We start from the raw sequence: 576,716 nt of genomic DNA, 5'->3' as shown, positions 1-576,716 counted from the left end.
TATAATTTTTTACTATTCAATAATATATAACCTATTGTAAATGTTCCTCATTTGGGAACTTTTAATTTAAATCTAATATGCTAAGAGAAAAGAATTTATCCTATGAATGAAAAAAAGAAAAGCCAGGGCACGGATTTATATTAGAACTGTTCTGTTCTAATTTAAGTAAGACCTATCTCTATAGAAAGGTTAAACTCTTCACAGTGTAACTGGAAGCTTTGAAAAAAAAAGGGGGGAAGGAAAAGGAGAAGGGTGAAAGGGAAGGAGTAAGGGGAGCTAAAAGTGCATTTTATTCCATTTTTATTTTTAGTGTGGCAAATGGATACAGCTTCAGTTGGCTGAATCACAGCCCAATCTTCTAGAAATTGGAAGCAATCAAGATGAAACCAAAAAACTTCTTCACGATCATGAACTTCTTTTGGCCAAACTCAAGGTAAGATATTAAGATATGAAGGAGATACAAAATTAAGAAGAAATTAAAAGCTATTTCTTACACTTCCCCTTGATTCTCCCTTATGTCACTGACCTATTGGCTATTTTAACTTCATGCCAGATAGATAATGGAAAAACACTACAGTTGAGCAAACACCAACATTGGAGAAAAGTAACAAGATTTTTTTTAAACTATCCCTAATGTGATAGAAAATATGTAGTGATAATATTTTCACTGTGGATAAATAAGTACTTTCTTTTTTCCTGGCTGCCTCCATGAAAAAAAAATTCCATCATTTCCATTTCATGCAATGTACTGTCAAGCTACAATAACAGACCCAAACTTCTATTGTTAATGATACCTGCTGGCAAAAATAATATAGAGGGTTTTTCCCTCTTGAACTATTGAAAAGATCTGATTTTACATTTATTATTAAGAGTTCTTGAAACCAAAGAATAGTTTTAGTGAAGAGTTATTATTGCATATATGTTGTGACTATTTAGTTAAGAATCTAAAAACAATATTGGTTTGAGATTGCCAGATAAGATATCTAATCAGAGACAAGAATATAGTTTGTGGGGTCCAGCACAAAGTGAAAAGCAGGAAGAAGCTTTTTCTTGGCCTGTCACAGTGTTTTTAAAATCTGTTATTTAATGTCTGGCTGCTTTGGGCAGGGGAATACGTTGGGGTCAGTGCTGCTGCTGCTAAGTCGCTTCAGTCGTGTCTGACTGTGACCCCAGAGACAGCAGCCCACCAGGCTCCACCGTCCCTGGGATTCTCCAGGCAAGAACACTGGAGTGGGTTGCCATTTCCTTCTCCAGCCCCTCACAGACACTGGGCCGCAGCCCCAGCTCAGTGTATAGGGGTGTGGACCTCCCCAACCTTTCTGAGCTGTGCCCTGACACCTGCCAGGGCAGAGGGCAGAGGTCATTGAGCAGGGGCAGGGGAGCAGACAGGATAACAAAGAGTTTCTCTCCCTGGAGGGATGGACCACATGGTGAGTGAGGCTCCCATCCCTCAGCACTTCCTCTGTTGCCATTGAACTTTACTTGCAGAACACACAGTCAAAGGTAAAATTGTTAAGAACTTCAAGACAGTAATAGGTAAAACATTAAACCCTAAGTAGTTTTTCCTTCTGAGAATGGAACCCAGTGCAGCCGTGAACCCTGTGAGTGATAACCCTCGTAGGCAAATGAGTGTCATTCCTAAAATCAAAGAGGCTGGATTCAGAAGTCTACAATGACTAGGTATTCTGTGTCATTAGCACTTTAATGTTACTTGCTTCTTTGAACATCTAGGCTGGAATTTACACTTGCTTTCTAGATTTAGAGGCAGAGCTGATAGGCATCTGACAAGTACCAGCAGCAGTAGTAAAAGTAAAGGATAAATCAGACTGAGAAGTTAAAGAATTAGTACTAGAGCAGGAGGATATTAGAGTCCAGAATTTATTCTCCTGTGTAGATAGCTCCTTGTCCTTCAAGGTAGAAATCCCTGGTGACCAGGAAGTCCTTCGTGTATCTTAAAAAACACATGCTGATGTAAGCAGTCATTGAACCAGGGATCAAGAGACTAATTTTGCTTCCCTTGTGGCTCAGATGGTAAAGAATCGGCCTGTAATGCAGGAAACTTTGGTTCAATCCCTGGGTTGGGAAGATCTCCTGGAGAAGGTAATGGCTACCCACTCCAGTATTCTTGCCTGGAGAACCCCATGGACAGTGGAGCCTGGTGGGCTACAGTCCCTGCGGTTGCAGAGTTGAACATGACTGAGCGACTAAGCACGCACACACATGCCAATAGCTAGTTTAGTTTGGCTAACAATTCAAGGTTTTGCTGCTACAGAAAAAGCTCAATTTTATGACTTGTGGAAATGCAACACTTCCCTACAATTCTTACTCATCCATAGAGGTTTACTTTCTCAAGGTCTCCTGTGTCCCCAGCCCCTTCATACTTACCTGCCAACTGTTTCTGAAGTTAACCCTGAAGCTGTATGTCTTCCCCAGGTCCTGCTAGCCGTCCATGCCCAGCCAGCCCTTTCAGGTCCACTGATGGGCTGTGCGTGGTGGGGAAGCTCACAGCAGCCTGGGTTTCTCAGGCTACCTCTTTTCCCCCAGCCCTATTCCTATCCAGACCTACAATTCCAGGGAGAATTCTCTCTTAAGCAGAGCAGTTCGTCTCTCCTTAACAACTGTGCTCAAATTTTCACACCTGAATCTACACAGGAGCACAGCTAGAAAAGTGTTTTCTATTAATGGGATTCATGCGCAGAAGGTGCTTGTGATTCTCAGTTGTAAAGTCTTGTCCTTTAATGCCAGTCTTCTGGACCTTAGGCTTTTATCTGTAAAGATGATTGGGAAAGGATGAATCAAAGGTTCGTATCTGTTGTGGATCTTGTCTTGATGTGCAGTGGAATAGTGGAACCATTCTTCCTCTCTGCCTGTGGGTCTAAGAACATGGGGTCTTAAGTAGAAAGACCTTTTGACTTCCTGCACATCTCTAGCCATGACCTCTTAGTGTCCATTTCCCGTAACCTCTCCTAACTCAACAAACCAGCCACTTACCCCCAAGAAATTTTTAGTAGTAGCATCATCTTGGTTAAAAAAAAATCAAGAAGTCTGAAGTCTGTTTCATATTTGCTGACAAAAGACTTTTTTAAATAAGAGGAATGTGAATTCCATATTGTAAATGGCTGGAGTAATTTAATTTACCAGTTATTATGTTGTTAGGGTAGGTACAGTCTTAACCTGTAGCAGGAAATTGTTGTACCGAGTTATTTTTAATGTGAGCTCTTTGAATGATAGGAACATTAGCAGTTCGATAAGCCAATAATATTTAATATTTAATATTCTCTCCAGTGTTTTCCATATGCACAGGGCCCTGAGATTTGTTCTAATTATAAAGAAGAATGTACTATCAGGAGTATCGGGACGGTGTAGGAGTTCTGTGCTGAGTCCACTCTGCTTTGGACAAAGTAGTTAGCCTTTCTGGTCTCGGGTTCTTTATTTGAAAAATTATGATAGTAATTAATACCTTCAAACATCTACAAAGGAAATCTGGGGGAGAAATGCAATGATTTACAGAAGTGCTTGTTGCCTTGAAAAGAAAAAGTACTTAATTATTCTGTTGATACTTAATATATCAGAGAAATTTGGGTATTTTATTTTATAAGGAAGGTATTTTCTGCCTTCCATTAAAATTATCTCAAATCCTAATAATTTAGACTAAAGGGAAAAATTCTGGTGACACAGAATTTGTTAGCGTGTTTCTAATGTTGGTAATGTCTATGCCCCAGAGACCTTATTTTCCTTTCAACAGAGTACTTAACCATTTCTACGGAGTGTCCAGAGAGAAATATTTCCCTATTTTCAGTGGGGGAAAATATAAACATGTGGAGAAAATATTCATTCCCTAAAGGTGTCTAGATTCTCAAACCACACTCAATTATTATTTTAATGAGAAAGAAGGAATTCAGGAAAGGGAAGAGCGAAGTGTAAGCAGGTAACAAAGATCTGTTTGTGGCCCCTGTCAGCACCACATCCTCAGGTGGCTCAAGGAGGAAAGAAGGGTCAGAAATGCCTGAGGAATGTTTCTGAAAACATTCTGCCCCTTATCATCCGTCTGACTACTAACTGCATTGCTATTGTGCAAAGGAATTACAACTGTGGTGGTGTTTAGTCACTAAGTCACGTCTAACTCTTTTGTGACCCCATGGACTGTAGCCCACTAGGCTCCTCTGTCTGTGGGATTTCCCAGGGAAGAATACTGGAGTGGGTTGCCATTTCTTTCTCCAGGGCATCTTCTGACCCAGGGATCGAACCCATGTCTCCTGCATTGGCAAGTGGATTCTTTACTATCTGAGCCACCAGGAAAGTCCAACTACAAGAGCCAAGAAAACCTCTGGACCCTGGCTCCTGTATTTGTTTTTAATATATAATACTAGCATTCAGTGAAGAATGACCCTTGAAAATATAAAACACGAAAAAGTTCACCTCTGACTTGACTCATAAATCTATTGACTTCCTGATTCCAATTTCATCTCTGACCCAGTGAATGTTTATTTTTGTCCTATTTTTCTTTACTTAGTTAAAAATGAATAGTCAAAATATATTAGTAGTGGTAGTCCTACTAAAACTTATTTCTTAAATAAGGAATAGTGTGATTTTTCTCCTATAAACTGCTATAAAATATGTAAATGCATATTTAGTATGAATGAATCATTTAAAAAAATTTTGTGGTAAATTTGCAATTTCAACCATTTTTTTCATTTCTGAAAATTTATCACTCATCAAGGACCTATGATGTATTTAGCATGGATGAAAAGAGAAAATGAAACATAAAGACATTAAAAAACTTATAGTTTAGTAAAAGAAATAAGATAAGAACACTATTATAATTAGAAGACAAAAGGTAATAAGTACTACATGCATTTATTTATTTATTATTTTTTGTTGGGGTATGGTTGCTTTACAATATTGTGGTGTTTTCTGCTGTACAACAGAGTGAATCGGCTATAAGTATACATATCTCCCTTTCCTCTGGACCCCCCTCCCACTGTCCCCACCCTCCATCCCACCAATCTAGGTCATCAGAAAATGCAGAGCTGAGATCCCTGTGCTATGCAACAGGTTCTCACTAGCTAGCTATTTTACTACATGGTACCGTATGTATGTCAGTCCCGGTCTCCCAATTCATCCCACCTCCCACTTCCTCCCCACCATGTCCACCCACTTGTTCCCTATGTCTGTATCTCTTTTCCTGCCCTGCAAATAGGTTCATCTGGACCCTTTTTCTAGATTCCACATATATGCGTTAACATACGCTCTTTGTTTTTCTCTTTCTGACTGACTTCACTGTGTAAGACATCCATGTCCATCCATGTCTCCACAGATGACCCAATTTTGTTCTTTTTAATGCCTAAGTAATATTCGTTGGGTATATATACCACATCTTTATCCATTCATCTGTCAACTATATTTAAATACAATTCAGTGGCATTAATTGTGTTCACAGTGTTGTGCATTACAGCTATCAACTTCCTACCCAAGTTTTCATCACCCCAAACAGAAACTCTGTACCTATTAAGCAAAGATTCCCACTCCCTTCCCTGGTTAATCTCTCTAATCTACTTTCTGCCCTTAAGAATTTGTCTATTTTAGGTATTTCATGTAAATAGAATCATATAATGTTTATCCCTTTGTGTCTGGCTTATTTCACTTACCATATGTTTTCAAGATTCATTCATGTAGCAGGTATCAGAATTTCATTCCTTTTTATGAATGAATAATATTTAAATATATGGATATGCCACATTTTATTTATTCATTCATCTGACCATGGACACTTGGGTTATTTACACTTTTCAGATATTGTAAATAATGCTACAGGAACAGTGGTATACAGGTATCTGTTTGAATACCTGCTTTCAATTCTTTTGAAGTGGAATTGCTTGGTTGTCGGGCTTTTCTATGCTAACTCTTTGAGAAAACACCAAAATGTTTTTCACAGTGGCTGGCCATATTACATTCCTACCAGCAATGTACTGTGTGTTCCAGTTTCTTCACATCATTGCTAAACTTGTTATTTTCTGTGTGTGTATTTGAGTGTATTTAATTATAACCATCCTATTTGATGAAGCAGTATCTCAGGGTTGATTTGTATTTCTCTAATGACTGATGATGTTAAACATCTTTTCATGTGCTTACTGGACAGTCGTATATCTTCTTTGGAGAAATGTCTTTGCCCACTTTTTAACTGGGGTGTTTGATTTTTGTTATTGAGTTATAAGAATTCTTCGCATATTCTGGATATAAATTCTTATAAAATCCTCATTATAGGATTTGCAGATATTTTCTCCCATTCTGTAGATTATCATTTAACTTTGTTCATAATAAAGTAAGACTGTGTGACTTGAATTATATATATTTACATGTTGAAAAAAAATTTATAGGATGTGTATTGTGAATGTGATAGAATGCTTTAGGACAGGGTTGGAAGAAGAATAACATATTTTACAAGATCTGTGTCATAGCAATGATTTATCCTAAATGTTTACTTCATATAGGAGACTTATTTTCTCTCCTTTCTGTTTTCCTGTAAGACCCACAAGTTAGGAAATTCTTCTCTCTCAGAAATGTTGGAAAAATGCTTTTGGCCACGTCTCCTCTTCCTATAGGAGTGAAGGGCACTGTGTTACCGATTGGTGAGACTAGGGGAGGTATCCAGCATGGGAAAGCCAGCCTCAAGGGCTTTCTCTGCAGACCATGACTGCCTGTGGCTGCAGGTTCTCTACTCTTTCTGCTTCTGCTGATTTGGCCAGATGTCCCTGCATGGCAGAACAGGCCACAGTCTGGCCTACACAGAGCAGCCAAATATATGTCTATACTTCAGACCCAGTTCTCTTCAGAGGCAGGTCCCAAGGACTAGGTTTTAAAGAAAATAGTAGAAAGTCAAATCAAACCTGTCCTCCAGCTTTGCCAGTAACAACAGCAGATATTTTGATCCATATGCTTGGATTCTGATGTCTGTTTCTCAATTGATTTGGAATCTTGAGGGGAGAGAGGTGAAATCAATTGTCACCTTCCAAATTCCGGCACTTAACTGATGTGTGGTTTAAAGGAATCTGTGTTGTAGTGCTCTCTACATGTAAGGTACCTGTCATAGTTTGCTGATCATTTTGACGAAGGTCGTGGAAACAATAAAGAACCCCTGCAGAGTTCTTGGGGGAGTGGGAACTAGTGGGCAGTGTGATTTCTCTTTTAGGCTTTTGAGAATAGAGGGCTTTTCCATTTAAAACAAAAATATTATTCTCACAACTAAGAAATAGCAAAACGTCCTAGTGATTCTCCCTGGCTGACATAGTACTTTCCTAGTAGGGTACAGGGTATTTCTTTTCCCAGACATTAAATTCCAGTGCATAGTATGGAGCTGTGGGGTTCTAAGAAAGTCTAAGAAATAGAATTTCTTTAGAATAGAGTAGAAATAGCATTCTTTAGATTTTGAGAGTGCCATAGGCAATCTTATAAAATATTGTTTTTATGAGATAAGTTGGCTTAAGAGGCTAAAGAGTCCATGCCAATAGGCTTCTCAGACATGAAGTAAAGGCACATTAAGATTTGGGCTAAGCAGCCCAAAGTGGTTTGTCTATAGAATATGTCCATACTTAATGAAGTGTTGATTCAAGTTGATTTATTAGAGGGGAAGGAGTTCTATAAGGAGACATTTTTGTCAGCACAGAGACTGAAGAGTAAAAAATTTGGCAAGGATACCCTCTATCTTACCCGTGTCTTGGTTTAGCAGTCAAGGTTGGGCTCCTTGGGAGAAGCTGAAGGGTCCATGGGAAATATGAAACACTCATCATGTTTCTCTGTGGCTGGGACACCAAGTGACACAGAGTCAGAAGGAACTGAAGCTTTTTCCACACTTCTTTTTTTTTTCTTTTTTCCACACTTCTGAAGGGAACAGAGAAGGGCTCGGTTATAGCAAATACTGATTTGACAACCCTGGAAGGACCCAATATTTGGCAAGATATGGTAGATTTAAGGTGACCATGATGTCTTTGGCACTCCTCCCATTGAGAAGTGGGGTCTAAGTTCATTCCCTTAAAACCGGGCAGACTCTGACTGCTTTGAGCAAATAAATATAGCATAGATGATGATGATGCGGTGCCAGTTTCCAGTCCAGTCTCAAGAGACTTTTACTTTTACTTCCTAAATAAATTCCAAATAGTAATCCCAAATAGTCACTCCTGGAACCTAACCTATTGAGTAAGTCAAGGAACATTACAGAGAGGCCCATGTGGAGATGAACTGAGTATCCCAGCAGCAGCTCTGGCTGGCCAGTCATGTGAGCGAGGCATCTGGAAATTGATTCTCCAGACCTGGCTGGACTTCCAACCTGACCTCTACAGAGTGGGCACAAGTATTACCCACTTAGCCCAGCCTGAGAATTAATTGTGAGCAAAATAAATAATTGTCATTTTAGGTCTTCAGAATGTGCAGTGGTTTGTCACACAGCAATAGACAACTGGAACAGAGGGAAACAGCAATGCTGGCATCCTCTCAGGATTTTGAAGGCAGCCCTCATGAATGAAAACAGACAGGCAGAAGAAAAGAAGAGTTTTCATGGGGAGACAGTTGAGAAGTAGAGCTAGGATTCTCTAAAATGAAAGATGGTATGATAATACTAATGATAGAGAAAAATAAAACTTTGAAGTTTGTGAATGATCTACTCTTAGAAAAATGAAAGCAGATTCAGAGATATCTGTTATAATGCTAGTCTCTTTGACTTGAATTTGATACTCTTTCTTGATCAGGAGGAAAAATCTTTAGTTATAACTCAGCACACAGGGATGTGCGCAAAATATTATGGATATATTGTAGAAGGAGTGACTAATTCTTCCAGGAAAACCAGGGGAAGCTTGACAGAGAAAGTGATATATGAGCTGTTTTACAGGTGAGTATGAGTTTTCCAGACATCATTGACCAATTTAAAGGACAAACAATGAACTAGAGGGAAAATACTTGTAATTTATATGACAACAAAAGGGTTATTATACTCCTTTATATTGATGAGAGACAAATAAATATAAATACTAGACTATTCACAGAAGAGAGACAAACTGCCAGTAAGCATGTAAAAAGATGATCAACATCAATAATGCTCTAAGAAATGAAACTAGATAATGATAAAAAGTAAATCATTCATTGTCTTACTTCCTGTTGTTCAGTTGCTAAGTCATGTCTGACTCTTTGTGACCCCATGGACTGTAACACGCCAGGCTCTTCTATCCTCTACTGTATCCCAGAGTTTGCGCAAATTCATGTCCATTGAGTTGGTGATGCTATCTAACCATCTCATCCTCTGCTGCCCCCTTCTCTGTCTATCCACCATGATAAGTTAAAATACTGGTAACATCTGGTAATGGTGAGAATGTGAGGAAAGCAGCATTCTATACTGTTGGTGAGAATCTGGATTATCAAAATTATTTTGGAAACTTGCAAGCATTAAAATGTAAAATGCTCACATCCTGAGACTCAGCAACCTCACCTCTGGGAATCTATCCTTGAAAATAAAAACACTAGTAAAGATACAGATATGAAGTTGCTTTGTTATGATATTAAGCATCTTTTCACATGTTTCTGATAGAATAACTTAACTGGAAACAAAAAAATGTCCAACAATGGGGGAATGAAGTATAAGAAGATTATTTGTGTTTCTTTTACACTGTAGGAGAGTATATTGAGCCCTAGGTATATTATTGCTGTGACATGGACAAACTCTTGAGTGTTTAAACCAGTGCTGGTTGGGCTTTACATTGTCGCCAACATATTCCTCTTTGAAAACTGGGTCAAAAGTCACGATCATAACTAGCATTTTTGAGGTCATACACCTGTAGCTTCCAAGCTGTTACTTAGAAAGTAGTCCTCCTTTAAAATACAAATCTACAAACAAAATGTTTTTCAGAAAGTAGAACACATAGTCCTTAGTTATGAAAAAAAGGGTTTTGGTCTAAGATTTGGACTGAAAAGGCAGAATTCTGATGTTCAAGATATACAAGTGAGGGGTGGCCAAGGTTAGATGATAGCACAGAATCTACTCACCCCACTCCCAATCTTCAATATACACCGAGTTAGATTAAATGTCAGGATAAAAATTTACCTTTTGCATTCTATTCAGATGATAACAGATACTTCTGCTCTGGAAAAAACATACTTAATCAAGAATGAGCGAATTTTGTTTTGTTTATTTAAGTCTACTATACTCCCACCTAATTAGCCTTAGCCATAATGCATCTTGTCTAAACAACAGACTTATTTTAGATTTACTTTAAGTATAAATGTGTAAAACTCAAGATGTTTTCAAATAACATGGCTCTGTCATTCTCATGAGAAGTCTAGCTATTACTCCTCAGGAGAATACGGCGAACTTCTGATTCTGTGGTTAGACCTATCCTTCAAATGATTAATACCTGAGTCCTCCATCTCCCGCCTAACATATATTTGAAGTTTGGGGACTTGACTAAGATTAGAATTTTTGTCTTTTAAAAAAAATGTCTTAAAATTGGATACTCATTCTATTTCCAGGAAAGACGGATTGAATACCCTCCACTCTGTCTCCATTAAATGTAGCTATAAACCTGGCAGAATGTATGTGTGCTGAGGATGCTGAAAATGAGAGACTACCACGTAGATTAGGGAAAGTGTCCAGAATTCCAAAGATCACCAAGCCAATATTGTTGTTGCTTTTCTTCCCTCTCTTCAGTATTACTCAGCTCAGATCAAAAGCAAATTTACACCCTGAAGAATGCATCAGATATGGGCAGAAAAATTTTCAGAAAAGTCTTCTCTTTCAGATCTGAGACCTAGAATGAGGACTTCTGTGAATTAGAAAGGGAGGAAATATCTTGATTTTTTTTTTTTTTGCCTCATGTTTTCCTATTCTCTGCTCCAACCCAGGCAATTCCCAAATGTTGGTAAAGACGGAGGCAGTAGGCAGGTGTCTAAATCTCTGAGAGAGGGGATCTTATCTCTGACCAAGGAACCGTGGTCCCCAGTTTAGTCACTCAGTTGTGTCCAACTCTTTGTGATCCCATGGACTGCACCACAACAGGCTTTCCAGTGCATCACCAACTCCCGGAGCTTGCTCAACTCATGTCCATCAAGTCGGTGATGCCATCCAACCATCTCATCCTCTGTCGTCCTCTTCTCCTCCTGCGTTCAGTCTTTTCCAGTAACACTGTCTTTTCCAGTAAATCAGTTCTTCACATCAGGTAGCCAAAGTATTGGAGCTTCAGCATCAGTCCTTCCAATGAATATTCAGGATTGATTTCTTTTAGGATTGAGTATTTTGATCTCCTTGAAGTCCAAGGGACCCTCAAGAGTCTTTTCCAACACCACAGTTCAAAAGCATCAATTCTTTGGTGCTCAGCTTTCTTCATAGTCCAACTCTCATATCCATACATGAGTACTGGACAGGCCATAGCTTTGACTAAATGGAGCTTTGTCAGCAAAGTAATGTCTCTGCTTTTTAATATGCTGTCTAGGTTGATCATAGCTTTTCTTCCAAGGAGCAGGCATCTTTTAATTTCATGGCTGCAGTCCCCATCCACAGTAATTTTGGAGCCCAAGAAAATAAAGTCTCTCACTGTTTCCATTGTTTCCCCATCTATTTGCCATGAAGTGATGGGCCGGGATGCCATGATCTTAGTTTTTTGAATATTGAGTTTTAAGCCAGCTTTTTCAATCTTCTCCTTCACTTTCATCAAGAGGCTCTTTAGTTCTTCTTCGCTTTCTGCCATTAGGGTGAATGTCATCTGCATATCTGAGGTTGTTGATATTTTTCCCAGCAATCTTGATTCCAGCTTGTGCTTCATCCAGCCTGGCATTTTGCATGATGTACTCTGGATGTAAGTTAAATAAAGCAAGGTGATAGTGTACACCCTTGACATACTCCCTTCCCAGTTTGGAACAAGTCCATTGTTCCATGTCTGGTTCTAACTGTTGCTTGTTGACCTGCATACAGGTTTCTCAGAAGGCAGGTGAGGTGATCTGGTATTCCCATCTCTTTAAGAATTTTCCAATTTTTTGTGATCCACACAGTCAAAGGCTTTGGCATAGTCAATAAGGCAGAAGTAGATGTTTTTCTGGAATTCTCTTGCTTTTTGTATGATCCAACAGATGTTGGCAAAATGACCTCTGGTTTCTCTGCCTTTTTTAAATCCAGCTGGAAAATCTGGTAGTTCTCAGTTCATGTAATGTTGGAGCCTAACTTGGAGAATTTTGAACATTGTTCTGCTAATGTGTGAGATGAGTGCAATTGTATGGTAGTTTGAACATTCTTTGGCGTTGTCTTTCTTTGGGATTGGAATGAAAACTGACCTTTTCTAGTCCTGTGGTCCCAAAACTTGTCATAAATTCACATTCCTTTTTTCTCCCCTGTGTTCTCCCCACTGCTTGGTACTGCAGATACAGTGGTGGGAAGGAAATCAAAGCCCCAGGTTTCAGGCTAGAGGACCAGTAAGAGGGTGTCTGTGGTACATATTGCAGGCATGTGTCAAGCCGGTGAAATGGGAAGACAAAGAAGGTGAGAGAGCAGTCTCATGTTTCAGCTTGATAGTTCATGTTAGATAGATGGCTGTCTGATTTTCTTAAAGAAATCCTAATTATTCTATGAGTAGAGAAGGCACTCTAAAGAACCATGAGCTGTCAGATTCAGTGTCATAGGACATGTTTTTTTACTTTAAGTTTCACCTCAAAATATATCCCAAGTATTTATGTAATTGGAACTAGAGGAACCCAGACCACTGAAGGCTGTTGCTGACTGCTTTCTGAAAGCCTGAGATTTTTGATTCAGTGTTCCCATAAGCTATTAAACTTTTACTAATGTGTTAGACAGAAAACACTTCTTAGAGTAGCAATAAATAGAAATATATAATATGAACCACAAATGTAATTAATTTACATTTATATTTACATGTAATTTATTTTTCCAGTTCTATTGAAAGTTAATTGATATACATCACTATATAAATTTAAACCTTATAGCATGATAGTTTGATTTACATATATTGTAAAATGATCACCACCATAGGTCAGCTAACATCTATCTTCTCATACAGGTACAATAAGAAAAAAAAGAAAGAGAAGGGAAGGGGAAAAAAAATTATTGTGATGAGAACTGACTCTTTTAACTTTCCCCTGTATTATGCAGCAGTGTTAGCTATAGACATTGGATTGTATATTACACCTTACAACTGTAAATTTGTACGTTTGAACCACCAGTTTCCCCTCTCCACACCTTCTGCCTCTGATAACCATTGATCTGTTCTCTGCATCCATGAACTCAGTTTTTGTTTGGTTTTTAGATTCCACATGTGAAGGAGATCATATAGTTTTGTCTTTCTCTGACTTATTTCACTTAGCATAATGCCTTCAAGGTTTGCTCATGTTGCAAATGATAGAATTTGTTTTTTTAATGACTGAATACTATTCCATTGTATGTATATACACAATTTCTTTATCCATTCATCCATTGATGGACACTTACGTTGCTTCTATGTCTTGGCTATTGCAAATAATGCTGTTATGAACATGGAGGGCTGCAGATATCTTTTGAGTTACTGTTTTCACTTCCTTTGGTTATAGTCCCAGAAATGTATTGTTCAGTAGTTTTATTTGCAACATTTTGAGGATCTTCCATTCTGTTTTCCATAGTGGCTGTACCAGTTTTCAATCCTACCAGCAATGCAGAAAGATTCCCTTATCTCCACATCCATGCCAGCATTATTATCTCCTGACTTTTTGATGAGGGTCATTCTATCAGGTGTGAAGAGATATCTCTATGTGGTTTTAATTTGTATTTCCCTAATGACTAGTGAGCATCTTTTCATATACCTGTTGACCTGTAATGATGTTGAGCATCTTTTCATATGCCTGTTGACCTTTCAATATATTTTCTTTGGAGAAATGTCAGTTCAGATCCTTTGCCATTTTTAATTTTTTTTTTTTTGCTATTGAATTGTAAGAATTTTTATTCATTTTGGCTAGTAACCCATTATCAGATATATGATTTGAAAATATTATTTTCTCATTCCATAGATTGTCTTTTCACTTTGTTGATGATCTCTTTGAAAAATTCAACACCCATTTATAATGAAACCTCTCCAGAAAGCAGGCATAGAAGGAACGTACCTCAACATAATAAAAGCATATATGATAAACCCACAGCAAACACTATCCTCAAGTGAAAAAGTTGAAAGCATTTCCCCTAAAGTCAGGAACAAGACAAGGGTGCCCACTCTCACCACTACTATTCAACATAGTTTTGGAAGTTTTAGCCATAGCAATCAGAGCAGAAAAAGAAATAAAAGGAATCCAAATTGGAAAAGAAGAAATAAAACTCTCACTGTTTGCAGATGACATGATCCTCTACATAGAAAACCCTAAAGACTCCACCAGAAAATTACTAGAGCTAATCAATGAATATAGTACAGTTGCAGGATATAAAATTCATACACAGAAATCCCTTGCATTTCTATACACTAACAATGAGAAAACAGAAAGAAAAATTAAGGAAACAATTCCATTCACCACTGCAATGAAAAGAATAAAATACTTAGGAATATATCTACCTAAAGAAACAAAAGACCTATATATAGAAAACAATAAAATACTGATGAAAGAAATCAAAGAGGACACAAATAGATGGAGAAATATACCATGTTCATGGATTGGAAGAATCAATATAGTGAAAATGAGTATACTACCCAAAACAATTTATAGATTCAATGCAATCCCTATCAAGCTACCAATGGTATTTTTCACAGAACTGGAACAAATAATTTCACAATTTGTATGGAAATACAAAAACCCTTGAATAGCCAAAGCAATCTTAAGAAAGAAGAATAGAACTGGAGGAATCAACCTGCCTGACTTCAGGCTATACTACAAAGCTACAGTCATCAAGACAGTATGGTACTGGCACAAAGACAGAACTATAGATCAGTGGAACAAAATAGAAAGTCCAGAGATAAATCCACGCACCTATGCACACCTTATCTTTGACAAAGGAGGCAAGAATATACAAAGGAGAAAAGACAATCTCTTTAACAAGTGGTGCTGGGAAAACCTGTCAACCACGTGTAAAAGAATGAAACTAGAACACTTTCTAACACCATACACAAGAATAAACTCAAAATGGATTAAAGATCTAACCATAAGACCAGAAACTATAAAACTCCTAGAGGAGAACATAGGCAAAACACTCTCCAACATATATCACAGCAGGATCCTCTATCACTCACCTCCCAGAGTAATGGAAATAAAAGCAAAAATAAATAAATGGGACCTAATTAAACTTAAGAGCTTTTGCACAATGAAGGAAACTATAAACAAGGTGAAAAGACAGCCTTCAGAATGGGAGAAAATAATAGCAAATGAAGCAACTGACAAAGAATTAATCTCGAAAATATACAAGCAACTTCTACAGTTCAATTTCAGAAAAATAAATGACCCAACCAAAAAATGGGCCAAAGAACTAAATAGACATTTCTCCAAAGATGATATACAGATGGCTAACAAACACATGAAAAGATGATCAGCATCACTCATTATCAGAGAAATGCAAATCAAAACCACAATGAGGTACCATCTCACGCCGTCAGAATGGCTGCTATCCAAAAATCTACAAACAATAAATGCTGGAGAGGGTGTGGAGAAAGGGAACCCTCTTACACTGTTGGTGGGAATGCAAACTAGTACAGCAACTGTGGAGAACAGTGTGGAGATTCCTTAAAAAACTGGAAATAGAGCTGCCTTATGACCCAGCAATCCCACTGCTGGGCATACACACCGAGGAAATCAGAATTGAAAGAGACACGTGTACCCCAATGTTCATCGCAGCACTGTTTATAATAGCCAGGACATGGAAGCAACCTAGATGTCCATCAGCAGACGAATGAATAAGAAAGCTGTGGTACATATACACAATGGAATATTACTTAGCCATAAGAATACATTTGAATCAGTTCTAATGAGGTGGATGAAACTGGAGCCTATTATACAGAGTGAAGTAAGGCAAAGAAAAACACCAGGACAGTATATTAACACATATATATGGAATTTAGAAAGATGCTAATGATAACCCTAAATGCGAGACAGCAAAAGAGACACAGATGTATAGTACAGTCTATTGGACTCTGTGGTAGAAGGCAAGGGTGGGATCATCTGAGAGAATAGCATTGAAACATGTATATTATCATATGTGAAACAGATCTCCAGTCCAGGTTCAATGCATAAGACAGGGTGCTCAGGGTTGGTGCACTGGGATGACCCAGAGGGATGGGATAGGGAGGGAGGTGGGAGGGGGTTTCAAGCTGGGGAATACATGTACACCCATGGTTGATTCATGTCAGTGTATGGCAAAAACCACTACAATATTGTAATTACCCTCCAATTAAAATAAATTTAAAAAAGAAGTGTCAATTCGGATCCTTTGCCCATTTTTAATTTCTTTCTTTTCTTTTCTTTTTTTTTTTTTTTTTTTTGCTATTGAAATGTAAGAGCTTTTATTCATTTTGGCTATTAACCCTTTATCTGATATATTATTTGAAAATATTATTTTCTCATTCCATAGATTATCTTTTCACGCTGTTGATGATCTCTTTTGTTGTGCAGCAGCTTTTTAGTTTGAGTTAGTCCCACTTGTTCATTTTTAATCTTGTTGCTTATGCTTTAGATGTTATACCCTCCAAAATTATTACCAAGACATATGTCAAGGAGCTTTGTTCCTATGTTTTCTAGGAATTTCATGGTTTCGAGTCTTTTTTTTTTTTTCCTTTTATTCTTTTTTTTTTTTTTAACTTTATTTTTAAACTTTACATAATTGTATTAGTTTTGCCAAATATTAAAATGAATCCACCACAGGTATACATGTTAAGTCTTTAATCCCTTTTCAGTTAACTTTTTTAAGTGGTGTAAGATACAGATTCAGTTTAATTCTTTTACATATGAATATCCAATTATTCAAGCACCATTTATCGGACTATGTAATTTTAAATTTCCTATTAGCCTCATGTAGATTTTAGAGCATTAAATACTTACTTTAGAAAATTATGTCTCAAACCAACAATCTAGGTTTTTACCTTAAACAGGAAAAATAAGAACAAATTAAAAACTGAGGCAAGCAGACTGAAGCAAAAAATAAAGAGCAGAAATTAATGAAATTGACAACAGAAAAATAACAGAGAAATGAATGGTTCTTTGAAAAAGTCAGTAAAATTGATAAACCTCTAGCCAGACTGAAAAAGGTTAAAAGAAAGAAGATAAAAATTACCAGTATTAGGCATGAAAGAGGGGACATCACTCTAAACCTCACAAATATTAAAAATATAATGTAGGAGTACTAGGAACAACTCTGTGCACATCAGTTCAACAATTCAGATGAAATGAACCAATTCTTTGAAAGCCATAAATTACCAAAACTCATCCAACAATATAAGTTTTTAAAAGTGAAGTTAATTTAGTAATATGTCTAATTTATTCTAATATGTCTAAATTATTCAACATATAATCATAAAAACTATTAATGAGATATTTAAAGTTTTTTCATTAAATCTTTAAAATCCATTATTTACATAATACTTATAGCACATCACAATTTGAACTAGCCACATTTCAAATGAGTAGTGGCTATCATATTAGACAGTGAAGATTTAGAGATTAAAGAAGATTAAATCTTCTGGGAATGAAAATACTTTATTTTTTAGCTCAGGAGAAGTCTGCTTATAACCAAACCAATGTATGCAAGAGTCTGGAAGAATGATTATGAGATGAGATTTCTTTCAGGTACAAAAATGAAAGAAAAGCATACCAAAATATTTCTCATAGCAAATTATTTTTGAGGGTGATTAATGAAGCAGTGTTATTAGATACTGTCACAGGAGTAGAAATATTTTTCCCAGTGTAATATTTTCAAAAATGTAGGTATGTAATTGTGTTTGCACTGTGCTTTTGTTTTCATTTTTTAAGAAGGCAAAAATGTTACTTTTATTAATGTAAAGACGAATTAGAGAATATTGATTAGTATGAATGCCAAAGTGGGTGATGGTGGTGATGCTCAGTTGTGTCCAACTCTTTGTGAACCCATGGACTGTAGGCTGCCAGGCGCCTCTATCCATGGAATTTTCCAGGCAAGACGACTGGAGTGGGTTGCCATTTCCTACTCCAGGGGATCTTACTGACCCAGGAATCAAACCCAGGTCTTCTGTGCCTCCTGCAGTGGCAGGCAGATTCTTCATCACTGCAGCAACTGGGAAGCCAACGAGCGCCAAAGTAGGGACTGTTACATGAACTTCGGAGTTACTCGAGATTCCCACCCAGTGTTGGGCAGGAAAGACAGCTTTGACGAGCAGGAAAGAGCTAGTATTCTCAGCAGGCAGTTCTATTCCAAAAAGAAAAGGACAGTCAAGTATTGTAACTGAGCAAGAGGCATTATGGGGCTTTCCCAGGACAGACTCTACAATGTCCTCCACCTGCCTCTTGTTTGTAGAAAAGCTTTAGTTTCCCAAGCCTCCCCAGAGTCACAAAAGGCTGGCTCAAGAGTTAAAGATTGAAAGAATGTCAATACATAGTAATGACAAAAAGTAGCATTGAGGTCAGGAGAACAGGAAAAGTTTAAACAGCAAATCATCCATATAGCAGTCACAGAATCTTTAGTTCCTCCATGAAGGACATAGATAACAATCTGATTCACGTTCCTGAGTAATTTTACAGCTACTAAAACCCTACCAGATGGAAGAAGTTAATTGCCTGATGAGTACATGGCCCTCACATTGGCTAGAACCAGAAGATTGAGAATGTTAAACACCTGTGACACCGCCTCTGTACCCTCACACAAACCAATCAGAGTATTGTCCACAAGCACCATGAGCTCCCCTCCCTCACTTTGCCTCTAAACACTCTTCCCAGAAACCCATCTAGGAGTTCTGTGTTTTGAGCATTAGCCGCTTGGTCTCTGCTGAGCCCTGCACTTTCCTTCACCACAACCAAGTGTCAGTAGAATGACTTTATTGCTCGCGGGACAGTGGACCAAAGTTTGATTCGGTAACATTGCGCATGTGTTTTAGCTATTAGAATTGATTTTACTTGAAGGAGTAATTTCTTTAAAACAAATTACATAAGCATTTTGAAAGAATGAAATGAAAACTTTATATTACTCTATTTTGAAAGATTGATGGTAGAAGGCAGTAATTAAATGGCGAATTGTCCAGTTGTGAGTTCTGGAAGTGTTATTGCATATTTCATTAATAATTTCATATGTATTTATAATTATGTTCATTGCTCAAATATTGCTCAGTGGACTTATATTTTGTTGCTTAGCAGTACTAATAACATAGCATACCAAATGCAATTCAGATTCTAAAGATAACTGAAAGACTTCTGTTAACATGCCTTGGTTAATTTTGCTTAATGTTGGTTAACAGATCATTAAAGACTGTATTGGAGAAGGCGATGGCACCCCACTCCAGTACTCTTGCCTGGAAAATCCCATGGATGGAGGAGGCTGGTGGGCTGCAGTCCATGGGGTCTTGAAGAGTAGGACACGACTGAGCGACTTCACTTTCACTTTTCACTTTCATGCATTGGAGAAGGAAATGGCAACCCACTCCAGTGTTCTTGCCTGGAGAATCCCGGGGACAGAGGAGCCTGGTGGGCTGCCATCTATGGGGTCACACAGAGTCAGACACGACTGAAGCAACTTAGCAGCAACAGCAGCAGCAGCAAAACTTGGAGCGACAAAGAATTTTTCTTTGTAATGCTTAATTCATTTATAAGTATGTTGTATATGAGTAGTTCACGCTCCAAGGTTCTCAGTCTGATGACTATTTCCAGGCCCCAAATTGAGGCAGTTCAGAAAGCCAAGAGAGGGAATGATACAGAAATGAACAGTCTCTACATGGGGCAGTTAGAGGTAGGCAGGCTTAAGTAGATGGTTCTCATCCTGACTGGCATAAGAATCTTAAAAAATAAAAGCACATGGATTATATATGCAGGCCCCAAAACCCAAGTCTAGGGTATGCTGGGACACCTATACATTTTTAAAAGATTTTGCAGTAATTCTGATACACAACAAGGAATAAGAAGCTCTGGCCCAAACTGGAAGAATAAAACAGCCACATTAAAAGGCTTGTGCCATCCAATGGAATAGGAAAAGGGCCAGCCAGGAAAGATTAGGGGCAGAATAATCAGGGTCTCATCACGAAAATTTGGGCAAATGGAAATTTCAAGACAGTATTGGATACTGTTGGAAGCAGCAGCGTGTCTGAGGAATGTGCCTTGAGATTTGACAATGAGGAAGTTAGTATTGCTCTCTGAAACCTGTCTGGAATGCTCCCCTTTTATGCTGTTGACCACATCCTCTTCTGAGGCCCTTCTGTAATAACTTGTCGCCTGCCTACTTCTACTATAGTATCCAATTCATGGAAAACCGGTCTGTTGCATTTTTGTCTTCATTAGACTGTGAACATGTTTCCACTTAGCCCTAGCACTGTGTGTAGATTATATATTCGATAAATGTTTGTAGAGTGAGTGAATAAATGAATGAGTGAATGAATGAATACATGTATCCATTACATAAGTTCAGGGACCATTCATCTCTATATAGGAAAAAAAAAATATGTAAGAAAGGACTATGGTAAAGAAAATAGTGATGGTTTATTATTTGTATACTGTACTCTTCTTACAACAGTTGGAGGTTTTTAAGACTTAGTTATTAATGTATAGAACATTTGGGCTTCTGAGAGAACATGCTGGAACTGATGAATTACTCATACTATTGGTTTTTCTGGTCTATGTCATTATTCCTCTTTTAACTGAGGAATGAGCTGGAGGATGAGTTCCCAAGTGAATTACTGGTATCTTTATTTTGGAATGCTAAGTCACCATCTTCTGAGAAGCACTCCCTGGGCTCCAACTCCACCTTGGGCCCATCTGTCTCCACTGGTTTCCTCTGAGCTTCTCAATCAGCACCTCTTTATGTAAGTATTGTCTCACACTCTACTATGGTACTCGTTCAAGTGTGGGCTGTATAGGTGTGTTAAAAGTGTTGTTTATGAGCATTTAAACCAGAATCATCTTGGGTGCCTGTTAGCTCTATGTGATAAGAGAGCTGGGTAGGGCAAGGGCAATCCACATTTCCCACCCAGTGGGCTTTTCTTCATCAGTTAGCCTCGCTTTTAAAATCGGTTTGCTTAGTTTTTTGTTTTTTTTTTTTTTAACATACATATATATTTCTCTTAAGAGTTTAAGCCTCCTCTGGACAGAGATTGTGTCAGCATATATTAAGTTATTATCTAGATCATTTCTGTCTAAATTAGTTGTAAGAGTTTGGAGCCAAATTATGATATAAGATAAACATAATACAGTGGGTTTTTATAGAGTACTTACTACATGTCAACCACTTTTAAAATTTTAATATTTCATATCAAGTATTACTAAATGTTTTTAAAGTATTAATTTGTTTAATCCTTAAAAATAATTCTGAGCAGTAAATTTTATGAGCGGTAATGTACCTTGCATGTGAGCATGAAGCTCTGCTTGCCTAGACATGAATCCCAGAGTTGCACCATAGGTGTGTAACTCTGGAAGAGTTCCTTGCCCTCTCTCTGTCTCAGTTTCTTTCCCTGTAAATAATAATACCTACTTAGTAAGGTGTGTGCAAGTGAGTGAGAGTGAGTGAGTGAATTAGTGAGAGTGAATGAGTAAGTGAGGTCACTTCAGTCATGTCTGACTCTTTGCAACCCCATGGACTGTAGTCCACCAGGTTCCTCTGTCCATGGAATTCTCCAGGCAAGAATACTGGAATGGGTTGCCATGCCCTCCTCCAGGGCATCTTCACCACCCAGAGATCAAACCCATGTCTCTTATGTGTCCTGCATTGGCAAGCAGGTTCTTTACCACTTGTGCCACCTCAGAAGCCCTCATCATTGGTATGCTGGAGTTATAAGGATATCATGCCTCCACTGACCTAAAAGGACCACCCTGTAATTTCTCATCAATGTTATAGCCATGGGTCTTATAGGGTTTTCAGGAGTCCAGTTGTGGTAGCATCAGGATGACTCGGCTCCGCTGGACTAGACTCCCTGTCTTCTACGTTCCTGGCTCTATGTTTGGCATTTCAGGGTGAGGAGACACAAAAGAAATGAAAGAGACATCCTTGGCCTCCAGAACCTTGTATAATAACACAGGGGGAAGTAACTGTAGGAGACCAATGAAGCCATGAAATAACAGTGATATAACATCATCAAGGCATGGGATGATTAGGTCCCCAGGTGAAAACTGATGATAGTGAAAGTAGTATAGGCAAGTTCAGATGACAAGAGAAAGTGACTTGGCTGGAGTAGTTCCATGGAGAAGGTAGAATTTAAGGTCAACCTTGAAATACAGGGCTGTGGGAGTGACAGGTGTAAGAAGTTTCATTTCTGGAGCAGGGAAGAGAGCAAACTCTTTAAGACAGAAGTAGCTCTCTTTTTCCTCTACTTTGGCTTCATCCTGTGAACAATTGTTAGTTTAGTACTTATATTTATTTATCCTTCTGTTTGGTACAAAAACTTCCCAATGTTTTAGCTTTCATCAAACCTTAGGGAATGTGTCATTCTCTTTGTTGTTATTCTGGTGTTTTATTCAAGCATGGTAGAATTCAAATTCTCCAGTAAAACACACAATGACATTCTTGATAAGCCTCCAGGACTCTTTTTCTCAGTCACATAAAAAGCTACAGATCTGAGAGGAAGGTAGTAAAATCTAAACAAATCCAAGGGTATCAACACATCCCTCAAACAACAGAAGCCCCCACTGGTAATCTAATCCGTGCACCTGTAGATTACTTCAAATTATATTATTTACTTCATTTCACAAAGCAGACATAGAAGTCATTTATATGCAAATACTCAAGAAGAAAAAATTTAAGAAAATGCACTTATGAAAAATTATGTTGTAGACTTCTTTGGGTGCATTTAAAATCTGTTTTAAAATATAATCTTTTATTGGGTCTCTACAAAAATCTTTTTTGTACAAAAATTGCTTTGCAGCAAATTGAAGAGAAGAAAATATCTGATTCTATTTACATTTAATTGTAAAGGAACTAAGTTGTAACTTTGAAAGGGAAAGGTTGCTCTGGCATTTCCTTTGTGAGCAGATTTTATACTAAAATGGACCTTTTATGGGCTTTTAGTAAATGACTCTGGTTTGACCAAAAAAAAAAAAAAAAAGCCTGCTTATTTTCTTGAATCTAAATTGACTGATTCAATGCAATGCCAGAGTTTTCCAAGTTACTTTTCTTAGTTTCATCTTTTTCTGTCATGGCTTATGTTGCTGGCATTTCCTAGCAACAACAGAACCATCTCATATTTTACTAATTTGGTTTTAGCACAGGAACCACTGAAAGTTAGAGTTGCCCTGAAGAATTCTTAACTGAATGAGGGCCATGGTCAGTTTTCAGTTCGAGGCTATTTCCACCCTGAACAGCTGTGGCCCTCACGCTTTTCAGCAGTCCATTAGCTGCAGCTCCTGTTTCAAACTGGAGGCCAACCAGACATTGAGTTCCGCTATGTGTGCCAGTTGGGATGAGGGGCGGCCCTTACAGACAGAGCAGGATGATAGCATCATCAGACAGACGTGTGCAGTCGGGTTTTCACCGCTGGAATGAGGTGTGGCATGTTGCTTTTTCCTTGCATCAGAAAATATTTTGAGCCAGAAAGCCATTTTGTTTCCATACTGTATGTGTAAACTAAAAATTAAATTTAAGAAGTATGGTTTACAAAGGAGGGTATAACCTATGTTGATAGTGAAGTAAAGGCATAAAGTACCCGTGAAAAAAAGTATGTGATTTCCAAATCATTTGTGATCTTACATTATCTTACATTTTGGCAGTCATTAGTAATGACTGATGACTAACAGTTACTAACCTTTATGGAAGAACAGTGGCCAAGCACTGCGCTAAACACTTTCCATGCATCATCTCATTTCATCCTTATGACAATATTATGAGAAAAGCACACTGCCCCTGGCAGCCACCAGTCTGTTTTCAGAGAGGTTTGATGACTTGCTCAGGGCGGATACTGGCTGAGCTGGGACTCCCACTCTGATTAAAATCCAGTTTGTAATGATCTTTCCACTGCACTGTATCCTGACATCTCCTGGCACAAGCTGAGCACTCAGGCCTTGTCCTGTCTGGAAGTGTACCCTTGATTTCACGAAAAGTGCTGTCACATCACAGCCAACAGTGAGGATGGCTTGGTCCCCGATGGGGAGGACAGACCTAAGTCTTGTCCAGTGCCAACAGGGAAGATTCTGGTGTGCACATCCTTAGGGCCCCTGGTGAAGGCAGTGTGCATTGGCCAGAGAACACCTGGTGGGGAACATCACATAACTCACATATACAGGGCTAAGGACAAAATTAAGTAAAATTATATTTTAGATTTTAGTTCTAAAGAACCTCATATGGTTAGAGTAGGAGAACAAAATACAGCTTGTATTGAGACGTGCAAATGCTTTCTATGGAGTTCTTTGGATTCCAAGTGATAATAACGTATTATTATAATGTGATTATATAATAATGAAGTTACTTATAATAAAATAACACCAAGTGATTTTTCATGTCTTATCTAACCTTCTGTGAGAGAGACTAAGAGCTGTACTGATGTATTTGAACTATGTTTTTTCAACGTTTTAAAGTCAATATTATTATTTAAAAAATAGAATTTTATGTTTTTAATATTGTTTTGTGCTTTAATGTTTCAAGTTATATAGTTAAAGGCTAACAAGACATTTTTTGTTTATTGAGAACTTACATAAGCAACAGTTAGAATAACTGTGTGCCTGTACTTACTTGAGTAAATGAAACACAAGAGTAAGTGGACAGTTAAGGAGATAAAAAGAATGTTTTTATGTGGGTTACTGCAATTCTCCGGAGAAGGCAATGGCATCCCACTCCAGTACTCTTGCCTGGAAAATCCCATGGATGGAGGAGCCTGGTAGGCTGGAGTCCATGGGGTCGCGAAGAGTCGGACATGACTGAGCAACTTCACTTTCATGCACTGGAGAAGGAAATGGCAACCCACTCCAGTGTTCTTGCCTGGAGAATCCCAGGGACAGCGGAGTCTGGTGGGCTGCTGTGTATGGAGTCCCACAGAGTCGGAAACAACTGAAGTGACTTAGGAGCAGCAGCACTGCAATTGCAATTCTCATGATCACGGTCTGAGACTGGGCATCTTTTCATCTGTTACCATAAGTTATGACCTATACATGCTAAAGCAATAGATCTACTGTTTTATTTGTCTCATTCAACAGATTTTGACTGAATACATCAAGTATGCAAGCATTGATCTTGGGATTAAGCAGTGGACAAAGCTGACAATAGTCATTGCCCTTCTGAAATTTATAATCTAGTAGAGGAAGACTGGTAACATACAAGTAACATTAAAAATCAAATATGGAGCAACAATATAGACCCAGATGCCTTGGAGAGTCTAGTATATGCTTGCTATCATTAAGTTCCATACAATTTTACATATTTATAAAATTTATTTTTATGTATTTTCAATTTTAACCAGTTTGAGAAATAATTTTAGATTCACAGGAGGTTGCAAGGTTAGTTCTGAAAGGACCTGGGTATCCTTCATCCAGTTTCCTCCAATGGTTAGAACATACTCAAGTATAATATAAAACCAGGAACTTGATATTGATACATTGTATTTGCAAAGTAGATACTATATCATTTTGTCACATGTGTAGATTTAGTATAACCACTTACGCAATCAAAGACTTCCTTTATCACAGAGATCTCCCTCTGCTGTATCTTCTTCCAGGCACAACCCCTAAACCCTGGTAACCACAGATCTGTCTTCCATCACTATAAATTTCATTATCCAAGAATTTTATTTGTGTAAATGGAAGCATACAGTTTTGACTTTTTGCAATTGGCCTTTTTCACTCATAAAACCCTCAAGATCCATCTAAGCTGCTGTATGTAACATAGCCTATCCTTTATTGCTAGGTAGCATTAGATGGTGTGAATGGACCCGTTTGTTTAATCATTCACCGACTCAGGCACATATTAGTTGTGTCGAGGTTTTGGATATTACAAATTTAAAGCTATTACAAATACTCATGTACAGTCTTTGTTATGGATATAAGTTTTCAATTCACTGGGATGAGTACTGAGTCTTATGGTAGTTCTACGTTTATTTTCATTTGAAAGTACCAGATTGTTTTCCAGAGTGGCTGTAACATTTTATGTTCTCACCAGCAATGCTGAGAGATTCAATTTCTCTGCATCCCCACCAGCATTTAGTGTTGCATTACCTTTTTATTTTAGGTCTTCTGATGAGTGTCTTGCAGGTATCAAATTGTAGTCTCCTACTGTACAATAGAACCGTTCATAGAACTGAAGTAGAATGGTTCTATGAAGACCTACAAGACCTTTTAGAACTAACACCCAAAAAAGATGTCCTTTTCATAATAGGGGACTGGAATGCAAAAGTATGAAGTCAAGAAACACCTGGAGTAACAGGCAGATTTGGCCTTGGAATACAGAATGAAGCAGGGCAAAGACTAAGAGAGTTCTGCCAAGGGAATGCACTGATCATAGCAAACACCCTTTTCCAACAACACAAGAGAAGACTCTACACGTGGACATCACCAGATGGTCAACACCAAAATCAGATTGATTATATTCTTTGCAACCAAAGATGGAGAAGCTGTATACAGTCAAAAAAAGCAAGACCAGGAGCTGACTATGGGTCAGATCATGAACTCCTTATTGCCAAATTCAGATATAATTGAAAAAAGTAGGGAAAACCACTAGACCATTCAAATATTACCTAAATCAAATCCCTTATGATTATACAGTGGAAGTGAGAAATAGATTTAAGGGACTAGATCTGACAGATAGAGTGCCAGATGAACTATGGACGGAGGTTTGTGACATTGTACAGGAGACAGGGATCAAGACCATCCCCATGGAAAAGAAATGCAAAATAGCAAAATGGCTGAATGGGGAGGCCTTACAAATAGCTGTGAAAAGAAGTGAAAAGCAAAGGAGAAAAGGAAAGATATACCCATTTGAATGCAGAGTTTCAAAGAATAGCAAGGAGAGATAAGAAAGCCTTCCTCAGTGATCAATGCAAAGAAATAGAGGAAAACAACAGAATGGGAAAGACTAGGGATCTCTTCAAGAAAATTACAGATACCAAGGGAACATTTCATGCAAAGATGGGCTCAATAAAGGACAGAAATGGTATGGACCTAACAGAAGCACAAGATATTAAGAAGAGGTGGCAAGAATACACAGAAGAACTCTACAAAAAAGATCTTCACGGCCCAGATAATCACGATGGTGTGATCACTCACCTAGAGCCAGACATCCTGGAATGTGAAGTCAAGTGGGCCTTAGGAAGCATCACTACGAACAAAGCTAGTGGAGGTGATGGAATTCCAGTTGAGGTATTTCAAATCCTGAAAGATGATGCTGTCAAAGTGCTACACTCAATATGCCAGCAAATTTGGAAAACTCAGCAGTGGCCACAGGACTGGAAAAGGTCAGTTTTCATTCCAGTCCCAAAGAAAGGCAATGCCAAAGAATGCTCAAAGTACCACACGATTGCACTCATCTCACACGCTAGTAAAGTAATGCTCAAAATTCTCCAAGCCAGGCTTCAGCAATATGTGAACCGTGAACTTCCAGATGTTCAAGCTGGTTTTAGAAAAGGCAGAGGAACCAGAGATCAAGTTGCCAACATCCTCTGGATCATGGAAAAAGCAAGACAGTTCCAGAAAAACATCTATTTCTGCTTTATTGACTATGTCAAAGCCTTTGACTGTGTGGATCACAAGAAACTGTGGAAAATTCTGAAAGAGATGGGAATACCAGACCACCTGACCTGCCTCTTGAGAAACCTATGTGTAGATCAGGAAGCAACAGTTAGAACTGGACATGGAACAGCAGACTGGTTCCAAATAGGAAAATGAGTACGTCAGGGCTGTATATTGTCACCCTGCTTATTTAACTTCTATGCAGAGTACATCATGAGAAACATTGGGCTGGAAGAAGCACAAGCTGGAATCAATATTGCTGGGAGAAATATCAGTAACCTCAGATATGCAGTTGACACCACCCTTATGGCAGAAAGTGAAGAGGAACGAAAAAGCCTCTTGATGAAAGTGAAAGTGGAGAGTGAAAAAGTTGGCTTAAAGCTTAACATTCAGAAAATGAAGATCCTGGCATCTGGTCCCATCACTTCATGGGAAATAGATGGGGAAACAGTGGAAACAGTGTCAGACTTTATTTTTTTGGCTCTAAAATCACTGCAGATGGTGAGTGCAGCCATGAAATTAAAAGACACTTACTCCTTGGAAGGGAAGTTATGACCAACCTAGGTAGCATATTCAAAAGCAGAGACATTACTTTGCCAACAAACGTCCATCTAGTCAAGGCTATGGTTTTTTCTGTGGTCATGTATGGATGTGAGAGTTGGACTGTGAAGAAAGCTGAGCGCCAAAGAATTGATGCTTTTGAGCTGTGTTGTTGGAGAAGACTCTTGAGAGTCCCTTGGACTGCAAGGAGATCCAACCAGTCCATTCTGAAGGAGATCAGCCCTGGGATTTCTTTGGAATGGATGATGCTAAAGCTGAAACTCCAGTACTTTGGCCACCTCATGCGAAGAGTTGACTCATTGGAAAAGACTCTAATGCTGGGAGGGATTGGGGGCAGGAGGAGGAGGGGCCAACAGAGGATGGGATGGCTGGATGGCATCAGCAACTTGATGGACGTGAGTCTGAGTGAACTCCAGGAGTTGATGATGGACAGGGAGGCCTGGCGTGCTGTGATTCATGGGGTCGCAAAGAGTCAGACACGACTGAGTGACTGAACTGAACTGAACTGTAGAATAATCACCTTATTTTTTATATAAAGCAATGTATGAAATAAAGAAAATAAAGAAAGAAAACATGTAATAGTTTTGAGTAGCTTTGTCTACCTGAACACTACTAGAAGTGTTATGTAGTTAAATTAGAATTTCTGACACAAGAAAAGTATGATATTGAGTAATCTAAGAATACACGAGTGAAGCCTCAGTGTTGATAGGTCTTTATAATGAATACCTCCCTCTTACCATTAATGCTGCACATATAAAATCAAGACTATGAGAGTCATTTATTTTTCTGAATATAAATATACCTCACTCATCAGTGGTATAGATCACAAATATGTTTTATCAATTCCTAAAATCTCTAGGGTGGAGAAGGCAATGGCACGCCACTCCAGTAATTTTGCCTAGAAAATCCCATGGACGGAGGAGCCTGGTAGGCTGCAGTCCATGGGGTCGCTAGAGTCGGACATGACTGAGCGACTTCACTTTCACTTTTCACTTTCATGCAATGGAGAAGGAAATGGAAACCCACTCTAGTGTTCTTGCCTGGAGAATCCCAGGGATGGGGAAGCCTGGTGGGCTGCCGTCTATGGGGTCGCACAGAGTCGGACACGACTGAAGTAATGCAGCAGCAGCAAAGTCTCTAGGGAGACTCACCCAGATGATAGAAATATTTGGGTTATGTATTAAGTATTTGGATGTGTATGAAGAAACGGGATCCAAGAAGACTTTAATCTTAAAATGGCAAGTAGATAGAGCCATGTAAGCTGTGTAACATTGGCTCTGTAGACACAGTTATATTTTTGAATGAACAAATAATTGTTAACACTGATGAAACACAAATTTTCTGACCTTGGAGCTGTGGGAGGCTAAAGGAAATAGGACATGGTCTGGCTTCTGGAAACTTATAATCTAATGGGACCTAGATTTTTTTTTAATTAAGTTTCATTTATTTATTTTGGCTGTGCTGGGTCTTTGTTACTATTTGGGTTTTTCTCCAGTTGAGGGAACAGGAGCTACACTCTAGTTACAGTACACGGGCTTCTCATTGCCATGGCTTTTCTTGTTGAAGAGCAGAGGTTCTAGCATGTGTGGGTTTCAGTAGTTTCAGCTCCTGGGCTGTGGAGCATGGGCTCAATAGTTGTGCTGCATGGGCTTAGTTGTTCCAAGACATATGGGATCTTCCCGGATCAAGTGTGGAACCCACGTCTCGTGCATTGGCAGGTGGATTCGTTACCACTGAGCCAGCAGGGAAGCCCTGGAAACTGGACCTTTTTTTTTGGAATGGCTTTTGAGGAATTATTATCTGAAAATAAATTTAATTCCCAGGACATGGATTTTATTTATTTTTGCTTTATAGAATCACTAGAAGTTTATTTGGTAGTTATATATTTTTGAAATAAACTTTTCTCTCTGTCGTACCTCCGTGTGCAGTTGTGGTCAGTCATCACCAGCTTTCGTCTGATCATGTAATAAAGAAAATAATACCAAATGTCATGCACTAGCTTTATAAATCTACGGTCTTCATTGTGTCAATAAGCACGCTGTTTAGTGCAGTTGTAGTTTCTTTTCCACGAGAGGATTTTCTTGATGAAGGAAGCATAATGTTGATTTCCATTCTAGCAAAACTCCTTAGTGTGAGTCCAGGATACTTTCTTATCATATCAATTGTGCCATCAGAACACGTTTCCCCAAAAAACTTGCATTTCAAAATACATTATTGACAATGCACTCCAATTTAATTTTCTACGTTTCAGAGCTAGTGTGTTTATCAACAATCTAGCAGAAAAAAAGGAGTTCTTCCTTCATATCACCTTAATATTTACCTTGCACATGTAGTAAAACATTTACCATGTTAGCAGTATCTGCACAATAATTACACTTTATTAAGCAGATTTTCTAGCTTGAATTTTTCTTTGAGTTGGCTTTCTGTATCATTAGCCAGTACCTGACTGTGTGGAGCTGAGGTGTCATTGGAAAGTACCTAACCTCCCTTCTTTAGTGCAAATTCATGAGCATTGGTAAGCAAACATCCTTTACTAATGTCTTAATGACTGTTTATAGAGTATCTTACTCTTCTAAACACACAAGGCTACTTTATGAGAAGCCCAGGAATCACTATAATGGCATATGAAACTTCTGATTGTGTTGGCTTTATAATTCAAAACTTTTTCAGAATCTGAATTTTGAGGCACTGATGTTACTTTTTTGGCTATTTGCCTTTTGTGGTAGCATCAACTTGAAGAAGTTGAAAAAAAAAATATTGTACTGTCCTATAGAACCCCCATGGCTGATTCATGTGAATGTATGGCAAAAACCACTACAATATTGTAAAGTAATTAGCCTCCAATTAAAATAAATAAATTTACCGAAAAGATCGATAAAAAGTTCTTGCTCTCATCTAGCTTATAATCTACAGAATTTAAGACTCGCTCTTTCACAGTTGTACTATAGAGTGAAACGCAATATCTAAATTAGAAAAGTGAAAATAAGGTGACGAAGGAGTCTGGGGACCGGGGCAGTTGCTCTTGGCTGGGGTCAATAAAAGGGTTTCAATGGAGGCGGCAATATTGGAACTGGGGCGTGAAGCCTAACAGGCTGTGGAAATGGAAGTGTTAAGTAGTCTAGTTAGAGCAGCAAAGGACAAAACGAATCCTTGATGTTACTAGCAAGAGACTGACAAAGGTAATAAACTTAACAATCTATTATTCTTGAAAGTTTGCAAAAAGTTCATTTTTAGCTTTCAAGTATCCTCAATTAACTGCCTTCATTTTCGTGGTAAAATTAAGATTTTTTTTCCCTATGAACTAGAAACTGTTACCTGTCTCCTACAGTCTGTATTATGGATAGACCCTGCAGTGTCAGGAAAACATATGCAGGATACGCCACATATATTTGCTCTTTTAGAAAATTGCTATTTAGGGGACCATTTAATGCTCCACTGAAGAGGAAATCCATAATCCTTTTTGTGTGTTTCATGGCACTTGAGGAGGTATAATGTCCATAAAATATGCTCTACTTCAAACCAGCGATTTCAGAGCTACGTTTAAAAAGATAGAGTGCATTTTTCAAGTATCACAGAATGGCCCTGGTTTCCTATTCCTTTGGAACCTTTTAGCATCACTTTAAATAACCAGCTTTATGATGTTGGCCAGAGTATCTTTTTCTCAGATCCAATTCCAAAATACTTTTCTGAGTTTAATGACGAATGAAGTGGGGGAGGAAAACTTAAATTCAGCTGACCTTGACCAAGTCCTCAGCAAACTATTTTTCATGGATTGCTCATCTTAGAAGCTCCATATCTCATTGTCAACACAAAGCCTGCTTACACTGTAAACTGGGCATTCCATTTTGTTCTGTTTAACAACTAGCTTAAAAAAAAAAAAAAGACTAAAGGAAACCAAAATATGTTATTACTGCTACTGTCAGCTAAGTGTTTTTATTTGGTGACTGCCCTGAGCCTTCTTTAACCTGAGAATGGACTTTTAATATCTGAGATGTTTTTGTTTTAAAGTAAGGACAAGAAATTGATCTTTTTCTTTAGACTTTGTAAAACAACTTTTTTCACCTCAGATGGTGTCTAATATTTCTTTATGATGCTTCGTGTAACCCACATGCCGTTTTCTTCTGATTTAAAGAAGACGTGGGGTGAAAGGAGGGCTTTGTTATGCCCTGAAGCAGGTGACAGGGAATGAGGATGTAAAGAAGTGTTCAAGAAGACTCATGAGGTGAAGGCCCATGTGTTTCTAACTCCCCAGAAACACCCTGATAAAACAATTTGCTTCCAAATTAAGACATGAGTAGAACTGCAAGCTCATTTGTAGAATGGGCCCTCCAGTTTACAGGGAATGATGTGTCTCCTTAGCACAGCTAACACCATCAAAAGATAGAACTAGAATCATTATTAATTTTTTTTTGCAAAGGTCAATTATTATTTCGATAGAAATAAAAAAGTAAGATGTGGGGAAAGTTGAACTTGTAGGTTGCTGGCAGGCACTTATTTTTGTTGTAAGTAATTATTAAATTCAGAGTGTTTGAATAAAATAAAATTTTGATCATTGTAACCTTCAAGTATTTCTGCTGTGTAAAAATTGAAATTCTAAATGAATAAACAGATGCAGTTTTATGGGTGTGCAACTATTTCTCAGCTCCTACTAGGGAAAAAAAAAAGAATTCTATCAGCGTGGGGCCTGACATAGGGAACGCATTTTGCACTGAGGTTTGCCTGGGGAACAGTTCACCCTAACTTTACTGTTGCTAGTAGCTTCTTCCCTTTAGAAACAGAGTCTCGACAGCTTAGAAAGTCCAACCTCCTCTGTTTCTGACCCTCCAACCTCAGCTGGAATTCAAACTATTTTCTATGAGGTAAAATTTAACTCATGCATCAGAAGAGATCAAAATATTAATGTGTCCTTCCCTCTCACTCACTGATTCATTCAGTAGTTAATGAAAACCAGATATGGGCAATAAAAGATGAGTGTGATGGTTCCTGTACTCCAAAACTTACACAGAGGCCACTTAACACATTTAACTTTTCCTTTTGAAAAACTTCAGTCCTACAGAAATCCTTCACCGAGATTTACTCATTGTTCACATTCTTCCATTAACGTTGCAGTCTCTCTCTCTCCCCCTCTGTCCTCCACTCTCTCACTCTTGCCTTCTCGCTCACTTTTTCTTTTTGAGGGAAGGAGGGAGCTACTTAAAGTTCAGTTTCAGACCTCAAAAGAGGAGCATTTTAACAAGTAAGTCCAGTAAGTTTAGAGAGGCTTCAGCAGAAATCTGTATAAAATATAAGGGAAAAGGAGAGTATAGGAAGGAATCAGGGCATCCTTTATAAGATTATTTTCCAGATGTAAGAGGTGTGGGTACCAGCTGAGCAGTACCAAAGGCTCAGAGCTGAGCCAAGGTGGAGCACTAGCAGAACAGTAAATAATTTTTCATCACTGGGCTTCAGGCAGGGGAGAAAGGAATTGAGAAATAGGTTCTGAGACAAATAGGAAGGGACAGGTAGGCAGTGGTCTGATCATGGTGAACCAGGTATGCCACAGAGAGGAGGTTTCTCTTTATCTTATGGTTGATGATTAATCATTGCTATGCTTTAGGTAGAGGGTAGCCTATGCCTTAAGTTAAAAGAACTATTAATACTATAAAAGAGAAATTATCAGGCTTCCTCATAAATCTAGTGACAGAGGTATTTTGTGAATTGATAAGCTTTGAATAGCTGTCCTATTTTTCCATCCCCAGAAGAATGGGTATGTAGAAAAGCGCTTCTAAAACGTGGTTGTGTATCATACTCAAGTGGAAAGTTTTTTTTTTTTTTTAAGAAACATAGATTCCCCAGTTTTTTCGCTCCAAATCTGTTGAGTCAGCAGTGGGGCCTGGGAACCTGCATTCTCCCAGATCTCCCCCAGGTGGCGCTGGTGCAGCCAGTTCGCTGCGGAGGTTTGGTGGCATCGCTCAGTAGCGGGAGGATAAGGGAGGATTCCGATGCGTAGGGCTTTGCAAAGGGATCAGAACTGGTCAGTCCCCAGGATAGCTCTACCAAATGCTATGAGAATACATCCACCACACCAGCCTGCATTGTTCAAGATGCCCTGTCCTATGTCTCTTTGTGACCTTGGAAAATATCTCAAAGTCAGCCTCGTAATAGGCACTCCACAGATGTCTGATGAATGAGAATTGCTGAACCCAAATGTTAGCAAAGGAGACGTCTAGCAGTATGTTATGTATCATTGACCAAAACACTAAAATTACTAACTTATTAAAATCAATAAAATAGATAACCTAAAGCCCAGATATTTACTCAGACTTTTCAGCAACTCTACTAAGTTTTTTTTTAATCAAGACTCAGCCATTTTGATAAAATATCTGCTCTAAAGTAGATAACAGAAATAGGAGGTGACATCACTATTGTGTTCACTTTGTGAACACTGCCACACTTGGACTTCATGGACTAAACTAAGAAAATGTATTCCCTGGGACTCCTTCTGAGTCACTTATCATTAGGGTGTGATTGTGACAGATAAGTTAAGTGATGACAGGTGGAGGTAATAATGATAGTTAATCCAGGCATATATTAAATAATGGAGATAGAAATCATTTAACGCTGGTCTTGACAGTTATCCTATGATGTTTATTTCAGAAGTGTTTTGAAATGTTGTGAAATATTTTGTCATCTTACTTAGCACATAGAGACAGTAGTACTGCACAATCGTTAGTTAACATTTCCATTATAGATGTCAAAACCAAGATTCTTGTCAGACTTTAAACATTTGTCTTATTTCTGACCTCCAATGATTTAAAGTAAAACCGTTTTATTTAGACATTGTGGGTGTGGGGAGGGACTTGAAGAAGCAGTCAGAAAGTGGGTGTTGGGGGAAAAGAACTGATCTTCAGTGACTGACACTTCACTCTGTTCAAAAACCAAATTCCAGAGTAATATGTTTTTTAACTGTTTTTTTATTCTTTAATATTATGGTTTATTACAGGATATTTGACATAGTTCCCTGTGCTATACAGTGGGACCTGGCTGTTTATCCATTCTGTATATATGGTTTGTGTCTGATAATCCCAAACTCCTAATTTATCCCTCCCCCACCCCTTTCCCTTTGGTAACCATAAAGTTGTTTTCTATGTCTGTGAGTCTGTTTCTGTTTTATAAATAAGTTCATTTGTATCATATTTTAGATCCCACCTATAAGTAATATCATGTAGTATTTGACTTATTTCACTTAGTATCATAATCACTGGGTTCTCCCATGTTAGTACACATGGCATTATTGCATTCTTTCTTATGGCTGAGTAGTATTCTATTGTGTATAAATACACCACAGTTCTTTATTAATTCATCTGTTGATGGCCATCTAGGTTGTTTCCATGTCTTGACTATTATTAATACAAATAGTATTGTAAGTGAGCATTAGACTACATGTATCTTTTCAAATTGTAGTTTTCTCCAGTTATATGCCCAGGAGTGGGATTGCTGGATCATATGATAACTCTGTTTTTGTTTTTTAAGGAACCTCCTTACTGCTCTCTTTAGTGCTCATACCATTTATATCCCTCCCACCACAGTGTAGGAGGATTCCTTTTTCTCCACTCTCTCTCCAGCATTTGTTATTTGTAGACTTTTCAATGACAGCCATTCTGACCCGTGTGAGGTGGTACCTCATTTTAGTGTTTTAAATTTTATTTTTAATTGGAGGATAATTGCCTTATAGTGTTGTGTTGGTTTCTGCCATACAGCAGCGTGAATCAGCCCCAAGTATGCATATGTCCCCTCCCTCTTGAATCTCCCCCTCCTCACTCCATCCCACCCTTATAGGTTGTCGCAGAGCCCCAAGTTTAACTCCCTGTGATACACAGAAACTTCCCCACTAGCTAGCTCTTTTACATACGGTCATGTATATGCTTTCCACGCTACTGTCTCAATTTGTCCCACCCTCTCCTTTTCCCACTGCGTCTACAAGTCCATTCTGTACGTCTGTGTCTCTATTCTTGCCCTGCAGATAGATTCATTGGTACAATTTTTCTAGATGCTTCTACATAGTAACAAGGTTTTGAAAGTGGCTAAATGATGCTGTTTATCATATACAGTTCTTTAGCTAACCCTCAGTTCAAAGATGGAGGTGATTTTAATGTGTTTCATGCATTCATTAAGTAAGTTCAGTTTGGCAAACCCATGAAAAATATGAACTAAATCTCTGAATGTGTTTACTTGTGTAAGTAGGAGGATAAGTCATGGCTGGATCAGGAATACAGTGATGTTGTCAAAGCTTTGTCTCTCCGTCTCTTGGGCAAATTCTCACACATTGCTGGTAGGATGGCCAATCAGCTACATTAGGCTCATATCCTAAGCTTAGTAATTATGGTGAAAGGTCTTTCCAGATAGCTCCCACAGGAAGCTTTTTCCCGGCTTGAATCATCTTTCATCCCTGAATCAATCACGTTTTCATCCTTGAGCCTATCAACCAATTCATAACTAGGATGGGTTAGTCCTCTGTCAGTGCCTTTGCTCATCAGTGGGTGAGGGGGCAGGGTTGGTCCTTCCTAAAATCACATATTGTGGGTTTCTCACATGAAATAAGGGTTCTGTTGATGAGAAGAAAAGGGATATTGTTTTGGCAAAAGGAAAAGAAAAGAAAAAATCAACATGCCTGCCATAGCAGCTTCATTTTCTCCTGAGTGTGTGTGTCTGAAAAGGAAGAAAAGGTGAAGTCTTCAATGGCAAAGCCAAATTATGTCCTATCACTGAAAAAAAAAATAGATTTCTTCAATAGTATAGACAGTGCTTTTATTTTTGTATTTCAATAAGGACTTGGCTATTATGAGCCTCTTAAAACACAAAGTTTAATATTGAAATGTGGTAGAAAACAAAGTTAAACATGTCACAATCAAAGTTTCTAGATTTCAGCTGCTTCTTTTACCTTGTAAGTTATAAGTACTCAATAAATGCTGAGTGAATTAATGAATTACTCTATTGCAAAACCATGGAATTTGATGGGGCCTTAGAAGTCATCTAGTTGATCCCTTAGATGGCCGTGGACATCTGCAGTATCCTACAGAGTGGTCATTGAATACTATTTGGACAGTTTCATATGAAAACCCCCACTGATTTCCTCTTGGGGACTTCTTTGCCATATACTGACATCTTATAAAAGATTTAGAAGCTGATAACTTGAACAAAGGTGCATTCACATTGTTTAATTTCTTTTTTCTCTCCTGCTTTACCCCATACCTGTAAATGCAAATAACAAATTACAATTAAGTGATATCTCAAGTAATATTCCTGCAAATGAAACTCAGATAAACAAGCTGGACTTTATTCAGGGAAATTGGGGCAGAATTCTTGCCAAGGAATTTATATAAGGGAGACAGAGCTTTATTTCAGGTATAGAGGAGGCCACAGAGGAGAAGGCCACAGAGCTTTATTTCACGTATAGATCCTTCAAGGGCAGCCTTGGAGCTGCCTAAGAGGGAGGCTCAATAATGGCGATACTGGGTAGTTGATAGCTTGTGGGTTTCCTTGTGGCTGGTGGAAGTGTATTTTCTCTGGGGTTACAGAGAGGAGGGAAATGAGGTGTTGCTTCATCTGGAAGATAGGAAAGTGCAGAGTATCCCACAGAAGTATCTTGTGTTAAGAAACACACACTGTATTGAATCAGGGTAAGGATGGGAAACAAACATCCCATTCCTCTGTATTATAATTTGTTATCTCTGGTAACAAAAGTTCTTTATAGAGTACAGTGTGCTGTGCTCGTTCATTGCAATATTACTTTTTTCTTACTGTCATATTTTTCCATAGATAAATCCTATATGTAAGCAATCTCTAAATACATCCCACTTTGGGGTTAACTTGTTTTGTTCTATTTTTGGATTAAATAGATTATCCTAAAATATTCTCCGAATTTTTGTATGTTTGGTAATTTCACACTCTGAAGAAGCCAAAAGAAATTTTTCAGCTTTTAAAACTAGATTTTATGCGCTTCTGTACTTAGGATGTAATTTAGATTACCTGATAGAGAGCATGTGGTGTGTTTTCAAGAAAACATTAGAAAATTGATATTCAGATCTCATTTGTAGGCAACGAATTTCAGGTGACATCTTAATCCTGACTCTGAAATGTGATCTAATAACAAAAATGCTTGGCAGTAGATTTAGAATCAGATTGACAGTAAAATATAATATATATTAATTCAAAGACTGTTATATATAAACATAATCCACCCATCAGCAAATGGCAGTTCTTAACAAATTAGTCATTAGTATGAATTGTATGATGCGTTTTGAAACAAATTGGTCAGGACAGTTCTTAGCATTAGAAGAAATAGCAGGAGACCATCATAAACTTTGATTTAGAATGCATTTTATATCAGCATTGGAAATGTGGTTGTGAAAACGACAGAACATGTTTACTGTCACATATGTTTACTTCATTTTAGTGAGGCATAAAAAAGAATATGTTGATGTCTTCCTAGTCATTCATATAGCTCTCAGCCAAGAGAAACTACAAATCCCAGAATGCAGCATTCCATTCTTAAACATAGATTTCCCACTCAGTTTGATGAGATAATAGGATTTACCATGAAGTTCAAAATGCCCACTTGACGACCCAGAGGGATGGTGTGGGGAGGGAGGAGGGAGGAGGGTTCAGGATGGGGAACACATGTATGCCTGTGGCGGATTCATTTTGATATTTGGCAAAACTAATACAATTATGTAAAGTTTAAAAATAAAATTAAAAAACAAAAAAAAACAATATGCCCACTTGAACTTTACTAAACATAGACCTTTGTCAGGTTTAGTACATTTCTATATTCAATTTTAAGAAGCAATATATTTGTACTGTCCGCCTCATCTGTATATGTGATAAAATTATTTTCATACATTAAAAAAAATAGCCATTTCACCGTAGTGAACTAGTGTAAAATTTAAGGACAAAATGATTAATTGAGAATTTTTCTGGAGGAGCAATTCTTTCTAAAATGTTCTAAAAACAATTCTTTCTAACATACTTGTTCTTTGGAAGTAGCTCCCTGTTATTTGGACTCAGACTTAAATATCTTATTCATATATTTTGGACTTTTAATAGTTCTGAAATTATTCCGTTCAGTTCAGTTCAGTCACTCAGTCGTGTCCGACTCTTTGCGACCCCATGAATCGCAGCACGCCAGGCCTCCCTGTCCATCACCAACTCCTGGAGTTCACCCAGACCCACGTCCATCGAGCCAGTGATGCCATCCAGCCATCTCATCCTCTGTCGTCCCCTTCTCCTCCTGCCCCCAATCCCTCCCAGCATCAGTCTTTTCCAATGAGTCAACTCTTCGCATGAGGTGGCCAAAGTACTGGAGTTTCAGCTTTAGCATCATTCCTTCCAAAGAAATCCCAGGGCTGATCTCCTTCAGAATGGACTGGTTGGATCTCCTTGCAGTCCAAAGGACTCTCAAGAGTCTTCTCCAACACCACAGTTCAAAAGCATCAATTCTTCGGCACTCAGCCTTCTTCACAGTCCAACTCTCACATCCATACATGACCACAGGAAAAACCATAGCCTTGACTAGATGGACGTTTGTTGGCAAAGTAATGTCTCTGCTTTTGAATATGCTATCTAGGTTGGTCATAACTTTCCTTCCAAGGAGTAAGCGTCTTGAAATTCTTAGTGAAGGCTATAATGATTGGCATTCATGTAGGCACTTCTAATTGGAAATCATTTTCTATTAAAAGTTTGAAGTCATTTTGTTTATTCCTGCAAGGACCTCAATATGTTCTCCATCCAATGTTTTTATAAGTATGCAAAAATTATACTAGTAATGTAACTAAAATAATAGCTCACATTTATTGAATGCTTGCTTTCTAGTCATTCATATAGCCTTCAGCCAACAGGAACTACAAATCCCAGAATGCAACATTCCCTTCTTAAACATGGATTTCAGACTCATTTCAGACATTTATTGAATGCTTACTATATACCAGGCACTGTACTAAGAGCTTTCATGGATTACTTTGTTCAATCTTCATAACACCTTATAAGGTAGGTGGTATTATTGTTCCCATTTTACAATAGGCCCAGACTTAATGAGAAAAATTAGCTTATAAAATGTTCAGAGCTGCTAAAGTGGATCTAAAATGTGGACTGCAGCTTCTGTGTCTTAATTCACTAGGTTATACTGCATACCTTGCATCACAAATGAAACATTATTATTGTGTACTGTGGCCAGTACATCACCACCAGTGTAATAACACTTCAATTTTATGAATTTTTGTTGATGAGAAAAGTATCATCTTTGAGCCTGAAAGGCAGGATAGTACCTCAAAATTTTCTTCATGAGCAAACCTTGTTTCCTCCTGTGAGAAGTAAATTTTTAAATTTCATCAAGAAATGTTAAAATAGACAGTTGAAATAATTATTCTAGAAGCAAGCACTGAGCAAAAAAATCTTCATGTCATTTTCCAGATTGACTAAATGCATCAATCAGATTATCGGAGTAATTGCTCAACTTTCACTTATGTTTACTGGCAGCATATACTTCATAGCTACTGTGAGTCCACAAGAATAATATCAAGTACTCTTTATGTTTGTGAAACATATCAGTTTGATGTGTTGTTGATGCTTCCTAGGAGCTTCACGCCATCCATTACCCTGTCCTTAACCTTCAGCCTTCCTGCATCAAGCTCTGGGATGACTTCATCTCTGGACTCTGTTAACCCTACCCCATCTGCCTCTATTCTTGAGGTTTCCTAATTTCCAGGTGTTTTGTTATCCAGCACATCTCTCCCCTTTTTAAACATACTACCCCAATCTTTTTGGTTCAATCCTACGGTTTTCTTCCCACCTGAAGCTTTCCCCACTTTTTACCTTCCCCAAGAGGTATCACCACAAGACTGAGTGGGCAGAAGTGGTCTCTTGCTGGTTGGAAGGTACGGATCACACAGCTTGTCAGCAGGGAGCATCTCTGGGGCAGTTTGCTGTCACTGCAGCTACGCCTTTGACAGCTAGGTGCCTCCCCCAAGGCCCCGCTCATCATCCTGTGTCCTCTGTCACATTGTTTCTCAAATCGTGCTTCTCAGATCCCTAGGACTTCAGAGGTACATTCTCAGAGATCCATGTGAACCTAAATTATTACAGGTTTTTAATGGGATGACTTAAGATATTTAAGTTGCTAAATTTCAGAGCTTACACTTGTATTTTTCATGTGGTGTCTCTGAAGGAGTAGTTTGACCTTTTTCTTTTTTTTAGTGGTTTTTCAAACTGGGAGTCCACAAACTTGTTGTTTTGAGTTCTGAGTTCTCAAATTGAGAAACACAGCTCTTCTATACTGGAAATGGGCCTGGCTACACATTCCTCATAATCCACTGTGTGCTTCCTATGAGTCTTGTACTCTGCTGTATACTGGGAGTTTAAAAAGTCCTGGTCCTCAGGGGTTAGTGGGAAGTCGGACATATAGAAAGAAGTCATTATATATTGTAATGGTGCTAGTCAGTTGGTACAAACTTTTTAGAGAACAACTTTAGCAGTTGAAAAGTGGGATAACCTTTAACCCAATTATTCCACTCTTAGGAATTTATTTTTTGGGAATAAGAAAGAGCCACAAGATTTATATGAAAGGATCAAGAAGTCAAATGAAATGAAGATTGTTGGAATTGACTCAGCCTGATATTTTTTACAATAATTAAAAATGGAGGCAAGGTTTAATACTTAACAATAGGAGGATACTTAAATTATGGCACCCCACTAATGGGTATTAGACAACCACTAAACACAATAATACTTTGCTGCAATACTTTGGCCATCTGACGGAAAGAGCCAACTCATTAGAAAAGACCCTGATGCTGGGTAAAATTGAAGGCAGGGGGAGAAGGGGAAGACAGAGGATGAGATGGTGGATGGCATCACCAACTCAATGGACATGAGTTTGAGCAAACTCGAGGAGATGGTGAAGGACAGGGAAGCCTGGCATGCTGCAGTCCATGGGGTCCAGTTGGACACAACTGAGCAACTGAACACAAAAACAACAAAACATAATAATTATAGAAAATATTGAAAGAACTCATAATGTTAAGCAGAAAAACAATACATAACTTTCTACATCAGAGGTGAGCAAACATTTTCTGGTAATAGGTCACATTGGTTAATATTTTAGACTTTGTGGGTCATATGAATTTGAGAGTTGAAACTATTAAAACTCTGCTATTTTAATGTGAAAATAACCACAGACAGTGCATAAAAATTGGGCATGGTTGTTTATCAATAAAAATTTATTTATGGACATTGAAATTTGAATTTTGTATAGTTTTCATGTGTCAGGAAATATCAATAGTAGTTTTAAATTTTTAATTTTTAATAGTAGCTTAAAATTTTTTTAAATAGTAGTTTTAAATAGTAGTATTTAAATTTTAAATATAATTTAAATATAAAGCCTCTTCTTAGCTTGCAGACCATGTGAAAACAGATGGCAGGCTTGATTTGGACTGTGGGCCATAGTTTTCTGATCTCTGATCTCTACTATATGATTTTAAGTGTGTGTGTATATGTGTGTGTGTGTGTATATGTGTGTGTGTGTGTAGGTAAAACCATAAGAATATTAATGGTGGTTACCTCTGGGTAGTAGGATTATAGGTTATTTTTTAAGTGATTTTAAAAATATTTTTACTCATTTTTAATATGAAATGACATTTTTGATAAGAAAAGTAAACAAAAAATTCACTATAATAATTGCTATAATAGTGGAAAGCACTTTAAAGGGGTAACTACCTCAGATTCATGGAGGCTGAGGATGAGGAAAGGGTTGCTTAAAGAGTCAAAACTGAACAGTGTGTTGAAGGATGATGAAGAATTTCTCAAGCATGGTGAGTCACAGGAGAGAGAGAGAAGAGGGGACGGCAACAAGGAAAAGTGTTCTGGGCTGAGACTGGGAGGTTAGGCTGAGACTGGGAGGTTAGGCTGTTGGAAAGTTAGGGAACCACAAGAATGTCAGAAGGCTGGAGAGCAGTGTGAGGGAGTGAGCAGAGAGAAGATCAGAAAGAGATCTGTGCTTACACTTTGCATTTTTATCTTAAAATCATTTGAAAGCCATTGAAAGATTGATAAGTTGCTAAAGGAAGTGGTCATATTTTCTGATTTAGAAAGACCTACATGGCATCAGGGCAGAGAATGGATTGGTTAAGGGTGAGCTGGGAGGCAGGAAGACAAGTTGAGAGGCTGTTGTAGGAATCCATGTGAGAAGTGAGAGACTAAACCAGGGTAAGGCAGTGGGTGGGGGAGTGGAAACAGAGGAAGGAGAAAGTTTGAATGAAATATAGGATGTTGACTAATTAGATCTTGGAATTGAAGGAGATATGGAGGAGAGAGGAGTAAAAGTTGTCATCCATGTTTCTGCCCCTGAAAGCCAGGTGAGTGGGAGATTTGGTGGAGAAGATGGCATGATCAGTTTTAGATGTCTTGAATATGAGAGAGTTTTGGGGTGTTTGGGTGCAATTTTTCAATACAGTTTAAAAATCAGGAGAAACAAATTACATAGACAGTGATTGTAGTAATAAGAACTTACGCACTCACTTGGAAAGAAGTGTTAAATAATAACTTTCTTTTTCTCTTCCCCTCCTTCCCTCGTGGCTTATGTAGAAACACAGTCTAATCAATACTAGTGGCTCACTGTGATAGTCCATTCAGACTTTGGGGTCACTTGCCCTTGAGACCACATTAAAATTTTGTGAAGAAGTTGAGTATAGTTTGAAAAAAGTCACGCAAATGACTTTATTATAAGCGCCCTTGTCCTACCCCTGACACCTACTTGTTGAGTGAGAAGAAATGAGCAAAGACTGTGGTTTTCTGGAGCATTGTGTCTCTACAACCTAGGAAGCTACCTGGATGTAATTGGAAGCTGATCCCCTGTGTGGAGGGCAGGGAGAAACAAAGAGATGGACCGCTCCAGATGGCAGGTGGTAGGTTTACCAACCAAGAGAACTTATTTAGGAGGCTTGTCCTGGGCAGCCACACCCCTGTCTGCCAAATCTTAAAAGTTCGTATAGATTCTTTCACTGCATTCAGTCATGTGTTCCATCCAGATAGTCTCAACACCACATCACTATCTCAAAGCTGTGTCTATGGGGGCAACTTCTGGAAGCCAGGAATGTAAACCTACTAAACATAGAGGAGGGAGCGAGGAGCCTCTAATTGCCTGGATCCAGCTTACAGGTCAACCACCAGGTCATGTCCTTTCAATGACCTCCCCTAACAGACACCCGAGAGTGAAAGTTAGAGTGTTAGTCACTCAGCCATGTCCAGCTCTTTGCAACCCCATGGACTGTAGCCGACCAGGCTCCTCTGTCTATGGAATTCTCCAGGCAAGAATACTGGAGTGGGTTGCCATTCCCTCCTCCAGGGGATCTTCCCAACCCAGGGATCGAACCTGGGTCTCCTGCATTGCAGGCAGATTCTTTACTGTCTAATCCAGCAGGGAAGCCCAACAGACACCTAGACATTTAAAAATTAGGCAGAGAAAGTGAGCCTGTAAAAGAATGCCAAAGCACAGAAGGAAAATCAAAGTATACTTGTAGTTGATGGAAGAAAAAAAAATTTAAGGAGCACATAGCAGTATTAATCACAAACAAGTGATTGAATGAGGATTATTTAGCATTGACAAATGTGAGGTCATCGTGGATCTATACAAGAATATTTCACTGGCATGGTGGGAATAGAAGCTATTCAGAAGTGAATTCAGAAGTAAATGAGGATTAAGAAAAAGCTCAAGCATCAAAGAAAGGAAAACAATACAATCCAAACTAGATGCTTCTCTCCTCAATTTTCAGATATATTACCACAGTTTGTATCATTTGATTAAGAGATGCTTGAAAAATTGGTGGAGAACGTGGATGAGTAAATATGCTCTTGAATAACATCAGGTTCCATTAGGTATTATCTGCTCTGAACCCTAGGAGTTGTTGAAAATATGATTGTATTGTGTTTGAACAAGTGACTGATTTTAGCTGTAATGGAGGATAAAGAGCCCCTTCCTATTTCAAGTTAAATAACTTGCTATAGATTCCTGTTGACTGAGGATGTTTTAAGTGCTGTGGGGATAATATATAAACATTTAAACTGTAAAACACTATACCAATTTTATTATTTGTACTGCAGTATTTTTACTGCACTAAAAAAATAAGACATGCAAAAATGAGATTTCTTCCCCTTTAAGTATGTTTTCCGATACTAATTTATCTTTTGACCTTACGGTTTTTGATAGTCTTCAACCTGGAAGAGCAGCTTCTCTTCAATTAGGTAAGAAGCCCATCTATAGCCAACAGCAACATTGTGCATAACCACCCAGTCGTGTCTGACCCTTTGCTATATGCAATTCGCTTTAGTCTGCCAGACTTCTCAATCCATGGGATTTCCCAGGCAAGAATACAGGAGTGGGCCGCCATTTCCTTCTCCAGGGGATCTTTCTGACCTAGGGATCGAACCTGTGTCTCCTATGTCTCCCACAGTTGAAAGAGGCCATTTGAAAAGATGGTGTTCACTTCAGGTGTTCAAAGTTATATCCTTCAAGGTTACCTGGGTTTAATTTCCATGATACATTAATCCTATGAACGTTTTAAAAGAACTCTGCAAGTGTATATAAGGAGAGAGAGATCTAGACGTGCAGGGTGTTGTCAAGGGTTTTCTTGACAACTATGGGAAATCTGGGATCTGTGGCACTCTAGGAAATGAGGAGGCAAAATTTGGGACCATCTAAGAAAAGTTTTTTTCCAAAAACTATGGGAGGTTTCGCTCCTAAACTAAAGGAGCCCTGTTGGTCTAGAATGGGTCTGTGTTGCAGTTTCGTTAGACACTTGCTAAGGCGGATGTCAAATTGGAATAAGTGGCCTCTAAACTCTCTAACAGCCTGTGAAATAAAGTGAAGTGATTTTCAAGAGAAAGTAATGGAACCTCTTAGACCTCTCACACATTCTATCACAAATATTTGTGTAAGGCATTTGGTGTTTCTCCATAAGATTATTATTTGGGAGGACAATTCTTCACTGAACTCCTTCCCCATAAATCACACAAACACATGATGACCATTAGAAATGCCTTAACATGACTGGTACTGGAGCTGTAAACATGAGTGAGATAGATCTCTTGTATCTGTTTCACAGATTTGAAATCATCATCATTAACATACATGGGTAGTATGACCTCTAGCCCTCTCCAGTAGAACTTTACTTGCCTTTGTGTTTCAGGCTACCAAACTGATAGATCCTATTCCTTGAGGGAAGAAAGAGGTAGTCTTCTTGAGGACTCAGCATTAAAATAGAACAGTAAGAACTGAGTGGATTTCCTAACACTTTTACCAACATTGGGGAAGAAGTATCACAGAGATCCAAGTACTATGCATCAAACACCTGTAGGGTGGAATTTTGCTTTGTGTACAGATCAGCCTCCATTCCAGGAATCTCCCAGAAATAAACCCCAACTGGTTATTATCTTAGATTTTAGATCGGTATAGAAATGTCTCTATTCTATGAATCCTGCCTAGTTCACTCTGTTGAAATCCCCGTCTCCTCCATTATTTCCGATGGTGTTTGATAGGGGAACATTAACTGTACCTGGCCTTGATCCCAGAACCCCGAGACTGATCTGAATTCCAAGAGAATTTGGAGCAGATAGTTTTCTGCCAATCTTCAAGACAGATGTCAACTGGCTTGCTTGGAAAAATCCCAAGTGTAATTTTTACCAAATTAAACCCAGAAAGTTCTGCAAGAATGTTCCAGCCTTGGGATTACAGTGAATCAAACATTTTGCAGTTCATACTGGAGGTCATGGGAAAATCCCAAGGAAATATAGAAAACCAGAACTGTAGTCCTTCAAGTTGCCTGTCCCCAAAACTCCTGTATTATTTGTTTAAAGTGTCACATCAGTGGGAAAAGAACAGTATTATGAGAAACCTATATGTATTTGATAAGGCTAAATATACTTCCAAAGGCAACCCCATTTGATACAGAAGTAGCCAACTTTCAGATTCATCTTACCACCTTCTTGTCAAATTTGAGAAATATCACTGAAAGTCTAAGTGTTCACTTGCTTTGCTCTGCTGCTAAGTCGCTTCAGTCGTATCCAACTCTGTGTGATCCCACAGACGGCAGTCCTCCAGGCCCCGCGGTCCCTGGGATTCTCCAGGCAAGAACACTGGAGTGGGTTGCCATTTCCTCCTCCAATGCAGGAAAGTGAAAAAGTGAAAGTGAAGTCACTCAGTCGTATCCGACTCTTAGTGACCCCATGGACTGCAGCCTACCAGGCTCCTCCATCCATAGGATTTTCCAGGCAAGAGTACTAGAGTGGGTTGCCATTGCCTTCTCCTAGAATGAGTTTATTGCTCATTATTTCTTATTCCCTTCTGCATCTCTGTCATGAGATTGTCGAGTTTTTCTGCTTTGAGTTCTTTGTCATTTGATTCAGTCCTTGTCATATGATTGCAGTATCTTAGAATTTAAAACTTCTAATTTAAGTCTTGAGCCATCATAAGTAGAAATTGAGGCCAAGTTATTCCATTTTAATGATAAAATATATAAAATGGAAAAACATGGACAATATAAAGTTAGCCAGCCCTTGTCACATAAAGTGGAAACTAAGAAAGTGCCTTGTCACCCTGCTTATTTAACTTATATGCAGAGCACATCATGAGAAATGCTGGGCTGGAAGAAGCGCAAGCTGGAATCAAGATTGCAGGAGAAATATCAATAACCTCAGATATGCAGATGATACTACCCTTATGGCAGAAAGTGAAGAGGAACTGAAAAGCCTCTTGATGAAGGTGAAAGAGGAGAGTGAAAAGTTGGCTTAAAACTCAACATTCAGAAAACGAAGATCATGGCATCCGGTCCCATCACTTCATGGGAAATAGATGGGGAAACAGTAGAAACAATGTCAGACTTTATTTTTAGGGGCTCCAAAATCACTGCAGATGGTGATTGCAGCCATGAAATTAAAAGACGCTTACTCCTTGGGAGAAAAGTTATGACCAACCTAGATAGCATATTCAAAAGCAGAGACATTACTTTGCCAACAAAGATCTGTCTAGTCAAGGCTATGGTTTTTCCAGTGGTCATGTATGGATGTGAGAGTTGGACTGTGAAGAAAGCTGAGCGCCGAAGAATTGATGCCTTTGAACTGTGGTGTTGGAGAAGACTCTTGAGAGTCCCTTGGACTGCAAGGAGATCCAACCAGTCCATTCTGAAGGAGATCAGCCCTGGGATTTCTTTGGAAGGAATGATGCTAAAGCTGAAACTCCAGTACTTTGGCCACCTCATGCGAAGAGTTGACTCATTGGAAAAGACTCTAATGCTGGGAGGGATTGGGGGCAGGAGGAGAAGGGGACGACAGAGGATGAGATGGCTGGATGGCATCACTGACTCGATGGACGTGAGTCTGAGTGAACTCCGGGAGTTGGTGATGGACAGGGAGGCCTGGCACGCTGCAATTCATGGGGTCGCGAAGAGTCTGACACAACTGAGCGACTGAACTGAAGAAAGTACACACATTTGATCTAACTGTCCTGGCAATTTAGACAATCATATGTGTGGTTAGCCTAAATACCAAAGAGAGTGGAGTGGGCAAGTGTTCAATGGATGTCTCTGAAGAGTTAGTTCATTGGCATGTTCAACCCACTCTACCTGAGGGAAGTTTTGAATTAAGTATGAAATTGTCTGGCTCTTTGTTTCATTATGAATTTTATTGTCTTTCTTTATTAAGTATGAGAGAACCTTGAATGTCTAATGCATAACAAATAATTTTACGTTTGTGAATCTACCTGGCTATGCTAGGGTAACAAGCAACCCCAATGTTTATTTGCAGCATTATTTACAATAGTCAAGAATTGAAATCAGCCTAAGTGTCCATCAACAGATGACTGGATAAAGAAGATGTGGTGTATATTTACAATGGAATATTACTCACCCATAAAAGAGAATGAAATGTAGCCATTTGCAACAACATGCCCCTTTCTCTCTTTGTCCTGGGACCCCTGTAATGCAAATGTTTATACTCTCAATTTGTCCCAGAGATTTCTTAAACTATCATTGTTATTCTGATTTCCACTATTTTGTCTTTCAGCTTGTGTATGTGTTCTTCTGCATCACCTAATCTGTAGTTTATTCCCTCCAGTATATTATTTCAGTTATTGTATTCTTTAGCTCTTTTTTATATCAGTTTTATATTGATAGGTTCTTTTTATATTTTTTTAACTTTGTTGAAATTCTTACTGTGTTCCTCCATTCCTTTTCTGAGTTTGGTGTGTGACTTTATGACTATTGCTTTGGACTATTTGGGCTTCTCTGGTGGCTCAGACATTAAAGGATCTGCCTGTCAATGCAGGAGACACAGGAGACATGGGTTCTATCCCTGAATTGGGAAGATCCCTTGGAAAATGAAACGGCAACCCCCTCCAGTATTCTTGCCTGGAGAATTCCATGGATTGAGGAGTCTGGCAGGTTATAATCCCTGGGCCCGCAAGGAGTCAGACATGACTGAGCAACTAACAGTTCCACTTTGTACTTTTTATCAGGCAATTATTAGGCTGGTGCAAAAGTAATTGCAGTTTTACATTGTTGAACTTTGCCCTTTGATACTGGAATACATTCTTAAATGTGGTTATGTTATACATCATTTTAAATGCTCATTTCTCACTTTTTTATTTGCTAGAGACTTTTTACTTGTTTATTTTAGACTATATAAATGATATTAGACAAAAGGCAAATTTGAGTGATTTTTTATTCAAGTTCAAAATGGGTTGTAAAGCAGCAGAAATAACTCGCAACATCAACAACGCATTTGATGCAGGAACTGCTAACGAACATACAGTGCAGTGGTGATTTAAGAAGTTTTGCAAAGAAGACAGTAGCCTTGAAGATAAGAAGTGCAGTGGGTGGCCATCAGAAAGTGACAGTGATGAATTAAGAGCAATCATTGAAGCTGATCCTCTTACAACTACACAAGAAGTTGCTGAAGAACTCAGCGTTGACCATTTTGTGCTAATTCATCATTTGAAGCAAATTGGAAAGTTGAAAAAGCTCAGTAAGTAATTGCCTCATGAGCTGATCGAAAATCAAAAAATTTGTTGTTTTGAAGTGTTGTCTTTTCTTATTCTACACAACAATGAACCATTTTTTGATCGGATTCTGATGTGCATTGAAAAGTGGATTTTATATAACAACTGCAATGTCCAGCTCTGCTTGGACTGAGAAGAAGCTCCAAAGCACTTCCTAAAACCAAGCTTACACCAAAAAAAGATCTGATGTTCAGTTTTGTTCAGTAAACAAAACCTGTTACATCTGAGAAATATGCCCAGCAAATCAATGAGATGCATTGAGAAATGCAATGCCTGCAGCTAGTGTTGGTCAACAGAATGGGCCCAATTCTTTTCCACAACAATGCCTAACTGCGCATCACACAACCAAAGCTTCAAAAGTTGAACGAATTGGGCTACAGAGTTGTGCCTCATCCGCCATATTCACCTGACCTCTCGTCAACCAACTACCACATCTTCAAGCATCTCAACAACTCTTTGCAGGGAAAGTGTTTCCACAACCAACAGGAGGCAGAAAATGCTTTCTAAGAGTTCATCAAATCCTGAAGCACGGATTTTTATGCTACAGGAGTAAACAAATTTATTTCTCATCAGCAACAATGTGTTGATTATAATGGTTCCTATTTTGATTAGTAAAGATGTGTTTGAGGCTAGTTAAAATGATTTAAAATTCATGGTCCGAAACCACAATTACTTGTGTATCAACCTAATACTTATCTCCATTTCATTAGGGTTTTTTCATTAGGATAAAACCCTGGGTTTTATCTTGTTCTTTCATTTGGAACAAATTCCTCATTTTAGTTTGGTTTTCTGTGTTTGTTTCTATGGGTTAGACAAAGCAGTTACTTCTCCCAATCTTGAAGATATGATCTTGAGTAGAAGCATCAGTTCAGTTCAGTCACTCAGTCATGTCCAACTCTTTGCGACCCCATGGACTGCAGAATGCCAGGCCTCCCTGTCCTTCACCAACTCCCGGAACTTGCTCAAACCCATGTCCATCAAGTCGGTGATGCCATCCAATCATCTCATCTTCTGTCGTCCCCTTCTCCTCCCACCTTCAATCTTTCCCAACATCAGGGTCTTTTCCAATGAGTTAGTTCTTCTCATCAGGTGGCCAAAGTACTAGAGTTTCAGCTTCAGCATCAGTCCTTCCAATGCATATTCAGGACTAATTTCCTTTAGGATTAACTTGTTTGATCTCCTTGCAGTCCAAGGAACTCTCAAGAAGTCTTATCCAACACCACAGTTTTCAAAAGCATCAGTTCTTTGGCACTCAGCTTTCTTTATGGTCCAACTCTCACATCCATACATAACTACTGGAAAAACCATAGCTTTGAATAGATGGACTTTTGTCGGCAAAGTAATGTCTCTGCTTTTTAATATGCTGTCTAGGTTGGGCATAACTTTACTTCATCTCCTATGTATTAATAGAATGTATGTACTGGACAACTTGGGCAGGCTGGCTAGAGCAACAGGCACTTTTCAAACTTTTGCCTCTGCACTGAGACTCCAGTGAGTAAGTTAGTGTACAAGCCTCTTAAGAGTCTCATCTCTACATAAGCCCTGCTGGTTTTCAAAGTCAGTTAAGGGAGCCTTATCTACAGTGCTGGTACCAAAGGCTGAGGTGCCCAACATGGGGCTCGAACCCCTTGCTCCTTAGGACCTTCGAATTTGTGATATCCCTTCCCACTTGTGGGTCCCTGCTCTGGTGGTATGTATACTGATACATTACATCCTTGCCACTTCTCTCCATCTTGATGTAGTTTTCAAAATTTTCCTTAATTTTGGAAGAGACGTTTATACTAGCCTTCAGATGTTTCTCAGAGTGAGTTGTTCTATATGTAGTTGTAGTGCTGGTTTGTCTGTGGGAGGACATGAGCTCAGGATCTTCCCACTCTGCCATCTTGTCCCACCTGTCAGATGTTTTTATATTTCATTTGGATTTTCAATGACTCAACCTTTAAAAAAATCGATTCTTATATTTATCTTTCATTTGTTAATTTTTTATTTTATATTTAATAAGTTAATCCCCTTTAATTTTGTCTCAATTTAGGAGTCTTTTTCTATAATTTAGACTTGAATGTTTAATGTATTTTTTCTTTCTTTCAAAAACAAAGTTGTCTAATGCTATGAATTTCATCTAAGCATTAAATATCTGTGTATCTTAAGTTTTAAACATAGTAGCCTCATTGTTATTTTTTTCTTCTAAATAGCCTGTATTTATAGCTTTTTCTTTATTTGATCTTGTATTGCATTTTGGTCTGACTGGGTATAGGTGGCACCAGTGGTAAAGAACCCACCTGCCAGTGCAGGAGAGTTAAAAAACGTGGATCCAATCCCTGGGTCAAGAATACCCCCTGGAGAAGGGCATGACCACCCACTCTGGTATTCTTGCCTGGAGAATCCCAGAGACAGAGGAGCCTGGCGGGCTACAGTTCATAGAGTGTCAAAGAGTTGGGCATGACTGAGGCGACTTAGCACACAGGCACATACCTACCTTAAATATTTTAATGTCATGAATATAAACATCATGAGTGCCTTATTTCCCCTGTGAATTGTGTAATTTATCAATGTAAAGTATTGTTTTTTAATCACAGTGATTTTTTGTTTTGATTTCTAATTTGTCTGAGATTAACATTGCTAATTCTCCTTTATTTTTGTCTCTGCTAATATATCTCATCTCTTTAAGATTTTATATCTTTTTAGTTGAGGGATGACTCCAGCAAATATAAATTAGTTGAATTGTTTCCCCTTAATCTGATACTGTTTGCCTTTTAATTGAAAAAATTAACTCATTCATGTTGTGAGTGTTAACTAATATTTAATTATTTTCCTATCATTTTGTTTTGTGTGTCCTAATAAATGTATTCTTATTTACTTCGTTTTCTTTGTTGTATTATGCATCATCACATGTTTAGTTTCCTTTTCTGTTGACATTTTAGGATTTATTCATGTTATTGTTAATGTATTATATTTTAAAATTGTGCCTTGATTTTGGTGCCAATATCAAGAATAGAGTAGGATCTGTGGGATCCTCCTCCTGTCCCCAAATGAGACAATTATGAAAGCACATGTTGCCCTTCATCTTCCACATTTTGTTCAAGCAATATGCAGTATTGGTTACAGATATTCTAATTTTTACATTATGACTATTCACTTTCAAGAACTTACTCTTAACATTTACATTAAGCTTCACAAGCTTGTTAGCAGTAACAACTATTTAGAATAAAAAGTTTTACTGGGTTCATTTCTCACAATTTCTTTTCATGATTACTCCTTTCTAGAAGTGTTTCAGTTGGTTCTCTTTTTGTGAAATGTGAAGTTGGCATAGTATTCTGTACCCCTGTGTATGTAATCATGCATTTTTTTTTATAAATCTCTATGGTGTTTCAACAACATACAAATGTGGATGCCTTTAGCCTGGCCATGCTCCCCATTTTACCACAGTCACAACTGCTCTCTCCTGTATGCTCTACTACCTGCCTGCACAACAATTTGTGTTTATAAATACTCTTCTGCTGCTGCTAAGTCACTTCAGTCGTGTCCGACTCTGTGCGACCCCATAGAGGGCAGCCAACCAGGCTCCCCCGTCCCTGGGATTCTCCAGGCAAGAACACTGGAGTGGGTTGCCATTTCCTTCTCCAATGCATGAAAGTGAAAAGTGAAAGTGAAGTCGCTCAGTCGTGTCCGGCTCAGTGACCCCATGGACTGCAGCCCACCAGGCTCCTCCATCCATGGGATTTTCCAGGCCTTCCTAAATTACATATAATTTTAAAAATCTATGTGTTTAAAATATGATCCCAAATTCTTACAGGGAGTGACACTCTGCCTTTTTTTTCCCTGGACTTAGGCTTTGGAAGATCGAGTATGGGAACTCCTGCAAGAAGCAGACAAGACTGCTGAAGAGAACAAGGATCAGAGTCAGGTCTATGATGCCATGGCCAAAACGCTGGGCGAAGCATGGGCATCCCTGGTCTCCATGCTTGAGAGAAGGAGGGAACTTCTCAGACTGACCTCTGAATTTTTTGAAAATGCCTTGGAGGTTTGTTAAAAAAAGTTTCCCTTCTCCACTTCAGAGTAATCCTTTCTTTCTGAATAGACATTGCGATCAGATTTTTTTTTTAAACAGCAGAATAACCAAGTTATATACATTTAAATTTTGATTGTCAAAATAAAATTTTTAATATTTTGAATGTATACCTTCAAACAAAAGAAAAGTGCAATTAATTAAATTGGGAAATGTTAAGTAAAAATGGGAATTTTTACCCATAAGCCATTTTGATATATTTCTCTCTTTAGATAATAATAATACAATTACTAAATCAAACAATTACCTCTGATTACAGGATTACTAGGAATGCTGGTCTAACATGTTCTTGTTAACTAACAGTTGGAGGACTCAGTTTCTTCTGCTTCTTATGATAAGGCAACTGCAGAATAGTCCATAGAATGTTTGACTTGTCAGCATAGCATATGATAGAGTACTTTCTAAGGCATGTAGTTGAATTTCCGTAGTTTGAGCTCATTAAAATATATGGAAGGAGAAAGTCCTGGACCTAAGAAGGTCATGATTTTTCTTGAATTCTGGAGTTTTTTTTGAAGAACCCAACTTCAAAATGTGAGACTCAAAGAACAGTTTCAAAGCAGGTGTAATATTTAGTGTAAGGTAGTTATTGGAAATGTCACTTTAACTTCTCTGTCAAGTGGCAGGACATTCATTTTGATGTGAGAGCACTGCTTCATTATGATAAAGCACTAGCTTTTAAAAATATGATATTTCCAAACTGAAAATTCAGGACTTAAATCCAAAATAATGAAAGAAAGAAGATTAGTATTAGAACATTAAAATTGAGGTAGACAGTCTCATGTATCATGAATTCGTTTAAAAGTTAAAAGGAGGAGCAGAAACCTCACTGTAACTTTCAAGGTTTGTTTTTCACAGTTTGAACAATGAAGTCCAACTCACAGATTATTTTGGGGAAAAGTCCCACAGATAATTTTCTTTCCTGAAAAGAAATAAACCAGGTGAAATACACCTACAAGGGTCAAATTATAGATACATCTGATTCATTTTGTCTTAGTAGGTGAGGTATAAGTTTTAAGTGCCCTTGAAATTCAGGTTGCCTGAGCACAGGAAGTTATCTTTTTTCAAACATGAAGTCCAATATTTGTTTCTCACTGTGTAGGCGCATTAATACTAGCTGATTTTCTATATGATGAGAAATGACTTCCAGATATTACATAAGATAAAAGGAATTATACTTCCTAAGTCAACCCATGATTCAGCCCAGTACTCTGATTCCTAGTGAAAAGATGAAGTTTCTTATATTACCCTCCTTCCAATTTTGTGAACCACTTCATACTTAGCTGATGGAAAACTCCTACATGATTTTCCCTGCCCCTTGTGTAAGCAAAACTAAGAATAGGGTCTTTGAAAAGTGTAAAAGTGTCCCCCTGTTGCCACTTCCATCCTATACTGACTGTAAAAAGAAGAAAAGTAGGGAAAAGAAAATATCCCTGAGACAAAGGTTAATATTAGAACTTTGGGGAAGCTTTTTCTGAGTAAGGCATTATTTGTTTATTGGGTTGTCTTTTTAAAAAAGATACCAAACAAAAAGTTGAAATATAGATATAAGTTACACAGTGACTCCAAAATTTCTTGTAATGATCTACAGGGAAAACCAAATCACCTCCCAGGATTTTGTTTTTCCTTTGAAATTTCTCTTCAAAGAATATCCTTATAGTCAACTGTTAGAATGATTTAGAGATGTAAATGATGTATAGATAGGATCCCCTTAGTGAACTATGTGCATGCAGAATTTCTTTAGAAATACAAAATGACCTGTTATTGCATGGCTGATGGTTAGTACAAGATGACTTCAGGCTCACAAGCTTAACCATCATATAGGTTATTCTCTCCTGAAACACTGTTCTTCAGTTTAGGAGCACTGTCCCCAGTTGACACTGGCTGGTGTCTATCTGCTGGTTCTAACAGGGTGGTGGAAGCCTTCTCTGTATTTCAGAAGGGGGTATGCTTAGCAATTGCTCTCTCATCTTTCCATGCCATTTATAACTGGATTTTATATTGCTGTAATAATCAAACACAGTAGATCCTTAAATTGTCACATAAAAATATTAGATATCACTAAATCCAAAGACGAGAGTTTGGATAAAACTTGAAAAAGATGACAGGCACTGTGACAGGCTTTTATGTCTTTCTCACTGATACTTCTCTTTTATGAGTTTATTCTATACATCATGCAAAGGCGAATGTGTTGATTTGAATGCTCTCCTAAATGGTAATAGTTTCCTTTGAACTTTCATGCTGAGATGAAAGAGTTATTTGTCTACTCTGTGGATATACTGTGGGCTTCCCAGGCGATGCAGTGGTACAAGAATCCACCTGCCAATGCAGGAGACATAAGAGACGTGGGTTCCATTCCTGGGTCAGGAAGATCCCCTGGAGGAGGAAATGACAATCCACTCCAGTATTCTTGCCTGGAAAATCCCATGGACAGAGGAGCCTCATGGGCTATAGTCCATGGGGTCCCAAAGAGTCAGACACAACAGAGCTACTGAGCGTGAACGCACACACAAATACACATACACACATACACTGTACTAGCATTACTGAGTATGTTTTGCTGTTTTCTAAAATTTGCTTCTAAGATTACTCCCCTGAGAATCTTGACATCACTTTGAGCATCTCCCTTTCATACTTCCTCTATGGAGAAATACAAAAAGAGGCTGGTCATGTTCCTTACCATTTAGGGTGTCAAATAGCCGTTTCCTTTTTTTTTTCTTGAAGTAGAGGAGACATTTTCCATTTTTCTTTTTCACTGCATCTAATTTCATTTTTATTTGTATAAAGGTACATAAAATTATTGATAAAAATGCAAACAAAATCACAAATTATAGATTTAAAAGCTAAAAGCTTACCATTCCTCATCTGTCTCTAATCCTATTCCTTCTCATAAATATAACCCTTTGGTATGTATTTACTTGGACCACATATATTTTAATACAAATATATGTATCTTTCTTTGTATAAGAAATGGGATTAGATGTTACTTCTCAGCCCTAAAATCAAGTGTAGAGATGGGATTAGACTATGTTCTGAGACTTACATTTTTTAATTCTACATCTAATTATCGAGGAAAAAATCAGCTATGTATTTCAACCTCTTTAAGTGGATTTTTAAGTTAAATTTACTAATAACTATGTAGGTTACTGGCTACACAAACTTTTGTAGGTTTCTGTTAACAAACATTCTAGTTGTTCTTTGAGAAACTGCTTTAGAATGTTGACAGCAGCTGTATTTGTTACATGGGACACAATAATTTTACTTGAAAATTTCAATAGACGTTAGAACAGTAACCAAATGGGTTTATTTTAGCATATATTAGTATTTCCAGGTATGAAAGAAATGCAATTCAGACAGAGGAAAGTTCTTATCTCGGCACTTTGCAAATTGACTACATGGGCACACAGACCTCATACAAACATGGGAGCCAGCATGCGCTCACACACACACACACACACATCATCCCAGCAACACATACACAATCGGCTAGGCCAATAATTCGTGGAAAACATTTGCACATAACTAAATGTGGCACTTCAGTTTTTATCTTTTCAAATGTGTTTCCCTTGTATTTCTGTTGTAGTTTGCCATTAAAATAGACCAAGCAGAAGATTTCCTCCAGAACACTCAGGAGTTTGAGAGTGCCGAGTCCTTGAAATCACTCCTTCAACTTCATGAACTTCATACCAAAGGCAAGAACTACCTGTCTTCTTCACATGTGCTTTTTTTCCCTTAATATTTACTTATTTATTTTGGGTGCGCCGAGTCTGAATTGCGGCCTGCGGGATCTTTGATCTTTGTTGCAGCATGCAGGATCTTTACTTGTGGCATGTGAACTCAGCTGTGACATGTGGGGTAGCGTTCCCTTGCCAGGAATGGAACCTGGGCCCCCGCGTTGGGAGCCCTGAGTCTTGGCCACTGGACCACCAGGGAGGTCCTCTCACATAAGCTTTTCAAAGTTCTCAAGATGTGAATATGAGAATGCTCATGCATGAGAGCATATTTTAAATTTGTCTGCTTATGAATACCTCAACTTGTTCCAAGCAAGGGTATAAAGCTTTATTTTTGGCCATCTTCTACAAGAAAGAACTGGTTGTAAATGATGCTAAGGGACGGTAGAAGATGAGCCTCTGGGAAGTTCAGTTATTCAGTCTGCTGGGTCTTAGTTCCCGAGGAGGAGCCAATGCCACCCTGCTCATCTTTGTATCCTCAGCATCTAGTGAGGTGCCGGCCCTGGTGGATCATCATGAAATATTTCCTGGTTAAATAAATGGTTGAATTCAGTGACTGTTCCTTCTAAGGGTCAGTAAATGAAGATCACCTTTTTAATAACAGCTCTTTATAAGGAAAATTTCTTTCACTATTGTGGTTAAAAGAAATAGTGAATTTTTTTTCAGATGAAAGTCTAATAAAACACTATATAAAATTATTTTCAACTCCCCCTGAAACAACTATAAAAACAGCCTAGTTGTTACCAACAGTTTATGTGTTAGACCTTTTCAACCAGAATTTGGGCTGGGCCAGTACTGAAGTAAGGAAGGAATTTGTGGAAGACTAGCTGTTTACAGTAATCTTTTTCTGTGAAAGCAGATTAGATAGCAGGTAGGAACAATCACTTTTCTTCCTAATGGATTCTTCTCATTATTACTGCCAAATAGATCTGAGTACAAGTAGATGGCTTCCTGAACTCATTTGTCTCATTCAAACCCCATGGAAGGCCTCCCCAGACAGCCATTTTGCTTTTTTGCATTTCTTTTCCATAGGGATGGTCTTGATCCCTGTCTCCTGTACAATGTCATGAATCTCTGTGCATAGTTCATCAGGCATTCTATCTATCAGATCTAGTCCCTTAAAACTATTTCTCACTTCTACTGTATAATCATAAGGGATTTTATTTAGGTCATACCTGAATGGTCTAGTGGTTTTCCCTACTTTCTTCAGTTTAAGTCTGCATTTGGCAATAAGGAGTTCATGATCTGAGCCACAGTCAGCTCCTGGTCTTGTTTTTGCGGGCTGTATAGAGCGTCTCCATCTTGGGTTGCAAATAATATAATCAATCTGATTTTGATGTTGACCATCTGGTGATGTCCATGTGTAGAGTCATCTCTTGTGTTGTTGGAAGAGGGTGTTTGCTATGACCAGTGTGTTCTCTTGGCAAAACTCTAGTAGCCTTTGCCCTGCTTCATTCCGTATTCCAAGGCCAAATTTGCCTGTTACCCCAGGTGTTTCTTGACTTCCTACTTTTGCATTCCAGTCCCCTATAATGAAAAGGACATCTTTTTTGGGTGTTAGTTCTAAAAGGTCTTGTAGGTCTTCATAGAACCATTCAACTTCAGCTTCTTCATCATTACTGGTCGGGGCATAGACTTGGATTACTGTGATATTGAATGGTTTGCCTTGGAAACGAACAGAGATCATTCTGTCATTTTTGAGATTGCATCCAAGTACTGCATTTCAGACTCTTTTGTTGACCATGATGGCTACTCCATTTCTTCTAAGGGATTCCTGCCCACAGTAGTAGATATAATGGTCATCTGAGTTAAATTCACCCATTCCAGTCCATTTGAGTTCGCTGATTCCTAGAATGTCGACGTTCACTCTTGTCATCTCCTGTTTGACCACTTCCAATTTGCCTTGATTCATGGACCTGACATTCCAGGTTCCTATGCAATATTGCTCTTTACAGCATCGGACCTTGCTTCTATCACCAGTCACATCCACAGCTGGATATTGTTTTTGCTTTGGCTCCATCCCTTCATTCTTTCTGGAGTTATTTCTCCACTGATCTCCAGTAGCATATTGGGCACCTACCGACCTGGAGTTCCTCTTTCAGTATCCTCTCATTTTGCCTTTTCATACTGTTCATGGGGTTCTCAAGGCAAGAATACTGAAGTGGTTTGCCATTCCCTTCTCCAGTGGACCACATTCTGTTAGACCTCCCCACCATGACCTGCCTGTCTTGGGTGGCCCCACACAGCATGGCTTAGTTTCACTGAGTTAGACAAGGCTGTGGTCCGTGTGATTAGTTGACTAGTTTTCTGTGATTATGGTTTCAGTGTGTCTGCCCTCTGATGCCCTCTCACAACACCTACCGTCTTACTTGGGTTTCTCTTACCTTGAACGTGGGGTATCTCTTCACAGCTGCTCCAGCAAAGCGCAGCTGCTACTCCTTACCTTGGACAAGGGGTATCTCCTCACCACTGCCCCTCCTGACCTTGAATGTGGACTAGCTTCTCTCGGTCCTCCTGCCCCCACACAGCCACCGCTCCTTGGACGTGGGGTTCCAAAGAATAGCAAGAAGAGATAAGAAAGCCTTCCTCAGCAATCAATGCAAAGAAATAGAGGAAAACAACAGAATATGAAAGACTAGAGATCTTTTCAAGAAAATTAGAGATACCAAGGGAACATTTCATGCAAAGATGGTCTCGATAAAGAACAGAAGTGGTATGGACCTAACAGAAGCAGAAGATATTAAGAAGAGGTGGCAAGAATACACAGAAGAACTGTACAAAAAAGATCTTCATGACCAAGATAATCACAATGGTGTGATCACTCACCTAGAGCCAGACGTCTTGGAATGTGAAGTCAAGTGAGCCTTAGAAAGCATCACTACGAACAAAGCTAGTGGAGGTGATGGAATTCCAGTTGAGGTATTTCAAATCCTGAAAGATGATGCTGTCAAAGTGCTGCACTCAATATGCCAGCACATTTGGAAAACTCAGCAGTGGCCACAGGACTGGAAAAGGTCAGTTTTCATTCCAATCCCAAAGAAAGGCAATTCCAAAGAATGCTCAGACTACTGCAGAATTGCACTCATCTCACAGGCTAGTAAAGTAATGCTCAAAATTCTCCAAGCCAGGCTTCAGCAATATGTGAACTGTGAACTTCCAGATGTTCAAGCTGGTTTTAGAAAAGGCAGAGGAACCAGGGATCAATTGCCAACATCTGCTGGATCATCGAAAAAGCAAGAGAGTTCCAGAAAAACATCTATTTCTGCTTTATTGACTATGTCAAAGCCTTTGACTGTGTGGATCACAAGAAACTGTGGAAAATTCTGAAAGAGATGGGAATACCAGACCACCTGACCTGCCTCTTGAGAAATCTGTATGCAGGTCAGGAAGCAACAGTTAGAACTGGACATGGAACAACAGACTGGTTCCAAATAGGAAAAGGAGTACGTCAAGGCTGTATATTGTCACCCTGCTTATTTAACTTATATGCAAAGTACATCATGAGAAATGCTGGACTGGAAGAAGCACAAGCTGGAATCAAGATTTCCAGGAGAATATGCAGATGATACTACCCTTATGGCAGAAAGTGAAGAGGAACGAAAAAGCCTCTTGTTGAAAGTGAAAGTGGAGAGTGAAAAAGTTGGCTTAAAGCTCAACAGTCAGAAAATGAAGATCATGGCATCCAGTCCCATCACTTCATGTGAAATAGATGAGGAAACAGTGGAAACAGTATCAGACTTTATTTTTGGGGGCTCCAAAATCACTGCAGATGGTGATTGGAGCCATGAAATTAAAAGACGCTTACTCCTTGGAAGGAAAGTTATGACCAACCTAGATAGCATATTCAAAAGCAGAGACATTACTTTGCCAACAAAGGTCCATCTAGTCAAGGCTATGGTTTTTCCAGTGGTCATGTATGGATGTGAGAGTTGGACTGTGAAGAAAGCTGAGCACTGAAGAATTGATGCTTTTGAGCTGTGTTGTTGGAGAAGACTCTTGAGAGTCCCTTGGACTGCAAGGAGATCCAACCAGTCCATTCTGAAGGAGATCAGTCCTGCGTGTTCTTTGGAAGGAATGATGCTAAAGCTGAAACTCCAGTACTTTAGACTCTGATGCTGGGAGGGATTGGGGGCAGGAGAAGGGGATGACACAGGATGAGATGGTTGGATGGCATTACCGACTCAATGGAGCTGAGTTTGAGTGAACTCTGGGTGTTGGTGATGGACAGGGAGGCCTGGCGTGCTACAATTCATGGGGTTGCAAAGAATCGGACACAACTGAGCAACTGAAGTGAACTGAACCCCATGGATAGAGGTGGCAGGCTGCAGTCCATGGGGCTGCAAAAGATTTGGACACAACTTAGCAACTAAACAGCAACAACAACTCCCCTTTTAGCTTCATAAACCTGATCATGCTGGATAGTGACAGAAGGTGTTTTTAAAACCACAAACAAATTTTGTATTTTTAACACCCTCCAAAGGAGCCTAGATGATGGATCATTATTTTTCTAAAACTCAAAGATTAAAAGACTCAGTCTTTCCTGTGTAAATGTTTTGAGATCCAACCACATATATGTATATACTTGTAACAGGTTATTGTTCTATAGGACCTGTCACTAACAGGGGTTATAAATAGCATCAAAAATATCAGTGTTAGACAGTGGCATGCCCATTTTTATACAGCAGCAGCAGTCTAGCTGAGCCTACATTGGGTGAACAGGGTCACCCAAAATTACTCTTAGGCTGGAAAGTGAATCGAATATTGGCCACTGAGATGGGTTCTGTGGCCTCAATTCAATCTTTATCCTACGAACATGATCATAATGCAGCAATTGTACCTCTGGAAACCTGACACTGACGGATGCTTTTGGTGAAGTGCTTTGGTACTAAGGCCATCATGTGACAGCATTTTCCAGAGGGACTGGAAGGGGAGGGGTTGTGATGGAAGTAAGGGACTTTTCCATAAACATGTGGGAAGAAACCAGAAGAGGGAGTGCCCTAATGCCATTGTTAGTGTTGGCTCCTTCAGTTACTAGGATCTGTGGCTCAGTGAGCCATTTGTCACGGGGCACAAGCTGCTGTGTTTGGGGGCTTAGGCTGCAAGGCCCTGGCATCCAGCTGATGGTGGGATGGATGCCCTGCTTTCCAAGGGAGTCCACCAGACATCTAGAAAAATGGGTAACAGTGCTAGGCAAAGATAAGAATCATAGTTTACTTTTGTGAGGACAAAATATTCTTCCATTCTGGGGGCAAGTTTATCATGACATTTTTGTGTTCCTCTGTGTAACACTTTAAGCACCAAAGTTGCAGGAGGCTCTTGTCAGGATATCTGGCTCCCACTTCATATCCCCAAGGTAGCTTCAAGGGCTTTGTTTTCATAAAATGGGAGTTGGTGAAGTTTATTAATCAACTAATTCAGCGGGATATAATTAAGATTAGTTGATTAGAAATGCATATTCAAGGGCAAAACTCTCATTTTCAGTTAAGGACGTTGTATCTTCTTAGATTATTTAGGATGCAGTAATAAAATACCATGGATTAGGCAGCTTATCAACAGCAGAATTTTATTCCTCACAGTTCTGGAGGCTGGATGTCTGAGGTCAGGGTGACGGTATGGTTGAGTAAGGGCCCTCTTCTGGGTTACAGACTCCTCATTGTGTCCTTATATGGTGGAAGGGGTTGGGGAGCTCCATGAGATCTCTTTTATAAGGACACTAATCCCATTCATGAGAACTTCATCCTCAGGACCTATTCACCTCCCAAAAGTCCCATTTCCTAATATCATCACACTGAGCATTAGGATTTCAATATATGAATTTTAGGAAGGACACACATTCAGATCACATCAATATCTATTATCTTTAAATTTAGGGAAATAAATTACAGCTAGACTGTAATTTATAATAAATTATAATATTATAATATAATAAATAAATAATAAATTATAACAGGATTTCCCTGGTAGCTCAGTGGTAAGGAATCCACTTGAAAATGCAGGAGGTGCAAGTCTATCCCTGGATTGGGAAGATCCCCTGGAGAAGGAAATGGCAACCCACTCTAGTATTCTTGCCTGGGTAGTCCCATGGGCAGAGGAGCCTGACGGGCTACAGTCCAAGGGGTGGCAAAAGAGTCAGACACGGGAGTAAATTCCACAAAACAACTTCTGAATGCCGGCAGAGGACATCAGGCACCCAGAAAAGCAACCCAACTCTTCGAAAGGAGAGAGAAGAAATACAGCTCCACCCACCAGAACACCGACACAAGCTTCCCTAACCAGGAAACCTTGACAAGCCACCTGTACAAACCCACACACAGCGAGGAAACACCACAATAAAGAGAACTCCACAAACTGCCAGAATACAGAAAGGACACCCCAAACTCAGCAATTTAAACAAGATGAAGAGACAGAGGAATACTCAGCAGATAAAGGAACAGGATAAATGCCCACCAAACCAAACAAAAGAGGAAGAGATAGGGAATCTACCTGATAAAGAATTCCGAATAATGATAGTGAAATTGATCCAAAATCTTGAAACTAAAATGGAATCACAGATAAATAGCCTGGAGACAAGGATTGAGAAGATGCAAGAAAGGTTTAACAAGGACCTAGAAGAAATAAAAAAGAGTCAATATATAATGAATAATGCAATAAGTGAAATTAAAAACACTCTGGAGGCAACAAATAGTAGAATAACAGAGGCAGAAGATAGGATTAGTGAATTAGAAGATAGAATGGTAGAAATAAATGAATCAGAGAGGATAAAAGAAAAACGAATTAAAAGAAATGAGGACAATCTCAGAGACCTCCAGGACAATATTAAACGCTACAACATTCGAATCATAGGGGTTCCAGAAGAAGAAGACAAAAAGAAAGACCATGAGAAAATACTTGAGGAGATAATAGTGGAAAACTTCCCTAAAATGGGGAAGGAAATAATCACCCAAGTCCAAGAAACCCAGAGAGTACCAAACAGGATAAACCCAAGGAGAAACACCCCAAGACACATATTAATCAAATTAACAAAGATCAAACACAAAGAACAAATATTAAAAGCAGCAAGGGAAAAACAACAAATAACACACAAGGGAATTCCCATAAGGATAACAGCTGATCTTTCAATAGAAACTCTTCAAGCCAGGAGGGAATGGCAAGACATACTTAAAATGATGAAAGAAAATAACCTACAGCCCAGATTATTATACCCAGCAAGGATCTCATTCAAGTATGAAGGAGAAATCAAAAGCTTTTCAGACAAGCAAAAGCTGAGAGAATTCTGCACCACCAAACCAGCTCTCCAACAAATACTAAAGGATATTCTCTAGACAGGAAACACAAAAACGGTGTATAAACTCGAACCCAAAACAATAAAGTAAATGGCAACGGGAACATACTTATCAGTAATTACCTTAAACGTAAATGGGTTGAATGCCCCAACCAAAAGACAAAGACTGGCTGAATGGATACAAAAACAAGACCCCTACATATGTTGTCTACAAGAGACCCACCTCAAAACAGGGGACACATACAGACTGAAAGTGAAGGGCTGGAAAAAGATTTTCCATGCAAATAGGGACCAAAAGAAAGCAGGAGTAGCAATACTCATATCAGATAAAATAGACTTTAAAACAAAGGCTGTGAAAAGAGACAAAGAAGGTCACTACATAATGATCAAAGGATCAATCCAAGAAGAAGATATAACAATTATAAATATATATGCACCCAACACGGGAGCACCACAGTACGTAAGACAAATGCTAACAAGTATGAAAGGAGAAATTAACAATAACACAATAATAGTGGGAGACTTTAATACCCCACTTACACCTATGGATAGATCAACTAAACAGAAAATTAACAAGGAAACACAAACTTTAAACGATACAATAGACCAGTTAGACCTAATTGATATCTATAGATCGTTTCATCCCAAAACAATGAATTTCACCTTTTTCTCAAGCGCACATGGAACCTTCTCCAGGATAGATCACATCCTGGGCCATAAAGCTAGCCTTGGTAAATTCAAAAAGATAGAAATCATTCCAAGCATTTTTTCTGACCACAATGCAGTAAGATTAGATCTCAATTACAGGAGAAAAACTATTAAAAATTCCAACATATGGAGGCTGAACAACACGCTGCTGAATAACCAACAAATCACAGAAGAAATCAAAAAAGAAATCAAAATTTGCATAGAAACGAATGAAAATGAAAACACAACAACCCAAAACCTGTGGGACACGGTAAAAGCAGTCCTAAGGGGAAAGTTCATAGCAATACAGGCACACCTCAAGAAACAAGAAAAAAGTCAAATAAATAACCTAACTCTACACCTAAAGCAACTAGAAAAGGAAGAAATGAAGAACCCCAGAGTTAGTAGAAGGAAAGAAATCTTAAAAATTAGAGCAGAAATAAATGCAAAAGAAACAAAAGAGACCATAGCAAAAATCAACAAAACCAAAAGCTGGTTCTTTGAAAGGATAAATAAAATTGACAAACCATTAGCCAGACTCATCAAGAAACAAAGGGAGAAAAATCAAATCAACAAAATTAGAAACGAAAATGGAGAGATCACAACAGACAACACAGAAATACAAAGGATCATAAGAGACTACTATCAACAATTATATGCCAATAAAATGGACAACGTGGAAGAAATGGACAAATTCTTAGAAAAGTACAACTTTCCAAAACTGGACCAGGAAGAAATAGAAAATCTTAACAGACCCATCACAAGCATGGAAATTGAAACTGTAATCAAAAATCTTCCAGCAAACAAAAGCCCCGGTCCAGACGGCTTCACAGCTGAATTCTACCAAAAATTTAGAGAAGAGCTAACACCTATCCTGCTCAAACTCTTCCAGAAAATTGCAGAGGAAGGTAAACTTCCAAACTCATTCTATGAGGCCACCATCACCCTAATACCAAAACCTGACAAAGATCCCACAAAAAAAGAAAACTACAGGCCAATATCACTGATGAATATAGATGCAAAAATCCTTAACAAAATTCTAGCAATCAGAATCCAACAACACATTAAAAAGATCATACACCATGACCAAGTGGGCTTTATCCCAGGGATGCAAGGATTCTTCAATATCCGCAAATCAATCAATGTAATACACCACATTACCAAATTGAAAAATAAAAACCATATGATTATCTCAATAGATGCAGAGAAAGCCTTTGACAAAATTCAACATCCATTTATGATAAAAACTCTCCAGAAAGCAGGAATAGAAGGAACATACCTCAACATAATAAAAGCTATATATGACAAACCCACTGCAAACATTATCCTCAATGGTGAAAAATTGAAAGCATTTCCTCTAAAGTCAGGAACAAGACAAGGGTGCCCACTTTCACCATTACTATTCAACATAGTTTTGGAAGTTTTGGCCACAGCAATCAGAGCAGAAAAAGAAATAAAAGGAATCCAAATTGGAAAAGAAGAAGTAAAACTCTCACTATTTGCAGATGACATGATCCTCTACATAGAAAACCCTAAAGAGTCCACCAGAAAATTACTAGAAATAATCAATGACTACAGTAAAGTTGCAGGATATAAAATCAACACACAGAAATCCCTTGCATTCCTATACACTAATAATGAGAAAACAGAAAGAGAAATTAAGGAAACAATTCCATTCACCATTGCAACAGAAAGAATAAAATACTTAGGAATATATCTACCTAAAGAAACTAAAGACCTATATATAGAAAACTATAAAACACTGGTGAAAGAAATCAAAGAGGACACTAATAGATGGAGAAATATACCATGTTCATGGATTGGAAGAATCAATATAGTGAAAATGAGTATACTACCCAAAGCAATTTATAGATTCAACGCAATCCCTATCAAGCTACCAACAGTATTCTTCACAGAGCTAGAACAAATAATTTCACAATTTGTATGGAAATACAAAAAACCTCGAATAGCCAAAGCGATCTTGAGAAAGAAGAATGGAACTGGAGGAATCAACCTACCTGACTTCAGGCTCTACTACAAAGCCACAGTTATCAAGACAGTATGGTACTGGCACAAAGACAGAAATATTGATCAATGGAATAAAATAGAAAGCCCAGAGATAAATCCACGCACATATGGACACCTTATCTTCGACAAAGGAGGCAAGAATATACAATGGATTAAAGACAATCTCTTTAACAAGTGGTGCTGGGAAATCTGGTCAACCACTTGTAAAAGAATGAAACTAGACCACTTTCTAACACCATACACAAAAATAAACTCAAAATGGATTAAAGATCTAAACGTAAGACCAGAAACTATAAAACTCCTAGAGGAGAACATAGGCAAAACACTCTCCGACATACATCACAGCAGGATCCTCTATGACCCACCTCCCAGAATATTGGAAATAAAAGCAAAAATAAACAAATGGGACCTAATTAACCTTAAAAGCTTCTGCACATCAAAGGAAACTATTAGCAAGGTGAAAAGACAGCCTTCAGAATGGGAGAAAATAATAGCAAATGAAGCAACCGACAAACAACTAATCTCAAAAATATACAAGCAACTCCTACAGCTCAACTCCAGAAAAATAAACGACCCAATCAAAAAATGGGCCAAAGAACTAAATAGACATTTCTCCAAAAAAGACATACAGATGGCTAACAAACACATGAAAAGATGCTCAACATCACTCATTATCAGAGAAATGCAAATCAAAACCACTATGAGGTACCATTTCACGCCAGTCAGAATGGCTGCGATCCAAAAGTCTACAAATAATAAATGCTGGAGAGGGTGTGGAGAAAAGGGAACCCTCTTACACTGTTGGTGGGAATGCAAACTAGTACAGCCACTATGGAGAACAGTGTGGAGATTCCTTAAAAAACTGGAAATAGAACTGCCTTATGATCCAGCAACCCCACTGCTGGGCATACACACTGAGGAAACCAGAAGGGAAAGAGACACGTGTACCCCAATGTTCATCGCAGCACTGTTTATAATAGCCAAGACATGGAAGCAACCTAGATGTCCATCAGCAGATGAATGGATAAGAAAGCTGTGGTACATATACACAATGGAGTATTACTCAGCCATTAAAAAGAATACATTTGAATCAGTTCTAATGAGGTGGATGAAACTGGAGCCTATTATACAGAGTGAAGTAAGCCAGAAGGAAAAACATAAATACAGTATTCTAACGCATATATATGGAATTTAGAAAGATGGTAACAATAACCCTGTGTATGAGACAGCAAAAGAGACACTGATGTATAGAACAGTCTTATGGACTCTGTGGGAGAGGGAGAGGGTGGGAAGATTTGGGAGAATGACATTGTAACATGTAAAATATCATGTAAGAAACGAGTTGCCAGTCCAGGTTCGATGCACGATACTGGATGCTTGGGGCTAGTGCACTGGGACGACCCAGAGGGATGGTATGGGGAGGGAGGAGGGAGGAGGGTTCAGGATGGGGAACACATGTATACCTGTGGTGGATTCATTTTGATGTTTGGCAAAACTAATACAATTATGTAAAGTTTAAAAATAAAATAAAATTAAAAAAAAAAAAAAAAAGAGTCAGACACGACTTGCAACCAAATAAGAACATAATTATAGTTAGGAATTATCATAAGGTTCTGAGATGTTGATTAATGAGTAGCACAAAATGTGAATGTTAGGATGACAGTAGTTAATAATATGACTGGAAAAACTACAATTAAACCTATCTCTAATATTCTCTAGTATTTAAATTTACTTCAAAACCTATACTTTTTTCTTCTTCAGCAATGCTAAGGTTGTGTTGCATGTTGGAGACTTATTTCGTAGCATTTCAGACATTAGAACCAGGATGAATGCATGGAAGACTTTATCCTCTGGCAAGTTACAGAATAAGTTCATTCCCTCCACTATGTGACAGTCTTGGAAATAGTTGAAGACTAAATGTCCTATATAATCTTCTTTCATTTGGGCAAAGCATGCCTAGTTAAAGTTAAAGTCTTTCAACAAATAATTTCCAGACTCTTTACCAGCCTGATTGCTCTCAATTCAACAACACATAATTAAGCCAATATTTTCTGAACCCATGCCAGGTGAGAAACCCAGAGGCATGTGAATTGAAGAGTACCTGGCCTTTGTCATCAGGGAGCCTACAGATTAGTGGGGGATGCATTCATTGGTGAATTTTGTTTTCTGTGAGTTCTTCTGATTTACCACCCAGCATATTGTGTATAATAATTTATTTCCCTATTTGTCTACGTTACCAGATTATATGATTCTGGAGGAGTGGAATTAGTACATCTCAGAATGTCCAGGGTTTAGAATAAGATCCAACTCAAATGTTTATTGAGTGTTATTTGTATATAATCCCAATTTAAGACTCAGCACCATGATGTAAAAGTGAGCAATAACTGTTGGTAAGAATGTAAATTGATACAGCCACTATGAAGAACAGTATGGAAATTCCTTAAAACACCAGGAATAGAACTACCATATGGCCCAACAATCCCACTATTGGGTGTATACCCTGAAAAAAACATAATTGAAAGAGATGCATGGACCCGTGTTCATGGCAGCACTTTTTACAATAGCTAGGACTGGCACCCCACTCCAGTACTCTTGCTTGGAAAATCCCATGGATGGAGGAGCCTGGTAGGCTGCAGTCCATGGGGTCGCTAAGAGTCGGACATGACTGAGCGACTTCACTTTCACTTTTCACTTTCATGCATTGGAGAAGGAAATGGCAACCCACTCCAGTGTTCCTGCCTGGAGAATCCCAGGATGGGGGAGCCTGGTGGCTGCCGTCTATGGGGTCACACAGAGTCGGACACGACTGAAGTGACTTAGTAGCAGCAGCAGCAGCAGGACATGGAAACAACCTAAATGTCCATTGACAGATGAATGGTAAAGAAATTATGGTACACATATACAATGAAATATTACCCAGCTATAAAAAAAAGAACACATTTGAGTCAGTCCTAATGAATTGGATGAAATGGCACCCCACTCCAGTACTCCTGCCTGGAAAATCACATGGACGGAGGAGCCTGGTAGGCTGCAGTCCATGGGGTCGCTAAGAGTCGGACACGACTGAGCGACTTCACTTTCACTTTTCACTTTCATGCATTGGAGAAGGAAATGGCAACCTGCTCCAGTGTTCTTGCTTTGAGAACCCCAGGGACGGGTGGGCTGCCGTCTCTGGGGTCGCACAGAATCGGACACGACTGAAGCGACTTAGCAGCAGCAGCAGCAGCAGCAGCAGCAGCAGCAGCAGCAGCAGCAGAGCCTATTATACAGAGTGAAATAAGTCAGGAAGAGAAAGACAAATATTGTCTTTACATTGAAGAGCTTACTATGATACTGTAAACAGTTACACACACACACACACGTATACACAGGAAGTATGGGCAGGTGGCAGGGTTTCCACATATTCCTTATGCTTTTCTTCCTTTCATTAACCAGCTCTTAGACACAAAATGTCAAAATGATGCTTTTTAAAAAGGAGAAAGACAAATATCAATGCATATGTATGGAGTCTAGAAAGATGGTACTTATGAACCCATTTTCAGGGCAGCAGTGGGGATACAGACACAGGTAACAGACTTGTGGACACAGTGGGGGAAGAAGGGGGGGGTGAAATGAGAGAGTAACATGGAAACATGCATTACCATAAAGTAATTACACATAGCAAGTGGGAGTTTGCTATGTGACACAGGAAACTTAGCCCATGTTCTGGAACAATCTAGACGGGTGGGTTGGGGTGGGAGTGAAAGAGGGGTTCAGGCGGGAGGGGACATATGTATACCTGTGGCTGATTCATGTTAGTGTACAACAGAAACCACAATATTGCAAAGCAATTATCCTCCAGTAAGAAAACAACTTTAAAAAAATGAGCAATAAAGTACTACAGGGACATTAAAGAGGAGAAAATTGTTTCTAAGCTCTGAAGAATCACAATTGCACCCTCCAATTTTCCAATGGCCTTTGTATAATGGGCATAATGCCTAAAAAGCCTCCTTACAGGAACAATCGTAGTATGACTTCCTTTATCTTAAATTTATACATATATTTTAAATGTAGCTGAGATATAGGTACATTGTGGTCTACTATACTATTCAGTATTTTCTCTACATTTGTATAATTTAAAAATACTCATTGAATAAGTTTAAGAAACACTATCTCACTGAGTAACACTGAATATTTAAAAATACATTTGAAGGAAATACCACCCATGTTCTCAATGTAAGTTTAAGAAACACTATCTCATTGAGTAACACTGAATATTTAAAAATACATTTGAAAGAAATATCACCCAAGTTCTCAATGTCAAAATGTCAAGGCATCCACCCTTGATGCTTGATAAAAAAAATGCTCGTTTGAATTTTAACAAGTTATAAATTCACTTTAACCGGTGTACACCCCTCACTGATCCATCTTGACTTTGTTATTTATACTTCATAATGACGTATTATTAGTATAATATATATTTCTTTAGAAGGAATGATGCTAAAGCTGAAACTCCAGCACTTTGGCCACCACATGCGAAGAGTTGACTCATTGGAAAAGACTCTGATGCTGGGAGGGATTGGGGGCAGGAGGAGAAGGGGACAACAGAGGATGAGATGGCTGGATGGCATCACTGACTTGATGGACATGAGTCTCAGTGAACTCCAGAAGTTGGTGAGGGACAGGGAGGCCTGGCATGCTGCGATTCATGGGGTTGCAAAGAGTCGGACACGACTGAGCGACTGATCTGATCTGATCTGATCTGATACTTTAATATTACTTTTTTAGATATAGTGACAATCAATACAAATAAAAATTTATTCAATATCTAGAAGGCTCATATCACAGGGTATTGTGTTGTAAGTAGGGTTTGTATATGCAGAAAAATACAATCTTTAAGTGCACTATAGAGATTTTATTTTTTGAAGGTCATGATATATCTAGACAGTTTACCCTTGAAAAATACTTCACTTTGTGTGATCAAATGTTAGAATAAACAGCTGGAAAACATAGTTCAGTTCAGTTTAGTCGCTCAGTCGTATCCGACTCTTTGCGACCCCATTGGCTGCAGCACACCAGGCCTCCTTGTCCATCACCAACTCCTGGAGTTCACTCAAACTCATGTCCATTGAGTGAGTGATGCCATCCACCATCTCATCCTCTGTCGTCCCCTTCTCCTCCTGCCCTCAATCTTTCCCAGCATCAGAGTCTTTTCAATAAGTCAGCACTTAGCATCAGATGGCCAAATATTGGAGTTTCAGCTTCAACATCAGTCCTTCCAATGAACACCAACGACTGATCTCCGTTAGGATGGACTGATTGGATCTCCTTGCAGTCCAAGGAACTCTCAAGTCTTCTCCAACAACACAGTTCAAAAGCATCAATTCTTTGACACTCAGCTTTCTTTATAGTCCAACACTCACATCCATATACAACTACTGGAAAAACCATAGCCTTGACTAGATGGACCTTTGTTGGCAAAGTAATGGCTGTTTTTTAATATGCTGTTTAGGTTGGTCATAACTTTCCTTCCAAGGAGCAAGTGTCTTTTAATTTCTTGGCTGCAGTCACCATCTGCAGTGATTTTGGAGCCCAGAAAAATAAAGTCAGCCAAGTTTCCACTGTTCCCCTATCTATTTGCCATGAAGTGATAGGACCAGATGTCATGATCTTCGTTTTCTGAATGTTGAGCTTTAAGCCAACTTTTTCACTCTCCTTTTTCACTTTCATCAAAAGCCTCTTTAGTTCTTCTTCACTTTCTGCCATAAGGGTAGTGTCATCTGCATATCTGAGGTTATTGATATTTCTCCCAGCAATCTTGATTCCAGCTTGTGCTTCATCCAGCCCAGCGTTTCTCATGATGTACTCTGCATATAAGTTATATAAGCAGGGTGACAATATATAGCCTTGACATACTCCTTTTCCTATTTGGAACCAGTCTGTTGTTCCATCTCCAGTTCTAACCGTTGCTTCCTGACCTGCATACAGATTTCTCAAGAGGCAGGTCAGGTGGTCTGGTATTCCCATCTCTTTCAGAATTATCCACAGTTTCTTGTGATCCACACAGTCAAAGGCTTTGACATAGTCAATAAAGGATAAATAGATGTTTTTCTGGAACTCTGTTGCTTTTTCGGTGATCCAGTGGATGTTGGCAATTTGATCTCTGGTTCCTCTGCCTTTTCTAAAACCAGCTTGAACATCTGGAATTTCACGGTTCTCATATTGTTGAAGCTTGACTTGGAGAATTGTGATCATTACTTTGCTAGCGTGTGAGATGAGTGCAGTTATGCGGTAGTTTGAGCATTCTTTGGCATTGCCTTTCTTAGTGATTGGAAAGAAAACTGACCTTTTCCAGTCCTGTGGCTACTGCTGAGTTTTCCAAATTTGCAGGCATATTGAGTGTGGCACTTTCACAGCATCATCTTTTAGGATTTGAAATAGCTCACCTGGAATTCCATCACCTCTGTTAGGTTTGTTTGTAGTGATGCTTCCTAAGGCCCACTTGACTTCAGATTCTAGGATGTCTGGCTTTAGGTGAGTGAACACACCATCATGATTACATGGGTCATGAAGATCTTTTTTTTGTACAGTTCTTCTGTGTATTCTTGCCACCTCTTCTTAATATCTTCTGCTTCTGTTGGGTCCGAACCATTTCTGTCCTTTATTGAGCCCATCATTGCATGAAATGTTCCCTTGGTATCTGTAATTTTCTTGACACGATCTCTAGTCTTTCCCATTCTATTGTTTTCCTCTATTTCTTTGCACTGATCACTGAGAAAGGCTTTCTTATCTCTCCTTGCTCTTCTTTGGAACTCTGCATTCAAATGGGTGTATCTTTCCTTTTCTCCTTTGCTTTTCCCTTCTCTTCTATTCACAGCTATTTGTAAGGCCTCCTCAGACAGCCATTTTGCTTTTTTGCATTTCTTTTTCTCGTGGATGGTCTTGTTCCCTGTCTCCTGTACAATGTCACGAACTTCCATCCATAGTTTTTAGGTACTCTGTCTATCAGATCTAGTCCCTTAAATCTATTTCTCACTTCCACTGTATAATCATAAGGGATTTGATTTAGGTCATACCTGAATGGTCTAGTGGTTTTCCCTACTTTCTTCAATTTAAGTCTGAATTTGCCAATAAGGAGTTCATGATCTGAGCCACAGTCAGATCCTGGTCTTATTTTGCTGACTGAATAGAGTGTCTCCATCTTTGGCTGCAAAGAAAATAATCAGTCTGATTTCATTGTTGGCCATCTGGTGATGTCCATGTGTAGAGTCTTCTCTTGTGTTGGTGGAAGAGGGTGTTTGCTATGACCAGTGCATTCTCTTGACAAAACTCTATTAGCCTTTGCCCTGCTTCATTCTGTACTCCAAGGCCAAATTTGCCTGTTACTCCAGGTGTTTCTTGACTTCCTACTTTTGCATTCCAGTCCCCTATAATGAAAAGGACATCTTTTTTGGGTGTTAGTTCTAGAAGGTCTTATAGGTCTTCATAGAACCATTCAACTTCAGCTTCTTCATCATTACTGGTCAGGGCACAGACTTGGATTACTGTGATATTGAATGGTTTGCCTTGGAAATGAACAGAGATCATTCTGTCATTTATGAGATTGCATCCAAGAACTGCATTTCAGGCTGTTTTGTTGACTATGATAGCTATTCCATTTCTTCTAAGGGATTCTTGCCCACAATAGTAGATTTAATGGTCATCTGAGTTAAATTTACCCATTCCAGTCCATTTGAGTTTGCTGATTCCTGAACGTCCAAGAGTGACGTTCACTCTTACCATCTCCTGTTTGACCACTTCCAATTTGCCTTGATTCATGTACTTAACATTCCAGGTTCCTATGCAATATTGCTCTTTACAGCATCGGACCTTGCTTCCATCATCAATCACATCCACAATTGTGTGTTGTTTTTTCTTTGGCTCCGTCTCTTCATTCTTTCTGGAGTTATTTCTCCACTGATCTCCAGTAGCATATTGGGCACCTACCAACCTGGGTAGTTCCTCTTTCAGTGTCCTACCTTTTTGCCTTTTCATACTGTTCATGGGGTTCTCAAGGCAAGAATACTGAAGTGGTTTTCCATTGCCTTCTCCAGTGGACCACATTTTGTCATAACTCTCCACATAAACTTTTAAAAAATGTAAGACGTAAGAATCTGACAGAGAAAGAACCAAAGGAACTGACAGAGAAAACTTAGAGAACCATTTATCCACTCCAGGGGCCACTGTAGTAGAAGGTAACAGACTGACTATGGTCTGGGTGCCTTTTCAAGTTAACCTGGCTCAGGAGCCTACATGCCTGCTGGGACCATGGTAGTGGTTATACTCTTTGGGCAGAAATTGAAACAGCAAACCAGAAAAAGATTGCAAATGAAAATTTTGGGTACTTTTATGTATTCTGTGGTGATTAGGACAGGTTGGCCTGACCTATTGTCAGTCTACAATACCCTGAGCCTGGAAAGCTCTGCTTCCTTCTCTTAACTGAAAAGTCTAATGTTTAAGAGCTGGCTAACAAAAGGAAGAAAAGCATATGGTATATGTGAAAACCCCACACCTGCCCATACTTTTTGTATATGTGTATGTATGTGTGTAACTGTTCAGTATCATAACAAGCTGTTCAATGTAAAGCAAATGTGTGTACCTATACATGGAGAATCAGATGTACTATTGATTACATTAAGACTCTACAAGTCAAAACTCCTTAGTTTGATAGGCAAGGACTTCTATAACCTGTTTTCACCTCGTTTTCGAGTTCTTCCTTTCCCTTCTGCATAACAGCTTTTTCTAGACAGATCTGTTTTTTTTCTGTCCCTGCTGCTCCCGTTTTTTCATGTTTGCTTCCCTTTCTCCATGTGAGGATTGACTTTAATTTTAATCCGCTCCCTGAGTTTTCTTCTTCTACATGATTCATCTTATTCCTGTCCTGCTTCAAGGATATGGTTGTTTTTGGTGTTTGTTACTTTGTATTATTAATTCTCAGTCAAATTGCCCAGTGTACCTAACCCCTCCTGTCTTGCTCTGAGCAGATAAGGTTATCTAATACTTTATTGGACAAATCTAGGTCATGTAGCATAAACTGTTTCAAATCCTTTCCTTTTTATCTCAGAGTATGTCAGTTTCTCTTTAGCTCTCAAAAAAAGGTGTCAGTGAAGAATCAGTTGGCCCAACTACCACAGTCATTGCTGCGTTGTTAACTGCCAGATGCTAGACTGCTAAAGTAGAGAGCCATAGTGCAGTGAGGAGAACACTGAGCTAGTGACGAGAATATGGCTTTTAGCACTGACTAGCCCATTTCGGGGTTTCCCAAATGACACTTGGGTAAACAATTTGCCTGCCAGTGCAGCAGACTAAGAGACTCAGGTTTGATCCCCAGGTCAGGAAGATTCCCTGGAGTAGGAAATGGCAGCCGACTCCAGTATTCTTGCCTGGAGAATCCCATGGACAGAGGAGCCTGGCGGCCTACAGTCCATAGGGTTGCACAGAGTCGACACGACTGAAATGACTTCGCATGCACAGTCCCTTTCTGATAGAGTTACATACTTACTCTCTGGGTACTCTTCACAGTTCTCCCATCTGAAAATAAAAGGCCACGTCTTCAACTCTGCTGATGGTTTATCCTTATTTTCCTTCTAGCCACAGATGTTTCACAGATTGTCCTTTCTTATTGACTTCATCATTGCTTTTCCACTTCTCAACCCGGTAACTTGGCTTTTGTTTCTATTACTTACCCATCTCAAAACCCCAAGTCTTCCAACATTTCTTTTTTATATCTCTGAAGGACTGCTGATCTCTAGCATCTTTAGTTCTCATAATTCTTCCCCCTTTTTAATACATTTGATTTCAGTGACTTCCCTGGTGGCTCAGATGGTAAAGTCGTCTGCCTACAATGTGGGAGACCTGGGTTCGATCCCTGGGTTAGGAAGATCCCCTGGAGAAGGAAATGGCAACCCACTCCAGCATTCTTGCCTGGAAAATCCCATGGACAGAGGAGCCTGGAGGGCTGAAGTCCATGGGGTTGCAAAGAGTCGGGCATGACTGAGTGACTAACCCTTACTGTATAATTGTAAGGGATTTGATTAGACCATTAGACCATTCAGGTAGACCATACCTGAATGGTCTAGTGGTTTTCCCTACTTTCTTCAATTTAAGTCTGAATTTGCCAATAAGGAGTTCATGATCTGAGCCACAGTCAGTTCCTGGTCTTATTTTCCTGACTGTATAGAGCATCTTCATCTTTGGCTGCAAAGAAAATAATCAATCTGATTTCAGTGTTGGCCATCTGGTGATGTCCATGTGTAGAGTCTGCTCTTGTGTGTTGGAAGAGGGTGTTTGCTATGACCAGTGTATTCTCTTGGCAAAACTCTATTAGCCTTTGCCCTGCTTCATTCTGTACTCCAAGGCCAAATTTGCCTATTACTCCAGGTGTTTCTTGACTTCCTACTTTTTCATTCCAGCCCCCTATAATGAAAAGGACATCTTTTTTTGGGTGTTAGTTCTAGAAGGTCTTATAGGTCTTCATAGAACCATTCAACTTCATCATTACCGGTCAGGGCACAGACTTGGATTACTGTGATATTGAATGGTTTGCCTTGGAAATGAACAGAGATCATTCTGTCATTTTTTAGATTGCATTCAAGTACTGCATTTTGGACTCTCTTGTTGACTATGACAGCTATTCCATTTCTTCTAAGGGATTTTTGTCCACAGTAGTAGATACAATGGTCATCTGAGTTAAATTCACCCATTCCAGTCCATTTTAGTTTGCTGTTTCCTAAAATGTTGGTGTTCACTCTTGCCATCTCCTGTTTGACCACTTCCAATTTGCCTTGATTCATGGACCTAACATTCCAAGTTCCTATGCAGTATTGCTCTTTATAGCATCCTTTTTACTTCCATCACCAGTCCTATCCACAACTGGGTTTTGTTTTTGCTTTGACTCTGTCTCTACCTTCTTTCTGGGGTTATTTCTCCTCTGATCTCCAGTGGCATATTGGGCACCTACCAACCTGGGGAGTTCATCTTTTAGTGTCCTATTTTTTGCCTCTTCATTACTGTTCACGGAATTCTCAAGGCAAGAACACTGAAGTGGTTTTCCATTCCCTTCTCCAGTGGACCAGGTTTTGTTAGAACATCCCCTGGAGAGGGAAATGGCAACCCACTCCAGTACTCTTGCCTGGAAAAATCCTATGGACAGAGGAGCCTGGTAGGCTATACTCCATGGGGTTGCAAAGAGTCAGACACAACTGAGCGACTTCACTTTCAGGCAAGCTTTCTACAAAAATTATTGAATATCTCCCTGTGCCAGTCACCACACTAGTGCTAAGGATACAGTCGTGATATTGTCCTATGTCCTCATGTTGCATTGGAGCCTCGTGACAAAAACAGACATTAGTCAACTAACCTGACATATAAATATAGAACTATAGCTGTGAAAAGAGCTGTGAATGAGAGGAACATTGTGTTTGGGAACACTGAATAGGAAGATTTGTTCCAGTCTGATTTCTCCTTTGAGAAATTGAGCATTGACTAAACTTGAAGTATGTGTAGAGTAAACGTAGAGAAGTAAGGGATGAGGAGAATGGTGTCCCTGGACAAGAATGTAGTGAAAACTTCTGGGGCAACAGGGAGTTAACTGTGTGTGGAGTAAAGAAGATATGGATGGAGGTAAAGAGATTGAGACCATCTGAAAGGAAGATAGGGACCAGACCGTGCCAGAACTGAAATATGTTAAGGAGTCTGTCCTTAATTCAAAGACAATGGGAAGCAATTGGGAGGGTGTGTGCGTGTGCACGTGTGCGCGAGAAAGAGAGAGAGAGAGACTGTGTTTGGAAGCAGTCTTTCTGGATAATATCTGGATTGGAGGGGAGATGCAATTAAGAGATGACTACACAAATTCAGGCAACAGATGATACTTTCTGTTGTGGACATGAGCTTCCCAGGTGGCACAGTGTTAAAGAATCTGCCTGCCAAGGCAGGAGACACAGGATCTTCCTCCCTGGGTCAGGAAGATCCCCTGGAGGAGGAAATGGCAACCCACTCCAGTATTCTTGCCTGGAGAATCCCATGGACAGAGGAGCCTGGCAGGCTACAGTAGATGGGGTCACAGAGAGTCGGACTCTACTGAGCACATGTACACACAAGTTCAGGGAACAGATGATGCTTTTTGTACTGGGGATAGAGAAAACCAGACAGATGCAGGAGATAGAAGGTGAAATCGACAGGTCTCAGTAGAGATGGAATTAGGGTGAGGGATATGTCGTGATTGTCTGCTGGGTTTCTGACTGTGGAAAGTGGATAGTTTCCCAGTTGCTCTTCCAGTTGATCCCCAAATGAGGCTGCTCTTGCAGTGCTACTCTCAGTTCTGTCTTCTACACTCTCTCCCTTGGTGGCCCTTTAATTTTCAGGCTTAAGCTCGCATTTCGACAAGATGTTGCCCAAACCTAAAATGCTATTTACTCCAGAGAGCACAAGTTGGTGGCCCAGTTGCCAGAGAGCCATGCTTTGTTTATTCCTCAATATTCTTTTTAGTTTTAAAATAGAAATTACAAAACATTTAAAAATCAGGAACTTTTACATAAAAATCCATGTTTATAACTCTATAAATTTGGAAACCCTATCAACACTGAACCCGTATTCTCTCACGTCCACAGTTGACTGGCACTAGTGGCAGTGATCCTGTGAGTCTAAGCATGTATTTTCCACTTTGCCATAGTCTCTGGCATCCAGGCACCTGGCCAGCACATCCACTGAGCCTTGAAACCTCAGACTTGGTCCAATCACCTCAGGATGTAGAGTGTGCCAAGGAGAGTAGGCACCTTCACCAGCATCGTACCACTAAAAACGAACTGAACCAGTGCTCAAATCTCAGAGTCTTTCCACTCCCTGTACCGATTTATACTAATGCTGAAAACTGCAGCCTCCTACCACTTGGCAGTTGGCATCATAGCAATTGTTAGGCTGAGATATCTGACCAGCTGAATCAGAGGCATTTTATGTTTACGTATTTGAATTCCTTATTTTTAATAGAGGTTTACATATATTTTAAATGATATGCAAAGTCCAACTATTACTATATAAATGCTTGCTCATATCACTGTTTTTTGTTGTTGTTTTTCTCTCTAGAACTCTTAGAACGATCTCTAGCCCTTTTAAACAAAAGTCAAGAACTCACTGACTTCATAGAAAAAATCAAGAGTGATGGACCTAATGTAAGTGCTGAGATGATTCAGGGAGCTCAAAACAGCTGCCTGAAGATCGACAGTCTTCTTGAACTTCTCCAAGACAGGAGGCGGCAACTAGACAAGTACCTGAAGCAACAGCAGCAGGAACTGAGTCAGGTTCTGCAGATGTGTCAGTGGGACCAGCAGGAAAGTCAGGTAACCCGAAGGGGCACTGATGTTATCCCGACCTTGGCTAACGAAATCGGCTTGTTATGTGGATGATCTGTTTCCTGGGACAGTTTTTCAGTTGTCATGGTCAAATCCTCTGGTCTTCGATCCAAAGTACCATGTTGTTTTCCCAAGCACATAATATAAAAACAAAGGTTATATTTCTTCTCATTATAATCCTCACTTTTTTAAATGGGAAGATATCCACTAGCAGTTTTGAAAGTGACTAGGTCCTATTGTTGGAGTCTCTTTCTTGCTTCCATCCAGGTCACTACTTTTAGATACATTTTTTTGAAATTAGGAAATGTTCGTTGTGGTTTTCTTGAATGTTGGAGATGTGTGATGGTGCTGAATTGTACTAGACTGTTGCTAATGCCAGTAAAAGTCTATCAGCCTGAAATAGAGATAATGTTCTTAGAGGAATATTCTGATACCAGTGAAGAAATATAACCTTGGCCTATGGTTGGATGCTCAGTGGTTAGAGGGATTCGGGGTGGGAGGTTGATGAGTTGCAGGCTTGTTAGAGCTCATTACCCAGACTATAGGCCCAGCGCTGGTCGTTCATCACTGTGCTTGCTGTATGTTCCTTGTGTCCCAATCACTTGAGAGTAAGAGTGGATAGAACTCTTTGCAAAACCCCAGCTCAAATAGGTAGGATATTTAATGCTATGTTTCGAACTGGCCCAGTCCCATGCTTTAACCCATACAGATTAAGTGGAAGGAATTTTTAGGGAGAAATGATGTGGAAGGAGGTATCCTGGTCTAGATGCATAAGAAAGGGGTCTCTTCATACACTTTATATTATTGCTCCGGTCTAAACTGGAGAGATTGACGTAGAGCTGGTAACAAATATGAGTCCAGGAGAACTGGTTCTTCTTTAAAGCTGGAAAAATGAGGATTTAAATGACAATTAACCTTTCAAGTAATACTTATTGAGTACCCACTGTTTGCTGTACTGCTGTGCTTAGTCACTCTGTCATGTCTGACTCTTTGAGACCCCATGGACTGTAGTCTGCCAGGCCTACCTACCGTATACCAGATCCTAATATAAGTACTGGGGATACACAACGTACAAGATAGTCTTTTTCCTCTAGGAATTTTCCTTCAATGCATTTCCTTAGGAATTTTCCTTCTAATCCATTTTCTAATGCTTAACTGTCAATAACCTCAGCCCTATTGACAGTTGCTGCTAGGTAATTCCTTTGGGAGGCTGTCCTGGGCACTGCAGTGTGTTGAGCAACATTCTACCTATCAGATGCCAGTAGAATATACTCTAATTGTAACAACCAAAAAGGTCTCCAGACATTGCTAAATGTCCCCTGGGGGGCAAAATTACCCCCAGATGAGAACCATGGTTCTCGTGCTTTTTGTTGCTATTGTTCAGTTGCAAAGTCACGTCTGACTGTTTGTGAGCCCATGGACTGTAGCCCTCCAGGCACCTCTGTCCATGAGATTTCCCCTTCCAGGGGTACAATAATAAACAAATGAACAATGACAAGTGCTATAAAGAAGATTAACTAGGGCAGTGAATTTTGCCTTTTGTTGATCTACTTTTAATCAGAGAAGGGATCATAGAAGGCCTCTCTGCGGAGGTATCATAGGACAGACACCCAAATGCAGGCATCTCCAGACACATAGTCATCTTGCATTTTGTTGCCTCTTCCTCTAAGTCACTATATATGTCTCAGCCCGTCTCCACCCTCAGCCCTTTTGCCTAGGCTACCATTTGCTGTCCTGCTTCTGCTATGCTTTGCCTGCTAAGCCACAGCCCTTCCCCAGTTTAGTTCTTCCCCCACCACACCTTTACATGCTCATTACTCAGAATTCTTTTATCTAATGCAGTAGTCTTTAACTGAGAATTCTGGCACAGCAAGGGATTTCCTGGTGGCTCAGACAGTAAAGGGTTTGTCCACAATGCAGGAGACCCTGGAACAATCCCTGGGTCAGGAAGATCCTCTGGAGAAGGAAATGTTAACCCACTCCAATATTCTTGCCTGGAAAATCCCAAGGGTGGAGAAGCCTGGTGGGCTACAGTCCATGGGGTCACACAGCGTTGAGCACAACTCAGCGACTAACACTTTCACTTTCACTTTCTGGCACAGCAAAGGAGAATTAATGCTCAGGACAAGAAAAAACATAAAGTTGTTTATCAGACAACCATTTCCAGAGTTCCTTGACCTCCCTATTCCATGACACTCTACCCCTCTCCTTCTCTTTGTCCTTCCCTTTCTCCCCTAATCCTGACCTTAAGCCATGTTCCCAGAGATGCTGTTCACTTAAAAAGAAACTTATTTTCTTTCTACTGAATTCATAATGCCTAACCCTTACCTCTAGTGCTTCCAAGAATACATTAAAAGCTCCTCTAACTTTATCATGTAGAGTAGTTTATCCCTTTTAAACTACAACCTCTCTTATCCAGAGACATTCTATCTGCAAAGAGGCTTTCAAAACACAGAACAGTTTCCCAAGAATGAAAAAGCAGCTACTGTAAGTTTTATTTATTTTTAAGGTAGTAATTTTGCCTTTCTGCTTTGAGATTATGACAATAATCATCCACTTATCCTCTGCAGTAAAAAATAAATAACCACATGAAAATTCAAAATGAACTATCTAATCTAGTCATGTGCTTAAGGGAAATCTAGATACCATGCCAACCCCAGAAAGCAGAAAGATGTCTTGATAATAACTAAAGTAAGAGATTACAGAAGGTTTTTGATTTGGTGAGTTGTTCTCTAACTTACATTGCTTTGTATTTTGGGGAAAGTGTGTGTTCTTTTTGAGGGAGTGCTTTTTTAAATAGAATTTATTTGTTAGAGAAGTTTTAGGTTCATAGCAAAATTGAACAGAAAGTACATGATATCCTGTGTTCCCACACACGCACAACCTCTCCCACTATCAACATCCCCCAACACAGTGGTATATTTGTTGTAATTGATGAACCTACACTGACACATTATTATCAGTCCAAGTCCATAGTTTTCACTAGGGTTGACTCTTGGTGCAGTACATTCTATAGGTTTGGAAAAATATGTAATGACATATATCAGCCATTTAGTACACAAAATATTCTGCTGCCCTAAGAATCATCTATGCTCCACCTATTCATTCCAGTCTGCCTAATCCTTGGCAAAAACTGATCTTTATACTGTCTCCATAGTTTTGCCTTTTCCAGAATGTCATATTACTGAAATTGTACAATATGTAACCATTTCAGATTGTCTTTTTTTGCTTATTAATATGCATTTAAGATTTATCCATTTTTTTCATGACTTGACAACTCATTTCTTTTTAGCGCTGAATAATATCCCATTGTCAGCCACCTACTGAAGGATAACTTGGTTGCTTCTAAGCTTTGACCGTTATGAATAAAGCTGTAATAAGTATTCCATGTGCAGGTTTTTGTATGGACATAAGTTTTTAATTCATTTGGGTAAATACCAAGGAACATGTGTAAAGCACGGAGCACAATGCCTACCATTTTAAAAGATGCTTAATAAATATTAGTTTTCTTGTCATCGCTGTTCTTGGATATACCTTACAACTTATGAATTTTTTCTCTTTTCATTTCTATTCATCCCCCTGAGTTTGGCATTACTGTTGTTACATGTGTCTAAGTCTCTTAAAACTATTTAGTTTTTAGAGGCCGCCATAGGTATAGTAAGGCTTTAAGAATTCACGCTTGTGGTTACAAGTACCAGGCTTTCATTTAGACTCTACTCTTAATAGTCTAGAACCAAAATCAATCTAGTAATTATCTTAAGGATAAATTTTAAGTAAAACTGGTCTATTTCCAAAATATACAAATAACTCATACAGCTCAGTATCAAACAAAACAAAACAAGAAAACAACCCAATCAGAAAATAGGCTGAAGATCTAAATAGATATTTCTCCACAGAAGGCATACATCTGGCCAACAGGTACATGAAAAGGTTCTTGCTCAGCATTGCTAATTATTAGAAAATGCAGATCAAAACAACAGAGAGGTATCACCTCAAACAAGTCACAGTGATTGTCACCAAAGAGTCTAAAAATAGTAAATACTGGAGAGGATATGGAGAAAAGGGAACCCTCCTACACTGTTGGTGGGAGTGTAAATTGGTTCAGCCACCGTGGGGAACAATATGGAGGGTCCTTAAAAAACTAAAAGCAGGGTTATCATGTGATCCAGCAACCCCACTCCTGGGCATGTATCTGGAACAAACTATGATTTGAAAAGATGCATGCACCCCAGTGTTCGTGTTGTTGTTGTTCTGCCAGTAAGTCTTTGTGACCCCATGGACTGCCGCATGCCAGGTTTCCCTGTCCTTCACTATCTCCTGGAGTTTGCTCAGATTCATGTCTATTGGGTCCTTGAAGCTATCCAACCATCTCATCCTCTGCTGCCCTCTTCTCCTTTTGCCTTCAGTCCTTCCCAGCATCAGTCTTTCCCGAAGAGTCAGTTATTTGCATCAGGTGACCTAAATATTGGAGCTTCAACTTCAGCATCAGTACTTCCAATGAATATTCGGGGTTGATTTTCCTTTCAAACTGACTGGTTTGATTTCCTTGATGTCCAAGGGACTCTTAAGAATCTTCTCTAGCACCACAATTTGAAGGCATCCGTTCTTCAGTGCTCATCCTTCTTTATGGTCCAACTCTCACATCCATACATGACTACTGGAAAAATCATAGCTTTGACTATATGGACCTTTGTGGGCAAAGTGATGTCTCTGCTTTTTAATACACTGTCTCTGTTTGTCATAGCTTTACTTCAAAGGAACAAGCATCTTTTAATTTTCTGGCTAAAGTCACCATTTGCCATGATTTTAGAATCTAAGAAAATAACATCTGTTATTGTTTCCACTATTTCCCCATCTATTTGCCATGAAGTAATAGGACTTGTTGCTATGATCTTAGTTTTTTTCATGCAGAATTTTAAGCCAGTTTTTTCACTCTCCTCTTTCACCTCATCAAGAGGCTCTTTAGGTCCTCTTCACTTTCTGCCATTAGAGTGTTATCATCTGCCTATTTGAGGTTGTTGATATTTCTCCTGGCAATCTTGATTCCAACTGGTGATGCATCCTGGCTGCATTTCACATGATGTATTCTGCATGTAAGTTAACTAAGCAGGATGACATTTTACAGACTTGTAGTCCTTTCCCAATTTTGAACCAGTCCGTTGTTCCATGTTCAGTTGTAACTGTTGCATCTTGACCTGCATACAGGTTTCTCGGGAGACAGGTAAGGTAGTCTGGTATTCCCGTGTCTTTAAGAATATTCCACAGTTTGTTGTGATCCACACAGTCAAAAGCTTTAGTGTAGCCAGTGAAACAGAAGTAGATGTTTTTCTGAAATCCCCTTGCTTTTCCTATGATCCAAAGAATGTTGGCAATTTGATCTCTGGTTCCTCTACTTTTTCTAAACCCCACTTGTACTTCTGGAAATTCTCAGTTCACATACTACTGAAGCCTGGCTTGAAGGATTTTGAGCATAACCTTACTAGCATGTGAGATGAGCACAGTTGTACGGTAGTCTGTACATTCTTTGGCACTTCCCTTCTTAGAAATGGATGAAAATTGACCTTTTCCAGTCCTGTGACCACTGCTGAATTTTCCAAATTCGCTGACATATTGAGTGCAGCACTTTAAATTCATGATCTTTTAGGACTTGAAATAGCTTAGCTGGAATTCCATTATCTCCACTAGCATTATTTGTAGTAATGCTTCCTAAGGCCCACTTGACTTCTGACTCCAGGATATGAGGCTCTAGGTGAATGACCACACCATCGTGGCTATCTGGGTCATTAAGACCTTGTTTTGTATAGTTCTTCTGTGTGTTCTTGCCACCTCTTTTTAATCTCTTCTGCTTCTGTTAGATCCTTACCGTTTCTGTCCTTTATCCTCCCCATCCTTCCATGAAGTGTTCCCTTGATTCTCCAATTTTCTTGAAGATTTCTAGTGTTTCCCTTTCTATTTTTTTCCTCTATTTCTTTGCATTCTTTATTTGAGAACACCTTTTTATCTCTCCTTGCTCTTCTCTGTTTGTATATCTTCCCTTTCTCCCTTGCTTTTTGCTTCTCTTCTTTCCTCAGCTGTGTGTAAAGCCTCCTCAGACAACCACTTTGCCTTCATGCAGTTCTTTTTCTGTGGGATGGTTTTGATCATAGTCTTCATAGCAGCACTGTTTACAATAGCCAAGACATGGAAGCAACCTAAATGTCCCTCAAAAGGTGATGGATAAAGATGTGGTATGTATAAACAATAGAATATTACTCAGCCATAGAAAGAAGGAAATAACGCCATCTGCAGCACCATGGATGGACCTAAAGATTATCATACATGTCTGAGGTAAGTCAGACAGAGAAGGATGAATATCATACGATATCACTATATTTATAATCTAAAAAAGTGATATTAATGAGCCTGTCTACAAAACACAAATAAACCTATAGACAGCAAACTTATGGTTACCAAAGGGAAATAGGGGGAGGGATAAATTAGGGGTTTGGGATTAAAATATACACACTGCTATATGTAAAAGAGATAACCAGTAAGGACCTACTATATAGCACAAGGAGTATATTCACTGTATTGTAACAACCTGTAAAGGAAAAAAATCTAATATATATGCATATATATATTTATAACTGATTATGTCTGTGTGTGTATATATAAATATATATATTGCTATATATCTGAAACTTACACAGCATTGTAAATCAACTATATTTCAATAAGAATTTTTATAAAAAGGTCATGAGGGACTTTCCTGGCAGTCCAGTGGTTAAAACTCTGTGCTTCTACTGCAAGGATTATGGGTTTGATCCATGGTCAGGGAGCTAAGATCCCATGTGCCGTGTGTGTCCAAAAGAAAAAAAAAAAAGATCATGAGACCAAAAAATAAATTTTTAAAGTGTATCAATAAATAAATTAATCCTTTCCTTACATATAAAATTTAAGACTCTCTGTCTTAAAACACCCCACGTTATGTTTTCTTTCACAAGTACCAGTAGCAGCAGCTCATGTGTTTAATAATGGTCACTGTTGTTTCATTGTGCTTTTATGATCACAGATCCTGGGACCAGCTTGTTCAGTTCAGTTCAGTCACTCAGTCGTGTCTGACTCTTTGTGACCCCATGGACTGCAGCCCCCCAGGCTTCCCTGCCCATCACCAACTCCTGGAGCTTACTCAAACCCATGTCCATAGAGTTGGTGATTCCAACCATCTATCTCATCCTCTGTCATCCCCTTCTCCTCTGGCCTTCAACCTTTCCCATCCTCAGGGTCTTTTCCAGTGAGTCAGTTCTTTGCATCAGGTGGCCAAAGTATTGGAGCTTGTTGACTGCATTCGAATCCTGACTCTGCCATTTACCAGTTGAGTACCTGTGCAATTATTTAACCTCCCTGAGTTTTCTCATCAGGGAAACCCATCAAATGTCTTTTCTCATCTCAACCCATCAAATGAACCTTCTGTAAAATATGAGGTAATAAAACGAGCTATTGTATGTCAAGTGCTAGAACAGTACCTGGTACATGGAAAATGCAATATTAGTATTAGCTTTTTTTTATCATCACGTCTGAAAAGAACAGTGAAGACTCAATGCATTACATGCTCCCCCAATCCTACTCATCTTTGCTCTCAGAAAGATTGGTCTTGCATTAAAGGCTAAATTCATTATTTATTTTGCTTTCACAGGGTATGATCAAATAAGTCACTTTTATGATCTTAGCCATACTTGTTTAATGGAAACTCAATTAGCAATTCAAAAAAAATAGAATTGTATTTTTCTGCTTTTGATTTAATGTTTATCTATTAATGAGTTAAAACTACAGATTAGATTACTATCCATACAAATAATTGCAAATTAACATTTGACTTCTGCTGTGTTTTAGACTTTTATCCAAGCATGAGTATATCACAGGCACACATACATTTATTAAAGAAATAGCAAAACAAGCAAACAAAAACTAATAACCTATGCATATTATCTGTTATCTTATTACCTAATACTCAAATTAAACATGTCCTAGACATAGTCTTGTGTCAAAAATACCATAGATAATTTTCATGTTGTATTTCACTCTCTGAATGTAGCACAATTTAATATCTTATTGATGTGGAAGTAGAGTCTCTTCAGTTTCTCACTATTATAAATAATAAGTGAGATTTACTATATTGATAATTATGTGAACAGGAAAGATTTTTAAATCCAGGTAGATAGAAGCATAATTATCTTACCTAAGTTTTCAAGTTTTTCCTGAATGGTCTATGTTAAAGTTTTGTTGAAGATACACTGAGGAAGATTAGCAGCAGGGACACCAAATTGAATGTGACTCTGTTAGTAGTTTGAGTTCTGTGATTGTCATGTTCCCGGATGAACTACCCCATAAAGCCTGGAACACTGGAACCACAGAGACACATGCTTCATTGGAGGGTAAAGATAATTTTGTCAGTTCTGTACTTCTTTTTAGGGAACACAGGAACTGTCAAACCTTCCATTAATAAAATATCAGCTTTGTCAATCATTTTAACCATGTAAGAAGAAGGAACATTAAATGGAGAATTAAGCAAAGATTACTGATGAATAACATGTGAGTGTGTGAATATCTAATACATCTTCTCTCATAAGAGCCATTTAAAAGATGCATTTAATACTCCTCTGTTTCTAAGTGCTTATAACCTAATGCTTTTGAACTGTAATAGTTCAGCTAATTTCCTTTGGAAAAGAAATTAGGTGACCACAATGATGGCAACTTAAAATTTACATCAATTTCAGAAAAAAAGCAGATGAAGACCACATACTTTTCTATCTTAATTGGGATGTGATAGCCTGAAAAGCATAATCATAGCATGTCCTCTCTTTGTTTTTCGGATGTAAGAATGTGCACTTGTTTTACATTTAAATATGAGTAGCTGACCTTTTTTCCCAACTCCAGCAGCATCTTATTTTGCAGATAATCTGCTTCATTAATGAGAATCAGAAGCAGCTTGGAGTATTTCGTGCATAATTAATTATCTTGGCAATAAGATTTATGAATGTAATTTTTCTCAATTGCTCCAATCAGGAATAAGTGAGACAAACAAATAAATTAAAACGAAGTTATTCATGGTCTTTTTGTGCAAGACACTATCAAGGACATCTAGGAGAATTAAATAAGACATAAAGACAGATAATCTTTTTACTACCCAGATCACATATGGCTTACAAGATACCCATCTTTGTGGGAAGAAAAGTGGGTAATAGAATTCATATTTGGAAGTTTTTTAAATTTGAGTACCACATATATCATAATCACATGTCAATAGGCAATTAAAATGACATCTGCAATGACAGTGTAAGCACAGCATCAGGGTACATGTCTTGTACCTGCTGGGCAACTGTAAAACCCTATGTGTGTGTCCACAGATGTATGCTGCTGCTGCTGCTAAGTCGCTTCAGTCATGTCCGACTCTGTATGACCCCATAGACGGCAGCCCACCAGGCTCCCCCGTCCCTGGGATTCTCCAGGCAAGATCACTGGAGTGGGTTGCTATTTCCTTCTCTAATGCATGCATGCATGCTAAGTCGCCTCAGTCGTGTCCGACTCTGTGTGACCCTGTGGACAGCAGCCCTCCAGCCTCCTCCATCCACAGGATTCTCCAGGCAAGAACACTAGAGTGGGCTGCCATTTCCTTCTCCAACAGATGTGTGCACATACATGCATATTCTCCTTTAAATGATACTACCTTCTAACCAGGATTTAGAGCTTGAATGGTTGACCAGCTTAAATTAATATGAACTAACAAAAAATTGCCTAGCTTAGTGGATACAACACAGTGAGGGTTTAAAAAAATCTTTGAATTTAGCTTAATTTTTAAAATTAAGTATAATTAATTTACAATGTTGTGTTAGTTTCAAGTGTACAGCAAGTGATTCAGTTTTATATATATGTGTATGTATGTGTGTGTATATCTATATACATTCTTTTTCATTCTTTTCCATCATGTGTGTATGCTCAGTCATTCAGTTGTGTCTGACTCTTTGTGACCCCCCATGGACTGTAGACCTCCAGGCTTCTCTGTCCATGGAATTTTCCAGGCAAGAATACTGGAATGGGTTGCCATTTCCAGTTAATGGGTTACTCCATGGGATCTTCCCAACCCAGGGATTAAATCTGCATCTCTTGTATCTCCTTCATTGGCAGTCAGATTCTTCACCACTGTGCCACCTGGGAAGCCCTTTCCATTATAGATTGTTAAAAGATATTAAATGTATTCCCCTGTGCTAAATAAGTTTTTAAAAATCTTTGAATTTAGCTTAATTTTTTAAATTGAAGTATAGTTAATTTACAATGTTGTGTTAGTTTCAAGTGTACAGCAAGTGATTCAGTTTTATATATATGTGTGTTTATGTATGTGTGTGTACATATAATGGAAAGGGAAGCCCTTTCCATTATAGATTGTTAAAAGATATTAAATGTATTCCCCTGTGCTAAACAGGTAGGTCCTTGTTTACCTATTTCATATACAGTAGTGTGTATACGTTAATCCTGAACTCCTAATTTATCCACTCCCCTACAGTGAAGATAGCGTTTTGTCATTGGGTGACATAAGACCAAAATAAGGGTTGAATTAACTTATTAATGGATTCTGGTATCTGATAGTTTGGTCCAGTGACAGATATCCGTGAGTTTCCAAATCCTCATAGATTAAAATTTATCACAGAATTTCCTTTTTAGCACATAAACTATTTCTAGAATTCACTCTAAGTTATGCAAAATATCTTAGTATTTGTAGGAAAAGCATGTGATTTTGAAAGCAATAGAACCCCCTCCTTATTAAAATGCATGTTCCCACCATTACTTTCAATGGCATTGCCTGTCAAATGTAGTAACAGAGGGGCTCTGGTACAGATGGTGTGGATAGCAATCCCAAATTTCACATTTACTTATGATATGACTTTGGGCAAGTTACTCAATCTCTGTGCCTCAGTTTCCTTTTCTATAAATTGGGAATAATAACAATATCTATTTATAAATTTGTTACAGAAATAAACAAGATTATATATGTAAAAATTCTTGGAGCACCACTTGATATATGTCAGTGCTCAATAAATGTCCACATGTTCAGCATATCACTACATCTTTTGATGATTACTTTCTGAGCTTTACTGGATAATCACCAAATTAGCTAGATCCCATACCAGTTTTCTAAATCATTCAATAATCTCAGCTTTCTAAAATTATGTGGAGGGGGAATAAATGCCATTTCATGGCTTAGTATCCAGACTATTTTATTCGAAAGCTCAACTTTGTTTGTAAAATTAGGTTAAAAATCAATTTTCCTCTCCCTTTCTCCACCCTTTCACAATTTCTTTAGCTCATTTATACCTGTTGTAATTGATTACATTTTCATTAAACTTAGTTTTTCTCCTCAATATTCCGTTCAGTTGGACTGATGGCTTCACAGCATTTTAATTAGACACCATTACTTAAGGTTGGTAAGAGGATTGGGTGACATGCACTGCAACTGAATTACCTTCTCACCCATGGTAAGACTGCCGACATAGCTGTTTCCTGTGTATGCTGCCTAGAAAAAGCTCCGCACGGCTCCCACTGCATGCCTCTTTCCATTGTATATCCAGGTTAGCGGCCGCTCCTTAAGCTGTGTGCCTGTATCTTTCCAGCACCCTGAGCCCTTTTTTCCCCTACCTCTGGCGCCGGAAACTGTTGGCTTTCCTTTTCTCAACACCACTGCCTCCCCATACCATACAGGGAGTAGAACTCAGTCTCCTCCATCCTCATGTACATGGTTCCCAGAGATGAACAAAGAAGCCCGGTTAATAGTAGTGCTTTTCATAGGGTGACTCATAAGCAAATAAACTAAACAGCACACATTAAAAGGATAAAACACACTTTAAAATGTAATAGTTGTTTATCTGTTTGTATGATAGTTTCTGATTCTCACTTTTTCCCGACAACCCAGTGTTTCGGCCAGAGCTTCAGTGTGAACTCCATCAGGCGCATGACCTAGGATCTGGGATGATAAAATGAAAATGTCAAACTTTGGTCTCACTCCCAAGTAGACCTGTATGTTTTTCTCCCTTCTCTCTCTTTCTCTCTCTCTCTCTTTCTCTTTCTCATATGCACATATACTGCAAATGCCTCCAGATCATTTAGGGTGGAAAGTAAATTGTACTGGGAAAATCACACCCTAGATATCTTAAGCAGAGATGCACATTACTCGGACACTGGGCTGGGTCTCTGTTTCCTTTCTTGAAAAAAAGACTTTCTTCTGCTGCTGGTAGGATTCTTCTTAATGGCTCAGAGTTAATGCTAGAAATAGAATTTAGGTCCAGAAACTACCACTGTATTGATTTTATTTGTTGGATTAAATAGTTTCCACTGTTTAAGTAGTTGGAAGTTAAGAAACTGCCTAAACACAAACAAGAGTTGAGGGCAATCTTGGGAAAAGAAGAAGTCCTTAATGTCATTTTTCTTGAAATATAGATGTGACAAGAGAAGTGATACATTAACATAAGTCAAAATAATCAGAAGACAGATATGTTAGCACAAGTCAGAATAATTAAATACATAAAATTATGATTCCAGACAGGGAGATAGATTATCTGCAAAGCTGTTGAAGTAACAGAAATTTTGCCTCAAGACAAGCAATGTATTTTAGCTTTCCTACTGCCCATCAATAGAGAATACTGGGATTTGATAATTTGTTGAGGAGATGCTAATGCCTTCCAGTTGACTTCAGTAATTCACGGAGGGCTTCCAAGTTCCACATAAGAAGATTGTGAGCTTTGTGCTCCTAGAATCTGAGATGAAGTCCAAATAATAACAAGCCAATAATTAGATCAGTCCGAGAATACATCTCAAGCCACATTTTGGGCAGGAAATTCTTTCTTTCCCTGCTTCTGAGCCCTCAAATGCAAACATCAAAGACAAAAATTTCATGCCATTTCCTTTTTCAGGGGGTCCTCCTGACCTAGAGATCGAATCCAGGTCTCTCGCATTGCAGCTGGATTCTTTACCATTTAAGCCACAAGGCAACCCCCCTCTAATATGTATTATCTCCTAATGGAGCTAATGGATATTTGAAGTCTGGTTATTGCCTAGCTATATACAGAGCACATTTGATGAGATTGCCTAATACAAAATAATAGCAACTGGTTTCCCTACTGTAAAAAAGGAAAAGCTTGTGGAAGCTAAAATGGTTGTTATAATACTAGCATGTCTTCAGGATCAAACCAGACATTAGAACTGTCACCTGTGGCCATCAACTATAATTGAAACCACCTTTTATTTTGATAATTGAAAGACTATCAGAACATCTTGAGTTGAAGAAGATACATAACTGATGCCTTTCCCCTCCTTTATCCGTTTTTTTGTTTCTATTAGCTTGTTGTTTGACAAAAACTGTTCTGCATGTGGAAAAGAGAATGAAAGGACTTTGTAGAGATTTTCATCTTCCCTTAAGCATTTCTGTTAAGATGTTTGAATTGCTTATTGCTAGCTTGGCTCCTCCAGCATAGTTTTAAACAGAGATCAAAAAAATAAGATCTGACTTCGGATTGTAGAACCAAGTGCAGAAAAAGAGACCAGGAAAGTTTATGGTCATGTGATGCCTAGCTTTGAGTGTAGCAAAAGTTCACCTTCTTGCCACCTGAGTCGTTTGTCCTTGACAGAGCATTTTTCTATTGCTTTTGTTCCCATTGTTTCAGTCCTGACTTTGGGGTGTGCTGTTGGGAATGGGGATTCTCAGTTTATCCTCATCGGGCTCTTCCTCTGAGGCAGTGCTTCTGGCAGGCCTGGCCCACATGTCCGTTCTCTCTAATGCGGCGTTTCCATTGAGGCCCCGTGATTATTCACAGGACTTACTTCCATATTAGAATTAAACTCTGTAACTATAGTGTTGCGTTTTGGTTTTCTCTTAAGAACATTCATAAACATAGCCTAATAAGAACCATTCCCTCTTCTCTGGACTTCTTCGGTTCTCCAGACAGATGTGGTGGAAGGGAGCTCTCTGACCACAGCCCTTCTGCCTCACGCTGTGGGACTCTCCTCTCGTTGCCTGCGTGACCTTGAATGACTTGCTTATCCTATTTATCTATTGAAAAAGCAACTGTCTCCTTTGTAGGAGGTGTAAAGATTGCTCGAGAAAATCTGAGACCTGCCTGGAGTAATACCTGACCCTGATCTAGGAAGGCCCTGTTCACTCTCTTTCCTCATTCTTATCTCCCAGCAGGGGTCAAGGTGAGACTGGGTTATTCAATATTGCAAAAACTAGCCTGTCCTTGCCCAAAGCTGATAAGTTCAGTAGTGTTCTCTTCTAAACTCCCCACTCATTCTGGTACATTCCTGCCTCAGTCCTGCTTAACGCATCTTCAGTTCCCCAGACTGAAATGCTTACATCTCATCTAATCAAATAAAAAAAGTTGGGAAGAACCCATCTGTTACGTTACCTCTGCTTTCCTCAAAGCTGTTGTCTGAGCCCCGCTTTCCTTAGCCAATAAACTTCTTCAAAAGAGACATTAGTTTTACTGCCTCACCCCTACTCAGTGACCCATTCATGTTTACCAACCAGTATCTCATCCCACTGTTCTCTTGATTCTGCTATTTTAAATTGTCTGTAATACTTAGTCCTTAGATCTACATTTAACAGATTAAGGATATTCTGAATATCCTTAAATTATAGAAGCATCCAATAAGAAATACAATATAAGCCATAAATGTGATTTTTTCATTCTCTTAGCTACATTGAAAAGTGAAAAAAGGTAAAAAGCCATGTAAAAATGGGCTTCTCAGGTGACACAATGATAAAGCATCCATCTGCGATGCAGGAGACACAGGAGACATAGATTCGATCCCTGGGTCAGGAAGATCCCCTGGAGGAGGGCGTGGCACCTCACACCAGTATTCTTGCCTGGAGAATCCCACGGACAGAGGAGCCTGGCAGGCTACAGTTGATAGGGTCACAAAGAGTTGGACACAACTGAAGTGACTGAGCATGCACACACACACACACATAAAAAAGTGAAAAGCAAGAACACATTTTGTTTAATCCAACATATCTAAAATAGTAGTTCAGCATTGAATCAATATTAACATTCTTAACAATATATTTTCATTATTTTTTATACTAACTATATGAAATCATTTGTGCATTTTATACTTAGAGCATATCCCAATTTGAGTTTGTCACATTCCAAGTACTCAATAGCCATGTGTGGTTAGTAGCTGCTTGTTTAGGACAATGCAGGTCTGTACCATTTGACTGAGTTTTCCTGGTATCTCTATTTAACTTCCAAGGCACCCCTTGGTTTTTACTGAACATCCCTGATTACTCTTGCTGTGCATCTTTGTTGATGTCCCTTCCTCTTCACTCTGTCTTCCTTCACCCTCTGGTAGGTGTTTCTTTCCAATCCCCACCTCCCCTCTGCAAAAAAATCTACCCCACTCCTTCTCCACCTTAGTTCTACATCCTCTGAGCACTGAGTACTTAGAATCTCATGTCAGACAGGTGAGATGACCACAAACACATCACTTAGATCAATCCAAAAGGTAAGAACCGGGAAGAGAAAGGAATGATATTCTCATTTTCCCCCTTAGTCCATCATCACCCAGAATCAATGCCCGGTACACACTCTGAATTTTTGTTCTTTCTTTCTTTCCACATGTTTCCAGCTCTCAACTCCTGTTTTTTATCCTTTTGCAGGGCCCATGTTCAAAGAATGTCCTGATGCATCATTTAGTGTCCTTATCACTCAGGCTTTGGGATAACTGCTGATATAATCTAATGCTTATAGAAAGTGTTCTTGGAGTATCTATGTAGCTGTCTGCAGTCGCTACGCACAGGATACAGTGACTGATTTACATTATGGTTGACATGCTGTTGGTTATTTGGGGTGTCTTGCTTTTACATCAGAAAGACTCAGTCTATTCTGTGTGTATCTCACAGCACATAAAGTAAATCTGGTCTAAGATGCTGCTCATGTGTTTGACTGCCTCATGATGAGATTTAACACCCCCATGATGAACCATTTTCTTCTGAGTGTTATGCCACTTCGTTTTCAAGTTTCTTCCCAGGGTGCATTTGGGTAGTAAAAATGTATAGCCCTAGAGACTTGGTATGCTTTGTTAGGCAGGTGTATGACCAGGATATATGGAATACCACTGTAGGTCTTGAACTACATTCTCTTATAGGAAATTTGTATGGGCATGCCCAAAGGAGTAGTATCCTTTGGACGTTAAAATAGTATTTGCCAAATCTAGGGGATGATGTCAGAAGATACCTTAAAAAATCAAAATAACTGACTCCTTCCTGGCATTCATCACTGTTGACATGTGTTAGATGACAAATCTTTGACTCACAAAATCGAACAGGATTATCTGAGGGATCAGACTTCTCACCTGTTTTTAGAGATTAGTGAGCACCTGTTTGTCCCCATGTTTTCTTCACTCAGATTCTGTATTAACTTTCCCTATTAAAGCATTCTTGAGATTTCTGAGTTCCTACTACTTTAGATAAAAATAGATGAAGCTCACTCCTGGCACTTAATAAAATAAAGGATTTCTGAAAGTTAGTTATATTCATGAGCCATTTTTCTTTGATAAAACCCTTAAATCATCCCTTTTTTTGTTTTTATGCAGGCCTATAGCATCTTTTGTGAGATTTTTAATGCAATTTAATAAATTAATGTACAAATTTGGTAGCTCTTGATAAAATACTCTCCAAGGGTTCTAATATGCATGCAATACATATCATTTAGGTCTAATTTCTGGGCTGCCAGAAAGACAAACCACCTTCAGAGAGTTATAAACACATAAACACAGTACTTTAGATGTGGGCACTGGCTAATGGCTGTATTATGCACAGAGTACCAAATATTCTGAAGAGAATGAGGCCGACTTCACATGGAAACTGCTTCAGGGTCACTATCAGTCTTTTCTTTGCACTGACACTAGCCTAAAATGCTGGTTAACAAAGGTTTCCAATTAGCAGAAAGCTGGAGAAACCTTCTTGCTGCCCACTTGACTGCTTATTCCATGCTGGAAAATGCTAAGTCTTGGTCTATATACTTGGTCTAGATCTATACCAAGTATAGATCTAGCTGTGTGATGTTATCAGCCCTGTAACAGTAATGGAGGGTATTATCCTAAGTAATCCCTAACTTGACTTCTCTGTAGTGTGTGTATGTGGGTGGGGGGGCGGATATATGTTTATTGTATGGACCTTCAGGACTTCAGGACTAACCTAGCTTTCTCCCTGGCCACATTCCTCCATGTTATAAAAATACAGAGAAATCCTGAGGCTGCTGCAGCCAAGATAAAGTAGGCTGGAGAAAGACACAGAGTATATTCTGGACAATGCCCACCACTTTGAGTGGGCTGCTGGGATTCATTTCGCAAATGTGAAGTAATTTCCCTTGATGACCAAAGACTTTCTGTTACCTGAAGATAACAACAGGGCACAGTGGAAAGAGCATGGACTTTGGAATAATAAAGGTTTGGGGACAAATCCTAGCTCTGCCATTTACTATTGGCCCTGGATAAGTTGCTTAACCTCTGTTTATGTCGGCAAGGTCAATATAGTATCATACTTGTTATAGAGCTGTTGAGAGAAAGAGATGATGCCCAGAAAACAACTAGCAAACTGTCTAGCACGTTGTGGGTTCTTAGGAGTAAGTAGCTATGATGGGATGATAAGAATAATGCTGTATAAGATTTGAGAGTAAAAATCCAACTCTCCTTTAATTGGGACAAGGAATCTGTATCCCGGGGCCACATGTTATTGATCTCAGTTCAGTTCAGTCACTCAGTCCTGTCCAACTCTTTGCGACTGAGCACACCAGGCTTCCCTGTACTTCACCAACTCCCAGAGCTTGCTCAAACTCATGTCTATAGAGTCAGTGATGCCATCCAACCATCTCATCCTGTGTCATCCCCTTCTCTTGCCTTCAGTCTTTCCCATCATCTTTTACATCTTTTACAGTGAATCAGTTCTTCACACCAGGTGGCCAAAGTATTGAAGCTTCCGCCTCAGCATCAGTCCTTCCAATGAATATTCAGGACTGATTTCCTTTAGGATTGACTGGTTTATATTGCCTATCCCTTGTCCAGCACATCTTCCCGACCCAGGAATCGAACTTGGGTTTCCTGCATTGCAGGTGGATTCTTTACCAACTGAGCTATCAGGGAATTTTTTTTAAATCAGTCTCATGTCAACTTATATGATCATTCTTAAAAAAATGCAGCTTGTTTTATGTCTTTTATTATTTGTTGTTTTAATGCTGTGTAAGGTGCGTATTGTAAATCAAGTCTAAATGATTATAAGTTATGTCTTTAGCTATTTATAAGGTCTGTGGAATTTTAGTAGCTTCTCCATTCATTTTTTTGGATATAGATATTCAGGAGTTGTAGCAAACTAAGTATTTGTACATTGTCTTCTAATAGTAGAAATATAATTCTACAAATGCTATTTCATATCTTCACTTAACAATGTAACTGTACTCAGATTGATCATCTTATACAGAAAAGATTTATATTCTAAAATAATGCGTGGTTTATAGACTGTGTGGGATCTCTTTTGGTTCTTGTTTGTTAGGAGATTTTGAATTTGAATTATTTTCTTCAAGCTATGTGATCCAGTGAAATATGTTGTTTTTATAATTTAGGGGTATTATTTTGTTTTTTCTCTTAAGCATGTAGAGACTGAAATGAAGAAAAATGAAATGAAAAGATTGAAATGAAGAAAAAACCTGATCATATTAATGAAACACATGAGTTTATATTTAAAAAGTTGAAGTAGTTTAAGTTTTAAAAACATGGAGAATTTTGATTCATTTATTCTAATATCTGAATTTGACCTCTCTTTGTTGCTTCTTACCCAGGTCACATGTTGGTTTCAGAAAACTATAAGAGATTTAGAGGAACAAGGTCTAGGTACATCTCTTTCAGACAATGAGGAGCTTATTCGTAAGCACGAGGAACTGATAATAAAAGCAAAGGTAAGAGACTCATTAAAAAAAATAACTGAAAACTCCATGGATTTCTCTTGAATACACTTCTATAAGTAATATAGTGGAGTAGTAAAAACTGGTTTTGTATAGTTTGCTTGCTGTTTGCTTTTGTTTTTTCCTTAACTTGTTTCATGTTCTTAGTTTTGCAAAAAGTAATTGCTAACAGTCAGGCAACCACTTGGAGGTGCTTAGATGTGTAAAATGGAACCATCAAGTGTTGAGAGCAGGAGGAGCAGAACAACCTCTATCAGTGTTCCTCTCGCCATTGAGTCTTGTTGTTTGGAAATTGACTTATTTGTACATGTGAGAGTCTGTAAAGATTTTCTAAGTTTTCTGGTGCTCCATTTTGATTTTTTAAAAAAACCTGTTCTAGGTAAGCACAATCTGCTGCTTCCTCTCCCACCACCCTTCCAAACCCATCCTCCCAAACATGTAAAAATGTATTGCTTTGACATTGTTATGTTCAACCATTGCCTAGTAGGGTTGGCCCATTGTATTCCAGAGCTTCATGACTTAGCTGTACCTACAACTATCAACTACCCAAGATATTAATAACAGAAAGTTCTCTAAATCTCGATTCTGATTAAAGTATTCATTGTTTTCACTCTACTACAAATGGACTTTCAGAATATAAGCTCCTTGTTTCAGACAAGTTGACTACTTCTTTTCAGGGTCCTGAGCCACTCAGGAGCCAGTTATAGATCTCATACAGAAGCTGAGTATTACTCCATATACTCAGTAAGTAGTTTTGGGGCCAAACTGGTTTTGAACTGAGACAGAGAAACCTCTTTTTCTAAAGCATCCTTGCAAATAAAGTTATTTTCTAAAAAAAAAAAAAATGTTTTCTGAGAATTGCTGTTTTATTACTTCCTACAGAGTATTCCATATGTTGTAAGATTTTCCTTCAACTATGGGCTGGCCTTTGGAACCCCTGATCTCAATGGCATCTTTAAAGACTTTTAAACATTGAATATCTATTTAGAGATGAAAGCTCACACATAACTTGTTGATAAAAATTGATGACAGTGGTCATCAATTTGTGACACTAGATAATCCAATGGCAAGATAACTGGTTATTCAAGACAGCAGAGGTCCCTGTGTCAAGTGGGTTGAAAAAGACCCCGTCAATGTAGATGCAGAGGAGGGAATGACACTGTCCCAGGGTGACCCAGGATGGCCTTTCAGAGGAAGGGATTTGAGCAGATGAATGGAGTAACGATGGTTGGTTAGGCGAGCGTGATCATTCCTCAATTAGGTAGAATAAGGGAAAACAATGATAGACCAATTTATCTGTGATGAGAGTTAAAGGTCTGGGCAATGTTCAGTCCAGAGACGGTAGACCCAGGGCAACTGTTTCAGAGGCCATCCTTACCCACGGCCATTCCCTAGAGAAGACATGCTAACAGGGCATGGTCTTTACAGAGAAGTAAACTTTGCTGGATGAAAAATAGAAGAGTATTCTGAGGCCACAGAAGGTGGTCCTAGATAACCTTAAAACCCCTTTTAAGTTTTAGTTTTATAAAAGAGACAGGATTTAAATTACAGTAACTATTATGCTTATTAAATTTAAAGTAACATGAAAAACACGTTTTCAGAGATGGTTGAAATGATGGACTAGACTGGAAAAACGGCCACATTTCTTAAACGTGGAGATAGCATCTTCGTCATCTTGGTATTCCCAGCACCTAGGATAGTGTCTGGCATTTAAAAAGGGTGTCTGATTCATGTCTGCTTTTTAAACCCTCTTTCCAGAAGAAAGAAACATCCTTTTAGTGCATTTCTGTGATTTGCTAGTGACTTTAAGTAGTGGCTTAGCCTCCTTTTACCTACCTAGCCATCCTTATCTTTATGTATTTATTTTTAAGTGTTTGGTCCTCAGCATAGAGTTACACAAACTCTGATTCATCCTAGATCTCAGGGTTGGCTTCTTGGTTTATTTTATTATTTTCCCTTAATCTTTATCTTCCTCACATCCCCATTCTCATAGGCATCTACTCTAACAGTCTATGTCTTTAGACATATTCCCATTCTTAAAATATATACAGAGTTACATGTTTTCAATCTCCATGAATTGTATTAAGGCATAGATTTCTTGTGTTTCTTTCCACAACACTGGTTGCGTCTCACTTACATAATTCTTTGTGATCTTCACTAGGGTGATTGCTAGATGCAGCGTAACTTTCGAAAGTCCTGGAACATAGATACTGGTGTCTTAATTCTACCCTTCATGATGTTGGTTGCCTTCCATTTCTTTATTCCTTACAATGCTTGACCTTCTAGTCCACTGACTCTTCTACTGAACTCCTCGCTGGTCAGCTCTTCTGCTGACTTCTTCACTTCAGCTGTTAGGTTTTTCATGACCAATCCCTCACACAGATTCTGTGTCATAATTTTTCTTTTTCCTGCTTCATCTATCTAATATCCTTCTTTATATCCTAACATGTGCTTTGTTCATATATTAAATTTTTGGTCTGTCTGGTGCATTACTTCTTGGTTCTCATACGTAGGTATTTCCGTGTGTAGTTTGTACATCAGGTGTTATTTTCTCCTGTGGGTTAATATTCCCTTGGGATATCAGCAGCTTCACCTGGTAAGGCGTGGGAGGTGTGAAGGCCAGTGCTCCAGCTTGTCCTTTTCTGGGTGAATTGGCTTCAGGGTACAAGGAGATGCCTCTGAGAGCTTGTTGTTAGTGTTAGGGCTCTACCGTTTCTGGTTTGCTCCTTTACCCCAGACACACACAAAGGAGGGGACGCCTAGGAGGACCTCCCACTGATTGGACGCTGAACCCTGCTTTGTTCCAAAGACCCATTTCCCATATTCTTCCCAGCTTACCTGATGGAGAGTTGAAGAGGGCACACCAAGAAAGAGTCAGGTTGCTTCTCTTTTATATATTAGCTGTCCACCTGTCAGAGTCCAGTCCTTTCCTGTTGATCTTCTCTGGTTGGTACTGGGTTGGGGCTCTGATTTTCTTTCCTGAAAAGGTACTTTGACAAACAATGACCAGGCAGGTGGGGAGAGAAAGCATCACACCGAGAAAGTTGTCCCCTAGCATATCTCCTGGCTAAGGCATCTGACCTTACTCTACTCCAGAAAGCCATGTGGCCCTGACACTGAGAACTAACCCCTCAAGGAAGGTTCTTCTCTATAAACTTTACCTCTGCTATGTCAGCCTTTGCAGGAAGGAAAAGCTACATAATTTGTAGGGTCCAGTTTAAAATGGAAATATGGAAGCTTTTCTCAAAAAGTTACTGAGATTTCAATACAGTAGCAGCAGAGTATTAAACCAAGCATGGGGCCTTATAAACAAATGTTGCTGTGTGGCACAGGACACTTACCCATGATGCTGGTCCTGTTTACAACGTTCAGATTTTTGAAAGGACCTAGAGACCTTTGCTTGGAGAAGGCAATGGCACCCCACTCCAGTACTCTTGCCTGGAGAATCCCAGGGATGGGGGAGCCTGGTGGGCTGCCGTCTCTGGGGTCGCACAGAGTCGGACACGACTGAAGCGACTTAGCAGCAGCAGCAGCAGAGACCTTTGCTGGTCAAACATTTTCCTTAGCCATCTTTACTAACTCTTCCTACCTGTGCTAGCGTGTTTTCTAAAAATAAAGATTAGTTTACTATATTGGGTTGCATTTACATAGGAAAAAACAAGTCTGAATTCCTGCTGTCACTCACTATGCTGTCTTGGGTATACTTGACCTCTCTCAGCCTCACCTTCCCCACCTGAAAGGAAGAGCCATGAATAATTCAATTAGAAGATATTTGTGAAGGTGCCCCCATTTTAGTTGTGCTTCCAGAAATGTTTCCTCTCCCATCCATGGTGTAAACATCCAAAAAATTTATATCTGTGGTTTTTAACAATGACATTCCTCATTGTTGGAGGAAGAATCCAATTTTTTATGTCCTTACACAGTTAAGTGGAATATTACACTTGGATTTTCTTTTTTTTGAGTGGGGGTATAAGGATAAGAAGGGGGAGTGTTTCTTTCAAAGGAGATTTAACATAGACATAAGGCCTCAAGCTGTGGATTCATTAATGAACCACATATAGATAATCTGGTAACACAGAGGAAGGTAGGTTTTTCTGTTCTGACAGCTAAGTCGGACAGCAGTGAGTTGTTCTGTATTGCTTGTTAGTCTACTCAGTATTTTCCTTTTAAATAAACATTCAAAATCCCTCTCTCATTGCTTACTGGAATGCATTCAAATACAAAATATAACAACTTCAAATCTTTTAATAAACTTTATTTATACTGTATGGAAAGAAATGAACTAAAAAAATTTTAATACAACTTTTAACTGTGAGTAATTTTAACTATGAGTATTAAATTATACTTTCTTTAAACATGAAAAATATTTTCCTTTTACGTATGGAACAGGTTAAGAAATAGCAGGTATGGATGATTATAAACCACCCTTTGGTTAAGCACCTTAAATACGCTTAGATTTTATCCTGTATCAGTTTGGTGCCTCAAGGCTTGAATTCAAAGTCTGGAGCTCAGAGTTGTTTTTAGGGGGTATTAAAATAATATATTAAGAAACACTTCGTTATTGTCTCCTTTGAGAAGACATAAACATTCCTTCTTCTGTACATCAGAAATAATGTTTATCCAAGAACTGCCTTCAGCAACCAACATTTGCTTCTGTTGGGAGGAAAGCTTTTCCAGTTTGGGTCCAGTGTTTAGGGCCCTGCAAATTAGCTGAAAATAGACAGATTAACAGGAGTAAAGACAAGATTTATTTTTACATAGTGTACATGGGAGGTTCCAGTAACGGAAAACTCATGAAATAGCCCAAAGTAAAGTTTTACAAAGATCAATTTTTCAAAAGAAAAGTTTTTAGGGCTTCAGTGGGAGAATATGGAAGATTTTATTTGGCTTCTTGATGGTAGATGAGCAGTCTGTCTTCTTCCTGGCTAGGGGTATCCCGAGGGAGGGTTTGTGGCAGCTGAACTCATACTTCCTGAGCACAGTGTCAGTCTTCTTTTAATCATAAAACTGCCTGGGAAGGGGTCGTTGGAAGCTGTATAGGAGGTTTCACTTAAGTTTAGGTGATACTTATTTCTGCGGCTGCTAAGTGTTTAGCTATCTTCAATTTAAAGTCATTTTCATACCACCATGGTGGACTATAAATCCCCAAATTTTATAGTGTCCACTCTTACTTCAGTTCAGGCCCTTTGCAGTTGGTACACATTAGAATTACTTTACACAAGGGCTTTGAAAAAATACTGGCATCTGGATCTCATGCCTGGAGATTTTATGTAGTTTGTTTGGGGGATCAGGATTTTTAAAAATTCACTACCAATCTTAAGATAATGATGTTTTTATCAAAAATGAAATCCAGATTTCCTGCTCCTTCTAAAAAAATGGAAAACCTGGTAATGCCAAGTTCATCTTTTCACATAGACATAGCAACTCTTGGCTGGAGCCCAGCAATAGCTATTTCCTTTAGAAAGGAATGTGTGCTTCAGTTTGCCTTAGTCCCCACCATTCCTCATTGCCCTCCTCTCCTGCATTTGCTTCAGTTGTTTACATCATATACCTTCCCTTGTAAGCATTTGTGTTCGAGACCAGATGAGCAATGAGATACAATGTAAGTGGAGTAGTAGCTTAAACCAATTTGCATTTTAGATTACCTTGGAAAAAATCTGAATGATAAGAATGGAAGGAAGTGATGCTGAAGGCAAAAAGGTCTCAGGAAACAACTGAAGTTTGAATGAGAGTAACTGTAGGTGGGATATAATATCTTTTGAGAGAGAAGTTATGAATGACAATTTTAAAGGCTTAAAGGAGACCACGTGAAGCCTTATTTAGGGTGTGGTTACTAGGCAGCAGCATCTGGAAATCATTAGATGTGCAAAGTCTCAAGTTTAAGACACTGACTTAGAGAATTTTTCCATATATTTCATGTATGTTCATATTCTCATTAATTTTCATGTATGCATACTCAGTTGCTAAGTCATGTCTGTCTGTGACCTCATGGATGGTAGCCCACCAGATTCCTCTGTACATGGGATTATCCTAGCAAGAATACTGGAGCAGGTTGATATTTCCTTCCCCAGAGAACCTTCCTGACCCAGGGACCAAACCTGAATCTCCTTCATTGGCAGTCAGTTTCTTTACCACTGAGCCACCAGGAAACCCTTAATTTTCATAGGTGAGTATATATTATTGATAAAGTCCTTGATTACCAAATAGTCTTTGAAGTTTATAAGGGAAACAAACTGAAAATGGTATAAAGAAACATCATCTTCAATGTTTTAATATAGTAGAATTCACATTTCTCAACTTTAAGATTAAAACTGTCTTCCAGGATTCATCATCTAATCCGATTTTCCAAGTCATTGAAAATATTTTCCAGCTGTTGCTGAGTGATTTCATAAATTGGATTTGTGATCTTGGCCTCAATCAAGTTCCTTCAAATAATATTATTTGGAGATTTAAAAAAATATCAGTGCTTAGGTTCCACAGAAAGTTTATTAAGAGGAAAAAGTCAAGCTTAAAGCTACAAAATACTTATAACTATGAGATAAGGAAATAAAGCAGAGTCTCTTGCAAACTTATTTGAATAATTTAAACACATAATTGTCATCAATAGAACCACCTCAAGAATGTGGCTCCTTAAAACTATGTTTACTGTTTTATTTTTCTGACTACATAATACACTCTTATTTTGGAAAAATTAGAAATACCTAAAACCAGTCCATCCTAAAGGAGATCAGTCCTGGGTGTTCATTGGAAGGACTGAGGTTGAAACTGAAATTCCAATACTTTGGCCACCTGATGCAAAGTGCTGACTCATTGGAATAGACCCTGATGCTGGGAAAGATTGAGGGCAGGAGGAGAAGGGGACGACAGAGGATGAGATGGTTGGATGGCATCACTGACTCAACGGACATGGGTTTGGGTGGACTCTGGGAGTTGGTGATGGACAGGGAGGCCTGGCATGCTGCAGTTCATGGGGTAGCAAAGAGTCGGACACGACTGAGCGACTGAACTGAACTGAAAACTAGAGAAAATTAAAATCACTCATAGTGTGTGTATGTAAATATAAATGAGAGGGTGATATAAAACATATTAAAAAACTGAGTATTCCAAACTTGTATATGATTCTGTGTGTGTATACACTGTATGTGTGTCTATATGCAAAATTGTGTATCTGTTGTTTTGCACTGTGGTTTTTTCAATTAACATCTCATAAGCATTTCTCTATTCAAATGCATATTTCAAGTATGCTTCTTAATGATTGCTTATTACTAAACTGTGTAGATACAGCATATATTATTGAGGCACCAATGCATAGTATCTCAAAATATGGCCCTGGAGTGAATGGTACACTCACAGGGCCTAGAGTTAAATCCTAGCATTTCTGCTTACTTCTGATATACTCTGGGGCAAATTTCTAGTATATGTGAACCTAAGTTCCCCTTTTTGTGAAAGAGGGTAATAACTGTACCTAATTCATGCAGGTGTTGTATATTGAGTATTAGTTGTATTCTCATACACTAGTACTTAGCATGATGCCTCACACAAGCACAACATAATAGAGGCTTAATAAAAAAAGATGATAAAATAAATATAACAAAATCTTACCTTTAGTGACATTTAGTAAATTCACAGTGTTGTGTAACTGTCCCATTATCTAGCTACAGAATATTTCTATGGCCCTAAAGAGGAACACCATACCCATTAAACAATTTATTCCTCTCTCTGCCTGCCCTTGATGATCATTAGTCAACTTTCCATGGACTTACTTATTCTGGATATGTCATAAATGGAATCATTCAAATGGCCTTTTGTGTCTGATTTCTTTGTTAGTATGTTTTCAAGGTCCATCGATATTGTAGCCTGTATTGATGCATTATTACTTTTTATGATGGAATAATCTACTGTATAAATATACTACATTTAATTTGTTGAGGAATCACTATACTATTTTGCATAGCAGCTGCACCATTTTGTGTTCCCACCATCATGGGAACACATGTATAGTCCCCACCATGTACAGTGCTTTAAACTTTGCATCCTTGCCAAAACTTACTTTATGATCTTGTTCTTATGTTAAAAATTTTTTTTGCCTAGACATCCTAGTGTGTATGTGAAGTACTATCCAATTGCGGTATTTTTATTTGTATTTCCCTAATAGCTAATACGTGGTTCAGCGGTAAAGAATTGCCTGATAATGCAGGAGACATGGGTTTGATCCCTGGGCTGGAAAGATCCCCTGGAGAAGGGACTAGCAACCCACTCCAGTATTCTTACCTGGGAAATCCCAGGGACAGAGGAGCTGGGCAGGCTACAGTCCATGGGGTCGCAAAAGAGTTGGATATGACTTAGTGACTAAACAACAAATAGCTAAAAACTCATGATGTTGAAGATCTTTTCATGACTATTTGAATATCTTCTTTGAAGAAATGTTTATTCATCCCCTTTGCCTGTAGCATGCTTTGATGAACAAAAGTTTTTAATTTTGAGAAAGTCCAGGTTATCTATTTTTAATTTTCTTGCTTTTGCTTTTGATGTCAAAGCTATGAAACTATTGACAGATCCAAGGTCATGAAGATTTATTCCTGTGTTTTTTTCTAATAATTTTGTGGCTTTAGCACTTACATTTAGGTTTTGCTCCATTTTGAGCTAATTTATATATATGATGTAAAGAAAGGGCCATTCTTTACACGCAGATATTGTTATTCCAGCACAATTTGTTGAAGGGACTGTTCTTTCTCCATTGAATAGTCTTGGCATCCTTATTGAGACTAACTGGCCACAAATGCATAGGTTTATTTCTGAACTCTCACTTCTATTTCATTGACCTATATGTCTGCCCTTATGCCAGTGCCACACTGTTTTATTACTGTAGTTTTTGTAGTAAGATTTGAAACTGAGTTCTCTAACTTTGTTCTTTTCAAAGATTGTTATGGTTATTCAGGGGTCTCTTGCTGTTCTACATGTTAGAATCTACTTTGCCATTCTTAAAAAAGAGGCCATTGCAATTCTAATAGGAATTTGTAGATAACTTTGAGAGTATTGTCTTTTTAACATTAGGTTTTCTAATCTATGACCACAGGATACCTTTCCACTTACTTAGGTCTGCTTAACTTTTCCAGTAGTTGTTTTTTTTGTTTGTTTGTTTTTTTCTAATCATTTTCAGCATATGGATCTTGCATCCCCTTAAATTTATTCTTAAGTGTTTTATTCTTTTTGATCCTATTGTAAATGAAGGTTTTTCTTCCTTTCCTTTTCAAATTATTCATTTATAGTCTATAGAGGGACAGTGATTTTTTTGTGTTAATATTGTACCCTGAAACTCTGCTGAATTAATTTAATAGCTCTAAAAGTTTTTCGTAGAACACCTTAAAATTTTCTATACATAAGGTCATATAATCTGTTAATTTCCCCTTCCATAATAATTTGTCTCTTGTCCATCTATCTAATGGTAAAAAGACTTTCTTTCACTGTATTTGAGACCACAGCTAAAACTAAAACTTAAGTATATTCATGAAATACCCAGGGATGTTAAAATGCATATTGTCATTCGTGAGATCTGGACTGAGACTTGAGTATCTGCATTTCTAACAAATTTCAATGTAATATTGATGCTATCAGTCTCTGGACTACCCTTTGGGTGACACACGTTATGAAGGAGAGAACTGCAGTAGAATGAAAGGGAGTTTAAGTGATGGAGTTGAAGTATTGGGACGTTGTAAGAACTTGAAAGATGTAAGTCTAAATAAACCTTTGTGTTTCTTTAGGTGTGGACATGATTTCTGAGCTTAAAAGTTGGTTTATTTTTGTTGCTTGCATTTATTACTCAGGTAATTGAAGATCAAAAGAGAAGCATTTAAAATTTGATTGTTCCTTTTTAAAAATAGAAATCTTTCCACAGAAATAGCACTTTCCTGAACTATTTTGTACAAAAGGAGCTGCTTGTAGGTCTCTTAGGTGGTTCAGGAAGTGTGTAGAAATATCTAGAGTTCATATATTTATAGTTCCCAGGTGGTCCAAATTGTTTCAAAGCATTTCACAATCATTGTTAGCTGTTTTCTTCTCACTGTGGTATTTATTAACCTCAATAAAGAAGCTGACTATTCTTCTATTTGAACTTCAATTACATCCCCAAATTCTTTTACTGAAGGCATGCAAAAGAAATGGTATAACCACCTAAAAATATATTGCTTCAGTTAATCAGCTGACATCATCTCTGATGATTATAAGGAAAGTCTACAAAATGAAGAAGTGTTTGTTACTTTTATAATGTTTCATCTAATTTAAAAAATAAAATGGAGTCTGAATCTGAAAGGTCTCAAGGCAGAAATTAACTGAATCTTCAAACAGTAGAGACACCTGCATTAGTGCATTTCAATTCCTCTGTCTTCATTTTAGTGAATAATTTGTTTTACTTGTCTGATTTTTTAATGAACTTCCCAATTAAAAGCAGATGTCATTTTTCACAGAACATAAATTAGAAACAATTTAATTACTAGCAGGCAAAATATGTATAAATAGTATTGAATTTGCCTGCAAGCATGGGGAAAATCTATAAAATGATGGGATTTTTCACTTTGTAACCATACGTGAGCCTTAACTTCTGGGTTAATTTAAAGCTCAGTGAACTGTGGACTTTCATTTCCAAGGGAAATTTAACTGAGAAACTTTCTCAGAAATGTTTATGGCCATCTAAGGGGATGAATTAAGAAAGCAAATAAAGAATATTGTACTCTATGATCACTAGGTTCAAACCTACCGGCTGTCACCTTCTTATGAAACCTTTATCAGCTCATTAAGTTCAAATGCTTAGAATTTTTTTCTGTTTTTTTTTGTTATGACTTTTATAAACATTCTTCCTATATTTTCTTTTTCTTCTCCTCTTTCTTGTCTTTTGTTAGCCGTTAAATAAAAATTTCCACAAAGCATGGCTTCGTAAAGTTACTATTCTAACTCAAGGTAATATTACTATCATGGTAATAATAGTGAAGTTGAATCTATTTGAGGTGGACACCTGAGGAGCCATGTTATTATGTCTTAATATGTTGTTTAGTCGCTCAGACGTGTCCGACTCTTTTGCAACCACATGGACTATAAGCCCACCGAGCTCCTCTGTCCATGGGATTTCCCAGCCAAGAATGCTGGATTGGGTTACCATTTCCTTCTCCAGGGGATCTTCTTACCCAGGGATTGAACCTGCACCTCCAGCATTGGCAGGCAGATTCTTTACTACTGGAGCTATCAGGGAAGCATGTCTTAATACAGTCATACCTTAAATCGTTATAATCTTTCTGTGCTAACTTAGCATCCATTTGGTGATATTCAGTTCAGTGACCTTAGATTTCTGTGACATTCTTTACTCCAAAGGCCTTCACTTCACCTTTCCACTCCTGTGGCCACACTTGTTTTTATGGCATTACCCAAAGTGCTCTCATCCTACTCTGCTTTCCTTTCACCAGTTTTTGGTCTTCCCTCTTTATACCATTCAGCATGAAAAAAGGCTATTTGTAAGTAAATTCAGTCACCCATTTTCTCTTCTTCTCAAAGAAGAATCACCCATCTTCCTGCTTCTCAAAGAAGATGAAACAGTTAGTACACTTTTTCTGGGTTAGATCTATTTAAAAAGTAAATAATCTATTATCATTCATCCTTATAAATTCTCTTCTTTGAAAGTGGGGAAGTGAAAGTTAGTCACTTAGTTGTGTTTGACTCTTTGATACCTGCTGGACTGTAATCTTCCAGGCTCCTCTGTCCATGGAATTTTTTGAGGCAAGAATACTAGAGTGGGTAGCCATTCCCTTCTCCAGGGGATCTTCCTGACCCAGGGATCAAACCCAGGTCTCCCGCATTACAGGCAGTTTCTTTACCATCTGAGCCACCAGGGAAGCACTTTATTAGCTGTTAATTCCCTGCTTTGTCCCCGTAACAACCAGTTTGAATCTTTCAGTCTCTTAAAATTCTCATCCAGCCTTTACCTAACTTCACAGTCACTGAGTCATACAAAGTGAAACCTCTTGATTCTTTTCTTCCCTGTTCTTTTTGTCTCTTATTCTATTTCTCTTCTCCAAATGTATTTCTCATTTCTCACTTTTCCAAATTTAAGCCTTTATCCATTCTTCTAAACCCCACCTTTCCAACCTCTTCATTTTGTATCTCTCTTCATTCTTAATACCTCATATTCAGTCACTCCTTCTCTTCTTTCTATTACATTTTAGTCTCTCACAAAATACAAAACAAGCATTGCTGCTCAACCTTTATGACATTATTCCACCTTTTTGTGACTATTCTGATAGGTTGCATCAGATCCACCAACATTTACACAGTGAAGTCCTAACCCCTGGTCTCTCAGAATGTGATTTTTTTTGGAAATAGAGTTATTGCCTATGTAATTGGTTAAGATGAGGTTATTAGAGTGGACCCTAATTCAATATGACTTATCAAAAGGGGCAATTTGAACACAGAGGCAGACATACATAGAGAGAAGATGATATGAAGGAACAAAAGGAGAAGATAGCCATCTACGTGGCCAAGAGAGCTGCCTGAAACAGATTATATCCTCACAGCCCTGAGAAGGAAACAATACTGTTGACACCTTGATTTCAGACTCCTAACAAAGGTCCATCTAGTCAAGGCTATGGTTTTTCCAGTGGTCGTGTATAGATGTGAGAGTTGCACTATAAAGAAAGCTGAGCGCCAAATATTTGATGGTTTTGAACTGTGGTATTGGGGAAGACTCTTGAGAGTCCTGGACTGCAAGGAGATCCAACCAGTCTATCCTAAAGGAGATCAGTCCTGGGTGTTCATTGGAAGGACTGAGGTTGAAGCTGAAACTCCAATACTTGGCCACCTGATGTGAAGAGCTGACTCATTTGAAAAGACCCTGATGCTGGGAAAGATTGAGGGCAGGAGGAGAAGGGAACGACAGAGGATGAGATGGCTGCATGGTATCACCAACTCAATGGACATGGGTTTGGGTAAACTCCAGGAGTTGGTGATAGAGAGGCCTGGCGTGCTGAGGTTCATGGGGTCACAAAGAGTTGGACACAACTGAGCAACTGAACTGAATTGAACTGAACCTCCAGGACTGTGACAGGATAAGTTTCTGTTGTTCAATTCACGGAGTTTTTTGTATACATGTCCTTCAGTATCCATGGAGGACTGGTTCTTCCAAGATACCCCTACAGATACCAAAATCTATGGATGCTCAAGTCTCTCAATCAGCCCTCCATATCCATGGATACCACATCCACAGAGTCAACCAACCACAGATCATAAAGATATTAGTATGTGTACTGAAAAAAAATCTGTATATAAGCAGATCCTTGTAGTTCAAACCCATCCTACTCAAAGGTCAACTGTACTGTTACATGAACCCTAGAAAATGAATACAACTGCTTCATCTGCTTCCCTTGACCTCCCCGCCCACTAATCCTTTACACGTATTGGGAAAAGCTGTTCTTTCTCAAGTAACAGATGGCTTGAAGCACTCTGTGCCCTTGGTGCCTGAGACACCACCTTCTCTGGTTCTCCCATCTGTCTGTTGGCTCCTTCTAAACCTTTTCCAATGCCATCTCTTCTTCCATTCTCCCTTTACATATAATGCTTAAAATTCGGCTCCTTTTATATTTCATATTTTGCTTGTATGAAGTTATCCAATCCCACAATGATAATATAGGGTTTATCTTAATGATTTCTGGACCTTTTAAAAGATCTCCAATTCTTATGTCTTTTCTCAACTCCAGTCTTCTTGTTAGAAGTTCCTGTGGAACTCAGTTTTATTGAGATATAACTGACACAAAATGGTAAGATACTTACAATGTTTGTCATACTGATTTCTTACACGTACGTAACATTGTGAAAGGATTCCCCCATCTAGTTAATTTACACATCCATCACCATATTTATCGTTGTTTTAATTATATAGTTTAATGTACTCTTAGCAAATTTCAGTTGTATAGTACAGTGTTAACTGTAGTCACCATGTTTTACATTAGATTCTCAGAACTTACTCATCTTATAGATGGAAGTTTGTTTTCTCTTACCATTGTCTCCTTATTTCCTCCTCCCCAGCCCCTGGCGATCACTTTTCTACTCTATTTCTATGAGTTTGATGTTTTTAGACTCTGTATCTAAGTGATAAAGAGACTTATTTTTATTCTTATATGAATAATATGAGAACATATGTCTAATAACTAAATAATCCTTTTAGATTTGAGTTTTTCTCAGAACCTGTTTGTAATTCCATAAAATATTCACAGTTTACATCTAATACCTCTGAGGGGTAAACAAAGTTCTGGGAAAAGAAAGTTATATTTGTTCCAAAACTACATTGCTTTCATTCATTAATTCATTCACTCATTCATCCATGTGTTCATTTATCCATTCGTTCAGAACCTACCATGACATTTGGGCTTCCCTCATAGCTCAGTTGGTGAAGAGTCTGCCTGTAATGCAGGAGACCAGGGTTCGATTCCTGGATCGGGAGGATTCCTCTGGAGAGGGAAATGGCAATGCACTCCAGTATTCTTGCTGGAGAATCCCACGCTCAGAGGAGCCTGGCGGGCCACAGTCCATGGGGTCGCAAGAGTTGGACACGACTTAGCGACTAAACCACCACGTTCAGTAAGTAACTGGGAACCCAGACTGAGAAAGACTTGGAGGAAAAACTCACAAGGGGACTTTTAGGGAATAATCAGAAAGGGTTAGGCACCTCTCACCCTGAATGAATTATCTGCAAAGTAAAGGGAAACAGTAAAGGGAAATTATACTGGTATGAACTTTGTTTGATCACAAAACGTCCTGTGGCTTGTTACCTGTCACTATGTAGTACTCTTGAAAACCAAATGGGTATATCCGTCAAGGGTTTTGCTCCTTCTTTGTGCCGTTCCTGCTGTCTGGGATTGAGGCGCGGCATCACTTAACCTTTATGGTAGCTGATGTTTGCACGCATTTTGCTTCTGCATTCCGAGAACAAGAAGAACCACTGGTTGTGTATGTTACCCACATATCTGCACATTTAAAAATGTATTTGAAGCTTCTGAGTATTTAGCTTCTTGTTGCTTTTTTAGGTTTGGGATCTTATTTTGCTTCTAGGCAACTTGATATCTCTGTTTTTTCACAGTCCTTTTGGATAGACTGTTCTGGTCTAAAAGGCTTAGGGTACATTCGGGAGAAATCTGTGAGAGTATTTGCTAATGGAATGTGAGTTTGTGTGAGTGTATATCCATGCACACGTGTGTACATGTGTGTCTAAAGGTCAGTGGTGAGTACTGACTGCAGGAGCTTAAGCACATTATTTCCAGAGAGGATCCAGAGGATGTCATAGACCGAATTTTTCTTCTTCACACTCAAAAATGTCTTCTGTGTAGCTTTGTACATTGCAGTCAAGGGCAATTCAGTCCTTTCAGTCACTCAGGTCAAAGAGTCTTGTTCTTCCTCTCACTCACAGGAAATCACCTGGGTCATGTCGTCCAAGCAGATCTAGAATAGCCTGTCATTTCTCATGACCTCCACTGTGGTCCTGGGGAATGACCCACCTCCATCTTTGCCTGGCTAATTGTAGTAGTTTCCTCAGGAATCACTGTGCATGCCTCCTTGCACCCCTCCACCCCCAAAGCATTCTCAAATGACAGCCCTGTGCTTATTTTATTTTTTAATTAAATCAGATCCTAAGCACCAAGGCTTCCAACAGCTTCAACTTTTCTCAGAATAAAAGATTTCAGTGTTTACAAGCCCCTGCCTCTGGATCCCCCCACTCAGCACCCACTGTGCTTCTCTTCCTGCTTCCTCCGTGGGGTGCTCAGCTCTATCACCCTGCCTTCTTGCTGTTTCTCCAGCCCAGCAGGAAGACTCACACCTGAAAGCCTCCAGCTGTGCCCTCCACCTGGAAAATTGTTTCTCCAGAGGCTCCCTTGGCTCGTCCCCTCACTTCCTGCCTGCCTTTGCTCAATCTCACTACTTGAAAAGGCCTGCCCTGACCACCGTACTTAACACTGCACACAGCTCCTGCTCTTCATAGCACCTGTCAGTGCCCTAACCTGCTCTGTGTGTCTTTATTCCACAGTGTGATCGTCTTCAGACTGACTAGACAAGGCACTGATTTATCAAGGTTTTGGGTCATAAACAAAATAAAACACGTTACACCGCCACCGTCACAAACATTGGCGCTCTCCTCTTACCCCACCACTTAATTCACTGGCCTGGATGGAGTATTTAGAAGAATTCTTGGCAGAGAATAGGCCTGCCAAATACATATCTGAACAAATGACTGCCTCGTAATTTTTATTGCTTTTATAAATGGGATCTCTATTAGAAAAGATAATTGTCTATTATTGCTATATAGGAATGTAATTGGTTTTCTTATATTGATCTTGCTCATAGCAACTAAGAGCCATTGTTCTTTCTAGTCTAAATGTGATGTTCCTTGTGGGTAAAATGTATGGATTCCCCCTTCCCAACGTAATCTATCCGATTTAGGAATATCTTCATAAGAAGCGAACGTCAAAATAATTTGATGTTCACCAATAATGCTCCCCGTAGTTGAATTGTGTGTTGAGATCCTGAAGATATCTCCAACAGATTCCCTAGAAAATTAAAAAGTAAGTCTTTTGAAGACATTAATATAAACTGAGATCACCTCGTCAACCAGTGGCACACTCTGATTGTAGGCAAATTGTGTTAGATGAAAACGATTTGGCCAGCTAGACTTTATTAATTTTGATTTTAAAAATGGAAATATCAATACCCCCCAATCTAGCTCTGCTCCTTACTTAATCAACTTGAAGAAAATGTGATTAAGAGGAACAAAAATCTAAGAAAAACAAGGACAAGACACTAAAGAAAAAATAATGATTCTCAGACAACACAAATCTTGGGACAATTTCTTCCTGACTTCCCGTGTAATTAAATTTTTATCTAAAAACTGTGTTGAACCAAGGAAGAAGAAATAAATGTCTTTCTGCTCCAAATGTTATTTTGAAGATTTTGCTTATGAGTGTAATTTGTTTTGATTTTATTTGATTTAGAAAATTTATTCTGCCACACATCCTTTTGCTTCAGTCTTAGCAACAAGCACCCTTATCTGTGTAGCTGAACCACAGGCTCCACTTGGTGGCCAAGCACTGAACAGAGTAAAGGCAACAAGAAACTTCCAAGCAATGTTTTTGGGTTTTTCTTCCTTGCATCTTTTGAAATATTTGAATGGACTGAGAAAAAAGAAAGCAGGAACTATTATTCAAAGATGACTTTGATGACATCTGTCATTTCTGCTGTAGACTGTCAGTCCTAATCCTGGTAAGGTAATTATGGAAAATATAGCTAAAAACTCAAAATTTAATGAGACCTGAAATCCAGGAATTTGAAGCACAGCCAATTCACCATTGAATTCATTGAATTTATAGATGATTCACTAGAGAAGCAGAAACATGTATGAAATGGTGGCGGCTGTTTTTGCACAGCAGGGAAGTAAGGCTCAGGAAAGCAAAATGCTCTGCTGGAGACCACTTACAAAGTTTGGAATAAAAAGTGTATTTTCATTTCTCCTCTCTTACCTGCAGTCTCTCCTTGAATCAATAGCTATGATTTCTGCCTTACAGCTAGGAGGTGAAACACCGTACTTCTTTTTATCTCTAGGTGATACACAAAAACGCAGCTTTCCCCTGTTTGCAGTCTGTCTGTGTCTTTGCTGAAATGTACCACAGTGAGGTCAGAGTTCAGATGGTCTGTGGACACTGAACTCGGTACTCATCCAAGAGCAAGATGACCCTTGCTTTTGTATAGGCCAGCTACAGATGCCCAGGAAGGGGGCATGAGAAGAAACTGTCACCCTGTTTGCAATCCAGCTCAGCACAATCAGAGACTTTCAGCTTTTCAAGGGCTCACTGCCGCTCTCCAAAAACATAAACATTTCTTCCGAAAAAATTTCCTGCTCAAAACAGACTTTCAAATATTCTCTGATTAAAATTGCCAGGTTTATTTTGTTTGTACCATCTGTTAATGCAATCATGTAAAATTCTGTGATTTGATGTCAGTCGATGCTGAACCAAATGGGACTGCAGACTTAGAGACTGAATGAGAAATGAGCTGTATCTAATGAGATGTCCTCCGAGGTGGCCCTGCTGCGGGAGCCACTCATGAGCTGGACACATGCTTCTGCCAGACGTGTGTGATGTGGGCCAGTCGTCTCCACACTGATAGTTTCTTAGTCGTTTACAGATATGCTCCCTGTTGTTTCTTGTTCCTCTTCTCCCACTTAAAAGTTACATTCTGAAGCCAAATTTATGAAAATATTTTACCACATGGTGTTGGGTCATTTACACTCACCCCATCCACTTCATCAGGAAAGCTTTCATGTGAATAATAGTTTACTAAACATATTGTGAGTATATTGTTTCTGTTCCATTGGAGTGGCTAATGTTTTACTTTTAAAATTGGCTGGATAGTTTTTATACAAATCCATAATTTTATTTGGAAAGCTAACCTGGGACTGTTAAAAGAGGGGGGGGAGAAGAAATCATTTTTCCTTTCTTATCTATCAGCACTAATCCTCTTAAAAGTACCCTTTCAATCAAGAGATCCAGGAGAAGCTCAATTTCCTCAGCAAATGGAATACTGAAAGGCACAGTTTAAAAGGGTTACTACTGTGAGTGAAAAAGGAAAATAATGGAATGACCTGTGGAGACACCCTGAACCCAGGAACTCAGAGTGCCACACAGATATGCACGTCCATCTGTCAAACTGAAAAGCCAAGGAAATGGCAGGCTTTGACTTTCTGCTGGTGGGGACAAGTACTGGAAATATTTTATTGCAAAGTGACTGAAACCCAGTCAGAAGTTTAACACTTATCAGGCAGGCGGCACTGGCTTAGAGAAAACGGACAACGGTATTCTCCCCTGGGCTCCTCCAGCCTAAACAAACAGGGATAACTAAGTTTTAAAATAGTGTGATGGATTTGGATGACTCAGGAAAGTTTTGTCTTAAAAAAAAAAAAATAAGAAGAAAAATGGCTGGGGAAATACATTATCAGAATGGTATGGAAGCACATAAGAAACTGCCTATAGATTGCCCAAAGAAAACAGAACCAATTTTCTGAGAAGATTGAATAGAAATATTGAGTGAACCTGGCTTCATTTACTGCTATAGAGTTCATGTGAAAATGTAATTAAGAAGACTGGGGATAGAGAATAAGAAAAGATAGAAGGCACAAAATGGTCCTTTACAGTTTCCTTGGAAGGTCAGAGCCGCACATTATGAAGCACAAAGTTAAAGTGGGTTTGCAAAGACTTGGCTCTGCTCCAGAAGTCTCTCTTTAATGTTGTTTGCAAAATTTATACTAAAGGCAGATTTATGAACTCTGTTAGAGAACAGGTATTTCTCTTCTTATTCATAGAGAAGAGCTTTATTATTTTGGTTCAGTTGCTAAGCAAAATATAGCTTGAGTTTGACTGTAAATTTTCAGTTATATATTTATTTATTTAGAAATAATAAGCCTTCTGATTGCAAATCAGAAGATCCCAGGGTCATATAAGGACTGTTATCAGTTTCAAGGCCCTATCCAGACCTTATGGTTTCACCTCTGAAATTCTACGTTAATGTATTTCATCTTTTTGTGGTGTCTAAAGAACTGTTTGTCACCTCTCTGCAGAGCTGAAGCCTGGATACTGGTTGAGAAAGCAGGTTCTAGAGTGAAGCTAGCTGAATTTAAGTCCTGGCTCTTTCACTTACTGGGCTTCCCTTGTGGCTCAGCTGGTAAACAATCTGCCTGCAATGCAGGAGACCTGGGTTCAATCCCTGGGTTGGGAAGATCCCCTGGAGAAGGGAAAGCCTACCCACTCCACTATTCTGGCCTGGAGAATTCCAAGCACTGTATAGTCCATGGGGTCACAAAAAGTCAGACATGACTGAGGCACTTTCTTTCTTTCTTTCACTTACTAGTGTTGACCTCGAGCAAGTTCTTAATCCTTCTGAGACTCAGTTACTCCATCTGTAAAATGGTGGTAATAATAGTTTCTACCTTGTTGGGGTATGGCAGAGATTACACAGATACAGAATGTAAAGCATTTAGCACAGTATTAGCATACAGCAAGAAGAATCAAGCCTACTCTCTTGTGGACAGTTAAGATACCAACACCAGGCTGAGCATGTAATGGATATAACCTACCTCTCCATATCCTAACCTCCTCTTCACTTTCCTTCCCTCTTGTTCTCTGGGCCTCCATCAGCTTCTCCATATTTGTTAAGTGGTCCTTCTCTAATGAGGACAGAAGATTTTGGTCAATGCCAATTTTTTGAAAGAATTATATCTTCATATATTAAGAATTTCTTACTTGAGTTCATTGAGGATGAATGTCCCATAGATCTTAAAACAAACAGAAAATGAAAGAATGGGTCCAAAGATAGGAAATGGGATTATTTAGTAGCAGGAGGAATTAGGACAAAACAAAAAAGGAAACAAAGATTTATGAAAGCAAGTGAACCCAAAGCTGGTTCAGCTGCTTTTAGCCACAACTACAGTGTTTCTCAATATTGTTCCAACTGGAGCATCGACCACTGAAAGTGTTTCACACCACATTTTACTCCAGGACCCTCAAGGCACGTTCAGTTCAGTTCAGTTGCTCAGTCGAGTCTGACTGTTTGCAACCCCATGAACTGCAGCATGCCAGGCTTCCCTGTCCATCACCAACTCCCAGAGCTTACTCAAACTCATGTCCATTGAGTCAATGATGCCATCCAACCATCTCATCCTCTGTCATCCCCTTCTCCTCCCGCCCTCAATCTTTCTCAGCAACAGGGTCTTTTCCAGTGAGTCAGTTCTTCGCATCAGATAGCCAAAGTATTGGAGCTTCAGCTTCATCATCAGTCCTTCCAATGAATATGGACTGATTTCCTCTAAGATGGACTGGTTGAATCCCCTTGCCATCCAAGGGACTCTCAAGAGTCTTCTCCAATACCACAGTTCAAAACCATCGATTCTTCAGTGCTCAGCTTTCTTTATGGTCCAACTCTCACATCCATACATGGCTACTGGAAAAACCATAGCTTTGACTAGATGGACCTTTGTTGGAAAAGTAATGTCTCTGTTTTTTAATATACTCTCTAGGTTGGTCATAACTTTTCTTCCAAGGAGCAAACATCTTTTAATTTCATGGCTGCAGTCAACATCTGCAGTGATTTTGGAGCCCAAAAAAATAAAATCTTTCACGGTTCCCATTGTTTCCCCATCTATTTCCCATCAAGTGATAGAACCAGATGCCATGATCTTAGTTTTCTGAATGTTGAGCTTTAAGCCAACTTTGCACTCTTCTCTTTCACTTTCATCTAGAGGCTCTTTAGTTCTTCTTCACTTTCTTCCATAAGGGTGGTATCATCTGCGTATCTGAGGTTATTGATATTTCTCCCAGCAATCTTGATTCCAGCTTGTTCTTCATCCAGTCCAGCATTTTTCATGATGTACTCTACATGTAATTTAAATAAGCAAGGTGACAATATACAGCCTTGATGTACTCCTTTTCCTATTTGGAATCAATCTGTTGTTCCGTGTCCAGTTCTAACTGTTGCTTCCTGACCTGCATACAGGTTTCTCAAGAGGCAGGTCAGGTGGTCTGATATTCCGATCTCTTTCAGAATTTTCCACAGTTTCTTGTGATCCACACAGTCAAAGGCTTTGGCATAGTCAATAAAGCAGAAGTAGATGTTTTTCTGGAACTCTCTTGCTTTTTCGATGATTCAACAGATGTTGGCAATTTGATCCCTGGTTCCTCTGCCTTTTCTAAATCCAGCTTAAACATCTGGAAGTTCACGGTTCACATGTTGAAGCCTGGCTTGGAGAATTTTGAGAATTACTTTGCTAGTGTGTGAAATGAGTACAATTGTGTGGTAGTTTGAACATTCTTTGGCACTGCATTTGTTAGGGATTGGAATGAAAGCTGACCTTTTCCAGTCTTGTGTCCATGGCTGAGTTTTCCAAATTTGCTGGCATACTGAGTGCAGCACTTTCACAGCATCATCTTTTAGGATTTGAAATAACTCAACTGGAATTTCATCACCTCCACTATCTTTGTTCATAGTGATGCTTCCTAAGGCCACTTGACTTCACATTCCAGAATGTTTGGCTCTAGGTGAGTGATCATACCATCGTGATTATCTGGGTCAGGAACATCTTTTTTGCATAGTTTTTCTTCTTGCCACTTCTTCTTAATATTCCGCTTCTGTTAAGTCCATACCATTTCTGTCCTTCATTGAGCCAGTCTTTGCATTAAGTGTTCCCTTGGTATCCCTAATTTTCTTGAAGAGATCTCTAGTATTTCCCATTCTATTGTTTTCCTCTATTTCTTTGCATTGATCACTGAGGAAGGCTTTCTTTTCTCTCCTTGCTATTCTTTGAAACTCTAAATTCAAATGGGTATATCTTTCCTTTCCTCCTTTGCTTTTCACTTCTCTTCTTTTCACAACTATTTATAAGGCCTCCTCAGACAGCCATTTTGATTTTTTGCATTTCTTTTTCTTGGGGATGGTCTTGATCCCTGCCTCCTGCACATTGTCACAAACCTCTGTCCATAATTCTCCAGACACTGCCTATCAAATCTAATTCCTTGAATCTATTTGTCACTACCACTGTATAATCGGCTTCCCTTGTAGCTCAGTCAGTAAAGAATCTGCCTGCAGTGCAGGAGACCTGTGTTCAATCCCTGGGTAAGGAGGATCCCCTGGAGAAGGAAATGGCAACCCACTCCAGCATTCTTGCCTGGAAAGTCCCAAGGACAGAGGAGCCTAGAGGGCTGAAGTCCATGGGGTCACAAAGAGTTGGGCACGACTGAGTGACTAACCTTTACTGTATAATTGTAAGGGATTTGATTTAGGTCATACCTGAGTGGTCTAGTGGTTTTCCCTACTTTCTTCAATTTAAGTCTGAATTTGCCAATAAGGAGTTCATGATCTGAGCCACAGTCAGCTCCCGGTCTTGTTTTTGCTGATTATATAGAGCTTCTCCTTCTTTGGCTGCAAAGAATATAATCAGTTTGATTTTGGTGTTGACCATCTGGTGATGTCCATGTGTAGAGTCTTCTCTTATGTTGGTGAAAGAGGGTCTTTGCTATGACCAGTGTGTTCTCTTGGCAAAACTCTATTAGCCTTTGCCCTGCTTCATTCTGTACTCCAAGGCCAAATTTGCCTGTTACTCCAGGTGTTTCTTGACTTCCTACTTTTGCATTCCAGTCCCCTATAATGAAAGGGACATCTTTTTTGGGTGTTAGTTCTAGAAGGTCTTGTAGGTCTTCATAGAACCGTTCAACTTCAGCTTCTTCATCATTACTGGTCAGGGCATAGACTTGAATTACTGTGATATTGAATGGTTTGCCTTGGAAATGAACAGAGATCATTCTGTCATTTTTGAGATTGCAACCAAGTAATGCATTTCAGACTCTTTTGTTGACTATGATGGCTACTCCATTTCTTGTAAGGGATTCTTGCCCGCAGTAGTAGATATAATGGTCATCTGAGTTAAATTCAACCATTCCAGTCCATTTTAGTTTGCTGATTCCTAAAATGTCGGTGTTCACTCTTGCCATCTCCTCTTTGACCACTTCCAATTTGCCTTAATTCAGGGACCTAACATTCTAAGTTCCTATGCAGTATTGCTCTTTACAGCATTGGATTTTACTTCCATCACCAGTTGCATCCACAACTGGTTTTTGTTTTTGCTTTGACTCTGTCTCTACCTTCTTTCTGAAGTTACTTCTCCACTGATCTCCAGTAGCATATTGGGCACCTACCGACCTGGGGAGTTCATCTTTCAGTGTCCTATCTTTTTGCCTCTTCATTGTTGTTCATGGGGTTCTCAAGGCAAGACTACTGAAGTGGTTAAGCCATTCCCTTCTCCAGTGGACCACATTTTGTTAGAACTCTCCACCGTGGCCCATCCATCTTGGGTGGCCCTACATGGCATGGCTCATAGTTTCATTGAGTTAGACAAGGCTGTTGTCCTTGTGATCAGATTGGTTAGTTTTCTGTGATTGTGGTTTTCATTCTGGCTGCCCTCGGATGGAGAAGGATAAGAGGCTTATGGAAGCTTCCTGATAGGAGAAACTGACTGAGGGGGAACCTGGGTCTTGTTCTGATGGTGGGGCCATGCTCAGTAAATCTTGAATCCAATTTTCTGTTGATGGGCAATGCAAGTTAACCTTGTAAAAGTACCGAGAAGTGTTACAGTAAAGAAACGTGCTTTATTTTGTTTACCTCATGTTATTGACCAATACACAACACTGACCAATAACATTTGGAGAAAGCCTCTACTATTGTTATATTGGAACTAGGAAACAGGAATTCCCATAAATAATGAAAAATTTTAGGGCATTAATGAACCATGGTAAAATTGATGGGCAAAAACGTGGGACCAATATTTAGTGAGTGCCTATTATGTGATCAAAATTATGCTAACTGCTTTAGAAATATTTGCTTTTCCCAGTAAGGTTAAGATCATTGTTTTTAAGTGGTAGGGATATTTACAGTGCTTTACAAAATAATGTCATGGCACATATTAGCAGTCCTTAAGTGGGGACAGATAGCTCTTAAAAGAAGGAGAGTTTTGAGAACTCATGTAGCCCATCTTCATGCCTAAGAGTGGTCCTTTTGTACTCACTGAGAAATTTGGAGATTCTGAAGTCTCCTTCCCCTCAATTCCCTGGAATGTAGCATCGTATGCAGACCTATGAATAGTCCTAGTTCTACCACTTATTGGATACATAACCTTGAATAACATACTCCTTTGAGCCTGTTTAAATACTAGGAAAATAATAGCGTGTAACCTAAGTTTGTGAAGGTTAATATTACAAACCATACCTTATAATTGGTAGTCAAAAAATTGCCATTCTGTTAATTTGCAGTACTTATTCTTGCATCCATTAATCAAAATATTTTTCTCTTGCACCGTTATTAGAAGAGGTTATATGGAGTCCATAAAATAATATGCACAATTTCTATTTCCAACTTCTACCAACTGTGATTTGAAATACTACAATTTTGTGTATGTATATTTGTGTGTTTGTAGAACCAGCATATATTTAATAATGTTAAGTATATGTAATATCACATAAAACAGCAGTTTATGTATTGTTAAAGGAAAGAACTACATTTTAATTTTTCTTTATATTCCTAGCATGGTCCCAGGTACACAGTATTTTGCTGTCATGTGAAATGAATGAAAATAATAGTGGTAAATTGCACTAAAATTATGTTTTATACAATATAATATAACAAGTGTAATTTATTAACAGGACATTTTGCACTGCGGAGCTAGCCAGGATAGAGTCAGACTGTGGTTTTTAAAATTCAGTGCTAATTTTGGATGCCTTAGCAAACAGCCTATGCTTACAGCTCAGTCTCAGCTGACATGGGTACCAGAAAATTCACTGACAAGACTCCTATGTTGGAGATAAGCATTATTCTATGAAACTAGATATGGCTTCAGTTCTTTTGCAAGAAATTTGAATTTCCCTTCTAATAGATTGAATGTTAATATTTTGGTGTACTTCAACTCTTTATTTTCTTTCTTCTCTGTATACTGTTTTACCTTTAGTGTTTTTCACCCTCATGCAGTAGAAAGTAGAAAACTGCCTCTTTTCGCTTTTTGAAATGTTTATAAATCATTGATCATGAAACATTGAGAGGTGAAGCCAGGGTCGGGAAGGAGAGAGTACTGCACAATAACAGCTATTAACTTTGTGGAAAAGAACAGATCTTGATTTCAGTTCTAAGTATAGGCAGATGCACAAACAATAGCCATAAATTATGAGCCTTCCCTTCCTTTCTTGTGCATATTCGCCTACATTGCCAAGGAGACTGAACTGTGGGAGAGAGAGGTCCTTATACTACTCAAGTGAATAAAAGGTAAAAATGAGTTAGAGATTTAAAAACGCTGGTATACCAAAAAATGACCATATTTGGGGTATATTTTCAGATAGTGTTAAGGGAAATGGCAGGTGACCTGAATTCAGGGCAACTAGACCCTCCATCACGTAGAAGACGATGGCACCCCACTCCAGTACTCTTGCCTGGAAAATCCCATGGGCGGAGGAGCCTGGTGGGCTGCAGTCCATGGGGTCATGGAGAGTCGGTCGCGACTGAGCGACTTCACTTTCACTTTCCACTTTAATGCATTGGAGAAGGAAATGGCAACCCACTCCAGTGTTCTTGCCTAGAGAATCCCAGGGACGGCGGAGCCTGGTGGGCTGCCATCTATGGGGTCACACAGAGTCGGACACGACTGAAGCGACTTAGTAGCAGCAGCAGCAGACCCTCCATCACTCACACATCTCAGTTGACCTGCCCCTTTCTACTATCAACCCTCTTTTTTTTTAAGCTTCTTTTCTGTGTCTCTTTTTAACCTACCATGTTGTGGTACTCAAACCTAGAATGCAGCATTTACTGCTTTATGATCTGAAAATAATGACAGGTTTCTTATACATTCAACACATCCCGCTGTCCTCTGGGCCTTACCCAAGATTGCCGTTTATTTTATGTGTGAAAGCAACTGAAGAGTGCTCTCTTAACAGGAATGGAATGCTGTGGTCGAGACGCTGAAGAATGAGGCGCTGGGGCTTCTCCTCTCCAAGGAGCATGTGCAGAGCGAACACTTACAGCTCTCTAACCAGAAACTGAATCAGCTTCAAGAGGAGTTTGGTCAGCTCATGGAGGAAAGGAAAAGCTGGTTAAAAAAGGCAAATGAGTTTTTTAACAGTGCAAACAAGGTGAGTGTGAGGTGAAGTTGGTCGTTTCAGGTCATCAGAGCAAACCAGTATGAGATCTATTACGTCAGCAGGCTGGCGCACATCACAGAAGTCTCGGGTCCACATAGAGTTTCAGAGGTGACAGCAGCAAAAAGGAGCTTTTATTCCCCTCCGTAACTAAAACTAAGAGACTCTGTGCTTTGACATGTAAAGCGTCACTTAAAAAGATCAGGGAGAATTTTATCTCCGTGCTCTCATTGGTCTGTTTGAAGTGGACACCTGTGTGCCAACACGTCAGTGTTTCTCCTGGAGGAAGGGAATTATAAAATATAGCAAGGTTAAAAAAAATAAAACCCTGAAACTGTTAACAAAAAAGTCTTCCCGTTTTTAAAATCCTCTTTCATTTATTACACAATGATACACAAATATTGCAGGCTTTTGGCATGCAAATCATAGAGTTCTGCTTGACTGCCCTGCCTTGGTTTGTCTTAGATTGGAGTATAGTTGATTTACACTGCTGTGTTACTTTCAGTTGTACAGCAAAGTGATTCAGTTATACATACATATATATCTTTTTTTTTAAGATTCTTTTCCCTTAGAGGTTATTAAAAAATACTGAGTATAATTACCTGTGTTATACAGTAGGTCCTTATTGGTTATCTGTTTTATATATAATAGTGTGTATGTGTTAATCCCAAAGTCCTAATTTATCCTCTATTCCTTTGCAAATCAGCCAAAGGAAAATATTGTCTTAGATTCTTTCCAGGCCTTTTTGAGTGGAAGAAATATTATTTCTCTTGTTTGAGTCTTTTAAAATTGATTGTAGCTGGTGGCTCTGAGTGGTAATGTTCATGTGCTCATGTCACTTAAGTATCTGAAGATGGCAATATTTTTTGAAAAATTCTCTGCCTTTCTCAATGAACATATACCTTCAAATTGCCTTATTAGAATTAAAGCTTAAATTTCACTGTTGTTTTTAAAACTGGTCAGTATGGCAGGAAATGAATGGGGAACCCCAAAAGCTAGATATATTGTGATTTAAGGGCCTGACATCAACAAACTGAATACAATGTCCTGGTAGATATGAAAATTGTTACTTAATTTTAAGTTTGTTTACTAGTAGGAAACATAGAAAGCATGCATAGTAAAGTTCCAAAATAGAGGTGCTAGGATTATGGTAGGGACAACATGTTAAAGAAATATTTGTCAAATTATTTGTTGCTTTGGATTTCTTTGTTTTAAGAGAAGAAACAGACATATTTTCTGGAGCTGTTGAGCTAAGTAAATGATAAGTGCTGGTTTAACTTCTTTTCAACAGTCCTATTTTTGAATAAGAGATTTTTAAATTTCTTATTCTACAAATTATACTCTTATTCTACGAAATGAGTTGGTCATCTGCCATTTAATTAATGCTGTTTCTAAGGAAAAGAATTATAGAACATTGGGTTACAGTGAGATGAAGTTTCAGCACAGGCCCTATACTTTATAGTCCTGCAAAAAGTAGAGTTTCTCTCTGTCTCATTCTCACTCTCTTACTCTTGCTTTCTCTGCTCTCATTATCTGGTAACTTGACAAGGAAATGTTTCATCTTACCTTATTCCTGGGTCTTGAATAAGAAGGAATGATATCTTTTGCAATAGTAATGTTTAAATAATTGAAGAATAGAGTGGTTACTTTCTCAAGCTTATACAGTAATTCAGGTCGAATCCTAACAAATCCTATTTCTTAACCCCAAAGACTTGACTTCTAGATCCCATTTCATCATTTGAATGCCACAGCATTCAAGTTATAATTAGTTCAATCGGGACTTATCCATACCAAGTTTATCCATACTATGGAATTCTCTACGGCCAAGTGGTGCTTAGGTGTAGAATTCCTTCTCCCTTCTCAAAACATCAGGAAAATAATTTTCAACTCCAAATCTAAGGATTCAGTTTGAAAGATGATGGAAATTTTTACCTTAGCAAAAATAGAAGCTGGAATTTAGAAAGTGGACGTTTAAATCATGATTCTTGAAATGAATTATTTACCATATTATTAATAAGCAATAAATGGTTAAATAATGCATGAGCTTCCCAGGTGGCACAGTGATAAATAATCCACCTGCCAATGTAGGAGGCAAAAGAGACGTGGGTTCGATCCCTGGGTTGGGAAGATACCCTGGAGTAGGAAACAGCAACCCACTACAGTATTCTTGCCTGGAAAATCCCTGGACAGAGGAGCCTGGCTGTAGGGTCACAAAGATTCAGACACCACTGAGCACAGGCATGTGGTAGGCCCCAGCTTCTAAGATGAAATAATATAGTGAGTAAATCCATTTAAATTAAAGAAAGAAACTCGAGACTCGTAAATGGTATTTTTCTTTCTGATTTATATTGTCGAGCCTCCAAATTCTATAAAACTCTTACTACTTTACCCTATTTTTGGGCATAGCACTCATAAATAATCCTAGTTACAATAAAGCACTGGATTTAAGACATTATTATAATTTTTAAATCCCTTAAAATATTTTTTTCTAGTCTGAAAGTTTTGTTTTCACTATTACAGTTATATTTTCATTTTACATCATCAATTTATCTCTGAAGCATTGAGCTTTCCTTCTGAAAATTCACTTCATTGTGCCTTGAGTGGGCCAGGGTTTTTTGATTGTGGTTGTCTACATCCTTAATGAAGCCATGCTGCCAACAGCCGGGAGGAGTCTGAGGCTTTTTACACAACTTTCTAACTAACATCTTTGCTTGCCACAGTTCATGGATGCTCACAGAAGACTCTGTGACTTCTGAATCAGTTTTGAAAGACTTCACTACTCAAAGCCAAAGCAGTAACCAGAGTGTCAGAGGTCACATCAGTTCCCCAAATCCCTGTTTCTCCTCCAGAGGCAATGCAGATGGGGCCCTCTGAATGAGGGCATCACTGCAGGGAAGAATCCTAAACTTGGGGAATTAGCTGTTTTGTAACAAACAGTAAGCAACCCTGCTCTTTGTCTCAGGGGAGGACATTTCCTCAACCCTGGAGGTTGCAAATCCAACACTGAGAATAGCCCAGGTAAAGAGGGGCCAGAGTCAGAGTAAGTATCCATCTTACTTACACACAGTAAGATGGATAGAAGCAGTGGGGATTTGCCCCTCATATGCAAATCTGGGTATTGGCACTGTGAAAAAAACAGGACATCAGGGCTTAAAAAAAAAAGAAGAAGAAGAAGAAGAAGAAGAAGAAACTTGGGTGGCTCAGCTGGTAAAGAATCCAGCTGCAATGCGGGAGACCTGGGTTCAATCCCTGGGTTGGGAAGATCCCCTGGAGAAGGGAACAGCTACCCACTCTAGTATTCTGGCCTGGAGAATTCCATGGACTGTTTAGTCCTTGGGGTTGCAAAGAGTCAGGACTGAGCAACTTTGACTTTCACTTTTCACTTTATCTCGAGAACCAGTTTCATGCTTGATAAGTGAAATCATCTTTTAGCAAGCAACCTCTTGTTCCAAGTTTGTTAAAGCTAAGCCAATATTCTTTAACTTCTGTGTCAACTACCAGTGTGAAAAAATGTTAGTGCCATAGGTAGTATATCAATTAGTGAATGTGACAGCTTGAGTATTTTGCTCAGTAAAAAGCAAAATATACGATTTTTAAAATAACCTTTAAGTTGTTTGAATTTTGTTAAAAAGGAATGAATGTCATAATCTCATCTGTAGAATGGACTATTCCTAGTAAGTTTTCCATGTCATATTTATTCTTTTTTCATCCAGGTTTTTATCATGTGTATCTGGTATATTATGTTGCAATCATCAGGAAACCCCCTCTTTTCCTCTTCTTTCCTCCTCTTGTCATCTGTCCCTCTCTCTACCAATTCTATCCATATCTAGGGATGTTCTTATTTACTAGAGAAAAGTCACAAAGTCTTTTCAAATTTAAGTTGCTAAATAGGTAGGGTGGCAAATTTATGAGAACAATTACCCTTTTTCTTTAGGGATTCATTTATTTAATAAATATTTATTGACCAGCTACTGTGTGTCATGCTCTGTTCTAAATGCCGGGACTATAGCAGAGAATAAAACATGCAAAAAGTCTGTAGCCAACGTAACCCCAACTTGTGAAATTCAGTTAAGTATAATCACCACCTAATCGTCCACATTAGTAAGAGTGCCCCATTACCTTTACTCTGCAGCTTCAGGAGTGACATTGATTTCCTGTTAATCCTGCAGGGGGTCAATGATTACCCAAGGCTCCAGAGTGTTTCTTACCTAGAGAATGTCTCTGGTCTTTGGTTTGAGGTGTGCTGGTTTGTGCCTGGAAAGAGCAATAGGTGGCAATGTTGGCACACAGGCCCATAGCAATAGTGTTGCTACTGGTGCTTTTCTTTTTCCTTTTTTAAAATTATGCTTGTTGTTTAGTTGCTAAGTCGTGCGCGACTCTTTTGCAACCCAGTCTATGGACTGTAGCTTACCAGGCTTCTCCCTCCATGGGATTTCCTAGGCAAGAATATGGGAGTAGGTTGCCATTCCCTTCTCCAGGGAATCTTCCCAACCCAGGGATCAAACTTGCATCTCCTGCATTGCAGGCAGATTCTACCACAGAGCCACTATTATAGTAATGTTATGTTATTTTCAAGTATACAACACAATGATTCAATCTTTTTGTAGATTCAGTTCAGTTCAGTTGCTCAGTTGTGTCCACCTCTTTGCAACCCCATGAATCGCAGCGCACCAGGCCTCCCTGTCCATCACCAACTCCCGGAGTTTACTAAAAGTCATGTCCATCGAGTCCATGATGCCATCCAACCTTCTCAACCTCTGTCGTCCCCTTCTCCTCCTGCCCCCAACCCCTCCCAGCATCAGAGTCTTTTCCAATGGGTCAACTCTTGGCATGAGGTGGCCAACGTACTGGAGTTTCAGCTTTAGCATCATTCCTTCCAATGAACACCCAGGACTGATCTCCTTTAGAATGGACTGGTTGGATCTCCTTGCAGTCCAAGGGACTCTCAAGAGTCTTCTCCAGCACCACAGTTGAAAAGCATCAATTCTTCGGTGCTCAGCATTCTTCACAGTCCAACTCTCACATCCATACATGACCACTGGAAAAACCATAGCCTTGACTAGATGGACCTTTGTTGGCAAAGTAATGTCTCTGCTTTTCAATATGCTGTCTAGGTTGGTCATAACTTTCCTTCCAAGGAGTAAGTGTCTTTTAATTTCATGGCTGCAATCACCATCTGTAGTGATTTTGGAGCCCCCCAAAATAAAGTCAGACACTGTTTCCACTATTTCCCCATCTATTTGCCATGAAGTGATGGGACCAGATGCCATGATCTTAGTTTTCTGAATGTTGAGCTTTAAGCCAACTTTTTCACTCTCCTCTTTCACTTTCATCAAAAGGCTTGTAGATTATACTACATTTAAACTTATTACAAAACATGACTTTATTTCCCTGTGCTATACAATATATCTTTGTTGCTTATCTGTTTTATACATGGTAGCTTGTATCTCTTAATCTCATATCCTGTCCTATGCTTCCCCCTCTGTCTCTCCACTGGTAACCACTGGTTTTTTTCTCTGTGTCTATGAGTGTGTTTCTGTTTTGTTGTATACATTCCTTTGCTTAATATTTTAGATTTCACATATAAGTGATAATACAGAGTATTTATCTTTCACTGACTTATTTTACTAAGGATAGTACTCTCTGGGGCTATCCACATTAATGTAAATGCAGAATTTCATTCTTTTTTTGACTGAGTATATAATATGTGTTTACACACCACGTCTTCTTGTTTCATTCAGCTGTTCATGGACATTTAGATTGCTTCTATATCTTGGCTATTGTAAATAATGCTGCTGTGAACTTAGGGTTTTCAAAATAATGTTTTCATTTTCTTTGACTATATACCCAGTGGATTGCTAGATCAGATGACAGTTCTGTTTTTAGTTTTTCTGAAGACTCTCCATATGGTTTTTCGTAGTGATTGCACTAGTTTGCTTTCCCACCGACAGTGCACAAGGGTTCCCTTTTCTCTACATCCTCACCAGTATTTGTTATTTGTGACCTTTTTGATTATGGCCATTCTAACAGGTGTGAGGTGATATCTCATTGTAGTTTTGATTTTCATCTCTCATGATTAGTGATGTTGAGCATCTTTCATGTGTCTGTTGGCCATCTGCATGCCTTCTTTGGAAAAAATGTAGATTCAGATCTTTTGCCCATTTATTGTCAGTTTTTTATATTGACATATCAGCTGATTACACGTTATATATTAACCTCTTATCAATCATATAATTCCTAAATATTTTCTCTCATTCAGTAAGTTTTCTTTTTATTTTGTCAATGGTCTCCTTTGCTGTGTTAAACTTTTTAAGCTTAATTAGGCCCCAATTTGTTTACTTTTGCTTTTGTTTCCTTTGTCTTAGGAGACCAATACAAATATATATAGATATGTTGCTATGATTTATGTCAAAGAGTGTTCTGCCTGTGTTCTCTTGCAGGAATTTTAAAGTCTCAGGTGATACCTTTAGGTCATCTTTAATCCATTTGGGATTTATTTTTGTATATGGTATGAGGAAATGTTCTAATCTCATTCCTTTACATGTAGCTGTTTAGTTTTCCCAGCACTACTTAATGAAGAGACTATCTTTTATCCACTGTATATTCTTATCTCCATTGGTGTAGATTAATTGACCTTGGTGTGTGGGTTTATTTCTGGGCTCCCTGTTCTGTTCCATTGTTCTATTTATCTGTTTTTATGCTAGTACCATGCTATTTTGATTATTGTAGCTTTGTAATATATAGTCTAAAGTCAGGGAGCATGATATTTCTAGCTTTATTCTTTTTTTTTTCCCTCAAGATTGCTTTGGCAATTCAGTGTCTTTGTGGTTTCATATAAATTTTAGGATTATTTGTTCTAGTTTTATGAAAAATTTAATGAGTACTTTGATTGCATTAAATCTGTAGATTACTTTGGGTAGTATGGATATTTTAATAATATTAATTCTTCCAACCTAAGGAGACATTATGTCTTTCCATTTCTTTGTAGCATCTTCAGTTTCCTTCATCAATTTTCATAGTTTTCAGTCTTCTGTATTATAGCCTTTCACCTCCTTGGTTAAGTTTATTCCTAAGTATTATATTTTATTCTTTTTGATACAGTTTTAAATGGGATTGTTTTCTTGCTTTCTCTTTCTGATAGTTCATCACTAATGTATAGAAAAGCAACAGATTTATGTGTATCAATTTTGTATTCTGAAATTTTACAAGTGCTAGTGATGTTTTTCATAACCAGATTCAAATGGAGACCGAGTCATGTAACTCAAGAATCAGAGATACTCCCTTATCATTTTAGAATTAGCTACTGCATTTGGTGAGGCTATTTGCTAAATTACTCAACAACAAATACAAGTATGGGTTGATTGTCAACATTGGATGATAGCTGTTGGACAAGAGTTTCTCTGGTTACCAGATGTTGCTAAGAGTTATGAGGACATGGCATGAAACATAAACAAAACACTTATTATTATAATTCATCTTGATCTCTTCAAATTTTCATCTTTAATGATTACCTATCATGAAATAACATGCCAGATTATATTTCTGGCATGTTCACAAAAGAAGCTGTGGTTAATGTGTATTGATCACTCAAAATCTGTTTATCATTGTTAGGGAATGTGGTTTGAACCAGAAAGAGATAAGTATGCATTTTCAAGAGTGGAATAGTATAAGCCTGTATTTATATGACAACGATGATTGACCCTAAAGCTGTAAAACATGACTGATGGGTCACAAAGTTTCATTCCTATGCTTTCCATTCCCAAGCATATGATTTCATTGGGAAAAGAAAGCAGGGGAGACTGAGGCCAAAGCCAAATGGTCTGGTTCTTGGGTCATCAGCCTAAAGGCACAGGTGAAGCAAAAGTTGGGGTGACTGGAGGAACACACGGGAAACACTTTGAAATGTAGTAATTTTCACAGCTTCTCCTGCTTCTGCCATCACTGCTGAAAAGTTGATATCTTTTTTTAAAGAATGATGTTGCTGTTTTAAGATATTTACAGCAATACAAAAAGTACTGCCTATAGCAGCATTATTGTTTCAGACAGAAGCCAAATAATTAAGCACTGAGTTTGGTTAATTTTTAAAAATTTATATACACACTGTTCTACCTTTTTCAAAATAGTTATGTTTTAGGCCAGATGTGAGAAACAATTAATTAAAATGGTCCAGTGTGGTACAGATTAAAAGAAGAAATGTATCCAAGTAGAAAATAAAAAAAAATATTATTCAGAAGAAATTTGCTGAAGTGATAGAAATGAATTCAAGAACTTAAGCTAATTGTCATTAGACATCAAGAATAGTGTAATTGCTTTCGGTTTCATAATTCTTAGCAACCTCTGATTTCTCACTTTCAGAACAACTTCCATTTCTCTTAGAAAAGCAACTTCCTTTTACTCCCTCCCTTCTTCCCCATTTGCATTCAGCTAGAAATGGCAACCCACTCCAGTATTCTTGCCTGGAAAATCCCATGGACGGAGGAACCTGGCAGGTTACAGTCCATGGGGTTGCAAAGAGTCGGACGCGACTGAGCGACTTCACTTCACTTTCACTTCAGTATGTTATGTACCCTGTATAACCCAGTGTTGTCATGCAGTATATGGATACTTGAGCTAAAGCAGTGAGAAATAAAATCCTTTTCTTCAAGACCCCGTCAGCCTCACTTGGAGGAGAGACAAGGAAGCAGAAGTGTTGTGTGCTGTGGGAGAAGCCATGATGGAGTAACCCTAGGGCAAGAGGGAACATAGACGAGATCCTTAACCTGACCCAGGGAAAGTGTCAAGCAAGGCTTCTCCAGAGGAGCTACCAGTGAGCTAAATTTGGAAGACTAGACGTGAAGGGATTTGGGGAAGGCTGCACAGTATAACACTGTGCCATGTTTGGGGAACCTAAGGTAATTTGTTTTGCCAAGAGTGTAGGGTATAAGCTGAGAGAAATGAGAGGCAAGGAGTAGAAGAGGCAAGGGTTAAGAGGTCTTGAATAGCAGGCTATGAAGTTTCTATCGTATGCGCCCTATGAGGGACAGGGAGGCCTGGCGTGCTGCAGTCCATGGGGTCACAAAGAGTTGCACACCCCTGGGTGACTGAAAAACAACAATTAGCATATGATTATTAAATATCTATCTAAAATAGAAAAGTTAATCAAAATCAAGGAACACCTTTAACATCTTAACATTTTTCATGAAAGCCCACAACTCAGTCTATATTTAATAGGCTTATAATTGAGACATTCAGTTTTGTTGCCATTCACCCATGAATATCTTTCACAGCACTGCTAACAACCGAGTTCTAAGGCATGGATGTATGCATAATTTTAGACTGTTGATCTCCTCCATTGGCAGTAAATACATTCTTCCTGGTATTACAGATATTTCTGGATAGATTTACTTCCCTTTGCTAAACTACACTTCCTTCAGGGTAGGAAACGTCAATTTTGTGTTCACCAGGACACCCTGCACAGTGTCTTCCAGGTAGTAAGTACATGCTAAACAATTATTTGAATGATTAAAAGCAGTAGAATCTTAGAAAATGTGGAGCTTCAAGGCGAACTAACTATATTACATTGTTCATAAGAGATTGTTTTGATCCAAGTTAGTTGAGATTAGATCATTCTGAAAGAGAAAAGCTTCATTACTTTAATACACAGGAGCACAAATGTCAAGTTCAGTCTGTGTCATATCTGAGAAGGAAGTAGTGAGGTAGTTCAACAATTATAAAAAAATAAATAAACTATCAAAAAAGAAGACTTGCCATCACCCATATCACCTCCTCTGAGAGGTCTTCAGGCAGCATTAATTGCTTATTTCTTATTATTCCCATAGTATTTCTCTGTGCTCCTTAGAGATAGATTGTCTTAATCACCTTCGTCTGCCACCTAGTGTACAAAACAGTTTATTGAATAAATGAATAAACGGTTGACTATGTGATGAATCAATTTACATTTTGAACTTGAGTTTACTCTTTTGTAAAATGGTCTAACAATTCTTATCTACTTCAGGGAATATTCAGTAATGAAAGTTTTTAATATCAGTGATAAATGTAGAGAATCTTTGCAGGGGAGAATTGGAGTGTAAATAAATAAATGAAATTGCTGGGTATTAAGAGAATACTTAGAAGCATTTGCTAGGATGACACTTTTGTAAAAGGATATAATGGATTTTGGAGCCAGGCTGCCTGGGCATGAGTCTAGTCTCAGACATTTGTCAGCTCTATGACCTAGGGCAGTTACTTAACTTCTCTGTGCATCTGGCTTTCTAACCTGTAAAACAGAAATAATAATTATACGTATCTCACAAGAGTCTTTGCTTTACCTAAATGAGTTAATACGTGACTAGTGCACAGAGCAGCCAGGCACTCACTATGTGCTAGTCATCATTTGTCCTTGTGTGTGCATTTAATACTGCACTTGCCATTCTAACACGGCCTCAAGTGCTTTTGCTCAGTTTCATACCTGCCGCTCATAGCAGAGTACATGCGCCATAGATTTCAATAAATATTTGTTGAATAAGTGAAAAAAATAAGTGCTTCGCACATTACAAATGGATGTATTCAATGTTAATATTCTCAAGATCATCCTAAAACCATCTAGGTCAATTTAGATAAAAAGAAAACCATAAATTATAAATCGACTAGCTTGCTAATGTTCTACTTTGGGGTCTAGTTTATACACCTCTAAGATGGACTCATCTCAGAAAAAGTAAGAAATGGTCAATATGTAAAGTTCCTCGCCCAGCAGCAACAAACTTGAAGAGCAAGGAATAAGCCAGAGCAACAGTAGGAGGCAGCAAATACGGGAAACTGACAATTACCTCACCTTGTTGCCCCTGGCCTCCATGGCATTTGAAAGCTTGCACAAGGCCTGAATGAGGAATTAGCTTGCCAAACTGGGACCCACCAGAAGTTATCTCGGGTGATGTTTAAGAAAAGATGCTGACGCTTTGGTTTTTTTTTTTTTTTTTTAACTAAATGCAGAGGAAAATTGAATCTCTACAGATCAAGTGGAATTCAGTGCTCTGATCAGAAGCTAAATTTTGTATATAGGTTCTAACCAAACTCATTCTCCAGCCTTTGGATTCATGAAAGGAAATGTTCAGGGTTCTGCAAGTGTTTCTTCATTTTGTTTTGTTTGTTTTCATGTTGATTTCTCTTCAGATTAGTCAAGAAGTAAACAGTATTAAACATCTTTGTGAAACAGCATGATATAAGAATTATGCTGATGATTCATGGTTCCTGCTCAACATAATTAATCTCATAGATATTTTTAAATGACTACAATGTGCCAAGTCTTGATATCATCTCTGTTTGATTTGGTGCAGCCTGCTTTGGATCCTGTGCTTAACAAGGGAAAAAGGAAAGATATTTATTAGCATCTTAGAGCACAGCCCAAGCAACTCCTTACTCTTTCCCAAGCCTGGGCCAAAAGAGATGATTCGTCTCCTCCTTGTCTTCTTAAGAACTGAGTGGTACCATATAAAATAGTCAAAAAGAGCTAGAACCCAGAGGGAGAAAATGTTATCTTTGTGCCTATATCCTTGTTTATTCTAACCTACTCATACACTTCTGTTTGACCGTCACACAAAAGGTTTGAAGAAAAAGGGAGATGTGAAGGAAAGAAAAACTAAATGTGAAATATTCATTCCAAAGGCATTTACGTGGAGGTCACACTGTTCTTGCCAGAAATAACCCATTCTGTACCATGTGTGCAACGGAGAGATTCTTTCCAGACTGGATCCAGTATATCAGGTTCCTTACAGATCTAGTAAATACACAAGCACTCGGTTCTATTCTGGGGGTAGTTTAAGTGAGAACAATGATACTCAGATCATTTTCTACATGGGAATAAGAGAAACGAGCTTTGCATATAATTCGGACAATTACAGACGTATTATCTTGAAATACTTCTCCTCTTAAAATTAAGAAATTTAACTGTATTTGTGTTTATAGATTATCCCTATTAGGGTTAATTTAGGATTAAGGATAAGGAATAAACTCTCTTACAGCATATAGGAGGTTTTTGTCAATATATTTGTTGGGCCATGAAGGAAAAACAACCACTCACCTCCTTTCTACTGCTATAGTTCTGTGAAGTGTGATACACAGAGCAATTCATACATACTTTCCTGGCACTTTGATCTTTCTGAGAAAATGCTTTGGGAGAAAACCTGGCTATTTTAATTCAAAGTTAAACAACAACAACAAATGGATTATCCTGGTCCTTGATCTACCACCTCCTCCTTCAAGTGAATGTTTAGCTCTTCAGTTTATTTCTGTGCCATTAGGAAATGATCCTTTTATGATAACCTTTAGGAATGGGGTGGAGTCATGTCACACATGCATTTAATGTACCAGTGGCTTTAGAGTCTAATTCCCATGAAGATGAGACCAGTGGCCAAGGATCTGAGAATAACAGCTGTTCAGTGGGGCCACGAGGAGAAAAAGTCACCCAGGGTGAGTAACAGGCAGCAGGTGGCTATGCTCTTCTTAGTGGTTTTTCAAAGATGTGTCTGATCAATCAAGATTTAAAGAACCAGCAAATATTTTTCAAGTACTTACTACACTTCCGCCATCAACCCCTTGTTAACTTTCATATTTTCCTTTAATCCTCAGCACAATGACAAACGTGGTATGTGTTAAGATTATAATGGCTTAATTTTAAGATAGAATGGAGTTCAACTTGTAGGCAAGAAAAGGCACTTTTGAAGTCTCTATCCTTTCCCCATTCTCAGTAAGAACTTGAGAATTACCTTAAAGAATGATGCGAATGTCCTGGTATCTAAGTATAGCTGTCTCATTCCTTCCTTTAGTTTGGCTCGTGCCTCTTAGTCCTCGGTGTAAGTATATATTATAGTGTGTGTGCGCTTAGAGTGCTTAGTCGCTCAGTCACATCCAACTCTTTGTGACCCCATGGACTGTATGCTGCCAGGCCCCTCAATCCATGGGGATTATCCAGGCAAGAATACTGGAGTGGGTTGCCATGCCATCCTCCAGGGGATCTTCCCAACCCAGGGGTTGAAAGATCTTCCCAACCCAGGTCTCCTGCATTGCAGGTGGGTGCTTTACCATCTGAGCCACCAGGGAAGCAAGCATACATTAAACTTTAAGCATGATTTAAGGGAGTTCATGATAATTTTGACTACACCAGATTTTTGCTTTAGGCACTGACTTTAAAACTAACCCTTGATTAACAAGAGAATCCACTTTATTCAAAATATGCAATAAAATTAAAAATACAAAACAAAATTCCAGAAACAGTGGTTATTACATTAGTGGTGTTTCAGTGTTATGGAAAGATTGAGAGAGCAATTCAAATCTAACATCAGGAACTCGAGACATTTGGCTCTGTTGCTGATTGCAGGGAAGAAAAAGGATCAGATAAGGGAGAGTTCTTCAGGTTCAGAGTTTCTTTACTAAAGCTATCTTTCTTTTACAGTCCTATAAATATAAGAGAAATTGCTCAGTCTTTCTCTGTATCTTTTCTCATCTGTAAGAAGGAACAGTAGACACTATTTGCAAAAAGTAAGTTTTTAAATTCTACTTTTCCACCCAAAATTAATGGTCTTCTTGGAAATGCCCCTCTCTCATATACCTACCATAGAAATCCTTTTCTGCATGGCACCATAGTCCAGGATTTAAGAGCAGAGGCCTCAGGTCCAGACAGATTGAGTACAAATACTGAGTTTGTCCCTGGTACAAGTATGACTTTGTGAAATTTATTTAACTTCTCTGAGACACATTTTCCTCTGTCACCTAAGAAGGAAAATCTCTTGTTCCCTCGCATGGCTGTTAAGAACAATATGCCTGGAACTCAGCAGACATTCAAAAATATTTGTTGACTGACTGAAAATAATTGTGAAACACAAAATAGAGAAGAAATACATAGTTCTCATTAAACTATAGTGATTTTTTGTATTACTCTCTATCATCTACTAAACAAACAGGAATGAATTTGCTTTATGCACTCTCAGTAAATGCAAAGAGCAAATTCAGAAGACATGAGGAAAGACATTGGTCAGAAAACAGAATGTGTATATGTGCACTCAGTCATGTCCGCCTCTTTGTGACCCCGTGGACGGTAGCCCACCAGGCTCCTCTATCCACTGAATTTTCCAGGCAAGAATACTGGAGTGGGTTACCATTTCCTACTCCAGAGGACCTTCCCAAACCAGGGATCAAACCTGTGTCTCTTGCGTCTCCTGCATTGGCAGGCAGATTCTTTACCACTAGTGCTGATATTCTATTCTGGAAAAACATGTAAGAATATCAACATGTAAGTCATATGAGAGTATTTGAGAGATTTCATTTGCTAATTCAAATTTTGTCCAGTTCCAGTTCTGCCATTAAAATTCAATCCCTTTGGTGTGGAGAAAAGGGAACCCTCCTACACTGTTGGTGGGAATGTAAGTAGGTGCAGTCACTATGCAAAACAGTATGGAGGTTCCTCAAAAAACACAAAAATAGAATTGCCATATGATCCAGTAATCTCATTCCTGGGCGTATACCCAGACAAAACTATTATTCAAAGAGATATGTGTACCCAAATGTTCATAGCAGCACTATTTTCAATAGCCAAGACATGAAAACAATCTAAATATCCATCAACAGAAGAATAGATAAAGAAGATGTGGGGTGTGTGTGTGTGTATGTGTATATATATGTATGTATGTGTATTTGTATTTGTATATGTACGTGTGCATGTATACTAAGCCACTTCAGTCTTATGTGATTCTTTGAGACCCCATGAACTGTAGCCCGCCAGGGTCCTCTGTCCATGGGGATTCTCCAGGCAAGAATACTGGAGTGGGTTGCCATGCCCTCCTCCAGGGGATCTTCCTGATGCAGGAATCAAATCTGCATTTCTTATGCCTCCTGCATTGGCAGGCGAGTTCTTTACCACTAGCGCCACCGGGGAAGCCCCATTTATATGTATATATATGTACGTGTGTATATATACACACACACACACACACACACACAATGAAATACTACTCGGTCATAAAAAGAATGAAATAATGCCATTTACAACAATGTGGATGAACCTAGAGATAACCATACTAAACTAAGTAAGTTAGAATGACAAATACCATCTGTTTTCACTTCTATGTGAAATCTAAACTATGACACAAATGAACATGTCTATAAAACAGAAACAGACTCACAGACATAGAAAACAGACTCACAGACATAGAAAACAGACTTGTGGTTGCCAGGGGGAAAGTGGTGGGGAAGGAGGGAAGGACTGGGGGTTTGGGATGCAAACCATTATGTAGAGAATGGTTAAACAAGGCCGTACTGTATATCACAGGAAACTATATTCAATATCCTGTGATAAACCCTGTGTTTATGTGTATCTGGATAATCTTGTTGTACATCAGAAATTAATATTGTAAATCAACTCTACTTCAATAAAGTTTTAAAAACTCTTTGATGGTGGCCAGACACAGAGGCCTAGGTGCCGTGACACAGCTCCATGGTTGTAATCTCTACATTTGGCTTCAACTGTGTTCCCTCAGCATTAACCCAGCCTTGCTCCCCTCTCTGATCTCTCTCAGGTCTCAGTGGTAGTTGACTCATGAGACCATTGCTCTCATTTCTCGTAAGTCTTCCATGGGATCTTCTTTGTTCACCTGGTTGCCGCCAGCCGAGCTTTCTGGCTTCCAGTGTAACAACCCAGGAAGGCTAGGCCCTTGCTGCCCGGGGCCCAGTCAAGCTTGCTGGGATAGGAGTCTTCTTCAAAGTGATGTGGAACACTGTAAAGTGACCTTTTTCAGCAGAATGAAAGGGCAATGTGCAAAAGCTCCCTTGCTCTTCACCAGCTCCTCAACTTACCTAACTCATCTCTTGCTCTCCAGGCCCGAGCTCACAGATGGATACTTGTCAAGACCACAGCACTCTGATCTCTTTTTTCCTCATGTTGCCCTAGTCCTCTTTCACTGTTCATACATCATATACTCCTCCTTCTCAGGGCCAACTAGGCCTTCATGGCCAAAAGCATAATTGCTCTCTGTGTTCACCCACTCTGTGTTAACTCTGTAAGCTTAATCTCCCATACTTGGTTGCTGATCTGCTATAATAACAAAGGAAAAAAATAAAGGAATTCAAAAATCCCCTCTGAAGACAGTATCTTGGTTTGCAAGGTGATGTTCTTCTTTTTTCCTGCATAAACCCACCAGGCTCCCCCGTCCCTGGGATTTTCCAGGCAAGAACACTGGAGTGGGTTGCCATTTCCTTCTCCAATGCATGAAAGTGAAAAGTCAAAGTGAAGTCACTCAGTCATGTCCGACTCTTAGCTACCTCATGGACTGCAGCCTACCAGGCTCCTCCATCCATGGGATTTTCCAGGCAAGAGTACTGGAGTGGGGTGCCATTGCCTTCTCCGTTATGCATGTCAGAAGCTAAATATTATCTTGTCTTAGTCTTTGTACTGCTTCAGAACCAAATCTCAATCTCTGTAGACAGATGCCTTGGGTAGCATAGGCAAAAGATCTTATACTTGGAAAGGCAAGAGTCAAAAGCCCCCAGATTTCTTGAATACTTCCCCCCGGTGTTTCAGGTCCAAAGTGCAATTTATTGGGAATTTCTAAAAAGAATATTACAGAGATATTCAAGTTATGAAGTCTGCATAATATTTTGAAAACACCTCATTTGTTCATTGTATTCAGTACAGAATGTGGGAAATTAAACCTGGTTCTCCAAATTTTATACAGTTGTAACTGTGTCATGTAGCTACATTTTCAATGTAAATCATTTTGGTAAATTTTACAGTGTTGACATTTATCTGTGCTGAACTAAACTATGACCAGTTTCCCTAAATGGAGCCTAAAAGCTATATGCTGTTTTCTAAGACTCGGGTTGTTGTTTTTGGTTATGATCAAACCAATAAATTGAGCGGGCTGGTTTAATCTCTAGTATTTTGTGTATACATTGATGTAGACTTTACACTAGACAGGCATAAAATGAAAGTATGTTTTCTTTGGCAGGCATTTGATGCACTTGGAAGAGTTGAAGCTTACCTTAAGCTCCTTAAATCAGAGGGTTTAAGTCTGCCTGTCTTGGCGGTGAGGCATGAGGAATTACACAGAGAAATTAAAGACTGCACAGCTGATGCTTTGCAGAAAGGACAAGCCTTGATCAGCCAACTAGCTTCCTGCAGGTAAGTGAAGTCTATTTCTTCCTCAGTGTAACAGGCTTTTTCACAGTTTGTACAGCCTATTTAAAAAAATAAGTTGTATGGTTATTTTTCTTCTGATGTTTTGCTGCATTGTGACACGGCGTAGAAGGATCTGTTGAATTTTGGTCAACTGTAATTCTGAACACAGCATTGCTTTTCTAGAAATGAGGCTGTATTCTAATCTGAGGACCTGAAGGTGCTAACTCTTCCTTTCTATGAGTTTCTGAGGAGGGAGGAAGGAAAGGAACTAAAGAAGAGACAGAGCTTTCTTTCTGTACACTTTTCACATCCTAGCATCTCTGGGATTTCTTCCTCACTTTTAATTCATAAGTCTTGAGTCTACCCTGTCCCTTTCTGGAAAAAGTAAAGTTCTAGAATTCCCTTTCATTTCTGACCTTGGTGGATCAACAAGAAAAACCCTAATTAAAAGATAACATTATTATTAACTAATAGTAATGACATTTTAAACAGTTGAGAGCCCACCACATGCCCAGCACTATCTCAACAGCTTTAGAAGCGGTATCTCATTAATCCTCACAGCAACTCTACAAGGTATACAATATACTATTACTGTTCTCCTTTACAAGCAACTGAGACACAGAAAGATTAAATAACTTGCAATCATGTAGCTGGTTAATTAGTGGCAGAGCCAGAATTTGAATCCAAATGCATGGATCCAAATTAATGGTCTAATGCGTCCTAGACCTCTTGCTCTTAACCAGTGAATTGGGGTGGGTTGTTTTTATGAGCACATTCAGTGAGTGTATCATTATGAGCTTAGAGTTGGGTGGGAATGAAGACAGAGAAGGACCCTAAGAACAGAAAGAGAATGCAGGAAGAATGTATGATCAAGAATAGAGCTTGGAAGACAAAAGGGAACTGACAGAAAGAGCAGATGATGGAATGGATACTGGCTAGGAAGAATGATGGCAGGGCTTACACTTTGACATAGAGAGACACAAAGATTTATGCACATAGGATAAGCATGGTTTTTACCTTCCATATCTACAATCCCCTTGAAACTCAAGGACATTCAGTTTGAGGAACAATGAAATAGGTCAAAGGTGGTAAAATTTTATTTTGTTTATGTTTTAAACCCTCGTTCTGCTCTATTTTAGATGCGTTTACACATGTTGATTTGGTAAGTTTGGGCTTAGGGTATTTTCTTTTCAAAAGATACTCTGAGGACTTCCCTGGTGGTCCAGTCATTAAGACCCTGTGCTGGAGGCATGGGTCTGACCCCTGGTCAGGGAAGTTCCACATGCCACATGGCCTAGCCAAAAACAGAGAAGATAGTCTGAGTTCAGACAGATATATTTAGCCAGGGCTTGTGATGGTTGTTATAGGACCATGCAAAGCCAAGATCAGAAATAATCCAAGATTTTCCAGCCAGAGCTAAAAAGCTTGAGGCTATGAGAAAGATAAATTCTTCTTACCTATAAAAAAACTAACAGTAGCTGTAGTTGCTAAGTTTCCTTATTTTGGCTCCAAACCATGTATCGTGGTGTGTCCAGTTGGCTCCAGGAGCACAAAGGTACTCAGGTCTGGCCCCTATGGGTATGAGAGCTCCTTTCTCCCATCTGCTGCTCAAGGCCTTCCAGAATGCATGTTTCTTAGACCTGACAGAAGGTATCCTATGGAATGCCTAGACTTGTGTCTGAACTCAAGGTAGCTGTTGGACATTGATCTGAGTCATGTGATGATGGAGCAAGTGGTGAGGTCTCCAGCTGTAATTGGGGCATGGTCCCATGTCAGTTTAGCAGGCAGTTCTCAGACTGCAAACAGATTATATTTCTCTGTTCAGACTGTTCTTTACTTGTGGTGCTTTCCCTGGCCTTGGGCAGTTTCCCTTCATGTAGGGGTGGCTCAAGAGGCAGCTAAAAACCCCTCCTTAGATCTGAAGACTGTCACTGGTATGCTGTCCCAGAGATTCTAGGTGCTTTGGCTTCCCTGAAGTCTGATCTCTGTCTCCTCAAATCAGTAAGTCCTTAGGACTCTGTTTGGTTCCATTTCCCTGAGGTTTGGTCTGGAAATTATCTCCCAGGCAGCAGGTGAGGCAGATGTAAGGCTCACCCGATTTATTTCCCTTCTCTCAAGGATCACTGCCCTGTGCTACTTGTCCTTCAGTGTCTGAGAACCATTGGTTTATACGCTTTGTCTATTTTTCTAGCTTAAGGCATGAGGGTAAATCCAGTCACTGCTCCTTGATCAAAAACTGAAGTTTGGTGTTCAGTTTTGATGCTTAAGTCCTGGCACAGGAAAACTGGTCACAATTTATTACTGCTAGAGAGAGGAACAGCTACTCACTCCTGTATTCTGGCCTGGGGAATTCCATGGACTGTATAGTCCATGGGGTCACAGAGTCAGACACAGCTGAGCGACCTCCACTTTTACTTTTTCAGACTTGATCCTGTTTGTTCTAATCAGTGATGCTTTATTTTCTATACTTAAATATAGAGAAGTGCTTCTGTTTTGCCTGCAGTGTTCTAGTGACTCTTTCTGGCTATCCATTTTGTAATGGTCAACATGTTTATTTTTATTTACTTAGCTAGTCTCAGTCTTTTTGCCTTCTTTGCTTTTTCTAGTCTCTCTCTCTCTCTCTCTCTTTCTCTCTCTCTCTCTCTCTCTCTCTCTCTCTCTCTATATATATATATATATATATATATATATATATATTTTCTCCCCCCTAAAGGGGCATCTATAGTTCTTTTCTTCAGACTGCAGACTGAATCTTAATAGAAGTAATAGTTAGCCACCATTTTAAGAAGCTTGAATTAATAGTTAAGTATCCGGATTAAAAAATAATAAGCAGTACAGTTTCTGTCAACATCCTAGATATATGAGCTTTCATACTAATTACAAGGTGTTGGTTGCCCTGAAATTTCACAATATTTTAAAATCAATACTATTTCCATTTTGCAGGAGGAACTGAAGGTAAAGAGCAATTAATATTTGGCAAAGGACATTCTGGAAATCCATTAGAAGCTGAATTGAAATGCATTAGAATCTCAGTTGCAAACCAGAGCCACACAGTTACTGAGCGGAGTCCCATGCATTTCACTTGGGACTTGCTTCCCTTCCTCATGTAATGGTTTATCTGTTCAATGACCTGGGTCACCACCATGGGAGAGAAGCAGAACCTAAGAAGGACATTTCCAGTTGCAGCCATGGCCGGCTTGAAACCGCAGCTTAGAATAATGGCAAGGGAAATAAACATGAATTCCCACCGAGAAAAGTATGTGTTGGCGAGCATCAGAGTGGCCTCCTAGACTTCTGAAGGCCCGCCACACTAGGACACAAAACACTAATGTTCCTGCTGTCAGGCACTTGGAAACTGGCGTGGATAAGACGCTTAGAACTTAGTATCAAAGGAGCTTTATTTCATGCATTCTGAGAGCCAAAACAATGCCTTGACTGTTAAACTTCTTAACTTCTCTGAATGACCCTCAGTTTCCTCATCAGTAAAAATGGAGACACCCATGTTATAGAGGCATTGTGGTTTTTAATCATAGGCAGCGGTACCACTGTTGGTCCACAGGGAGCACCCAATAAGTAATTGGTTCATTTATTTATTTACCTTCTATACAGAGAGTTTTAAAAGCAAAATACGAAGAGTTACGTGATTGTTTCAAATGACTACAATGGAGTCAACTGCATCAAATCATATTCATTTTCACTAACTGGGGAAGGTTATATTAGAAATAGGGCAGATAAACACTTCTCTTGAGGAAATAAAAGGCAAAACCTAGTACTGGGGCACTCAAGAATTTCAGAGACCCTTAGATCTTTTTTTTTTTTTTTCCCTGTTAGTTAATAAAACAGGACTTCAGAAGTTCACATTTATCTGTGATAAAGCTTCCAAGTAAACCTGAGAATTTTATCATTATTTTTTCTGTAATTGCTATCTTAGGAACAGATCCACACTGTTTTTCTATCCTGGAATCAAATACCTTTGAAGCTGGGGCAGCCTCACAGAATCAGTGGTGGTTATTACATGTTTCCTTGCATTTCTATTTCCTCCCTGCATTCAAGTGCTAATTCTGAGTCATTGTTAAATTGTTCATTATCTTTTCAGGGTGTGATATCTGTCACACAACCTAAATTCACTTCAATGTAACAGGCACATGAGCACATTCGTTTGCATGTATTAATAGCTATGATGCAAGTTACCTATGATGGGATCTGATAATGTTCACACCAGACTTACAGAGAGGTTGAAAGTTCTGGATTCTGGCCTCTTCACTACTCTTAGGTCTTACTTGGCATCATCTCGGAGCACTGAGTTTAATGATGGCCCAGAGGTGCCCTGCTCCCAAGCAGAATTCTGCATTTATTAAGCCACAGGAAGCTGTAGTGATTGGAAGTGCTGCAGGATATAAAATAAAATCAACACACAGAAATCCGTTGCATTCCTATACACTAATAATGAGAAAATAGAGAAATTAAGGAAACAATTCCATTCACCATTGTAACGAAAAGAATAAAATACTTAGGAATATATCTACCTAAAGAAACTAAAGACCTATATATAGAAAACTATAAAACACTGGTGAAAGAAATCAAAAAGGACACTAATAAATGGAGAAATATACCAGGTTCATGGATCGGAAGAATCAATATATTGAAAATGAGTATACTACCCAAAGCAATCTATAGATTCTTTGTGCAATCCCTATCAAGCTACCAACAGTATTTTTCACAGAGCTAGAACAAATAATTTCACAATTTGGGAATACAAAAAAACCTAAAACAATCTTGAGAAGAATGGAACTGGAGGAATCAACCTGCCTGACTTCAGGCTCTACTACAAAGCCACAGTCCTCAAGACAGTATGGTACTGGCACAAAGACAGAAATATAGATCAAAGAACAAAATAGAAAGCCCAGAGATAAATCCACGCACATATGGACACCTTATCTTTGACAAAGGAGGCAAGAATATACAATAGATTAAAGATAATCTCTTTAACAAGTGGTGCTGGGAAAACTGGTCAACCACTTGTAAGAGAATGAAACTAGAACACTTTCTAACACCATACACAAAAATAAACTCAAAATGGATTAGAGATTTAAATGTAAGACCAGAAACTATAAAACTCCTAGAGGAGAACATAGGCAAAACACTCTCCGACATAAGTCACAGCAGGACCCTCTATGACCCACCTCCCAGAATATTGGAAATAAAAGCAAAAATAAACAAATGGGACCTAATTAAACTTAAAAGCTTCTGCACAACAAAGGAAACTCTAAGCAAGGTGAAAAGACAGCCTTCAGAATGGCAGAAAATAATAGCACATGAAGCAACTGACAGACAACTAATCTCAAAAATATACAAGCAACTCCTACAGCTCAACTCCAGAAAAATAAATGACCCAATCAAAAAATGGGCCAAAGAACTAAATAGACATTTCTCCAAAGAAGACATACAGATGGCTAACAAACACATGAAAAGATGCTCAACATCACTCATTATCAGAGAAATGCAAATCAAAACCACAATGAGGTACCATTTCACGCCAGTCAGAATGGCTGCGATCCAAAAGTCTACAAGCAATAAATGCTGGAGAGGGTGTGGAGAAAAGGGAAAGCTTCTACAATGGTGGTGAGAAGGTAATGTCCCACCAACAGCCTCCACGGAAACAGTGTGGAGTTTTCTTAAGAAAACTAAAAATCAAGTTGCCATATGATCCAGAAATCCTATTTCTGGGCATATATCCAGATAAAACTATAATTCAGAAAGATACAGGACTCAAAAACATGGAAGCACCCAGTAAGACCAGGCTACCTTATCAAGTATTCATTTAGCTTTTCCTGTTTGCTAAAATTAACTTCAGATTTACAAGTAAACTTGCTTCTGAATTGACTCAGTTTCTATTTCTGCATAAAAGACTGTTTCAGTTTTCATTCTATTTTGTTGTGGTGAATTGAAACTTATAACCCTCATCCTGACTAAACACTTTGGCATAACCTTCAGTATTGCCCTCTTGCTCTAACATTTATTGCTATTTATTTAATGTTAATTCTTCATATGTTTATTTTTTACAGAGAAATAAAAACAGGAATAAGTTAGGATTTTCCTCTTTCCAAGATTTTCATTTGTGTTGACAGCCCCTACTTACCCTGATTGATACTGTGAATGATAATGAAGATTGGAGAGACCATGGTTCATTTAGTCACTCATTTTATCATTGCCCAAATATTATTGCCTTTTGTAAATCAGATGCTCCCAAGTACCCAGTGCAGTAGATGAAGTTCCTGCCTTCATGCTATTTATATTCTGGTGGGAAGAAATAGTCAACGGACCAATCAATAGATGAGATGCTCTTACACAGCAATGAGTACTATGAGAAAAATAAAAAGTGGAATGGGATAAAGAGTGACTGTGGGAGGGGACCATCTTAGACATTGTAGTCAGGGAAGGAGTCCCTAAAGAGAAAGAGCCATCATGCAAATAGCTGGGAGATGAAAAGCCCTGCAAAATAGCAGCAAGACTGTAGCAGAAATAAGTACAGTTTTGCTGGAGGAGAGGGTGACCAGGGAAAAAGGCCTAAGACAAGATCAAAGAGTTAAGTGGGAGTTAGACTATGCCCAAATGCTCACTGGCAATAAAGGCAATGTTTATGTGCTTTATCCACATTAACAGATTTCATCCTCAAACCACCCTATTATACAGGTACTTCTATTATCATTGTTCTGTTTTTTCAGGTTGGGAAGCTGCCTCAGAGAGGTTCATATAACTTGTCCTACCATCTGTCACAGTAGAAAGGGTAGAGAGAGTGCAGGTCTGAACCACTTTGGTTGTTAGGTTGTTAGCTGTCTCCTCGCTTTCAACTTCAGTCACTAGCAACAAGCCTGGCCACTTAGTGAAGGTGGGTTTTTTTGTTTGTTTGTGTAATTCTAGTGCATTTAAAATGTGCTCCATCTACCTTCTAGTTTCAACTCAAATCTCACCTTCCCTGTGAAGTTTTTCTTTCTTGCAGTTTATTTAAAACATTATTGAACATACATATATAAGCATCTCATATGACATACCAGCGCTGGGCTTCAAGGACAGTCAAAGATGCATAAATCTGTTCCCGAGTCTCCAGAACCTTATTAATGGCCAGTCAGGGAATAAGATGTGAAGGGAGTATTCTTAGGCTTGAGGAAGCCTTGGGGACCTCTTCACAGAAGAGAGACACTGTCCCAAGCTCCTGCGGTCAGGATGGGTCAAGTGAAGGAATGAGACTTGAAAGGGCCATTGTTGGATTTGATCATCTAAGATGAGTGAAGGGTCTACATCTTCCAACCAAGATGAACAGAATCAATACCCACCATACAATGCTTTTTAAATTCCTTTATATTTGTTGGCTTTATCCAATAGTTTCACTTTTCACTCTGTGGTCTTCTGACTCATTCCTTAATTTTGACTTGTGATAGCATCATCTCTTCATCCAGACCATGACATCAGCTTAAGCTCAGCCCTTAAGGTCAACCATAAAGAAACCTCTTTTATGTTCCTTATCTCAATATTTACCTATTAGGTGACTTGATTTGAAATGTTAAGGGGCTCATGTGGCATAAAGCAAAGCTTATGTCAGGGAAAAAATATCGTAAAAGGTCTTAAGTAAACACACACAAAAAAAATCCCTACCCACCATCAAACTAAAATCAACAACAACAACAGAGATATAGAACCAGACTCCCTTTGTATCACAGAGTCATCCAAGATCACACATCGTAGGAATTCTGCTAAGCATTTAAGAACTTGAAAGAACTTTTTTTTTTCAAGTCTGATGATATACTTAGATGGTAAATGTCAAATACTGAAAGGTGGGAAATTGCAAAGTTGAATTCTTATGACAGTGTTAACTCAGCCACTTTCCAAATATTTTCAAATCTATATTAAGTTGTTCTCTTTAGAGATTGAGTAAATGTCATAACTGCAACCTGGACCTGTTACCATTAAGACTTTGATAATTTTGAAACTCTTAGTACAGAAGGCACTAAAAGTTTACCCTTTCCATTAAATCTACGACTGATTAGATTAGGTTCTTAGAAAATATCTAGGAGTCACTAATTACAGCATGGATTTATTCATTGATAATGCTGTGATGTGACATAGTGATGGTCCCAGAGTAAAAAGATTTGGAGCTGCAGCATCTACCAAGGAAGGCTGACTAAAGGGGCAGAAATCTGTGCTTTGGACCACTGAAGGAGAGTTCTCTCCAACGAGAGGGCTTAGAGAGAAAAGAACATGGGAGAGATGTGTGTGGACATATTTAGGAATAAAATGCTTATCATGGTGCTGTTTATAATAGTGCAAACCTGAAAACCACCTACATATGTCCAGAAAATAGGGAAATGTTTGAATAGTTTAAGGGCAAGCCTAGTGTGGAATATTCTAATTCAATATCAAAAGAGTGTTTTTGATAAATATTTGAAGACAGAGCATCCTCACAATATAATGTTGAGAGGGTAAAGCGGGATCCAAACCACACTGTAGTAACTTTGGAGGGAGAAAGGAGTGGAAAGGACTGCAGAGGGAAAAGCTTTTAGAAGGAAATACATTAAAATGTATGTTGCTATCTTCTAAATTATCTCAAATGAGAGTATTTGTCTGTTTAGCTATTACTGTGCCCCTTTTACTTGAGGATATATGTCATCAATTATGGAAATGAAGTGAAGTCACTCAGTTGTGTCCAACTTTTTGCGACCCCATGGACTGCAGCCCACCAGGCTTCTCTGTCTATGGGATTTTCCAGGGAAGGGTACTAGAGTGGGTTGCCATTTCCTTCTCCAGGGGATCTTCCTGACCCAGGAATCGAACCCGGGTCTCCTGCATTGCAAGCAGATGCTTTACCCTCTGAGCCAACATGTTCTACAATTATCTCTTTAATTATAAATTTTCTGTTTTTCTCTCTTTTCCTTCTTCCAGTAACTCCCCGTAGGAGAATCTCGGAGCCTCTCAGTCTGTCTCTTAACTTTCAGATTTTTCATTCCTTGATCACTCTGTATTGCATTCCCTCAAAAATGAATCAGATTCACTTTTCTCTTGTTAATTTTCCCTTTGTTTTCAACAATGGATTCTTCTGATTGTTTTCACAACTGTATTATTTTTATTCTTAGGATTTCTAACTCCTTTTTCCTATCCAATCTTGTTTTATTTCTGACTGTTCTTGTTTCAGAGTTTTTGTTTCTTTATTATGGGTATTGGTTTTTCCTTTATCTCTCTGGTGGTGTGAAACATCTGATTGCTGTACTTATTTTCATTTCAGACGGAGTACATTTAGCTTTTGACTGTTGGGTGTTTCTCCTTGGGATTCATTTTCCTCATGTGTTTTGAAATTGTAGATTGTCCTCTAGATGGAAAGTGTTTGTTGTTCAGCTTTATTGTCCTTGCTTTGTTCTCTCCTCTTTTCTCTTTCCTCCTGAGCAGCTTTGCAGTGACTTCTACCTGGACCTACAGGATCTCCAGTCCAGCAACTATCTTCTGCTGTCTGATTAGGGTCACCCAAGCTCCCATGGAGATACTGTGGCTCTCAGAGGTGCAGCCAGAAAACCAGGTTGGGGAGGAGTGGCCAGCAGTGTCTGATTCCTACAGCAGCTAGCTGTAGTGTTTTCAATCTCCTTTTGTAAGGAGGGAAAACCCCATTGCTATTACTGATTTCTGCCCTTCACGGAGTGCATGCTTTGGTGTCTCTGTCCTCATAGAAATGAAACTTGTTAGCATCTCTGCGTGGATCTGAACCCAGGAACCCTGTAGCTTCAGCCCCACTTGCCACTTATGTTTCTTTATTGTCTTGTGTGTATGAGAGATGTGTGTGGGTGTGATATCCGTGTGGTGGGCAGTGATTCAAAACGTATACAACTTAAATCAGAAAAAAAAACCAATTATTGTGAAAACATGCATTTCACTTCCTCAGTTGGAATGGCACTTTTCCAAAGTAGGGATGAAAACTAGAGAGGTGGTTGTTTCCTGCAAAATAAAGATGTTAAACATGAGTTCCTGTCAAGAGAAGTAGCAAGCTAAAGATAAGGAAGATAATTTTTTTCCCATTTTCAAAGTATAATTTGTCCATAGACAATAAGAAAAATATGATCAGCTGATTCCTTCTGATGAGATAGAGTAAGCTGTCAAGTGCTTACCATCTGGTTCAGCTCCTAATCCAGATGGACTGCCAGAAGTAATTTATGAAAGGTCTGAAAGCAACTTGCTGCTCTTGGGAAAGAATCATTAAAACATATTAGCACTGGGATTTACTCCCATTCCTCAGCCTCAGTTTGTAACAAATGCAAAGGTGTAGGGAAACTGCTTCCATATAGGAAATATAACAGTCTATTTTTGAGCCAGAAGTCAATATGTCTGTGCTCTCTAGGGGGAAAAATAATTTTTCTTTCCCCTTCCCTCACCTCTCCTGGCTTAATGAATCGGGGAGAAAATACTTCCATGGTGAGGTTTCTAACAAATGTCTAAAGAAGCCTTCAGTCTGCCCTGGAGAAGGAAATGGCAACCCACTCCAGTATTCTTGCCTGGAGAATCCCATGCACAGAGGAGCCTGATAGGCTATAGTCTATAGGGTTGCAAGGAGTTGAACATGGCTGAAGTGATATAGCATGCACACACACAAACTATCATTCTCTACTGTTGCTCTAAAGTAGAACAGAGCTGTATGAAAATATAGAAATAAATTATTTTTGTGCAGAAAAAAAAAAGAAGCCTTCAGTCTGTCATTCCTGAGCCTCTGTGATACTTGAAGAAGTCAAAATCGATATCAAGAATAATCCAATATACCCCATGTTCATACTACAGGCAGGAACCATTTAATCCATTCATAGAGTGCCTGAAGATCAAGCAGTATTTCCAATGTAAATTACAGAGCCACAGATTGTTAGGTTTAGAAAGCAGGTCCACTGGTCGCTTCTCTCCCACCCCATCAGGCAGCACCTGAGCAGTGTGTCCAGAGTCAAAACAAAATGCCCGGGGAACTTGCTTCTACCAAATTTCTATTGTCCGCCCACAGTTCTTGCCCCATCGCTTATTAACACTACTGTGAAGTAATACTGGGTGGCTAATGGAATTCTATTAATTTACTTTCAGTTCATGTAAGAATCGCTGGCAGAGTTTGAGGTCATATTTTTCCTTTGATCAAACAATCTGCATTTCAGACTCTGAGGAAATTTGGCAATAGGAAGGCTATACGTGTTTTAAAATGTTTTGGAATGTTCAAAAGAAATGTCTGGAATCTTCACAAGAAAATATCTGGCATCAATTTTTCAAGTTTCCTGCTGAAAATGGTGGAATAGGGCAGTTATAATGTGCAGATTAGGTTTTCATCAAGGAGGAAAGGAGAGGAAACAGACCTGGGGTCAGGAGTGTGGCAGATAAAGGTTCCATTCAGAGGGAAGGGGTTAATGCCTCACGTGACAGAGATGATCTAGCTGAGGACACAGAGGAAAACAGGAGCTGGCTGTCGCGAGCAATATGATTGAGAACTTATACTAAAAAAGAGGTCTAAGCCACAAATAAGAGGGGTATGCACACGGGACAGGCAATTCAGTCTGACTCTATAAGACTTGAAACAGAGGAGAGAAGTACCCGTGAACCTAACTGTGAATCCTAAACCATCAAAGAAGAAATTGGGCAGTTTTCAGATAGCCTAAAACTTCTATAACTAGGCAAAGGGCAACGTCATCCTTGTTTAAAAACTGTTGGAAACTGTTACTAGTGACATTTTTAATACAATAACTATCTGTGCATATATTTTTGTTCCTTAAATTTGTGTCTTCTCTTCCCTTAAATATTGATCAAAGTATATTTTATTTAATTTGAAAATATGCTTTGATTTAGTTCTTAACAAGGCTTTGTATTCAAGGTTGCAGAGGATAAATGAATGAAAAGAATATTGCCTTTTCCCTTAATTTATAGTGCAGTAGATACACAAGATAACGTATAAATCACCACAAAATGAGACTGATTTCCTAGGTCATTGAAAAATAAAAATGAATGATCCATCCAAAGACAGAGAGAGAGACATTCTATTTGGCTCGTTATGATTCATCTAAATTAAAATTGTGAGTTGCTAAAAAGCAGTATTTTTACAGAAGAAATGCTTGATTTGCTTTTGTTTCCTGTTTCCATTCTCTGTGCCAGAGGGACCTTCAAGATGTGAATCTGAACAAGATATCAGGCCCCTCTAGTGGCCACTTTGCAAACTACCGACAGACATTGAACTATCTGGCGAAGACTGCCAATTTCAAAAGAGCATGCCTGCCAGGCTTATCCTGCTTCCATCAACAGTCAGTGCAAGGGAAAGTGAAATTTTAAAAGAATATACCGCCCCTTCCCGCCATTGTATGTCAGGGACCCAGAAAAATTATTACCATGAGGTGGTAATGAATGTGGATTCAGATTAGATGAATAGGTTCAAATCCCAGCCCTGCCATTTAATAAATGTGACCTGGGTAAATTGCTGGGCATTTCTGTACCTCACTTGGCTCATCTGCAAAACAGAGATAACAGTTATAGCCAGATTACAGGGTAGTTATGAGAATTAGAAGAGATTACTTAAAACATTAAAAATGGTGCCTTGTCGCCATAAATGGATTAATTTTAGAAAATGATTTCCCATTTACTTTGACAAGCCTTACCTTCTGTATTCTCTGTACTTTCTTTCCACAGTACTTCCTCACCTTTTCTATCTTTCTCATTCCAAATTTGCCTATTTTACACAAAACTATAACATATAGGACAACTGGGATTTTAAGGACCTGTTTAGCATACAAAGTCTAAAATGTAGTCAAAATGTGATTACTGTTACCGAAACACTACTTTTACAGAATTCGTGGATATGAAGAATTATTTCCTAAACTCTCCTGATTTCTTGATTATACTCTTTACTGTCTCTGAGTTATTAAAATGTGGAACAAGTTTTAATGTTGTGAAACACTATGTGTCAGGAATCAGAGTTCTCCAAAATCAAGCTTCTCTGGGCCTCTGGTGGGCCCACAGGACACACTTGAATCCCATGTACACTCGACGAGATTCTCAAGCTGCCTGATGAGCCCTCAACTCTTTGGCAGCCTCATTGTCATTCCTGTGAAGTCACTTTCCCTCTCAGGCATTTGGGAACCTGCCCTCATTTCATTACTAATTAAATTCATTTTTACAAAGTCATAAATTAATTATTTGAGGTAAAACTCCTGAATTCTGTATCTTGTTCCAAGATCTTTTTAAGCTCTGGGTAATTAAATGTAAGAGTTATCAGCTCATCTTCATGAGTATTGGAAGGAAATGACTGATGGGAAATTAAAGACTCCAGCTTCTTACATATTAGGAGAGGCTCTGTCTCAGCGATAGGTTGAACACTGTAAAAGTGCTCATTGCATCAGCTGTGTCCTTTCGTTGTCTTGCATTGCTGGTAAGCCTATGTTGGAAATGGTTTGGAAACTTGCTAGTGTGTCTTTAGACCATAGCAAAGGGGGTCCAACTCAAAGTTCATTTGTCGTTTTAAAGGCATTTTCATTTTGTGAACTGTCCTGTCACTTTTTCTCACAAGACCAGCCCTTTGGAGAAAATTATCAGTTCAGTTAAGTTCAGTCACTCAGTCGTGTCCGACTCTTTGCGACCCCATGAATCACAGCACGCCAGGCCTCCCTGTCCATCACCAACTCCTGGAGTTCATCCAGACTCACATCCACTGAGTCAGTGATGCCATCCAGCCATCTCATCCTCTGTTGTCCCCTTCTCCTCCTGCCCCCAATCCCTCCCAGCATCAGGGTCTTTTCCAATGAGTCAACTCTTCGCACGAGGTGGCCAAAGTACTGGAGTTTTAGCTTTAGCATCAGTCCTTCCAAAGAAATCCCAGGGCTGATCTCCTTCAGAATGGACTGGTTGGATCTCCTTGCAGTCCAAGGGACTCTCAAGAGTCTTCTCCAACACCACAGTTCAAAAGCATCAATTCTTTGGTGCTCAGCTTTCTTCACAGTCCAACTCTCACATCCATACATGACCACAGGAAAAACCATAGCCTTGACTAGATGGACCTTTGTTGGCAAAGTAATTATACCTGTGTATAATTAACAGGTACAAAATTATAATATGAGGCTTGGTTTCCTCTTATGAACATGTACATCATATTCCTCATTATTTGTGATAGTTTCGTTTTCACCTAATGATTGCAGCCTTGAGTCTTCATAATCATTCAGAACCAAGACCTAATGTCACATGAATATTTTACCCTATTGGATCAGTCAGTGTTTTGTTAATTGGCTGATATACATTTCTATTCAAAGATCATCTTTAGATAAATGAAGCTTTCAAATAAACCCCCAGGAAAACTCTTGGCAGACATCCTGTGCTTTTTGCCATAGGGCTCTCAAAACATCTTAGAGAAATATTAAAAAGTGAATATTTAGGAAAGAAGATTAGACCTGGTTGCAAAAATGCATAACTCATATTTTCCCTCAGGACTGAGTTAAACAAAAGAACATCATTTGGTTTTGCTCTGTGCTGTACCAGGACTACAGCTTCTTAACTTCTATTATCCTGAAGCTTAATAACTTTTATCAAGTCATACTTATGGAAGATTCATCTTCTAGTGTTTCCTGTTCCTGGGGCTTCTCTATAAGGGTGGAGTGAACTAACAGCTGGCTTGTTCCATTCAGCTCGCGGGTGACCGGTGTCTGTGAGATTATGGGCTGCCTCAGAAGACGGGTAGAACATCTGACTGAACAGTGTTCAGCGCACAAGGAATTTGCTCTTAAGAGACAGCAATTAACAGCCTCGGTAGAGGGCCACCTAAGAGAGGTAATTTCATAAAGTGTGTCCTCCTTCAGGTATAATGCTATTTAGATGTGGCCCCTTACCTGGTGGTGACAGATGATGGTATGGCAATGACAGCATGTGGGCCCGTATGGTGGGAGGACAGGGCGTGTCTCCTTAGGATTCCCTTCATCCCACATTAGGCTTTACATTCAAACAGAAGGAAGCTGTAATTCACTACTACTCACCAACCATCCCTGTCCCAGGCTGCCAAAACTAGAAGCATCATGCTTCCTGCCTCCCAGCCTTGAGCATGTTTACACAAAGGCAGCTCTCACTTTGCACAGAACTGTGTTAACTGTGTTCATTGAACCAGGTGCACAATTGGGATTGTGTTCTCCTTGATTCACACGGCTCTGTGCATGGCTCCCGTATGCATGCTTTGATTGTCATGGCACCATACGATAGAAGAACAGTGGATAATGCTTCCCTGCTGGCTCGGTGGTAAAGAATCCACCTGCCAGCAGAGGAGACACAGGTTCAATGCCTGGTCTGGGAAGATCCTTCCTTCCGCAGAGCAACTAAGCCCCATGCATCACAACTATCGAGCCTGTGCTCTGGAGCCCAGGAGCCACAACTACTGAGCCCACGTGCCCTAGAACCCCTCTCCACAGCAAGAGAAGCCACTGTAATGAGAAGCCCGCACACTGCAACCAGAGGGTAGCCCCCTCTCACAGCAACTAGAGAAAAGCCAGCATAGCGGTGAAGACCCAGTGCAGCCAAAAATAAATTAAAAAAATTTTTTAAAAGAACAGCAGGCTGATACCAAAAAAAAAAAGTGAGTTTTACAGTTTCCAGGAATAAATTGACATTATCATAAATTATTGAACTAAGACAGTGCAAAGTACCAAGACTACTCTGAATAAAACCAGACATGTAAAATCCTTTCTCCAAAGTGAATACAATGGTTTGAAGAATTTTATTTCCTATTTTCAAAAAAGAATGAAACCAGGCAGCTACTATTTGGCTAAACAAAAATTACTGGTCTATGGATGGAATTATAGCAAAACCTGGTATCTCAATGACATTAATGCTTATGAACCATGTTCAAAGGCTGGGTCTCCAATTTTCAATGATTTTTTTTTTTTTTTTTGCCTCAATGGACTTACACGTCTGACTTACACAAATGGCATTAATAGACTTCACAGGAGAGGTCATTAAATAATCAAGTCTCTATCTACATTGCCTCCTCGCCTGTTATTGATCCAGAGATGGGAGTGTGAGCCTTGTTCTGATGCTTGGGTCCAGGGAGATTGCAAATATGGCGGCAGCTGTAGTGTTGCATTCCCTGGAGCCTGAGATTCAAGCTAATGTGGTAGAGGTGGATAAAACAGTAGCAACTCAAACAGCTATTGCTAATTGTCTTGCTACTGTGAAGTCAGAGCCAATTTGACTCTGGGAAGTATGGACTCTAGTCCGAGCAAGGCAGTAACTTGAATTGAATAGAACCCTTTACAGGTCACTATATTCATTTATCCTTTGTATATCAAAGTCACCCACATTCATCAATTAAGTCTCCTGAGCATGCTCCTGTGTTTTGTTATCACATATATAGCAAGTGGTGCTGCCCTAGAGTCCCTCAGCCCTAAATAAAGTAATCCATAGAGTGATCTAATACTTGTGCTGAACTTCTGTTTCAAAATGTACCTGTAAATTGGGCTCCATTCAGCATATAGTGCATGATTGTGATTTAATGAACCAGAAAAGTTCATCTCTATTGATGTGTTGACAAGTGCATTATCCTTTTTAGGTAATATAGATAATAAATTTTTAGAGAATGTGTATTGTTTCTGTTATCTCATTGCTATTAATAAGAGAAATATCTGTAAACATGTATCCTTTCTTGGTGGGTCAGTAATACTACCACATATGAAGAGCAGCATTATTAAATATAAAATTCTGAAATATTTTAGACCATTTTTAGATTAAATTGATATATATTAAAGTGTAATGGGAAAGTAGAGAGCAATATCTGTCTTTCCTACACATATGCATGCATATATGCCAATATTTATTGCTAAGGCTGAAATATATTCTTTATTTCTGAAGGTTGAAATGTCCATTCAGAAAATCAGCACGATACTTTCCAATGCAATGGATGTCGGTTCCAGCCTTTCTGAATCAGAGAAGATTTTGAGTAAATATCTGGAACTAGATAAACAAGCTAAGGTAAATAAAATGAGAGTTATTATTATAGTTATGATTTTGTGAATATAATTTCTTTTCAGTAGCTATAAAACTTAATCCTAGCTCCCTTAAGGGCTGCAATTCTAAATTAGTATTATGGCAAATAATGAAACTCCTACTAGTAACTACAAATAAAAAAACTCCGACTAGTATGTGCATCTAGATTACTTATATGTGCATTTATTAGGGTGTTTGAGCTCACAGAAACTCAGCATTATAGCCTGGTATCAGACACTTACTTGGCCCTCTTTCCTTGCCTGGCAGATGTTAGCAGTTCCTTCTGGGGGTTCCAGAGAAGGCAGAGAGAGTGCTTCTCTAAGGCTATTTGTAATTTTCTGCTAGAGTAAGTTGCAAAAGAAAATTACCAAAAGCAACATGCATTGATGCAGATTCCAGGAGATTAAAAAAAAATCTTGTTTGCACACCCAGTGTTTAGAGACAGAAGATGCCCCCTCCTCTGTCTGAAATTTTCTCTAGAACCCTTTCACCCCTTTCGCATGGCACTTGGGTTCAAATATTCCTGCATAAAGTCCCTGCCTGCCCCAGCAGGTGGTTAGGAAGGTGGAGCGTACCCCTGTCTGCAGGAAAACGGCCTCGCTATTCCATCTTTCCTTTTTTTTAAATTTAATGTTTATTTTATGTTGGGGTATTATTGATTTACAATTTTGTGTTAGTTCTTGCTATACAGCGAAGTGCTATACGTGTGTGTGTATGTATACATACACACATTCTTTTTCAGATTCTTTTCTCATATAGGTTATTACAGAATATTAAGTAGCATTCCCTGTGTATACAGTAGGTCCTTGTTGATTATCTATTTTATATATGGTAGTGTATATAAAAGTGTATATGTCAATCCCAATCTCCTAATTTATCCGAGTCTCCTTCACAAATAGCATCCCCACCTGAAACTCACAGATGAACCAATATTTAAGGGGGTGTTTTAAATTCATTATTTTTTTTTAAAAACTTTTTTTTTTCAGAGTTCTAGGACTTTTAATCTGTCCCAAAATTGCTGAAGCAAAAATCATGATAAAACGTTCTGCTTTCCTTTACACCCCCCAACGCAAAAAAAAAAAAAAAACAAACTCCGTAGGAAAAAAATGGTTTTGTACATGGGAAGAAACAATATAAATTCAAAACTTACAGATAAGGGTTAGCTCTATCACTCTTTAAAAAGTTTATACGAATATCCAGTCAACACCAACAAGGTTACCTCCCTTGAAATGTTATCTATACGGATTTCCAAGTAGACCACAGAGCTGTATACTGTCTTGGAATGTCCTCAGAAGGCTCTGTCGTTGATCAGTTAACAGAGTAAAAACCCCAGAGTCCTTTCTTTCAAATGGAAGAGGGAGAGTTTTTTAAAATTCATTATTTAAAACGTCTAAAATGAAATACATGCCTGAAGTCAATTTCATTTTTTTTATTTTAAAAATATGAGAGAAAAGGAGGACATTTTATGGGGAGAAACTCCTCCGTTTCCTTTTTCCCAGAGTAGTCTGTGGGAGCAGCGCTTGTAAATGAAAGTTAGCTTTGGTTAGTGGAGCATTTGGGAAGTGTATTAAATACAAGTGCAAGGGCAGTCCCTCCTGGTTGTAAATGAGGGTGTAGCTTCTCTCTTTCATGTTTGCTTGGATCCTAGCCTGGTCTCACAGTCTATGGCAATCATGTATGTAGTGCTTACCTCCCCATCCATTGACTCAGTGGTTAAATTTCATGTGCCAGAAATTACACTCAAGAGAAATCATATGAGAGCCACCCTAGGCAAGTCAAATTCACTGACTCTTTAGATTATTCAGACCTCATCTGTACCGTATTCCCTACATGCATATATATGGAATTTAGAAACATGGTAACAATGACCCTATATGTGAGATAGCAAAAGAGACACAGATATAAAGAACAGACATTTGGACTGTGGGAGAAGGTGAGGGTGGGATGATGTGAGAGAATAACATTGTAATATGTATATTGCTGCTGCTGCTGCTGCTCAGTCAACTTCAATCCTGTCCGACTCTGTGCGACCCCATAGACGGCAGCCCACCAGGCTCCCCCGTCCCTGGGATTCTCCAGGCAAAAACACTGGAGTGGGTTGCCATTTCCTTCTCCAATGCATGAAAGTGAAAAAATAAAGTGAAGTCGCTCAGTTGTGTCTGACTCCTAGGGACCCCATGGACTGCAGCCCACCAGGCTCCTCTGTCCATGGGATTTTCCAGGCAAGAACACTGGAGTGGGTTGCCATTTCCCTCTCCAATGCATGAAAATGAAAAGTGAAAGTGAAGTCGCTCAGTCGTGTCCAGCTCTTCGCGACCCCATGGACTGCAGCCTACCAGGCTCCTCTGTCCATGGAATTTTCCAGGCAAGAGTACTGGAGTGGGGTGCTATCACCTTCTCCGAATATGTATATTACCAGATGTGAAATAGATCACTAGTCCAGGTTCGATGCATGAGACAGGGTGCTCAGGCCTGGTGCACTGGCAGGACCCTGAGGGATGGGATGCAGAAGGAGGTGGGAGGGGGGTTCAGGATGGGGAACACATATACACCCATGGCTGATTCATGTGAATGTATGGCAAAAACTACTACAATATTGTAAAGTAATTAGCCTCCAAATAAAATAAATTAATTAATTAAAAAATAAAAACTCATAAATGGAGATTTTTAAGGAGACTGAATAATTAACATGGAATTTTTTAAAATTAAAAAATGAGTAAACAATTTCTATAAATTATCATCTCTTATAAAATTAATTTACTTTCTAGAGCTACTGGTAAATTTCACAAAGCAATTATCATGTATAATTATTTTAATTATTTAAAAAATGTCTGTTTTATAACCTTTCATACTAAATAAACTTTCTCCTATCTCTACACACAAAAAAAGAATGTTCTAAATAAGAAGTATAGTAATAGACTGAAAGAGTAATCGAGATGGTTTTCATTTAGTGGTGCCTTTTCTTGAATTTTGAAATGTGTGCCTTTTTTATTGAGGAGAGTTTTGGTACAAGTTCAATTAATTAATCGTAATAGATGGCTGAACCGAAGGTAATGGAATGTGAGTGTTCACGATTCCCCTGTCAGCCGCTGACCCCCTGTGCTCGGCTTTTGTAGGAGACATCACATGAATTAGAAGCAGCTGCAAAACTCTTGACAGAGAAACATGATTTTGAACTTGATGAACTGGCATCGCTTTCTTCTAAAGCTAAACGGCTAGAGGAAGAATTAAACATATTTGGCCAAAGCATCAACTCCAGGTCACAAGTCCTACAAACTTACGTGGCATTTCTAAAGTCATCGGAGGAGGTACAGTACCTATGGGCTGTCCTCTTTGGCAACACGACAAAGAGGCTGTGTTGAAACACTTTTTACTATGGCCTGCCATTATTTACAATATTCTAAACATAAAACAAAATTATTTAAAAATCAGTCATTTTCTATTTTGAAGTAAGTCATCAATCTCTTCAAAATACCTAAGCAATGTGTGTGATTTATTTGAAGTACACAGAATTGGAAATTATGGTCTGTTGAGTCTGGTCTCAGATCTGTCTTGTTTAATGCTTCTTAATAAGTTTCCTCTGAGAGCTTCTTAGGAAGCATTATTTTGACTGGTTTGTATTAAATAATCTGTAAAATTTCCTCTGGTAGACTAGCATTCCGTCTCTCAAAGGTCCCAGCTTCTCGAAGGTGGCATCAGTAATAGAAAAGTAATTAGCCTCCAATTAAAATAAATACATTTATATTTTAAAAAAAACAAAAGACAAAAAAAAAGAGAAAAGTGCTGGAGTCCCACCTCTTAACTCTGGTCCCAGTGTACCCATGCTCCGTTGCTCAGTCGTGTCCAACTCTTTGTGGCCCCATGGACTGCAGTCTGCCAGGCTCCTCTGTCCATGGGATTTCCTGGTCAAGAATACTGGACCGGGTTTCCATTTGCTCCTCTGGGGGATCTTCCCAACCCAGGAGTCAAACCCATGTCTTTTGGTTGGCAAGCAGATTCTTTGCCACTGAGCCACCAGGGGAGCACCCATGTGTACTCTCCTTTCAGGGGGAAGGCTGCTGCTTCAGTGGCAGATAGAGCTCTGCAAAATCTGCTCAGGGGTGAAGTCACCAAAGGCAAGTAGCCTTCTCCTCCAGTCCCCTCACCACACTCACCCGTGATCCTGTCTGCCCTCTTTGCCTCTGCCTACTCTCTTTCTACAATAGTCTGAGTTCTCGCCATCTGAAGGAGGGACATGCCCAGGCCTTGGAAATCTCAGGGAACCACTGTCTCCTTTTCCACATCTTTCTTTATCCCGGATTTTTTTTTTTTCAATTTTTCTTAACCTTGAACTCTCAGGGTTTGGCAGACTACAACTGACAGGTTGTTCTGTTGATGAACATTTTCTCCAAACTTGAAATGGTGGAGAAGGTACAAAGAAGTACTTGCTCTGCATCTTCATTGCCAAAAATGTACCTTCTTAGTTTCTAGCTCAGCACTTGCTTCCACTGGCCACTCTGGCCTCTGGGGCCAGGGACTTGGTGATTAGGGCTGATTTCTCAGCTTTACAGGCAGCACTTTCACAGAAGGACTCCCTGTCCTTTCATCTGCCCGGCTTTCGCTCTATTTTCTCACCTGGCAGAGGCTCCTGTCCTCACCCTGGCAGGGCTTTCAGTCTGTCCAGCCTCCTCTCCCTTGGGCTTTCCTTCTTTCCTCGCCAGCTTATTCAATTGCATTATACTCCCCCTACCCTCACTTCCCTGGCTTCCACCGTAACTCTGCCAATTCCCAATTCTAGATCAATCCAACACTCTGTTTACTCTGCTTCTCTTTCCAAGCTTCCAGACGCTCCTGTGGAAAGTCAAACAATTGTGCTGGGTGGTGCTGTTACAAATTCAAGGGTCTTTTTCCTCAGCTGAGCACCCCTCCCCCGCTACCATATGCCCTCCAGTTGCTGCCCATTCAGTAGTGACGCTCAAGCTTCTTACCACAGTTTCCATTCCTAAATCTGCACTCTTACCTTGTATGTGACTGAAAAAATACATGAGTCCATTGAGCCAAATTGCCTCGTCTTCTATCAGCTTCCAAACCCACGGACATATTCTCCCTTCCTCCACTGTCACCAATAAAGTGGGGTTTCTGCATGTGTCCCCCTATAACCAGCCCTCGGTACCTCCCTGTCTGCTCCCGAATCCTTCAGAATGTAGCTTTAGCATCCATTCTTGAATTTTGAAAATCTGCTTCTTATGTTTCTTCCCTCTCTTTCGTCTACAGTTCTCCCCAAGCAGTCTTGCCTTCACTATGGCTGCCACTCTATAGTCTTCTTTCCTTTCACATCTGGACTCGTGGGATGGGAAGATGACGTTTCTTTCCTCCTCTTGTTGATCCTCTCCAATCCTCATCCCACTGCCACTTAGTTTATCCTTGGTTCAGCCTTGCCTTTTACCAACTCTTCACTCCATTGAAAACACTCTTATAAGCTTATTACTTGCTAGTTGACAGATGAAATGGTGTATTTTCAGTCTTTATTCCACTTGATCTCTCTGCCATATTTGTTTAACCCAGTTACTCATACTTACCTCCTTTGACTTTATAAAGAAAAACAGATTTAATGAGGTATAATTTACATACCCTAAAATTGCCTATTTTAGGATGTAGTGATTTTTAGTATTTATTTATAAAATTGTGCAAACATCAGTGCACTCCAGTTTTGGTATGTTTCCACCACCCCAAAAAGAGCCTATGAATACTTTTTGTCAGTCCTGGTTGCCAATCTCCCAGCCTCAGGCACGTACTAATCTGCTTTCTGTCCCTATCAGTTCACTTCAGTTCAGTCACTCAGTCGTGTCCGATAGATTTGCCTTATTTGGATATTTCACATAACTGGGATAATCATCCTGTTTGCTTCTTTATCTGTTACTTCCTTTTCTTGATTCAATTCTCTGTTCCTGAAGTGTGGTGGGTCACAGACTTCTTGCCTGTGCTCTCTCTTTTGTGCATTCTACACACTCTCCCTACAAAAATCACCCCCAACCAACACACCTTTGGTTTGCAATGCATCAGTAACCCCAAATTGGTTCTTCAGCCCCAAGTGTTACGAGCTCCAGGCCAGTACTTTCAACTTCCAATTATACTAACTACCGACTGGTATTCTGTAGCCTCCTTAAAACTCAACAGAATACAACTGGTTATCTTTTCTTCAAACGTGTTTCCTTCTGTATTTTGGCATTGGATTAATGAACCCACCATCTTTCAGAAGTCCTGTGTAGAAGTTCAAAGGCTGTTCTAATCCCTCTGTTAATGAGGACTTATTTTATATCAGTACCTGAACTTTTAATTCCCGATTTTGTTTCATCCTTATAATATCCCTATATGTATTCACTATTATCCTCACTTTACAAATGAGAGAAACTGAAGCTCTGGGAAGTTAGACAAAACAGGTAGAACATCAGAGCTGAGGTTTAATCCCCAGTCTCCTCCCTTTTGTTTTTCCATATTCTGAAGGCCATGCTATCCCATATCTGTCTTTAGAGACGACCTGTGAGATTTCTGAATTCGCCTTTGTACCATCACCTCCTCAGTGCAGGTCCTCATCATCCTTGCCCACGTTAAAGAAATTGTATCTGCCTGTTCTCTCTGCCTTCTGTGATTCTCCCCTTCATGCCTTTCAAAAAACGATCATTCTAAAGCACATCTGATCATGTTACCTCCTGAAATTCAGGCAATATGACAAATATAATTTGTGACGCAAATTATAACTTTTACTCTCAAATGGATAATGTATTAAAGTTGATTATTAATTCACTTTAAAAAAGAAAGTAGTCCATATTCAAGGGAAATTCCTGTAATGACATCATGCTTACTTACATTCAAGGAGGTTTATTTTTGAGCAGTTAGGAAAGGAGGATGACTTAAAGTTTAGGTTTTGAGAATTTCACATAACTGACAGCCCATCAGATTGGCACCCCAGCCTGTAGCGCGCAATGCCACTGAAGTACTGATGGTTGTCATGCCGATTTGGAGTCACTGTGAGAGCTGTCAGTTGTTTCAAGCTAACGAGAATGTGTCACATCATGTTGAGTAGAGTACCAAACATGTTGAAACCGGCTGGCTGGCTTTATCCCAACCCAATGATCATGCTTGCGTCTTAACACTCAGCGTGTGCTATCTGGACTTCACCCACACCGAGATCGTTTATCCTGCTCTTAACCAGCCCGTGTTTCACACTTGTACCTTTGCGCTCATTATTCCTTCCATCTGGAGCCCCCTTCTCCTGTTCCCTGTCACCCTGGACAATCTGAAAGACACAGATCAAGTGTTACTTTTGTTGTGCTTTCCGGTTTCTTTAGATAGAGCTGGTGGTCCCTCCTCAGTGTGCCCAGAACATGGTGTGCATACTTGTCTTCGTGGTATAATAATTTGCTTATGGTTCTCTTTCTCCCAGAATTATCTTTGGGAGCCCAGGGAGACAGATGCTTAGTTCTTACTATGAAATCGTAGGAGACCCCCTGGAGGAGGTAGCATTTTAACTATCTCATGAAGGATAAGTAGGAGTTGAAAACTAAGAAAAGATCATTCTGGGCTGAGGAAATAAGCATCAGCAAAACAGAGGCATGAATAAATGGAATATGGGGAAAGAAGAGAGAAGTTCTGTGAGTGCCCTTTGCAGCACTCATTAAATGAAGAATGATGTTAAAATCTTTAAAATATAGTGACTAACCACTGCTGAAATTTCATACCTTCTTTAGATGGCTTTCAGTAGATATGAACTCTTTGAGTCTTGTCCTGTTGGCTGTTAAACTGAAAGAAAGTGAAAGTTGCTCAGTCATGTCAGACTCTTTGCAATCCCACTGACTGTGGCCCACCAGGCTCCTCTGTCCATAGAATTCTCCAGGCCAGAATACTGGAATGGGTAGCTATTCCCTTATCCAGGAGATCTTCCCAACACAGGGATCAAACCCAGGTCTTCTGCACTGCAGGCAGATTCTTTACCATCTGAGCCACCAGGGAAGCCCATTGGCTATTAAGTATTATTCAAAATGCTTAAAAAATTGTGTCAAAATTTTTCTACTACTTCTATAATACCCAGTTTTGTGTTAATCTATAGTTCTACAGGCACATTTGATTTTATATAAACTCTGTCCAAAGACACTGATTTAAAATAATCTAGTACTGCTTATATTGGTTAGCCAATAAGAAAATATAATTCTAGGGAGGTAAAGTAACCTCAATAACATTTTCTCATGGAGGCAGTTTAATATTAATACACATACAGAAAATTCATAGTTATTAGTACTCTTTTGTTCTGGCTTATCACTGAGGAGAAGCAAGTCGTGATTTACTGATTATGAATAATTTTTTCACTGATTTACATTTCCTTTTGATTTGTAATCCTTGATTTTATATGTTTATCTTTCTTCTGAATTATAAAACTCAGCTCTAAAATGAAACCACACTGGTCTTTGACATAAATTGTCCCCAGTTGCAAAGCCTACACATGTACAGTACATAAATATGATTTTGGCTACAGTAACTAGGTCTTCTGGATAATAAACTTGTCAGCTCAATTTACTACCCAGGGGGTAGTCAGTCTGGTCTGTCAACAACCTAAATAGATTTGTGTCTTTTCAGTCAGTTGACAGTACTTAATAATTATTTAAAGAATTCTGAAATGTAGGTTCCAAGTAAATTCTTATATAGGCTTTCACTGGAATCTAGTATTTTTCCCTTTAAAAATGTTTTGAAGTGTTCTTAACTTTCATTTATATTCTCTCTCTTTTTTTCAGGTAGAGAAACAATGTCAGGGCCTAAAGGAGTTTTACCAAACTGATATCCTACGAAAGGAGGAGGGCGGTGCTGAAGCCAAGCATTGGTCTGACTCAGTGGAGAAGCAATGGCAGCTATTTTTAAAGAGGAGTTTTTTAACGCATGACCTTGGGCTCGAGTTCCTTAATTTAATAAATATGGTAAGAACGACAGTAAATGAGTCACACCTTCTTCAAGGATTACTTGTCAAAGTCAAGATCGTAAATTCAAAATTCCAACCGTCATTCAGCCACGCTGGTTTAGGAAGTTCTTTCTAGCTTCATTCACCGCGAATAGTCCTGAAGCCCAGCATTTTTGTGCTTCTTTGGTCCTAGACCCCTTGTGAGTTTATCATGTGAAGGCTATTATATCTGTTAAGAAGAAAGAAGGAAAATACTCTGAATGCAACATTGTTATTATTACACAGAGTCCTCAGAGGTTCACCCCAAAGTTCTGAGTTAGGTTGAGAGCATGCAACAAGATTCTTACAAGATTTCCAGAGGCTGAAGATAACATCTAGGATGAATCTTCATTTTGAAGACTATCTTATAACACCAGATTTTCATTGTGAAGCCCCATTGTACTTAGAAATGTACCCTAATTTTAGTTGTTAAGTTAGATTTGTAAAGTATACTAGAATACTTATATCAACTTCAGGCCCATTCACAACAGAACTCTTATTCTTAAAAGATGGTTAATCCACCTCTCCTTCAATACCTCAAGTATCTTCCTATTAAAACAGTTTGTTTTATGTTAGAAAATGCCAGCTTCTAGAAAGGTTTGTTTCTTTTTTTTTTTAATGTTAAGTTGAATCTCTCTTCATATCTGATTCTAACCCTCTACAGATCCACAGAGAAGAAAAATGTATTCATATTTCATCCCTCTTACACTCAAAAAATTTTCAAACCTGGAAGACAGTTGCAAAGTCCAGTTTGAGTCTTCTCCAGCTAACTAGATATAAATCCTTTCTATTATTTAAGAGGTAGCTTTATTTTTTTCTTCATCCTAATCCTCCCTCCCAAAATTGTCCATGACCTATCAAAACCATTCATAATATGTAAACAAAAAGTAAAGCACCACTTCAACACAAAGTGGACATCATTCTTTACCAATGAGAACTAAGATTAGACTAGTGCTTATAGCAATAATTTTACTTTATTGGTTCATATTAAGCTTGTGATGAAAGAAAACTGTAATCACATCACATTTTTTTACTGCAATTCCTGCCAAGATGGGTCTCTCCCATTTTATATCCTTGTCACCTATTTATCTGTTTCATACAAATGTGAGCTTTTATATTTATTCCTACTTTGTATCACTTTGTTAGTTTTAACTCATGATTGCATCTTGTTAAACTAATTTTGTGCCTGTTATCTACTACATTAGCCATCTCTCCTGGGTTTAATGTCATATATTAATAAGTAAGCCTCCCACGGCTGCAATTAGATCTTTAATAAAAGTGTCTGAGGGTCAGGTTGATACTCCAATCCATTAAGCAATCAGTTGATAAACCAGTCTTTGAAACAATCATTGACACTCCCAGTAGTACTTTATTTTAACCAGCATTTCACAGTCTTTTTCTCAAGTCTCTATTGAAAGATGCTGCTAAAAGGAAGGTCTGTCTACCTAGTATCCTATCAATTGTGTAATATAATTTGGCAAAAACTAGGTTGACTCCTGGTGATCTAAGGGTTCTTTCCGAAGTGCTTACAATCTGCTTGATCAGTGATGATTTTATTGCCCTGGTTTTCAGTATAAAGCCTATTGATCAGTAAATCACATAGTCCAGGCTTTCCCCTGTCTGATAATCAGGGCATTTTTCTTTCTCTAATTTTCTGGCCCTCCTCCCATTTTCTGTAGATTTGCAAAGATGGCTGACATCTGCAGTTTTCTCAGAACTCTGACATGTGATGAATCTCAATCTGGAGCCCAAATTCATTTGAAACAGTCTCTAACTATTCTCATCTACTTTGAGCTACAATTTCTTTTTTATCTTAGTTGTTTCAAACTTTGTTGTTTAAAGACCATTCTTCTTAAACCTATATGGAGACAAAATATGCAATAAATAATTCTAATTCATCTAACACTATCCTTAAGCATCAGTGAGGACCTGATGAGTATTTTACCTATGTTCTTATATTTGTGCTTTACTATAAAAAATGTTATTTTTTACTTAGAACATTTAGAACATATATTATCTGTCTATATCCATCTTTAAGATTTTTACTTTTTTCAGTATATTGTTATGTGTATTTCTTCACTGTGTACTTCTCTAATTTGCACTTAAAAAGGAATTTACATATTTGCAAACTGCACTTTTCTTAGTCTAGCCTTTTTCAAACTATCTTCCTTTTGAGAAATTATATTTTTCAGTTCTGAAATTTCTAGTTGGTTCTTTTTTTACTATGTTATATTGCCAGCAAAAATCTCTCTTGTATCCTGTCTTTCTCAATCTTTCCTGTGCTTTCATGACCATATTAATTATGGATATTTTAAAGTGTTTGTCAGCACAGTCTAACATCTGGATCTGGAATTGCTTCTATTATCTACCTTTTCTCTTGGTTTCTAGTTGTGTCATCCTGTCTTGGGATGATGAGTGAATATCTGTTGAATGCTGGGCATTATGTATAAAACATTGTGATTCCAGATGGTGTTATGTTTTTTCCCTAGGTAGGTATTGGTGGAAGATCACTTAAGCCAATCAGGAGCTGGTGAAGTTGAGTCTGGACTATAGTTCTGTCAAGGCTCCATCTATTCTGATGACCTTGGGCTCTCATTGTTTTCAAGCTGGAGCTTGGTACATTCTCTGAGTTCTGTCCGCCAGCAGGTCTCTAGCTTGAGAAGTCTTGCTGCTGCTGCTAAGTCACTTCAGTTGTGTCCGACTCTGTGTGACCCCATAGACGGCAGCCCACCAGGCTCCCCCGTCCTTGGGATTCTCCAGGCAAGAACACCTTGGGGGACTGCTAAAAACCTCCACTCTGCTTTTCAGAGGCATTTGCTTGAGTTTTCTAATCTACTGCCCTGCCCTGTTCAGCCCCAGTATTTTGTCAATGTTCTAAGATAAATATCAGCTGTGTGCTTGAACCCCCCACCTCCACCAGTGTCTGTCAAAAGCTCTATTGGTTTCTGTGTTCCCCAGTAAAGCTTCATGATCAGCTTTACTGTCAGTGCACAGAATTGGGAAAAGGCCCTGGCTGCAGTAAGAGAGCTCACCACTCTCAGATTCATCCTTCCCTGGAGTCTTGGCCTCTTTAGTTCTTTTGGACTTTAAATAGATGCCTTCTGCACTTATTCCAGCTTTTCTAGTCGCTCTAGGTAGAAGCACTGCTCTGCCCCTGGCTACTCCATCCTACTCAGGAACAGAAGTCCTTTATTCCTTATTTAGAATGTTTAAGATCATATGGCCAGATTTTCATTTAAGATCTGCAGCAGGAATCCATTCAAAAAAAATTTTTTTATCACATGCCAGTTTCTTTTTTTATTTTATTTTATTTTTAAACTTTACAATATTGTATTAGTTTTGCCAAATATCAAAATGAATCCACCACTTTATTTTATATCTGTGTCTAAACTCTGATATTCAAAGGTCCATTCAGAGTTTTCAGAAATAGTGTTCATTTTACTACATAACTTGGTGGCCTTTTATCTTGACATTATAAACATGATCACTTTAACTCAAGGTCCTTACCACTATCATATGATAAATTTTCCCTTACTGATAAGAATTAAGGTCTACATAATTCTTAATTTTATTAGTTCAGTGACATTCTGAGATAGAAAATTGTTGGTAAAGCAAGTCTAACACAATTTTTATTCTCTTCATATCTTTTGGACCATTAGGCTTTTAAACAAACATTATTGCTGAAATGTGGTAACCAGTTTGGTGGTTAGGAAGGAAGAAGGCCAGCTGGCATTTTCTGCTGAGTGCTCTACTCTTGATTGTTGCCAAGGCTCAGATTTCTCAAGCTTGAAATGAAAAAAATTTTCAAATTCATCTAAATAACATCACAATGAGAAAAACTAATTTAGGGTAGAAATCTGGTAGACATCTTGATGAAAGTGCCAATTTACTAATTTATAGTGGCAAATAAAGAATGCTACCTGGAGTGCTGCCTGCCAGTTATCAAGATATCTGAAAAGCAAGATGTCAGAAGACCACTCATTGTGTGTGAATCGACATGGAGAATGGAATATCTAGTGCCCTATTTAGACCACATGATGCCATATTTTTCAGTGACCTTATACAGAAGTATATGGATTGAGTAGTTAGTGTTTACTAACCAGACCTCAGGCAAAGTGTCTAATCTTTCTGAGTGGCCACAGTACTTACATTTGCCAAATGCATAAGCACTTTTCTTGAATCCTGGTAGCTAGGCATCAACAAATCCTACCATAGCACTCTCTTTTCTGGGCCTCATTCAGAGCGTACACTCTTCAGATTATAGTTGTCATTGACATGCTACACATTCCAGTTTTCCATTAGATCATGTATTATGTAACATTTTTATTAATAGTTTCTTAATAATATGTTATACCCTATCTTTATTTATAGCATAGATAAAAATATGATTTACTTTAGGTATTGCTGTGGCTAATATCTTTCATAATATATGGCTTGTTCATCACAGTTATAGAATACATCATTTTACTACTAGATTCCCAAATTCACTGGAGAAATCACATATAGCACCTGCAGGCTTTTTTGCAATTAAATGACACTTTATAATGTCTACATTAATATAATTATGCAATATCAATGTCATTTAAAATAATTTAAAAATAAGATGGCCTACCTATTATTTAAAATGTCCTGTTACATATTCATGACACTATCTTCTAACTATAATCTAAAAAGTCTTTTGACTTTTAGATACACAGCTGTCATTGCCATTATAGAAATTCATGTACAGTTGCTCCTTAGAAATTCAAGGATTTCCTGAGAAGAGTTGGCCATAAAGCAGATTTTTGTTTTGCTAAACAAATATTCTTCTGCCTTTTTCGATGTTTGGACACTAAAAAGGTACATGGTTTTACTCCTTGGCTCTCTTATACTTTTCCCTCTAATTGAATTTCCCATTATTTAAAACCATTGTTTAAAGGATTTCAAATCAGATAGCCAGAATATATGAAAGTTGGGAAGAGAAGTCTTGGAATTTAGATATTGTGCTTCTGGTATACAGTGTGTGTGTGTGTGTGCACGCGCTCAGTCGTGTCTGACTCCCTGTGACCCCATGGCCTGTAGCCCACAAGACTCCTCTGTCCATGAGATTTTCCCCACAAGAATACTGGGTGAGTTGCCATTTTCTCCTCCAGGGGAATCTTCCTGACCCAGGGATTGAACTGTGTCTCCTGCGTCGCCTGCATTGCAGGCAGATTCTTTACTGCTGAGCCACCAGGGTATAGAGATACAAATATAGAGATACAGTTGGCCTTCCATATCCAGGGCTTCCACATTCCTAGATTCAACCAACTTTGGATCAACACAGAACACTATCCAGAGGTGGTTGAAACCTGCAGGTATGGAAAGCCAACCATGGGACTTAAGCATCCACTGGTTTCAATGTCTAGGGCAAGTCCTGGAACCAGTACCCTCCTCCCGTCCTGCCCACATGAATACCAAGGAACAACTGTATATAGATGCACATTTCAGATCTCATAAAAGGGAGTAACTTGAGGAACTTCTCACAAGAAAAACTTAAAATAATTGTAGTGTATACAATGGGATAGTACAGAAAGAAAAACCCGGAACAATTTTCCCCCTCATGGCCCCTAATACTGAGATATTGACATATTCTAATGTGTGTTAAAAGGTGGAATCCACTTCAAAATGTATTCATTAAAATAATCTCAGCTTCAAAATTTCTGTATCCCTGTGCTCATTCAGTCATCCTTTAAACCCTAGGGAATAAACAAATCTTAGAGGAGGGGACTGAAATGCCAGTGGAGCTGTGAACAACTAGCAAGCTCATGTCCAAGCATGTATTATGGGAAAAGAATTTCCAGACATAAGGCAGAAGGAGAGGAAAATAAAGTTTATTAAAGTGGGAAATGCTGTTAGAACAGCAGGCCTGCTCAAGGGAGAACTGACATGAACATGGGTCCTTAGTCCGTTTTTATACTCAGGGTACAAGGAGCGCAATAGGGGTCTTGCAGGTCATTTGCTGATTGGATGAGGCACATATACTGGTCGGGGGAAGAGTAAGGCAAATACCTTCTTCCTGTGGGGTAGGAGGGGAGGCAGGTTATACTGCTCAGGAGGACCTGAAATCCTTTAATAGTTATAACGTGGGAGAGGGAAGGATGATAAGGGTCTGTTTTTTTTTCTGTTCCTGCATTCTAAGACCATCCTTGTTTTCTTCTGTTCTTTTGTCCTTGGGACACCACATTTCAGGCTTTTCTTGATGTCAGGATTGTGTTCTGCTTTGGCTATGATAAAGCGTTTGCCTCTTAAAATAGTTGTATGCAAAACCATGTTGTATTTCTTGGAAAAGAAAAGCCATTACACAGGTTATTAATTCCACAGGCAAAAGAAAACGAAATATTAAATGTGAAAAATGAAGTACACGTCATGGAGAACACTATGGAAAGCCAGAAGGCGGAAAGGGAAGAACTCAGCCGCCTTCGGACAGCCTGGCAACTTAAAGCCGCTGCAAGCAAGCCCGTGAAACAGCAGTGGGCAGCATTCAAAGAGCAGCTTAGAAAGGTGAGGGAACATGCAGTGGGTTTTATTGAGACTTAAAAAGAAAGGCAATTCTGATGCATACTGTAACATGGAGAAACCTTGGAAACATAAGTGAGATCAGCCAAACACAAAAGGATAAATATTGGGATTCCACTTTAGTGAGGTAGCTCGAGTAGTCAAATTCAGGGAGACAGAAGGCAAAAGAGAGGTTATCAGAGGCTGAGGGAAGGGGAAAACAGAGGTTGGTGTTTATCTGGGACAGAGTTTCTGTTTGAGAAGATGAAAAAGTTCTGATGATGGATGGTGGTAATGATTGCACACAAAAGCTCACTAACTCCACTAACCTGCACATTTAAAAGTGGTTTAAATGGTAGATTTTTTTTGTTGTTATGCATATATACCACAGTGAAAAGAGGGCTTGTGCTTTTATTCATTGGTGGTTTAGAACCAGAAGCTCACTCTAGGTAGTGAGTGTTTTCATGGCAGTTGAAAGGTTTGATGACACACCCTGTCATTACTGGAATGATTATGATGTATTTGCTGGTGGTAACAGAGAAAACATGCATAACTATCTAATGTCTATTTCAGACCATGCACAACTTAAAACTTCTTCAGGAAGCACTTATGCCTGTGTCTGCACTTGACCTTGGAGGGAGTCTCCAGACCATTTTAGCTCTACGGAAAAAATGGAATGAAATGAAGCCTCAGTTCCAGGTGAAGGAGCAAACTGATGACTTGGGTGAATGAAAAAGAATGAAAAGCTGTTCAGTTGAAGCTCACTTAATTAATTTTAACCGTCTGATGAATTACAATTTTTTAAAAAACAAAAGCATTGCTTTTCTAAAAGTCCATGTGTCAGACACATTTTTCTTCCTTTTTAAATGCAATGTGTTATATTGGATGATATGCAAACATTCAGGCTACAAAAGGACCTTAATATATTCTTACCTTCAGTTCAGTTCAGTTCACTCGCTCATTCATGTCCGGCTCTTTGTGACCCCATGAATCGCAGCACGCCAGGCCTCCCTGTCTATCACCAACTCCCAGAGTTCACTCAAACTCACGTCCATCTAGTCAGTGATGCCATCCAGCCATCTCATCCTCTGTTGTCCCCTTTTCCTCCTGCCCCCAATCCCTCCCAGCATCAGAGTCTTTTCCAATGAGTCAACTCTTTGCATGAGGTGGCCAAAGTACCAGAGTTTCAGCTTTAGCATCAGTCCTTCCAAAGAACACCCAGGACTGATCTCCTTCAGAATGGACTGGTTGGATCTCCTTGCAGTCCAAGGGACTCTCAAGAGTCTTCTCCAATACCACAGTTCAAAAGCATCAATTCTTCGGCACTCAGCTTTCTTCACAGTCCAACTCTCACATCCATACATGACCACTGGAAAAACCATAGCCTTGACTAGACGGACCTTTGTTGGCAAAGTAATGTCTCTGCTTTTGAATATGCTATCTAGGTTGGTCATAACTTTCCTTCCAAGAAGTAATCATCTTTTAATTTCATGGCTGCAGTCACCATCTGCAGTGATTTTGGAGCCCAATAAAATAGTCAGACACTGTTTCCACTGTTTCCCCATCTATTTCCCATGAAGTGATGGGACCAGATGCCATGATCTTAGTTTTCTGAATGTTGAGCTTTAAGCCAACTTTTTCACTCTCCTCTTACCTTAGATTATTTTAATTTAAATTATTTCCTTATTAATGTATTTATCATATATTTATTCTAATTCTTTTCCTAAAAGGTATAGATATGTTTTTGATTCAGAGATCTCAAAGCAAGTCTAGACCCTCTTTGACATAGAGGTTCTGCTGTCCTCTGTCACTGAAATTATCCCTGTGATGTCATTGTCCCCACCCACTGGCACCCCAGCCTTCTGCCACCATCCCAAGAATTTTGTTGTGCTCTCCCATTCTCCCTCCGAGAGCCCTCAGGGTGTGAGAGAAAAAACCATGAGTCATATTCCCAGGCCCTGATGGCTTCTGCATTCCTTAACCCCCACTTCCTGCCACTCCTGAGCCTGATACAATTGCTGGAAAAGTTTGCCAGTCATTTCATCCTCCTACCTGGATTCTGTTCTTTGCTGCAAAGTTAAGATACCTGTGTTTCTATTTGTCACTAATTTGCAAGTGTTGGATGTAAAGAATCCCAGGACTGGAAGTTTGAAGTTTCCTTTAGGGAATATCTAATTTATGTTCCTTAAGACAAAGCTGGGGGCTTCTTGGGTGGCACAGTGGTAAAGAATCCCCTGCCAATTCAGGAGATGCAGGAGACATGGGTTTGATCCCTGGGTCGGGAAAGATCCCTGGGAGTAGGAAATGACAACCTGCTCCAGTGTTCTTGCCTGGAAAATTCCATGGACAAAGGAGCCTGGCAGACTACAGTCCATGGGGTCACAAAGAGTCGAGCATGCACATGCACACATGTGTGCACACACACACAAGACAAAAGTGATGTAATACATAACGACCACCTCCCCCTATACACACACACACATACCATTGTAGCCCACAGTGAACTCTTTCCTCCAAATTCCTAGAAAATTCTACTAGCCTATCTGTTAGTTTCTTTGTTATACTCTGTGTCATATGTATCTGCATTTCATGTGTGCACACGCCCCTGCACATAAGTGTGTGTGTGTGTGTGTACAAATTCCCCTAAATCAGGAACTGTTATCCAGATTCTTTAGCTCTGTCACCGTGATGTGTGTATATTTGATGCCCATGCACTTGATTTCAACTTGAATACCCTTACTAGGTCGGTCTTCTGCAAATTATCTCCTTAGCTTAAATCATTTCCATTACTTTTATCCTTGACATAAAATCCAACCCTGAAATCATAGTTAATGGCCATACCACCCTGAATGTGCCCAATCTCGTCTGAAATTATAGTGGCTTCCCCTTTGAACTGTCCACCAGGATCTAGATTCCTATAAGGGCTATCGCGCTGGGCAAGAAAGAAGGTGGTTTGTCCCTCCCTACAAGTGCTGGCTATTTGTGGATTCTGGGATGACTGCTTTTACAGCAGCATAACTACTGTGGTGCTCAGCTGGTGGTTCATTCTGATCATTCTTTTATCCCAAAGGACAGATAATTCACCCAGTGTACTTTTATACTTGTCTTCTTGTGGTGTTCTTATCATACCACCTGATTCTAGTTTTATTAAATATCACAGATGGTCATGGCCTCATAGAGTATCTAGAATATATTTACTTAGCAGATGACTAGATGACTCTGGAGAAGGCAATGGCAACCCACTCCAGTACTCTTGCCTGGAAATCCCATGGACGGAGGAGCCTGGTAGGCTGCAGTCCATGGGGTCGCTAAGAGTCAGGCACGACTGAGCGACTTCACTTTTACTTTTCACTTTCATGCATTGGAGAAGGAAATGGCAACCCACTCCAGTGTTCTTGCCTGGAGAATCCCAGGAACAGAGGAGCCTAGTGGGCTGCTGTCTCTGAGGTCACTCAGAGTCAGACACGACTGAAGTGACTTAGCAGCAGCAGATGACTCTATGCTATATCATAGAAATATATGACTTTCCATTTTGCCGTCTAACTTTGAAACAGTTTTTTTGTGTTTTTTTTAAATTTAATTTAATGTTAATTTAAAATTTAAAAAATATATCTGAGAAGATTAGGATGGAATAATATATCCCTAGCATGACCCACAATGCCTGGATTTGCAGGGATAGGGGTGAGCCTCGCAATAAGTATTTGTTAACAAGTAAGAGAGTGATTTGTTATTGAGATCTTCATACGTCTGTTGTAAAGTAAAAAGCTCTCTAGAAGCTCATTTTATTGCTTTCAACTCTTCAGCAACTGAATGATGAGGTTCAGTATATTATAAGAGAGTCAGAAGAGTTGAATGGCAAAGGAGCACCTGTGAAAGAAAAGTCTCAACAGCTGAAGGACCTTATCCACTTCCATCAAAGCCTGAAACAGAGAATCCAAGATTACGAGGACATCCTATATAAGATTATCCAGTTCCACCAAGTCAGAGAAGAGGTAAGACTTACCATGGATGTCTGGAAGACTCTCAGTTTTAAACTATGAAATTAAAAATACATGATTTTGTAATAAATAAAGGCCAGGTTGCTTATTCTGATACTAGAAGCTTTCTGCAATCTGGCTCCTGACTTTTCTCCCACTCAGCCCCATCCCCCCAATCTACCAGCCAAACAGAGCTCTCCTTGGTCCCTTAAAGATGGCACCCACATTCCTTATTCCAAGCCCTGACTCTTGAGCTGCATTTATCTGTCAGGTCCTTCTCTCTCCTCTATACCACTTAAACCTTGTCCCTCCATCTAACAACCCTACCTTCCTTGGAGTGATTTCTCTTCTCTTCTAAATTCCTCGAACTCTCACTGTTTATTCCACACATCTGTCTTTTTTATATCTTGATTCTTAATTACTTTTGTTGCCCTAACAAAAGTTAGGGTAAAAGTAACTTAAGGTAGGGTATATGTAAGCAACAAAAGGTAGGGTATAAGCAACTAAAGGGAAGAAAAAAATTTTTATAATTGAAGTGTCAGTAGAACTTCATAGATATTGGCCTCTCAACAGAAAATACCACTGAACACGTACATACAACAGAAAATAGAGATGTATTGAAATGCCTTGAAAATAGCCTCTGAATTTAGTCAAATCACAGGCCTACATCTTGCTAAAGTTTTAGGCTATGAACAAACAGTGTTTTCTTCTTTAATAGAACTAACAATGTTAGTCCCTTCATTTTACTCTATTGACTTGCACCATTATAACATTTATTTGTCTATAACACTAATTTTAGATGGGCTTGTCAGCAGCAGACTAGCTAGTTAAATATGTTATAGGAAATAAGCATGTTTTAAAAATCTATCTTTGAGAAAGACAAAGATACGTATGACATCACGTGTGGAATCTAAAATGTACAATAAAGTAGTGAATTTAACAAAAAAGAAGCAGTCTCACATATATACAGAACTAGTGGTTACCAGTGGGGAGAGGGAGGCGGGGAGGGGCAATATAGAGGTAGGGTATTAAGAGGTACAAACATTTAGGTATAAAATAAGCTACAAGGATATATTGTACAATTTAGGGAATATAGCCAATATTTTATAATAACTATAAATGGAGTATAACCTTTAAAAAGTGTGAATCGCTGTATCATACAACTGTCATTTACATAATACCATACATCAACTATACCTCTATTAAAAAAAGAAACTGTTTTCATAAAAATATGAAACCCAGGTTAATTGTTAATGGCCTGAATTCCAGCTGGGAAGACTCTTAAAATCAAGAGAACTGGAGTTTCCAGAACAGGCAGAGGAAACGAACGATGCTCACGATGCCCAGGTCCTCCTGAGACGCTCTCGGGCAAAGCAGGCGCATGTAGACCATCTGCATGACCTGGCTCTCTCCTTGGGGGTGGATGTCATCTCATCAGTGCAGCAGCCTGTAAGCAACTTAGACACTGTTATTTTCACATGATATGGCTGGGAGTTGGGCTGTAATATGAAAGAAACCGGGCAGACCACCTGGTATACGTTCAATTAAAAACTACAGGAAGCCATTGGGATACTTATTTGTGGTAAGTTTCTACCACGTCTAAAAAATGTTTTAAGGAGAAAAAAAAATCTGATTTTAAAAGTCTTGTTTAATACATCTATTCTCATGCTCATTTAAAAGTTATAGAATTGCAATCTATAATGGCAGTTGGTTTTTCACATTTGAAATAAAGAGGAACTAAACTTTTAATTTTATTTATTTTAAATTGATACCCCAAATTGTAAACCTTTTAAGTATATACGGAGTGACTTGGCTATGTGAATCTACTAAAGTCTATGAGATTTAAGTACAGAACAAGTTTTTCTGAAACAAATTTAGCAATAATTGAAATTTAGTCTCAGCGTGAGATATACACTTGATTTCAAAGACGTAATATGAAAAAGAAAACCTTACTAGTGTTTTTTATATTTGGTTAAACAAACTATATTGTGAAAATTAACTTCACCAGTTTCTTTTTAATATGACTACTAGAAAATTTAAAATTATTCATGTGGCTCATGTTGTATTTCTGTTGGACAATGCTGCTTTAGCATGTCAGATCTGAAAGGTAGCCTTGAGATAGTCAGACCCAGGATCTTAATCTTCAGATGAAGAGTCTGATCCCAGAGAAGCTACTTTATCCACAAAAGCCCAGAGTAGAGGAGCCCAAGCACCTTGGCTCCACCCAGGCCTCTGGGCACCAGTCATTGGATCTGCTTTTTCCACTGGGCTGACCTTACCAAAGGAGCTTAAAAGAGATGGAAATAATTCCAGATTAAATTTTCCTAAATAACACATTGGGTTCTGATATAAAAATAAAACAAAAACTCCTTCTTCAAATTCTTAATTTGAGGATTTGAGGGAAGAAAAGAATACGTTAATTCTATCCAATACATATAACATTAATAAAAATCATAATGGATAATTTTATTTTAAAGTTCATTTATGATATCTACTAAACTATGTTATTGTTGTTCGGTCGCTTAGTCATGTCCGATTCTTTGTGACCCCATGGACTACAAACACTCCAGGCTTCCCTGTCCTTCACTATCTCCTGGACTTTGCTCAGACTCATGGGCATTGAGTCGGTGATGCCATCCAGTCATCCTGTCCTCTGTCATCCCCTTCTCCTCCTGCCTTCAGTCTTTCCCAGAATCAGGGTTTTTTCCAATGAGTCGACTCTTCACATGAGGTGGCAAAAGTGTTGGAGCTTCAGCTTCAGCATCAGTCCTTCCAATGAATATTCAGGGTTGATTTCCTTTAGGATTGACTGGTTTGATCTCCCAAATTATATGGAATGCAGTAAACCTAAAGGATTTTTGTTAATCTGAAAGAAATACAAAATTTCTGTCGCTGTTAATAGACTCTGTTTTCCCCAAGAAGGAGCTTTCTTTTAAAGAGTTTTGTTTCATTAGTAGATTTATTTTTAAAAGAAAAGAGCAAGGAAGACGTCTCACTTTGCACAAATAGTGTAAATTGTTCTCCAATTCACGTCTGGCTTTAACTTCAGGAGCCCCTGCACGGAGTAGAGATGGGAGCACTTGCATAATGAACCTGAGGCTAACCTCAAGTTGACAAGAAAATTACAGTGTAGAAGCCAAATGTTTCTAATGCATATTTTATGCCTTTTGAAGTAAAAATTATACCTTACATTGAATGGTGTCTCTGAGGCATTGGGTATGATGAGCAACTCTTCAAAACTCAAGTTTCGGAACTAAAAATGTAAGTTTGTCTTTCACAACATTGGATATTGGTGTCTGGCTTCCTTCTGAAATCAAAGAAGTTTAAGGTAAATCAGGAGCTTATTTTCTTTATTGTCATTTATGAGTTTCACAATGCAGGTAAATAGCATGTTGTTCTCATTGCCGTTTTGCCCATTCCCTTCATCACTTTCACTTCTCTTTCATTTTCAGAACTGCTCTAACGTTTCTGCAAAGAACCTGCAGCAACAGCTGGACATGCTTGAAGGGGACTGTCTGACCTGGCGAGCCCAGACCGAGGACCATGAGCGGGCCCTGACCCGCAGCCTGGAGTTCTGCATTACAAGGGATGAGATAGGCGAGGTGGGAACACACACACACACACGCACACACACGCGTGTGCACACACATGCACACACACACACAATAAATCAGGAGACTTTCTTTTTACCCTTGACCTTTTAATCTACCAAGCAGTAGCCTCAGGGCTCAGAAAGGTTGAGTACAGAGTACACTTTAAACTCCCCAAACTGTTGATGTCAGTATGTTGTCAGTGTATAGACCCTGGAATGTAGTATTACGGTTTTTTGCTTGCTCCTCCCCACCCACCCCAAACCCTTATCGCAGTAGTTTTGCTTGAGTGGATATAGCTCATCAGGGCAGAAGGGTGACACCTTCCTGGTGCAGCCAGCTCCGGCCTGCTGAGAGGCTATTTAAGTTCCACTGACTCATGATGAAGGGTCAGGGGAGCAAGCTTGTTGCCTCAGAGGTTACAAAGTATTATCACTAAAGTCAAGTGGCTGCTTTCATATTTAGTCAAACCGAGTGGCTTCTCTGGTAAAGCAACTCCTAGAGAAAAAGAAGTAACAGGTGAAAGGTATCTTCATTTTTTTATTGTTTTTATTGTTTGACACTTTATTTTTTTAATTGAAGGATATTTGCTTTACAGAATTTTGTGGTTTTCTATCATACATCAATAAGAATCAGCCATTGGTACACCCATGTCCCCTCCCTCCTGAACCTCCCTCCCATCCCCCTCCCCACCCCACCTTTCTAGATGCTCACAAAGCCTCTGTTTGAGTTCCCTGAGTCATACAGCAAATTCCCATCGGCTGGCTGCTGCTGCTAAGTCACTTCAGTCGTGTCTGACTCTGTGCAACCCCATAGATGGCAGCCCACCAGGCTCCCCCGTCCCTGGGATTCTCCAGGCAAGAAAACTGGAGTGGGTTGCCATTTCCTTCTCCAATGCATGAAAGTGAAAAGTGAAAGTGAAGTTGCTCAGTCATGTCCGACCTTCAGCGACCCCATGGACTTCAGCCCACCAGGCTCCTCCGTCCATGGGATTTTCCAGGCAAGAGTACTGGAGTGGGGTGCCATCGCCTTCTCTGTCCTCTCTCCATACATCTCCTCAATTCCACCTCCTCTCTCTCAATTCTACCCACCTGCCTCCCTAAGACACACACTGAACTACAGCGCCACCCTCCCCTGGTGAAACTTTCCGTACAAAGGTTTACTTGTTTTAGGAGAAAAATAAAGGATAGCATGGGCCCCGGTTCCTTACTGGAACTGACAGCAGGACAGCAGGTACCATAATTCTAGACTTATCTCTTTTGAAAACAAGACATAAGTCCTTTAATCTCAAGCCCAAGTGAGTGGAGGGGAAAAGAAGTAGTAAAACTCCTTGATTGTTCTGCTTATGCCCAAGTTACACAATTTCAGCTCAGTGAGTATCAACTGTTGTCAACATCAGAGCATAGACTGAAGTATGAGTAAACCTGGGTTGTCGTCAAGCCCTTTTTGGCCAAAGGCAAATGCAAGAAAGGAGCAGGACTGGAAGGAAAGCAAGAGGGGGAGAGAGCAGGAGAGGGCACTTGGATCCCATTCAGCAGGAGGAAAACTAGCATCACCGGATTTTCAGTGGAGCAATGTGCCACGGGACTGTGGAGTTTCTGCTCCCAGTATGTGTTCCAGGAGCCACTGTGGGCCAGAGACTCTTTATTCACTCAGAGTTAAACACCTGGTGTAGCCTGTCCTCTGAGTAGAATGGCCTCTTCCAGGTCACGTCCTGCAGTTAGCAACACTTCAGCCAGATCTTGTTAAGAAAAACAACCTTGATTCTCCCCAAGGCTGTAAAATTTAGATTCATAGTCATGGAAATGATTTTTTTACTACCTTGTCCTGAAATTGTTTTCTTTCTTCGCTTACATCTTCCTCCTCTTCCTTAAAAAAAAAAAATATTTGTAAACTTTTCTTACTGAAAATCTGTCTCTACTGTGATGTTCAGCCCTGTTTTATTGAAAGCAGAAGAGAGCAAGCTAAAGGTTATTCCTGGCTGCCTGCGGCTCAGCGTCCCTCTTCCTGAAGCGCCGTGGCCTTTTTGGACATGGGTCTCCCCACAGTGGTTCAGGCCCTTCCGATAGTGGTTCTATTTACAGGCTGCCTCGTCATGACCCTGTGCTGGAAGCCAGCGGGCTGGGAAGACAGATGGCCCTTCCAGTCATAGCAAGGACGCCTGGGATTGTCTGTACCAGAACAAGAACGAGAAACCAGATACGTGTGGGTTTGATTTAGGAATCAGATATCCCTACAACATGTTCTTAAATATTAACAGAGTGATTCTTCTCATTTGCTTCTACTTCACATCCAACTCATGCTTGATACTAGTTACAGTTTCATGTTTAAAGGACCTTAAAAAGTTTTGGCCTGTCTCCTTTCTTTTCTTTTTTTCTCTATTGAATACAAAAGCACTTATTTTAACAAACTTTATATTTAAAATAGAATTTTAATCTGTCTAACTCACAAAACCTAATTCAAAACATGATGTATTTATCTCTCTGGCTGATTTGATGTTATTCCTTTACAAACAATATTCAATTTATAATTATTTTATGAAACTGTACTAAATGAAGTTTTTATTTTATCAGAGATCATTTCCCTTTCAGTTCAGTTCAGTTGCTCAGTCATGTCCGACTCATTGCGACCCCATGAATTGCAGCACGCCAGGCCTCCCTGTCCATCACCAACTCCCGGAGTTCACCCAAACTCATGTCCATCGAGTCGGTGATGCCATCCAAAATTATTTTTTATTGAAGCATAGTTGATTTACAATGTTGTATTAGTTTCTGCTGTACTAACTGTATCAGGTATACATATATATATATATATATATATATATATATATATATATATCTCCACTCTTTTTTAGATTATGTTCCACTATAGGTCATTAAAGAGTGTTAAGGAGAGTTCCCAGTGCTATACAGTAGGTTCTTAATCAGGAATTAATATATTAAAATATTTATATAAAAGTTTGTTATAAGTCATATACAACTTTGAGATGAGAATATTTTAGCCCAACCTCTGTGATTATTTCTTTATTGATTCATTTATTTTAACTGGAGGCTACTGCTTTCCAATGTTGTGGTGGATTTTGCCTCACATTGACATGAATCAGCCACGGGTGTACATGTGTCCCCCCAGTTCTGAACACCACTTCCCCCTCCCTCCCATCCTATCCCTCTGAGTTGTCCCAGTGCACCAGCTTTGAGTGCCCTGTATCATGCTTCGAACTTGGACTGGTCATCTATTCACATATGGTAACATACATGTTTCAATGCTATTCTCTCACGTCATCCCACCCTCACATTCTCCCACAGAGTCCAAAAGTCTGTTCTTTATATCTGTGTCTCTTTTGCTGTCTTGTGTATAGGGTCATCATTACCATCTTTCTAGATTCCATATATATGCATTAATATACTGTATTGTGGAGAGGGCAATGGCACCCCACTCCAGTACTCTTGCCTGGCAAGTCCCATGGACGGAGGAGCCTGGTAGGCTGCAGTCCATGGGGTCACAAAGAGTCAGACACGACTGAGCGACTTCACTTTCACTTTTCACTTTCATGCATTGGAGAAGGAAATGGCAACCCACTCCAGTGTTCTTGCCTGGAGAATCCCAGGGATGGCGGAGCCTGGTGGGCTGCCGTCTATGGGGTCGCACAGAGTCGGACACGACTGAAGCGACTTAGCATCACCAGCAGCAGCAGCATACTGTATTGGTGTTGTTCTTTCTGACTTACTTCACTCTGTGTAATAGACTCCAGTTTCATCTACCTCATTAGAACTGACTCAAATGCATTCTTTCTAATAGCTGAGTAATATTCTATTGTGTATATGTACCACAACATTTTTATCCATTCGTCTGTCAATGGACATCTAGGTTGCTTCCATGTCCTAGCTATTGTAAACAGTGCTGGGATTAACATTGGGGTACACGTGTCTCTTTCAATTCTGGTTTCCTCCATGCATATGCCCAGCAGTGGGATTGTTGGGTCATATAGCAGTTCTATTTCCAGTTTTTAAAGAAATCTCCACACTGTTCTCTATAGTGGCTGTACTAGTTTGCATTCCTACCAACAATGTCAGAGGGTTCCCTTTTCTCCACACTCTCTCCAGCATTTATTGTTTGTAGACTTTTTGATAGCAGCCATTCTGACTGGTGTGAGATGGTATCTCATTATGGTTTTGATTTGCATTATCTCTTCCCTGGTGGCTCAGACGGTAAAGCCTCTGCCTGCAAGGCGGGAGACCTGGGTTCAATCCCTGGGTGGGAAGATCCCCTGGAGAAGGAAATGGCAACCCACTCCAGTACTGTTGCCTGGAAAGTTCCATGGACAGAGGAGCCTTGTAAGCTACAGTCCATGGGGTCGCAAAGAGTCAGACACGACTGAGCGACTTCACTTCTCTGATAATGAGTGATGTTGATCATCTTTTCATGTGATTTGTTAGCCATCTGTACATCTTTTTTGGAGAAATTAGTTCTTTGGCCCGTTTTTTTGATTGGGTCATTTATTTTTCTGGTATTGAGCTGCATGAGCTGCTTGGATATTTTTGAGATTAATTATTTGTCAATTGCTTCGTTTCCTATTATTTTCTTCCATTCTGACGTCTGTCTTTTCACCTTGCTTTTAGTTTCTTTCGCTGTGCAAAAGCTTTTAAGTTTAATTAGGTCCCGTTTATTTTTGCTTTTATTTCCATTTACTCTGGGAGGTGGGTCATAGAGGATCTTGCTGTGATTTATGTCAGAGAGTGTTCTGCCTATGTTTTCCTCTAGGAGTTTAATAGTTTCTGGTCTTAAATTTAGATCTTTAATCCATTTTGAGTTTATTTTTGTGTATGGTGTTAGAAAGTGTTCTAGTTTCATTCTTTTACAGATAGTTGACTAATTTTCCCAGCTGCTGCCAAGTTGCTTCAGTTGTGTCCAACTCTGTGTGACCCCAGAGATGGCAGCCCACCAGGCTCCCCCGTCCCTGGGGTTCTCCAGGCAAGAGTACTGGAGTGGGGTGCCATTTCCTTCTCCAATGCATGAAAGTGAAAAGTGAAAGTGAAGTCGCTCAGTCATGTCTGACTCCTAGCTACGCCATGGACTGCAGCCTACAGGCTCCTCTGTCCATGGGATTTTCCAGGCAAGAGTACTGGAGTGGGTTGCCATTTCCTTCTCCAGGGGATCTTCCCAACCGAGGGATCGAACCCAGGGTCGAACCTAGGTCTCCTGCACTGCAGGCAGATGCTTTACCATAAATCAATATATTACAATAATTTTTTTACATAAAAAAATATAGTCAGGTACCCCTTCAGAGAAGTAGACCGAGCATTAGATTTTTTTAGTTGATTTTGAAACTCAGTATTTTGCTTCCAATGCATTTAAAGTGCTTCTTGAAGTTTCACTGACTTTGAACTGTCTACTAAAAAACACAACCTTCATACTGCCAGATTTTGTGAAGGTTTTTTCCACTCATATATTTGTATGCATGAATGTTAAATCTCACTATGCATTTTCTTGCCTGGCAGTATAAATAAGTTGTTAATACACAAAGCATTATAGATGTACTTTGCCTTATTACATGACAGAACATCATCAGTTCCTTATTCTTTACACTTTTCTAGAAATTTAATAACTTAATATTAAATGTGTTTTCTTCTTGCAACCTGACCAAAAAACTTCCTTTACGTTTACATTATGTTAATGGAAATTTGTCACTGGAATCTCATTATGGGTCACAAACAATTACCTTGCAGAGAAGAACAGTAATGACACAATTGGGTTGGTATTCATTTTCTCAAAGTAAATTTTGCAAACAGAAGTTTTCATATAATTATGTTACCTCAGCCTGAAATTTTTACACTGTACCAACATCTTACCCATTAGGAAAGTAATGATATATATACACACACACACACATATACATACATATACATATACATATGTATATATGCACACACACATATATTAATATATATGTATGTATGTTTGTATGTATTCCATATGTCATAGTTTCTTGTTCCAGTTACACACATTCTTTTATTCTTCTGTCATTTAGTTCCAAGGAGATAAGGCAGATTAGCAGCAATAAGTTAGAATACAGGAATGCTGCTGCCATAGATACATACACAATGAATAACACTCAGTTCAGTTCAGTCGCTCAGTCGTGTCCGACTCTTTATGACTCCATGGACCGCAGCATGCCAGGCTTTCCTGTCCATCACCAACTCACAGAGTTTACCCAAACTCATGTCCACTGAGTCAGTGATGCCATCCAACCATTTCATCCTCTGTCGTCCCCTTCTCCTTCCACCTTCAATCTTTCCCAGCATCAGGGTCTTTTCAAATGTAGTGATTTTGGAGCCCCCAAAAATAAAGTCAGCCACTGTTTCCCCATCTATTTGCCATGAAGTGATGGGACTGGATGCCACAATCTTAGTTTTCTGAATGTTGAGCTTTATGCAAACTTTTTCACTCTCCTCTTTCACTTTCATCAAGAGGCTCTTTAGTTCTTCTTTGCTTTCTGCCATAAGGGTGGTGTCATCTGCATATCTGAGGTTATTGATATTTCTCCCGACAATCTTGATTCCAGCTTGTAGTTCATCCAGCCCAGCGTTTCTCATGATGTACTCTGCATACACCTGACCTGCCTGACCTGCCTTTTGAGAAACCTGTATGCAGGTCAGGAAGCAACAGTTAGAACTGGACAGGGAACAACAGACTGGTTCCAAATAGGAAAAGGAGTACGTCAAGGCTGTATATTATCACCCTGCTTATTTAACTTATATGCAGAGTACATCATGAGATGTAGCAGTCCATCCTAAAGGAAATCAGTCCTGGTTGTTCATTGGAAGGACTGACATTCAACCTGAAACTCCAATATTTTGGCCACCTGATGCAAAGAGCTGACTTATTTGAAAAAAAAAAAAAAAAAACCCTGATGTTGGGAAAGATTGAAGGCAGGAGTAGAAGGGGACGACAGAGGATGAGATGGTTAGATGGCATCACCAACTTAATGGACGTGAGTTTGGGTAAACTCTGGGAGTTGGTGATGGACAGGGAGGCCTGGCGTGTTGCAGTTCATGGGGTCGCAAAGAGTCAGACACGACTGAGCAACTGAAATGAACTGAACTGAACTGAACTCTGCATATAAGTTAAATAAGCAGGATGACAATATACAGCCTTGATGTTCTCCTTTCCTTACATTGTTTTTGTTTAGTCGCTAAGTCATGTCGGACTCTGTGTGTCCCCATGCACTGTAGCCCACCAGGGTTGTCTGTCCATGGGATTTCCCAGGCAAAAATACTAGAGTGGGGTGCTGTTTCCTTCTCCAGGGGATCTTCCTGAACCAGGGATCAAACCCACGTCTCCTGCATTGGCAGGCGGGTTCTTTACCACTGAGCCACCAGGGAAACCCTCTGACATTGTGTGTTTTTTGCTTTTGACAAATGACTATGGGCAGCCATCAACTGGCAGGAAAGGAAGCAGAAAAAGAGGGCATAGATGAGGCAGCACTATGGAATAGTGCAGGTAATTACTATTTTTCAGATTGATGATCTTAATTCATCATTTTAAGGAAAAACTAAATTATCATCATTCAACTAATATTACTATATGACTACTGTCTGCCAAGCCACAGAACACAACAGTCCTTAGGAAACTAATAGTTTGGGCAACTTAAAGCCCAAGGGCCTTCACAATCACAACTGCTCATCACTAGGCCCCAATGTGAGTCCATTTAGTTGGCATTTATAAGAGGATAGAAAAGACTACAATTTGTTCTGAAATGTCCATTCCATTGGGTTAAAATCTGTTGGAAGTTTGGTGTTTCACAGCTGCAAAACTACTCTTCTTACTGTAGAAGATAAAAAGCTGAACTTTTCAAATCATGGTTATCATGTTCAGAAAATCAAATGTAAGTATATTGTGAGCACACAAAACTTGCAGCGTGGATGAATAGCTGTTACTGAGAAATGCTGCCACCTGCAAATGTAAAATGGAGCACTTGTCTCCTCTTTCCAAGCTGCCCCACTTTCTGCTTCTGCAAGACTGGTCGTAAGCGCAGGAAGACAGTCATGTGGTTGCTGAACAGGAGGAGGCCAAGAAAGTCTGGTCCTGAAATCTCTCCAGAACTAAAGTTAAAGTTACCATTAATAATTGTAGCTAGTCACTCGGGTTAAATTAGGAGTTTGGGGCCACTTCATTTCAAATGAAGCATCCCTGGGGTGTTATAACATTAGAGCCTTCTTTCTGTTACTGAAAATGAGCATCAGAAAACTTTTTTTTTTTTTTTTCTGGAGTAGGCAAAAATGGTGGGCAAAAAATAAAGCTCATGAAATGGACATTAAGAGAAATGAACTACTTGTTTTGTATTTTTGCTTCTGGCTAGTCATGTGCCATCGTTCTAATGAAAGGCTTTTGTTTTAAAGACATTGTCTTAGTTTTAAAATGTCCCATGTCCCGCACATAAAGTGGCCTTGCCAACAACAGACTCACAAATAATGCATCCTTGTGCCAAAGTAGCCTCAGCCAGCTTCGTCAAGACTAAAATAGCAAGCCAGCTTCTTTGTTCCCCATTTTGTTCCCTTTTGCTTCTTCCCTAAGAAGTTTTGTTTATGTCTAACCCTGAGAGAAGTTTTCTGCTCCCTGGGAAATTTGGTGAAGATGCTCATTATGTTAGTTTCAAAAGAACTGCAGGTTTAAGTCTTAATGATTTTTTTCCTAATTACAGCTATATTCTACGGCAACTATGGAGGAGCTGGACAAGTGGAAAGATAGGAAAATCACACTGTGCATTTGAAAAAGGATCTTTCTCCTGATTTTCTTAAGACTTTCGTAAATTTTATCAATACAAATTATAACAACATTTAAAGATTTTGAATAGGGTAAACTTATCCTTGCCCCAAGGTTTGGGTGGTTTTCCTTCTTTCTGTGCTCTGGTTGAGCAGTTGTCTTGGCCATCTCCACCATTCCCCATTGTTGATCAGCTAACTAAAGTTTAAAACAGCTGCATGCATGAACAATGATACCATAGCCGAGCAACCATGGCATTCAGTTTTTTTAAAAAATATATATGTAAACAAGTTATATGGGTATTAGATGGGAAGTTAACTTTTCATATTAGAATGCGCAGGTAAGAAAATGAGACATGGCTAGATTTTTTTCTGAAAATCTGGTTGCTGTAGGTAATTCATGCTTGCTGCCTTCAACTTGTATCTGCAATAGTCCTGAATTTGAGCTGGGAAAGGTTCAGGATTTAAATGGATTTCCAGTGGGACCAAAAGAGAGAAGGGCCAGCAAGTTTGTCAAAGGAGATCATATGTCAGAAAGAAACTGATCCCATTTCACCATGAACATTCTTTGGCCTTATAAATCATCTTCAGTGAAAGTACATACATTCTAAGGCAAACAGAAATAAAATTGCACTTATCATTTATCAGCCTCAAACTTCTTAATCCAAGGTAAACTTTAAATGTCATCACTTAGAATTAAAAGGTTAAGGCTCAGCTTTTCTTCATTTATCACAGTTTTCAAATAGATGTTGATTTTTTTTCCCATTTAAACAAGTGGGCATAACTCAGTGGTTATCAGGTTGATGACAGAGTCCCTCTTCCTTTGTCCAGACTGAAGTCTATAATATATGTTATGGTACAGTCATGGGAAAAAAAGAATATAAAATTTTTTTTTTCTGATGGATACATGTTAGTGACTGTACATATTTTTCCTTTCTTTTTATTTTATTTTATTTATTGTTATTACAAATAAAAATTATATTTTTAACTGTAGTGAATGACACATAACATAAAGTTTACCATCTTAACCCTTTTAGGAGTACATATAAGTGATTTCAGGGCGTTCACATTGTTGTTCTACTATCTCTTCATATCTTAACCTCATAAAATTGTCCTCATTTGTGCTTTCCCACTGATATCAAACACACACATTTTAACACATCCACTGTCAAAAAATTTAAATATGAATTGTTTATTTTGTAAACATATCAGCTGAATATTATCTTTTAAATATTTTTCTGAGTTCTAATGGAGGAATAGTTTTCAAATTTTGAAGTTATAATTCTTTCCACTCCTTTGTAATATTATTGATTTATCAATTGGAATATTTTATGTGGTCTCTGTGCTTGTAATTTAAAGCTAATGCTCAACACTTTTATTTATCATATAAATAACACTGATGAAGTATAGGTATAGCAAATGCAAAAATTGAATCAGTATAATAATTTCCATGTATGCAATTAGGGCTTTATTGATTGTTCTTTTCAGAAAGTGGAGAAGGCAATAGCAACCCACTCCAGTGTTCTTGCCTGGAAAATCCCATGGACGGAGGAGCCTGGTGGGCTGCCGTCTATGGGGTCGCACAGTCAGACACAACTGAAGCGACTTAGCTGCAGCAGCAGTTTTCAGAAAGTGTTAAGTATCAAAATTTTGTCTTTATAATATGCAGAATTTGAAATAAGAATTGAGAAGATGAGCATTTTCTCGGGCAGATAGTTTTTCTGCATTTTAAACCTAAAATCCAGCATGTGCACAACCTTTATTCCCTCCCAAATAATTTACTTGCTGTCACTGAAAAGAATTTTAATGTTTTCCTGACTTCTTGCCATAGCTCAAATTTATCAACCATGACATTGTTCATTCTTGGCTGTTAAATGCTCCCATATAATCTGAGATGCTTTATATTTTCTCTGTACTTCTCTTTGCTGACATTATGGAGTGAGTTTCCTGTCAATGTGTTTATCCTTCTTGAATCTGGAGAAGGGCCCAGAAAGCAGTGTAGTTAATTGAACTAGACTGCTTAGAATTTTGCTTCACCAATAGAGCTGAACTGTTTGTTTTTAAGAGAGTCATCATCTATGCCCTGTTTTCAGTGTACAGCCCCGTACTCTGTTCATGCACAAGTTAGCGTCGCCACCCTAGGCAACAACTGTCACTTTACATTCCATTTCTGAAGGCTCTCTGAAGTTAATGATTTATATCTAAGAAGTAAATCTCTTCTGGAAACTGTCCGTGAAAAATAGTTTTTAATTGGATTTGAACAAATACAGCCCTTTTCCTACTGACTCTCATACTGGGTCTCCTTTTCCACCTCATTAATGTCCTCATTGGGCTAAATATTAACACACCACTGACCTCTGCAACATGAACAGCTCCTGGGAGACTTAATAAGTTTTTTCATGATAACTGTAAGAGCACTGGATATGGAAGGATCTGAGACAAATATTAGCACAGAGAGACTAGAATGAGTTGTAAAATAATGTCAAATAAATACAAATAAGATAGAGTTGTTAAAAATCTATCACATATTAAAATCATTCTTGTTTGAAGGCCAAAGGATGTTCTATAACTGTAATCCTAATTATAAATTACAAGTCAAAAAATACTGAGAACAATTTATAATTACCTACACTTGGGGAATATGTTTAAATTCACATTATATATTCACTTAGCAGACTTGCTTTCTATTTAAAATCACTCTGAATACATTTCAAAGGTTGTAAAGATTTTGAAGTACAGACATCTTGATTCACTGCAAATGAATATCAATGTTCTCATTTTAAGGAAATCACCGGTTTCTTTTTATTGAACTGTAGCTCAAAGAATCATTCAAAGAAATAAAAAAGAAATTCAACAATTCGAAGTTTAATTACACTAAGAAAAATGAAAAAGCTCGAAATCTAAAAGCTCTCAAATATCAAATTCAACAAGTGGATATATATGCTGAAAAACTACAGGTAATGAGAAGATACTTGTGTGTGTGTGTGTGTGTGTGTGTGTGTGTGTGTGCTACAATTATTGCAAAATTATTTTGCATTTCAATTCTAAATGCCTAACCCTTAGGCTTTTTTTATACCATTAGAACTGAAAAGATAGTTTTAGTTTTTATAACAATTGGGTGCTTCACATAAAATACATAATTTATTGATTTATCTCTTGAAGCAGCTCTAGAATGATCTCTGCCAGACCTATGCAGCCTCATTGCTCCCATTCTCCCTGCTACACACACACACACACACACACCTCCTATGCCTCCCTTTTTCTTTCCTTGCACCATTCTCCCTGCTACACACACACACACGCACACACCTCCTATGCCTCCCTTTTTCTTTCCTTGCACCATTCTCCCTGCTACACACACACACACACACGCACACACACCCCTCCTATGCCTCCCTTTTTCTTTCCTTGCACCATTCTCCCTGCTACACACACACACACACACGCACACACCTCCTATGCCTCCCTTTTTCTTTCCTTGCACCATTCTCCCTGCTACACACACACACACACACACACGCACACACCTCCTATGCCTCCCTTTTTCTTTCCTTGCACCATTCTCCCTGCTACACACACACACACGCACACACCTCCTATGCCTCCCTTTTTCTTTCCTTGCACCCACCTATATCAGAAGCTTCTTCCACTGTCGCCGCAGGCCCTGATACCTTTCCTGATTATTGCTTATGCTGGCTAATTTGACTGCTTTCTCAGAAGACAGTGAGCTGAGTACAATAAAATATTTGATTTTATGGTCTTTTTCTTTTTAAAAAAATCATAGCATTCTCAAACTATGGAATAGATCCTGGTATAGAGTAAATTTTCTCTATATTTGCTGAATGCTGAGTCAATAAACTATCTGAAAGGAAACCTATTCTTTCCAAAATGGGTTTTAATAATTATGCATTTAACATATTAAATGAAGGAAGCTGTAAAAGTTTTTCAAAGTTTCTCCCTCAATATTTAATTACTAACTAGCTGAGTAAATAAAAACTGACTGTCATTAAATTTTTTTTTTTTTTTTTTTGCCCAGGCTTTGAAAAGGAAAATGGAAAAAGTTGAGAATAAAACTTCTTTCTTAAATTATCCAAATAATAAAGTGAATATCCTTTTGGAAGCCATGAGGGATTTGCAGAAGCATGTGGATGAATTTGACAAAGTTGTAACAGATTACAGGAAGAATTTGGACCTGACCGAGCATCTCCAGGAGTTGATAGAAGAGGTATTCTCTTCTTGTTGTCATGTTATCTGTATTGTAATTTTTAAAAAAATTTCTCTGTTGCTTAGAACAACACTGCATTAGCTATTACTGTCATTAAATTTGTGCATCATGCTCCTTTTCATGATTATATCCTTAGGATAATTTCCTCATGCAGAATTGCTGTACCAAAGGGATACATGTTACATGGTTTTGATTGTATTGTCCACTTGCTCTTTGGAAAGATTTTACTAATTTAACTCTTCTTACCAGCAACATACGAGAAATTCTCATTTATCCACAACCTCGTCAACTCAAGGTGTTTAATCATCATGGAGTTAATTATATTAACTGTTGGATATCTGCTAAAATAATCAATAATGACTTATTTCACAGAATTTGAGAATGTTTAGAGAGAAAGTTGCTAATTGGATTTTTCATGTATAAAAATTCTTATTGGTATTATTTCATTTTTATCAAGAGGATAAATGGCAAAGTATACATAAATTATATGAAATTTGGCAAGTTAAAGTCATTATTTGCACACTTCATAGTGAAGAAACTCTACACTTGAAGTTCTTGAGCATTTTTTGTAGCCCATAATTCTGAGTTACAAAACATCTCTCTTTCCCACTAGTGCAATAGAGCTTTTAGATTTAATACCACATTAGGGGGATTGAAATAATCATTCTTCCATATCTGATGTATAGGTTTGCTGTACTTCTATGGCACTTATTTAAAGCCAACTCCTAACAGTCATGTGTTTCTATTTCTCACTCAGCATAAGTGCTTCTGGCCTTGGTCAGACACATTTCTTTCATCATAGTTATTTATTTTTAGTGAGAAACTATCTCAATTCTCCACTATGCTTTGAAAATATGACTATTTTCTATCAAGAAAAGGTCAAATGCTATTCTTCAAATGATATTTCCTCCATCTACAGACTAAATCTTATTCCTAAAAGAATTTATTTGTTGAGGTGTTATTTGGGCAATACTTTATCCATATATTGTTAATGATTTCAATTAAATAGGCTGAATTTTGTGTGTTTGAGCTTTTTCTTACTTTAGCTGATATTTGGATTCTTTTTAGTGCCATATGGTTTTTTTTAGAATGCCTGTTCTTGTAAGTCTGCAACTTTTCTCTTAGGAATTATATTTCAGGCAAATCTAAGAAAGCAGAAAAATCAAATTGATTTCCATATTTTCTTATCTGACTCTAATTTCCAAGTGCAAAAGTATATGGTCATGCTGTGATGTTTCATTTCTTAGGACTTAAAAAGAGTTCACATTAATTACCTCAGTGGGCAAAATGAAGAAATTTGGGAGGATAGTGTGTCTTTAATCTGTGATTTCTCCCATTTTAATTTAGTGTCACTTTTGGTATGAAGATGCAAGTGCCACAGTCGTAAGAGTTGGAAAGTATTCCACAGAGTGCAAGACCAAGGAAGCAGTGGAGATCCTCCACCAGCAGTTCAAAAAGTTTATCACACCCTCAGTGCCTCAGCAAGAAGAAAGGATCCAGGAGATCAGTGACCTCGCTCAGCGCTTATATGGTGAAGTCTCTGTTAAGATACCCATTGATTCACCACTGGACGAATTTCTAGTGAACCTAGCAGACAGCAGAGCATGGCAAGCCCTCAGGGTCCTTACTACGCCAGCCTATTCTGGGAAAAGATTCAAGATAAGAGCAAAAGTGAATAATAGGGAATAGAGGCAGGAACTCCTGGCTGCAGGAGATGAAAGCATGTGGATTTTTAATGACCATTTGTAAGCCCTCCTTCTCTCTTCCCTTTCTCCCCCATTAAAACCAGAATAGTACTCAGCTTATGTAGACAAAAATGAAATCTAATTTCGATTGCAGTGAGTCCTCAAAACTATACACAACTCCCATAGTCCTTGAAGTAGGTAGAAAGCTAAGACTGAGGTCTACAGTCCTCATGTTTCTATGAGGATTAAGGTTTGTGGATATAAGAAAGGGCTGGAAGGTCTTCCCTTGTCTTCCTCTCATTTGTGGAATAAATAGTGTGTGTGTGCTCAGTCTGACTCTTTGCAACCCTATGAACTGTAGCCCACCAGGCTCCTCTGCCCATGGGATTCTCCAGGCAAAAATACGGGAGTGGGTTGCCATTTCCTCCTCCAGGGGATCTTCCCAATGCAGGGATCAAACCCATGTCTCTGGTGTCTCCTGCACTGCAGGCAGATTCTTTACCATTGAGCCACCTGGGAAGCCCTGTGGAATAAATGGGAGAATTCAAATCATCATCTCACAGATTGTGCTTTCCTCTTCTCCATGACTGTTGGTCTGAAAAGCCTTTCCATGTGAAGAAGGTCCCCATTTAAAATGCCTGTTCAAGGGTGACAGTCCTTGAGGGTGCAAGAAGAATAATTTCATGAATTCCTTGACACTGTTAACTACAAGGTAATTAACAAGAGTAGTGCCTAGTGACTGGGCAAACCTAGCCCCAAAAGATGGAGCAACGGTGCTTCATTTGGCTGCCCACAGCTGCTGCCAGAGGGATAGTCTCTCTTGTTACATGAAGCACTCACTCTCCATGGATAGCCATAAAAATGTGGCTATTGCATCTATTGCATTAGCTAATACTAAATTAATGAGAATGAATTAGTAATGATTTTCCAAAGGAAATGGTAAATACATAAAAATAATAAAATATGAATTGAAAAATTAAAGAAAACTACCAGTGAATTGGCTCTTCACATCAGGTGGCCAAAGTATTGGAGCTTCAGCTTCAGCTTTAGCAACAGTCCTGCCAATGAATATTCAGGGTTGATTTCCTTTAGGACTGACTGATTTTATCTCCTTTCTGTCCAAATGGACTCTCAAGAGTCTTCTCCAGCACCACAGTTCAAAAGCTTCAGTTCTTTGATGCTCAGCCTTCTTTATGGTCCAACTCTCACATCCGTACATGACTACTGAAAAAACCATAGCTTTCACTATACAGACCTTGTCAGCAAAGTGATGTCTCCGCTTTTTGATATTCTGTCTAGGTTTGTCACAGCTTTTCTTCCAAGGAGCAAGCGTCTTTAATTTCAAGGCTGCAGTCACTGTCTGCAGTGATTTTGGAGCCCAAGAAAATAAAGTTTGCCACTGTTTCCACTTTTCCCCATCAATTTACCATGAAGTGATGAGACTGGATGCCATGATCTTAGTTTTTTGAATGTTGAGTTTTAAGCCAGCTTTTTCACTCTCCTCTTTCACCTTTATCAAGAGGTTCTTTAGTTCCTCTTCACTTTCTGCCATTAGGCGATACTATGGAGCTGTGATTGATATAAAGACCTATACAACCCATTTCCGTCATTCAGGAATCCACAGTCTGTGCCTAGAAGTCACAATATGGTAAATGCAGTGACAAAGGTCTAAAATGTGTGTTTGCTAGAACTGCCATAACAAAATACCGTATACTGGGTAGCTTAAATCACAAAAACTAATTTCTTCAAAGTTCCAGAGGCTGGAAATCTAAGATCAAGGGACTCAATGAGCTGGTTTTTACCAAGGCTTCTCTTTTCTTGCTCCCTCTTCACATAGGCATCTGTGCACAAGCACCCCAGCTTCTCTAATCTTCTCTTAAGAACACCAATCATAATGAATTGGCACCCCACCCTCGTGATGCCAATTTTTAACTTTATCTCCCTTTAAAGACCTCATCTCCAAATAATGTTACATTCTGAGATACTGGAGGTTGAGTTTTCAATGTATGAATTTTAGGTGGGACACCCCACTCCGGTACTCTTGCCTGGAGAATCCCATGGATGGAGGAGCCTGGTGGGCTGCAGTCCGTGGGGTTACTGAGAGTTGGACACGACTGAGCCACTTCACTTTTACTTTTCACTTTCATGCATTGGAGAAGGAAATGACAACCCACTCCAGTGTTCTTGCCTGGAGAATCCCAGGGACGGGGGAGCCTGGTGGGCTGCCGTCTATGGGTTCACGCAGAGTCGGACACGACTGAAGTGACTTAGCAGCAGCAGCAGCAACAGCAAGTGGGACACAATTCAGTCTATAACAATGTACAATACCATTTTAGTCTGAGCTGTGGAGTCCAGTAGTCCAGTTAAATTTCTGCTCTTTCAATTATTGTCTGGGTTACCTGAAGAGCTCTTTTGAGCCTGGGATTCCTCATTTGGACAATGCAGTAGAACCTTCTAGAGGAAGGTTTTGTTAGCTAATGCATATAAAGTGCCTATGCTATGCTATGCTAAGTCACTTCAGTCGTGTCCAACTCTGTGCGACCCCATAGACGGCAGCCCACCAGGCTCCCCCGTCCCTGGGATTCTCCAGGCAAGAACACTGGAGTGGGTTGCCATTTCCTTCTCCAATGCATGAAAGTGAAAAGTGAAAGTGAAGTCACTCAGTCGTGTCCGACTCTTAGCGACCCCGTGGATTGCAGCCTACCAGGCTCCTCTGTCCATGGGATTTTCCAGGCAAGAGTACTGGAGTGGGGTGCCATTGCCTTCTCCGTATAAAGTGCCTAGCCACAGGCAAATAAGATGCACTCACTACACAATAGATACTTGTATTATTACTCCAGTAGGGAGAGGAAAATCCAGTTGGGAAAGATGAAGAATATTTCCACAAAGATCTTGACATTGGAGGTAGACCTTGAAGAGTGAGTAGGATTTATCCCCACAGAGACAGGGGTATGGGTACCCTTTCCCCATACAGGAAAGAACAGTCAGTGGCTGTGGGGATTTTGAGAGAAAAGTTGCTAGTTCAGTTTGGTCAGATATTAAGTATGTGAAGGAATTATGGAGATATATTTTTGAGAGAGGCAGGTCGAAACCATATCACAGAGGGCCTTGACTGTATGCTTTCTAAGTAGTGAAGAACAGCTGAATGTTTTGAAAAGGAGAAAAGAGGTTAGAGTGGAGCTTTATGAATATTAATTGGGACATGGTACAGCAAATGTAACCATTTTTCTAGAATACTTGGGTTTTCCAATGATGCTTTTGTCTATTCAACAAGTATTTAGTAAGTGCTTACTATCTATAGGCCCAGTGTCAGACACTGGGATAAATTAATGGGATTAATTTATGGGGTTTAGCCTGGGATTTTTTTTCTGCTAAGGATTTGACCTTTAAAAATGGTTTTAACCCTTCTTTTCCCCAGGTTTTGAAGAAGGGCAGAAATATGCTGAGAAAATAGTGGCCAAACACAAAGAAGTTCTTGAATCTGTCACTGAATTATGTAGCTCTCTCACAGAGCTTGAAGAAAAGCTGAAGGTAATTTCTTCTTACCAGAATATGTATGTTTAAAAGATAGAAATTAAAATGTCTGGATCAAGTGTCTTCTGATGCAAAGATGTTCTAATGCAAATTCTCAAGGGACATGATGTGCACATTTGTTTCACAGCTTTCTAACATAATTACTTGGTTGTTTTTAATAGTTAATTCTGTTTCTTTCCCATCACTGTAGAGAAAAATGTTGCCGAGAATGAGGGTTAAGCACAAGTCAGGTGTCTCATTTACATTTTCATGGATCGTATCCTAATGGATAAATGTGTGCCATTAAAATCAAAGTCCGTATTGTTGTTAAGTTGCTCATTCAGTATCCTTATGTTTTCATTCATAAATAATGAACATAAGTTATTTTATTCTCTTCCAAATTGTGGCCCCAGAGAAAATAAAACTAATCTTCAGGTATTATAGTCATTGAACATTTAGCTTCATGGAAATATTGAACTAACCATTAGCATCTTTCATGGAATAATAAAATTGATGGTAAAAATAGGAAATATGTTTATGATTTGTCTAGGTAAAATCCAGTTAAAATAGAGAAATGTATGTATATACATACATACATACCTACCTATGTATGTATACACACATATGTATTTTTTTGTCTTTGTCGTTTCCAAGCTGATTTCATTAGTGCTCTTTTCATAACTGACTGAAATAACCAGTTATTTAGGATTGAAACAGTGGTGAGGTAATTAAGAGCACAGACTCTAGGGTAAAACACAGCCGCCTAGGAATACCAGCTCTCCAAATTATTGTATTCGTGAATGGGGATTTAATCTATTAAGGGTATATTTCTTAATGACCCCGAGTCTCCATTTCCTGATTCATAAAATGCAGGAAATAGAGGAAGCTAATCACAGGATAGCCCTGAGTACTGAATGTGAAGACACCCATGATTATTGTTGGGATTTCTGTTGGTATGGAGACATAATGGTGCTCTTGCAGTTTGGAGCAGAATTATCTTTATTTTCAGCAAGTATTTTTTCTGTATGAATTTCCATGTCAGATATTTGAGTAACATTCTGTTCAAAATAGTTTGCTAAGCTTTTAATTCAGTGGGCATCCAATCAAATTGTTTTTTTTTTTTCCTTTGGTTGAGAATCTAGATTTTTCCATTTTTACCATTTTAAATAACACTATAGTGAACATCTTTGTACATGAAACTTTTTTCTTTCTTTTGTATTATTACCTACACAAAAATTCTTTGCTTTCCATAAATGTTTTGTGATTATAATGCCACCAGTAATGTATGAATGCACCTTACATTTTATACTTTTTCAACATTTTTCACTTCCTCCTCACCTTTACCCCAACCCCTGAGGATGTGTCTCTTCTCCTGACTTTTGAAACACAGCCCCAAAAAATCATTGCTCTTTTTCACTCTTTGCTGCCGTCTACAGCACCTTTCCCATTTATGTTGTACATCTCCAAGTGAGCTCCACTTAAAACATATGCTCTCTTAAAGAGATACCCCTTTCCAGCTTTTCGTCTTCATGTTATTCTTCCTGAAAGCTGTTTCCACTCTCTGCCTCCTTCCACTTTACCCCTTCCTCCCACACCCCCTGGAGTCAGAGTTGTACCCTCTCTTTCTCATTTCCAACCTTCCACTGGATTCTCTTTTGCTAGTAAGGGGCCCCCTACTCATTGACTCCTGCTAGATGATACTGCTAGTGTCGTTTTTAAATTCAAAACACCTCCCTTCAAACTCTTCTTTGCTTACCAAATGAAGTTCAGACTCAAGGTTTTCCAATGTTCTGGAACTGACTGTCTTTCCAAACCATTGTGTTTCTCCACTCATTGTTGGTTCCTACCTCAGCGATCTCCTACCCCACACTCCCAGGTCTGCCTCTAAATTTTATAGTCATCCCTCATATCCACAATTTTGCTTTCCTCAGTTTTGGGTACCTAAAGTCAACCTCAATCAGAAAATATTAAATGAAAAACTCCAAAAGTAAATATTTTTTATGTTTTAAATTACGAGAAGCCATATTCACATAACTTTTATTACAATATATTGCTATACTTGTTATATTTTATTATCTTGTTATCAATCACTTACCCTACCTAATTTCAGAGAAGGCAATGGCACCCCACTCCAGTACTCTTGCCTGGAGAATCCCATGGACGGAGGAGCCTAGTGGGCTGCAGTCCATGGGGTCGCTAAGAGTCAGACACGACTGAGCGACTTCACTTTCACTTTTCACTTTTATGCATTGGAGAAGGAAATGGCAACCCACTCCAGTGTTCTTGCTTGGAGAATCCTAGGGACGGGGGAGCCTGGTGGGCTGCCATCCATGGGGTCGCACAGAGTTGGACACGATGAAGTGACTTAGCAACAGCGGCAGCAGCTACCTAATTTATAAATTAAACTTTATCATGGATATGTATTTACTGGAAAAAAGATGTAATAACATGTACGTACTATTTTCTGCAGTTTCAGGCATCCACTGTGGGTCTTGGAATGTATCTTCTACACATAAAGCATAAAGGTGGACTATTGTACTTCACACATACATGACCTTTCATCTCGCTTATCTAAATTGCTCTCTCAAGGCCAAACCCAAATATCACCTCCTGCACAATTCCTTCCTTAGCTGTGTCACTCCCTCTTTGATCTGCACCAGTGCTCCTTCCTACCGTAATCATCGCATATATCTACCATGATCATCCAGCCACTCTCCTAGATTATAATGAGGAAACCCTGTTCAGTTCAGCATCCCACACAACATTTAACAATATGCTTTGCCTAAAACGGGTTGTCCATAAAGGTTTTGGCATTTATTGTAAACACCCAAAGGATTGGTACAGGAAAAAAAAAAATCATTCAGTAGCTCAAAAAAGTTTGATTTGGGTGGATATAGAAATGAGGAAGAGCTTCTATGGCAAGAGAAACAGGCATCAGCGTTGCCCTTAGGAGTTACAGCCTGAAGAAAATGCTGCCAAAGGATGTTAACACTTTACACATGTTTCTATGACAGCATAAATGTCTGGGTTTTGTTTTTAAGGTTGACTCTATGGCTCTCTTTTGCAGGAGTTCATGAAAAAAGCAGGTCTGGAAATCCCTGTCAAGGTTAAAATAGTGATAATAATCCTTTCTCTTTGTGTAGAATTTTTATATTTACAGAGAATTTTCATAAATATTACCTCAGTGTTTTCCAAATAACCTTGTGATGGTAATGTTTAGTTGTTGTTTTCTTTGTTTAAAAAATCAGAGAGTGTAAAAATGCTTTATTTGAGGACACACTCAGTAGTGGTGGATCTGGAGTAGGATCTTAGTTATAATTCAAAATCTAGTATTCCTTCCACAACTGTCACTTTATTGTATTTTTTATTAAAGTATAGTTGATTTACAATATCATGTTATTTTCAGGTGGCACAGTGATTCAGATACACACACACACACACACACACACACACATATTCCTTTTCAGATTCTTTTTCCTTATAGGTTGTTACAAACTATTGAGTAGAGTTCCCTGTGCTATACTGCAGGTCCTTGTTAGTTATTGATTTTATGTATAGTAATGTATATATGTTAATCCCAACCTTCTAATTTATAGCCCCCACTACCCTTTCTCCTTTGGTAACCATAAGTTTGCTTTGCATGTTTGTAAACCTCTTTCTGTTTTGTAAATAAGTTCACTTGTATAATTTTTTTTCATATTCCACATATAAATGATATCGTATGATATGTGTCTTTCTCTGTCTGGCTTACTCCACTTAGTATGCTAATCTCTAGGTCCATCCATGTTGCTGCAAATGGCATTATTTCATTCTTTTTGTGGCTAACATTCCACTGCATATATGTACCACATCTTATTTATCCATTCATTTGTCAGGGGCCATTTAGGTTGCTTCCGTGTCTTGGCTATTGTAAATAGTTCTGTAATGAAGGTTGGGGTGCATGTATCTTTTTGAATTATGGTTTTCTTTGGTTATATGCCCAAGAGTAGGATTGCTGGATCAATTGATATTTCTTTTTTTTAATTTTATTTTATTTTTAAACTTTACATAATTGTATTAGTTTTGCCAAATATCAAAATGAATCCGCCACAGGTATACATGTGTTCCCCATCCTGAACCCTCCTCCCTCCTCCCTCCCCATACCATCCCTCTGGGTCGTCCCAGTGCACTAGCCCCAAGCATCCAGTATCGTGCATCGAACCTGGACTGGCAACTCGTTTCTTACATGATATTTTACATGTTTCAATAAAGACCCCTCCATACTGTTCTCCATAGTGGTTGTACTAATTTGCATTCCATTTTGGAATTAGGTATAGCGTATATACCAAAGCAGAGTAATTTATCAAATAACATAAACCAGTGTAAGTTTTAGAGTTGGAAGTAAGAGCTGAATCTCCCCAGTAAATGTCTGCCCAAATCCTTTGAGTTGATATAACATGTACACTTTGAGAAGTATGCCTGTTTCTTTAAGGCCTAATGCCCATGTTCCAGGTGGTATAGAGTATCTTCTGCTGCCATATTCTTGTTCAGTGGCTAAGTCACATCCCTCTCTTTTTAACACTGTGAACTACAGCACACCAGGATTCCCTGTCCTTCACTATCTCCTGGAGTTTGCTCAAACTCATGTCCATTGAGTCAGTGATGCCACCCAACCATTTCATCCTCTGCCACCCGCTTCTCATCTTGCCCTCAATCTCTACCAGCATCAGGGTCTTTTCCAGTGAATTGGCTCTTCACATCAGGTGGCCAAACTATTGGTGCTTCAGATTCAGCATCAGTCCTTCCAAAGAATATTCAGGGTTGATTTCTTTTAAGATTTAGTAGTTTGATCTTGCAGTTCAAGGGACTCTCTGGATTCTTCTCCAGCACCACAGTTCAAAAGCATCAATTTTTTGGTGCTCAGCCTTCTTTATAGTTCAACTCTCACATCCATACATGACTACTGGAAAAATCATAGCTTTGACTAAATGGACCTTTGTCGGCAAAATGATGTCTCTGCTTTTTAATACGCTGTCTAGGTTGGTCAAAACTTTTCTTCCAAGGAGCAAGTGTCTTTTAATTTCATGGCTGCAGTCACTGTCCACAGTGATTCTGGAGTCAAGAAAATAATATCTGTTGCTGTTTCCACTGTTTCCCCATCTATTTGCCATGAATGGGACTGGACCCCATGATCTTAGTTTTTTTAATGTTGAGTTTTAAGCCATTTTTTTCACTCTCCTCTTTCACTTTCATCAAGAGGCTCTTTAGTTTCTCTTCACTTTCTGCCATTAGAATGGTATCATCTGCATATCTGAGGTTGTTGATATTTCTCCTGGCCATCTTGATTCCAGCTTGTGCTTCCTCCAGCCCAGTGTTTCCAATGAGGTACTCTGCATGTAAGTTAAATAAACAGGGTAACAATATACAGCTTTGATGTCCTCCTTTTCCTATTTGGAACCAGTCTGTTGTTCCATGTCCAGTTCTAACTGTTGCTTCTTGACCTGCATACAGGTTTCTCAGGAGGCAGGTAAGGTATCTGGTATTCCCCTCTTATAACAAGAACTTTCTTCCTACTGGATCTTTGAACAACCAGTTTTAATTGGCAGTGAACTTTTATCAGCAGAGGAGGTAGAAAGGGGAGTGAAACCTTGAAATAACTGTGTAAATCACTTCATGGGAGTATGCTAGCCTCTTGTGGGATACATTTGCTGAAAGACTGCCAACTTTACTGGCCCAGGCTCTCACTAATCTTCACTTTGTACAGCAGGGAGATGCTTTAAAGTTGAATCTGAATTTGGAAGACTTCCATGATGATTGCATTGACCTACTAAAAGAACCAGCGAGAAATAAGCAGACAATATTCAATGATGGAAGCAATAAGGTAAAGAAATCCGTGTATCCTCAGATATTTGTTACTTTCACTACTTTCGTTTAGCATCATTGTGCATTGAAAAACAATGAATTGAAGCCTTATTATCTTTCTGAATTGTCCAGTGTGAATGCAAGTGAATGTCCTTTCCCCTTCTTTTCTACTCATTACTTAGTCTTTCTTCTCTCACCTGCGCTTTTACCTCAGAGTCTCTCCCATTGAATACTGGAACCATAGCATTTCACAGTGGCATTGGGACAGTCAGTCAAACACCACACTATTGCCCCAAACTTTTGTTTCTCCCATCCTTAACTGCCTTTCTTGTTGACCTTTCAATCCCAACTTCAAATTTTACTTCTCCCTCTTTATCATACCACCAAGCTATGATTTTGTTGTTTTACACTACCCATTGGAAATCCTTAATACGTGAAATTAGATTGTATCTCATTCCCATAGAATCTACTTCTAACATGATATTTCTAGGAATATGTACTAAAACATAGAATGCAGCTGAAAGATAAACACTAAAGTATTTATAGAAATCTTAAATTATTTTAAAGTCTATGCATTGCATATAAATTAAGCATGTAGCAAAAACTGCAAATACTCACAAAATGCAAATGCATTTCAAAAGCATTATTTAAATCACATCATTATGGAGTTTCAGTATAAGTTGTTCACTGTCTATTCATAGCTCCTGGACTATAATTAGCTCTTGATTTTATGCATTGCCAAGTTTGCTCCCAGTGTTTGTCTCTTTCCCAAGGAACTGAAGGGACAAGCAGAGTCAACATTATTCTCAACTGCTCCCAAATAAAATAAAATATACCTTTTGTGGCACGAGAGTCTGAAAAATCTCCCTACTTATTGCCATCATCTAATGGAGAAAGACATCTTTTCTTAAACTAAATATGGTGTTTAGAACTTCCTTTTAGGTCCTTTCATGCAGGTTAAATCTATGTCAAGGTCTCATGCAATTATACAACCACCAGGCAGCAAGTACCATATTAAGTAAACTGACTTTTTTTTAGTGGGATGGCCTGGTAGCATTTAAATCCTGACTCCTCTCTGAGGCAAAGGACAGCTGCCAAACCTTAGCTGGACTTCAGTCTTGTATCAGATGATCTTTGGTTACTCTGGTTGTCTAAATCAGGTTTTCTCAACCTCAGTACTATTGACATTTTGAGCCTAAGAATTCTTTGTTGTGGGAGCTGTCCGGGTGCATTGTAGGGTGTTTAAGAGCATCCCTGGCCTCTGTGGGCTAGATGCCAGCAGTACCCACTCTCCAACTATTTGTGACAACCAAAAATTGTCTATGGAAATCATCAATGTCCCCACAGGAGCAAAATCAACTTTGACTGAGACCAACTAGTCGAAATAATAAAGAATAACATTAGATGCATCACATTTTCTTAACTAAGTTGCAAGAGATACTAAATTCAACATCATATAATTTTTTTTAGATTCTACATTGTCAACAACATATATCTGCTAAAATTAGAAACAAAAGCTATTGCTACTGAAACACACTCATTTATACTTGGTAAAAATGCCTTTTCTTGCATTTCTTGGAAAAAAATCAAAGGAACAGATTCCTTTTATTTTTCACTGAGATTTATTTTCATTGAGAAATCATTTTTATTTTAATATAAATTAAAAGACATGATAGATCATCAGCTATTTAGGATAAAAATGAAAATCCATGATTACAACTGTCAAGATCTTTCATTGACCTCATTTCGCATATGCATTCTGGCACAACTGGCAAAGTGAAAGGGTGGCAGTTAATTTTCTCTGTTAAACAGTTCAATCATATTTACCCTCTTATTGTCTCTGTCATTTGCGTTATAAGTCCAATGTAATGAGTTCCTAAAATGCCATGTGGGAAGATAACCAGAAGCACCAAATAAAAAACTTATCTGAAAGTCACTGCATTCAATTCTAATACCCTTACACAATGTTATTTTTCTCCAAAACATTATTTGAGTCAGAAAGAACAATTCCACCAAACTATTACAAGAATGTATTCATCACAGGATTTCTTTCCTGGAGATAGTAAAGCGCTTCTCATTTTTCTGACTACAAAAATGCAGCTGGTGAAATTGGGCCATTCAGTAAATGCAGTGCCCAATGTACTGCTAACTGATCAGCGGTGGTTATTCCCTAAGGTGAGCTCCTGCTGCTGCTGCTGCTGCTGCTAAGTCGCTTCAGTCGTGTCCGACTCTGTGCGACCCCAGAGACGGTAGCCCACCAGGCTCCCCCGTCCCTGGGATTCTCCAGGCAAGAACACTGGAGCAGGCTGCCATTTTTTTCTCCGATGCAGGAAAGTGAAAAGTGAAAGTGAAGTCGCTCATTCATGTCTGACTCTTAGCGACCCCATGGGCTGCAGCCTACCAGGCTCCTCCGTCCATGGGGTTTTCCAGGCAAGAGTACTGGAGTGGGTTGCCATTGCCTTCTCCCCTAAAGTGAGCACTGAAGCTAAATCCACAGGAATATCTGCAAACCCCTAAGGTTAGGCAGAGGCACAGAGTATAACAGCCTTGCCTAAAATCACAGAGCTATCTAAGACTTGAATTTACAGTTACAGAATTTTAGTACTAGAAGGAATTTAACAATCATCTGATCGAATCTCATTTTACAGTTGAGGAAACTGAAGCCAAAAGAGATGAAATATTTTGCCCTCCAGAAATCACATAAAGTAGTGTCAGAACTGGGCTGGCTGGCACCCCAGTTCTCCTGAATTTCAGCCATGTAACTTTTTTCACAAGACCAAAAGTGAGTTCTAAGAAACTGCTGCATACAAATATAATAAGTTATTATGTAATGATACTGTAGATTCCCATACCAAATTTTTTCCCACTTGCCATTCATCTGTTACACGATGATTAATAAAGGAGTTGCATGGAAGTACTTGCATAGCACAAAATTCAGGGGAGTCTTTTATCAAAGTGAATGAGGACAGCCCCTGGGCCTTCATCCACTAATCCTGATCACCTGGTTGGAGGAGTAAAATGTTCTTGAGACACTTGCTTTGGCAAAAAAATGGAAAGGGCAAAAGTGTTCTTCACCACCTTTCTGTTCTCTCTTACCTGTCCTCCCCAAATTCTCAAAGGAACCAAGTTACCCCCTGACTGCTCAAATCCCCTTCCAAAGGCCTTTCCCAGAAGTGCCTTTCATAGCCCAAACCCTGTGTTCAATATCTTTCTTTATCCACTTCCCACTTAGCTTCCTTAAATCTGATTTGTCCCAAGAGAAGGTTATCTATTGTGGAGATATTTTAGAAGATAAAGTCTTGTGGTGATCACTTAAATTTCCCACCTAGATGGCTTCCCACCCTATGAACCTGGACAATCTGTGCTATACATGTAGTTCAACAGATATGCTACTGCTACTGCTAAGTCACTTCAGTCGTGTCCAACTCTGTGCAACCCCATAGACGCAGCCCACCAGGCTCCCCCGTCCCTGGGATTCTCCAGGCAAGAACACTGGAGTGGGCTGCCATTTCCTTCTCCAATGCATGAAAGTGAAAAGTAAAAGTGAAGTCGCTCAGTCGTGTCCAACTCTTAGCGACCCCATGGACTGCAGCCCACCAGGCCCCTCCATCAATGGGATTTTCCAGGCAAGAGTACTGGAGTGGGGTGCCATTGCCTTCTCCGTCAGCAGATATAATATATCCCTATTTTCTCTCTTCCAAGATGCTCACTTTGTTTGCCTACATGGTGAAGTGAAGAAGTGAAGTGAAGGGAAGTCGCTCAGTCGTGTCCAACTCTTTGGGACCCCATGGACTGTAGCCTACCAGGCTCCTCCATCCATGGGATTTTCCAGGCAAGAGTACTGGAGTGGGGTGCCACATGGTAGTGATTATAAAGTCAAGTGATAATGTCCATCAGTGAAAATGAAAGTTCAGAAATCCTGACAGAGATAACATATGAGGCTATAGATTGAGGATTAAGTAAAAGTTAATTGCTCATTAGATATGAAAGTGTGGTGAGATCTTTGAGGGGAAGAGTATAGAGAGAAAATTAGAGAACTTAAAGACAAGATCACAATCATTCATATATTTAGAAGATGAGCAAAAACGGAATCAGCAAAGACAAAATTGACAATGAGCTATGTTTTGATGCAGTAAATCAGAGTTTCCCAGCCACTTTGCCAGAGCTCATCAGATTAATGCAAATATACCCTGTCTTTGCTGAGATACATGGATTTATCTACCTCTTTCTATTAATGGCAGTGGGTCCCTGCTGGCTTAGGTAGTAAAGAATTTGCCCACAATTCCAGAAACTCGGGTTTGATCCCTGGGTTGGGAAGATCCCCTGGAAAAGGGAATGGCAACCCACTCCAGTATTCTTGCCTGGAGAACTCCACTGGCAGAGGAGCCTGGTGGGCTAGAGTCCACAGGATTTCGAAGAGTTGGACATGACTGAGCGACTACACTTTCACTTTTCTTTGCTACTAATGGCAAAACATGGCTTTATGGTGGATAAATGTTAAAAATAGCTGGTATATGTGAATGTTTGAAAACCATTTTTATAAAGGAAAACTAGTAGACCCAGGAGACAATAGCTTATTGAGTTCTAAAATGGATTTTTATAAAATTGCATAATGACTTTAAAACTGAAAGCTTATTTCAATTTGAGAATAAAGATAGAAGTGCCAAAAGCTAACATGATTTATGCAGAAAAACTTGTGTTAAACTCACCTTATTTTGCTTTCTGAGATGATTATTTAATAGAAAATTCTAGGTTTGTGCCATAGACAAAATTTATTGTGATTTCAGGAAGTCACTTAATTAACACATTCACAATAACTCTCTTAAGGTAAGTGGAGAAATGTGAACTGAACGGGCATTCAGTCAGGTTATAGTTGTATCCAAGAGTGTTAAGTATTTCATCAGTATCAACCTGGAAGACAGTTTGCCTTGCCCTGAGGAGACAGCTTTGTACTAAACTCTGCAGTGTTCAACACTTTTATCAATAGTTCAGTTGAGTTCAGTCACTCAGTCACGTCCAACTCTTTGTAACCCCATGGACTGCAGCATACCAGGCTTCCCTATCTATCACCAACTCCCAGAGCTTGCTCAAACTCATGTCCATTGTGTCAGTGATGCCATCCAACCATCTCATCCTCTGTTGTCCCCTTGTCCTCCTGCCTTCTACCTTTCCCAATATCAGGGTCTTTTCCAGTGAATTAGTTCTTTGCATCAGGTGGCCAAAGTATTGGAGCTTAAGCTTCAGCATCAGTCCTTCCAATGAGTATTCAGGATTGATTTCCTTTAGAATTGACTGATCTCCTTGCAGTCCAAGGAACTCTCAAGAAGTCTTCTCCAACACCACAGTTCAAAAGCATCAATTCTTTGGCATTCAACCATCTTTATGGTCCAACTCCCACATCCATACATACTACTGGAAAAACTATAGCTTTGACTAGGGAGACCATTGTTGGCAAAGTAATGTCTCTGCTTTTTAATATGCTGTCTAGGCTTGTCACAGCTTTTCTCCCAAGGAGCAAGCATCTTTTAATTTCATGGCTGCAGTCACCATCTGCAGTGATTTTGGAGCCCAAGAAAATAGTCTCTCACTGTTTCCATCGTTTCCCCATCTATTTGTCATGAAGTGATGTGACCAGATGCCATGATCTTAGTTTTTTGAATGTTGAGTTTTAAGCCAGGTTTTTCACTCTCCTCTTTCACTTTCATCAAAAGGTTCTTTAGTTCCTCTTCTCTTTCTGCCATAAGGGTGGTATTATCTGCATATCTAAGGTTATTGATATTTCTCCCTGCAGTCTTGATTCCAATTGTGATTCATCCAGACTGGCATTTCACATGATGTACTCTGCATATAAGTTAAATAAGCTGTATGACAATATACAGCCTTGATATACTCCTTTACCCGTTTGGAACCAGTCTGTTGTTCCATGTCCAGTTCTAACTGTTGCTTCTTGACCTGCATGCAGGTTTTTCAGAAGGCAAGTAATGTAGTCTGGTATTCCCATCTCTTTAAGAATTTTCCACAGTTTATTGTGATCCACACAGTCAAAGGCTTTTGTGTAGTCAATGAAGCAGAAGTAGATGTTTTTTTCTGGAATTCTCTTGCATTTTCTATGATCCAGTGGATGTTGGCAATTTGAACTCTGGTTTCTCTGCCTTTTCTAAATCCAGCTTGAACATGAAGTTCTCAATTCACGTACTGTTGAAGCCTAACTTGGAGAATTCTGAGAATCAAAACTGCAATTCAGTAGTCCTGTATGATTCTTATAAAAACAAAAGAATTACTAATAAAGTCACTTTCATAAAAACATAGCATATAGATCAAAGAGATGATGATTCCACCATTATGTATATTATATATGTATGTATATATATATATATATGTATATGTATGTATATACATATATACATATGTATATATATACTGTGTGTGTGTATATACATATGTATATATGTGTAGATATATACAGTATATATACACATATGTATGTATATATATATAACCAGTTAAGCTGGATTGGAAGTCAGGGGTGGGACGTTCCTAGTGGGTTTCCCCAAATTTCGTCTCTGATAAGACAGACTTGGCTTCCCAGTCACTTGGGTGCACAGCTGAACAGCACAGGCTTCCCAAACAGAGGTTTTCATGCCTTAGAACTAATGTGGATGCACCCACTTGGTGGAAGGCATATCCAAAAGAGAGAGCCTCAGAGAGACAGAGCTGACCATGCCCAGTCTCTTCTTCCAAACCCACAGCTTCATAAGTCAGTTCCTTCCCAGGGGGAGTATGGAGTGAGGGGATGAACCTGGAGTTTTACCCAAATTTTTCTCCTTAGCCTGTTGCATAGGCTGCCCAAAGAAGTCATTGAAAAGTTGCCTGCCCTCTGCATGACCCTCAGATTAACAAATGTGCTTGCTATCCTATGAAGTTATTCTTAACATGAATAAAGTATCAAATTCTTTCCCAGGAAAGCACTGTTTCAGGAAAAAGTATTCAAACAGGGGCTCTCAGAATGGCCTTAGAGGAGATTCTTAGACTATTTTTGGATCAAAGTCACTGTGAAAAAGAAAATAAGCACTCCAGTTTCAGGAAGAGGTGGAAAGAAAGAGCTAAGCTGTCATAGGAAAATCAAAAGAAGGAGGGACATTCCGTATGAAATATGTGTTTATTTAGTAACTTTTTTTAATTGAAGTATAGTTGATTTACAATGCTGTGTTAATTTCTGCTGCACAACAAAGTGATTCAGTTATACATATATATACATGTATCATTTCCATTATGGTTTATCATAGGATAGGGAATATAGTTTCCTATATACAGGAGTACCTTATTGTTTATTTGTTCTCTGTGTAATAGCTTACATCTGATAAACCCCCTCCCAATCCATCTCTCCCCTAACTTCCCCCTACCGTGGCAACCACAAGTCTGTTCTCTGTATCTGTGAGTCTCTTTCTGTTTCATAGATAAGTTCATTTGCGTCATATTTTAGATTCCACATGCAAGTGATATTGTATGGTATTTGTCTTTCTCTTTCTGATTTATTTCATTTAGTATGGCAAAGTTTCTAGGTCCATCCATGTTGTTTCAGATGGCATTATTTCACTCTTTTTTTAAAATAGCTGATTATTCTTCTGTTGTATACATATGTAGCACGTCTTCTTTATCCACTCCTCTGTTGATGGACACTTAGGTTGTTTCCATTTCTTTGCTATTTCCGTGTCTTTGCTATTGTGAATGGTGCTGCTGTGTACATAGGGGTGTGTGCACCTTTTTAAATTAGAGTTTTGTCTGGATATATGCCGAGGAATGGGATTGCTGGATGATACGGTAATTCTGTCTTTAGTTTTCTGAGGTACCTCCATCCTGTTTTCCACAGTAGCTGCACCACCTTACATTCTCACCAACAGTGTAGGAGAACTCTCTTTTCTCCACATCCTCTCCAGCATTTATTTTTTGTAGATTTCTTGACAATGGCCATTCTGACTGGTGGGAGGTGATAACTCTTTGTAGTAGCATTTCTCTAATAGTTAGTGATGTTGAGCATCTTTCCCTGTGCCTATTGGCCATCTGTATGTCTTCTTTGGAGAAATATCTATTTATCCTTTGCCCATATTTTATTTGTTGCTTAGTTGTATGAGATCTGGTTTGTCATATTGTTTACAAATATTTTATCCCACTAGTAATTTTTTTTTAAAGAGAAAATCTTTTAAGAACTTCTGGCTTTAGACTCAGGATTCAAATTTCTACTAAATGGCTGAAGGAAACCACTTTTTCTCAACTGGGTTTATGCTTTCTCTGAAGATAGGTCATATCTGTATAATAGTAGAAGGCACATTGTTTTGCTTTTAATCTTCAATCTGAAAACACTGATTTCTCAAAAATCCCTTGTATATGTCAGGAGTAGAACTGTGGGCTAAAATGAAGAACTCAAACCCAAAACAAAACACAGCTTTCTCATGTGCAAGTGGTGGTAACAAGACAAAAGCCAGGAACTGTTACATTAAGTAAAAACGCACCCCAAATGCTGTGGGAAGGCACAGAAAGAACTGGATATAGAACAAGCAGGTTGGGATAGATGAGATCTCTTTCAGCTTCAATATTCTTTAGAGTCCATGCCAGAAAGTATATTTGAACCTCTTATCAAACCAGAGATGGACGTGGATAAGTGGAGAGAAATCCTAGAATAGAGTAAGTGAAATGGATCACTGTTTTTCTCAGTCTCCTGGCATGCCCTATGTTGCACATGGGGCAGAAGGACAAGTGGCGAGTGTTCCTCCACTGTGTCTCGGTGCGTTCTCCAGCAAAAGGCCGCAATGTATGATTGTTCCCTTTGTATCTACTTCCCCACTAGGCTGGCATCTCCAAGAGGGAAGGCTTCTACCTGGTTTTACTCACCATTTATCTCTCCTGTGTCTAGCACAGAAGCCATTATATAATAGGTGCTCAGTAGATATTTTTCTTTTTTTTAAAATTTTTTATTATTTTTTTTTTTACCTTACAATATTGTATTGGTTTTGCCATACATCAACATGACATTTTTCATTGTAAGAATAAAACTAAGGGTCTTTTAGAAAATAAAAACAGTCATTAAAAAATGGCTTTATCTATATGAGTTATCTACAGTTGTCAAATTCATAGACACAGAAAATAGAAGGGGCTGAGAAGGGCAAAATGGGAGGTTAGTGTTTTGTTGGTACAGAATTTCAACTTGTAAAGAGGAAAAGGTTCTGGAGATGGATCATGGAGATAGTTGCATGACAACACGAATGTCCCTAATGCCACTGAACTGTACACTTAAAAATGGTTAAAATGGTAAATGTTAGATTGTGTATATATTTTGCCACAATAATTTTTAAAAAACGGATGGCTTTCCTGAGAAAAAAGCAGGGTTATTCTTGGAGGATGTTGAGGATCACCTAAAAAGAAGCCTCTGATGTTTAGGAACCACATTCTATGACGTGCAGACAAGTAAGTAAATCAAAGCAGAATTTGCTAGTGGAAGAAGGCCCCTCAGACCATGACTTGAAAACATGGATCCAGTCCAACCCCATCATGAGAGATGAGAACCAGGGCTTTCTCTCCTCTATTTCGCAAGATCTGTCACCTCTCACTTAGCAGCTGGAGGTCAGTTTACCCATTCCCTGGTCATGGGACCGCCTACGCTCAGGTTCAGTGGACAAATGGTTTCAAGTTCCGTAAGGCTGGGGCCAGGGCCCCCAGCTGTCACTCACTGCAGGTCTTCTCAAGTTGTTTCTCAAGTTGGCTTTGTCAACATTAACTCGAAACTTTGGCTTTTCCATTTTGAAGGAGCAGGCCCAGCCAGCAGCCATCTTGGCCGTCAATGGAGCACGAAAGTGTCAGCTTCCACAGGGCGTGAAGCAGCTGGTCCCCGGCAAAGAAAGTGTCCAAGGCCTGCTTCTGCCCGTGGACGTGCTTTCAGGAGCAGAACATGAGTGTGTTTCGTCCGACGACATCTCCCTGCCTCCAGTCTCAGGGAGCCCCGATTCTCTCCTCGCTCTGTCTGACATGGAGCTGGAGGCGCCTGTCAGCCCGTTCCCCCGCCATCACCTAAGCGGCCACCAGATGCAGACAGGGGCCAGCGGTCCAGGAGAGGCCCCGGAATCTGGCTTTCCTCCACCTGCTGCTTTTGCTGATGCTTGCAATGATAAGAGAGAAACGTTTTCAAGTCATTTTGAGAAGCCTTCCCCGCAGGTCCAAGCTGAGCCCCCATTAACATCCCAAGGATTTCTGGAAAAGAGTACTGCCTTCCACAAAATCAGTGCTCAACTTCCAGACAGCATGTGCAGTGAAGTGCATGACAGAGCTTCGCAACAGCACCCCCAGGCTCAGGGGCATTTGCTAGAAACACCAGAGAAAATGCATGCTGATAATAACGTCACTAAAACCCGAAATAGGCTGCATGCTTCCCAGGATGCATTCTCGGGCCTCGGGTTTCAGCCAGGGCCCAGCCAGGCCTGTCAGAGGCAAATGGTTCCCCGAGAAGAGATTATAAGTATACCAGCTAAGAACAGCATGGTCAGCCTAGCTGGCCAGGCCCCTAATTTCTCCAGGCTCCTGTCTAACGTAACTGTCATGGAAGGTTCTCCAGTGACTTTGGAAGTTGAAGTAACAGGATTTCCAGAGCCTACACTGACATGGTGGGTAGCCTATAATGACAAGCCATAAACAGAAACAAACTGAATCTCTTCTCTGAGCAAATCATTCTGTGTGCACTAACTTTAAAGTTTAGGGGAAGCTGGTTAATGTTCTACATCACTGCAGCTGTGCATGTTTCAATCTCACATCAAACCCCCAACTCTCACTTTGAGTAGCCACATGGCTAACACCCCTAAAAAAATAACCATATAAAATAGTAATTTAACCAAGTCCAAAAGCACTGCAACTTAGTCACACCATTTTTTGGTATCAGTTTAACATTCCACATTTCTAAAGATTGTGGCTTGAACTTCTTTCCTTCTGTTTATTTCTACACAAGCATGAAGTTTTCTTGGTTTAATAACCTGAATTCAGTGAAAAAAAAAAGCATTTGGGTATTTCCCTTTTCTGTCATTTACCTGTTTCATCTTTTCCCTCTCGCAAGAGTCACACATGCCACTTTTCTAATATTGTTTATTTCACTAAGATTTCTTTTTATAAATTTCTTCGATGTTGAAGATGGAATAAAAATATTCCCTTCATAGTTGCTTCTATGATAGGCAATAAGCCAGCCCCTTTTTGAAAGGTGGCATAATAACTGAGCTGTGAACAATGTGGTTTTACTCTAGAGACATCATTATTTTTAGCCTATTTATTTTAATAAAAGTAAAACACAGAATACAGGTTTTAAATCATTGTTGTTATAAAAGCAGTTCTAACTTCCTTAATATGTTGGTTACTTTCAAGCATTTAGAAACTTTTCAACCTTAAATATATTTCTTTGTGGACAAAGTTACTAAAATGTGAGCACACGTTTATATTTATAAGCTAAGTAAAATAGCATTTGTTTATCATAATGTTCAGTAGACAATAACAATTTCAATTACTGTGTTTGCCCATTGATGGTACTTGAAATATGGATCAGTTATCTAAATAATTTATGAAAAAATGTTGGTCTCTCAGATTATTAAATGAAATTGCACTTGGATTACAGTGCAGCCATTTATGCTTTTTGTCTTATTTTGTTGTCTTTACAATTGCATGTTTTTTACAGATCAGGAACTTTGTATTTATGAATTTACTATCAGTAAATTCATTATTTAATATCATTATTTAATTCATTATTAAATATTAGTTTCACTCCAAAAAAAAAAAATGTCGTCTGAAGTGTTTCTTGTTTTTATCCACACAAAAGATGGCTTGGTTAGCATTTATTGTTAAAGAACTACTGTGATATTGTGAAAAAAAATATCTTGCCCTTGAATTTACAACAATTTTTCTCAGTTAACAACTGGCAAGCTGTCAGGGAATCAGTCTTAGGACACTCAGAAAAATGCAAAATCATCACTCAGGCACTGGGAATAGAAAGTGATTCAGGTTTGTCACCGCTTCTTGGATGGAACAACATGGGGAGAAATAAATAAGCAAGAATCTAGAGTGTGCAATATAAACAAATTATTTGCTTTATACAGTGCTGCAGCTAAGTGCTCATATTCATAAGAAACTTTTAGAAATGTGTCATTAACAGTAACAATCCAATTGCATGAATGTCCTTTATAATTAGAAATCATTTTCTTCTAATGAAATTAATTCACAAAAATTAAATGAGCTCATCTTGCTAGCAAGTGCTATATCTGTACCTTCTTCTAAAGTGGCACATTGGTATTCTCCAGGGATCTTGCAGGATGAGTTTGATGGGGAAGAGTCTTGCTTCAGTAGCTCTAAGAAGTCACAAGCTGCTGTTTCATAGCAGCTGAAAGAATGACACAGGTCAAATAGAAGGTGCCATTTCCCACTGGGGGTAATTGTTGCCATGAGAAAATGACGGCCCAGTGTAACCAGATGGCCTGGTTTTGTTAAGAGGAGTTGGATATCTGAATTTTCATATGCAATATTCTAATTGTTAAATATCAAAAAATTCAGTGTTTAAAAAAAACAGTCTGAGTCCATCAAATACTTTCTTGGCCACCAGTTGCCAACCACTGCTTGAAAGATAAACAGCCCCACTGGGTTTGTGGTTGCTGCAGAGTTCCTGCTAATGCTAGAAAATATTGGAGTAGCAATGGGCCCAATTGCAGTGTTTATTAGAACTTGGAAATGATGTGAATAAACCATGATCCTGACTTTAAAAATTGACTCTCTGCTTCAGGTACAAGAAGGGCCAGAAATTGTCTGCAGATGGGCGCTTGCAGGTTTTACACAAGGAGACGAGACACTTGGTGTTCATTCCGAAGGTATGCGAGGCAGATGCAGGCCTCTATGTGGCGTGGGCCCAAAACCCTAGCGGCATTCTCTCTTCCAGTGTCATCCTCCACGTGACAGGTAACCGCAAGCCGCCCATCAAGGGGATAAACTGGGTCACGCTGTGTGTCGTCTACGTTACCGTGGCCCTGATGTACTGGCTACTCACACAGTAAGTGCAGGGTTGGCACCCGGGGATGTCGTTCTCATGAGCCTAAAGGACAACAATACAGCTGTTTTTTTTCCTGCATCTCCCGTTTAGCATCCCCCACCAAGTGTACTTCCAGTACAGCCATATTGCTTTTTTGGCTAATGCCACAGCTCTGGGAAATAATCAGATTTTCTTTAGTGCTTTAATGTATTTGAAGAGCTTGGTAAATCATTAGCAGTGAATCAGGATACAGCTTTGAATTCTAGAAAGAGATGTGTTGAGTGCAAAACCCAGTCAAATTATACTATCTTTATTCCCTCCTAATTTAAGAGCATGCAAACCAAGGCTTATATAGATATGCAGATGTGAGTTTTATTTCAAATCCAGTTGTTTCATAATCTGTTTTTAATTGTACTCATAAACATCTTCTTGTAGAATAAGAGTAGAAATGTTGAGCTAAAATTGTAACTTTCATTATTGCACAAGATGTCTTTCAATTTTGCTTTTCCTGTTTTGATTCCTTTTATTGAAATATGTTCTATGTAGTTTCAATGTAGCCTACATTCCTGAGTCTGAGGATGGCACTGCAAACAGTCATTCCCCCTGTTGATCTCATGGGTTTGACATTGGAGAATAGATGTGCCGTCACCTTTAAACGGAGATTGAAACTTCCATCAGCTGTGTGTGTCGCAGAGCAAGGTGGAGCATAGCTGCGGAGGTGGACCAGCGGTCCTCCGGTCCTCCCACTGACGTATTTTGGGCAGCCATGTGTATACAATTGTAACCAGCTCCTCCTGCTTCTAGTCTTGTCCTGCTGCTAACCATTTTTACAGCCATTATGGTGGTAAGGCATCTCAGTGCTCATTTTCCCATTTGGAAATGGGTTCATAGTCTACCTCTTGGGCAATTGATGGTTTTAATTTCATCTTGTAAAGATACGAGAAATGGAAAGTGCTCTATGAAGGCTAAGGGTAATTATATACTTTCATGTAATTTGTCATCACACTGCCTCCTGCCCACTATTTCTCCTTCAGATATTTGTTTCTTTATAATATTAAAAATTACAAGAGTGGAGTTAGTATGTGATTTTGAACTGTTTCCACGTAGGAAAATGATGTTTTCTGAATTGAAACTGAAATCCTTTCCAATTTCTTAAGACTATCTCTTTTTCAAAGATTTGAAATTAAACTCAGGGGGATATATTTAGTATGATCTCAGAGAGAAAAAGTATATAATAGGATGACATAAGATGAAGTCTATCCTTTTCTTATAATTATCCCTGTAATATTGAAGAATGTTCTATGCCTTTCTGAAACATATTATTCAGAAAAGAGGATCATTATTTTAGTTCATTAAAAAAAATAAGCATGTATAGGAGAAGCATTTGTTTTTAGATTTTAAATGTAGTCTCATCATGTTAGGGTAAAATCTATAGTTGAAAGAATATTCATTATAGATTTTTGATAGAGGGGAGGAATTAATTATGTTGCTATAAAGACTGTCTGCAAATAAAAATATTTAAATTTAATATATTCAAGTTTATATTAAAAAGTTACTGGATGTTATCTGAAGATGTGAAATGTGTGGCTAAGTAAAAATATATGTGTGGCATATATTTTCTTGTGCTGTGTATTCAGTTTAATTAAAAAATTTAATCTCTTAAATTTCTTAAAAATTTTGACAGAAACCTATTAAACACTTATATATGCAGAATCCCAGGGAATCCATAGTCTCTTAATTTACCTATCGTTTTTGTCCAGTTTCAAGTATTGTGAATATCTTGCCAAATTGCTGTTCTCATTTGAAGCTAAAGAGTAAAACCTACTTATGTCCAAAGAGGGCTGGCAGACCCAGGTAATAAATTCTTCTCTTACTCTGTGTCTATCTTGTTAATTTAGTGGGATCTCCCATCCCATTTTGTCAGTTTGGTTGAATTTTTTCAATAGGAGAAAATCAAAGAAAAGTTTAATAACGTGTACATCAGAGAGACATATATATATATATGATTTATACCTATTTACTTCTAAATTCTGGACAGTTAGAAATATCAAAACACTTTTCAATAAGAAAATGAAAATGACAAAAAATTTTTTAAGAACCTATACTCGATACCTTGAAGAAATGCAACGCAAAATGTGTTTTGAGCTTCTGATAAGGCAAAATCATTTTTTCCTGTTTTTATTTCCTAACAAAAGGATGTATACACATCTGATAGTAAAGTTTTTTTTTTTTTACATTCAATTCCAGGACAAATTTACCGTAAGAATCCTCATATTTGAATCTTTACATATTCTATAATATCTAAAATATTTGGAGAAAGAAGTAGGAACATTTAGCTGATTCATTCAATAATGCTAACCATCACTTAAAACCAAGACGCAGGCTTAAAATAAATTATTGCAAGAACTTTCTAACCACTTCATCCACGTTTAAATTTCTTCAAGTGTCACACAAAGCCCCTCAGTACCTATGTTTCCATTCCTAGCCTCTGTCCCATCCCTTCTGATCCATACCAAGTGCTACCTAACTTCAAGTTGTACCCTATCCTGCTCTTACTTCTCTTCAGTCCTCCTTCCCAGAACTGCCTTACTGTGGTCCACCCAGCTTCATGTGGCTTAATTCCTGCTTATCCTTCCAGGTCCTTTTGAGACACAGCCTCCCCAGGAAGCCTTCTGACCCATCAAGTCCAGTATAGATGCTCCTGCCATGTGCCGTGTCATCATCCAAGCTGCCCTTGTCATGTCCCTTAATAGTTGGATCAGAATTGCATGCGTGAGCATCTGTCTCCTGGCTAGAGTGAGAGATGCTTATCAGCAGGATCTGTGACAGCCCCATTCATCATCATGTTCTCAGCACCTAAGGCATAGTCACACTCAATATTTTTTGAATTGTTGTCAGAGGTAAGAAAAGATAAGCCTAGCTTGTTTTTCCTTTTTCTTTTGGAGAGATGGATGGGAGAATGTAAATAGACAAAGATGTTATTCGTTTGCCTGGTTATTATTTCCTGTTATGGAAATTAACCACTTAGAATCAGATTCTAACTGTGAAGTATACATAAAACACTCTCACTTAACCTATGAAACTTAAGAGAGAACCCTTCAGATCATCGGGCTTTCCTGGTAGCTCAGCTGGTAAGGAATCTGCCTGCAATGCAGGAGACCCTGATTTGATTCCTGGGTTGGGAAGATGCCCTGGAGAAGGGATACTTACCCACTCCAGTATTCTTGGGCTTCTCTGGTGGTTCAGACAGTAAAGAATCTGCCTGCAATGTGGAGACTTGGGCTGTATCCCTGGATGGGAAGATCCCTTGGAGGAGGGCATGGCAAGCCACTCCAAGACTCTTGCCTGGAGATTTCCATGGACAGAGGAGTCTGGTGGGCTATTGTCCATGGAGTTGCAAAGAGTTGGACATGACAGAGCGACTAAGCACAGCACAGCTTCAGATCATCTGGACTGCACCCAAATTGAAACTTTAAACTTAAAAATCTCTGATGGCTCTAATAGTCAAAATAATATTGAGGAGATAAAAGTCAAAATCCAGGATCATTTTCCCAGAATTTTAAAGTAGATATCAGTCAGTTCAGTCGCTCAGTCATGACTGACTCCTTGCGACTCCATGGACTGCAGCAATGCCAGGCTTCCCTGTCCATCACCAACTCCTCGAGCTTACTCAAACTCATGTCCATTGAGTTGGTGATGCCAGCCAACTGTCTCATCCTCTGTCATCCCCGTCTCCTGCTTTCAATTTTTCCCAGAATCAGGGTCCCTTCCAATAAGTCAGTTCTTCACATCAGGTGGCCAAAGTTTTGGAGTTTCAGCTTCAGCATCAGTCCTTCCACTGAATACTCAGGACTGATCTCCTTTAGGATGGACTGGTTGGATCTCCTTGCAGTCCAAGGGACTCTCAATAGTCTTCTCCAACACCACAGTTCAAAAGCATCAATTCTTCAGTGTTCAGCTTTCTTTATAGTCCAACTCTCATATCCATACATGACCACTGGAAAAACATAGCTTTGGACCTTTGCTGGCAATGCTTTGTTTTCCAATGGCCTTTGGCCAGGCAGGCTCCTCAGTCCATGGAATTTTCCAGGCAAGAGTACTGGAGTGGGATGCCATTACCTTTTCCAGAGCATGATCCCGACTTGGGGATCGAACCCAGGTCTCTCACATTGCAGGTAGACACTTCACCCTCTGAGCCACTGCTACTACTAAGTCGCTTCAGTCGTGTCCAACTCTGTGCGACCCCATAGATGGCAGCCCACCAGGCTCTACCATCCCTGGGATTTTCCAGGCAAGAACACTGGAGTGGGTTGCCATTTCCTTCTCCACTCTGAGCCACTAGGGAAGCCCAAAGCAGATATAATCAGGTGTAAATCATCATTAGGTATAAGTGGAGAAGTGGGTGTCTCACCTTTCAGTGACTAAGTCCAAACTGCCAAAACCAGGATTTATGTACATCTTAACAACACTGCACAAATTATCAGTATTTTATTGTGTTTGGGGCTCAATAATCTGATTGTGAACAGATCTAATTTAAAACTGACATTTCATTCATAAATGTAAATCTAAAAAAAAAAAGCCAAATGCAAAAATTTAGATTATTTGAATTTGAAATGAAGGAAGGAAAAAATACTGCATCTTGTTCCCCGATATTTATTTTTATTCATGACCATTCCTTCCTAGAAATTGCCATCTGAAGCTTTTGACATTTCTGTGGTAGGTACAGTATTTCAAGTGTGTCCATGAAATAAGTTAGCTGAAACAAAATAAAATATCTCCTCCTAGTACACTCTGATATTGTGCATGTCAATGCAAATACCAAAGCATGACAGACTGTTTTCCATTTATAATAAGCAGAATCTTGAGCTGCATCAAAGAGCCAAAAGATTTGCATTCCCTAAATGAAACAGTGTCCTGCTCAAAGCAACAGTAATTCATTTTCTCCACTCTCTTCTCATGAGATGAGATTTGAATGTTATCAGCTGTGTATGGTGGATTCAGCCTCAATACAGAAAGCACAAAGCTGCTGAATTTGGATTTTCCCCAAGAATCTCCACACCGCTGTTTCTTGTGTGGGTGAGAGTTTATATAACATTACGAACCACCCAAGCATTGGGGGTGGAAATTGGATGCATGACACTCTTCCAGATGACCAAGTCTTTGATTCTGGAGTTTGAGTGTTTGGCCGGATAGCTCTACCTTCTGTTCAATAGAAATTTCATTTGTTTAAGCCAGGACTTGGCAAATCCAATTTTTTGGATCCTCTTTTTTAATGCCATAAAATTAATACCCTACCCTCCTCAAAGGACAAGGGAACAGAAAAAATTGTATAGACATGGATGTTTGTGTGCATATATTTCCAGTTAGCACAATAAAAATCTGGTGAAATTAAAACATATTTTAAACATAGGTGTAGCTGGAAAAATTGATGATTTTTTTAAACTAAAACAATAAGTACATAATTGGAAGCTTTCAGTTTGAATTCTGATGGCTTCCTGCTATGGCTCTTTTCCCATTTAGAACCCACTTAAATATCAATACTTGTAAAATAATAGCTCCAGAACTGGCTAATGAAACAACCTTTTCCCTTTGTCATTCAACAACTGTTATTTTCCAAAAACTTTATTGATTCAAACAATTACAAAATGGTATTTTCTTATATTAGCATTAAAGTATCATATAATGAAATTTTTTGAAGATAAAAATTCAAAATATCAAATAAAAAGGAAGCTTGCTGCTGCTGCTAAGTCACTTCAGTCGTGTCCGACTCTGTGTGACCCCATAGATGGCAGCCCACCAGGCTCCCCTGTCCCTGGGATTCTCCAGGCAAGAATACTGGAGTGGGTTACCATTTCCTTCTCCAATGGCAAATAATCTCTAACTCTTATTATTCTAATAAAGGCAGAAGGCTACCTTTCTTTGTAACAAATATTATGCAGACCTCCATACACACGGGCTGTTGGCAAGCAGGGCAGCTGGAAGTGCAAAGTAGGAAACGAGGTACCTGGCAGGATCAGAAAGCTAAGTGCCCATCTGCTCCAAAGGGTCTTTTCTAGCAGCCATTGCCATTGCTGACCCTCAAAGGCCTACTTTTGATGCAAGTTAATGCAGCTGTCAAAGATGCCTCTTAAATGTGCATTTATTCATTTCTGTTCATTTTAAAGGAGTAGTAGAATTTCTCATCACATCCTGATCTGGGTTATCAGATTAAATAAGAACATTTCCCCCACCAAAAAAAAAAAAAAAACCTCAACACATTCTTGTGAGGAAATGGGGTATGTGGGAACCTTATCTGCTGTTTTACTAAGTGTGGGGAATTAGAGGACCAGACAGGAGAAGAAACCAAACATCAGGATGGGAAAACTGAGTAAGCTTTGGATTTCATCCTCCCTCTCAGTATGAATTTCCTATGGATCTAGGAAATTTATGTGGGGACCTCCCTGAGAGGAAGTTAGAGGCCCCAGTAAAATGTGTCTGCATGATGTTTTTGGTTACTGGATTAGAGTAACTGTATTGGTTGAAGTGTCAGGGTGAGCACTCAGTCCACAACTAATGCTCTCAAGAAGGCCGTGACAGACGTGGAGACAGAGGAGACACATGAGGAAGTGGTGACAAGTGGTGACAGAAGCTGGTTGCTGTGGTGCAGCTGCTGCAAGCCCTACAACACCAGAGGTGGACCCCACCTGAAGGGGAGGAGCAATGAGAAGTTCTTCCCTAGAGACTTTAGAGAGAGCCTGATCTTCCTAATGCCTTCATTTTGAACTTCTAGCCTTCAGAACTGAAAGAATAAATTTCTGTTGTTTTTAAAGCATCCAGTTTGTGGTATTGTCCTCCTTTAGTATACTTGGGGATTGGTTCCAGGACACCTCTTTCTTCCACAGATACCAAATGCTGAATCCCTTATATAAAATAGCATTTTACCTTGGACCTTCCTTTATCAGCAGGAAGTTACCTGCTGTGCATCAGCAGCTACCGAGGGCTGACTGTTCTTTGTTACAGCAACCCCAGGAAACCAATTCAAAATGTCTTAGAAAAATCCATTCAAGTTTTTCTCTGGGAATACTCAGTAGTAGACATAACTAGCGTTTCCAATAAGCACTCCCAGGTTGTGGTGGAAGGCCTCAGTTCTCTTCTTGATCTGGGGATCACCTTGGTATATTTCAGTCAGCCAGTAACTATTCATCCTCTAAATGAACACTCTCCCCTAGGTACACCACAGTGTATTAAAACCAGACCAATGTTTTAACATAAAGCTACAAACCAACATTACTCATAAACATAAACACAAAAATTCTCAACACAATACTGTTAGGGGAAGCACATTGATTGAAACCGCCCACCCTGGCCAGGCACCATAGTAACCATTTGCATGAGTTGTTTTATGACAGGAGATCCTGATAAGGAATACAAAACTAATAAGTCACCACCAACCGGAAGAGTTCGGGAAAGGTCGAAAGGAGACACCGCGTGTCCGTCCACTTCCCAGAATCCCTCTCGCTAGCATCCATCTTGGGTGAGCGATGTGTGCGCCACCAGGAAAGACTCTTAATTAGAATGATTGGTCAAAGACCACCTGGCAACTAATCCCATCCCCATAAAACCGGATACTGAGAGCCACGCAGCAGAGCAGTTCTTCTGGGTTCCCTTACCCTACTGCTCTCCACCCGGGTGCCCTTTCCCAATAAAATCTCTTGCTTTGTCAGCACATGTATCTCCTCGGACAATTCATTTCCAAATGTTAGACAAGAGCCCAGTTTCGGGCCCTGGAGAGGGTCCACCTTCCTGCAATAATACTAACAAATTGAATCCAACAGTGAACAAATAGACTTTCACATACAATGGGATTTTTTCCCCGGATATACAAAGCTGATCCAATACTCAAAAATCAATCAGTATAATCCACAACATCTACAGGCAAGAAAAGAAAAATCATATGATTATATCGATTGCTTCAGGAATAACACTGGATAAAATTTAATACATGTTTATGATAATTTTTTAAAAACTCTTAAGAAAACTAATAACAGAAGAAATTTCCTCAGCTTGATAAAGAACATTTACAAAGAACATCTAACATCATATTTAATGGTGAGAAACTTCTCCACCCCCCAAGACTGGGAAGAAGATAAGAACGTCCTCTCTCACAACTCTTATCCAACATTATCCTGGAAGTCCGACCTAGTAAATAAGACAAGAAAAGGAAATAGAAGTTCTGTAGATTGGAAAAGAAGAAATAATATGTTTTTGTATATAAAAAACCTGATTTTGAATAAATATTAAATGAATATAGCAAGTTCACCAAAACCATTGTGCAGAAGGCCTGCTCCAATGGCATCCAGGAGAAAGGCAAGGAATTAACAATAAATGAATCACATTGAATTGGGCATCTTTAGAGATCAAGACAAAATGTGGGTAATCTGAACTTGTCTCTTTTCCAAAAATTAATTACAGACATCATGGATACTCAGAATCTAGTTGCAACATCTCACACTTTATTTTTCTTGCAGCTTCCTGCATTACTTTGGGGGGGGCGGTGGTTGAGAGAGGTAAATTATTTGAAGTAGGCAGTGATCAATAGAACAAGGGAATATTTGATGTGGAACATATATCAAACTTTATCAGTTTCTGCCATTGTCATTATCAGAGAAAGAAAAATATACATTGTAATTATAGTGTTATAGAGCTGAGCTTTATCCAATGATAACATACTAATATTAGAACAAAAGCAGTCCTTTTAACCTCTGACATCAAATCCCAGAGTGGATGATTTATCAGTTGGTACTCTGCTGCACTGCAAGAGTGAATGTATTGCCCATGCCTGGATAAGTGCTTTTCCTATCAGCAAGGATGGACTCATGATAACATGTTTCGAAGAATTCTTGATGGAAATTGGAGCTAAAATATGTCAGCCATTATATTATACTTTAAAAAGTAATCAGTTTCATAATGTCACATCTTGGTCAATTAATAAAAGGAATACAATTGACTACTTTGGCACCTACATCTAACTAGAAACTTCAACGCAACTAATCATTTTGTATTTTCTCAATGGTAACTGTAAGTACTTTCTTCATTTCTATGTTCTTAAAGGTAATTTTTGGTCATATATATCACTTGTCTAAAAATACAGTTGGGTGTTCACTTCTGCAGCACATATACTAAAATTGTAACAATACAGAGATTAGCATGGCCCCTGCGCAAGGATGACATGCAAATTCATGAAGCGTTCCACATTTTTATGACTCTGAGGGGTGGGATGGGGAGCGAGGTGGGAAGAGGGTTCAGGATGGGGGATACATGTACACCCATGGATGATTCATGCCAATGTATGGCAAAAACCACTACAATATTGTAAAATAATTAGCATCCAATTAAAACAAATTAAAAAAAATACAATTGGTATTATACCTTATCACTTAAAAGAAAATTTACTGATGTACCACAAAGGCCAAGTGTTAAACTATATTTTATCACATTCTTTATAAATTTAATCATATTAAAAACAGTGAAGCACTGTTATGTGTCCACTCAGGACTTATAAATGGATATGCAAGCAAACCACTCAGTTTTTGCTCAAATCTATGGCAGCATTTTATGTAATTACACACATATTGATTTACTATTACAGTTAAAAATGGATCACAAATCATGAACAGTGACCCAGGCATCACAGAATGTACATGTGCAAGTCATGACAACAGTTTAAGGTTATGGGCTGGTGTTCTTGACACATGAGTCCCATTCTTCTGTGCTCTGACTCTAAACCATCATAGGTAAAAATTCAATAAGTTATTGGGATGGTACCACCTCACAGAGAACTTCATAATTAGGAAAATATATATGGTTTATTTAAATATAAGAAATTATTAGTTGGCTTAATCACACTTTGTAGCTCATTGTGTCACATGTCACTAATGTCATTGTGAATTAATAAAAACCTTTTCAAGAGTTTTGGTATGGGTTCTTATCCATATGAATTAGGTAATATGTAAATTTCCTGGTAATGTATGATATAATCAGATCAGAAAAACACCTCTTATTAGTGGAACCAGTGCCATGAGGAACTGATGACCAAGAGTTAAAATAGGCATTTTTTATTTTAATGGTTGTGTAATACAGACATATATTTATGTGCATTTATTTTGTCTACTAAGGACCCATGGACTGTAGCCTACCATGCTCCTCCGTCCATGGGATTTTCCAGGCAAGAATACTGGAGTGGGCTGCCTTTTCCTCCTTTGGGGATCTTCCCAACCCAGGGATTGAACCTGGGTCTCCCGCATTGTAGTCAGATGCTTTACCATGTGAGCCACCAGGGAAGTTATATTTATGTGCATGATACAACAAAAAATACTCAGCTCAACTGCAATTTTTTAAATATATGATGAAAAACCAGTGTTTCCAAACACGATTCCCAGATTACTGATAAACAAGGATAAATATTCTTTAGATTTATATACAAACATATGAACTCCAAATATAAATCCATTTAAATTCCTCCTAGATAGCAATGCAGAGACTTATTTCTAAATAGAACTTGGAAGTTACTTTTATTTAAATGTAATAACAATATCATAAGTCATGCTTGAGAAGCAGCAGGTTTTTTTTAATCCATTGTCTATTATATTTGTGTCTTCTGTATAAAGTACTGAATGTGATTTCTTAAAGATGGATTTTTCTAGTTTATTCCTCAAGGTTATTAAAGCATGTATCATTACTACAAGAACAAATGTTTTATGTGTTCATATCTTTTTTATCCCTAAAGGTTTACACATGCAGATAATGAAATGTATATTATGTCTACTAAGTACCTGGAAACAGTATAGAATTTACTTGCCTGTTTCTCAGCTCCACTGGGAGTTCTTTGAAATGTAATTTAAAATTGAATTCTTGTAAAGGTAATAACTTTAACATGATTTTCTCATTCACCTTTTGCAGGTAGGGGATATTTATTATCATATGAATATTGATTCATAAATGCTTTTAAGGAATGCAGTTTCTCTAATTTAAGAGAGAAATTTTTCATTGTATTTAATATTTGATAGGGAATATACTTCTATTTAATATCCCATTGCAGAATAGTGATCTGTTTGTAACAGGACAGTGACCAAATTAAATGAAGACAGTTTACTAAAGTCACATATACTGGTTCCTATGGTATAGACTTTACCATGAAAAAGAAACTAGCTATTGAATTCATTTCTCCTGTACTTTCTCACCATGTCATTAATTTTAAGATGGGAAAAAGTTTAGAAGATATGATATAATACAGAATTTGTTTGCCTATCACTAAATAACTGATTATATATGCATAAATAATTTAACCCAGTAGTCATATTAAATATTTTTGGGGTTCACAGAACTGTGAAGTTCATGGAAATTGAATTCCATGTTAGACACAAACAGGAAGTATTGTCTAAGGAGATATTGTCTATTTATTGATAGATGAGATGATAAAGACAAGATGTCAAATAATAGCTATAACAATATGATGAAATGACAGATGGAATGGAGGATGGAAAACTGAAAGAGATGCAAACTCAGTTATGATTATATATTAATGTTCTTCTCTGTGATGTTGGTTGGAAAAAAATTGTATCTTCCTCCTTCTAATTTGAAGTAAACCCACATAAATGTACATATGGATACAGATCCATATATATCTACAAACTTGCATACAAAAGGATCTAATTGCATTTATATTCATAACAAGTGTCTTCTGAAAATCTTACAAAGAGTTGGTATAGAAAGTCATCCCAGGCACCTTCATCTCTTTCCATATGACCATTCCATCAGAACTGAACTGACCCTGAGACTCATGGGCTAGCTTCGGGAAAAGCTCCAGTATAGCACACAGACCCTGTCATGTAAACATCTAAGGCTTAGCCTCTTTGAGCCAACCTGCAAACTTACAGAGGGGTAGAAAAGAGTCCTGTTTCTCCATTGTGTGTCCACACTTGGCAGCCCCTACCCTTCATATTCAATTCTTTTGAAGTGAAGAGTTAACATAAAGTAGGAGGAGAATCTTAAAGAATAAGCTACCATAAGTCATCACTTGATTTTATTTGGTGTGTCTTTTAGAGCCTTGCTATAGATATCCCCATTTGAATGCAGAATTCCAAAGAATAGCAAAGAGAGATAAGAAAGCCTTCCTCAGTGATCAGTGCAAATAAACAGAGGAAAACAATAGAATGGGAAAGACTAAAGATCTCTTCAAGAAAATTAGAATTCATTTCTATACATTTTATGCAAAGGAACATTTCATGCAAGGGAACATTTCATGCAAAGATGGTCTCAATAAAGGACAGAAATGCTATGGACATAACAAAAGCAGAAGATATTAAGAAGAGGTAGAAAGAATACACAGAAGAACTATACAAAAATTTTTTCACGACCCAGATAATCACGATGGTGTGATCACTCACCTAGAGCCAGACATCCTGGAATGCAAAGTCAAGTGGGCCTTAGGAAGCATCACTACAAACAAAGCTAGTGGAGGTGATGGAATTCCAGTTGAGCTATTTCAAATCCTAAAAGATGATGCTGTGAAAGTGCTACACTCAATATGCCAGCAAATTTGGAAAACACAGCAGTGGCCACAGGACTGGAAAAGGTCAGTTTTCTTTCCAATCCCTAAGAAAGGCAATGCCAAAGAATGCCCAAACTAGAGCACAATTGCACTCATCTCACACACTAGTAAAGTAATGCTCAAAATTCTCCAAGCCAGGCTTCAACAATATGTGAACCGTGAACTTCCAGATGTTCAAGCTGGTTTTAGAAAAGGCAGAGGAACCAGAGATCAAATTCCCAACATCTGCTGGATCATCGAAAAAGCAAGGGAATTCCAGAAAAACATCTATTACTATTTTACTGAATATGCCAAAGCCTTTGACTGGGTGGACGACAACAAACTGTGGAAAATTCTGAAAGAGATGGGAATACCAGACCACCTGACCTGCCTCTTGAGAAATCTGTATGCAGGTCAGGAAGCAACAGTTAGAAATGGACATGGAACAACAGACTGGTTCCAAATAGGAAAAGGAGTATGTCAAGGCTGTATATCGTCACCCTGCTTATTTAACTTATATGCAGAGTACATCATGAGAAACGCTGGGCTGGATGAAGCACAAGCTGGAATCAAGACTGCTGGGAGGAATATCAATAACCTCAGATATGCAGATGACACCACCCTTATGGCAGAAAGTGAAGAGGAACTAAAGAGCCTCTTGATGAAAGTGAAAGAGGAGAGTGAAAAAGTTGGCTTAAAGCTCAACATTCAGAAAACTAAGATCATGGCATCCGGTCCCATCACTTCATGGCAAATAGATGCAGAAACAGTGGAAACAGTGGCAGACTTTATTTTCCTGGGCTCCAAAATCACTGCAGATGGTGATTGCAGCCATGAAATCAAAAGACGCTTTATCCTTGTGAGATAAGTTATGACCACGTACACAGCATATTAAAAAGCAGAGACATTACTTTGCCAACAAAGGTCCATCTAGTCAAAGCTATGGTTTTTCCAGTAGTCATGTATGGATATGAGAGTTGGAGTGTAAAGAAAGCTGAACGCCAAAGAATTGATGCTTTTGAACTGTAGTGTTGGAGAAGACTCTTAAAAGTCCCTTGGACTGCAAGGAGATCTAACCAATCCATCCTAAAGGAGATCAGTCCTGAATATTCATTGGAAGGACTGATGTTGAAGTTGAAACTCCTATACTTTGGCCACCTGATGCGAAGAGCTGACTCATTAGAAAAGACCCCGATGCTGGGAAAGATTGAAGGTGGGAGGAGAAGGAGATGACAGAGGATGAGATAGTTGGATGGCATCAGCAATGCAATGGACATGAGTTTGAGTAAACTCTGGGAGTTAGTGATGGACAGCAGGCCTGGCGTGCCGCAGTCCATTGGCTCACAAAGAGTCAGACATGACTGAGCGACTGAACTGAACTGAACTAATAAAGGACCAGCAGCATCAGCATCACCCAGGACCTTGTTGAAAATGAAGAGCCTCAGATTCCACCCCAGACCTACTGAATTGGAATCTACATCTTAGCAAGACTCTCAGGTCATTTTTATGCATATTAAAGTTTGAGGAACTTTAGTTTTTAATGACTTCAAGCCTTGTATACAGTAACTTCATGTTGGTGACATCTGTGCTCCAAATTTATAATATTCAAAATGGAATAATTCAAAACTGTCATAGGAATATTAAATAGCTTGACCAGTTTTATAGTATAAACAGTAAAAGAAGTTAGAGTGGTAAGGACCATCCTGGAATCTGTAGAATCCTCTTTGAAAATTAATTAGGTTGAGGGCTTACATGTTTAATCAAAGAGTTTTGACAATGTGTGTGCTCTAGGCAATGCTACCAAGAACTCTGCAAAATAGATTCCAAAAGAATATGTTCTATTCTGTGGCCCACAGTGCTAGTCAATAAAGTCCTTGAGGGCCATAATAGGTCAGGCAAATTATTAGACAAGGCCAGTACTTGTCTATTTGAAAATATGCCAAAGATTTACTCAGAATGGATAAAATACTCTCAGCATTTAGAAATTCTTTTGGTGGGGGATGGGTGCAGGAAATCAGAAACCATTTGCAATTATATTCAGAGTTGTATGCCCCACCAATGAGCGTAAATAGCCAACAAGTCAATGCCAACATTAAATGCCCTTTGGAAAATTTAGCAATGAAATCCCAGGGCATACTATTTCAAGTGACCTAAAAACTTCAGTTATACTGGGATCACTTAAATTTTTTGCAGTAAAAGTAATCTAAGTCTTAGTATATTGTTAACATTTATTGCTGCCATTTTTATAATCAGACATTAACAAGGAAATTTTGCTATTCATGTTATAAGAATTAAAGTATATTTTTGATGCCAAACACAGTACAAAGTTAATATGGCTATTTTGATAACATTGACAAATATATTAAAATTTGGCATTATTAATATTTAAATTATATGACCTTGGCTGTATACTGCATTGTCAGAAATAAGCAAATTATAACTAAAGTTCATTCTCATTTTAACTATTTGGTGATAGATATGACTTTCAATATCTAATCTGAAATTGCCATTTGGCAATTCTAGATTCAGTTCAGTTCAGTTGCTCAGTTGTGTCTGACTCTTTGCGAGGCCATGGACTGAAGCACGCCAGGCCTCCCTGTCCATTGTGAACTCCCAGAGTTTACTCAAACTCATGTCCATTTTGTTGCTGATGCCATCCAACTATCTCATCCTCTGTTGTCCCCTTCTCCTCCCGCCTTCAATCTTTCCCAGCATCAGGGTCTTTTCTAATGAGTCAGCTCTTCGCATCAGGTGGCCAAAGTATAGGAGTTTCAACTTCAACATCAGTCTTTCCAATGAATATTCAGGACTGATCTCCTTTAGGATGGACTGGTTGGATCTCCTTGCAGTCCAAGGGAACCTCAGGAGTATCCTCCAACACCACAGTTCAAAAGCATCAATTCTTTGGCGCTCAGTTTTCTTTATAGTCCAACTCTCAATCCATACAAGACTACTGGAAAAACCATAGCTTTGACTAGACAGACCTTTGTTGGCAAAGTAATGTCTCTGCTTTTTAATATGCTGTGTACATGGTCATAACTTTTCTCCCAAGGAGCAAACGTCTTTTAATTTCATGGCTGCAATCACCATCTGCAGTGATTTTGGAGCCCAGAAAAATAGTCTGCCACTGTTTGCACTGTTTCCACATCTATTTGCCATGAAGTGATGGGACCGGATGCCATGATCTTAGTTTTCTGAATGTTGAGCTTTAAGCCAACTTTTTCACTCTCCTCTTTCACTTTCATCAAGACACTCTTTAGTTCTTCTTCACTTGCTGCCACAAGGGTGGTGTCATCTCATATCTGAGGTTATTGATATTCCTCCCAGCAGTCTTGATTCCAGCTTGTGCTTCATCCAGCCCAGCGTTTCTCATGATGTACTCTGCATATAAGTTAAAGAAGCAGGGTGACGATATACAGCCTTGATGAACTCCTTTTCCTATTTGGAACCAGTCTGTTGTTCCATGTCCATTTCTAACTGTTGCTTCCTGACCTGCATATAGATTTCTCAAGAGGCAGGTCAGGTGGTCTGGTATTCCCATCTCTTTCAGAATTTTCCACAGTTTGTTGTCGTCCACCCAGTCAAAGGCTTTGGCATATTCAGTAAAGTAGTAATAGATGTTTTTCTGGAATTCCCTTGCTTTTTCGATGATCCAGCAGATGTTGGGAATTTGATCTCTGGTTCCTCTGCCTTTTCTAAAATCAGCTTGAACATCTGGAAGTTCACGGTTCACATATTGTTGAAGCCTGGCTTGGAGAATTTTGAGCATTACTTTACTAGTGTGTGAGATGAGTGCAATTGTGCTCTAGTTTGGGCATTCTTCAGCATTGCCTTTCTTAGGGATTGGAATGAAACCTGACCCTTTCCAGTCCTGTGGCCACTGCTGAGTTTTCCAAATTTGCTGGCATATTGAGTGCAACACTTTCACAGCATCGTCTTTTAGGATTTGAAATAGCTCAACTGGAATTTCATCACCTCCACTAGCTTTGTTCATAGTGATGCTTCCTAAGGCCCACTTGATTTCACATTCCAGGATGTCTGGCTCTAGGTGAGTGATCACACCATCGTGATTATCTGGGTGGTGAAGGGCATGGCAAACCACTTCAGTATTCTTGCCTTGAGAACCCCATGAACAGTATGAACAGTATGAAATTCTAGATTAGATATGTAGATATACTAGATGAGATAAAAGTAGGTGATAAAACTCATGTTGTAGATAAAGTAGATGAGATAAAATTCAGCACATCTTTTGGTATTGCTCTGAGGAACCTAGAGGCATCAGAATCTTTTTTTTTAATTCGATAAACATAGGCTTTTTGTTGAGGTTGTCATGTATCTTCTGACCAAGTTAATTGAAATCCTTGAATAGTGCTTATTAAAATAGTGGAACACTGATTTTATAAAATATAGCATGCATTTGAGCCTGTTTTAATCATCTTGCATTCAGATAGAAATAGAAATGTTTTAAAGCACTTGTTTTAAAGATATGGGCTATTCTGAATTACTCTTCTCAAATGTTACTGCTTTGAAGTGCCAAAGACCTAAATTCTAATCCTAGCTCTGCTACAGAAGAGCTCTGAGGATTTAGGCAACTAAAAATCTCTGTCCCTCATGTTCTTTGCCTGTGAATAATGATGGTATAAATTAAACCATCTCTAAGAGTGCTTTCAGCTCTCACTGATCTCTAAGGTGTATTAAACACAGAAGTGCATCCTTGGTTTTCTCATTAGAACAGACAGATGATTTTACCAAGGACTTGATAGGTAGGGGCCAAATGATCGAGAGGCCAGCCAAGTTTTAGAATAAAATTTCAAGAAAATTTTTCTGGGAAGCAGAAGGCAAATAAGAACTTTCTTTGCTGGGAATAGTATACACTTGGAAGTCATAAAATATTCTCTTTATTCAACAGAGAAGAAAAGAAAATAAATTACAGTAAGACTCCAAATAGAGTCAGTTAAAAACAGTTAAAAAGCAGTCAGGCTCCTATTCAGTCCCTATAAGTCCCAGCCTCAATGCCCTCTAATGCAGAAGTGCTGTTAGCAATCTATGACTCAGTTGAATGATAAAATAATTGAGAACATAGCCCATAGTAACTATTGACAAATTATCCCTATGTTAGAGAAGAGAAAGTTAATTGGCATAGATGTTGTCAATTTTCTGAAAAAATGCAACCTTATATGGCCATCGTCTTTGTATGGAGTGAATATGAAATCGAATAGTAGCATAATAGAACATAAAAAGTCATTTGGACATGTTTAGCATGTGGAATCTTGACCTTCATAGATAGGTAACCTCAGAAGATTGTAACACTCAAAACAGTGTTGTCAGTATGTCCACCCACACAATACCTGCTTTCAAAGAAAGGTCCATGTCAGTTTCAGGAATTACAAATTTTTGGCTTTTATTATATTGAAATGAATCAAATTCTTTTTCTATCATCTCTTTTGAAATAAGCTTGGCTTCCCTGATAGCTCAGTTGGTAAAGAATCTGCCTGCAATGCAGGAGACCCCGGTTCAATTCTGGGTCGGGAAGATCCACTGGAGAAGGGATAGGCTACCCACTCCAGTATTCTTGGGCTTCCTTTGTGGCTCAGCTGGTAAAGAATCTGCCTGCAATGTGGGAAACCTGGGTTTGATCCCTGGGTTGGGAAGATCCCCTGAAGAAGGGAAGGGCTACCCACTCCAGTATTCTGGCCTGGAGAATTCCATGGACTATACAGTCCATGGGGTCACAAAAAGTCAGACATGACTGAGTGACTTGTACTTCACACATTATATATATCTAATGTTTTCTTCTAAATGGTTCATGTATTTTTTTAATGTATCATTTGATTTCACTTTGATCTATTTTAGCTCTCATTCTCAGGGAGAAGCAACTCTATTACAGTCATTTTTTTAAACAATGTCTTTTTATTGCATTTAGAGTAATTACAACTAGAACATTTCATAATTTTATTCTAGATTGAACTAAGTGAAAGTGAAAGTCGCTCAGTCATATCCAACTCTGCCACCCCATGGACTGAGTCCATGGAATTCTCCAGGCCAGAATACTGGAGTGGGAAGCCTTTCCTTCCTCTGGGGGTCTTCCCAACCCAGAGATCGAACCCAGGTTTCCCGCATTGCAGGCAGATTCTTTACCAGCTGAGTCACAGGGAAGCCCAAGAATACTGGAGTGGGTAGCCTATCCCTTCTCCAGGAGATCTTTCCGACCCAGGAATTGAACCGGGGTCTTGTCTTCTGCATTGCAGGTGGATTCTTTATCAACTGAGCTATCATGGAAGTTAAGAGAAATTGAATTAAAGCCTGGACATAAATATTTTCAAGTGCTCAACATGTTCAGATATGATTTTCTTATATTTAAAGTTTCACAGAAAGAGATTATATGTTTAGTTAAGAGTATGGATTCATGTTGATATATGGCAAAACCAATACAATATTGTAAAGTTAAAAAAAAAGAGTACATATCTAAAAGGAAAATCTGATTTTGTGAAATTATACTTTCTGGTTTTCAGAGCAAAGATAATCCTGACAGAGAAATAATCTGAGCATTGTCTGCGGCCCCATTCCCCCCCCCCATCACAAACAAGACCACACATGCACACACACACACACACACACAGACACACACACTCACTCACTCACCAGTGTGACCAGTGTGACCAAACGGTGGAGAATGAGGAGCAGGCACATAGTCACCCAAGTCAGAGCCAAATAAGAAGAATAAAAATAGCACATTAAGCTTTCAGAAGCACCAGTTTTCAAAGTGAGCCAGTAGACAGAGCAATAGCTTTATTTTCAAACACAAATGTCTTCAACTTTCTAATCAGTTGCCCTGTGATAGAACATAAACTGTAGTAAATCGTGACTTGATGTCCGGTTATGTATCCCATAAACGAGGGCGGGGGAGTATCATTAGTGTGCTTTACTTGATGAATATGCTTATGCAGATGCTTCATAAACAGATACAATAAATATATTCTACTGTGTCTTTTAATTTAATAGAAAACTTAAAAAAAAAACTAGTATGTACATTGACTGGAACATGTTCTACGTGGAAACTGCATTTTTCTTGGGTTTTAAGAAGAGTGTTCCATAGCATATCTGTATTGTTACTGAAGTTCCTTAAAGATAAGGGAATGTGGTTTCATGGAATATTCCTCTAAGACTGAGTTTCTCAACCTTGGCATTACTAACATGTGGGGCCAGATACATCTTTGTTGTGGGGACAGTCTTGTGCATCATAGGATGTTCAGCAGGATCCCCAGCTTCTACACAGTAGACACTGTTACCACATCCACCCTCAGTTGTGACAACCAGAATGTCTCCAAATATTAAATATGCCTAGCATTCTATCATCCTCAGCTGGGAACCACTGGTCTAAAGCACAAGTTAGGGTCAAACCATGGTGCTTTGTTAGCAAAATTTAGAAAATAAAATCCAGCAATTAACGTGGCCTTCACACAATAATTTTACTGGTATATCTTTATTTCACCTTTTCTTTTATCAATTTTTGTTTCTTGAGTGGATTACACTATCCTGAATAGATTAATAATGTTTTTGTTTAACAAATTTGTTACAAGAGCTGAAATTTCCAACGTATCACCCCTGCTCCCAGTATAATGATTATGTTCAATCAAATATGCCAAGTAGAAGCCCACAATATTCATCAGATTAAAGTCCCACATCCTCTGGGATTTGAGAGGAAAAAAAAGTGGAGAATATAATTCTTTGGTAGAGAAGTTAGTGGGTGTCCATTTGCCATCAAAGTTTACATGCACACTTCTAAATGTCATCAATATAATTCTATTTAAGTATGTTCCTATAGTATAGTCTCTGAGGATGTGACTTTTTAGTCTGTAAACCCTTAAATCCACCATAAAGCATCAAAATTTGTAGCTTGTCAAACAAAATTTGTTTCTTGTCAGTTCCTTCCCTCACCCTTCTATGTGAAGAAAACAGAATTTGACAAGATGACTATAGTCAAGAGTATTGACATAAAGTCACTTTAATAGGGTTTTTTTTACTTTTGCTTTTGATTTTTCATTCAGGAAACCTATTGGTGGTTGCTATATATTAGAAACTGCAGTAAAAAGAAAACTGATGTTGTTTATAAATACTTCTGAAAATAAACACATTTAAAATATTGCACGTGTGGCTTCTATCAGCAATTGCAAATATCTTTGTATTTTTTAATACTAGACAAAAATTCCAGCATCTCTAGAAAGTGTTGAACCTGCCTACCTCCAGGGAGGAGATTTGATTGCACACTAGTGCCTGCAATATTGGCTTATCAGTGTGACAAACATATATAACAGTAAGGCAAGATGTGCATGGTACGGGGGTATATGGAAACTCTCAATTTTTTCCTCTTAATATTTCTATAAACCCAAAACTTCTCTTTTAAAAAAAAGTCTATTCAATTTTTAAAAGGCTCGGAAAACAAAAAGCGCTTTCCTAGTGGCTCAGTTGTAAAGAATCTGCCTGCTAAGCAGGAGAATCGGGTTCAATACCTGGGTCAGGAAGATCCCCTGGAGAAGGAAATGGCAACCCATTCCAGTATCCTTGCCTGAGAAATCCCATGGACAGAGGAGCCTGGCAGGCTATAGTCCATGAGGTTGCAAAGGGTCAGACACCACTTAGCAACTGAGCATGCAGCAGGAAAAGAAAAAACACTAATTTTTGAAGAGATAAAAAAGTGAAATCTAATCAAATTGTGGTTCTTAGGTATAAGATGGAGTGATTGTTTTAAGCATTAGCTTTTACAGTTGTGACACTTTAAAAATAAACAAACCTAGTAAGAGAAAAATATTGCAGGTCTCAAATATTTTGATTAACATAATTTTTAATACTTGATAATTTAAATTTATGCAAATATTAAACTAAATATAAATCCCTTATGTTTATAAACCTAGGAAACAGAAAACCACAAACCAGAGAGAAACAAATCTAATAAAATTATACTTACCAGCATTTGTTAGTGTGCCAGATGACATATTGTTGAAACTAATCACCGCTTATAATGTGAATATAGTTTTACAGCAAGCTACAAGGGAAGAAGGACCATTGAAAAGGTTGTTTGGTGAGCATGGAGTTAGAGAGGTAAGTTTGAATTCATTATCATGTGGTTCAGATGGTCTGACATGCTACCCTCACAATACGATGAGGGTTCTGTGAATGTGTGGGAACTGCCTGCCTTCTTTCAAGGTGGTGCTGGAAGTCATGAGGAGAGCCCCCGCTTCCCCTGGTAACCCCGCTACTGCACTGCATTAATGAACGATGTGTTCATGACTTACTAAAAGTCTTTTGTTCCTTTGCGTTCTCTTATAGCCTGAAAGCCATTCTCATTAAGGTAACTGAAAATCTATCTACCAAACAGGACCAGTCTACTGCTTAACTGTTTCCTAATAGCAGCCCTGCTTCCCTGATTTTTGAGTTCTGGGGTCTGCCTCAGTGTCACCTTCATGCCTCACACACACTGCCACCCTCTCCCACTCAGGGTCAGTGGAGGTCTTTAATAAGCCAACATATGTTCAATCATTTCTCATTCAGTGTCAAAAACCCAGTTAAAACGTTGATTGTCTACAAACAGTAGCAACTGTGATGTGACACTATTTCAGTCATTGGAACTGGGATAATACATGTCTTATGTATTAGAGCATCCACATGTCCTGTACTTTGGGGTGGTGCACCCCTGACATTCTATACAGAAACTGAGCTAAATACCTGAAATAGAAGTAAATGAACTCATCGTAGATGTAGATACTGATTTTTCACACATCTCTGGAAAAAGTTGGTCGAATGCCTATTTCCTATGAAAAACTCTCCACCTACCCTTCTGTTTTTTCTTCCCCTTCAAAAAAGAAAAATTTTGACAAAGGTTATACACTTCTATCTCCTACCACTTCGTGGACGCAACAGCTCCCTAATGTTAAAATTTTTGACACTGGATCCAAATGGCACATTCCAGCAACATTTGGAACATCTTCCTTATTCTTAAAGAATTAATTTCCTTTGGTTTTTGTGCTACCATTCTCAACCAGATTTCCTCTTATTCATCCTTAATCTTTTGGCATGTCTCCTCCTCCTAACTGTTGTACTTTCTCGGTTATCCATCCTTGTTCTTTTCACTTTCAGGCCTCCCTGTTCTCCTGAGTGACAGATCGCCCAGTTTCAGGTGCCAACCAACTGACTTAAGAGACGCTCAAGGTTTATTTCCAGTCCAGACTCCTATTATAAGCTCCAGATTCTATCATCTACTCTGCACCTTCAGCTGAATCTCCCACCAGCCCCTTAGTTCTGCCTATATTAGAACTTCTTTTTTCCCAAGATGAGCCTGTTTCTCTCTTTAAAAGGCATTATTGCCAACCCACTTGTTTAAGCCAGAAATCTTGGCGTCATCCTTACATGTGTTTTTCTCACTCTGAGTTCTCTAATTCTTAACAAGTCAAAACTCTCAACTTTGATCTCTTCTTTTATCTTCACTGACACCATCATGCTCTGGCCTGGTGAGACAGCCTCCCTACCTGGTCCACCTGCTCCTCAAAGAAGGTCATTCTTGCCCCTCCTTGGGAGATACAGACCCAGAGGGGTTGTGACACAACTGGATAGAAATTAAACTAGGGTAGAACCCAGATTTCATAACTTCCGGCTATGCCATGTATCTGGGGATTTTCCTGTGTTTTAGCCAGAAAAGAAGGATCTCTTCCCTACCCCCGTTCATCTCTCCTTCCCCTCTTCCAGCAGGGCGTCACACTCCAACTGTCCCAACACGCTCTTAGATCCAACTTCTTGAATATCACACAGACTCCTTTCACAAGGGAAGAGATGTTTAAAGACATTGATTATAGTCACAGAAGGGACATTATATTTGGGACAGGAGGAAGATGGTCCATCTTTGGCGCAGCTAAAGTATAGGCCATACTTAAAGATTTCTCAGTTCTGAATATTCTTGAGTCAAAGCCAAGTCTGTATGTGTCTGACTGTCCTAGAAGGGTGACTTCTGCTCATACCCACATCTCATAGACAGTCTATCCAGCAAGTAGAATTGAATCCACACCATTTCTGAAGTTATGGTGAACTATTTAACTTAAATTGTTGGCTTTATTAATTTGGAACTGCAAATATATTAATCTTGTTCTTACCTTAGTAAAAGTTTATTTCTCTTAAACGTCTATTGTAAAAAAAAAAATCATTTAGTAGAGGAGGTATTACAGGAAGTAACAACTATTTATAGGAATTTCAAGGCAATAAAACAATAGGGTGAACTGTTCTTTACCCTTCAATTCCTATTTTAATATTATTACATGTTTCTATTCTTAATTGGGTCACTGACCTGGAATCATTGAATATAGAATGGCTAAGAAGGAAAAAACTATCCAGTTAGACCTGGAACATTCTATATGAGGTAATGTGAAGTAAAAAAGTGGAGACATGGTATTAATTTCTGTATATTTATCAGATACTACTTGCAGAATAAAGATGTGGAATGTTGGAATCTGATGAATTAATCAACTTGAACAAAGCTTTCAAAGGACACAGCAGGGGAAGGAATAATCAGAGAACAAGTTGAATTAAAAGGTATTAATTATTGTGAGCCATCACCTCATATTTTTATTGTTTTTTTTATAGTGAAATCAGTAAAATCTAGTTATATTCCATTATAAAACTATCTATTCATTGTGGTTTGGATTATGATTTAAATAAATTTAGATTCATCTAATTCCATTGTAAAGGCTATAATTTCTGAACATGAATGTTTCATTTTTTCAAATACTTTTGAAACATTTTTCTAAAGATAAGAAACTCCTTTCATGTGTATTTCTCTATTTTAAATAGCTTTTCCTTTGTTATATGTAGCAATAATCTTTACTGTAGAAAATACAAAGAATATAGATAAGCAAAAAATAAGAATATCAAATTAACCCATAATCTGCCACTCAGAGACAATTATTATTAGCATTCTCATATTTATATTTCCAGGCTTTTTGCTGTACATGCATGCATACACACATACACAGGTGTTATAGCTAGCTATAAACATAGATCATCAATTCTCTCCAGCCAAAGACCATCAGGAGCATATCCAGAGTTAAACATTTTGGGCTTATTGCTTGTTGCAATAACCATAGGGAAGGGAAGCTCATGGCATCTCAGTAACAGGGAGTTTGAAGGGACTTAAGGAGAAGGCAATGGCATCCCACTCCAGTACTATTGCCTGGAAAATCACATGGACGGAGGAGCCTGGTGGGCTGCAGTCTATGGGGTCGCTAAGAGTTGGACACGACTGAGCGACTTCACTTTCACTTTTCACTTTCATGCATTGGAGAAGGAAATGGCAACCCACTCCAGTGTTCTTGCCTGGAGAATCCCAGGGACAGGGGAGCCTGGTGGGCTGCCATCTATGGGGTCGCACAGAGTCGGACACGACTGAAGCAACTTAGCGGCAGCAGAAGGGACTTATGATAGGATTTGGGCTTATGTTAGGTGACTTGAGGACTTTTAAGGGAATACGGCCTTGCTGTAGATTGGAGGCAAAGATAAGTCTATGTTTGGGTATCTTAATAAATGTTACCTATAGGGCAGGAATAATGAATAGAGATAGAAGCTACAAACTGGTAAAGAAGCCCCAGTCACTCATATTAGCTAGGATGGGTTTCTGGGTCATTTTTGTGGCTTGGACAACGTTTATGCTTGTGTTCAGACAAGGTGATGAGTGGTTTTGTTGTTGTCTTGATCCATCATGGTCCCAGAGTGTTTGTGTTAATGTTCGGTGATCTTGTTTACGTTCAACAGGAGGACACAGATTGAGCTGGGAGTGCCCAGCCAGTTTCTGGCTATCAGGGCCTGCTTTCTTCTCTTTCAAAGTTTAGAGAGTTTTGAAACTTCCCGAGGGTTTTATACGTGATACTCCTTTAACCTCTAATGAGTATAGTTTCTGTAGGGTTAATGATTCTGTTTCCCTCCTGCAGCTCCCACAAGCGTCCCCAGCCCATCCCACACTCTACGTACGTGGATGGAAGGAGATGAAGGTTCACATGTGGTTGATAGTGTTTTTTCATTCTGGCCAAGATGAAAAGAACTTGCTAAATATAAAACTTAACTGCTAATGCTTTAGCTTTTTATTGTATTCTATTCTATAGAATATAGATATATTTGTGGGGTTTTTTTTTTTTTTTTTTTGTCTTTTTTTAATGGCCTCACTGCACAGCTTATGGGATCTTAGTTCACCAACTAGGGATCAAGCTCATGCCCTGTGCAGTGGAAGCAAGGAGTCTTAACCACTGGGTTGCCAGGGAAGTCCCTGCTTTAGTTTTTTAAATGGGGGCATAAACATTTGCCTTGGAGGTGCAATGGTAAAGAACTGCCTGTCAATATAGGAGACTTCAGGAGACGAGGGTTCGATCCCTCGGTCGGGAAGAGCCCCTCAAGTAGGAAATGGCAACCCACTCCAGCATTCTTGCCTGGAAAATTCCATGGACAGAAAAGCCTGGCTGGCTACAGCCCATGGGGTTGCAAAGAATTGGACACAACTGAGCACAACTTCCCTGGTGGCTCAGATGGTTAAGCGTCTGTCTACAATGCAGGAGACCCGGGTTCGATCCCTGGGTCAGGAAGTTCCCTGGAGAAGGAAATGGCAATCCACTCCAGTACTATTGCCTGGAAAATCCCATGGACAAAGGAGCCTGGTAAGCTACAGTCCATGGGGTCGCAAAGAGTCGGACACAACTGAGCGATCTTCACCACCGAGCACGCATGCACGTAACATTTAAGACTAAGGTCCACAGTGAGGGTCAAAAGCTGGGGGATGTTTTGCTCCTGGTAGGGAGCCAGGGAGGTCTGTCTTCCTGACCCACTACAACCTCATTTCCTTAAAATGAATCTCAGGTTTCAGAGAAAGTCAGTCACCACATAGTCATCAATGTATTTCTCTGATAAAGTTGTTCATTCCTTCAAGAAATATCTCATTGCATACTGCATTTGTGTGCTGTGGTGACTGTAACCCAGCAGCACAGACTGCATGGCTTAATAGAAATTAACTTTCCCATAGTCCTCGAGGCTACACATTTGAGATCAAAGTGTCCACAGTGTTGGCTTATCGTCTTCTTCCCAGATCTTCACATGGTCTTTCCTCAATGTACGTACCTCAGTCTCCTCTTTTTACCGAGATACCTAATGACCTCACTATTATTTCATTACCTCCTTGAAGACTCCAGCTACAGTCACATTTTGAGGTACTAAGCGTAAGGATTTCATCATGGAAAGGGAGAGGCACACAGTTCAGCTCGGAACGGACGCCCATGATGTGTCATCACGGCCCCAGGCAGAGTCCCTCTCCTGTGCTGGTCAAAGTCAGGAGAGGAGCCAGAAAGTCGAGAGCGGAAGGCGGTGGATGCACTCAGTAGCTCAAGTGATGCAAGGTTTTCAAGGGCTGCTGAAGATTGAAATCAAAGCAGCGATGTGAAATGTGTACTGTGTATTTGTATTATTTGGATTTTGGTGTGGAATTTAGATTGGAGGTAGAAAGAGCTAATCCAATAGCACGGTGAGGAATAAGGTGCTGAGGATGGCAGTGGCCACAGAACTGTAAAGGTTCAGGATGTATTTAGCTGGTAGAATTAAAGGAATATATTGACCTCTCAGAAGCAGATATGAGGGAGAAAGAAGAATTGGAAACAATTCCCAGAGCTCTAACTTGGGTGATTGGATAGATTGTGGCATGATTAACTCAGATGGGAAAATTAAGAGGATAAATAGATTCATAAGGAGTTCAACATTGGTAATACCCAGTAGATGGTGAAATGTGAATGTGCAGATGAGAGAGCCAGAGACATCATTTTGAAGTCATCAGGATGTAGCTGAAGCCTTGAACGGAGATGAGTTGACACAAGGAAAGCACAAAGAGTAAGAAGAGACAGAAACTGAGAAAAATCAGCACGTAAAGAGAGGCAGAAGGAAGAATGCTCAATGAGGCAGGAGTGTGTTGGGGATTCTCCAGACAGACTGGCACCTTGGAGTTCACGTTTGGAGAGATTCTCAGAGGAGGAAGTGCAAACGTTGATAGGCGAAATGGTGAAAGTCATGGAATGCATGAAAACCTTAGTTCTTCATTGATAAAATGTCCTATTAAAGAATCTGAGGCCAAAGGAAGACACAGTCTGGGAAACACTTCAAGGTCAGTGCTATGAACTAATTGATTTTTCAATCACTTGACATAAATAGTTTTCCTTTGAGTGGATTTTATTTGAAGTTCTATACATCATATATTACTGCACATTATAAAAATATATTATTTTTTAGAGTACTCATTGCAACCTGCCAGGGATGTATCAGGAATTAATAACTCATGACAACCAAAAATGTTACATATAAGTAAAAAATGCTCCTTGGACTTAGAAATAGAAATGCCCTAGATATTTTGACTTGAGTATCATCAGAAGAATGATGAGAAAAGCAGCTAATGAGATTCAGAAATGAATAGGAAATGAAGAAATGGACCTAGCAATAAACCCAGATGTAAATTAAATGATGAGAAAATGTATATAATGTGTTAACTATCAGAAGTGACACAAAATAGGGACAGATCTTCAATTAATGCAGATTGCTGTTATAGTTGGAGCAGTTACTGGGAGGGAAAAGAGATTGGCACCCACAAGGCATTGCAGAGTCATGGGAAAGTCTGTCTTTTATTATTTGTTAATTTTTAAAACAAGCAGGACCATAATATACTTAACAGCTAAGAAGCAGAAGCTACTAAAAAGAAATGGTTAAACATATCATATGGCTAAGCAGAGACAAGAGGGGAAGGATCCAAAATATTTGTCTAGACATGAAGAGGAAGAGGTTATTTCCCTGTGAGCCTGGAGGAGCAAAGATAAGCATATGTATGTTTATGGGACAAATGTTTGGGCTTTGCCCTTGATGACAATGTTTATAAGGGTTGTAGCTTCAACTTGTCTGTGGATATTAGAAAAGAAGCAATGCCACAGAGAAGAGACCTGGAGAGGGCAAGACATAAAGCACAGCTATAGGGAAAGGAGGGAATGTCATTCAAGACTGGGTGGATAGAGGCTGTGTGGCTGAGGTGTGGAAAAGGCCTTCAAAATAATAACAGTAACCAATACACTATGTTCTGTGATGTGAACAAAGGCTCTTTAATGACTATGATAATGAATTAAAAACCAGCTATAAAATTTAAAAAGTAAATGAAAACTTATAAAGTGTAGTTCAGTTCAGTTCAGTTCAGTTGCTCAGTCACGTCCGACTCTTTGTGACCCCATGAATCGCAACACGCCAGGCCTCCCTGTCCATCACCAACTCCTGGAGTTCACCCAGACTCACGTCCATCAAGTCAGTGATCCATCAAGTCAGTGATGTCATCCAGCCATCTCATCCTCTGTCATCCCCTTCTCCTCCTGCCCTCAATCCCTCCCAGCATCAGAGTCTTTTCCAATGAGTCAACTCTTTGCATGAGGTGGCCAAAGTATTAGAGTTTCAGCCTCAGCATCAGTCCTTCCAATGAACACCCAAGACTGGTCTCCTTTAGGATGGACTGGTTGGATCTCCTTGCAGTCCAAGGGACTCTCAAGAGTCTTCTCCAACACCACAGTTCTAAAGCATCAATTCTTCAGTGCTGAGCTTTCTTCACAGTCCAACTCTCACATCCATACATGACCACTGGAAAAACCATAGCCTTGACTAGACAGACCTTTTGGCAGTGTAGTTAATAAACAGTAAAATAAAAATTCTCACTATGAAGAAGTGAGTATTCTCATTTTACAGAGAACAAACCAAGCTTCAGTGATTAATTCAAAGTCATTCTGCTAATAACTTGCACATCTGAGATTTGAGTTGAGGTCTGTCTGCTCCAGAAGCTGTGCTGTCCATCCTTTCCTCTGCTGTCATCACACATGGATGTTGGAGTCCCTCGGAGCAGCTGCAGGGCTTAGAGAAGTAGTGCTAATGTCCTTAATGAAGGTAGAAGAATGACCTGAAAGTCTGGAGGAGAAGAGTAGAAAGAGGTGGTCAAAGAACCTTAGCTTCAAAGGCAAAGTAGACTATGTTCATGAGTCAAAATGCAATGTGTAGAGGTGGTGATGGGAAGCTGAGGAGACCCAGGACATGGTTGAGTAGACACTAAGCAGTTTCTACCAGGTGAGCCCACAAGGAAAGCAGCATCCTCTAGGGAGACCCACATTTCAGGTGTAGCAAGGAGGTGAGAGAGCCCTCTGAAAAGACCAGTTATGCAGAATGTTTACAGTGGAATGGAGGTTCCAGACAACCATTCAATAGAGACAGACAGAGCACCAATAGCAAAGAACGACTTTTCCAGAAGGCTTATTTCCTACTCAACTGTCTTATTTATGTCAGCTATGGGATGATGTCCAACAGCTTTTTGTCAGTGTTTGAATTTTCTTTGCTGTTTATAAAAGTAATTCAGGCTCCTTGTGCCCAGATAACATAGCTTATGCTTCAATACACAAGGCCTCTTTGCCTCTTTTTCCCCCTGCATAGGTGTGATTTCCCTTGTTTAGACTTCTTCAGCTTTTGGTGGCCTTCATACATAGAAAAGCAGTGTACATGGGTATTTTTCATGGAGAAAGTTTTTTGTTTATTATTTGTTTTGATTTTGTTGACTAGATTTTATATTTTTTAATTTCACAACTAGTTTTGGAAAAACTACCATGATAGTAATTAGAGGGTTGTGTGTTTTGTTTTTTTTTTTCAAACAAAAGTAATAAATGCTCATGGTGAAAATACAAACCCTTCAGGCAGGTGTAAAGGAAAACTGGAAAGTTTTTCATCCTTGTTATGGAACAACTAGACTGAAGTCAGGAGGAGAAGGAGACAACAGAGGATGGCATGGTTGGCTGGCATCACCAACTTGATAGACATGAGTCTGAGCAAGCTCTAGGAGTTGGGGATGGAGGCCTGGTGTGCTACAGTCCATGGGGTTGCAAAGAGTCGGACAGGAGTGAGCAACTGAACTGAACTGAGGCCCAACTATCTAAAGGAAATCGCTCTTAACAGATTTTTAGTATCGTTCCAAAAGTTTGCTATAGATTCTCATCAGACAAATATTTAATGAGCAACTTCTACCTAGTACAGCACTGGGTCAGAATTCAGGGATTTAAAGGCCAACTAAACAGATTCTGTTGCTTAAAAAAAAAAATGTACAGAATTTATAGCCTAGTGGAAGAATCAGGAGAAAGTGAAGAAAACATTAAAACATACAAACAACAACAAGCAAATAAGAACTATGAAATAAAGATTGCTATGGCCAAAAATAATATGCATTTTATATTATTTTGGAACTTGCTCTTCATCTACTGCCTTAGCCATCTTTGTGGGGCAATATGGTTCTAACTCACTATCTGTAGTTGCTGGATGATATTTTTATCATGGTTATATGATCTAGCATTCAGCCATTCCTTGTTGATCGATGTTCAGGTTGTTTCCAATATTTTTCCACTTAAAACATTACTAAACTAATCATCTTTATACTCATACCTCTACATTTTGAAGCATTTGACCCTTTACTGACACATGTATGCAAATATTTCCCTCCATCTTTGGAATTTGACTAGGATAGATCGTGCCATCCAATTATTTACTTGGTGACTCATTCAGGCCTCTGAGTTTCCAGTCTTGCTTAAGATTGTCTGTCCAACCTGAGAGGTTCCACAAGTATTTTTCTTTGTGTAGTTAGTTTATTATGATCTTTTTACTTTTAGATATTTAATCCATTTGAGATTTATGTTACATGGCATGAGGTGCTTTCTTCTGAATAAATATTCAATTATATCAGCACCATGGTGAACTAAACCATCATAGATTCATTCCTCAGATTTCCTTGGATCTATTTCTGGATACTCTATTCTATTTAATAATTTATATTGCTGTGCCAATACCTGGCAGTTTGCTATAGTTTTATTGTAAGCTGTAATTTCTGATAAAGCAGTTTCCCTTTTCACCATTCTTCTTTTTCAAGAGCTACCAAATGGTCTACTGTATCAGTATAAAAACTCCCTATTGGCAGACATACTTTTTCCGTTTATATTTCCTACTGCTGCTTCTGCTGCTAAGTCGCTTCAGTCGTGTCCAACTCTGTGCAACCCCATAGACGGCAGCCCACCAGGCTCCCCCGTCCCTGGGATTCTCCAGGCAAGAACACTGGAGTGGGTTGCCATTTCCTTCTCCAGTGCATGAAAGTGAAAAGTGAAGTCGTTCAGTCGCTCAGTTGTGTCTGACTCTTAGCGACCCCATGGACTGCAGCCTACCAGGCTCCTCCGCCCATGGGATTTTCCAGGCAAGAGTACTGGACTGGGTTGCCATTGCCAAATCTCCTACTACAGTTTTCTAAAACAACTGTTTTTTCCATCATTTAATATATTTCTATGTCGCAAAAATAGAGAACAAAAGCCACATATTAATGTGTGTCTGACCTGCTATGGCCCACTTATTAGTAGGTGACACTGTCATACATAGCTGTATTATAAACAATTGAAATTCACATTTTCCCAAAATTAACTGCCATGATTCTGTAGCGTTACTCGCAATGTGTCAAACCCACAAATGTTAAACCCTCAATGTCATGAACCTATGTAAACAATTTTCATCCCACTGGATTTATTTTACTGGTATGCACAGCCTTCTGACCCTTAGAATTTCAAGGATCAAATGCTTAAACTGACTAATCCCTTTCATATCTTTTTCTAGTGGTAATTCCTGCTCATACCCACTGCTAAATATTAACCCCTAAAATCTTTAAACAAAACTCTTAGAAACAGAGGTATGAGGCAGACAACTTGGCTGGTTCTGGTATTGACATGCGACATGGTTTCATCTTCAAAGCCCTTTTGTGTCACTAACTCATGGAAAACAATGTGTAGCTAGAACCTTTAGCCTTCTCCTATAGCAGCAGATTCTTACTCTGAGAGAGAGATTTGCATTCCATGCTGACCTTCCCCAGGGTGTTTGCTTGCCTCTTACACATGTACAAAGAGAAGATCTACTCAATGTCCTTAAGGACTGTTCTATGTCAATAGTCTGCAGTCAAAGAACATGATTATTGAACTGGATTTGCTTACAAAAATGTAAATGACTTGGTAAAGTAGTAATTGTTGTTAGTGCCGGTGAAACAACGTGGGAAATTTACAACGGGGAATGTGAACTGTGTTTAAAAAAATACTCTTAAAAATAATGATAATAACCTGTCAATCAAACACACAGACAACCAGGATCCCAGCCAGAGTACTCCTAGCTTTCAGTCTCAGTGCCTGTCAGAGGAATACCTAAGAGGTGATATTAATAGTTACCAAAGATCTTTTGAATATTATAAATCCTATTCATGGGTCAAGAGGTAGAGCCCCATTTCCATTTTTTTTTAAACTTGCCCTATAGCTCCTCTATGCCTCATTCAGTTGCATTTAGTGAGTTACCTTTTAGTGTTATGTCCTTGACTTTAATTAAAAGCTTCTACCAAAAATATCAACTTATAAATCAGTTCACTACATCTGCAAAAGATATATTATTAAATACTTTATGTTCTATATATCACTCAATACCCTCTCTGTAAAGTTGTACCTCATAAATTTTTAAAATTCAGCATTAAAAAAATTGCACTTCCCCAAGGAACTGATATGCTTCCCTCTGCAGATTGACAATCATGTCTCTTTATTCTTTAACTTTTAGGAAGCTCACCATCAAACATAATATAGTAAGTAGAGTTGCCTTTTTGGTATGTGAGCTTATGTTCTTCTTGACATGGTTTTAGTTTTCTACTCTGTTTTTATTTCTCTGAAAGGCATTCTTCATTTCTGCTTCTGTTTTGTCATATTTTACCTGATTTTGCTGAAATGCCTCAATTATTGGGGCGGCAGGGGTGGGGGGTGGTGATGAAATGTAAAGTTTCTGGCCCAGGTTATCCTCTCCATGAGTAGTTCTACTTTTATTGCTCCTTTCAGTGGCCTCCTCCATCTCTGGGTTCCTGAGCACTTAGTATCTTAATCAGTCATTTTTGGCTCTTCCCTTCCACTGTCTTTCCTTGAATTGTTACATAGCTCTCTTGTCTTTCCAATTAGTAAGGGAAGGATATTACCCTTTCCATAGCCTCCATAGTTCTTGGTATATGGAAGACCCTCAAAAATAACTTGAGAAGAAAAGATATGAGAGAGAAGAAGGGAGGAAGAGAGAAGTAACAGAATAAAACTCTGAAGTTAATGTAAAAAAGCCTGTCAGGTAAAGGAATAAGTCTGTTGGAAATGGAAACAATTATCTAGTAATAAGGTAAAGGCTTGGTTGGTTTAGCTTGAAGTTGGAAGAGAAGTTTTTATTTTTTTTTAATTTATTTTATTGAAGTATAATACAATGTGTTACTTTCTGCTGTACAGCAAAATCATTCCATCATACATACATACTTTTCATATGCTTTTTCATTATGGTTTGTTACAGGATATTGAATACAGTTCCCTATGCTATACAGTAGGACCTGTCCTTTATCCATTCTATATATAATAGTTTGCATTTGCTAATCCCAAACTCCCAATCATCCCTCTTCCAACCACTGTTCCCTTGGCAACCACAAGTCTGTTCTCTCTCCGTGAGTCTCTTTCTGTTTCATAGAAAGAGGTCATTTGTGTCATACTTTAGATTCCACATGTGATATCATATGGTATTTGTAAGAAATTTTTATTGTTGTCTCTATACAGGTAGGTTAGGTCAGAGTTGGGCAGGAAGCACATGCAACCCTGTAGCATAACTGAAGAGAGTTGAGTCAAGGGACTCTTACAAGGTGTGGACAGGTTTGTGAGCACTAACCTTGGATGGTGAAGAGCCCTGGGAAAAGGCCAGCTAAAAACCCACGGGAAAGGAGCAGTTACCAGAAGCCAAAGAGTTTACCTGTAGGAAAGGGGTCCCCGGTAAGAGCATGGTCACAAGTAGGACAGGGCCAAACTACAGCCAGACAAGGAGGGAGCCAAAGGAATACATACCCCAAACTCTCTCCTGCAAGTACATCCCATAGGATGGAAGAAGGTGGGCAGTGGATGCAAGGGCAGCCAAAGAATATTCACCATCCTGCCTTTTGCTTCCACAGTAAGGCTTGCTTCAGAAGGACTCTATGTTTATAATTAGGTGAGGAAATGTGGGTGGAGGGGATGGTATCTGACTCGGAATTTAAAATAGATAGGGTAAAGCAGAGGTAGAAAACCTACATCTCTTCAACAGACATAAAAACACTTCAGAATTCCAAAAGAACATAAATCATCATTTAAGGCTCAAAGGGTCTTTAAAATACTTCAAAGCTCACTTTTATCTTTGAGATAGTAGAGATGCCTTCCGGGTCATTTTTAGGTTTTTGTCCCACACAGGCTCTTTTACTTTTGGAGAATCCATCCCTTAAATATCAACCATATTAAAAAATGAAAAATAATAGATGTTTATCCCATGCCTAAAGGCTAAGAGTTCTGCCAAGAGAACGCACTGGTCATAGCAAACACCCCTGCCAACAACACAAGAGAAGACTCTACACATGGACATCACCAGATGGTCGGCACTGAAATCAGACTGATTATATTCTTTGCAGCCAAAGATGGAGAAGCTCTATACAATCAGCAAAAACAAGACCAGGAGCTGACTGTGGCTCAGATCATGAACTCCTCATTGCCAAATTCATACTGAAATTGAAGAAAGTGGAGAAAACCACTAGACCATTCAGGTATGACCTAAATCAAATCCCTTATGATTATACAGTGGAAGTGAGAAATAGATTTAAGGGTCTAGATCTGATAGACAGAGTGCCTGATGAACTATGGATGGAGGTTAGTGACATTGTACAGGAGACAGGAATCAAGACCATCCCCAAGAAAAAGAAATGCAAAAAAGCAAAATGGCTTTCTGAGGAGGCCTTACAAATAGGTGTGAAAAGAAGGGAAGCAAAAAGCAAAGGACAAAAGGAAACATATACCCATTTGAATGCAGAGTTCCAGAGAATAGCAAGGAGAGATAAGAAAGTCTTCCTCAGTGATCAATGCAAAGAAATAGAGGAAAACAATAGATTGGGAAAGACTAGAGATCGCTTCAAGAAAATTAGGGATACCAAAGGAACATTTCATGCAAAGATGGGCTCAATAAAAGACAGAACTGGTATGGACCTAACAGAAGCAGAAGATATTAAGAAGAGGTAGCAAGAATACACAGAAGAACTGTACAAAAAAGATCTTCACGACCCAGATAATCACGATGGTGTGATCACTCACCTAGAGCCAGACATCCTGAATGTGAAGTCAAGTGGGCCTTAGAAAGCATCACTACGAACAAAGCTAGTGGAGGTGATGGAATTCCAGATGAGCTATTTCAAATCCTGAAAGATGATGCTGTGAAAGTTCTGTACTCAATATGCCAGCACATTTGGAAAATTCAGCAGTGGCCACAGGACTGGAAAAGGTCAGTTTTCATTCCAATCCCTAAGAAAGGCAATGCCAAAGAATTCTCAAACTACCACACAATTGCACTCATCTCACACGCTAGTAAAGTAATGATTAAAATTCTACAAGCCAGGCTTCAGCAATACGTGAACCGTGAGCTTTCAGATGTTCAAGTTGGTTTTAAAAGGCAGAGGAACCAGAGATCAAATTGCCAACATCTGCTGGAACATTTAAAAGCAAGAGAGTTCCAGAAAAACATCTATTTCAGCTTTATTGACTATGCCAAAGCCTTTGACTGTGTGGATCACAATAAACTGTGGAAAATTCTGAAAGAGATGGGAATACCAGACCACCTGACCTGCCTCTTGAGAAACCTGTATGCAGGTCAGGAAGCAACAGTTAGAACTGGACATGGAACAACAGACTGGTTCCAAATAGGAAAAGGAGTATGTCAAGGCTGTATATTGTCACGCTGCTTATTTAACTTATATGTAGAGTACATCATGAGAAACACTGGGCTGGATGAAGCACAAGCTGGAATCAAGATTGCCAGGAGAAATATCAATAACCTCAGACATGCAGATGACACCACCCTTATGGCAGAAAGTTAAGAAGAACTAAAAAGCCTCTTGATGAAAGTGAAAGACAAGGGTGAAAAAGTTGGCTTAAAGCTCAACATTCAGAAAACTAAGATCATGGCATCCAGTCCCAGCACTTCATGGCAGATAGATGGGAAAACAGTGGAAACAGTGGCAGACTTTATTTTTCTGGGCTCCAAAATCACTGCAGATGGTGATTGCAGCCATGAAATTAAAAGATGCTTACTCCTTGGAAGGAAAGTTATGACCAACCTAGATAGCATATTAAAAAGCAGAGACATTACTTTGCCAACAAAGGTCCGTCTAGTCAAGGCTGTGGTTTCTCTAGTGGTCATGTATGGATGAGAGTTGGACTATAAAGAAAGCTGATCACTGAAGAATGGATGCTTTTGAACTGTGCTGTTGGAGAAGACTCTTGAGAGTCCCCTGGACTGCAAGGAGTTCCAACCAGTCCATCCTAAATGAGATCAGTCCTGGGTATTCACTGGAAGGACTGATGTTGAAGCTGAAACTCCAATACTTTGGCTACCTGATGTGAAGAGCTGACTCATTGGAAAAGACCCTGATGCTGGGAAAGATTGAAGACAGGAGGAAAATGGGACGACAGAGGATGAGATGGTTAGATGGCATCGCTGACTCAATGAACTTGGGTTTGGGTGGACTCCGGGTGTTGGTGATGAACAGGGAGGCCTGGTGTGCTGTGGTTCATGGGGTCGCAAAGTGTCAGACATGACTGAGCGACTGACCTGAGACAGCATATTAAAAAGCAGAGACATTACTTTGCTAACAAAGGACCATCTAGTCAAGGCTATGGTTTTTCCACTGGTCATGTATGGATGTGAGAGTTGGACTATAAAGAAAGCTGAGTGCAGAAGAATTGATGCTTTTGAACTGTGGTGTTAGAGAAGACTCTTGAGAGTCCCTTGGACTGCAAGGAGATCCAACCAGTCCATCCTAAAGGAGATCAGTCCTGAATATTCATTGGAAGGACTGATGTTGAAGCTGAAACTCCAGTACTTTGGCCACCTGATGCAAAGAGCTGACTCATTTGAAAAGACCCTGATGCTGGGAAAGATTGAGGGCAGGAGGAGAAGGGGACGACAGAGGATGAGATGGTTGGATGGCATCACCGACTCGATGGACATGAGTTTGGGTGAACTCCGGGAGTTGGTGATGGACAGGAAGGCCTGGCGTGCTGTGGTTCATGGGGTTGCAAAGAGTTGGACATGACTGAGTGACTGAAATGAACTGATCACTTGCCGACAAAAAAATACATGTTAACTACTAAAGTGCAGAGCTAACATTTCTTTTTTTTTTTTTTTGGTAGGCATGTGATAAACATCTATTATTTTTCATTTTTGCAATGTTTTTTGACATTGCAAAAGATGAAAAACTTATTTTTCATCTCCAAAGACATTTTTGGCCCCAAAAGAGCCCTTAATCCTTAGGTCTGTGCCTGCAGTAGTTACTGGATAAAATAAGCTTATCTCTTTTTGGTGTATGTAAAGCTTATTATTTGACAATAATATCACCACCTGTGAGCATCTGCTTGTGGTTGGGTTTGATCTGGTTTAAGGTTTCCTATGCCAAGGTCCCAGAAACCCAGCTTATTTCTTCTTTAAGATACCAGTAGTTCTTGAGTTTTGCTTTAATTCCGCATATAAATGTCATGTCACCTTCTGAGATCCTTCAGGGACAGACATGATGTGTTTCTATGAGCTAACTTTTAGATTTTTCAAAGATTCCTTGGAGAACACTATTTTGGATATTCAGCTGGGTAGATAATGGATTAAATTAATATTACCAAACACAGAAATTATTTTCTTTTATGTCATGGTTGGCAGCAGCAAACAAACTAAATGCTTATAATCTGTCACATTCTCACTGTCCTGGACCCTGTCATGTTCATTCTGTCATTTAATCTTCCCCCCAAACCCTTTGAAGTAGATATTATAATCCCCAATTTACAACTGACAAATCTGAGACTCTGAGATTCAAGCGAGCTGCCTAAGCCCGTGTAGGGTGAGAGTAAAATGCCACATGTCCCTGGAGTCAGGGCTACCAAGAAACACAAGAACAACTTTTTGATCTTTCTTATTTTGATAGAAGTGCCACACGTGTCTAAAATAAACTTTTTGTACTTAAGGTGCCATTAAATGTGTGCGTGACTACTAGCACACCTGTAAACAATTGTAGAAAGCCAGTTAATTCAATCTTACTCCTAAAGCAATTGTAACTGCTGCTGCTGCTGCTGCTAAGTCGCTTCAGTCGTGTCCGACTCTCTGCGACTCCATAGACGGCAGCCCATCAGGCTCCACCGTCCCTGGGATTCTCCAGGCAAGAACACTGGAGTGGGTTGCCATTTCCTTCTCCAATGCATGAAAGTGAAAAGTGAAAGTGAAGTCACTCAGTCGTGTCCAACTCTTAGCGACCCCATGGACTGCAGCCTACCAGGCTCCTCCGTCCATTGGATTTTCCAGGCAAGAGTACTGGAGTGGGTTGCCATTGCCTTCTCCGGCAGTTGTAACTAGAGGTAGTAAAATATCAGACAGAGAAGTCTGGAATTTCAAGCAGCACTTCCTTGCTCCCATGTCTCTGCTGTAGCTTTGCCTCCCTTTGTAATTCAAGGACCACAGATCTTAATCCATCCGAATGGGTTTTTTGGGTCAGCAGATTCTTTCCTATGCAATTCCTGAATTTGCTTTTCTGCTTCCCTATGTAAAAATAGCTCAATGATAAGGCAATATTTCAACTTTGAAACACTTTATGAGTGGAAGGGACTTTATAATCTCTTACTAGATATTACTGTGCTTGCTAAAATGCAGACTCCTTGAGAGCAGAGATTCTGTCGCACATATTGCTATAATCACAGTGCTTGAGTTGTGTTTAATACAGTAAGAACACACACACACACACACACAAATTTAATGGATTATAAGAGACATCAATTTTACTCTTTTCTGTCAGAAATGACTCTTACATTAGCCTTAAAAACTGTATTCATTTCTCAAATAACCCCCAGTAAGTCCTTCCTTTGGTAACTTGTCCTATGGAATATAAATAAAGTCTGACAACAACCACAGTTGTGGAGATGGAGATACTACCTGAGTTTTACACACATCCTAGTCCAGGTTTCAGTTGTAGAATACTGAGAATTTATTAAGAGTTTATATGGACCATAATCTCCAAAAGTACAGGAACCAGGACTTCTTGTTGGTCACCACTGTTTAGCCATCATCTAGCACAATGCCTGGCAAAAATCACCACTCAATAAGCAATGTTTGTTGAGTAAATAAGCAATGATAGAATCCCAAATTATAATAATTTAGCACATTATTCAGCACTGAGCATATACTTAATTATTTATTGAGTAACCTTGACTATAATGTTCAAAAAGCAAATCACCCCACGCATTCCAAAACTAAGTAGGCATTATATTTGAATTATCAGCTGTTTTGGATTATCTTTGGGACTCCTCTCCACTGTTAGGGTGATAAATTAAGATCTTACTGCATCAGCAAGCTCCCCCAATCTGAGTAGTATTTAGTTTCCACTGGGATAGCTTACTATATTACAAGTATGGAAGATTTCATTTTAAAGCTAATGCTTACCATAATACCATGTATTGTGCACTGTTCTTCACTAATCCAATAACATGGCCTCTTGCCAGAGTAGTAAACTAGCTCTTTACCTACTGGTCTCTTCTTCCTTTCCTTTCCTTCTTTTCTTCCTTCCTTCTTAGCTCTGAATGTCATATAAGGATGGACATGCCAAAAGGCAAGTATCTTGATAATGCGGCAAAGTCTAAAAACATCCAACAGCAGTGAATAGATAAGCAGCTTTGGAGAACACCTGACCTTATGTCTATAATACATATGGCCCACTTTCCCCGCTCTTGAACTCTCAGTTTTACACCAGGTCAAAATGACATATGCTTCAAGATTCTATTTATTCACTCCCTCTAATTCCCATAAGAATTAAAGTGGTTTGATTTCGGTTCTAGCAAACCTAACAACACATTAACGTGCTTCACATTAGGTCAAGTGAATCTAAGAGCGTATATACATACACAGACTCACCATACACACACGTGCACAAACACATTTTAAACAGATAACAGCTGGTGAACACTGCAAATCAGAAAGATCACATGACATTTCTGGTCTTGCTTTGCTTTATGACTGGCCAGTTTCCTGTAACATAGTCTGTAATTGGGAATTATATGTAACATGAAACTAGTTGTTTCTGAGTAAAGCAGTCAAACAGGATTTTGGCAGATAGCATCTATAGTGGGAAAAGTAATACCAGCAATATAGATATCACCGCTTAAGAAAATAAAACAAATGTTTAAATATGTCACCTTGTCTATATAACTATATTACATAAGTTGTCCAGTATATTTTAGTGCTGTTTTGTGTTAATAAGTTCAAATGTGTTAGTCACTCAGCCGTGTGTGACTCTTTGTGATCCCGTGGACTGTAGACTGCCAGGCTCCTCTCTCCATGGAACTCTCCAGATAAGAACACTGGAGTAGGTAGCCATTCCCTTCTCCAGGGGATCTTCCCAGCCCAAAGACTGAACCTGGGTCTCCTGCATTGCAGACAGATTCTTTACTTTCTGAGCCACCAGGGAAGCCCTGTTAATAAGTTAATCACAACTCAGAAAGTTGAAAAATCTAATGCATGGCCTTCCACAGCAGGGGACATTTTAATTACAGACATAAACTTAACTTAAAATTTAAAATTTTAGTCTATTTTATTAAGAAAAGTCTTTTTTATTATCAACAAGACAATTTTCTTCCCTTTTAGTGAAGCTTTACAAATCTCTCAGCTGAACTATTATAAAGCTCTTTGGGTATGCTCTTTTGTATTTGAAATATCTCTTGCTTGAAATTAAATTCAGTCTTAAAATAGCAACTATATCATCTCCTAACTACTTCCCATTAGTAACAGCAAACTCCAGAGATTAGTAAGGCAGCTTTCATGTGCCTGAAAAAGAACCCTATGGATGATTTAAACAAAACACTTGGCTACTCAGTAAGGATCAGTGCATGTATATTTGTAAATATTAATGCCAGAAAAAAAAGGAATCTGAAAAAAGAAATCATTACACTGTACAGGCTAAGCTTAAGCCAGGTTCAGATTTTGTCTTTCAACTGTTATTTCTTGCAGGGCTGTAACACACAGCTCATTAACACTGGCCTAACTCTGCAAAGCACAAGTAGATTCTGGAGAAGATAGCATAAATTAACTCTCTTCATTGCTGAGGTTTTTAGACACTGATTCTTTAAAAAAAAAAAAAAAAAGGTGAAGTCTTATGCATGAGATAAACTCCCTCATCTGCTTGTGATGATTGACAGGTCCATTTGGTTGATTGTAAGGGGGAAGGGAACAGGCACCAGACCTGACTCAGGGCAGAGCCCTCAGGTTTGGAACTGTTTTGTATAATTGCCCACAAGTGTTTTCTATTGTTAAAAATTCTCTCGGACTCATATTTTCAGATAGTATCAGGGGCGACAAGGGCTCTTCCCCAGGCCTCAACAGAGTTATTCTTTAAGTACGGTTGTTTCCTTGGTAAAGCCCCTTTGGAGATGCTAAACTTAGCACTGCCAATCAGAAGAACAGGTGGTCTGCACCCCTACCAAATAGGCCCCGCTCCCATCATGCTTTCCTCGGAAGGCCAATCAGCCGGCGCCCTGCCCTGAGACGTGGGGCTGTCAGCAGATGTGGCAAATATAAGACCCGACCCGCCCCTGGCTCTTGAGCAGTCGTGCATTCCCAGCCTCGCCTCGGGTGTAGGGATTGCATAGAAAAGCAAAACTACACAGTCTTGACTGTGTAGTTTTGTTTTTAAGTTAGAGGCTCACCGATTCATGTTGGAGATGGTCGAAAAAACCAACTCTAAATAGGACGTCGTTTCAGAAGCAACCTTGGGCTTAGTCCCACCCTTTTTGGGCACTCCTGAGAAATCAGGTGAGCAGCATCTTTTCTTTCTTATTCGTAGAGGCCCGTCCTTGTTAGTTTCTAGTTCCCTACTATCTTTGTGTGCTCAATGCCTATGAAGGTGTTTGTCGGACTACTTGGTGCTATCTACTCTGCTTTTAACTTCTGTTTTAAAATATATAAACGCTTTTCTTTTAAAAAGTTCAATGTTTTAGCGTATCAGCAGTTAGTGATTCAAATTGTTTAAAAGTATTTAATTCTAAAAGTATTAAAAGTTGAGGTCTGAAATGATGTAAAACGTTTGCGTCTTTTATGGACTTTTTTTTGTTGAGAATGTTCAAGGTTATATTACTCAGTGATAAAGTGAGACACACCAAGAATAGCTCTGATAAAATGCATGTGGTATCAGCTACACCCGATGACTTTTTAAGGGAATCCACTGCTGAGGTATCAGTTGCAGAGCGGTGACAGAACACTTGCCTGCTGTCAGTCATCTGCTGAAGAGTTTATTTTGGGAGCATGACATTTTATATGCCTACCTTCAGCCCTAGTTAGACAAAGGTCTCTCAAGACCAAGTGCTAAAGCAACAAATTTACCTAAATGATGGGAATAGAAGACCCCTTTAGGCCAGTTAATTGCAATATATTTAGAAATTTTGAAAACAAGAAGAGCTATATAATTGTTTTCTAAAACACTCAGAATTTCATTATGTGTTTTAATTTAACTCATTATCAAATTATATGATATGAAATAAGTGTTTGTTGTTAAGGACAAGAAGTAGTGTTTTAGAGACTTATTTCAAATTATGCCTTGATTTCTCATCTTCCTGAAATTAGATGACTAACTGTAAATGCCTATAAATACATAGGTATATAAATGGTACAAGAATACAGCTATTTTTAGAAGACGCACTCACTTGGAAACAGAAAAAGTGAGCCACAAAAAATTGTTTTTGTGTCCTAAAGAGAATATGCTACACTAAGGAATTCTTGGCAACAGTTAAAAAAAAAAAAAAAAAAAACCTTTTGGATATTATCAGAATCTTTCAAATATAAATGTTATTGTCTCAGAATTCTAGTTTTATTTTCTTTTTAACTCAAGTAAAAAGTTACAAGACAGTAATTATGACTAGAAAAAGTATTGCTCCATAAGCTTTTAATTAATACAGAATTGTATGAACACTAGCAGTGAAACAGTTGACAGCTAGAATCTGCTTTTTATGTCAGAATAGTGGAATAGTGACGTTGAATAAGAAGGTATTTATGCATCAGAAAATGCTTCTCATAATCTAAAACTAATAGGCAAAATACTTTCTTGCACTTAACAAAAGAACTTAACTGCCAGTTTCATGTTATTTTCTTTGATTTTTTTTTTAATATTTGTGCTGTAAAAGCAGAGATGCTTTCACTTCAGCTACACTTCACTCAGCCTTCTATTTTTGCATTCTGGACATTTGTTCTTTATTAAGAACTCAAGTCAGTATTTTTCAGATCTGTAATAAATTTTGGCCTGCTCATTTAAATTTAAACTTTGTGAATATTTACTTCAGCAGTAGCAACATTTAGTGAGCAATTACAATATGAGGAAATATTAAGAAATAAAAAGCACTGTATGCTGTCTACAGAGGGTTTGTGCTTAGTTGACAAAGCTTTCCAAAACTTTTCAAATAAGGAAAGAAATTATAAAGTTTAAACTTTTAGTTTTGGTTATGATTTCAAACATTTACCTGGATTACTTAAATTCATAATGCCTGAATCTGTGTCAACTTTGTAAATAACAGTGTATGAAAAATACTGGGAGGAAGGACATTTAAAAAAAATAATTCCTTCAGACATTGATGGGATGCAAAAATTCATTTTATACTTTTCACACGTTTGCTTTTATTTGTCATGATCCCTAGTTTCCTCCAGCTTTCCCTTTCTCCTGACTCTCTCCCGGGTTTCCCACCTTTCATAAGACTGAACTGCCCTCTTTGACCACTAGCATATATTCCTTGCTCTGCTTTCTTCAATTTTTTTCCTCCATCTCCCCTTAGACTTGCTTACTCTGTTAAGCTGCAGATCAACTCAAGCCAAATTGAAGCCACCAAAGAGAACACTCTGGGCCCACAGATGATCTGAGAAGCAACCCATTTGGAAAATGTGTGTTTCTGCCGTCGACAGAGTAGCTCCAGAATGGCCCTCAGATGTGACCCTCTAACTTCTTTTCTCTTCCTTTCCAGAGTGCCTGAAAAGATGGCAACTCAAGCACCGACGTTTACGCAGCCGTTACAAAGCGTTGTGGTACTGGAGGGTAGTACCGCAACCTTTGAGGCTCACATTAGTGGTAAGCTCACACATTCGCATGTTCCTCTGTCTTCTGTGCCTCCTCTCTGTTAACTTTTTTGTAGGACTCAACATTAAGCCTAAGCCTTGCTTTCACTTTGTGAAATTGGTCCAACTCTCTGGAAGGGTCGTTATAAGAGTATACCATTCCCAGAGTGCTGACAAAATCTGACAGTATAATAGTTAGAAAATGTTTTATGCATATTTATAATTCCACAAAGCAAAATAATTAGCATTGGATTAAAACTGTTGTCAGAATCCAGCTTCTGAGTAGGACCAAATTTGGTCATTCTATATTTGGATTCAGCTGCAGAGCCAGACTGGAAGCCAAGTACTCCAGACTGATAGGGGCTGGTCATGGAGCTACCGGGCGAGCAGCCTGGTGCTGACTGTTCCGTGTGCCTGAGCCTCTGTGGTTTCACGTGGAAAATCACAAGACAACTGACTTCTCTCACAGGCAGAACTTTCAGTGACGAGCTAACTCCTAAGTAGTTCATTCTTGTATTCTCAATCTCTAGTCAGTGAAAAGAGTTTCCAGTCATTTTGAAATGAAACTCCAAAATAATATCTGACACTCGTTTCATGTATTAAAGAGAAACAAACACTAACCCTAGAATTATATTTAATAGAAAGTTCTTTTGTCTCATTTTTTCCCCTTCTCTTTTTTCTTTATAACTCAGTTAAAGGGTGATTTTGAAAATGGAAGATTTCTGGGACCTGTCATCATGTGACAAAATGGTGGTAGTCTATGAACCATATTGTAAATAATCTGAAAATTATTTAATCCACATTTTCTCCTTTTGTAATATAATTGGTTATGTAAGATTATATGAATTAAAAGTTGGAGATGCTTGATGCACCTCCATGGTACATGGTTCCTCTTTTTTTTTTTTAACTTTATGGCTTATAATAAAGATATAAAATAAGATTTCCTTTTCCTTTCTCTTTCCACATTTTGTTTTCTATTTTATGTGCCAATCTTATTCATAACTGGGTAACACTTTTATAGTACACAAATACCATATGTGATATTTTGACATATCATATGATTTGACATAAATATCATAATCATTCTTCAGTTTCTATTGTATATGTATATAGAGACCCATTCAATTCTTCTCATACATGACAAACTCTGACTGACTTCCAAATAATTTACTTATTCATCTTGTAACACTCAGTAACTCTTGAACAAGCAGATCACATGTAGCTTTACTGGGAAGTTCACCTGCTTGTGGAGTAATGGAATCTGGCTTCCTCACAAGCTTCTTGTTCCTTCACACTTTATGCTAGTAAAATTCTTAGGAAAACACCACTGAAAATATTTGACACCTATGAATTCATCAAATAAACTATTCACTCGGCCACAGTGGGAGATTGACTAATGTAAAGACAACAAGATAAAGTTTCTCTTGCTCATCTTCACTTCCTCAGTTGAAAGAGATCATCCACCTTCATGCCAAAGGCAGAATAAACCATGCTCTGAATTTGCCTCATGTTTCTGAATGCTGAATTTTAGTGTATTTAAAACATCCAGCCGCATACATTTAGTCCCTAGTGCCACGATCCATGGTGGGTAAAGAGAACTGTACTTTTCTACCTGTGACTCCAAGTATCCATGTTGTTCTGAAAGACTGGGTTCAGCTTAGCCTCTTACTGTATGAGCATGGCATTTTTACTGAAGTGTGTTTGAAAGGCAGGAGACGTCAGGCAGACTGTGTCCCCGTAACCAAAGAGGAGGTAAAGAGATGAGCGTGTCCTCTTGTGCCTGTTAGGCTGAACTTTCAGATCCCTTTGCTGCTTTTGTTCTTATTTGTTTTTGAAGAGGACAGCAGTCACTGTTTTTCTCAGAATTTCCTTGGCTCTTCACTTTAATAAATCTCTTTTATGATTTTAATGATGTCTATTAAATTGTCTTAGATAGACCCCTGGGCAGGAGGGCAGGTGATGGCAGTTCTAGCCCTCTGTGTGCCACTGCCCGCTGAGGGACCTTGAAAGTATTATTGAGATTTTTTTGGCCTCAGTTTCCTCCCCTGTAAAATGAAGGTGCTGGCCTCTATGTGAACCCACAGACCTTCCTAATGGTCTGCAACTTTGTACTTTTCTCACACAGCTGTCAAATTTTCACTGTCATGGAATAGCATAACACTCTGGATCGCTTTTGTGGTTTAAGATAAGGGAGTGGACATAACTGGACAGAATGGAGGGCTTGGCAGTGCCCCAGACATAAAGATGAATTCTTTGTTTCCTAGGTTTCCCAGTTCCTGAGGTGAGCTGGTTTAGGGATGGCCAGGTGATTTCTACTTCCACTCTGCCCGGCGTGCAGATCTCCTTTAGCGATGGCCGCGCTAAACTGACGATCCCCGCCGTGACAAAAGCCAACAGTGGACGATACTCCCTGAGAGCCACCAATGGATCTGGACAAGCGACTAGTACTGCTGAGCTTCTCGTGACAGGTAGGCGGGAGGGGCCCTGCCCATCCCCTGAAACACGCCGCCCAGAAGGCCTCTCCAGGACCTGGGGTGGGGGTTGTCCACCAAGAACTAGTGAGCACAAGCAGCTGGAATCCAGAGCAGGGCTCCCCGGACACTGCATTGACAGCAAAGTTGTTTGTCTTGTGGAATGTAAGTTTCCTCAAAAAGTGGCTGAGAACGACTTCCTTTATGCATGTATCAAGCACCTAAAAGTAGACTAAGGACATGTTAAAAATTGTGTTTCTGAGCAAGTAGAAAGGCTTGGAGCCTTGTGTACGCACCTACTAGGGAAATATGCATATCTCCAAGAATTCCCACTTTAACAGGCACCTATGATTCTGACGCTAGTGGTCCACAGACTACCCATTTAAGAAGTACTACTCTAGGCTATGGTGTTTAATAATTCTTCATTTACTTTGTATTTCTAAAAAAAATTGCACTGTAAGCATAGAAAAAGGGCAAATTTATGATTCAAGTGCATGACACAGTTTCCCCATAAAAGTTACCACCCAATCTTTATGGCCTCTGTCATTTTTCTCCATCCTTTATTTTGTAAGATATTAATACACAGAACATCACACTACTTTACATGTTACAGAACAATATCTTTCATGAACTGCATAACATTACATATGTTTATCCAATAAACTATGTATTTAGCACTGTTTAAGTATAGGCTATCATTGACCAAAATAGAAGGAACATCAGGTATGAACTTTAACTTTTATCCAGAAAATTCAGAAGGGACAATGCACAAGGTTGACAGCATCTGCTATTGTTTATTACTCAAAAACATATCAAAATTAATCCCACTCACCATTCACATTTATTTTATTAAAAACTTCCAACATAATTTTAAAAATCCACTTTCTGTAGCATAACTAACATTAAAGCATGTCATTGTTTGGATTAACATTTTAAATGCAAGTAAATATTTGAGTTATTTGAATATTGATTAAGTTGGAACCAATTTAGGATTTTATGTTTAAATTAAAATGTAATGATTCTGTAAGTTATAGGTATATCCAGCAAACCAACCATTGGAATTTATTTTAATGCAACCTACTGAAATATGTAAAGTTACCTTAACATATTAAAAAGTGCTAGATGTGAAGTTGGGAGTAACTGGTGGAAAAATTCTCTAAAAATATAATAACATGATAACATTTTTAAAATGTGGTGACCTAGAACAGCTAAACAAAGCAATAAAGTATGGTGGTGGGTGCCCTCTGCCACCTCCTGGCTCCACGCTTGCGATCATCTGATGGATGAGCTGGGCTCAAGGACAGTCAAGGATGTTTGAGTCAGCAAGTCATGACCTGGTTTCGGAAACAAAGCTGTGATTACTTAAAAATAGCTTGTTGGGAGTACCCCCACTGGCACTGGTCCTGATTTTCTACCCTTCTGCTGCAGCGGAGACAGCGCCACCCAACTTCACTCAACGGCTGCAGAGCATGACTGTGAGACAAGGAAGCCAAGTGCGACTCCAAGTGAGAGTGACTGGAATCCCTACACCTGTGGTGAAGTTCTACCGGGACGGAGCCGAAATCCAGAGCTCCCTTGATTTTCAAATTTCACAAGAAGGCGAACTCTACAGCTTACTGATTGCAGAAGCATACCCAGAAGACTCTGGCACCTATTCAGTAAATGCAACCAATAGCGTTGGAAGAGCTACTTCCACTGCCGAATTACTGGTTCAAGGTATGCCCCGGAGGTCAAGGAACAGGAGGCGGGAGAGGGGACATTTAGGACCGAGTGGGACCAGGGGTCCACCTGCATCCCCCTGAGGTCATGGAATACTGTGAGGTGAAATCAAAGCTGGCTTTTCAATACCCATGAAAAGGAGGAGTTTAGAATCATTGAAGCAATCTGTAATTTTTACCACCACTAGAAATTGGAAAGTTTTTCAGTTAAGTCATCTACATTTTCAAATTATTGGCAAATAATGAAATTTTTCAAAAGGATTCTAAGTAAACTCTAATAATAAATATTTTCATTGTTTAAACCTAATTTCTATTTATACAAAATCAAAATCTTACTGCAATTTTCCCCATTGGGATACCTAGAAAATCCTATTGACTTTGTAGTCAGAATTAACATAACCCCTTTAAAACTGGGTCCTTGTGCTCCCTCCTAAATATTTGTCTTTCCCTTCCTACAGGTGAAGAAGTAGTACCCGCTAAAAGGACAAAGACAATTGTTTCGACTGCTCAGATTTCAGAAACACGACAAACTCGAATTGAAAAGGTTTTCTTGAAATATATACTATATATACTGCCTTTTAAATTGTTGCTTCGCCAACTATTTCTCCTCACCATGGTCTTTGTTTTTCTCTTTGCAGAAGATTGAGGCCCACTTTGATGCCAGATCAATTGCAGCAGTTGAGATGGTCATAGATGGTGCCGCTGGGCAACAGCTGCCACATAAAACACCTCCCAGGATACCTCCTAAACCAAAATCAAGGTCTCCCACACCACCATCCATTGCTGCCAAAGCACAGTTGGCTCGACAGCAGTCCCCATCGCCGATAAGACACTCCCCTTCCCCTGTCAGACATGTGCGGGCACCGACTCCATCTCCTGTCAGGTAAAGCTTTTTAAGAGAGATCAGGTCATTATGCATTTTAATTAGGTTTAATCTGATAAGAAGAGATGTAAAAGGAAGGAATAAGGAATGTTGTGTGTGATAAAAAGAGTTAAACCAAAAAGATATCGTTTATGATTTTCACAAATCTTTACTGTCCATGGGTAAATTGGAAAACTTTATAAGCTGTAATTCTACAATCTTATTTGTATGCCATTCAATATCTGCTGTAGGAGCTAAGAGAATGCACAGTGAGATGAGAAGAGCACAGAATTTAAGGTTGGAAGCCCTGGGTTCAGTCTTCTTGATCACTGGCTAAAATGTGACTTACAGAATAATTGTAATAATAAAATATTAATATATATTGACCAGTTTCTCTGTCAGACATTCGATTGCACTCTGTGTATATTATCTCATCAAATAATCATAGCAACCTCTAAGAAGTATCACCCCTAATTTTTTAAATAGGTGACCAGAAGTTAAAGAAGTTTAAAGAAGTTAAACTGCTTAAGGTCTTAGTCATGTCATTTGTAAATTATAGAGAATCATAGGAAGAATGATTTCAAGATGTGAGGGTTCAATGAGATAATTAGTTGAAGGAATCTTCTAAATAGGAGTTATACAAATGTTCTTATGCTCTAATAGTAAGTAAAACCCTCTAAATATTTTGCATGTGCTTATGTTATTTTATCCAGAATATAAGCTGGATTTCTTTGCTTAGTTAATATGGAGATATTTTAGAAAGTAAGCATGTATCATCAGAACTCAGAAACTATATCAGCAAGTGTAAACTATCCATAGCAAATTTGAACTTTTGAGGTTTAGCTTAACATGCTGAGGTTTTTTTTTTTTTTTTTTTAAATATTATAAACTAGTAAAAGGGGGAAGTTTGTGTGTTTTATTTTTATAAAAAAAAAAACAGTGTTTCTTGACCAATTAAAATTTTTTTAAATGTAGAGAAAGTTCCCCTGCCAAGAAAAATTTTAAAAGAATAAGTTAATAGTTGATTCAAAAAATATTCAAACTTATTGTGACGTTACTGTCATCAAAAAGTGTGATATTGGTAAATAGAATGTACATGGGGAAGCAGAACAGAGGATCCACAAATTAATCCAGGTACCCAGGACATTCAATTTTTAATCCAAGTGACTTTTCAGTTCAGTGGGGAAAAGAATATTTTGTACAATAATGCTGGCCTAATTAGCTATCCATTTGGGAGAAAACAAATGTAAACCTGTATCTCTCACCATTTACAAAATAAGTTTCATGTTGACCACAGAGCTAAATTTTTAAAAAATTAAAAAAACAAGAAAAATGAGGAGAAAATTTGAGAAAACATTTGTTGGGCAGAGCTTTTAAAAATAGATTTACAGATTCAACTACATAAAAACAAAAATTTGTATATGGCAAAAGCAAAATCATTGCTACACCAAATAGCACATTTGTTAAAAAAAATTTAAGGATGCCTCTTCCTCAAGATATGTCATTGCCTCTGCCATAAAATATTTAAAGCAAACATACAAGGCCTTCAGTGTGAACGGTACAAGTCTAGAAACCATGCATAACCTACACAACTGAACATGTTGATGCTGGCTAAGACCCCATAAGAAATAAGCAAATACAAACAGTAGATCTTGGGAGAAATATTTGCAACATTTCATGGCAAAGCTCTAATATACCAGATGTATCAAGAACTTCCACAAGCTAATTATTAAAGGAAAAACAAGCAACACAAATGAAAAAAGTGGAAAATAACAAGTATTTCATACCAGAGGCAATGTCAATGTCCAGCAAATATATGGGAAATGCTAGATATTTTCCAGTCTTTATTATAGTGCCCACTTTAAAAATTAAAAATACTGATAAATACTAATGTGAAGCCTTGGCCAAAAAGCTCAGTTTTTAAAATGGGTCTGGCTATCAAGTTTTAAAAGTGTTCTGTTTCAGGCTAACTCCAAGTTTGCACACCACAAAATCACAAGACAGGCCAAATGTGATTGCTGAAGGAGATAACAACCTCACCATATATTTAATCCAAGCCCAAGAGTCATTTAGAATTACAGAGTTTCCCTGATTCTGTGGAGCGTTTTGACTGTCTTAGAAGTACTGAGAATTCATTAATAGCAATTCCAATTATTTAGCCCCCCAAATTTACTTTAAAATGATTAAGAAATTAAAATGTCAATTTCTGGAGAAAATAACAGTTATACAGGATGGACAATTTCCTGAATCTTGATTTTTGTTGTAAAGTAAGGCAAACATATTTCACTGAATAAGGTGCATTATATCTCGCTGTGACCAGATGATTATTTTTTTGTAAGAGCAGAAATAAGCACTTTCCTATAATGACTCAAATTACGTTGATTTTCACAGTTACAGGCTCACCTGCAACCTGCTGCTAATCATTCATGTCATGCTAATCATGTCTTTAAGTCTATTTGAATTAGACCCATTTTACTAGGACAGCAAGAACAAGACATAGGTCGAAAATTGGAAATACATGTCACTTTGCTTTTCTTCAATTAGTGTAAACCCTACATTATTCTAAACTGGTCTTTGTTATGTTCAAAGGCAGTCACTTTCAAAATAGAGACATGTTCCCCTACATCTCCCTTTTGTTGATTACAACTCCATTTATAAAATGTAAATTGATTTTCACCCAAAAAACCCTTCTTCAAGAAAATGATTAAGCATTTCTTCATGAAACTCATCAATATTGTAATGTACTATTAATTTACTCTACAATTTAGAGTATATATCAACTGTACCTTGAGTCTTAATTATAATAATTGTTTTATTTATGATTTATATAAGTTAAATACCCTATGTAATGTCAGAATACATTTATAAACATTTTTCCTGTATGCAGAAGTAGTTAAATGCAATGATAAGGCAATACTGCCACCTAGAGGGAAAAGTATATTAAACCCTATCAATTAAAAATTAAATTATGAAAAATTTCATCTTAAAATAGTTGACTGATGCCTGGAATTATTATTGTCAATTAGAAGCTGTCTCTTATTTTGACTGTAGATAGATTTATTCAGTACCCAGATTCTTGAGCTGATGCTGTTGCATTTGAACACAAATAAAAAATGATGAAAACTGTTTTTGGAAGAAACTATCAGTTTAACCAAAAACTATATAATCCTTACTTTAGTCACTAAGTCGTGTCTGACTCTATGCGACCCCAGCCAGGCTCCTCTGTCCGTGAGATTTCTCAGGCAAGAATACTGGAATGGGTTGCCATTTCCTTTTCCAGGGGATCTTCTCAACCCAGGGATTGAACCCGAGTCTCCTGAATTGGCAGACGGATTCTTTACCACTGAGCCACCTTAGAATTATGGAATCCATAGGTTTCAAATTATCCACTATAAGGATATTCAAAAGAAGTTCAGAGTACAATACAATGAGGATGTGAGGGTGAACAAATACAGAAGATGTTTAAGACAGCAGTGCACCACACTTGGACCAGAACAGTTTCCAAAGCACAGCTATAGCCCTAGAATTCTGCAAAATGACTAATGTGAAAGCCTTGCAATTCACAAGGGCATGAGGGGCATGATGAAGGCTGTGGGAAGTCTTACAAGAAAATGAGAAAGGTTTATCGTGTTTTAACCTCAAGTTGCACAAGCACGTTGATTACAGAAATCTTGCTTCCTTCAACACCTGTTTGACATCCCCTTGCCCCCCAGAATTGGGAGTACAGAGAAATTTAGAGTTATGTTACCATATTCCCAGTGCCCTTTCTTTAACCGTGTTTTGAGGAAAGACCTTCTGCTGTCTTGACTTTTCTAAACATGAAATGGTAGGGCAGGGCACGGAATTCTTGAGGATTAAATCTGATTCTCATACAGAATTACAGCAGATGAGAATAAGGCTGACTGAAATTTAAAACAAATTACTTTCAAGTACAGTACTTGTCTCTGTGTAGGTTAAGATCCATACATGGCTCAATGCGGAGCCATGGATTTTAAAACCCTGCCTTAAACACTTCCAGATTGTTCTTCCTTCATTCAAATCTAATGACCCAGAGAGTAGTTCCTTGCCTTGACACTCTTTGACCTCTGCCATTTGACTTTCAGGTCCGTGTCTCCGGCGGGGAGGATCTCCACATCCCCCATCAGATCCGTCAAGTCTCCCTTACTCGTCCGGAAGGCTCAGACACCCACCATGCCCCCAGGCCCTGAAGTGCCCCCCCCTTGGAAGCAAGAGGGCTACGTGGCTTCATCTGAGGCTGAGATGAGAGAGACCACGGTGACCAGTGCTACTCAGATCAGGACAGAGGAGAGATGGGAAGGGAGATACGGGATCCAGGAGCAAGTGACCATCAGCGGAGCTGCAGGCGCCGCTGCCAGCACTGCCTTCGCAGCAGGAGCTGTCGCCGCTGGGGCTGCAGAGGTACTGCTGAAGCTTCCTCCTTCCTTTCCTGTTCTGCTTTCTCCCACCAGAATCCTGCCATGAAACAGTCTGTATAGGTTGAAGGAAGATGCATACGAACATAAGAATACAACAGAAAGTGAAAACCAAATGTGGCTTATACTCTGTGAAATTGCTCTGCGTGCATGCATGCTCAGTCACTTCAGTTGTGTCTGACCCTTTGCGTCCCTATGGTCTGTAGCCCGCCAGGCTCCTCTGTCCATGGGATTCTTCAGGCAAGAATACTGGAGTGGGTTAGCATGCCCTCCTCCAGGGAGTCATCCCGACCCAGGGATCGAACCCAGTTCTCATGTCTCCTGTGTTGGCAGGCAGGCACTTTACCACCAGGGACACCTGGGAAGCTCCACAAAAGCTGTGTTCTGTGAGATGTTTATGAATGTAGACTTTAGCAATACATACCGTATCTCTCTTCACGGTGATAGGTGCTCATGCACGTGTCTGTTTTACTCTTGATGACTTCGTTTCCACTGTGTTTTGCAGTTTCTACTAGGCATGTCATTTCAGAAGGTAATATGCTTGCTCATTGCCCATCCAGGTGAAACAAGAAGCTGACAAAAGTGCAGCTGTGGCCACCGTTGTTGCTGCTGTTGATATGGCCAGAGTGAGAGAACCAGTTATCAGCGCTGTAGAGCAGACTGCTCAGAGGACAACCACGACTGCCGTGCACATCCAACCTGCTCACGAACAGGTGGGCGTGCGGCCGCGCAGACCGAGCTCTGTGTGCAGATTTCCCAGGCTGAGCCAGGGTTCAGACTGTTTTGAGGGCTGAGCCCTCCATGGCCCAGACTTTTAGGACATTCTGAGCTGGTGGTCTGACACCAGAGGTGTTCACGATATAAATACTCTGTGTCAGGTCTCTGTCAGGCAGCTTGGCAGGTAAGAGGTACCTCTCAGGAGGTCAGACAAGAGGCATTCCTGAGTTAAGACGAGTAAAGGGTGGCTGAGAGGTTAAGCTGAGCAAACAAGGTACCCGGCACCTGGAGCTGTAGTTCCAAAATGGTCCATCCAGAGCTCCATCTTTCCAGGATCCAGGCAGGGAAGCCATTATTTGAGGGCTACCGTTAACGTTTCTCTAAGCTTTCCCTAAAGAGCTTTGCTTTTACTTTCCTCAAAACCTATGTGACATTTGATTCATGGCTGGAAGGTGTTATAAATCCAAGATAATTTCCCACCTCGTATTTGAATAGATTTTCTGTTATAGTTTAAAATCACTCTAGCTTTCCTCTTTATCCTCTCCTGTGTGACATTTATGTCTTTATCCTGATTTATCATTGTACCTTTTTATATAAGGCACATTACAGTGTTTCTTTTCTCTCCCCTATGAAAATCAGATAAGAAAGGAGGCAGAGAAGACTGCTGTAACTAAGGTGGTAGTGGCCGCCGATAAAGCCAAAGAACAAGAATTAAAAGCCAGAACCAGAGAAGTAATTACGACAAAACAAGAGCAGGTGCACGTAACTCATGAACAGGTGAAGATGGTTTTTGATACGAAATTGTTGCTGCTGCTGTTATCAGTGTCAACCCAGATAGTGCTGTTTACAGGGAAAGGTGTTTTGTGGGCAACATGGTTGATTCACAATGTGGTTGTGTCCCTGGGTACTAGACACCAAAGTCTCCTAGAGTCCCCAAATGCTTCCCTTGTGTAGACAAGAGGGGGCTCCGGGAACACACACTGGAAGTGGAAGCAGGGGTCTCTTCTACACTGACGTGGAGATGCACTGACTACCTGAGACTACGAGGGAGGGAGAAGCAGATGCTGAAGCGGGAACTGGGAGGAGCGGCAAAGGACACCGAACCCACAGTGCTTTGAAAATAGCTTCGCAACTGCTTCCTGAGTCTTTGGAAAAACATTTGAGCATGGATTTGAAATGAGGTGGAGAATCTGGCCCTCTCAGGTCAAATGACCAGACAAAAAGCGAAAAAGACAGCCTCGTGATTGCAGGCACTCAGGAGCAGATTAGATAAGACCACCTGATAGGGCTGTTGGCCGGCACTGCCGATTGTCAGTGGGGTGGTTTGGGAAGATAACTTCCAAGCCTCTTAACCCTGAGATCCTGAATTTCAGTGATGATGGCTGAAAATGACAAAGAGGAAAATGGAGAAAACTGCCCCTCCCCAAGTACCCCACTTTCCCCTCGCATACACCTTAGATGTCCAGATCCAAACACAGTATTTCCTGGGCTCCCCAGGTGGCACTAGTGGTAAAGAACCACCTGCCAGGGCAGGAGACTTAACACATGTGGGTTTGACCCCTGGGTCGGGAAGATGCCCTGGAGAAGTAAATGGCAACATGCTCCAGTATTCTTGCCTGGAAAATCCCACGGACAGAGGAACCTGGCAGGCTATAGTCCATAGGGTTGCAAAACGCTGGACACAACTGAAGCAACTTAACTCACAAGGGTTTGGAAAACATTTTACCCGGGATATGGACAAAAGTGTTCTCCCCATAATGTCTCAGTTTTAGAAAGGTTAAGTCTTGATATTCCAAACCTTCATAATATTTAGGACGTTTTCAAAGCAAATGCAAAAATATTGTATAAATGTGGATTACAAATCATCTATGTTTGATTTTTCATTTGTAAAAGAATCAGACAGTATTACTTGTAAAGAATTCCATTCTAATAGCCTATGCTCTAGGATTTCCTTTAGATGACAGAGTGGCACAGAATAATACTGCCATATACACATTTATAAACATTGGAAGTCTTTTTAAAGAAGACTACACTCTCTAATTCAAAGCAAAGGGTGTTGAATCCATTTCTTTTTCTCTGAGCAGCATAACTTATGGTTTAGACAAAGAGCATGGCTCTATTAATGAAAATGAGATCATTTCATTTAGTGGGCATCTGGAAAAGGACTTCTTTGATTTCCTATTTTGTTATATTTATTAAACATTATGTCAGCTTTCATTAGAGATCAGCAGACAATAAGGTTTGTTTTTATTGTTGATTTCAGATAAGAAAAGAAACTGAAAAAGCATTTGTACCAAAAGTAGTAATTTCCGCAGCTAAAGCCAAAGAAAAAGAAACTAAAATAACTGGAGAAATTACTACAAAACAAGAACAAAAACAAATAACTCAAGAAACAGTAAGTCCAGTTTTGTAAATGCCTTGTAATTTGTTGACAAATATCACATCCCAGACAGCTACATGTTCCCTCTAACCAAAACCTCTAAGTGGAGGAGTCTTCTGTGTATGTTTTCTTTTTGTTGTTTCTCTATGTCTAGTATTGAAATTCTTTCATGATGGAAATTCTGCTCTCATTGCATAATTTTCCACTCAACTGATCAGTTTCAAGAAGATTACCTATCGACTAGAATAGTTTGGGGCACATCAATGACATTTCTAGAGCACACTTAACCAGAACATAGTGATCACTCCAGCCTAGTTACCCACTGGTACAATCAGTTTTTCCATGCATAGCCCAAGCCCTTGGGCACTTAACCTGTAACACACAAACTTTACATAGTTGTAAGGCATGCATGCATGTCCACGCCACCGCCCCCCCCCCCCCGCCCCATACACACACACACCAGCCATGAACACTTCAACTAAATATCAAGTGAAAGGAATTTCAACGTCAGGGAAAACCAGTACTTGTGAAAAAAGTGAATTCCTGGTTGATCGACAGTGACGCAGACGTGTTTGCTGGTTTTATGCCATAGACCCAAGTTGGAACAACCTCAATGTCACCAAAATCAACTTCTCTCCCATGTATTGAATCAAGCCTTAAAGGGTCTAGGAAGAGGCCCTTTCTTGTTCAAATAGATTCTTTCATGTTCAAGTAGATTTCAGTGACATTGAGGTTGTTCCAACTTGGCCAGCCTCTCTTAATCTCAAGCTTTTTGTTCATCTCAGAACTACTTTTTTTAAAAGGTGCAACTCAGACTTAAAAGGCTGGTCAGAGGCCATTGAATGAACTTTTCTCTCCTACAGTGAGTGAAAGAGTTTGAGTGCACAAGAACCTAAGTTGCATAATCAAGAGCATAGAAATCCTTGTTGCCATTGCAAGGCTGATAACTGACAGTAACCGTAGTTGTTTAGCCATTTGCCAGTGAGTACTCACTAAGTTCCTTAATGTGTCAATATATCTCAAAGATGAGGACTTTTCAGTTTCCAAGACAATTTACTAAGGGGCAGGTGGGCAGAAAAGAAGTCCATTTCTGGGTGTTAAACACAAGTGTAGGCCCTTAAAACAGAACCATGGTAGTTCCTCTCTCACCACTAAGCATTCTATATCCTCCTGAATGTTACAAAGTTAACTCACCATTTCTCCTGTGCCTTTTGAAACTCAAACCTTTACTTTACTCTGAAAATCAGATAATACAGAAAGCTGAGACAGCTGCTGTGTCCATGGTGGTAGTTGAAACTGCCAAGCCCACAACACTAGAAACAATTCTGGGAGCCCAAGAAGAAATTGTCACACAACAAGATCAAATGCACATAACTCATGAAAAGGTGACAGTTCTTGCTGGTGTGAAATTCACTCTTGTTTCATTCCGTTTACAAGCCACCTACATTTTCATCCTGGGTCTTAAAATGATCACTTTTTCACCTTCTCCTCTTCTTATAACTCACACGGGAAGCTTCACAATCTCTCAAGAACCTTTTGCTATCTGTCTAGCTTTCACCGCCACTTTTCATTCCTAACTTTTGTATTTCCTTTGGATTGTTACTAATATAATATTATAATTCATTTTAATATTTAACATGTCTCTATTGAAGATTCCAGTGTACAAGTCAATTGATATAATGCAAAGTTATGTGTTATTGATGGCTCCATTGGCATTTCCCATAAATTATGAGAATAATGTGAATAATGCATCCTTTTATTGCTCATCATATTTTTTTGTTTTAGACTGAACTTACTTTGACATTGCTACTAATGAAACAATATTGATGATCAAAGCAACTCAAATGACAAAATGTCCTTGAGTAGGAAGAAATGTTCTTCCTTTCTCAACTTTGACTTACCTTTTTTTTAATTAGAGCTGAATGAAATTTAATGACCATTTTCTCACCTTTTTTTTTTTTAATCATATGACCAGATATTGAAAGAAACTAGGAAAACAGTGGTACCTAAAGTCATAGTTGCCACACCCAAAGTCAAAGAACAAGATGTAGTATCAAGAACTAGAGAAGGCATCACTACCAAAAGAGAGCAAGTTCAAGTAACTCACGAAAAGGTGAATACAGATATTCAAGATGGGAAAAGTTCATCTTTAAACTAATTTCGAGTAAACCATTAACTGCGATGTGATATGAATTATTAATCTGTATTTTCCTTTTTGAATCCCCAACTAAAAACCACATGGTGAATGTATGACTTTTTCTCATTATCTTTATCTGCACCTTTGATTTTCATTCATCTGTAACATTTGTGATTCATTTTATTCACCATTATCCTTTGCATGAAGATTAGCCTGATTTCTAGAAAGCAATATATGGAATCATCTGGAGATTTTTTTTTGTAGTTAACATTTCTAAGGTTTGTGATTCCCAGTCAGTGTGTGCACACACTGCCCCAGTGAAAGTTAACTTCTCTTGTGTAGTTAACCCTGAATAACTTCGTCTTGCATCCCCACTAAGAGGGGGGAAGGGTCATTCCATATTCATCTAAAGCCCTGTGCAATTTAAACTTGATTTTACTGTGATAATCAGATGAGAAAGGAAGCTGAGAAAACTGCCTTGTCTACAATAGCAGTTGCTACTGCTAAAGCCAAAGAACAAGAAACAATACTGAGAACTAGAGAAGAAATGGCTACTAGACAAGAACAAATCCAAGTTACTCATGGAAAGGTGATTATTGCTATTCCAAGTGTGAAATCCCCTGTTATAATACACTGATACTAAATCTCATGTGAAATCCTCTATTGTAATACTTTAATACCAAGTCTCAGAATTTCTTATGAGACTCTATTAACCTAGTTTATTTTTAGTTATACAATTGGAAAATTAAATAACAAATTATTTATTATTGTTAATATTACTACATAATCCTTTCCTCACTGACTGCTTTACTATTATTTTCCACTTTTTATTATTAATGTCTAGAATTCTCCAGAAGTTGATGATGGAAACTGCATGCAGACTGTATAAAATTATAGTATTTTTATCTTTAGACTTGTACACATGGACTATTCAAAACTAAAAGCAGGGGTTTCATTAAGGTAGTCAATTTATGAATATATTTTTTTCACTTTTAAATGTGTTTTTTTCTTGGTTTTATGGGTATGAAGTTTCAGTTATGCAAGTTGAGTAAGTTCTAGAGATCTATTGAACAACATCATGCCTAGAGTTAACAATACTATATTATGCGTTTAAAGAGTAGACATCATGTTAGGTGTACTTACCACAATAAAACATGAAATCATGGGAAATGGGGAAAAAAAGAAATTTCATGCAGGCTAATTTTAAGAAATGCCATGGACATTTAAAATATATATATATATGTAAATAATGACTTTTACTGTTAAGAAGATATAGATTTTGAGGGGTTCATAAATTCGGTATCTTGCGTTGTATAGTATGGGGTTATTTTAAGAAATAACCTATAATTTTCATCATGTGAAACTTTATCTTTTTTCTCTCTGCAAATATCAGATGAGAAAAGAAGCTGAGGAAATCATAGAGCCTGCTATAGTTACTCTCACTAACACTGAACAAGATGCAATATTACAATCTTGAGAAGCAGTTATCCAACCAGAATAAATACACACAAGCTATGAAAATGTTGTTTATAACATCTATTTGTGGCTATGAAATTTCCATGAATTAACCTTCTTCCCATAAATCCATGCCTCGGGTACTGAGTAAACTATTCACCTGATTTTATTCTTCATTGCTAATATAGTAACTGGATATTAGCAACTAAAGCTTTTCAATCTCTTTAGTATCATAACATTCCTTTCTGTATTTCCCTCAATGCTGTTTTCTATGTTTACATCTTTGGATTTTTTCCTAAGACACAATTTAGGATGAGCTGTTAAACATTACCAAAGTCTAATATTGGGCTTCCCTCATAGCTCAGTTGGTAAAGAGCCCTCCTGCGGTACAGGAGACCCTGGTTTGATTCCTGGGTTGGGAAGATCTGCTGGAAAGGGGATAGGCTACCCACTCCAGTATTCTTGGGCTTTCCTGGTGGCTCAGCTGGTAAAGAATCTGCCTGCAACGTGGGAGACCTGGGTTCAATCCCTGGGTTTGGAAGATCCTCTGGAGAAGGGAAAGGCTACCCACTCCAGTATTCTGGCCTGGAAAATTCCATGGACTATATGTATAGTCCATGGGGTCACAAAGAGTCAGCCATGACTGAGTGACGTTTACTCCACACTCAAGTCTAATTTTGAATGGCATATCAACCTTTTCGAAGTCTCATTGACATCAGAAATTCCAATACATAACATAATCTCATTATTTTGTTTGTTCTGAATCCCACAAATTTGACTATCTTATTTTTGTTATTTAAAATTACCTAAGAATGGAAGCTAAGAAAATGTCTACACCCAAAATAATAGTTACTAGTGCAAAATCTACTGAATCAGCCACACTGCCAAGAACTAGAAAAGGATTTGCTATTAAGTAGGAACAAATGCATCTTTTTCCTAAGGAGATGAAAACTGATGCAGTGGAGGTGAAAAGCATTGTTTCATCCCATTTCATCATCAGTTCTCCTGCCTTTTCATCTATCAGGAGTCACTGTGCTCCTGCTGTTCCTTTAATTGCTTAACTGATCAACAAAACATTAGCGCCAATTAGATTCAGTCCAGTTCTTTCAGTGGAACAGCATTTCTAGTTATGAAAAGTCAGATTAAATCACACTATTCTAATTATTCTCAGCTTAAATGGATAGGAATTGAGATCTCCAATTCTAGTCCAAATCTTCCTGATTATCTAGTTTAGAAAAATATGAGGGATATTAGAGTCAGAAAGAAATAAAAGCGGCTATCAGCCTAGAATATTCATTTGTGATTGTCCACCAAAATGAGGGTATGGGTCCACCAGCGTATGTATATAGAGTTGAAATATGTTAACCCAGAAAAAACATATAAATGCTTCCCCAATTTAAAATACCTTATCATAGTTAAGATTCTTTTTCTGCATAAGTTTTAAATTAAGAATGACATCCGTCTATGTCAGTTGGTGAGTGACAGTTTCTTTGAACCTAAGGTTTCTCATTATTAAAATAGAACAATTTATTTCATAGTCTGGTTGAAAGATTCAGATGAGATATAATGTAAATATAATCATTTTACAGGCAAAGTTATTTATTTATATAAACAAATATAAATCTGTTGAAGATGGTAACATTTTAAAACATCTCTAAAATTAAAGTCAACTTACGGCCCATGTGGTTTGAAAAAAGAAACAACCAGATAAATTAACTTAAACCACCTAATCCTCACAGGTATCTTACAGTTTATTTTAAGATGCAATCTAAAGTGAAAATGGTATCTATCCTTCTTCAAGGCAGATTAGGTTGTTTGTGGCTTCCTAGAAGGAGAGCTGGATGAAGCCTGTGATCACTAAAGGCCCAATTTTATCTCAAAAATACCTCATTTATATATTAAATGGTTCAGATCATTTACCATTTGAACAGATATGTAGAGGTAGTACACTTGAAAAACATTTCAGATGCAATCTAGGTTCTACTCACAGCAGCAGAAAACTGGACGTTAATAAAATATTCCAGCATTCTTTTAAACAGCTCTGATGGACATGGTGATGTGATGTTTGCAATATGCTGTTTCCAAGTATTGCACAGAATCATAATATATGAGCCATATCAACTGGCTTGCTTTCTATAAAAGAGAAACTCCTTTGCAAACTGTGTTCCCATTTGTGATAATCATATTCATGGAAATGAGAAAACAACATTTCGTTTTCCTTCTTCACTTTAACTTTCTGTGGTAATAACAGCAAATTGAACTTTGCTGTGAAAGGTTGTTTTCTTGAATCCAAATAGGATAACACTTTGATTTTCATCACAGCATCTTCATTCATGTGTTTTAAGAAAGATACTGTCTAATAAATTAAAAATTTCTTATCCCTAGGGAATCATAAGTAAATTAATATGTTCCCTGTCTGTTTACAAGCTTTCTTGTTATCTCAGATTTGCATGTGAGTGTACAATGCTGCAGCAGCTGATGTTTTCTGGATGGGACTGTGACAATATTTGAGGGCATTTTTATCATCACTGTCATTGCACCTACACCAGACTGAATGATTGGCAATAAAGAATAATCAATTAAGATAACCAGCCCCAAAGTTCTGACTTCACAAGCGCTATCTGTCTGCCATGGACAAAATACTGGACAAACTCATAACTTCTTTCCTATTTTATACACATATTGTGTTGTCCTGTGTTGTGTTTGTGTGATTTAATGTCTAATTAAGCCAGGCTTCATAGAGTGTATCTAACTAGACATCTATGCATTATAATGATCAGTGAAACATTAAGTTCCTAAATGCAATTCTAAGTCACATTTCTAGAGACATTAACATAGTTTTGTAACATAGGCACCATCTGCCCATCACGCCTTATAGGCATTGTCTCTTCTCGATGACTATCCCAGGAGGAAAAGTCCCAACCTGACTTTGACATTACTGAGTGTTAATTCTGGAAACCTTGTCTGCAGGTGGGCGTTGGGAAAAAGGCGGAAGCTGTAGCAACAGTGGTTGCTGCAGTCGACCAGGCCCGAGTTCGAGAGCCCAGAGAACCCAGGCATGTTGAAGAATCATACGCTCAGCAGACCACTTTGGAGTATGGATATAAGGAGCACATTTCCGCCACAAAGGTAGCTGAGCAGCCCCCACGTCCAGCCTCAGAGCCCCAAGTTGTCCCTAAAGCAGTCAAACCTGGAGTGATCCACGCTCCTTCTGAGACTCATATCGCAACTACTGATCAAATGGGAATGCACATATCATCACAGGTGAGTTTGGGCCCACTGCCTGTTTCTGGGAAGGCACGCATAACTGCTGTGGTCATCTGGTGAGCAAGGGCTTCACTGAGTTCCATTTCCATGCAGATCAAGAAAACTACAGATCTAACAAGCGAAAGATTAGTCCATGTGGATAAACGCCCCCGCACAGCGAGCCCGCACTTTACTGTTTCAAAAATTTCTGTTCCTAAGACAGAACATGGATATGAGGTAAGAAGTTAAAGAGCATGACAAAGAAATGTTAGGCTTAAAGGAAGACAGTAGGTTGTGTGATATGGAGTATCTTTGGTGAAGGCAGTACAGGCTTGTTTTTGGTGATGTCTGTTTACCCTCATGTAGACTCAGAAACCCCTAAGGTTGGATTACTGGAACTCGGCCAGCAGAGAGAGCCTAGACTCTCAGATAGTTTCCTGACACCTCTGAGAAGACACAAATCCATACCGGCTTCTCTCTGTTTCACATTCTGTAGAAGGTTCAGTTCAGTTTTCCTTATGCTGTGAGATATTTCAGAATGACATAAATGAGAATGGATACCAATACCAAAGACAGACACTGAGAAGTCATGTGTTTATATACTCAGGATAACAAGATGGAGACGTGTTACCGTGTGGTGGTTGGGCTGGACTGTGGGGTCACACAGGCCTGGATTAGCACCCTAACTCTGCCCCTTATTAGCTCTGTCATCAGGAACACGTTAGTACAAGTGAAAACCTTAGTAAGTTGACAAGATCTAATAATCCTCAATATTAGTCACAGCTGTTCTTACTTTGAGGTTTTTCCCAGGTGGCGCTAGGGGTAAAGAAGCCACCTGCCAATGCAGGAGACATAAGAGACAAGGATTCAGTCCCTGGGTTGGGAAGATCCTCTGGAGGAGGGCATGGCAACCCACTCCAGTATTCTGGCCTGGTGAATCCCATGGACAGAGGAATCTGGTGGGCTAGAGTCCATAGAGTCACAAAGAATCAAACATGACTGAAGTGACTTAGCAGGCACACATTCTTATGTTACACACCCGAGTCGTAGAATCCAAACTGCATGCTTCAGAGAATTATAAGGTATATTTAATACCTGCATTTGGGATAATCTCAAATACCCAGACAGCAACAGAGTAAAAAGAGTAAGGAAACTGTTAAAATATTCTTCTAAGCTTTTTCACTTTCACCTCTCACACAGATTTGTGGCCGAAGCCTAAATGTTCTATTTTAAAGTAGTTCTTAGGAATTAACCAAGTAGTTAAAATTTTTATTATTTTTGAATTTCCCACTCTTGTATTTTCAAACACAGCTTCCTTGGCATGATTTAATTGAAAATTCATGACCAAGTTTTAGAAGACCTTCATTCCCTTTATGATAAGAGCCTAAAATAAGAAGTTCTAAATACAACTCTATTAGGAAGACTTTCAAATTTATTTTAGAAGCTGGCAGGAATGACAGTGAGCTTTATAACTAGCTTATCTCTAACTTTTCATTAACTATAAAAGTGATAATGAGAACATTAAAAAGGGGACCACATAGAAATTTGACTCAGACTTACCACAAGAGCGGTAGTGGCGAAGGACTTCTGGGAGGCAACTGGGATGGCAGTTAAGTGACTATTTTCTGACTCTGTTTCTATTTAGGCATCAATAGCCGGTAGTGCTATTGCCACACTACAAAAAGAGTTGTCAGCCACACCTTCTGCTCAGAAGGTCACCAAATCTGTGAAGGCACCCACCGTGAAGCCTGCTGAGGCTAGAGTGAGAGCGGAGCCCACTCCTTCACCCCAGTTCCCCTTTGCGGAAACACCAGAGACTTTTAAGAGTCAAGCTGACATTGAGGTGAAGAAGGAGGTTGGGGTGAGCATCACTGGTGTTGCAGTCCGTGAAGAGCGCTTCGAAGCACTGCGTGAGCGTGAAACCAAGGTTGGTGGTCACTGGAGCCCCTGCTGTCACTTAATCCATTCCCGGGGAGCAGGACCAGGCTCTAGGCCAATCTGTGCTACAGAAGAGGTCAGCCAGATGCCCTGCCTTTCTCCATTGCTCAGACTTCATTTTATCGAGCATGGTGTGGGTCAGAACTCTTCTAGAATTATTTTTATAATTTTGCATGTGCTAAGAGTTTGAGACTTCCCCTAATTTCCTGAGCATTTTGTAACATCCTTTGTCAAAATTGTAGGTAACAGAAACAGCAAGAGTACCTGCACCTGTTGAAATCCCTGTTACTCCACCAACTTTAGTCTCGGTGAGTAAAGTTGATAGTGTTGGATCACATGCATATCTAGTCAAATAATGTTCATATATGCAAAGATCAGCTTCTCAAACTTGAAAATTCCATGAGTGTGTCTGCAAGTATGTAAGACCATATACTATTAGGCAAGGAGAGGGGGAATTCTGTGTGACAGCCTCAGTCACATAGCCAGCAGATTCGATGAGTTTCTGTTATGTGTAAGGCATGATTGCAAGACTAGTCTAGCCCTCTTTGAAATCTGTCTTACTATCTGAAAAAATGTACGTAAATAAGCATAATAAAATATAAAATGTGATAAGCACTTCAGTAGAGGGAGGGTGCAAAGGAAAGTTTGATTACTTCTAGTTGAGGATAACATAGAAAGCTTCGCTGAAGAGACAACATTCGCTGCTGAGACTTCAAGCTTTGTTAGGATTTGAATATGTGCAAACAATGGAGGGTACAGGGATGCCCTCTTATATGACATCAGTACAGTTCCACCTTATGAAGTTGGAAACACCTTACATTTATTTCAAATTGGGAGTATTCCAATTTCCAAAGGAGTTTCTTTACGGATAGTTCCACAGTCTTGATGTTAAGAAAGCATTTTATGACAGTTAGAATGTACAAGGTCAAACCTCCACGTTTGGTACAACATATAGAGATGATTCATGCATCTGCACACGTATCAATACTTCCTGTTTCTTCTTTCTTTAGGGCTTAAAGAACGTGACTGTTATTGAAGGTGAATCTGTCACCTTAGAGTGCCACATCTCTGGATACCCATCCCCCAAAGTGACATGGTACAGGGAAGACTACCAGATAGAAAGTTCCATTGATTTCCAGATAACCTTCCAGAGTGGAATTGCTCGCCTTCTGATTCGTGAAGCCTTTGCAGAAGACAGCGGGCGGTTCACTTGCACTGCTGTGAATGAGGCTGGGACCGTCAGCACATCCTGCTATCTAGCTGTGCAAGGTCAGTGGTCATACCCCTACGGACCTTCCACACACTCCTCACTGCCACCTGGCACTTCTTTCTACACACCTGGTAATAGAGCCCCCTTTTAGAATTGAGGGTCAACTTAACTGTCATGCTAAGGAGAGGTCAGTAGTGAAGCGAACTAAATACCTGACTTTAACCAAAGAACCGTCTGTCTTCTTCTAGTGTCAGAAGAATTTGAAAAGGAAACAACAGCTGTGGCTGAGAAAATTACCACAGAAGAGAAACGGTAACACCTTCTTTTGCTAATGATTTTTCATTGTAGCACAGTTTTGCTTGGTTAGTCCCTTTCGTATTGGCAAATGGCAGTCCGGAAGCTCACATGAAGGGCATTCTCTTTCCAGCTTCGTCGAATCAAGAGATGTGGTAATGACCGATACTAGCATCACAGAGGAACCAGCAGGGCCGGGAGAACCTGCCGCTCCTTTCTTTATTACAAAACCAGTGGTTCAGAAACTGGTGGAAGGTGGGAGCATTGTATTTGAATGCCAGGTTGGGGGCAACCCGAAGCCCCATGTCTACTGGAAAAAGTCCGGTGTTCCTCTAACCTCAGGATACAGGTATTTTCATGGTTGAATGACAGAGTTTTCTGTGATTTGTCTGATGGGTCTATGACGCCAAGAGAGAATAGAATATACTTACCCCACCCTCAGAGGTAGGGTCTTTTGTTATAGAGCCTTCATGGTGTGCTTTGAGGAGTTTTCGTGTTTTTCACACAAAGTTTTATTGAGAAACAGAGTTATGTGACAAAAGTGGATGGGAGATATATATTTTATATTCTGGTTTGATTCACTTATAGTGCTGCTGAAATAGAGAAAATGATGTGGAATTTTTACACATACAGAACATATTTTTCTACCAAGGATCTGAAACAACATTCAATAAAAAGGCATAATAATTAAGTCACTAAAAGATAAAAGAAAAAGGGTAATTTTTGAAGAAAGCCAGTTATATGTGAAAAATCTATGCTAATAAATTTGCAGTTGAGTATAAAATTCAGCTTTAAATTTACTGCAACTTATTCTAAAAATGTATCCATCATATCTTAATAAGAAGAAATGTAGTGTACCAAAGACTTAATATCGAAATGTTTAAAGGAGTTTATTGTTTTCATTATTCATTTGATCTTCACATAAAACAGGGAACAAAATAATGAGCAAAGAGAAGTATCTTAGTATTTAAATGACCTCATCATTTGCGAACATAAACACTGAGGTCTCTTATTTCCCTAAGTAGTGTTATAGTCTATTATTTATTTTGAAGAATATATGACTATTATTTAAAATGAAAAATTTAACTCGTTTGGCCTTCATTACTCATGTCCATGCATTTCCCTCAATTTTTAGCAATCTTATATTCTATGGTAGAGCTTAGTCCCATGTTTAGGATCATTGAATTTTATACCACAGATCCACATAACGCTTATTTTACTCACATAAGGGTTATTTATGAACTCTTTCATTTGTTCATTTCCATTAAGATACAAAGTGAGTTACAACAAACAAACTGGCGAGTGCAGACTGGTGATTTCGATGACTTTTGCTGATGATGCTGGAGAATACACTATTGTTATTCGTAACAAGCATGGAGAAACGTCTGCATCTGCCTCCTTGCTTGAAGAAGGTGAGTGCAGCACTAAGTAGTTCCATGTGCATGATAAGAATGGAAATGCAGGGAGGAAGCAGGGCTGGGTGACTGTCAGCAGTCCTGCTGCAGCATTCGGCTTTGATACTGGCTCTGTCCACATCTGCCCTCCTCTTGGCCTCAGCTGTATAGGAAATGTTTTAGACCACATGGCCTCAAAAACTGTACCAGTACTAAACTTCACAGGTTCTGACAATAGTTTATTTTTGGTGCATTCATTTCTAAGTATATAATGACTTTGAAAATGCAGGAGGAACTTTGCAAGCAGTTCCGTGGTTAACACTCTGCCTTCCAATGCAGGGGGTCCGGGTTCAATCCCTGGTCAGGGAACTAAGATCCCACATGCCATGTGGTTTGGCCAAAACAATTACATTAAATTAAAAAATGAAAATGTAAGGATTCTAAATCCCATGGCCCTCTAGATCCAGACTGATATTAGTGAGTGCAGTGAAGACAGTGGAGAAATTGAAGAGTATATGCCCTGCCCCAAGGGGTCAATAGCTCCCCACCTCCAGTATGTTGTTGCCAGGCACACACGTCCCAGGCTCAGTGTTGCTAGAGCTTCCAATTTTTTTTTTTAAGCTAGAAATCAGGATTTTCAATATTCATAAGTAATTTGAAAAAAAAGTGAAATAGCATTTAAATTAAACAAAACGTACCTGTGGGTCCCTATTACCTTTGCCAAGATGTTCACATTTATAGTGGACCATCCTATGTTCTGTACAAAACCCTTAGGATTAGGATGCTGTCCCCATTTTGCAGATGAAGCACTCAAGACCAAGGAGGATAAATGAATTGCCAGAAGTCACATGACAAATTAGGAAGACCTCTAGGGTTGATCCCAGAGGACTGACTGCTAATGTAAAATTTTTTCTATAATAGTAGTGGCTGCTCTGACTTATTAATGTAAGTTTGGGTTTGAAATTCAATCTACTTAGTCTATCCTGAGCACTTTTCATAAAATTTGGAAAATCTGGCTTTTGTTTATCAACTTTCCATAGGGTAGGACTTGCTTGAATGAACAGTGGCATAAAGGCTTTTTCATAAGAACATGAAAAATTCACGCATATTCTTAACCCCTAGCTGATTATGAATCACTGATGAAATCCCAGCAAGAAATGCTTTACCAAACACAAGTGACTGCATTTGTGCAAGAACCTAAAGTTGGAGAAATAGCGCCTGGATATGTATACTCTGAGTATGAAAAAGAGTATGAAAAAGAACAAGCCTTAATTAGGAAGAAAATGGCCAAAGATACTGTAATGGTCAGAACTTTTGTGGAAGACCAGGTAGGTATGACAATAATGACCAAGTAAATCACTTCACACATTATTCTTTCCTCTTGCGGTGCCCCGGTTTTTGTTTGATATTTTCATTTTTGAGTGATGGGCCAGGGTTATATTACTATAAGCAGATGCAGGTGCACTGCCGATGAGCTTCCTTAATCTTCATAATATTAATATGTTGCACACATGACTTTGGAAATAAAGATTACATGTAAGTAGGAAAAACAATTACTAAAACAACAAAGCTCATTACTGCCGACATTTTTTCATCAGTAGGATAGACATCACACGTATAACCCATACTCTGAGAATACCATTGTTCAAGACACCACAGCATGAACTTCCAAAGATGACTGGGAGGCAGATTAAAAAATAATGACTCATCTAAGTCTCACTGAAAAACAGATAAAAAAGCAAAATTAAATGCTTCTAGATGTATCTTCCTGTTAAAAATTTTAATCAAACCTTATTTCTGAAAACAAATACTCTTAAAGAATTTCTGTCAGTCAGCAGTTATCTTTTTAACAGACTGTCATCTTTTTTACTACATAGGAATTCCACATTTCTTCCTTTGAAGAGAGACTTATTAAAGAAATTGAATACAGAATAATAAAGACTACATTAGAAGAACTTCTTGAAGAAGATGGAGAAGAAAAGATGGCAGTTGACATTTCTGAATCTGAAGCTATTGAAGCAGGATTTGATTTAAGAGTCAAGAATTATAGAATTCTTGAAGGGATGGGTGTTACATTTCATTGCAAGATGTCTGGGTATCCATTACCCAAGGTAAAATATAAGCATTGATCATACCTCCATGCTACAGTAAAGACACGCATAGGTTATAGTGTAACTCCTTTATGTAAATCTTACTTACATGTGCATGATATTATTCGCAGATTGCATGGTATAAAGATGGCAAGCGCATCAAACATGGAGAGAGATACCATATGGACTTTCTACAAGATGGCAGAGCTAGTCTGCGAATACCTGTTGTTCTTCCGGAAGATGAAGGCATCTATACTGCGTTTGCCAGCAATATGAAAGGAAATGCGATTTGCTCAGGGAAATTGTATGTGGAGCCCGCGGCACCTCTCAGTGCTCCGACTTACATACCCACGCCAGAACCAGTGAGCAGAATCAGGTGAGAATCATACTAGTTCAGGTTGATCAGTATTTAAATCGTTTAAAACACCAAATATCTCAGTAGCAAATTGCTGTCATGTAGTGGGGGGTATGAAGGCTAAAATAACCCAGAAGTCTACCATTCTCCGTACTGGCAATTACCCAATTTTTATTTCTTACCCCTGTGTAGAATGAGCAAAGCATCTTTCATCATGTATCATAATATCTGTTTTGCCAGTGCCATAGCTAATATAGTGAAAGCCATAAAGAGTTGTTTAATGTCTGATTTTACGTGTATTATCTCTAGTTTATGAGGAAGGCATGGCAACCTGTCCATGGGGTTGCACAGAGTCGGACTCGACTGAAGCGACTTAGCGTGCAAGCATGCACTCATGGCAGTCCACTCCAGTGTTCTTGCCTGGAGAGTCCCAGGGACAGAGGAGCCTGGTGGGCTACAGTCCATAGGGCTGCACAGAGTTGGACACGACTGAAGCAACTGAACACAAGCACACATCAGTAATTTAAACAACAACCGTGCAATGGAGGGATTATTGTTGCTATTTTGGGAGTGAGAACACTAAGTTTCCCAGACCCTGTGAAAATTGCCTGAGTTCCCCCAGCCTGTGTGGTGGTGTCAGCACTTGAAATCCAATCCAAGCTAATCTGGCTACAATGTATAGGTAGAGTTTGGGACTTTTTTTCAAATACCTTTCATTTGTTTTTTCTCTTCTGGGAATTGTAAGTTATTTTTCTTTTTCCATATTTATGTTGGTGGTATTTAACCAACCAAGATTCATGGAAATATTTTGGTAGTTGAATCAAAAAGGTTCAGTAACTCATTAAACCCAGTTGGTGAGGGAGGGACAGTATTAAGGACCAGTCTAAGATTTTGAGGATGGGTTCCTGGCTGTGTTGAGTAATTCCTGACTGGGATTGGTGGTATATGAACAATATAGTTTTGGGAGCAATAATAATGTATTCTGTTTTGGATCCCAATGAGTTTGAGGTACCTTTTAATACACAAAATAAATTCTAAAATAATGTTAAGAAAGAGATTTATTGTGGTGAGTTTTCTCTATGCCTCATGAAAATATTCTTTTTTGCATTTTGTTTTTCAGATCCATCTCTCCACGTTCAGTGAGCAGATCTCCAATACGCATGTCCCCTGCTAGGATGTCCCCTGCACGGATGTCCCCTGGACGCAGGCTGGAGGAAACAGATGAGTCACAACTCGAGAGACTGTATAAGCCAGTCTTTGTGTTGAAACCTACTTCTTTCAAGTGTGTAGAAGGACAGACTGCCAGATTTGACTTAAAGGTTGTGGGTCGACCCATGCCTGAGACCTTCTGGTTTCATGACGGTAAGTGTAAGTTTTCGCTAATAAATTATTAAACACAAAAATAAACTTATCTGTGTGTCTAACCACTTTTAAAAACAACTATTTTAACGTGATTCCTTTTTTGCTTATTTTTCTGATAGGCCAGCAAATTGTCAATGACTATACCCATAAAGTAGTCGTTAAAGAAGATGGGACCCAATCACTGCTTATTGTTCCTGCAACACCCAGTGATTCTGGGGAATGGACGGTGGTTGCCCAAAACAGGGCAGGGAAATCTTCAATTTCAGTGATTTTAACTGTGGAAGGTATTTGCTCCGAAGACTCAAAATAAATAACCTTATCACTTGGGTTTTACACAAGTAGTTCAGCCCTACTCACTCAGAATCACAACCTTTCTCTTTCAGCTGTGGAACATCAGGTAAAACCAGTGTTTGTGGAAAAACTGAGGAATCTCAACATAAAGGAAGGTTCCCGACTTGAAATGAAAGTCAGAGCTACGGGCAACCCCAACCCTGACATCGTATGGTTGAAAAACAGTGAAATCATTGTACCTCATAAATATCCCAAAATCAGGTAAGTTGGCTTGAAAAATAATTAAACTCATTACACAAATCCAATACTCGAGGAAGTAACAACTACTTTTGTATTGATGATTTATTTTCTACTTTTTATAGAATTGAAGGAACCAAGGGAGAAGCTGCCCTTAAAATTGATTCCACTGTCAGCCAAGACTCTGCCTGGTACACGGCAACTGCTATTAATAAGGCTGGCCGAGACACTACACGATGCAAAGTCAATGTTGAAGTTGAGTTTGCAGAGCCTGAGCCAGAGAGAAGATTAATCATCCCACGAGGGACGTATAGAGCAAAGGAGATTGCAGCCCCAGAACTGGAGCCTCTCCATTTGCGATATGGCCAAGAGCAGTGGGAAGAGGGTGACCTCTATGACAAAGAAAAGCAACAGAAACCATTTTTCAAGAAAAAACTCACTTCCTTAAGACTCAAGCGCTTTGGGCCTGCCCACTTTGAATGCAGGCTAACACCAATCGGCGACCCAACGATGGTGGTAGAATGGCTCCACGATGGAAAGCCACTGGAAGCAGCCAACAGGCTCCGCATGATCAATGAATTTGGGTATTGTAGCCTTGACTACGCAGTGGCGTATTCCAGAGACAGTGGTGTCATTACGTGCAGAGCTACTAACAAATATGGAACAGATCACACATCTGCTACCCTTATTGTCAAAGATGAGAAGAGTCTTGTGGAGGAATCTCAATTGCCCGAGGGGAGGAAAGGCTTACAGAGAATTGAAGAATTAGAGCGAATGGCTCATGAAGGTGCCCTTACTGGTGTGACAACCGATCAAAAAGAGAAGCAAAAGCCAGACATTGTCTTGTTCCCAGAGCCAGTAAGAGTACTGGAAGGGGAGACCGCCAGATTCCGTTGCCGGGTAACAGGCTACCCTCAGCCCAAAGTCAACTGGTACCTTAATGGGCAGCTCATCCGCAAAAGCAAACGGTTCAGAGTCCGCTATGATGGCATTCATTATCTGGACATCGTGGACTGCAAGTCTTATGATACAGGTGAAGTCAAGGTCACCGCAGAAAACCCTGAAGGTGTGATAGAGCATAAAGTAAAGCTTGAGATCCAACAGAGGGAAGATTTTAGGTCTGTCCTTAGGCGAGCCCCTGAGCCAAAGCCCGAGTTTCACGTCCATGAACCTGGAAAACTTCAGTTTGAAGTACAAAAAGTAGACAGACCTGTTGACACCACTGAAACCAAGGAAATTGTGAGGCTGAAAAGGGCTGAAAGAATCACCCATGAAAAAGTGTCTGAAGAGTCAGAAGAGCTGCGTAGCAAGTTCAAGCGCAGGACTGAGGAAGGCTATTATGAAGCCATTACAGCTGTGGAGCTCAAGTCTCGTAAGAAGGATGAATCCTATGAAGAGCTTCTAAGGAAGACAAAAGAAGAACTTCTCCACTGGACCAAGGAGCTAACCGAAGAGGAGAAGAAAGCCCTTGCTGAAGAAGGCAAAATCACTATTCCAACTTTTAAACCTGACAAAATTGAATTAAGTCCTAGTATGGAGGCCCCCAAAATATTCGAAAGAATCCAAAGCCAAACAGTGGGCCAGGGCTCTGACGCACACTTCCGGGTCAGAGTGGTGGGAAAACCTGATCCTGAATGTGAGTGGTACAAAAACGGTGTGAAGATTGAGCGCTCTGACCGAATCTACTGGTATTGGCCCGAAGACAATGTTTGTGAGCTGGTCATAAGAGATGTGACTGCTGAGGACTCTGCCAGCATCATGGTGAAAGCCATCAATATTGCTGGGGAAACCTCAAGCCACGCATTCTTACTCGTCCAGGGTAATTTGAATTTCTTTCATTTGATGGATCTATTTTTATTTATCTGTGAATATCCAATAGTGTATTGTCTTAATTTTCTTTTCCATTACCCAAATTGTGTATTCAATTTAATGTGCTTTATCCCCCCCTTTTTCTCTTGTAGCCAAGCAATTGATCACTTTTACACAGGAATTACAAGATGTTGTTGCTAAGGAAAAAGACACCATGGCAACCTTTGAATGTGAAACCTCAGAGCCATTTGTCAAAGTGAAATGGTATAAAGATGGTGTGGAGATTCACACAGGAGATAAATATAGGATGCACTCTGACAGGAAAGTTCACTTCCTCTCCGTGCTAATGATCGACACATCTGATGCTGAAGACTATAGTTGTGTACTTGTCGAAGATGAAAACGTGAAAACAACAGCTAAACTTATTGTCGAAGGTAGTAAATAATGCTTTTGTTGTTTACTCAAGTTTTAGAGTTACTTTTATTATGTGATAAAATTAGCTATGCAATTGTCACCCCCTAAAAATGATTCAGTTCAGTTCAGTTCAGTCACTTAGTCATGTCCAACTCTTTGCAACACCATGAACCGCAGCAAGCCAAGCCTCCCTGTCCATCACCAACTCCTGGAGTTTACCCAAACTCATGTCCATTGAGTTGGTGATGCCATCCAACCATCTCATCCTTTGCCATCCCCTTCTCCTCCTGCCCTCAATTTTTCCCAGCATCAGGGTCTTTTCCAGTGAGTTGGCTCTTCACATGAGGTGGCCAAAGTATTGGAGATTCAGCTTCAACCTCAGTCCTTCCAATGAACACCCAGGACTGATCTCCTTTAGGATGGACTGGTTGGATCTCCTTGCAGTCCAAGGGACCCTCAAGAGTCTTCTCCAACACCACAGTTCAAAAGCATCAATTCTTTGGCACTCAGCTTTTCTTTCCAACTCTCACATCCATACATGACCACTGGAAAAACCATAGCCTTGACTAGACAGACCTTTGTTGGCAAAGTAATGTCTCTGCTTTTTAATATGGTGTCTAGGTTGGTCATAACCTTCCTTCCAAGGAGTAAGCGTCTTTTAATTTCATGGCTGCAGTCACCATCTGCAGTGATTTTAGAGCCAAAAAAATAAAGTCTGCCATTGTTTCCACTGTTTCCCCATCTATTTCCCATGAAGTGATGGGACCGGATGCCATGATCTTAGTTTTCTGAATGATGAGCTTTAAGCCAGCTTTTTCACTCTCCTCTTTCACTTTCATCAAGAGGCTCTTTAGTTCTTCTTCACTTTCTGCCATAAGGGTGGTTTCATCTGCATTACCTATGAATTAAATATAAGCTTCATACCAAGAATCATGACTGTATAATACTAGTTAAGAATGTTGACAATTGGGATATTTTTAAAGTGAGGTTATTTTGATGTCTTGTTTTAAAAATTTTTTTGAATTATAATTCCTTGCTTTATTAAAAATAATTTAAAACTTAAATCCTTTTATTGACAATTTATTTCTCAATCCAGAAGTTAGATATTAAGAATATGCCTGATGGGGGACACAAGAGATTTACAGATAATTTAATTTTTCATCTAAGTCTAGATACGTAACTCTCCAGAGAAATTAACTTCTCCTTATCTCATAATTCAGGTGCAGTTGTTGAGTTCGTGAAAGAACTTCAGGACATAGAGGTTCCAGAATCATTTTCAGGGGAGTTAGAATGCATTATAACCCCAGAAAATATAGAAGGCAAATGGTATCATAAGGGTGTGGAGCTTAAATCCAATGGCAAGTACACAATTACATCTCGCCGTGGACGTCAGAACCTCACAGTCAAGGATGTGACGAAAGAGGACCAGGGAGAATACAGCTTTGTTGTCGATGGGAAAAAGACAACCTGTAAACTAAAGATGAAACGTAAGCCACCTCCTTCTTTTCAGCCTGTAGCAAGCATCATTATGGTTTATTGATAATAAATCATACCATTCTTTTCTCCCCCCATATTTTCACAGCTCGCCCCATCGCCATCCTACAAGGACTCAGTGATCAAAAAGTCTGCGAGGGTGACATTGTTCAGCTTGAAGTTAAAGTCTCCTTAGAGAATGTGGAAGGTGTCTGGATGAAAGATGGCGAAGAAGTGCAGCCGGGTGACAGGGTTCACATTGTGATAGACAAGCAGTCCCACATGCTGCTTATTGAAGACATGACTAAGGAGGACGCTGGCCATTACTCCTTCACCATTCCTTCCCTTGGACTGTCAACCCATGGGCGCGTCTCTGTCTACAGTGAGTGCAACTTACATGGTCTTATATCTGTGCTGTCAAGCGAGCACGTATTTCCGACAAAAATTTGTATTCACAAATCTTTCGTGTGTGTGATTTTGCAGGTGTTGATGTGATAACACCTTTAAAAGATGTTAATGTGCTTGAGGGCACCAAGGCTGTGCTCGAATGTAAAGTCTCAGTCCCTGATGTGACTTCTGTTAAATGGTACTTAAATGATGAACAAATCAAGCCTGATGATCGCGTGCATGCCATTGTCAAAGGCACGAAGCAGCGACTTGTGATTAACCGGACCCACGCTTCAGATGAAGGACCTTACAAGCTGGTGGTTGGCAGAGTTGAAACCAGCTGTGATCTCTCTGTAGAAAGTAAGAATTCTTCCATCTCACTTAATATTGTCTTAAGCATTCTATTTTCCCAGTGTAATAGTAACCAAGTGACGATTATATTTTTCCCCCAGAAATTAAAATTATCAGAGGTCTTCGTGACCTTACCTGTACAGAGACCCAAAATGTGGTCTTGGAAGTTGAACTGTCCCACTCAGGAATTGATGTCTTGTGGAATTTTAAGGACAAGGAAATCAAACCCAGTTCTAAATATAAAATTGAAGCTCATGGGAAAATATATAAGTTGACAGTTCTAAACATGATGAAAGATGATGAAGGAGAATATACATTTTATGCTGGAGAAAATAGGACATCTGGAAAACTTACCGTGGCAGGTTAGTACAATTATAAATTATAAGTTCTTAAATGGAGCAGTTGTTTTAACTTAAGAAACCATTACCCGTTTCCTTCCTTATTCCCCGCAGTTTCCTGCTTTTGTTGTTGTCAACCAGTAATACCTTCAACACCGCTCTCATCAGCCTAAATTCGAAATATTCTTCCAGGAAGTCATAACTCAAATGCCGTCTCCTCTGCACAACCTTCCTTGATCTTCTCATTTGTAGATCTTACTCCTCCAACCACAGTATCGCTCTCTGTGTGTTTCTTTCATGACCCATACTCATCTACTTGCTTTATTCTCCATTTCTTCTTCCCACACTTGGGCAGATACCTCCAAAGTCTGGAGTTGCTTCTTCCTCATCTTCATATAATCCAATACGTTGTACATGATAGATTGATAAATGTTTGTTGGATCAAGTTTGATTGATCAAACTTTCCTACTGTAAAGATGTATTCATTTTTTATGCCCTGTTTCATTCATTTTTGTTCCCTTTACACTATTACTGGGCCCAATGAATATTTTAAAAATATACCTCATTGGGTGTGTCTATATGTCTTTTTCCTTAACATGAAGTAAACCATTCTCAGCAGAAGTCACTAGCTTTAAAATAAGGAATCAAAAGTCTAAACCAATTGTCAAGAAACAACTAGAAGTCATCATTAATTTGGTGCATTACAATTTAGGTTTTGAGGAGGTGGAATATGACATTGAGATTAAATTATACAGTCCGTGGCATCTGGTGTATAAGCAAGTCAAATGGGAATGGTGTGTCTTCTTTGGTATAAAAATTTTATGGCTTATACTTTATCACATTATATGATTTCCTCAGAGATTTGACCATGAAAACTTCCAAAAACAAAATTTCAGATTCTGTACTTGATACATGTTTTTAAATGTGTGAAAACAAGAAAAAACTCTGAGCCTGTATGTGATCTTACCCAACATTTTTAAAGTAACTGCCACAGGCCAAATGCTGCTAGGAACTCAGGATACAGAAATTAATAAGGCATGCTATTTCTTTTGAGGAATTCACAATTCAGAGAGGGACAGATACATTAGCAACTAACTTGCTGAAGGAGTAATTATTTCTGCCAGTAGCTGATGGCATTGGAGGCAATGGAGCTTCGTGGAAGAGGTAACAGTGACTTTCAGTATATGGGAATCCCCAATCTTTTACAGACGTTGATGACTATAGTTTTGTTGAGCAGATTTTTTTCCCAGTCAAATATTAGACATGTTTTAAGGAAATCATCCTTAGAAGACTAAACAGAATGCTTTTGAAGAATAAACTGAGTTACAGGCCATCCATGAAGTGTGCCTCACATTGGAGTTCTCAGAATTCTGTATAAGTTAACAGTTGCTTTTCCGTTTGCAAACCCTTCCTGATTCTAGTAGTTTCCCTGGGTACATACTTAGAATACATACTTACTTAGAATGAGAGGTTTCTATGATATCTTCTCAGTGTGGGTAAAAATAATTTTATTAGAAATTTTCATGATGTGCAAAATTATGTTTTAAAACTTGTTATTTAGTTGTGCAAAGATCTCTTTATTGTTAAAATATTTTTTAAAGACTCACACTTGTATTTCTCTTGTTCCAAAGGGGGCGCCATCTCTAAGCCACTCACAGATCAGACTGTAGCTGAGTCCCAGGAAGCTGTGTTTGAGTGTGAAGTTGCCAACCCAGATTCTGAAGGCGAATGGTTGAAGGATGGCAAACACCTACCGCTGAGTAAAACCATCAGAAGTGAATCTGATGGCCGCAAAAGGAGACTTATCATTGCTGCCACCAAACTAGATGACATTGGAGAATACACCTACAAGGTGGCCACTTCCAAAACATCTGCCAAACTCAAAGTTGAAGGTCAGTGATATAACAACAGAGTGACCCATTTCAAATCATGTTGGGTTTTTGACAGTTATCTAAAAGTCAAACAGTTTAATCATTTTGGATGCCATAAATCCTCATTTTGTAAAATCATTATAAACTCTTGAACTTTCTGAGCCATATACCACAGGTGCAAAATTGCTTCTGAGTTTATGTGAAGAAGCCATGTCTTAGGTTCCAACTCTATGAAACAGCAAATTAGATGCTCTTATTCTCTAGTCTTCTTTCATCCTCCTCCAATCCATTGACTAAGCTATTGGTATACAGCTAAGTGAAGTTGCTCAGTCGTGTCCTACTTTTTGTGACCCCATGGACTGTAGCCTACCAGGCTTCTCTGTCCATGGGATTTTCCAGGCAGGAATATCGGAGTGGGTTACCATTTCCTTCTTCAGGGGACATTCCCGACCCAGGGATTGAACCCACGTTTCCCACACTGCAGGCAGACTCTTTACCATCAAGCCACCGGTAAAGCCCAGTATACAGCTAAACAAACTTCATCTCATTCAAGTATAGAAAAATCATTGTACAATGTACTTTTCAAACTGTACCCTAGGTTTTCCAGAGTAATAGCAAAGTGTCTTTTAAAAACTCTAGAGATGCTGCATAACTACAAAAATTGTTGATAACCATTTATTTGCAAGATGGCCAGGTAACAATCTTATTCAGGAATTTTCTTACTTGATGGTATCATCTTTATTTCCTAAACCAATCATAAATTTGTCCTCAGCTGTCAAAATTAAGAAGACTCTGAAGAACCTCACGGTGACAGAGACACAGGATGCTGTTTTCACGGTGGAGCTCACACACCCTAACGTAAAAGGTGTCCAGTGGATCAGAAACGGAGTTGTGCTGGAATCCAATGACAAGTACACTGTCTCAGTCAAAGGAACAGTTTACTCTCTGAGAATTAAAAACTGTGCTGTGGCGGATGAATCTGTTTATGGCTTCAAGCTTGGAAAGCTGGGAGCCAGCGCCAGACTGCACGTTGAGAGTAAGTTGACTTATAAGCACTTGACAAGTCGCCACCTCATGGTTACCATGAAGTGAAGCGTATCTCTAAATGGCTTCATCTTTTCCCATCAGCCGTCAAGATCATTAAGAAGCCAAAGGATGTGACTGCCTTGGAAAATGCCACCGTTTCCTTTGAAGTTAGCGTTTCCCATGACACAGTGCCAGTAAAATGGTTCCACAAGAATGTGGAGATTAAGCCGAGTGACAAACACAGGCTGGTCTCAGAAAGGAAGGTCCACAAACTGATGCTGCAGCATATCTCCCCCTCGGATGCTGGGGAGTACACAGCTGTGGTGGGGCAACTGGAATGCAAAGCAAAGCTATTTGTGGAGAGTAAGTATGAGACAGCCCTGGCCGCATTGCTAGGTGGTCTTATTTGTTTGCTTCATCTTAAAAAAAATTACATATATATTAACCAGAGTGCTCTCTGATTTTTCCCAAGCATTACATATTACAAAAACCATGAAAAACATTGAGGTGCCTGAGACCAAAACTGCCTCCTTTGAGTGTGAGGTCTCCCACTTCAATGTACCTTCCATGTGGCTGAAGAATGGCGTGGAGATTGAGATGAGTGAAAAGTTCAAGATTGTGGTGCAGGGAAAACTCCACCAGCTAATCATCATGAACACCAGCACTGAGGACTCGGCAGAATACACGTTTGTCTGTGGCAATGACCAAGTCAGCGCCACCCTCAAAGTGACCCGTAAGTAAATACATATATATAGAGAATACCCAGTGGACTCATCACCCCATAGCCTGCACTTTTTCTTCCTCATCTACTGTGTTCACACTGAGTTAGGTATCTGGATAAAATTTTTGCTTAGCATTCAAAGACTGTCTATAAAGATGCTCCAGTGTCTGTTGCTTGCTTTTTCTGTTCCCCTGTCACTTGGCATAATCCTGTAGAGTGGTACCTCTCTGAACTGTGATCACTTAAACAGATGTGTTAAAGACATTCCAAGTTTTTGCTCTGTGCTTGTTATAACCCATGCCATACTGACATGAGATCTCCTTGGGTATATTTGCTTCCCCTTTTGCAGCAATCATGATTACATCCATGCTGAAGGACATCAATGCTGAAGAAAAAGACACCATTACCTTCGAGGTGACAGTGAACTATGAAGGCATCTCTTACAAATGGCTAAAGAATGGTGTGGAGATCAAATCAACTGACAGGTGCCAGATGCGAACCAAAAAGCTCACCCACTCACTGAATATCAGGAATGTCCACTTTGGGGATGCCGCTGAGTACACCTTTGTGGCTGGAAAAGCTACCTCGACAGCCACTCTTTATGTGGAAGGTATGGTTTCATAAATGTCATATCCATAAAAAGAAATGTCAAACACACTACATAAAAATGTTAGTGCGTCAGCTAATGAATGAATAAATAAGGTATATCTATGCAATGAAATATTACTTAGTAATAATAAGGAAGTACTGATAAATATTACAACATGAATGAACCTTAACCTTATACCAAGTGAAAGAAGCTAGTTATAAAGAAGCACATATTATATGAATCCAGTTACAGGAAGAGTTCAGAATGCGCAAATCAATAGAGACATAGATTTGTGCCTACGTGTCCGGGAAGAGCAGTGCACGGGGTCTGGAAGGTTATGACTAAGAGATACGTGGTTTCTTTTGGGAGTAATGAGTATGCCTTGAAATTGATTATGGTGATGGCTGTACAATTCTAAATATACTGAAAGCCCCTGACCTATGCTTTCAGTGGGTGAATTGTATAGTATGTAATCATATCTTGGCAAAGCTGTTAGAAAGGTTAATTCTTTTACATGCTATCCTGCAGCTCGTCATATAGAATTTAGGAAGCACATTAAGGACATTAAGGTTCTCGAGAAGAAGCGAGCCATGTTTGAATGTGAAGTTTCTGAGCCTGACATCACCGTGCAGTGGATGAAAGATGGCCAGGAGCTGCAGCTAGTGGACAGGTCCGTTGGTGTGTTGTGCCACCCCCAGTGATTCCCAGTTCCCTTTGAGTCATCATACATTAAACCCCAATTTCCATCTCCTCCACAGAATAAAGATACAGAAGGAGAAGTACGTCCACCGCCTGCTGATCCCATCCACGCGGATGTCCGATGCCGGGAAGTACACAGTGGTGGCTGGGGGTAACATGTCCAGTGCCAACCTCTTTGTCGAGGGCAGAGATGTTCGCATCCGAAGCATTAAAAGGGAGGTTCAGGTAATTGTCCACGTGCTGAATTTTTAGAGGTATCATCAATAGCACCTAATCTATCATTTTGTCAAATTTTTTGACTTTAAAATTTTCCAACCACTGTCTTCTAAAAAAATGCAATTAGCTTATCCCTACTGGCTTAACGCTCTTATACTGATAGCAACTTAGTCACAGTTTCCTCTCACTTAGGGGATAAGTGTGTCCTTCACAGCTGTCTAAATACTTTAATGAAAGCATCTGCAGAAACTTCACTGTCTGATAAGTGGCCACTTGCCAAGCAGCACCAACTTGAAAAGAACTGAAATTTAAATTGTGGTGTTTGCACAGCAACTGGAATTTAGGGACTTCAGAACAAGGTGGCTTTTTCTAGAAGCCTTCTACTGTGGAAAGGCAGTTCTTTAGGGACTTAGCTGGGGACACACCCTCTGAGCAAAGCTGGATTCTCAGCTGGATGCTGAGAAAACACCTTCGCTCTTGACTGCATGTGTAGAGCTTGTCCTCAGGGGTGCCAGTCTTCCGACACGGTGTAATGTGGGTAATATGTGAACAGAAGCAGTACTTGAGTTCACATTACGATATTGCTCATCCACTAAGAGCCGGGCATCACAGGCCTTAGTCCATAGTGAAAACGCCTTCAGTGAAGACTCAGATGACCTGGATATGTCCATCCTCCTCTGCTGTCCAATTCTGAGCCTTTATTTCCTCACTTTAAAAAATGAGGATAATAGTTCCTGCCTAAGTCACAAGGTTTATTGTTTACATCATATGAAATCAAATTGAGTAGAAACTTAAAAGGGCTTTGTCTGTGACGACAGCCCTCGGAGGTAAAGTGTCATTTCTGTTATGATAAACTAAAAAGTGAACATTTAAGGATGAAATCATTGTCTCTGTGAAGGCATAAGCATAATTCTCTGCAAAAGAAGTGTGGGCTCCATTTGTCCAAGGACAGGGAGGGAAAATTGAGAGAGTGCTATAACAAGTCAACCTCCTATATCATCATGTGTGGGTTTGAAATGCTCTTCAAATGAGCTGGTTTAGAAACAGGTTAAAACCACGAGGAAACCAGGACTTCAGTGTTCTTTTTCTGTTGCTCCATCCAAAGGTTATTGAGAAACAACGTGCTGTTGTTGAGTTTGAGGTCAATGAAGATGACGTTGATGCCCACTGGTATAAAGATGGCATCGAAATCAATTTCCAAGTTCAGGAACGACACCAGTATGTGGTGGAGAGAAGAATCCACCGGATGTTTATCTCTGAGACCAGGCACAGTGATGCTGGTGAATACACCTTCGTAGCAGGAAGGAACAGGAGTTCCGTTACTCTCTATGTCAATGGTAGGTGGAGATGTTAATATGCCTGTTCATCCATCTGTAGTGATCCCCCATACTTCAATTTACTAAACTTCTGGTAGTTCCTGGGCAATTTCTCAAGAACCCATGGTGCTCGTATGTTTGGGGCTACATGTATTTTCATGTGATACCTGTGGAAAAGGGATGGCAGCTTTAAAAAGGGCTAAAATGTCATTTCTAGAAAGCACCTAATGGCTAGGTTCTTATTCGGTCAGTCAACACTGTCAAACCTTCTCTGCGTGTCAATTATACTAGACTCCACGTGTCTTGCTAGACCCCACGTGGGTCTCTAGGTCGAGCAATCAGTGTTCGGGTTCTCTGCCCTTGGCCCTAACTGCTTGAGCACTCGTAGCTCTAACAAGCAATGGGGCATTTCCACCTCTAGTAGGGTGTGCCAGGGAGAATCTAGAGAGCCACAGGGGAGTTCCAGGGGCTCTGACTTTAGAGGGGAATTTCACATGCTGCCAAATCAGAGGAGCACCGTTAAACCACCGACTTTTCTTAGGAGGAAACTTTGAGCTGAATGAGGCTGGTCTAGTTCTGAGGCTAGCCTCCATACACACAGAAAATGCAACCTCCGTTCCTGTCCTGACCGTGAGTCCTATCTGTCTGAACAAATACTCCTGAGACAGATGAAGGAACGCTAAGAGAAATCTCAAGTTTCATAAAAATGAACCATACTGCCAACATTCCCTCAGGCCCTGGAGGACCAGTCATGGTTCGGTTATTATTATTTCTGTATTAGTGGTAGAGAATCCGAGCACAGGGTAATAAAGGTCTTCCCACATGACTGTGTCAGAAACCAGCCTCACAGAAGTCATTTCTAGGCTCATGAGCCTCTCAGTTTCCCTCAGTCATCATGACACCAAGAATATGTTCTGATTAGCCCAACAGGAAAGCTGATTTTTTTAAAAATTACCTAATTGCCTTTAGATCTAAAATGACATTCATTCATTCATAATGATTGCACTTCCTTGGCATCAGTATCTTAAAAAATGACTATGACACATACACAAATACTTGCAAAACAGACCTGAATGGGATAAACTAGCTCACCATGGGATTTGCCCAATGACTGTTAAAAATAGGTAGCGTGTGGAAGTGTTCCAGTATTCTTTAGGGGACTGTCCACTGCTCCTCCCCCTCAATTCAGATCCCGGCCAGGAAAGGGGTGATCATATTATATTGAGAAACTCAGCACTTGCAAGCACCTACCTACCCCGAAATATCAAAAGTATTTTTCTAAAGCTATTCCCTCAACTTATGGACAGAATTCCTTTTTTTTTTTTTTCCTTCTTAGTGTGAAGAATATTCTAACATTCTAAGACAATTAAAGATACCACAATTCCAAACTTCTGTTTCAGGGTACATAACCACCAGGTAGTGAACTAACGTGGATTTTCCAGTGCTTTCCCGTGTTTTCATGGGTTATCTGTCTTTTCTTCCCAGCCCCAGAGCCACCCCAGATTCTGCAGGAACTCCAGCCTATTACCGTGCAGTCTGGCAAGCCTGCCCGCTTCTGTGCTGTGATATCCGGCAGACCGCAACCCAAAATTTCCTGGTATAAGGAAGAGCAGCTGCTTTCCACTGGTTTCAAGTGCAAATTCCTTCACGATGGGCAAGAATATACACTTTTGCTCATTGAAGCCTTCCCAGAGGATGCGGCCGTCTACACCTGTGAAGCCAGGAATGACTACGGAGTTGCCACCACCTCAGCATCACTCTCTGTGGAAGGTAGAAATGCCTTGGTACTTCTCAGCTTAAACTGAAACCTAAGAAAATTGTTTTTGCATTCTCCCAGGGCATTTAAAAAATACAGCTTGGAGGTCCTAAAAGTAGATTGCTATACAACTTGGAAACTTTGGGCTCCACGGCCAGATAGATTAAGAGAAATTGACATGCTTCATTCTGGGAGGTCTGTAGGGTGACTTAGTCCTGACGAGTCTTGTGGTCCCTTTCTTTAGTTCCAGAAGTTGTGTCTCCTGATCAGGAAATGCCAGTTTATCCTCCTGCCATCGTCAGTCCACTTCAGGACGCTGTCACTTCTGAGGGACGGCCAGCCCACTTTCAATGCAGAGTTTCTGGAACAGGTAGGTTTACCAGGAAGGGTAGAGTTGCTAATATTTTACCTGTGGCGGATTCATTTTGATATTTGGCAAAAATAATACAATTATGTAAAGCTTTAAAATAAAATAAAATAAAAAATAAAAAGAATGATGTAAGTGAAGAAAAGGTTTTCTTATCCCTTCCTCCCTTACAAACAGTTATTCATAATTTGAAGTTTTATGGGCATCTTGCAGAACATTTACTTGAATTACTGAATTAAGAATTAGATCAGTGTTTTCCACTACTATTTTTAGGACTATACACCTGAAAATGGCAAAGATGATAAATTGCATGCTATGTGTTTAAAAGAAAAATTCAGTGTTTTTCAGTGTTTTACACTTGCAAAAATGTCATATTTTCTTTATGGTTGTAGTTAGACTTTTGTTATCTCTTGGAAAAATACAACAAAACCTACAATCATTATTAAATTAATTATAATAGCATCTACATATGTTTTTAAAAAAGAGTCTATTTATATTTAAGACGTTCAATCTATGGACAGTGCTTGTGGGAAAAGGCACATCCATTTATTTTTTTTAATATAAATTTATTTATTTTAATTGGAGGTTAATTACAATATTGAATCTTAGCTCCACTGTGTGACCTTCGGCAAAGACATGATTCCTCTGGTTCTCTTTCCCTCATGAATAAAGTGAGGATAATATTGCTGTCATAAAATATACATTTCATGAGGGCAGGGATTCTTAATACTGAAAACCTGGTGTCTGAAAAGCAGTAGTTACTAGAAGGAAAGCTCTGTGAAAGCAAGGGGTAGATCCTTGTCCTAGAATAGCTCTGGACATAGTTGATGCTCAGTAATTGTTGATTGGACAACAGCATGCTTGTTTAATGGCTGATATCCACTGCTTCAGATCATTCATCATGATTGTGTCAGATAACCCACATTAGCACGTCGCACAGTGCCCATCCAAAAGTAATCCCTCAGTCTGTTAGCTGTTATGATTTTTTAATTGCTGCAAGTTTCCCAAAGACCATCAGCCCCTCCCATTCCCCCAGGAGTCTGACCTTAGTAGAGTAAGACAGAACGTTTGGAGCTGTTTTTACCCAATGATGATTTTAGACTGACAGGGTAAGCCAACTTTATCCCAGATGAAAATCCTTCTCTCATTTCCTTGGCTTTTATATGCCACCACAAAGGGAAATTCTCCCAGCTTGGGCATCTCACAGCACTCCTAGTAAGTTTGTTTTGTTTATAGTGCTTCTCCCATTCGTTTATGACCCAGTCTCTACCTTGCCAGAAGCCATTTTCCTTAACAAATTAGTATTTCTATCATACTTCTATCACCTAATGATTTCCTCCTCTGATTTGGAGATGCTGATCTAAAAACCAAATAGACCCATTTGATTTTATGAGCATAATTAAAGGATACAAAGTATATAAAGCACTTATAGGTATGACGTGGCTGACAAGTAGCTGGTACTCAATATATTAATTTTATTACAACCATTGGAAGGAATTATAGAAACATAAAAGTCTGGTAAGGGGGGACCAACATAGATAAATACTATAAACTTTATTACTTCAGAACATAGTGTTTGAGAAACCCTAAATATTAAGAAATGAGAATTGATAATATCTTACTAACACAAGAAAGAAAAAATAATTTTAATTTTAAATTCACCAAAGTCACACTAAATAATTTATCAGTTTTTTGAATTTTTAGAGAAATATTTTGATTAATTATATGTAAATATGGATTATCTAAAGTAGTAGTCTTAGATATGTTTATATAGTACTTTTTTAGGTAAGTCATTTTATAGTTTGCTTTTAGGATGTTGTAAAAATACATTATAATCTTTACCAGACCTCAATTGGGATAGCAAAAGAAAAATCTTTTTTATATGGGCAATGTCTTTAAATGTTTGAACAGACTTTATAAATTCATGTGATCATTAACTCTCTCTTTGTGGTAATATGTAGATATATACAGAGGTTTTAGCATCCTGTCATAAATGTATTTTCTATGTAACAAAAATTAAATTCATTGAATAAAATGCCTTTTTAAAATAAAAGCTTACTGAATCACGTTGTTTTGTGCCCCTCGGACTGAAAATATTTACACAGCTTGTCTTAAGAAAGTAAATGCAGCTCTACTTTCTAAAACTGGGTGGGGGAAATGTAGGCAGAAGCCCCAGTCTCATGTTATGGGAAATCAATACTTAGCAAAGCACAGAATGTGGTCCGAGGTATCTGGTCATGCTTTTATGAGTGAAAATGTTGTCAACTGAAGGTCTCTGGTGCCACCTACTGGTAGCATAGAAATTTGGAAGAGTAGAATTTTGAAACAATAAATCTAGCTCTTTGCTGCTGTTCATTCTGTAATGAGTCAGTGTCGTGTGGAGGCTCACAGAGTGGCAACTAGCTAAGTGAAATGATAAAAAATTAGTTAGGCAGTGAGGAATGCCCATAGCTCATTTAAGCATCTCTTTTGTTTTATTCCACCAATATTTGTGTCCTGCTGTTGAGACATCATGCTAGGTTCTAGGGCTGCCGCACCTGTCCCTGGCCTCCTGGAGCTCAGTGTGTAGGTGAGGAGATGCATGGCTAGATTCCAAGGTTGTGAGTGCTGTGACAGCCCACCTACTCAGTGCTGTCTGGGGGACAGGTGGGGAAAGATGCATGGATGGAACACTGAAGAATTAATAGGCTTATTCAGCACATTGGTACTTCAGACAGAAAATGCATTTGCAGAGTCGTAAAGGTTTACCAGAACACTTATGCCGTCAACAAGTGGCTTAAATATGGTCTTGTAATGAGGAAGCTGAGAGGCTAGAAAAGAAGGCAAGGGCCAGATACCAATAAAGTATTGGTAGTCTATGGTTAGTTAGGACTCCTGTTTCCTTTGAGGAATCACTGAGAGATTTTTTTAAATCCCTCAGTAACATGATCAGGTTTGCTTTTTAGAAGCAACACTGATAATGAAAGGAGGAATGGACAGTTGTGGGAGATGAGACTGGAGGGGAGGAACCAGCAGAGAAGCTGGTCTCCTTTCATTTCATAAGGATAGGCTTAGAAAGTGTTGCCAATGATGGGAGTCAGAAGAAAGAAGTGGGTAGATTGTGCAAGAGTTCAGGAGGTAGAATGAGTGAGACCCAGGAACCAAATACAAGGGTGTAGTGGGGGTGAGGAGCAGAGGTTGTGGGGCAGCCTCACAGAAGCCAGGGGAAGCCAGTGGCTGACGCAGGTAGTGGAAGTCCAGCAGGAAGCACCGGGTCTGCTACCAGGACAGACCTTGCCTTTAGCTCATTTCTTACAGGCAGTCCATGCCTGTCCTCCTGCTTCATTCGGTTCACCAAAGGAAGAAGTTGTCAGGAAAAATAAGCTTTCTTGTGAAGACGAATACTTTCTACCCTTCCCTTTCTGTTGAGGACTAAACAATCCAAGTGTTTGTAGGATGACTTTTACATCCTATGTGATAATATTACTTTTATATCCTATGACCCTGTTTTTTTGGCAAGTTGTTGAAGGTATTGCTGATCCCTTGTGAGGTTAGCTATTCTTGCTTTAATGACTGACAGTGCGTATTGTTTATAAAGCCTTTTCCTCTATGTGTCATGGAATTCACACAGCAATTTTATAGCCTATGAATTATTATGCTTCTTATTTTACAAATCAGAAGACTTATTCAGAGAGTAGCTTGCATGTCTAAGGTCACATGGCTTATAAATTGTATTGTCAGGATACCATTTCCCATCTTACCTTGCTACCTAAGGAAGTGGAAAGATTTGTTTCTTTAAAAGGGGCACTTGTTTATAAAGTGGGGAAAACCATCATAAACTAGTAGTTAGGCAAGAATGCAAGCAAACGCTAAATGATTGGACTGTTGGAAGATCCCCATGGATCATACTGAGATAAGGAAGTAACATAATGACCACATTGCAAAAAGAAGATGCTTTTGATTTTGGCTTTTAAAACAAGTAACTGAATTTGAATCTACATTTGACTTACAAGGTCATTGCTTTAATGAAAGGGTACTAATTTATTTTAAAAGTACACATCACCTTAAACTATAACAGCATATATTATTTTATCCTTGGTTTGGGTTTTTATTTTCTATCATATTAAGATGGTTCAAATCCTGTGTGGAAATAGCTAGTTATATTAGTATTTATTATTACTGCTACTTTGAAAAAAGCCACATTTATCTAAGATGCCCAAATTTCATGAATCTTTCTTTCAGTTTTAAAAATTATTTTCTGATGAGTTGAGACCTTCCAATGCTTGCCCATTGGTAACAAAATAGTGGAGGTTTTTTTCTTCAGCCTTCAGTGGTATCTCTTTTAGACCTTATGGAGTGTTGATCGTTTCAGCTCTAATTTTTATGGCTCTTTCTCCCTAAGCAGATTTTCCTCATTTCCTGTCTCAGTAGGCAACCACAGTCTCGGTCACCTTGAGAGGTCACTATTTCTCAGGACAGGCTTTCTCTCAAAGTCACCAAATGTGTAAAAATCTCATCTTTGCTTCCATCGCACGACATGCAAATAATTACAAAGAATATAACTAAAATTGTAAAATTTCAAACATTCTAACCCATCTATAAGCTGGATTTCTCTAAAATCATGTTTCCTTCTTTAAAATGACAAGAAATCATGTACGATCAGATGTGGCATGCCCAAAAGAAAAGTATCATATTATTTAGATAAATATAACATTAGTCAGCTATATAGTCCATTTTGTGTTTGCAGGTAAATAAAAACACCCACTTTGGGTAATTTAAAGATCCTTTTCCTTTTGTGTTACAGATCTAAAAGTGTCTTGGTACAGCAAAGACAAGAAAATCAAGCCATCTCGGTTCTTTAAAATGACTCAGTTTGAAGACACTTACCAATTGGAAATTGCTGAAGCTTTTCCAGAAGACGAAGGAATTTATACTTTTGTGGCCAGCAATGCTGTAGGTCAAGTCTCAAGCACAGCCACTCTGAGACTGGAAGGTATGGCAAAACAGTTTTAAGAGCCACATTGAAACATAGACCTCATCTTACAATGTGGGTAACAATCACTAAGGATTTCGTGTAAATCGTCATCAGTCCTACCTTTCTCTTAATGCAACTAATTGTTTCCCTGTTACATGCAACGTTCTCGCTTTTCAGTTACCCCTCTCATTATGAATCACAGAGCGTATCATTTTTTATTTTGCCCTGCTTTGTCTCCGTAGTATTTTTTAATGTATTGCTCTCATTACCAGCTTTCATGCTTCCTGAGCAGCATGTATCAGAATGGGGAGAAACATATGCTAAAGAATTGGGTAGATTTGTTTTCTCATCTGGTGAGCATGAACATTTTAAAAAAGAAGTTTTCCAGTGTAAGAGTGTTCCTATCCCACCGCGGTATTGACAAAATTCTGATTTCCCAGAAGCTACTGTGGATGAGTTCGGGTCTGTACATCAGCTGGATGTGTTTTGCCATCATTCAAAGAATGCGTGAGGATTGAGAGGCTCAGTTGTGAGATGGTTTAACATTCTTCTATAACTTGGGGTTCTTAAATTGCATTTAGAAATACTTCCTCAGTATCTGGGCAAGGGAGGGCGCTTTGATTCAAAATGAGATAGTATTTTTATACAGTCAGACTATTTTTCCTGAGCAATTTAGTCTCTAATATTTTTCGAATGTATTTGTTTTTGGCTGCATTGGGTCTTAGTTGCGGCTCGCTGGGTCTTTGTTGAGGCGCAAGGGCTTCTGGTTGTGGCACTTCAGCCCTGTGGTTGTGACACACAGCATGTGGGACCTTAGTTCCCGGACCAGGGATTAAACCCAGGTCCCCTGCATTGGAAGGTGGACTCCTAACCACTGGACCACCAGCAAAGTCCTTAGTCTCTGTAATAGTAAGCATATACAAATACATGAAGAGTTAGGGCAGCTCTCACTTTTTTCCTCAATTTTAAAAACTTCATTTTGATAGCCAGAGGGTTTTTTTAGTAAACAGTGTAATGTGGTTTACCAAAAATAAGAGCTGGTCTTACACCCGGAGGGGGAAAAATAACAGAAAACAAGAATATCTAACCTGAATTGCATACTCTGCTACTGCCTTCATGAACAATGTATGAAATTCCTTAGACTGTTTATGCCCCAGCGTGTCTGGAGAATGGAAGGGAACTTGTGTGATTTTGAATCAATAGTGGCATATGTTGACAAGGCATCAAGATTGAATTGGATTCTAGTCCGCACTGAAATTTGCACCCTAATGAGTTCTGGTTTCAATGCAGGGTATGCACGACATTAAAGGTTGGCATGCTTCTTTTCAGGATTTAGCACACTTGGAGAAGTTACATCCAACTCTCAATGGCATATCTCTTCATCAGTTTCATTTAAGAAGGAGCCCCTTGGCCAAAAGCCCATCTTCATCCAGCCTCTATCCAGCCTCAGGGTGCACAGCGGGGAGACAGTCAGATTTCATGCCAGGGTTTCTGGCATTCCCAAGCCAGAAATCCAGTGGTTTCATAACCAACAATCAATTCTACCAACAAAAGATGTAGTTTTCTACTTTGAGGAGTCCACAGGCTTGGCTTTAATGCTTATAGTTGATGCTTACTCTGAGCATGCCGGGCAATACTGTTGCAAAGCAGCCAATAGCGCTGGGGAAGCCACTTGTGCAGCTACACTCACAGTGACTCCAAAAGGTAAAGGAAGCCCAGCTTGCTTCAAAGACTTTGACCTGCTGCATCCCTGCTTCTCCCACTGTTACTAATGAGAGTCTCTGCTGTGTGTCTCAGTGCATATGGTGGCTGGTCCATCATTTACTAACAGTTCCCCCTAAGTCCTCAATTATGGTTTAACCAGTATACTTGAAATCTCACTGAAGTATGTGTTCAGGGCATTACACTAGTTATTTTGGGGGAAGATCCCCTGGAGGATGGCATGGCACCCCACTCCAGTATTCTTGCCTGCAGAATCCCATGGACAGAGGAGCCTGGTGGGCTATAGTGCACAGGGTCACACACAGTTGGACACAACTGAAGCTGTTTAGCATGCAGGCATCAAATTTGCTTGACGTTTTTACTTTTCTAAGCAATATCTCATCATTGCATCATTAAAGATCTATTTGCTACCTATTGTTGATAAAGTATATGGGGGAGGGAGGACAAATGATATCCCAAATAGAGTCAGGAAAAAAGAGTGCTTATATCACTCTGGGAAGCTGCAATGACAACAGAAGGAAGGAAGCAGATACTTCACGGCATCTGCGCGAGCCCCCGTCATCCATTCAGCACTGCATCACTGGGAATGAACTCTCTTTTGTGTAATCCTGACACCCTGGAGCACACTGCATCTGGCAGGCTGCTTCTGAGCGACAGTGATGCCTTTCATCTTCATCTTCCATGCCATTTTATTTTATTAACCTAGCCAAGTGATGAAGCTTAGATCTTAATATTCTTTTCTTTTTCTTGTCACTTAGCATACAGTGCAAGCCCTAGCTAGGCAAAGTTCTGGGAGAGATGTAAGTGTCCCCCAAGTCCCAGGCAGTGGCAGAGCCACTCTTTCACAAGGCAGGACTGGCAGAATATTGCAGAGTGAAATGAAGTCATTTCAAGGATCATCATATGAATATGAATTGCAGGTTTTTGAAAGTATATCTCAAAGTTCCACCCACACAGCTGCATCCGTTGAAGATGTACAGTTGCACCAGGCTGCATCCCTTTCACAAATCGCAGAAAGCACTGAGTTATCTGAGATAAGTGCTGAAGAGACAATGGGTGAAGTGCCAAAGATAATCCTACATCTTCAGGACCTCTCTGTAAAGTGTGGTGACGTGACTCAATTCCTCTGTGTTTTAGAAGATGAGTCTTCTGTTGATATAACCTGGATTTATGAAGCTAGAGGAATATAAGAGAGTGAAACAGTCACAAAATGGAAATATTCAGTCTCTTACCACATGTAATGTTCAGCTGGTAGACCAAGGATTGTACAGCTGCATTGTACACAATGAGTACGGAGAGAAGACAATGTCAGCAAGATGGCTATTGGATTTTTAGCTCTGACTTGGTTCATTTCATCCTCATCACTTCACACAGCTTTTCCATCATGCAAATTGTATCGATGAATGTATTAATTAAAACACCCTTAAATTAGCACTCTATTCATAAATGACTTATGAAAGTCAACCAACTCATTGGCTAAACTTACGAACATGTAACTTTCCACTCTAGATTCACGGAAGCTTAACTTTCAAATCTGAGTTCAGGAAGTTAAGATTTGTTTCATAGGTGCCATTTTTTCAAATGTTTACCAAACATACCACCTAGGAAGTGTACCAAAGTAGTTTAAGGTATATAGAGCATTGAGTTTTTATTGAGTATTTATTACTGTGTCTGACATTGTCTGGACCAAAATGAGTAATCTTTAGACATTTCTCAACCAATGCTGCTGCTTTACAATCTCAGCTCCTTGCAGAATTGTAGAATTATCTCATAGCAAGATACTATTTTTGTTGTTATTGTGCTTGACTCACCACTGTGTCTAGAAGGACATGAATGTATTTATCTGCGCAGAGGATAATGTCTTCCTTTCATCCTTGGATTGTCTTCTTCACTATTAATGAAGTGAGAAAAGTATTCTTCATGTACTCGAATCCTGTGCTGTGTGTCTGCAGGCAAAGGACCTTCACTGAATCCCATGGAGGAAAGTGGGGGGAAGAAGTTGGGACATCTGCAGGAGTCTGTGGAGCTGTGCCCTTTAGTTCTTCCCCGATCCAGCCATGCTATTTTTGAGGGGTTAGAACTGAACGGGGGGCAACAGAGTGCTATGTGCGTGGCCATCTTTGTGCTGCATTTTGAAACAGATTAATTAACTCACTTAAAGTATCTGCAATCCTCACTCATCAGAAGGAGGACTTTTTTTCTTTCTTCATCTGACAGTTTGGGTCTATAGCTGTTTCTGATTAATTTTCAAAGCCTAAGAAAGGAATAGTTCAAGAACTGAGGTCTAATTATGCAAATTAGATGAAAATTAGGTAGAAAATCCCACCATCCTGAAAGTCAACCCACACAGTCATCAGACAGGTAACTATCTACCTGGATATGTTGTCTACAAGCCATGTAGGTGACAACTGGGACCATTCCTACAATAAAATAATTGGGAGCTGGCTGTGTTTTGGAGATGAGAGCAATGTAGGCCTTTCAACTTGCTTCCTAAAGAACATAGTGCCCTATGACAGTGCTTGATCACTATGTTCCCAGAGTGGATTTGAACTGGACATTTTTGCCTTGGAATTTCCAATTCACTCAGTTCCAGCAGATTATATTATTAAAATGTTCTTGGCACATGAGCATTTTTTCCCCCTTGGCAAGTCCAGACTGCCGTATTTAAGAAAATTAAGAGATAAGCCATTTTAAGTGTATGAAGAATAAAGGATCAGGCACAGTTATCTAATTATCCAATATGAGCCAGTCTTTATCTGGTCATCTTCTATTTTGCCCTAATGACTTTATATAGGCTACTGAGTTAGCCACGAAAGTCAGGTAGGAATGTGAACCCCCATAAGTCTGTTTGGGTAGAGTTCTCATGTGCATAGTAAGCATAGATAAATATCAGTTTTGAGACTAACATGCTGCTTTCTCTCTCATCCTAACGACATTCCATCTCCTCTAAATTCTGCATACATTTTACAAACACAGCTAATTTATTCCTTTCCCAAACTTTATTCTTACCTAGCAAAAGTATCGCAAATCCAAGCATTCACAAAATTACCCTTGGTTCAGACACTAAAAGTATTAAAACACTCAAAGAGCCCCAAATTAAAACAACCCATGAAATAAAGAGAGCATCATCAAAGAAAACATCACATTTGTCAGTAACTTTATGCCAGAGTCCACAAGGAACTGAGAATCCAGGGCAGCAGACCTGCAGACTTGTGTCACGCAGACAGAAGAATGAGAGCGGTACCTGGATATCTGATTCCTCCAGAAGCCACCCCAAGATGATTGTGTCTAAAGGCTGTGACTTTTCCTTATATAATAAAAGCAACTTTGAGCTGACGACTCTCTGTTTTGCTCTTTAATATATAATCGGACTTTGCATCACGTTTTAAAGGTGGTTTCAAATCAAAAGAGTTTTTACTAGTAGGAAACACTGAATTCTTTAGGGAAAGCTGAGTTAAAAGTGGCAAATTAGAAAATGCATGTTTCTTCTAAATGTGATATTTGTCTCTTAGCAAGTATTCAGTCAATAAGACAATTAAAAGAAATATTCCTATCGTTTATGGACTGCTTTTCTCAATGCATGTAAAAGGCATGGGGAATTGTGGAACTAAAAGTGGAAATTTCACCAGAGAACCTAAAATAAAAATGTTATAAAATCTTTCTGTCATCATCATGTACCTTACCAGCTCATTGATTTGTTTGGCATGGATTTTGAGGGGTGCATTTGGGGTATGTAGTTTTCTATTATTATAATAAAGAGAAAAGTGTAATTATATGAATCATGAATTGAGGCAGAAAGTATATGGAATTAATCATGAAAACCTCCTGTTTTTCCATTCTAGCTCCTGAAGCAATGTTGCATGAGCAGATTGAGATGGAGATGAAAGGTATTGTTACATTGAATGTGAGATTTAAATAGAAATTCTGAAGGATTAATAAAATCCTTGAGCTTCCTTCTGTTAGTATTATAGAGGAAAAATGACATAGATGTACAAATATATCTCTTAGAGTATATATTACTATGTCGCATGCCTGGTTTAATATGCTGATGGTTACATGCATTTCACAGTCATTTTTTTATGGTAATTTAAACTTTGTATTTAAAATTTATCAGCCATATTCAACTTCTTATTTGCAGACATTTTCAATAGCGTGTATTAGAAAAGGTTTTCATCTTAATGCATGAAATCATAAGTAGAAGTTTGTCTTCAAAATCACAGTGAATTAAATTGAACAATAGATAATAACCTAGCTGTCATTCTCAGAATGCAATGTCATGAATGAATCATAATTGAAATGCTTATTTGTTTAGGATGTGTGAAAATGTTACATCCCCATTCTGGTTCACACTTCATGCGCAGACATCATTTTAACATTGATATGTCTCTTACACTGGCTTGCAGATAGCTGCCTTACGTGATCCTTATTGCCTGCTTTTCTTTGCATAACATCGTGACTTTATGGCTGTATTAGTTCGAATAAACGCCTTCTCATTTTATTTTATTTTAGCTAATTATTTATGGTCATAGTTCTCATATATATTTCTTAAATAGTTAATTCTCCAAAAAAAATAATAATTTAATCTGTAATCAAAAGGATCAGAAAGGGCGTTTATTCCACTCTCTGCAAGTCAGGTAAGATTTTCCCCTTAGCCATCAAAAGAACAAAGTTTTCCTGCTCTCAAAACAAATATGTACAGGAACATGTTATTTTGAAATGCATTTTTGCTTGTTCAAGAAGAAATTTCAGCAGTTTGAAGAAAAGACCAGACAACGAACGATTTTCGTGTCAGAATCTTTTAAACAGAGCATGGTGTTGCGTTTATTCGAACAAATATGGTGAGTGAATTTTTTTTTATGGATTTGTGAGAATCTGTAGCATGCACTTTATTTCATTTTCTATTTCGCAATTTCATTTATTTTCAACTTTTTCAAATACTGTGGAAAATAGTAAAATGTTTTCTAATTGAACTCTTCTTTTAGAGTCATCCTCTGAGGAAGAATCTGAGCATTCAGAAAGAGAGACCCGCGATGCCTTCTCAGATTCTGAAGACAGAGACCACAGCTCCACGGCTGCTAAAAGATACGCGAGTAGAATATCATCAACAAGCTCCTGGCCAGAATATTTCAAGCCTTCTTTTACCCAAAAACTTACATTTAAATATGTTTTTGAGGGTGAACCTGTTGTTTTTACATGTAAATTAATTGCCTGTCCAACTCCCAAAATGACTTGGTTTCAAAACAATCGACCTATCGCAACAGGGCTTCGACGGGTCGTAAAAACAGAGAGTGATTTACATCATCACTCTTCCAGCTTAGAGGTTAAAAGTGTTCAAGACCGAGATTCCGGAAGTTACAGATTATTAGCAATTAATAGTGAAGGCTCTGCTGAATCAACTGCATCATTGCTTGTAATTCAAAAAGGGCAAGATGAGAAATATTTAGAATTTCTGAAAAGGGTAGAACAGACTCATGGAAATGTGGCAGCTTTAGCTGAAAGGAGAGAAGGGAGGTTGAAGGTTGACCTGAGGTTTACTGGTTCTCCCTTTAATAAGAAGCAAGACGTGGAACAACAGGGAATGATGCGAACTATACACTTTAAGACAGTGTGCCCTGGCAGGAAAACAGATTTAATGTATGAGGAAGAATATTTAGAAAGTAAATCTGACATAAGGGGATGGCTTAATGTAGGCGAAAGTTTCTTGGACGAAGAGACCAAGATGAAGTTGCACCGTTTACGGGAGGCTAGAAGAATGTTGATGGAGAAAAAGAAATTATCTCTGTTAGACACATCATCTGAAATAAGTTCAAGAACTCTGAGAAGTGAAGATAGTGATAAGGATGTTCTGTTCTCTAGAGAGGAAATAAAAAGCAGTTCTATGCCTGCTCTAGCTGACAATAGGGAAGAGGTAGATAATCCAACCGAGGGCACTGTCCAGGATCTGCAGGTCCTTCCTAATTTAATGGATCAAAATGTGGAATCTGGAGAAGCTCCCACAACCTTTCAAACTGCTGTCAATGAGGAAATTCTCCAGACTGAAATGAGAATGAGCCAAGAGGCATTTCTGAGAGAAAGTCTATCAAGAGAACATTTATACAGTAAGAGTGTAGTAAATGAGACTACCCAAGCAGGAGAACAACTTGAAGCCATTATGACCCAAACCAAAATTGTAGAGTCATCTGAAGATACCATGAATGTAAGTAAGAATGAGGAAATATTTGAGACCCCTGAAAAGGAGTCTCAAGTTACTACACCATACACTGGTGAATCTTTTGGCTCAATTGTAAATATCCAAGAAAGTGAAGCATTAGATACTGAAATAAGAAAAGATGATGTGAGAGAGTTACAACACTCCACCTCTGTTAAAGGTGATGAATTTGAAACTGAACAGGAAGAAAAAGCCACAAGATATTTTGAAAATCCTTTCCAAAAACGTCTGCAACGTTGCCCACCTTCGTTTCTTCAAGAAATAGAATCTCAAGAAGTTTATGAAGGTGACAGCTGTGAATTTGTGTGTCATTTTCAAGGATACCCTCAACCCATAGTAACATGGTATAACAATGATATACCAATCCCACATAATCGAGGCTTTATCACTCAGACCTTCGAAAACTATTCAGTATTAACCTTTTCTTCTGTTCTTCCTCAAAATGAAGGTTTCATTACCTGTGTGCTATTTAACCAATACGGAACGGTAAAAACAACGAGTGTACTTAAAGTGAAGTCAAAACAAAGGCATGATGTGGAAGCATATAGGGTCCCAGTGTTGCAAGATGATACTGATGAGGAAGAGGAACTGATGTTGGTGTTTGACCAAGCAAAAGGCATCCCTCCTTCTCTAAGACAAGAGGGCCAAACAAACCTCCATATGTTAAAAACTAATGCACCAGTTCCTCCCTCTGAAGACACAGATTTGCTTTCCTTTCCTGTAGAAATTCAGATAACGGCAGCTACTCCTACCCCAGAACAGGATAGAGAGTCAAGAGACTTGTTTCAACTGGAGGAGTCAGAACCTAAGGCAACGCCTCAGGATGAGGCGACTCGCTCACCAAAACACAAGTTCGTATTCTCTTCTGACATTACTAACGAGCCACCAGAAGTGTTGCAGGAAATGCCACAACATGCCAGGTGTAGAGAAGGGGATTCCATAGTCCTTGAATGTTTACTGTCTGGTGAGCCTAAACCAGCGGTGACGTGGTTCCACAATGGAGTCCTGTTAAGGCAGAACCGGAAGTTTCAGTTTGAAGAAATTAATTGTTGCTACAGGCTATATATTAATGATGTCAATTCTCAAGATTCTGGGAAATATAGATGCATCGCTGAAAACAATTCAGGCACAGTTGAGAGTGTTTCAGACCTAACAGTGGAACCTGTCACTGACAGGGAATATAGTCAATTAGAAAATATGGGTGGAATTTATGCCAGATATTCCAAAGATCAACACATTCAGGGAGAATCTGTAAGGGCACATTTTTATGATTATCCAACTGGTTCTTTTACTCCCCAATCCAATATAAAAGAATATTCTGTAAGAGAGTATTTTCAAAGCCCTGAGACAGTTGAACAGATAGAGCAGAAAGTCCACGTTTCTTGTACATCTTCTAGAGAAAAACTGCCCAGATTTATGCAGTGCACTTCTAGATCCTTAAGAATCAACCAGCCTCTCCGAGCTGAACTCATACAATGGCAAGATGAAGGGGAAGAGGAACACGTAAATGAAAAATCAAAGCCACAGCAAGCAGAGGGGACTGTTTATCCATTTGGTGATGATGTCAGTGAAGTTAAAAATAGAAAAGAAGTAAGAAATTATTTTGAAAAATTCAGTGGACCGGAGAGGGAAAACGTGCAAGAATATGCCCAGACTGACTATTTATCAAATATCCCCTCTGAGAGACGTTCTGATAGTTACAATACAAAAGAATCATCTATCATTGTATGTGAAGAACCCTTTGGTGAAGAGAGATACTACCCAGGAAAAAAGGTGAGGCATAGAGTCATCGCATTTGAAAAGTTACAACAGGTAGAAAAAGGTGTTCTAGAAAAAAGATCTACCGAGAAACCATTTGTGAATCCTCCTCAAAAGAAGCTTGATGACAAAGACTTTCCATTAAGACAAAGAAAATCAAGACCAAGTAACCTACACACAAATGTGCATGAGGCAGAGGAAATGTCTCCAAACACTGAACAGGATTCGTCTAATACTGCAATGAGTTTAAAGCTACTTTCTTCTCAAACTCATAAGGAGTCTGAATTACAAGAAAGGGGACAACAGAAGGAAATAGCTCTTACAGATCAATCTGCAGCTTCTGAAAGGGCTGAATATGAAGCACCTGTTACATTTGACCTCAAGCAATTTCATGCTCAAATAGAAACTGCAGATGTAAAATTTCAAGAAGTAAGATTACATGGTGATCAACCAGAAGAAACTTATTTTCAAACCCAGCATCCTGCTTCTGAAGCAGCCGATGCTGAGAACCTTGTATTTGATCTGAAACAAATATATTCTCATTTAGGAGACCCAGCTAAGGAGTTTCAAGAGCAAAATCCTAGTCAAGAGCAGACAACACCATATAAAGAGGGAGTTCCTAGCCCTGAAACCATACAATCTGATACACAGGATACCTCTCAAAGCGTGCAAAGTAACATACTTGCAAATCCAGAGATTTCTTCCAGTAAGGAGTTTTCAGATAGGACTCTGAGGGAGAAAAGTGGCAGTGATGAAAATGCCTTTTATTTGGAAAAACATACGCAGGAACAAAATTTAGAAATTTTAAATACTGATATTTCTCTTAAAACTTTTTCTGAAGAGATCTATAGTGAATCATGTACCCTACTTCAGAGCTCATCTGCTGATGCAGGAGAAACTGATACATCTGAAAAAAATGGAGATGGGAGTTTCATCTCACATTTGAAAAAAGCTGCAAGTGAGGAAAAGCTTTTAAAGATTTGTGAAACGGAAGAAGAACATACCTTGGAACCAGAGTTGACATCATTTCAAAAGCAAGATGGAGGCACAGAGGCCTATACCACTGGAATTCTGGGAGACCACACAGGTGATGTTCAGGAAGCAGATGCACTGCACAGGAAAGTGCCCTTCAGTCAGCGCTTTCCCTTCCTGGCGACTGAGAAACAGCAGCATCCAAACGGACAAGTGAGGGAAGAAACGGATGCCCCTGAAAAAGAAAAATGTGGTGAAGAAATTCAAGTACAGGATGAAACTTCTTTCTCCACCACTGAAAGAGAAAAGGTAGAAACTTGTTTTTCTGAAAACCCTCCTAAGTTGGATGAGGCGCATACAACGGAGGTGACGGAATCCGAGACTTCCCTGACACAGTACTTACTTGCTGCTGGAAAACATGAAGTTCCTGAAACTAAAGACACCAGGCACAAGGCAGAACGTGTTCAGACTGACTCAGTCACATCAATGGAGGTGGAAGAAGTAACTTTCAACACTGTGTATGAGTATTACAGCCAACAACAGGAGTCCCTGGGACGCCCATTTTCTCCTGAATCTGATATTTCCATTGATGTGGGAAGTGTCAGCAGTGAAGAAATCTCTGAGCTAGATCAGTTTTATACCCCACCATCCTCTGTTGAACATTTTGAAACTCCAAAGTCTCCTGATCTGTATTTTCCTCCTTTAGATACAACTAAAAAATCCTCAAGAGATTTAGGGGATAAGACTACTGAAAGAACCACAGCTCTAGAGGAAACTACTGACAGGTACTCAACACCTTCTGAAGGCGAGGTAGCAGAAAGATATTCCACACCCCCAGGAGAGACACTAGAGAGATATTCCACACCTCCTGGGGAGGCCTTAGAGAGGTACTCCACACCCCCAGGAGAGACCCTAGAGAGATACTCCACACCCCCAGGAGAGACCCTCGAGAGATACTCCACACCCCCAGGAGAGACCCTCGAGAGATACTCCACACCCCCAGGAGAGACCCTAGAGAGATACTCCACCCCTTTAGGAGGGAAAACAGCTGAACAATACTCTATTCCTACTGAAGGACCAAACCCCACTGAAAACTTTAAAAGGCACCCATCAGAGCTAGGAAGCGAGGACAGTCTGTCAAGTGAACAATTCCACACACCTACAGAAGACAGCAGCTCAGTCTATGAATTATGGCGTTCTGATTCCTTTGGCACACCCAGTGAAGCCGTTGAACCCAAAGACAATGAGATGCCTCCATCTTTTATTGAACCGCTGACCAAACGGAAGATATATGAAAATACAACCTTGGGCTTCATTGTTGAAGTTGAGGGCCTTCCAGTTCCCGGTGTGAAATGGTATCGAAATAAATCTTTGCTGGAGCCAGATGAAAGAATCAAAATAGAAAGGGTGGGTAACGTGTGCTCTTTGGAAATTGCTAGCATTCAAAATGGAGATGGGGGAGAGTACATGTGCCATGCTGTGAACATCATAGGGGAAGCGAAGAGCTTTGCACAAGTGGACATTATGCCCCAACAAGAGAGAGCAGTGGCCCTGCCGCCTCCAGTAACACACCAGCATGTCATGGAGTTTGATCTGGAAAACTCTGCGTCAAGGACCCCTTCTCCTCAGGAAATTGTCCTGGAAGTTGAATTAAGTGAAAAAGATGTTAAAGAATTTGAGAAGCAAGTGAAAATAGTCACAGTTCCTGAATTTACTCCTGACCATAAAAGCATGGTTGTGAGCCTAGATGTTCTCCCATTGAATTTAGCAGATCCGAGTATGGCTTCAAGGGAGGCAGAGGACAAAGATTTAAAAATCGACTTAGAAGTATTCGAAATGCCTCCTCGCTTTGTAATGCCTATTTGTGATTTTAGGATTCCAGAAAATGCAGACGCTGTGTTCAAATGTTCAGTCATAGGCGTCCCAACTCCCGAAGTAAAATGGTATAAAGAATACACGTGTATTGAGCCAGATGACCTTAAATATGTGATTAGTGAGGAAAAGGGAAGTCACACCCTGAAGATTCGCAACGTTTGTCTTTCTGACAGCGCGACATATAGGTGCAGAGCTGTGAACAGTGTAGGGGAGGCCATCTGTCGGGGATTCCTCACCATGGGAGACTCTGAAATGTCAGCTCTGATGTCACAGAGAAGCAAAGTGATGTTAAGCAGTGTGAGGGAAGAGTTAGTCTTAAAGAGCAAATATGCAGACAGCTTTTTTGAATTTCAGGTGGTAGAAGGGCCTCCCAGGTTTATCAAAGGTATTTCTGACTGTTCTGCACCATTAGGTACAGCAGCTTATTTCCAGTGTTTAGTCCGTGGCTCTCCAAGACCCATGGTTTACTGGTACAAAGATGGGAAGTTAGTGCAAGGAGCAAGGTTCAGTGCCGAGGAAAGTGGCATAGGATTCCACAACCTGTTCATAACAAGCTTAGCGAAAGAGGACGAAGGTGAGTACAGGTGTGTAGCTACGAACAGATCGGGCATGGCTGAGGCCCGCGCTGTGCTCACCCTCATTTAAAGTTCTCCATGCGGTATGCTAGTGCCTCCGTGATGATGAGAACTGATGAGTGCTTTCACTTTTTCCAAATTATGTAGATCTGATAAGTTTCCAAATACATCTGCTCTATTTGAACACACTGCTTTGAAAAAAACCCTGGGAAAACACTTTCTGTATGTGGAAATCTCTTGTTTGTAACACATGTAAATATTCTGTTATCTAAACTGCGGGATCATCACCTGTGTCAGTTGTGCCGTGAAGCATCAAGCACTATTAAACATCTCCTTGGCTACCTACTTGTTGGCATTTCTGCTTTATCTCCCTTCCTCCTCCATAAAGTATGTCAGCAGCATGCATTCTCTTTTAGCAGATAAACTGTCTATGTAAACTGTGAAATGGAAGCCCATGTGAGATGACCACACAGACAAATGGTAAGGTAAAATCTCTCTGCTCGGAGTAGAGGTCATTCTTGAAATAATAACCCCTTTTCATCCAAATTCATGCTTGTTTACTCAGACTTTGAATAAACCAAACAGCAATAGAAACCAGCTTTGCCCCAGTTGGTAACTAATTCTATAATTTGTTTTACCTTGTAGTCTTAATATTTACTTTTAGCTCTTTAAAAAATATTTTCCTTATTAATATCCCTCCTCTTAAGCATTGTAACTCTTGCTAGTGTTGAAGGGACCAGTGGTGCTCTCTTGGTGATTAGAGTTCACCTAGACATTTGCAGAATATGCAAATATCTTTCCACTTTTGAAACTGCTTCATTTTCTCAATTTTTGAGATAACATTAAGTATAAAAATGCAACATTAATTTGATACTGGCCTGGGTTGAGGAAAGTACTACTGTATCTCAATTACATATAAATTTTACGCTGTAGCACAATTTCAGAATCTTTAAAATTAGAAAAAGAAGGTGGGATACTTTTAATATTGAGCCAGTATGGTAATTTGTATTTCAGATTATGTACAAATAGTAAGATAATTAGCTTTCCTGTCATTTTCCTGAATTTTATTTTTAAAACTAGAAATTAATAAGCATTCAAATTTAAGATATATCAACATATATGTTTCTAAAGTGACTCTTTTGGTTTTTCAAAATTATAGTAAATTCACAAAATCCTTAATGTACCTAGGTGCCACTGTGAACTAAATTTTCTCTCGTATAAGATATAATAAATACAAAGAAATTTAGTTTTCCTGTATAAAAACAAAGGGTTAGCCCAAAAGACCTCAGAGGCAATCATTGAACTCTGATTGTATGTCATTCCAGTCAGTAGTAACTTCTCTTAATATAATTCAGAATGCATTTTAGCTTTGCCACAGTTGACAAGAGGAATAATAGAATGTAGTAATTAGATTGTGAAACTTTTCTTCTTTCCGCTCTATAAATTACTCACTATTAGCTTATGGCTGTTTTCCACCCTGAGTTGAACAATGTTTACATACCATGATCATATTAAGTATACTAATTTTAATTGAATTGTAAAACATTAGTCATTTAAATTTTCAAAAGAATCCATATATCCAGTTATGTTTATTATGTTTCTTTCATTTGTCACATTTTTTATTCTCACGGTGGGAATTCCCTAAAAGCCTTTGAAATTAAAGAAGAAACCGGGGAGTATATGTAGGATCCAGACAGAGCAGTCAGGCTTGTACCCCACCCTCCTCACTGCCCCGCAGAAGAGCATCGGCTTTGCTTGCTTAGAGTCACCCATAACTTATCAATATAGATACACTGTTGTGGACCTATCATTTCTGTTTCAACCAATGAGCACACAATATCTGTGGTCATAATTATAGAGATGGTGTTAATATATCACATCATAAATCCCTGAAATTAAAGTAATTCTACAGTTTAGAGACTTGGGGATTTATTCTACTTTTAGTCACACAATGGATGTTTAAATAAATTACAAATTCAGGTTATGACAAACAAGCACACTTTACCCACATGTTATACAGCATCACAATAATTCAAACTTGTTCTTAAAAAAAATAATAAGAAAAGTTTTATTGCCTTTTAGATTGGCAGAAAGAGCTTAAAACTATGCTTTTATGCTTATGAAAAGGTGGGTTTTATTTGATTTTGCTCATTAGAATTCTGTTAGTCTCAGGAGCATTGAACTTGAGGATATTCAAAATAGCAATGACTGAGTAAAAATAAGCCTTGCCCACAGTTGGCTTAATTATTGTTACAGATAATTAAATGGAATTTTTTATTTTCCAGCTCAATGGCATATAACTTAAAAGCCTGAGATATTAATTTCTCTTCTGCTAGATATAAAATTCATTGTACTACACATAGTAGAATCTAGACATAATTATTAGGTGTTACTACTGCATGTATTTTTAACTACACCTTTCATGTTGCAGCACTCTTGAATTTCACATAGTATCTTTTTATGGTTACTATACCACGTTTAGAAGAAAGGGAAAACACTGAAAATATTTCAACATGTTAGTGAGTAGGGGATTTTCACTATATTGACCTTCACTCCATTTACAGATACTTTGGGAGTATAAATGAAGGGAAAGCTGACATGAGTGATAACATTAGAGATTAAATGTGAAGTTAAGTGGTCATTGTGAAATTAATCAATGTTTTTACAACTTACTGATTGAAATGATAAATAATTGAGTATTTATAGATAAGTTTTATCAATATATTTATAGCCAACAGACACTGAAGTCTTGCTCTTTGCTGCTTATACATTTGTATTAAGACATAAGACTGTTCCCTGTAATGCAAGTGGAGTGAACTAATACAATAGTCAAACTACTTTTAGGTAAAGTAATAAAACTATTATTAACAGAGCTGTTCTACATACCTAACAAATTTAATGAAAAGCTAATCTCTTGTTATCAAATTACATTTCTTTCATTCTGTTCATGAAACTTTAAAGAATATCTGTTATTCATTGCTTGTTTTTCTGTTCAATAAGACTGTATAGGTATTTCTTGTGCAATAAAATATAATCAAATTTTTAATGCTGGAGTTTTCTCTCATTTCTGATTCTCCCATTTTCTTAGCATAAGCCTCATTATAAAAGCTTTGCTGAAGTGATGTGGCAATTCACACAGGGAAAAGAAGCCCTGCATTTCTAGTAACTGAAAACAGTGGTTCTCTTACAAATTCAGATCAACCATTTTCTGTAGCCACTTATTTTTAATAATGGCTTCAGTTTATAAGCAGTAACTAAAACATAGATGTTTTATTTTGGAAATAAACAGTCTTCAATTTGACAATGATCATTCTTAAACTCAAGAAAATTCTAAATGTAAGAAATAATTATGGATCTTTTTAGTCATTTATTTAAATAGTCCTTAAATATTTTATTTAATATATAAGTAATATTAAATGATATTAGTTACTTAATATTTATTGGAATTTTTAAAGAAATTTTAGTTAAAGAAAAATATTTGGATCCAGAATTCTTTTATTATAAATATTTAGCCAGCAGTTTTGCAAACTTTAGAATTGAGACTATCACAAAGGAAAACTCATAAGAACATCTTTAAAATTTATAAACTCTAACACTAATGAAATGGATTGAAAGTTGCGTCAGTACGTATTTATAATCATATGATATAATAAGCTAAGGTTAAAATTTTAGAAATGTGCTTTTTGATAAATTAATCTCATGATAATTAACAATTTCAGGAATAAAGCAGAAGACGACTGTCAATTGGTGTGTAATTCTTTGACTTCTTCGTTTAAGTAAAATTGATAGTAAAATAATAATCATTTTTTCCCATACAGAGTTTTCTATTTCTCTTCTGTCTGCCGAAGAAGAAGGACCTCAAACCTCTAGCTGTGACCTTCAGTTATTTAATAGAAATGAAACACTTGAACCTTTGTCTGAACCTTCAGTTTATTCACCTAAATTTGATTCCAAAAAGGAGGGCAATGCCCCAGTTTTCATCAAAGAAGTGTCAAATGCTGAAATAAGCATAGGGGATGTGGCGAAGCTGTTTGTTACTGTCACTGGCATTCCCACACCCCAGATACAGTGGTTCTTTAATGGAGCAATGTTAACCCCTTCAGCTGACTACAAATTTGTGTTTGACGGTAATGATCACAGCTTAATCATTCTGTTCACCAAACTGGAGGATGAGGGAGAATATACATGTATCGCCAGTAATGAATACGGGCAGGCAATGTGTAGTGCGTATCTGAAAATAAATTCTGAAGCCGAGGGCCATGAAGAGCCAGAATCGGCAGAGAAGTCTCTGGAAAAGCTCCAAGGTCCTTGTCCTCCTTACTTCCTTAAGGAGTTAAAACCAGTGCATTGTGTGCAGGGACTCCCTGCCATCTTTGAATACGTGGTACTCGGAGAGCCTGCACCTACTGTTCTGTGGTTCAAAGAAAATAAGCAACTTTGTACCAATGTGTATTACACTATCATTCACAATCCTGATGGTTCTGGGACATTCATCGTCAACGATCCTCAGAAAGAAGATGGCGGTCTCTATGTCTGTAAAGCAGAGAATGTGTGGGGTGGGTCCACCTGTGCAGCAGAGCTCTTTGTGCTTCTGGAAGACACAGACATGACTGATGCCACCTGCAAAGCAGCGCCCACACCAGAGGCTCCAGAAGGTTTTCCACACACATCGGTAAAGGACCCTGCAGTTGAGACGTTTGACTCAGAGCAGGAAGTTGTAACTTTCGTAAAAGATGCCATTTTGAAAGCTTCTTTAATTGCAGAAGAAAAACAACAGTTTTCTTATGAGCAAGTGGTTAAAACCAATGAACTAAGTAGTCAAGTTACTTTAAAAGCTGAGCAACTGCAATCCACAGTCATACTGGAACACGATATGCCCACTCCTGAAAGCACCAGAGAACTTCTTTCCATCAGTGGTACTATTCATGTCCAGCCTATCAAGGAACTACCTCCCGGTTTACAGCTACAGATTGCCCAGTCCCAGGACACCCTCCCCAGAGAAGATACTCTGATGTGTCAAGAGCCTGAGTCACAGGTAGTTCTATCAGATACGGAAAAAATCTTTCCAAGTTTCATGTCCATAGAGGAAATTAGTTTGTCAACAGTTGAGTCTCTGCAAACTTTATTAGCTGAACCTGAAGAGAGTTATCCACAGCCATTAAGAAAAGAAACACCAGCCCATTCATATCCGACCTCTGTGGCTGAGGAAGTACTTTTATCAAAAGACAAGACAGTGTCTGCAGTGGACAGAGGGCAAAGAGAGACTTCTCAAAAGCAAGAGTTGCAAAATGCTCTCTTCCTGAATCAGAACTTAGCTGAGGGACACGCACAAAGTTTACAGGGTCCTGATGTCACAGTCTCCAGGGTCCCTTCAGAACACACGTGCACAGAAAGTGAAATTTTGATGGAAAGTGTGGATCAACTGGATAGTGCAGGGCAAGATTTTGCAGCCAGGATTGAGGAAGGCCAGTCCTTAAGGTTTCCATTAGCATGTGAAGAAAAGCAGGTACTGCTCAAGGAAGAGCATTCTGACACCTTGGCATTGCCCCTGAACCAAACCACTGAGTATAAAAAGGAGCCTATGGCAGTAAATGGTGTGCAGGAGGTGCAGGGAAGTGATTTTCTTTCTAAGGAAAGTTTGCTTCCTGGTATTCCAGAAGAGCAGCGATTAAACCTGAAAACTCAGATCCGCAGTGCTTTGCAAGCAGCAGTGGCCAGCGAGCAATTGAGTCTTTTCTCTGAATGGTTAAGAAACATTGAACAGGTGGAGGTCAAGGCCATAGACTTTACCCAAGAGCCCAACTGCATTATGTGCACCTATCTGATTACCTCAGTGAAATCTCTGACAGAAGAAGTAACCGTCACTATTAAAGGCATTGATCCTCAAATGGCTGACTTGAAAACTGAACTGAAGGAGGCGTTGTGCTCTATATGTGAGGAAATGAACATTTTAACAGCTGAGGAGCCTGGAATTGAGAAAGGAGCCACAGTAGTCTTGCAGGAAGATGTTTCTTTTTCCAGTTCACAGAAGCTTGAAGCAATCACTGAACCAGAAGCTGAATCTAAGTACCTTGTCTCGAAGGAAGAGATCAGTTATTTTAAGGTGGAGAGTCAGGTCAAAGCTGTGGGTACCACAACTGCTTCTGCTGCTGTTTCTGATGAAAAACAGGATGAGCTACCAAAACCATCAGAGGAAAAAGAGAAAGTCTCTGAAGGTGGTACTGAGGAGGTTGGTACAGTAGAGATACAGGAAGCTGAGGATGAGGAAGACAGGAAGCTCGGAGAAGATGGTCCTGATGTACAGACGCCCTTGGTGGACACAATTGCCGAGGAAGGTGACATCATAAGCCTCACGTCATGCATAACAAACGCCAAAGAGGTGAATTGGTATTTTGAGAGTAAACTGGTCCCTTCAGATGAAAAGTTCAAGTGTTTACAGGATCAAAATACATACACGCTAGTCATCGACAAAGTAAATAGAGAAGAGCATCAAGGGGAATACACGTGTGAGGCCTTGAATGACAATGGAAAAGCAACAACGTCAGCAAAACTCACTGTAGTCAAAAGAGGTTGGAATTTTAAGGATTCAGTGGATCAAGCTCTAACATTCACTGGGTTGTAGTGATTTAGGTTTCATCACTGAGTTTTCACTTACCTGCCATTGCCAGAATTTATTTAGAGTAAAAATGAAATCACAGACATAATCATGGTTAGTAACTCTTCTCCTTTTTCCTTACTGCCTTGCTGGGTGGTACGTTATAGTTATCCTGCTATTTATTTTAAAAAATTAATGTATTTTCATATATTTCATAAAACTGATAAATGTTTTCAGTCTATTTCTATATGAAAATACTTTAATGATATGTAATCAAAAGCTGTCAGTGAACACCTAGTTACCCTGAAATCGTCAATCTCGTTCTTAAATTCAAAATAACCATGATTAATTGTCTGTGTTTCTCATTTCGATGTCTTTTTTTTTTTTTTGCTATTGTTTCACTACATCACTTTATTTAGTACATCATGTTTCTTTCACGTTATTCTGAGTTTTCCTAGTCAGCATGGTATATTAAAAAAAAATATCATGTTGTTATGCATGTAAGCCAAAGCATCACATTTTTCACAATTCACTGGAAAATAACAATTGAATATGTTGAAAGCTGCTCATTGTCTTCTTTTGCCTTCAATGATCTTTCTCATTTTCCAGTCACTTGTCTTAAACTGCTGCAATCCATCTCACCAATTTTCAACTGTTTTACTCCATTAACAGCAACCAAAGTTAGAAGGAAAAGAAAAATGTGAGGTGCCTAGTAAGGAGGCTTGCTAACAGCCTCTGCTTCCCTTTGCAGCTGCTCCAGTGATCAGGAGGAGAATTGAGCCCCTGGAAGTAGCCCTGGGCCACCTCGCCAAATTTACCTGTGAGATCCACAGCGCCCCCAATGTCCGCTTCCAGTGGTTCAAAGCTGGACGAGAAATCTATGAAAGTGACAAGTGTTCTATTCGGTCTGCAAATTACGTCACCACCCTGGAAATCCTGAGAACCCAGGTTGTTGACTGTGGCGAGTACACCTGCAAAGCTTCCAACGAGTATGGCAGTGTCAGCTGTACAGCCACACTGACTGTGACAGGTAAATGCCAAACGCTGACACAGATGTCGTTCCATTTCATATTATTGCCTATTTGACTTCCATACAGGTGCAGGAAGTGTGTGTTCTACCAACTGGAGAGACCAACAGCAACGTGGTAACACAGTGGCTCCTGCAGAGCCTATGAGAGATGAGAAATGTTTGTTTCTCATTGTTTCTCTTGTTTAAGGTCCTATTTCTGACAACAGCTAAAGAAAAAAATAACTTTTTATTTCAAGAGGATGTCAAGGAATCCTACAAGCATTCTCTTGTTTAAGGTCCTATTTCTGACAACAGCTAAAGAAAAAAATAACTTTTTATTTCAAGAGGATGTCAAGGAATCCTACAAGCAGTGACTCCTGATAGTTTGGTTTAGGTTTTTTGTTTTGTTCTCTTTCTTTTCTTCAAATATTCTGGCTTGCCCCTTAGTATAAAAAATTTTCAGGACACTTTGGTGCTGCTAAAAAAATAAATGATGTCCCAATATATTTCATAACTTGGAATCAATTAACCAATTAAGAACAGGAAAAAGCAGAACAGAAAACTAAGGACAGAGCATAAGACTAAAATTAAACAAATCCTAATAAGAGATAGGGAGGTATTACAGGACTCCAAGCTAGGATTCTCACCCTAGGCTTTATTACTAATTTAAAAATAAGAATAACTACACAAATATTCTTTTCTTAGTTTCCTAATAATATACAGGATGACTGTCAAGTAGGTAACACTCAGGTGTTTGAATTCCCTTATTAGCAAAAAAGATTAGTAGCTCTTTCCTTTCTCTCCCTTCCTTCCCTCTCTGTCTCTCTTGCCTTCTTTCTACTAAGGGAAAATGTGACCGTGAGCTTATGAATGATGGTTTGGGATCAGGGGTAGCAATGATTTGTGCTGTTGATAGAAGCCATGCACAAGTGGGCCTGTCTTTGCTCTTCTTTTTCTTTTTGAAGTTTAGTTGATTACCATATTACCTTGATCATCTTTTCCAATGAGAGCACGGAGGGGAAAGACAAATGCAGCACCTGTCATTGACTTGAAAAAGACGACGTTACCCACAGCTTCCTCTCCTCCACAACTCTTCCATCGGAAACTCCACACCCCAGGCCCACAGTGACCCATTCAGTGGCTTTTGCTTTGTGATCAAAGAATATCTACGCCACCAAGTGCATGGCATTATTCTTAATGACACTTTGGGAAATTTCTTTATCCAAAATAGGACTGTTCAGTAATGGAACTAACACTGTTGCTTCAAGTCACAGAGGAAAGAAGAAAGAGGAGGATTTTTTATTTTTTAACCAAAAAGAGAGGTTCCTAAAGGCTTTCTTCCAAATGCAGAATGGACATAGAAAATTACTGCTATATGTATTTTTACAAGTTTGAAATGGTTTAGCAGATGCATTTATAGTTGAAACATGAGGGTTAGATTTTAAAAAACTATTCAGACCTTTTCTATTATTCACTTAATATCCCTCCTCTTCAGAAAAGTCAAGAACATTTTCTTTATATTCCTTATACAGTCTTCTGATTTGCAGAATTAAGTACCAGTTGAATTGCTTATCAGATAGTTCAAACAATTAATCAGCTACTAAAATGGACAGATCTTTAGCAATTGTAAGTTAATGTTGTGAAATAAAAGAAGAACAAATCTTTTATTTAAAGTTTTAAGTGCTGTCTTGCTCCGCTATAAAAAAAATTCTCGTCCCTTTCCTTTGATGCATCTTTTCATTTTCTTAATAGATTACCTTACTTTAAATAATGTCTCAGGTCTATCTAAAGCTATAACTCATCTCTTCTCTTTCTCGGAATATGTAATTACAGAAGGAGCTTTGTGGGGACAAAACATAACACTGAAAACATTTCTCTTACAGAGGCGTATCCACCAACCTTCTTCTCCAGACCTAAGTCCGTAACGACTTTTGTGGGTAAGGCAGCCAAGTTTCTCTGCACAGTGACAGGCACTCCCGTGATTGAAACCATTTGGCAGAAAGATGGAATGGCCCTCTCACCTTCCCCTACCTGCAAGATTTCAGATGTAGACAACAAACACATTTTAGAGCTCTCAAATCTTACAGTTCATGATAAAGGAGTTTACTCCTGTAAGGCTTCTAACAAGTTTGGAGCTGACACCTGCCAAGCTGAGTTGGACATAATTGACAAACCACATTTCATTAAAGAACTGGAGCCTGTACAATCAGCTATCAATAAGAAGATCCACCTTGAGGGCCAAGTAGATGAAGACAGAAAAGTCACAATTACGTGGAGCAAAAATGGGCAGAAGCTCCCCCCTGGGAAAGATTATAAGATCTATTTTGAAGATAAAATAGCTTCACTTGAGATCCCTCTGGCCAAACTCAAAGATTCAGGAACCTATGTTTGCACAGCTTCCAATGAGGCTGGAAGCAGCTCCACTTCAGCGACAGTAACTATCAGAGGTAAGAAGTGTGTGAACAATGTTTCACTCCCTTCTCTGCAGGGATGCCTCAGTAGACAAATTGTTGACACACTGCAGTCGGCGCATTTTGTGATGAAAATGATTTCATCTCAGCAATTGTTTTGGTTTGGGGAAATCCTGAAATTGTTTATATTTTTTAGTCTTTTTCAGAATTCACTTACTCTTGTTCATTTCAAGCTGTCTGCCATTAACATAGCTTGCTTAAAACTACTTCTAAGAACTTTGAGTGTCTAGACAATCCTTAAATATCTTCTTTCATAAAATTGCTCTTTGTCTAAGTAGAATTTGTTTAGTTTAGTTTTTGTTTATTTTTTAAATCAAGAGTCTGGGAAAACATTTTGGAGTCATAGAAATATGGAAAGCTATTAAGTATACCACAACCTGTTCAGGAATTTCATGAAGATATTGTGTGTGTGTGTTGTGTGTGTCTTTTTATTGTGTGATGTCTACTTTGTTTGTGTGTGCTTTATGCTTCAGATGTCTTTTCCTTTTCTTTTCTGTTAACCTCATATAGAGCCACCATCCTTTGTGAAGAAGGTGGATCCTTCTTACTTAATGCTCCCAGGTGAATCAGCACGCCTCCACTGCAGGCTGAAAGGCTCACCTGTGATCCAGGTTACTTGGTTTAAAAATAACAAAGAACTTACTGAGAGTAACACAATCAGAATGTCCTTTGTCAATTCTGAGGCTGTCCTTGACATTACGGATGTAAAAGTTGAAGACAGCGGGACTTACTCGTGTGAAGCAGTGAATGACGTCGGCAGTGACAGTTGCAGCGCTGAAATAGTTGTCAAAGGTTTGTTGACTTGGTCATAGTCCATTGGTTTTTGAGACAAGGTTTTCTTTTTACCTGTTTGTAACACGTAACTTATACAATCCTTTCATGCTTTTGTAGAACCTCCTTCTTTCATCAAAACTCTTGAGCCTGCAGACATAGTGAGAGGAACAAATGCCCTCCTTCAGTGTGAAATCGCAGGCACTGGACCATTTGAAATTAGCTGGTTCAAGGATAAGAAGCAAATTCGAAGTAGTAAAAAGTACAGGTTGTTTTCTCAGAAGTCCACTGTGTCCCTGGAGATCTTTTCTTTTAATAGCGCGGACGTTGGTGACTATGAGTGTGTGGTTGCTAATGAAGTTGGGAAGTGTGGCTGTGTTGCAACCCACTTACTAAAAGGTTAGTGCTTGAAAAATTCACCTCTCTTTAATAAATTGTCAAAATAGCTTTCTTAGCTCAAGGAAGTAAAATGGGTACATTCTCCTCTTCTCCTAATTTTTGAAAATACGTTTTGCCTTCGGTTTGACCTAGGACCCTGGGAACACTGCAGTCTTTATCTTGAGGCCAGTGTAAATATTGAGTCTCTGATGGTGGTGGTGATTTAGTTGCTAAGTTGTATCCAACTCTTGCGACCCCATGGACTGTCGCCCACAAGGCTCCTCTGTCCATGGGATTTTCCAGGCAAGAATACTGGAGTGGGTTGCCGTTTCCTTCTCCAGGGGATCTTTCAGACCCAGAAACTGAACCCAGGTCTAGAAAAATGAATTATGCAATAAGCGATTTTGTCAGCTGATAGCTGTGTATCTTTGCATCTTCTTCTTGCATGGAAGTGTAATACCTCTTAAATTGGATTTCTTTTTCTAATCAATCAACACTATGGACTAGATAAATGTAATCGAGATAAAATTCTTGCATGCACATGGTGTCAAAGTGTTTGGGAATGATCAATTTTATATGCTGTCTTTCTTTAACTAGAACCACCAACCTTTGTAAAGAAAGTAGATGATTTTACTGCACTGGCAGGACAGACGGTTACTTTACAAGCTGCCGTGAGAGGGTCAGAACCCATTTCTGTCACATGGATGAAGGGACAGGGGATCATTAAAGAAGATGGAAAGATCAAAATGAGCTTTGCCAATGGTGTGGCAGTCTTGATAATCCCTGATGTGCAGATTAGTTTTGGTGACAAATACACATGCCTGGCTGAAAATGAAGCCGGAAGCCAAACGTCTGTTGGGGAATTAATAGTTAAAGGTTCGTGGAGGAACATTTTGAATTGATATTTCTTTTAAAAATGAAACCTTAATCAACACTGCAGAATTCTAACTATTTAATACCATTGTAGAACCCGCTAAAATCATTGAGAGAGCAGAACTGATCCAAGTGACCGCAGGAGACCCAGCCACGCTGGAGTACACAGTCGCAGGCACCCCAGAACTCAAGCCAAAATGGTACAAAGATGGGAGACCTTTGGTCGCCAGTAAAAAGTATAGGATAAGTTTCAAAAACAACGTTGCCCAACTCAAATTTTATTCAGCTGAACTGCACGATAGCGGCCAGTACACGTTTGAGATTTCCAATGAAGTGGGCAGCAGCTCCTGTGAGACAACCTTCACTGTCTTAGGTTAGTATCCGTAAAAACCTGTGCTCCCATATTCCTTTGAAAGCCAACTGACAACCAACACTAAAATCACTGCGCCTTTCCACATTGTTCTTTCTTCTCTTCTTGTACCATGAACAGATCGAGACATTGCTCCATTCTTTACCAAACCCCTTCGAAATGTGGACAGTGTGGTTAGTGGCACCTGCAGACTGGACTGCAAAATTGCTGGCTCCCTCCCCATGAGGGTGTCCTGGTTTAAGGATGGTAAAGAAGTAACCTCCTCTGACAGATACAGAATAGCCTTTGTGGAAGGCACAGCCTCTTTGGAAATAAGCAGAGTAGACATGAGTGATGCCGGGAATTTCACCTGTCGAGCCACGAATTCCGTGGGTAGCAAAGACTGCAGCGGAGCCCTGATTGTGCAAGGTTGGCTGGAGACTGTGCCTTTCATTCTTATGTAAATGATGTTCAAATTAAGGTATCTTCCTTTCAATGGCACCTCTTAACTCTTTGAAATTCTTTCTTTACACTCCTTTAGAACCACCCAGTTTTGTAACTAAACCTGCATCAAAGGACATCCTGCCTGGCTCAGCTGTGTTCCTGAAGAGCACCTTCCAAGGGTCTACCCCTTTCACAATCAGATGGTTTAAGGGTGACAAAGAGCTGGTTTCTGGTGGAAACTGCTATATCAACAAAGAAGCTTTAGAAAGTTCCCTGGAACTATATTCAGTAAAAACCACCGATTCAGGCACATATACCTGTAAAGTCAGCAACGTGGCTGGAGCTGTGGAGTGCAGTGCAAACTTATTTGTAAAAGGTTTGCAGAATTTCCTTGACATCTTTGAGCTACCGTTGTTAGTTCTTGCCTCTTTCTCATGTCTCTGAATGACTTCCTTCCACAGAACCTGCCACATTTGTTGAAAGGTTAGAGCTGTCCCAGCTCTTAAAGAAGGGAGACACCACCCAGCTAGCCTGCAAAGTCACGGGCACCCCTCCAATTAAAATAACATGGTTTGCAAATGATAGAGAAATTAAGGAGAGCAGCAAACACAAAATGTCTTTTGTGGAGTCCACTGCGGTTCTACGACTTACAGATATTGCTGTCGAAGACAGTGGTGAATATATGTGTGAGGCTCAAAATGAGGCTGGCAGTGACCACTGCAGTAGCATTCTGATAGTCAAAGGTTTGTGTTCACGTTGTCTCTTGTGTTACCAAAGTTATGGCCCGGGGCACCGACTCCACTCCCATTAACTCAAAATAATTCCTTTCCCCTGTAGAGTCACCTTACTTTACCAAGGAATTTAAGCCCATTGAAGTGTTGAAGGAATATGATGTCATGTTGCTGGCTGAGGTGGCAGGCACGCCTCCCTTTGAGATCACTTGGTTCAAAGACAACACCACACTGCGAAGTGGCAGGAAGTACAAAACCTTCATTCAGGATCGGCTGGTTAGCCTGCAGATCCTCAAGTTTGTTGCTGCGGACGTGGGTGAATACCAGTGTCGGGTCACCAATGAGGTGGGCAGCAGCACCTGCAGTGCCAGGGTGACTTTAAGAGGTTAGTGTCAGTGCTGATGACAGACTGGCTTTTCTTTGGAGTCGATGCTTTTTGTTAAGCTGGTTTCGCTCTGGAGTTGGAATTGATTGAGAATTCGTTCTTCCACTAGAACCCCCAACCTTTGTAAAGAAGATCGAGAGCACCAGCTCCCTTAGAGGAGGCACCGCTGCCTTCCAGGCCACGCTGAAGGGCTCCCTGCCCATCACGGTGACTTGGCTAAAAGACAACGAGGAAATCACTGAAGACGATAACATAAGAATGACCTTTGAGAACAATGTGGCAAGTCTGTACCTCAGTGGCATTGAAGTCAAGCACGATGGGAAATATGTTTGCCAGGCCAAAAACGATGCAGGAATACAAAGGTGTTTCGCAGTACTCTCAGTAAAAGGTTGGTTCAGAAAGCTCACTGTGGGTTCTAGGGAAGAAATGCAGATGTAAGCCTTTAACCAGAGCCATTCACAACCCACACCTATCCCTTTGTTTTCCATAGAACCTGCAACAATCATTGAAGAGGCTGTGTCTATAGATGTCACCCAAGGAGACCCTGCCACTTTGCAGGTTAAATTTTCAGGGACTAAGGAGATTACAGCCAAATGGTTTAAAGATGGCCAAGAACTGACACCGGGCCAAAAATATAAAATCAGTGTCACTGACACTGTCTCTATACTGAAGATTATTTCTACAGAAAAGAGAGATAGTGGTGAATATACTTTTGAAGTCCAAAATGATGTCGGGAGGAGCAGCTGCAAGGCTAGCATTAATGTCTTAGGTTGGTACAGCTTTTCTATGGCGAGGAACTGGGCATTTCTATGCTCTTTCATCTCTTTCAATTTTAGAAAAAAAGTATAAATCAGTAGATTGACTTTTTTTTTTCATTGCATAGATCTTATCATACCTCCGTCATTCACCAAAAAGCTGAAGAAAATGGACAGCATTAAAGGGTCTTCCATTGACTTAGAATGTATAGTGGCTGGGTCACATCCCATAAGCATCCAGTGGTTCAAAGATGACCAAGAAATAACAGCTAGTGAAAAATACAAGTTCTCTTTTCATGACAACACTGCCTTCTTGGAAATCAGTCAGCTGGAAGGTTCAGACAGTGGCACCTACACTTGTTCTGCCACTAACAAGGCCGGACACAACCAGTGCAGTGGCCATCTGACCGTCAAAGGTTGGCAAATTTTGTCTCTGCCTCTCGAGAACTTGCTGCTCTCTGATTTCTTAATTCTTTCCTTGACTGATCAGTTCTAAAATAAACCTTCCTTTCCCCTTTCGCTTCTTCTTCTTTCACCCCAGAACCCCCTTACTTCCTGGAAAAGCCACAGTCACAAGATGTCAATCCCAATACAAGGGTTCAGTTAAAGGCACTTGTGGGTGGCACTGCACCCATGACAATAAAGTGGTTTAAAGACAACAAAGAGTTGCACTCCGGAGCGGCTCGCTCGGTCTGGAAGGATGACACCTCCACCATCCTGGAGCTCTTTTCAGCCAAAGCTGCCGATTCGGGGATCTACATCTGCCAACTGAGCAATGATGTTGGCACAGCAACCACTAAAGCCTCTCTCTTTGTGAAAGGTCTGGTCTCTCTATCTTCTCACTGTCTTGCTTGCCTAGATTTTCTTCAGGGGAGGGGGCTTGAGAAAACAGTTTTGCTCATTGGTCTTTAGTATAAAAAATGTTCACCATCACACGTTTTTCCCCATCTTTAGAACCTCCTCAATTCATTAAGAAGCCCAGCCCAGTGCTAGTGCTGAGGAATGGACAGTCCACGACATTTGAATGCCAGATAACAGGCACGCCTGAAATCAGAGTTTCTTGGTATCTGGACGGGAACGAAATAACAGCTGTTGAGAAACATGGCGTTTCCTTCATTGATGGTTTAGCCACTTTCCAGATATCTGGGGCCAGGGTGGAAAATAGTGGGACTTACGTCTGTGAAGCTCAAAACGATGCAGGCACTGCAAGCTGCAGCATTGAGTTAAAAGTGAAAGGTGCGTTACTGCTTCTCATTTCCATTCTGGCTATGCTCCTGGCTGGTCCTTGGGTCTTCCCTGGAGTAAACGGTTCTCTGTCTCCTTTTTGAATCTTTAGAGCCTCCCACCTTTATCAGGGAGCTGAAACCCGTGGAGGTAGTCAAAGATAGTGATGTGGAGCTGGAGTGTGAAGTTATGGGAACATCTCCATTCCAAGTCACTTGGCTGAGGAATAACAAGGAAATTCGGAGCAGCAAAAAATATACCCTGACTGACAGAGTGTCAGTGTTTAATCTCAACATAAACAGATGTGACCCTTCAGACACTGGTGACTACCAGTGCATCGTATCCAATGAAGGCGGCAGCTGCTCTTGCAGTGCTCGAGTCTCTCTGAAAGGTCAGTTGGATGCAAAGGAGCTGGCTGCCCAGTACAAATTCTGTAAAGTTTTCATCTTGTGATGATGGGTAGGAGTTCAGATAAACTTCCTCTTCTCATACTGTCTACTTTAATCACAGAGCCACCCTCGTTCATAAAGAAGATAGAAAACATCACTACTGTTTTGAAAAGTTCTGCCACCTTTCAGAGCACTGTGGCGGGCTCTCCTCCCATTTCTATCACCTGGCTCAAGGATGACCAGATTCTGGATGAAGATGACAATGTTCACATCTCCTTTGTGAACAACGTGGCCACACTTCAAATTAGATCTGTGGATAATGGACACAGTGGGAGGTACACGTGTCAAGCCAAGAATGAGTCAGGAGTTGAGAGGTGTTACGCTTTCCTTTTAGTACAAGGTGTGTGAGCTAGCCCCTTTCAGAGTTATTCTCTGGAGACAGTTTCACAAGCAATAACCCTTTTTCCATGGAATTATGAGTGCAACTCATCCATGTTTCCATTCTTACTACAGAACCCGCTCAGATCATAGAGAAAGCTAAATCTGTCGATGTAACTGAGAGAGACCCAGTGACCTTGGAGTGTGTTGTGGCCGGAACGCCAGAACTCAAAGTCAAGTGGCTTAAAGATGGGAAACAGATTGTGCCTAGTAGATATTTTTCGATGAGTTTTGAAAACAACGTGGCCAGTTTTAGGATTCAGTCAGTAATGAAGCAAGACAGCGGCGAGTACACTTTCAAGGTGGAAAATGACTTTGGAAGCAGCAGCTGCGACGCCTACCTGAGAGTGCTAGGTCTGTACTCTCGGCCCCCGTCAGATCCCTTATGTATATTATGTCCTTGGTAAACGAGTGGCAACGATTAACGGGTGTTTTTTGTTGTTTGCATTGGACAGATCAAAATATTCCTCCATCATTCACCAAAAAGTTAACCAAAATGGATAAAGTGCTAGGCTCTTCCGTTCATATGGAGTGCAAAGTTTCTGGCTCACTTCCTATTAGTGCTCAGTGGTTTAAGGATGGAAAAGAAATATCTACAAGTGCAAAATACAGACTCGTCTGTCATGAGAACACTGTATCACTGGATGTGAACAACCTGGAATTAGAAGACACTGCGAATTACACATGCCGAGTATCAAACGTAGCAGGGGATGCAGCGTGCAGCGGCATCTTGACTGTAAAAGGTTAGACTTTCTTAACCTCTTCTGGCTCTTCTCTCTGGTTGCTTTTAAATGTAACACTCTTTCCTGGTGTCCTTTAAAACTAAAAATCGCCATAATTCTGTTTCTTTAGATACATCTGTATTGAGTTCAAGAAATATTCAGTCATTACCTCTTTTCAGTAGTGTTTTCTTACATGGCCTTAAAACTGTTGAAATAATCCAACTACAAGGCATTTAATCATATGCATTTCTCTTCAAATCTATAGAACCTCCAAGCTTCTTAGTGAAACCTGAGCGACAACAAGCCATACCTGACTCTACGGTGGAATTTAAAGCTGTGCTAAAAGGAACACCACCATTTAAAATCAAGTGGTTTAAGGATGATGTGGAACTTGCCTCTGGACCTAAATGTTTCATTGGCTTGGAAGGGTCAACTAGCTTCTTAAATCTCTACTCAGTGGATGCCTCCAAGACTGGACAGTACACTTGCCAAGTTACCAATGATGTTGGTAGCGACTCTTGTACCACAACATTGCTTGTGACAGGTGTGCAAGTTTGATTGTTTTATGTTTCTGTCTGCCTGTGGCTCTGGTCCTTTCTCTAATCTTTTACAATGCATCTACCCAGTCAAGAAAATACCCTTCTATTGGCCAGGCATTGTTCATGTTTCATGTTTTTCTCTTTCTTGTACTACTTAACTGAACTTGTGTTATTTATATCTGTTATGTTCCCTCATAATCTCCTCTTTTCTTCACTCTCTAGAACCACCAAAGTTTGTAAAGAAACTAGAAGCGACCAAAATAGTGAAAGCAGGTGACTCAGCACGACTTGAATGCAAAATAACTGGATCCCCAGACATCAGAGTTGTGTGGTACAGAAATGAACATGAACTCCCAGCCAGCGATAAATACAGAATGGCTTTCATTGATTCGGTGGCCGTCTTACAGATGAATTATCTTGGTACTGAGGACACTGGGGATTTCATTTGTGAGGCTCAGAATCCTGCTGGCAGCACAAGCTGTAGCACCAAGGTTATTGTAAAAGGTAGAAACCTCTTTCTTCTCTTCCTCATTACCTGAAGCCCACCTTCTTCTCCTCTGGCTATCAGAGCTCTTCATTGTTTTACGGTCATCTTTAGCTTCCATTTGAGATCATAGGACATTTTCCCAAATAGTATCATTTCTGTTTTTAGATGTTTTTCTTAAGATTTGCTCACATATAGATAATCATTCTGAGATATTTTTCTTGTTATGCCAATATCATAATTCTAATCACCTCAACATATTAGCCAAGCAGTTCAAATTTGATGTTTCAAACACTCAAAAAAGGAAGGCATTTTAAAATTAACTTTTGCCTTCAGTCAACTTGTAAATATATCGTCATCCTCAGCATGATCTTTATCTTTTATTTAAAACAAAGACTATTTGCCACATATATCCCAAGTTTCAAGCAATAGAGGTTTTAACCTTACATTTACAACAGGATAATTATATTGTTTTTTCTCTCTTAAAACTAGTTCCTAGTTTTTAAAATAAGATCACTATACTGTGTTGTAAATAGTACTAGTATTTTCCAGAATTTTTGTCACAGAATCTAAGTTTGTCATATTGTGAGGCAATTATTGCAAAAACCATTTGTTGATGTGGAAGACTTAGAACACAGATGGTGTGATAACTTCCAAGTATCCCAAGAGTAAAGCACATACAAAAAAATTTCATCCCTGAAGTCAGGACCCCATACCTCATACAGATCATATTAATCCTTACACTTGGCTTTAGAGGTGTGTTTGGTTTTTGTTTTGTTTTACAATTTCACATCAATCTTTACTAAATTAGTAAAGTGGTGTAGACAGAATGTTGAGCTGCTCAGTAAGGTTGTCTGGGGTCTGGTCTGGGTCCTCAGCCAGTGAAGCCAAGTGATTCTGTAAAGGCCCTATTGCTTCTCTGAGGCTATTATTCTTCAGCACTAAAGTCATAGTGCCAGACCTGTGTTAGTAGTTTGACTCTTTCTTCCAATTTTTAAACAAAGAAATAAAAACATTATATGAAGTTAAGTAGCCTAGTTCATGAGGAATTCTTGTTTTTTACAGAACCACCTGTTTTTAGCAGCTTCCCTCCTGTGGTAGAAACCCTTAAAAATGCTGAAGTTAGTATTGAATGTGAACTTTCCGGAACACCACCATTTGAGGTGGTTTGGTACAAAGATAAGCGACAACTCCGGAGTAGCAAGAAATACAAGATTGCATCCAAAAATTTCCATGCAAGCATTCACATTCTCAATGTTGACACTTTAGACATTGGTGAATACCACTGTAAAGCACAGAATGAAGTGGGAAGCGATACTTGTATTTGCATTGTAAAACTAAAAGGTAAGCATTATTTCCTGCACGTGGCAGAAATGGCAGGAACATGCAAAATGGTTATTTGTTTTCTCTTTTTCATTATCTGGACAATCTTTCCAACAATCTCCACCCATCTTTCCCTGTTCAGAACCACCAAGATTTGTCTCCAAGCTGAACAGCCTCACAGTTGTAGCTGGTGAGCCTGCTGAGTTACAAGCGTCCATAGAAGGCACCCAGCCTATTTCTGTCCAGTGGCTTAAAGAGAAGGAAGAAGTGGTTAGAGAAAGTGAAAACATCAGAATTACATTTGTGGAAAATGTTGCCACTCTGCAGTTTTCAAAAGCAGAACCAGCTAATGCTGGGAAGTATATCTGCCAAATCAAGAATGACGGTGGAATGAGGGAGAACATGGCCACGTTGACTGTTTTAGGTTGGTACAATATGGTGCAGTAGTTCTCTGATATAAGGAGGTGCCAAACACTGAGACGACTTACTAAGAGATAGTGGCAGAATTTCCTTTTTTTAATTTCTAGAACTATATCAATCCTCACCTATCTCAAAGGTTTATGGAAAAGGACCTTTCAGGCACTCTTTTCTGTGTCTGTGATCCTAACAAAAATTAACCATTTTTATTATTTTCTTGATGAATTAGCAGAGAAAATCACAACTGTCTTTTGTTTAACCATGAAAAAAATGAGAGTCCAACATATGCTACAAGGAGATTTTTTTTCTCAAGTGTTACTGTTTAAGCTGACAAAAACTCCAAAGATCAAAGTTTGATAAGAATGACTTGCACTTTCATCTTTGGGCATATTCATTTTTAATTTTGCAGTTGTTTGAAAAACAACTTTGAAAAAGCTGTCTTTAGCTCCTTAAAGTAGAGCAACAATACTGAGCAATTCATAGGAACATGTGGGCTTTGTTCTAGAGAGGGTCAAGTACAAATCAATATATGACATTGAATTATTTCAGAAGTTGAATAACGCAAAAACATATTTCTTAATAATTCCTATAATTTCATGACAGCATGTAATTATGGATTCTCATTTTAAGGTCTAGAGAAAGAGGGCCTGAAGATATCCATATAATTGAAAGAAACAGTGTTAATGAATTTGATAGTAGAGACAAGGTGAAGCTAACAGTTTTTAACAGATGGCTATCACGTTTTATTTCAGAACCTGCGGTCATTGTCGAGAAAGCAGGTTCGATGACAGTTACTGTAGGAGAAACGTGCACTCTGGAGTGTAAGGTGGCTGGCACTCCCGAACTCTCAGTCGAATGGTACAAGGATGGAAAGCTGTTGACCAGCAGCCAAAAACACAAATTTAGCTTCTACAACAAAATCTCTTCCTTGAAGATTCTCTCTGTTGAAAAGCAGGACGCAGGCACGTACACTTTCCAGGTTCAAAATAATGTTGGCAAAAGCAGCTGCACAGCCGTGGTCGATGTTTCAGGTTAGTTGTGACATGTTCTTCCCATTGCTTCAGCAAATTCCTTTCACAAGCTTTCTTCCCTCGAGTCTCTGCTGTTCTTCCAAACCTCAAGTCTCTTGCCTCTCCTCATGCAGACCGAATGGTTCCTCCTTCTTTCACACGAAGACTGAAAGATACCATTGGAGTGCTGGGTACATCTTGTATCTTGGAGTGCAAAGTAGCCGGATCATCACCAATCTCTGTTGCCTGGTTTCATGGGAAAACCAAAATTGTCAGTGGAGCGAAGTACCAAACTACATTTTCAGATAACGTCTGCACATTGCAGCTCAATTCTCTGGACTCATCAGATACGGGCAGTTACACATGTGTGGCTGCTAATGTCGCTGGGTCTGATGAGTGCCGTGCAGTGCTGGCTGTACAAGGTCAGTGTCAGACACTCACATCCTTTCTTACAAGTTCTTCTTTGGGTGCCCATCCCTGCTGACACATTCAAAAGGCATCTTCTTTTTGATAAAAATCGCAACTAAATCTGAAACTTACAGGATCTTTTCATTGTCCTCCTTGCTTGTATAGAACCACCCTCTTTCGTGAAGGAACCTGAACCTTTGGAAGTACTACCAGGCAAAAACATCACCTTCACAAGTGTTATTAGAGGAACCCCTCCATTTAAGGTCGGCTGGTTCAGAGGTGCCAGAGAACTGGTGAAAGGAGACAGGTGCAACATCTATTTTGAAGACACTGTGGCAGAACTGGAATTATTTAATGTGGACATCTCTCAGAGTGGGGAATACACCTGTGTGGTTTCTAACAACGCTGGCCAAACATCCTGCACTACCCGTCTCTTTGTAAAAGGTTTGCTCCAGTCTTTGTGCTTCCTGCTTTTTAAGTGGCATCTTTGTTCGTGTTTTTACTGTGTTTAACGGCTATGCTTTGTCACTCCCCAGAACCAGCTGTGTTTGTGAAGAAACTGAGTGATCACTCTGTAGAACCAGGGAAATCCATCATTTTGGAAAGTACCTATAAGGGAACACTCCCCATTTCAGTTACATGGAAAAAGGATGGTTTCAACATAACACCCTCTGAAAAATGCAGCGTAGTCACAACAGAGAAGACCTGCATCCTGGAAATTCTGAACAGCACAAAAAGAGATGCAGGACGGTATTCCTGCGAGATTGAAAATGAGGCGGGAAGGGATGTTTGTGAAGCCCTGGTGTCTACATTAGGTGTGTTTCTTATTCTCCAATGATTGGCATTTGTCTAACGTGAGGCGTGGTTTGTGTGGTTTTCTTTAATCCCAGTTGCTGATCGTGAACCTTTCCTCTTTAGAACCACCTTATTTTGTTACGGAACTGGAGCCTCTGGAGGCATCAGTGGGAGATTCCGTTTCTTTACAATGCCAAGTTGCTGGGACCCCAGAAATTACAGTGTCTTGGTACAAAGGCGATACCAAGCTACGGCCGACTCCTGAATACAGGACTTATTTTACAAACAATGTGGCCACACTTGTTTTTAATAAGGTGAACATCAATGACAGTGGAGAGTACACATGTAAAGCAGAAAACAGTATAGGAACTGCCTCTTCTAAGACTGTCTTCAGAATTCAAGGTGATAATTTTATTTTACGAGTTAAGGAATTTCTTCTTCCTTATCTTCACACTTCCCTTTATGGGGAAATTTTTGTTTCACGTACTAATGCCTCCAGTATTACTTGTCTTCCTGCAGAGCGCCAGCTCCCACCTTCCTTTGCAAGACAACTAAAGGACATTGAACAAACTGTTGGGTTACCAGTTACCCTCACTTGTCGACTGAATGGCTCCGCACCCATCCAAGTGAGCTGGTACAGAGATGGGGTACTTTTACGAGATGATGAAAATCTACAGACATCGTTTGTAGATAATGTGGCAACTTTAAAAATTCTGCAAACAGACTTGAGTCACTCTGGCCAATATTCTTGTTCAGCTTCTAATCCACTTGGAACAGCGTCTTCCAGTGCTAGACTGACAGCAAGAGGTTTGTTCCGATGTTACTCTTTTTCTCTTTGTAAACCGTGACTTCCTATTCATTGTCAAAGTAGAAATAGCCAATAAAGAACAACAGCAAAAAGTATGCTGATTTTTCTTCTCATCTTCCAGAACCTAAGAAATCTCCCTTCTTTGACATCAAGCCTGTATCTATAGATATTATTGCTGGGGAAAGTGCTGACTTTGAATGTCATGTTACTGGTGCTCAACCAATGCGAATTACTTGGTCAAAAGATAACAAGGAGATCCGTCCTGGAGGAAACTACACAATTACATGTGTGGGAAACACTCCCCATTTGAGAATTCTTAAAGTAGGCAAAGGAGACTCTGGTCAATATACTTGCCAAGCAACCAATGATGTTGGCAAAGACATGTGCTCAGCTCAACTCAGTGTAAAAGGTATCTCTACATGGCACTGACCAATACTTATTCTCTCCCATCTTACATAATTTTCTTCAGAAAAGTTTCTTTATTTTTTAAATGTTTGGGATGAACTAACTAGATCATATTAGAATTTGTACATTAGTGTTGGAGGCAACATTAATCAAAGTTCTATTTTCCTTTTTATTTTGTTTTTTAAATTAGTGTATCTCTAAGTATAATCTTATCAGAGTGTTGTTTATGTGAAATTTGTTAAATGTCATTTCCTCTCTTTTTTTCACTCTTTTCCTGTTATATGGCATTCTGAATTATCATTTTGATCAAATACTTCTATAATACATTAACTTACATGTTTTAGTTTCTATATCCAGACTACAAGGTTAACTTGTCAATTAAATTCTCTATTAAAAGTAGTAAAAGTTTATTTAACAGAAAAAAATATATATTTTATCATGAAATTCTCAGAAAGTACATATATTCTTAATAATAAACAAGATAAAATTAGGTATTTATAAAATCTTAAGCTACAAACATAAGCTGTTTCTTCCTTTGACTTACTAGAACCTCCAAAGTTTGTTAAGAAATTAGAAGCTTCAAAAGTTGCAAAGCAGGGAGAATCCATCCACCTGGAATGCAAAATAAGTGGTTCTCCAGAAATCAAAGTTTCGTGGTTCCGAAATGACAGTGAACTTCATGAGAGCTGGAAGTACAACATGTCTTTTGTGGACTCTGTGGCAGTGCTCACCATCAATGAAGCCAGCGCAGAGGACAGTGGGGACTATATCTGTGAAGCCCATAACGGAGTTGGGGACGCCAGCTGTAGCACAGCCCTGACCGTCAAAGGTTAGATACACTAAGTCCCTTGCTTTCTTCCTTCTCCTCTGCTCTGGATTCTTTCTCAGCAGTGTTCTGAGCTCCAAAACAAAAAGGCCAGTGAAAGGGATTTGCTTGCAATTCTTAAACTAGCTTTTATGACTTGTCATTTCTTATGTTCGTTTACTGTCATATGGTCACTCCAGGCACTGAATGATTTAAAGTCTAACATATTTTCCCTTTTCTTAGGCAAATGCGCTCATTGTTTATCTCCTTTTCTTCTGGTAGCACCTCCTGTTTTCACCCAGAAGCCTTCTCCAATAGGAGCCCTTAAAGGTTCTGATGTTGTATTCCAATGTGAAATTTCGGGAACTCCCCCATTTGAAGTGGTGTGGGTTAAAGATCGAAAGCAAGTTCGAAGCAGCAAGAAGTTTAAAATCACCTCAAAAAATTTTGATGCAAGTCTTCATATCCTTAACCTGGAAGCCGCCGATGTGGGCGAATATTACTGCAAAGCTACTAATGAGGTGGGGAGTGACACATGTGTTTGCACCCTCAAGTTCAAAGGTTTGTATCCATGGGCCCCAAAATATATGCCTCTTGCTTTCATCTTTTCTTGCTTGACCAGTAATGTATTTGGCTGTGATTCTCATCTTTCTTCTCTAACCTCAAATTTCTTTCATTAGAACCCCCACGATTTGTGAAAAAGCTTAGTGACACCTCAACCCTGGTTGGGGATGCTGTTGAGTTGCGGGCTGTAGTGGAAGGCTTCCAGCCCATTTCTGTCGTCTGGCTGAAAGATAAAGGTGACGTCATCAGAGAGAGTGAAAACACTAGGATTTCATTTGTTGATAATGTTGCAACCCTACAACTTGGGAGCCCAGGGGCATCTGACTCTGGAAAATATGTGTGTCAAATCAAAAATGATGCTGGAATGAGAGAGTGTTCAGCAATCTTGACTGTCCTAGGTTAGTAACAAAGTGCAGCCTGAGGGGGAAAATGTCCATTTGCTTGACCTATGACATCGCCTGCAAATCTTATTCTTACCCAGTAATATACTGAGTATACTCTTGTTTTGAAAGATGACTTTGTGTTCAATGCAATATACTTCTTCTTTTAGAACCAGCCAGAATCATTGAGAAACCAGAACCCATGACTGTCACTACTGGAAATGCTTTCGCATTAGAATGTGTAGTGACTGGAACACCAGAACTTTCAGCCAAGTGGTTCAAAGATGGCAGAGAAATAGCTGCAGACAGCAAGCATCACATCACATTCGTCAACAAAGTGGCTTCGCTTAAAATCCCGTGTGCAGAAATGAGTGACAAGGGGTTATATAGCTTTGAAGTGAAGAACAGTGTTGGTAAAAGTACCTGCACTGTTTCTGTCCACGTTTCTGGTGAGTAATAAGAGGTTTTCATGAATATATCATTTTCCCTGGGGGGAAAAATAAAGCTTCTCTTTCAATGGAAAACTACGCTTCATCCACACAGATCGGATTGTGGCTCCTTCCTTCATCCGCAAGCTGAAGGACATCAACGCCATCGTCGGGGCCTCAGTGGTTTTGGAGTGCAGAGTCTCCGGCTCCGCCCCCATCTCCGTGGGTTGGTTTCAGGATGGCAATGAGATTGTCAGTGGGCCTAAATGCCAGTCCAGCTTTTCGGAAAACGTTTGCACTTTGAATCTGAGCTTCTTGGAGCCCTCTGACACAGGCACATACACATGCGTGGCCGCCAACGTGGCTGGGTCAGATGAATGCTCGGCGGTCCTGACTATCCAAGGTCAGTGTTCAGGGGCCAGACTGCTGCTTCTCCAGCGCCTCCACCACGTGACTTAGTGCCTGCCTTGTGGGGGATTTCTGTATTTTGTCTTTGTGCATAGTCTTAGTTCCTTTTTCTTTAAGTAGCAAAAAGCACTGCTTACTTGGATTCCTTTTTTCTCTTGATCTTCCCCCTTCCCTGGGGTCTCTAGAACCACCTTCTTTTGAACAAACCCCTGACTCTGTGGAAGTGCTCCCTGGAACGAGCCTCACATTCACCAGTGTCATCAGAGGCACCCCACCTTTCAAGGTCAAATGGTTTAAAGGCAGCAGGGAGCTGGTGTCCGGGGAGTCATGCAGCATCTCTCTGGAAGATTTTGTCACGGAACTGGAGCTATTTGAGGTGGAGCCCTTGCAGAGCGGGGACTACTCCTGCCTTGTGACTAATGACGCTGGCAGTGCCTCCTGTACCGCACATCTTTTTGTGAAAGGTTTGCCCTTTCCTCCTAAAGCACATATCTTTAACATTTTTTCTGATTCTTCACTTGAAGATGTCAATTCTGCCTCTGTGTTTTCTCCTCATAGAACCAGCCACCTTTGTGAAAAGACTGGCCGATTTCAGTGTCGAGACAGGAAGCCCCATCGTTCTTGAGGCCACGTTTACGGGTACACCTCCCATCTCGGTGAGCTGGATGAAGAATGAGTTTGCCCTTACACAGTCTCAGAATTGCAGTATTACCATGACAGAAAAATCTACCATCCTGGAAATCCTCGACAGCACAATAGAGGATTATGCACAGTACAGTTGCCTAATAGAAAATGAGGCCGGTCAAGATATTTGTGATGCTGTGGTGTCTGTCTTAGGTGTGTTGACAGTTACCTCTTCTTCTTGCTCTTTTCTTTCTTTCAAAACATCTTCTTTTAGTTAGTGCGCCTGATTGATTATCATCCTTTCTACCTCAGAACCGCCTTATTTCATTGAGCCTCTGGAACACGTGGAAGCAGTCATCGGAGAACCTATAACTTTACAGTGTAAAGTGGATGGAACCCCAGAAATCAGAATTTCTTGGTATAAAGAACACACAAAGCTACGGTCAGCTCCTGCATATAAAATGCAATTCAAAAATAACGTTGCCTCCTTGGTGATCAACAAAGTGGATCACAGTGACGTGGGAGAATATACCTGCAAGGCAGAAAACATTGTGGGAGCAGTGGCTTCTTCATCCGTGCTTGTTATCAAAGGTGATGACAGTTTTCTCTGCAAGTCTCACTGTGTGTTGACAGATCCATTTTCTTAAAAACATCACAATGTTAATGGATTGAAATACGCCATGGTTGTTTTCTCTCTTGTAAATAAGGATTGTCTATAACTTCTTTACAGAGCGCAAACTTCCACCTTCCTTTGCAAGAAAACTGAAGGATGTTCAGGAGACTCTTGGCTTCCCAGTTGCATTTGAATGTCGCATCAATGGCTCAGAACCTCTCCAAGTGTCTTGGTACAAGGATGGGGTACTTTTGAAAGATGATGCTAATCTGCAAACATCTTTTGTTCACAATGTAGCAACTCTTCAGATTTTGCAAACTGACCAGAGCCACGTAGGTCAGTACAATTGCTCGGCTTCGAATCCCCTTGGGACTGCTTCATCCAGTGCGAAGCTCGTCCTCTTAGGTGAGTAACTCATCACATGACCTCTTCGTTATAAAGCAGCTTCACTGCACCCAGCCACCAAGGACTGGTGCCACATAGTGTCTGCTCCACGTCTGAGAGCACGGAAACTGAAGTCACCGTGTTGCTCTTCATTCTTTCCAGAGCATGAAGTACCTCCTTTCTTTGATCTCAAGCCTGTGTCAGTAGATCTGGCTCTTGGAGAAAGTGGTTCTTTCAAATGTCACGTAACTGGAACTGCACCAATCAAAATCACTTGGGCTAAAGATAACCGAGAGATTCGTCCTGGAGGCAACTACAAGATGACTTTGGTTGAAAATACCGCCACTCTGACGGTTCTCAAAATAGGCAAAGGCGATGCTGGGCAGTACACCTGCTATGCAAGCAATGTCGCCGGAAAAGACTCTTGTTCTGCTCATCTGGGTGTACAAGGTACTTGTTGGAGCAAAATAGCAAGGGCTCATTTCAACTTCTAACACTATAGGAGGAAGTGTGTACTTGAAAAATGTGTTTAGGACTAGGGTTTAGGCTACAGTCCATGGGGTCTCAAAGAGTTGGACATGACTGAGCAACTTCAGTTTCATGGGCCAGGCTCTATGGGAGGTGTTGGGCAGGCTACAAGTTTATAGTTTACAGTTTACAGCAAATCTAGGGTCTTCTAAATGGGAGCAAGTTTTTAATTAAAAAAAATATATATATAAAACTGGTCAAACATGGGCTGAGGGTCCATTTTCAATGGCTAAAAATAGAGACTAGAGAGAGAACAGGAACTTTTCACAGAATTGTAAGATAATCCAAGTTTGAAAGAAACTATCTTAGGACAATAAAAGGAAGTTGTCTTGAATGATATATTTTTCCACAGTAGTTTGTAAATTAATGGTTTTGTTCCTCACCTCAAACTATAAAGCCCTTCAAGAGTCAGATTGTGTCAAATCCTTCTCTTCTGCTAGCCTCACTTAAATAATAGTGGAAATCAGGGGACTGGAGAGTACATTAATATCTTACATCATGGAAGGCAACCATGTCTCAAGGTAGCAAAAACAGTTCCTGTCTGCTGTGGTCAGAAATTAACTCAGTGAGCTGCTGGTCTAACTCATGAGAGCATTTTTAAAGACTTTTTATGGTGACAGTTTATAAATAACTTGAAATTAAAATAGAGTTAGATTCAGCAGCCCATGTGCCCTGTGACATATTGCTAATTATTTTATCTCCCTAAACTTGAATTTTCTGATTCAGTTAATGAAGAAAGTGTTGCTCTCCCCACTTCAAAGGGCTATCATAGAGGTTGAAGAAATATCTATTAAAGTCCTATAGGAGAAAATAGCACTTTAAAATATTAAGATATCTGACCCAGTTTTGCTACTCTGACTCTTCCTGGCACATAACTGGTATCTCTGCAGCCATAGGAAACGACAGACCTGTACTGGTTCACATACAAGAAAGTAATCAAATGCTCTTAATCCCTGTAAACCATAGAGTGCTTTCACCAACAGATGCACACTCTGCCTCTGATCTTGCACAAAGAAGTGATTCTTTTGCTGGTAGGAGGATTGCACAAGGATTAATGTCTCTTCTTCCTTCCTTTTGCAATAATATTTAATGTGGGTGCTTACAAAAGTAAAGGCATTTTACTTCAGGATTTAGATTTCACTTACCTATTCTTTCTTGAACTATAGCAAATTAATATGTTTTCCAGAGCTAAAGACCTCTCTTTTTGAGTTTTCCCTTCATCCTGAATTATACGTGTCTTTCCCATCTCTTCCCTTGTGTTTTCTTTCTTGCTTCCATAGAACCGCCCAGGTTCATTAAGAAGCTAGAACCTTCAAGAATCGTGAAGCAAGATGAATCTACAAGATACGAATGTAAAATAGGAGGGTCTCCAGAAATCAAAGTTTTATGGTACAAGGGCGAGACTGAAATTCAAGAGAGCAGTAAATTCAGAATGTCGTTCGTGGACTCAGTGGCAGTGTTGGAAATGCACGGGCTCAGCGTGGAAGACAGTGGCGACTACACCTGCGAGGCCTGCAATGCCGCCGGCAGTGCAAGCAGCACCACCTCCTTGAAAGTTAAAGGTCAGCTCTTCGCTCTCTTTGTAAATTGGGATATAATTGCTTTGCAGTGTGGTGTTTGTTTCTGCTGCACAACAGTGTGAATCAGCCATAAGTATACAAATACCCCCTCCTTGAGCCCCATTCCCCATCCAACCCCTCTAGGTCATCCCAGAGCACCTAGTTGAGCTCCCTGGGCTATATATACAGCAGCTTCCCACTAGCTGTCTGGGACAAAGTGGGAGAGTAGCATTTACCCATCTTTTATGTCTTGCACATCCTAGCTGTCCTCTCAATTCCCTGTTGGACTCTCCAAGGTTCTAAAAGTTTTAAAGGATACAATAGAAAATTGGAAGTGATACTCTCTATGTTGGACTAGACAACTGATTTTTACTTGTTAATACATACTTAGAGAATACAGCCTAATTCCCCTTTCTTTCTAACTTGATTTTCTTCCAACTTTAGAACCACCCATTTTCCGCAAAAAGCCTCATCCCGTTGAAACACTGAAAGGAGCTGATGTTCACCTTGAATGTGAGCTTCAGGGCACTCCCCCATTTCAAGTTTCATGGCATAAAGACAAGAGAGAACTTAGGAGTGGCAAAAAGTACAAGATCATGTCTGAGAACTTCCTGACGAGTATTCACATTCTGAGCGTCGATGCCGCGGACGTTGGGGAGTATCAGTGCAAAGCCACGAATGATGTGGGAAGTGACACCTGTGTGGGCTCCATCACTCTGAAAGGTTAGAGTGACTTCAGCCTCTCGTGCTTACTAGTATTTTCCTTCTAACTTTAATACCCTGTTGACCCCTCAGCTCTGGCTCCATCCTTCTCCACTAGTGTCTCTTCTACTTTCCCCCTTTCTCCTTTCCTAAATCTTTTTATGTTTAGTGTGCATTTCAAATCCTACTAAATACCCTTTTAAACAGTTTTCCCAGTAGATTTTGATTGGATTAGAAAGCTAGAGAAGCAAAGGTGTTCAACTCCTTCTGCTTAACACAAACTCTAGGAGGGTTCCCTGGTGGTCTAGTGGTCAGGACATGACACTTTCACTCGGTGGCCTAGGATTCAATCCCTGGTCAGGAGATTAAGATCCCACAAGCCTTGTGGCAAGGCCAGAAAAGTACAAAAGTCTAATGCATTCTTGCTCCCACTCACCAGAAATGCCTCTTTAAGAAATGCAAGGAGTGCATGATCACTAGTTTGATTCCTGGCATTGATGGCTTTGAGGGAAATACTCTTAGCCCCACACCTTTTAAATCTCTTTTTTTTTTTTTGCCCCCTTTTCTTCAGCGCCACCAAGGTTTGTGAAGAAGCCCAGTGATGTTTCTACCATCGTTGGTGAAGAAGTTCAGCTTCAGGCTACTGTTGAGGGCGCTGAGCCCATTTCCGTGGTGTGGTTCAAAGACAAGGGGGAGATCGTCAGAGAAAGTGACAACATATGGATCTCTTATTCAGAAAACACTGCAACCCTACAGTTTTCAAGAGCGGAAACAGCCAACGCCGGGAAATACACCTGTCAGATCAAAAACGATGCCGGAATGCAAGAGTGTTCTGCCACGGTGTCCATCCTCGGTTAGTGCAGAGAGAATGTCATCATGAGTAGAAGGCATACACTTACCAGAACCTGTGTCTTCCTTAGTTTTTCCATGGGGTTTTAACACTTGAATGCAATTTGTATCTCATTCCAGAGCCTGCAGCAATTGTGGAAAAGCCAGAATCCATAACAGTGACCACAGGAGACACCTGTACCTTGGAATGCTCGGTCACTGGCACACCCGAACTCACGACCAAGTGGTTTAAGGATGGAAAAGAGCTGACAAGTGACAACAAATACAAAATAAGCTTCTTCAACAAAGTGTCTGGCCTTAAGATCATTAATGTGGCCCCCAGTGACAGTGGGGTGTACAGTTTTGAGGTGCAGAACCCTGTGGGCAAAGACAGCTGCACAGCCTCAGTGCAAGTTTCAGGTTGGTTGGTTGGGTTTTTGTTTCGGTGTGATCATAGTATAGTTCCTGCTTTACATGTATGTGTATGAGAAGCTCCACATTCTACAGTGTGACATGAGTCTGACATTCTGCAACAGCAAAATTAGAGGTAATATGCCTATCCTGTTGTTGTTCCGTTGCTAAGCCATGTCTGACTCTTTGCAGCCCCATGGATTGTAGCCTGCCAGGCTTCCCTGTCATTCACTATCTCCCGCATGCCAGGCTTCCCTGTCATTCACTGTCTATCTCCCAGAGCTTCCTCAGACTCATGTCTATTGAATCAACAATGCCATCCAACCATCTCATTATAGAGATAGGAGAAAAGCAAGCCCAAAAGTTCTATTCCTTTCTCTTGGAGGAATTACCACAATTCAGGGTGGTAGGAATAAAACTTAATTCCTGAGTAAGGAATGAGGATACTGTGGTTTTCTACTGTTGGTTATGCTGGAATAATTCTCCACATAATGATACACAGCAAAGAGAGACCAAAATTCCTAAGTCAATTAGCACATCTTGCCCATTGATTCTCAAGGCTCTCCATTGTGTGAAGCCTCGGGCAGTTCTTTGATACCCCCACAAAAGAGCCAAATGGATCTAGGGATATTCCATCAAAAAGACAATAATTCTCTCTTCAAATCATTTTATAACTGATGTCCCTTGTTTGTTTGATTTTTATCACATTCAGACCGAATTGTTCCTCCTTCGTTCACGAGAAGATTGAAAGAGACAAATGGTCTGTCTGGTTCCTCGGTGGTAATGGAGTGTAAAGTCTATGGATCACCTCCAATCTCCGTCTCCTGGTTCCATGAAAGAAACGAGATTAGCAGTGGAAGGAAATACCAGACCACCCTGACAGATAACACATGTGCTTTAACTGTGAACATGCTGGAAGAATCAGATGCTGGCAACTACACGTGTATAGCTACTAATGTGGCCGGTTCTGATGAGTGCAGTGCTCCTTTGACTGTGAGAGGTCAGTCCAAAATACAGTAAAATATCATTGCATTTCATTATGCATTAAACACTTTTATAATCAAAATTCAAAATTGTTAACCTTTTTCTGATATGTGCTTTTTTGTTTAGAACCACCATCTTTTGTTCAGAAACCTGACCCCATGGATGTTTTAACTGGAACCAACGTAACCTTCACAAGCATTGTAAAAGGAACACCCCCTTTCAGTGTTAGCTGGTTCAAGGGAAGCACTGAACTAGTACCAGGGGACACATGTAATGTGTCTTTGGAGGATTCAGTTGCTGAACTGGAGTTGTTTGACGTAGATACATCACAGAGTGGGGAGTATACCTGCATCGTTACTAATGAAGCTGGCAAAGTTTCTTGTACAACACATCTCTACGTAAAAGGTTTGTTTGACTGCTATTCTGCATTTTTACAGTTAACATAGGTGAAGTACTAGATATGCCCATATCCATGTGTATATGTGTTTGATATCGTATTTTCAATTTGTCTGCTACAGCCCCAGCAAGATTTGTAAAGAAGCTCAATGATTACAGCATAGAGAAAGGAAAACCCCTGATCCTAGAGGGCACATACACTGGAACTCCTCCCATTTCCGTGACATGGAAGAAAAATGGCATAAACGTGACTCCATCTCAGAGGTGTAACATAACCACAACTGAAAGGTCTGCGATCCTGGAAATCCCAAGCAGCACAGTGGAGGACGCAGGGCAGTACAACTGTTACATTGAGAACACTTCCGGAAAGGACTCCTGTTCAGCACAGATCCTGATACTAGGTTTGTTGTGATTGCACATTCCCATCTTTGCATACACGTAACCCCTGCAGCATGCCTCCTTCATGACTGATTCTCTCTCTTGTCTGTAGAACCACCATATTTTGTCAGGCAGTTGGAGCCTGTGAAGGTGACTGTTGGAGATTCTGCCTCATTACAATGCCAGCTTGGCGGGACCCCTGAAATTGCGGTGTCCTGGTTTAAAGGGGATACAAAATTGAGACCTACTGCTACCTACAAGATGCATTTTAGGAACAATGTTGCTACATTGGTTTTCAACCAGGTTGATAGTAATGACAGCGGAGAATATATCTGCCGAGCTGAAAACAGTGTGGGAGAAGTTTCTTCGTCAACTTTCTTGACTGTTCAAGGTGATTGCAATATTTTTAAAGTGAATGAATGTGTGTCTTTTGAACAAGATTTTAAATATCTGGTGAGGGTTTTCTTTTTGGAGAAATCTTTCCAAATGCAAAGTTTTCTGCTTAAGTAGTTCTACCTACAAATTAGATTATCTTTTTCAATCACCTTTACAGAGAGAAATAAAATGACTAAATCTTCAGTTAGAAGGGTCATGTCATCATTTGCCTCTATAATTAAATCTTTAAGAAAAACAAATAACCATATTTTTAAATCCTTACTCCCTGAGTGTCTCATTCAGATTGCTGGAAAGCAGTCTTAAAAAGTAAGAGAATCTGCTACATGCCAGAAATATACCTTAAGCTAATCAGTTTTTCTATTGGCTTACATATTTTTACACCTACCACGCATGGGTGTCAGTCACTCAGTCATGTCTGACTCTTTGCGACCCCATGAACTGTAGCCCGCCAGGCTCCTCTGTCCATGAGATTCTTCAGGCAAGAATACTGGAGTGGGTTGTCATTCCCTTCTCCATAACATGTATCAGCATGCCATCAAATTAAAACTTTTGCTCCAAAAATTTACCTGCTTTTCCCTGAGTCCAAGTTAATTTAAGAGTTGTGAATATCTCCTGATATCCTGATGTTTTTATAGGAGTTCTATTATCTAGGTAACAATAATTGTGAGAAGAATATTCAGTAAATTCAAAATGTCCAGAAGTATTCATCACTTTAATTCTCTTCCTACAGAGCAAAAACTTCCACCATCATTTTCTCGACAGTTGAGAGATGTTCAGGAAACAGTTGGGCTGCCAGTTGTTTTTGAGTGTGCTGTCAGTGGATCAGAACCTATCTCAGTGTCTTGGTTTAAAGATGGCAGGCCAGTGAAAGACAGCCCCAACATACAAGCATCATTTTTAGATAATGTGGCCACTCTAAACATTTTCCAAACTGATCGGAGTTTTGCAGGCCAATATTCTTGCACAGCTACAAATCCTATAGGTTCTGCTTCTTCCAGTGCCAGACTCATTCTCACAGGTGCGTGAATCCCTAAGCTTCTATTTTTGTAAGTAAAATTGTTAGAACCAAATTTGAAATTAGGGGAGGACGATTTGTGTGACCTAGGACGGTCAGGTATGGAGCCTAAAACCTTGTCTTTCTGCTGTCCTCCCAGAGGGGAAGAACCCCCCCTTCTTTGACATCCCTCTGGCCCCTGTGGATGCTGTGGTGGGAGAGAGTGCGGACTTTGAGTGCCACGTGACTGGGACACAGCCGATAAAGGTCGCCTGGGCTAAAGACAACAGAGAGATCCGAAGTGGTGGAAACTACCAGATTAGTTATCTGGAAAACAGTGCCCACCTAACCATCCTAAAAGTGGACAAAGGAGACTCTGGACAGTATACATGCTATGCTGTCAATGAAGTGGGAAAGGACTCCTGTACAGCTCAGCTCAATATAAAAGGTATCTTTGCATATCAGTTTTGTTAGAACAGATAATATTTAGGATTTTTTTTTCATTTAGGACATTTTTGAACCACTGACATAAAAAAAAAAGTTTCAGAAGAAATAAGTTTCTCCAGAGAAAAAAATGATCTTTTAAAATCTGCATTTCTCTAAAGTTTCTCTCCCCCTCCTTTTACTTTTTACAAATATCTGGTTCTATAACTGGCCATAAGTTATTCTTATCATCCATCCCATAAATCAGAGAACAGTTTAAAATAAACTTGTTAAAACTAAAACATACATTGTTAATCAGCTATATTCTGATATAAAGTAATTTTTTTAATTTAAAAATAAAAATAAATACAATAAGCTTGTGGAGGGAGGCAAAATATTTAGGAACATTACACTAATATGCTGTATTTAGTTGGTCAGCATTGATTTTGAGCTTAAAATATGGCTTCTCTCTCTTGAAAAGCCTCCTATTAATAACTTACTTCTGGATTCCACTTCATATGTCCTTGAACTTTCTTACAGAGCGGCTGATCCCACCAAGTTTCACGAAAAAACTCTCAGAGACAGTAGAAGAAACAGAAGGGAATTCTTTCAAACTTGAGGGCCGTGTTGCTGGTTCCCAACCCATCTCTGTTGCTTGGTACAAAAATAACATAGAGATCCATCCAACATCTAACTGTGAAATCACATTCAAGAACAACACACTTCTGCTGCAAATCAAGAGGGCAGGCATGGACGATGCTGGTTTGTACACATGCAAAGTGTCGAATGATGCAGGCTCTGCTTTATGTACATCTTCGATCGTCATCAAAGGTAAGTCTCCTTGACTGCCCCAGCATGATGCGTTTTTCCTTTCTGTCCATTAGACAGCCATGTGTGTTTCTTCTGACATCTCAACCTACTTCTGGATTCCAGATATATATTATTTAATTGGCTTGCTACAATTTCACTTATGTTTACTAAGATATATATATGTATGTATATGTATTATTTGTCATTTAATTACATGGCCCAGCCCAGTAGGTGTCATATTATAGACTATGTATCTTAGCTTGTAAATCACATCCCAAAATGTTGCCAGGTAGTTAGAAGTCTAAGGCTACTTTGAAATTCATGCATAAGTGACTTACAAAATTTTATGAAGCACACTTGTTTTTAAATTTTGAAAAATTTTCATCATTGAATACTGTATTAGCTTTGCTTATTATGAGGTCTATCACATTCTGAAGCATTCTCTTTTCTAAGGATATTTCTAAAGCATTATGTCTGACATATATTTCCCAAAGCATTTATCCTGTAAATTAATATTAATCTCATGCAAAAGGATAAAATTTACTCTAAGAGAAAAAATGGGTGGAAAGATGTATATCATTACAAATATACAGTCATAGCTTGAGGCGAAGAAATAGACTGTATTGTTTAAGGAGATTGTCTCAATCTGATCTTCTAACTGTAATGGCTTCATCCAGATGATTATGAGGCAGTTCATCAAAATCACTTTGCAATCTAACTTCATTGAACAGCTGGGAGTTAATTACCAACTCTGATCATCTAGCTGGCCATTTCAGGGTGCCCAGACAATAGGCTAATATCATCAGTAGGTTAATATTACTAATAAGGTTATATCATTGAATTAACTTGTAATTCAGATTTTATCATTCATTTAATAGGACTTAAATGCATTTAAACACATTTAGTAAGATGAATATGTGCTTAGTGGTGGCTTTTATTCATGATTTACATTCATGATGGTTTTGCCATGGAGTAGATAGATAAATACTTTCTATAGAATTCTGAGGCTTTTTAATACATAGAATTTTAAAGAGTAAGGCATCAGAAGTTTTCATCTGTGCAATCATAAATGTTGCCTTATTCTTCTTAAATGTAGGTCTCAGAACAGTTCAGTATAATCATTACATAACACTGAGCTGTACACAGCCTTCCTGTCATGTTACTGATGTCTTCTTCATTGGTTTTCAGTTGAGCACTGAGCTTCAACTCCTCATTCCTTTGGGCAAAGATTGGGTTTTTAAATGCTACTGTAGCTACATATAATAACTAAATCTGAACATCAAGGAAAATCACATATTAAGATGTGGGCTCATGGATCACTCAAATGTTGGCTTTCTTTCCCAAAGGATAGCCAGCATTGCATATCATGCACAGAATTCTCCAATAGGCTCTTAGATTTCAGGGTTCAGTGAAAATACAGCTGCACCCAAGTTTGAGAGAATCAATAGTATACTATGTGACACCGAAGTTTACAGTAACTGCCAGTGCGGTGTTTGTAGTGCTGAATCAGGACACAGACACTTGGGTAATTCATGGGCAGCATGGCATCTGTTCTTTGCTTGTTTTTAAACCTTTTTCTATTTTTAAAATCCAACATGTGTAACCAGTGTTTTCAGAAATAAAGGCACGCGATTCAATTCTGCTATATATAGCAATCAGTGCTACCTGTTAGAGGCAAAACGTTCTTTTCTAGAATTTAATACTTTTTTGTTGTTATGTTCCTCATGAAAATACCTTTTTAATTCTAGAACCTAAGAAGCCACCTGTGTTTGACCAGCACCTTACCCCAGTAACAGCAAGTGAAGGAGAATTTGTGCAACTCAGCTGCCATGTCTGGGGATCAGAACCCATCAGGATCCAGTGGTTGAAGGCTGGCAGAGAAATAAAGCCCTCAGACAGATGCAGCTTCAGCTTTGCTAATGGGACTGCTGTGCTAGAACTTAAGGATGTGACTAAAGCAGATGCAGGAGATTATGTGTGTAAAGCTTCTAATGTGGCTGGAAGTGACACTTCCAAATCAAAAGTGACCATTAAAGGTACAGATTTCTTGACACTATTGTTTAGATCAACTGCTTATGTTTGCTGATTACAATTTAAAAAAGAATGAAATTAGATTTTTAGAAGCATCAGTTATTGCTCATTTGCAATTTATAGCCTCTTCATTGTAATTGAAATACTAGATCATTTCATGGCAATAATTTCCAGATGAATTTTCTGAAAGTGCCCAAGTTCACCATCACATTTCTTGACATTTTTTTCACCATATCCAAAAACATAACTAAATGGAGTTCCAGAAATGATCCTGTGTAATAATGTGACATAAGGTAGCCTGACTTCTTGTTGTTACTGTTCAGTCATTAAGTCATGTCCAACTCTTTGCAGCTCCATGGACTGCTGCACACCAGGCTGCTTTATCTTCCACTGTCTCCCAGAGTTTGTTCAAATTCATGTCAAGTTGCAATGCTAACTAATAATATCAGATAGCCTGATACTATATCCCTAAAGGAAATCTATGTAATGAAACCAAGTCTAGAGGTATAAAACTTGATGCTATTGATGTGATTGTAGTTCAGTCTGCTTGCGGTAGCTGTCACTGGTTATAAATGTCTGTGAAATTGCTTTATCTTCTGTAATCCACTCATATAGAGTTCATAATATTTGTGACATTGCCAAACTCTTAAAGTCTACTTTTCAAAGAAAATTATTTATTGCAATTTTAAGGTAATTGTGATAACAAAACATGTACATGTGTTTTTTTTTAGACAAGCCAGCTGCCGTCCCAGCAGCTAAGAAAGCAGCAGTAGATGGAAAACTCTTCTTCGTATCAGAACCTCAGAGTATCAGAGTTGTAGAAAGTAAGTACTTCATGAAAAGTATATCTTCATCTATCTTGTACATTTTACTACTGATTTAATTTCAGAAAAACTGCTTTTGGAAAATTAAATTTTTATTGAATTGTTTTCATTGTTCCTTAGAAACCACTGCAACATTCATTGCAAAAGTTGGAGGTGACCCAATTCCAAATGTTAAGTGGACAAAAGGGAAATGGAGACAACTGAACCAAGGAGGTCGAATACTGATCCACCAAAAAGGCGATGAAGCAAAGCTGGAGATCAGAGACACCACAAAAACCGATTCTGGCTTATACCGATGTGTTGCATTTAATAAACATGGTGAAATTGAAAGTAATGTTAATCTACAGGTGGATGAAAGGAAGAAACAAGAGAAAATTGAAGGAGATCTTAGAGCAATGCTGAAAAAGTAAGTTCCGTAAAACATCGCTTTTGGTAATATTCCCTTTGTGGACCGTCCCCTCCAAGATTCAGATTGTGAAAGAAAATAAGCACAAAGATGTTTTAACAGCTAAGGAAATATATAGTATTTGAGTGGAAGCTAGTGGTACCTTAATGTCAGTTTCTAAATAATCATCAGAAAGTTTTGAGAACGAAGTAAATTTTTATTAAAACTTTGAACAAAGGAAATGGCTTATAGAAAATCTGTGTCTAGACATCAAATTTTTGGTTCTACCTGTAATTTTCCTTACTCTGAATGGCTTTCTACATCAACTGTTTTAAACATTTTCCATAATTACCAGTAATATCAATACCAATTATGTTTCATCATGATTAATCAATCAACATTTAATTTCTACACATTTCCCATGATATATATGTGTTCGTTATTAATATTTTCCATGATTGTTATCATTTTTCCTTTTTCTTTCAGTAGCCTCTTTTGTTGTAAAGTTTACAAGAATACTTGTTTTCTTTCCTTTCTTAAACTCTTTGATCAATCTCTGTACCTGGCACTATGGTCCGATCTTAATCCACTCCGTCTCCAAACCCACATTTTTTGTTTGTTTGTTTCACAGTTTTGTTTGTTTCTTTAACATGGTAAAACTAGTAGTTATTAAATAAAGAACACAGAACTATAACTTTGTGAATAAAATGTAATTATATTTATAATCATTGAATGATGGTAGACAATTCAGAATAAGTAGAAGAGAGGTAATTCATGTTTATTTCTTATTTCATTTAGGACTCCAGTCTTAAAGAAAGGAGCTGGGGAAGAAGAGGAAATTGATATCATGGAACTTCTCAAAAATGTTGATCCAAAAGAATACGAAAAATATGCCCGCATGTATGGAATCACTGATTTCCGGGGTCTTCTTCAAGCATTTGAACTGCTAAAGCAAACTGAAGGAGAAGAGACACATAGATTGGTATGCTCTTTTGTGTATAGTATAACCTCTAAAAATTCACACTTGAAACATCTAGCTTACACCTTTTGAATTTCCAGACCCTACAATTGTATAGTATCTTAATATAACCTAAGCATCATCAAGAATGGAAGCTGAAAAAAAACAAAAAGAAAAAGAAAAGAATGGAAGCTGAATATAATCATCCATCTTCTAATTCAAAATCTTTTCCATATGTAATAATTCTACTGTTTTCTCCTTAGGAAATTGAAGAAATAGAGAAGTCAGAGAAGGACGAGAAGGAATTTGAGGAACTTGTATCATTTATTCAGCAAAGGCTGTCACAGACAGAGGTAAAATGAATCATGCTGATGACAAAATGAACAAATTATTGGAAATTACAAGGGAAGGAGTGACTAATGCATTTTAATTTTTTATTCTCCTAGCCTGTCACTCTGATCAAGGACATTGAAAATCAGACAGTTTTGAAAGATAATGATGCTGTGTTTGAAATTGACATTAAGATTAATTATCCAGAAATCAAGCTTTCATGGTACAAAGGAACTGAAAAACTGGAACCCAGTGATAAGTTTGAAATAAGCATTGATGGTGATCGACATACACTCAGAGTCAAAAACTGTCAACTTAAAGATCAGGGCAATTACAGATTGGTGTGTGGTCCACACATTGCTAGTGCTAAACTAACTGTAATTGGTAAGTAAAACGAGTTTTATTATTAAAAAAAAAAAACTGATGAGATGAATTTACTTTTGAATACATCACATGTGATATCAAACAAAATATGTACTGTATTATACAACAGAGCCTGCCTGGGAACGGCATCTTCAGGATGTAACTTTGAAAGAAGGCCAGACTTGTACCATGACCTGCCAGTTTTCAGTGCCAAATGTAAGATCTGAATGGTTCAGAAATGGCAGAATCCTTAAACCCCAAGGTCGATACAAAACAGAAGTGGAGCACAAAGTCCATAAGCTGACCATTGCAGATGTGCGAGCAGAGGACCAGGGTCGATACACCTGCAAACACGAAGACCTCGAAACTTCAGCAGAGCTCAGAATTGAAGGTGGGTGAAAGAGTATGGCTGGAGTGACCACAGCATGAGTCAGAGGCAAATACTATGCACAACCCCTGCAGCCTTGCCTCTCACGTGCCTAAAGTGCTTGTGCGATCCCATTTCCCAACACACTCACAGCAAACCATGCACTCATGTCTCAAAGTCTATACAAAATCAAAAGGGAAGTATTCCCATAAGTGCCGATCCATTTTTATAGTTGGTTTGGACCAGTAGATTTCAATCTAAACAATGACATGACTTTCTAACAGTTATTTCTCATAAATTTCATGATTTCTTCTAAATTCAATTTTTTGCAATTCTACTAAATGCCATAAATCTCACGTCTCTGATTTTGAATCCTAGTAATAAATCTTAGAGAAAGGACCAGATTTCGTGGCTATATGTCTTCTCTAGGAGATGACATTTTGTTTATAGGCATCAGTTTGACTCTTATCTGTATGAAACTGTATAGATAGAATTAATAATATATGTGATATGTGATTAGCACTTATTTTTCAAAAACAGTTATTTCACATGAAGATCACATTCCAACCTTCTGAATCTCTGAAATGAAATGGAATGTCAAGATTTAGAAGCAAAGAGTTTTCTTTCCTAAAGACCTACAGCTTTGGACTGTATTCAGCAACATTTGGCTCTAAGGATGGGCTCTACTTCCAGGCATTGCTACCCATTTATAGCTGCTGAAATAACAACTTATGTGCCTTCTTATTTACATAAGCATTTCAAAATCTCTGACTTGCTTTACAGTGGATATCAAGGTCTGGTTGTATTTTAAAATTCAGAAATTTTTAATAGTTTTCCATTTAAAAGTTGAAACCACTTATTTTTAAAATAATTGCCTATTTTTTATATGATCCTTCAAAAAAAAAAAAAGCTCACCAGACTATGTATGATATCTAAGCTGCTCACAATGCTGTGACACACTGAATTCCAGATGAAATTTTGCCGGAGGATCTCCACTCCAGCCCCGCCTCCTCCTGTACACCTTGCCATTTGCAAAGGGTGGACTCCATGCCTGCCCACTGGTGCTTGCAAAGCAGGTTTCAGAACTCTTCAAAATGAATCCTGTGAAACTTAGAAGAGCAGATTTCCTATTGAGTTTAAAATTATTTCACAAGAAAAGTTATAAAGGTCGCGTAATAAACAGTTCTAGAACCTGAAAGGCAGAATTCTTTTACAGAGGAAAGAATTTCAAAAGGGAATAAAGTGTATACTAAGATGAAGTTTATGTTCCCTTTCTTTTGAAGCCCCCATTTCACTAGCATCTTTAAAGTTTAAGTTTTATTCTGGATTATAAGCACCTTGACTATTTTCTTCATGTGAATATTATAAGGACTTGCAGAATTCCTTTACTTTTCCACATTAATCTTACAAGAGTACACTTAAATATTGAGTTAATTTTTTGGTACTGATGCAAAGAAGTGTACTTTCTTCTTGTTTTATATTTTCAGCCCCTTTCTGCTATTCTCCAATCAGATAAAAAGATAAGACACTTTGAACATCTGAGGGAAAAGCACAGTGAAAGAAATTCCTCCCAAACTAAATTTGAACTCTTTTTTATTTAAACAGCTGAACCGATTCAGTTTACAAAGCGCATACAGAACATTGTTGTGAGCGAGCACCAGTCTGCCACCTTCGAATGTGAGGTGTCCTTCGATGACGCCATCGTAACTTGGTACAAAGGACCGACGGAACTGACCGAGAGCCAGAAATACAACTTCAGAAACGATGGGCGCTGCCATTATATGACCATCCACAACGTGACCCCAGATGATGAAGGTGACTTAATTGACAGTGTCCCTGTGAATATATAATTTAAGCTTTTCCTGTTTTATGTATTTCTTCTCTAGTTTATGCTTATACTCTATGACTCTGTCTAGGGTAGTTTCCTAGGAAAGAAAAATATAAATGAATACTATGTTTAAACAAAAAAGTGTTGTTTGCAAACATATCAGAACACACAGTTTTCATCATCTTTTTCCCTTAGGTGTCTATTCAGTAATTGCTCGACTGGAGCCGAGAGGTGAAGCGAGAAGCACCGCAGAGCTGTACTTGACAACCAAAGGTCAGAAAACACCCCATTCAAATCACACTGCGGTTCTGGCGACAAAGTAACCTGCCAAGACAATTCTATTAAATTTTTTAATACATCATTTTTTTTATTTTACAGAAATAAAACTTGAGATGAAGCCTCCTGGTAAGTTAAAAAAAAAAAAGAAAATCAATCCTTGCTTACAATACATTCAGTGTAATTTTGTAAGTGATAGAAGCCAAACTAATATAAAATATTATTCAGTAAAATTATCATCAGGAAAATAATACCAACGTTAGGCTTTATGAGTTTGGGAAATTAGAGGTAATGAGGTCACATTCAGCTGACTTCTAGGATCAGGTCAAACAATGTGGCCATAGAACAAAACAGATTGTCACAGGGAATGAATTTGCATGTGTCACTGCTTACAGAAGAATCTTAATATCTTTGATTCTATATTTTAGATTCTGCTGTTGGAAATGCCTAACAACCAAACACATCTTAGTTGTCTAATAAATATCTGAGCTTTCAGTCTTTTGGTTCTTATCATTATTAAATGTCTCTTTTCAGATATTCCTGACTCCAGAGTTCCAATTCCAACCATGCCAATCAGAGCAATACCACCAGAAGGTAAGAAAGACCCAGAACCACCACCCCCACCCCCAGCCCCGGTCTTGAATATGGTAGCAGCAATATGCTACCACTGGGCTTCCCTGTGGCTCAGCAGAATCCACCTGCAATGCAGGAGATGCAGGTTTGATCCCTGGATTGGGAATACTTCCCAGAGGAGAGAATGTCAATCCATTCCAGTATTCTTGCCTGGAAAATCGCATGAACAGAGGAGCCTGGCGGGCTACAGTCCACAGGGTCACAACAGTCAGACATGACTTAGCATGAGACAAATAAAAAAGAAGCAATGTACTGCCTACCACTAGAAAGTTACCAGTGCCAAACCATAGTATCCTTCCACTTTATCTTCTTCACGGTGTAATTAAAAATCAAAGCAAAAGAGTAGTTGCAATTATAAATAGATGCTATTTTTATGTGGTCTGACTATTGAACTGCTACTATACCACCTTTGAAGAACTGAAAGAAATGCATGAGACTTTTCATTGTATTTCACACAAAATGAGAAACCAAACCATGTTACTTATGATGGCATTTATTTTTTTAGAAATTCCTCCTACGGCTGTTCCTCCCATCCCTCTTTTGCTACCATTACCTGAAGAAAAGAAACCACCAGAAAAACGTGTTGAAGGTATTATATGTTAGCTACCTAAATGCCAGAATATAGGATTTAATTATTGAATATACAGACCTGGAAAATGTTGTTTAGTGCAACTTGTTGGCCCTCTAGTGGTCAGCAGTTTGGATTGCCTTTCAAAATGTAAGTTACATAATTTTAGTATTAATTAAATGTGTTAGACATGTGCCTAAAAGTCTGAAAATAATTAGAAAAAATATTTTTTAAAAATCACTTAAGCATTAAGTATTCTTGCCAGTATTCTTGCCTGGAGAATCCCATAGACAGAGGAGCCTGGCAGGCTATAGTCAGTCCATGGGGTCGCAAGAGTCGGACACGACATAGTGCACTGTCTAAGCATTAATAACAAGCTGATTTCCCATTTCATATTTTCCTAACTACTCTGTATAGCAATAAAATAATAAAATCAAATCCTAGTGAAACTTATAGAAATAAAAAATGCTAGTGTATAGTCAGGTTTAAAATTGTGTTTTTCCTCAATTACACTGTTAACTACTCCTTAAAATTCACTATTTCATTATAAAATATGAGTTAGAATATCTTTGATTTTTTTTTTTTTCTAAAGCTAAGGAAAGAGCTCTCCAATAAATTCTTGAGTGTGTCAGGGAATTGTCCCTCTTAAATAGTTCAGTAGATAAATTGTACTGTTTGTGCCTGGAACCTTCTCAACTAATTAATCAACAGAGTGCCTGGACTTTCTAGAGTTCTGAGGAGTTCAGAACTGTTGTCAGAATTCTCCCAGCAACATCAGGAAAAAATTCTGCATGTCAAGGTCACATTTTCCCAAAGTCAAGCCACCGTTACAGTAGTAGCTTCCAGGATAATCCACTAATAGCCATTACAATTGGTGTCAAAAGCTTGAGAAAATTTTCAGCTAGCCTTAGGGGAAATCTAGTTAAAAGACAAAAAAATAAAAAACACTTCTAGTTTTATGATTAAACTATCTCAATAACAAAGAAAAGTATTTTTATAACTTACATAAACTTAGTTAACTATATTTCATCTACTTTCTGATAGTAAAAATGAGCAAGAATCAAATACCAAAAAATAGATTTCTGCTTATATTCGTTGTCAGGAATAATAATTCATCTCAATGAGTGATTTATGCTTTGAGCACTACTGTCAACACGACTAAGTACCCACGGGGAAACTTGAGAAATTAAATCACATTTAAAAAATTCAAAACAGTGTCATTATTCACGAATACTAGGAGCCATCATCAAGTTATGATCTGGGGCCAGGATCAAGGTATATGTTAGCATTAACAAAAGAAAATTACCACGATATAGCGTAGGTGGAACTTTAATGTTACTAATTCACTTGTTATTCTTATTCCTGACAAATTTAAAGCAGTCTTACCTAAGTGAAACAAAGATGAAATAGTGTACCTTTTCTATACATGACATCACCTGGGTTTGCCCTGGATGTTTCAAAAACTTGAAGCAGGCATAAAATCAGTGTGGGCTTCCTGGTGGCTCAGATGGTAAAGAATCTGCCTGCAATGCAGGAGACCGGGGTTCAATCCCTGGGCTGAGAAGATCTTCAGGGGGAAGATCCCCTGGAGAAGGAATTGGCAACCCACTCCATTACTCTTGCCTGGAGTATTCCATGGACAGAACAGCCTGGTGGGCTACAGTTCATGGGATCACAATCAGACATGACTTTCACTTTCACTTACATATTCTTTCTCCTTCCCCCCAAATTTTTCTACTTTCTAGTCCAAAATCTTTCTGAAACAGGCATCTTACAATAATGTACAGAGTCTCTTGTTATCATCCAAGCATATGGAAAAAATAAATTTCAGTAAGCCTCCCAGTCTCCTGAAAACATTTTAGTAAAATTTACATCTGACATCTTATTTTTTAGTGACCAAAAAAGCTGTGAAGAAAGATGCTAAAAAGGTTGTCGCAAAGCCCAAGGAAGAGGCACCGCCACCTAAAGGTATTATGATTTATCAAAATTCCAAGAATTCCCTGGCAGTCCAATAGTTAGGGCTTGGCACTTTCAGTGCTGTGGGCCAGGTTCAATCCCTGGTCGGGAAAGTAAGATCCTGCGAGCTGCACAGCACCACCTGACCCCACCCCCCAAAATTCAGTCTTTCAGCTTTTCTCTTAGTTAAAAAAATTTAAGTCCAGATAGGGAAGGACAGAGGAAGATTAAGAGTGTGACTTTATAAAATAGTACCTCTTCATTTACTCACCCTCACAGTCTTCTTTGACTCACTCCTCACCTTCTCTTTCTCAACTTTATTTTCCCATTTTTTTTCCTCCCCTGTCCTCCTTTGTCTGTGTCTGCCCTTGACACCCAATGGCCACACCAGAGAGTTCTTATTATCTCTGGATGGTGATTTAAAGAAGGCACTGCCCTCTGGTCCAACATTTGGTCTTACTCTAGTCACTCAAATAGAATGTTTTAAAGGGCTGGTGCTAGCTTTGAGTGGTTGCTCCAGACCAGTTCAGCATCTTTCTGGGTTCAGCTGAGCTAAATGTCAATACCCACAGAAGAAAAATACTTTTTACAGGGGCATTAATTTACCTACCTTAAGTTTTTGTTGTAACTTGGGAAATTTTTAGAAAGAAAAATAGATAGCTAAATTTATGCAAACAGTTTTATCCATCTGGCTAAGATTAGAGTGCAGCAAACTCCTAAAAAGAAGGAAAACTCAGGAGCACAGGGTACCCCTTCACTGAGACTTTTTTCTGAGTGGTCATTTATGAAGTGTAATACAATAAGGAGAAGCTCAAAAGCCATGGATAGTTCCTGAACTTTATCATTAATCCCTGAAAAAAATTATTTTCTTTTAGCATTATGTTTCAGTATCAGACATACTGAATATTCTCTTTATGTTTCATATTAATTGAAATTGTTTTAAATCAATCTAAGCTAGAAAAAAAGTTTTACCCTTCTCATATTTTTGTTTGCATGGCATTGCAGAGCATTTCTGGTGAGCAAATTTGCATCTTATAAAAGCATTTGGTATACAAATAGTTTTCACAGATCATACAAATGACTAACAAGGGTATATAGGATTAGTAAGCATTAAAAAATGCATAATCTGAAAATAAACTTGTATTTTATGTTTTCAAAGTTATAGAGGTTCCCAAGAAGCCACCACGTCCTACTGCCTTAATTCCAGCAGAAGGTAAATGAAAATATTAAATATTCTATGTCTTGCTAAGATTTTTATCCCTGCATTGTATTCTTATGTACTAGGCTTCCAACTTATTATAAAATTGCAGTCTCCTCTGCTACAGTAAAATTAGCAGTAGAAATAATGGCTATTTTATATTGGTCAAATTCCAGGAAAGAAACCTTGGCATATGTTTATGTAGCCTCTTTGCTGTAGACACAGGGAAAGAAGTGGTTAGGGCTAGAAAGGAGGGATCACCTCTTACTATTTCAGCTGTAGCTAACACAGATATTAAGGATCATATGAATAATGTTAGCCTTAGTATTTTTAAAGTTGTCATACAAAAGAAATTAATTGATTTAGTTACAGAATTTCAAATATTATCTTTATTAAACTGACTAGAGTTATATTCAATATTAAAAAATGTAGCTTTACAATTAGTACTGTTTTTGAAAGAAGAATTGGAATTGTAAGTAGCTACAGAAATATTAAATATAAATTCCATATAATGATCAAAGATTAAGATATTCCATGGGAAAAAAAGCTAAGAGTTTTACAAATTGGAGCTCCCACAAAAGAATGGAAGATGTGTTCATTTAAGAATATTTACTGAATGCCATTTTGTACACATGGGAAGAATTCTCAGATTAAGCGTAGACTGTCTCTTGTCCCTCCTGATCGTGTTCCATAATCAACAAAAATTTAAGCAGCACCACAACACAAAGAAAACATAAATAATCAAATTGATGCTAAAATCCGAGATGCTGATATTGCTAGATGACATCGACTTTGTTTAGTGAAGTAATTTGTGTGGATATAATTAATATGCTGATCTTTTCTTTTTTAATTTATTTTAGCACCTGAAATTATTGATGTATCCTCCAAGGCTCAAGAAGTGAAAATAACGACCATAACCAGAAAGAAAGAGGTTCAGAAAGAAAAAGAAGCTGTGTATGAGAGAAAGCAAGCAGTCTACGAGGAGAAGAAAGTTTACATAGAATCTTTGGAAGAACCTTATGATGAGCTAGAGGTGGAAACGTATACGGAGCCATATGAAGAACCTTATTATGAGGAACCAGAGGAAGATTACGAAGAGACCCAGGTAGAAGCTAAGAGGGAAGTTCATGAGGAATGGGAAGAAGATTTTGAAGAAGGGCAAGAATACTATGAAAGGGAGGAAGGTTATGACGAAGGAGAGGAAGAGTGGGAGGAGACTTACCAAGAGAGAGAAGTTGTCCAAGTTCAAAAGGAGGTTTATGAAGGTATGTATCAGTTGGGTGATTTATTTTTCTCTTTTCCTCATTGTTGCTCAATTCTATTTTCAAGGTTATTAACCTGATTCGTAATGAATGTGAAATAGATGAAAAGACCGTTTCCATTTTTAAAGTTAGAAATCTCTAGAATCTTTAAAAGAATTATTTTCTTCAGAGTTACTTTCATGCTTTGTTATTGTAAATTGAATCATTTAGTCCTGTTACTAAGACTGAATTCCAAGTGCTCTTTTCTAGTGTGGAAGTTCAAGTTTTAGTTTTACTACCTTGCTATCTCTGCTTGATCTTGCTTCTAAATCTGGCCTGAGTAATCCTGTTAGCAATAAAGATCCCAAATGCAATAACTTACACAGTTGTATATTATTCTTAATTTACATCATTTGCAAACTGATACAATTTATTAGAATTTACGTATTCAACCACTCCTTTTTATTACTGTTTTTGTTAAAGAATCACGTGAGAGGAAAATTCCAGCAAAAGTACCTGAAAAGAAAGAACTTCCACCTCCTAAAGGTATGTAATTGGAATTATTTAAATAGATCATATCATCAACATCATGATCATGGCTTGCTGGGCAAAGATGTATGAATCACAAGTTTAATCCAATAGACACAACTTCTTCTCGAAGCTTCATTGTATCAATGATTTTTTTCTAAGAATATCTACCTACTTCATTTAATGTAAACATAAAACAGATGATAAACAGATTGTTGTGGTAAGCATAAAATAAAGCCAAAATACTTGAAAGTACAGAAGCTTGTACTTGAAGTTCAGTGCAACAAACTTATCTCTCTCTCTAAAAATGAAAGAAGAAGAGAGACTATTTTAATAGAAATTCTAAAAGTACTGCAATTTTTTTAAAATGCTTACAGTTGTAAAGAAGCCTGTAGTTGAAAAAATTGAAAAGACTTCTCGAAGAATGGAGGAAGAAAAAGTTCAAGTCACCAAAGGTATTATTATTTAAAACATTTCATGCTTCTGGGTAGTAGCTGAATTGGTGATTTTTTTTTCCCCACCACATTATATTTTTTATACCTTCCAAATATTCCATTGTTGTTGTTCAGTCACTAAGTCATGTCTGACTCTTTGTGAACCCATGAACTGCAACACACCAGGCTTCCCTGTCCTTCACTATCTCCCAGAGTTTGCTCAAATTCATGTCCATTGAGTCGATGATGCCATCCAACCACCTAATCCTCTCTTGCCCCCTTCTGCTTTTGCCTTCAATCTTTCCCAGCATCAGGGTCTTTTCCATTGAGTCAGCTCTTCGCATAGGTGGCCAAAAGTATTGGAGCTTCAGTTTCAGCATCAATCCTTTCAATGAATATCCATTACGTACATCTATTTTTCAAAAAGAATTTTCTCTGTAAATTGGAAGGAATTTGACTTCAAAAAACTGATAATAAAACATTTCAAGTACCATGTACACAAGTAATTGTTTACTAATATATAGTCACATGTTAGTTATTTATATAGTCCTCTAAATTAAGATTTTTAAAATTTTGTGCAAAACAATATTCTTCACAATACAAATATATTTGTACATATTTTTTAAGTACCTGAAGTTTCAAAGAAGATTGTTCCACAAAAACCTTCTCGGACTCCAGTGCAGGAAGAAATTATTGAAGTGAAAGGTATACATCTTTGTCTTTCAGCTACAAATTTTAAACATTTTTATTTATGTGTATGGATATGTGTACATATATTACTGAACAATACACAAATATGAAATCACCAAAATAAATACATGTTATATATTATATAATATACATTTTATGTTGCACATTTATATAATTTATGTAAATAATAACTTTGTTTTTAGTTTCACTCTAAAATTGCATAATTTCCTAATTAAGGAAGGATTTGTGTTTAATCAGTAGTTCTCTAACTTTACTTTGCAGTGTTTTCTATTACATATAATATTCCCATCCTCTCATTTATGTAAATAAGCCCTAATGGCTTTGGGAAAACACCGCATCACATGTGAAGAAGTTGTCTCTATTTGATTCCAATTTAATAGTATTTGATAAAGGCTGCATGGTTGTTTGTCCCTATAGATCAAAACATGATTTGTTTCCTCGTCAATACTGAATTTGTTCTTAAGCTATCACATTAACCCACTCATTCTGCAACTAAAAACTTAAATATAGTATACACGCCATGTATTTGATGTCTTTTCCTGGAAAAAGAAATACTAATGTGAAATACTCTCTTTGAAGTACCTGCTGTACATACAAAGAAGATGGTTATTTCAGAAGAAAAGATGTTCTTTGCTGCTCACACAGAGGAGGAGGAGGAGGTGTCAGTCACAGGTACAAGGCAAATTTGAATATGGGGCTCAATTGGAAGGGCTTCAGATGGATTTTTATCTCTCTTCTTATCTAATCTGTGTTCATGTAGATATTTCTGTCTCCTTGTGAATCTTTGTCATCTTTTCATTTCAGTTGTCTGTTTTAATTCGTATTTCAATATTCTTTGTAAATTGCAATATCACCTACAGTACGGCATACCAGGAACTAAAATGTACATTTTTTTTAAAGTCCCTGAGGTACAAAAGAAAACTGTTACCGAAGAGAAAGTTCATGTTGCTGTTTCCAAAAAGATTGAACCTCCACCCAAAGGTATTAGTGATTTATTCCAAGTTTAAAATCCTTTAAAAGTGTCAAAGTAACATTTTTTAAAAGTTCCAAATATCTGAATCTGTTACTATTAAATAATAGATTTAGTCACAGTCCACAGACCTACAGCCACTATATACAAAGGAAATCATAGGCAGGTGAGAAGACCCATGAGGAGGATACTAGAGGAAAGAATGACAATTCACAGCAGCTCTGTTTCCCACTTCACTAAGCTTATGATCCAGTGACCAACCATTTAGAAATAGAAATACAGTGTCCTGGAGCGAGCTCCTACCAGCTCACGAGAGCTGATGTTAAGTTTTCAGGAATTTGCTACTCAGCATTTAACACCTCCATGATTAAAAAATTATATAAAATTAAATAAATTATATTTAAAACTATGGTAATAAATGCTCAAAACTCATTAGTTCCCCCTTTTACTATGACTATGTTTCCGAGGTTATGTGGATTGCCTCTGAGTTGTGAAAATACTGGATCATTTTGCACTACTTCCTGTCCCTTCCAAACTCCATGACAGTGACATCATTATCAGTAGCCAGGATGCATGTATTTGCACCACCATGAAAATTGGAACTTGGAAACTGATTAAGACTACAAATTAGGGCTCCCGTCCCCGCCACCACTGACCCTCTTCTATGCCCAGGCAAAATGTTAAACATTTAGGATACAAACATTATTTAAGATAATTGAATGAAATTGTTCTAGTGCAGTGACTTTTTAAAAGTAAAATTTCTAAAACTGGTGTCTGAGAAACTGGCCCTCATACCTCTGAGGAAGGGGCATTCCAACCTGTTTCTGGGAAAGTAGAGATTCCATAGGTAAAAGTGAGTGACAGGCACATTTTCTAACTAGCCCCTAGCCCATTGCCCCTAACCCTTGATTATGACACATAATTTTGTTGCCTTCAATTGGTGTAAAACCAGAATATATTTTATTTAAGCCTTAAAACAATATATGCCTTGTCAAAATGCACAGTTTCTCAAAAACAACCCATTTTTTTTGAAGTCCCTGAGCCACCCAAGAAACCAGAAGAAGTGGTCCCTGTTCCTGTTCCTAAAAAGGTGGAGCCCCCACCAGCCAAAGGTAGAATCACGTTTTTGAAAAATATTTGTAGTGTCTATCTTCTTATAGCTTTTTCTGTTGGATCTGTGTGTTAATGAGATAGCATCTGTAAACCAGTTGTAATATAGTTTAATCCTGTGTATATTGATTTCTTTAATTTGTGGTATATGTTATACAAATGTCAGTAACACTTTTAGACTCCAGACCATGCTAATTTGGTCTTTGTCAACTTCATGTAATATATGTAATGTCTCTACGGTATCGTACTTAGCATGTATTTTCATCACAGGTAGAGAGAATTAAATTACTTCCTAAATTCTTTCACTCTTACTGAGGATTTATGATTTAACGTAGTCTTAAGTGTCTCAGAAGGAGACTAGAGTTCTCAATATTGTTTCAACAATCGTGTCTTTCAAGTTCCTGAAGTTCCCAAGAAACCTGTGCCAGAGGAGAAAAAGCCAGTTCCCGTGCCCAAGAAGGAGCCTGCTGCTCCCCCAAAAGGTACACCAGACCTGATCACAGGCTGCCCCTTTGCTCCAAATGCCAGTGCTTCGTTTTACACAGTCTTCGTACTTACTTTGCTGTCTCTCTGGTGTCTTTGATGTCCCTAGTGTTTTTCGTTTGTTTGTCAGCTTTGGGGCTCTACTCTTGACATACATTATTTATGATACTGAACGACAGAAGTCACTTTTAAAAAGTAGCTATATCACACTGCTGTCTTAAATTTTTAACATCTTCCCTTAGAGAAAGAAAAAGTATTTGTGAAATTCATTTTCTACAGGGCATGTTTCTAGGAAAAGCTCTTTCACTCCTCAGCTATGTGACCATTTCTTAATTTAAAAAAAAAACAAAACAAAAAAACACTTTCATGAGTTATGACAAGATAAAGATTAATAGGAGGGAGTTTGGTAGAACTGAATGTTAACTAGGTAAAGATGTTGCTGTGTTACTGGTAACAGCCACTCTTCTGAAAAGTCAATAAGGCCTACTCTTAAATAATTGGAAGCATCAACTTTGGGCAGTTACTTTCACCATATTTCTCTAGACATTAATTGAGCATAGGCACTTGCCACAAATGTTGCAATTATCTAATTAGTGAGTGAAGGGATCTTGCATACATGTGTGTTTGGATTCAAATGTGTTAATTCTGGCTTTGATTTTGGATTTGGTTGGCGTTGGGGGTTTTAGTGATGGACACTATTTTATGGAGGTGATGAAGCAACAAAACTGCACACATCTGGTCAGTTATAGAGATCCAGTATCATCCAGCTTGGAAGAAAGCAGGCTCTTACATTTTATGTAGTGTTCTCTTTTGCCTGATTTCTCAATTTTCCATTTTCTTCCTGAATCAAGTCTGCTTCTCTGTTTCTCAAACTCTTGGCTGTTTCAGCATCCTGGGGGGAGGAGAGGTATTCTTTTTTTTTTTTTAATTGAAGTATAGTTGATGCACAATACTATATAACTTTCAGGTGTACTATAAAGTGGTTCACAATTCTTAAAGGTTATACTCCATTTATAGTTATGGAATATTGGCTGTATTCCCTGGGTTGTGCACTGTATCCTCGTAGCTTATTTTATATATAATAGTCTGTATCTCTTAATCCCTACCCCCGTATTGCCCCTGCCTTCTTCCCTCGCCCCACTGGTGACCACTAACTTGTTCTCTATATCTGTGAGTTTGTTTCTTTTTTGCTGTGTTCACTATCTTGTTTTTTAGATTCTACATATAAGTGATATCATACAGTACTCATTGCTCTCTGACATTTCATTTGGCATAATACCCTCCAAGTTCATCCACGTTTTTAAATGGCAACATTTCATTCTTTCTTTTATGGCTGAGTAGCATTCCATTGTAAAAATATACCACATCTTTATTCATTCATCTAGAGATGGACACTTAAATTGTTTGGCTATCTTAACATTATAATTCTGCTATAAACATTGAGGTGCATGTATCTTTTCAAGTTAGTATGTTTGTTTCTTTATAGTCTTTTTTTTTTAACCAAATGAACACTTCAGTGTCATATTGAGAGGACTAGCCTAGCACAAGAGTGTTTCCTGAGTTTTGTAAATACTATAGAAAAAATTAATAATATATATACAACCATTCTAATGACTTATTGGTCTAAGATGTGAAAATGTTAGTCACTCAGTCGTGTCTGACTCTGCAACCCCATGGACTGTAACCTACCAGGCTCCTCTGTCCGTGGAATTCTCCAGGCAAGAATGCTGGAGTGGGTTGCCATGCCCTTCTCCAAGTCTAAGATAGTCTTGGGTAAAATATACTCAAAATATATATGTTGTTACAGATTCCAGTTCTCAATACAAAGCATAAAGAGATTTTTCTGTATACTGTATCCGTACTCTATATTGTTTCTGTAATTACTGATTTTTTATCAAAAGTATACCAATATATAAAGAATAAATTGTGTATACATACTTCTGTGTATATAACTCTCCTTTTTAGTTGCCTAAATGTCTCTGTAATATCACATAAGACATTTATCATAGCCTTTAGAACACTGTATTTTAATTTTTTGCATTATTTTGCCTGTACATAAAAAAATCTATAACAGCATTAATGAACTACATAAAGATTTGTGTTCATGCTTATATCCATTGATGAAAGTGATATCTATCTGAACTAACATTGTATTTTAACACCTTTAAGTTCCAGAGGTGCCCAAAAAACCTGTTCCTGAAGAAAAGGTTCCTGTTCCCATTGCAAAGAAGAAGGAAGCTCCACCAGCTAAAGGTACAGTGACTTGCTTAGTAAGGAAGCCCTATCTTTATGTCTTGAGTATAAAACATTTTTGTGTTTAATTATCTGTTCATTTAGTTTAATTCAAAATGAATGTTTTATGGTGTAAGAATTCAACAACATCGTCTGTCTACCTGCCTACTTTCTTACAAAATAACTGTGCATAAGCTACTTTGGAAAATTCAAAAGGCAACTCTAAAAATTAATGTCTTTTCAAGTTCCTGAAGTACAGAAGAGGGTTGTCACAGAAGAAAAAATAACCATTGTCACTGAAAGAGAGGAATCTCCACCACCAGCAGGTACCCCATCCCGTCTCCATGAAAGAAATGTGTCTTTTCTTCAGGCTTCTTTAGTTGCATGTCTTCATTAGTGGGCCTGCCAGTTCTATGTTGCTCATTTTCTTTGCCTTTCTGAGAATTTTAAAATCAAATACTATCCTTTAAGTGCCAGAAATACCAAAGAAGAAACTTCCCGAAGAAAAAAGACCTGTCCCTCGGAAAGAGGAAGAAGTTCCACCACCAAAAGGTATTGTCTCTCTCTCTCTCTCTCTCTCCAAGAACCATCTTTACAATTTTATGTTCCAAGGCAAATGATGATTTTGTTAGTTCTGTGATATGTGTGGATCGTGAGTGTGTATCTGTGTTTGGTGTTGAGCTTCAGTGAAATAACACTCAAGTTCTGAAAGTGGACCATGTTTTTAAAGTACCAGCTGTGCCTAAGAAACCTGTCCCAGAGGAGAAAGTTCCCGTGCCAGTTCCAGTCGCTAAGAAAGCCCCTCCTCCTCGAGGTAGGATTTGTTTCATGCCTCTGACAAAAATCTTTGAGCCAGTGAATTCTTTTTCCTACCTGATGTCTTCTTGTACTGACCCCTTGTCTCTCTTCGGATAGAATTTCTGTGTGCATATACTTGTGATACGTAACTTGTTTCCGACTGTTAGGGAGAGTGGTATACTGGGCAAGTCTTCCCCTAACTTTAGGGAGACTCTTGATTAAGACTCTTGCTTTTTAAGCTCTAATTTCAATGCTTTCTTAAAGCCGAAGTTTCTAAGAAAATGGTCATGGAAGAAAAAAGATTTGCTGCCGAAGAAAAACTATCGGTCACAGTTCCTCAGAGAGTGGAGGTCATGCGGCACGAAGGTATATAAACAGGCGTGAGGGGAGAAATGAGTTTGCATGTGTTCCCTGCAAGTCTTTTCTTCTTGCCACATCGTTTACTTTAGAAGTTGTCCTGAGTATTGTCTGTCTATTGTAGCCTCTAAGACTGTTTTGTGTCTGCATTGGTCCTGAATCATTCTAAGAAAGTGAATGGGATGGTGAATGTGGGATAAACGTGAACGGGGCCACACTTGGGCATAAGTTGAGTATTCTTCTCAGTCGTGGGCTCTACCATCCCCTCTTCTGAAACCAACTCTCTCCTTGTTGCAAAGAGGAAGTCCTATGAAGCTCCACCCCTAAGCAGATAGAAGGACATCATCCACCCGTAGGGAACACGTGGTTATTATCAGAACTTCAACGGACTCTTCCGGTGGAATTTAAATTAAATCTCATCTTTTAAAATATCTGCAGAGAAGGAATGGCGTTATTCAGAAGAAGAGGAAAGAGTATCCGTTTCAGTTTATAGAGAAGAGGAAAGAGAGGAGGAGGAAGTGGAGGTTACAGAATATGAAGGTAAACAATGCAAATAAGCTAGTGGTGACCTGGAGTCTTGATAAGCTGTTTTCCTTCACAGATTGTGTACTCAGATTAATGAAAGTGATACAAATTCAGTGAACATCTACTGGCCTTATTTGATGTGTCTTTTGATCAAACTGCAAGATTTAGAAGCATTAATTAAACATCCAGTGTATTTATTGTCCACCCCCTCTTAACTTGGCTATGTAGGAGACAGGGCTTCATATTTAAACAGGTAACTAAAGGTCCAGGTATCTTCACATACAGTTACCCTTTCAGTAGATGGGACTTGGTTTCAGTATGGTGAGCTGAATGTAGACTAATGTCTAAAACATAGGCAACACAAAACAGTGTTGATAGCATAACTCAATAATGTGGCCTGACTCACATATTTTAAATGAACAAGGAATTAGATGACCTTATTGGCCAGGTTTGAGAGTGAAGCACTGAGCACGTAGGCCTTTCCAGCGATCCATGTATGGAGAGAGCAATCATGAAATATCTTTTATTAGATCAGCCTGTTATTTAGATGTTCGCATGCCTATAATGTTAGTTCTCTATGGTTTAAGGACTGAGCAACAAGCTTTATTTCAACCTTTTTAATGAATTAAGACAGCCCTAGGTTTGCTGCTAAAGTTCAGCATTGTGGCTAAAGCAGTATATCTGAAAAAACTTTACTAAGAAAGTTTTAATGTACCTCTGCTTTAAAGATTAATCAGTAAGTTTCTTAATAAATGTACTGTCTTCCTAATGAAACGGTGAATAGAACTGTACAGTCAGATGCCCTTGAAATATGTGTCTCTGGCTAATCAAAGGGGTCCGGCCTCTTCCCCACTTGGAAGGAGACACCATGTGAAATCCAGATGTGCAATCTTGATGGAAAGCCTTAGAACAGAGAAGACTTGACTCCCTGGAGGAAGCCCTCCAGTTCTGTTGTGCTTCCTGGGAAAGGCCGAGACGTCAGGCACAAGTCAGGAATCTGATGGATCCCAAGGGCCCTATCCCTTCTAGAAATGTTTGGGAAAGCTTAACATGTACATAAGGAAAGTTCTCATTGCATGAATCTAATTTCAGCCTTTGACAGTATGCATTATAAATTTCTTTTAGTACTATAGACTCTAAATTAAAAGGAAAGACACCGCAGGATATTCTTATGCTTTCATTAAGTCCAGAAGATTTAGGGGAAAGATAGGTAGCCTATTCAGTTTACTCCTAATGTTCATAACTAGATCTCTCTATTCTGTAATTAACCTTAGACACACAGACTCAAAAACCACAGGAAGACTGTTAACCTTGTTCACCATCCCTACTCTTGTAAAACTGGGGCAGTGGGGAGTCCTGATTCCAAGTTCTCAGCAGGTTTTTCCTATGTAATCCAGGTCTTTTCTTTCTTATAAACCTACTCACAATTCTTCAAGTATATATTTCTGCCCTGCGCCTTCAAATCTAGTGTCATCGTATTTTTAATACTTGTCTTCAAATTCCTGTGTTCTTGTTAATTCAGCCACTAGAATTGTTCTATGTCTTGTGCTTGTCCTGTTCTTCCTGTGAATACAAGCATTGTTATCTTTATGATACACTGTAAAATTAAGTTCCCGAAACAGTCTCTGTACTCTTTATGAAGGCATGTGCTTTGATTAAAGTCTTCTTCTTTGGGTATTATAAGTGAGAACACCCAGGGATTTGGCAAGTGTTAAACTTTCACTATTTACTTATTCTTTGACTTAATAAAGTACAGCTAAATTTGAACATGAAAAACACGACAGGCTTATCTTCTTTAAAATTGGTATCTTTAAAGTGATGGAGGAGCCTGAGGAATACCTTGTAGAAGAAGAGGAGCACTTTATTTCTGAGGAAGTGGAAGCTGAACCCGCCGAAGGTAGACCAGCTCTTAGATTAGCTCTAGCCCTGTGTGTTGGGCTTGTCCCATTCTAAATGTTCTCTTACAGTTAATTCATTGCCTGTATTGCAAACATCAGTAAATATGTTTAATTTAAAAATTCCTTAAATTTTTATTAAAAATAAATCTGGACATTTCTACAAATATATTTTATAATCTTTTCAAGTGCCTGAGAAGAAAATCATACCCAAACCGAAAATTCCTGCTAAAGTAGAGGAGCCTCCACCAGCTAAAGGTACAATTCTGTCTCTGAGAAATGGGACCCGTTTGTCTTCATAGCTATAATGCTTTTAGTTTGAGTAACTGCCTCAGTTTTGCCAACTTATGTGTAAACATTTTAACTGACTGTAGTCATTAATGTTTGTGTAAATGTTTGATCTTTCATAAAGTGAGCTCTTTGCCCCAAAAGAATGGCACTTCTTCTGCAATGCAGACTAATATTCTTAAACCTCATATTTCTAAAGTTCCTGAAGCACCGAAGAAAATTGTGCCAGAAAAGAAAATTCCTGCTGCAGTTCCCAAAAAGGAAAAGGTGCCACCCACCAAAGGTATATTGGGTTTTCCTTTATTCTTAAGTAATGCCTGTGTTTCAATCTTAAACTGATACATTCTTCAAATTTTTATGACATTAACAAGAAATAAGTGTGCCTGTGTTTAGTGTTTTTCACACTTTTGTGTCTGACCGTGTCGTGCAATGTCTTTTAAGTGCCAGAAGAACCAAAGAAACCAGTTCCTGAAAAAAGGGCTCCTCCCAAAGTGGCTAAGATAGAAGAACCTCCTCCCACCAAAGGTAAACGAAGCCCCCAGCACGGCAACTGGAGACATGTCCTGTCTTTCGTCCTCTCACGGCTGTCCTTCAGTCTCTCCTTCTATATGGAGGTTATTGGTGTATGTTGGCCGCAGTGATGTATTATTGCCTTGTCTTTGGTGGATTATTACTCACTTGTTGTGAAGCTTATTTGTGTGTACCTTGTAAAATTGTATTCTAAAATCACATAAGCCTCTGGCAAATATACTTAATATAAGTTATGCTGAAGCTGAAACTCCAATACTTTGGCCACCTGATGCGAAGAACTGATGCATTTGAAAAGACCCTGATGCTGGGAAAGATTGAAGGCGGGAGGAGAAGGGGACGACAGAGGATGAGATGGTTGGATGGCATCACTGACTGAATGAATGGACATGAGTTTGAGTAAACTCTGGGAGTTGGTGATGGGACAGGGAGGCCTGTAGTCCATGGGGTCGCAAAGAGTCAGACGTGACTGAGCGACTGAACTGAATATACTTAATACACTTTTAAAAATTCCACTTAAAGTAATCAACTCCATAATCCTAAAATTATCTTTCAAGTGACTGAGAGGCACATGCAAATTACCCAGGAAGAAAAAGTTCATGTTGCTGTTACTAAAAAAGTGGAGCCTCCAAGACCAAAAGGTACATGGGGCCTTTTGATACCCAGAATGTTCTGCTTACCCTCTTCTCTTTACCAAATACACTAGTTATGGGTGTTGGTTTTTTGTTGTCATTGTTATCATTGTTTTCTGTTTGAAATCATGAAAATGTCAAGTCTTTTATGTTTGAGTTGCTGTTACACAACTACCATTTTGTGATTTGAATGAGGAAAACAATTCTTTAAAGTGAAATCTTTCTTTAAAGTGCCTGAGGAACCCAAGAGAGCTGTTCCAGAAGAGAAATTTCCAAAACTCAAGCCTAGAAAAGAGGAGGAGCCACCAGCAAAAGGTACACCAACTTTTCCAAAAATCAAAATAAGCTTATAAGTATTGAAACTCATCTAGTGGAATTGAGATCCCTAGACAAAATAATTTATGTATTACAAAGTAATTAATATACATATGCTACTCCATATCATCTCAAAACTAAACATTTCTGAATCCAGAAAATGTACTGAAATCTCTCTCTTCTCAAAAAAACAAAAACAAAAAATGAAACCTCACCCAAACATGTAGATACTTTCCCTTAAAATGTACTTGTCTTTTAATGTTTTTTTTTTGTCTATATACTGATTTCCTTTGCTGAAATGCTTGTTTTGTGTGGCAACCTTGGATGAAATTTAAAAATTTTAAAATCCTCAATCTTCTACATTGTGGTGGTAGAAGTTATGGAAATACCTCAATTAAAATGAAGAAACTATTCACGTAACATAAGTTTCTGTGTAATGGTTGTTTGATAGTCATTGTTTATGCTGTCAGTTATCTTTTTTAGTTCTCTTATAATTACTACTTGATCTTCCTAAAGTTATTCAATGTCTTTTAAGTATTAAGTAGCTTAGAAAAAAGCATTTATATATATGTTAGACCATGTTTATTTCTGAGGCCATTGAGCTTTCTTACCACTTAAACATTTAAGCAAGGAACATGGTTATGGTTATCTTTGTCATTGGATTTGTGCACACACAGGTTCTCTTAACACACATTATTTTGAATCTTGCAATTCACTTTCAATAATTACTCTTTTTAAAGTGACTGAACTCAGGAAAAGAGCTGTTAAAGAAGAAAAGGTATCCATTGAAGTTGCAAAACGAGAACCTCCGGCTGCTAAAGGTATATTGTGCTTTGACTAAATAATAAAATGAAACACGAACCTATACAGCTCTTTGCCTGTTAGTTTCTAATTTGAGTCTCATCCTTCTGGCTTATCGTTGACTAAAGGCAGGGAATCTAACATTTGAATTTGTAAATAGCAACTGTACACTCTGTAATACCTTGGCCAGCGAAGGACAGTCAAGGTCTCCTATAACTAGTGCATGAGACCATTACCAGGACATGAAATCACAGCACACTGTCACCATGGTCCCTGTGGGCTTCAAGTACAATTGAAGCTACTGTTGTCAATATTGTTCCAGAAGTTACTGTAACAGCAGAGAAAGAATGGGCTTACACCAAAGAGGAAGAAGCTGTTTCAGTAGAACGGGAAGAAGAATATGAGGAATATGAAGAATATGACTATAAAGAATTTGAGGAGTATGAACCAACAGAAGAATATGATCAGTATGAAGAGTATGAGGAACGTGAATTCGAACATTATGAAGAGTATAAAGAACATGAGGAGTATGTCACAGGTATGAGCAGAACTCTACACCACATTAAATATATGCAAATGACATTAGGTCAGGATAAAATTTTGAATACCCAAAGAAATTTGAAAAGAGCTTTGTTTTGTCTGGGAAACTCAGAATTTTCTTTCTTGGATAACTTTTAGGAAAACAAAATTCTCTATAAACTGTAAAGTTACTGTTAGAGTTTGGTTCTGGGCATAATCTGTTTCCCCTCTCCTTTTTGCTTTTACAAATATCAAAAAATGAAACTAAATTTCTTTCTCCAAAAGGCTAAGTCTGCCTGCAAGTGCCCTTGATCATTCCAATACATGACCAAAACTTTCTGAACTTCTTTCATCCTGAAGCTTGTTATTAACAAACAGGATAGCCTATTGAGAAAACATCCTACCCTTGGAGCTCCCCTCATTAAGCATAACAAAGATTCCTTCAAAAATAAAGACAGGAAAGTCCAACACAAGCAATTGTGTTTTATCATTGTGCAGGTCAAATTTGTAGGAATAAGATTCTATTGGATTTCAGAATGCATCAATATTATTTCATTTATTCAATTTTTGGTGTTTCATAGCCTCACTTTGAGAATGTTCTATGTAGTTTTACAAATAGAATTAAAAACAAATATTATATGGAGAGGAGTTTAACCATGATGTTGTCTACCTCAAGTGAAATGATAATATGTAAAAGAGTCACAGTTACCTAGCTGAGGTAAATTAGCAAGGAGGAAATAGCAACAAAAGCTTGTTTAAGTCTTTTATACCTTATTCTACTTGAACCTCTAATTCTTACTCACCTCTCAAGGCTATGGCTATGCTGTAGATAAGATATATTATTTTAATCCTTTGTGTCCATTGAAGAACTATCATTTTTTTATGTCCTAACATAAAAATGTCTAACATTAAATACCCTGTATATATTTTTTAAAGAACCCGAGAAGCCCGTCCCAGTAAAGCCTATCCAGGAAGAACCAGTTCCCACAAAACCAAAGGCCCCACCAGCTAAAGGTAGAGTGAGAAAAACATTATTAGTGGTGAGACCTGTGGTTCTCACATGTCTGTCCAGCTACAAATCCATGTTGAAGTAGCAGTGTGCCAACCGTGTGTGTGTGGGATTCCTATGTTGTATGTCGTATTTCTTCATTGTTTTTCTTACTGCTCTTAAGAAGTCTGGATCAGGTTTTTAAATCTGTTAATGTTGATATTTTAAAGTGCCAAAGAAAGTGATCCCTGAAGAGAAAGTGCCAGTGCCCATTCCTAAGAAACTCAAACCTCCACCTCCCAAAGGTACATGGCAGCATGATGACTACCAGAAACATCTTTGTCACTTACATCCTATAAACGTGTCTTACTACCTTGTCTGATGTTCTTTGTTTTTACTGAATGTATTGTTTGGTGCTGATTCTTACCTTTCTCCATGTTTCGTAAATTTTTATTTACATGATATTCATGTGGGTTGGTTTTAATGGTCTTTAATAATTAATATCTTTAAAGCACGTGAAGAAGCAAAGAAAGTTGTTGAGGAAAAAATACAAATTTCAGTTATCAAACGTGAAAAAGAGCAGGTGACTGAACCCGCTGCTAAAGGTATAATTTCCTTCCTCAATTGTGGCCTTTTATAATGTCTCTCTTAAAACTTAAGCAGCTATGTTTTGCTTTTTTCCCTCACTGTTTTGTATCTTTTATATTAATTGTTAGATGGATATTGGATAGAAAAATCTATAAATACAGAATAAAAAGATAATGTTATCTTAAAAGGAAAAGTTATCGCAGAATATATCCGTAACTCCTTATGCAATGGCTGTCCTAACAGACAGCTGTTTGGATTTAAAATCAGTGACCATTTGGCACATTCCTGACTTATCTAAATTGATGTAATGATATAACAATATACACCACCGTTTAAAATCTGTTTGTTGACCCTAAAGTCATTTTGAAGATTGAAGAAAGAGTTAACCCAGTATCTAACCATTTTCCCCTGCTTTTTACTAAGTAGCTCCTCTGCAATTTCAGACAGTATACTTACCCAGAAGTAAATTTAGCTTTTCAGTAAAGGATGTTTCATACAAGAAGAGATATCAGACACTAAGCACTACTTCACAATCTTGGGGTTTCCCCAGACCTCCTTGAATACTTTTGTATGTTTTTATTCCAGTGAGGTTCAGAATCTGTTCCATGGAAAATATACAGTGTCTTTAGTTGAACAATATATATACTACTATATATCTACTATAGGAGAAACACTAGCAAAATCATTTTATGTCCTTAAAGTACAATAGAGCAAGCATTAATTGGGTGACCTGTTTCTGAAAATAAAATGTCCTTATACTTACTGTTTCAAGTGCCCATGAAGCCCAAGAGGGTTGTCACAGAAGAAAAAGTACCTGTTCCTAAAAAAGAAGTAGCAGCACCTGTTAGAGGTACCTATATGTACTCTTCTTAATGTGTCGTTTGTCTTTTTTGGCATGAAATTCATGTTCAGTTCTATGTGTAAAGTTCTTCTGTGGGAAAGATGAAGCCTATTCCTTCTTCTATTATAAATGGCCATGTTCCTAATGTATCTTCATTTTATCAAGTAATTGGAAAAATATCCAACCTAAAAATAATGTCTTTAAAGTGCCTGAAGTACCTAAAAAAGAAGAACCAGAAGAGATTGCCTTTGAAGAGGAAGTTGTAACCCATGAGGAGGAATATTATGAAGAAGAAGAAGAAGAAGAAGAGTACATTCATGAAGAAGAGGAAATCATAACCGAAGAAGAAGTGGTACCAGTCAAAGGTAGATTACATCTCCTACCAAGGGATAAGCAGCAACATCTTTAGGGTCCAGTTTGGTTAAATTCTGGGGTATATTAGCACCAATGACCAATTCTGCTTGTTACTAGGAAAAGACACTTATAGGGGCTGAAGCATGATTTCTGCAGTTGCTTTTCACATTTTATATCTTTTTCTGCAACATTTCCAAAATTCTTCATAATATCTTTAAAGTGCCTGAGGTACCCAAGAAACCTGTCCCAGAAGAAAAGAAACCTGTTCCTGTTCCCAAAAAGAAGGAAGCCCCACCAGCAAAAGGTACACCACCACTCATATCATGAGTGTATAAAAAACTTAGTTGCTTGGTCATGTTCAACTCTTTGCAACCCAGTGGCCTGTAGCCCACCAGGCTCCTCTGTCCATGGAATTCTCCAGGCAAGAATACTGGAGTGGGTTGCTGTTCCTTTCTCCAGGGGATCTTCCTAACCCAGGAATCGAACCCTAGTCTCCCGCATTGCAGGCGGATTCTTTACCAGTTTAATCTGCATCTAAATAGCCATCTTCTGAGTTCAAAACTTTTGAGTTGTTACATATCTGTTGTTTGAAACTGTCCTGTTGTTTGTTTCCTGTCCTTTGCGTGGATATGTTGTTACTGGTAGCAAGAACTTATCAATAAACAATATCTTTAAAGTGCCTGAGATTCCTAAGAAGCCTGAGGAGAAGGTTCCTGTGCCTGTTCCTAAGAAAGAGAAGGCTCCACCAGCTAAAGGTACATCTCTTTGTAACACATTAGTGGAATAATGTAATAATTTACCCATGTAGTATCACTTGGTGAGCCACATCTGTTCTTACCCCATAATGATATTAACAGTATTAATGCCAAGACAAAGACCTCCCAGCTGGTAACTGGAGCAGTTTATTGTGTATTCATCTCTGAATTTTACCATCAAAGCATACTGGTGATTGATGTTTGACTCCTCCTCTTTAGTGTCAAGTTCTTAGAATAAAATAAATTTTTATTGTAATATGAAGATGGGCAAAAATCATCATTTACCAGACATTGTGTGTTGTCTTTAATAGCAGTCTGCGTTTATTCAGTGTTCTTTATCTTAATTTTTGTGCATTTCCAGGCCTTTGTTTTGTGGCTATTATTATTTTCAATCTTCAAGTGAAATTGTTCAAATATCTATGATACTTCAATAGGCCTGAAATTGCTAAATTCTTACCTATGGGTGAAAAATGTGACACTAACCCAATTTTATGTCTTTAAAGTTCCTGAAGTACCCAAGAAACCTGTACCAGAGGAGAAAGTGCCAGTACCAGAGGAGAAAGTGCCAGTACCAGTTCCCCAAAAGGTGGAAGCTCCACCTGCCAAAGGTACATGAACTTACAATTTCATAAACATTTTTTACACTTAAAATTTGCACATGAGTAAATAATTAAACTCTGTGTTACTTGGAGATGCAATGCTTTAGTATTCCTTCATGGAAAAGAAAAGATTTTATTTTAAAAGTAAAATGCTTCCTGAAACAATGTGGTCATACTCTTATGACCTTGTCATAATCTTTTTGAGACTATGCTTGGATTCAAAGTTCTAGGTTGGATAAACTGTTTCTCTAATTATTTCTTAAAGTGCCAGAAGTGCCTAAGAAACCTGTGCCTGAGAAGAAGGTGCCGGTTCCTGCTCCTAAGAAAGTAGAGGCTCCACCAGCAAAAGGTACATCACTTCACCATGTAAACTAAAGTCCATGGGGGAAAAAAAAACCCTTACATTTACATATGCATGCTCAGTCACTTTAGGTATGTCTGACTCTCTGCGACCCCATAGACTGAAGCCTGCCAGGCTCCTCTGTCCATGGGGATTCTCCTGGCAAGAATACTGGAGTGGGTTGTTGTGCCCTCCTCCATGGAATCTTCCCAACCCAGAGATTGAACCCAAGTCTCCTGCAATGCAGGCGAATTCTTCACCATGAGCCACTGGGGAAGCCCAACATTTATATATATTCATATATAAATTCTCCCATAACATTATGTGGTTTAAACAATTGTCTGTCTTGTTAGAAATATTTAAGTCAGATATTTTGTGATTCTTTTTTATGTCTGTTGCTCTAAGACACATAAATGAACACATTCTTAAAGAAAAATAATATCTTTAAAGTGCCAGAGGTGCCCAAAAAGGTCCTCCCAGAAGAAAAGAAGCCAACACCTATTCGGAAAAAAGTGGAGCCTCCCCCACCCAAAGGTACATTAATCTCTAACAAACCCAAAACAAAAAGGCTAACTAACTGGCATTCTACAGCCTCACTAATTATAGTGACTTATGTGGGTAACAGTTGATGCTTTTTGACTACAGAATATTAGCTTTTCATGTTGTCCCACTGTTTTGAATATTGTACATAAAAGTGATGCTTGTCCAATTGACAAATATCTTTAAAGTGCCAAAGAAACGTGAGCCAGTTCCAGTTCCAATTCCTGCAGCTCTCCTCCGGGAAGAGAAAGTTGTACATAAAGAAGAAATTGTTGTTGAAGAGGAATTTATCCATGAGGAAGAAGAAGTTATCCTCGAGGAAGAAGTTCTGCCAGAGGAAGAGGAAATTTCACCCGAGGAAGAAGTTCCGCTAGAGGAGGAGGAGGAGGAGGTTCTCCCAGAGGAAGAGGAAGTTCCTCCTGAAGAAGAGGAAGTTCCTCCTGAAGAAGAGGAAGTTCCTCCTGAGGAGGAAGAATTTGTACCTGAGGAAGAAGTGGTACCCGAAAAAGAAGAAGTTCTTCCAGAAATTAAGCCTAAAGTGCCAGTACCTGCACGAGGTATAGCAGCTCTTCTTGAAGTCCTCAGACCTCTTTTGTGTTGAATTCTGTCTTTCCATCCTGTTGTTCATCTCTAATTTTATCTGTGATGCTATACTCTTTGTGTTTCCTACCATCTAAATCTTAGAGAACAGTCCAGACATGTGTGCTCTTAACTGTTTTGTGTCTGTCTTATGTGTCTGTTTTTTGTAAGTAATCTGAGTGTCTTTTCAGATTCCATGGCATAGAACGTTATTTTGCTGTTTGTGGTCCTATTCTCATGTGTCTTTTCGTTGCATATCCAGTACTGTACATGTGATTTTTTAATGTTTTAAAATGAATGTTTTAAAGTGCCTGAAGTGCCAAAGAAACCAGTACCAGAGAAGAAAGTCCCTGTTCCAGCTCCTAAAAAAGTGGAACCTCCACCGCCTAAAGGTACACCTCCCCCAAGTACATACACATTCTTCATCCATAGTTTCACCAGGAAAATTATAGCAGAACTGGGATTTAGGAAACTTTATAAACTAGTCACATTAACTGCTGAAAATGTTCAAGAATTCTGGTATCCACTTTTCATTGGCTATAAAGCAGTATTCAGGAACAAAGATGAAGAGAAGTGTTAAAATTTCCCCCAAAGTTCTACCCAATTCCCTATAATTTTATTAAACATCATAATTTCCATATAGATATTTTACAAGGCCAAGTTATCAATGCAAAAAGCACCTGAAAAATGTGATAAACTAATCTTCCTAAACATCATCCTTCAATCATTTATATAAAGTGTCTTTAGAACATCAAGATGAAAATATAAAAGATAATGCATTTGTGAAAACACTGATTAATAGCGTATGTCTTCTGATACATACATATAAATGGTAGCCCAGCAGGTTTTGATTTTAGCCTTGAATATGTATCTTGCTGTGTTAGCCTGAGCAAGTCCTTTAACTGATCTAAGCCTAAAAAGTGAGGAAACTAATATCAGACCTAGTGGGCTCAGATATTATTGTGAGGATAAAAGAAAGTACGGTATATAGACGGACTCTATGATTGAATAAATAGTATCCAGATTTATCATATTCAATCAGTGCATAGTGTGTGACAATATATATTTATGCCTTAAAACTCAATATTTTCTGCAAAATTTATGACATTACTACTTAAAATAAGCATGACCTTTCCACTAGGTTAAATAGTCTTATAACCAACAAAACAGTAAAGCTGATCCTTTATTGGATTGTTAGAATTTAGAAATATTTTATAGATAATGATTTAATAAATTTCTAGTGACATTTAAGTGGATGAAATGATAGCGTCTATCCTCTGGTATTCAAATAGGTTGCTGATCCCTTCCTCTAAGACACCTAATTCTATCCTTACCTTTGGGCTCCCGACTTACACTACATCCCTGTCCTGAGCGACTGTTGCATGTTAGTCTCTCTCTGTGTGAACTTCTTGTGTTCTCTCTTTTTTGTCCTTTACAATAAATTCTTATCATTAAATGATGTCTTTAAAGTGCCTGAGGTTAAGAAGAAAGTGCCAGAGAAGAAAGTGATCATTCCCAAGAAAGAGGAGGTTCCTCCTGCCAAAGGTACTGCTCTTCCCAAGCAAATTAGACACTGCCATTTCTTTCTTCACCTGTAAATGCCAGAATGGCCCATTTCCCAGTATTGGTTAACATAACTTACAATATTGTGGTGTCCATTGTCTCTGTGTTCATGAAACTGAACTTACAAAATAATATCTTTGAAGTGCCCGTGGTGCCTAAGAAACCTGAACCAGAAAAGAAGGCGCCTCCACCCGGTCTTAAGAAAGCAGTGCCTCCTCCTGCCAAAGGTACATCACTCCCAACAGGGATGTGTTTGCGCCCCTCCACTGTGGAACTGTGATGCTCTTCACATAGGGATGGATGTTCCACATAAGCGTTTGCTCTGTGTGCTCTGTTCTGTAGCCATCACTTGAAACTCTGCTGCACCCATATTTGTTCTATGTCAGTTCTTCTACTCTGTTTCCGTATTTTATGTTGATCTGTCCATGTATGTTGTTTGTAAAATAAAAATAAAAATACTAAACATATATCTTTAAAGAGCCTGAGATAACCAAGAAACCAGTCCCTGAAGTACCCATTGCTCTTCCTAAAAAGTAGGGGCTCCAGCAGTAAAAGATAGAATGGTGTTTATCTTGAACCACCAGCCTTTGATTTTTGTCTCATTAACAATGCTGTGAAATGTCAATGTTTCATCTGGTGCATGTGTATTCTGTTATTAGTTCTCTTGTGTTGAAAACTGGGGAACTTGGGTCTTTATGTGCTCCTCCTGGTTCTTGCATTTTAAGTGCCTAAAACAATCAATATCTTTTAAGTTCCTGAGGTGCCTAAGAAGGTGGAAGAAAAACGAATCATTGTCCCTGAAGAAGAGGAAGTTCCACCAGTTGAAGGTAGATGACTTTTTAAGAAAACAGCATTTTCAAAAGCATTACCATCTTATTTTGTCTAATATTTTCAAGAGGTGTATGCATACTTCACTCCAGAAAATAAACATATTCGGACTCTACCAGAAAATATTCTTTACCTAGTAGAAATTGGATAGGCAAAACAAAACCATTTGAATCTCTTTTCTTACATGTGTGATTGTTTGTTGTTTGTTTGTTTTACTTTAATGAAAATCTTTGAAGGGAAACTGTTTGCCATGGGAAGCTTTTCATCACATGACTTGGTTGGTAATTGTGGGATTAGCTTCTCCAAGAGGAGTGCTTAGTTAAACCTGAGTAACTGGTACAGAAAGTCTGACTTTGACTCCTAAGTGAATGTTTGACTTCAAAAAAATCCACCTCCATTAAAAATAATAATTTAAATTGAATTCTTTCTGAAGTCCTAGAATTGTAAAATTCTAGGAAGGGCCTACTGTATTTTGAAGACTCAGTAAGGCTTTTTTCAAGGATGAATGAGTTTTCACATGTGTTTAGAAGGCTGAGTTACCTATGCTGATCACACAACCTCAGTTTTCAGATGTATCATTTTAGTCTAATATCCAAATGGGTTAGAAAAATAATTTACAAAATAATAATCTTTTTAAAGTGTTTGAGGAGCCTGAAGAGCCTATTCCAGAAGAGGAGATCCCAGAGGAAGCACCTATCGTAGAGGAGGTTGAGGAAGAGGCGCCACCTAGAGGTACAGCTGATTTTATGGATTGGACATTTCGTTCGCTATCTTTCCCAGAGGTCATCTAAACCTAATATTCAATGGCACCCCACTCCAGTACTCTTGCTTGGAAAATCCCATGGACGGAGGAGCCTGGTAGGCTGCAATCCATGGGGTCGCTAAGAGTTGGACACGACTGAGTGACTTCACTTGCACTTTTCACTTTCATGAGTTGGAGAAGGAAATGGCAGCCCACTCCAGTGTTCTTGCCTGGAGAATCCCAGGGATGGGGGAGCCTGGTGGGCTGCCGTCTATGGGGTCGCACAGAGTTGGACACAACTGAAGTGACTTAGCATATTAGCATACTTTACTTACATTGTATCTGTGATAAATTGAAGATTACTTATGATAAGCACCTGAAACTCTGTGTCCCTTTTCTTTGCCCAACTTGTTCCACTGCATTTGCAGTACAATTAGAATGAGAGAGAGAATTTTATGTTATTGACACTTTGATTTTTTCTGGTCAGCTGCTATTGTAATACTTTCTCCTAGTTTTCAATCCTTAGTTTTTTTTCTTCAGTAGGAAAGTGGGGGAAAACCTATTTCTATGGTGTTCGCCCTCGAGAATAATTCTTAGGCTTTCATTGCTAAAGACTATGACAGTCCTTTGCATAGTTTATGCAAACCTTTGTTTGCTTATAGGATTTCCAAGTAATATTCCTCTCACCTTTAGAGTCAGTACTTCATATGTGTAATTACCATGTAGGTTGCTAATATCTTTTGTAAAATAAATCAATGTTTTGTGTTTGGATTTTTTTTTGTATATGGTAGTTCTGTTTATTGCATGTCATTTTTCAAAATGTCTGTAAAATATCTTTTAAGTGCCCGAAGTGGTTAAGAAAGCAGTACCTGAAGCACCTACTCCTGTTCCTAAAAAAGTGGAGGCGCCACCAGCTAAAGGTATAACAAATCCTTTTACGAAAGATAATAATATCTTTAAATTCTTATCCATCTTCTTTTTAAAAAACAAAAGTATCTTCTTTCACTGCTTTCTTAGAGTCATTTAAATAGAGAGCTTATGAAATTAATTAAGAACCTGTAAAAATATAATTCATTCGATTGTTTTAGCATTTTGCAATGTTAATGAATTATTATTTGTATGTATGTATGTGTGTGTGTGTGTGTGAATTATTCCAGAACATTCTTATTTTAAATAGCTGGGAATTTTAATGTTAATAGTACATCTCTCAATACTTATATACATTACAGTGGATCTTTATTCTCAACATTCCATTCCTAGATTTTATTAATTATATAAGTAGAATGTTCTCATATAATTATTACAATAATTATATCTGCTGTTTTTTTTGGGGGGGGATATCTATTCTAATACTTAGATAATAATTATTTTAAAGAGCCTAGTGTTCCTTTTGTGATATCTGACCAGAGTATTCAAGGTTATTACAAAGCAACTATTTCTCTTTGCCTCCTAATTAGGCTGATGGTTCAGTAGCCTCCTAATTGTTTAGGTTATGCTGTCTCTATCACAGTAGAGAGCCTCAGCAGACGTGATAGTGCCCAGCAGAATGTGACACCTGTATTGAGGCTTAAGTACTTCATGAGGATAATCACTTAAAAAAAGCCTTCATGAAATTAAAAATAGTAGAATCAGGCTCAATATTGATAATCCCTGCTATTAAAAACAAAAAGATGGCACAGGTTTCTTGTGGACATGCCTTCTTCTAAGGTATGAATAGCACAAATGAGTGAAGACATCTTTATTGCCTCTAAATTTGGTGTCCAAGTTTACAGTACAGAGTGACTTCTTAAACTTTGATTGTTGTAATATTGATGCCAATTCTGATGTTTTTATTTCATGTTTATCATTGAGTATTATCAGCTAACTGTAAATGCCTAATATCTTTAAAGTGCCGAAGAAAGTTCCTGAGGAAAAACCACCAGTTCCTGTTCAGAAAAAAGAGGCCCCTCCAGCTAAAGGTACATCTTTTCTTTTTAACCTCAACTTTCTTATAATCTCTTTTCATTAAGAGTTTTATGTTTTATGTCAACGTGTCTTGATTGTACTTGATGTCTTTTGCTTATGAAAGCTTGTTCTTCACAGTCTTAAATATTAAAACTATGTCTTTAAAGTGCCCGAAGTACCAAAGAAAGTCCCAGAAAAGAAAGTCCCAGAAAAGAAAATCCCAGAAAAGAAAGTCCCTGTGCCTAAAAAAGAAGTTGTTCCCCCAGCTAAAGGTACTTTGGGGCAGATCTTTGATGTCCTTGTATCGTTGCATGAAAGCTTTTCTCAGTTGTTTCTCTTTATATTTTGAATTTACATCTTCATTTTTCCTGTGCTTAAAAAAATGAGCCTCTTAAAATAGATGCTTTTTCAGGGAGAGCTGTCCTTGAAGAAAAAGTATCTGTGGCTTTCCACAAAGAGGAAGTAGTAGAAGAAAGAACAGAATTAGAAATAGTAGAAGCACAAGAAGAAGCTCTTGAAGAAGAGTTCCATGAGGTTGAAGAGTATTTTGAAGAAGAAGAGTTCCACGAGGTAGAAGAATTCCTCAAAGTAGAAAAGTATAGAGCCGAAGAAGAAGTACACAGAGCTGAAGAAGTCCGTAGGGTAATAGAAGTTTTAGAGGCTGAAGAAGAGGAACTGTATGAAAAACCCAAAGCTCCACCGAAAGGTATAGAGAATTGTGCAGATATTCAAATTGTTATATGTTGCCCTAACTTCTTTTTTGAAAAAGTAAATGTCATGTTCAGTTTGGACATTAGAAATTCACTTATTTTCCTTGACAAAATCATGAAATACTTGAAGTATGAGTTTACTTGATAACAATGATTGACACAGAGTAAAGATTAACCAGAGTATAGTTTTAGGCAATTAGATACTAATATCTGATATCTACTTTCCTGAAGAGATAAGAAAATTCACTGTATGAATTTGTGGATTCTTTTTAAATTCCAAGTAAGAATATTACATGATTGTTGCTGCTGCTGCTAAGTTGCTTCAGTCGTGTCCAACTCTGTGCAACCCCATAGACGGTAGCTCACCAGGCTCCCCCGTCCCTGGGATTCTCCAGGCAAGAACACTGGAGTGGGTTGCCATTTCCTTCTCCAGTGCATAAAAGTGAAAAGTGAAAGTGAAGTCACTCAGTCGTGTCCGACTCCTAGCGACCCCATGGACTGCAGCCTACCAGGCTCCTCCGTCCATGGGATTTGCCAGGCAAGAGTACTGGAGTGGGGTGCCATTGCCTTACAGGTTCCAAAATAACTAGCCAGTGTTATCAGTTGAATAAAAAGAAACTCCTCAGTGCACTGAGGAACTTATAGTCGAGGCAAAACAGCTGTTGCTTTGTTAGCAATTCAACCAGCTATTCACACACGGATAATTACATATCCAAAGCTTCCACCATTTTATGATGTTTTCAAGAGAAACAACATTAAGAAAGGAAATGAAGTGTGGTAGCAGCACCTGCATTCTAGTATATTCTGAGAATAAACTTACAAATATTTCCTCTACAAGACCACTCCAGTTTTTGAACAAGTTAATCATATGTGTATAATAGGAAGGAGGGGCTTCCCTTGTGATTCAGCTGGTAAATGCGGGACTCCTACCAATGCGGGAGACCTGGGTTTGGTCCCTGGGTTGGGAAGATCCCCTGGAGAAAGGAGCGGCTACCCACTCCAGTATTCTGGCCTGGAGAATTCCATGAACTGTATAGTCGTTGGGGTCATCAAGAGTCGGACACAGCTGAGCAACTTTCACTTTCAATAGGAAGGAATGTGTATGTGCTTAGTATACATAGTAAATTTACAATCTAGATGAAAGTTAGCAAAATCAAGTCTTTTTTGGAAGTAGGTCTGATGTAAATTTTTAAAATATAAATAGAGAAAGCATCTTACGAGCCCTCATTGTACTAACTTTGGTCATTGAGCACAATTACACTTCAGAAGTTGGTTCTAAACCGAAACACTAATATCTTTAAAGGGCCTGAGATATCTGAGAAAGTCATCCCTCCAAAAAAACCACCCACTAAAGTTGTTCCTCGAAAAGAGCCACCAGCTAAAGGTATTTTATTGGTGAAAAATTACTTACCTAATTTTACATGCAGTAGCAGCTTGGCAGCTTTACAAGTTTGCATTCTCCTTGATGTTTTTCTTCTGTGTTTTGTGTTTTTGGAATGTCTAAAACAAACTAATATCTTTAAAGCAGGTGAGGGGTTAAAGAAAGTTCTATCAAAAAATAGTCACTGTTAAGAATACCCAAAATGAATATCACTACTAACCAAATAGTGAACCCAGTTTTCCTCCTTTGGTGCTCTTTGATTTTATATTCACTAATATGCTTATTGATAAATCCCTGTCTTTATGTTGATTATTAATTTTAATGACCCACTAGATATAAATATATCATGACTTTGTGTTTGATGTCCTTGCTTTGTTCAGGTTTTTAAACTTCTTGAATTTCACAACATAAATAAGAAACAGTATTTAATAAATAATATATACTTATATCTTTAAAGTCTCTGAAGCATTTAAGAATGTTATCACTGAAAATGCCAATTATTCCAACAAAACAGGCGAAAAAAGCAGAGAAGATGTCTTACTCATTTTTCTTATCAAGTTCTTATGACTCTTACATGAGAAATTCCCTTGGATTTTTTTGTTATTGTTTGTGTTATCAAAATTCAACTCATATTAATTACTGTAATGTACCTGATAAAGCGATGTCTGTATTTTATATTGTGGCTGTGTTCTGTTCTGTGTTTACATTTCTCGTGTGCTCTGCTTGTTAAAAATCTTTATGAATGTTCAAAAGTAAATTATTGCTATATCTTTAAAGTACCTGAAGTACCCAAGAAAATCGTGGTAGAAGAAAAAGTACATGTTCCTGAAGAGCCCAAAGTTGCACCAGCTAAAGGTATCTGCCTTTGCTGATTCACCACTAACACAAAACTCCCTTTTATTCACTTATTGCAATGAAGAATGAGAAAGCTCATTCTCCCCTCAACACCACAAAATGGCTGAACGATGTAAATTTCAATTTATGTCCCACAACATAATCCTACCTTTTGCAACAGCCTTCAGGGAACACAGACCTAATCCTAAATGTTGTTATTATCTGTACTGAACCTCTTCTTAAGCAGTATTTAAATGTTGACCCCTCAACCTCTTTTTCAAAAATAATTCATGTTGGAAGCTATTGTCAAGTAGCTTTAGAAACAAACATGTTCCGAATGACGATAGAAAATGATGCTATATTCAAAGGGCGAAGTCTTTCTAATATGGCAAATCAAGGATTCATCAACAAGGCAATCCAGAGAGATGCACTCACTGTGTTTGGATGACTCCTAATTTGGGGATTTTTTATATTCTCCTTGTTAAATGCCCCTTTTTGTCTTGATATTTTATACCCAATGATGCACTTCTTAAAAATAAAACGAACACATATCTTTAAAGCTCCTGAAGTACCTAAGAAAATTGTTCCAGAAGAAAAAGTTCGTGAAGCTGTTCCTAAAAAGCCTGAAGTTCCACCAGCTAAAGGTATACAGTGATGCTAATCACGACAGGAAATAACACTGTGTCTAAGTATTCATGGTTTACAGTGAGTGTGAGTGATATATTTGTATTTTGTGTCTTTATATTCTTGCTATATTAGTTATTTATTGCAATTAATATACTAATATCTTTGAAGTTCCTGAGGTGCCTAAGGAAAGAATTCAAGAAGAAATATCACGCATAGTTCTTTCTGAAGATGCAACAACTTACAGTGAGTGTAGAAAAATTGGTGGTTCTCTTTGGTTTGTCTGAGTTTGTCTTCATAGCTTTTAAAAGTAAATGTACTAATATCTTGAAAAAGCCCAGCATGCCCAAAATATTTGGCTCAAATTAAATAGTTTGAATGACTGTTTGCCTCAGACAAGGTATATTTCCTTGCCAATTTAAAAAACAAATAGTCCAAAAAAAAAATCCTTTATGTATACCATTGCCCAATTTTAGAAAGTCATTTGTCTTGTTGAATTTATCATTGTCTTGTTAATGTGATCTCTGTAAAAACGTCTTCTGTTTCTAAGCAATTCATTTTCTCAGACCGTAAGGTAACTTTCCTTAACTTCATAATAATATTTTACTTAGATATTGTAGAATCAAAATACTTCACCATTAGTATTTTTTACTTTTTGCAATAATTGTTGGAAACATTTTGGCAGTGCTGCTCAAATACCCATAGATTTATAAGGCCATTATAATTGCAAAAGAATCCTCAAGTCATTTTTGGTTTTGCTATTATGCAAAATTATGATTAATTTAAACAGTAAAATAATATGAGTAATAAAATATTCTAAGTAGAATGCTATTTAATAATCTGAAGAGTGAAAATGCCAGTTTCCACTTATTTGAATCTAAAATTTAAATCCAGTTTTTGTCAACCTATAATAATAGGTTGGGATAAAAATATATGACGACTCCCTTGTTTGAATACCCTTGGTGTACTTGAATTTGGTTATTATTATCAACTAGTCTTCCTTTCTAAAAGCTGGAGAATTCTTTATTTCTTCAGTTGCCTAATTTTTCCAAATATTTAATCATTTTTATTTTTATTTTCTTCTAATCCCTAAATGGTTTTCACATTTATATTAAATATGAAGCCAAGAACTAGATTTGGTTTATATTTTTAAAATATAAGTAACTAGGTTCCTGGAACAGGAAGAGACTTAGATGAATTTCCAGTAGGTCAAATATTCAAGAATTCTTGATGTGCAACTCAACATCAATCCCGTTCTTTAAGGAAAAAAATGCATAAAAATTAACCCTAGGGAATATTTACCAGTAGCTTTCTGCGGACAAAGTAGAAGAATTATATAGTAGTCCCTGACCAGTGAATTCCTCAATTTACCATCATGCTTATAAAGAAGTGACGAGAGTCCTGTACCAGAAACCTGGAAATGAGAGTTTTTCCAGGCCAGTGCGTTATTGTCACTAATTTGGGTCTATCTGCTACTGTCGTTTGAGTTATGAATGTGTATGGTGTGTTATATTTTTCTTAATGATATTCTTCATCCACTTTGAAATGCCTCTAATTATATATATACTAATATCTTTAAAGTTTATGAAGTATCTGAAGAATCATTTCTGGAAGAAAAAGTGCTTGTGACTCATCCTCAAAAAACAAAAACCAAACCAGCAAAAGGTATATAATACCAATAACCCAGTGAAGAAAATTTACTTTTGGCTCATTTTAAAAACTCAGTACTTTCCTTCACTGTTAATAAACATAACTGTACTCATATCTTTTAAGTGCCTGAACCACCCAAGAAAGTTGTTCCAGAGGAAAAAATATATGTGACTATTCCCAAAGAGAGAGAAACACCAGCAACTACAGGTACATTTCAGCAACATCAAACTTGGATGAATATCTTTGACTTGAAGACTCAAATATTGCATGTTACATAATTTACTGTTTTTACAACTTCTAAGTATAAACCTACTAATATCTTTAAAGAACCTGATACAGCCAGAGAAGCATTTCCAGAGGTGGAGTTACCTGAGGCTATTCCCCAAATTCCAGAGCATCTTCCAACCGAAGGTATAATTCTTAGCTATGAAAATCTAAATAAAATCTTTCCTCATCAGTCTGCAAAATACGTTCACTGCTTTATGTAGATTTTCACAATCTCTAATGCTAAAATACTAATATCTTTAGAGTCCCTAAGGTACCCAAGACAAGGAACTGTCTATGGTTTGCCCCTAAAAAGTCAAATCCCATTCATACAACAAATAATGATAAACTATTAGAACAAAAAAAAATCTCATTTAAAGTTATAATATCTGTTAAGATACCTAACTTTCTTTGTAAGTCATGTCTTCCTGTCTTTGCCTTTTCTCAATTAAAAAATACTAATATCTTTAAAGAGGTGGAAGTCTCTGAGGAAGGTGTTCCAGAGAGACAAGCTCCTGTTACCAGAAGAACAATACCACCACCAAAAGGTACAAGTGAGAAGACAGTCTGCCTTCTTATCCCCTGATTGTTGTTGTACTTAACACCTGTGAAAATACTAATATCTTAAAAGCTCTAGTTGCTACCAGGGAGGCCACTTCAAAGTGTGTCCCCCAAAGTAGCGGCTTGACTGGGTATTATACATGTCTCCATGAGTCATAAGCGGGAAAAGTCCATACCTTTATACACAGGGAGATGCTTGGGCTATAAATTTTATCTATAAGGCCTCTAGGAAAAATATATGTCCATATAATATGCAGATGTGACCCAGGTAGTTTCTTCAATAGGAAATAGCTATTGCTGTTGCCTTAAAAAGTAAAATTCAGAGTACTAGAAAAAAATCTATATGAGAGATCACCTGTAACATCTATATCCCTGAAGCTAGACTGAATAGGCTCACCCCACCCCTCTTTAAAGTGAAAATCAGTGTTGTCAAATGACAGAGGTTCTTGGCTGTAGACTGTAAGTCAGTAATTCAAACGCTCCATGGGATTGAAATTCCAGGATATGGTACCACTACCTATTGGAATTGCTTTTCTATTAAAATAAACTTACCACCAAAAACAAGCACATGAATTTGAAATACTTGATATCCCCTAGGATTTAAATATCAGAAATACTTTCAGAAAACCATGACCTAAAGAAAATAAAATATTAAATTCACTGTGGAACTGTTCTGTGTATAATATCCTCTCTGAAACCATCTGAAACCAGGGCAGTTAAAACCAAAACCAGTTAGAGTTAGAATTCTGCCCTGAATAATTTATTTGCTCCTCTCCTTGTCTTTTATTTTTAAAGAATCTTAAGTTTTCCCATTTGGAACATTTTCAGATTAATTAAAACATGAAAATGTTTTAGAACATCCAAAATGACAAATTCTTCAAAATGCCCATGATATTCTATGATTTGAAGAATATCTGAGCACTTTGACACTATTTTTTCAGTCTAGAATTTTTAGTTGTTCTCCTTTCTCCTAAAAACAATTACCCTTTTAAAGTACCTAATGTCAGGGTACAAAATAAAGCCATTTCAGATAAGAAAGGAGCTTTTTTATTTTCCCCAAACTAATAGCAAAAGGTACATTGTTAATTATTCAAAATTTAGGGTTTTTTCACCTAAAGGTAAATTTTTATAACCTAATTTTCTATACTCCTACCATTCAAAGAAATAAAATTACTAGCATTGATACTGTCTGAGGTGACTAAGAAAACAGCTCCTGATAATCAAACATTCATACTATTTCCAAAGAATCAGATTCAGGGAGCAAGGAGGTCACCCAGTCTGGAACATTCCTGTAGGTGGGTTATGAGTAAAACTCTTCACTGCTCTTCGTCACTTTGAAGTACAATGCATTAATATCTGTAAAGTGCCTGAATCTCCTGAAGAAGTTGTCCCTATAAAGAAAATACTCATGGCTGGTCCTCCTGAAATTGAAACACCATCCCCTAAAGGTATCATTTATTCTGTCGTCCTTCCTTCATTTAAGGAAGGAAATACTCATGACTAGTCCTCCTGAAATACTCATGGCTAGTCCTCCTGAAGTTGAAACACCATCCCCTAAAGGTATCATTCTGTCGTCCTTCCTTCATTTATTTAACATATGCCCATGTGTATGGTGGTAGGGAGAAGGGAAATAACAAAGACAAGATTTCGCTCCTTTCTTCAGGACTTTATCCCTCATCCAGTTCTTGAAAGAGGCACCCTTATAGTCATAAAGTCACTTTGGTTAACGTCATTAATGTCTCCACTGATTCCTTAACCTCTAAGTAGAATACTAACATCTTCAAAGTAGCTGAAGCTGTGAAAGAAGTTTCTCCTGAAATGAAAGGATCTAAGGATGTTCCTAAAGAGCCAGAATGTCCACCTGGGAAAAGTGCACATCACCTCTGAGAGATATTGAAGAAATTGTCCACCCTCAGTTCTTAAAACTGTTTTTCTAATGTTCTTCCTAACTCCTGAATGTAAACATACCATCTTTAAAGCACTTGAAGCTCCACAAGAAGTTCCCTCTCAGAAGAAAATGTGTGTGACCATTCGTATCAAAACAGAAAATGCTTTTATTAAAAATATTCATTCAACACATATTTCATAAGGAGGGTCTAGTGTCATAGCACCTCAACTAGTCGCTAGAGAAGGGTGAGCCCATCTTCGCAAGGATGCTATTAATACTAATCCCATTCAACTTAGATGCTTGGTGGGGCAAGGGGACAACAGGCAGAGAAGAGATGTCTAGAAAACTACATTTGCTTACTTAGCGTGGTTACTGTTCTCATTAGTCATTTTAACTCCTAAATGTGAAATACTAATATCTTTAAAGTGCCTGAAGCTGCTCAAGAAGGTGTTCCTGCAAAAAGAGTTCCTTCCAAAAAAAGAGAGCCTCCATCAGTTAAAGGTACAAGTTCCCATGCCCTCAAATTCAAGAAGAAATAGCACTTGTAGTCTTGAAAATATTTTGCTGTTCCTTTTGACCTTTGAAACACTAAATGTTGAAATACTGATTTCTTAAAGTGCCCAAGACTCTCCAAGAAATTGTCCCTGAAAAGAAAACATACGTGGTTCGTCATGAAAAGGCTGAAGTCCTTGCTGATGAAGGTATATGTTGCCAGAAGCTTAGATGTTTGGGAAAATGTCTTTTCCTATATAAATGTGTTTCCTGTTTGCGTTCATTCTTGTGACTCCTAAATGTGAAAATATTAATATCTTTGAAGTGCCTGAGGTGCCCATGGAAGTTGTCTGGGAAAAAGTCCATACTCTCCAGAAGCTTGAAGTTTTATCTGTCAAAGGTACATCCTAACAGCCCCTCAGGAGGGAATAGGGAGGGCTGTGGAAAGAATTGCCTTGCTAGCCTCTAAAGTGCTGTTGCTATGTAAACGTGATTCTTGTCTGTGTTGATCCTTGTGACTCAAATGTAAATTTACTAATATCTTCAAAGTGCCTGAGGCTCCCAAAGAGGTTTTCCCTGAAAAGAAAGTGCCTGTGGCACCTCCTAAAATGCCAGAAGCTCCACCAGTTACAGGTACTTGTCTTGGATCTTAGGCTTAAGAAGATAAAACTCATCTGCTCTTGAAAATATTTTGTTCTCGTGGTCCTATAACTCCTAAATATAAATTTACTCATCTCTTTTAAGTGCCTGAGGCTCCAAAGGAAGTTGTCCCAGAAAAGAAGCCACCAGTGACACCTCCTAAAAAGCCAGAAGTCCCACCTGCTAAAGGTATTTGTCACTGATCTTAAAAAGACATAATGCTTCTGCTCTGGAAAATATTTGTTCCAGTGAACTGCATAGCTCCTAAATATAATTTTACTAATGTCTTTTAAGTGCCTGAAGCTCCCAAGGAAGTTGTCCCTGAGAAGAAAGTACCAGCAGCACCTCCTAAAAAGCCAGAAGTTCCACCTGTTACAGGTACTTGTCACAGACCTTAGGCTTAAAAAGATATAACCCCTCTGTTCTTGAAAATAACTTGTTCCAGTGCTCTCATAACTCCTAAATGTAATTTTACTAATATCTTTTAAGTGCCTGAAGCTCCCAAAGAAGTTGTCCCTGAAAAGAAAGTGCCTGTGGTACCTCCTAAAAAGCCAGAAGTGCCACCAGCCAAAGGTAGCTGCCTGCATGTTGCTGTGTTTGACAATGTCTGTTTGTCTTCACTCAGTCTAATCCTGAAAATACTAATCTCTTTAAAGTACCCGAGGTGCCAAAGGCAGCTGTGCCAGAAAAGAAGGTGCCTGAAGCTATTCCTCCCAAACCGGAAAGTCCTCCCCCTGCAGGTAATGGCAATACTATACATACCGGGAAGGAAATAATTGCTCTTTTAGCTAGAAGAAATTATGTGTATATATCCCACTATATAAAGGTAATAAAATTCTAAAGAAAAAAGAGGTTTGGGAGTTATCCAAAATATCTTGGTGTATGATTGCATGATACAGTCATTCATTATTTCCACCTTTCTAAACACAAATTATGAATATTTTTTAAGTGCCTGAAGTGCCGCCAGAAGTCATCCCTGAAAAGAAAGTGCCTGTGGCTCCTCCTAAAAAGCCAGAAGCTCCACCAGCTAAAGGTATTTATCCTTCCATGTTGTGGGTCACCTGTTTGGGGGGCTGGGGAAAGGGTGTTTAGAAGTATCCGTCAGTTTTATAAATGGTATTTGCTTGGGCAAGTGTGTTGTCGATATTCCCATTTGATAGTTTCTAACTAATAGATACTAATATCTTCAAAGTTCCTGAAGTTCCTAAAGAAGTTGTGCCTGAAAAGAAAGTGGCTGTGCCCAAAAAGCCAGAAGTCCTACCTGCTAAAGGTATTTATTCCCACTGCTGTGTTAAGAATGTATATTGTCTTGTCTCTTCATAATCATTGTAACATATACCTTCAAATTTCCCAAATTCTTAAACTACTAATATCTTTCAAGTGCCTGAGGTGCCCCAAGAAGTTGTCCCAGAAAAGAAAGCTCCCAAGGCGCCACCCAAAACACCGGAAGCCCCACCTGTCACAGGTACATGTTAGCTCTGACCTCATTCTTCAGAAGAAATGTCTCTTCAGGTTTTGAGTGTGATTCAAGCCCATTGCTATTCATTAATCTAATCATAAAACTACTAATATCTTTCAAGTGCCTGAAGTTACCAAGGAAGTTGTCCCAGAAAAGAAAGTCCCCAAGGCACCACCCAAAACACCGGAGGCCCCACCTGTCACAGGTACATGTTGACCCACAGCATTCTGTAGAAGAAATGTCTCTTCAGTTTGTGAAGATGATTTTAGTCCATTACTATTCATTAACCTAACCATAAAACTACTAATATCTTTCAAGTGCCTGAAGTTCCCCAAGAAGTTGTTCCAGAAAAGAAAGTCCCCAAGGCACCACCCAAAACACTGGAAGCCCCACCTGTCACAGGTACAATTTAGCTCTGACTTCATTCTTCAGAAGAAATGTGTCTTCAATTTTTGAGGATGATTTTAGTCCGTTGCTCTTCATTAACCTAACCATAAAACTACTAATATCTTTCAAGTGCCTGAAGTTCCCCAAGAAGTTGTTCCAGAAAAGAAAGTTCCCAAGGTGCCACCCAAAAAACCGGAAGTTCCACCTGTCACAGGTACATGTTGACCCAGAGAACATTCTACAGAAGAAATGTCTCTTCAGTTTTTGAGAATGATTTTAGTCCATGCTATTCATTAACCTGACCATAAAACTACTAATATCTTTCAAGTGCCTGAAGTTCCCCAAGAAGTTGTTCCAGAAAAGAAAGTCCCCAAGGCACCACCCAAAACACTGGAAGCCCCACCTGTCACAGGTACAATTTAGCTCTGACTTCATTCTTCAGAAGAAATGTGTCTTCAATTTTTGAGGATGATTTTAGTCCATTGCTCTTCATTAACCTAACCATAAAACTACTAATATCTTTCAAGTGCCTGAAGTTCCCCAAGAAGTTATCCCAGAAAAGAAAGTTCCCAAGGCACCACCGAAAAAGCCAGAAGTCCCACCTGTCACAGGTACATGTTGACCCACAACATTCTTCAGAAGAAATGTCCCTTCAGTTTTTGAGGATGAGTTTAGTCCATTGCTATTCATTAACCTAACCATAAAACTACTAATATCTTTCAAGTGCCTGAAGTTCCCCAAGAAGTTGTTCCAGAAAAGAAAGTCCCCAAGGCACCACCCAAAACACTGGAAGCCCCACCTGTCACAGGTACAATTTAGCTCTGACTTCATTCTTCAGAAGAAATGTGTCTTCAATTTTTGAGGATGATTTTAGTCCATTGCTCTTCATTAACCTAACCATAAAACTACTAATATCTTTCAAGTGCCTGAAGTTCCCCAAGAAGTTATCCCAGAAAAGAAAGTTCCCAAGGCACCACCGAAAAAGCCAGAAGTCCCACCTGTCACAGGTACATGTTGACCCACAACATTCTTCAGAAGAAATGTCCCTTCAGTTTTTGAGGATGAGTTTAGTCCATTGCTATTCATTAACCTAACCATAAAACTACTAATATCTTTCAAGTGCCTGAAGTTACCAAGGAAGTTGTCCCAGAAAAGAAAGTCCCCAAGGCACCACCCAAAACACCGGAGGCCCCACCTGTCACAGGTACATGTTGACCCACAGCATTCTGTAGAAGAAATGTCTCTTCAGTTTGTGAAGATGATTTTAGTCCATTACTATTCATTAACCTAACCATAAAACTACTAATATCTTTCAAGTGCCTGAAGTTCCCCAAGAAGTTGTTCCAGAAAAGAAAGTCCCCAAGGCACCACCCAAAACACTGGAAGCCCCACCTGTCACAGGTACAATTTAGCTCTGACTTCATTCTTCAGAAGAAATGTGTCTTCAATTTTTGAGGATGATTTTAGTCCATTGCTCTTCATTAACCTAACCATAAAACTACTAATATCTTTCAAGTGCCTGAAGTTCCCCAAGAAGTTATCCCAGAAAAGAAAGTTCCCAAGGCACCACCGAAAAAGCCAGAAGTCCCACCTGTCACAGGTACATGTTGACCCACAACATTCTTCAGAAGAAATGTCCCTTCAGTTTTTGAGGATGAGTTTAGTCCATTGCTATTCATTAACCTAACCATAAAACTACTAATATCTTTCAAGTGCCTGAAGTTACCAAGGAAGTTGTCCCAGAAAAGAAAGTCCCCAAGGCACCACCCAAAACACCGGAGGCCCCACCTGTCACAGGTACATGTTGACCCACAGCATTCTGTAGAAGAAATGTCTCTTCAGTTTGTGAAGATGATTTTAGTCCATTACTATTCATTAACCTAACCATAAAACTACTAATATCTTTCAAGTGCCTGAAGTTCCCCAAGAAGTTGTTCCAGAAAAGAAAGTCCCCAAGGCACCACCCAAAACACTGGAAGCCCCACCTGTCACAGGTACAATTTAGCTCTGACTTCATTCTTCAGAAGAAATGTGTCTTCAATTTTTGAGGATGATTTTAGTCCGTTGCTCTTCATTAACCTAACCATAAAACTACTAATATCTTTCAAGTGCCTGAAGTTCCCCAAGAAGTTGTTCCAGAAAAGAAAGTTCCCAAGGTGCCACCCAAAAAACCGGAAGTTCCACCTGTCACAGGTACATGTTGACCCAGAGAACATTCTACAGAAGAAATGTCTCTTCAGTTTTTGAGAATGATTTTAGTCCATGCTATTCATTAACCTAACCATAAAACTACTAATATCTTTCAAGTGCCTGAAGTTCCCCAAGAAGTTGTTCCAGAAAAGAAAGTTCCCAAGGTGCCACCCAAAAAACCGGAAGTTCCACCTGTCACAGGTACATGTTGACCCAGAGAACATTCTACAGAAGAAATGTCTCTTCAGTTTTTGAGAATGATTTTAGTCCATGCTATTCATTAACCTAACCATAAAACTACTAATATCTTTCAAGTGCCTGAAGTTCCCCAAGAAGTTATCCCAGAAAAGAAAGTTCCCAAGGCACCACCGAAAAAGCCAGAAGTCCCACCTGTCACAGGTACATGTTGACCCACAACATTCTTCAGAAGAAATGTCCCTTCAGTTTTTGAGGATGAGTTTAGTCCATTGCTATTCATTAACCTAACCATAAAACTACTAATATCTTTCAAGTGCCTGAAGTTCCCCAAGAAGTTGTTCCAGAAAAGAAAGTCCCCAAGGCACCACCCAAAACACTGGAAGCCCCACCTGTCACAGGTACAATTTAGCTCTGACTTCATTCTTCAGAAGAAATGTGTCTTCAGTTTTTGAGGATGATTTTAGTCCGTTGCTCTTCATTAACCTAACCATAAAACTACTAATATCTTTCAAGTGCCTGAAGTTCCCCAAGAAGTTGTTCCAGAAAAGAAAGTTCCCAAGGTGCCACCCAAAAAACCGGAAGTTCCACCTGTCACAGGTACATGTTGGCTCTGATCTCATTCTTCAGAAGAAATGTTTCTTCAGGGTTTGAGTATGATTCAAGCCCATTGCTATTCATTAATCTAATCATAAAACTACTAATATCTTTCAAGTGCCTGAAGTTACCAAGGAAGTTGTCCCAGAAAAGAAAGTTCCCAAGGTACCACCCAAAACACCGGAAGCCCCACCTGTCACAGGTACATGTTGGCCCACAACATTCTTCAGAAGAAATGTCCCTTCAGTTTTTGAGGATGAGTTTAGTCCATTGCTATTCATTAACCTAACCATAAAACTACTAATATCTTTCAAGTGCCTGAAGTTCCCCAAGAAGTTGTTCCAGAAAAGAAAGTCCCCAAGGCACCACCCAAAACACCGGAAGCCCCACCTGTCACAGGTACATGTTGGCTCTGGACTCCTGCAGAAGAAATGTCTCTTGAGTTCTTGAGAATGATTCAAGTCCTTTGCTCTTCATTAACCTAACCATAAAACTACTAATATCTTTCAAGTGCCTGAAGTTCCCCAAGATGTTGTTCCAGAAAAGAAAGTTCCCAAAGCACCACCCAAAAAACTGGAAGTCCCTCCAGTTTCAGGTATTTTTCACCCCAGTCCTTTTTCTATAGAAGAAATACCTCCTCTGCTCTTGGAAGAAATTTTAATTCATTGACCTCTTTAACCTAAGCATAAAACTACTATCTTTTAAGCACCTGAAGTTCCTCAAGAAATTGTCCCTGAAAAGAAAGTGCCAGTGGCACCTGCTAAAAAGCCAGAGGCCCCACCTATTACAGGTACCTGTCATTCACCTTCGATTTAAGAAGATAAAACTCTTCTGCTCTTGAACATATTTTGTTCTGGTGGTCACATAACTACTAAACATACATTTACTAATATCTTTTAAGTACCTGAGGCTCCAAAAGAAGTTGTCCCTGAAAAGAAAGTACCTGTGATGCCTCCTAAAAAGCCAGAAGTCCCACCTGCTAAAGGTATTTGTCATGAAACTTAGGCTTTAAAGCACATAACTCTTCTGTTCTTGAAAATATTTGCTCCATTGTTCTCATAATACTAAATGTAATTTTACTAATATCTTTTAAGTGCCTGAGGTGCCAAAAGAAGTTGTCCCTGAAAAGAAAGTGCCTGTGACACCTCCTAAAAAACCAGAAGTCCCACCTGTTACAGGTAGCTGTCACTCACCTTAGATTTAAGGAGATAAAACTCTTCTGCTCTCAAAAGCATTTTGCTCTAGTGCTCCCACAACTTCTAAACGTAATTTTACTAAAATCTTTTAAGTGCCAGAGGCTCCCAAGGAAGTCGTCCCTGAGAAGAAAGTACCTGTGATGCCTCCTAAAAAGCCAGAAGTCCCACCTGCTAAAGGTATTTGTCACTGATCTTAGGCTTAAATGACATAACTCCTCTGCTCTTGAAAATAATTTGTTCCAATGATCTCATAACTCCTAAATGTAATTTTACTAATATCTTTTAAGTGCCTGAAGCTCCCAAAGAAGTTGTCCCTGAAAAGAAAGTGCCTGTGACACCTCCTAAAAAGCCAGAAGTGCCACCAGCCAAAGGTAGCTGCCTGCATGTTGCTGTGTTTGACAATGTCTGTCTGTCTTCACTCAGTCTAATCCTGAAAATACTAATCTCTTTAAAGTACCCGAGGTGCCAAAGGCAGCTGTGCCAGAAAAGAAGGTGCCTGAAGCTATTCCTCCCAAACCGGAAAGTCCTCCCCCTGCAGGTAATCATGAAACTCTCCAAACTAGTATTTTTAAAAAGAAAAACTCTCTTCTGAGCACTGTAAAAATCATTTTACAAAATGTTTCATATGCTTGAGTCAGTTCTAGCATTCAAACAAGCTTGTGTCTTTAAAGTGTATGAGGAGCCTGAGGAAATAGCCCCAGAGGAGCCTCCAGTTGAAGTCGTAGAAGAGCCAGAGCCTGTTCCTGCTCCTCCTCCAAAAGGTACTGGCCCAGCTGCTGTGCAGCCTTAGCCAATCTTTGCCCTTCTTGTCCCCCAGATTCTAGGCGTTATGACTTTTATTGTTTCTCACTCTTCTTCACCGATTCTAAAACATAAATCATAATATCTTTAGTGACTGTCCCACCTAAGAAACCTGTCCCGGAAAAGAAACCACCCGCTGTTGTTGCCAAGAAACCTGAACCACCACCAGCGAAAGGTATTTCCCACTGCCACTGCTTCATACAGAAAAATGTGTCTCTAAAATGCTATGTTCCACTGCTCAGCTTAATGATTTCCGTATGTCATTGAAACAATGAGCTAAATACTAATATCTTTTTAAGTGCCTGAGGTGCCCAAGGAAGTTGTTCCTGAAAAGAAAGTGCCTCCAGTGGTTCCCAAGAAACCAGAAGTCCCGCCTCCTAAAGGTACTTGTAACTGTCTACTGTCTAAGAGAGGTGGATACAACCTCTAGCTCTTGAAAAGCATTTTGTTCTGTGTAAATGTGATGAATGTTTTCACGTGATTCTTCATAATGTTAAAATACTAATATCTTTAAAGTGCCTGAAGTTCCAAAAGAAGTTGTTCCAGAAAAGAAAGTAGCTGTTCCCAAAAAGCCTGAAGTCCCACCAGCTAAAGGTACATGTCACTAACCAATAGATAAGCGCTTACTCTTGGTTTCACTTCCAATAGGAAAGCCTTTTGTTTGTCAAACATCTTACATTAACAACTACAAACCTAGTATACTGGCTATTTAGAGTTTTAAATGTTTTTAAATAGCATCATTGATTGAAAAAAAAAAAAACACTGGTACGTTTGTTGTAAGTATTAGAAGAGTTTTCTAACATGGTTTTGTTGATGTTAATAGGCTTTGTTTTCTTCCGACCATGTGGATCCAAGAACAGATCACTGGCCTCATTGTGAATTTTGTTCATGGATCTGTCCCTGGGTTATTTGAACTAGATATGGTATAAATTTCATGTACTTCTCAACTACCCAGAAGTAAAACTAACTCTTTCTTTTAAGTGCCAGAGGTACCAAAGAAACCTGTCTTGGAGGAGAAACCAGCCATCCCTATTCCTGAGAAAGTAGAGTCTCCTCCTCCAGAAGGTACATGTAATGCTGTTTATGAGCTTACCACTTTTGACTGTTTTTAATGTAGGCCTTGTTCCCCTTCTAATTCAGTATCTCTTGGTCATTTTCTGTCCTTTAATTATTTGTCTTACTTCACGGTTCTTAATTAGCTCCAATCTTAAATCTATTTGAGTCCATAGTCAGCAACTACACTGGCCATCATAAGCTGTGTTACACAAAGCTTCTCTAATGCACACACAAAGCGGGACAGGTGAACTAATGACTATAAATGACATTAAACACTAAAGGGTTTTTCAAACATTCAAAGCAATGGAAACAGAACTCAGTCAAACAAGATGGATTTCATCTTAATATAAGTGATGATATTAGTAGAAACAAGGGAAGAAATCAAGATGACTATTTATTGTGTTTCACATTTGTGCATTTTAGAATACTGTTCCACACATTCAATTAAAATTAACTATATCTTTAAAGTTTATGAAGAACCTGTGGAAATTGTTCCTGAAGAGGAAGAGCCCGTTCCTGTTGTAGAAGAGGAAGAGCCCGTTCCTGTTGTAGAAGAGGTGGAACCGGAAGCCCCCCCACCAGCAGGTACAAGACAAGATTCACTGAATGGAAGAATACACCATTTGATTTTTTATGTCTATTATTTATCTTGTTTAAGGCAAACATTTCAGTCTTCTATTTCCTTCTTTAACATTTCACCTTATTGGCAAGAACAAAAGTCAGTTGCACACATAAAGCTTTTGTCCTACAGACACAATGCAGCATAGCAAAGAAATAAGTGTTATCTTTTTTATTCATTCATAGCATTAATCTTTTCATTGTAATCATTTGACTCTAAAAGAAATCCCTATCTTTCAAGTGCCTGAAGAGCCCAAGAAGATTGTTCCAGAGAAGAAAGTTCCTGTCATCAAAAAACCAGAACCTCCACCTCCTAAAGGTACTTACAGTAAAATAAATATTTACTTCTTTTTTGTGTGTTGTCAGAAATTTGGCACTCTTTCTTGTTTTATATTGTGCTATATTATGTGCTGTATTATGAACTGTCATCTGTATGTTACAGTTCTGAGCAGACTTGTCAAATTAATGTGTACATATTGCATCTTGCAATTTTATATTATTAAATACTACTAATATCTTTAAAGTACCTGCGATGGCAAAGAAAGTTGTCCCAATGAAGAAAGTCCCAACTATTAAGAAGCCAGAAACACCAGAAATTAAAGGTATTCACATCATCATTGACATTATATTTTTTTTAAGTATTCTGATATCTTCAAGTGGAATCCAATAAGTTGTCTTCAGTGTTAGGGACAAAAATGTCCTTATTTTGATTTCATTAATTTTAATGCTGCTCTTTAATTATAAGTTCTTTATTCTTAACTCTTTTTCCAATGTCTTTAAATACTCTTTCTAAAATAAAACTAATATCTTCAAAGTGTCTGAGCTGCCCAAGAGACTTGTTCCAGTAAAGAAAGAACCTGAGCCTGTTACCAAAAAACCAGAAATCCAGCGAGTAAAAGGTATCTACCATGAAGAAAGAAAGAATGTATTTATCTGAATGCTAAGCATCTTAATAGTAGTTCTTATAACAAAAATATGAAGTATAAGTTTATGCAAGAACAGATTTTACAGAAAAACAGGGGGAAATAATGAAGGCAAGGAGAAAATAAGACAGACAAACAGGAGAAACCTAGCTTATCCTGAAAGATAAGGCTGGATGTAATGATGCCAGTCATGTTTTGGAGTTCTTTGAATGCTAATATAAGGCATGTACTTTAGTCTGTGGGCAATAGGCTTCAGTGGTGTATAAATTAACAGGAGTCGAGCTTCAGATAACTGGCAGAAGGTCAAATTCTTAGAAGAGGACAATAATAGAAAAGAGCCATTGCAATTTTTAAGGTCTTCAAAAATTGAGTAAGATCAGTGGTGACAGAAATGGAAAGGATTAGATTTAAGAGAAGTGGAGATTGAGTGGGTGTCTATTCTTAAAGTAATGAAGGAAATAGATGAGCCCAAAATGATTATAAGAGTTGAAGCTAGGCCATGAGAATGGTTCACTGAACCCCCAAACTAATATTAGAAAGAAGGCAGTGAATATATGTTTTACATTTCAAGTATGGAATTTGAGAATATGCATCTGGAACTTAGGAGAGATTGGGGCCAGAGATGTAGATCCATAAGTCATTACCATGGAAATGAGAGTTGAGAATGGAGTGATTGCTCAAAAAATGTAGATTCAGTTTTTAAAATCATCAAAGTTAGACCAGTGGAAAACATCTATATTTAAAGGCACACAGAGGATGAGAAATAAATGAAGAAGTCTGCAAGGACTTATTTATGAAATTAGGATGTCCAAAAGGGTGCCTTGCCTCTAAAGCTGTTTTCCCCACCGAGTCTTATAAGATGAAGTACCGTACCCATGTATTCTTTGCCTGCTCTTTGCAGTATCTTGTACATCTTCTAAATTCTTAATAGTAAACAAAATCAATATCTTTAAAGTGCCTGAAGTTCCCAAGGAAATCGTCACAGAAAAGAAAGTGTCAGTTCCTATCCCTGAAGAACCAGAAGCTCCACCTGTACAAGGTACGTGGCTGTGCTCTAAATCTTGGAAAGATGATAGTCGTCTCATCATCTTGCTTTGGTTGTAGATGGATCTTTTGTGTTTATCTGTTGCCTGTCTTATGTAGTATAGTTATTGGTATTTTGAAATCTTCTGAAGAATATGTTCTAGTGTGTAACTAAGTTGATACGTTGAAACTCAGCAATCACAGTATTCTACTCTGAATTCAGTCTAAAATAAAATACTGTGTTTTTTAAGTTGAAGAGTCGCCTGAGGAAATAATATATGAAGAAAGAGCATCCATAACCATTGGTAGAAAAGAGACTCCCCCTGTTGAAGGTATATATATATGTATAAATATAAAATTTTTAATCTCTTGAAAACTCCTATTAGAAATACAAAAGTATTTATAGGCTAACATTCCTTCTTGAAATTATATGTAAAAGCATTCTAGCACATATTTGACTTGTTTGTTTTTCAAATCATTAAACGTCTTTTGAAGTATAATCTTTGATTATTCTTGATTGTAATAAATTCCAAAAGATACAGTTTACTGAGGCAAAACTGGAATCATTGCATTGGATCTTCCAATGATAACCCAACATCAGATTTTAAAAATCATTTCATTTGCCATCAACATACATCAAACAGTAGAAAGCTTGAATATAATAAAATAGAAATATTAACCTCTTTTTCTATGTAAGTGAATATGTATATTTTTGTTTCTGTGACTGTCATCTTTGCATCTGTGTGAAATTTGTATGAGTCTTGTGAAGAACTTTACATTACAACCTCTTATCCTTTGTCAACATTCTCTAAAGAACGTGAAATTGAAAAGTATGTTAAACCTGAAGAACCCGAAGAACCTGAACCACAACCGGAAGAAACACCAGTACAAGGTATTCAGTTAGTTGGACTTAAATCTTCATCACCATATTCTTCCTCTTGATATATCTGTATATGTTTTACGTTGTTCGATGTGTACAGCATGTCTCTCTTCACCTGTATGTAAGGTATTGTTTTAAATGTGCATCTCTGTCGTCTGTGTTCATGTGATTTGCACTATTTATTTCATGTCAGTGTGGCTTATATGGATGCTTCCTTTGTCATTTTCATTAGTGCTTGTGCTGTACTTGTTATCTATGTACAGTGTTGATATTCTTATGTTTTATGTTGAACATTTTTATGTTTTATGTTGGATACCAACATTATGTATCCAAAAAAGCAAACTTCTTACTTAAATATGCTTCTTACTTCTTACATAAGTATCCTTATATTTCTGCTGAATATACTGTAAGTCCACATACCAGTCGTTGTATTCATATACTAATACTCCTGAAATACTCTTTTAAGAACCTGAACCTGAAAAGAAGGTTATTGAGAAACCAAAACTCAAACCAAGGCCCCCAGCTCCTCCTCCTGCTCCACCTAAAGAAGATGTAAAGGAGAAAATATTCCAGCTTAAAGGTATAAAATGATACTTGCAAAGTTTTATTAACCTGCTCCAAACTTCCATCCAAACATCTGAAGTGGTGCTTGCAAGAAATGTATTTTTAAAATGTGTACTTTTGGACATGATCATGCTGGGGGATTTCATACAGACTTGTATTTTATGCTGCCCCGGGTGCGTTGTCAGGCCATGCTTGCTGCCCAAAGTGTCAGAAAGTGCACCATGGTTAGCTTCATCCTGACCATCTGGATGCAGGGGCTGTCCAGCTAACTTTCTCATGCAGAGTGGGGTGAAAGGGTTTTCTGATTTCAAAGTGTGATTGCTATGCATATCTTTGGGATCTTGTGCATGTGAAATGTAGAAGAAAACTTAGCAGGATATTTTTAATATTGCACTAATGAATTTATATAAAAGCCAAAACTTTGTCCTTAAAGAATGACATATGCTTTAAAATATACTATAGGCATTATATTTATGGGATCCAATAGCTGATGTGTTCATATACCATGAAAAGAAGGTATATGAACAACTTATCACTGCTTCCCTACTTTTTTTTTTTTTTTTACAACTTGATAAAAACCCAACTGTGTTCTGTGGTTGTTCCCCTTGTTAAACTTTCTTTCATTCTCTTTGCATTTAGATTTTTCTTTGAATTCAGTATTCTTAGGCTTTCCTTGTGGCTCAGCTGGTAAAGAATCTGCCCACAATGCAGGAGACCTGGGTTCAATCCCTGGGTTGGGAAGATCCCCTGGAGAAGGGAAAGGCTACCCACTCCAGTATTCTGGCCTAGGGAATGCCAGGGACTATAGTCCATGGGGTAGCAAAGTGTCAGACATGACTGAGTGACTTTCACTTTTACTTTGAATTGATTCAATATTATTTAATTCTTAAAATAACATCTTTAAAAGCTGAAAAACTAGCAAAATTGTATCATTCTTTCTATTTTTGACAAAATGTTGTCTATTTGTGGTGTCATGAGATTTCCCCATTTAAAATAATCTAGATATAATCTTAGGTGAGCACTTTTCCCTTACCTACACATGTACACAAAATCAGAGTTTTCCATAGGAAAGCTTGTTTCTTGCCTCTCTGCAACACTCCTGGCCTGTAGGGAGAGTCTTTGGCATTTTAAATCAGACATAGAAAAAGCGAACACTTCTTAAAAGGTTACCCATCTGTTGATTAACATTTTATGAAGACACACACTTAAATATGTTTCCCTTCTTGTAAAATCTATATGCAAAGGAAGATTTCTTACCCCTGCAAAGAGTAAAACTTATCTTTCTTCTTAGCCAGACTTTAACTTACTACTCCACTTTGGAGTAAAACTTGAATCTGTTTTCATGGTTTGAACGCTTCTTGTATGTTCTTCAGTGGCTGTTCTTGGCTGTTATTAATGCTTTTGGGTATAGACAATAAAGCAGGTATTTAATAATTTGCTTCAGATCAGTCTAAATAAACAAATAATAAAAGTAAGATCATCTTCTTTAAAGCTGTTTCAAAGAAGAAAGTTCCTGAGAAACCTGTGGTTCCAGAAAAAGTGGAGCTTACACCTCTGAAAGGTATTTCAACAGTCTAGAAAATGCTCATATTCAGTATCCCTTGCTCTAACTCCTTGCTCTTCCTGCTGTCTTCAGTGTTCTTCTTTTTCTTCTTCTTTCCTTTAAAAAAAAAAAAATCAGAGTAGTCTCACTGATTTCTTGTGTTTTTGTAGCTTTTATAGTCCTGGTTCATGAGTGTTGCTTTCATTGTCTCTCATCAGTTTCATGCATTCATGGATAGTTGTTGTTTTGTCTCATCTACATATATCTTTTTGCATTTTCCTAAACTAAAAAATAGCAAATTTTACTGGTTAGCTGACATTAATATCAGGACACATCTTAGATTAAAATGCTGAGAGCTAGCAATAGAAAGCCTTGCAATTTCACTTGAAGAACAGTATTTTAGCCAGTGTTATAAGCACCAAAAATAAGTCCTGTTTTCCTTCTGTACTGTTAATATGATTCATAGGGATTTCCTTATCGCGTTCCTATCACTCTCTTCTCAGGGACTCCAAAACATTCTCTTGGGTGTACAGATCTCATGTTGTAGGGAAGTTTCTTTCTCCCCGCAGGTCATTTTTTCACAACGCATTTCTCTTTAAACAGTATTTTTCCCTATCTAAGCTTGGACTGAAAAGAAAAATAAATGAATCATAAAGGTTTATAAAACATCTATTGAAAATAAAATTGTTCATTTCTCCAGTGAGCAGAGTAGGGAACAGTGTTCTATTTAAGTAATTAACACGTCCAGACTCATAAGTTGAATCTATTCCTGATTCACTCTGGGATTTTGGAAAAATCACCCATCTGAATATATATTTCCTCATTTATAAAGCAGAGATTACAAATTAGTGTTGCTGTGGATGTTAATGTGGATGCAGAGGATGTAATAATCCTCTGTAAAGCCACGCAAACGTTAAATGACGTGCAATGACATATTCATATATAATGACTTTAAAAATAACTACAATGGTGTGTTCTACACCTGAGTCTCATACATAAGATCTTAAAAATGAAATAATAATATGGAAAAACAGATACAAAGATACATTTTCACTATATTCATTAGATAAGTAAATGATATTACTGATGGAAATTAAATGCATAAGCCTCTCTCCAGCTTGATCAATGAAAATGGTTTACATTACAAATACTGGTAACTCTAAAATAATTATCATGGATAAAAACATTTAATATTTGTGAAATTTTACTTAAAATACTTGACAGGAAAAATATTTAAAATGAAATATTTACATATTTGCTCTGTATGTTTAAAATTTCAAGTAAGAGTTAAGCACATCTATCTTTGTCACATAAAATGAAAGTTATTTAATAAATTGCAAATGTCTTATTTAAAACACCAAATGTGAAACTTTATAGAAATATCTGAAAATTCAGATTGTTTAAGTATTTCTCCTTTCCCAAATCAAGTTCATAATCCATATTATTTGGCTTTCTTCTCTCGTTAGTGAAGATTTGAATAATGTCATTCACGCCTACTATAATTAATGGTCGGGGGATATCAGTGTAGATTTGAACAATCTACAATTGCATATTGGGGCAAAGATGCTGTCAAGAACCTTGCATTGAATGAAAAATCCACAAAGTCAATATAGAATAATATCTTCTACACCCTTTTAAGGTGAATGAATATATTTGCCTGAAGTTAATGCAATTGAATTTCATCACAAGGTTATATAGATCTATGCAGAGGAAACAACTTGTGTGTTCTTGCTTTTAAATTCTGTGATATTTATATGCAACAAGAATTATTACTTATGCATCATGGTTAACTAGTTTTGAAAGAGGCAGTTTCTTGTTGAAATTTTCTTTTTATATGAATTTACTTCAAAATTTAAAATCATATTTTTTTAAGTGGCTGGAGGTGAAAAGAAAGTTCGCAAATTACTTCCTGAACCTAAACCTCAACCAAAGGAAGAAGTTGTTCTCAAAAGCGGTATAGTATTTTTCAAACATTGTATCAGCTTCAAATAACAAAAAAGAACTTGAAAAGCTTACAAAATACTTCTGTTCCTTGGTTTTCTCTTAATTAGATTCCTAATATATCAAAATTCATTTCTAGTTGCTTTGAAAATTAAATATGATCACTTTCACATCTTTTTAAAAAGACAGAAATTTTGTGAGCATTCAGAGTATCTTGAAATTTACAACATTAATAGACATGATTAAATTGATAATATTCTAAACTAATAACAATGACTATAGCTGCCATTTTCATAATCATTATGTAGTAAAATACACTAAGCCTATTAAATACTCTAAATTACACCAAATGATTTAAGTCTAAACTCAAAATTCAGTTTTAAAGTGTGACACAGGATTACCACAACTAATAAATAACATTTTCTAAAACCTGAGCATTTCTTTCTACTAATAAAGTATTAAAGAATTAGAAACAAGATATTTGAATGAAGAATCAAATTCTGACTTTCCCTCCACATAGAATTACTTATTTCTTGGCTACATTTCTTTGGCCATCTCCACTTCTGTTAACTTTGTACTTATTTAAATTCTTCTTTTCTCATTAAATTATAACATTGAATTATTAGAATTTTTTGCTCTTCAGGTTATTCATTTTGTGTTTGGATATTTCTGCCATGGATTTGTCTCTGAAGAGACTATCTATATAAAGTGACTCTGAGTGCTGTTTTAATTACCTTAACAACACTTGATCTTTTTCTTAACAGCATTTTTAATGTAAAAGCCAGTTTCCCGGTGCGCTTGATCTCATGCTTTTCACTTTCCTTGCTTTGTATGTTATTTGCATTCATTAAGCTTATTCAACATCTTCATTCATTTGTCTTGGTTTACATATAAACCTTTTTGTCTTTTTAAGTTCTAAGAAGGAGGCCTGAAGAAGAAGAACCTAAAGTAGAACCTAAAAAAGTAGAAAAAATTAAAAAACCTGCAGGTAGGAATCTCAGTAAAAATCTGTGAAATTATCTTTTAACAAAATTGAGATTTAACAAAAGGTTTATCTTGTAAACATAAATGGAGTTAAATATAAATGTAGCTTCATATTTCATCTGTCTATGTTTTCCATTGTCTGCTTTCTGTTTAAACATTTTTATAGTATTAATAGTTCTCAAATCCATTCATGCATTTCCATGCACTTCATCATCATTATTGTTATTATTATTTGTGAAATAATCAAGTTGGCTGCAAAATAACTTCATGGGAAGGTGTCAGAAATGTTTCATAAAATTTGGGGCTTTTAGTGGGCTGATTTTTATGTATTCTCAAAGAGTATATTTGCTATTTAAGAAGTGATTTAGAAAGGGAGAGCTCACTAATGGGGTTGGGAGGCAAATAGGTGAAATAAGAGAAAGAAAAAATAAATTGAAGCAGAGTCAAGAAGAGAAAACAGAAATTAATTGATAGAATATAAGGGTTTTCTTTCTAAAGTCAACAACAGAGCTTCAGAAAATAGTTTGATCTAATTATTTCAGATTAGCTGATTTCTAAGGATTCAAATCCTAAAATAACACTAGAAAATCATCCTATTATCTTAAAGTGCCAGAACCACCTCCAAAAGCTGTGGAAGAGGTTGAAGCACCTCCAGCTGTTACCAAAAAGGAAAGGAAAATTCCAGAACCAACAAAAGGTACAAACTTCCAGTTGTCTCTAAAAATACAAATATGCATCAATTAAAATATCATTACACTGGCATTAAGATTTGAACACATGACCTCTACTCCTCTTACCAGCTTAATTTTCTTTACAATTCACTCTCAGGTGCAGTTGCCTCATGCCCATCCATTTGTTACATAAATTACTGAGTTTTAAAAACTAAGAAAATTGTATTTATGGGCAGTGAGATGAATAATAACATTAGAAAATCAATAAACCTGACTTGCTGTATTTTCTAAGTACTTTGTTTAAATGTAAGAATAAACTTGGGTCAAGTATTTGACTTGGTGACTGTTTGTGTATAAATTCTAGTATCTTCCAAGATACATTAAACCTGTCCAATTTTGGTTTGACTTTGTGAAAAACTTCAAAAACTCTGTGATAACTTGCTTATTACTATGAATTGTTTTAGTGCCTGAAATTAAGCCACCAATACCTCTCCCTGCCCCTGAACCAAAACCAAAGCCTGAAGCAGGTAAGCAAGCTTATCCTCAATATCAACAGCATATACCTTCATGTTTCACACAAACAATGTATAGTTAATAAGAAAAAAGGAGTAAAAGTGTGCATGCATCAAATGATTTCTAATGCCCCAATGTCTTAGATTATACTGTTATATTTTAATATAATGTCACATATTTTCAAATATGTTATTATCTTGTATATAGATGTTATTATAATTAGAATATATTGTTCTTTGAAAACCAGTTTATTAGATTTTAAAATTCATCAGGGGAGGCAAATAGGCAAATGGGTTTCAGGAAGTGACAAACGATACATTAATGCAATGAACATCTTTTTGCAGAAGTGAAAATAATCAAACCACCTCCCGTGGAGCCCCCACCCACTCCCATCGCTGCCCCAGTGACGGTGCCAGTAGTTGGAAAGAAAGCAGGTAATTATTCTGTTGTTTTCTTTTTGCTTGTTTGTTTTGGTGGCTTAATGAAAACTTCATTAAAAATCAAGCTTTCTTTTTGTTGAAACAAAGCATCATTTCAATTGTGGGAGCTTATAAATTAATGATTAAATTTTCTTTATCTGCTACCCTGTACCAACCTACTTTCTCATCATGGATGCATATTGTGCAATTGAAATGTGTAATTTTGATTGAAATGTGTATTTCTGCAAAGCATCGTTTATTTATATGCTTTTGAGATTAACTAATGAATATATTCAAAGTTAAGACATATAGATATTCTCTAAGGACATACATATAGGAATCCCATGGAGATTCAAATTTCCCATGTACCCTGTAAAAATCATTTCTCACTTTTTAAAAAGACTGCATTTTGGGATAAAGAAAAAGTTCTGGAAATGGATAGTGTTGATGGTTGCATAATATTGTGAAGTATTTAATGCAACTGAATTGTACACCTAAAAATGGTTAAACTGGTCAGTTTTATGTTAGGTATGTTTTACCACAATGAAAAGAAAAAAAAAGGACTGCATAGTTCTGCCTTTAAATCTATATAAGAATTTAGATCAATAATAATTTTCTTAAATGTACTAACTCAGTATCTTAGGTACAAACTTAAAATACATATTAGTTGAACTACTTAGGAGATAATCTCAAAACCAAAATGATTTGACATGTATAGATCGTTGATAAACATATGTCCTAACTATTTGATCTTTGGCTACTTCCTTCATTTCTTTAAATTTTAATTTCCTAGTCTGTAAAATCAGAATACTTAATAACTCTACTTATTAAAACTATTATGACGATTAACTATATGCAAAACTTTTAGCACAGTGCTTGGTACATAGCAAGAAATATTTGGTTTTTTATTATGTTTAATAACATGAGGATATACTGTGTTCTTTCATCTATGGTTTAACTTTAATATTATATAACATATGTTGTCACTGATATGGTTTGGGCATTATTCTTTTAAACTTTTATGATTTTTATGTGATACTTTTTTTAGTTCAGAAAAAGATAAGAACTGCCATTGAGATAATTAAGTATGTTTAAGAGTACAGCTTTTCTCACATCCCCAGGGTCTGACACTAAAGAACTGGTTCTACAATTTATACTGCCCCATATTAATTGAATTAAACTCTTAAGTGTGGGAACTGTCTTGGTTTTGCCTTAGTTCATTGTCTAATTAAGGGAAATCGTCAAAGAATTCGTACCTTTGTAGTACACAGACCCTTTCTTTTTCTGGAGTCTTCCCTGGATTTATTTGCCCAGCTTAATAAAGAAAGGCTTTGGTAACTTCTGGGTTATTTCCCTTTTGCCTACATTGATTCCTTGTTGACATAAAAAGGTATTTCCTTGATTCACAAAACCAGCACGCACATTAACGTACAAAATATTTTACACAGCTAGGTAAGAGTAAAACTCTTCCTCACAAGGTAAGAGTAAGCCTTCCAGAAATGGGAGAATTACTTGCTGAAGGTAATTTTTTAATCCTAGAAACATTGGCAATTTAGCGTGGTCACAGCATTCAGAATATGCCTTGCTGGAAATATCCAGATATTCTCAGTAAAAGTCACATAAATAAGTCCAGTTTTTCTTCATGCATTCATATTTATAATAAAGAGCATTATTCAGCCGACATGGTTTACTACAAAGCATGAAATAAGTCTGAAAATTGTTTAAATCCTGGGTTTTATTTTTATTCCAGAAGCCAAAGCACCGAAAGAGGAGGCTGCCAAGCCAAAAGGTCCCATCAAAGGTAAGATTCATTTCCCTGTACCTGAGTTGTAAAACCTTTCACTCTTTGGAAACTTTACATTCAAGGGCAGTTTTCTGTTTAAGGGGGAACATTTCAAAATTTATATCAATCTTTATGATTTCTAATTGATTCTGCAAAAACTAGTATGTCTTTTGATACCACAATGAATACACCTCTAGTATTACTCAAGTGGATATTACATATGTAACATATACACTTTAGGATAATGAACCCTACAAGTTCCAAGTTTCATTCTCCATATACATGATATTTATACATGATAGATAAAATAATGAGACATTAATCTAGACATTATACATTTGGCTTTCAAACTTGAGAAAATGAGTGTTTATTACCCATGGATTCCTTTTGCCACCTCATTTTCTTTCTGAAAGAAAGCAGGATAAATTCAACTGACCTCTCAGTTGCCTCATCTTTAATTTTCCCCTCTTGTCTCATGGTCACTGGTTTTACCCAGCAGACAGCCAGGTATGCACTTTCTGACCCTTATGGAAATGCCAATTCAACTTTTGATTTTATTTTGAATTAGGTGTAGCCAAAAAGACTCCTTCACCAATAGAAGCTGAAAGGAAAAAGTTAAGACCAGGAAGTGGTGGAGAGAAGCCGCCTGACGAAGCCCCATTCACCTACCAGCTGAAGGCTGTGCCATTGAAGTTTGTGAAAGAAATCAAAGACATTGTCTTGACTGAAGCAGAGTCAGTTGGCTCTTCTGCAATCTTTGAGTGTTTAGTCTCCCCGTCCACTGCAGTTACAAGCTGGATGAAAGATGGTAGCAATATCCGTGAGAGCCCAAAGCACAGATTCATCGCTGATGGGAAAGACAGAAAGCTTCATATCATTGATGTTCAACTTTCTGATGCTGGCGAATACACCTGTGTTCTACGTCTGGGAAATAAGGAGAAGACCTCCACGGCTAAACTGATTGTTGAAGGTAATTTCCAGTCTTCTGAATATGGCCCCCATGAAGTGTTAACACAGTAAACCTCCGTAGCAATTTTTATTGCCCCTTAAACAAAATTTATTCCCAAGTTTTATCTCAATGAAAATATTGTATGTATTGAAAAGTCTCTGCCACTTCTTAATATCGCAATTCTCCATAGAACTTCCCGTGCGTTTTGTAAAAACGCTTGAAGAGGAAGTCACAGTGGTCAAAGGACAGCCACTGTACTTAAGCTGTGAGTTAAACAAAGAACGTGACGTGGTCTGGAGGAAGGATGGCAAGATTGTCGTGGAGAAACCCGGCAAAATTGTGCCCGGCGTCATCGGCTTGTTGCGGGCTCTGACCATCAATGATGCAGATGATTCCGACGCTGGGACATACACAGTGACTGTGGAAAATGCCAACAACCTGGAGTGCTCATCCTGCGTGAAAGTAGTAGGTCAGTACTTCGCTGGGAAATAAGTTCTACTTACTATTAAGAAAAGAGAAGCGAGATCTTCAATTTCCAGTATCAGAATATCAGCAGTCTTACACCTTACCTAACAGGGAGAATATCAAATCATAGCAGACTAATTATGTCCAGTTTTGAGAATTTTTTGCTATTTCTGAAATTTACTAAGGAAGTTTTTGTATTGCTTATTCAGATCATAATTATCTTTTCTGACCTCTTTTATCATACAGAAGTCATTAGAGACTGGCTGGTGAAACCCATACGAGATCAGCATGTGAAACCCAAAGGGACAGCTGTTTTCACCTGTGTTATAGCAAAGGATACTCCAAACATTAAGTGGTACAAAGGATATGATGAAATCCCCTTGGAACCAACTGATAAGACTGAGATAATAAGAGATGGAAATCATATACACCTCAAAGTTAAAAATGCTATGCCAGAAGATGTTGATGAATATGCAGTGGAAATTGAAGGGAAAAGATACCCTGCAAAGCTGACAATTGGAGGTATAAAAATCTTACCATCTATTCTTGAATTTTGTATGTGCCCAAGGCAAAATAATATACACAGGTACACTCACAAAAGTGTCATTAGATTGTTTAACGCCTGATGGTTTTTCATCCTTTACCAATACAGAACGTGAAGTTGAATTGCTTAAGCCAATAGAGGATGTTACCATTTATGAGAAAGAAAGTGCAAGCTTTGATGCAGAAATCTCGGAAGTAGACGTTCCTGGACAATGGAAACTGAAGGGAGAACTTCTAAGACCCTCACCTGTGAGTAATTTCTTCTTTTAAGTTGTTAATCATATACACAAATGAACCTGTCTACAAAACAGAAAGTCTCACAGACATAGAAAAGAGACTAGTGGTTGTCAAGGGAGAGAGGGAGTGTGGGAGTTTAGGGTTAGCAGACACAAACTATTATATATAAAATGAGTAAACCACAGATCCTACAATGTAGCACAGGGAACTATATTCAGCATCCTGTGATAAACACTACATTGTAAGTCAACTATACATCAATAAAAAATATTCTATATGACTACATTCTATAACTGATTGTGACACTCGGATTTGGTTCAGTAATGATGGAATTATTTCTGGCTTCTAAAGTCTCAAAGAGGGGAAGAAATTTGATGCACTATTTGTAGACAGCTCAGCAATTTTTAAAAAATGTTTATGACAATGTACTTTATTTTCATTAGTAGTATTACAGTTATTTTATGGCTCTATAGACATCTGTATCTGAAACAATCTATCCCATTCAAATGCTAACTAAAACTATCCTTTTTCAGACATGTGAGATCAAGGCAGAAGGTGGAAAACGCTTCTTGACTTTGCATAACGTCAAACTGGACCAAGCTGGTGAAGTTCTTTACCAGGCGCTGAATGCAGTCACGACTGCCATTCTGACAGTGAAAGGTATGGGCCTTTGGAACTCATGGAGTGGGCTCAACTTCATCTGACAGCCCCCTGCATTCTGAAAAGCCTCATTCTTAACGTTTGCCTTCCAGAAATCGAACTTGACTTTGCTGTGCCCCTGAAGGATGTCACAGTCCCAGAAAAGCGACAGGCTCGATTTGAATGTGTCCTCACTCGAGAGGCAAATGTTATATGGTCTAAAGGACCTGATATAATCAAGTCATCGGACAAGTTTGATATCATTACTGATGGAAAGAAACACATTCTTGTCATCAATAATTCTCAGTTTGATGACGAAGGAGTCTATACTGCTGAAGTGGAGGGCAAGAAGACCTCAGCACGATTATTTGTTACAGGTAAGAGCTGGTGAGCTCTGACTCTAACATCCTATAGTTAGGCACATGAATATCTGACTTTACATACAGAACATCAGGAAAAAAAAAAAAAAAAGGAACACCAGGTTTTAATAGCTGTAAGTGACCATCAGCCCCACAACTTTATTTTCACATTGCCATCAAAACAAGCCCCTTAATTTTTTTTTAATGGAGGATAGATCCTTTTGAAAAGGTGACTCAATAAATGCTATGTGAAAGATTCTTTTTGCCAGGCAAAGTGGAATATTTCTGAAGGTAAATTGTATTTCTGAGCATATTACCTTGTATTGCAGGTATAAGACTGAAATTCATATCACCTCTTGAAGATCAGACAGTGAAAGAAGGTGAAACAGCGACTTTTGTCTGTGAACTTTCTCATGAAAAAATGCATGTGGTCTGGTTCAAAAATGATGCCAAACTCCACACGAGCAGGACTGTACTCATCTCCTCGGAGGGCAAGACTCACAAGCTGGAAATGAGAGAAGTGACAATGGATGATATATCCCAGATCAAAGCCCAGGTTAAGGACCTCAGCTCCACAGCAAACCTGAAGGTCATAGGTAAATATGACCAGCTATAACCAGAGAGCTGACTTTTGGATGGTGGGAGTGGGTAACAGTTAACATTTTGCAATGTGTAACCCTTTAATTTCACTTTGACGTTCTCTGATCATCTGCCAAATGTCCCTTACAGAGGCTGACCCCTACTTCACTGTGAAATTGCATGACAAGACAGGAGTCGAGAAGGACGAGATTGTTCTCAGGTGTGAAGTGAGCAAAGACGTGCCGGTGAAATGGTTCAAAGATGGGGAAGAGCTCCTACCTTCACCCAAACACTCCATCAAGGCAGATGGCCTGCGCCGCATCTTAAAAATCAAAAAGGCAGATCTGAAGGACAAAGGCGAATACGTGTGTGACTGTGGCACAGACACGACAAAAGCAAACGTCACTGTTGAGGGTGAGTTACACATAATTTCTAAAGGTACCCCATATGAATCTGTGATTGCTTTGTTCAGTCATTCTTACAAAACTCTGTATAAATTTCAGCCCGACTAATAAAAGTGGAAAAGCCTCTATATGGAGTAGAAGTGTTTGTGGGTGAAACAGCTCGCTTTGAAATCGAACTTTCTGAACCAGATGTCCATGGACAGTGGAAGCTAAAAGGAGAGCCTTTAACTGCTTCCCCTGTAAGTCGCAATGATCTGATCACATAGGTAGGGGTGGGGCGCTTGCTTGCTCAGTGGTGAAAGATGGGTACATTTCTGGTATAAAATCTCTTGATTATTTGTAGGAATAACCAGTTATGAAAATGATGTTTTTCTTTCTCTTTCCTCCTCACCTCACTCCAAACAGGACTGTGAGATCATTGAAGATGGGAAGAAGCATATTCTGGTCCTTTATAACTGCCGGCTGGACATGACAGGCAAGGTCTCCTTCCAAGCTGCCAATGCTAAATCCGCAGCCAATCTGAAAGTGAAAGGTACGTTCTGCTTGCCAGCCACCCTTTTGTATTTTCTTTGCAAGGCTTCCTTTTGAGACCCAGAACTGATGACTGGAAGCATATTCTGGCTTCATCCACACCCTTTTCTTTTTTTCAGAATTGCCACTTATCTTCATCACACCTCTCAGTGACGTTAAAGTCTTTGAGAAAGATGAAGCTAAGTTTGAATGTGAAGTATCCAGGGAGCCCAAAACATACCGTTGGCTGAAAGGAACCCAGGAAATCACAGGTGATGACAGAATTGAGCTTATCAAAGATGGTACTAAGCATTCACTGGTGATCAAATCTGCCGCTTTTGAAGATGAAGCAAAATACATATTTGAAGCTGAAGATCAGCATACAAGTGGCAAACTGATCATTGAAGGTAAGCATTCTTATCAAATAGGCTACCTTTAAACGCTTTTATTTTTATTCTTGCTTTTATATATCTTCCTTTAAGGATTGGAATTAGTAAATTGTTGTTGTTTTTTCCTGATAGGAATCCGACTTAAATTCCTCACCCCACTCAAGGATGTAACAGCCAAAGAGAGGGAAAGTGCTGTGTTTACCGTGGAGCTGTCCCATGATAACATCCGTGTTCGCTGGTTCAAGAATGACCAGCGCCTGCACACCAGCAAGTTCGTCTCAATGGATGATGAAGGGAAGACCCATTCCATCACATTCAGAAACCTCTCTATTGACGATACCTCTCAAATTAAAGTGGAAGCTATGGGGTTAAGTTCAGAAGCCAAACTCACTGTGCTTGGTAGGTGCTTTTTTTAAAATTTAATTTTATTGTATTCATCAGAAATGTATGTAGTATCTACTGTGTAAAATCTTTCAAGTGTTAAATTGCATGAAAGCAATGCCTGCCCTTAAGAAATGACCACATACATTATTAGGCTTGTGTCTGAAATATTTTTACCTAAAACTATGAGGATTTTAAAGGAATAAAGACTCAGGCTCACAAAATAGCCAGTTTAAATCAGAATTAAAACTCAATTAATTATGGAGCCTTGTCATATTTAAAATTAGGAATATAAATACTTCCTCTCTCTTCACTTTATCAAAATTATTTCAGAACAATGTTTTTCAAGTCCCTAAGAAACACAGAACTTACGTTAATAAAGCTCATTGTTTTTCCTGGGCTGCTAGTCTCAGGCAGATTATATACGAAGTCTAACATGTATAATGACTATTAAAGGCAAACTATTAATTGATAGAAGAAAAACTAATAATGTGAACTGGAAAGCTTACAGGTAAACTAGTCATAAGAGATTTGCTAAGAAATTTAAAATTTAGCTGAATGATGGAGAAACATATAATCATTTGAAGATAAATTTCATTGTGTCTTTCATACTACTGTTAATGAAATACTTCAAAATATAATATAGATTCAGTTCAGTTCAGTCGCTCAGTCGTGTCCAGCTCTTTGCGACCCCATGAATCACAGCACACCAGGCCTCCCTGTCCATCACCAACTCCCAGAGTTCACTCAGACTCACGAGATCTTGATAAATCCCAGGCATCAATTCCTTTTCTAACTTTTAGAGAACTTTTGAACATACATGTTAAGTGAGTGGAAGCATGGTACATTTTCTAAATACACCCAGACTTCTGTGAGCTGCCCCTTAAACTTCCCAAGAGATTTTTATCTCCTTAGGCGGTTAATGAATTTTTTTCAATTATACTTTACTTGCAGAGGGAGATCCATACTTTACAGGAAAGCTTCAAGATTACACTGGTGTAGAGAAAGATGAAGTGATTCTACAGTGTGAAATTAGCAAAGCGGATGCACCAGTGAAATGGTTTAAAGATGGACAGGAAATAAAGCCATCTAAAAATGCTGTTATTAAGGCAGATGGCAAAAAGCGCATGCTAATCCTAAAGAAACCCTTGAAATCAGATATTGGACAGTACACCTGTGACTGTGGGACAGATAAGACCTCAGGAAAGCTTAACATTGAGGGTAAGGAAATTTCCACAAGCTTTACTCTTGAAGCTGTTGGAGTTATTTCTGCCAGAGGCTAATGACACATGCTGACCCTGCACTTTTCTAGATCGGGAAATTAAACTGGTGCGGCCCTTGTACAGCGTGGAGGTGATGGAGACCGAGACAGCCCGCTTTGAAACCGAAATCTCGGAAGATGATATCCACGCCAACTGGAAACTCAAGGGAGAGGCCCTGCTCCAAACACCTGTAAGGCTATTTCTGAACTTGTCAATGCCCAGAGGAGCTGTGTGAAATAGGAAAAGGACAGGAGAAAAGTCAGAGTGCACACAAGGCATTTAAAACATGATATCAAGTTCATCAGAACTCAAGCCAATGAGAGCTATTAGGGTCTATGAATGGGCTCAGATAGGCACACTTGCGTTATTTTTGATCCAGCATTGGTACAAGGTTCTAGATATTCTGTAAATGCTGCTAGTTGGTGTAGAATGAAGCAGATAAAATAAGTATTGCCATCATGAATAATATTTGTTAGCTTTCTCTCACAAAATAGTCACCTCAAGAGTTTTCCTCGTAAATTCCTTTAATTAAGGTATTTTATCCTCAAACCAAAATACCAAAGATGACTTCCTATGGAATCTTTCCTCTTTTGACACAGGAATGTGAGATCAAGGAAGAAGGCAAAACACACTTCCTTATTTTGCACAATTGCCGCCTGGACCAGACTGGAGGGGTGGATTTCCAAGCTGCCAATGTTAAATCTAGCGCCCACCTCCGAGTAAAACGTAAGTATTATGTCTTTCTGCTGAAAGTGAATCGTATACTCCTACAGCAACTGGATGTGAGTGAAATTAGTTAGATTTATTTAGTTAATTAGAAAACATTATTAAAGTATAGAAACTAGCTTTCTGGTATTTACTTCTTTGTCATCCTCATATACCTGTGGTTCAAATTCTAAAGTTTGGAAATTTCATCAACCATTCTGTTTGAACCAAAGAAAATTAAGTCTCACACTCCCCCACTCCCTAATTCTTTCAAAGTAGAATATTCATAGAAAAGAGAGTCTAACTCAGAACTCTTAAAGACCCTTAAAGAAAATTTTCAAGTGGCTGTACAACTTTCACACAAAAAAGAAAAACTCTGCTGTGTGGGCATTTCAGACTCAGGAAGGGAGGCAGGAAGCATCAGGCTAACAGTTTTGGAAGGTGCAGAAGTGTTTATGGATTGGACATGCTGTGTGATTGAGGGGCCCTTGTCCTCTCCCAATCAGAGTCTTAGTTATTTTGGAAGTCACATACCTTATGTAGCAAGAGGAACTCGATGCCTGGCAGAACAACAGATGCAGCTCAAACTTCTCGCTGACCTTGCAAATCAGAACGAAAGGGCCCCTGCAGATAGACACCCACTCCCTGGCCACCTGCTCTCCCCTTCTCAGCACCAAGGGGCCATGTTCACATGGGAGTGAGAACAGCGGGCAGTCCTGTGGCTCTTTCCTCCTCGGAGAAAGCATGAAGATCAATAACTAAATCTGTATTTATCCTTTCGGAATTACAAAATGAGTCACCGGGAGCTGCTTCCTTCCCCTCGCACAGCCCGCGTCATTGGTCTCCTGAGGCCTCTGAAGGATGTCACGGTGACCGCGGGGGAGACCGCCACTTTCGACTGTGAGCTGTCCTACGAGGACATCCCAGTGGAATGGTACCTCAGAGGGAAGAAACTGGAGCCCAGTGACAAGGTCAGAGGCAGATGGGTGGTGGCCTTGCCTGCACTTCTTTCTCCCTCGGTTCTTTCATCTTGACATGCGTGCTCTTGTTCTGCACTTTCTTTCTGTTCCCTTGCCTCCCCTTCCCTTTCTTTTCCCTACTCAAGCATGATTTCTGTTGATGTTGTAAAGTGGGTTCTTCTCATTTTTGTCGGGTTTAACCTGATGATATTTCTATTGAAATGGAAATTAAATTTTAAGTATGATCAAGTTTTAGGTTTTTGCAGAAAAGGCAAACATTAATTAATGATCAATGATAGTTTAATTCATTGAAGACAGGAGGGATCAAAAAGGCTTTCTGATTTGCTGTGCAGTACAAGGGTACAGATTAGGTTTCATGGAGAATTCTCTCCATGCTATTTCGTGTTCTGCATATAAGGGGATTAAGAGGAGAGGATGGAAATTCCATTTCAGGCAGTTGATCAAGTAGTTGAGATAACTTCTGGGTGGATCTGTTCTTCAAGCATTTCTCCAAAGCTATTTTTAACCCTCAAGTGCTTTGAGCTGTGCAAATTCTGGAATGCAAATGGACTATTTAAAATGCACCCGATGGTGGTGGCAAGAAAGAAGGACTCTGTGATTAGCCACACGTATGAACAAATATACTTTAAGAAGTTTTAGGAGGTAACTAGCTTGTGGTGGGTATTGAGTATCGAGCTCAATATCCAAACTGAACTATGTATTTTGCTCCCTAAGACAACATGTGTTTAAATTATCTTGATAACTCACCATTACTTTTGAATTCTTGAAATAAAATATATAGAAAACATCCAACGTGTGTTGGAAATAAGCACAGGCCATTATGTCCCTTTTTTTTCCAGTATTTTTAGAAATATTATCAAATGTGGCATCAAGTCTTCAATATAAATCAAACTGTTAAGAATTATAGGAATATAATTTAAAAGGGATTCAGTTTAATTAAGAGCCATAAAGTTGATTAAAGTATTAGAAGGAAAATGCCTTTGGACAACTATTCTTGAACAAAAATAGTAGTATTTTAACAAAGGAATTGAAGGGTAATCAGTTAACATTTATCTGGGAAATAAAATCTGCCTGCTATACAGACAGTAATGACCAGTTAATCTCCTTTGTTACCAAGGATAGAAAACAGTCATACATTCAATTTGCAGCAAGAGAATTAAGTTAAATGAGGAAACTGTCCTCACTGTGAGGTCTTCAATATATACTGAACTGGGTGATGAAGGCATCTCCACCTTCAAGTTTGCTTTTTCAAAATACACATTTGTCCAGTTAAGTGTGGTTTAATTGTTTCATGTCTAAAGGCAGAACATTGGTTGATTTTTCAAGATCCTTTCATGTTTTGAATAAAGGAACACAAGAGAAAGTGTTAGTCGCTTCAGTTGTGTCCAACTCTTTGAAACCCCATGAACTGTAGTCAGCCAGGCTCCTCTGTCCATAGAATAGTCCAGGCAAGAATACCAGACTGAGTAGCCATTCCCTTCTCCAGGGGATCTTTGACCCAGGGATTAAAACCTAGTCTCCTGCACTGCAGGCGGATTCTTTACTGTCTGAGCCACAAGGGAAGTCCCAAAGGAACATTGCTTAAGGACAAATGATATTACTCTTTTGCTACTACATATCTTTAGCTCAAATTAAGAGCTTTTAATTAAAAGATTAGTCTTATTAGTTCTAATGTAAAACTAGACCATTTTATTTTGAGAAATTTTTGGAGTATAGTTCATTTACAATGTTGTGTTAGTTTCAGGTGTACACATGATAAAACCATCAACAAATAAGATATATCTGTTGGTAGATTAGAACGGGAGATACTTTTAAAAATAGCCCTAAATCACAGTCAAATTTTTAAATGCACAATTTATACTGAAACATCATCACAAAAACAATCTTTCTCCCATTCAAGCACCATGTCCTTGAATAAGTAGCTGTGTCTCTAGAACATATCTTAATTTCTTTTTCCTACTTATTTTCCCTTATTTTGTTTTGGCTTTCCCAATTATTAAGGTAGTTATTTTAATAGCCCAGCTCTTCATTAAGGAAAAACCTTCATATGAAACCTTATTCCTAACTCTCTTATTTATACCACCATAATAAACAGTTCTACTGATAAAAATGTTTACATTATTCTTAACTGTAAGTGAACTCTTAAGCAAAATCAATCTCTACGACAGGGCACAATGTCTTGAGGAATTTGGGATAGTTGAACTAGAAGAACCGCCAGTTGTTTTATAATTTACTGTCAAGATAGCTCTGTCTATAGCCTGATAATCAGTTGGCACAAGCCAGTTATGGGACCTAATTGCAGCCCATATCAAGCCAGTGTATTTTTTTTGACAATTCATTTTCCTACAGGTGATACCCCTTCAAACCACCTAAGGTTGCATTTACAACAATAATATAAACCAGATATTAACGGTAGTGGCAGCATTTGTCTTCATACTCTAAGATCGCAGTAGTCTCCTGCTTTCACTAGTTCTGAAGTCTCTTTATCCGTCTGTGCTCTGTGAACAATCATAGCTCTGTCTGACACCTGCTTTTCCCAGTCATAGGTGCAAATACATGACTTTGATATATGAAATGAAGAGCCAACATCTTCATTTGTGTTTTCTAACAAAATTAAGAGACTGTACAAATTATTTTACTCATGTTTAATTGCTAATTTAATCACATTTGGTTTGCAAATAATTGCTAATTTAGTCACATTTGGTTTGCAAAATAGTTGCTAAATAAATGGGAAGAATTCTAGTTCATTGCAAGGCAAACACCTTGCATTTAGAACATAAGGTTAACTTTCAGCTAACTATATGTGATCATTTTTCTCCCTTCCTTTCATGATTTAGCTATTATAAGTTCTTCCTTTATATATGTAAACCCAGTAGTAAAATGGAGTCAAATATATATGTATACATATAAATACTTACACACATATAAATTCGCCAAGGCATTTCAACATAGAAGTCCTCCCTGTAATTATATAAAGGTAACTGCAAACTATACAAACCTAAAATGTCCTCAAAAGATTCCAAACTATTGGTTTAAATTATTTTCAAATACATATATGCTATACAAATTACTATAAAGCATTTTGGAAAGCACTATTTCAGACTCTTTACCTGAATGAACTAAATGTACCTACATATGTGTGTGTGTGTGTGTGTGTGTGAGTAGAGAGAGACAGAGGAATGTTATTTTGTATATTCTTTTTTATTCCAGTTGTATTGATATATAATTGACATACAGCACTGTATAAGTTTAAAATGTACAGCATAATAATTTGGCTTATGTGTATCATGAAATGATTACCACAATGTTTTGTGAGCACTCATCTCATATTAAAGATAAAGCAAAAAATTTTGTCCTGTGGTTAAGAACTCTTAGGATTTACCTTCTTAACAACCTTCATATATAACATACGGCAATGTTAATTATATCTGTTATGTTGTAGTACATTACATCCCTAGTACTTATTTATCTTTAACAAGAATTTTCTACCTTTTGATCAGTTCATCCAATTAGCCTCTCCCCACCACCCCACCCAGCTAAACAAAGATCTGATCTCTTCTTCTATGAGTTTGTTGGGTTTTTTTGTTTTTGTTTTTGAACTATAATTGACCTATAACACTATATTAATTCCTGATACACAACATAGTGATTCTTATTTCTGTAGATTTCAAAATGATCACTGTGATAAATCTAGTTACCATTCATATATCCTTAAACTGAACTTTTTTCTTTTTTCCCAAAAAAAACTAGGTGGTTATGCGTTCAGAAGGAAGAGTTCATACACTTACTTTGAGGGATGTAAAATTAGAAGATGCTGGAGAAGTCCAACTAGTAGCAAAAGATTTCAAAACGCAAGCCAAACTCTTTGTGAAAGGTAATAATCACACAGCTTATTTGTTTAAAAACATGTATAATACAGAGTTTCTTAAATAATGCCAACTCTTAACTATCTGTATATGATAAGTACCACCTGGTGGTCAGACAGTAAAGTGTCTGCCTGCAATGTGGGAGATTTGGGTTCGATCCCAAGGAGGAAATGGCAACCCACTCCAGTACTCTTGCCTGGAAAATTCCATGGACGGAGGAGCCTGGGAGGCTACATACAATCCATGGGGTCACAAACAGTCAGACATGACTGAGTGACTTCACTTCACTTTACTTCACAGATCTCTCAAATCCACCGAATATCAGAAAGGCTAATTTTACTTTTTGGCCTAACAAAATTAGACCAAAATTTAACTTAAAAAAAAAAAAAAACCAAACTTGGCTAGAATAGGTTTCACTTCCTTTTTCCATCCCACTGTTTTTATTGCATTCAGTAAACAGTTGGAGGAAATCTCATTATCAATGGGTACCTATCACTCTCTTAACCAAGAGTTGGCTATTATTTCCTTGTTGTTTCATATTCTTTGCTTTTCCTCTGTATATAAAAATAATGATGAAACATCATTATTAGAGGAAAACATCCAGGTGGAATCAAAACTTACAAATGAAACTTAAAAACAGAAAAGCCCTCGAGATACAAGAGGAGAATTGAGGAGGTGCTGAAACTCTTGGAGAAGTTTGGCTAATTAGTATGATTCTTTCAGAACCCCCAGTTGAATTCACTAAGCCTCTTGAGGACCAGACGGTCGAAGAGGAAGCCACAGCGGTATTGGAGTGTGAAGTATCCCGAGAAAATGCTAAGGTGAAATGGTTCAAAAACGGGACAGAAATTCTCAAAAGCAAGAAGTATGAGATTGTTGCCGATGGTAGAGTCAGAAAACTTATTATACACGGCTGTACCCCAGAGGATATTAAGACATACACTTGTGACGCTAAGGATTTTAAGACTTCTTGTAACCTGAATGTCGTGCGTAAGTATTCTTCTTACACAGGACTTTTCACTTGTAACTCTTTGATAAGAACAACAAAACCACTTTTTGCATGCCCTTCTTGGCCTAACTGCATTTCTTGGAGACTTACATTATTGGTACTAATGTAACATGATCTTTTATGTGTTTAAAAAAAGAACTGTCCTTCTGCTATATCTGGTCTGAGAAAGGCAGAGTGATCACTTTTTGCTATGCTTCTCACTGAGTAATGAGCAGATGTGCTCTTTGCCTATGTGGAGTAAGCCTACTGCAGGAATATCCCAATACAGATAAGGACAATTTAAACTTAAAAAGACAAGAAGGGAGTCAGAAAAAAAAAAAAAAAAAAGGAAAGGAAATGAAAACAAGTTCCACTTGGAAGGAAAATGAATTCTCAGGTGTGAGAAACCACTAGAAAATGAGCTTGAAACTTCAGTTTGAAAAGGAGCACCCCAGAGGTCTGCTGTAGTGTGATAAAACCCATTCACATAAAGCTGTCTCTGAGAAGAAGAACGGAAAAGAAGATGGAGTGGAGCCTGGATTGAGTCCTATAAGTGAAGAGAGCACTAATGGTTTTTACCCTTATTTCTTTCTCTGGTGGAAAATATAACATCTTTTTTCAAAATGCCACATGCTGGCTCATTTTTTTCATTCATTCATTGGTCGAGCGGTAACTTTTTTAGAGTGTCTTTATTTTTGTGTAGTATTTGCTATTTACTCACCTTAAGATATGTGGGCACCCCCCACACACACCCCTACCATGCCTAATCCATCAAGCTTACTTTCTGCACTCTGCAAACTAGGGTAGTCCCTGCCCTAGCATGGAAAACAGTTTTATTTTTAAAGAATCAAGCCCATTTTTTAATTCTTGTGTGGAATTAGAAAACAATACACTTGCTGTTTGGTTTAGTTGCTTCCCATCTGTTAACAGCTCGTAATGGCTTTGATTGTGCTTCCATGCATCTTAGTCAGTTTCATTCTTTCCACATTGTGGTTGCTCTACTTTCACTTAAGACAGAATAGCTTCTTGGGTCACCTTCTTCTCTGTCCTCTACTTTGTCTCCACTCCAAGAAGGCTCAGCTACAATGAGCATATCTTCAAGCCTATTAGCCAGCACTTGTGTCCCAGAATCTCACTGATCAAGAAAGGTCATCTTGGGAAGGACTCACAAAGAGCCCTGGAAAAAGGAAGGACATGTTGGCAGCTCTTCAATCCTATAAATCCACCAACTTAATTCTGGAGAGAAATAAAACTATAAATATATATATATATATAAAAGAATCACCCCCTCCCACTCAAAGCTTGTTGCTTAGTTGCACTAATGAACTTTATGCCTTATATTTGACTTATTTGAAGCTGACACACCAAAAAAGCTGAACGTATATGATTTCAATTGCAGACTTATGCCTCTTAGCTATAGACAAGACTGGCCATAGCTCTCCAAGCTGTACTACAATTGAATTCTTCTAATTTCTCAAAGATTATTCTGCCTGCCTTAAATAAGATAATGATTCTTTGCTACTGGTATTTTCTTTGACAATATCAACTTTCAACTCTGGAGAAGTATCAATGAAGATTTTTCCTTCCAGCTATCATTCAGAAGAACTAAGCTGGTGATAGGAAGAATTAGTTGGGCATATAATATGCTACATAATTTTATAAAAACTACAGAGATGTGTAAAATGCAAAGCATCACAACTGAATGGCAGCTCCAAGTGACTTGCAAATCAGTGGTAGCCTAATATGAAAAAGCCTGCAAAAAGACTCACTTTTTCTTAATATGCACTATAGTAATGTCAGAATGAATTTCTAGAAACCTCATTTTGAATTCTGACCTTCTCTTACAGCTCCTCATGTGGAATTCTTAAGACCACTCACTGACCTTCGAGTTAAAGAAAAAGAAATGGCCCGATTTGAGTGTGAAATTTCCCGAGAAAACGCCAAGGTCTGTGATTGTGTGGTTGCTAACTTGTGTTCGCCAGTAAATTTGTTTACTTTTGGTCAGCCAAAATGAGAAGAAAAAAAAAAGTGAACCAAACCTATCTCTAATCATTTTACTTTTAGATTAATGGTTTTTTCTCTCGTATGACAAACATACTTGATTTAATTGTTCTCTTAGTAGTATTCACTTGCTATTACTTGAAAAATGCTGGATTTACAATCAGGGCATTTAGATATAATTAATTTGAACCATAGGAGAGAGATTTTTCTTAAGTTAAAAACAATCAAATATCAGCAATGTCCTATCTCTCAACTAAATACTCCTGGTAGCCATTAACTACCATGCTATGCTATGCTATGCTAAGTCGCTTCAGTCGTGTCCGACTCTGTGCGACCCCAGAGACAGCAGCCCACCAGGCTCCCCCGTCCCTGGGATTCTCCAGGCAAGAACACTGGAGTGGCTTGCCATTTCCTTCTCCAGTGCATGAAAGGGAAAAGGGAAAGTGAAGTCGCTCAGTCGTGTCCGACTCCTAGCGATCCCATGGACTACAGCCTACCAGGCTCCTCCATCCATGGGATTTTCCAGGCAAGAGTACTGGAGTGGGGTGCCATTGCCTTCTCTGTTAACTACCATAGGAGAGTCAACTTTAAGTCTCAGTTTACACATTTGGAAAACAAAGGAGTTGGTCTGCATGAAATCCAAAGCCCTCTATGACTCCACACTTATATGATCCCATTATTTTTAATACCTGATAGCAGTGTCACAGCTGTTCACATAATTGTGAAGTTTGTTCTTGTTTTGGGGGGTTTGGTTATATTTATCACTTTAGTTCTTCTTAATAATATTAGGTCTTACTGACTGCTTTTAGAAGAGCTTAGGATCATAGTTCCTCTCAAGGACATACATGTGAAGGAATAAGAAAACTGATAAAGGTATTTGTTTATCTTAAATAAAGGTTCATTGGTTTAAAGATGGTGCTGAAATTAAAAAGGGCAAAAAATACGACATCATATCTAAGGGAGCAGTCCGCATTCTTGTTATCAACAAATGTCTACTGGATGATGAAGCAGAATATTCCTGTGAAGTACGGACAGCAAGAACTTCTGGCATGCTGACAGTTCTGGGTAAGAGTGAAGCCTTTCTCTGCAGAAGTATATGTGTTGGGGGAAAAAAACTCCAGTTTAATTCATTTTTTAAAAAATTCTTCTTGCAGAAGAAGAAGCTGTCTTTACAAAAAATCTTGCCAACATTGAGGTTAGTGAAACAGACACTGTAAAACTGGTTTGTGAGGTCTCCAAGCCTGGAGCAGAAGTGACTTGGTACAAAGGGGATGAAGAGATCATTGAAACAGGAAGATACGAAATACTTACTGATGGACGAAAGAGAATCCTGATCATTCAGAATGCTCACCTGGAAGATGCTGGCAACTATAACTGCCGACTCCCAAGCTCTCGAACTGATGGCAAAGTCAAAGTTCATGGTAAGAAAATTACAGTGAATGCTATTTTAAGAAAATCATGCTTGTTGCATTCAAGGTAGAAATGCTAAAGTTTTCAATATCTTGCAACTTTTTCTTTCCAGAACTTGCTGCTGAATTTATCTCAAAGCCTCAAAACCTTGAAATACTTGAAGGAGAAAAGGCTGAATTTGTCTGCTCTATATCAAAGGAAAACTTTGAAGTCCAGTGGAAGAGAGATGATAAGACTCTTGAATCTGGAGATAAATATGATGTCATTGCTGATGGCAAAAAGAGGGTTCTAGTTGTGAAAGACGCCACATTACAAGATATGGGCACTTATGTAGTCATGGTTGGGGCCGCCAGAGCAGCAGCTCACTTGACTGTAATTGGTAAGTGCGTTTGTGCTTCTTGAATTTACTTACATTTGCATCTACCACTTTGGTCCTTCATACTAGAAAGTCTTGCTGATTGCTTTCAGAAAAACTCAGGATTATAGTTCCTCTGAAGGACACCCGTGTGAAGGAACAACAAGAAGTCGTCTTTAACTGTGAGGTCAACACCGAAGGTGCCAAAGCCAAATGGTTCAGAAATGACGAAGCCATATTTGATAGTTCGAAATACATTATTCTCCAAAAAGACCTGGTCTACACTCTCAGAATTAGAAACGCGCAGTTAGATGATCAAGCCAACTATAATGTGTCTCTGACCAATCACAGAGGTGAAAATGTTAAGAGTGCAGCCAATCTAATAGTAGAAGGTAAGTCACTTATTTGACATCAGAGATTTTAAAAATCAGTTTCTATTATGAGAACAGCTAAAATCCACATTCTTCTTCTCCTTTCCAACAGAGGAAGATCTTAGGATCATTGAGCCTCTTAAAGATATTGAAACAATGGAGAAGAAATCTGTCACATTCTGGTGTAAGGTGAACCGGCTCAACGTCACATTGAAATGGACCAAAAATGGAGAAGAAGTGGCTTTTGACAACCGTGTCTTATATAGAATTGACAAATATAAGCACTCTCTAATCATTAAAGATTGTGGCTTCCCAGATGAGGGTGAATATGTTGTCACTGCGGGACAAGATAAATCTGTTGCTGAGCTTCTCATCATAGAAGCCCCTACAGAATTTGTGGAACACCTTGAAGACCAGACAGTCACTGAGTTTGACGATGCCATCTTCTCCTGCCAGCTCTCCAGAGAGAAAGCAAATGTAAAATGGTACAGAAATGGGAGAGAAATTAAAGAAGGCAAAAAGTATGTGAGAACATCTCAATCTCTTCTTAGCTATATACACATATACATGTTTGGCAATATAGTGGTCCTTATGAAAGCTAACCAATAATTCAATCTCTTCTTTTAGATACAAATTTGAAAAAGATGGCAGTATACATAGACTCATTATAAAAGACTGCAGGCTGGATGATGAATGTGAATATGCTTGTGGAGTAGACGACAGGAAGTCTCGAGCTAGACTTTTTGTGGAAGGTACCTATTAAATGAAAGGACGATGTTTAATATTAGCACCAGTCTTCAAATGTTGTTAATCCCAATACAAACATGTTTGTATTTATTTCACATTTTCTTTTCAGAAATCCCTGTTGAGATCATCAGACCTCCCCAAGACATCCTTGAAGCCCCTGGTGCTGATGTTGTCTTTTTAGCTGAGCTCAACAAAGATAAGGTGGAAGTCCAGTGGCTCAAAAACAACATGATTATCGTCCAGGGTGACAAACACCAGATGATGAGTGAAGGAAAGATACACAGGCTACAGATTTGCGACATCAAGCCCCGTGACCAGGGCGAATACAGGTTTATTGCCAAAGACAAAGAAGCCAGAGCTAAGCTTGAACTGGCAGGTAAGTCCCTTTCTTGTATCTTCAGATAGCCTTCTAAGACTACAGATACTGTGCTGGTTTCAGACTTCATAGTTGTGAGACCCTTTTATTCCTACTAAGCCCTGTCCACATGTTAACTATTCTTATTCCTCTTACCACCAAGACCCTTGCTCTTTACTTGCCAAAACCCAGCACAGTTCCTGGTATGTGGCAGCTGTTCATTAACTCCTAGAATTAACCTATTGCCCTGTGAGTCTCCCCAGCAAACCCAGGCCTAGAGCCAGCCCTATTCTTTTGTACTTTCCAAGTCCCTGTGGGGCCCCTTAGGTCTGTTCTTATTCTGACCCAGGCTTCTAAGACATCCCTGTAGGCTGACATTTTGAAAAAGCCATTAATACACCTCTTGTACATAACAACAAGTTTGTCTGATTTATCTTGAACTAAGTATGAGGTGCCTACTCTGTATAAAACAAAAAGCATGTTTTATGCACTACATTTAGGCCTGATATTATTAACAGCAAAGAATGGAGATTTTATGGTTTCATATCATCCTTAATCCTCTGTTCTTCAGAGTCTGATAATTTGTCAAGTAAGCTGTTGAGAACGCAAAGTCAGCTAGTGTTCTCTCCACTGTGAAGTTACTGTGATATGCTTCCAAGGTTATGTAACTAGTATTTGCTGATGAATGCATAGTAAAACAGCTAGGGCATCTCTGGGCTACAATAAAGCACTCCAGAACATTCACATGTGATTTTTCTCACTAGCTGCACCTAAAATCAAGACAGCTGACCAAGACCTGGTGGTTGATGTTGGCCAGCCTCTGACGATGGTGGTGCCCTACGATGCCTACCCCAAAGCAGAAGCTGAGTGGTTTAAAGAAAATGAACCCCTGTCTTCAAAAACAGTTGATACCACAGCTGAACAAACTTCCTTCAGAATTTTTAAAGCCAAGAAAGAAGACAAAGGAAGGTATAAAGTTGTGCTTCAGAACAAACATGGAAAAGCAGAAGGATTCATCAATTTAAAAGTTATTGGTAAGCCCTTGAGTCACTTGGACTTTACTGGCAACGCACAACTAAAAATGTGATAATACACTAAAAAAAAATTGTATATGTGAATTTCAGATGTTCCCGGGCCAGTACGTAACTTAGAAGTGACAGAGACATTTGATGGTGAAGTGAGCCTTGCTTGGGAAGAACCACTAACTGATGGTGGAAGCAAAATCATAGGTTATGTTGTCGAAAGACGTGACATCAAGAGAAAGACGTGGGTTCTGGCCACTGACCGTGCAGACAGCTGTGAGTTTACTGTCACTGGTCTACAGAAAGGAGGAGTTGAGTACCTGTTCCGTGTGAGTGCAAGGAACAGAGTTGGCACTGGTGAACCAGTGGAGACTGACAGTCCTGTAGAAGCGAGGAGTAAATATGGTAAGAAGACTTTTTTAAGTCGATTGTAAAGTAGCTCATCTCTGCTTTTATCCCTGAGATAACTGAAAGCCCATGTTTTCTTCTGTGATGAAATGCAGATGTTCCAGGCCCTCCTCTGAATGTAACGATCACTGATGTGAACAGATTTGGTGTCTCTCTGACATGGGAGCCACCCGAGTACGATGGAGGTGCTGAGATCACAAACTACGTCATTGAATTAAGGGACAAGACTTCTATCAGGTGGGAAACTGCCATGACAGTGAGAGCCGAAGACCTGTCCGCAACTGTCACTGATGTGGTGGAAGGACAAGAGTATAGCTTCCGGGTCAGGGCCCAAAACCGAATTGGAGTTGGAAAACCAAGTGCAGCCACACCTTTCATCAAAGTTGCTGATCCGATTGGTAAGTTCATCAAAAAAGGAGAAATAAGTACTCCACTAAATCAAGAAACTAAGCCTATCAATTAAAATAAAAGTTAATGCAAAGCACATCAGAGAAATTTGAACAAAATTGTAGAAATGCAGACTATGCCTGCTTTTATCCAGTGACTACGGGGATGATTGAAATGATGACTGCATTGTCTTAATAAATCTGTCACTGAACTAAATGGTGGGTTTCCCAGGTGGCACTAGTGGTAAAAGAATTAAATGGCATACTCCAATTCTTTCTTCCAATCCAGAGAGACCAAGTCCTCCTGTGAACCTAAATGCCTCAGATCAGACTCAGTCCTCAGTTCAGCTCACATGGGAACCTCCTCTGAAAGATGGAGGAGGCCCAATTTTGGGCTATATAATTGAACGATGTGAAGAAGGAAAAGACAATTGGATTCGTTGCAATAAGAAACTTGTCCCTGAACTGACTTACAAGGTAGGGCATGTGTATCTAACATAAATAGTTTATGATTGTAGACTTAAATGTATATATATATTTTTTACAATTATTGTTTCCTAATTTTAGGTTACTGGATTACAAAAAGGAAATAAGTACTTATATCGCGTATCTGCAGAAAATGAAGCTGGTGTTTCAGATCCATCTGAAATTCTTGGTCCTCTAACTGCTGATGATGCTGATGGTAAATGGATGTTTCATTGTTAGATTTGGGAACAGCACGTAGCTTCTTTAGGGGTATAGGGATTTAAATATAGTATTGGAAAGTCATTAATTTTTCTCTTTGGTAGCTGAACCAACAATGGATTTGAGTGCATTTAAAGATGGTCTGGAAGTTATTGTGCCAAATCCCATCAAGATCCTGGTTCCAAGTACAGGCTATCCAAGGCCCACTGCTACCTGGTCTTTTGGAGATAAAGTACTAGAAGCAGGGGACCGGGTGAAAATGAAAACCCTGTCTGCCTACGCCGAGCTTGTCATCTCTCCAAGTGAACGTCCAGACAAGGGCATTTACACGCTGAAGTTAGAAAATCGTGCAAAGGCAATTTCTGGGGAGATTGATGTCAATGTAATTGGTAAGGAACTAACCTTTTATCATATAAGGTGATTTGACAGTACTAATATTGGTTCAAGCTATTAATGATTCTGACTGAATTTTTTTTCAGCTCGCCCAAGTGCACCCAGAGAACTGAAATTTGGTGATATAACCAAGGACTCAGTACATTTGACTTGGGAGCCACCAGAAGACGATGGAGGAAGTCCATTAACTGGATATGTTATTGAAAAGCGTGAAGTCAGCCGGAAAACATGGACTAAAGTAAGTTTTGAGCAGCAACGCACCAACTCCAGAAAAGAGAATGGAGGAAATCCTGAGATGCCTTGCAAAGTTAAATGTTTTTACCTTTACACTGCTGAAAAAGTACCTCAATCTTTTTTAAAATGTGTTGATGCTAATGCTTCCTGAGGTAGTTCAACCAAGGTATGGTGTAATTGCCTCTTTCTATGAGCTTTACCAGATCTTTTTCAACTAGGTTTGTTTAAAAAAAAATAAAGCAAAACCTACTTATTTACTTAGTACCAGATTAGTATCCAGTATGTCCTTTTAAAAGGGCTATAAGCCATTCTAAGGACACTAAGTACTAAATTAACTCTCTGGTTGTCATACCTCTCACTCCACTAGATAACCTTAGTTGGCCTAACTGCCCTTTTCTCTCCCCAGTTTATACCATTACTTTCCTTTAACCTTGATTTATCATATTTCTACTGGCCAAGCTGGTAGAAAGAATCAACACCTTATTTGCCAACTTTTTAATACATATAAATTATGAAACAATTCCACCTTATATTAAGGGTCAGATATTATTTTGCATCTTTCTTTGCAACTTTTTCCTTAATATGAAATTAACACAGTCATCCTTAGCATTCAAAACTCTGCTCGTGAAAAAACCTTTTGACTTGGGCAGAGAGTTTTTGGAAAACAACTAATTAATTGTATTGCTTTGTCCCAGGTTATAGACTCTGTGACTGACCTAGAATTCACAGTTCCTGATCTTCTTCAAGGAAAAGAATATTTATTTAAAGTCTGTGCTTGTAACAAGTGTGGCCCCGGAGAACCCGCATATGTTGATGAACCTGTAAATATGTCAGCTCCTGCAAGTGAGTACATCCTTGATAATTTCTTACCTAACCTCTTGTTACCTGTTTTTGTTTTTATTTTTCACTTATTTATTTTTTGGCCACACTTGTGTGGCTTATGGGATTGAACCTAGGTTATAGCAGTAAAAATGTGGAGTCCTAACCCTGGACGACCAGGGAATTCACACCTGTTTTTGCTTTAGACCTGGAGTTGAAGTTATGAGGGAAAGACACAGGTTGGCAACAGAGAGATTTCATAGATGGTCTATCTAAGACTGACGCTATCTCTTTAAAACGCTATAGCGGTACCTGACCCACCAGAGAATGTTAAGTGGAGAGATCGAACCGCCAAGAGCATCTTCCTAACGTGGGACCCACCTAAGCACGATGGTGGTTCACGCATCAAAGGGTATATAGTTGAAAAATGTCCACGTGGTTCTGATCGATGGGTCGCCTGTGGAGAACCAGTGGCAGACACAAAGTAAGTGTTTAAATTATTTGACATAAGAGTAAATATTTACTCTTACTACATGAGCTTTATTTTGGAAAGTCTAAATGTTAAGTTTAGAACTTCTTTGGTGTGCCTAATTTGTTAAAAGTGCTGCTGAAGTTACCCTTTAATCAAGATTTTTATTAATTAAAATACTGATGCAATCCAGAATTAAAGGATAGTATTATACCAGGGGTATTAATTTTGGAAATATTATGAATACTACATCATGGGACAGATGAAATGCCTTAAAGTAAAACATCCTCCTTTGTTTCCTGACAGAATGGAAGTGACAGGTCTTGAGGAAGGCCAGTGGTATGCCTACCGTGTGAAGGCCTTGAACAGGCTAGGAGCCAGCAAGCCAAGCAAACCCACAGAAGAAATCCAGGCTATAGACACACAGGGTACTCACTTTAGGTTTTTGCTTTGTTAGCCAAGACTTCTGACTTTAACTCCACCTGAACTTGCTAACATCTTAAATAATCTTTTCCAATTTAGAGGCTCCAGAAATTTTCCTGGATGTGAAGCTCCTTGCAGGTATCACTGTAAAAGCAGGAACTAAGATTGAACTTCCTGCCACTGTAACCGGCAAACCTGAACCTAAAATAACCTGGACAAAGGCTGACATGCTTCTGAAACAAGACAAAAGAATCACCATTGAAAACGTTCCTAAAAAATCCACAGTGACGATCATGGATAGTAAGAGAAGTGACACCGGCAGGTACATCATCGAGGCTGTGAACGTCTGTGGTCGGGCCACCGCCGTGGTAGAAGTGAACGTCTTAGGTGAGGGAGGTGCTCGTTTTAAAAATGAGCAAACTCATTCTAGCTACTTTTGAAAATAAAACATGATTTAAAAATGTGGTTTTTTTCTGAGTGTGTAATGCCATCCACAGATAAACCCGGACCCCCAGCTGCTTTTGACATCACAGACGTGACCAATGAGTCGTGTCTTCTCACATGGAACCCACCACGTGATGATGGTGGATCTAAAATCACAAATTACGTTGTGGAGAGAAGAGCCACTGACAGTGATATGTGGCACAAGCTCTCATCAACTGTCAAGGATACCAAGTTCAAGGCAACCAAGTTAACACCCAATAAAGAATACATCTTTAGAGTTGCTGCAGAAAACATGTACGGTGTTGGTGAGCCAGTCCAGGCCACTCCAATAACAGCCAAGTTTCAGTTTGGTAAGTTTCTCATTAACCAGTTAGTTTAAAGGGAAAAAAAAAGGATATTTATGTTAAATGTATATTTAGTTGTCATATTTATATAAAGGCTATATAACCCATACAATTATCCTGTCTATAGATCCACCTGGACCTCCAACTCGCCTAGAACCTTCTGACATCACTAAAGATGCAGTGACCCTCACGTGGTGTGAGCCAGATGACGATGGTGGCAGCCCCATCACTGGATACTGGGTTGAAAGATTAGATCCTGAAAGTGATAAATGGGTTAGATGCAATAAGATGCCAATAAAGGACACAACATACAGGTACGCCCAAGCTCTCCATCACAGTGTTAAAACAGCAGTGTATACAAATTTTCATTCTTTAGCATTCCTTTTGAATATATCTGATTATATATCACTATAAAAATTTTAATTATTTTTATTTATCTTTTCTGTTACCACATAATTTCAAAAAAGACATAAATTCCATTGAAGGACACAGTTCATAATTTCTTACCATAAAATATCAACTTTATGGAAGTTCCAAAGTGTTTGGTCCTCCAGTATATTAATGATTATTATTATAGATATTATAATTAGATTGGTACATGTGACCAAATCTTGTGTGTGACCATGAAAAGGCAATTTTTAATTTATATTGAAATATTTTCATTTAAATTGCCAAACCAATTTTTAAATAAATTACCTTCTTCTATGTGAAATAAATAGAATTTTCTGCTTTTCATCATGGTATTCAACTCATACTTTGTTCCTAATTCAGAGTGAAAGGTCTCACAAATAAGAAAAAGTACCGATTCCGTGTGCTGGCTGAAAATCTTGCTGGACCTGGAAAACCAAGCAAATCAACTGAGCCAATCTTAATAAAGGATGCCATAGGTATGATTCATTTATTTTCTGTGATTGTTTTGAAGCTTATATTAATTCCTTTGACAAACCTAAATAATGATTTCATTTCATTGGCTTGCAGACCCTCCATGGCCCCCTGGAAAACCAGTTGTGAAAGATATAGGCAGAACATCATTGATGTTGAACTGGACAAAGCCAGAACATGATGGAGGGGCAAAGATAGATTCTTATGTCATTGAAATGCTAAAGACTGGCACGGAGGACTGGGTCCGAGTGGCTGAAGGGGTTCCCACCACCCAGCATTTGCTCCCAGGTCTCATGGAAGGGCAGGAATACTCATTTCGAGTTAGAGCCGTGAACAAGGCCGGGGAAAGTGAGCCCAGTGAGCCCAGCGACCCTGTGCTTTGCCGGGAGAAGCTCTGTAAGTCACTTTTGATTGTTTCATCTTTGCTATCTGGGTTCTTAGTGACTACTAGAAATTTTAGTGAAGACTGAATATTGGACAATAAGAAACGGACTATTTTTTTTTCCTTCAGATCCCCCATCACCACCTCGCTGGCTTGAAGTGATCAATATTACAAAAAATACAGCAGACCTAAAGTGGACAGTTCCTGAGAAAGACGGTGGGTCGCCCATCACCAACTACATTGTGGAAAAGCGAGATGTGCGACGGAAAGGCTGGCAGACAGTGGACACGACCGTAAAGGATACCAAGTGCACAGTGACCCCGCTGACGGAGGGCTCCTTATACGTGTTCCGAGTTGCTGCAGAAAACGCCATAGGCCAGAGTGACTACTGTGAAGTTGAGGACTCTGTCCTGGCCAAAGACACCTTTAGTATGCTCTCTAACTTCATTTTTGTGACACCATTTTATAGTAGATTGTCACTTTTCTCTCTGGTGTTTCTAACCAATGAAAATGTTGCTTTCAGCCACGCCTGGACCACCCTATGCTCTGGCAGTGGTTGATGTGACGAAACGACACGTTGACCTGAAGTGGGAACCACCTAAAAATGATGGTGGAAGACCAATACAGAGGTAGGACCTTAATTAACTCATAAAGAAGAAATTACATCTGGCTGAAGAGTCTTTATTAGTGTTAACAAAATGCTTGTTGTTTCAATAGATATGTCATTGAGAAGAAAGAAAAATTAGGTACCCGTTGGGTGAAAGCTGGAAAGACCTCAGGACCTGACTGTCACTTTAGAGTAACTGATGTCATTGAAGGAACAGAGGTCCAGTTTCAGGTTCGGGCAGAGAATGAGGCTGGAGTTGGTCACCCTAGTGAACCAACAGAAATCCTGAAAATTGAAGATCCAACAAGTAAGTAGTGCTGATTTTACAAAGGATATTGTCCAGAGTCTGATGATGAGATTATGGATGTAAACATTTCACTGTCTTTTAAGGTCCTCCTTCACCTCCTCTTGACCTGCATGTTACTGATGCTGGGAGAAAGCACATTGCCATTGCTTGGAAACCTCCAGAGAAAAATGGTGGAAGTCCTATTATAGGATACCATGTTGAAATGTGTCCAGTAGGCACTGAGAAATGGATGCGAGTTAATTCTCGCCCAATAAAAGACTTGAAATTCAAGGTTGAAGAAGGTGTTGTGCCCGACAAGGAGTACGTGCTGAGAGTGAGAGCTGTCAATGCTGTTGGAGTCAGTGAGCCATCTGAAATCTCTGAAAACGTGGTTGCCAAAGACCCAGACTGTAAGAACACAGTTTCTTTTTACAATTAATAAAGCAAACTTTACTCCTGCATTGCATTTTGACATACGATTTTTTTTTCCCCTTTTGGATTACAGGCAGGCCAACAATTGATCTGGAGACTCACGACATTGTTGTCATTGAAGGTGAAAAGTTAAGCATTCCTGTTCCCTTCAGAGCTGTCCCAGTTCCAACTGTTAGTTGGCATAAAGATGGCAAAGAAGTGAAAGCAAGTGACAGATTAACCATGAAGAACGATCACATCTCTGCACACCTCGAAGTTCCCAAGAGTGTCCGTGCCGATGCTGGCATTTACACCATTACCCTAGAGAATAAGCTTGGCTCAGCAACCGCCTCAATCAATGTCAAAGTCATAGGTAATCATTCTTTGATGAAATACCAGGCACGCTTTACATGTTGGGAAGATTGGTTAACTCTGCAGTGCTAGTAGAAATGGCTTCATGAATTGACTATTTGTAAACTAAATGTCCTTTCAGATTATTTCTTACCATATGAGAAGCAAAGCAATTCTAAAATGAAATTGCTAAACTCTAATTGCATTTGTTTACTTCTGTTGTAATTATTTGCATATGAAATAGCAATTTGAATAAGAGATATACCCAAAGAATGTTTAAATAACCAATATTCATTTATTAATTGTATTTTCAAGTTTTCATAGTGTTCTTAACCAGGGGTGGTGACATTTTCTGCCCCTTCCCCCAAACATGGTGGTGAATCGTGTTTGGAAATTTGGGAGGCCACTTTTGCTTGGAACAAAACTAAGAGGGAGCTACCGACACTTAATAGTTCAGAGTCAAGGATGCTAAATGGCCTACCGTGTCCTACACAGAGAAAGTGTGTGCTCTTAATACCGAGCCTTTTCAGGTTATAATAATAATTATCATTTTGATTTTTAATAGGCCTACCTGGGCCATGCAGAGATCTTAAAGCAAGTGACGTGACCAAGAGTTCTTGTAAATTAACTTGGGAACCTCCAGAATATGATGGTGGAAGCCCAATTCTTCATTATGTCCTGGAACGCAGAGAAGCTGGGAGGAGGACATACATACCAGTCATGTCTGGTGAGAACAAACTGTCTTGGACTGTCAAGGATCTCATACCAAATGGTGAATACTTCTTCCGTGTTAAAGCTGTCAACAAGATTGGTGGAGGCGAATATATTGAACTGAAAAATCCAGTCATTGCTCAAGATCCAAAGCGTAAGTTTGGGTGTGAACATCATAAAGCTAGGAGTTGTGTTTTTTTGTTGTTTTTTTTTTAAGATGGGTTTCCCTATATTAACATAAGGTTTTATTCTTGTACTCCAGAACCCCCTGATCCACCTGTAGATGTTGAGGTACATAATCCTACAGCTGAGGCAATGACTATTACATGGAAGCCACCTTTGTATGACGGAGGAAGCAAGATAATGGGTTACATCATAGAGAAGATTGCTAAAGGTGAAGAGAGATGGAAGAGATGCAACGAACACCTGGTCCCAGTCCTGACCTATACAGCAAAAGGCCTTGAAGAGGGAAAGGAATACCAGTTCCGTGTGCGAGCAGAAAATGCTGCTGGTATCAGCGAACCCTCTCGGGCCACTCCTCCAACCAAAGCTGTGGATCCTATTGGTAAGTCGTGTTTAATGGGTGTGCCATCTTCCCATCATGAAAGAAATGAGAATAATGTTCCGTCAGACAGGGCTTCCCAGGTGGCTCAGATGGTAAAGTGTCTGCCTGCAATGCAGGAGACCCGGGTTCGGTCCCTAGATCAGGAAGATCCCCTGGAGAAGGAAATGGCAATCCACTCCAGTATTCTTGCCTGGAAAATTCCATGGACGGAGGAGCCTGGTAGGCTACAGACCACGGGGTCGCAAAGAGTCGGACACAACTGAGTGACTTCACTTCACTTCAGACATTTCCATCAGAACTGAAAACAATTATTGCTTTTAATCATTACAGATGCCCCGAAAGTCATTATGAAAACAAGCCTAGAAGTCAGAAGAGGTGATGAAATAGCACTTGATGCAATTATTTCTGGGTCACCTTACCCAACAATTACATGGCTAAAGGATGAAAGTATTATCACACCAGAGGAGATTAAGAAGCGGGTAGAACCCTTGGTTAGGAGAAGGAGGGGTGAAGTTCAAGAAGAACAACCGTTTGTCCTGCCTCTGACACAGCGTCTGAGTATCGACAATAGTAAAAAAGGAGAATCTCAGCTCCGTGTCCGAGATTCTGTCCGACCCGATCATGGCCTATTTATGATCAAAGCTGAAAATGACCATGGTATTGCAAAAGCTCCATGTACCGTCTGTGTGCTAGGTAAGTAGATAAAACTACACTTTCCAATGGAAGAAAGTTAATATAAGAGTTCGTGGGGGCAGTTAAAAGAAGTGGGAAATAGCTTCAGTCAGGTGTCCTCATTCCCTTTTTCTTCTGGCTTCGTCAAAGAAAACTGACGCTGTTATTCATTAGCTAATGTGATATGAAGACAGATGTAGGAAAAACAGAAGTTGACGTCACTGAAGCACATTCAACATTTACATTTTCCGTTGCGAGCAGTGCTACAAAAATTTTTAACCACTTCTCTCTTTTAAAATATCAGATATACCAGGACCACCAATCAACTTTGTATTTGAAGATATGAGAAAGACTTCAGTCCTCTGTAAATGGGAGCCACCCCTTGATGATGGTGGCAGTGAAATTTTAAACTACACTTTAGAAAAGAAAGACAAGACAAAACCTGACTCAGAATGGATGGTTGTCACCTCAACGCTTAGGCACTGCAAATATTCAGTGACAAAGCTGATTGAAGGAAAAGAGTACCTCTTCCGTGTGAGAGCTGAAAACAGGTTTGGGCCTGGACCACCGTGTGTTTCAAAGCCATTTATGGCTAAAGATCCATTTGGTAAGGTTCTTTAGCATCTAAACTTTGCCTTTTTATCATATGTTGCTATACATTATCCCAGCTTATAAACTTGAATTTTTATGTCATACTAGGGAATTAGTTCAAACTTGCCTTTTTTAATTTTAATCAGAACCACCGGATGCGCCTGACAAGCCCATTGTGGAAGACGTCACCAGTAACAGTATGCTAGTGACATGGAATGAACCAAAAGATAACGGAAGCCCCATCTTGGGTTACTGGCTTGAAAAACGTGAGGTGAACAGCACACACTGGTCTCGTGTGAACCGAAACCTTCTGAATTCTTTGAAGACCAAGGTAGACGGCCTACTAGAAGGACTCACCTATGTCTTTAGAGTATGTGCTGAAAATGCAGCTGGACCTGGAAAGTTCAGTCCCCCCTCAGACCCCAAGACAGCACAAGATCCAATCTGTAAGTAATTCCTTAAGAGGACAGAGGGTATAGTGTGGTCACTATAATTAACACTACTGTTTGCTGCTACTGTTAATTTCTAGTTTTCAAGTTTTGTATGCTTGAAAGTTGTTAAGAGAGTAGATCTTAAATGCTACCAAATAGTGGTATTTATGTGAGGGAATGGTGGTGTTAACTAACATTTCTGAGGTAATCATTCTGTAATATATACATATATCAACTCATCACGCTGTACACCTAAAACTTACATACGTTATATGTCAGTAATACCTCAGAGCTGGAAAACAGACTAAATACTAGCAGTAACTACAGATATATGTTGAGGTTGCAGTGTAAAATTATAAACATTTGTATATATACCTTAAAAGTTTCACAGAGCAATATTTACCCACATTGCATGTAACATATGTGGGGGGAAATGGGCTAGCATAAGCTACTGCGCATTTTCAAACCATCAGCGGGTTTTGATTTCTGTGTGTGCATTCATTCTAGCTCCACCTGGGCCACCCGTCCCCAGAGTCACTGACACAAGTTCCACAACGATTGAACTGGCTTGGGAGCCCCCAGCTTTCAACGGTGGTGGGGAAATTGTTGGCTACTATGTCTATAAGCAGCTGGTTGGCACAAATGAATGGTCCCGCTGCACAGAGAAGATGATCAAGCCCCGTGAGTACACGGTCAGAGAAATCCGAGAGGGTGCCGATTACAAACTTCGAGTGACTGCCGTCAACGTTGCAGGCGAAGGGCCGCCTGGAGAAACAGAACCTGTTACTGTGGCTGAACCACAAGGTACTTAACCAGGGACCTGAATAAGATGATGGATATTTTCCCAGGATGAGATTTTTCCTCCCCATCTTTCTGGAGCTAATGTAGGACTGTTCTCTTTCAACAGAGCCTCCAACTGTGGAACTAGATGTTTCTGTCAAGGGTGGAATACAGATTATGGCTGGGAAGACTCTCAGAATTCCAGCTGTGGTGACTGGGCGTCCAGTGCCAACCAAAGTGTGGACCATTGAAGAAGGCGAGCTGGATAAAGACCGTGTTGAAATAGAGAACGTTGGAACCAAGTCTGAGTTAATTATCAAGAATGCATTGAGAAAAGACCATGGCAGATATGTGATTACAGCTACCAATAGCTGTGGTTCCAAATTTGCAGCAGCCCGGGTAGAAGTTTTTGGTAAGAAATGTTAACGTGGATTTCCATAAGATTTTCCCTAAGCAATACTATCTTACTGCATTGATTTTCTGTTGTTACTGTTTTATTTTTCAGATGTCCCTGGCCCCGTTCTTGACTTGAAACCTGTTGTAACAAACAGAAAAATGTGTCTGCTTAACTGGTCTGATCCAGAAGATGATGGAGGAAGTGAAATCACAGGCTTCATTATTGAAAGAAAGGATGCTAAGATGCACACTTGGAGACAACCCATAGAGACTGAGAGATCTAAATGTGACATCACAGGTCTCCTTGAGGGACAAGAATATATGTTCCGTGTGATTGCCAAGAACAAGTTTGGCTGTGGCCCTCCTGTTGAAATAGGACCAATTCTTGCAGTTGACCCACTAGGTAAGAGAGAAAGTTTTGTGTTTATAAAGTGAGTATTGATTGCTTGTAGTTACGTCATTTATGTATGGAGTTTTATGGCTTCAAACTCCCAATAGTCTCCAGATTTATATTTGGAGTAATGAGAAAGGTAAAAACCAAATAACTACAAGCAACTGTAAGGATGCCATATTTACTGTAATTTCAATGTAATTTTGGGCATGGTTTTATGTGCTGAAAAACTTAAATCATTGGAGCCTAGCACAAATGAAAAAACCAAAGGAAATCCCCTTGGCTGGTATGAACAAATATGAAGCCCTAATACTGCACACAGCTGGTAATGCCTGCTAACGTCCCATTCTAGACAGCAAAGTCTTTGTGGTTCCACAAGAGACAGAGGAATTATTCCTCCTCCAACACCACCCAAAAAAAGAGACAAAATTACCTTCTCACTGTAACAGCCCATCTCAAAATGTCTGCTGCAGTTAAGTTGTGCCAGAAAAAACAGAACAGAGTTGGACTTAGACAGTAAAGCTCTGCTTCTGGTTGTAATAATAGTCAAGAATGGATTGGGTCTAGTTTCGCCATTCTGAGCTTATTCTTTCTATCTTATCCTTCAGTACACAAAACTACAGCAGCATCACTTAAATTCTCTTTCCAGCCCTAAACCAACACTTGAGGCAACATGGTTCAAAGTGTATTCAGTAGACATATCCATTTTCTGTTAATGAGACAGGAATACTTTGCTCTCAGCTAGTCATTCAAAGCAAAATTTCACAGACAGCCCTCCTAGGTCATTAAAATTAGCTTTCTCAGTGACAGAGGTAAAATATGTAAAATGCTAAATATAAAAAAGCATACATGCACCTCAATTTATTTTTAATCAATAATCTTGACTATAGAGTTTACTAAAAAAAAAAAATTCTGCCTATATGAATGCCTGTAATTTTGGTAATTGAGATATTTTGAGGATTTTAAAGACATGTAACATTATGCCAATAGAAACCTATTTTTCATGTAATTTGGAGTGAAATGTGACTTCATACATGAATATTTGTCTCATTCTTGTCATTTCAACCTACCTCTGGTTAAAGGTCCTCCAACATCTCCTGAGAGGCTCACATATACAGAAAGGACCAAGTCCACCATCACCCTCGACTGGAAAGAGCCCCGCAGTAACGGCGGCTGCCCCATCCAAGGCTACATCATTGAGAAACGGCGTCATGACAAACCTGACTTTGAACGAGTTAACAAGCACCTCTGCCCAACCACATCTTTTCTTGTTGAAGATCTCGATGAACACCAGATGTATGAGTTCCGTGTCAAGGCCGTCAATGAGATTGGTGAAAGTGAACCATCCCTGCCTCTTAATGTGGTCATACAAGATGACGAAGGTGTGGCATCTAAACATAATGGCCATTTGAATGCACTTTATCTCACAGGCTGTGTAAACATCTTTATGACTGTGCTGTTTTTTTCCCCCACGTTCCCTTCTCTTTGCAGTGCCTCCAACTATTAAGTTGCGCCTGTCTGTTCGCGGAGACACCATCAAAGTTAAGGCGGGAGAGCCTGTTAACATTCCCGCAGATGTGACAGGCCTTCCGATGCCTAAGATTGAGTGGTCCAAGAATGAAACTGTGATTGAGAAACCCACCGATGCACTTAAGATAACTAAGGAAGAAGTTTCCCGCAGTGAGGCAAAGACTGAGCTTAGCATTCCCAAAGCAACTCGGGAGGACAAAGGCACTTACACGGTGACTGCTTCTAATCGCCTTGGTTCAGTGTTCCGAAATGTCCATGTGGAAGTATATGGTAAGCGATACTCTTTCTTATAAAAGAATGAACTCCAGCATCTGTTTAAGAATTTCCTTCTCAATCTCCTCCATGGGTTCCTTTTCAGATCGTCCGTCCCCACCAAGAAATCTTGCTGTTACTGACATTAAAGCTGAATCTTGCTACCTAACATGGGATGCCCCTCTAGACAGTGGTGGCAGTGAGATCACCCATTACATCATTGACAAGCGCGACGCAAGCAGGAAGAGAGCTGAATGGGAAGAAGTTACCAACAGTGCTGTAGAGAGGAGATACGGGGTAAACTGTTCTAAGTATTTTCTTATGCACATTAAAAGGACTTGAGTCTGAATAAACACCATTCTGGCATGACCTTGGAATTTAATGATTAAACTTAAAACACCACACAAAAATCCTTAGTTTTTAGCACCTTGCACATAAGGCCCCTTAGCAATTTGTTTCATATACAGATTCTCTTTTACTTGAGAGACAAATTATTAGGTTCAATAAATGTACACATTCTCATTTTAAAAGACTTTCTCCATATGTGAGTGTATGTACTCAGATAATTGCGTCTATAGATTTATTTCTTTTTACAGTCTTCCCCTACCAAATGACTTGAATATTAAATCAAGTGAAAATCAACATAAGTATGTGGTTTTTAAGAAATTATTATTCATTTGATTTCTAGATCTGGAAACTTATCCCCAATGGTCAGTATGAGTTCCGAGTTAGGGCAGTGAATAAATATGGAATCAGTGATGAATGCAAATCGGATAAAGTGGTCATTCAAGATCCTTACCGCACTCCTGGACCTCCGGGAAAACCAAAAGTTCTGGAGCGCACCAAAGGGTCGATGCTAGTGAGCTGGACTCCTCCTCTGGACAACGGCGGCTCTCCAATTACTGGTTACTGGCTGGAGAAGAGAGAAGAGGGAGGTGCCTACTGGTCACGTGTTAGCCGAGCACCAATAACCAAAGTGGGCTTGAAAGGCGTGGAATTTAATGTTCCCCGTTTGATTGAAGGTGTTAAATACCAGTTCAGAGCAATGGCAATAAACGCTGCAGGAGTTGGCCCTCCCAGTGAACCATCAGACCCAGAAGTTGCAGGAGATCCCATATGTAAGTATGCTTCCATCTCTGGAATATATCAAGGACAAAGCCACTAAATAGATAATTCTGCTCTTAAATTTCTTGTATTTATTCTATGCCAAGTTATTTTATTTATTAAAATTAAAAGTTTCGTACTTATGTAGACTGTCAAAAGTATATATGTATGTGTGTATATCCATATACACACACTGCTGCTGCTGCTGCTAAGTCACTTCAGTCGTGTCCGACTGTGCGACCCCATAGACGGCAGCCCACCAGGCTTCCCGTCCCTGGGATTCTCCAGGCAAGAACACTGGAGTGGGTTGCCATTTCCTTCCCCAATGCATGAAAGTGAAAAGTGAAAGTGAAGCCACTCAGTTGTGTCCGACTCTAGCGACCCCATGGACTGCAGCCTACCAGGCCCCTCCATCCATGGGATTTTCTAGGCAAAAGTACTGGAGTGGGGTGCCATTGCCTTCTCCGATACACACACTAAGCACACATATCTAATATGTATTAGATATATATACATATATATATATACACACATATATATACATGTGTATGCATACACGTAGAGAAACTCATATGGTTTTTAAACACTTAGATTAAACCTAGTATTGTATGAGGAATCACAATAATAAAGACCCTGGACTATATAGCTCCTCTTTGCTCCCATACTTAAACCTCCGCCTCTTTAATCAGCTACTGTGGAAATTATCTCCCTCACCAAACAGACCTTCCAGTAGGAGTTTAACAAAAACAAAAGGTTGTTAAATTTTCAATAATACATTGAAACAAAGATGTAAGATCTTCAAGCAGAGTCTGTGAAGTCTGTCAAATAAAAAGCAATTCTGAAAGATCTATAAGCATATCAGTTCAAAAATTAAAATACTGTGGCCTTAATGATTAATACCATGTGTTGTAATGTATAGATTTTCTGTGGAAAAAATTCAGTTATTTGTAAAAAAGACTTAAAATAATCTAAGTCCTATACGGAGCATATATAAAAAATGAATTATTCATTCTGCAAGCTAGTATTAAATATATGCTATGTGTAAAGAACTGTGTTAAGTGCTGGAAAGACCTATCATTAAAATTTCCATAATTGTAAAGCACTGTCAGAAATATAATGGATTGTTATGTGATTAGGGACAGGGTCAATATCTACAATACAAGGCATTAAAAATCAGTTTGTGTTCAAAAGTTTACAGCTAATGATGAAGTCATTTTTTAATTTTATGGTAGGTTATATTAAGTTTTTAGTATAGAATATTGCAGAATCTCTTCAAAGAGATCTCAAAAGTAAAATAGCTTTTCACCAATCATGTGTAAATAGAATAATAATCTATCAAGCGCTAGCCAGTAGTCTTTCTACTCCCGGTTAGTTGTTTGCTTTCTTTGTTTTAGCATTAATGCTAAATGAAAATAGACTTTCTTATATTTCTCTTCTCTAGAAGGTAATTTATTCCTTTGGCATTCCTATTTTAATATTTTAAAAATAAAATATGATCAGGCAAAGTAAAATATTCTTACAGTACATAAATCTAGCATCTCATCAGCTTCACATTTTGATTTTTTTTTTTTTTTTAGATCCACCTGGGGCACCTTCTCGCCCAGAAGTCAAAGATAAAACAAAGTCAAGCATCACGCTAGCATGGAAACCTCCAGCCAAAGATGGTGGCAGTCCAATCAAAGGATACATTGTAGAAATGCAAGAAGAAGGTACTACAGACTGGAAAAGCGTAAATGAACCAGACAAACTTCTACCCACCTGTGAATGTGTGGTGCCAAACTTGAAAGAGCTCAAAAAGTACAGATTCAGAGTGAAAGCTGTCAATGAAGCCGGTGAATCTGAACCAAGTGATACAACTGGAGAGATTCCTGCCACTGACATTCAAGGTACTAGTCCTTAATCCATTTTTGTATTCATCTTTTGATCTTATTATGAAATTGATTCATGTGCCGAAGATGTGTCAATTACTTTTTTGAAAAAGGTGAGCTAAATCCTGTTATATTATCCATGGTATTACAGAGGTACCAGAAGTTTTCATTGACATTGGAGCACAAGACTGTCTGATTTGTCAAGCTGGCACACAGATTAGGATTCCTGCCGTCATTAAGGGGCGCCCAACACCAAAATCATCTTGGGAATTTGATGGAAAGGCAAAGAAGGCAATGAAGGTAAGAAAATTATAATTCTCTGCATCTCCCACGGAATGACTCTAAGGAATACTTACACTATAACTGATTATCTTATTTTCTAATAGGATGGGGTTCATGATATACCTGAAGATGCACAGGTAAGAAAAAAGAAAATTGAAATGATCTCAGAATCTGATTGACTTCAATACTGCTATTATTTCATTCATTGTATGACTACTGCTTTCTTTGTACAGCTGGAGACTGCTGAAAATTCATCAGTAATTATTATTCCGGAATGTAAACGATCTCATTCAGGCAAATACAGCATCACAGCCAAGAATAAAGCAGGACAAAAGACTGCAAATTGCAGAGTTAAAGTCATGGGTAAGAAAGGCTTTAAAAGTTATTATAGAATAAGAACAAATTATTTTAAACAAGATAGCACTGTTTACATTGTGATTTGCATCCAACAGATGTACCAGGGCCACCCAAAGATCTGAAAGTCAGTGACATCACAAGGGGCAGTTGCAGACTTTCATGGAAGATGCCAGATGACGACGGAGGAGACAGGATCAAAGGCTATGTTATTGAGAAGAGGACTATTGACGGAAAAGCTTGGACTAAAGTCAATCCCAACTGTGTAAGCACCTCATTTGTCGTCCCGGACCTCATCGCCGGACAGGAATATTTCTTCCGCGTGCGGGCAGAAAACCGTTTTGGTGTTGGTGCTCCCGCGGAAACGATTCAGAGGACCACTGCCAGAGACCCAATATGTAAGTTTTTAAGTCAAAGATTAAATTAGCTTCCTAATTGAAACCTGAAATGTATTGTTGTAAACGATTCATACTTTATTTTTAAAGATCCTCCTGATCCCCCTATTAAACTGAAGATTGGCCTTGTAACAAAGAACACCGTACACCTGTCATGGAAACCCCCAAAGAATGACGGGGGCTCCCCTGTCACCCACTATATTGTTGAGTGCCTTGCATGGGATCCTACTGGGACAAAGAAAGAAGCATGGAGACAGTGCAATAAGCGTGACGTGGAAGAACTGGAATTTACCGTGGAAGACCTCATCGAGGGTGGGGAATACGAATTCAGAGTCAAAGCCGTCAATGCTGCAGGAGTCAGCAAACCTTCAGCCACTGTTGGCCCCGTGATCGTCAAAGACCAGACATGTACGTACCAACATGTGATTGGAGAAGGTCCTCTTTATGGATGCCTTCCTAGATACTCAAAAATCCAAAATAAAAAGATGTGTCTGTGCATTGGAAGCTCCCATGGGTTGAGTCTGGACACGGGCCTGTTACCTAAACACTGAACTCCCACAGAATTATCACATTTCCTTACAGGTTACCTTTCCTTTACTAAAAGGAGATACTGTGTGGAGTTTCCTTACTCTGATTTTTTTCCACAGCAGGCTGTTTTACTTACCAAAAGATAAAACAGCTCCTCTGCATGCTCCTCAAAAGGGGCAAAAAGTAACCAGTTATTTTGTTAGCAACTGCCAGGGCCCATTTATATTCATAGTCAAGTCTCTTTCTACTTGAGAAAAAGAAACTTGTTCACATATCATGATAACCATGAATACTCTGATAACAACATCAAAGGAAATGACATTGAGTGTCCTTGAGTAAAGATTACATGGGTTTTATTAAAACTATATTGATTCTTCTCTGAGAAAAAGATACATCCATTTTAAGAGATAAAATATCCACAGAAATATGCTAATAATTCTTCCTGTAATTATTGTTACCATCTCTACTGCTGTGTATGTGTTAGTTCTCTCTTCTAAACTTAGGAAAGTGGTAGTCACCAGCCACTTTGCATATTCTTATACTAAATTCATGAAAAAGGGAAAATTGCTCTGCCTCTACTAGCAGTTATATTTCTTAAAAGGAGAAGTCATCTCAGAACAAAATAGGTCCCTTCATTACTCTGAATAAATATTAGGGAATATCATAAAAGAACTCCCAAGCCTAAACTACTTACTACAGTTGCACTTCTTTCAGTATCTACAATCATAATGATGCCAGGTAAGAGACAGGCAATAGCTGATACATAGCTACATATAGATCAATAAAGGATGATGACCACCTATGCCTGTCCCCCAAACTGGTACAAATTAGCTGAAGACAGATCTGTTCTTTATGAATTCTATTCAATACGTCTGATCCTTTAGTGTTTTATGTTTCTAATGACAACATTTTTTTTTTTTTAAATAATCTAGGCCCACCTGCAATTGAGCTAAAAGAATTCATGGAGGTTGAAGAAGGAACTGATGTTAACATTGTGGCCAAAATTAAAGGTGTGCCATTTCCGACACTGACCTGGTTTAAAGCTCCTCCAAAGAAGCCTGATAACAAAGAACCCATTGTCTATGATACCCATGTCAACAAACTGGTGGTGGATGACACTTGCACCCTAGTGATCCCACAGTCTCGCAGGAGTGACACTGCCTTATACACCATCACAGCTGTGAATAACCTGGGAACAGCATCAAAGGAAATGAGACTGAATGTCCTTGGTAAAGATGACATGATTTTATTCAAACTACATGACTTTCTGTTCATAAACGTAATATTTGGTTTTAAGATCTTTCCCTTAAAAGCGTTTCTCTTTTAAAACCATTTTAGGTCGCCCTGGCCCTCCAGTGGGACCAATAAAGTTCGAATCTATTTCAGCAGATCAGATGACATTATCTTGGCTTCCACCTATAGACGATGGTGGGTCTAAGATTACAAACTATGTAATTGAGAAAAGAGAAGCTAACAGGAAGACATGGGTGCGTGTCTCCAGTGAGCCCAAAGAATGCACGTACACAATTCCCAAGTTGCTAGAAGGCCATGAGTATGTATTCCGAATCATGGCCCAGAATAAATACGGCATTGGGGAGCCTCTTGACAGCGAACCTGAAACAGCGAGAAACCTCTTCTGTAAGTATCACATAGTTCACATTCAAAGTCATTATTGCCTTTGTCTTTCATAATTTCTTATAAATCACTGTGATTTTTGTCACAGCTGTCCCAGGAGCACCAGATAAGCCAACAGTTAGCAGTGTGACTCGAAACTCCATGACTGTCAATTGGGAAGAGCCAGAATACGATGGAGGCTCTCCTGTGACCGGATATTGGCTAGAAATGAAAGACACCACTACAAAGAGATGGAAGAGAGTTAACCGAGATCCTATCAAAGCCATGACTTTGGGTGTTTCCTACAAAGTGACTGGTCTCATTGAAGGTTCTGATTATCAATTCCGGGTATATGCCATCAATGCTGCTGGTGTGGGGCCAGCAAGTCTGCCATCAGACCCAGCAACTGCTAGAGATCCAATTGGTAAGCCTTCAAACCATTCCTGTTTCTTTTTTCTTCCCAAAAGTACCATGGAAAAGTCAAGAATAATGTCTACTGGTTCTTTCCAGCACCTCCTGGCCCTCCATTTCCCAAAGTTACAGACTGGACTAAATCATCTGCGGATCTGGAGTGGTCTCCCCCACTAAAAGATGGTGGGTCCAGAGTAACAGGATATATCGTTGAATATAAAGAAGAAGGAAAAGAAGAATGGGAAAAGGTAGCTAAACTTGGCATGATGGGAATATACTGTAAATAAACTGAACATGTATAGTTATTCTCATTCTTACCTGTATTTTTTAAATTAAGAAATCAGAAAAATAGTTTAACTGATAATCCAGACATCTTATATCAAAAATTTTATCAAAATTTGTCCTTAAAACAATTATCCTTCAATTAAAAATAAATTTAATTATAAAAAACTTAAGTTTTATTATGATGAACCTTTTGGCTCTAAAGCTTAAAAAAGTAGAATAAGTACAGTACAGTTTTTTCAATCATTTGACAATATTGTAAAATATAATTGCTTCCATTCAGTATTTACCTATAATATCTGATCCATTAAACCTAAATTGACAATAATTTTCCCAAAGAGAGTGAAGACACTATTGTTACACTTTGGAAAGCTATTAAAAAACTACAGTAGTCCCCTTCTATCCCCAAGGGATACATTCTAAGACCCCCCCAGTGGATGGTTGAAACCAAGAATTATACTGAGCGCTCTCTATATACTATGGTTTTTCTTATACTAATGGGCAGGTTATTGTTTAGGGGCTGCTGTTTGCTCAGTCATGTCCGACTCTTTATGATCCTATGGACTGTAGCCCACCAGGCTTCTCTGTCCATGGGATTTCCCAGACAAGAATACTGGAGGGGGTTGCCTTTTCCTTTCCAGATCTTCCTGACTCAGGGATTAAACCTGCGTCTCCTGCATTGGCACATGGATTCTTTACCACTGAGCCACCAGGGAAGCCAGATGGTTCACTTCCCAAGCAGAGATGGAGCAGGATGACCCAAGATATCATTATATTGCTCAGAATGGAACTCAGTTTAAAACTGATGAATTGTTTATTTATGGAAACTATTTTCCATTTAGTATTTTCAGATTCCCAATGACTTCTGTGGTAAATAAAACCACAGATAAGAAAGCATTACTGTATTCCAGGGGCTTCCCAGGTAGCACAGTGGTAAAGAACCCACTTCCTAGGCAGGAGACATGAGACAACGGGTTAGATCCTTAGGTTGGGAAGATGCCCTGGACGAGGAAAGGCAACCCTCTCCAGTATTCTTGCCTGGAAAATCCCATGGACAGAGGAGCCTGGCAGGCTACAGTCCATAAGGTCACAAAAAGTCAGACATAACTGAGCACGCATGTCACACACTGTATTCTAATTATAAAATGGCTGTGACTTTTCCCTAGGCTAAAGATAAAGAAGTGAGAGGAACAAAACTTGTTGTGACAGGATTGAAAGAAGGAGCATTCTACAAATTTAGAGTTAGAGCAGTCAACATTGCCGGCATTGGAGAACCTGGAGAAGTCACAGATGCCATTGAAATGAAGGACAGACTTGGTAATTACTGATGTTTCTATTGTTTTATCAATGTTTGCATTTTGGATTGGAAATGAAAGCAACTTACTATTTTTAAATTGTTTTCCAGAATTACCTGACCTTCAGTTAGATGCCAGCGTCAGAGATAGAATTGTGGTCCATGCTGGAGGGGTGATTCGGATCATCGCCTATGTCTCTGGAAAGCCTCCTCCAACTGTTACCTGGAACATGAATGAAAGAGCTTTACCTCAAGAGGCCACCATTGAGACCACAGCCATTAGCTCATCCATGGTCATCAAGAATTGCCAGAGGAGCCACCAAGGCGTCTATTCTCTTCTTGCTAAAAATGCAGCAGGGGAAAGAAAGAAGACAATTATCGTTGATGTATTAGGTAAAAACTCAGTTTGTCCACACATCTTTTAAAAATAACATTTTATTTCATCTACAAGAAAGATGTACTATTAAGAAAACTATATTACAAATATTTTGGAAAATAAGAAAAATTACCCACAATCCCGTTAACCTCTATTATTAGCATTTTTTTAAATTCCCTCCTTACTGTTTATCTAATATATACTTTAACATGGCTGTACTCCTACTATGAAGTCCTGTATGTTGCCTTTTTTGTATAGCATGCTACCATAAGCATTTACTGTATTATTATATAGTCTTTATAAAAGCAACTTTCCTGCAAATGTCCAAGAATGTTTAACAGTTTGCTAATAAGATTGACCATTTTTCACATCTAGGACCTGCTATTTATAATGCAAAAATCCCTTGGAAGCTGTCCACATGCTAATCAAAGAGAAGCATCATATTGGATTATCAATATTGCATTTCTAGTCCCTGAATATTGAGTTGAACTCTCTCTGACTGCTCTCTTCCAGTGATTTGCTCAGAAAGTGAAGCCTTCCCACTCAGATCTCTCTCTCAGCATGTCTCTAGGCTCAGCCATACTCCAAACACCCAGTTCTTATGTTAAAATAACCAGTTCTCTATTGAGCATAATTCATATTATGAAACTGGTTTATTAATGAAAATGGCATGAAGAAACAATCTCATTGAGCAATTCTTCTGTCCAATGGCTGTTACTTTACAAAGTGGTGTATTTCCAGGTTAAACTGCAACTGTCTCACTGGTCATTCTGAGATTTGGGGTCTTCTGTGCTACTCAGATTCACTGATCACCCTGAAAAAATTCTCTCCCCCTTTTCCTTCTGGAGAGTAAACTAAACACAAAAAATAGTCATGCCGCTCCTCACCCTTCTCGCATCTCCCTCTGTGCACTTTCCTCCCAACATCACCCTCTTATCTGACTCACAAATTACTAAAAAAATTGTATATATGTGTGTGTATATATGTAAAGCTGTTCCATAAGTCTCCGTTAAAGCAGGGGCAATCAGTAACTACTGCAAACTTACTTTATTTTAAAATATGGTTGGATATAGACATCAGGAAAGAAAGGAAAAAATAAAAACCTCAATAAACACAAAATCTTGCTTTTTTCGTAACAGTATTTTTGTCTCCCTTTTAAAAACAGAGGGTAACAAATGTTGAGCCCTGTAGTTCATTGAAGTCAAACAACTAGAAACCTTCCCCTCTTATTTCTAGATGTACCAGGTCCTGTTGGAATACCATTCCTGGCTCACAACCTGACCAATGACTCCTGCAAGCTGACGTGGTTCTCACCAGAAGATGATGGGGGCTCTCCCATCACCAATTATGTAATTGAAAAGCGGGAAGCTGACCACAGAGCATGGACCCCAGTGACATACACAGTTACCCGACATAATGCTACCGTCCAGGGTCTCATTCAAGGAAAAGCCTACTTTTTCCGAATTGCGGCTGAAAATAGTATTGGCATGGGCCCATTTGTTGAGACCACAGATGCACTTGTCATAAGAGATCCAATCAGTAAGTAAAGTTTAAAACAGTTTCATCCTTAATCACTTCTTCACTCATTTAATCAAAGACTGCAGTGACAAAAGAGGTGTATAAATAAATGCCAAACATTTCTTTCATTTGACAAATACTGAGTATCTGATGTTGGTTCTATTTGAATGTGACTGTGAAAGACATTATGGGAATACATATTCCTCAGATCCTTCCATATAATACTGCACTTTTAAAATTTTCACTTAATGGCATAAACATGAAGTAGTTTACTAACTCTAAAACTACCAGCTCTGGAGAACTTTCCTGAATTATCTGGTCTCAATTAACCTCGATTTTGTCATCTGGAAATCAGAGTGTATTGGATCCCTTTTAGTTACTCATTTTATGTTGAGATCTCTTTTGTCACTTACCAAACAAATAGTTTAATGTTTAAATGCAATCCTCAGAAAGTAATATTTACCACATTCTCCTACATTTTTAACATTTGTCTCACTGTCACTCCACACTTGTAGCTGTACCAGAGCGTCCTGAAGACCTGGAAGTCAAAGAAGTTACCAAAGAGTCTGTCACTTTGACTTGGAATCCCCCTAAGTATGATGGCGGATCTGACATTATCAACTATGTCCTAGAAAGCCGTCTCATTGGAACTGAGAAGTTCCACAAAGTTACAAGTGACAACTTGATGAGCAGGAAATACACCGTGAAAGGCTTAAAAGAAGGTGATACCTACGAGTACCGTGTCAGTGCTGTCAATATTGTTGGACAAGGCAAACCATCATTTTGCACCAAGCCAATCACTTGCAAGGATGAGCTGGGTATGTGTCAAATGCAGCTTACACTTTGAAAACTTGTACACACATACAGATTTACCGTAAGACCTCAGTCAGACTGATTTGCCTTTATCATTATACATTTCAGCTCCTCCAACGCTTGACCTCGACTTCAGAGATAAGCTCACAATTCGAGTTGGTGAAGCTTTTGCCCTCACTGGCCGTTACTCAGGCAAACCAAAGCCTAAAGTTTCTTGGTTCAAAGATGAAGCTGATGTGCTGGAGGATGACCGCACTCATATAAAGACCACCCCGACGACACTTGCTCTAGAGAAGCTCAAGGCCAAGCGTTCAGATTCTGGCAAATACTCTGTGGTTGTGGAGAACAGTACAGGCTCCAGGAAGGGTGTCTGTCAAGTTAATGTTGTTGGTAAGTATTATTTAGAAAGTATTAGAAACATTCTGTTCTTTCTGAAGCAGAAATGGAAATAACATTTTGTGCTGTGTTCTTTTTTTTTTTTTTCTTTTATTCAGACCGTCCTGGACCACCAGTAGGACCAGTTATTTTTGATGAGGTGACAAAAGATTACATGGTTATCTCTTGGAAGCCGCCTTTAGATGATGGAGGCAGTGAAATTACCAATTACATTATTGAGAAGAAGGAGGTGGGCAAAGACGTTTGGATGCCCGTGACATCTGCAAGTGCCAAAACAACATGCAAAGTTTCTAAACTGCTTGAAGGAAAAGATTATATTTTCCGGATACATGCTGAAAACCTGTATGGAATAAGTGATCCTCTGGTGTCTGACTCAATGAAAGCCAAAGATCGCTTCAGTATGCATCGTATTTCTTGTCAGTGATTTAATGTTTGCTGTTGTTAACAGGAAGAATTAAATGTCTAACACATTGTGCTAATGTTTGTTATAGGGGTTCCTGATGCACCTGACCAGCCAATCGTTACAGAAGTTACCAAAGACTCTGCATTAGTCTCCTGGAACCCGCCACATGATGGAGGAAAGCCCATCACAAACTACATCCTGGAAAAGAGAGAAACTATGTCTAAAATATGGGCTAGAGTTACCAAAGAGCCTATCCATCCATACACTAAATTTAGGGTTCCTGATCTTCTAGAGGGGTGTCACTATGAATTCCGGGTTTCTGCAGAAAATGAAATTGGTATTGGAGACCCAAGTCCACCATCCAAACCAGTCTTTGCTAAAGACCCAATTGGTATAGTACTAAAGCATTCTTTCAGCTTTCACTTTATCTGAGTTTGTTTCCAGCTGTATTCTAACTCTGTTTTGATTTTCTCTTTTATTCTGTAGCTAAACCAAGTCCACCTGTTAATCCTGAAGCAATAGATACAACATGTAATTCAGTCGATCTAACCTGGCAGCCACCACGTCGTGATGGTGGGAGCAAGATTCTGGGTTATATTGTTGAGTACCAGAAAGTTGGAGATGAAGAATGGAAAAGAGCCAATCACACTCCTGAGTCTTGTCCTGAAACTAACTATAAAGTCACCGGTCTTCGGGATGGTCAATCCTATAAGTTCAGAGTAATAGCAGTCAACGCAGCTGGCGAGTCAGATCCAGCTCATGTTCCTGAGCCAGTGCTAGTAAAAGACAGGCTCGGTGAGTACAGACATTCTCAGTTGCCTCTGCAAGGAAGACAGGTTTCATCGTCTATGCTTAACTGTAAAATACACAAACAAAGCAAATCTGAAAGTACCATTCTCTTTATTCTAGAACCCCCTGAGTTGATTCTTGATGCCAACATGGCAAGAGAACAACACATAAGGGTTGGTGATACTCTGAGGCTTAGTGCCATCATCAAAGGAGTGCCATTCCCAAAAGTAACCTGGAAAAAGGAAGACAGAGCGGCTCCAACTAAAGCAAGAATTGACGTTACTCCAGTTGGCAGCAAGCTTGAAATTCGTAATGCTGCCCATGAAGATGGTGGCATTTACTCCTTAACAGTGGAGAATCCAGCTGGTTCAAAAACTGTCTCAGTAAAAGTACTCGTATTAGGTAAGAATTTTAGTGCTTGTGATGGCCTTAATGCAATAACATATAAAAGTAACTCAATACATTTTGAGTTCTTAGCTGGATTAAATCACTTACAATAACTGCATTGTTTAACACTTTTCAGATAAGCCTGGGCCACCTAGAGATCTGGAAGTCAGTGAGATAAGGAAAGATTCTTGTTACCTTACTTGGAAGGAACCCCTGGATGATGGTGGTTCTGTTATTACAAATTATGTGGTTGAGAGGAAAGATGTTGCCAGTACTGAGTGGTCACCTCTTTCAACTACATCAAAGAAAAAGAGTCACTTGGCTAAACATCTTAATGAAGGCAAGCAGTATGTCTTCCGCGTTGCTGCTGAGAACCAGTATGGACGTGGCCCCTTTGTGGAAACACCTAAACCCATCAAAGCTGTGGATCCCCTACGTAAGTTGCTCTCTTTGGATACAAAAGTACTGTTTGACTGTCTTTGAGAATATTGTTTATTCATCATAACTTCTTCTGAAAAGATCCCCCAGGGCCACCCAAGAACCTACACCATGTGGATGTTGACAAGACTGAAGTCTCCCTTGTTTGGAATAAGCCAGACCGCGATGGTGGCTCTCCAATCACAGGATACTTGGTAGAATATCAGGAAGAGGGCACCCAAGACTGGATTAAGTTCAAGACCGTGACAAACTTAGCGTGTGTTGTTACTGGACTGCAACAAGGAAACACCTATAGATTCCGGGTAAAAGCTGAAAACATTGTGGGTCTTGGTCTCCCTGACACAACTATCCCAATAGAATGTCAAGAAAAACTAGGTAAATTTTAGATTGGCACTATTTTCCTTCTTTTTAAAATTATTCATGTTGTGATATTATCCATACTGTCAAAAGCAAAATCTAATTTCCTCATGTTTACTTTCCAGTGCCTCCATCTGTGGAGCTGGATGTGAAATTAATTGAAGGCCTTGTGGTAAAAGCCGGAACTACAGTCAGATTCCCTGCCATCATCAGAGGTGTGCCCATTCCTACTGCAAAGTGGACAACCGATGGGAATGAGATTAAAACAGATGAACACTATACAGTTGAAACTGACAACTTCTCATCAGTACTCACCATTAAGAACTGCTTAAGGAAAGACACTGGGGAATACCAGATCACAGTGTCCAATGCAGCCGGCACCAAAACAGTAGCCGTACATCTTACTGTCCTGGATGTTCCTGGCCCACCAACAGGCCCTATTAATATACTGGAAGTTACCCCTGAATATATGACTATATCATGGCTACCACCTAAGGATGATGGAGGAAGCCCTGTGATAAATTACATTGTTGAGAAAAAAGACACAAAGAAAGATACATGGGGTGTGGTCTCTTCAGGTAGCAGCAAGACAAAGTTGAAAGTCCCACACCTGCAAAAGGGATATGAATATGTCTTCCGAGTGAAAGCAGAGAATAAGATTGGTATTGGCCCTCCTCTTGACTCTGTACCGACTGTTGCTAAACATAAATTTAGTCCTCCATCTCCTCCTGGTAAACCAGTGGTTACTGACATTACTGAAAACGCTGCAACAGTGGCATGGACCCTGCCAAAATCTGATGGTGGGAGTCCAATAACTGGTTACTATCTGGAGCGTCGAGAAGTAACAGGCAAATGGGTACGAGTCAACAAAACTCCTTTAGCGGACCTGAAGTTCAGAGTAACTGGACTCTATGAGGGAAATACATATGAGTTTAGAGTGTTTGCCGAGAATCTTGCAGGACTAAGCGGTCCATCCCCAAGTTCTGATCCAATAAAAGCTTGCCGGCCCATCAAACCACCTGGACCACCTATTAATCCTAAGCTGAAAGACAAGACCAGAGAATCAGCTGATCTGGTATGGACAAAGCCTCTCAGCGATGGTGGTAGCCCCATTCTGGGCTATGTTGTAGAATGTCAGAAAGCTGGGACAACACAGTGGGACAGGATTAACAAAGATGAACTCATTAGGCAGTGTGCCTTTAGGGTACCTGGACTCATAGAAGGAAATGAGTACAGATTCCGTATAAAGGCAGCTAACATTGTGGGAGAGGGAGAGCCACGCGAACTAGCAGAATCTGTAATTGCAAAGGACATCCTTCATCCTCCAGAAGTAGAACTTGATGTAACCTGCCGTGATGTCATCACCGTCAGAGTGGGCCAGACTATCCGCATTCTTGCTCGGGTCAAAGGCAGACCTGAACCAGACATAACTTGGTCCAAGGAAGGCAAAGCATTGGTCCGAGATAAGCGGGTTAACATCATTCACGAACTACCTCGTGTTGAGTTGCAAATTAAAGAAGCTGTTAGAGCTGATCATGGCAAGTACATCATCTCAGCCAAGAACAGCAGTGGACATGCCCAAGGTTTTGCTATCGTTAATGTCCTTGACAGACCTGGGCCTTGCCAGAACTTAAAGGTCACCAATGTAACCAAAGAGAACTGTACAATTTCTTGGGAAAACCCACTAGACAATGGTGGCTCAGAAATAACAAACTTTATAGTGGAATATCGCAAACCAAATCAGAAAGGCTGGTCAATTGTCGCCTCAGATGTCACTAAGCGATTAATCAAGGCCAACCTCTTAGCCAACAACGAATACTATTTCCGAGTTTGTGCAGAGAATAAAGTAGGTGTTGGGCCAACCATTGAAACCAAAACTCCAATTCTGGCTATTAACCCTATTGATAGACCAGGGGAGCCTGAAAACCTTCATATTGCAGATAAAGGAAAGACATTTGTCTATCTAAAATGGAGGCGGCCTGATTATGATGGTGGTAGCCCAAATCTATCATATCATGTTGAAAGGAGGCTGAAGGGCGCTGCTGATTGGGAAAGAGTGCATAAAGGAAGCATTAAAGAAACCCACTACATGGTTGACAAATGTGTGGAAAACCAGATTTATGAGTTCAGAGTGCAAACAAAGAATGAAGGTGGGGAAAGTGACTGGGTAAAGACAGAGGAAGTTGTTGTGAAGGAAGACTTACAGAAACCAGTACTCGACCTGAAGTTAAGTGGTGTGCTCACTGTCAAAGCAGGAGACACCATTCGACTTGAGGCAGGTGTTAGAGGCAAACCGTTTCCAGAAGTTTCCTGGACCAAGGACAAAGATGCTACAGACTTAACAAGATCACCAAGGGTCAAGATTGACACCAGTGGTGATTCGTCTAAATTCTCTCTCACTAAAGCAAAGCGAAGTGATGGTGGTAAATACGTAGTTACAGCAACTAACACAGCTGGCAGTTTTGTGGCCTTTGCCACCGTGAATGTTTTAGATAAGCCTGGTCCTGTAAGGAATCTGAAAATTACTGATGTGTGTAGTGACAGGTGTTCTCTTCGCTGGGATCCACCGGAGGATGATGGTGGCTGTGAGATCCAAAATTATATTTTAGAAAAATGTGAGAGCAAGAGAATGGTTTGGTCCACCTTTTCCTCTACTATCTTGACACCTGGTACTACAGTAACACGTCTCATAGAAGGAAATGAATATATCTTCAGAGTCCGTGCAGAAAATAAAATAGGCACAGGGCCTCCAACAGAAACTAAGCCAGTCATTGCAAAAACCAAATATGATAAACCTGGTCGCCCTGATCCTCCAGAAGTCACTAAAGTAAGCAAAGAGGAGATGACCGTGGTTTGGGCGCCACCTGAATATGATGGTGGAAAGTCCATCACAGGATACTATTTGGAGAAAAAGGAAAAACATTCAACGCGATGGGTCCCTGTCAACAAGAGTGCAATTCCCGAGAGACGTCTAAAAGTACAGAATCTCCTTCCAGGACATGAGTATCAGTTCCGTGTCAAGGCAGAAAATGAAGTTGGAATTGGAGAACCAAGTTTGCCATCAAGACCAGTGGTGGCAAAAGACCCCATAGGTATGATGTTCTTGTTTTTCTCTGGTATTATATCAACTCTTAATCTCAAACGCAGAGGTATTAGACAAGTAAGTTTAAATCCACAACATCAAAACTTTATCATAGCCAGTATTTTTCCAAATAGATCTTTTACCAAATCACCTAAAATGTACGAACAACGGTAGATTCTAAATTTACAAAGGAACATAAGGAGGACTTAGTTAGCAATTGAGAAATTGAATGTACTATCTGTGGTTAATTAAGAATAGACTGTATAAAATTATACATTAACATATCACTAATCGTGGTTAACCATGTGTAAATTTATTCTTACATAATTTACTTTCAGAACCACCTGGTCCACCAACCAATCTCAAAGTGGTTGATACAACCAAAAGTTCCATAACTCTCGGGTGGGGAAAACCAGTGTATGATGGTGGTGCACCGATCATTGGCTATGTTGTGGAAATGAGACCTAAAAAAGCAGACATGTCACCGGATGAAGGCTGGAAAAGGTGCAATGCTGCAGCGCAACTTGTCCGCATGGAATTCACTGTGACCAGCTTGGATGAAAACCAGGAATATGAGTTCAGGGTTTGTGCCCAAAACCAAGTTGGCATCGGGCGCCCTGCAGAACTAAAGGATGCTATTAAACCTAAAGAAATCCTAGGTGAGGCCCTAGGTTATCACTTGGTTCACTGTTTTCACTTCTCACGTGACTTCCCCACATTCTGAAGTCAACTAATGGCCTTCGTGTCATTTGTAGAACCTCCAGAGATTGACTTGGATGCCAGCATGAGAAAACTGGTCACCGTGAGGGCAGGATGCCCCATCCGACTATTTGCCATCGTGAGAGGGCGACCAGCCCCTAAGGTCACCTGGAGAAAAGTGGGTATTGATAACGTGGTCAGAAAGGGACAGGTCGATTTGGTTGACACCATGGCCTTCCTTGTCATCCCCAATTCTACACGTGACGACTCAGGAAAATACTCCTTGACGCTTGTGAACCCAGCGGGAGAAAAGGCCGTGTTTGTGAATGTCAGAGTATTAGGTGGGTGGTGAACAACTGTCTTCCTCCCCTTCAGAAACTCCTTAGTTAATCAGGAGGCTGAGGGAACTCATATGTCTAATCTTGTGGTTCTTTACAGATACCCCTGGGCCCGTGTCTGATTTAAAAGTCTCGGATGTCACTAAAACATCGTGCCACATTTCCTGGGCCCCTCCCGAGAATGATGGCGGGAGCCAGGTGACACATTATATCGTGGAGAAACGTGAGGCCGAGAGAAAGACATGGGCGACAGTCACCCCAGAAGTGAAGAAAACGAGCTTCCACGTCACCAATCTTGTCCCTGGGACAGAGTATTTCTTCAGAGTGACTGCTGTCAACGAGTATGGCCCCGGTGTCCCAACAGATGTCCCCAAACCAGTGCTTGCGACAGACCCTCTAAGTAAGTCACATCCTTTCTCCCCTCTTAACCCCAGTCCCCGATTTCAATCAAGTCAAGACACAAACACTTACCAAATACCAAAACCCTAAAGGGCTTTAACTCGTAGAAACCTACACAGCACAAAAAAATATCTCACTCACTCACTGAAGACTTCTGATCTGCCTCCTCGAGTACTTTTTACTTTCAACAGCCCGAACCACCTTTCCCACATAACTTTGAAGCAGGTGGCATATGAAAACATTGATGTATATTACAAAGGGATGGATTTGGCGACCTGGACAGTTTTTTCTTAATCATGTTTTTCTTCCAGGTGAGCCGGATCCCCCCAGGAAACTCGAGGTTACTGAAATGACAAAGAACAGCGCTGTATTAGCCTGGTTACCACCCCTGCGTGACGGAGGCGCTAAAATCGACGGCTACATCGTTAGTTACAGGGAAGAGGAGCAGCCTGCAGATCGCTGGACAGAGTACTCAGTGGTGAAAGACCTCAGCCTGGTAGTCACTGGCCTCAAGGAAGGGAAGAAATACAAATTTAGAGTAGCGGCCAGAAATGCCGTGGGAGTCAGTTTGCCGAGAGAAGCTGAAGGCGTGTACGAAGCCAAAGAACAGCTATGTACGTGGACACTGAGTCATTTTTATCATGTGATAAAAGTTTACAAGAATTTTCTTTTGACATGGAGACATTTATCCCTGAAGAATCTAATTCCATAAATACCTGAAATATAGGAGAGAATAGTGGTTTTAAAACATTTGCACCCACAGCACATGGTAAAACAACTTAAATCATGACACAGCACACACAGACATGTATATAACCTTAAAAAGAAGTTTCTTAGAGCAACACCCATCCTTATTATGTATGCTGGACTCTGGTATTTTCAATTCAATCTCATTCTTTTTAAAAAGTATTAGCAGTGATGCAAACATCACCTGGAACCTGCTAATGGGTTATTATTCACCACTTGAAAAACACTAGTATAGTTCCTCATTAGAGGAAATTTAACCTCCCCACAAAATTAATGTATCTTCATCTTACTTTCAGTGCCACCCAAGATCCTCATGCCAGAGCAGATTACTATCAAAGCTGGGAAGAAACTCCGAATCGAAGCCCATGTGTATGGAAAGCCTAATCCGGTCTGTAAATGGAAAAAAGGAGAAGATGACGTTGTCACGTCCAGCCACCTGGCTGTGCATAAAGCAGAGAATTCTTCAGTTCTGATCATAAAAGATGTTACTAGGAAAGACAGCGGTTACTATAGCCTCACTGCAGAGAACAGTTCTGGGACAGACACTCAGAAAATCAAAGTCATCGTCATGGGTAGGTTCAGCATTAGACAAACAGCCATCCACATGTGAAGATCAGAAGCATTTTTTCCAGTCCCATTCCTGTCCTTACCTTTCTCTCCTCTCGGTTCACGCAGACGCTCCTGGACCCCCGCAGCCTCCGTTTGACATTTCTGACATAGACGCCGATGCCTGCTCCCTGTCCTGGCACATTCCTCTGGAGGACGGAGGCAGTAACATCACCAATTACATCGTGGAGAAGTGTGACGTGAGCCGAGGTGACTGGGTGACAGCTCTAGCTTCAGTGACAAAAACTTCCTGCAGGGTTGGAAAACTGATCCCAGGCCAAGAGTACATCTTCCGGGTCCGTGCAGAGAATCGATTTGGCATTTCAGAGCCTCTTACATCTCCGAAGATGGTGGCTAAGTTCCCATTTGGTATGTTCCTTTTAGGACGAAAAACTGAACTGTTTTCTTTCTCATCTGTTACTTAGGCTAGAAACTGACATCTCCCTGGTTTTCATCTCCAGGTGTTCCAAGTGAACCCAAGAACGCACGCGTCACTAAAGTCAACAAAGACTGCATCTTTGTGGCATGGGACAGACCCGACAGCGATGGAGGCAGCCCCATTACTGGCTACCTGATTGAACGCAAAGAAAGAAACAGTTTGCTCTGGGTGAAAGCCAATGACACCCCTGTCCGGTCAACTGAATATCCCTGTGCTGGCCTGGTAGAAGGCCTTGAGTATTCATTCAGAATCTATGCCCTAAACAAAGCTGGATCCAGCCCACCCAGCAAACCAACTGAATATGTGACTGCAAGAACTCCAGTTGGTGAGTAATTTTTTTTTTTTTTAAGTATTATGAGGACACATTTAAATCTTAGCATCTCTAAATGTTACTATTTCCATTCAGGAATATGTTCTGGGTGATACAGTGAAATAGAACATTTCTGCTGTTAAGACAAATGCTGAGAATATCTCTTTTGGTTCTAGATCCTCCTGGCAAGCCTGAAGTCATTGATGTTTCCAAGAGTACTGTATCTCTTGTCTGGGCTCGTCCTAAGCATGATGGGGGCAGCAAAATTATTGGCTATTTCGTAGAAGCTTGCAAACTTCCTGGTGATCAGTGGATACGGTGTAATACTTCACCTCACCAGATTCCCCAGGAAGAGTTCACAGTGACTGGCTTAGAAGAGAATGCTCAGTATCAATTCAGAGCAATTGCCAAGACCGCAGTAAATATTAGCCAACCTTCTGAACCTTCCGATCCAGTGACTATCATGGCAGAAAGTGGTAAGATTCTGTTGGACATTCTAGGCAAAGGAAGACATCACTCATAATATATGTTTCCCCTAATAAAAAACTAAATCTACATCTATGAAAATAAGGACAAATAAAATGATAGGTACTTTGTATACAGACATTAAAAATTATGATTATAGAGAATAACATGTTAAACTAAAAAGATAGCGAACTGTGAAGACCATATACTTTTAACCATACACATGCACAGAAAGATGCCCCCCAAAAATGCACCAAAATGATAAGAGTGAAGCTTTCAGGATGCTGGGATGATGAGTAATATCTTTACTTTTTTCTTTATACTGTCAGCATTATCAAATTTTGGCATTAAACTTGCATTTCTTTTATAATGAATAGTTACTTTAAGAAAATCCCATCTTGAAAAAGATAGCCTATTTATTTCTCACTTTTACAAATAAGCATTATATAATATAGCTTTGCATATATTAAATCCCTTTATCTTACTTCTTTCCAGTACCTCCCAGGATAGAGCTGAGCGTGGCTATGAAATCTTTGCTTACCGTGAAAGCTGGAACCAACGTTTGCCTGGATGCTACTGTTTTTGGCAAACCGAAGCCCACAGTCTCTTGGAAGAAGGATGGCACACTGCTGAAACCATCGGAAGGGATCAAGATGGCCATGAAGCGGAACCTGTGCACCCTGGAGCTGTTCAGCGTGACCCGGAAAGACTCAGGGGACTACACCATCACTGCTGAAAACCCAAGTGGCTCCAAATCAGCCACTATCAAGCTCAAAGTGTTAGGTAACTAAAGCATTTCACTAGACTCTCAGGGTTCACATTGGTTAATGTGATGTCATAGAATTTACAAAATAACATGTGAGAAAAGATACCTAACTTGATGTTTCTTTTGTCATCATGGAATTATTCTCAACACAGAACAGTAGTGTTTTACAGCTGAAAAGACCATTAGAGATCACATATTCCAGATATATAAATTTAGATATGAGGAAATTAAAATCTGGAGAAAAGTAACTTCCAAGGTCATACAGGAAGTTAATGATAGTATAAAGACAGCAGCCCAGGTCTCCAGTCCTCCACTCTGTTCATCCCCTATTTCATATGTTTGGGTGAAAGACTTAACTTTTCTTTCGTATCCTTTCAGATAAACCAGGTCCTCCAGCATCCGTTAAAATCAACAAAATGTATTCGGATCGTGCAATGCTTTCTTGGGAACCTCCTCTTGAAGATGGAGGCTCAGAAATCACCAACTACATTGTTGACAAACGTGAAACGAGCAGACCCAACTGGGCGCAAGTCTCTGCTACCGTGCCCATCACCAGCTGCAGTGTGGAGAAGCTGATAGAGGGCCACGAGTATCAGTTCCGAATTTGTGCTGAAAATAAATACGGAGTGGGTGACCCGATCTTAACTGAGCCAGCAATTGCCAAAAACCCATACGGTAAGAACGTTTTCCTGCAGTTTTTCATTCTGCTTTTTAAATATTACCTTTTAGACCAGGACATAAACCTGCCGGTTAATCTCTGCAGACCCTCCCGGACGCTGTGACCCCCCTGTTATTAGCAACGTAACCAAAGACCACATGACAGTCAGCTGGAAGCCTCCAGCAGATGATGGTGGCTCCCCCATCACCGGCTATTTGGTTGAAAAGCGGGAAACCCATGCAGTTAATTGGACTAAAGTCAACAGAAAACCTGTGATAGAAAGAACAATAAAAGCAACAGGTCTCCAAGAAGGCACAGAATATGAGTTCCGAGTTATAGCCATCAACAAGGCTGGACCAGGCAAACCCAGTGATGCCTCCAAAGCTGTTTATGCCCAAGATCCTCTGTGTAAGTTTTCATGGAAGAGTCCCACAGATGTGTGATAATCAGCATTCAACAACTGGGAATGAGGTCTTCATGAAATTTTTCTATTATTATCCTCAGATCCTCCTGGACCACCAGCTTTCCCCAAAGTATATGACACAACCCGGAGCTCTGTGAGTCTAACGTGGGGCAAGCCAGCCTATGACGGTGGCAGTCCTATCATTGGTTACCTTGTTGAAGTAAAACGAGCTGATTCAGATAACTGGGTGAGGTGCAATTTACCACAGAAGCTCCAGAAAACCCGCTTTGAGGTTACTGGCCTAATGGAAAACACAGAATACCAGTTCCGCGTGTATGCCGTTAATAAGATTGGATACAGTGACCCCAGTGATGTGCCAGACAAACACTGTCCCAAGGACATTTTAAGTAAGTATTACCAGGAGAAATATACAGAACTCTTTTCATCAGTCGTACTGTAAGGAGGAATATATAGAACTCCTCTATGTAGATTAATTTATTTACAAGTTTTAGGGTTGGTAACTCTAGAAGTATGTTGTAGGAGGGCTGGGTTGGTACTTTATGGTACTGTATAACAAGCCAATGGAAGGCAAGGTGATTTGTGGTTTTGAAATGCTTTTCTTACTTACCTGAGAATTTCCTGTCTTCAAAAGATTATGGAATATAGAGATTTTATTGAGAATAAAAAGTTTTTTTTTTTTTTTTTTTTTTTTAACTAAGTAGTGAGCTATTTTGGAGAAGGAAATGGCAACCCACTCCAGTATTCTTGCCTAGAAAATCCTGTGGACAGAGGAGCCTGGTGGGCTGCTGTCCATGGGGTTGCACAGAGTCTGACACAACTGAAGTGACTTAGCAGCAGCAGCAGTGAGCTATTTATCATTCTTAGGTTTTTATTTTCTCTTCCAATCCACCCCTCTCCATTTTAATTTCTTTTCCCACCATTTCTTCTATTCACTTATTCTCCCTAATCAATGCTCCTATTACTTTGAATTACACTCCACCCACTGTGTACTTTTCTTCCTACAATGAAACAAAGAAAGCCAGAGTGTACAGCAGAGTGCTTTCACTGGAAGAAAGCCCCAAATCAGTCATCTACTTGTAATATACAGAGAGTTTAAGAGTATGTAAGGTTCATGAGATAAGGAGATGCAGATCCTCCAGGGAAAACGTGGGCTGGCCCATAGGATACTAGAAAATAGAAAGGTCAATAATTGCTACAGAGTCTTAAGATAGTTGGCAAAAGTTCTGAGGATTATGTTAAGGATTTTTTTAAGAACTAGAAATCAGAAACATATTTTAGGAGTTATCAGGCCAGTCCTTGGAAATACACATTACTCTAACTTTCTTCACTCCAACTTAAACAGTTCCACCTGAGGGAGAACTTGATGCTGATTTGAGGAAGACACTCATATTGCGTGCTGGAGTTACCATGAGACTGTATGTGCCAGTAAAAGGACGTCCACCTCCCAAGATAACTTGGTCTAAACCAAATGTCAATCTAAGAGAAAGGGTTGGACTGGACATAAAGTCCACTGACTTTGACACCTTCTTGCGCTGTGAAAAGGTGAACAAATATGATGCAGGAAAATACATCTTGACTCTGGAGAACAGCTGTGGTAAAAAGGAATATACCATTGTAGTGAAAGTGCTTGGTAAGTCTACATGGAAAAACAATCTATATATGTTTAAAATGCAGCCAATGTGTTTTTCAGGTATTCATTTCTTATTTACCCACTATTTATTCAGATACTCCCGGGCCACCCGTCAACGTGACTGTCAAAGAAATATCCAAAGATTCTGCTTATATTACTTGGGATCCTCCCATTATTGACGGTGGAAGCCCCATCATAAACTATGTGGTAGAAAAGCGTGATGCAGAGAGGAAGTCCTGGTCTACTGTGACAACAGAGTGCTCAAAAACAAGCTTCAGAGTATCTAACCTGGAAGAGGGAAAATCCTACTTCTTCAGGGTGTTTGCTGAAAACGAGTATGGCATTGGTGATCCTGGTGAGACACGCGATGCTGTCAAAGCTTCTGGTAAGCAAATGAAGCTACCACCCCATCATTCTGAGTCACACCTTACCTTGGTTTTCTGGGGCTTGGACTCATCATTTCTCCTTTGCTTTAGAAACCCCTGGACCAGTGGTGGACCTGAAGGTGACCTCTGTCACCAAGTCATCTTGTAGCATAGGCTGGAAGAAGCCTCGCAGCGATGGCGGAAGTCGAATTATTGGATATGTCGTTGATTTCCTGACTGAAGAAAATAAGTGGCAACGCGTCATGAAATCATTAAGCTTACAGTACACCACAAAAGACTTGACTGAAGGGAAGGAATATACCTTCCGAGTGAGCGCTGAGAATGAAAATGGAGAAGGCACCCCAAGTGAAATCACTGCTGTGGCAAAGGATGATGTCGGTAAGCCCTTAGCTATCATCTCCATTTTCCCTTTGTCATCAAAAGTGCACTCTTGGGACTTCCCTGGCAGTCCAGTGATTAAGACTTTGCCTTCCACTACATGGGGTTCTCAAATTCAATCCCTGGTCGGGGAGTTAAGATCCTACATGCCTCATGGCCAAAAAACCAAAGCATAAAACAGAAATAACCTTGTAACAAATTCAATAGAGACTTTTAAAATGCTCCATATAAAAAACTAAAAGTGCTCTTGAGCCCTATTCCTGGGCTTACATAAAAATCCTCTAAAAACTATAATGATCTGAAAAAATTAACTGCCTGGCATTAAAAAATGTCTTATCTCTGCTGTTTTACAGTGGCTCCCGACCTTGACTTAAAGGACCTACCTGATTTGTGCTACTTGGCCAAAGAAAACAGCAACTTCCGTCTTAAGATCCCCATAAAAGGCAAGCCAGTTCCATCCGTGTCCTGGAAGAAAGGGGAAGACCCTCTAGCAACAGACACAAGAGTCAGTGTCGAGTCGTCTGCAGTTAACACCACTCTTGTCGTATATGATTGCCGAAAATCTGATGCTGGAAAATACACAATCACACTGAAGAATGTGGCTGGCACCAAGGAAGGGACTCTCACCATAAAAGTTGTCGGCAAGCCTGGCATCCCCACTGGACCGATCAAATTTGAAGAAGTCACAGCAGAAGCCGTAACCTTAAAGTGGGGTCCTCCAAAGGACGATGGAGGTTCTGAGATCACCAACTACATCCTGGAGAAGAGAGATTCTGTAAACAACAAGTGGGTGACTTGTGCCTCGGCTGTGCAGAAAACCACTTTCAGGGTCATGAGACTCCACGAGGGGATGGAATACACCTTCCGGGTCAGTGCCGAAAATAAATACGGTGTAGGAGAGGGTCTGAAATCAGAGCCAATTGTTGCCAGACACCCATTTGGTAAGTGTCTCAAGGTCAGAAAACATAAAGCAGAACATGGTTCTGGTTCATTTCAAATACATTCCTGATTATAAATCTTGAATTATCTGCTTTTTCCTAGATGTGCCTGATGCTCCCCCACCTCCCAATATCGTGGATGTCAGACATGACTCCGTATCTCTAACATGGACCGACCCCAGGAAAACTGGAGGCTCTCCGATTACAGGTATTTTCTTGGCTCTTATCCTAGAGCATTTACATTAATCTTCCTCCCCGAAAACAAGCTGAATCTGTGCTACTTACTTATAGTACTATCTGCACATCCAAAAGTATATGTTCCTTTTTTCAGTTCATCATGCATTCAGAACATTAAGAATTAAGCTAATTCATTAAGCTAACTTCATTTGAATGAAAAACTCCTAATGTAATAGTTAATAAAGGCTTTCTAAATGATAGTATCTATTTTTATAAGTTAAAATGTTTCAACAGAAGGTGCCATAAATAAGTCTATTCCAGGAGATAAAAATATCCCTAAGGCTAGGTAATAAAACTGTAGATACAGGAATGATTATTTGTTCTGTGTGTGTGTATTTAAAAATCAGTCTACATTTGTGCTTTCTATGTGAACTGACACATCACTGGGTCTTTTATAGGGTATCACATCGAGTTCAAGGAAAGAAACAGCCTTTTGTGGAAGAGAGCTAATAAGACTCCTATTAGGATGAAAGACTTCAAAGTGACAGGACTAACTGAAGGTCTGGAATATGAATTCCGAGTTATGGCAATCAATTTAGCAGGAGTAGGCAAACCAAGCCTGCCATCAGAGCCAGTTGTGGCCCTTGATCCAATTGGTAAGTCATTATACAGAGACTTTGTATAATGTCTCTTTGTATTTCCTCATGAAGAAAACATTGGTGTGTGGCTGACTGGGTTGGTTGGTTTGTTGCTTTATTTTAGATCCTCCTGGCAAACCTGAGGTTATCAGTGTAACAAGGAATTCAGTGACTCTCGTCTGGACTGAACCTAAATACGATGGTGGCCATAAGTTGACTGGGTATATAGTAGAGAAGCGAGAGCTTCCCTCTAAATCCTGGACGAAAGCCAACCATGTTAACGTCCCAGATTGTGCCTTTACTGTTACCGACCTTGTCGAGGGTGGAAAATATGAATTCCGAGTTAGAGCAAAGAATACAGCAGGTGCTATCAGTGCTCCATCAGAAAGTACAGGAACCATTATCTGCAAAGATGAATATGGTAGGTCTGTTTTTTTTTATGCACATTAAAAAAAAAAACAGTAAATTAAGCCACCTTCCTTTTCTGATTACAATGTTTGTTTTTCTTTTTTTTCCTTTGCAGAGGCACCAGCCATTGTTCTTGATCCCACAATAAAAGATGGCCTGACAGTTAAAGCAGGAGACACCATCGTTCTGAGTGCCATTAGCATTCTTGGCAAGCCTCTTCCAAAGTCAAGTTGGTCCAAGGCAGGAAAAGACATACGACCATCAGATATCGTTCAGATAACTTCAACCCCAACATCTTCCATGATTGCTGTCAAGTATGCCACTAGAAAAGATGCTGGTGAATACACCATCACTGCGACTAATCCTTTTGGCACAAAGAGTGAACATGTGAAGGTGACGGTACTTGATGTACCTGGTCCCCCAGGTCCCATCGAAATCAGTAATGTTTCTGCTGAAAAAGCAACACTTACATGGACACCTCCCTTGGAAGACGGTGGCTCACCAATTAAGTCCTATGTCCTGGAAAAGAGAGAAACTAGCCGACTTCTGTGGACAGTGGTTGCCGAAGATATTCAGTCTTGCAGGCATGTGGCAACCAAACTTATCCAAGGAAACGAGTATGTCTTCCGGGTCTCAGCTGTAAACCAGTACGGCAAAGGAGAACCCGTACAGTCTGAACCTGTCAAAATGGTAGACAGATTTGGTAAGTACAGCATAGAAGGGAACTGATTCATAAACCTTTGCAGCAGAGCTTAGGAAATCATAGATTTCTCACAAATTTGCTTCCTTTTCAGGTCCACCTGGCCCCCCTGGAAAGCCAGAGGTTTCCAATGTCACTAAAAACACTGCCACTGTCAGTTGGAAAAGACCAGTGGATGATGGTGGCAGCGAGATCACAGGGTATCATGTAGAAAGGAGAGAGAAGAAAAGCTTGCGATGGGTGAGAGCAACAAAGACTCCGGTTTCTGATCTCAGATGCAAAGTGACAGGACTGCAAGAAGGAAACACCTACGAGTTCCGCGTCAGTGCAGAGAACAAAGCAGGAATTGGCCCACCTAGTGATGCTTCAAATCCTGTTCTAATGAAAGACGTTGCCTGTGAGTATTTATCTTTTTCAACACAGCTCTTTGGGGAGTGCTGGTATTTAATTTATACCAAATCCAAACCCTTAACATTTTTGTGCCTGTTTCCTTTCCAGATCCCCCAGGACCACCTTCAAACGCACATGTCACCGACACTACCAAGAAGTCTGCTTCTTTGGCATGGGGCAAGCCTCATTATGACGGTGGCCTTGAAATCACTGGCTATGTCGTAGAGCATCAAAAAGTAGGCGATGAGGGCTGGATAAAGGACACAATAGGAACGGCCCTCCGAATCACTGAGTTTGTGGTCCCTGATCTTGAGACTAAAGAAAAATACAATTTTAGAATCAGTGCCATCAATGATGCTGGTGTTGGGGAGCCAGCAGTGATTCCAAATGTTGAAATTGTGGAACGGGAGATGGCCCCTGACTTCGAACTAGATGCTGAGCTTCGAAGAACTCTTGTTGTGAGAGCAGGACTCAGTATTAGAATATTTGTGCCCATTAAAGGTCGACCTGCCCCTGAAGTGACGTGGACCAAAGATGATATCAACCTTAAAAACCGAGCTAACATCGAAAATACAGAGTCGTTCACGCTCCTGATCATCCCAGAATGTAACAGATATGACACTGGTAAATTTGTGATGACCATAGAAAACCCCGCTGGGAAGAAGAGTGGCTTCGTTAATGTCAGAGTCTTGGACACACCGGGACCTGTCCTCAACCTGAGACCTACTGACATCACAAAGGAGAGTGTCACCCTGCACTGGGACCTCCCTCTGATAGACGGGGGCTCACGCATCACAAACTACATTGTGGAGAAACGAGAAGCAACACGGAAATCTTACTCCACGGTCACCACGAAGTGCCATAAATGTACTTATAAAGTCACTGGCTTGTCTGAAGGATGTGAATACTTCTTCAGAGTGATGGCAGAAAATGAGTATGGAATTGGCGAGCCAGCAGAAACAACAGAGCCCGTAAGGGCCTCCGAAGCACCATCACCACCAGATAGTCTTAACATTATGGACATAACTAAGAGCACAGTCAGCTTGGCATGGCCTAAACCCAAACATGACGGGGGCAGTAAGATCACTGGCTATGTGATTGAAGCCCAGAGAAAAGGCTCTGACCAGTGGACCCACATCACAACCGTGAAGGGGTTGGAATGTGTTGTGAAGAATCTGACCGAAGGGGAAGAATACACCTTCCAGGTAATGGCAGTGAACAGTGCAGGGAGAAGTGCCCCTCGAGAAAGCAGACCCGTCATTGTCAAGGAGCAGACCATGCTTCCAGAACTGGATCTCCGTGGCATTTATCAGAAATTAGTCATCGCTAAAGCTGGTGACAACATCAAAGTTGAAATTCCAGTGCTCGGTCGACCAAAGCCGACCGTTACATGGAAGAAAGGAGACCAGATCCTTAAACAGACACAGAGAGTTAATTTTGAAAATACAGCAACTTCTACCATCTTAAACATCAACGAGTGCGTCAGAAGTGACAGTGGGCCCTACCCATTAACAGCAAGGAACATCGTGGGAGAGGTTGGTGATGTCATCACCATTCAAGTCCATGACATCCCAGGGCCACCTACTGGACCAATCAAATTTGATGAAGTTTCATCTGATTTTGTCACCTTCTCTTGGGAGCCACCGGAGAACGATGGAGGTGTACCCATAAGCAACTATGTGGTGGAAATGCGGCAGACTGACAGCACCACGTGGGTTGAACTAGCGACTACTGTTATACGCACTACCTACAAAGCCACTCGCCTTACTACTGGAGTAGAGTACCAATTCCGGGTAAAAGCTCAAAACAGATACGGAGTGGGACCCAGCATCACGTCAGCACCAGTAGTTGCCAACTATCCATTTAAGGTCCCTGGGCCTCCTGGTACCCCTCAGGTGGCTGCAGTCACCAAGGACTCAATAACAATCAGCTGGCACGAGCCTCTTTCTGATGGTGGAAGCCCCATTTTAGGATACCACGTTGAAAGGAAAGAACGAAATGGTATTCTCTGGCAGACTGTAAGCAAAGCATTAGTACCTGGCAACATTTTCAAATCAAGTGGACTAACAGATGGTATTGCTTATGAATTCCGAGTGATTGCAGAAAACATGGCTGGCAAAGGCAAGCCAAGCAAGCCATCTGAACCTATTTTAGCTTTGGATCCCATTGACCCACCTGGGAAACCAGTTCCTCTCAATATTACTAGACACACAGTGACTCTTAAATGGGCTAAGCCTGAATATACTGGAGGCTTTAAAATTACTAGTTATATAGTTGAAAAGCGGGATCTTCCTAATGGACGGTGGCTAAAGGCCAACTTCAGCAACATTTTAGAGAATGAATTTACAGTCAGTGGACTAACCGAAGATGCCGCATATGAATTCCGTGTCATTGCCAAAAATGCTGCTGGTGCTATTAGCCCACCATCTGAGCCATCGGATGCTATCACATGCAGAGACGACATTGAAGCCCCAAGGATAATGGTGGATGTCAAATTTAAGGACACAATTACATTAAAAGCAGGTGAAGCGTTCAAGCTGGAAGCCGATGTCTCAGGTCGCCCACCTCCAACAATGGAATGGACCAAAGATGGAAAGGAGCTTGAAAACACAGCGAAATTAGAAATTAAAATTGCAGATTTCTCTACTAATCTGGTAAACAAGGATTCACTGAGAAGGGATGGGGGTGCCTATACCCTTACAGCAACTAATCCTGGTGGTTTTGCCAAACACATCTTCCATGTCAAAGTTCTTGATAGACCAGGCCCACCAGAAGGACCTTTAGCTGTATCTGAAGTGACGTCAGAAAAATGTGTGCTGTCATGGTTGCCTCCACTGGATGATGGAGGGGCCAAAATTGAGTATTATGTCGTTCAGAAACGTGAAACCAGCAGACTGGCATGGACAAATGTAGCCTCAGAAGTCCAAGTAACAAAACTGAAGGTCACTAAACTCTTGAAAAGCAATGAATACATATTCCGTGTGATGGCCGTAAACAAGTATGGCATTGGAGAGCCACTGGACTCAGAGCCTGTGCTTGCAGTGGATCCTTACGGACCTCCTGATCCACCTAAAAACCCTGAAGTTACCAGTATCACTAAAGATTCCATGGTTGTCTGCTGGGGCCATCCTGACTCTGATGGTGGCAGTGAAATCATCAATTACATTGTGGAACGGCGAGATAAAGCAGGCCAACGCTGGGTGAAATGCAACAAAAAGACCCTTACCGATTTAAGATACAAAGTGTCTGGGCTGACAGAAGGACATGAGTATGAGTTCCGGGTCATGGCTGAGAACAGGGCTGGAATCAGCGCACCGAGCGCTACCAGTCCATTTTATAAAGCTTGTGATGCTGTGTTTAAACCCGGCCCACCAGGTAACCCACGTGTTCTAGATACAAGCAGATCATCCATTTCAATTGCTTGGAACAAACCTATCTATGATGGTGGCTCCGAAATCACTGGGTATATGGTTGAGATCGCCCTGCCAGAGGAAGATGAATGGAAGGTCGTCACTCCACCATCGGGGCTCAAGGCAACTTCTTACACCATCACCAACCTCACAGAGAACCAGGAATATAAAATTCGCATCTATGCCATGAATTCTGAAGGCATTGGGGAACCTGCACTTGTTCCTGGAACTCCAAAGGCTGAAGACAGGATGCTGCCTCCAGAGATTGAACTGGATGCCGAACTGCGCAAAGTTGTTACCATAAGAGCTTGCTGCACTCTGAGACTTTTTGTTCCCATCAAAGGAAGGCCAGCACCTGAGGTGAAGTGGACCCGAGAACACGGAGAATCTTTAGATAAAGCTAGCATCGAGTCCACAAGCTCTTACACCCTGCTTATTATTGGAAATGTAAACAGATTCGACAGTGGCAAATACATACTAACCATAGAAAACAGCTCAGGCAGCAAGTCTGCATTTGTCAATGTCAGAGTACTAGACACACCAGGCCCTCCACAGGACCTGAAGGTAAAGGAGGTCACAAAGACATCTGTCACACTGACATGGGAGCCTCCTCTTATTGACGGAGGTTCGAAAATAAATAACTATATTGTTGAAAAGCGGGAATCGACAAGGAAAGCATATTCAACTGTTACAACAAATTGCCACAAGACTTCCTGGAAGGTAGACCAGCTTCAAGAAGGCTGCAGTTACTACTTCAGGGTCCTCGCCGAAAATGAATACGGCATCGGGCTGCCTGCTGAAACCGCAGAATCTGTGAAAGCATCAGAACGACCTCTGCCTCCAGGAAAGATAACGCTGGTGGACGTCACAAGAAACAGCGTGTCGCTCTCCTGGGAGAAACCTGAGCATGACGGAGGCAGCCGAATTCTAGGCTACATCGTAGAGATGCAGAGCAAAGGCAGTGACAAATGGGTCACGTGTGCCACAGTCAAAGTCACTGAAGCCACTATTACTGGATTAATTCAGGGTGAAGAGTACTCTTTCCGTGTGTCTGCTCAGAACGAGAAGGGCATTAGCGATCCGAGACAACTGAGTGTGCCAGTAATTGCCAAGGATCTTGTCATTCCGCCAGCCTTCAAACTCCTGTTCACTACTTTCACTGTCCTGGCAGGTGAAGACCTAAAAGTCGATGTTCCATTCACTGGACGCCCTACGCCAGCCGTAACCTGGCATAAAGATGATGTGCCACTGAAGCAGACAACCAGAGTAAATGCCGAGAGCACAGAAAATAACTCACTGCTGACAATAAAGGAAGCGTGCCGAGAAGATGTTGGACATTACATCGTTAAACTGACTAACTCAGCTGGTGAAGCTACTGAAACCCTTAATGTTATCGTTCTTGACAAACCAGGGCCTCCAACGGGACCAGTTAAAATGGAGGAAGTGACAGCTGACAGTGTTACTTTCTCCTGGGGCCCACCTAAGTATGATGGTGGAAGTTCTATCAACAATTACATTGTAGAAAAACGGGACACTTCCACAACCACCTGGCAGATTGTGTCAGCTACTGTTGCAAGGACAACAATAAAAGCTTGCAGGTTAAAGACTGGATGTGAATATCAGTTTAGGATTGCAGCTGAAAACAGATATGGAAAGAGCACCTACCTCACTTCAGAGCCTGTTGTAGCCCAGTATCCATTCAAAGTTCCTGGCCCTCCTGGCACACCGTTCGTAACACTATCCTCCAAGGACAGCATGGAAGTACACTGGAACGAGCCAGTCAGTGACGGAGGTAGCAAAGTCATTGGCTATCACTTGGAACGCAAGGAAAGAAACAGCATCCTCTGGGTTAAGTTGAATAAGACACCTATTCCTCAAACCAAGTTTAAAACAACTGGCCTCGACGAAGGCATTGAATATGAATTTAGAGTCTCTGCAGAGAACATTGTGGGCATCGGCAAGCCAAGTAAAGTGTCTGAAAGCTACGTAGCCCGTGATCCATGTGATCCACCAGGAAGGCCAGAGCCAATCATTGTCACAAGAAATTCCGTGACTCTTCAGTGGAAGAAACCTGCTTACGATGGTGGAAGCAAGATCACTGGTTATATTGTTGAAAAGAAAGAACTGCCCGACGGCCGGTGGATGAAAGCTAGTTTTACCAACGTCATTGACACTCAGTTTGAAGTAACTGGCCTAGTTGAAGACCACAGATACGAGTTCCGGGTTATAGCCCGAAATGCTGCAGGAGTACTTAGCGAGCCTTCAGAGAGCACAGGAGCAATAACGGCAAGAGACGAGGTAGAACCACCACAGATTCGCATGGATCCAAAATACAAAGATACAATTGTGGTGCATGCTGGTGAGCTATTTAAGATTGATGCAGATATTCATGGCAAACCGATACCAACCACTCAGTGGATAAAAGGTGATCATGAGCTCTCCAATACGGCTCGATTAGAAATTAAGAGCACTGACTTTGCCACCAGTCTCAGTGTAAAGGATGCAATACGCATTGACAGTGGAAGCTACATACTAAAGGCCAAAAACGTCGCAGGAGAGAAGTCAGTCACTGTCAATGTCAAAGTTCTTGACAGACCAGGGCCACCCGAAGGACCTATTGTTATATCAGGAGTTACAGCAGAAAAATGCACACTAGCTTGGAAACCCCCACTCCAAGATGGTGGGAGCGATATCATAAATTATATTGTGGAAAGGAGAGAGACCAGCCGCTTGGTTTGGACTGTGGTTGACGCTAACGTACAGACCCTTGGCTGCAAGGTTACTAAGCTGCTTGAAGGCAATGAATATATTTTCCGTGTAATGGCTGTCAACAAATATGGTGTTGGTGAACCTCTTGAATCTGAGCCAGTAACTGCCAAGAATCCATTTGTAGTGCCAGATGCACCAAAGGCTCCGGAAATCACAGCAGTGACCAAGGACTCGATGATTGTTGTATGGGAAAGACCAGCATTTGATGGCGGCAGTGAAATTCTTGGGTATGTTCTTGAAAAACGTGACAAAGAGGGCATCAGATGGACAAGATGCCACAAACGTCTGATTGGGGAGCTGCGCTTGAGAGTAACCGGACTCTTAGAAAATCACAATTACGAGTTCAGAGTCTCAGCCGAGAACGCTGCTGGACTTAGCGAGCCAAGCCCACCTTCTGCTTATCAAAAGGCTTGTGATCCTATTTATAAACCAGGACCTCCAAACAACCCCAGAGTCACTGATATTACCAGATCTTCCGTCTTCCTTTCTTGGGGCAAACCAATATATGACGGTGGCTGTGAAATCCAAGGATACATTGTTGAAAAATGTGACACAAGTGTTGGTGAATGGACAATGTGCACTCCACCAACTGGAATCAATAAAACAAACATAGAAGTGGAGAAGCTATTGGAAAAGCATGAATACAACTTCCGCATCTGTGCTGTTAACAAAGCTGGAGTGGGAGAACATGCTGATGTCCCTGGACCTGTTATAGTTGAAGAAAAGCTGGAAGCACCAGACATTGACCTTGACCTGGAACTGAGGAAAATTCTAAATATAAGGGCAGGTGGCTCCTTAAGGTTATTTGTTCCTATTAGAGGTCGTCCTACACCAGAAGTTAAATGGGGCAAAGTGGATGGTGAAATCCGAGACGCAGCTATCATCGACAGCACTAGCAGCTTCACCTCCCTTGTTCTTGACAATGTCAACCGATATGATAGTGGAAAATACACTCTCACCTTAGAAAACAGCAGTGGGACAAAGTCTGCCTTTGTGACTGTGAGAGTTCTGGACACACCAAGTCCACCTGTTAATCTGAAAGTCACAGAAATCACTAAAGACTCAGTGTCAATTACATGGGAGCCTCCTCTGTTGGATGGGGGATCCAAAATTAAAAACTACATTGTTGAGAAACGTGAAGCCACAAGGAAATCATATGCTGCAGTTGTGACAAACTGCCATAAGAATTCTTGGAAAATTGATCAGCTTCAAGAAGGCTGTAGTTACTACTTCAGAGTCACAGCTGAGAACGAGTATGGTATTGGCCTTCCCGCCCACACTGATGATCCAGTTAAGGTCGCAGAAGTCCCACAACCTCCAGGAAAAATCACTGTGGATGATGTCACCAGAAACAGTGTCTCTTTGAGCTGGACAAAGCCTGAACATGATGGTGGCAGTAAAATCATTCAGTATATTGTGGAGATGCAAGCTAAACACAGTGAGAAATGGTCAGAGTGCGCTCGAGTCAAGTCCCTTGAAGCCGTAATTACCAACCTAACTCAGGGAGAAGAGTACCTTTTTAGAGTTGTGGCTGTAAATGAAAAGGGGAGAAGTGATCCTAGGTCTCTTGCAGTTCCAATAGTTGCCAAAGATCTGGTCATTGAGCCAGATGTGAGACCTGCATTTAACAGTTACAGTGTACAGGTTGGCCAAGATTTGAAAATAGAAGTACCCATTTCTGGACGTCCTAAGCCAACTATTACCTGGACTAAAGACGATCTTCCACTGAAGCAGACTACAAGAATCAACGTCACTGATTCACTTGACCTCACCGTACTCAGTATTAAAGAAACTCATAAGGATGATGGTGGACATTATGGAATCACAGTTGCTAATGTGGTTGGTCAGAAGACAGCATCCATTGAAATTATAACCCTAGATAAGCCTGATCCTCCAAAAGGACCTGTTAAATTTGATGAAGTCAGTGCTGAAAGTATTACCTTATCTTGGGAACCTCCATTATATACAGGGGGCTGCCAGATCACCAACTATGTAGTTCAGAAGAGAGATACAACCACCACAGTATGGGAGGTTGTTTCTGCTACTGTGGCCAGAACGACACTCAAAGTGACCAAACTGAAAACTGGTACAGAATATCAATTCAGAATATTCGCTGAAAACAGATATGGACAAAGCTTTGCCTTGGAATCTGAGCCGATTGTAGCTCAATATCCCTACAAAGAGCCAGGCCCTCCAGGTACACCATTTGTCACAGCTGTTTCCAAAGATTCCATGGTTATACAGTGGCATGAACCAATCAATAATGGTGGCAGCCCAGTCATAGGTTACCACCTTGAGAAAAAGGAAAGAAACAGTATTTTGTGGACAAAAGTCAACAAGACTATTATTCATGATACCCAGTTTAAAGCAATCAATCTTGAAGAAGGCATTGAATATGAATTCAGAGTGTATGCTGAAAATATTGTTGGTATAGGCAAGGCAAGCAAGAATTCTGAATGCTATGTAGCCAGAGATCCCTGTGACCCACCAGGAACCCCAGAAGCAATAATTGTTAAAAGACACGAAATCACTTTACAATGGACCAAACCCGCATATGATGGTGGAAGTGTGATTACGGGTTACATTGTAGAGAAGCGTGATCTGCCTGAGGGTCGCTGGATGAAAGCCAGCTTCACAAACGTCATTGAAACTCAGTTTACTGTGTCAGGTCTTACTGAAGATCAAAGATATGAATTCAGAGTCATTGCAAAGAATGCAGCGGGTGCAGTAAGCAAACCTTCTGACAGTACTGGACCGATAACTGCCAGGGATGAGGTCGAACTCCCAAGAATTTCAATGGATCCAAAGTTTAGAGACACAATTGTGGTAAATGCCGGAGAAACATTCAGGCTTGAAGCCGATGTCCACGGAAAGCCCCTGCCTACCATCGAGTGGTTAAGAGGAGATAAGGAGATTGAAGAATCTGCTAGATATGAAATAAAGAACACAGATTTCAAGGCTTTACTTATTGTAAAGGATGCCATTAGAATTGATGGTGGACAGTATATTTTAAGAGCCTCCAACGTTGCAGGTTCTAAGTCATTCCCAGTAAACGTAAAAGTGTTAGACAGACCAGGGCCTCCAGAAGGGCCAGTCCAGGTTACTGGAGTCACCGCTGAAAAATGCACATTAACGTGGTCTCCACCACTTCAAGATGGTGGCAGTGACATTTCTCACTATGTTGTTGAAAAGAGAGAAACAAGTCGGCTTGCCTGGACTGTTGTTGCTTCGGAGGTTGTAACCAATTCTCTGAAAGTTACCAAACTCTTAGAAGGGAATGAATATATTTTCCGTATAATGGCTGTCAACAAATACGGTGTTGGCGAGCCTTTGGAATCTGCACCAGTACTCATGAAAAACCCATTTGTGCTTCCTGGACCACCAAAAAGCTTGGAAGTCACCAACATAGCCAAGGACTCCATGACCGTCTGTTGGAACCGTCCAGACAGTGATGGTGGAAGTGAGATTATTGGTTACATCGTAGAAAAGAGAGACAGAAGTGGCATTAGGTGGATAAAATGTAATAAACGCCACATTACAGACTTACGGCTAAGAGTAACAGGATTAACAGAAGATCATGAGTACGAATTCAGAGTCTCTGCAGAAAATGCAGCTGGAGTTGGAGAACCAAGTCCAGCTACACTTTATTATAAGGCCTGCGATCCTGTGTTCAAACCTGGCCCCCCCATCAATGCACACGTTGTAGACACCACTAAAAATTCAATTACACTTGCCTGGGGTAAACCCATCTATGATGGTGGCAGTGAAATTCTGGGATATGTAGTAGAAATCTGTAAAGCAGATGAAGAAGAATGGCAAATAGTTACTCCCCAGACTGGCCTGAAAGCCACTCGATTTGAAATTTCAAAACTCACTGAACACCAAGAGTATAAAGTACGGGTCTGTGCCCTCAATAAAGTTGGTTTAGGTGAGGCTACAGCAGTTCCTGGTACTGTGAAACCAGAAGATAAACTTGAAGCACCTGAACTTGACCTTGACTCTGAATTAAGGAAAGGAATCGTTGTAAGAGCTGGTGGATCTGTCAGAATTCACATTCCATTCAAAGGTCGCCCAACACCCGAGATCACCTGGTCTCGAGAGGAAGGTGAATTCACAGATAAGGTCCAAATCGAAAAAGCAGCAAACTATACCCAACTATCAATAGATAACTGTGATAGAAATGATGCTGGAAAATACATTCTCAAGCTGGAAAACAGCAGTGGGTCTAAATCTGCTTTTGTAACTGTGAAAGTTCTTGACACCCCAGGACCACCACAGAATCTGGCAGTCAAAGAAGTGAGAAAAGATTCTGTCCTTCTGGTGTGGGACCCACCCTTAATTGATGGAGGTGCAAAGGTCAAGAACTATGTTATCGACAAACGTGAATCAACCAGGAAAGCATATGCTAATGTGAGTAATAAATGCAGCAAAACAAGCCTCAAAGTGGAGAATCTTACAGAAGGAGCCATTTATTACTTTAGAGTAATGGCTGAAAATGAATTTGGAATTGGTGTTCCGGTGGAAACTGTTGATGCTGTGAAAGCATCTGAACCTCCTTCCCCACCAGGAAAGGTCACACTCACTGATGTGTCCCAGACCAGTGCGTCCCTGATGTGGGAGAAACCTGAACATGATGGTGGGAGCCGAATTCTGGGGTATGTTGTTGAAATGCAGCCCAAAGGAACAGAAAAATGGAGTGTCGTGGCTGAATCCAAAGTCTGTAGTGCAGTTGTTACCGGTTTGAGTTCTGGGCAAGAATATCACTTCCGTGTCAAGGCTTACAACGAGAAAGGACAAAGCGATCCGAGAGTGCTTGGTGTTCCCGTCATAGCCAAAGACTTGACTATACAGCCTAGTTTTAAGTTACCATTTAACACATACAGTGTCCAAGCTGGTGAAGATCTTAAAATCGAAATTCCTGTTATTGGCCGGCCAAGACCTGAAATTTCATGGGTCAAAGATGGCGAGCCTCTTAAACAGACAACAAGAGTAAATGTTGAGAAAACAGCTACTTCAACTATTTTGCACATTAAAGAAAGTAACAAAGATGACTTTGGGAAATACACTGTAACGGCAACAAACAGTGCGGGTACCGCAACCGAAAATCTCAGTATTATCGTTTTAGAAAAGCCTGGACCTCCGGTTGGACCAGTTCGGTTTGATGAAGTTAGTGCAGATTTTGTGGTCATATCTTGGGAACCTCCAGCCTATACTGGTGGCTGCCAGATAAGCAACTACATAGTAGAGAAGCGAGATACAACCACCACCACTTGGCACATGGTATCCGCAACAGTGGCAAGAACAACAATTAAAATAACCAAACTAAAAACGGGCAGTGAGTACCAGTTTAGAATTTTTGCAGAAAACAGGTATGGAAAAAGCGCCCCCTTGGATTCTAAACCGGTTATTGTACAATATCCATTTAAAGAACCTGGACCGCCTGGCACTCCTTTTGTGACATCCGTCTCAAAAGATCAAATGCTTGTGCAATGGCACGAGCCTGTTAATGATGGAGGCAGCAAAGTTATCGGCTATCATCTTGAACAGAAAGAAAAGAACAGCATTTTATGGGTCAAATTAAATAAGACTCCCATTCAAGACACCAAATTCAAAACAACTGGGCTTGATGAAGGCCTTGAGTACGAGTTCAGAGTTTCTGCTGAAAATATTGTTGGCATCGGCAAGCCAAGCAAAGTGTCGGAATGTTTTGTTGCTCGTGATCCTTGTGACCCACCAGGTCGCCCTGAAGCCATCGTTATTACACGAAACAATGTCACACTGAAATGGAAGAAACCCGCCTACGATGGTGGCAGCAAGATAACAGGTTACATCGTAGAAAAGAAAGATCTACCTGATGGCCGTTGGATGAAAGCCAGCTTTACCAATGTATTAGATACTGAATTTACAGTGAGTGGACTTGTGGAAGACCAAAGATATGAATTTAGAGTAATTGCAAGAAACGCAGCTGGCAACTTTAGTGAACCATCCGAGAGTACTGGTGCCATTACCGCAAGAGATGAAATTGATGCACCAAATGCCTCACTGGATCCCAAATATAAAGATGTCATCGTTGTTCATGCAGGAGAGACTTTTGTCCTGGAAGCGGATATCCGTGGCAAACCTATCCCTGATATCGTTTGGTCAAAAGATGGAAGAGAGCTTGAAGAAACAGCTGCCAGAATGGAAATCAAGTCTACTATTCAGAGGACAACCCTTGTTGTCAAAGATTGTATACGTAGTGATGGAGGACAATATATCCTGAAACTCAGCAATGTTGGTGGTACCAAGACTATACCCATCACTGTAAAGGTACTTGACAGACCAGGGCCTCCTGAAGGACCTCTGAAAGTTTCTGGGGTTACTGCTGAAAAATGTTACCTGGCTTGGAACCCACCTTTACAAGATGGTGGTGCTAGTATTTCACATTACATCATTGAAAAGAGAGAGACCAGCAGACTCTCTTGGACCCAGGTTTCAACTGAGGTGCAGGCCCTTAACTACAAAGTCACTAAACTTCTTCCTGGTAATGAGTACATTTTCCGTGTCATGGCTGTGAATAAATATGGGACTGGAGACCCGCTGGAATCTGAGCCTGTTATAGCCCGTAATCCTTATAAACCACCAGGTCCTCCTTCACCACCTGAAGTCTCAGCAATCACCAAAGATTCTATGGTCGTAACATGGGCACGCCCAGTAGACGATGGAGGTGCTGAAATTGAGGGCTATATTCTTGAAAAAAGAGACAAGGAAGGCGTTAGATGGACCAAGTGCAACAAGAAGACACTAACAGATCTTCGATTCAGGGTAACTGGCCTTACTGAAGGGCATTCCTATGAATTCCGAGTTGCTGCTGAAAATGCAGCTGGTGTGGGTGAACCCAGTGAGCCTTCTGTTTTCTCTCGTGCATGTGATGCTCTGTATCCACCAGGACCACCAAGTAATCCCAAAGTGACAGACACTTCCAGATCTTCTGTCTCCCTGGCATGGAATAAACCAATTTATGATGGTGGTGCGCCTGTTAAGGGCTATGTTGTCGAGGTCAAAGAAGCCACTGCTGATGAGTGGACAACGTGTACTCCACCAACAGGACTACAAGGAAAGCAGTTCACAGTGACCGAGCTTAAAGAAAACACTGAATATAACTTCCGTATCTGTGCCATCAACTCTGAAGGCGTAGGTGAGCCTGCAACTATACCTGGTTCAGTTGCTGCTAAAGAGAGACAAGAGCCACCAGAAATAGAACTGGATGCTGATCTCAGAAAAGTGGTCATTCTGCGTGCGAGTGCTACCTTACGCTTATTTGTCACCATCAAAGGTCGCCCAGAACCTGAAGTGAAATGGGAAAAGGCCGAAGGTGTTCTCACTGACAGGGCCCAGATTGAGGTGACCAGCTCATACACAATGCTGGTAATTGATAACGTTACCAGATTTGACAGCGGTCGGTATAATCTGACACTAGAAAACAACAGTGGCTCTAAAACTGCTTTTGTAAACGTCAGGGTTCTTGACTCACCAAGTGCCCCTGTGAATCTGACTGTAAGAGAAGTGAAGAAAGACTCTGTGATACTGGCCTGGGAACCACCACTTATTGATGGCGGAGCTAAGATTACAAACTACATTGTCGAAAAACGAGAAACAACACGGAAAGCATATGCTACTGTTACAAACAACTGCACAAAGAACAGTTTTAAAATCGAAAATCTCCAAGAAGGGTGTTCTTACTACTTCCGAGTCTTGGCTTCCAATGAATATGGAATTGGTTTGCCAGCTGAAACAACCGAACCCGTTAAAGCTTCTGAACCACCCCTCCCACCTGGAAGAGTAACTCTTGTCGATGTGACCCGTAACACAGCTACAATTAAGTGGGAGAAACCAGAAAGTGACGGTGGCAGCAAAATTACTGGTTATGTAGTTGAAATGCAGACTAAAGGGAGTGAAAAATGGAGCATCTGCACACAAGTGAAGACTCTAGAAGCAACTATATCAGGCCTAACTGCTGGAGAGGAGTATATCTTCAGGGTAGCTGCAATTAATGAAAAAGGAAAAAGTGATCCAAGACAACTTGGAGTGCCAGTAATTGCAAGGGATATTGAAATAAAGCCTTCAGTTGAGCTTCCTTTCAATACTTTCAACGTAAAGGCCAGAGACCAACTGAAGATTGACGTTCCATTTAAAGGAAGACCTCAAGCTACTGTAAGCTGGAAAAAAGATGGTCAGACCCTTAAAGAGACAACTAGGGTCAATGTTTCTTCTTCAAAGACTGTAACATCACTAATAATTAAGGAAGCTTCAAGGGAAGATGTTGGCACGTATGAATTATGTGTTTCAAATAGCGCTGGATCCGTAACAGTTCCTATTACTGTAATTGTGCTTGACAAACCAGGACCTCCCGGACCTATACATATTGATGAGGTTAGTTGCGACAACATAACCATTTCTTGGAACCCTCCAGAATATGATGGCGGCTGCCAGATTAGCAATTACATCGTTGAAAAGAGAGAAACCACTTCTACAACATGGCATGTAGTTTCACAAGCAGTTGCGAGAACATCCATTAAAATAGTTCGTCTAGTAACAGGAAGTGAGTATCAGTTCCGCGTTTGCGCAGAAAACCGCTTTGGAAAGAGCTCCTACAGTGAATCTTCTGCTGTAGTTGCCGAGTATCCATTCAGCCCCCCGGGTCCTCCTGGTACTCCTAAAGTTGTGCATGCCACAAAATCCACCATGTTGGTCACCTGGCAAGTGCCAGTTAATGATGGAGGAAGTCGAGTACTTGGTTATCACCTTGAGTATAAAGAAAGAAGCAGCATTCTTTGGTCAAAAGCAAATAAAACCCTCATTGCTGATACACAAATGAAAGTCTCCGGCCTTGATGAAGGACTGATGTATGAGTATCGTGTATATGCTGAGAATATTGCTGGAATTGGTAAATGCAGTAAATCTTGTGAGCCAGTCCCTGCAAGAGACCCCTGTGACCCTCCTGGACAACCTGAAGTCACAAATATCACAAGGAAATCAGTGTCACTTAAGTGGTCAAAACCACATTATGATGGCGGAGCTAAGATCACCGGATACATCATTGAACGTAGAGAACTACCAGACGGCCGGTGGCTGAAATGCAACTTTACTAATGTACCAGAAACATACTTTGAAGTAACTGAACTCACTGAAGATCAACGTTATGAATTCCGGGTTTTTGCAAGGAATGCTGCTGACTCAATTAGTGAGCCATCTGAATCCACTGGACCTATCACAGTTAAAGACGATGTTGAGGCTCCAAGAATTATGATGGATGTCAAATTCCGAGATGTCATTGTTGTCAAAGCTGGAGAGGTCCTTAAGATCAATGCAGACGTTGCAGGGCGACCTCTGCCAATAATCTCCTGGGCCAAGGATGGTGTAGAAATTGAAGAGAGAGCAAGAACAGAAATTGTGTCAACGGACTACACTACTTTGCTAACAGTGAAAGACTGTGTCCGACGAGACTCTGGGCAGTATGTGCTAACAGTGAAGAATGTTGCTGGAACTCGGTCTATGGCAGTTAACTGCAAGGTACTTGATAAGCCTGGCCCACCTGCAGGACCACTTGAAATAACCGGCCTCACTGCTGAGAAATGCTCTCTTTCCTGGGGACCACCCCAAGAAGATGGCGGTGCAGCTATTGACTATTACATTGTAGAAAAACGTGAGACAAGTCGCCTTGCTTGGACTATATGTGAAGGAGAGTTAAGGACGACATTTTGTAAAGTGACCAAGTTACTCAAGGGCAATGAATACATCTTTAGAGTAACAGGTGTTAATAAATACGGTGTTGGCGAGCCCCTGGAGAGCATGGCTGTAAAGGCCCTTGATCCATTTACAGTTCCAAGTCCACCTACATCTTTGGAAATTACATCTGTGACCAAAGAGTTCATGACACTTTGCTGGTCAAGACCAGAGAGTGATGGAGGCAGCGAAATCTCTGGTTACATCGTTGAGAGGCGAGAGAAAAACAGCCTACGATGGGTACGTGTAAACAAAAAACCAGTTTATGATCTGAGAGTGAAATCCACAGGACTTCGTGAAGGGTGTGAATATGAATATCGGGTATATGCAGAAAACGCTGCAGGCCTGAGCCTTCCAAGTGAAAGCTCTCCCCTAATTCGGGCAGAAGATCCTGTGTTCTTACCATCTCCTCCATCCAAACCCAATGTCATGGACTCGGGCAAGACCAATATAACTATTGGCTGGGTTAAGCCCTTATTTGATGGTGGGGCCCCAATAACTGGATACACCGTGGAATTCAAAAAATCTGATGAAACTGACTGGCAAACTGCCATTCAGAACTTAAGAGGCACTGAATATACAGTAAGTGGACTAACCACAGGAGCCGAATACGTTTTCAGAGTAAGATCTATCAATAAGGTTGGTGCTAGTGATCCCAGTGATAGCTCCGATCCCCAGATAGCAAAGGAAAGAGAAGAAGAACCTGTATTTGATCTTGACACAGAAATGAGGAAGACCTTGATTGTCAAGGCCGGTGCCTCCTTTACCATGACTGTGCCTTTCCGAGGAAGACCAGTACCCAGTGTCTCCTGGAGTAAACCAGACACTGACCTCCGCACTAGAGCTTATATTGACTCCACAGAGTCTCGAACATCACTGACTATTGAAAACGCCAACAGAAATGATTCTGGAAAATATACATTAATGATTCAGAACGTCTTGAATGCTGCCTCACTGACCTTGGTCGTCAAAGTTTTAGATTCTCCTGGTCCTCCAGCCAACATTACTGTACATGATGTCACCAAAGAGTCTGCAGTATTATCCTGGGATGTCCCTGAAAATGATGGTGGGGCACCAGTGAAGAACTACCACATAGAAAAACGGGAGGCCAGTAAGAAAGCATGGGTCTCTGTGACCAACAACTGTAACCGCCTCTCCTACAAAATTACCAACTTACAAGAAGGGGCAATTTACTACTTCAGAGTCTCTGGAGAAAACGAGTTTGGTGTCGGTGTACCAGCCGAAACGAAGGAAGGAGTAAAAATAACAGGTATGTTTTAAGAACAAAGAAAACCTACATATCCATATTCATTTTCCTTGAATAGTGTGAATCATTTTAATTACTGTTTAAATGCTTTTGGTTCACACCTCAAGCGATTCATACTATGGCACAAAAGGAACTCTTACTAATAGAGAAAGTTTTTCATTGATTTACAAAAGAAGTAGAAATTTACATAGATGAAGATGGATATGTTGGATTTAAGTATAACTGAACTTGACTGCACATATATATGTACATATATATATCGTTTATGTGCAAAAATTACATGATATTTTATAACACTTCATCTCATTCCTCATTTTTTACCCATAATAAATTTGGGATAAATTTAATCACTTAATTGGGTCATTTGATGCTTATTTGATCTGAATGCTATGACATGCTGTGACATAAAATGACAAAGCCTGGGAAAGTTTTGCTTGACTCAAAAGCTAAACTGATCATATAAAAAGTAAAGAAGTCTCAAAGTAATTGTATGCCTTCATTAAAATTTTTCCTTTTGACAAGGCAGAAAGAACACATGTGGGGAAAAATGTTGCAATAATCTTCCCTTTCTTCTGATGTTTTACTTTCATAGAAAAGCCAAGCCCACCTGAAAAACTTGGAGTAACAAGTGTATCCAGAGACAGTGTTTCCCTGGCCTGGTTGAAGCCAGAGCATGACGGTGGAAGCAGAATTGTGCATTATGTCATTGAAGCACTAGAAAAAGGACAGACGACCTGGATGAGATGTGCGGTGGTAAAGTCAACCCACCATGTTGTTTCTGGTCTGAGGCAGAATTCTGAATACTTTTTCCGGGTGTTTGCTGAAAATCAAGCTGGCCTGAGTGACCCCAGAGAGCTTCTGCTTCCTGTTCTTATTAAGGAGCAGCTAGGTACGTTTAATTTTATGTAGAAGCAAAATTTGAAATTATTTGCGTTAAGTCAACTTGGAAAAAACACTTTTTTCACCTTCATCTTCTCTACTCTTATTTTTCAGAACCACCTGAAATTGACATGAAGAATTTCCCAAGCCATACCGTCTACGTTAGAGCTGGTTCAAACCTTAAAGTTGACATTCCAATTTCTGGAAAACCACTGCCCAAAGTGACCTTGTCAAGAGATGGTGTCCCACTGAAAGCAACCATGAGATTTAATACTGAAATTACTGCTGAAAACCTGACCATCAATCTCAAAGAAAGCGTTGCCGCTGATGCTGGAAGATATGAGATCACAGCTGCCAACTCCAGTGGAACGACCAAAGCTTTCATTAACATCGTTGTACTGGACAGACCTGGTCCGCCAACTGGCCCTGTTGTGATAAGTGATATAACTGAAGACAGCGTGACTCTCAAATGGGAGCCACCTAAGTATGATGGTGGAAGTCAGGTTACCAATTACATTGTACTTAAGAGAGAGACAAGTACTGCAGTATGGACGGAAGTGTCTGCAACAGTTGCAAGAACCATGATTAAAGTCATGAAACTGACCACAGGAGAAGAATACCAATTCCGCATCAAGGCAGAAAACCGCTTCGGCATCAGTGACCACATAGATTCAGCTTGTGTGGTTGTCAAACTACCATACAGTAAGTTGTCGAACTGCTCAAAAATCCCACATTTCCAAATACAAAAATGTCTGAAATGTCTATATTAACCATGGGATTTCTGTCTTTCATAGCAACACCTGGACCACCATCTACACCATGGGTCACCAATGTCACTCGAGAAAGTATCACCGTGGGCTGGCATGAACCAGTGTCCAATGGAGGCAGTCCAGTTACAGGCTATCACCTGGAGATGAAAGACAGAAACAGTATCTTATGGCAAAAAGCCAACAAAATGGTCATCCGCACAACTCACTTCAAAGTCACAACAATTAGTGCCGGATTAATCTATGAATTCAGGGTGTATGCAGAAAATGCTGCTGGTATTGGGAAACCCAGCCATCCTTCGGAACCAGTCCTAGCCATTGATGCCTGCGGTATGTATTTGTCACAAGAAGGACAGTTCTGACTACCTAGCGATGCAAACCTTCTTTCTGCAAAGTAAAATAATGATCTAAGTGCCACTAATCTGCTTTCTGTCTTATCACAGAACCCCCAAGAAACGTCCGTATCACTGACATTTCAAAGAACTCTGTCAACCTTTCATGGCAACAACCCGCTTTTGATGGAGGAAGCAAGATTACAGGCTACATGGTTGAGAGACGAGACCTTCCAGATGGCAGATGGGCCAAGGCCAGCTTTACCAATGTTACCGAGACTCACTTCACTGTCTCTGGCTTGACTCAGAATGCCCAGTATGAATTCCGTGTCTTTGCTAGAAATGCTGTCGGGTCCATCAGCAATCCATCCGAGGTTGTAGGCCCCATTACGTGCATTGATTCTTATGGTAAGCATTTTTAGTACTTTGAACCACAGCAGTAATTTAACTCAATATTCTATCTTACTTTTTCTGGTCCTAATCTATAGGATAACTTTTACTATGTACCTTGTTAAATATTTAGGAGAAATTATGAATTACCTGGGGGTGGCGGGTGGTCTTAGGAAAATTCCATAACACCCCAGGCCTTTTGGCTTAACTGTAAAACGTGAGATTTGGACTACAGGATAGCAAAAGGCCTTTCTGATTTCAGTCTTTTATGATTCTTTGATTATATGAATTAGTTTATGTTTCATGTTTCTATTTAAAAATTTCAGCATCAATAATTAAAGTGATGGTTGGATGCTCAGAGAATATTCCTCTTAAGTGAAAAACTAAACAGAGGTGTTAATGATGATAAATATTAGCAGTAGCTAACATTTCCTGTGTACCTTCCATGAGTTCTCTCCCCTAGTTCTAACAGCCTTAAGATTAGCTCATTTTACAGAAGAGAAAGTGAGGTTTAGAGTGCGTACATAACTTCCCCAACATCAAAGCAGCTTATGAATGATAGAGGGGAAATTCAAACAGACTTCAGAATTCTCTCTACATTGCTGTTGTCCGAAATACACATACACATCCCAAAATACACTACTGGAAATTAAGTAGCACATTCAACTCAACAGTAGTTTAAAAACTAAAATTTCATGAGAGTTAGGTACCCAGTGATGCTGTTTCTAAAAGTCCCCCATTTCCAAGGGGGAATCTCTGTGGTATCGGGGCAGAAGTACCCACTTCCATCTTCATGATGAGACTCCTCGGGCCTCTCTCTATGAACCAGGCTTAGTAGACACTGAGTCAGTATTTGTGAGACTGTGAAGCAAGTCACGTTAATTCTGTTTCTCAAAACTTGTAAGCAGCCTGGCACAAAACCAGTCCAGGGGAGTATACAGCCCTGTGAGTAGAGAATTCAGCATTAAGGGTCTGCTGTAAACTGCCCCCACTTGGATACCAGTGAACTGGGAAGGGAAATAAAAACAAGAGATCATTGTTCTGTGTCCCATTTCATTCCTGGAATAAAACACGTAACAGACTTTACATTTCACAGGCACTTAAATCCCTGTGCAATTAGTGCTGTCACTGGGGTTCAGAGCTTGCTCACAATCTTTCCTCCTCATCTGGGATAGAAGAGTAGCTTATAAAATTAAATATAAAATATAAATGGGATTAGAACTACCATGTGTACATTTATTATTTAATAAAGGCCAGTGAGCTTACTTTGAAGTTGCCAAGATTATTTTCTTCATCCTTGTGATCTTTTAAATATTTATGATCTGTTTTTCTTACAGGTGGACCTGTAATTGATTTGCCTCTAGAATATACAGAAGTTGTCAAATACAGAGCAGGGACATCTGTAAAGCTCAGAGCTGGCATTTCTGGCAAACCTGAGCCTACAATTGAGTGGTATAAAGATGACAAAGAGTTACAAACCAATGCACTGGTGTGTGTCGAAAATACCACTGACCTTGCATCTATACTCATCAAAGATGCAACTCGCCTTAATAGTGGAACCTATGAATTAAAACTAAGGAACGCCTTGGGCTCAGCCTCAGCCACAATTAGACTGCAGATCCTTGGTAGGTGCTGAATGCAGGCCAACATCATATTTCATTGCCTAAAATTTAATGATTTTCAATTAGAAACCTTTCTAAATTTATTAATATACCATTTTGTTCTTTCATTGACAGATAAACCAGGACCTCCAGGTGGACCAATTGAATTTAAGACTGTCACTGCTGAAAAGATAACTCTTCTCTGGCAGCCTCCGGCAGATGATGGTGGTGCAAAAATCACTCACTACATCGTGGAAAAGCGTGAGACAAGCCGCGTTGTGTGGTCTATGGTGTCTGAAAATTTGGAAGAGTGCATCATTAAGACCACCAAAATTATCAAAGGAAATGAATACATCTTCCGGGTTCGCGCTGTGAACAAATATGGAATTGGTGATGCGCTGGAATCTCACCCAGTGATAGCAAGGAATGCGTTTGGTGAGATACGATTTCATTAGAAAACTAAAATCAAATACATGAAAATTTATTTACTTATTTTCATTGTATCAAATCCTACCAGGTGATCATTTTATTCCTTGAGTATTAGTTGTAATTGCTTTGAAATAAATGAGACCTTGTTTTGATTCAAGGCACTAAATAGTATCTCCAACAGCAAGTTTGGTAAATTTTGGCTTAGATTATCTTCAAGACTCTTCTACTGTTCATGCAGCCATTACTAATCCATTTACAAATGTCTGTATGCTCAGATAGCATCTCATCTCTCAAATTTCTATCATTACTCACTGAAATGAATAAAATTCATGAAAACTTAAAAATAAACTGGGATGTCCCTGGCAGTCCAGCAGTTAGGACTTGATGCTTTCACTGGCAGAGATTGAGTTCAGTCCCTGGCCAGGGGAACTAAGATCCCACAAGCTGTGTGACATGACCATAAATAAATTAATAAGTAAACAAATACTATTCTGCTAGCTATTAATAGTTTCCAGAGCTTGACTGACTTATTTTCTTGCTCATCATATCACTTCTCATAATGATCCTTTTCACCAGGTGGAAAATATAATAAATGAGACGAATGTTCTTAAGTAGGACTTGAAGATTAAAAGGTAGAATCTATCAGTAATGTTGATTCTTTTAACTCATTTTCCTCTTCCTTTTCAAACAGTCACACCTGGGCCTCCAAGCGTGCCAGAGGTGACAAAGATTAACAAGAATTCGATGACTGTTGTCTGGAGCAGGCCAGTTGCAGATGGTGGTAGTGACATAAGCGGCTATATCCTGGAGAAACGAGACAAGAAGAGTCTTGGATGGTTTAAAGTCCTAAAGGAGACAATCCGTGACACCAGACAGAAAGTGACAGGACTCACGGAACACAGTGACTATCAGTACCGAGTTTGTGCTGTAAATGCTGCTGGACAGGGTCCATTTTCTGAACCATCTGACTTCTACAAAGCTGCTGATCCTATTGGTAAGTGTGGCCTCTTCACCTGTGTCATCTTTCACGTCGCCCAGTTGTACATAATTGCATAATTACGGTATTCTGACTGTCCATTCCAGATCCACCAGGCCCACCGGCTAAGATAAGAATTGCAGATTCAACTAAATCCTCCATCACTCTTGGATGGAGTAAACCTGTCTACGATGGGGGCAGTGCTGTTACTGGATATGTTGTTGCCATGAGACAAGGAGAGGAAGAGGAATGGACTGTTGTCTCTACCAAAGGAGAAGTCAGAACTACAGAATATGTGGTATCGAACCTGAGTCCCGGAGTCAATTACTACTTCCAGGTGTCTGCCGTAAACTGTGCCGGACAAGGTGAACCTATAGCAATGACCGAACCCGTACAAGCCAAAGACATACTGGGTACGTGCCTACTGATATGATTATGTTTTTATTTTAATAGAGACCCTCCAGGAAATCACTCATTTCCTTGCTTTAAAATTCACTGTATATGTCTGTTTTATGTCTACAGAGGAACCAGAGATCGACCTGGACGTGGCTTTCAGGACCTCCATTATAGCTAAAGCTGGCGAAGATGTACACGCGTTGGTTCCCTTCAAAGGCAGACCTCCACCTACTGTCACGTGGAGAAAAGATGAGAAGAATCTTGGCAGTGATGCCCGCTACAGCATTCAAAACACGGACTCATCTTCAATACTCACTATCCCTCAAGTCACTCGCCATGATACAGGCAAATATATTCTCACAATAGAAAATGGTGTTGGTCAACCAAAGTCTTCAACTGTGAGTGTTAAAGTGCTTGACACACCAGCAGCCTGCCAAAACCTACAGGTTAAACATGTTTCTCAAGGCACAGTCACTTTGTTCTGGGACCCTCCTCTCATTGACGGAGGATCTCCTATAATTAATTACATCATTGAGAAGAAAGATGCCACCAAGAGAACATGGTCTTCCGTGTCACACAAATGTTCTAGCACATCCTTTAAAGTAACCGATTTGTCAGAGAAAACTCCGTTCTTCTTCAGAGTTTTTGCAGTGAATGAAATTGGAATTGGGGAACCCTGTGAAACCACAGAGCCTGTGAAGGCTGCCGAGGTACCAGCACCTATACGCGATCTCTCAGTGAAAGACTCAACAAAGACATCTGTTACGCTGAGCTGGACCAAGCCCGACTTCGATGGTGGTAGTGTAATCACAGATTATATTGTGGAAAGGAAAGGTAAAGGTGAACAAACGTGGTCACACGCTGGCATAAGTAAGACATGTGAAATTGAGGTTGGCAAGCTCAAGGAACTGTCAGAGCTGGAATTCAGAGTGTCTGCCAGAAATGAGAAAGGGCTGAGCGACAGTGTCAGTATTGGGCCAATCACAGTGAAAGAACTTGTAATTCCACCTGAAGTTGACCTGTCAGAAATCCCAGGGGCACAAGTTGCTGTGAGAATCGGACATAATGTGCACCTCGAATTACCTTACAAAGGGAAACCCAAGCCATCTATCAGTTGGTTGAAAGACGGTTTGCCACTGAAAGAAAGTGAACTTGTTCGTTTGGGTAAAACCGAAAACAAACTTACTCTGAGTATAAAGAATGCGAAGAAGGAGAATGGAGGGAAATACACCATTATTCTCGATAACGCAGTCTGTCGAAACACATATCCCATTACAGTCATCACACTTGGCCCGCCATCTAAGCCCAAAGGGCCCATTCGATTCGACGAAATCAAGGCCGATAGTGTCATCATGTCCTGGGATGTGCCTGATGATGATGGAGGAGGTGAAATTACCTGTTACAGCATTGAGAAGCGAGAAGCTTCACAAACTAATTGGAAGATGGTGTGTTCCAGCGTTGCCCGGACAACTTTCAAAGTTCCTAATCTAGTCAAAGATGCTGAATATCAGTTTAGAGTTAGGGCAGAAAACAGATATGGAGTCAGCCAACCACTTGTCTCAAACATCATTTTGGCCAAACACCAGTTCAGGATTCCTGGCCCCCCAGGAAAGCCAGTTACATACAATGTGACTTCTGATGGCATGTCACTCACTTGGGATGCTCCAGTTTATGATGGTGGTTCAGAAGTTACTGGATACCATGTTGAAAAGAAAGAAAGAAACAGCATCCTCTGGCAAAGAATTAATATGTCACCAATATCTGGAAGAGAATATAGAGCTACTGGATTAATGGAAGGCCTGGATTACCAGTTCCGTGTATTCGCTGAAAATTCTGCTGGCCTAAGCTCACCTAGCGACCCAAGCAAATTTACCTTAGCTGTTTCCCCAGTAGGTAAGTGACTGAAGATTATTCCAGTATATTTCATTCAGCAACTAATGTGTTACTAATTTTCTTCCATGTATCACCTTCTCACATATTTTCTTGACACTAGAGTTGGTCAGGTAAAGCAAGGGGAATGATTTTAAATCAGTCTAATAAAGTAATTTAAAAAAATTTTTTTAAGATTCTGATACCAAAAAATTTCAATTAATGGCTATAATGAGTTTGGGGAATTTATTCATTTTTTTCCCCCTTCCATTGAGGATTAAGAGTTGATTACAGAAGTAATGACACCTTTAACTTTCATATAATTTTTAGACCCACCTGGCACTCCTGACTACATTGACGTCACCCGGGAAACCATCACACTGAAATGGAACCCACCGCTGCGTGATGGAGGCAGTAAGATAGTGGCCTACAGCATCGAGAAACGGCAAGGGAGCGACCGCTGGACCAGATGCAACTTTACTGACGTCAGTGAATGTCAGTACACGGTAACAGGACTCAGTCCTGGGGATCGATATGAGTTCAGAATAATCGCAAGAAATGCTGTTGGAACCATAAGCCCGCCGTCACAGTCTTCTGGTGTTATCATGACCAGAGATGAAAATGGTAAGCATTTACGACTGATTTCCAGTGTAACTAAGAACATTCATGTTTTTAAATATATATATTTTTGGTCCCTGGTGTGTAAAATGAGAATAAAACCAATATTTCATACAGATTACCAAAGGTTGTTAGGTAGGTGAATTAGATTTTTCTACCTCTCAGATGAAGAGAAGAAAAAGATGTGATTAGCATCAACTTTTTACTGCGTCTATTCTTTCATTTCCACATAAATGCATGCAAATGGGGATGGTTTTTAGCTTTGTAATTTCAGTCATTTATAATAAAGAATAAAGTTCTCAAGAATAACAGTCCATTTCTATTGAAATCACAAAAATACAACACAAATTCAACAGCACAATTATCATTTTGCCTGAGTGCAGCTAATGGCGTGGAACAGCAACTCGTTTGAATATGCAACAGCATTAGGAAGTAGATGACCTACAAATATTTCATTCCTCGTTTTACAAGTGGAAATTCAAGAGTAGTAACATGACAGACATAACAAAGGAGATAACAATATGCAAATGTTTAACCTTAGAGTCTAAATTCTCAACCGTCAATCATACTTTCAAAATAGCCTTTGGTATAAGGATTACCCTTCCAGGCTTTATGATATGGTGCTAATGAAAAACATGTTTGTTTCTGTCTTTATTAAACCAAGTTAATGTATATAATTCTATTTCTTTTACAGTTGCACCAACTGTAGAGTTTGGCCCTGAGTACTTTGATGGTATCACTATTAAGTCTGGAGAGAGCCTTAGAATTAAAGCTTTGGTACAAGGACGACCAGTACCTCGAGTAACCTGGTTCAAAGATGGAGTAGAAATTGAGAAGAAGATGAACATGGAAATAACCGATGTCCTTGGATCCACCAGCCTCTTTGTTAGAGATGCCACCCGGGACCATCGTGGTGTATACAGAGTGGAAGCCAAAAACGCATCTGGCTCCACAAAAGCAGAGATTACAGTGCGAGTACAAGGTAATACTCTAGAATAGCTTCTTACTCTTACGATGTACAGAACTTGGATTAAAGACAGGCCTGATTGCATTTTAATGGACAAGGGAAAAGAAACTAACTCCAGAATCTTTTTCTTATAGATACACCAGGAAAACCAGTTGGGCCAATAAGATTCACCAATATAACTGGCGAGAAGATGACCCTGTGGTGGGATGCGCCACACAATGACGGCTGTGCCCCTGTATCTCACTACCTGATTGAAAAACGGGAAACCAGCAGACTTGCTTGGGCACTCATCGAGGACAATTGTGAAGCCCTCAGCTACACAGCCACGAAACTAATAACTGGCAATGAATACCAATTCCGTATTTCTGCAGTTAACAAGTTTGGTGTTAGCAGGCCACTGGATTCTGACCCAGTGGTTGCTCAAATACAGTACAGTAAGTGACCATTTTCACTAAGTGGCACTATGTCATAAGGTCAGTTTCCAAGCAAACATGTCTAATTGGTTTCTTTCTCTGTTTTTATCTCACAGCTATTCCTGATGCCCCTGGCACTCCAGAACCTAGTAATGTAACAGGCAATAGCATTACTCTAACATGGGCCAGGCCAGAATCAGATGGTGGCAGTGAAATTCAACAGTACATCCTTGAAAGGAGAGAAAAGAAGAGCACGCGATGGGTGAAAGTGATCAGCAAACGACCCATCTGTGAGACAAGATTCAAAGTCACAGGTCTGACGGAGGGCAACGAGTATGAATTCCACGTCATGGCTGAAAATGCCGCAGGGGTAGGGCCTGCAAGCGGCGTCTCACGACTAATCAAATGCAGAGAGCCTGTCAACCCACCAGGCGCGCCTGCTGTGGTCAAAGTGACAGACACATCAAAGACAACTGTGAGCTTAGAGTGGTCTAAGCCAGTGTTTGACGGAGGACTGGAGATAATTGGGTATATTATTGAAATGTGCAAAGCTGACCTGGGAGACTGGCACAAGGTGAACGTAGAAGCATGTGTGAAAACGAGATATACAGTCACCGATCTGCAAGCAGGTGAAGAATACAAATTCCGGGTCAGTGCTATCAATGCTGCTGGAAAAGGAGACAGCTGTGAAGTGACTGGCACCATTAAAGCAGTTGACCGATTATCAGCTCCTGAGTTAGACATCGATGCCAACTTCAAGCAGACTCATGTTGTGAGAGCTGGGGCCAGCATTCGCCTCTTCATTGCCTATCAGGGTAGACCAACTCCGACAGCTGTATGGAGCAAACCGGACTCTAACCTTAGCATTCGGGCTGACATCCACACAACAGATTCCTTCAGCACCCTCACTGTGGAAAATTGCAACAGAACCGACGCAGGGAAATATACCCTTACTGTAGAAAACAACAGCGGTAGTAAGTCAATCACATTCACTGTAAAGGTGCTGGACTCTCCTGGCCCACCTGGCCCGATTACCTTCAAGGATGTGACCCGGGGCTCTGCTACATTGATGTGGGATGCCCCTCTCCTTGATGGAGGTGCCCGAATTCATCACTACGTGGTAGAGAAACGAGAAGCCAGTCGCCGTAGCTGGCAGGTGGTCAGTGAGAAATGCATTCGTCAGATCCTCAGGGTCAGTGACCTGCTAGAAGGCGTTCCATACTATTTCCGTGTTTCTGCAGAAAATGAGTATGGTGTTGGTGAACCCTATGAAATGCCAGAACCAATGGTAGCCACAGAACAACCTGCTCCACCTAGGAGACTTGATATTGTTGACACAAGCAAGTCCTCTGTAGTCTTAGCTTGGCTTAAACCTGACCATGATGGAGGCAGCCGAATCACTGGCTACCTGCTCGAAATGAGACAAAAGGGATCTGACTTCTGGGTTGAAGCTGGTCACACCAAACAGATGACTTTCACAGTGGAGCGCCTCGTTGAGAACACTGAATATGAATTCCGCGTGAAGGCCAAGAATGATGCCGGCTACAGTGAACCCAGGGAAGCCTTCTCTTCTGTCATCATCAAGGAGCCTCAAATTGAGCCCACTGCTGACCTCACTGGAATTACCAATCAGCTCATAACTTGCAAAGCAGGAAGCACATTTACCATTGACGTGCCAATCAGTGGTCGTCCCGCCCCCAAGGTAACATGGAAACTTGAAGAAATGAGACTTAAGGAGACAGATCGAGTGAGTATCACGACGACAAAAGACAGAACCACCTTGTCTGTAAAGGACAGCATGAGAGGTGACTCTGGAAGGTACTTCTTGACCCTGGAAAATACAGCTGGTGTTAAAACATTTACCATCACAGTTGTGGTCATCGGAAGGCCAGGTCCAGTAACCGGCCGCATTGAAGTCTCATCTATCTCAGCTGAATCATGTGTCCTGTCATGGGCTGAACCTCAAGACAACGGAGGCACTGATATTACCAATTACATTGTTGAAAAGCGGGAATCGGGTACAACAGCTTGGCAGCTTGTCAATTCCAGTGTCAAGCGCACTCAGATTAAAGTCACTCATCTCACAAAATATATGGAATATTCTTTCCGTGTCAGTTCAGAGAACAGATTTGGTGTCAGCAAGCCTGTAGAATCAGCACCAATCGTGGCTGAGCATCCATTTGGTAAGAAAATTAAAATCATATTACCAAGTCTCTATGATTAAACATTTCCCCTGAATGTTATTTATATTCTGTATTTGTATTTTGAAACTCAATTTATATTTTGATACCTCTGTTTATATTTAGTCCCACCAAGTGCACCTACCAGACCTGAGGTTTACTATGTGTCTGCAAATGCCATGTCTATTCGCTGGGAAGAACCCTACCATGACGGTGGCAGTAAAGTCATCGGCTACTGGGTTGAGAAGAAAGAACGTAACACCATTCTTTGGGTCAAAGAAAACAAAGTACCATGCTTAGAGTGCGACTACAAAGTGACCGGTTTGGTAGAAGGACTGGAATATCAGTTCAGAACATACGCACTCAATGCCGCAGGCGTTAGCAAAGCCAGCGAAGCTTCGAGACCTGTGATGGCTCAAAACCCAGTGGGTAGGTGTCAAAATTTAAGGGTACATTTGTTTATCATCATCATCAGTACTAGCAGAATTCAGAGTTGTATTTAACCTTACGTTTGCCTCCCTTCCAGATGCACCAGGAAGACCAGAGGTAACAGATGTCACCCGATCGACAGTGTCACTGATCTGGTCTGCCCCGGTGTATGATGGCGGCAGCAAGGTCGTGGGCTACATCATAGAGCGTAAGCCAGTCAGCGAAGTTGGAGACGGTCGCTGGCTCAAGTGCAACTACACCATCGTATCTGACAATTTCTTCACCGTTACTGCTCTCAGTGAGGGAGACACTTACGAATTCCGTGTGTTGGCCAAGAATGCAGCAGGCGTAATTAGCAAAGGATCAGAATCCACAGGCCCCATCACTTGCCGAGATGAATACGGTAAAAATAATAATAATAATCCACGTTCTCCTTTTAAATGATCACAATTTCTGTGACAACAGACTATCACGCATTCATTCACATTTTGTCTATGACAGCTCCACCCAAAGCCGAACTGGATGCCAGATTACAGGGTGATCTGGTCACCATCAGAGCAGGCTCGGATCTTGTTCTTGATGCTGCAGTTGGTGGCAAACCTGAACCCAAGATTATCTGGACCAAAGGGGACAAAGAACTAGATATGTGTGAGAAAATCTCTCTGCAGTATACGGGCAAACGAGCAACTGCTGTGATCAAGTTCTGTGACAGAAGTGACAGTGGAAAATATACTTTAACAGTGAAGAATGCCAGCGGGACAAAGGCTGTGTCTGTCCTGGTCAAGGTTCTCGGTAAGAGGGTCAAACGATTTTTTATCTCCATAGCTTTCTCAAATGTGTGCAGAAAGAAGGACCTTCCTCATTGCTCATTCCTACATCTGTTTTAGATTCCCCGGGCCCATGTGGAAAGCTCACTGTCAGCAGAGTAACTGAGGAGAAGTGTACTTTAGCCTGGAGCCTTCCTCAGGAAGATGGAGGAGCAGAAATTACTCATTACATTGTGGAACGACGCGAGACGAGCAGGCTCAACTGGGTGATTGTGGAAGGCGAATGCCCCACCCTATCCCATGTGGTTACTAGACTCATCAAGAACAACGAATACATATTCCGAGTGCGGGCAGTAAACAAATATGGCCCTGGTGTGCCTGTTGAATCAGAGCCCATTGTTGCCAGAAACTCCTTCAGTGAGTATTAACACTTAACTTGCCAGTGGAAGTGTCATGGGATCAGGGGATGGGGTGGGCAGGGGGCAGACAGTCATAGAAATAGTGATTTTGTGCAATTCTGATCAACCTTTTATTCTCATAAAAATATAAACAGCGATTCCATCACAACCTGGCATACCTGAAGAAGTTGGGGCTGGCAAAGAGCATATCATCATTCAGTGGACGAAACCTGAATCTGACGGTGGCAACGACATCAGCAACTACTTGGTAGACAAGCGTGAGAAGAAGAGCCTGCGCTGGACACGTGTCAACAAGGACCACGTGGTGTACGACACCAGGCTGAAGGTGACTGGCCTGATGGAAGGCTGTGATTACCAGTTCCGGGTGACTGCAGTAAACACTGCTGGTAACAGCGAACCCAGCGAAGCTTCCAACTTTATCTCCTGCAGAGAACCATCATGTGAGTTCCAAGACTCATTCATACTCCTAATGCCCATCAAAATCATATTACAAAGAATTGTCCAATATGTAATTTCCAAGAACTCGTAGAAGTTATGACTGGCCTAGAAAGGCATATGCTTATTAGAAGGACTTTACAGCCTAAGACAGAAAATATTTCAACAAGTACTTCTGTTGATAAGTTAGCAGTTACGTTGCTGGAAATTGTTGCTGTTATTTTCTAATCTGTGAAAAAAAATTTTTTTTTCCTACTACCAATATGAAAGGGATGTCTTTTTCAAATCTTCCTAAGGATGGAGGTAATTTTGTTGTAATGATAATAACTACTGAAGAGGAAAAAAAGGACAATGTCTCCTTTAAGAGGCTTAGCAGAACAGAAAGTTCCTACTTTCTTAATAAGTACCTAACAAAATAATTGTCACAAGAGCCTCAAAAATAAGTTGGCAAATCCTTGTACAAAGTTTAAGCCTAAGAACTAAAAGGAATAAATCACTGGAATGGACTGAGAGGAAGTAGAAGATATTTATTCCTGTACTTACTGGAAATGTAGAGGTGACAAGAATATTGACCTTGTTGAAAGCTGAGCTACTAAAGAAAGGTCCCTGGGACTTCCCCAGTGGTCCAGTGGTTGAAATTCTGTGCTTCCACTGCAGGGGGCACAGGTTCAATCCCTGGTTGGGGAACTAGGTTCCTATATGCCACTGCTGCTGCTGCTGCTAAGTCGCTTCAGTTGTGTCCGACTCTGTGCAACCCCATAGACGGCAGCCCACCAGGCTCCCCCGTCCCTGGGATTCTCCAGGCAAGAACACTGGAGCAGGTTGCCATTTCCTTCTCCAATGCATGAAAGTGAAAGTGAAGTCACTCAGTGGCGTCCAACTTGTAGCAACCCCAACTGCAGCCCACCAGGCTCCTCCATCCATGGGGTTTTCTAGGCAAGAGTACTGGAGTGGCTTGCCATTGCCTTCTCTGCCTATATGCCACTGGGCACAGCCAAAAAGAGAAAAAAAAAGTTCCTGAGAATGGGTACTGTAAGCAATGAACTTAGCAGGACACAGTGTATCTAGCCAAGGTGGCCAGGGAGAAACATCTGCCTTTCTAAAGAAGTTTTTAACTCTTAAAATAATAAAAATAGTAACTCCAGAACACAGTGCCATCTTGCAATATCAGAAGACCTTAGTTACAAAGAACATCTCAGTGAGTGTAGACAAAGAACAGCAATGCCTGAGTGAATCTTACAAATCAAAAATACAAATCTCAAAGCTTCCTTATTTGTATAATATCCTTCTTTCTACAGACACCCCTGGACCACCTTCTGCTCCACGAGTTGTGGATACCACCAAACACAGCATCAGTTTAGCCTGGACCAAGCCCATGTATGACGGTGGCACTGACATCATAGGATACGTTCTTCAAATGCAAGAGAAGGACACTGATCAGTGGTACCGAGTACATACCAACGCCACAATAAGAAACAATGAATTCACTGTGACAGACCTTAAAATGGGCCAGAAATACTCCTTCAGAGTTGCTGCTGTGAACGTGAAGGGCATGAGCGAATACAGCGAGTCAACTGCAGAAATTGAGCCTGTGGAAAGACTAGGTATTTATAATTCAAGGTTTTAGGTGAATTATTTTTCTCATCACACTTGTTCATAAATTAATTAAGCTTTGACATTTACTTTCCAGAAATACCAGATCTGGAGCTTGCAGATGATTTAAAGAAGACCGTGACCATCAGAGCTGGGGCCTCACTACGGCTGATGGTGTCTGTATCTGGAAGACCACCACCCGTCATCACATGGAGCAAAAAGGGCATTGACCTTGCAAGTCGGGCGATCATCGACACCACTGAGAGTTATTCTTTGCTTATTGTGGACAAAGTTAACCGGTACGATGCTGGAAAATACACCATTGAAGCCGAAAACCAATCTGGCAAGAAATCAGCAACTGTCCTTGTTAAAGTATACGGTAAGTATTGGTCTTAATACTATGCAATGAGTAGGTTCTTTAAAAACAAACACCTTGACTTCTGATTGATCACCTCTCTAGAAGGGACTATGTTAAGTATATTTTCCTAACCCCTTTCCCCCAAAAATCTATCAACTAATCTGTCAAATAAGAAGTATGCATCCTTCATTCTCTGTTTTTTTAGATACTCCTGGCCCCTGTCCTTCAGTGAAAGTTAAGGAAGTATCAAGAGATTCTGTGACCATCACTTGGGAAGTTCCCACAATTGATGGTGGAGCACCTGTCAACAACTATATTATTGAAAAGCGTGAAGCTGCCATGAGAGCATTCAAAACAGTAACTACCAAATGCAGCAAGACACTGTACAGGATTTCTGGACTTATAGAAGGAGCCATGTACTATTTCAGGGTGTTGCCAGAAAATATTTATGGCATTGGAGAACCTTGTGAAACATCTGATGCAGTTCTGGTCTCAGAAGTGCCTTTGGTGCCTACGAAGCTAGAAGTGGTCGATGTCACCAAATCCACTGTTACCCTTGCCTGGGAGAAACCACTCTATGACGGTGGGAGCCGACTCACTGGCTATGTTCTTGAGGCCTGCAGAGCTGGCACTGAGAGATGGATGAAGGTTGTCACCTTAAAACCCACAGTCCTAGAGCACACTGTTATTTCCTTAAACGAAGGTGAACAGTACTTATTTAGAGTAAGGGCACAAAACGAGAAAGGTGTGTCAGAACCAAGAGAGATCGTCACAGCCGTGACTGTACAAGACCTCAGAGGTATGTACCAAAACACCAAGATAACAGTAATAGTAAAGCAAAATGAAGGAAACATTCAGAATTCATTACGTCCTGTCATTAGAAATTATACTTAAGGATAAATTCCTACTTTCTTTCTCATAGTGTTGCCAACAATTGATCTTTCTACAATGCCTCAAAAGACCATCCATGTCCCAGCTGGCAGACCGGTAGAGCTGGTAATACCAATCGCTGGCCGCCCACCTCCTGCTGCTTCCTGGTTCTTCGCTGGTTCTAAACTAAGAGAATCAGAGCGTGTCACAGTTGAAACTCATACTAAGGTAGCTAAATTAACCATCCGGGAAACCACTATCAAAGATACTGGAGACTATGTACTTGAACTGAAGAATGTGACCGGAACTACATCAGAGACCATTAAAGTCATCATTCTCGGTAGGGACATGGGAAAAGGCACAAGCAAATTGTTGATGCTCAGTCACCCAATTTTGATTTGAAGTGAAAATTAACATCTGGAATTTCCTTTTCTTTTGTAGACAAGCCTGGTCCACCGTCTGGGCCTATCAAGGTTGATGAAATTGATGCTACTTCAGTGACCATTTCCTGGGGACCGCCCGAACTGGATGGTGGCGCTCCGCTGAGTGGCTATGTGGTAGAACAACGTGATGCCCACCGCCCTGGATGGCTGCCTGTGTCTGAGTCAGTGACCAGATCAACATTTAAGTTTACCAGACTCATTGAAGGAAACGAGTATGTGTTCCGAGTGGCTGCGACAAACCGCTTTGGGATTGGCTCCTACTTGCAGTCTGAAGTCATAGAATGTCGCAGCAGCATCAGTAAGTCCTGGGCCCTTCTGCCATTCTCCTCACCTCTAAATGTTAACAAGAAGGAATTTGTTTTTAATATGCCCTTATGTAAGTAAAAAGAGGTCCAAAATTAATCCCAGGGTCGTTCTAAGGTTTCTATGCCTCCTTTTCTTGGAGGGGTTTTCAACATGGTTAAGGTTTTTGTTTTGTTTTTGTATGAAAGAAAGAGAGGAAGGAGTTAGGAAAGGATGGGTAGAAGGAGAGGAAGGAGGGAGGGAAGACTGGCTGTTACAGTGAGGAAAAAATACAGAATACACGTTTAATAAATGTTTATGAAATTGAAGAAAATGAGGAACAGCAAGAAAGGTACAAAAATGAAAACACTAGAAAAATAGTCATAAGAGTCTTACATACGAGACACACAATGTATGAGTCTTTAATTTATTCATGGTGCATGGTGTGTTTACCTCCATCTTGCTGCAGACATTCCTGGACCTCCAGAAACATTACAGATATTTGATGTCTCCCGTGAGGGCATGACACTTACTTGGTACCCACCAGAAGATGACGGTGGCTCCCAAGTGACTGGATACATCGTGGAACGCAAAGAAGTGAGAGCAGATCGATGGGTCCGCGTAAATAAAGTGCCAGTGACAATGACACGATACCGTTCCACTGGCCTTATTGAGGGCTTAGAATATGAGCACCGTGTCACAGCCGTCAATGTGAGAGGAACTGGAAAACCAAGCCGTCCTTCCAAACCCACTGTGGCCATGGATCCAATCGGTAAATACCTTTTATATAAAAGTTCAGTGAGATATAATTTAATATAGTTATTCACCTTCCTGAAATAGAGAATTCTGTGAGTTTGGGGAAATGTATGGTTGTATAACCACCACCACAATCAAAATATAGAATATTTCCATCAGCCCAAAAAGTTCATTTGTGTCCTTTGTCGTCAATCCTCTCCCCACTCCCAACCCTTAGCAGTGTTGGGAAAGTAACTTCTTATATTCTTCTCTTGAATCTACTTCTCCCTCTTTAAAATAGAACTCATGATAGACACCCTATATCACAGTTAAAATTTTTAAGCAAGTTAGTATTTCTCGAAGCAGTTTAAAAACTGATGTTAAATGTAAGATAGAATTAGTGATCATAAACTAAGCACATATAAGACAAAGGAAAAAGCAAGAGTTTAAAGTAGTTTTAACTTATAAAATGAATTAAATATTTACAAAACGAAAAATATCCTAATGTTACATTCCACGTCTCCACAATCCACTGAAATCATTAGGTTTTTAGCATCTGATTTTCAACTTTGCAGAAACTTTTAACAAGTATGTTGTTACTCTTATTTTCCAGCTCCTCCAGGAAAGCCACAAAACCCAAGAGTTACCGACACAACAAGGACATCAGTCTCCCTGGCCTGGAGCGTACCAGAAGATGAAGGAGGATCTAAAGTCACGGGCTACTTGATCGAAATGCAAAAGGTCGATCAACATGAATGGACCAAATGCAACACCACCCCAACCAAAATTCGGGAGTATACTCTCACACACCTACCTCAGGGCGCCGAATACAGATTCCGTGTCCTGGCCTGTAACGCTGGTGGACCTGGGGAGCCTGCTGAGGTACCAGGAACAGTCAAAGTCACAGAAATGCTTGGTAAGAGATGGGATCACTTCCTTTCTGCTATATTTGCCTTTAGACTTATTTCCTATGCCTTTGTCCCAAAATGCTAATTGTAACCTTACCTTTCTCCCCAGAATATCCTGACTATGAACTTGATGAAAGATACCAGGAAGGTATCTTAGTAAGACAAGGTGGAGTCATCAGACTTACCATACCGATCAAAGGAAAACCATTCCCAATATGTAAATGGACCAAGGAAGGCCAAGACATTAGTAAGCGTGCCATGATCGCAACCTCTGAAACTCACACTGAGCTTGTAATCAAAGAAGCAGACAGGGATGACTCTGGCACTTATGACCTGGTTCTGGAAAACAAATGTGGCAAGAAGGCTGTCTACATCAAGGTCAGGGTGATAGGAAATCCCAACACTCCAGAAGGGCCACTTGAATATGACGACATACAAGCTCGCTCTGTGAGGGTCAGCTGGAGGCCCCCTGCCGATGACGGTGGTGCCGATATCTTGGGGTACATCCTGGAGAGACGCGAAGTGCCTAAATCCGCCTGGTACACCATTGACTCCAGAGTCCGAGGTACATCTCTGGTGGTAAAAGGCCTCAAAGAAAATGTGGAATACCATTTCCGTGTTTCAGCAGAAAACCAGTTTGGAATAAGCAAACCCTTGAAATCGGAGGAACCCGTCATACCAAAAACACCACTGAGTAAGTGCTCTTCCAACCACAACACTGTAAACTTCCTCTCAGTACTCTTTTGTTTCAAAATGAAAATCACCAGCTTACAAGAGTTGGAACTGTACGCTAACATGTGTGTTTCCCACTTACATTCCTAGACCCTCCCGAGCCTCCAAGCAATCCTCCAGAAATACTCGATGTGACCAAGAGTTCCGTCAGCCTGTCCTGGTCCCGGCCCAAAGATGATGGTGGTTCTCGGGTCACGGGCTACTATATTGAACGCAAGGAGACCTCAACTGACAAGTGGGTCAGACACAACAAGACTCAGATCACCACCACAATGTACACCGTCACCGGGCTTGTTCCCGATGCCGAGTATCAGTTCCGCATCATTGCACAGAACGACGTTGGCCTAAGCGAGACCAGCCCTGCATCTGAACCAGTTGTTTGCAAAGATCCATTTGGTAAGGAAAGAATTTCTGAAGGGGCTAGAATCACAGAGTCAAGCCATCTTTGCTCTCTTTCCTTTACAACTGTTTTCAAATATTTCAGATAAGCCAAGCCAACCTGGAGAACTCGAGATTCTTTCAATATCCAAAGACAGCGTCACTCTGCAGTGGGAGAAACCTGAATGTGATGGTGGCAAAGAAATCCTTGGATACTGGGTTGAATACAGACAATCTGGAGACAGTGCCTGGAAGAAGAGCAGTAAGGACCGCATCAAAGACAGGCAGTTCACAATAGGAGGGTTGCTGGAAGCTACAGAGTATGAATTCAGGGTTTTCGCTGAGAATGAGACGGGGCTGAGCAGACCTCGACGAACTGCTATGTCTGTAAAGACCAAACTAACGTGTAAGTAGCCGTTAGTTCTCTGCTTTCATTTACAAACTAAGCAACATGTAAAGGTTAATTCTTCCTCTATACTAAGTAGGTCTCCAGAAAGCTTTATTAGAGAGCAAGTGTTTGGAAAGAAAGAACTGTTTGGCATATGTGCACAAAGGGAGCAGTTGATATGTTCTAGAGGAAGTGATTCCAAGCACAAAGCCTCAGCAGTAAACTGTTAGATGCACTGAACTGAGCACATGCCTAGAGCAATTTCTCCCATGAATACAATGGATTTTAATACTCCTAATAAGACAAAGTGTCAACAAATGTACCCCCCTTCACTGAACCTAAGGGCAAAGATACAACGGTTTATAGAGAACTCACATTTTCCCCAAACCCCATACATAGTTAATGCCTCCCAATCATAAAAAAGTCACTCTACATAATAATATGATGATATCCTCATTGAATCTCTACTTTCCAGATGATCCTCCAATCACTGTGAAGACTTAAGAATTAGACTCGTGTAAATCATGGTGTCTAATAAGAGTATCAATCAGTGTGATGAATTCATTCCCGATATACAAGGACAGTGGATTATAGATCCAGTAGTGACAATAATGCACTAATATTATGCACTTTCATACCCTTTAGCTGGAGAAGCCCCAGGAGTACGCAAAGAAATGAAGGATGTTACCACTAAACTGGGCGAAGCTGCTCAACTCTCATGCCAGATTGTCGGAAGGCCTCTGCCTGACATTAAGTGGTTCCGGTTTGGTAAGGAGCTCGTACAAAGCCGCAAGTACAAAATGTCTTCAGATGGACGCACACATACTCTAACAGTAATGACGGAGGAACAGGAAGATGAAGGTGTTTATACCTGTGTAGCTACCAACGAGGTTGGAGAAGTAGAATCCAGCAGTAAGCTTCTCCTGCAAGCAACCCCGCAGTTCCATCCTGGTTACCCACTGAAAGAGAAGTATTACGGTGCTGTGGGTTCAACACTTCGAATTCATGTCATGTACATTGGCCGGCCAGTACCTGCCATCACTTGGTTCCGTGGCCAGAAACTCTTGCAAAACTCAGAAAACATTACTATAGAAAACACAGAGCACTATACCCATCTTGTCATGAAGAATGTCCAGCGTAAGACTCATGCTGGGAAATACAAAGTTCAGCTCAGCAATGTCCTCGGAACGGTCGATACCATGCTTGATGTGGAAATACAAGGTATTTTGTTTTCCTTTTCAGTGGTTTTTCTTCTTTAAAAAAAAAAAAGGTCTTGGGAGGCACACGATAGAGACCACTACAATTGTATTTTCCCCCAACAGATAAACCAGACAAACCTACAGGACCAATTGTGATTGAAGCTCTATTGAAGAACTCTGTGGTGATCAGCTGGAAACCACCTGCAGATGACGGAGGCTCCTGGATCACCAATTATGTGGTGGAGAAATGTGAGGCCAAGGAAGGGGCTGAATGGCAATTGGTGTCTTCAGCCATCTCCGTGACAACCTGTAGAATTGTGAACCTCACAGAAAATGCTGGGTATTACTTCCGGGTTTCGGCTCAGAACATGTTTGGCATCAGTGAACCTCTAGAAGTCTCCTCAGTTGTGATCATTAAGAGTCCATTTGGTGAGTACAACCTCTACAGACAGTCTTCCTATAGCAAAATTCCATCTGTATGTAAAACTTTTTTTTTTTTTTTTTAACAGAAATGACTTTTGAAAGGAGACAGCAAAGATTCAGCTAAAGTACAAGTGTCTTTTATGTCACTTGAATTTCGCTGATCTAAAAGGGTATATATACCCTCTCCCCTTTTTCTTTAAAAAGGAACTTTCTGTTTTGATAAGTTTCTTAGCATAAAGTAACCAATTTCATTTTTCTGGATTAGCTACCATTAGTAGAACTTTGGGTTCGTAACATTTTTTTTTTTAAATAAGCTCTTCATAGAGCTGTCTGTTTCATCTGACGAGGCAACTGCTTTTTCTTTGTTTTAAACAGAAAAGCCAGGTGCCCCTGGCAAACCAACTATTACCGCTGTCACAAAAGATTCTTGTGTTGTGGCCTGGAAGCCACCTGCCAGCGATGGAGGTGCAAAGATTAGAAATTACTACCTTGAGAAGCGTGAGAAGAAGCAGAACAAGTGGATTGCTGTGACGACAGATGAAATTCGAGAAACCGTCTTTTCAGTGCAAAACCTTATTGAAGGTCTTGAATATGAGTTCCGTGTGAAATGTGAAAACCTAGGTGGGGAGAGTGAATGGAGTGAAATATCAGAACCTGTCACTCCCAAATCTGATGTCCCAATTCAGGCACCACACTTTAAAGAGGAACTGAGAAATCTAAATGTCAGATATCAGAGCAATGCTACTTTGGTCTGCAAAGTGACTGGTCATCCGAAACCAATTGTGAAATGGTACAGACAAGGCAAAGAAATCATCGCGGATGGATTAAAGTACAGGATTCAAGAGTTTAAGGGTGGCTACCACCAGCTCATCATTGCAAGTGTCACAGATGATGATGCCACCGTTTACCAAGTCAGAGCTACCAACCAAGGAGGGTCTGTGTCTGGCACTGCCTCCTTGGAAGTAGAAGGTAAAAACATATCAGTAGACATCATTTTGGTGCAAGATTACATATTATTAATGGGGGGGGCGCTCTTATATAGTTTTGGGTGTTGCTAAATTATATTCTTCCTTCTTTTGTTCTGATACAGTTCCAGCCAAGATACACTTGCCTAAAAATCTTGAAGGCATGGGAGCAGTCCACGCTCTCCGAGGTGAGGTAATCAGCATCAAGATCCCATTCAGTGGCAAACCAGATCCAGTGATCACCTGGCAGAAAGGACAAGATCTCATCGACAACAATGGCCACTACCAAGTTATTGTCACAAGGTCCTTCACATCACTTGTTTTCCCCAATGGAGTGGAGAGAAAAGATGCTGGCTTCTATGTGGTCTGTGCTAAGAACAGATTTGGAATCGATCAGAAGACAGTTGAACTGGATGTGGCTGATGTTCCCGACCCACCCAGAGGAGTCAAAGTTAGTGACGTGTCACGAGATTCTGTGAACTTAACGTGGACTGAGCCAGCTTCTGATGGTGGCAGCAAAGTCACCAACTACATTGTTGAAAAGTGTGCAACCACCGCAGAAAGATGGATCCGGGTAGGACAGGCCCGAGAAACACGTTATACCGTGATCAACTTATTTGGAAAAACAAGTTACCAGTTCCGTATAATAGCAGAGAATAAATTTGGCCTAAGCAAACCTTCTGAGCCTTCAGAACCAACAGTAACCAAAGAAGACAAGACCAGGGCTATGAACTATGATGAAGAGGTAGACGAAACCAGGGAAGTTTCTATGACCAAAGCTTCTCACTCTTCAACCAAGGAGCTTTATGAGAAATATATGATTGCTGAAGATCTTGGGCGTGGTCAGTTTGGAATTGTCCATCGTTGTGTTGAAACATCCTCAAAGAAGACATACATGGCCAAATTTGTGAAGGTCAAAGGGACTGATCAAGTTTTGGTAAAGAAAGAAATTTCCATTCTAAATATAGCTAGGCACCGAAACATGTTATACCTCCATGAATCATTTGAAAGCATGGAAGAATTAGTTATGATCTTTGAGTTCATATCAGGACTTGACATATTTGAGCGCATTAACACAAGTGCTTTTGAACTTAATGAGAGAGAAATCGTAAGCTATGTTCGCCAGGTGTGCGAAGCACTTGAGTTCTTACACAGCCATAATATTGGACACTTTGACATTAGACCAGACAACATCATTTACCAAACAAGAAGGAGCTCCACCATTAAAATCATAGAATTTGGTCAAGCCCGTCAGCTGAAGCCAGGGGACAACTTTAGGCTTCAATTCACTGCCCCTGAATACTATGCACCTGAGGTCCACCAGCATGATGTTGTCAGCACAGCCACGGACATGTGGTCTCTTGGAACACTGGTGTACGTGCTGTTGAGTGGTATCAATCCATTCCTGGCTGAAACTAACCAGCAGATCATTGAGAACATCATGAATGCTGAATACACCTTTGATGAAGAAGCATTCCAAGAGATCAGCCTCGAAGCCATGGACTTTGTTGACCGGCTATTAGTGAAAGAGAGAAAATCTCGCATGACAGCATCTGAGGCCCTTCAGCACCCGTGGCTGAAGCAGAAGACAGAAAGAGTCAGTACTAAAGTGATCAGGACATTGAAACACCGACGCTACTACCACACCCTAGTCAAGAAAGACCTCAACATGGTTGTGTCTGCAGCCCGGATCTCCTGTGGTGGTGCAATTCGATCTCAGAAGGGAGTGAGCATTGCTAAAGTTAAAGTGGCATCCATTGAAATTGGCCCCGTTTCCGGGCAGATAATGCATGCAGTTGGAGAAGAAGGAGGCTATGTCAAATATGTATGCAGAATTGAAAATTACGATCAGTCGACCCAGGTGACTTGGTACTTCGGTGTCAGACAGCTGGAGAACAGTGAGAAATATGAAATCACATATGAAGATGGAGTGGCCACCATGTATGTCAAAGACATCACCAAATTTGATGATGGTACCTACAGATGCAAAGTAGTCAATGACTATGGTGAAGACAGTTCTTATGCAGAGCTCTTTGTCAAAGGTGTGAGAGAAGTTTATGACTATTATTGCCGTAGAACTGTGAAGAAACTTAAGCGCAGAACAGATGCCATGAGACTCCTGGAAAGACCACCTGAATTCACCCTGCCTCTCTATAACAAGACAGCTTATGTGGGTGAAAATGTCCGGTTTGGTGTAACCATAACTGTCCACCCAGAGCCTCGAGTAACGTGGTACAAATCAGGTCAGAAAATCAAACCAGGTGATGATGACAGGAAGTACATATTTGAGTCGGACAAAGGTCTTTACCAATTAACAATCAACAACGTAACTATGGATGATGATGCCGAATATACCATTGTGGCAAGGAACAAGTACGGTGAGGACAGCTGCAAAGCAAAGCTGACTGTAACTCCACACCCACCTCCATCAGATACGACCCTCAGACCCATGTTCAAACGGCTACTGGCAAACGCAGAATGCCAAGAAGGCCAAAGTGTCTGCTTTGAGATCAGAGTGTCTGGCATCCCCCCACCGACGTTAAAATGGGAGAAAGATGGTCGGCCACTGTCCCTTGGGCCTAACATTGAAATTATCCATGAAGGCTTGGATTATTATGCTCTTCACATCAGGGATACTTTGCCAGAAGACACCGGTTATTACAGGGTCACAGCCACAAATACAGCTGGATCCAGCAGCTGCCAGGCCCACCTACAAGTGGAACGCCTGAGGTATGTCAAACAGGAATTCAAGACAAAAGAGGAGCACGAACGACATGTGCAGAGGCAGATTGACAAGACCCTGAGAATGGCTGAAATTCTTTCTGGCACTGAGGCGGTGCCGCTGACGCAGGTCGCCCAGGAGGCACTGAGAGAAGCTGCCATCCTCTACAAACCAGCTGTCAGCACCAAGACCGTGAAAGGGGAATACCGACTTGAGACGGAAGAAAAGAAGGAGGAGAGGAAACTCCGCATGCCTTACGAAGTACCAGAGCCACGCAAGTACAAACAGACCACCATAGAAGAAGACCAACACATTAAGCAGTTCGTGCCCATGTCTGACATGAAGTGGTATAAGAAGATACGGGATCAATTTGAAATGCCTGGGAAGATTGACAGAGTTGTTCAGAAGAGGCCCAAGCGCATCCGCCTTTCAAGATGGGAGCAGTTCTACGTGATGCCTCTCCCGCGCATCACCGATCAATACAGACCTAAGTGGCGGATTCCCAAACTGTCCCAAGATGACCTTGAAATGGTGAGACCAGCCCGCCGGCGCACACCTTCTCCGGATTACTACTATTATTACAGACCCAGGAGACGTTCTCTTGGTGACATCTCCGACGAAGAATTACTCCTGCCCATTGACGACTACCTGGCGATGAAGAGGACAGAGGAAGAGAGGCTGCGTCTTGAAGAAGAGCTGGAACTGGGTTTTTCAGCCTCACCCCCGAGCCGGAGCCCTCCCCGTTTTGAGCTTTCGAGTCTGCGTTATTCTTCCCCACAAGCTCACGTCAAGGTGGAGGAAGCAAGAAGAGACTTCAGATACTCAACCTATCACATCCCAACCAAGGAAGAGACCAGCACAAGCTACGCAGAGCTGCGGGAGCGGCACGCCCGCGCTTCGCACAGGCAGGCCCATCAGCGGCAGAGGATCATGGCCGAGAGAGAGGACCACGAGCTGCTGCGGCCCGCCACCACCACCCAGCGCCTCTTGGAATACAAGAGCGAGCTGGACCACCTGGCGAAGGAGGCGAAGTCTAGAAAGAAATCAAGACGCCAGAGAGAAGTGACCGAAATAACGGAAATCGAGGAAGAATATGAGATCTCCAAACACGCGCAGAGAGAGACGTCCTCCTCGGTGTCCAGGCTGCTGAGACGCCGGCGCTCACTGTCTCCCACCTACATCGAGTTGATGAGGCCCGTGTCTGAGCTGATCCGGCCGCGGCCACGGCCAGCTGAGGAATATGAAGATGAAGAAGAGGAAGAAGAAGATGTAGAAAGAAGGTCTCCTACCCCAGAGAGGACTCGTCCACGTTCCCCCAGCCCTGTGTCTAGTGAGCGATCACTGTCAAGATTTGAGAGGTCGGCAAGATTTGATATCTTTTCCAGGTATGAGTCCATGAAAGCTGCTCTAAAGACTCAAAAGACATCAGAAAGGAAGTATGAGGTTTTGAGTCAGCAGCCTTTTACACTTGACCACGCGCCTCGAATCACGCTGAGGATGCGTTCCCACCGGGTTCCCTGCGGCCAAAATACACGTTTTATCTTAAACGTTCAGTCAAAGCCAACTGCTGAGGTCAAATGGTACCACAATGGTGTAGAACTCCAAGAGAGCAGTAAGATTCATTACACCAACACCAGTGGGGTCCTGACCCTAGAAATTCTGGACTGTCATATTGATGACAGTGGAACATACCGTGCTGTGTGCACCAACTACAAAGGTGAGGCTTCCGACTATGCGACCTTGGACGTCACAGGAGGGGATTACACTACCTATGCTTCCCAGCGCAGAGACGAACAGGTTCCCCGATCTGTCTTCCCTGAGCTGACAAGAACAGAGGCATATGCAGTTTCGTCCTTTAAGAAAACATCTGAGATGGAAGCTTCCTCTTCCGTCAGGGAAATGAAATCATTGATGACGGAGACCCGGGAAAGTCTCTCCTCCTATGAACACCATGCATCCGCAGAAATGAAAAGTGCTGCAATCGAAGAAAAGTCGCTGGAAGAAAAGTCCACACACAGAAAGATTAAGACGACTTTGGCAGCAAGAATCCTCACAAAGCCAAGGTCCATAACTGTCTATGAAGGTGAGTCTGCAAGGTTCTCTTGCGATACAGATGGTGAGCCGGTACCAACGGTGACATGGCTGCGTGGGGGACAAGTCATAAGCACTTCTGCCCGCCACCAAGTGACCACCTCAAAGTACAAGTCAACTTTTGAGATCTCTTCAGTCCAGGCTTCAGATGAGGGCAACTACAGTGTGGTGGTGGAGAACAGCGACGGGAGGCAAGAGGCGCAGTTTACTCTGACTGTTCAGAAGGCCAGGGTTACTGAAAAGGCTGTGACATCACCACCGAGAGTCAAATCCCCGGAGCCTCGGGTAAAATCCCCAGAAGGAGCCAAGTCTCCAAAACGAGTGAAATCCCCAGAACCAGTGACTCCTCACCCCAAAGCTGTACCGCCCACAGAGACAAAACCCACACCAACAGAGAAGGTTCAGCAGAAGCCAGTCGCTGCCCCACCTAAGATAATTCAGTCCTTGAAGGCAGAAGCCTCTAAAGACATAGCCAAGCTGACCTGTGTGGTTGAAAGCAGTGCATTATGTGCAAAAGAGGTCACCTGGTACAAAGACGGCAGGAGACTGAAGGAAAACGGGCATTTCCAGTTTCACTATTCTGCAGATGGCACCTATGAGCTCAAAATCCTCAACCTCGCCGAATCTGATCGTGGAGAATATGTTTGTGAGGTTTCTGGTGAAGGTGGAACTTCCAAAACTAACTTCCAATTTGTGGGACAAGCCTTTAAGAGTATCCATGAGCAGGTGTCAAGCATATCAGAAACCAAGAAAGCAGCTCAGAAAACTGCTGAGCCAACAGAAACCAAGAAAGCAGCTCCAAAAACTGCTGAGCCAACAGAAACCAAGAAAGCAGCTCCAAAAACTGCTGAGCCAACAGAAACCAAGAAAGCAGCTCCAAAAACTGCTGAGCCAACAGAAACCAAGAAAACTGAACCCAAAGCTCCTGCGCCAATTTCCACAAAACCAGTAATTGTTACTGGTCTGCAGGATACCACTGTTTCTTCAGACGGTGTTGCTAAATTTGCAGTTAAAGTTACTGGAGAACCCCAGCCGACTGTCATTTGGACAAAGGATGGAAAGGTAACTGGTTCTTAAATGACCTTATTTTCTAAAAAAAAAAAAAAAAAAAAAAAAACAAAGAAAACTAACCCTGTTCCTTTTTTCCCAACTCACAAAGAAAGTTTAAGAGTAACTCAACTTTTTAAAATTCACATCACTTGCGTTCCACAGGCTATATCACAAGGAGGTAAATACAAACTCTCTGAAGACAAAGGAGCATTCTTCCTAGAAATTCATAAGACCGATACTTCTGACAGTGGTCTTTATACCTGTACAATAACAAACTCAGCTGGATCTGTGTCCTCTAGCTGCAAATTAACAATAAAAGGTAAGTTGGCTTTTATTCTTACCAACAGTTTTCAGAAAACTCTATTAAGGAGACATTTCTAAACATGCTTGCTTACACACACACAAAGTATTAAAATAAAAACTGTTTTACCAAGTTACAGAATACCATTTGTACACAAATGTACAAATACCCATATTTGAAGTTAGGATATAATTTATATTTATTAAGTGCATAATTGTATGCAGTGTTATATAAGAGTCCCAGATATTATGTAAGATTCCTGCTCCCTGTAATGTTTAAGAATGAATAGTCAGGTGAATATACCAAATGGTACTTCTTCCTTAAAACTTCGCTCTTGCTAATTTTCCAAAGCAGTGGAAAGTTAATGATACAGTCCAAAGCTGTATCAGTTCTCCCGATTAAAATGAGTTTGCCTTCATCTGAATCTTCTAAAACATAATTAAATTGTTTTAATCAATCAAAATCTCCTAAATCCATCCATCTCCTAGATCCTTTAACTATTCCTTTCAAAACTTTTTCCCCTTAAGCCACAGAATTCATTCTTCAATTTAGTTTAGTTTAAATAATCATTACACTGACCTCGAAAGTCACGCATGACAACTTTCCAAGATCGGGGCTGAGAAAGTATCAAGTATTACCTACACTGCATGCATAAGTCAGTATTTTTTCTTTGTGTATTACTTGCAGAATCCACAAGACAAAACGGTAGGACCACTTTTCCATTCAATTTGCTTTACGGAGCTTTCTTTTTCAGTTGTAGAAGACACTGAGATACAGAAAGTATCTGCACAAAAGACCTCCGAAATTACATCCCAGAAGAAGGCATCTGTCCAAGAGGAAATTTCCAAGAAAGCCCTCATTTCTGAAGAAATCAAGACATCAGAGGTAAAATCTCACGAAAAGCTAGCCCTCAAGGAGGAAGCTTCCACAGTTCTGATTTCCGAAAAAGTCAAGAAATCAGAAGCCGCCTCCCTGGAAAAATCTGTTGTCCATGAGGAAATCACTAAAACATCACAGGCATCGGAAGAAATCCGAACTCATGCTGAGATCAAAGCATTTTCCACTCAGATGAGTATAACTGCTGGTCAGAAAGTGACTTTGAAAGCCAACATTGCTGGTGCCACTGATGTGAAATGGGTACTGAATGGGGTGGAGCTCAGCAATTCTGATGAGTATAGATACGGCATCTCAGGCAGCGACCAGACCCTGACCATCAGACAGGCTGGTCACAAAGACGAAGGGATCCTCACCTGCATCGGCAAAACCAGCCAAGGCATCATTAAGTGTCAGTATGATCTGACCCTAAGCAAAGAACTCTCAGATGCTCCAGCCTTCATCTCACAGCCCAGATCTCAAAATGTTAATGAAGGACAAAACGTTCTCTTTTCTTGTGAAATCAGTGGTGAGCCATCGCCTGAAATCGAATGGTTTAAAAACAACCTGCCAGTAAGTTTAATTATGAATGTTACTGAAGAGAACTTTCAATACTTTACTCCTGAAGAGCTCAAAGAAACACTTATTTTTTCTCTTCTTTTTAGATTTCTATTTCTTCAAATATCAGTGTAAGTCGCTCCAGAAATGTATATTCTCTTGAAATCCGAAATGCATCAGTAAGTGACAGTGGGAAGTATACAATTAAGGCCAAAAATTTCCATGGCCAGTGTTCAGCTACTGCTTCCTTAACAGTCCTTCGTAAGTATATCTTTACCACTTTCCTTACTTGCTTAAGGCCATTGTATGGTTTTGTTTTTTGCTTTTGTCTTTCTGAGCACAGCAAACTCTCAGGAGCCTCTTTAAGAGAGGCTCCTGTGTAAGAGGATGTGTAAGAGACAGGCTTCCTGCGTAAGGCATGTGTAAGAGACAGGCTTCCTGTGTGAATTCATTCTTAACAGCCAATGTTTCTTTACAGCTAGATAGAAATATGGATAAGTTAACTTTCAAAGCAAAGCTACCAGCTGTCCTGTTACTTGTATTTTCAGAATGCACAATATAAAAATTGTTTTCTATATGATTAATCATTTTTTTCCTAGTGATTCTAGCACCTGCATGAAATGTAATAATAGAAATATAAGGATTCGTTTCTGGGAGACACTGGGCTAGCTCTTGACAACTGTATGTATGTATCTGCTTATGCTTTCACAGCAAATTGTTTGGGTTATGTTTCTGTGTGTGCGTGTCTAAGTTTCCATTTCTGCAAGTCAATGTCAGATGTCACAAATTAACCAGATGTCACTGATGTTCACTGTGTATCTGCTGTGCTCCACAGCTCTAGTTGAAGAACCTCCCAGAGAGGTAGTATTGAGGACAAGTGGTGACACAAGCTTGCAAGGAAGCTTCTCGTCTCAGTCAGTCCAAATGTCTGCCTCTAAGCAGGAGGCCTCCTTCAGCAGTTTCAGCAGCAGCAGTGCTAGCAGCATGACTGAAATGAAATTTGCAAGCATGTCTGCCCAAAGCATGTCCTCCATGCAAGAGTCCTTTGTAGAAATGAGTTCCAGCAGTTTTATGGGAAAATCTAGTATGACACAACTGGAAAGTTCAACTAGTAGAATGCTTAAAGCAGGCCTAAGAGGTGAGCAATCCAATTATTGGTAGAGGTAGACAAGCCTAGTAGCATGGTAGAATCTTTAGTACACACAATTCAGTAGAATGCAAGTTTTTATTTCTTTTCAGTGATTCTAAACGTTTGTTGTTGTTGTTGTTCCATAAAGGAATTCCACCTAAAATTGAAGCTCTTCCCTCTGACATCAGCATTGATGAAGGAAAAGTTTTAACAGTAGCCTGCGCTTTTACGGGTGAGCCTACCCCGGAAATAACATGGTCTCGTGGTGGAAGAACAATTCACGATCAAGAACAGCGAGGGCGATTCCATATTGAAAACACAGATGACCTGACAACCCTGATCATCATGGACGTACGGAAACAAGATGGTGGACTGTATACCCTGAGTTTAGGGAATGAGTTTGGATCTGACTCTGCTACTGTGAATATAAATATTCGATCCATTTAAGAGGGCCTGTGCTCTCACACTCAGACTCATTCTTAACCTTTCCCAAATGATTCACATGGACTAATCTTTCTATCTTTCTGATCTGTAAATACTTAAAAAAAAGAGTAGTTTTGTATCAACCTAAATGAGTCGAAGTTCAAAAATCACACATTTCAGTCTTTTCATAATTGTTGACCTAAGAAGATTACACATTTTCTAGTGACATGTACATACTGTATATAGCCGAATCAACGGTTATAAAGTTTTGTACCATTTATTTTATGACATTTTACACTGTAACTATTGAAACTAACGGTTGGTAGGAGAAAGTTTCTTATGGAACGAATACCCTGCTCAACACTTAATCAATCTTTGTGCCTCAACATAATGTTGATGTCTAAGTATGCCTCAGTGGGTCGAGGAATTCCCCATTGAAGATGTCCTAGCCACCGAAAAATGCTGTGCACATCACCTGATATGCACCGATACTTATGGAATCAGAAATGTAAGGCATTGGTGATGTTTGCATTTACCCTCCTGTAAGCAACACTTTAACGTCTTACGTTTTCTCTGATGATGTCACACTCAAAATTATCATGACTTAAATATTACCAGAACAAAGTGTAACGGCCAACACTTTGTTCGCTCATTTCACACTGTCTCTGACCATAGAGAGTGCCTGGGTAGCTTGGAAAAGTAACATCACCTGGCCATCCCCTCAGTTAACCAAGTTATTCATGCATTCCTATGCCAGAGCAGTGTCAACTCTTGGAGGTTCAGGGGTGCAGCCAACGCCTTCGTGTGGTAGTTCTAAATTTAAACCAGAAACTGGGGCAACTAAGCAATGAGCCACAGCAAAAAATAAAGAACAAAATAAAGCTGTCGTTAAATTTAAAAACAACAAAATATTACTAACTGCCCAAAATATCAATTTGATGTAGTTCTTTTCATGCAAGTTTAAATTCAATTGTTAGTTATAATTGTTGGACCTCCTTGAGATAGTAACAACAAAATAAAGCAAGCTATCTGCACCTGAAAATGTGTGGCTGGTTGTTTTCTGTGAAATTCTGTGGTTGGGGAGGTATGTGCCTTTGAAAATCACAGAAATGATGATAGAGAAGAAAAAGTAACTCAAGTTCTCTACAGCAAATATGTAAATTATCATGTTGAATGTAGTCAACAATTTTTTAAAAGCACAGATATGATTCTCATGGATAAATTTATCCCCAGAAGTTAACAAAAATCCCCCAAAATAAATCTTCTAAACATATTATCAAAAAAAAAATTTTTAGAGGGACTGATTCAACTAAATCCAAAGGTACAGGAACATCAAAAATTCACAATATTTTGTGCAAAGATGAGCAAGATGAGATAGACCCTGTCCCTTAAGAAACATACAGAAGAGAAAATGACCACTTCAGGGAAAATGATCAACTGTGCAACTGAATCCATTACTGACTATTGTAGCTACAAGCTGAGACAGAACAAATCAGTTTTCAAAGCTAAAGGACTTTTATTTTTTTAAAGAACTCGTTTTAAATCGTATAGTCCTACCATGCTTTTCAAAACAACTGATCTATACTTAATAATAAAATACCTACCTCCAGAAAAATCTGTATTTATCCATCTCAATTAGATAATCCTAATTGTAAACCTATACAGTTGATTCTTTGCCTAAATTACCTCCTAAATGTAAATATAAGCGGCCAAAGTTGAAGCAAATGCACAGTCAATTCCTACTCCCCAAACAAGATCTTGGGTCTGCATTAGTTTATTCAGCAAATATTCTTTCTTAAGGCTTCCTTGGCGCCTCAGCGGTAAAAGAATTCACCTGCCAATCCAGGAGACTCAGGTTCAATCCCTGGGTCAGGAAGATCCCCTGGAGAAGGGAATGGCAACCTGCTCCAGTATTCTTGCCTGGGAAATCCACGGACAGAGGGCTACAGAGGTCACAAGAGTCAGACATGACTTAGCGACTGACAAAAACAACTGCAACAAATTCTTTAAGTCAGATTTCCTAAAAGCAGACTCTAGTTGTTTGAGGGACTGCTCTCAGAAAGTCAGATTCCCTAAAAGCAGAGTCTAAGACAGAGACTGGAGATTAATAGTTTGAGGAGCTGCTCTCAAGAAAAAGAGTGAGGGGAGCAGAGCAGAGGAAAAAAGCTAAGCAAGAATGTGGTCTCGGCAGGAGCTTCAGCCCCATCCCATGAGTACCATAGTTGGTTCCACCTGGGAACAGGGACACAGACCATCTGCATCCCCTCATCAGTGGCTACATGCTGTGAGCTTGTGGGGGTGGGGACGGGTGAGGGAAATAATCTCCGGGGTGAGGGGCACCCCTTGGCCAGACAGCTCTCTGCAAACTAGGGCAGCTCAACAGCCGATGCTCACGAAACCGGGGCGGATACGCATAACCTGGGTCTGGGCAGTACCGACAGCACCCACAACACCATCAAACAACTTAATACCTATTCTTGAGACAGGCTGGGACCTGGGACCTTTTGCTGTAGTGCCTGCACCTGGACAAATGTCTCCTCAAGCAACAAAATCTGACTACAAAGGACTAAAAATAACTGCATGCATGTGCAGTTGGGGCAAATTATGAACAAGATACAGAAAAGACCAAAAACCCACACAGCGCCATCAGGTAGGTGGGCAGACCACCTAAGCCAACCCCGGACCCACTGCTACCCTCACCCCATATAAGGAACCAGCTCACCCCTGCTGCCCTCCAGGAAGCAGGCAAGGGAAACCGTCACTTGTTTCCGCTCCTTCCTGTTGCAGCAGGGGCCCCAATAAAGCCTTGCTGGAATTTCCTGTCTAGCCTCTTATCAATTTCTATTGACTAAGGAGGCCACGAACTCTGGTCAGTAACATACTTTTTGGGGACACAATGAAAGGACAGCTGTCCCTGTCCCAGGAGAGGATCTGGGCACTGCCAGGGACCACCGAATGCGGCTTCCCCCTGGGTGACAAGTGCTCTCCTGGATCTCTTTTCAGTGTCACCACGTTTGATAAGTCTGCCTTCCTGGTCGCTGGCGGTCCCAGAACCCTCATTCAGGCAACACTCTCCCCCTTACCTTTGTCCCTTTCCCTCTCCTGAAATCTCTCTACTTCTCCCCTCTCTGTCCTCTTATTTCTGCCCCATCCTTCCCAGAGAGTGGACATCGGGCAGCTGCTGCATCACTCCTCTTGGCTTGTGAGACCCTCTGGCCAGCAACAGCTCCCCTTGACCAGTGACAAACAGGTGGGAGAGGCCTGCTTCACACCGTGCAGACAGACCCTGGTCCAGTAGGCTCTCCTTTACTGGAGATTTACAAGAGTGAAGGAGATTCAAACCTAATATCATGTAGTGGCTGGAAGTCTGAGCGCCTCACAATATTCTCACCTTTATTTTCTGTATACAGATTTCTGTATACTGGTGGACTCATGGGTAGAAGTCCCATCTGTGGGTTGGGGACCCAGAAATGATGCACAACTGGCTGGTTTCCAGGCTTGATCACCCCGGTGGACAGTGGACAGGGTGCTCCCTCCATCACCGGCCCTTTCTGGAAGCAGGTGGGTTGGTACCTGAATAGACGTCTGCAGGGGGCAGGTTGAAATGGCAATCTCTTTCTGTCTCTTTCAGTCTCTTCTGTCCCTCTCCCTTTGCCCCTCCCTTGGTCCTCAGCCCTACACTCCTGTGCCCTTCATCCTGAAGACTCTTTGTGTCTTTAAGTTTCCGTCATTGTCCATGGTTTTAAAAGGACCTTTGTTTTATGTCTTTTTGTCTGTCCAACTGATCCTGCGAGTCTCTGCAAACATTGCGGACCTGGTGGAGCACTTAGGCCTTGAAATGCAAAAACAACCCACAGGGCCTGAGACTCCAGGCTTGGGGTGCTTAGTAGGACTTTAAAGACCACCACTGGCAGAAAAGAAAAGTAGCTTGCCTTTCTCCCCACTGCCTCCAATGTTAACTGTTCTGCCTGGCTCTAGGAACTATCTGATCTACCTAAGGTCCCCCAGACGGAGGAAAAAAAGAGGACTTTTAAACTCTGACGGGAAAGCTATTGGATCTCTGGTTCTGTCTGTATGTAAAAATTGACTTGTAAATGAGCTGTTTTTAATTGGCTTAAAGGAAACTGAGCACTTATATACATTCTCAGAAATATAAAAGAAACTCACCAGTGAACATTTCAGATTAATGTAAATATGAGAAATGCCCAGGGTATCTCTGCATTCTTAACAACTAGAGACAGTTTAAATAACACAGTTTAAAAAGAAATAAACTGATTTTCTTTTACAGTGCAGCCTGGTGCCAATATGTACTGGGTGACCAGGAGAAGTGGTCACAGAATGGATCCCTTAACTGTGTTGTTTTGGTTCTTTTTAAACAGAGAATAACTTACTGAAAACGTTGTTGTTGAGTCGCTCAGTTGTGTCCAACTCTTTTCTGACCCCATGGACTGTAGCCGGCCAGGCTCCTCTGCCCATGGGATTTCCCAGGCAAGGATACTGAAATAGTTTGCCATTTCATTTTCCAGGGTAGCTTCCCAAAATACAGGGATCAAACCCGTGTCTGATACATTGCAGGCAGATTCTTCACCACTGAACCACCTGGGAAGCCCCAATAAATACACAGAATATTATAAAGGCTTTTGAATCCTTCTTTTCTTGCCATCCAATAGTAACCACTAAGGTCAAATCAGCTGTTATGATTTCCATGTGTTTGTTTTTTCTTAAGCATTTAACCACAAAAGTATAAATCTATAAAGTCTATTTTTCTGTTTATGTTTTCAACCTTGATATAAATGATACCACACTGTACATCTCTCACAGCTTGCTTTTTTAAGGAAAGCACTTTTGTTGTGGAAAAATTCAAATGTATACAAATAAACAGAATAGTGCAATGAAACAAGTATAAACACCAAGGCCCCGTTGTGCAGCCCAAGGAGCCACACTCTATATTCTGTGAAAAACAACAGTGGAAAAGAATACAAAAAAGAATATATACACATGTACAACTGAACCACCCTGCTGCACAGCAGAAATCAATGCAATGCTACAAATCAACCATACTTCAACAGAAAAAAATAAAAACCTTTTAAAAAGAATAGTATAATGAACTCCTATGTATCCATCACCCAGCTCCAATGATCAACTGGATCTCTTAAACTTTAACACCATTTTACTACTGGATCTATTTTTGTAAGCAGTCCCCAAAATGGAGAAAGGTCCCGTGTGTGCAGGCCTTTATACTTAACCAAGACTCAGGCCTGAGGGATTTTTATCATGTGTGTGGAGCCTCTATGCCTATGTTGTTCCCAAAGATTGGGAGCCAGACGTTCTCACAGACCCCCCGTCTTCCAGTCTCTTAATTAGTCATCGGCACACTAAGCCTCCTTCTTGAGCCCCTTTTTCTTCCCCTTCACCACCTCCTTCAGCTCCTGGACTCCCACCTCGCCACCCTGACAAATCAAAACCCCCAAATCAGTGCCCCAGTGCTTTTCCCAGCGGAGCTCTGATCAGGTTCAAAGTTAACCCCCACTTTTGTCCCACAAAGCCTTTACCCCCTTCAGGAAGCAGCTAGAATGCACGTCCCCTTTTCAGTGGGAGACTTGGGAATCTGTAAGCAGAGATGTGGCAGGTTCTCAGAGAACCCTGACAAGTTTAGGACCAAATTTGTCAGGCTGGGGTTGACACACTCTCACCTGACAGAACATCACGGTCATTCGGGCCCACTGTTACAAGCTGAGCATATACTGAGAAACACCAAGGAACAGGCAGATGGCCTACTGGCCACCAACCCGCATCAGCAAATTTATCAGGGGAGTGAGGATGCAGTCCCAGAACATGACCCAAGCTGGGACTATGAAGATCAAGTAGGCCACGCTAGGATGAGACATGTTATTTGTCTATCGGAAGGAATGAAAAAGTGTATGGTAAAGCCTGTAAACTAGGTAAGTTCTAAGAGGTTACAGAGAAGAAAAATGGAAAGCTGCAATCTTCCTGAGCCAGCTAGTACATGAATATACACCCTGAGTCCACAAAAGGGAGACACTACTGGCTGTGCTTTTTATCAAATGGTTGTCTAAGGATTCCTTACAAATAGCTACAAAAAGAGACATGAAAGGCAACGGAGAAAAGGAAAGATATATCCATCTGAATGCAGAGTTCCAAAGAATAGCAGACAGAGATAAGAAAGCCTTTCTAAGTGAACAATGCTAAAAAATAGAGGAAAACAATAGAATGGGAAAGACTAGAGATCTCTTAAAGAATATTAGAGATACCAAGGGAACATTTCATGCAAAGATGGACAAAATAAAGGACAGAAATGGTATGGACCTAACAGAAGCAGAAGATATTAAGAAGAGGTGGCAAGAATACACAAGGAACTATACAAATAAGATTCGTAACCACCCAGATAACCACAGTGGTGTAATCACTCACCTAGAGCCAGACATCCTGGAGTGCAAAGTCAAGTGGGACTTAGGAAAAATCACTACGAGCAAAGCTAGTGGATGTGATGGAATTCCAGCTGAGCTATTTCAAATCCTAAAAGATGATGCTGTGAAAGTGCTACACTCAATATGCCAGCAAATTTGGAAAACTCAGCAGTGGCTGAGTTTTCATTCAATCAAAAGGTCGGTTTTCATTCAATCCCAAAGAAAGACAATGCCAAAGAATACTCAAACTACTGCACAATTGCACTCATCTCACATGCTAGCAAAGTAATGCTCTAAATTCTCCAGGCCAGGTTTCAAAAGTATGTGAACTGAGAACTTCCTGATGTTCAAGCTGGAGTTAGGAAAGGCAGAGGAACCAGAGATCAAATTGCCAACATTCATTGGAACATAGAAAAAGCAAGAGAATTCCAGAAAAACATCTATTTCTGCTTTATTGACTACACTAAAGCCTTTGACTGTGTGGATCATAACAAACTATGGAAAATTCTAAGAGAGATGGGAATACCAGACCATCTTCCCTGCCTCCTGAGAAACCTTTATGCAGGTCAAGAAGCAACAGTTAGAACTGGACATGGAACAACAGACTGGTTCCAAATTGGGAAAGGAGTACGTCAAGGCTGTATATTGTCACCCCGCTTATTTAACTTATATGCAGAGTACATCACGTGAAATGCAGGGCTCGATGAAGCACAAACTGGAATCAAGATTGCCAGGAGAAATATCAATAACCTCAGATATGTAGATGACACCACCCTTACAGCAGAAAGTGAAGAGGAACTAAAGAGCCTCTTGATAAAAGTGAAAGGAGAGCGAAAAAGCTGGCTTAAAACTCAACATTCAAAAAATAAAGATCATGGCATCTGGTCCCATGACTTCATGGCAAATAGATGGGGAAAAAACAAACAATGACAGGCTTTATTTTCTTGGGCTCCAAAATCACTGCAGATGGTGACTGCAGCCATGAAATTAAAGGATGCTTGCTCCTTGGAAGAAAATTTATGACAAACCTAAATAGCAGAGACATTACTTTGCTGACAAAGGTCGATCTAGTCAAAGCTATGGTTTATCCAATAGTCCTGTATGGATGTGAGAGCTGGACCATAAAGAAGGCTGAGTGCCAAAGAATTGATGCTTTTGAACTGTGGTGTTGGAGAAGGCTCTTTAGAGTCCCTCGGACAGCAAGGAGATCAAACCAGTCAGTCCTAAAGGAAATCAATACTGAATATTCATTGGAAGGACTGAAGCTGAAGCTCCAATACTTTGGCCACCTGATTGGAAGGGCCGACTCATTGGAAAAGACCCTGATGCTGGGAAAGATTGAAGGCATGAGGAGAAGGGGACAACAGAGGATGAGATGGTTGGATGGCATCACTGACTCAATGGACATGAGTTTGAGTAAACTCTGGGAGATGGTGATGGACAGGGAAGCCTGGCATGCTGCAGTCCATGGGGTGCAAAGATTCAGACATGACCAAGCGAATGAACAGCAACAACAACTCCTGACATTAGGAGAAAAATACGAAAGCTCAAGGCTGGGCCCCAAACCTCATTGTCAACCTTGATAAAGGAGGTCTTTAAAGGTCTATAACAACCAAGACTTAACAGACAAGACCAATAAGGATAAGAGGTTAATAAAGAAAACAGAACTTTTGGCTGCTCTGACTCACCCACCACCTTGAGGGGACCCCAGAGGGCTGAGAAGGCTGGACAGGCTGCCAGGAAGCTTCCTGGGCCTGGATCAGGGTACCTTTTGTCAGAAGGAGGTCACTGGAAGGGGAATGTCCTGAGTGCCCTCCTATGGGATGATCCAGGGGCAACTTGATGGGCCCCAGTTCCTCGTAATTTATGTCTCCCCTTGCCTATGGAGTCGGGTCCATTAATATTACTCACTCCTTTTTGTATATGCCAGAATGCCTTCCTTGGGAGAGAGCTGCTAAATAAGTTCAGTTCAGTCGCTCAGTTGTGTCCGACTCTTTGTGACCCCATGAATCGCAGCACACCAGGCCTCCTTGTCCATCACCAACTCCCGGAGCTCACCCAGACTCACGTCCATTGAGTCAGTGATGCCATCCAGCCATCTCATCCTCTGTTGTCCCCTTCTCCTCCTGCCCCCAATCCCTCCCAGCATCAGTCTTTTTCAATGAGTCAACTCTTCGCATGAGGTGGCCAAAGTACTGGAGTTTCAGCTTTAGCATCATTCCTTCCAAAGAAATCCCAGGGCTGATCTCCTTCAGAATGGACTGGTTGGATCTCCTTGCAGTCCAAGGGACTCTCAAGAGTCTTCTCCAACACCACAGTTCAAAGGCATCATTTCTTCAGTGCTCAGCCTTCTTCACAGTCCAACTCTCACGTCCATACATGACCACAGGAAAAACCATAGCCTTGACTAGATGAACCTTTGTTGGCAAACTAATGTCTCTGCTTTTGAATATGCTATCTAGGTTGGACATAACTTTCCTTCCAAGGAGTAAGCATCTTTTAATTTCATGGCTGCAGTCACCATCTGCAGTGATTTTGGAGCCCCCAAAAATAAAGTTAGCCACTGTTTCCCCATCTATTTCCCATGAAGTCATGGGACCAGATGCCATGATCTTCGTTTTCTGAATGTTGAGCTTTAAGCCAACTTTTTCACTCTCCACTTTCACTTTCATCAGGAGGCTTTTGAGTTCCTCTTCACTTTCTACCATAAGGGTGGTATCATCTGCATATCTAAGGTTATTGATATTTCTCCCGGCAATCTTGATTCCAGCTTGTGCTTCTTCCAGCCCAGCGTTTCTCATAATGTACTCTGCATATAAGTTAAATAAGCAGGGTGACAATATACAGCCTTGACATACTCCTTTTCCTATTTGGAACCAGTCTGTTGTTCCATGTCCAGTTCTAACTGTTGCTTCCTGACCTGCATACAGATTTCTCAAGAGGCAGATCAGGTGGTCTGGTATTCCCATCTCTTTCAGAATTTTCCACAGTTTACTGTGATCCACATAGTCAAAGGCTTTGGCATAGTCAATAAAGCAGAAATAGATATTTTTCTGTAACTCTCTTGCTTTTTCCAGGATCCAGCGGATATTGGCAATTTGATCTCTGGTTCCTCTGCCTTTTCTAAAGCCAGCTTGAACGTCAGGAAGTTCACGGTTCACATATTGCTGAAGCCTGGCTTGGAGAATTTTGAGCATTACTTTACTAGTGTGTGAGATGAGTGCAATTGTGCAGTAGTTTGAGCATTCTTTGCCATTGCCTTTCTTTGGGATTGGAATGAAAACTGACCTTTTCCAGTCCTGTGGCCACTGCTGAGTTTTCCAAATTTGCTGGCATACTGAGTGCAGCACTTTCACAGCATCATCTTTCAGGATTTGGAATAGCTCAACTGGAATTCCATCACCTCCACTAGCTTTGTTCGTAGTGATGCTTTCTAAGGCCCACTTGACTTCACATTCCAGGATGTCTGGCTCTAGGTCAGTGATCACACCATCATGATTATCTGGGTCGTGAAGATCATTTTTTGTACAGTTCTTCTGTGTATTCTTGCCCCCTCTTCTTAATATCTTCTGCTTCTGTTAGGTCCATACCATTTCTGTCCTTTATTGAGCCCATCTTTGCATGAAATTTTCCCTTGGTATCTCTAATTTTCTTGAAGAGATCTCTAGCCTTTCCCATTCTGTTGTTTTCCTCTATTTCTTTGCATTGATCACTGAAGAAGGCTTTCTTATCTCTTCTTGCTATTCTTTGGAACTCTGCATTCAGATGCTTATATCTTTCCTTTTCTCCTTTGCTTTTCACTTCTCTTCTTTTCACAGCTATTTGTAAGGCCTCCCCAGACAGCCATTTTGCTTTTTTGCATTTCTTTTCCATGGGGATGGTCTTGATCCCTGTCTCCTGTACAATGTCACGAACCTCATTCCATAGTTCATCAGGCACTCTATCAGATCTAGGCCCTTAAATCTATTTCTCACTTCCACTGTAGAATCATGAGGGATTTGATTTAGGTCATACGTGTATGGTCTAGTGGTTTTCCCTACTTTCTTCAATTTAAGTCTGAATTTGGCAATAAGGAGTTCATGATCTGAGCCACAGTCGGCTCCTGGTCTTGTTTTTGCTGACTGTATAGAGCTTCTCCATCTTTGGCTGCAAAGAATGTAATCAGTCTGGTTTCGGTGTTGACCTTCTGGTGATGTCTATGTGTAGAGTCTTCTCTTGTGTTGTTGGAAGAGGGTGTTTGTTATGATCAGTGCATTTTCTTGGCCAAACTCTATTAGTCCTTGCCCTGCTTCATTCTGTATTCCAAGGCCAAATTTGCCTGTTACTCCAGGTGTTTCTTAACTTCCTACTTTTGCATTCCAGTCCCCTAAAGGGTGAAGTCCAAACAGGCAGAGAATTCAAACAGAGAATGCATCTATTGGTAGCCCCCAATGACCCACCTGCTGGTCATCAAAATATTTTCCAAGACATCCCCCAAGAAATTAGAGAGCAAGTAGATAACAGCAGTTTAAGATACTTCAGTGCCAAGCAGGGCAAAACATGTTCCCCTGTACAGAAATAAGAGTAAGGCCTGGGAGGGAACATCCAGAGAGAATATCCTTGAAAGTAAGAAGCTCTGAGGGGACTCCAGCTACCAGTCACCAAATTTCTAAAATGCAGACTCATTAGGCCCTGCCAATCCCCTTGAAACACCCTGACCCTCCCCAGTCAGAAGCCTAATGGACAGCATCGTCAGTTTGTGCAAGACTTAGAGCAATGAAGGAGGCAGTCATCCCTGTTCACCCACAGATGCCAAACCCACACACCTTGTCACCGCATGCTGCGGAGCGCTCAGTATTTCTCTGTTTGGTACCTCAAAGATGCATTTTTCTGTATTCCCCTCCATCCATACTCCCAGTATCTTTTTGTCTTTGTATGGAGGGACCCTGACACCCTGGAGGCTACCCAATATACATGGACAGTGCTTCCACAGGGTGTTCAGGACAGCCCCCATTATTTTTGGAAATGCATTAGCAAGGGATGTGATCCTTAAAAAGGGAACTCTGCTACAATATGTTGATGATTGATTGATAAGTAGTGAGACCGAACAAGACTCAGATCAAAATACTGTTAAGGTCTTAAATTTTCTGGTCAAAAACGGATATATCTCATCAACCAAGGCTCAAATATCACAGCAATGGGTTCAATATTTAGGATCTGTTTTGACCCCTGGGGCCACAGGTCAGAAAAGAGCAACTGGTGATTATGATCTCCAACCAAAAAGAGGCAACTCCAAGGCTTTCTCAGGATGACTGGGTTCTGTCACATCTGGATTCCAAATTATGGCCTTAAAGCCAAAGCCTTCTCTGAGGCTCTAAAGGAAGAAGAAAGGGAATCCCTTCGTTGAAAGAGCAACCACCAGTGACTCTAAAGACTGTGTTAAGCAGAGCATTAGCACTGAGACTTCCAAATTTGGACAAGCCCTTTACCCTATACATTCACAAGAGATCGGGGATAGTACTATGAGTCCTGACCCAAAATCTGGGACCACATCAGAGACCAGTGGCTTATTTTTCAAAACAACTGGACAGAGTGGCCTTGGAATGACCAAACTGCCTGCTGGCAATAGCAGCCATAGTCTTGCTGGTTAATGAGGCTTCCAAGCTTACCCTGGGTCAACACGAAGATGTGTTAAGCCTTTATCAGGTACAGTCAGTGCTGGAAGTCAAAGATCATCATTGGTTGACTGGAGGAAGGTTAACAAGATATCAGGCCCTCCTAACAGAGACCCTCAACATTATAAGTGTGCCAAACCCTGAACCCAGCAACTCTGCTTCCAGTAGTTGAGAGTGGAGACTTACTGCATCATTGTATAAACACCATAGAACAAACTCACTCCAGCAGATCTGATCTTCTAGATGAATCTCTTGACAGCCATGAGGTCAAATGGTTTACTTATGGGAGCAGTTTTATAGAAATGGGAACCTGAAAGGTGGGGCATGCCATTGCTAGTCTAGATCAAGTCACAGAAGCAAAGGCCCCACCAACCCAGACATCAGCACAGATGTGGAACTAATTCACTAATGGGAGCTTTGCAGTTAGGGAAGGATAAGAAATTAAATGCTTCTATTGACTCTAATTATGGGTTCCACATGCTACATGCTCATACTACCATTTGGAAAGAAAGAGGAATGTTAACCACTAGAAATTCTCCTATAAAACATAAAGATGTGATTCTGGCTCATTTAGATGGGGTGCAGCTCCCAACCCGGGTAGCCACTGTAGGGGCCATCAGAGGAATGGATCTCTTGTGAGCCAAGGAGACAGCAAAGTTTATCAAATTGCAAAAAAGGCAGCTCATCTGCAAGAGCCTGAACAAGTTATGGCCCTAGTGATTGATCACCCTGAACTCTGTAGCCTTCCCCAGTATTCTCCAAAAGAACAAGAAAATGCTGAGAAACAGGGCTATGAGAAGGGAAGCACAGTCTGGTATAAAAAGGAGGGTAAGGTTCTAATTCCTGAGTCCCTACAATGGAAACTAAGAGTTTACATGATGCCACCCATTATGGGAGGGGTGCACTATGGGACTTGACACAAAAGGCTTTCTCAGGGAAGGGGCTTAAAAGAACAGAAAAACAAGTAATGCTTGCCTGTGATTTATGTGACCAGAATAACCCACAGACCCACTCAATATCCCCATCATTACTCAGGCCAATCCAATGCCAAGTGACATATCTGGGGTGGAGGTGGGCGGAGACTGGTAGATTTCACTTAAATGCCCCCACAATCAGGATATAAATATCTTCTGATACTTTTCACTAGATGGGTTGAAGCCTTTTCTGCCTGATCTGAAAAGGCTATGGAAATCTATAAGTCCCTTTTAAAAGAAATAATCCCTTGATTTGGACTTCCAAAGTCCCTCCAGAACAGTAACAGGCCCTCTTTTATAGCCCAAATCTCACAGGGACTTACTATGCCCCTAGGGATACACCGTAAAGTAAACATCTCTTGGCTGCCCCAGTCTTCAGGGAAGGTAGAGAAAATGAACCACACTTTAAAGAAAACCACAGCAAAGCTCTGTCAAGAAATTCATGAACCTTGGACCAACTTTCTTCTTATTGCACTACTAAAGGTCCATGTAGACCCCAGGAGTGGTCTGAGTCTTAGCCCATTTGAAATGATCTATGGAAGGCCTTTTATTACTATTGATATTTGAGAATCGTATTTCAAGCGGAACATTTAAAAGAGTCTTGTCCAATTCTTTGTGAACCAATGGACTATACAGTCCATGGAATTCTCCAGGCCAGAATACTGGAGTGGGTAGCCTTTCCCTTCTCCAGGGGATCTTCCCAACCCAGGGATGGAACCCAGGTCTCCCACATTGCAGGGGGATTCTTTACTAGCTGAGTCACCAGGGAAGCCCAAGAATACTGGAGTGGGTAGCCTATCCCTTCTCCAGATCTTCCCAACCCAGGAATTAAACTGGGATCTCCTGCATTGCAGGCAGATTCTTTACCAGCTGAGCTACCAGGGAGGCCATTTAAAAGAATGCTGGATACGCCATTAACAACCCCAGCTGGCTATTACCCTCTTCATGCATTTCCCCTGAACCTCCTGGGTCCAGCGGTAATTAACAATCTAAATGGGGTAAAACTGCCACCCCTTCACCTCCACTAGTTACACACACACACCTTCCAGGGGGCTATTCCAATGCTTTAGCCTAACTCCCACATACAACTGGATCCAAGGTGTGGGGCACGCTACATTAAACTGTACATACAGCACTTGTTTCACATGCTCCGAAAACTCTTCCGAGGCATAATACACCAGATATCCTACAACCTTACCCACTGATGCCATGTTTCAAACTATGGCCCCACATCCCTAAACAACACAGAAGGGCGATGTGAGTGATGGGAAGGCAACATTCCATCCACCCGGTCAAGCCAAGTAAACCCACCTGTGGGATTCCAGACAAACAGTGATCAGGCCTATGGAATGCAACCCCCAACTGGTGTCAGCAGGATCATGCATGAGCATCTAGTTTAAAATGCTGTAGAGCGTACGCAGAGAGGCTAACAGTGAAGGCTCCACACGCTGCACGCGACTCAGCAGTAGCGCTCTGCCTCTGGGACAGCCTGGCTTTCCTCCAAAAGCATTTCCCACCACACTCTCCTTCCTCCTGTCTCCTCAGGCCATCTCCCTGCACTCAAAAGTAGTCCTCACTCTGGGATTGCTCTCCAATTCCTACACTCCAGCTCCCACCCCACCACACATTCTGGTGGACTTGCATTCCTGTCTGGGACACTGGCCAAAAAAACTCTAGACAAGAAAGATGAGAGAAGAATGCCTTTTCAGAAACCCAAAGGGACTATTGAATATACTGTTGAATCAAAGGATTCTTTGAATAGTATAGCCCTGAAATTTGATACAAGCTCAACAAACTTGTTCAATTAAATATTCTCCCTAGCAGTTGTTAATGGACAGGTTTTATAATGTTCTCAATTCTGAATAAGTCTCCAGTGTTGAGCACCCTCCATCTCTAAGCCCCGTAAGTCCTCTGTCACAAACATCATCTGAGGCTGAATCTGATAAGACTACTAATCCTGATGTAGTCCACTCAAAAGAAGGAACTCCCTCAACTGCTTTTACTGGTATTCGACCTGCATGAGTTGTATCTTCCACTTCTGAAGAGGAAGAAACACTTAGTGAGAAATTTCTTAAAGTTAACTGCAGATATACTACCAGTGGCAAGAGCACAGTCAGTGGTATGTTGCTAGTTACACCAAATAATATAACATTTGATCCACATAAAACAGACCCCCTGGTTCAAGAGAACAGCTGTGAGGAATATGGCATCATGTAGCCAATGGAATTGTATATCTGCAATCTACAAAGAAAATTTTGGATGGAAAAATAAAGGAATCCTTACTCATGGAGATAGATCAGTCATCAGGAAGGGACTTCTGCCACCTAAAGAAAATGACAAGAAGTAACACTGATGAAATAGACTCAAGAATCCGTGATACAGGCAATGATAGTGCCAGCACTGCTCCTAGGAGCACCAAGAGTCTCTTTCTGAAGACGCTGATGGAATCAGAACTCTCTCCTTTACAAGAGGAGAGAGTTTCTTTCTTTTTTATTTCTTCAGATGAGCTGTAGCAACATAAATCATCTGGTGCATCAAGTCTATGCAGACCATCAAACAGAGTGCAGCAGAATGTTCGACAGTCATATCAGAGGCTGCTAGAGCTCCTGGTCACTTAAATCTGATTCTGGACATACTACCAATGAAGTGGGGACTCTCTCCTAAAACTGGCTTAAATAATCTTGAAATGGCCACTAAGGAAGGAGAACAGGCTACAGAAGGTCTTCAAGAAACATCAGGTCCTAAAGAACAAACTTAGGCATAAAAGGTAACCAGGATTTTCCTCTGAATGAGAATTCACTACGGCAAGAAGGAGTTGAAAAAGAAAAGTATTCCTTGTCAGGAAGCAATAGGATTTAAACAAAAGTAAACTGTCAACCCTTCTCCAGTGGACCACATTTTGTCTGAACTCTCCACTATGACCTGTCCGACATGGGTGGCCCTATACAGCATCGAAGAATTGATGCTTTTGAACTGTGGTGTTGGAGAAGACTCTTGAGAGTCCCTTGGACTGCAAGGAGATCCAACCAGTCCATTCTGAAGGAGATCAGCCCTGGGATTTCTTTGGAGGGAATGATTCTGAAGCTGAAACTCCAGTACTTTGGCCACCTCATGTGAAGAGTTGACTCATTGGAAAAGACTCTGATGCTGGGAGGGATTGGGGGCAGGAGGAGAAGGGGACGACAGAGGATGAGATGGCTGGATGGCATCACTGACTTGAAGGATGTGAGTCTGAGTGAACTCCAGGAGTTGGTGATGGACAGGGAGGCCTGGCGTGCTGTGATTCATGGGGTCACAAAGAGTCGGACACGACTGAGCGACTGAACTGAACTGACTGACACAGCATGGCTCATAGTTTCATTGAGTTAGACAAGGCTATGGTCCATGTGATCAGATTGGTTAGTATTTCAGTCTGTCTGCCCTTTGATGGAGAAGGATAAGAGGCTTATGGAAGCTTCCTGATGTCAGTAGGTGCCCGATATGCTACTGGAGATCAGTGGAGAAGTGACTCCAGAAAAAAGGAAGAGATGGAGCCAAAGCAAAAACAACACCCAGTTGTGTATGTGACTGGTAATGGAAGTCCGATGCTGTAAAGAGCAATATTGCATAGGAATCTGGAATGTTAGGTCCATGAATCAAGGCAAATTGGAAGTGGTCAAATAGGAGACAGCGAGAGTGAACATCGACATCTTAGGAATCAGCGAACTAAAATGGACTAGAAGAGGTGAATTTAACTCAGATGACCACTATATCTACTACTGTGGGCAAGAATCCCTTAGAAGAAATGGAGTAGCCATCATAGTCAACAGAAGAGTCCCAAATGCAATACTTGGATGCAGTCTCAAAAATGACAGAATGATCTCTGTTCATTTCCAAGGCAAACCATTCAATATCACAATAATCCAAGTCTATGCCCTAACCAATAATGCTGAAGAAGCTGAAGTTGAACAGTTCTATGAAGACCTACAAGACCTTCTAGAACTAACACCAAAAAAAATATGTCCTTTTCATCATAGGGAACTGGAATGCCAAAGTAGGAAGTCAAGAAATACCAGGAGTAATGGGAAATTTGGCCTTGGAATACAGAATGAAGCAGGGCAAAGGCTAACAGAGTTTGCCAAGAGAACGCACTGGTCATAGCACACACTCTCTTCCAACAACACAAGAGAAGACTCTACACATGGACATCACCAGATGATCAACATGGGACCAGATTGATTACATTCTTTGCAGACAAAGATGGAGAAGCTCTATAAGTCAGCAAAAACAAGACCAGGAGTTAACTGTAGCTGAGATCATGAACTCCTTATTGCCAAATTCAGAGTTAAATTGAAGGAAGTAGGGGAAACCACTAGACCATTCAGGTATGACCTAAATCAAATACCTTATGATTATACAGTGGAAGTGAGAAATAGATTTGAGGGACTAGATCTGAGATAAAGTGGCTGATCAACTATGGATGGAGATTCATGACATTGTACAGGAGACAGTGATCAAGACCATATCCCCAAGAAAAAGAAATGAAAAAGGCAAAATGGTTATCTGAGGATGCCTTGCAAACAGCTATGAAAAGAGAAGCGAAAGGCAAAGGAGAAAAGGAAAGATATACCCATTTGAATGCAGAGTTCCAAAGAATAGCAAGGAGAGATAAGACAGCCTTCCTCAGTGATCAGTGCAAAGAAATAGAGGAAAACAACAGAATGGGAAAGACTAGAGATCTCTTCAACAAAATTAGAGATATCAAGGGAACTTTTCATGCAAAGATGGCCACAATAAAGGACAAAAATGGTATGGACCTAACAGAAGCAGAAGATATTAAGAAGAGGTGGCAAGAATACACAGAAGAACTGTACAAAAAAGATCTTCACAACCCAGGTAATCACAATGGTGCGATCACTCACCTATAGGCAGACATCCTGGAATGTGAAGTCAAGTGGGCCTTATGAAGCATCACTATGAACAAAGCTAGTGGAGGTGATGAAATTCCAATTGAGTTATTTCAAATCCTAAAAGATGATGCTGTGGAAAGTGCTGCACTCAGTATGCCAGCAAATTTGGAAAACTCAGCAGTGGCCACAGGACTGGAAAGGTCAGTTTTCATTCCAATCCCAAAGAAAGGCAATGCTAAAGAATGTTCAAACTACTACACAATTGCACTCATCTCACATGCTAGCAAAGTAGTGCTGAAAATTATCCAAGCCACGCTTCAACAGTACATGAACCGTGAACTTCCAGATGTTCCAGCTGGATTTAGAAAAGGCAGAGGAACCAGAGATCAAGTTGCAAACATCTGTTGGATCATTAAAAAAGCGAGAAAGTTCCAGAAAAACATCTGCTCTATTGACTATGCCAAAGCCTTTGACTGTGTGGATCACAACAAACTGTGGAAAATTCTGAAAGAGATGGGAATACCAGACCACCTGACCTGCCTCCTGAGAAATCTGTATACAGGTCAAGAAGCAACAGTTAGAACTGGACATGGAACAACAGACTGGTTCCAAAAAGGAGTATGTCAAGGCTGTATATTGTCACCCTGCTTATTTAACTTATATGCAGCATACATCATGTGAAATGCTGGACTGGATGAAGCATAAGCTGGAATCAAGACTGCCAGGAGAAATATCAATAACCCTAGATATGCAGATGACACCAAAGTTGGCTTAAAACTCAACATTTAGAAAGCTAAGATCAGGCATCCAGTCCCATCACTTCATGGCAAATAGATGGGGAAACGGTGACAGACTTTATTTTTGGGGGCTCCAAAATTACTACAGATGGTGACTACAGCCAGGAAATTAAAAGACGCTTGCTCCTTGGAAGGAAAGTTATGAACAACCTAGAGAGCTTATTAAAAAGCAGAGACATTACTTTGCCAACAAAGGTCCATCTAGTCAAAGCTATGGTATTTCCAGTAGTCATGTATGGATGTGAGAGTTGGACTATAAAGAAAGCTGAGCACTGAAGAATCGATACTTTTGAACTGTGGTGTTGGAGAAGACTCTTGAGAAGATCCAACCAGTTCATTCTAAAGGAGATCAGTCCTGCGTGTTCATTAGAAGGACTGATGTTGAAGCTGAAACTCTAATATTTTGGCCACCTGATGCGAAGAACTGACTCATTTGAAAAAACCCTGATGCTGGGAAAGACTGAAGGTGGGAGAAGGGGACGACAGACAAGGAGAGGTTGGATGGCATCACCAACTCATTGGACATGAGTCTAAGTAAACTCCGGGAGTTGGTAATGGACAGGGAGGCCTGGCATGCTGCATTCCATGGGGTTGCAAAGAGTTGGACGTGACTGAACTGAACTAGATGGTGTTCTTCTGTTGAACCTATTGTGGTATATTATCTTTTAAACCATACTGACCGGGAGAAATATCAATAACCTCAGATAAGCAGATGACACCACCCTTATGGCAGAAAGTGAAGAGGAACTAAAAAGCCTCTTGATGAAAGTGAAAGAGGAGGGTGAAAAAGTTGGCTTAAAGCTCAACATTCAGAAAACTAAGATCATGGCATCTGGCCCCATCACTTCATGGGAAATAGATGAGGAAACAGTGGAAACGGTGTCAGACTTTATTTTGGGGGGCTCCAAAACCACTGCAAATGGTGATTGCAGCCATGAAATTAAAAGACGCTTACTCCTTGGAAGGAAAGTTATGACCAACCTAGATAGCATATTCAAAAGTAGAGACATTGCTTTGCCAACAAAGGTCCGTCTAGTCAAGGCTATGGTTTTTCCAGTGTTCATGTATGGATGTGAGAGTTGGACTATAAAAAAAGCTGAGCACCGAAGAATTGATGCTTTAGAACTGTGGTGTTGGAGAAGACTCTTGAGAGTCCCTTGGACTGCAAGGAGATCCAACCTTTCCATCCTAAAGAAGACCAGTCCTGGGTGCTCATTGGAAGGACTGATGCTAAAGCTGAAACTTCAATACTTTGGCCACCTCATGCGAAGAGTTGACTTATTGGAAAATACCCTGATGCTGGGAGGGATTGGGAGCAGAAGGAGAAGGGGACGACAGAGGATGAGATGGCTGGATGGCATCACCGACTCAATGCACATGAGTTTGGGTGAACTCTGGGAGCTGGTGATGGACAGGGAGGCCTGGTGTGCTGCAATTCATGGGGTTGCAAAGAGTCGGACACGACTGAGCGACTGAACTGAACTGACTGTTTTACTAAAGTAATCTAACTTAAAATAACGAGGGAATGAATACTTGATATTGTCATATCTGTGAGGTTGGCACAAATGACTTTTGGACATGCTCAACTTAATCTTAGAAAGAAAAAACACATGCCAAACCAATGCATACTTCTTAGATCACTGAGTTCTAGCTTCAATCCACACTATAGCATCCTCTGTATTAATTTTGCCTGTATGTTCAATTTCACTTTAATAAAAATGTAATTTGAGGAGAATTCTGATTGTAATAGGCCACAATGCACATCGTCTGCAGGTCTTGGCATATGCTTTCATAATTCAATTATCTGATAAAGAGTTATAAAATGACAAAGGAGATTGAGAACTTGATTCTACTGGATTTAATATATAAATAAAATATACTATTTACATATTGGTAGCTTAGCAGGGCATTATCATAACTACAAAAACAATGAAATAGATGTATATTTTGTCAACATGCTATTTCAGGTAAACTATTTTATAGTCCTGTTGTTTTAGCTTTGTTGCACAACTCCCAAAATATAGGTTCCTATTCAAAAGGAAAAAAACAACTTGGTTTTTTTTGAGTGGTATATGTTATTAATTACCATTAGCATTTGCTGTTATAAAAGGGCAATGATTATAGGGGAATATTATAACTCAGTAGACTTGTTGAATCTGAAAATTAATGCCAAGTGACCTCAAAGAAGAGAAAAGATATAATATATCAGTAGTTCTTATCCTCTTTTGTAGGAAACCAATAATAAGGCATTAAGGCAAGAATTCATCAGTAATTTTGAAGCCTCATTTACACAAAAAAGAATCCTGCTGTTATACACATGATAGTGACCTTGTGCTGAAATTTAAGCTCTTCCAGATAAATGTTGTATATTGTAAATTAATGTTTAAAGGTAGTTTTGATTGCCAAGTTGTTTATAGCACTTTATTCTAAAAAAGAAATTATAAGCCAAATATTTGGCTTAAGTACTTTTAGTTGTATAGAACTTGAATATATTTTGGGTCTTTTGAAAGTTTAGATAATTATCTAAAGAAAGCATAATGCTAGTGAAAAAGAAAATCTGATATTCTATTTAATATGCTTTTGCCAAATATGAATAGAAATGCAGGGTATTGTTTCTTTGTCTGTGTAAAGCTCTCATTAAAAGTTGCTAACAGTGTATAGATCAAATGTTTACAATATAGAGAACTGTAAATAAATATATCAGTTTTTTTCCCCCTCAGTGTTCCACGGCAGTATATTGCCTCTGTGGAGTTGATTAATCATTAAAAAATTCCATATTGGATTTCAATTACCAGAAGGTCATACTGGTGCATACCAAATAAAATTAAATACATAAATTTTTTTTTAATGTTGTAAAGCTTTATATGCTTAATTATCAACATAATGTTCTGCTGTCCCCTAATTTTTTAAGTATAACAACAGTTACGTCCCTCAAGGAGTGTCCATTCTTAACAACTGTCAGACAGACATTTAGGTCTGCACCCCTGAAGGGTCTGTTTTCCTCTGCAGACACGCAAACCATGCGTTACAGAATTATGGCCAGGCCCTGTTCTTTTCCAACCAAGCTAGAGCCTATAAATGTACTGATAACGTCCATTTTATAGGAGAATAGCCCACCCTGTAGTCCACCATAGGGACTACAGGATAAGAGGGATTTTTATCTGTAACAGGATCACTCCAGCTCACCACCGAACCTGGAGAGCACTAGGAATGATCTTAAGAGGGGCAGAGCTGGCCATAGGACTGCAGCTCCATGGGGAGGCTTTACTTACCATGAAGCAAAATTGAGAAATCTCACCAGACACCTTGGTTATATGATGGAACAGATGGGACAAGCCTTAAAGGGACTGAATACTTCTCTCGTTTCTTTGGCTAATATAGCTCTTGACAATCGTCTAACTCTTGAGAAACTTCTGGCAGAACAATGTGGAGTTTGTGTGATAACTAATACTTCCTACTGCACCTGGATCAATGTGACAAGACAGGGAGAAGTTAATATTAAGGAAACACATGCTCAGGCAGAGTCACTTCACAGTTTTGCCAAGGATGATGTCATTTTCACTATCTGATCAATACTTAAGGGAGTCCTCCTAAAGTTAACCTGGTTCCTTCCCTTTCAAGGCCCATTAGTGGCTGCTGTTGTTCTCCTTTTAGGCCCTTGTTTGTTCAACCTTTTGGCTAACTTGTGTCTGCTAGGCTCCAACAGTTTCAAGTAAGACTCATGACGGCTCAAGGAATTCCCACCCATTACAGCAGACAGTGGCCCAAGTCCCTACAGGTTCTTGGAAAAGTCAGCAAGGGACTTCTACACCTCTAGGGTAGGCTACAGTCTGTGGCTTTTGTCCAGAAGGAAGAAGTTACAGAAGAATAAATGTTTGGCCCCTTACCCCTTAAGAATAAGGGGTGTAGAATTTCTTGGGGGGAATGAGATGGGCTGGGACCTGGACCCTTTCATATAATGCTTATACATGGCCAATCATTTCCTCAAGCAACAAAATACAGAGAAACTCTGTGTGCATGCACAGTTGGGCAAATAATGAACAAGATACAAAAAGACCAAAGGACTGACCCTCTTGTTTGTATCAGGTTGTAGATGGGGAGCAATGAAGGAAATCAAGGGGCGATTTTACTGTGCAGACCTGGAGTAAACAAGAATTAATGAATCAGATTTCTGGACAAGATGGTGGAACAGAAGGACTTGAGCTCATCTCCTATCATAAAAAAATCAAAATCACAACTAACTGCTAAAACACCATCAACAAAAAAAGACTCAAATCTACGAAAAAGCATATTCTATACCCAAAGACTAAGAATAAGCCACAGTGAGATGGTAGGTGGGGGGCTTTAGCAATATAATCAAATCCCATGCCCACTAAGGAGGTGACCCACAAACTGGAAAATAATTACATCACAGAGGTTCTCCCACAGGAGAGAGAGTTCTGAACTTCACAACTGGCTCCCCAGCCTGTGGGTCTGGCATTGGGAGGAGGAGCTCCCAGAACATTTGGCTCTGAAGGCCAGAAGAGCTTGAGAGCAGAAGCTCCACAGGACTGGGGAAACCAAAACTTTACTCTTAGAAGGGTACACACAAGGTTTCATGTGTACTGGGACTTGGGGCAAAGCAGTGAGCTCAGAGGAACCTGTCAGACCTCTGTGTGGGTCTTAGAGGGTCTCCTGGCTAGGTGGAAGTTGGCTGTGTCTCACTGTAGGGGCAAGAATACCGGTGGCAGATGCCCAGGGGAACGCCCTTGCCATTTTGGCACCAAGACTTAGCTGCAACCAACTGGCTGCAGACTCCAGTACTGCGATGCCTCAGGCCAAACAACCAACAGGATGGGAACACGGCCCCACTCATCAGCAGACAGGCTGCCTAAAGTTGTCCTGAACCAACAGCTGCCTGCAAACATACTCTGTGACATGGCCCTGCCCACCAGAGGGAGAAGATCCAGTTCTACCCACGAATGGGCAGGCATCAGTCCTTCTACCAGGAAGCCTGCACAGTCCCCTTGGACCAACCTCACCCACCAGGGGGCAGCTTCCAAACAAAAAGAAGAGTTACAACACTGCAACTTAAGGAGCAGAGAACACATACACAGAATGTTAGACAAAATGAGCCAGCAGAGGAATATGTTCCAGACAAAAGAACAAGTTAAAACTCCCAGAAGAATAACTAAGTGAAGGGGAGATAGGAAATCTACCTGCAAAAGAATTCAGAGTAATGATAGTAAAGCTTATCCAAGATCTTGGGAAAAGAAGGGAGGCACAGACCAAGAGGACACAAGAAGTGTTTAATGAAGAGCTAGAAGTTTTAGAGAACAAATACAGATAAATTATACAATAACTGAAATGAAAATACACTACAAGGAATCAATAGCAGGGAAAAAAAAAAGGAGGCAGAAGAACAGATTAATGACCTGGAAGACAGATTGGTGGGAATGACTGCTGTGAAACAGAATAAAGAAATAATGAAAAGGTGAGGACAGTCTATGAGACTTCTGCTGCTGCTGCTAAGTTGCTTCAGTTGTGTCTGACTCTGTGCGACCCCATAGATGGCAGCCCACCAGGCTCCCCAATCCCTGGGATTCTCCAGGCAAGAGTACTGGAGTGGGTTGCCATTTCCCTCTCTAATGCATGAAAGTGAAAAGTGAAAGTGAAGTCGCTCAGTCGTGTCCAACTCTTAGTGACCCCATGGACTTCTGGGACAACATTAAACGTATCAACATTCACATTATAAGGCTCCACAAGGAGAACAGAGAAAGAAACAACCTGAGAAAATATGTGAAGACATAATAGCAGAAAAATTCCCTAACATGACAAAGGAAACATTCAATCCAGTCCAGGAAGCTGAGAGTCTCATTCCATACAGGAAAATCCCAAGGAGGAACACATTGAGACACACAGTAATCAAACTGACAAAAATTAAAGACAAAGAAAAAACATTAAAAGCAAGAAGGGAAAGTAACATAACATAGAAGGGAATCCCCATAAGGTTATCAGCTGATTTTTCAGCAGAAACTCTGTAGGCCAGAAGGGAGTGGCACAATATTTCCGAAGTGATGAAAGGGGGAAACCTTCAACCAAGAATACTCTATACTCAGCAAACTGTCATTTGATGGAGAAATCAAAAGCTTTGCAAATAGGCAAAAGCTGATATAATTCAGCATCACCAAACCAGCTTTACAACAAATGCTAAAGGAATGTCTCTAGGCAGAGAAGAAATGGCCACAATTAGAAACTAGAAAATTATGAATGGGAAAGCTCACCTGGGAAAGTAAGCATACAATAAAGGTAGGAAATCATCCACACACAAATAGATCAAGACCAGCCATTATGCTGCTGCTGCTGCTAAGTCACTTCAGTTGTGTCCAACTCTGTGCGACCCCATAGACGGCAGCCCATCAGGCTTCCCGTCCCTGGGATTCTCCAGGCAAGAACACTGGAGTGGGTTGCCATTTCCTTCTCCAATGCATGAAAGTGAAAAGTGAAAGTGAAGTCGCTCAGTCGTGTCCGACTCCTAGCAACCCCATGGACTACAGCCCACCAGGCTCCTCCATCCATGGGATTTTCCAGGCAAGAGTACTGGAGTGGGGTGCCATTGCCTTCTCTGAGCCCTTATGAGGAGAGTACAAATGCAGGATGTTGGAAATGCATTTGAAATAAGACACCAGCAACCTAAAAAATTTTTGTGTATATATGTGCTTAGTAGCTCAGTTGTGTCTGACTCTTTGCAACCCCATGGACTGTAGCCCACCAGACACCTCTGTCCATGGAGATTCTCCATGGACAAGAATACTGGAGTGGGTTGTCATTTCCTTCTCCATGTGTATATAGAGAGATGGCTATATCAAAACTTCATGGGAAAAGCAAACCAAAAAACAGCAGATACAGACACATAAAAGAGAAAGCAATCCAAATACGACACTAAAGATAGCCATCAAATCACAAGCGAAGACAACAAAAGAGGAAGAAAAAAGATCTACAAAAACAAATTCAAAATAATTAACAAGATGGCAATATATATATTGATAATTAGCTTAAATGTAAATGGAATAAATGCTCCAACCAAAAGATACAGATAGGCTAAATGGATACAAAAATAAGATCCTTATATACTCTGTCTTCAAGAGACCCACTTCAGACCTAGGGACACATAGAGACTGAAAGTGAGGGGATGGAAAAAGGTATTCCATTCCATTTCTTCCTGGAAAAAGGAAGATGGAAATCAAAAGAAACAGAGTAACAAATCTCATATCGGACAAATAAACTTTAAAATAAGGACTGTTGCAAGAGACAAAGGAGGACACCACATTAATGATCAAGTGATCAATCCAAGAAAAGATACAGCAATTGTAAATATGTATGCATCAAACATAGCCAGCACTACACATATATAAGGCAAATGCTAGCAGCCATGAAAAGAGACATTGACAGTAACAAAACAATAGTGGAGGATTTTAACACCCACTTTCATCAATAGACAGATCATCCAGACAGAAAATTAATTAGGAAACACAAACGTGAAAAGACACATTAGACCAGACAGACTTAATTGATATCTATAGGACATTCCATCTGAAAACAAAATATACTTTCTTCTCAAGTACACATGAAACGTTCTCCAGGATAGAGCACATGCTGGGCCACAATGCAACCCTTGGTAAATATAAGAAATTGGAATCATATCAAGCATCTTTTCTGACCACAGCTATAAAATTAGAAATCAATTACACAGAAATAAAACTGTAAAAAAAAAACTTGTGGAGGCTAAACAGTATGTTACTAAACAATCAATAGCTCACTGAAGAAATCAAAGAGGAAATGGAAAAATACCTACAGACCAATATGAAAGCACAATGATGGAAAGCGTAGTGGCTCAGTGGTAAAGAATCAGCCTGCAATGCAGGAGATGTAGGAAACCCAGGTTTGATCCCTGAGTCAGGAAGATTCCCTGGAGGAGCGTATGGCAACCCACTCCAGTATTCTTGCCTGAAGAATCCCATGGACAGAGGAGCCTGGTGGGCTACACTCCAGAAGGTTGGAAAGAGCTGGACATGCTTGAAGCAACTGAGTACACCAAAGCAGTTCTAAGAGGAAAGTTAATAGCAAAACAATCTTACCTCAGAAAACAAGTCACAACTAAACGATCTAGCCTTACTTCTAAAGTAACTATAGAAAGAAAAACAAAACAAAACCTAAAGTTAGTAGAAGGAAAAAAATCATAAAGATCAGAACAGAAATAAATGAAATAGAGATGAATAAAACCATGGTAAAGATCAATGAAACTAAAAACTGTTTCCTTGAGAAGATAAACAAAATTGATAAACCTTTAGAGAGACTCATCAAGAAAAAAACAAGGAGAGGGCTCAATTCAATAAAATGAGAAATGAAAAAAGTTACAATGACACCACAGACATAAAAGTTCATAAGAGACTACAAGTAACTGTATGCCAATAAAATAGACAACCTGGAAGAAATGAACACATTCTTATAAAGGTTCAATCTCCCAAGACTGAACCAGGAAGAAATAGAAAATATGAGCAGACCAGTCACAAGTACTGAAATTGAAACTGCGATTTAAAAGCTCCCAACAAATAAAAGTCCAAGACCAGATGGCCTCACAGGCAACTTTTATCAAATATTTAGAAAAAAGTTAGCACCTATCCTTCTAAAACCCTTCCCAAAAATTGCAGAGGAAGGAATACTCCCGAACTCATTCTAAGAGTCCACCATAATCCTGAAACGAAAACCAGATAAAGATACCACACAAAAACAAAAGAAAACTACAAGCCAAGATCACTGATTAACACAGACATAAAAATATTCATCAAAATACTTGCAAATTGAATCTAACAACACATTAAAAGGATCATATACCATGATCAAATGGGATTTATCCCAGGGAAGCAAGGGTTCTTCAATATATGTAAAATCAATGTGATACTCCACCTTGATAAACTAAAAGAATAAAAACCATATAATCACCTCAATGATGCAAAAAATCTTTTGACAAAATTCCACACCTATTTATAATAAAAAAAACCTCCAGAAAGTGAGCACAATGGGAATATATATCAAAATCACAAAGGCCATATATGACAAACCCACAGCAAACATTATTCTCAATGGTGAAAAACTGAAAGTACTTCCTCTAAGCTCAAGAACAAAATAAGGATGTCCATTCTTATGACTTTTATTCAACGTAATTTTGGAATGCCTAGACATAGCAATCAAAGAAGAAAAAAGAAACAAAATTGAAAAAGTAAAATCGTCACCATTTGCAGATAACATAATAAACATAGAAAATCCCAAAGATGCTGCCAGAAAACTACTAGAGTTCATCAATGAATTCAGTAAAGCCACAGGATACAAAATTAATACGGAGAAATCTCTTGCATTTCTATACACTAACAATGAAAGATAGGAAAGAAAAATTAAGGAAATAATCCCATTTACCATCACATCAAAAAGAATAAAATGCCTACGAATAAACCTACCTATGGAGGCAAAAGACCAATACTCAGAAAACTTTAAGACACTGGTGAAACAAATCAAAGATGATACAAACAGATGGAGAGCTATACCGTGTTCTTGGATTGGAAGAATCAATACAGTGAAAGAGACTATAATACTCAGAGCAACTTATAGATTTAATGTAATCCCTATCAAATTACCAAGGGCATTTTCTCCAAAATTAGAACAAAAAATTTTACACTTTGTATAGACAAACAAAAGATCCCAAATAGCAAAAGCAATCTTGAGAAAGAACGGAGCTGGAGGAATCAGGCTCCTTGACTTCAGAATATACCACAAAGCCACAGTAATCAAAACAGTATAATGGCACAAAAACAGAAGTATATATACATTAATGGAACAAAGATAGATGGTATAATAGAGATAAACCCACACAGGGCCACCTAAGCTGTAACAAAGGAGGCAAGAATATGCAACAGAGAAAAGACAGCATCTTCAATAAGTGGTGCTGGGAAAACTGGACAGCTACATGTAAAACAATGAAATTGGAACACTCCCTAACAGCATGCACAAAGATAAATTCAAAATGGATCAAAGACATAAGTGTAAGGCTGGACACTATAAACCTCTTAGAAGAAAACATAGGCAGAACAGTCTTTGACATAAACCACAGCAAGATCTTTATTGACCTACCTCCTAGAGTAATTAAAGTAAAAACAAAAACAGACAAATGAGACCTAATTAAACTCAAAAACTTCTGCATAGCAAAGGAAATCATAAACAAAAAGACAACCCATGGAATGGGAGAAAATATTTGCAAGCAACTGACAAGGGATTAATCTCCAAAATCTATAAACAGCGCATGCAGCTCTCTCTAAAAAAAAATAAAAATAAAAATAAATAAAAATTAGGCAGAAGATCTAAATAGACATTTCTCCAAAGACATATAGATGACCAAAAAGCACATGAAAAGATGCTGAACATCACTAATTAGATAAATGCAAATCAAAACTAATGGGAGGCACTACCTCACACCAGTCAGAATGTGCTGCCCGTGCTGTGCTCAGTCGTATCCCACTCCTTGCGATCCCATGGATGGTACCCTGCCAGACTCCTCTGTCCATGGAATTTTCCACACAGGAACACTGGAGTGGGTAGCCATTTCCTACTCCAGAGGATCTTCTGACTCAGGAATCAAAGCCCCATCTCTTGCATCTCCTGCACTGGCAAGAGGATTCTTTAGCACTGTACCACCTGGGAAGCCCACCAGTCAGAATGGGCATCATCGAAAAATCTGCGAACAATAAATGCTGAAGAGAGTGTAGAGAAAAGGGAACCCTCCTACATTACCGGCAGGAATGTAAACTGCTACAGTCACTATGGAGACACGGTAAGCACCTAACAGAGCAGAAGAGATTAAGAAGAGGTGGCAACAAACACAGAAGAATACAAAAAAATAGGTCTCAATGACCCAGATAAGCAAAATTATGTGGTCACTCTTTTAGAGCCAGACATCCTTAAGTCAAGAGGGCCTTAGGAAGCATTACTACAAAGACAGTGGAGGTGTCCGAATTCCAACTGAGCTATTTAAATCCTAAAAGGTGATGCTGTTAAAGTGCTGCACTCAATGTGCCAGCAAATTTGGAAAACTCATCAGTGGCCACGGGACTGGAAAAGATCAGTTTTATTCCAATCCCAAAGAAGGGCAATGCCAAAGAATGTTCAAATTACCATATAATTGCTCTCATTTCACATGCAAGCAAGGTAATGCTCAAAATCCTTCAAGCTAGGCTTCAGCAATACATGAACTGAGAACTTCCAGATATATAAGCTGGACTTATAAAAGGTAGAGGAACCAAAGATCAAATTGCCAACATTCCTTGGGTCATAGGAAAAAACAAAGGAATTCCAGAGAAATACCTACTCTTTTTCATTGACTATGCTAAAGTCTTTGTGTGGATCACAACAAACTGCAGAAAATTCTGAAAGAGATGGGAATACCAGACTACCTTAACCGTCTCCTGAGAAACCTGTATGTGGGTCAAAGAGCAACAGTTAGAATCGGACACGGAACAATTCACTGGCTCAAAATTAGGAAAGGAGTACGACAAGGCTATTTATTGTCACCTTGCTCACTTAACTTACATGCTGCTGCTGCTGTTAAGTCGCTTCAGTCGTGTCCGACTCTGTGCAACCCCATAGATGGCAGCCCACCAGGCTCCCCCGTCCCTGGGATTCTTCAGGCAAGAACACTGGAGCGGGTTGCCATTTCCTTCTCCAATGCATGAAAGTGAAAAGTGAAAGTGAAGTCGCTCAGTCGTGTCCGACTCCTAGCGACCCCATGGACTGCAGCCCACCAGGCTCCTCCGCCCATGGGATTTTCCAGGCAAGAGTACTGGAGTGGGGTGCCATTGCAGAGTACATCATACAAAATGTCAGACAGAATGAATCACAAGCTGGAATCAAGATTGCAGGGAGAAATACCAACAACCTCAGATATGCAGATGATACCACTCTAATGGCAGAAAGTGAAGAGGAACTAAAGAGACTCTTGATGAGGATGAAAGATGAGAGTGAAAATGCTGGCTTGACCCTCAACATTGAAAAAAACTAAGATCATGGTATCTGGCCCCATCACTTCATGGAAAATAGAAGGGGAAAAGTAGAAGCAGTGACAGATTTTATTTTCTTGGGCTCCAAAATCACTGCAGATGGTGACCACAGCCGTGAAATTAAAAGATGCTTGCTCCTTGGAAGGAATGTGATAACCAAACTAGATAACATGTTAAAAAGCAGAGACATTCACTTTGCCAACAAAGGTCAATATAGTCAAAGCTACGATATTTTTCAGTAGTCATATACATATATGAGAGTTGGACCATAAAGAAGACTGAGAGCCAAAGAATTGATGCTTTCGAATTGTGATGATGGAAAAGACTCTTGAGAGACCCTTAGACTGCAAAGAGGTCAACCCAGTCAATCCCAAAGGAAATCAATCCTGAATATTCATTGGAAGGACTGAATGTGAACTTGAAGCTTCAATATTTTGGCCACTTGATTAGAAGAGCTGATTCATTGGAAAAGACCTGATGCTGGAAAAGACTGAAAGCAAAGGAGAAGGGGTCAGGCAGAGGATGAGATGTTTAGATAGCATCACCGACTCAATGGACATGAATCTGAGCAAACTCTGGGAAACAGTGGAGGACAGAGGAGCCTGGCACGCTGCAGGCCATGGAGTCGCAGAGTCAGACACGACTTAGCAACTGAACAACTGTGAGCATGGAGGTTCCTTAGAAAACTAAAAAACTGAGCTATCATATGATACAGCAACTCCACTCCTGGTATATATCCAGTGAGAGTTGTTCAGTCATGTCCAACTTTGCAACCTTATGGACTACACAGTCCATGGAATTCTCCAGGCCAGAATACTGGAGTGGGTTCCCTTCTCCAGGGGATCCTCCCAACCCAGGGATCGAACCCAGGTCTCCCACATTGCAGGCGGATTCTTTACCCTCTGAGCTACCAGGGAAGCCAAAGAATACTGGAGTGGGTAGCCTATCCCTTCTCCAGCAGATCTTCCCTACCCAAAATCAAACCCAGGTCTCCCGCATTGCAGGCAGATTCTATACCATCTGAGCCACCAGGGAAGCCCTATATCCAGAGAAAATCATAATTCAAAAAGAGACATGAACACAAATGTTCACTGTAGCACTATTCACAATAGCCAGGACACGAAAGCAACCTAAATATCCATCATCAGAGGAATGGATAAAGATAAGGTACATATATACAAAGGAATATTACTCAGCCATAAAAAGAATGAAATAATGCCATTTGTAGCAACATGGATGGACCTAAAGATTATCAAACTAAAATAATTCAGACAAAGATAAATATCATATATTACACATATGTGGAATCTAATTTTTTTAATGAAACAAATGAACTTATTCATAAAGCAGAAACATTTTTACAAATATCAAAAACAATATTATGGTTACCAAAGGAAAAACAGTGGTAGGGGAGGGAGAGTAATAAGGAGTTTGTGATTAACACACACATACTTCTATAGATAGATAACCAATAACCAACCAAACTAGATAACCAACAAGGACCTACCGTGTAACACGAGGAATTCTAGCCAATATTCTGTGATAACCTACATGAGAAAATAATCTGAAAAAAATGAATATATGTATATGTATAATTAAATCACTTTTCTGTATACCTGCAACACAACATTGTAAATCAATTATACACCAATTAAAAAAGAAAACACTTGACAACAATGCAAAGATGAGCAAGATGATACAGACTGTACCACAAGGAGTGTAGAAGAGAAAATGACAACTTCAGAGACAATGGTCAATTGTGTAAGCAAATCCATTATTGACAACTCCAGCTCCAAACTGAGACAGAATAGACGTCCTCAAACTAATAAACTCACTTTGAATGGTACAATCCTACCATTCTTTTTTAAACAAAAGACCTACAGTTAATAATCTAGCACCAGAAAAATCTGTATCCACCTGAATTAGATAATTGTAAGCCTATAAAGTTAATTCTTTGCCTAAATTTACCTTCTAAATATAAGCACAAGCGGCCAAAGGTGAAGCAAGTTCGCATTAGGGCACATTCAGTGGTTTCTGACTCTTTGTGACCCCTATGGACTGTACCGCATCCGGCTAAAAAGATGAAGCATATGCACTGTCCATTCTTACACCCCAAAGATTGCGTGTGTGTGTGTGAGTCACTCCGCTGTGTCCAACTCTTTGCGACCCACGGACTATAGCCCACCAGGCTCCTCTGTCCATGGAATTCTCCAGGCAAGAATACTGGAGTGGGTAGCCATTTCTTCTCCAGGGGATCTTCCCCACCCAGGGATTGAACCCAGGTCTCTAACGCTGCAGGCAGATTCTTTACCATTAGAGCTACCGGCAAAGCCCACAGAGAATATCTTGAGTCTTCATTAATTTATTCAGCAAGTATTAAGTCAGATTCCCTAAAAGCAGAGTCTAAGACAGAGACTGGAGATAAATAATAGTTTGAGGAGCTGCTCTCAAGAAAAAGAGAGTGAGGGGAGCAGAGCAGAGGAAAAAAGCTAAACAAGAATGTGGTCTGGGCTGGAGCTTCAGCCCCATCCCACTGGGAGCGTAAGCACCACAGTTGGTTCCACCTGGGAGCAGGGACACAGACCATCTTGATCCCCTCATCTGCCATCAGTGGCTACAGGCGTGAGCTTGTGGGGATGGGAAGGGGAGAGGGAAATAATCTCCGGGGTGAGGGGCACCCCTTGGCCAGACGGCTCTCGAAGACCAGGGCAGCTCAACAGCCAGTGCTCACGAAATCGGGGCGGATACGCATAACCTGGATCTGGGCAGTACCTACAGCTCCCAGGACACCATACTTGAAATGCTGTTTTTACCTTAAAATGAGAGAGGCAGGGATTTCTGAGGACGACTCCCAGCTCTGACACGCTCGTGTTCTAAGGAGTCCTAGCCACGGCTGAGGCAGAGTTCGTGCTGCTAAGAATTCTGAAATTGAAAGGAACTCTGAAGCTGAAAGTCGGAGCTCCCAAGTCCAGAGGGCCATTTTGAGCCTGGGAGAAAGGGGCGGGGCTACGATTTATCCCGGGAAGAAAATCCGCTTTTTAAGCAGTAGCAGAAGCCCCCGCCTCTGAAGGAGTGGCCAACTGGTCGCGTAGGGAGGATCCCGGTAAGTCCATCAGAGGTACTCCAGCTAGGACGACAAGAACCCCTTCCAGGGTCTACTAGCCAGCCTCCATCTGCTAGCTCCTCCAAGAACCGTACTACCCCGCGGAGAGGGTATGGGGATTCCTGCTCAATCTGTCCTCACCTTCAACATCGCCACGAGTGTCTTCCCAATATCTTTGCATTTCTGGTTCAGACCACCTTTTCTCTCCCCTTGTCGGCAGGGGACGCTAAAGAGCAGCAAGCAAATGCCTTCTTGATTCAACCATCCAATCCACAAAACCTATAAGGAATCTTCACTCTTATGCTGCCCCACTTTTTGCAAAATCCTTTCTATATATTTTCTAAATCCCACACCTGGCTACAGTGAAAAGTGACATAATGTAGGAATTATATATACACACTCAAAACCCAGAATACCAGCTCAAATCCAGCCCCTGCTATTTGCTAACTTGTGTCACCTGGGACAGGTAACCAACTTTCTCCATCCCTTGTTATTACTCATGCTGCTGCTGCTGCTGCTGCTAAGTCGCTTCAGTCGTGTCCGACTCTGTGCGACCCCAGATACGGCAGCCCACCAGGCTCCCCCATCCCTGGGATTCTCCAGGCAAGAATACTGGAATGGGTTGCCACTTCCTTCTCCAATGCATGAAAGTGAAAAGTGAAAGTGAAGTCGCTCAGTCGTGTCTGACTCTTCGAGACCCCATGGACTGCAGCCCACCAGGCTCCCCCATCCATGGGATTTTCCAGGCAAGAGTACTGGAGGGGGGTGCCATTGCCTTCTCCGGTTCTTACTCATAAGATGGGAAAAATAACAGCAGCAGCCTCACAGGTTTTGTGAGGATTCAATAAATTACATGTGAAACTCATAGAACTGTGCTGGCACAGCACCCAATAAACACCAGCAATCATTATTATATTAGGGACCACCATGCAAAACATCCAATTTAGGGACCAGAGGAGCAGCATTTTAGAGCAGACCTAACACAGACCTCACTCATGATCCCTAGATGGTGTATATTTCTAGGGCTGCTGAAACAAAGTAACACAACCCTGGGGCAGAAGTTGAGGGGTGGGGTGGGGAGGGGAGGGCAGTAATCAAAGGCTAGAAGTCCAAAATGAAAAGTGTCAACAGGGGTGAATCCGAGTTGTTGGGAAAGGATCTGTTCTGGGCTTCCCTGCTTGACTTGCAGATGACCACTTCCGTGTTCACAGAGCATTCTCCCTGTATGTGTGGGTCCAAGAGCCCCTGAAACAAACTAGAGGGGTGGGACGGGGTAGGAGATGGGAGGGAGGTTCAAGAGGGAGGGCACATGTGTATCCTATGGCTGATTCATCCTGATGCATGGCAGAAATCATAACAATATTATAAAGCAGTTATCCTCCAATTAAAAATAAAAATTTTTAAAAAGGACACCAGCATGTTGGATTAGCATGTGTGTGTTCATTCACTTCAGTTGAGTCCGACTCTTTGCAACCCCATGGACTGTAACCCACCAGGCTCCTCTGTCCATGGGATTCTCCAGGCAAGAATAATGGAGTGAGTTGTCATTCCCTCTGCCGGGGGATCTTACCAACCCAGGGATTGAACCTGTGTCTCCTACAACTCCTGCATTGCAGATAGATTCTTTACCACTGAGCCACCATGGAAGCCCCATATTGAGTTAGGGTTACCCTAATTTTACCTTAGTTTATTATCTGTATAAAGACTTTCTCCAAAGAAGGTCACATCCTGAGGTACTGGGATTTAGGACTTCAATATATCTGTGGGAAGGGGTACACAGTTCAATCCATAACATGACTGGCATGAGAGAACACATCTTTTTTTAACTTTTTTTTTTTAATTTTAATTGGAGGCTAATTACTTTACAATATTGTGGTGGTTTTTGCCACACATACATCAATCAGCCATGGGTGTACATACATTCCCCATCCTGACCCTCCCTCCCACCTTCCTCCCCATCCCATCCCTCAGGAACATCCCAGCACACCAGCCCTGAGCACCCTGGAGAGAACACATCTTTAAAAGTGTTTTGATGTAGTTTCTCAAAAGATGAATTTACTATATCTAACCCATAATAGCCAATTATATAGATGAATCTGGTAAAGATAGTAAAAGTGAAAGTGTTAGTTGCTCAGTCATATCTGACTCTGCAAACTCATGGATTGTAGCCCACCAGGCTCCTCTGTCCATGGAATTTTCCAGGCAAGAATACTGGAGTGGGTAGCCATGCCCTTCTCCAGGGGATCTTCCCGACCCAGGAACTGAACATGGGTCTCCCACATTGCAGATTCTTTACCATCTGAGCCACCAGGGAAGCCTATGTAGAGGTAGTGAAGTGTTAGTCATTCAGTCATATCCGACTCTTTGCAACCCTAAGGACTGTAGCCCACCAGGCTTCTTTCCATGGGATTCTCCAGGCAAGAATACTGGAGTGGGTTGCCAGGCTCTGCTCCAGGGCATCTTCCCAATCCAGGAATCGAACCCACACCTCTTTCAAAACATCTCCTGCATTGACAGGCGGGTTCTTTACCACCAGCACCATCTGGGAAGCGTCATGTAGAGGTAGGAAGGCAGGTAAATCAGAAACAGCCAGTGAAATAACAGGTTAAATTGACAGTCTCCACGGTGAGACATTATTCTTGAAGAATAGTGTTTTATGATTATGCTCCAGGAAGAGAAAGTAATTTGTATTTGTTTATTCTACTTCAAATGTTAATTTTGAAAAATTCAAGCACAGAAAATTCAGTTTCCTTGCAATAGGAGAAAACAGTGTCTACTAGGTATATATAAGGACTTTTGAAAATAGATTGTCCTGTCAATTTTTATTCTAAGATTATAAAAATAGTTTTATACCTTTGGTATGTCTGGATCAGTATTTTCCAAACTCGTTCTCAAGATGCAGTTCGATATTACTGTAGATATTGTGGGGGAAATTGTCATCTCTAGATTCCATGTAATGCCTAACATAATGTAAATGCTGTGTAAATCGTTGTGAATACAAAGTAGTTCTATGTGAAGATTTGCCAATGAAGCAAATTCAAGTTTTGCTTTTTGGAACTTTCTGGAATTTTTTTCAAATATTTTCTACCTATTTGTGGGTTTAAATTGAAATAAAGTATGGAAAATTCTGAAAGAGATGGGAATACTAGACCACCTGACCTGCCTCTTGAGAAACCTATATGCAGGTCAGGAAGCAACACTTAGAACTGGACATGGAACAACAGACTGGTTCCAAATAGGAAAAAGAGTACATCAAGGCTGTATATTGTCAGCCTTATTTAACTTATATGCAGAGTACATCATGAGAAACGCTGGGCTGGAAGAAGCACAAGCTGGAATCAAGATTGCCGGGAGAAATATCAATAACCTCAGATATGCAGATGATACCACCCTTTATGGCAGAAAGTGAAGAGGAACTAAAAGCCTCTTGATGAAAGTGAAAGAGGAGAGTAGAAATAGTTGG

General features: G+C 39.5%; 5 protein-coding genes, 1 non-coding gene and 2 pseudogenes across 62 annotated transcripts in view; all 8 read left to right on the top strand.

Annotated features, from left to right (window-relative positions):
• CCDC141 (coiled-coil domain containing 141) overlaps window positions 1-223,292 on the top strand; it is a 225,572-nt gene extending 2,280 nt beyond the window's left edge. The window contains exons 2-26 of one of the 8 annotated variants that reach the window (XR_015148410.1): window positions 311-433; window positions 54,264-54,455; window positions 58,081-58,189; window positions 81,324-81,577; window positions 100,450-100,566; window positions 127,113-127,307; window positions 144,287-144,459; window positions 159,123-159,264; window positions 161,329-161,448; window positions 164,580-164,771; window positions 170,229-170,408; window positions 176,771-176,950; window positions 177,518-177,643; window positions 180,748-180,936; window positions 182,191-182,370; window positions 184,374-184,523; window positions 196,090-196,230; window positions 197,310-197,498; window positions 198,846-199,029; window positions 202,602-202,714; window positions 208,440-208,556; window positions 218,339-219,189; window positions 221,337-221,421; window positions 221,490-221,600; window positions 222,126-223,292. Coding sequence is in view for 7 of the 8 variants with exons in the window: in XM_086360924.1 (XP_086217050.1) it covers window positions 311-433; window positions 54,264-54,455; window positions 58,081-58,189; window positions 81,324-81,577; window positions 100,450-100,566; window positions 127,113-127,307; window positions 144,287-144,459; window positions 159,123-159,264; window positions 161,329-161,448; window positions 164,580-164,771; window positions 170,229-170,408; window positions 176,771-176,950; window positions 177,518-177,643; window positions 180,748-180,936; window positions 182,191-182,370; window positions 184,374-184,523; window positions 196,090-196,230; window positions 197,310-197,498; window positions 198,846-199,029; window positions 202,602-202,714; window positions 208,440-208,556; window positions 218,339-219,189; window positions 221,337-221,600; window positions 222,126-222,189 (4,545 nt within the window). In the remaining variant the exon portion in view is untranslated. Of the gene's footprint in view, window positions 1-310; window positions 434-54,263; window positions 54,456-58,080; window positions 58,190-81,323; window positions 81,578-100,449; window positions 100,567-127,112; window positions 127,308-144,286; window positions 144,460-159,122; window positions 159,265-161,328; window positions 161,449-164,579; window positions 164,772-170,228; window positions 170,409-176,770; window positions 176,951-177,517; window positions 177,644-180,747; window positions 180,937-182,190; window positions 182,371-184,373; window positions 184,524-196,089; window positions 196,231-197,309; window positions 197,499-198,845; window positions 199,030-202,601; window positions 202,715-208,439; window positions 208,557-218,338; window positions 219,190-221,336; window positions 221,742-222,125 lie in introns of those variants that run through there. The other 7 variants (XM_086360935.1, XM_086360924.1, XM_086360965.1 and 4 more) reach the window with 7 other exon arrangements.
• A 7,421-nt stretch (window positions 223,293-230,713) lies between these two features.
• LOC147378651 (U6 spliceosomal RNA) lies at window positions 230,714-230,817 on the top strand. Its single transcript, XR_015154051.1, has one exon. It is a non-coding gene; the product is annotated as a U6 spliceosomal RNA (small nuclear RNA).
• A 33,113-nt stretch (window positions 230,818-263,930) lies between these two features.
• Window positions 263,931-540,367, top strand: TTN (titin). Of its 50 annotated transcripts, XM_086360451.1 has the most exons (335): window positions 263,931-264,141; window positions 266,334-266,437; window positions 268,689-268,892; window positions 270,324-270,611; window positions 271,072-271,157; window positions 271,252-271,496; window positions 275,579-275,894; window positions 276,469-276,621; window positions 277,265-277,402; window positions 278,889-279,020; window positions 280,253-280,390; window positions 280,981-281,118; window positions 281,594-281,731; window positions 285,568-285,861; window positions 285,958-286,080; window positions 287,489-287,770; window positions 288,024-288,089; window positions 288,792-289,050; window positions 289,240-289,303; window positions 289,419-289,634; window positions 290,555-290,697; window positions 291,802-292,007; window positions 292,557-292,790; window positions 292,901-293,145; window positions 294,245-294,486; window positions 294,606-294,770; window positions 294,870-295,038; window positions 295,140-296,833; window positions 296,976-297,257; window positions 298,458-298,724; window positions 298,820-299,092; window positions 299,194-299,457; window positions 299,550-299,810; window positions 301,418-301,678; window positions 302,430-302,693; window positions 302,786-303,046; window positions 303,156-303,416; window positions 303,754-304,014; window positions 304,522-304,663; window positions 304,752-304,917; window positions 306,014-306,245; window positions 307,710-307,994; window positions 308,225-308,350; window positions 313,131-313,319; window positions 318,866-318,910; window positions 333,758-334,036; window positions 335,899-336,462; window positions 336,997-337,278; window positions 337,378-337,656; window positions 338,233-338,511; window positions 338,603-338,881; window positions 338,999-339,286; window positions 339,399-339,677; window positions 339,763-340,044; window positions 340,139-340,417; window positions 340,527-340,805; window positions 340,908-341,186; window positions 341,301-341,588; window positions 341,714-341,992; window positions 342,127-342,408; window positions 342,509-342,787; window positions 342,907-343,185; window positions 343,299-343,577; window positions 343,679-343,966; window positions 344,211-344,489; window positions 344,707-344,988; window positions 346,034-346,312; window positions 346,434-346,715; window positions 347,461-347,739; window positions 347,853-348,140; window positions 348,292-348,570; window positions 348,663-348,941; window positions 349,045-349,323; window positions 349,441-349,728; window positions 349,851-350,138; window positions 350,682-350,963; window positions 351,222-351,500; window positions 351,620-351,901; window positions 352,054-352,332; window positions 352,427-352,714; window positions 352,905-353,183; window positions 353,278-353,556; window positions 353,656-353,934; window positions 354,074-354,361; window positions 354,503-354,790; window positions 356,149-356,430; window positions 356,872-357,150; window positions 357,701-357,982; window positions 358,099-358,377; window positions 359,081-359,368; window positions 359,479-359,757; window positions 359,871-360,149; window positions 360,239-360,517; window positions 361,253-361,540; window positions 361,677-361,964; window positions 362,480-362,770; window positions 364,498-364,785; window positions 365,512-365,604; window positions 365,725-366,010; window positions 366,788-366,971; window positions 367,211-367,300; window positions 367,394-367,661; window positions 367,771-368,031; window positions 369,613-369,822; window positions 370,031-370,108; window positions 370,214-370,240; window positions 370,646-370,705; window positions 371,250-371,333; window positions 373,206-373,280; window positions 374,428-374,481; window positions 375,327-375,731; window positions 376,191-376,253; window positions 376,613-376,690; window positions 377,297-377,374; window positions 377,960-378,052; window positions 378,281-378,361; window positions 379,385-379,462; window positions 379,859-379,942; window positions 382,113-382,196; window positions 382,421-382,501; window positions 382,647-382,727; window positions 382,906-382,989; window positions 383,238-383,339; window positions 383,769-383,870; window positions 385,672-385,752; window positions 385,940-386,008; window positions 386,238-386,321; window positions 386,480-386,563; window positions 387,124-387,207; window positions 387,430-387,513; window positions 388,254-388,334; window positions 388,637-388,852; window positions 389,770-389,847; window positions 390,052-390,126; window positions 390,334-390,426; window positions 391,182-391,259; window positions 391,457-391,615; window positions 391,825-391,908; window positions 392,282-392,359; window positions 392,863-392,967; window positions 393,224-393,307; window positions 393,749-393,832; window positions 394,027-394,395; window positions 394,726-394,809; window positions 395,888-395,962; window positions 396,124-396,207; window positions 396,733-396,807; window positions 397,448-397,540; window positions 398,393-398,470; window positions 399,440-399,508; window positions 399,662-399,766; window positions 399,907-400,200; window positions 401,508-401,588; window positions 402,363-402,440; window positions 402,980-403,063; window positions 403,215-403,289; window positions 404,625-404,708; window positions 404,817-404,900; window positions 405,021-405,104; window positions 405,431-405,505; window positions 407,833-407,907; window positions 408,024-408,107; window positions 408,224-408,298; window positions 408,448-408,531; window positions 408,643-408,726; window positions 408,832-408,915; window positions 409,027-409,110; window positions 409,194-409,277; window positions 409,487-409,570; window positions 409,730-409,807; window positions 414,072-414,155; window positions 414,267-414,350; window positions 414,460-414,543; window positions 414,655-414,738; window positions 414,849-414,932; window positions 415,016-415,099; window positions 415,233-415,322; window positions 415,454-415,537; window positions 415,662-415,745; window positions 415,879-415,956; window positions 416,344-416,427; window positions 416,887-417,003; window positions 417,278-417,355; window positions 417,561-417,638; window positions 417,852-417,935; window positions 418,915-418,998; window positions 419,234-419,314; window positions 419,797-419,874; window positions 420,329-420,442; window positions 421,919-421,987; window positions 423,843-423,923; window positions 424,824-424,898; window positions 425,502-425,591; window positions 426,030-426,092; window positions 426,423-426,512; window positions 428,248-428,298; window positions 428,849-429,250; window positions 429,420-429,698; window positions 429,941-430,216; window positions 430,347-430,486; window positions 431,008-431,134; window positions 431,227-431,490; window positions 431,802-432,068; window positions 432,202-432,465; window positions 432,555-432,694; window positions 432,861-432,987; window positions 433,106-433,372; window positions 433,487-433,753; window positions 434,690-434,956; window positions 435,048-435,187; window positions 435,597-435,723; window positions 436,531-436,673; window positions 440,433-440,556; window positions 441,272-441,538; window positions 443,384-443,481; window positions 444,434-444,602; window positions 444,692-444,958; window positions 445,060-445,326; window positions 445,416-445,694; window positions 445,786-446,194; window positions 446,301-446,425; window positions 446,530-446,796; window positions 447,540-447,809; window positions 447,900-448,202; window positions 448,301-448,603; window positions 448,881-449,068; window positions 449,159-449,273; window positions 449,380-449,664; window positions 449,755-449,906; window positions 450,598-450,745; window positions 451,028-451,205; window positions 451,497-451,618; window positions 451,713-452,000; window positions 452,111-452,407; window positions 452,529-452,715; window positions 453,173-453,288; window positions 453,380-453,679; window positions 453,795-454,094; window positions 454,189-454,294; window positions 454,383-454,579; window positions 454,663-454,968; window positions 455,064-455,342; window positions 455,886-456,185; window positions 456,294-456,596; window positions 456,927-457,289; window positions 457,573-457,875; window positions 458,006-458,305; window positions 458,798-459,094; window positions 459,198-459,482; window positions 459,576-459,869; window positions 460,940-461,239; window positions 461,349-461,657; window positions 461,746-461,936; window positions 462,328-462,757; window positions 464,321-464,629; window positions 464,763-464,911; window positions 464,998-465,030; window positions 465,127-465,256; window positions 465,346-465,645; window positions 465,733-466,050; window positions 467,103-467,399; window positions 467,509-467,808; window positions 467,894-468,208; window positions 468,295-468,443; window positions 469,644-469,794; window positions 469,883-470,164; window positions 471,384-471,686; window positions 472,181-472,483; window positions 472,587-472,868; window positions 472,973-473,272; window positions 473,366-473,668; window positions 473,764-474,072; window positions 474,187-474,468; window positions 474,590-474,889; window positions 474,973-475,266; window positions 475,374-478,340; window positions 478,669-478,989; window positions 479,086-479,370; window positions 479,468-479,767; window positions 480,078-480,380; window positions 480,810-481,085; window positions 481,189-481,488; window positions 481,581-481,883; window positions 482,045-482,344; window positions 482,829-483,116; window positions 483,478-483,774; window positions 483,863-484,165; window positions 484,262-484,567; window positions 485,524-485,811; window positions 485,906-486,196; window positions 486,288-486,575; window positions 486,929-487,516; window positions 487,617-487,721; window positions 488,149-488,346; window positions 488,453-488,749; window positions 488,852-489,439; window positions 489,531-489,833; window positions 489,935-507,040; window positions 507,630-507,926; window positions 508,031-508,618; window positions 508,711-509,013; window positions 509,127-509,423; window positions 510,743-511,030; window positions 511,142-511,441; window positions 512,127-512,429; window positions 512,519-512,824; window positions 512,934-514,700; window positions 515,007-515,300; window positions 515,989-516,276; window positions 516,396-516,695; window positions 516,791-518,857; window positions 518,981-519,283; window positions 519,381-519,686; window positions 519,785-520,075; window positions 520,171-520,467; window positions 520,604-520,909; window positions 522,203-522,508; window positions 522,595-522,876; window positions 523,061-523,654; window positions 523,778-524,065; window positions 524,167-524,466; window positions 524,920-525,222; window positions 525,799-526,101; window positions 526,203-526,787; window positions 526,916-527,221; window positions 527,310-527,609; window positions 528,237-528,812; window positions 528,914-529,219; window positions 529,589-530,182; window positions 530,304-536,053; window positions 536,204-536,360; window positions 537,097-537,788; window positions 537,881-538,034; window positions 538,609-538,911; window positions 539,051-540,367. In XM_086360451.1, exons 2-335 carry the CDS (start codon window positions 266,347-266,349, stop codon window positions 539,347-539,349), a joined length of 102,360 nt encoding a protein of 34,119 aa, XP_086216577.1. In that variant the 5' UTR covers window positions 263,931-264,141; window positions 266,334-266,346; the 3' UTR covers window positions 539,350-540,367. The 50 variants fall into 50 exon arrangements, with proteins under 50 accessions (XP_086216577.1, XP_086216633.1, XP_086216628.1 ...); XM_086360507.1 differs by lacking the exon at window positions 280,253-280,390; XM_086360502.1 differs by lacking the exon at window positions 383,769-383,870.
• LOC147378650 (uncharacterized) lies at window positions 314,925-316,454 on the top strand (annotated as a pseudogene).
• On the top strand, window positions 319,047-326,756 carry LOC147378649 (uncharacterized). The gene is made up of 2 exons (XM_086360915.1): window positions 319,047-319,861; window positions 320,006-326,756. Exon 2 carries the CDS (start codon window positions 320,248-320,250, stop codon window positions 326,479-326,481), a length of 6,234 nt encoding a protein of 2,077 aa, XP_086217041.1. The 5' UTR covers window positions 319,047-319,861; window positions 320,006-320,247; the 3' UTR covers window positions 326,482-326,756.
• On the top strand, window positions 410,007-411,390 carry LOC147378648 (uncharacterized). The gene is made up of 6 exons (XM_086364071.1): window positions 410,007-410,201; window positions 410,315-410,398; window positions 410,514-410,597; window positions 410,712-410,795; window positions 410,911-410,994; window positions 411,108-411,390. Exons 1-6 carry the CDS (start codon window positions 410,007-410,009, stop codon window positions 411,243-411,245), a joined length of 669 nt encoding a protein of 222 aa, XP_086220197.1. The 3' UTR covers window positions 411,246-411,390.
• LOC147378647 (uncharacterized) lies at window positions 411,276-412,774 on the top strand (the record flags this gene model as incomplete). The annotated part of the gene is made up of 7 exons (XM_086364060.1): window positions 411,276-411,390; window positions 411,504-411,587; window positions 411,701-411,784; window positions 411,900-411,983; window positions 412,097-412,180; window positions 412,294-412,377; window positions 412,493-412,774. Coding segments are annotated over 7 exons (630 nt in total), but the record flags the coding sequence as incomplete, so codon positions are not given.
• A 13,684-nt stretch (window positions 540,368-554,051) lies between the features above and the next one.
• LOC147378645 (oxidation resistance protein 1 pseudogene) lies at window positions 554,052-555,250 on the top strand (annotated as a pseudogene).
• The last annotated feature ends 21,466 nt before the right edge of the window (window positions 555,251-576,716 follow it).

This window comes from Bos grunniens, chromosome 2 (genome assembly GCF_055505025.1).
Source record: "Bos grunniens cultivar Pamir isolate PY7600 chromosome 2, Bosgru_T2T1.0, whole genome shotgun sequence".
Taxonomy (NCBI): domain Eukaryota; kingdom Metazoa; phylum Chordata; class Mammalia; order Artiodactyla; family Bovidae; genus Bos; species Bos grunniens.
This window is presented reverse-complemented; position numbering and strand designations above follow the sequence as displayed.

Excerpts from the sequence above, each read along its gene's own strand:
- LOC147378649 (XM_086360915.1), top strand. The coding sequence starts at position 320,248 with ATGACTTGGTTTCAAAACAATCGACCTATCGCAACAGGGCTTCGACGG.
- LOC147378648 (XM_086364071.1), top strand. The coding sequence starts at position 410,007 with ATGTTAGCTCTGACCTCATTCTTCAGAAGAAATGTCTCTTCAGGTTTT. Across the intron at positions 410,202-410,314 it reads GGAGGCCCCACCTGTCACAG|TGCCTGAAGTTCCCCAAGAA; the intron begins GTACATGTTGAC and ends ATATCTTTCAAG. Across the intron at positions 410,995-411,107 it reads AGAAGTCCCACCTGTCACAG|TGCCTGAAGTTCCCCAAGAA; the intron begins GTACATGTTGAC and ends ATATCTTTCAAG.
- TTN (XM_086360451.1), top strand. The coding sequence starts at position 266,347 with ATGGCAACTCAAGCACCGACGTTTACGCAGCCGTTACAAAGCGTTGTG. Across the intron at positions 414,933-415,015 it reads AGAAGTGCCACCAGCCAAAG|TACCCGAGGTGCCAAAGGCA; the intron begins GTAGCTGCCTGC and ends ATCTCTTTAAAG. Across the intron at positions 470,165-471,383 it reads AATTATCGTTGATGTATTAG|ATGTACCAGGTCCTGTTGGA; the intron begins GTAAAAACTCAG and ends TCTTATTTCTAG.